Genomic DNA, 576,716 nt, shown 5'->3' with positions numbered 1-576,716 from the left:
TACGATACGTAGACATCTGCAAACGCTATTGCCTCGCAAGGTAGTGTCGCATTTACATTCCTTTGAAATGAATAGGAGGTACAAATGACACTTCGCAATGAATGTTATATCCTGTCATGAGACATAGATGTGAGACGCGATATCGAGTTTTACGTAGCATTAGAACTCTATTACTACGATACGTAGACATCTGCAAAAGCTATTTCCTACCAAGGATGTGTCGCATTACATTCTTTTGAAGTTAATACGAGGTACACATGACACTTCGCATCGAATATTATATCTTATAATTAAAAGTAGAAAGGAGATGCGGTGTCCCTTTTTAAAAAGCATTAGAACTCTATTGCTACGATACGTAGACATCTGGAAACGCTATTTCCTAGGAAGGAAGTGTCGCACTTACATTCTCTTGAAGTGAATATGAGGTATACATAACACACCACAATAAATATTATATCTTATCGTGAAACATAGAAATGTGATGCGATATTGCGATTTAAGAAGCAATAGAACCCTGTTGCTACGATACGTAGACATCAGCAAACGCTATTTCCTAGCATGGAAGTGTCGCATTTACATTCAGTTGAAGTGTATGCGTGGTATACATGACACTTCGCAATGATTATTATATATTATCATGAAACATAGGAATGAGATGCGATATCGCGTTTTGGGAAGCATTAGAACCTTATTGCTACGATACGTAGACATTTGCAAACGCTATCTCCTAGTATGGAAGTGTCGCCTTTACATTCATTTGACGTGGTTGCGAGGTATACATGACACTTCGCAATGATTATTATATATTATCATGAAACACAGGAATGAGATGCGATATCGCGTTTTGGGAAGCATTAGAACACTAATGCTACGATACGTAGACATCTGCAAACGCTATTTCCTAGCAGGGAAGTTTCGCATTTACGAGATATACATAACAGTGCACTACGAATATTATACATTATCATGACACATAGAAATAAGGTGCGATATCGCGTTTTGAGAAGCGTTAGAACTCTAATGCTACGATACGTAGACATCTGCAGACGCTATTTCCTAGCAAGGAAGTGTCGCAATTACATTCTTTTGAAGTGAATGCGAGGTATACATAACACTCCACAATGAATATCATATCTTATCATGAAACACAGAAATGAGATGCGATTTGGCGATTTAAGAAGCATTAGGACTCTAGTGCTTCGATACGTAGATATCTGCAAACGATACTTCCTAGCAAGGAAGTGTCGCATTTAATTCTTTTGAAGTGAGTACGTGGTATACATGACACTCCACAAAGAATATTATATCTTATCACGAAACATAGGAATGAGATGCGATATCGCAATTTAAGAAGCATCATAACTCTATAGCTTCGATACGTAGACATCTGAAAACGCTAGTTCCTAGCAAGGAAGTGTCGCATTTACATTCTTTTGAAGTGAATACGAGGTATACATAACTCTACACAATGAATATTATATCTTATCACGAAACATAGAAATGAGATGCGATATCGCGTTTTACGAAGCATTAGAACTTTATCGCTTCGATACGTAGACATCTGCCAACGCTATTTCCTAGCTGGGAAGTGTCGCATTTACATTCATTTGATGTGTAGACTAGATATACATAACCCATCGCAAAGAATATTATATCATATCATGAGACACAGAAATGATATGCAATATCGCGTTCTAAGAAGCATTAGAACCCTATTGCTTCGATACGTAGACATATGCAATCGCTACTTCCTAGCAAGGAAGTGTCGCATTTACATTCAATTGAAGTGAGTACGAGGAATACATAACACTTCGCAGTGAATATTATATCTTATCATGAAACATAGAAATGAGATGCGATATCGCGTTTTGAGATGCAATAGAAATATAATGCTACGATACGCAGAAATCTGCAAACGCTATTTCCTAGCAAGGTAGTGTCGCATTAACATTCTTTTGAAGTGTATGCGAGGTATACATAACACTTCGCAATGAATATTATATGTTGTCACGAAACATAGAAATGAGATGCGATATCTCGTTTTAAGAAGCATTATAACACGCTTGCTACGATACGTAGACATCTGCAAACGATATTTCCTAGCAAGGAAGTGTCGCATTTACATTCTTTTGAAGTGAATGCGAGGTATACATGACACTTCGCAATTAATATTATATCTTATCATGAAACATGGAAATGAGATGCGATATCCCGTTTCAAGAAGCATTAGAACTCTATTGCTTCGATACGTAGACATCTGCAATCGCTACTGCCTAGCAAGGAACTGTCGCATTTACATTCATTTGAAGTGTATGCGAGGTATACATAACACTTCGCAATGAATATTATATCTTATTGTGAAACATAGATATGAGATGCGATCTCGCGATATAAGAAGCATTAGAACACTATTACTACGATACGTAGACATCTGCAAACGTTATTTCCTAGGAAGGAAGTGTCGCATTTACATTCATTTGAAGTGTATGCGAGGTATACATAACACTTCGCAATGAATATTATATGTTATCATGAAACATAGAAATGAGATGCGATATCTCGTTTTAAGAATCATAATAACTCTATTGCTACGATACGTAGACATCTGCAAACGTTATTTGCTAGCAAGGAACTGTCGCATTTACATTCATTTGAAGTGTATGCGATGTATACGTGACACTTCGCAATAAATATTATATCTTATCATGAAACATAGAAATGAGATGCGATATCGCGCTTTGAGATGCAATAGAAATATAATGCTACGATACGCAGAAATCTGCAAACGCTATTTCCTAGCAAGGAAGTGTCGCATTAACATTCTTTTGAAGTGTATGCGAGGTATACATAACACTTCGCAATGAATATTATATGTTGTCACGAAACATAGAAATGAGATGCGATATCTCGTTCTAAGAAGCATTATAACACGCTTGCTACGATACGTAGACATCTGCAAACTCTATTTCCAAGCAAGGAAGTGTTGCATTTACATTCATTTGAAGTGAATACGAGGAATACATGAAACTTCGCAATGAATATTATTTCTTATCGTGAAGCATAGAAATGAGATGCGATATTCCGTTTCAAGAAGCACTAGAACTCTATTGCTTCGATACGTAGACGTCTGCAAACGCTATTTCCTAGCAAGGAACTGTCGCATTTACATTCATTTGAAGTGTATGCGATGTATACGTGACACTTCGCAATAAATATTATATCTTTTCATGAAACATAGAAATGAGAGGCGATATCGCGTTTTGAGATGCAATAGAAATCTAATACTACGATACGCAGAAATCTGCAAACGCTATTTCCTAGCAAGGAAGTGTCGCATTTACATTCTTTTGAGGTGAATACGAGGTATACATAACACTCCACAATGAATATTATATCTTATCGTGAAACATAGATCTGAGATTCGATCTTGCGATATAAGAAGCATAAGAACTCTATTGCTACGATACGTAGACACCTGCAAACGCTATTTCCTAGCAAGGAACTGTCGCATTTACATTCATTTGAAGTGTATGCGAGTATACATAACACTTCGCAATGAATATTATATGTTATCATGAAACATGGAAATGAGATGCGATATCCCGTTTCATGAAGCATTAGAACTCTATTGCTTCGATACGTAGACATCTGCAATCGCTACTTCCTAGCAAGGAACTGTCGCATTTACATTCATTTGAAGTGTATGCGAGGTATACATAACACTTCGCAATGAATAGTATATCTTATCGTGAAACATAGATATGAGGTGCGATCTCGCGATATAAGAAGCATTAGAACTCTATTGCTACGATACGTAGACATCTGCAAACGCTATTTCCTAGCAAGGAAGTGTCGCATTTACATTCTTTTGAAGTGAATGCGAGGTATACATGACACTTCGCAATTAATATTATATCTTATCATGAAACATGGAAATGAGATGCGATATCCCGTTTCAAGAAGCATTAGAGCTCTATTGCTACGATACGTAGACATCAGCAAACGTTATTTCCTAGCAAGGAAGTGTCGCATTTACATTCATTTGAAGTGTATGCGAGGTATACATATCACTTCGCAATGAATATTATATGTTATCATGAAACATAGAAATGAGATGCGATATCTCGTTTTAAGAATCATTATAACACGCTTGCTACGATACGTAGACATCTGCAAACGCTACTTCCTAGCAAGGAAGTGCCGCAGTTACAATCTTTTGAAAGGAATACAAGGTATACATGACACTCCGCAATGAATATTGTATCTTATAATGAAACATAGAAATGAGATGCGATATCGTGTTTTAAGAAGCGTTAAAACTCTATTGCTTCGATAGGTAGACATCTGCATACGTTGTTTCCTAGCAAGGATGTGTCGCATTTACCTACATTTGAAGTGAACACGAGTGATACATAACACTGCCCAATGTGTATTATATCTTATCGTGAAACATAGTAATGAGAAGCGATATCGCGTTTTAAGAAGCATTAGAACGCCATTACTTCGATACGTAGACATCTGCCATCGCTATTTCCTAGCAAGGAAGTGTCGCATTTACATTCGTTTGAAGTGAATACGAGGTATACATGACACACCACAATGAATATTATATCTTATCGTGAAACATAGAAATGAGATGCGATATTGTGATTTAAGCAACATTAGAACTCAATTGCCTCGATACGTAAACATCCGGAAACGCTATTTCCTAGAAAGGATGTATCGCATTTTCATTCGTTTGAAGTGTAGACGAGGAAAACATAACACTTGGCAATTAACATTGTATCTTATCATGAAGCATAGAAATGAGATGCGATATCGCGTTTTAAGAAGCTTTAGGACACTATTGCTACTATACGTAGACATCTGCAAACGCTATTTCCTAGGAAGGAAGTGTCGCATTTACATTCATTTGAAGTGAATACGAGGAATACACGAATCTTCGCAATTAATATTATATCTAATCATGAGACATAGGAAGGAGATAAGATATCGCAATTTAAGAAGCATTAGAAATCTATTGCTTCGATACGTAGACATCTGGAGGTGCTTTTTCCTAGCATGGAAGTGTCGCATTTACATTCTTTTGAAGCGAATACGAGGTATACATAGCAATCCACAATGAATATAATATCTTATCACGAAACATACAAATGAGATGCGATATCGCGATTTAAGAAGCATTAGAACACCATTGCTTCGATACGTTGACATCTGAAAAGTAACTCCAGCAACGAAGTGTCGCATTTGAATTCATTTGAAATGCATACGAGGCACACATGCCACTTCGCAGTGTATATTATATCTTATCATGAAATATAGAAATGAAATGCGTTATCGCGTATTAAGAAGCATCAGATCTCCATTGCTTTGATACGTAGACAACTGCAAACGCTACTTCCTACCAAGGAAGTGTCGCACTTACATTCATTTGAAGTGTATACGAGGTATACATAACACCGCAATGAATATTATATCATATCATGAAACATAGAAATGAGATGCGATATCGCGATTTAAGAAGCATTAGAACTCTATTGTTTCGATACTTAGACATCTGGAAACGCTATTTCCTAGCAAGGAAGTGTCGCATTTACATTCATTTGAAGCGAATACGAGGTATACATGACACTTGGCAATTAAAATTATATCTTATCCTAAAACACAAATGAGGTGCGATATCTCGTTTTAAGAAACATTAGAACCCTATTGCTTCGATTCGTAGACATCTGCCAACGCTATTTCCTAGCAAGGAAGTGTCGCATTTACATACATTTGAAGTGTATGCAAGGTATACATGACACTTCGCAATGAATATTATATCTTATAATGAAACATAGAAATGAGATGCTATATCTCGTTTTAAGAAGCATACGAACCCTGTTGCTACGATACGTAGACATCTGCAGACGCTATTTCCTAGCAAGGAAGTGTCGCATGTATATTCTTTTGAAGTGAAAACGAAGTATACATAACACTCCACAATGTATATTATATCTTATCATGAAATATAGAAATGAAATGCGATATCGCGTCTTAAGAAGCATCAGCACTCCATTGCTTTGATACGTAGAAAACTGCAAACGCTACTTCCTACCAAGGAAGTGTAGCACTTACATTCATTTGAAGTGTGGACGAGGAACACATAACACTTCGTAATGAATATTATATCTTAACATGAAACATTGAATTGAGATGCGATATCGCGTTTTAAAAAGCACTAGAACTCTATTCCTTCGATACGTAGACATCTACAAACGCTATTTCCTAGCAAGGAAGTGACGCATTTACATTCATTTGAAGTGTATGCGAGGTATAAGTGACAATTCGCAATGAATATTTTATCTTATCATGAACATAGAAATGAGATGCGATATCGCTTTTTACGAAGCATTAGAACTCTATTGCTTCGATACGTAGACATCTGCAAACGTTATTTTCAAGCATGGAAGTGTCGCATTTACATTCATTTGAAGTGTAGACGAGGAAAACATAACACTTCGTAATGAATATTATATCTTATCTTGAAACATAGAAATGAGATGCGATATCGCGTTTTACGGAGCATTAGAACTCAATTGCTACGATACGTAGACATCTGGAAACGCTACTTCCAAGCAAGGAAGTGTCGCCTTTACATTCTTATTAAGTGTAGACGAGATATATATAACCATTCGCAATGAATATTATATCTTATCATGAAACATACAAATGAGATGCGATATACCGTTTTGAGAAGCATTAGAACCCTATTGCTTCGATACGTAGACATCTGCAAACACTATTTCCTAGCAAGGAAGTGACGCATTATCATTCTTTTGAAGTGAATACGAGGTATACATAACACTGCACAATGAATATTATATCTTATCATGAAACATAGAAATGAGATGCGATATCGCGATTTAAGGAGCACTGGAACTCTATAGCTTCGATACGTAGACATATGCAAACGCTACTTCCTAGCGAGGAAGTGTCGTATTTACGTTCTTTTATGTCAATTCGAGGAATGAACGGCACTTCGCAATGAATATTATATCTTATCATAAAACATAGAAATTAGGTGCGATATCTCGTTTTAAGAAGCATTAGAACTCTATTGCTTCGACACGTAGACATCTGCCATCGCTATTCCCCAGGAAGAACTGCCGCATTTACATTCTTTGATGTGAATACGAGGTATACATAACACTGCACAATGATTATTATATATTATCATGAAACATAGAAATGAGATGCGATATCGTGTTCTGAGAAGCATTAGAAAACTAATGCTACGATACGTAGACATCTGCAAATGCTATTTCCTAGCAAGGAAGTGTCGCATTTACATTGTTTTGAAGTGAATACGTTGTATACATGGCACTTCGCAATGAATATTGTATCTTATCGTGATACATACAAATGAGATGCGATATCGCGTTTCAAGAAGAATTGGAACTCTATTTCTACGATACGCAGACATCTGCAGACGCTATTTCGTAGCAAGGAAGTGTAGCATTTACATTCTTTTGAAGTGCAGACGAGATATACATATCACTGCACAATGAATATTATATCTTATCACGAGACATAGAAATGAGATGCGATATCGCGTTTAAGAAGCATTAGACCTATATTGCTAAGATACGTAGATATCTTCAAACGCTATTTCCTAGGAAGGAAGTGACGCATATACATTCTCTTGAAGTGAATACGAGGTATACATGACACTTCGCAATGAATATTGTATCTTATAATGAAACACAGAAATGAGATGCTATCTCGGGTTTTAAGAAGAATTAGAACTCTATTGCTTCGATACGTAGACATCTGCAAACGCCATTTTCCAGCAAGCATGTGTCGCATTTACATTCTTTTGAAGTGAATACGAGGTATACATGTCACTTCGCAATGAACATTATATCTTATCATGAAACATAGAAATGAGATGCGATATCGCGATTTAAGAAGAATTAGAACTGTATTGCTTCGATACGGAGACTTGTGCAGACGCTATTTCGTAGCAAGGAAGCCTCGCACTTACATGCTTTTGAAGTGTATACGAGGTATAAGTAACACTTCGCAATGAATATTATATCTTATCATGAGACATCTAAATGAGATGCGCTATGGCGTTTTAAGAAGCATTAGAAATCTATTGCTACGATACGTAGGCAACTGCAAACGCTATTTCCTAGCAAGGAAGTGTTGCATTTACATTCATTTGAAGTGTATGCGAGGTATACATGACACTTCGCAATGAATATTATATCTTATCATGAACATAGAAATGAGATGCGATATCGCGCTCTAAGAAGCATTAGAACTCTATTGCTTCGATACGTAGACATCTGCAAACGCTATTTCCCGGCAAGGAAGTGTCGCATTTACATTCCTTCGAAGTGAGTACGAGGTATACCTAACACTCCACAATGAATATTATATCTAATCATGAAATATAGGAATGAGATACGATTTTGCGATTTAAGAAGCATTAGAACACTATTGCTTCGGTACTTAGACATCTGCAAACGCTGCTTCCTAGCAAGGAAGTGTCGTATTTACATTCATTTGAAGTGTATGCGAGGTATACATGACACTCCACAATGAATATTATATATTATCATGAAACATGTAAATGAGATGCGATATCGCGTTTTAAGAAGCATTAGAAATCTATTGCTACGTAGCTATCTGCAGACGCTATTTCCTAGGAAGGAAGTGACGCATTTACATTCATTTGAAGTGTATGCGAGGTATACGTGACACTTCGCAATGAATATTATATCGTATCATGAAGCATATAAATGAGAAGCGGTTTCGCGTTTTAAGAAGCATTAGAACTCTATTGCTTCGATACGTAGACACCTGGAATTGTTATTTCCTAGAAAGGAAGTGTCGCATTTACATTCATTTGAAGTGTAGGCGAGGAATACATAACACTTCGCTTTGAGTATTATATCTTATCATGAGACATAGAAATGAGATGCGATATCGCGTTTTAGGAAGCATTTGAACTCTATCGCTTCGATGCGTAGACATCTACAAACGCTATTTCCAAGCAAGGAAGTGACGCATTTACATTCATTTGAAGTGAATACGAACTATACATGACACTTCGCAGTGAATATTATATCTTATCATGAGACATAGAAATGAGACTCCATATAGCGTTTTAAGAGGCATTAGAACTTTACTGCTACGATACGTAGATATCTGGAAACGCTATTTCGTAGCAAGGAAGTGTCGCAATTACATTCCTTTCAAGTCAATACGAGGTATACATGACACTTCGCAATGAAAATTATATCTCATCATGAAACATAGAAATGTGGTACGATATCTTGTTTTAAGAAGCATTAGAAATATGCTGCTTCGATACGTAGACATCTGGAAACGTTCTTTCGTTGAAAGGAAGTGTCGCATTTGCATTCTTTTGAAGTGAATACAAGGTATACATGACAGATCGCAATGAATAATATATCTTATCATGAAACATAGAAATGAGATGCGATATCGCGTTTTAAAAAGCATTAGAACTCTATTGCTTCGATACGTAGACATCTGCAAACGCTATTTTCCAGCAAGCACGTGTCGCATTTACATTCTTTTGAAGTGAATACGAGGTATACATGACACTTCGCAATGAACATTATATCTTATCATCAAACATAGAAATGAGATGAGATATCTCGTTTTAAGTAGCATTAGAACCCTATTGATGCGATACGTAGACATCTGCAAACGCTATTTCCCAGCAAGGAAGTGTCGCATTTACATGTCTTCGAAGTGAATACGAGGTATACCTAACACTCCACAATGGTTATTATATCTAATCATGAAACATAGAAATGAGATGCGATATCGCGATTTAAGAAGAATTAGAAATGTATTGCTTCGATACGTAGACTTGTGCAGACGCTATTTGGTAGCAAGGAAGCCTCGCACTTACATGCTTTTGAAGTGTATACGAGGTATAAGTAACACTTCGCAATGAATATTATATCTTATCATGTACATATAAATGAGATGCGCTATGGTGTTTTAAGAAGCATTAGAAATCTATTGCTACGATACGTAGGCAACTGCAAACGCTATTTCCTAGCAAGGAAGTGTTGCACTTACATTCTTATGAGCTGAATACAAGGTTTACATAACACTTCACAATGAATATTACATCTTATCACGAAACAGAAATGGGATGCGATTTCGCGATTTAAGAAGCATTAGAACTCTATTGCTTCGATACGCAGACATCTGCAAACGCTATTTCCTAGCAAATAAGTGTCGCATTTACATTCTCTTGAAGTGAATGCGAGATATACATAACACTCCACAATGTATATTATATCTTGTCACGAAATAGAGAAATGGGTTGCGATATCGCGATTTAAGAAGCTTTGGAACTCTGTTGCTTCGATACTGAGACATTTGCATTCGCTATTTCCTAGCAAGGAAGTTTCGCATTTACATTCTTTTGAAGTGAATACGAGGTATACATAACACTTCGCAATGAATATTATATCTTATCATGAAACATACAAATGAGATGCGTTATCGCGTTTTAAGAAACATTAGGACTGTATTGCTACGATACGTAAGCATCTGCAAACGCTATTTCCTAGCAAGGAAGTGTCGCATTTACATTCTTTTGAAGTGAATACGAGGTATACATGACACTTCGAAATGAGTATTATATCATATCATGAAACATAGAAATGAGATGCGATATCGCAAATTAAGAAGCATTAGTACTCTATTGCTTCGATACGTAGACATCTGGAATCGTTATTTCCTAGAAAGGAAGTGTCGCGTTTACATTCATTTGAAGTGTAGACGAGGAATACATAACACTTCGCGTTGAGTATTATATCTTATCATGAGACACAGAAATGAGTTGCGATATCGCGTTTTAAGAAGCATCAGAACTCTATTGCTTCGATACGTAGACATCTGGAAACGCTTCTTCCTAGCAAGGAAGTGTCGCATTTACATTCATTTGAAGTGTATGCGAGCTATAAGTGATACTTCGCAATGAATATTATATCTTATCATGAAACATAAAAATGATATGCGATATCGTGTTTTAAGAAGCATTAGAACACTATTGCTACGATACGTAGATATCTGCATTCGCTATTTCCTAGCATGGAATTGTCGCATTTACATTCTTTTGAAGTGAATACGAGGTATAAACAACACTCCACAATGAATATTATATCTTATCATGAAACATAGAAATGAGATGCGATATCGCGATGTAAAAAGCATTAGATCACTATTGGTACGATTCGTAGACATCTGATAGCGCTATTTCCTAGCAAGTACGTGTCGCATTTACATTCTTTTGAAGTGAATACGAGGTATAAATAACACTCCACAATGAATATTATACTTTATCATGAAACATAGAAATGAGATGCGATATCGCGATGTAAAAAGCATTAGAACTCCATTGCTACGATACGTAGACATCTGCAAACGCTACTTCCTAGCAAGGAAGTGCCGCAATTAAAATCTTTTAAGTGAATAGGAGGTAAGCATGACACTCCGCAATTAATATTAAATCCTATCATGAAACATAGAAGTGAAATGCGATATCCCGATTTAAGAAGCATTAGAATAACTGCTTCGATACGTATACATCTGGAAACGCTACTTCCTAGCAAGGAAGTGTCGCATTTACATACATTGGAAGTGAATACGAGGTATACATCATACACCACAATGAATATTATATATTATCATGAAACATAGAATTGAGATGCTATATCGCGATTTAGGAAGCATTAGATCTCTCTTGCTTCGATACGTAGAAATCTGCAAACGCTATTTCCTAGCAAGGAAGTGTCGCATTTACATTTATTTAAAGTGTATGCGAGGCATACAAGACACTTCGCAATGAATATTATATCTTATCATGAAACAAAGAAATGAGTTGCAATATCGCGTTCTAAGGAGTATTAGAACTCTAATGCTAATATACGTAGACATCTGCAAACGCTACTTCTTAGCAAGGAAGTGTTGCATTTACATTCTATTGAAGTGAATACGACGTATACATAACACTGCATAATGAATATTATATCTTATCATGAAACATAGAAATGAGATGGGATATCGCGTTTTAAGAAGCATTACAACTCTATTGCTACGATACTTAGATATCTGCAGACGCTATTTCCTAGCAAGGAAGTGCCGCATTTACATTCTTTTGATGTTAATACGCTTCATACATAGCACTCCACAATGAATATTATATCTTATCATGAAATATAGAAATGAGATGCGTTATCGCAATTAGAAAGCATTAGAACTCTATTGGTGCGATACGTAGATATCTGCAACCGCTATTTCCTAGCAAAGAAGTGTCCCATTTTCCTACATTTGAAGTGAATACGAGGTATACATAACACTGCACAATAAGTATTATATCTTATCGTGAAACATAGAAATGGGATGCGATATCTCGTTTTAAGAAGCATCAGAACTCTACTCCTTCGGTACGTAGATATCTGGAAGCACTATTTCCTAGCAAGGAAGTGTCGTATTTACATTCATTTGAAGTGTAGACGAGGAATACATAACACTCCATAATGAATATTATATCTTACTGTGAAACATAGAAATGAGATGCGATATCAAGTTTTAAGAAACATTATAACTCTATTGCTTCGATGCGTAGACAACTGCAAACGCTACTTCCTAGCAAGGTAGTATCGCACTTACATTCATTTGAAGTGTATACGAGGTATGCATAACTCTTCGCAATGAGTATTATATCTTATCATGAAACATAGAAATGGTATGCGATATCGCGTTCCAAGAAGCATTACAACTCTATTGCTACGATACGTAGACATCAGAAAACGTTATTTCCCAGCAAGGATGTGTCGCAGTTACATTCGTTTGAAGTGAAGATTAGGTATACATGACACTTCGCAATGAATATTATATCTTATCATGAAACATAGAAATGAGATGCGACATCTCGTTCTAAGAAGCATTAGAACTCTATTGCTTCGATACGTAGATATCTGCAAACGCTATTTCCTAGCAAGGAAGTGTCCCATTTTCCTATGTTTGAAGTGAATACGAGGTATACATAACACTGCACAATGAGTATTATATCTGGTCGTGAAACATAGAAATGAGGTGCGATATCGCAATTTAAGAAGCATTAGAACGCTATTGCATCGATACGTAGAAATCTGCAAACCCTATTTCCTTGCAAGGAAGTGTCGCATTTACATTCATTTGTAGTGTATGCAAGGTGTACATGATACTTGGCAATGAATACTATATCCTATCATGAAACATAGATATGAGATGCGATATCGCGTTTTAAGTAGCATTAGAACTCTGTTGCTACGATACGTAGACATCTGGAAACCCACTTCCTAGCAGGGAACTGCCGCGTTTTCAGTCGTTTGAAGTTTGTGCGAGCTATACACTTCGGATCACACTTCGCAATTTATATTATATCTTATTATGAAACATAGAAATCAGGTGCGACATCTCGCTTTAAGAAGCATTAGACTCTATTGCTTCGATACGGAGACATCTGCAAAAGCTATTTCCTAGCAAGGAAGTATCGCATTTACATTCTTTTAAAGTGAATACGAGGTATACATAACACTCCGCAATGAATATTATACCTTATCACGAAACATAGAAATGAAAGGCGATATCGCGATTTAAGAAGCATTAGAACTCTATTGCTACGATACGTAGACATCTGTAAACGCTATTTCCTACCAAGAAAGTGTCGCATTTACATTCCCTTGACGTGAATACGAGGTGTACATGACACTTCGCAATGAATATTATATCTCCTCATGAAACATAGAAATGAGTCGCGATATCTTGTTTTAGGAAGCATTAGAGATCTATTGCTACGAAACGTAGTCATATGCAAACGCCATTTCCTAGCAAAGAGATGTCGCATTTACATTCTTTTGAAGTGAATACGAGGTATACATGACACTTCGCAATGAATATTATATCTTATCATAAAGCATAGAAATTAGATGCGACATCTCGTTTTAAGAAGCACTAGAAATCTATTGCTTCGATACGTAGACATCTGCAATCGCTATTTCCTAGCAAGAACGTGTCGCATTTACATTCACTTGATGTGTATGCGAGGTATACGTATCACTTCGCATTGAATATTATATCTTATCATGAAACATAGAAATGAGATGCGATATCGCGATTTAAGGAGCATTAGAACTCTAATGCTACGGTACGTAGACATCTGCAAATATTATTTCCTAGGAAGGTTGTGTCGCATTTACATTCCTTTGAAGTGTAGACGAGATATACACATCACTGCACAGTGAATATTATATCTTATCATGAAACATAGAAATGAGATGCGATATCGCGTTTTAAGAAGCATTAGAACTCTATTGCTACGATACGTATACATCATCAAACGCTATTTCCTAGCAGCGAAGTGTCGCATTTACATTCTTTTGAAGTGTATACGAGATATACATATCACTGCACAATGAATATTATACCTTATCACGAAGCATAGAAATGAAATGCGATATCGCTATTTAAGAGGCATTAAAACTCTACTGCTTCGATACGTAGACAACTGCAAACGCAACTTCCTAGCAAGGAAGTGTCGCATTTACATTCATTTGTAGCTTATTCTAGGTATACGTAACGCTCCGCAATGGGTATTATATCTTATCATGAAACATAGAAATGAGATGCGATATCGCGATTTAAGAAGCATTGGATCGCTATTGCTACGATACGTAGACATCTGCAAACGCCATTTCCTAGGAAGGAAGAGTCGCATTTACACTCTTTTGAAGTGATTGCGAGTTATACATAGAATTGCACAATGAGTATTATATCTTATCATGAAACATAGAAATGAAATGCGAAATCGCGTTTTAAGAAGCATTAGAACTCTATTGCTACGATACGTAGACATCTGCACACGCTATTTCCTAGCAAGGAAGTGTCGCGTTTACATTCTTTTGAAGTGAATACGAGGTATACATAACAGTCCGCAATGAATATTATATCTTATCATAAAACATAGAAATGAGATGCGATATCTCGTTTTAAGAAGCATTAGAAATCTGTTGCTTCGATACGTAGACATCTGCCATCGCTATTTCCTAACAGGGAAGTGTCGCATTTACATTCTTTTGAAGCGAGTACGAGGTATACATAACACTCCACAACTTATATTATATCTTATCCTGAAACATAGAAATGAGATGCGCTATGGCGATATAAGAAGCATTAGAACTCCATTGCCTCGATACGTAGACATCTGTAAACGTAACTTCCTAGCAAGGAAGTGTCGCATTTACATTCCCTTCAAAGCAGTACTAGGTATACATGACACTTCGTAATGAATATTATATCTTATCATGAAACATAGAAATGAGATGCGATATCGCGATTTAAGCAGCATTAGAACACTATTGGTTCGATACGTAGACATCTGCAAACTCTATTTCCAAGCAAGGAAGTGTCGCATTTACATTCTCATGATGTGAATACGAAGTATGCATGACACTTCGCAATGAATATTATATCTTGTCATAAAACATAGAAATGTGATGCGATATTGCGATTTAAGAAGCAATAGAACCCTATTGCTACGATACGTAGACATCTGCAAACGCTATTTCCTAGCTAGGATGTGTCGCATTTACAATCACTTGAAGTATATGCGAGGTATACATGACACTCCGCAATGAATATTATACCATATCATGAAACATAGAAATGTGTTGCGATACAGCGTTTTGTGAAGGATTAGAAATCTATTGCTTCGATACATAGATATCTGCAAACACTACTTCCTAGCTAGGAAGTGTCGCATTTACATTCAATTGAAGTGAATACGAGGAAAACATAATACTGCACAATGTATATTATATCTTATCATGAAACGTATGAATGAGATACGATATCGCGTTTGAAGAAGCATGAGAACTCTATTGCTTCGATACTTAGACATCTGCAAACGCTATTTCCTAGCAAGGAAGTGTCGCATTTACATTCATTTGAAGTGTATCCGAGGTATACATGACACTTCGCAATGAATATCATATCTTATCACGAAACATAGAAGAGAGACGCAATATCGCGATTTAAGAAGCATTAGAACTCCATTGCTACGATACGTAGACATTTGCAAACGCTATTTCCTGGCATGGAAGTGTCCCATTTACATTCTTTTGAAGTGATTACGAGGTATACATGACACTTCGAAATGAATATTATATCTTATCATGAAACATAGAAATGAGTTGCGATATCGCGTTTTTAGAAGCATTAGAACGCTATTGCTTCCAAACGTAGACATCTGCCATCGCTATATCCTAGCAAGGAAGTGTCTCAGTTACATTCATTTGAAGTGTATGCGAGGTATACAAGACACTTCGCAATGAATATTATATCTTATCATGAGACATAGTAATAAGGTGCGATATCGCGTTCTAAGAAGGATTAGAACTCTATTGCTACGATCTGTAGACATCTGCAAACGCTATTTCCTAGCAATGGAGTTTCGCATTTACATTCTTTTGAAGTGAATGCGAGGTATACATATCTCTCCGCAATGAATATTATCTCTTATCATGAAACATAGAAATGAGATGCGATATCGCGCTTTAAAAGGCATTAGAACCCTATTGTTTCTATACGTAGACATCTGGGAACGCTATTTCCTAGCAAGGAAGTGTTGCATTTACATTCTTTTGAACTGAATACGAGGTATACATGACACTTCGCAATGAATATTATATCTCATCATGACACATAGAAATGAGATGCGATATCTCGTTTTAAGAAGCATTAGTACTCTTTTGCTTCGATACGTAGGCATCTGCAAACGCTACTTCCTAGCAAGGAAGTGTCGCATTTACATTCTTTTGAAGTGAATACAAAGTATACATGACACTCCGCAATGAATATTATATCTTATCATAAAACATAGAAATGAGATGCGATATCTCGTTTCAGGAAGCATTAGAACTCTGTTGCTTCGATACGTAGACATCTCTGATCCCTATTTCCTAGCAAGGTTGTGCCGCATTTATATTCATTTGATGTGTATGCGAGGTATACATGACACTTCGCAATGAATACTATATCTTGTCATGAAACATAGAAATAAGATGCGATACGGCGATTTGGGAAGCATTAGAACACTATGGCTTCGATACGTAGACATCTTCCAACGCTATTTCCTAGCAAGGACGTGTCGCATTTACATTCAGTTGAAGTGTATGCGAGGAATACGAGACACTTCTCGATGAATATAACATCTTATGATGAAACATAGAAATGAGATGCAATATCGCCTTTTAAGAAGCGTTAAAGCTCTATTGCTACAATACGTAGGCATCTGCAAACGCTATTTCCAAGAGAGGAAGTGTCGCATTTACATTCATTTGTAGTGAATACGAGGTATACATAACACTGCACATTGAATTTTATATCTTATCATGAAACATTGAAATGAGATTCGATATCTCGTTTTAGGAAGCATTAGAGCTCAATTGCTTCGATACGTAGACATCTGCTAACGCTATTTCCTAGCAAGGAAGTGTCGCATTTACATTCATTAGAAGTGTATGCGAGGTATAAATGACTCTTCGCAATGAATATTACATCTTATCATGACACATAGAAATGAGATGCGATATCGCGTCTTGGAAGCATTAGAATCCTAATGCTACGATACGTAGACGTCTGCAAACGCAATTTCCTAGCAAGGAAGTGTCGCATTTACATTCTGTTGAGGTGAATACGACGTATACAAACACTCCACAATGAATATTATATCTTGTCATGAAACATAGAAATAAGATGCGATACGGCGATTTGGGAAGCATTAGAACACTATGGCTTCGATACGTAGACATCTTCCAACGCTATTTCCTAGCAAGGAAGTGTCGCATTTACATTCAGTTGAAGTGTATGCGAGGTATACAAGACACTTCACAATGAATAGTATATCTTATCATGAGACATAGGTATGAGATGCGAGATTGCGTTTTAAGAAGAACCAGAACTCTATTGCTTCGATACGTAGACATCTGCAAAAGCTATTTCCTAGCATGGAAGTGTAGTATTCAAATTATTTTGAAGTGAATACGAGGTATGCATAACGCTTCGCAATGAATATTATGCCTTATCATAAAACATAGAAATGAGATGCGACGTCTCGTTTGAAGAAGCATTAGAACTCTATTGTTTCGACACGTAGACATCTGGGAACGCTATTTCCTAGCAGGGAAGTGTCGCATATACATTCTTTTGACGTGAATACGAGGTATACGTAACACTCCACAATGAATATTATATCTTATCACGAAACATAGAAATGGGATGCGATATCGAATTTTTACAAGCATAAGAACTATATTGCTACGATACGTAGACATCTGCAAACGCTATTTCCTAGCAAGGAAGTGTTGCATTCGCATTGTTTTGAAGTGAATACGAGGTATACGTATCACACCACAATGAATATTAAATTTTATCATGAAACATAGAATTGAGATGCGTTATCTCTTTTTAAGAAGCATTAGAACCCTAGTGCTTCGATATTTTGGCATCTGCAAACGCTATTTCCTAGCAGGGAAGTGTCGCATTTACATTCATTTGAAGTGTAGACGAGGAATACATAACACTTCGTAATGAATATTATATCCTATCGTGAAACATAGAAATGAGATGCGATGTCGCGTTTTAAGAAGCATTAGAACTCTATTGCTACGATACGTAGATATCTGGAAATGCTATTTCCTAGCAAGGCAGTGTCGCAGTTTCATTCTTTTGAAGTCAATACGAGGTATACATAACATTCCACAATGAATATTATACCTTATCATGAAACATAAAAATGAGACGCGATATCGCGATGTAAAAAGCATTAGAAATCTGTTGCTTCGATACGGAGACATCTGCAAACGCAATTTCCTAGCAAGGAAGTGTCGCATTTATATTCTTTTGAAGTGAATATGAGGTATATATGATACTTCGTAATGAATTTTTTATCTTATCGTGATACATAGGAATGAGATGCCATATTGCGTTTTGATAAGCATTAGAACTCTATTGCTTCGATACGTAGACATCTGCCAACGCTATTTCATAGCAAGGAAGTACGCGTTTACATTTTTCTGAAGTGAATACAAGGTATACATGACACTTCGCAATTAATATTATATCTTATCATGAAACATAGAAATGAGATGCGATTTCCCGTTTCAAAAAGCATTAGAACTCTATTGCTTCGATACGTAGGCATCTGCAATCGCTATTTCCTAGCAAGAATGTGTCGCACTTACATTCATTTGAAGTGTATGCGATGTATACGTGACACTTCGCAATAAATATTATATCTTATCAAGAAACACAGTAATGTGATGTGATATCGCGTTTTAAGAAGATTTAGAACTCTATTGCTACGATACTTAGACATCTACAAACGTTATTTCCTAGCGCGGAAATGTCGCATTTACATTCTTCTGCAGTGAATACAAGGTATACATGACACTTCGCAATTAATATTATATCTTATCATGAAACATAGAAATGAGATACGATATCTCGTTTCAAGAAGCATTAGAACTGTATTGTTTCGATACGTAGACATCTTGAAACGCTATTTCCTAGCAAGGAAGTATCGCATTTACACTCTTTTGAAGTGAATACGTGGTATACATGACACTTCGCAATTAATATAATATCTTATCGTGAAACATAGAAATGAGATGCGACATCTCGTTTTACGAAGCATTAGAACTGTATTGTTTCGATACGTAGACATCTTGAAACGCTATTTCCTAGCAAGGAAGTATCGCATTTACACTCTTTTGAAGTGAATACGTGGTATACATGACACTTCGCAATTAATATAATATCTTATCGTGAAACATAGAAATGAGATGCGACATCTCGTTTTACGAAGCATTAGAACTGTATTGTTTCGATACGTAGACATCTGCAAACGCTATTTCCTAGCAAGGAAATGTCGCATTTACATTCACTTGAAGTGTATGCGAGGTATACATGACACATCGCAATGAATATTATATCTTATCATGAAACATAGATATGAGATGCGATATAGCGAATTGGGAAGCATTTGAACTCTATTGCTTCGGTACGTAGACATCTGCCAACGCTATTTCCTAACAAGGAAGTGTCGCATTTGCATACAAGACACTTTGCAATGAATATTATACCTTATCATGAAACATAGAAATGAGATGCGATATCGCGTTTTAAGAAGCATTAGAACTCTATTGCTACGATACGTAGACATCTGCAAACGTTTTTTCCGTGCACGGAAGTGACGCATGTTTATTCTTTTGTAGTGAATACGAGGTATACATGACACTTCGCAATGAATATTATATCTTATCATGAAACATAGAAAGGTGATGCGATATCGCGATTTAAGATGCATTAGAAATCTTTTGCTTCGATACGTAGACATCTGCAAACGCTACTTCCTAGCAAGGAAGTATCGTATTTACATTCTTCTGAAGTGAATACGAGCTATACATGACAATTCGCAATGAATATTATTTCTTAACATGAAACATAGAATTGGGATGCGATAGCGCGTTTTGAGAAGCACCAGAACACTATTGCTACGATACGTAGACATCTGCAAACGCTATTTCCTAGCAATGGAGTTTCGCATTTACATTCTTTTGAAGTGAATGCGAGGTATACATATCACTCCACAATGAATATTATCTCTTATCATGAAACATAGAAATGAAATGCGATATCGTGTTTTGAGAAGCATTAGAACTCCCTTGCTTCGATACGTAGACATCTGTAAACGCTATTGCCTACCAAGAAAGTGTCGCATTTACATTCCCTTGACGTGAATACGAGGTGTACATGACACTTCGCAATGAATATTATATCTTCTCATGAAACATAGAAATGAGTCGCGATATCTTGTTTTAGGAAGCATTAGAGATCTATTGCTACGAAACGTAGTCATATGCAAACGCCATTTCCTAGCAAAGAAATGTCGCATTTACATTCTTTTGAAGTGAATACGAGGTATACGTGACACTTCGCAATGAATATTATATCTTATCATAAAGCATAGAAATTAGATGCGATATCTCGTTTTAAGAAGCACTAGAAATCTATTGCTTCGATACGTAGACATCTGCAATCGCTATTTCCTAGCAAGAACGTGTCGCATTTACATTCACTTGATGTGTATGCGAGGTATACGTATCACTTCGCATTGAATATTATATCTTATCATGAAACATAGAAATGAGATGCGATATCGCGATTTAAGGAGCATTAGAACTCTAATGCTACGGTACGTAGACATCTGCAAACATTATTTCCTAGCAAGGTTGTGTCGCATTTACATTCTTTTGAAGTGTAGACGAGATATACACATCACAGCACAGTGAATATTATATCTTATCATGAAACATAGAAATGAGATGCGATATCGCGTTTTAAGAAGCATTAGAACTCTATTGCTACGATACGTATACATCATCAAACGCTATTTCCTAGCAACGAAGTGTCGCATTTACATTCTTTTGAAGTGTATACGAGATATACATATCACTGCACAATGAATATTATACCTTATCACGAAGCATAGAAATGAAATGCGATATCGCTATTTAGGAGGCATTAAAACTCTACTGCTTCGATACGTAGACAACTGCAAACGCAACTTCCTAGCAAGGAAGTGTCGCATTTACATTCATTTGTAGCTTATTCTAGGTATACGTAACGCTTCGCAATGGGTATTGTATCTTATCATGAAACATAGAAATGAGATGCGATATCGCGATTTAAGAAGCATTGGATCGCTATTGCTACGATACGTAGACATCTGCAAACGCCATTTCCTAGGAAGGAAGAGTCGCATTTACACTCTTTTGAAGTGATTGCGAGTTATACATAGAATTGCACAATGAGTATTATATCTTATCATGAAACATAGAAATGAAATGCGAAATCGCGTTTTAAGAAGCATTAGAACTCTATTGCTACGATACGTAGACATCTGCACACGCTATTTCCTAGCAAGGAAGTGTCGCGTTTACATTCTTTTGAAGTGAATACGAGGTATACATAACAGTCCGCAATGAATAATATATCTTATCATAAAACATAGAAATGAGATGCGATATCTCGTTTTAAGAAGCATTAGAAATCTGTTGCTTCGATACGTAGACATCTGCCATCGCTATTTCCTAACAGGGAAGTGTCGCATTTACATTCTTTTGAAGCGAGTACGAGGTATACATAACACTCCACAACTTATATTATATCTTATCCTGAAACATAGAAATGAGATGCGATATCGCGATTTAAGCAGCATTAGAACACTATTGGTTCGATACGTAGACATCTGCAAACTCTATTTCCAAGCAAGGAAGTGTCGCATTTACATTCTCTTGATGTGAATACGAAGTATGCATGACACTTCGCAATGAATATTATATCTTGTCATAAAACATAGAAATGAGATGCGATATCTCGATTTAAGAAGCATTAGAACTCTATTGCTTCTATACGTAGACAACTGCAAACGCAATTTCCAAGCAAGGAAGTGTCACATTTACAATCACTTGAAGTGTAGACGAGATATACATAACACTGCACAATGAATATTATATCTTATCATGAAACGTAGAAGTGAAATGCGATATCGCGATTTAAGATGCATTGGAATTCTATTCCTTCGATACGTAGACATCTGGAAACGCTATTTCCTAGGAAGGAAGTGTCGCACTTACATTCTTTTGAAGTGAATATGAGGTATACATAACACACCACAATAAATATTATATTTTATCGTGAAACATAGAAATGTGATGCGATATTGCGATTTAAGAAGCAATAGAACCCTATTGCTACGATACGTAGACATCTGCAAACGCTATTTCCTAGCTAGGATGTGTCGCATTTACAATCACTTGAAGTGTATGCGAGGTATACATGACACTCCGCAATGAATATTATACCATATCATGAAACATAGAAATGTGTTGCGATACAGCGTTTTGTGAAGGATTAGAAATCTATTGCTTCGATACATAGATATCTGCAAACACTACTTCCTAGCTAGGAAGTGTCGCATTTACATTCAATTGAAGTGAATACGAGGAAAACATAATACTGCACAATGTATATTATATCTTATCATGAAACGTATGAATGAGATACGATATCGCGTTTGAAGAAGCATGAGAACTCTATTGCTTCGATACTTAGACATCTGCAAACGCTATTTCCTAGCAAGGAAGTGTCGCATTTACATTCATTTGAAGTGTATCCGAGGTATACATGACACTTCGCAATGAATATCATATCTTATCACGAAGCATAGAAGAGAGACGCAATATCGCGATTTAAGAAGCATTAGAACTCCATTGCTACGATACGTAGACATTTGCAAACGCTATTTCCTGGCATGGAAGTGTCCCATTTACATTCTTTTGAAGTGATTACGAGGTATACATGACACTTCGCAATGAATATTATATCTTATCACGAAACATAGAAATGAGTTGCGATATCTCGTTTTAAGAAGAATTAAAACTCTACTGCTTCGATAAGTAGACATCTGTCAACGCTATTTCCTAGCAAGGAAGCGTCGCACTTACATTCATTTGAAGTGTATGCGAGGTATACATGACACTTCGAAATGAATATTATATCTTATCATGAAACATAGAAATGAGTTGCGATATCGCGTTTTTAGAAGCATTAGAACGCTATTGCTTCCAAACGCAGACATCTGCCATCGCTATATCCTAGCAAGGAAGTGTCTCAGTTACATTCATTTGAAGTGTATGCGAGGTATACAAGACACTTCGCAATGAATATTATATCTTATCATGAGACATAGTAATAAGGTGCGATATCGCGTTCTAAGAAGGATTAGAACTCTATTGCTACGATATGTAGACATCTGCAAACGCTATTTCCTAGCAATGGAGTTTCGCATTTACATTCTTTTGAAGTGAATGCGAGGTATACATATCACTCCGCAATGAATATTATCCCTTATCATGAAACATAGAAATGAGATGCGATATCGCGTTTTCAGAAGCATTAGAAATCTATTGCTTCGATACGTAGACATCTGCAAACGCAACTTCTTAGCATGGAAGTGGTGCATTTTAACACTTTTGAAGTGAATACGAGGTATACATGACACTCCACAATGAATATCATATGTTATCGTGAAACATAGAAATGAGATGCGGCATCGAGTTTTAAGAGGCACTAGAACACTTTTGCTACGATACGTAGACATCTGCGAACGCTATTTCCTAGCATGGAAGTGTCGCATTTACATACTTTTGACGTTAATGCGAGGTATACATGACACTTCGCAATGAATATTATATCCTATCATGAAGCATAGAAGTGAGATGCGATATCGAGTTTTAAGTAGCATTAGAACTCTATTGCTAGGATACGTAGACATCTGCAAACGCTATTTCCTGCCAAAGAAGAGGCGCATTTACATTCTTTTGAAGCGATTACGAGGTATACATAACGCTGCTCAGTGAATATTATATCTTATTGTGAAACATAGAAATGGGATGCGATATCTCGCTTCCAAGAAGCATAATATCTCTATTGCTTCGATATGTAGACATCTGCCAACGCTATTTCCTAGCAAGGAAGTGTCACATTTTCATTATTTTGAAGTGAATACGAAGTATACATAACACTGCACAATGAATAATATATCTTATCATGAAACATAGAAATGAGGTGCTATATCGCGATCTAAAAAGCATTAGAACTCTGTTGCTACGACACTTAGACATCTGCAAAAGCTATTTAATAGGAACGAAGAGTCGCACTTACATTCTTTTGAAATGATAACGAGATATCCATAACACTCCATAATGAATATTGTATCATGTCATGAAATATAGGAATGAGATGCGATATCACGATATAAGAAGCATTAGAAAACTATTGCTTCGGTACGGAGACATCTGCAAACGCTATTTCCAAGGAAGGATGTGTCGCATTTACATACTTTTGATGTGAATACGAGGAATACATAACACTCCACATTGAATGTTATATCTCATCATGAAACATAGAAATGAGATGCGATATCGCGCTTTAAAAGGCATTAGAAATCTATTGCTACTATACGTAGACATCTGCAAACGCTACTTCCTAGCAAGGAAGTGTCGCATTTACATTCTTCTGAAGTGAATACGAGGAATACATGAACCTTCGCAATGAATGTTATATCTTATCGTGAAACATAGAAATGAGATGCGATATCGCGTTTTAAGAAGCATTAGAACTCTATTTGCTACGATAAGTAGACATCTGCAGACGCTAGTTCCTAGCAAGGAAGTGTCGCATTGTCATTCCTTTGATGTGAATACGAGGTGTACAAGAAGCTCCACAATGAGTATTATATCTAATCATGAAACATAGAAATGAGATGCGAAGTCTCGTTTTAAGAAGCATTAGAACCCTATTGTTTCTATACGTAGACATCTGGGAACGCTATTTCCTAGCAAGGAAGTGTCGCATTTACATTCTTTTGAACTGAATACGAGGTATACATGACACTTCGCAATGAATATTATATCTCATCATGACACATAGAAATGAGATGCGATATCTCGTTTTAAGAAGCATTAGAACTCTATTTGCTACGATAAGTAGACATCTGCGGACGCTAGTTCCTAGCAAGGAAGTGTCGCATTGTCATTCCTTTGATGTGAATACAAGGTGTACAAGAAGCTCCACAATGAGTATTATATCTAATCATGAAACATAGAAATGAGATGCGAAGTCTCGTTTTAAGAAGCATTAGAACCCTATTGTTTCTATACGTAGACATCTGGGAACGCTATTTCCTAGCAAGGAAGTGTCGCATTTACATTCTTTTGAACTGAATACGAGGTATACATGACACTTCGCAATGAATATTATATCTCATCATGACACATAGAAATGAGATGCGATATCTCGTTTTAAGAAGCATTAGTACTCTTTTGCTTCGATACGTAGGCATCTGCAAACGCTACTTCCTAGCAAGGAAGTGTCGCATTTACATTCTTTTGAAGTGAATACGAAGTATACATGACACTCCGCAATGAATATTATATCTTATCATAAAACATAGAAATGAGATGCGATATCTCGTTTCAGGAAGCATTAGAACTCTGTTGCTTCGATACGTAGACATCTCTGATCCCTATTTCCTAGCAAGGTTGTGCCGCATTTATATTCATTTGATGTGTATGCGAGGTATACATGACACTTCGCAATGAATACTATATCTTGTCATGAAACATAGAAATAAGATGCGATACGGCGATTTGGGAAGCATTAGAACACTATGGCTTCGATACGTAGACATCTTCCAACGCTATTTCCTAGCAAGGAAGTGTCGCATTTACATTCAGTTGAAGTGTATGCGAGGTATACGAGACACTTCTCGATGAATATAACATCTTATGATGAAACATAGAAATGAGATGCAATATCGCCTTTTAAGAAGCGTTAAAGCTCTATTGCTACGATACGTAGACATCTGCAAACGCTATTTCCAAGAGAGGAAGTGTCGCATTTACATTCATTTGTAGTGAATACGAGGTATACATAACACTGCACATTGAATTTTATATCTTATCATGAAACATTGAAATGAGATTCGATATCTCGTTTTAGGAAGCATTAGAGCTCAATTGCTTCGATACGTAGACATCTGCCAACGCTATTTCCTAGCAAGGAAGTGTCGCATTTACATTCATTAGAACTTTATGCGAGGTATAAATGACTCTTCGCAATGAATATTACATCTTATCATGACACATAGAAATGAGATGCGATATCGCGTCTTGGAAGCATTAGAATCCTAATGCTACGATACGTAGACGTCTGCAAACGCAATTTCCTAGCAAGGAAGTGTCGCATTTACATTCTGTTGAGGTGAATACGACGTATACAAACACTCCACAATGAATATTATATCTTGTCATGAAACATAGAAATAAGATGCGATACGGCGATTTGGGAAGCATTAGAACACTATGGCTTCGATACGTAGACATCTTCCAACGCTATTTCCTAGCAAGGAAGTGTCGCATTTACATTCAGTTGAAGTGTATGCGAGGTATACAAGACACTTCACAATGAATAGTATATCTTATCATGAGACATAGGTATGAGATGCGAGATTGCGTTTTAAGAAGAACCAGAACTCTATTGCTTCGATACGTAGACATCTGCAAAAGCTATTTCCTAGCATGGAAGTGTCGTATTCAAATTATTTTGAAGTGAATACGAGGTATGCATAACGCTTCGCAATGAATATTATGCCTTATCATAAAACATAGAAATGAGATGCGACGTCTCGTTTGAAGAAGCATTAGAACTCTATTGTTTCGATACGTAGACATCTGGGAACGCTATTTCCTAGCAGGGAAGTGTCGCATATACATTCTTTTGACGTGAATACGAGGTATACGTAACACTCCACAATGAATATTATATCTTATCACGAAACATAGAAATGGGATGCGATATCGAATTTTTACAAGCATTAGAACTATATTGCTACGATACGTAGACATCTGCAAACGCTATTTCCTAGCAAGGAAGTGTTGCATTCGCATTGTTTTGAAGTGAATACGAGGTATACGTATCACACCACAATGAATATTAAATCTTATCATGAAACATAGAATTGTGATGCGTTATCTCTTTTTAAGAAGCATTAGAACCCTAGTGCTTCGATATTTTGGCATCTGCAAACGCTATTTCCTAGCAGGGAAGTGTCGCATTTACATTCATTTGAAGTGTAGACGAGGAATACATAACACTTCGTAATGAATATTATATCCTATCGTGAAACATAGAAATGAGATGCAATGTCGCGTTTTAAGAAGCATTAGAACTCTATTGCTACGATACGTAGATATCTGGAAATGCTATTTCCTAGCAAGGCAGTGTCGCAGTTTCATTCTTTTGAAGTCAATACGAGGTATACATAACATTCCACAATGAATATTATACCTTATCATGAAACATAAAAATGAGACGCGATATCGCGATGTAAAAAGCATTAGAAATCTGTTGCTTCGATACGGAGACATCTGCAAACGCAATTTCCTAGCAAGGAAGTGTCGCATTTATATTCTTTTGAAGTGAATATGAGGTATATATGATACTTCGTAATGAATTTTTTATCTTATCGTGATACATAGGAATGAGATGCCATATTGCGTTTTGATAAGCATTGGAACTCTATTGCTTCGATACGTAGACATCCGCCATCGCTATATCCTAGCAAAGAAGTGTCGCAGTTACATTCATTTGAAGTGTATGCGAGGTATACATAACACTTCGCAATGAATATTATATCTTATCATGAAACACAGAAATGAGATGCGATATGGCGATTAAAGAAGCATTAGAGCTCTATTGCTTCGATACGTAACCATCTGCAAACGCTACTTCCTAGCAAGGAAGTGTCGCATTTACAATCTTTGGAAGTGAATACGAGGTATACATAACACTCCACAATGAATGTTATATCTTATCATGAAACACAGAAATGAGATGCGATATCGCGTTTTAAGAAGCATTAGAACTCTATTGCTCCGATACGTAGACATCTGCAAACGCTATTTCCTTGCAAGGATGTGTCGCGTTTACATTCTTTTGAAGTGAGTTCGAGGTATACATGACACTTCGCCATGAATATTATATCTTATCGTGAATCATAGAAATGAGATGCGACATCTCGTTTTAAGAAGCATTAGAGCTCTATTGCTCCGATACGTAGGCATCTGCAAACGCTACTTCCTAGTAAAGAAGTGTCGCATTTACATTCATTTGAAGTGTATGCGAGATATACATAACATTCCACGATGAATATTAAATCTTATCATGAGACATAGAAAAGAGATGCGATGTCGCGTTTTAGGAAGCATTAGAACTCTATTGCTTCGATACGTAGGCATCTGCAAACGCTACTTCCTAGTAAAGAAGTGTCGCATTTACCTTCATTTGAAGTGTAGACGAGGTATACATAACACTCCACAATGAATATTAAATCTTATCATGAAACATAGAAAAGATATGCGTTATCGCGTTTTAAGAAGCATTAGAACCCTATTGCTACGATACGTAGACATCAGCAGACGCTACTTTCTAGCAAGGAAGTGACGCATTTACATTCAGTTGAAGTGTATGCGAGGTATACATGACACTTCGCAATGAATATTATATCTTACCATGAAACATAGAAATGAGATACGATATCGCGTTTTAAGAAGCATTAGAACACAATTTCTACGATGCGTAGACATCTGCGGATGCTACTTCTATGCAAGGATGTGTCGTATTTACATTCTTTTGAAAGGAATACAAGGTATACATGACACTCCACAATGAATATTATATCTTATAGTAAAACATAGAAATGTGATGCGAAACCTCGTTTTAAGAAGCAGTGGACCTCTGTTTCTTCGATACGCAGACATCTGCCATCGCTATATCCTAGCAAGGAAGTGTCGCATTTACATTCTTTTGAAGTGAATACGAGGTATACATAACACCGCGCAATGAATATTATATCTTATAGTGAGACATCGAAATGAGATGCTATATCGCGTTTTGGGAAGCACTAGAACCCCATTACTACGATACGTAGACATCTGCAATCGCTAGTTCCTAGCAAGGAATTGTCACATTTACGTTCTTTACGTTCTTTCATATTATATCTTATCATGAAACATAGAAATGTGGACCGATTTCGCGTCTTAAGAAGCATTAGAAATCTATTGCTTCGATACGTAGACATCTGCAGCCGCTATTACCTAGCAAGGAAGTGTCGCATTTACTATCTTTTGAAGTGAACACGAGGTATACATAACAATCCACAATGAATATTATATCTTATCACATAACGTAGAATTGAGGTGCGATATCGCGATTTAAGAAGCATTGGAATACTATTGCTTCGATACGTAGACATCTGCCAACGCTACTTCCTTCCAAGGATGTGTCGCATTTACATACTTTTGAAGTGAATACGAGGTATACATAACACGCCACAATGAATATTATTTCTTATCATGAAACATAGAAATGAGATGCGATATCGCGTTTTGAGAAGCATTAGAACGCTACTGCTACAATACGTAGACATCTGCAATCGCTACTTCCTTGCAAGGATGTGTCGCATTTACATTCTTTTGATGTGAGTACGTGGTATACATAACACTGCACAATGAATATTATATCTTATCATAAAACATAGAAATGATATGCGATATGGCGGTTTAAGAAGCATTAGATCTCTATTGCTACGATACGTAGATATCTGGAGACGCTACTTCCTAGCAAGTAAGTGTCGCATTCACATTCATTTGAAGTGAATACGAGGTATACATAACACGCCACAATGAATATTATTTCTTATCATAAAGCATAGAAATTAGATGCGATATCTCGTTTTAAGAAGCACTAGAAATCTATTGCTTCGATACGTAGACATCTGCAATCGCTATTTCCTAGCAAGAACGTGTCGCATTTACATTCACTTGATGTGTATGCGAGGTATACGTATCACTTCGCATTGAATATTATATCTTATCATGAAACATAGAAATGAGATGCGATATCGCGATTTAAGGAGCATTAGAACTCTAATGCTACGGTACGTAGACATCTGCAAACATTATTTCCTAGCAAGGTTGTGTCGCATTTACATTCTTTTGAAGTGTAGACGAGTTATACACATCACTGCACAGTGAATATTATATCTTATCATGAAACATAGAAATGAGATGCGACATCGCGTTTTAAGAAGCATTAGAACTCTATTGCTACGATACGTATACATCATCAAACGCTATTTCCTAGCTAGGATGTGTCGCATTTACATTCAATTGAAGTGAATACGAGGAAAACATAATACTGCACAATGTATATTATATCTTATCATGAAACGTATGAATGAGATACGATATCGCGTTTGAAGAAGCATGAGAACTCTATTGCTTCGATACGTAGATATCTGCAAACGCTATTTCCTAGCAAGGAAGTGTCCCATTTTCCTATGTTTGAAGTGAATACGAGGTATACATAACACTGCACAATGAGTATTATATCTGGTCGTGAAACATAGAAATGAGGTGCGATATCGCAATTTAAGAAGCATTAGAACGCTATTGCATCGATACGTAGAAATCTGCAAACCCTATTTCCTAGCAAGGAAGTGTCGCATTTACATTCATTGGTAGTGTATGCAAGGTATACATGATACTTGGCAATGAATACTATATCCTATCATGAAACATAGATATGAGATGCGATATCGCGTTTTAAGTAGCATTAGAACTCTGTTGCTACGATACGTAGACATCTGGAAACCCACTTCCTAGCAGGGAACTGCCGCGTTTTCAGTCGTTTGAAGTTTGTGCGAGGTATACACTTCGGATCACACTTCGCACTTTATATTATATCTTATTATGAAACATAGAAATGAGATGCGATATCGCGTTTTAAGAAGCATTAGAACTCTATTGCTTCGATACGTAGACAACTGCAAACGCTACATCCTAACAAGGAAGTATCGCATTTACATTCTTTTGAAGTGAATACGAGGAATACATGACACTTCGCAATGAATAATATATCTTATCATGAAACATAGATATGAGATTCGACATCTCGTTTTAAGAAGCATTAGAAATCTATTGCTTCGATAAGTAGACATCTGCAAACGCTACTTCCTAGCAATGAAGTGTCGCATTTACATTCTTTTGACGTGAATACGAGGTATACATGTCACTTCGCGATGATTATTATCTCTTATCATGAAACATTGAAGTGAGGTTCGTTATCACGTTTTATGAAGCATTGGAACTTTATTGCTACGATACGTAGACATCTGCAAACGCTATTTCCTGGCATGGAAGTGTCGCATTTACATTCTTTTGAAGCGAATACGAGGTATTCATGACTCTTCGCAATGAATATTATATCTTATCATGAAACTTAGAAATGAGATGCGATATCTTGTTTTTAGAAGCTTTAGAACTCTGTTGCTACGGTGCGTAGACATTTTCAAACGCTATTTAATAGCAGGGAAGGGTCGCATTTACATTCTCTTGAAGTGAATACGAAGAATACATGATACTTCGCAACTAATATTATATCTTATCATGAAACATAGAAATCAGATGCGACATCTCGTTTTGAGAAGCATTAGACTCTATTGCTTCGATGCGGAGACATCTGCAAAAGCTATTTCCTAGCAAGGAAGTGTCGCATTTACATTCTTTTAAAGTGAATACGAGGTATACATAACACTCCGCAATGAATATTATACCTTATCACGAAACATAGAAATGAAAGGCGATATCGCGATTTAAGAAGCATTAGAACTCTATTGCTACAATACGTAGACATCTGCAAACGCTGTTTCCTAGCAAGGAAATGTCGCATTTAGATACATTAGAAGTGTAGACGAGGAATACATAACACTTCGCAATGAATATCATATCTTATCATGAGACATAGAAATGAGATGCGATATCGCGTTTTAAGAAGCTTTAGAACACTATTGCTACGATACGTAGACATCTGCAAACGCTATTTCCTAGGAAGGAAGTGCCGCATTTACATTCTTTTGAAGTAAATACGCTTCATACATAACACTCCACAATGAATATTATATCCTATCGTGAAACATAGATTTGAGATGCGATCTCGAGATATAAGAAGCATTAGAACTCTATTGCTGCGATACGTAGACATCTGCAAACGCCATTTCCTAGGAAGGAAGAGTCGCATTTACACTCTTTTGAAGTGATTGCGAGTTATACATAGAATTGCGCAATGAGTATTATATCTTATCATGAAACATAGAAATGAAATGCGAAATCGCGTTTTAAGAAGCATTAGAACTCTATTGCTACGATACGTAGACATCTGCACACGCTATTTCCTAGCAAGGAAGTGTCGCGTTTACATTCTTTTGAAGTGAATACGAGGTATACATAACAGTCCGCAATGAATATTATATCTTATCATAAAACATAGAAATGAGATGCGATATCTCGTTTTAAGAAGCATTAGAAATCTGTTGCTTCGATACGTAGACATCTGCCATCGCTATTTCCTAACAGGGAAGTGTCGCATTTACATTCTTTTGAAGCGAGTACGAGGTATACATAACACTCCGCAACGAATACTATATCTTATCATGAAACATAGAAATGAGAGGCGATATGGCGATTCAGCAAGCAGTAGATCTCCATTGCTTCGATACGTAGACATCTACCAACGCTATTTCCTAGCAAGGAAGTGTCGCATTTACATTCATTTGAAGTGTATGCGAGGTATAAATGACACTTAGAAATGAATATTATATCTTATCACGAAACATAGAAATGAGATGCGATATCGCGATTTTAGAAGCATCAGAAACCTATTGCTTCGATACGTAGAGATCTAGAAACGCTACTTCCTAGCAAGGAAGTGTCGCATTTACATTCCCTTCAAAGCAGTACGAGGTATACATGACACTTCGTAATGAATATTATATCTTATCATGAAACATAGAAATGAGATGCGATATCGCGATTTAAGCAGCATTAGAACACTATTGGTTCGATACGTAGACATCTGCAAACTCTATTTCCAAGCAAGGAAGTGTCGCATTTACATTCTCTTGATGTGAATACGAAGTATGCATGACACTTCGCAATGAATATTATATCTTGTCATAAAACATAGAAATGAGATGCGATATCTCGATTTAAGAAGCATTAGAACTCAATTGCTTCTATACGTAGACAACTGCAAACGCAATTTCCAAGCAAGGAAGTGTCACATTTACAATCACTTGAAGTGTAGACGAGATATACATAACACTGCACAATGATTATTATATCTTATCATGAAACGTAGAAGTGAAATGCGATATCGCGATTTAAGATGCATTGGAATTCTATTCCTTCGATATGTAGACATCTGGAAACGCTATTTCCTAGGAAGGAAGTGTCGCACTTACATTCTTTTGAAGTGAATATGAGGTATACATAACACACCACAATAAATATTATATTTTATCGTGAAACATAGAAATGTGATGCGATATTGCGATTCAAGAAGCAATAGAACCCTATTGCTACGATACGTAGACATCTGCAAACGCTATTTCCTAGCTAGGATGTGTCGCATTTACAATCACTTGAAGTGTATGCGAGGTATACATGACACTCCGCAATGAATATTATACCATATCATGAAACATAGAAATGTGTTGCGATATCTCGTTTTAAGAAGAATTAAAACTCTACTGCTTCGATAAGTAGACATCTGTCAACGCTATTTCCTAGCAAGGACGCGTCGCACTTACATTCATTTGAAGTGTATGCGAGGTATACATGACACTTCGAAATGAATATTATATCTTATCATGAAACATAGAAATGAGTTGCGATATCGCGTTTTTAGAAGCATTAGAACGCTATTGCTTCCAAACGTAGACATCTGCCATCGCTATATCCTAGCAAGGAAGTGTCTCAGTTAGATTCATTCGAAGTGTATGCGAGGTATACAAGACACTTCGCAATGAATATTATATCTTATCATGAGACACAGTAATAGGGTGCGATATCGCGTTCTAAGAAGGATTAGAACTCTATTGCTACGATATGTAGACATCTGCAAATCTATTTCCTAGCAATGGAGTAGCGCATTTACATTCTTTTGAAGTGAATGCGAGGTATACATATCACTCCGCAATGAATATTATCTCTTATCATGAAACATAGAAATGAGATGCGATATCGCGTTTTCAGAAGCATTAGAAATCTATTGCTTCGATACGTAGACATCTGCAAACGCTATTTCCTGCCAAAGAAGAGGCGCATTTACATTCTTTTGAAGCGATTACGAGGTATACATAACGCTGCTCAGTGAATATTATATCTTATTGTGAAACATAGAAATGGGATGCGATATCTCGCTTCCAAGAAGCATAATATCTCTATTGCTTCGATACGTAGACATCTGCCAACGCTATTTCCTAGCAAGGAAGTGTCACATTTTCATTATTTTGAAGTGAATACGAAGTATACATAACACTGCACAATGAATAATATATCTTATCATGAAACATAGAAATGAGGTGCTATATCGCGATCTAAAAAGCATTAGAAATCTATTGCTACTATACGTAGACATCTGCAAACGCTACTTCCTAGCAAGGAAGTGTCGCATTTACATTCTTCTGAAGTGAATACGAGGAATACATGAACCTTCGCAATGAATATTATATCTTATCGTGAAACATAGAAATGAGATGCGATATCGCGTTTTAAGAAGCATTAGATCTCTATTTGCTACGATAAGTGGACATCTGCAGACGCTAGTTCCTAGCAAGGAAGTGTCGCATTGTCATTCCTTTGATGTGAATACGAGGTGTACAAGAAGCTCCACAATGAGTATTATATCTAATCATGAAACATAGAAATGAGATGCGAAGTCTCGTTTTAAGAAGCATTAGAACCCTATTGTTTCTATACGTAGACATCTGCAGACGCTATTTCGTAGCAAGGAAGTGTCGTATTTACATTCTTTTGAAGTGAATACGAAGTATACATGACACTCCGCAATGAATATTGAAATCATAGAACATAGAAATGAGATGCGATATCGCGTTCTAAGAAGGATTAGAATTCTAATGCAACGAAACGTAGATATCTGCAAACGCTATTTCCAAGCAAGGAAGTGTCGCATTTACATTCTATTGCAGTGAATACGAGGTATACATAACACTGCACAATGAATTTTATATCTTATCATGAAACATTGAAATGTGATTCGATATCTCGTTTTAGGAAGCATTAGAGCTCAATTGCTTCGATACGTAGACATCTGCCAACGCTATTTCCTAGCAAGGAAGTGTCGCATTTACATTCATTAGAAGTGTATGCGAGGTATAAATGACTCTTCGCAATGAATATTACATCTTATCATGACACATAGAAATGAGATGCGATATCGCGTCTTGGAAGCATTAGAATCCTAATGCTACGATACGTAGACGTCTGCAAACGCAATTTCCTAGCAAGGAAGTGTCGCATTTACATTCTGTTGAGGTGAATACGACGTATACAAACACTCCACAATGAATATTATATCTTGTCATGAAACATAGAAATAAGATGCGATACGGCGATTTGGGAAGCATTAGAACACTATGGCTTCGATACGTAGACATCTTCCAACGCTATTTCCTAGCAAGGAAGTGTCGCATTTACATTCAGTTGAAGTGTATGCGAGGTATACAAGACACTTCGCAATGAATATTGTATCTTATCATGGGGCATAGAAATGGGATGCGATATCGCGTTTTGAGAAGCTGTAGAACTCTAATGATACGATACGTAGACATCTGCAAACGCAATTTCCTAGCAAGGAAGTGTCGCATTTACATTCATTTGAAGTGTATGCGAGGTATAAGTGGCACTTCGCAATGAATATTATATCCTATCATGAAACCTAGAGATGAAATGCGATATCGCGATTTAAGAAGCTTTAGAACTCTATTGCTTCGATACGTAGACATCTGCAAAGGCTACTTCCTAGCAAGGAAGTGTCGCATTTACATTCTTTTGAAGTGAATACGAGGTATATATAACACTTCACAATGAATGCTATATCTTATCATGAGACTGTGACGGGTTTTCCCGTTACAATCCGCAAGAAAGGGGGGAGATCGAAACAATAATGAAGGGGTATACGGAGGTTTAATCCGGGGTACAGAATATCGGGGTACAAAATATCCACGTGGTATGATCGTCGATGAATTCGCCAACGCCAAATACAAAACAGAGAATTTTCTATCTAGTGAGTATTTCGTAACTGCGAGGCGGGAACTTTTTGGGCGCCAGCTACTCAAGGAGTAGCGAAAACTATTAGACCACGCAACCCGGGGAAACCCGGTGCATGATACTCCTCGAAATCTCGAAATACTCCCTCGCTCGACTACTTCTAGCCGAGTGCGCAATATAGGGTCGCGGGATACTGAACTTGCGGCTTCTTTCTAGATTGTCTCGACGCGGTATAACAAAAGGGTATACGACACGCCGCGAATGACCGGGGATCACCACCCGTTATACAATACAAAATTACAATATGCAATATCACAAATGCGGCAGGGAACAAATTGGGACGCTTTAGCATATAAGGACTCACGTTCTCGCTTCCAGCAAGTCTGGATCTCGTTCAGTCCGTCTATATATATCTCTCTCTCTCTCCTCCGAATCGCTCCGTATGATCGCTTGCTCGGTTGCTCGCTGAGTAGTCGCTAAGTAGTCGCTAAGAAGTAGAGGCGAAGAAGAGGATGTCTTTCTGCTGGCTAGCACTTATATAGGTTTGCTGGGGGTCCTCGGATCCCCTTGGATCCTTCCTAGGGTTCCTTGGTGGAGTAGGGCTATGCGCGTGGGGATTGTTCGGGGCATCGATCGGTGGATTTCGGCGATCTTCCCTGATCGCCCCCTCTGGTGTGTCCAGCGAGGGTCCTCTGGATTATTTGAACTGCGGCGCGTGTCGCGCGCCGCACTTCCTCGGCTAACCTGCAGCTCCGCTGCTCATCTTGAGTTTCCATCTCCATGGGCTCAGGGGAGGGGTGGAGGTCCTTCTCACACCCGAGGTCTTTCCTGTCCGTCTCCATGGACTATGGCAGCGGTCTTATAGGTGCAGGGTTCTGGATCTTATCCTTCGGGCTTCAGGGTTTCTTCTGGTTCGCTTCCCGACTCCTCCACCGTCGAGCTCGTCACTCTACCTCGGCGCATAGCCCGTCCGCAAACCTGCGGTCTTCGTACTCGCCGAAGGGGCGTCTTCTGGGTTGCTTCTTCTTTAGCTCGCCAGTCTTATTCGTAGAACGGAGAGAGAGAAAAGAACGGGGAGGGGAAGGGGGGAAAGGTTCTATGATCGCGTATTTCACATTTCTCGCATGAGTGGTGATCTGTGAGCTAGTCTAACCGAAGCAGGAGAGGGGTGTGCGAGCCTTGTGACGCCACCACGTCACAAGACATAGAAATGATATGCGATACCGCGTTTTAAGAAGCATTAGAACTCTATTAATTCGATAAGCAGATATCTGCAAACGCTATTTCCTAGCATAGAAGTGTCGCATTTACATTCATTTGAAGTGAAGACGAAATATACATAACACTGCACAATGAATATTATATCTTGTCATGAAGGATAGAAATGAGATGCGATATCGCGATTTAAGATGCATTAGAACTCTAATACTTCGATACCTAGACATCTGCCAACGCTATTTCCTAGCAGGGAAGAGTCGCATTTACATTCTTTTGAAGTAAATACGAGGAATACATAACACTGCACAAAGAATGTTATATCTTATCATGAAACATAGAAATGAGATGCGATATCTCCATTTAAGAAGCATTAGAAATCTGTTGCTTCGATACGGAGACATCTGCAAACGCAATTTCCTAGCAAGGAAGTGTCGCATTTATATTCTTTTGAAGTGAATATGAGGTATATATGATACTTCGTAATGAATTTTTTATCTTATCGTGATACATAGGAATGAGATGCCATATTGCGTTTTGATAAGCATTAGAACTCTATTGCTTCGATACGTAGACATCCGCCATCGCTATATTCTAGCAAAGAAGTGTCGCAGTTACATTCATTTGAAGTGTATGCGAGGTATACAAAACACTTAGCAATGAATATTATATCTTATCATGAAACACAGAAATGAGATGCGATATGGCGATTAAAGAAGCATTAGAGCTCTATTGCATCGATACGTAACCATCTGCAAACGCTACTTCCTAGCAAGGAAGTGTCGCGTTTACATTCTTTTGAAGTGAATTCGAGGTATACATGACACTTCGCCATGAATATTATATCTTATCGTGAATCATAGAAATGAGATGCGACATCTCGTTTTAAGAAGCATTAGAGCTCTATTGCTCCGATACGTAGGCATCTGCAAACGCTACATCCTAGTAAAGAAGTGTCGCATTTACATTCATTTGAAGTGTATGCGAGATATACATAACATTCCACGATGAATATTAAATCTTATCATGAGACATAGAAAAGAGATGCGATGTCGCGTTTTAGGAAGCATTAGAACTCTATTGCTTCGATACGTAGGCATCTGCAAACGCTACATCCTAGTAAAGAAGTGTCGCATTTACCTTCATTTGAAGTGTAGACGAGGTATACATAACACTCCACAATGAATATTAAATCTTATCATGAAACATAGAAAAGAGATGCGTTACCGCGTTTTAAGAAGCATTAGAACCCTATTGCTACGATACGTAGACATCAGCAGACGCTACTTTCTAGCAAGGAAGTGACGCATTTACATTCAGTTGAAGTGTATGCGAGGTATACATGACACTTCGCAATGAATATTATATCTTACCATGAAACATAGAAATGAGATACGATATCGCGTTTTAAGAAGCATTAGAACACTATTTCTACGATGCGTAGACATCTGCGGATGCTACTTCTATGCAAGGATGTGTCGCATTTACATTCTTTTGAAAGGAATACAAGGTATACATGACACTCCACAATGAATATTATATCTTATCGTAAAACATAGAAATGTGATGCGAAACCTCGTTTTAAGAAGCAGTGGACCTCTGTTTCTTCGATACGCAGACATCTGCCATCGCTATATCCTAGCAAGGAAGTGTCGCATTTACATTCTTTTGAAGTGAATACGAGGTATACATAACACCGCGCAATGAATATTATATCTTATAGTGAGACATCGAAATGAGATGCTATATCGCATTTGGGAAGCACTAGATCCCCATTACTACGATACGTAGACATCTGCAATCGCTAGTTCCTAGCAAGGAATTGTCACATTTACGTTCTTTTGAAGTGAATACGAGGTATACATAGCACTCCACAATGAATATTATATCTTATCATGAAACATAGAAATGTGGACCGATTTCGCGTCTTAAGAAGCATTAGAAATCTATTGCTTCGATACGTAGACATCTGCAGCCGCTATTACCTAGCAAGGAAGTGTCGCATTTACTATCTTTTGAAGTGAATACGAGGTATACATAACAATCCACAATGAGAATTATATCTTATCATGAAGCATATAAATGAGGATCGATTTCGAGTTTTAAGAAGCATTAGGACTCTATTGCTACGATTCGTAGACATCTGCAAATGCTAATTCCTAGCAAGCAAGTGTCGCATTTTCAATCTTTTGAAGTGAACACGAGGTATACATAACAATCCACAATGAATATTATATCTTATCATATAACGTAGAATTGAGGTGCGATATCGCGATTTAAGAAGCATTGGAATACTATTGCTTCGATACGTAGACATCTGCCAACGCTACTTCCTTCCAAGGATGTGTCGCATTTACATACTTTTGAAGTGAATACGAGGTATACATAACACGCCACAATGAATATTATTTCTTATCATGAAACATAGAAATGAGATGCGACATCGCGTTTTAAGAAGCATTAGAACTAAATTGCTACGATACGTAGACATCTGCAAACGCTATTTTCTAGCAGGGAAGTGTCGCATTTACATTCATTTGTTGTGTAGACGAGGTATACATAAGACTTCGCAATGAATATTATATCTTATCATGAAGCATAGTAATGACAAACGATATCGCTTTTTAAGAAGCTTTAGAACTATATTGCTTCGATACGTAGACATCTGGAAAGGCATTTCCTAGCATGGAAGTGTGGCATTTACATTCATTGGAAGTGTAGACGCGGTATATATATAACTTCGCAATGAATATTATGTCTTATCATGAAACAGAAATGAGATGCGATATCGCGTTTTAAGAAGCATTGGAACTCTAATGCTTCGATATGTAGATATCTGGAAACGATATTTCCTAGCAAGGAAGTGTCGCATTTACATTCTTTTGAAGTGTAGGCGAGCTATACATAACACTTCGCAATGAATATGATATCTTATCATGAAATATAGAAATGAGATGCGATATCGCGTTTTGAGAAACATTAGAACTCTATTGCTTCAAAACGTAGACATCTGGAAACGCATTTCCCAGCAAGGAAGTGTCGTATTTACATTCTACTGAAGTGTAGGCGAGCTATACATATCACTTCGCATTTAATATCATATTATACGATGAAACATAGGAATGAGATGCGATATCGCGTTTTAAAAAGCATTAGAAAAGTGCTTCAATACGTAGAGATCTGGGAGCGCTACTTCCTAGCATGGAAGTGTGGCATTTGCATTCATTTGACGTATAGACGAGTTATACATAACACTTCGCAATGAGTATTGCATCTTATCATGAAATATAGAATTGAAAAGCGTTGAATTGAACAGTTGGAAACGCTATTTCATAGGAAGGAAGTGTGGCATTTACATTCATTTGAAGTGTAGACGAGAAATACAAAACACTTCGCAATGAATATTATATCTTATAATGAGGCATAGAAATGAGATGCGATATCGCGTTTTAAGAAGCATTAGATCTCTATTGCTTCGATACGTAGACATCTGCCAACGCTATTTCCCAGCCATGAAGTGTGGAATTTACATTCTTTTGAAATGTGGACGAGGTATACACAACACTTCTAAATGACAATTGTATCTTATCATGAAACATAGAAATGAGAAGCGATATCGCATTTTAAGAAACATTAGAACTCTATTGCTTCAAAACGTAGACATCTGGAAACGCATTTCCCAGCAAGGAAGTGTCGTATCTACATTCTACTGAAGTGTAGGCGAGCTATACATATCACTTCGCATTGAATATCATATTATACGATGAAACATAGGAATGAGATGCGATATCGCGTTTTAAAAAGCATTAGAAAAGTGCTTCAATACGTAGAGATCTGGGAGCGCTACTTCCTAGCATGGAAGTGTGGCATTTGCATTCATTTGACGTATAGACGAGTTATGCATAACACTTCGCAATGAATATTGCATCTTATCATGAAATATAGAATTGAAAAGCGTTGAATTGAACAGTTGGAAGCGCTATTTCATAGGAAGGAAGTGTGGCATTTACAATCATTTGAAGTGTAGACGAGAAATACAAAACACTTCGCAATGAATATTATATCTTATAATGAGACATAGAAATGAGATGCGATATCGCGTTCTAAGAAGCATTAGATCTCTATTGCTTCGATACGTAGACATCTGCCAACGCTATTTCCTAGCAATATGCATGCGATATCCCGTTTCAAGAAGCATTAGAACACTATTGCTTCGATACGTAGACATCTGCAAACTCTATTTCCTAGCAAGGAAGTGTCGCATATACATTCATTTGACGTGTGTGCGAGGTATACGTGATACTTGGCAATGAATAATATATCGTACCATGAAACATAGGAATGAGATGCGGTATCTCGTTCTAAGAAGCATTAGAACTCTTTTGCTTCGATACGTAGATATCTGCAAACGCTATTTCCTTGCAAGGAAGTGTCGCATATACATTCATCTGAAGTGAATTCGAGGTATACATAACACTCCACAATGAATATTATATCTTATCATGAAACATAGAAATGAGATTCTATATGGCGATATAAGAAGCATTAGAAATTTATTGCTTCGATACGTAATCATCTGCAAACGCTACTTCCTAGCAAGGAAGTGTCGCATTTACGTTCATTTGAAGTGTATGCGAGTTATGCATAACACTCCACGATGAACATTATACCTTACCACGACACATAGAAATTAGATGCGTTATCGCGATTTAAGAAGCATTAGAACTCTATTGCTACGATACGTAGACATCTCCAATCGCTATTTCCTAGTAAGGAAGTGTCGCATTTACATTCTTCCGAAGTGAGTACCAGGTATACATGACACTTCGCAATGAATATTATATCTTATCATGAAACATAGAAATGAGATGCGATATGGCGTTTAAAGAAGCATTAGATTTCTATTGCTTCGATACGTAGACATCTCGAAACGCATTTCCTATGCAAGGAAGTGAGGCATTTACATTCTTTTAAAGTGTAGACGATGTGCCAATAACACTTTGCAATGAATATTATATCTTATCATGAACGAAGTATTGAGATGCGATACCACGTTAAAAGAAGCATTAGAACTCTACTGCTTCGATACGTAGACATCTGCAAACGCTATTTCCTAGCAAGGAAGTGTCGTATTTACATTCTTTTGAATGGAATAAGAGGTACACATGACACTTCGTAATGAATATTATGTCTTATCATGAAAAATAGAAATGAGATGCGATATGACGATTTAAGAAGCATTAGGAATCTATTGCTTCGATACGTAGACATCTGCAAATGCTATTTCCTAGCAAGGAAGTGTCGCATTTACATTCTTTTGAAGTGTGTGCGAGGTATACATGATACTTCGCAATGAATATTATATCATATCATGAAACATAGAAATGAGATGCGATATCGCGATTTAAGATGCATTAGAACTCTATTGCTAACACGTAGACATCTGCAAATGGTATTTAATAGCAAGGAAGTGTTGCAATTACATTCTTTTGAAGTGAATACGAGGTTATAATAACACTCCACAATGAATATTATATCTTATCATGAAACATAGAAATGAGATGCGACATTGCGATTTAACAAACAGTAGATCTCTATTGCTTCGATACGTAGACATCTGCCAACGCTATTTCCTAGCAAGGAAGTGTCGCATTTACATTCATTTGAAGTGTATGCAAGGTATACAAGACACTTCGCAATGAATATTATATCTTATCATGAAACATAGAAATGATATGCGATAACTCGTTTTAAGAAGCATTAGAACTCTATTGCTTCGATACGTAGACATCTGGAAACGCTATTTCCTAGAAAGGAAGTGTCGCATTTACATTTATTTCATGTCTAGACTAGGAATACATAAGACTTCGCAATGGATATTATATCTTATCATGAAACATAGAAATGAGATGCGATATCGCGATTTAAGAATCATTAGAACTCCATTGCTACGAAACGTAGACACCTGCAGACGCTACTTCCTGGCAAGGAAGTGACGCATTTACATTCTTTTGAAAGGAGTACGAGGTATACATAACACACCACAATGAATATTATATCTTATCATGAAACATAGAAATGAGATGCAATATAGCGTTTTAAGAAGCATTAGAACTCTATTGCTAAGATACGTAGACATCTGCAAACGCTACTCCCTTGCAAGGAAGTGTCGCATTTACATTCTTTTGAAAGGAATACGAGGTATACATGATAATTCGCAATGAGTATTATATCTTATCATGAAACATAGAAATGAGATGCGATATGACGATTTAAGATGCACTATAACTTTATTGCTACGATACGTAGACATCTGCAAACGCTATTTCCTAGCATGGAAGTGTCGCGTTTACATTCATTTGAAGTGTATGGGAGGTATAAGTGACACTTCGCAATGAATATTATATCTTATCATGAAACATAGAAATGAGATGCGACATCGCGATTTAAGAAGCATTAGAACTCTATTGCTACGATACGTAGACATCTGCAAACGCTATTTCCTAGCAAGGAAGCGTCACAGTTACATTCATTTGAAGTGTAGGCGAGAAATACATAACACTTCGCAATGAATATTTTATCTAATCATGAGACATAGAAATGAGATGGAATATCGCGATTTAAGAATCACTAGTACTCTATTGCTTCGATACGTAGACATCTGCCAACGCTATTTCCTAGCAAGGAAGTGTCGCATTTACATTCATTTGAACTGTATGCGAGGTATACAAGACACTCCACAATGAATAATATATCTTATCAGGAAACATATAAATGAGGAGCGGTTTCGCGTTTTAAGAAGCATTAGAACTCTATTGCTACGATACGTAGACATCTGCAGACGTTAATTCCTAGCAAGGAAATGTCGCATTTTCAATCCCTAGAAGTGAGTACGAGGTATACATAACACTCCAGAACGAATATTATATCTTATCATGAAACATAGAAATGAGATGCGATATGGCGATTTAAGAAGCAATAGAACTCTGTTGCTTCGATACGTAGACATCTGTCATCGCTATTTCCTAGCAAGGAAGTTTCGCATTTACATTAATTTGAAGTGTATGCGAGTTATACAAGAAACTTCGCAATGAATATTACATCTTATCATGATTCATAGAAATGAAATGCTATATCGCGTTTTGAGAAGCATTAGAACTCAATTGCTACGATACGTAGACATCTGCAAACGCTATTTCCTAGCATGGAGGTGTCGCATTTACATTCTTCTGAAGTGAATACGATGTATACATATCACTCCACAATGAATATTATATCTTATCATGAGACATAGAAATGAGGGGCGATATCGCGTTATAAGAAGCATTAGAACTCTATTGCTTCGATACGTGGACATCTGCAAACGCTACATCCTAGCAAGGAAGTTCCGGATTTACATACTTTTGCAGTGAATATGAGGTACACATGACACTTCGCAATGAATATTATATCTTAACATGAGACATAGAAGTGAGATGCGATATCGCGTTTTAAGAAGCACTAGAATTCTATTGCTTCGATACGTAGACATCTGGAAACGTAATTTCCTAGAAATGAAGTGTCGCCTTTTAATTCGGTTGAAGTGTATGCGTGGTATACAAGACAATTCGCAATGAATATTATATCTTATCATGAAACATAGAAATGAGATGCGATATCGCGTTTTAAGAAGCATTAGAACTCTATTTCTACGATACGTAGACATTTGCAGACGCTATTTCCTAGCCAGGATGTGTCGCATTTACATTCTTAGGAAGTGTAGACGAGGTATACATAACACTCCACACTGTATATTATATTTTATAGTGAAACATAGAAATGAGGATCGATTCGCGTTCTAAGAAGCATTAGAACTCTATTGCTACGATACATAGACATCTGCAGACGCTATTTCCTAGCAAGGAAGTGTCGCATTTACATTCTTTTGAAGTGTAGACGAGATATACATATCACTGCACAATGAATATTATATCTTATCATGAAACATAGAAATTAGATGCGATATGGCGATTTAAGCAGCATTAGAACACTATTGCTTCGATACGTAGACATCTGCAAACGCTATTTTCTAGCCAGGAAGTGTAGCATTTACATTCTTCTGCAGTGAATACGAGGTATACATGACACTTGGCAATTAATATTGTATCTTAACATGAAACGCGGAAATGAGATGCGATATCGCGTTTTAAGAAGAATTCGAACTCTAGTGCTACGGTACGTAGACACCTGCAGACGCTATTTCCTAGCATGGAAGTGTCGCATTTACATTCTTCTGAAGCGAATACGAGGTATACATAAGACTCCACAGCGAATATTATATCTTATCATGAAACATAGAAATGAGAAGCGATATGGCGATTCAAGAAGCAGTAGACCTCTATTGCTTCGATACGTAGACATCTACCAACGCTATTTCCTTGCAAGGAAGTGCCGCATTTACATTCTCTTGAAGTGAATACGAGGAATACGTGAAACTTCGCAATTAATATTATATCTTATCATGAAACATAGATATGAGATGCGATATCGCGTTTTGAGAAGCATTAGAACTCTTTTGCTTCGATACGGAGACATCTGCAAACGCTATTTCCTAGCAATGAAGTGTGGCATTTACATTCATTTGAAGTGAATACGAGGAATACATGAAACTTCGCAATGAATATTATATTTTATCATGAAACATAGAAATGTGATGTGATATCGCGTTTTAAGAAGCATTAGAACACTATTGCTTCGATACGGAGACATCTGCAAACGCTATTTCCCAGCATGGAAGTGTCGCATTCACATTCATTTGAAGTGAATACGAGGTAGACATGACACTTCGCAATGAAATTATATCTTATCATGAAACATAATAGTGTGATGCGGTATCGCGTTTTACGAAGCGTAAGAACACTATTACTACGATACGGAGACATCTGCAAACGCTATTTCCTAGCAAGCAAGTGTTGCAGTTACATTCTATTCAAGTGAATACGAGGTATACGTGACTCTTCGCAATGAATATTATATCGTATCATGAAACATAATAGTGTGATGCGATATCGCGTTTTACGAAGCGTAAGAACACTATTACTACGATACGGAGACATTTGCAAACGCTGTTTCCTAGCAAGGAAGTGTCGCATTTACATTTTTTTGAGGTGAATACGTGGTATACATAACACTCCACAATGAATATTATGTTTTATCGTGAAACATAGAAATGCGATGCGATCTCGCGATATAAGTCGCATTACAACTCTATTGCTACGATACGTAGACACCTGCAAACGCTATTTCCTAGCAAGGAAATGTCGCATTTACATACCTTTGAAGTGTATATGAGTTATACATAACACTCCACAATGAATATTACATCTTATCATGAAATATAGGAATGAGATGCGATATCTCGTTTTAAGAAGCATTAGAAACCTATTGTTTCGATACATATATATCTGCAAACACTACTCCCTAGCAAGGAAGTGTCGCATTTACATTTTTTTGAAGTGATTACGAGGTAAGCATGAGACTTCGCAATGAATATTATATCTTATCATGAAATACAGAAACGTGTTGCGATATCTTGTTTGATGAAGAATTAGATACATATTGCTTCGATACGTAGACATCTGCAGAAGCAATTTCCTAGCAAGGAAGTGTCGTATTTACATTCTTTTGAAGAGAATATGTGGTATACATAACACTCCACACTGAAGATTATATCTTATGATGAAACATAGTAGTGAGATGCGATATCGCGTTTTACGAAGCATTAGAACTCTATTATTTCGACACGTAGACATCTGGAAACGCTATTTCCTAGCAAGGAAGTGTCGCATTTACATTCATTTGAAGTATTTGCGAGGAATACATGACACTTCGCAATGAATATTATATCTTATCATGAGACATAGGAATTAGATGCGATAACGCGTTTTGAGAAGCATTAGAACACTATTGCTACGATACCTAGACTTCTGCAAACGCTATTTCCTACCAAGGAAGTGTCGCACTTATATTCTTTTGAAGTGAATACGTGGTATGCATAACACTCCACAAAGAATATTATATCTTATCATGAAACATAGAAGCGAGATGCGATATCGCGTTTTAAGAAACATTTGAACTCAATTGCTACGATACGTAGATATCTGGAAACGCTATTACCTAGCAAGGAAGTGTCGCATTTACATTTTTTTGAAGTGAATACGAGGTATACGTAACACTGCACAATGAATATTATATTTTATCCTGAAACATAGTAATGAGATGCGATATCGCGATATAAGAAGCATGAAAAAACACAATTGCTTCGATACGTAGACTTCTGCAAACGCTACTTCCCATCATGGAAGTGTCGCATTTACATTCTTTTGAAATGAATACGAGGTATACATGACACTTCGCAATGAATATTATATCTTATCATGAACCATAGAAATTAGATGCGATACCGCGATTTGAGAAGCATTAGATCCCTAATGCTACGATACGTTGAAATCTGCAAACGCTATTTCCTAGGAAGGAAGTGTCTCATTTACATTCTATTGAAGTGAATACGTGGTATACATGACACTTCGCAATGAATAATATATCTTATCATGAAAGATAGGAATGAGATGCGATATCGCGTTTTGAGAAGCATTAGAACCCCATAGCTACGACATGTAGACATCTGCAAACGTTATTTCCCAGCAAGGAAGTGCCGCATTTACATTCATCTGATGTTTATGCGAGGTATACATGACACTCCACAATGAATATATTATCTTATCATGAAAAATGGAAGTGAGATGCGATATCTCGTTTTAAGAAGCATTAGAACTCTATTGCTTCGATACGTAGATATCTGCAAACGCTATTTCCCAGCAAAGAAGTGTCGCATTTACATTCATTTGAAATGTAGAAGAGGAATACATAACACTTCGCAATGAATATTATATCTTATCATGAAATATAGAAATGAGATGCGACATCGCGTTCTAAGAAGCATTAAAATTCTATGGCTTCGATAAATAGACATTTGGAAACGCTATCTCCTAGCAAGGAAGTATGTCATTTACAATCTTTCGAAGTGAATACGAGGTATACATAACACTCGACAATGAATATTATATATTATCATGAAACATATAAATGAGATGCGATATCGCGTTTTAAGAAGCATTAGAAATCTATTACTACGTAGCTATCTGCAGACTCTATTTCCTAGCAAGGAAGTGACGCATTTGCATTCATTTGTAGTGTATGCGAGGTATACATGACACTTCGCAATGAATATTATATCTTCTAATGAAACATAGAAATGAGATGCTATATCTCGTTTTAAGAAGCATTCGAACCCTATTGCTACGATACGTAGACATCTGCAGACGCTATTTCCTAGCAAGGAAGTGTCGCATTTACATTCTTTTGAAGTGAATACGAGGTATACATAACACGCTACAGTAAATATTATTTCTTATCACGAAACATAGAAATGAGATGCGATATCGCGATTTAAGAAGCATTAGTAATCTATTGCTACGATACGTAGGCGTCTGCAAACGCTATTTAGTAGCAAGGATGTGTCGCACTGACATTAATTTGAAGTGTAGACGAGATATACATAACACAGCACAATGAATATTATATCTTATCATGAAACATAGAAATGAGATGCGACATCGCGTTTTAAGATACATTAGAATACTATTGCTTCGATACGTAGACATCTGGAAACGCTATTTCCTAGAAAGGAAGTGTCGCGTTTAGACTCCTTCAAAGTGAATACGAGGTATACATAACACTCCACAATGAATATTATATCTTATCATGAAACATAGAAATGAGATGCGATATCTCGTTCTAAGAAGCATTAGAACTCTACTGCTCCGATACGTAGATACCTGCAAACACTATTTCCCAGTGAGGAAGTGTCGCATTTTCACTCTTTTGAAGTGAATACGAGGTATAAGTGACACTTCGCAATGAATATTATATCTTATCATGAAACATGGAAATGAGTTGCGATATCGCGAATTAAGAAGCACTAAAACTCTATTGCTTCGATACGTAGACATCTGGAAACGTTATTTCCTAGAAAGCAAGTGTCGCATTTACATTCATTTAAAGTGTAGACGAGGAATATATAGCACTTCGCTATGAATATTATATATTATCATGAGACATAGAAATGAGATGCGACATCTTCTTTTATGAAGCATTAGAACTCTATTGTTTCGATGCCTAGACATCTACAAACGCTATTTCCAAGCAAGGAAGTGTCGCATTTACATTCTTTTGAAGTGAATACAAGGTATACATGACACATCGCAATGAATATCATATCTTATCATGAAACATATAAATGAGATGCGATATCGCGATATAAGCAGCATTAGAAACCTATTGCTTCGATACGTAGACATCTGCCAACGCAATTTCCTTGAAAGGAAGTGTCGCATTTACATTCAGTTGAAGTGAATACGAGATATACATAATACTCCACAATGAATATTATATCTTATCATGAAACATAGAAATGAGGAGCGATTTCGCGATTTAAGAAGCATTAGAACTCTATTGCTATGATACGTAGACATCTGCAAACGCTATTTCCTAGCAAGGAAGTGTTGCATTTACATTCATTTGTAGTGTATGCGAGGAATATATGACACTTGGCAATGAATACCATATCCTATCATGAAACATAGATATGAGATGCGATATCGCGTTTTAAGTAGCATTACAATTCGATTGCTACGATACGTAGACATCTGGAAACCCTACTTCCTAGCAGGGAATTGCCGCATTTTCATTCGTTTGAAGTGTGTGCGAAGTATACACTTTGGATCACACTTCGCACTTAATATTATATCTTATTATGAAACATAGAAATGAGATGCGATATAGCGTAATAAGAAGTATGAGAAACCTATTGCTTCGATACGTAGACATCTGCCAACGCAATTTCCTTGAAAGGAAGTGTCGCATTTACATTCAGTTGAAGTGAATACGAGATATACATAATACTCCACAATGAATATTATATCTTATCATGAAACATAGAAATGAGGAGCGATATCGCGTTCTAAGAAGCATTAGATCTCTATTGCTTCGATACGTAGACATCTGCCAACGCTATTTCCTAGCAATATGCATGCGATATCCCGTTTCAAGAAGCATTAGAACACTATTGCTTCGATACGTAGACATCTGCAAACTCTATTTCCTAGCAAGGAAGTGTCGCATATACATTCATTTGACGTGTGTGCGAGGTATACGTGATACTTGGCAATGAATAATATATCGTACCATGAAACATAGGAATGAGATGCGGTATCTCGTTCTAAGAAGCATTAGAACTCTTTTGCTTCGATACGTAGATATCTGCAAACGCTATTTCCTTGCAAGGAAGTGTCGCATATACATTCATCTGAAGTGAATTCGAGGTATACATAACACTCCACAATGAATATTATATCTTATCATGAAACATAGAAATGAGATTCTATATGGCGATATAAGAAGCATTAGAAATTTATTGCTTCGATACGTAATCATCTGCAAACGCTACTTCCTAGCAAGGAAGTGTCGCATTTACGTTCATTTGAAGTGTATGCGAGTTATGCATAACACTCCACGATGAACATTATACCTTACCACGACACATAGAAATTAGATGCGTTATCGCGATTTAAGAAGCATTAGAACTCTATTGCTACGATACGTAGACATCTCCAATCGCTATTTCCTAGTAAGGAAGTGTCGCATTTACATTCTTCCGAAGTGAGTACCAGGTATACATGACACTTCGCAATGAATATTATATCTTATCATGAAACATAGAAATGAGATGCGATATGGCGTTTAAAGAAGCATTAGATTTCTATTGCTTCGATACGTAGAGATTTGGAAACGCATTTCCTAGCACGGATATTCTACATTCTTTTGAACTGTAGACGAAGTATACACAACACTTCGCAATGAATATTATATCTTATCATAGAACATGGAAATTAGATGCGATTTCGCGTTCTAGGGAGCATTAGATCTCTATTGCTTCGATACGTAGACATCTCGAAACGCATTTCCTATGCAAGGAAGTGAGGCATTTACATTCTTTTAAAGTGTAGACGATGTGCCAATAACACTTTGCAATGAATATTATATCTTATCATGAACGAAGTATTGAGATGCGATACCACGTTAAAAGAAGCATTAGAACTCTACTGCTTCGATACGTAGACATCTGCAAACGCTATTTCCTAGCAAGGAAGTGTCGTATTTACATTCTTTTGAATGGAATAAGAGGTACACATGACACTTCGTAATGAATATTATGTCTTATCATGAAAAATAGAAATGAGATGCGATATGACGATTTAAGAAGCATTAGGAATCTATTGCTTCGATACGTAGACATCTGCAAATGCTATTTCCTAGCAAGGAAGTGTCGCATTTACATTCTTTTGAAGTGTGTGCGAGGTATACATGATACTTCGCAATGAATATTATATCATATCATGAAACATAGAAATGAGATGCGATATCGCGATTTAAGATGCATTAGAACTCTATTGCTAACACGTAGACATCTGCAAATGGTATTTAATAGCAAGGAAGTGTTGCAATTACATTCTTTTGAAGTGAATACGAGGTTATAATAACACTCCACAATGAATATTATATCTTATCATGAAACATAGAAATGAGATGCGACATTGCGATTTAACAAACAGTAGATCTCTATTGCTTCGATACGTAGACATCTGCCAACGCTATTTCCTAGCAAGGAAGTGTCGCATTTACATTCATTTGAAGTGTATGCAAGGTATACAAGACACTTCGCAATGAATATTATATCTTATCATGAAACATAGAAATGATATGCGATAACTCGTTTTAAGAAGCATTAGAACTCTATTGCTTCGATACGTAGACATCTGGAAACGCTATTTCCTAGAAAGGAAGTGTCGCATTTACATTTATTTCATGTCTAGACTAGGAATACATAAGACTTCGCAATGGATATTATATCTTATCATGAAACATAGAAATGAGATGCGATATCGCGATTTAAGAATCATTAGAACTCCATTGCTACGAAACGTAGACACCTGCAGACGCTACTTCCTGGCAAGGAAGTGACGCATTTACATTCTTTTGAAAGGAGTACGAGGTATACATAACACACCACAATGAATATTATATCTTATCATGAAACATAGAAATGAGATGCAATATAGCGTTTTAAGAAGCATTAGAACTCTATTGCTAAGATACGTAGACATCTGCAAACGCTACTCCCTTGCAAGGAAGTGTCGCATTTACATTCTTTTGAAAGGAATACGAGGTATACATGATAATTCGCAATGAGTATTATATCTTATCATGAAACATAGAAATGAGATGCGATATGACGATTTAAGATGCACTATAACTTTATTGCTACGATACGTAGACATCTGCAAACGCTATTTCCTAGCATGGAAGTGTCGCGTTTACATTCATTTGAAGTGTATGGGAGGTATAAGTGACACTTCGCAATGAATATTATATCTTATCATGAAACATAGAAATGAGATGCGACATCGCGATTTAAGAAGCATTAGAACTCTATTGCTACGATACGTAGACATCTGCAAACGCTATTTCCTAGCAAGGAAGCGTCACAGTTACATTCATTTGAAGTGTAGGCGAGAAATACATAACACTTCGCAATGAATATTTTATCTAATCATGAGACATAGAAATGAGATGGAATATCGCGATTTAAGAATCACTAGTACTCTATTGCTTCGATACGTAGACATCTGCCAACGCTATTTCCTAGCAAGGAAGTGTCGCATTTACATTCATTTGAACTGTATGCGAGGTATACAAGACACTCCACAATGAATAATATATCTTATCAGGAAACATATAAATGAGGAGCGGTTTCGCGTTTTAAGAAGCATTAGAACTCTATTGCTACGATACGTAGACATCTGCAGACGTTAATTCCTAGCAAGGAAATGTCGCATTTTCAATCCCTAGAAGTGAGTACGAGGTATACATAACACTCCAGAACGAATATTATATCTTATCATGAAACATAGAAATGAGATGCGATATGGCGATTTAAGAAGCAATAGAACTCTGTTGCTTCGATACGTAGACATCTGTCATCGCTATTTCCTAGCAAGGAAGTTTCGCATTTACATTAATTTGAAGTGTATGCGAGTTATACAAGAAACTTCGCAATGAATATTACATCTTATCATGATTCATAGAAATGAAATGCTATATCGCGTTTTGAGAAGCATTAGAACTCAATTGCTACGATACGTAGACATCTGCAAACGCTATTTCCTAGCATGGAGGTGTCGCATTTACATTCTTCTGAAGTGAATACGATGTATACATATCACTCCACAATGAATATTATATCTTATCATGAGACATAGAAATGAGGGGCGATATCGCGTTATAAGAAGCATTAGAACTCTATTGCTTCGATACGTGGACATCTGCAAACGCTACATCCTAGCAAGGAAGTTCCGGATTTACATACTTTTGCAGTGAATATGAGGTACACATGACACTTCGCAATGAATATTATATCTTAACGTGAGACATAGAAGTGAGATGCGATATCGCGTTTTAAGAAGCACTAGAATTCTATTGCTTCGATACGTAGACATCTGGAAACGTAATTTCCTAGAAATGAAGTGTCGCCTTTTAATTCGGTTGAAGTGTATGCGTGGTATACAAGACAATTCGCAATGAATATTATATCTTATCATGAAACATAGAAATGAGATGCGATATCGCGTTTTAAGAAGCATTAGAACTCTATTTCTACGATACGTAGACATTTGCAGACGCTATTTCCTAGCCAGGATGTGTCGCATTTACATTCTTAGGAAGTGTAGACGAGGTATACATAACACTCCACACTGTATATTATATTTTATAGTGAAACATAGAAATGAGGATCGATTCGCGTTCTAAGAAGCATTAGAACTCTATTGCTACGATACATAGACATCTGCAGACGCTATTTCCTAGCAAGGAAGTGTCGCATTTACATTCTTTTGAAGTGTAGACGAGATATACATATCACTGCACAATGAATATTATATCTTATCATGAAACATAGAAATTAGATGCGATATGGCGATTTAAGCAGCATTAGAACACTATTGCTTCGATACGTAGACATCTGCAAACGCTATTTTCTAGCCAGGAAGTGTAGCATTTACATTCTTCTGCAGTGAATACGAGGTATACATGACACTTGGCAATTAATATTGTATCTTAACATGAAACGTGGAAATGAGATGCGATATCGCGTTTTAAGAAGAATTCGAACTCTAGTGCTACGGTACGTAGACACCTGCAGACGCTATTTCCTAGCATGGAAGTGTCGCATTTACATTCTTCTGAAGCGAATACGAGGTATACATAAGACTCCACAGCGAATATTATATCTTATCATGAAACATAGAAATGAGAAGCGATATGGCGATTCAAGAAGCAGTAGACCTCTATTGCTTCGATACGTAGACATCTACCAACGCTATTTCCTTGCAAGGAAGTGCCGCATTTACATTCTCTTGAAGTGAATACGAGGAATACGTGAAACTTCGCAATTAATATTATATCTTATCATGAAACATAGATATGAGATGCGATATCGCGTTTTGAGAAGCATTAGAACTCTTTTGCTTCGATACGGAGACATCTGCAAACGCTATTTCCTAGCAATGAAGTGTGGCATTTACATTCATTTGAAGTGAATACGAGGAATACATGAAACTTCGCAATGAATATTATATTTTATCATGAAACATAGAAATGTGATGTGATATCGCGTTTTAAGAAGCATTAGAACACTATTGCTTCGATACGGAGACATCTGCAAACGCTATTTCCCAGCATGGAAGTGTCGCATTCACATTCATTTGAAGTGAATACGAGGTAGACATGACACTTCGCAATGAAATTATATCTTATCATGAAACATAATAGTGTGATGCGGTATCGCGTTTTACGAAGCGTAAGAACACTATTACTACGATACGGAGACATCTGCAAACGCTATTTCCTAGCAAGCAAGTGTTGCAGTTACATTCTATTCAAGTGAATACGAGGTATACGTGACTCTTCGCAATGAATATTATATCGTATCATGAAACATAATAGTGTGATGCGATATCGCGTTTTACGAAGCGTAAGAACACTATTACTACGATACGGAGACATTTGCAAACGCTGTTTCCTAGCAAGGAAGTGTCGCATTTACATTTTTTTGAGGTGAATACGTGGTATACATAACACTCCACAATGAATATTATGTTTTATCGTGAAACATAGAAATGCGATGCGATCTCGCGATATAAGTCGCATTACAACTCTATTGCTACGATACGTAGACACCTGCAAACGCTATTTCCTAGCAAGGAAATGTCGCATTTACATACCTTTGAAGTGTATATGAGTTATACATAACACTCCACAATGAATATTACATCTTATCATGAAATATAGGAATGAGATGCGATATCTCGTTTTAAGAAGCATTAGAAACCTATTGTTTCGATACATATATATCTGCAAACACTACTCCCTAGCAAGGAAGTGTCGCATTTACATTTTTTTGAAGTGATTACGAGGTAAGCATGAGACTTCGCAATGAATATTATATCTTATCATGAAATACAGAAACGTGTTGCGATATCTTGTTTGATGAAGAATTAGATACATATTGCTTCGATACGTAGACATCTGCAGAAGCAATTTCCTAGCAAGGAAGTGTCGTATTTACATTCTTTTGAAGAGAATATGTGGTATACATAACACTCCACACTGAAGATTATATCTTATGATGAAACATAGTAGTGAGATGCGATATCGCGTTTTACGAAGCATTAGAACTCTATTATTTCGACACGTAGACATCTGGAAACGCTATTTCCTAGCAAGGAAGTGTCGCATTTACATTCATTTGAAGTATTTGCGAGGAATACATGACACTTCGCAATGAATATTATATCTTATCATGAGACATAGGAATTAGATGCGATAACGCGTTTTGAGAAGCATTAGAACACTATTGCTACGATACCTAGACTTCTGCAAACGCTATTTCCTACCAAGGAAGTGTCGCACTTATATTCTTTTGAAGTGAATACGTGGTATGCATAACACTCCACAAAGAATATTATATCTTATCATGAAACATAGAAGCGAGATGCGATATCGCGTTTTAAGAAACATTTGAACTCAATTGCTACGATACGTAGATATCTGGAAACGCTATTACCTAGCAAGGAAGTGTCGCATTTACATTTTTTTGAAGTGAATACGAGGTATACGTAACACTGCACAATGAATATTATATTTTATCCTGAAACATAGTAATGAGATGCGATATCGCGATATAAGAAGCATGAAAAAACACAATTGCTTCGATACGTAGACTTCTGCAAACGCTACTTCCCATCATGGAAGTGTCGCATTTACATTCTTTTGAAATGAATACGAGGTATACATGACACTTCGCAATGAATATTATATCTTATCATGAACCATAGAAATTAGATGCGATACCGCGATTTGAGAAGCATTAGATCCCTAATGCTACGATACGTTGAAATCTGCAAACGCTATTTCCTAGGAAGGAAGTGTCTCATTTACATTCTATTGAAGTGAATACGTGGTATACATGACACTTCGCAATGAATAATATATCTTATCATGAAAGATAGGAATGAGATGCGATATCGCGTTTTGAGAAGCATTAGAACCCCATAGCTACGACATGTAGACATCTGCAAACGTTATTTCCCAGCAAGGAAGTGCCGCATTTACATTCATCTGATGTTTATGCGAGGTATACATGACACTCCACAATGAATATATTATCTTATCATGAAAAATGGAAGTGAGATGCGATATCTCGTTTTAAGAAGCATTAGAACTCTATTGCTTCGATACGTAGATATCTGCAAACGCTATTTCCCAGCAAAGAAGTGTCGCATTTACATTCATTTGAAATGTAGAAGAGGAATACATAACACTTCGCAATGAATATTATATCTTATCATGAAATATAGAAATGAGATGCGACATCGCGTTCTAAGAAGCATTAAAATTCTATGGCTTCGATAAATAGACATTTGGAAACGCTATCTCCTAGCAAGGAAGTATGTCATTTACAATCTTTCGAAGTGAATACGAGGTATACATAACACTCGACAATGAATATTATATATTATCATGAAACATATAAATGAGATGCGATATCGCGTTTTAAGAAGCATTAGAAATCTATTACTACGTAGCTATCTGCAGACTCTATTTCCTAGCAAGGAAGTGACGCATTTGCATTCATTTGTAGTGTATGCGAGGTATACATGACACTTCGCAATGAATATTATATCTTCTAATGAAACATAGAAATGAGATGCTATATCTCGTTTTAAGAAGCATTCGAACCCTATTGCTACGATACGTAGACATCTGCAGACGCTATTTCCTAGCAAGGAAGTGTCGCATTTACATTCTTTTGAAGTGAATACGAGGTATACATAACACGCTACAGTAAATATTATTTCTTATCACGAAACATAGAAATGAGATGCGATATCGCGATTTAAGAAGCATTAGTAATCTATTGCTACGATACGTAGGCGTCTGCAAACGCTATTTAGTAGCAAGGATGTGTCGCACTGACATTAATTTGAAGTGTAGACGAGATATACATAACACAGCACAATGAATATTATATCTTATCATGAAACATAGAAATGAGATGCGACATCGCGTTTTAAGATACATTAGAATACTATTGCTTCGATACGTAGACATCTGGAAACGCTATTTCCTAGAAAGGAAGTGTCGCGTTTAGACTCCTTCAAAGTGAATACGAGGTATACATAACACTCCACAATGAATATTATATCTTATCATGAAACATAGAAATGAGATGCGATATCTCGTTCTAAGAAGCATTAGAACTCTACTGCTCCGATACGTAGATACCTGCAAACACTATTTCCCAGTGAGGAAGTGTCGCATTTTCACTCTTTTGAAGTGAATACGAGGTATAAGTGACACTTCGCAATGAATATTATATCTTATCATGAAACATGGAAATGAGTTGCGATATCGCGAATTAAGAAGCACTAAAACTCTATTGCTTCGATACGTAGACATCTGGAAACGTTATTTCCTAGAAAGCAAGTGTCGCATTTACATTCATTTAAAGTGTAGACGAGGAATATATAGCACTTCGCTATGAATATTATATATTATCATGAGACATAGAAATGAGATGCGACATCTTCTTTTATGAAGCATTAGAACTCTATTGTTTCGATGCCTAGACATCTACAAACGCTATTTCCAAGCAAGGAAGTGTCGCATTTACATTCTTTTGAAGTGAATACAAGGTATACATGACACATCGCAATGAATATCATATCTTATCATGAAACATATAAATGAGATGCGATATCGCGATATAAGCAGCATTAGAAACCTATTGCTTCGATACGTAGACATCTGCCAACGCAATTTCCTTGAAAGGAAGTGTCGCATTTACATTCAGTTGAAGTGAATACGAGATATACATAATACTCCACAATGAATATTATATCTTATCATGAAACATAGAAATGAGGAGCGATTTCGCGATTTAAGAAGCATTAGAACTCTATTGCTATGATACGTAGACATCTGCAAACGCTATTTCCTAGCAAGGAAGTGTTGCATTTACATTCATTTGTAGTGTATGCGAGGAATATATGACACTTGGCAATGAATACCATATCCTATCATGAAACATAGATATGAGATGCGATATCGCGTTTTAAGTAGCATTACAATTCGATTGCTACGATACGTAGACATCTGGAAACCCTACTTCCTAGCAGGGAATTGCCGCATTTTCATTCGTTTGAAGTGTGTGCGAAGTATACACTTTGGATCACACTTCGCACTTAATATTATATCTTATTATGAAACATAGAAATGAGATGCGATATAGCGTAATAAGAAGTATGAGAACTCTATTGCTTCGATACGTAGACAATTGCAAACGCTACTTCCCAGCAAGGAAGTATCGCACTTACATTCATTTGAAGTGTATGCGAGGTATACATGACACTTCGCAATGAATATTATATCTTATAATGAAACATAGTAATGAGATGCGATATCGCGATTTACGAAGCATTAGAACTCTATTATTTCGACACGTAGACATCTGGAAACGCTATTTCCTAGCAAGGAAGTGTCGCATTTACATTCTTTTGAAGTGAATACGAGGTATACATAACACTCCACAATGAATATTATATCTTATCATGAAACATAGAAATGAGGAGCGATTTCGCGTTTTAAGAAGCATTAGAACTCTATTGTTTCGATACCTAGACATCTGGAAACGCTATTTCCTAGCAAGTAAGTGCCGCAGTTACATTCTTTGGAAGTGAATACACGGTATACATGACACATCGCAATGAATATTATATCTTATCATGAAACATAGAAATGAGATGCGATATCGCGAAATAAGAAGCATTAGAACTCTATTGCTTCGATACGTAGATATCTGGAAACGTTATTTCCTAGAAAGGAAGTGTCGCATTTACATTCATTTAAAGTGTGGACGAGGAATACATAACACTTCGCCATGAATATTATATATTATCATGAGACATAGAAATGCGATGCGATATCGCGTTTTGAGAAGCATTAGAACTCTAGTTCTACGATACGTAGACAACTGCAAACGTTATTTCCTAGCAGGGAAGTGTCGCATTTACATTCTTTTGAAGTGAATACGAGATATACATGACACATTGCAATGAATATTATATCTTATCATGAATCATGGAAATGAGATTCGATATCGCGATTTAAAAAGCATTAGAACACTATTGCTACGATACGTAGACATCTGCAAACGCTATTTAATAGCAAGGAAGTGACGCATTTACATTCTTTTGAAGTGAATGCGGGGTATAGATAACACTCCATAGTGAATATTATACCTTACCGCGAAACATAGAAATGAGATGCGATATCGCGATTTAAGAAGCATTAGAACTCTATTGCTTCGTTACGGAGACATCTGCAAACGCTATTTCCTAGCAAGGAAGTGTCGCATTTTCATTTTTTTGAAGCGAATACGAGGTATACATGACACTTCGCAATGAATTTTATATCTTATCATGAAACATAGAAATGAAATTCGATTTCGCGTTCGAAGAAGCGTTAGAACACTATTGCCACGATACGTAGACATCTGCAAAAGCTATTTCCCAGCAAGGAAGTGTCGCACTTATATTCTTTTGAAGTGAATACGTGGTATGCATAACACTCCACAATGAATATTATATCTTATCATGAAACATAGAAGCGAGATGCGATATCGCGTTTTAAGAAACATTTGAACTCAATTGCTACGATACGTAGATATCTGGAAACGCTATTACCTAGCAAGGAAGTGTCGCATTTACATTTTTTTGAAGTGAATACGAGGTATACATAACACTCCACAATGAATATTATATCTTTTCATGAAGCATATAAATGGGGAGCGATTTCGCGTTTTAAGAAGCATTGGAAATCTATTGCTTCGATACGTAGACATCTGCCAACGCTATTTCCTAGCAAGGAAGTGTCGCATTTACATTATTTTGGAGTAAATACGAGGTATATATAACACTGCACAATGAATGCTATATCTTATCATAAGACACAGGAATGATATGCGATATCGCGTTCTAAGAAGCATTAGAACTCTATTGCTTCGATATATAGACATCTGCAAACGCTATTTCCTAGCATGGAAGTGTCGCATTTACATTCATTTGAAGTGTAGACGAGATATACATAACACTGCACAATGAATATTATATCTTATCATGAAATATAGAAATGAGATGCGATATGTCGATTTAAGAAGCACTAGAACCCTATTGCTTCGATAAGTAGACATATGCAAATGCTACTTCCTAGCAAGGAAGTGTCGCATTTACATTCATTCGAAAGTTTGAAGAGCAATGCATAACACTTTGCTATTAATATTATATCTTATCGTGAAACATAGAAATCAGATGCGACATCTCGTTTGAAGAAGCATTAGAATTCTATCGCTTCGATACGTAGACATCTGCCAACGCTATTTCCAGCAAGGAAGTGTCCCATTTACAATCATTTGAAGCGTATGCGAGGTACACATGACACTTCGCAATGAATACTATATCTTGTCATGAGACATAGAAATGAGATGCGATATTGCGATTTAAGAAGCATAGGACCTCTATTGCTGCGATACGCAGACATCTGCCAACACTATTTCCTAGCAAGGAAGTGTCGCATTTCGTTTCGTTTGTAGTGAATACGAGGTATACATGACACTTCGCAATGAATATTATACCTTATTAAGGAACATAGAAATGAAATACGATATAGCGATTTAAGAAGCATTAGAACTCTATTGCTTCGATACGGAGACATCTGCAAACGCTAATTCCTGGCAAGGAAGAGCCGCATTTACATTCATTTGAAGAGAATACGAGGTATACATGTAACTTCGCAATGAATATTATATCTTATCATGAAACATAGAAATGAAATACGGTATCCCGTCTTAAGCAGCATTAGAACACTGTTGCTTCGATACGTAGACATCTGCAAACGCTATTTCCTAGCGGGGAAGTGTCGCATTTTCATTCTTTTCAAGTGAATACGAGGTATACATGACACTTCGAAATGAATATTATTCCTTATCACGATACATGGAAATGAGATACGATGTCCCGTTTTATGAAGCATTAGAACTCTGTTGCTACACACATTTGATTTGTAGACGAGGAATACACAACACTTAGCAATGAATATTATAGCTTATCATGAAACATAGATATGAGATGCGTTATCACGTTTTAAGAAGCATTCGAACTCTAGTGCTACGATACGTAGACAACTGCAAACGCTATTTCCTGGCAAGGAAGTGTCGCATTTACATTCATTCCAAGTGAATACGAGGAATACATGAAACTTCGCAATGAATATTATATCTTATCATGAAACATAGAAATGTGATGTGATATCGCGTTTTAAGAAGCATCAGAACTCTATTGCTACGATACGTAGACATCTGCAAACGCTATTTCCTAGCTAGGAAGTGTCGCATTTACAACCTTTTGAAAGTAATACGAGGCATACATGACACTCCGGAAAGAATATTATATCTCATGGTAAAAGATAGAAATGAGATGCGATATCTCGTTTTAAGAAGCATTTTAACTCTGTTGCTTCGATACGTAGACATATTCCATCGCTATATCCTAGCAAGGAAGTGCCGCAGTTACATTCATTTGAAGTATAGACGAGATATACATAGCACTGCACAATGAATATTATATCTTATCATGAAACATAGAAATGTGATGCGATATCGCGTTTTGAGAAGCCCTAGAACTCTATTGTTTCTTACGTAGACAATTGCAAACGCTACTTCGTAGCAAGGAAGTGTCGCATTTACATTCATTTGAAGCGTATACGAGGTATACATAACACTGGACGATGTATATTATATCTTATCATGAAACATAGAAATGAGATGCGATATTGCGATTTCAGAAGCATTAGAACCCTATTGCTCGATACGTAGACATCTGCAAACGCTATTTCCTAGCAAGGAATTGTCGCATTTACATTCATTTGAAGTGTATGCGAGGTATACAAGACACTTCGCAATGAATATTATATCTTATCATGAAACATAGAAATGAGATGCGATATCGCGTTTTGAGAAGCATTAGAACTCCAATGCTACGATACGTAGACATCTACAAACGCAATTTCCTAGCAAGGAAGTGCCGCATTTACATTCTTTTGAAGTGAATACGAGGTATACATGACACTTCGCAATGAATATTATATCTGATCATGAAACATAGAAATGAGCTGCGAAATCTTGTTTTAAGAAGCACTAGAACTCTACTAATACTATACGTAGTCATCTGCAAACGCTATTTCCTAGCAAGGAAATGTCGCATTTACATTCATTTGAAGTGTATGCGAGGTATAAGTGACACTTCGTAATGATTATTTTATCTTATCATGAAACATAGAAGTGGGATGCGATATCGCGTTTTAAGAAGCATTAGAACACTATTTCCGCGATACGTAGTCATCTGCAAACGCTATTTCCTACCAATGAAGTGCCGCATTTACATTCATTTGAAGTGAATACGGGGTATACATAACACTCCACAATGAGTATTATACATTATCACCAAACATAGAGATGAAATGCGATATATAATAATATCATATCTTATAGTGAAACATTGAAATGAGATGCTTTATTCCGTTTTAAGAAGCACTAGAACTTCACTGCTTCGATACGTAGAGATCTGCAAACGCTATTTCCTAGCAAGGAAGTATCCCATACACATTCCTTTTATGTGAATACGATGTATACATGACACTTCGCAATGAATATTATATCCTATCATGAAACATAGAAATGTGATGCGATATCGCGGTTTAAGAAGAATTAGTACTCTATTGCTAGGATATGTGGACATCTGCAAACGCTATTTCCTAGCAATGAAGTGTCGCATTTACATTCTTCTGAAGTGAGACGAGGTATACATAGCACTCCACAATGGACATTATATCTTATCATGAAACATAGAAATGGGATGCGATATCACGATTTAAGAAGCATTAGATCTCTATTGCTTCCATACGTAGACATCTGCAAAAGCTATTTTCTAGAAGGGATGTGTCGCAGTTGTATTCATTTGAAGTGCAGGCGAGGAATACATAACACTGCACAATGAATATTATATCTTATCACGAAACGTAGATGTGTGATGCGATATCGCGATTTACGAAACATTAGAACACTATTGCTTGGATATGCAGACATCTGCCAACGCTATTTCCTAGCAATGAAGTGTCGCCTTTTATTTCGTTTGAAGTGTATGCGTGGTATACAAGACACTTTGCAATGAATGTTATATCTTATGATGAAACGTAGAAATGAGTTGCTATATCTCGTTTTAAGAAGCATTAGAACTCTATTGCTTCGATACGTAGACATCTGCAAACGCTACTTCCTAGCAACGAAATGTCGCATTTACATTCTTTTGAAGTAAATACGAGGTATACATAACAGTGCACTATGTATATTATATCTTATCGTGAAACATCGAAATGAGATGCGATATCGCGAATTGAGAAGCAGTAGAACACTATTGCTTCGATGCGTAGACATCTGGAAACGCTATTTCCTAGCAAGGAAGTGTAGAGTTTACATTCTTTTGAAGTGTAGTCGGGGGATACCTAACAGTTCGTAACGAATATTATATCTTATCATGAAACATAGACATGTGATGCGATATCGCGTTTTAATAAGCATTAGAACCCTATTGCTACGATACGTAGACATCTGCAAACGCTATTTCCTGGCAAGGAAGTGTCGCGTTTACATTCTTTTGAAGTGAACACGAGGTATGCATGACACTTTTCAATGAATATTATATCTTATCATGAAACATAGAAATGAGATGCGATATCGCGTTTCAAAAAGCACTAGAACTATATTGCTTCCATACGTAGACATCTGCCATCGCTATATCCTAGGTAGGAAGTGTCGCATTTACATTCATTTGAAGTGAATGCGAGGAATACACGACACTTCCCAATCATTATTGTATCTTATCGTGAAACATAGAAATGAGATGCGATTTCGCGTTTTAAGAAGCATTAGAACTCTATTGCTACGATGCGTAGACATCTGCAAACGATATTTCCTAGCAAGGAGGTGTCGCATTTACATTATTTTGAAGAGAATGCGAGGTATACATAACAGTCCACAATGAATATTATATCTTATCATGAAACATAGAAATGAGATGCGATATGACGACTTAAGAAGCATTAGAACTCTATTGCTTCGATACGTAGACATCTGCAAACGCTATTTCCAAGCAAGGAGGTGTCGCAATTACTTTCTCTTGAAGAGAATCCGAAGTATACATGACACTCCGCAATGAATATTATATCTTATCATAAAACACAGAAATGAGATGCATTATCGCGTTTTAAGAAGCATTAGAAATCTATTGCTACGATACGTAGATATCTGCAGACGCTACTTCCAAGCAAGGAAGTGTCGCATTTACATTCTTTTGAAGTGTATGCGAGGTGTAGGTGAAACTTCGCAATGAATATTACATCTTAGCATGAAACATAGAAATGAGATGCGATATCGCGTTTTAAGAAGCAGTAGAACTCTATTGCTACGATACGTAGATATGTGGAAACGCTATTTCCTAGCAAGGAAGTGCCGCATTTACATTCTTTTCAAGTGAATACGAGGTATACATGACACTCTGCAATGAATATTTTATCTTATCATGAGACATAGAAATGCTATGCGATATCGCGTTTTAAGATGCATTAGAACACTATTGTTTCGATACGTTGACATCTGCAAACGCTATTTCCTGGAAAGGAAGTGTCGCATTTACATTCATTTGAAGTGTAGACGAGGAAGACATATCACTTCGCAATGAATATTATATCTTAACATGAAACATAGAAATGACATGCGATATCGCGTTTTGGGAAGCATTAGAACTCTATTGCTTCGATACGTAGACATCTGGAAACGCTATTTCCTAGGAAGGAAGTGACGCATTTACATTAATTTGAAGGGTATGCGAGGTATAAGTGACACTTCGCTATGAATATTTTATCTTATCATGAAACATAGAAGTGTGATGCGATATCGCTTTTTACGAAGCATTAGAACTCTAATGCTACGATACGTAGACATCTGAAAACGCTATATCCTAGCACGGAAGTGTCGCATTTACATTCTTTTGAAGTGAATACGTGGTATACATGACACTTCGCAATGAATATTATGTCTTATCGTGTAACATGGAAATGAGATGCGATATCTCGTTTTAAGAAGCGTTAGAATTCTATTGCTTCGATAAGTAGACATCTGCAAACGCTATTTCGTAGCAAGGAAGTGTCGCATTTACATTCTTTTGAAGTGAAGACGAGGTATATATAGCGGTCCACAATGAATATTACATCTTATCATGAAACATAGAGATGAGATGCGATATGGCGATTTAAGAAGCATTAGAACCCTATTGCTTCGATACGTAGACATCTGCAATCGCTACTTCCTAGCAAGGAAGTGTCGCATCTACATTCTTTTGAAGTGAATACGATGTGTACATAACCTGCACAATGAATATTATATCTTATCATGAAACATAGAAATGAGGTGCGACATCTCGTTTTAAGGAGCATTTGAACCCTATCGTTTCGATACACAGGCATCTGGAAACGCTATTTCCTAGCAAGGATGTGGCGCCCTTACCTTCTTTTGAAGAGAGTACGAGGTATACATGACACTGCACAATGAATATTATATCTTATCATGAAACATAGAAATGAGATGCGATATCGCGTTTTAAGAAGCATTAGATCTCTATTGCTACGATAGGTAGACATCTGCAGACGCTACTGCCCAGCAAGGAAGTGTCGCATTTACGTTCGTTTGAAGTGAATACGAGATACATATAACACTTCGCAATGAATATTATATCTTATCATGACACATAGACATGAGACGCGATTTGTCGTTTTCAGAAGCATTATATCTCTAATGCTACGCTACGTAGACATCTGCAAACGCTACTTCCTAGTAAGGAAGTGTCGCATTTACATTCTTTTGACGTGGATACGAGGTATAGATATCATTCCACAATGAATATTATATCTTATCATGAAACGTAGAAATGAGAAGCTATATCGCGTTTTAGGAAGCATTAGAACTCTAATACCACGATACGTAGACATATGCAAACGCTATTTCCTAGCAAGAATGTATCCGACTTACATTCTTTTGAAGTGACTACGAGGAATACATGACACTTCGCAATGAATATTATATCTCATCATGAAGCATAGAAGTGAGATGCGACATCGCTATATAAGAAGCATTACAAATCCATTGCTTCGATACGGAGACATCTGCAAACACTTTTTCCTAGCAAGGAAGTGTCGCATTAACATTCTTTTGAGGTGAATACGAGGTATACACAATACCCCACAATGAATATTATATCTTATCATGAAACATAGAAATATGATGCGACATCTCGTTTTAAGAAGCATTAGAGCTCTATTGCTTAGATACGGAAACATCTGCAAACGCTATTTCCTAGAATGGAAGTGTCGCATTTACATTCTTATGAAGTGAATACGAGGTGTACGTGACACTCCGCAATGAATATTATATCTTATCATGAAACATAGAAATGCGATGCGACATCTAGTTTTAAGAAGCATTAGAACACTTTTGTTTCGATACGTTGACATCTGCAAACGCTATTTCCTAGCAATGAAGTGTCACATGTACATTCATTTGACGTGTATGCGAGGTATACATGACACTTCGCAATGAATATTATATGTTATCATGAAACATAGAAATGAGATGCGATATTGCGATTTAAGAAGCATAGGACCTCTATTGCTGCGATACGCAGACATCTGCCAACACTATTTCCTAGCAAGGAAGTGTCGCATTTCGTTTCGTTTGAAGTGAATACGAGGTATACATGACACTTCGCAATGAATATTATATCTTATCATGAAACATAGAAATGAGATGCGATATCGCGTTTTGAGAAGCATTAGAACTCTATTGCTACTATACGCAGACTTCGGCAAACGCTATTTCCTAGGAAGGAAGTGTCGCATTTACATTCGTTTGAAGTGAATACGAGGTATACATGTAACTTCGCAATGAATATTATATCTTATCATGAAACATAGAAATGAAATACGGTATCCCGTCTTAAGCAGCATTAGAACACTGTTGCTTCGATACGTAGACATCTGCAAACGCTATTTCCTAGCAGGGAAGTGTCGCATTTTCATTCTTTTCAAGTGAATACGAGGTATACATGACACTTCGAAATGAATATTATTCCTTATCACGAAACATAGAAATGAGATACGATGTCCCGTTTTAAGAAGCATTAGAATTCTATTGCTTCGTTACGTAGACATCTGCCTACGCTATTTCCCTGCAAAGAAGTGTCGCATTTACATTCTTTTGAAGTGAATACGAGGTATACACAATACTCCACAATGAATATTATATCTTATCATGAAACATAGAAATGTGATGCGAAATCGCGATTTAAGAAGCATTAGAACTTTAATGCTACGTTACGTAGACATCTGCAAACGCTATTTCCTAGCAAGGGAGTTTCACTCTACATTCATTTGAAGTGTATGCGAGGTATACAAGACACCTTAGCAATGAATATTATATCTTATCATGAAACATAGAAATGAGATGCGATATCGCGTTTTGAGAAGCATTAGAACTCTATTGCTACGATACATAGACATCTGCCAACGCTATTTCCTAGCAAGGAAGTGACGCATTATCATCCTTTTGAAGTGAGTACGAGGTATACATAACACTCCACAATGAATATTATATTTTATCATGAAACATAGAAATGAAATGCGATTTTGCGATTTAAGAAGCATTAGAACTTTATTGCTTCGATACGCAGACATGTGCCAACGCTATTTCCTAGCAGGGAAGTGCCGCATTTACATTCATTTGAAGTGTAGGCGAGATAAACATAACACTGCACAATGAAAATTATATCTTATCATGAAACATAGAAATGAGATGCGATATCTCCAATTAAGGGATAATAGAACTCTACATCCTCGATACGTGGACATGTGCAAACGCTGCTTCCTAGCAAGGAAGTGTCACATTTACATTCTTTTGAAGTGTATACGAGGTATACATGACACTCCGCAATGAATATTATACCTTATCATGAAAGATAGAAATGAGATGCGATATCGCTAATTAAGAAGCAATAGATCTCTATTCCTTCAATACGTAGACATCTGCCAACGCTATTTCCTAGCAAGAAAGTGTCGCATTTACATTCATTTGAAGTGTATGCGAGGTATACATAACACTGCACAATGAATATTATATCTTATCATAAAACATAGAAATGAGATGCGACATCTCGTTTTAGGAAGCATTAGAACTCTATTGTTTCGATACGTAGACACCTGCCAACGCTATATCCTAGCAAGGAAGTGTCGCACTTACATTCTTTTGAGGTGAATACGAGGTATACATGACACTTCGCAATGAATATTATATCTTATCATGAAGCATATATATGAGATGCGATATCGCTATATAAGAAGCATTGGAACTCTATTGCAACGATACGTAGACATCTACAAACGCTATTTCATAGCAATGAAGTGTCGCATTTACATTCATTTGAAGTGTATGCGAGGTATAAGTGGCACTTCGCAATGAATATTGTATCTTATCATGAAGCATAGAAATGAGATGCAATATCGAGTTTCAAGGAGCATTAGAACTCTATTGCTACGATACGTAGACATCTGCAAACGCTATTTCGTAGCACGGAAGTATCGCACTTACACTCTTTTGAAGTGAATTCGATGTATACATGACACTTTGCAATGAATATTATATCTTATCGTGAAACATAGAAATGAGATGCGACGTCTCGTTTTAAGAAGCATTAGAACTCTATTGCTTCGATACGGAGACATCTGCAAACGCTATTTCCTGGCAAGTATGTGTCGCATTTACATTCTTTTGAAGTGAACACGAGGTATTCATGAAACTTCGTAATGAATATTATCTCTTATCATGAAACATAGAAGTGAGATGCGATATCGCGTATTGAGAAGCATTAGAACACTATTGCAACGATACGTTGACATCTGCAGACGCTATTTCCTAGCAAGGAAGTTTCGCATTTACATTCTTTTGAATTGAATACGAGGTATACATGACATGTCGCAGTGAATATTATATCTTATCATGAAACATTGAAATGAGTGGCGATATCACGATTTGAGAAGCATTAGAACCCTATTGCTTCGATATGGAGACATCTGCAAACGAGATTTCCTAGTAAGGAAGTGTCGCATTTACATTCTTATGAAGTGAATACGAGGTGTACGTGACACTTCGCAATGAATATTATATCTTATCATGAAACATAGAAATGCGATGCGACATCTAGTTTTAAGAAGCATTAGAACACTTTTGTTTCGATACGTTGACATCTGCAAACGCTATTTCCTAGCAATGAAGTGTCACATGTACATTCATTTGACGTGTATGCGAGGTATACATGACACTTCGCAATGAATATTATATGTTATCATGAAACATAGAAATGAGATGCGATATTGCGATTTAAGAAGCATAGGACCTCTATTGCTTCGATACGCAGACATCTGCCAACACTATTTCCTAGCAAGGAAGTGTCGCATTTCGTTTCGTTTGAAGTGAATACGAGGTATACATGACACTTCGCAATGAATATTATACCTTATTAAGGAACATAGAAATGAAATACGATATAGCGATTTAAGAAGCATTAGAACTCTATTGCTTCGATACGGAGACATCTGCAAACGCTAATTCCTGGCAAGGAAGTTTCGCATTTACATTCTTTTGAATTGAATACGAGGTATACATGACACGTCGCAGTGAATATTATATCTTATCATGAGACATAGAAATGAGTGGCGATATCACGATTTGAGAAGCATTAGAACCCTATTGCTTCGATATGGAGACATCTGCAAACGAGATTTCCTAGCAAGGAAGTGTCGCATTTACATTCTTTTGATGTGAATACGAGATATACATGACACTCCACAATGAGTATTATATCTAATCATGAAACTTAGAAATGAGATGCGATATCGCGATTTAAATAGCATTGGAATCCTATTGCTACTATACGAAGACATCTGCAAACGCTATTTCCTAGAAAGGAAGTGTCGCATTTACATTCATTTGAAGTGTTTGCGAGGTATACATGACACTTCGCAATGAATATTATACCTTATCATGAAACATAGAAGTGAGATGCGATATCCCGTTTTAAGATCCATTAGAAATCTATTGCGTCTATAAATAGACATCTGCAAACGCTACTGCCTATGAAGGAAGTGTCGCATTTACATTCTATTGATGTGAATACGAGATATACATGACACTCCACAATGAGTATTATATCTAATCATGAAACTTAGAAATGAGATGCGATATCGCGATTTAAATAGCATTAGAACTCTATTGCTACTATACGTAGACATCTGCAAACGCTACTGCTTAGCAAGGAAGTGTCGCCTTTACATTCCTTTGAAGTGAATACGAGGTGTACATAACACTCCACAATGAATATTATATCTTATCATGAAACGTAGAAATGAGATGCGATATTGCGATCGAAGAAGCAATAGAACTCTATTGCTACGATACGTAGACATCTGCAAACGCTATTTCCTAGCAATGAAGTAACACATTTACATTCATTTGAAGTGAATACGAGGTATACATGACACTTCGCAATGAATATTATATCTTATCATGAAACATAGAAATGAGATGCGATATCTTGTTTTAAGAAGATTTAGAACACTATTGCTACGTTACGTAGACATCTGCAAAAGCTATTTCCTAGCGTGGAAGTGTCGCATTTACATTCTTTTGAAGTGAATTCGAGGTATACATGACACTTCGCAATGAATATTATATTTTATCATGAAACATAGAAATGAGATGCGATATCTTGTCTTAAGAAGCTTTAGAACTCTATTGCTACGGTGCGCAGACATCTGCAAACGCTATTTAACAGCAGGGAAGTGTCGCATTTACATACATTTGAAGTGTATGCGAGGTATTCATGACACTTCGAAATGAATATTATATCTTATCATGAAACATAGAAATGAGATGCGATATCGCGTTTTAACAAGCATTAGACCTGTATTGCTACGATACCTAAACATCTGCAAACGCTATTTCCTAGCGAGGAAGTGTCGCATTTACATTCCTTTGAAGTGTATGCGTGGTATACATGCCACTACGCAATGAATATTATATCTTATCATGAAACATAGAAATGATATGCGATATCGCGATTTAAGAAGCGTTAGAACTCTATTGCATCGATACGTAGACATCTGCAAACGCTACTTCCTAGTAAGGAAGTGTCGCATTCTCATTCTTTTGAAGTGAAAACGAGGTACACATGACACTCCGCAATGAATATTATATCTTATCATGAAACATAGAAATGATATGCGATATCGCGATTTAAGAAGCGTTAGAACTCTATTGCATCGATACGTAGACATCTGCAAACGCTACTTCCTAGCAGGGAAGTGTCGCATTTACATTCATTTGAAGCGAATACGAGGTATGCATAACACTGCACAATGAATATTGTATCTTATCATGAATCCTAGGAATGTGATGCGATGTCGCGATTTAAGAAGCATTAGAACTCTATTGCTTCGATACGTAGACATCTGCAAACGCTACTTCCTAGCAAGGAAGTGTCTCATTTTCGTTCTTTTGAAGTGTGTGCGAGATATACATGACACTACGCAATGAATATTATATCTTAACATGAAACATAGAAATGAGATGCGATATCGCGTTTTAACACATTGCGGACGGGTGACGAGGTATCTCGTTTTTAGAAAGCTAAACGTTGCGACCGGGTCACGATATATCTCGTTTTCACGTTTTTTTTATTCAGTCGGCAACTGAGCAAGGAGCTGCAAATGTTTCTGTTACGTTACGATGGTATCGAAGTCTCTAGCATTCCGAAACCAAAGCGAAACAACTGAATCATTCCTTAAATTTAAGAAAAAACAGTCATTATTGTGTAACGTCCGCCGAACCTCGCGGTACCTCCTTCACCGCCCGGCAGAGCCACACGCATCGCCTGTCGCCACCACAAAGACTAGCTTACCGAGTATACGATCGCCGAGCTAAGGCAGCCACCCCCGCAACCAGGAGTTGGGCCACACGACCGCGCTACGACGCGTGCCTTCCAGACAGCTGGAGCACGACCGAGCCACAGCCTCCGCACGAGGACCATTCCACGTATCAGGAAGGGTCGCCTGCCGTTACGCTCCCGTACCCATACTTTGCATACCATTATAATTATAATTAAGCGAATCCTAGAACTTAAGCACACGACACTCCATGTACGCACACGACACAACACACACAACCTAGCATAAGGCGTTTCATGTGATATTCTAATTTTTAAGATCATAATTAATCGTAATAAGAAGTAAGCGAAGCGCTCGACGTGCGCGGCTCACGCCGAACGCGCGCGCCCTACCACGACTGTCCACCCCACTACGTGAGCCGAGCGTCCGCCCCACTCTGGGGACCTGCGACTCGCGCGCCCCGCGATCCGAGGAGGTCGCGGGCCCGCGAGCTGATAGTCAATACGAGTCATCCGCTCCAAGCGAGCGTACCTCCCTCAAATCCAATCTCTAGTTCGAGCCATTCGCTCCAAGCGAGCACTCCTTTATCATAATCCAATCTTACTATTTCAACTTAAACTCTAATTCAATTCAAGTCCTTATTCTAAACTCTAATTATCGTATCCTAGTACTTAGTCAACTTTAGCATAGGGAAGTATCAGTGTAAGCTTAGTTTTATTTAGAATATACTTTATTTTTACCAGTACTACAATTCTCATCATTCTAAATATTCCTTGCCTTATTATTATTATAAATTCATTCATTGCGAAGTCTTCCACGAGTTCACGCGTCTTCAAGAACATTCACAAGCTCCGAGCTTTAGTCAAACTTGGTAATCGATCAGTTATAGCCGACCGCCTCTTAGCTGCATCGACCCACAGCGAGGCTAGAGCAAGGACACTCGTCGATTTTCCATATTTCTGAACCGGTAAACTAGAGCGGACCGACGCTTAGTGGACCCGTATCTGGACTTTTGGAAACCGACTCGAATGCGTCATTCCGGTACAACTAAACGAACTCGTCGCGCGGGAAGGAAGAACTTCTTGCGTTCATTTGTGCGCGGATACGTTGGTACAGCCGTGTGCAAATACCACTGCAACGTCTCATCTTCCGCCGCACGCCGATCGGACAGCCGTCCCGCACAGCCGCATCCATCGCCGATCCGCTTGACCGAGCCGATCCATCCCCGAGGTCAGCCCACCTGGGTACTCGTCCCGCTGACAATCACGCCTCACCGACCGTACGCACGGATTATACCTGAGGGCGATCCGTGCCGACGACGATACCTGCAACAAGGGTACTAAATATTAGCAGCTGTCAAGACATCAAAGGTAAGGTCATATTTTCTTATCCGCGTTCGTGCCTTTTGATACGTGTTTCGCGAACCAGAAAGAACCCGGTCTTCGTCGCAATTCCGCGAGCCGAACCGTTCGAGGCTGCGTGTCGCTCCCGGTAAACGATAAGTTTTCACGACTCGTGACGTGACAATAGCCATTGCCGGCTGATCTGTGCGGATCGTCGTACGTATCGTATCTTATAAAGTGTTTCATTGATCTGCATTTTAGAATTTCAAACTTCGTGTTTTAAAATTGGAAGGTAACAGTTTTTTGAGTACTATCTATATTTTCAATCAACCTGTTACTGATACTTGATAACAAAAATTTATTTTATGAATTAGCCCTCTATAAAAGCAGCGAAATGACGCATAGATGTAATGAAAACAGATATACAGATATATGAACTATATGTATACAATTATTTATAATTGTAAATTAAAAATATAAATTATAAATTATTTATAATTGCAAATTAAGTAAAATGCGTATCCACTTCCTGTCACATGCCAAGCATGTTTTTGGAGCGTTCGAAAATCTGCGATCCTTGAGGGCGTGTTTTCCTATTTCCTAGCCAGGAAGTGTAGCATTTACATTCTTTTGTAGTGAATACGAGGTATACATGACACTTGGCAATTAATATTGTATCTTATCATGAATCATAGAAATGAGATGCGATATCGCGTTTTAAGAAGAATTCGAACTCTATTGCTACGATACATAGACATCTGCAGACGCTATTTCCTAGCAAAGAAGTGTCGTATGTACATTCTTTTGAAGTGTAGACGAGATACACATAACACTGCACAATGAATATTATATCTTATCATGAAAAATAGAAATCAGATACGATATGGCGATTCAAGAAGCAGTAGACCTCTATTGATTCGATACGTAGGCATCTACAATCGCTATTTCCTAGCAAGGAAGTGTCGCATTTACATTCTAGTGAAGCGAATACGAGGTATACATAACATTCCACAACGAATATTCTATCTTATCATGGAACATAGAAATGACATGCGATATGGCGATTCAAGAAGCAGTAGGTCTCTATTGCTTCGATACGTAGGCATCTACAATCGCTATTTCCTAGCAAGGAAGTGTCGCATTTACATTCTAGTGAAGTGAATACGCGGTATACATAACACTGCACAATGAATATTATATCTTATCATGAAACATAGAAATGAGATGCGATATCGCGATTTAAGAAGCATTAGAACACTATTGCTTCGATACGCAGATATCTGGAAACGTAATTTCCTAGAAAGGGAGTGTTGCATTTACTTTCATTTGAATTGCAGACGAGGAATACACAACACTTCGCAATGAATATTATATCTTATAATGAAACATAGAAATGAGATGCTATATCGCGTTTTAAGAGGAATTAGAACTCTATTTCTACTATACGTGTACATCTGCAGACGCTATTTCCTAGCAAGGAAGTGTCGCATTTACATTCTTATGAAGCGAATACGAGGTATACATAACACTCCACAACGAATATTATATCTTATCATGAAACTTAGAAATGAGATGTGCTATGGCGATTTAAGAAGCATTAGAACTCTATTGCTTAGGTACGTAGACATCTGCAAACGCTATTTCCTAGCAAGGAAGTGTCGCATTTACATTCATTTGAAATGTATGCGAGGTATACATGACACTTCGCAATGATTATTATATATTATTATGAAACATAGAAATGAGATGCGATATCGCGTTTTGAGTAGCATTAGAACACTAATGCTACGATACGTAGACATCTGCAAACGCTACTTCCTAGCAAGGAAGTGTCGCATTTACATTCTTTTGAGGTGAATACGATGTACACATATCACTCCAGAATGAATATTGTACTTTATCATGAAGCATAGAAATGAGATGCGATATCGCGATTTAAGAAGCATTAGAACTCAATTGCTACGGTACGTAGACATCTGCAAACGCTATTTCCTAGCAAGGAAGTGTCGCATTTACATTCTTCTGAAGTGAATACGAGGTATGCATGTCACTTCGCAATGAATATTATATCTTATCATGAAACACAGAAATGAGATGCGATATCGCGATTTAAGAAGCATTAGAACTCTATTGCTTCGATACGTAGACATCTGGTAACGTAATTTTCTAGAGAGAAGTGTCGCATTTACATTCATTTGAAGTGTGTGCCAGGTATACATGACACTTCGCAATGAATATTATTTCTTATCATGAAACATGGAAATGATATGCGATATCGCGTTTTAAGAAGCATTAGAACTCTAATGCTACGATACGTAGACTTCTGCAAACACTATTTCCTAGCAAGGAAGTGTCGCATTAACACTCTTTTGAAGTGAATACGAGGTATGAATAACACTTCACAATGAATATTATATGTTATCATGAAACATAGAAATGAGATGCGTTATGGCGATTTAAGAAGCATTAGAACTTTATTGCTTCGATACGTAGACATCTGCCAACGCTATTTCCTAGCAAGGAAGTGTCGCATTTACATTCATTTGAAGTGTATGCGAGCTATACAAGACATTTCGCAATGAATATAACATCTTACCATGAAACATAGAAATGAGATGCAATATCCCGTTTTGAGAAGCATTAGAACTCTAATGCTACGATACGTAGATATCTGCAAACGCTATTTCCTAGCATGGAAGTGTCGCATTTACATACTTTTGATGTGATACGAGGTATGCATAACACTGCACAATGAATGTTATATCTTATCATGAAGCATAGAAATGAGATGCGATATGGCGTTTTAAGGTGCATTAGAACTCTAATGCTTCGATACGTAGACATCTGCCAACGCTATATCCTAGCAAGGAAGTGTCGCATTTACATTCTTTTGACGTGAATACGAGGTATACATAACACTCCACAATGAATATTATATCTTATCATGAAACATAGAAATGAGATGCGATATCGCGTTTTAAGAAGAATTAGAACTCTAATGCTACGATACGTAGACATCTGCCAACGCTATTTCCTAGCAAGGAAGTGTCGCATATACATTCATTTGAAGTGTATGCGAGGTATATATAACACTGCACAATGAATGCTATATCTTATCATGAGACACAGAAATGATATACGATATCGCGTTCTAAGAAGCATTAGAACTCTATCGCTTCGATACGTAGACATCTGGTAACGTAATTTTCTAGAAGGAAAGTGTCGCATTTACATTCATTTGAAGTGTAGACGAGATATACATAACACTGCACAATGAATATTATATCTTATCATGAGACATAGAAATGAGTTGCGATTTCGCGATTTCAGGAGCATTGGAACTCTATTGCTTCAATACGTAGACATGTGGAAACGTAATTTCGTAGCAAGGATGTTTCGCATTTATATTAATTTGAAGTGTATGGGAGGTATACATGACACTTCGCAATGAAAATTATATCTTATAATGAAACATAGAAATGAGATGCTATATCGCGTTTTGAGAAGCATTAGAACTCTAATGCTACGATACGTAGACATCTGCAAAAACTATTTCCTAGCAAGGAAGTGTCGCATTTACATTCTTTTGAAGTGAATACGAGGTATACATAACACTCCACAATGAATATTATATCTTATCACGAAACATAGAAATGAGATGCGATATCGCGTTTTAAGAAGCATTAGAACTCTATCGCTTCGATACGTAGACATCTGGTAACGTAATTTTCTAGAAGGGAAGTGTCGCATTTACATTAATTTGAAGTGTAGAAGAGGAATACATAACACTTCGTAATGGATATTATATCTTATCATGACACATAGAAATGAGATGCAATATCGCGTTTCGGGAAGCATTAGAACTCTAATGCTACGATACGTAGATATCTGCCAACGCTATTTCCTGGCAAGGAAGTGTTGAATTTACATTCATTTGCAGTGTATGCGAGATATACAAGACATTTCGCAATGAATATAACATTCTACCATGAATTATAGAAATGAGGAGCGATATCGCGTTTTAAGAAGCATTAGGACACTGTTGCTCCGATTCGTAGATATCTGCGAACGCTACTTCCTAGCAAGGGGAGAGTCGCATTTACATTCATTTGAAGTGTATGCGAGGTACACATGACACTTCGCAATGAATATTATATCTTGTCATGAGACTTAGAAATGGGATGGGATATCGAGGTTTAAGAAGCATTAGAACCCTATTGCTGCGATACGTAGACATCTGCAAACGCTATTTCCTAGCAAGTAAGTGTCGCATTTACATTCTTTTGACGTAAATGCGAGGTATACATAACAGTCCACAAGGAATATTATATCTAATCACGAAACATAGAAATGAGATGCGATATCGCGATATAAGAAGCATTAGAGCTCTATTGCTTCGATACGGAGACATCTGGAAACGCTAATTCCTAGCAATGAAGTGTCTCATTTACATTCATTTGAAGTGTATGCGAGGTATACATGACACTTCGCAATGAATATTATATCTTATCATGAAACATAGAAGTGAGATGCGATATCGCGTTTTGAGAAGCATTAGAACTCTATTGCTACGATATCTAGACATCTGCAAACGCTATTTCCTAGCAGGGAATTGCCGCATTTATATTCATTTGAAGTGTAGACGATATAAACATAACACTGCACAATGAATATTATATCTCATCATGAAACATAGAAATGAGATGCGATATCGCGATTTAAGCAGCATTTGAACTCTACTGCTTCGATACGTAGACACCTGCCAATACTATCTCCTAGCAAGAAAGTGTCGCATTTACATACTTTTGAAGCCAATACTTGGTATACATAACACTCCACATCGAATATTATATCTTATCATGAAACATAGAAATGAGATGCGATATGGCTATTTAAGAAGCATTAGAACTCTATTGCTTCGATACGTAGACATCTGCAAACGTAACTTCCCAGCAAGGAAGTGTCGCATTTACATTCTCTTGAATGTAATACGAGGTATACATGACACTTCGTAATGAATATTATATCTTATCATGAAACATAGAAATGCAATGCGATATTGCGATTTAAGAAGCAGTAGGTCTCTATTGCTTCGATACGTAGACATCTGCTAACGCTACTTCCTAGCAAGGAAGTGTCGCATTTACATTCATTTTGAAGTGTATGCGAGGTATACAAGACACTTCGCAATGAATATTATATATTATCATGAAACAGAAATGAGATGCGATATCGCGTATTGAGAAGCAATAGATCACTAATGCTACGATACGTAGACATCTGCAAACGCTATTTCCTAGCAAGGGAGTGTCGCATTTACATTCTTTTGAAGTGAATACGAGGTTATGACAGCACTCCGCAATGAATATTATATCTTTTAATGAAACATAGAAATGGGATGCGATATCGCGATTTAAGCAGCATTAGGACTCTATTGCTTCGATACGTAGACATCTGCAAACGCTATTTCCTAGCAAGGAAGTGTTGCATTTACATTGTTTTGAAGTGAATACGAGGTATACATGACACTTCGCAATGAATATTGTATCTTATCATGAAGCATAGAAATGAGATGCGATATCGCGTTTTGAGAAGCATTAGAACTCTATTGCTACGATACGTGGACACCTGCAATCGCTATTTCCTTGCAAGGAAGTGTCGCATTTAGATTCTTTTGAAGTGAATACGAGGTATACATAACACCACGCAATGTATATTATATCTTATCACGAAACATAGAGATGAGATGCGATATCGCGATTTAAGAAGCATTAGAACTCAATTTCTTCGATACGTAGACATCTGTAAACGCCATTTCCTAGCAAGGAAGTGTCGCATTGACATTGTTTTGAAGCGAATACGATGTATACATAACACTGCACAATGAATATTATATCTTATCATAGAAATGAGACATAGAAATGAGACATAGAAATGAGATGCGATGTCGCGTTTTAAGTAACATTAGAACTCTATTGTTTCGATACCTAGACATCTGGAAACGCTATTCCCTAGCAAGGAAGTGTCGCATTTACATTCTTTTGAAGTGAATCCAAGGTATACATGACACATCGCAATGAATATTATATCTTATCATGAAACATTGAAATGAGATGTGATATGTCGATTTAAGGCGCATTAGAAGTATATTGGTTCGATACGTAGACATCTGCAAACGCTTTTTCCTAGCAAGGAAGTGTCGCATTTACATTCTTTTGAAGTGAATACGAGGTATACGTGACTCTTCGCAATGAATATTATATCTTATCACGGAACATAGAAATGCGATGCGATGTCGCGTTTTAAGAAGCATTAAAACTCTATTGCTTCGATACGAAGTCATCTGGAAACGCTATATCCTAGCAAGGAAGTGTCGCATTTACTTTTTTTCGAGGTGAATGCGAGGTATACATATCACTCCAGAATGAATATTGTATCTTATCCTGAAACATAGAAATGAGATGCGACATCGCGATTTAAGAAGCATTAAAACTCAATTGCTACGGTACTTAGACATCTGCAAACGCTATTTCCTAGCAAGGAGGTGTCGCATTTACATTCTTCTGAAGTGAATACGATGTATACTGCACACTCCACAATGAATATTATATCTTACCATGATACATAGAAATGAGATGCGATATCGCGTTTTAAGAAGCATTAGAACTCTATTGCATCGATACGTGGACATCTGCAAACGCTACTTCCAAGCAAGGAAGTTCCGGATTTACATTCTTTTGCAGTGAATATGAGGTACACATGACACTTCGCAATGAATATTATATCTTAACATGAGACATAGAAGTGAGATGCGATATCGCGTTTTAAGAAGCACTAGAATTCTATTGCTTCGATACGTAGACATCTGAAAACGTAATTTCCTAGAAATGAAGTGTCGCATTTACATACATTTCAAGTGTAGACGATGAATACAAAACCCTTCGCAATGAATATTATATCTTATCATGAAACATAGGAATGAGATGCGATATCGCGTTTTAAGAAGCATTAGAACTCTATTGCTTCGATACGTAGACATCTGCAAACGCTATTTCCAAAGAAAGAAGTGTCGCATTTACATTCTTTTGGAGTGAATACAAAGTATACATGACACTACGCAATGAATATTATACCTTATCCTAAAACATAGAAATGAGATGCGATATCTCGTTGTAAGTATCATTAGTACTCTGTTGCTTCGATACGTAGACATCTGCAAACGCTACTTCCTAGCAAGGAAGTGTCGCATTTACATTCTTTTGAAGTGTGTGCGAGGTATACAAGCCACTTCGAAATGAATATTATATCTTATCATGTAACATGGGAATGAGAGGGGACATCTCGTTTTAAGAAGCATTAGTACTCTATTGCTACGTAGATATCTGCAGATGCTATTTCCTAGCAAGGAAGTGACGCATTTACAATCTTTTGAAGTGAATAAGAGGTATACATAACACTCCACAATGAATATTATATCTAATCATGGAACATAGAAATGAGGATCGATTCGCGTTCTAAGAAGGATAAGAACTCTAATGCTACGATACGTAGACATCTGTAAACGCTGTTTCTTAGCAAGGAAGTGTCGCATTTACATTCTATTGAAGTGAATACGCGGTATACATAACACTGCACAATGAATATTATATCTTATCATAAAACATAGGAATGAAATGCGATATGACGATTTAAGACGCATTAGAACTCTATTGCTTCGATACGTAGACATCTGCAAACGCTACTTCCTAGAAAGGAAGTGTCGCCTTTTAATTCGTTTGAAGTGTATGCGTGGTATAAAAGACACTTCACAATGAATATTATATCTTATCATCAAACATAGAAATGAGATGCGATATCGCGTGTTGAAAAGATTTAGAACCCTAATGCTACCATACGTAGACATCTGCAAACGCTATTTCCTAGCAAGGAAGTGTTGCGTTTACATTCATTTGAAGTGTATGCCAGGTATACATGACACTTCCTAATGAATGTTATATCTTATAATGAAACATAGTAATGAGATGCGATATGGCGATTTAAGAAGCATTAGAACTCTATTGCTACGATACGTAGATATCTGCGGACGCTATTTCCTAACAAGGAAGTGTCGCATTTACATTCTTTAGAAGTGAATACGAGATATACATAACACTGCACTATGAATATTATATCTTATCATGAAACATAGAAATGAGGTGCAATATCGCGTTTTGAGAAGCATTAGAACTCTAATGCTACGATACGTAGACATCTACAAACGCTATTTCAGCAAGGACGTGTCGCATTTACATTCTTTTGAAGTGAATGCGAGGTATACATAACATTGCACAATGAACATTATATGTTATCATCAAACATCGAAGTGAGATGCGATCTCGCGATATAAGAAGCATTACAACTCTATTGCTACGATACGTAGACATCTGCAAACGCTATTTCCTAGCAGGGAAGTGTCGCATTTACATTCATTTGAAGTGTATGCGAGGTATACATAACACTTCGCAATGAATATTATATGTTATCATGAAACATAGAAATGAGTTGCGATATCGCGAATTAAGAAGCACTAAAACTCTATTGCTTCGATACGTAGACTTCTGGAAACGATATTTCCTAGAAAGCAAGTGTCGCATTTACATTCATTTAAAGTGTAGACGAGGAATACGTAACACTTCGCAATGAATATTATATATTATCATGAGACATAGAAATGATATGCGATTTCGCGTTTTAAGAAGCATTAGAAATCTATTGCTTCGATACGGAGACATCTGCAATCGCTATTTCCTAGCGAGGAAAGGTCGCATTTACATTCTTTTGTAGTAAGTACGAGGTATACATATCACTGCACAATGAATATTATATCCTACCATGGGACCTAGAAATGAGATGTGATGTCGCGTTTTACGAAGCACTAGAATACTATTGGTTCGATACGTAGACATCTGCAAACGCTTTTTCCTAGCAAGGAAGTGTTGCATTTACATTCTTTTGAAGTGAATACGAGGTATACGTGACTCTTCGCAATGAATATTATATCTTATCACGGAACATAGAAATGCGATGCGATGTCGCGTTTTAAGAAGCATTAAAACCCTATTGCTTTGATACGAAGTCATCTGGAAACGCTATATCCTAGCAAGGAAGTGTCGCATTTACTTTTTTTCGAGGTGAATGCGAGGTATACATATCACTCCAGAATGAATATTGTATCTTATCCTGAAACATAGAAATGAGATGCGACATCGCGATTTAAGAAGCATTAAAACTCAATTGCTACGGTACGTAGACATCTGCAAACGCTATTTCCTAGCAAGGAGGTGTCGCATTTACATTCTTCTGAAGTGAATACGATGTATACTGCACACTCCACAATGAATATTATATCTTATCATGAGACATAGAAATGAGATGCGATATCGCGTTTTAAGAAGCATTAGAACTCTATTGCATCGATACGTGGACATCTGCAAACGCTACTTCCAAGCAAGGAAGTTCCGGATTTACATTCTTTTGCAGTGAATATGAGGTACACATGACACTTCGCAATGAATATTATATCTTAACATGAGACATAGAAGTGAGATGCGATATCGCGTTTTAAGAAGCACTAGAATTCTATTGCTTCGAAACGTAGACATCTGAAAACGTAATTTCCTAGAAATGAAGTGTCGCATTTACATACATTTCAAGTGTAGACGATGAATACAAAACCCTTCGCAATGAATATCATAACTTATCATGAAACATAGAAATGAGATGCGACATGGCGATTTAAGAAGCATTAGAACTCTATTGCTTCGATGCGTAGACATCTGCAGACGCTACTTCCTAGCAAGGAAGTGTCGCATTTATATTCATTTGTAGTGTATACGAGGTATACGTAACACTGCACAATGAACATTATATCTTATCATAAAACATAGAAATGAGATGCCATACCTCGTTTTAAGAAGCATTATAACTCTGTTGCTTCGATACGTAGACGTCTGCCATCGCTATATCCTAGCAAGGAAGTGTCGCATTTACATTCTTTTGAAGTCAATACGAGGTATACATAACACTCCACATTAAATATTATATCTTATCATGAAACATAGAAATGAGATGCGATATCGCGTTATGAGAAGCATTAGATCTATATTGCTTCGATACGTAGACATCTGCAAACGCTATCTCCTAGCAAGGAAGTGTCGTATTTACAATCTTTTGAAGAGAATTCGAGGTATACATGACACTTCGCAATGAATATTATATCCTATCATAAAACATAGAAATGAGATGCGATATCGCGATTTAACAAGGATTAGAATTCTATTGCATCGATACGTAGACATCTGCAAACGCTACTTCCTAGCAAGGAAGTGTCGCATTTACATTCTTTTGAAGTGAATACGAAGTACACATGACACTCAGCAATGAATATTATATCTTATCATGAAACATAGAAATGAGATGCGATATCGCGATTTTATAAGCATTAGAACTTATTGCTATGATACGTATATATCTGCAAACGCTATTTCCTAGCAAGGAAGTGTCGTATTTACATTCTTTTGGAGAGAATACGATGTATACATGAGACTCCGCAATGAGTATTATATCTTATCCTAACACAGAAATGAGGTGCTATATCTCGTTTTAAGAAACATTAGAACCCTATTGCTTCGATACGAAGACATCTGGAAACGTAATTTCCTGGAATGGAAGTGTCGCATGTACATTCTTTTGATGCGAATACGAGGTATACATAACATTCCACAATGAATATTATATCTTATCACGAAACATAGAGATGTGATGCTATATCGCGGTTCACGAAGCATTAGAACTCTATTGCTTCGATACGTAGAAATCTGCAAACGCTATTTCCTAGCAAGGAAGTGTCCCATTAACATTCATTTGAATTGTAGACGAGGAATACATAGCACTTCGCAATGAATATTGTATCTTATCATGAAACATAGAAATGAGATGGGATATCGCGTTTTAAGAAGCATTAGAACTCTGTTGCTACGATACGTCGATATCTGCAGACGCTATTTCCTAGCAAGGAACTGTCACATTTACATTCTTCTGAAGTGAATACAAAGTATACATGACACTTCGCAATTAATATTATATCTTATCATGAAACATAGAAATGAGATGCGATATCCCGTTTCAGGAAGCATTAGAACTCTATTGCTTCGATACGTAGACATCTGCAAAAGCTATTTCCTAGCAAGGAAGTATCGCAATTTACATTCATTTGTAGCGTGTGCGAGGTATACGTGACAATTCGCAATGAATATTATATCTTAACATGAGACATAGAAGTGAGATGCGATATCGCATTTTAAGAAGCACTAGAATTCTATTGCTTCGATACGTAGACATCTGAAAACGTAATTTCCTAGAAATGAAGTGTCGCATTTACATACATTTCAAGTGTAGACGATGAATACAAAACCCTTCGCAATGAATATTATATCTTATCATGAAACATAGGAATGAGATGCGATATCGAGTTTTAAGAAGCATTAGAACTCTATTGCTTCGATACGTAGACATCTGCAAACGCTATTTCCAAAGAAAGAAGTGTCGCATTTACATTCTTTTGGAGTGAATACGAAGTATACCTGACACTACGCAATGAATATTATATCTTATCCTAAAACATAGAAGTGAGATGCGATATCTCGTTGTAAGAAGCATTAGTACTCTGTTGCTTCGATACGTAGACATCTGCAAACGCTACTTCCTAGCAAGGAAGTGTCGCATTTACATTCTTTTGAAGTGTATGCGAGGTATACAAGCCACTTCGAAATGAATATTATATCTTATCATGAAACATAGAAATGAGAGGGGACATCTCGTTTTAAGAAGCATTAGTACTCTATTGCTACGTAGATATCTGCAGACGCTATTTCCTAGCAAGGAAGAGACGCATTTACAATCTTTTGAAGTGAATACGAGGTATACATAACACTCCACAATGAATATTATATCTAATCATGGATCATAGAAATGAGGATCGATTCGCGTTCTAAGAAGGATTAGAACTCTAATGCTACGATACGTAGACATCTGTAAACGCTGTTTCTTAGCAAGGAAGTGTCGCATTTACATTCTATTGAAGTGAATACGCGGTATACATAACACTGCACAATGAATATTATATCTTATAATAAAACATAGGAATGAAATGCGATATGACGATTTAAGATGCATTAGAACTCTATTGCTTCGATACGTAGACATCTGCAAACGCTACTTCCTAGAAAGGAAGTGTCGCCTTTTAATTCGTTTGAAGTGTATGCGTGGTATAAAAGACACTTCACAATGAATATTATATCTTATCATCAAACATAGAAATGAGATGCGATATCGCGTGTTGAAAAGATTTAGAACCCTAATGCTACCATACGTAGACATCTGCAAACGCTATTTCCTAGCAAGGAAGTGTTGCGTTTACATTCATTTGAAGTGTATGCCAGGTATACATGACACTTCCTAATGAATGTTATATCTTATCATGAAACATAGAAATGAGGTGCAATATCGCGTTTTGAGAAGCATTAGAACTCTAATGCTACGATACGTAGACATCTACAAACGCTATTTCAGCAAGGACGTGTCGCATTTACATTCTTTTGAAGAGAATACGAGGTATACATGCCACATCGCAATGAATATTATATATTATCATGAAACATAGAAATGAGATGAGATATCGCGATTTAAGAAGCATTGGATCTCTATTGCTTCGATACGTAGACATCTGCAAACGCTACTTCCCAGTGAAGTGTCGCATTTACATTCTGTTGAGGGGAATACGAGGTATACATAACAATCCACAGTGATTATTATATCTTATCATGAAACATAGAAATGAGATGCGATACGGCGATTTAAGAAGCATTAGTACACTATTGCTTCGATACGTAGACATCTGCCAACGCTATTTCCTAGCAAGGAAGTGTCGCATTTACATTCAGTTGAAGTGTATGCGAGGTATACAAGACACTTCGCAATGAATATTATATCATATCATGAAACATAGAAATAAGATGCGATATCTTCTTTTATGAAGCATTAGAACACTATTGTTTCGATACCTAGACATCTGGAAACGCTATTTCCTAGCAAGGAAGTGTCGCATTTACATTCTTTTGAAGTGAGTACAAGGTATACATGACACATCGCAATGAATATCATATCTTATCATGAAACATAGAAATGAGATGCCGTATCGCGTTTTGAGAAGCATTAGATCTCTATTGCTACGATACGTAGACATCTGGAAACGCTATTTCCTATCAAGGATGTGTCGCATTTACGTTCTTTTGAAGAGAATACGAGGTATACATGCCACATCGCAATGAATATTATATATTATCATGAAACATAGAAATGAGATGAGATATCGCGATTTAAGAAGCATTGGATCTCTATTGCTTCGATACGTAGACATCTGCAAAGGCTACTTCCCAGTGAAGTGTCGCATTTACATTCTGTTGAGGGGAATACGAGGTATACACAACAATCCACAGTGAATATTATATCTTATCATGAAACATAGAAATGAGATGCGATACGGCGATTTAAGAAGCATTAGTACACTGTTGCTTCGATACGTAGACATCTGCCAACGCTATTTCCTAGCAAGGAAGTGTCGCATTTACATTCAGTTGAAGTGTATGCGAGGTATACAAGACACTTCGCAATGAATATTATATCATATCATGAAACATAGAAATGAGATGCGATATCGCGTTTTGAGAAGCATTAGAAATTTAATGCTACGATACGTAGATATCTGCAAACGCTATTTCCTAGCAAGGAAGTGTCGCATTTACATTCATTCGAAGTGAATACGAGGAATACATGAAACTTCGCAATGAATATTATATGTTATCATGAAACATAGAAATGTGATGTGATATCGCGTTTTAAGAAGCATTCGAAATCCAATGCTACGATACGTAGACATCTGCAAACGCTATTTCCTGGCAAGGAAGTGTCGCATTTACATTCTTTTGAAGTGAATACGAGGTATACGTGACACTTCGCTATGAATATTATATCTTATCGTAAAACATAGACATGTGATGCGATATCTCGTTATAAGAAGCATTAGAACTCTGTTGCTTCGATACGTAGACATCTGCCATCGCCATATCCTAGCAAGGAAGTGTCGCATTTACAATCATTTGTAGTGAATGCGAGGTATACATAACACTCCACATTGAATATTATATATTATTATGAGTCATAGAAATGCGATGCGATATGGCGATATAAGAAGCATTAGAACTCTATTGGTTCGATACGTAGACATCTGCCAACGCTATTTCCTAGCAAGGAAGTTTCGCATTTACATTCAGTTGAAGTGTACGCGAGGTATACAAGACACTTCGCATTGAATATTATATCTTATCTTGAAACATTGAAATGAGATGCGATATCGCGTTTTAAGAAGAATTAGAACACTATTGCTACGATCCATAGATATCTGCAGACGCTATTTCCTAGCAAGGAAATGTGGCACTTACATTCTATTGAAAGGAATACGAGGTATACAGGACACTTCGCAATGAATATTATATCTTATCATAAACATAGAAATGAGATGCGATATCGCGTTTTGAGAAACATTAGAACTCCAATGCTACGACACGTAGACATCTGCAAACGCTATTTCCTAGCAAGGAAGTGTCGCATTTACATTCTTTTGAAGTGAAAACGAGGTATACATAACACTCCACAATGAATATTATATCTTATCGTAAAACATAGAAATGTGATGCGATATCTCGTTATAAGAAGCATTAGAACACTGTTGCTTCGATACGTAGACATCTGCCATCGCTGTATCCTAGCAAGGAAGTGTCGCATTTACAATCATTTGAAGTGAATGCGAGGTATACATAACACTCCACAATGAATATTATATATTATCATGAAACATAGAAATGCGATGCGGTATGGCGATATAAGAAGCATTAGAACTCTATTGGTTCGATACGTAGAATTCTGCCAACGCTATTTCCTAGGAAGGAAGTGTCGCATTTACATTCGTTTGAAGTTTATGCGAGGTATACATGACACTACGCAATGAATATTATATCTTATCATGAAACATAGAAATGTGATGCGATATCGCGTTTTAAGAAGCATTTGAACACTATTGCTTCGACACGTAGACATCTGCAAGCGCTATGTCCTAGCAAGGAAGTGTCGCATTTACATTCAGTTGAAGTGTACGCGAGGTATACAAGACACTTCGCAATGAACATTATATCTTATCTTGAAACACTGAAATGAGATTCGATATCGCGTTTTAAGAAACATTAGAACACCATTGCTACGATTCGCAGATATCTGCAGATGCTCTATCCTAGGAAGGAAGTGTCGCATTTACATTCTTTTGAAGTGAATACGAGGTATACATAACACTCCACAATGAATATCATAACTTATCATGAAACATAGAAATGAGATGCGACGTGGCGATTTAAGAAGCATTAGAACTCTATTGCTTCGATACGTAGACATCTGCACACGCTACTTCCTAGCAAGGAAGTGTCGCATTTGTATTCATTTGTAGTGTATGCGAGGTATACATAACACTGCACAATGAACATTATATCTTATCATAAAGCATAGAAATGAGATGCCATACCTCGTTTTAAGAAGCATTATAACTCTGTTGCTTCGATACGTAGACGTCTGCCATCGCTATATCCTAGCAAGGAAGTGTCGTATTTACATTCTTTTGAAGTCAATACGAGGTATACATAACACTCCACATTAAATATTATATCTTATCATGAAACATAGAAATGAGATGCGATATCGCGTTATGAGAAGCATTAGATCTCTATTGCTTCGATACGTAGACATCTGCAAACGCTATTTCCTAGCAAGGAAGTGTCGCATTTACATTCATTCGAAGTGAATACGAGGAATGCATGAAACTTCGCAATGAATATTATATCTCATCATCAAACATAGAAGTGCGATATCACGTTTTAAGAAGCATTAGAACTCTATTGCTTCGATACGTAGTAATCTGCAATCGCAATTTCCTAGCAAGGAAGTGTCGCAATTACATTCTTTTGAAGTGAATGCGAGGTATACATAACACTCCACAATGAATATCATATCTTATCATGAAACACAGAAATGAGATGCGACTTGGCGATTTAAGAAGCATTAGGACTCTAGTGCTTCGATACGTAGATATCTGCAAACGATACTTCCTAGCAAGGAAGTGTCGCATATACATTCTTTTGAAGTGAGTACGTGGTATACATGACACTCCACAAAGAATATTATATCTTATCACGAAACATAGAAATGAGATGCGATATCGCAATTTAAGAAGCATCAGAACTCTATAGCTTCGATACGTAGACATCTGTAAACGCTAGTTCCTAGCAAGGAAGTGTCGCATTTACATTCTTTTGAAGTGAATACGAGGTATACATGGCACTTCGCAATGAATATTATATCTTATCGTGAAACATCGAAATGAGATGCGATATCACGATTCAAGAAGCATTAGAATTATATTACTTCGATACGTACACATCTGGAGACGCTATTTCCTAGCAAGGGAGTGTCGCATTTACATTCTTTTGATGTGAATTCGAAGTATACACGACACTTCGCAATGAATATTATATCTTATCATGAGACATAGAAATGAGATGCGATATCGCGTTATAAGAAGCATTAGAACCCTATTGCCACGATACGTAGACATCTGCAAATGATATATCCTAGCAAGGAAGTGTAGCACTTACATTCACTTGAAGCGTGTGCGAGGTATAAGTGACACTTCGCAATGAATATTATATCTTAACGTGAAACATAGAAATGGGATGCGACATCTCGTTTTAAGAAGCATTAGAACTCTACTGCTTCGATACGGAGACATCTGCAAACGCTATTTCCTGGCAAGGAAGTGTCGCATTTACATTCGTTTGAAGTGAATACGAGATATACATGTAACTTCGCAATGAATATTATATCTTATCGTGAAACATAGAAATGAGATGCGATATCACGTTTTGAGAAGCATTAGAACTCTATTGCTTCGATATATAGACATCTGCAGTCGCTATTTCCTAGCAAGGAAGTGTCGCATTTACATTCATTTGAAGTGTATACGAGGTGTGCGTAACACTTCGCAATGAATATTATATCTTATCATGAAACATAGATGTGTGATGCGATATCGCGTTTCAAGAAACATTAGAACTCTATTGCTTCTATGCGTAGACATCTGCAAACACTATTTCCTTGCAAGGAAGTGTCGCACTCACATTCATTTGAAGTGAATACGAGGTATACATGACACTTCGCAATGAATATTATATCATATCATGAAACTTACAAATGAGATGCGATATCGCGTTTGAAGATGGAATAGAACTATGTTGCTTCGACACGTTGACATCTGGAAACGCCTTCTCTAGCAAGAAAGTGTGGCAGTTACATTATTATGAAGTGTAGACGAGGTATACGTAACACTTCGCAATGAATATTATATTTTATCATGAAACATAGAAATGATATGCGCTATCGCGTTTTAAGAAGCAGTAGAACTCTACTGCTATGATACGCAGACATCTGCAAACGCTATTTCCTAGCAAGGAAGTGTCGCATTTACATTCCTCTGAAGTGAATACGAGGTATACATGACAGTTCGCAATGAATATTATATCTCATCATCAAACATAGAAGTGCGATATCACGTTTTAAGAAGCATTAGAACTCTATTGCTTCGATACGTAGTAATCTGCAATCGCAATTTCCTAGCAAGGAAGTGTCGCAATTACATTCTTTTGAAGTGAATGCGAGGTATACATAACACTCCACAATGAATATCATATCTTATCATGAAACACAGAAATGAGATGCGACTTGGCGATTTAAGAAGCATTAGGACTCTAGTGCTTCGATACGTAGATATCTGCAAACGATTCTTCCTAGCAAGGAAGTGTCGCATATACATTCTTTTGTAGTGAGTACGTGGTATACATGACACTCCACAAAGAATATTATATCTTATCACGAAACATAGAAATGAGATGCGATATCGCAATTTAAGAAGCATCAGAACACTATAGCTTCGATACGTAGACATCTGTAAACGCTAGTTCCTAGCAAGGAAGTGTCGCATTTACATTCTTTTGAAGTGAATACGAGGTATACATGGCACTTCGCAATGAATATTATATCTTATCGTGAAACATCGAAATGAGATGCGATATCACGATTCAAGAAGCATTAGAATTATATTACTTCGATACGTACACATCTGGAGACGCTATTTCCTAGCAAGGGAGTGTCGCATTTACATTCTTTTGATGTGAATTCGAAGTATACACGACACTTCGCAATGAATATTATATCTTATCATGAGACATAGAAATGAGATGCGATATCGCGTTATAAGAAGCATTAGAACCCTATTGCCACGATACGTAGACATCTGCAAATGATATATCCTAGCAAGGAAGTGTAGCACTTACATTCACTTGAAGCGTGTGCGAGGTATAAGTGACACTTCGCAATGAATATTATATCTTAACGTGAAACATAGAAATGAGATGCGACATCTCGTTTTAAGAAGCATTAGAACTCTACTGCTTCGATACGGAGACATCTGCAAACGCTATTTCCTGGCAAGGAAGTGTCGCATTTACATTCGTTTGAAGTGAATACGAGATATACATGTAACTTCGCAATGAATATTATATCTTATCGTGAAACATAGAAATGAGATGCGATATCACGTTTTGAGAAGCATTAGAACTCTATTGCTTCGATATATAGACATCTGCAGTCGCTATTTCCTAGCAAGGAAGTGTCGCATTTACATTCATTTGAAGTGTATACGAGGTGTGCGTAACACTTCGCAATGAATATTATATCTTATCATGAAACATAGATGTGTGATGCGATATCGCGTTTCAAGAAACATTAGAACTCTATTGCTTCTATGCGTAGACATCTGCAAACACTATTTCCTTGCAAGGAAGTGTCGCACTCACATACATTTGAAGTGAATACGAGGTATACATGGCACTTCGCAATGAATATTATATCTTATCGTGAAACATCGAAATGAGATGCGATATCACGATTCAAGAAGCATTAGAATTATATTACTTCGATACGTACACATCTGGAGACGCTATTTCCTAGCAAGGGAGTGTCGCATTTACATTCTTTTGATGTGAATTCGAAGTATACACGACACTTCGCAATGAATATTATATCTTATCATGAGACATAGAAATGAGATGCGATATCGCGTTATAAGAAGCATTAGAACCCTATTGCCACGATACGTAGACATCTGCAAATGATATATCCTAGCAAGGAAGTGTAGCACTTACATTCACTTGAAGCGTGTGCGAGGTATAAGTGACACTTCGCAATGAATATTATATCTTAACGTGAAACATAGAAATGAGATGCGACATCTCGTTTTAAGAAGCATTAGAACTCTACTGCTTCGATACGGAGACATCTGCAAACGCTATTTCCTGGCAAGGAAGTGTCGCATTTACATTCGTTTGAAGTGAATACGAGATATACATGTAACTTCGCAATGAATATTATATCTTATCGTGAAACATAGAAATGAGATGCGATATCACGTTTTGAGAAGCATTAGAACTCTATTGCTTCGATATATAGACATCTGCAGTCGCTATTTCCTAGCAAGGAAGTGTCGCATTTACATTCATTTGAAGTGTATACGAGGTGTGCGTAACACTTCGCAATGAATATTATATCTTATAATGAAACATAGAATTGAGATGCGATATCCCGCTTTAAGAAGCATTAGAACTCTATTGCTTCGAAACGTAGACATCTGCAAACGCTATTTCCTAGCAAGGAAGTGTCGCACTCACATTCATTTGAAGTGAATACGAGGTATACATGACACTTCGCAATGAATATTATATCTTGTCATGAAACATAGGAATGAGATGCGATATCCCGATTTGAGAAGCATAAAACTCTATTTCTTCGATACGTAGACATCTACAAACGTTATTTCCTAGCAAGGAAGTGTAGCATTTGCATTCTTTTGAAGTGTAGACGAGGTATACATATCACTTCGCAATGAATATTGTATCTCATCATGAAACATAGAAATGAGGTGCGATATCGCGTTTTAAGGATCATCAGAACACTATTGGTTCGATACGTAGACAACAGCAAACGCTACTTCCTAGCAAGGAAGTCTCGCACTTTCATTCATTTGAAGTGTATACGAGGTATGCGTAACACTTCGCAATGAGTATTATATCTTATCATGAAACATAGAAATGAGAAGCGATATGACGATTTAAGAAGCATTAGAACTCTATTGCTTCGATATATAGACATCTGCAGTCGCTATTTCCTAGCAAGGAAGTGTCGCATTTACATTCATTTGAAGTGTATACGAGGTGTGCGTAACACTTCGCAATGAATATTATATCTTATCATGAAACATAGATGTGTGATGCGATATCGCGTTTCAAGAAACATTAGAACTCTATTGCTTCTATGCGTAGACATCTGCAAACACTATTTCCTTGCAAGGAAGTGTCGCACTTACATTCATTTGAAGCGAATACGAGGTATACATGACACTTCGCAATGAATATTATATCTCATCATCAAACATAGAAGTGCGATATCACGTTTTAAGAAGCATTAGAACTCTATTGCTTAGATACGTAGTAATCTGCAATCGCAATTTCCTAGCAAGGAAGTGTCGCAATTACATTCTTTTGAAGTGAATGCGAGGTATACATAACACTCCACGATGAATATCATATCTTATCATGATACACAGAAATGAGATGCGACTTGGCGATTTAAGAAGCATTAGGACTCTAGTGCTTCGATACGTAGATATCTGCAAACGATACTTCCTAGCAAGGAAGTGTCGCATATACATTCTTTTGAAGTGAGTACGTGGTATACATGACACTCCACAAAGAATATTATATCTTATCACGAAACATAGAAATGAGATGCGATATCGCAATTTAAGAAGCATCAGAACTCTATAGCTTCGATACGTAGACATCTGTAAACGCTAGTTCCTAGCAAGGAAGTGTCGCATTTACATTCTTTTGAAGTGCATACGAGGTATACATGGCACTTCGCAATGAATATTTTATCTTATCGTGAAACATCGAAATGAGATGCGATATCACGATTCAAGAAGCATTAGAATTATATTACTTCGATACGTACACATCTGGAGACGCTATTTCCTAGCAAGGGAGTGTCGCATTTACATTCTTTTGATGTGAATTCGAAGTATACACGACACTTCGCAATGAATATTATATCTTATCATAAGACATAGAAATGAGATGCGATATCGCGTTATAAGAAGCATTAGAACCCTATTGCCACGATACGTAGACATCTGCAAATGATATATCCTAGCAAGGAAGTGTAGCACTTACATTCACTTGAAGCGTGTGCGAGGTATAAGTGACACTTCGCAATGAATATTATATCTTAACGTGAAACATAGAAATGAGATGCGACATCTCGTTTTAAGAAGCATTAGGACTCTACTGCTTCGATACGGAGACATCTGCAAACGCTATTTCCTGGCAAGGAAGTGTCGCATTTACATTCGTTTGAAGTGAATACGAGATATACATGTAACTTCGCAATGAATATTATATCTTATCGTGAAACATAGAAATGAGATGCGATATCACGTTTTGAGAAGCATTAGAACTCTATTGCTTCGATATATAGACATCTGCAGTCGCTATTTCCTAGCAAGGAAGTGTCGCATTTACATTCATTTGAAGTGTATACGAGGTGTGCGTAACACTTCGCAATGAATATTATATCTTATCATGAAACATAGATGTGTGATGCGATATCGCGTTTCAAGAAACATTAGAACTCTATTGCTTCTATGCGTAGACATCTGCAAACACTATTTCCTTGCAAGGAAGTGTCGCACTCACATTCATTTGAAGTGAATACGAGGTATACATGACACTTCGCAATGAATATTATATCATATCATGAAACTTACAAATGAGATGCGATATCGCGTTTGAAGAAGGAATAGAACTATGTTGCTTCGACACGTTGACATCTGGAAACGCCTTCTCTAGCAAGAAAGTGTGGCAGTTACATTATTATGAAGTGTAGACGAGGTATACGTAACACTTCGCAATGAATATTATATTTTATCATGAAACATAGAAATGATATGCGCTATCGCGTTTTAAGAAGCAGTAGAACTCTACTGCTATGATACGCAGACATCTGCAAACGCTATTTCCTAGCAAGGAAGTGTCGCATTTACATTCCTCTGAAGCGAATACGAGGTATACATGACACTTCGCAATGAATATTATATCTCATCATCAAACATAGAAGTGCGATATCACGTTTTAAGAAGCATTAGAACTCTATTGCTTCGATACGTAGTAATCTGCAATCGCAATTTCCTAGCAAGGAAGTGTCGCAATTACATTCTTTTGAAGTGAATGCGAGGTATACATAACACTCCACAATGAATATCATATCTTATCATGAAACACAGAAATGAGATGCGACTTGGCGATTTAAGAAGCATTAGGACTCTAGTGCTTCGATACGTAGATATCTGCAAACGATACTTCCTAGCAAGGAAGTGTCGCATATACATTCTTTTGTAGTGAGTACGTGGTATACATGACACTCCACAAAGAATATTATATCTTATCACGAAACATAGAAATGAGATGCGATATCGCAATTTAAGAAGCATCAGAACACTATAGCTTCGATACGTAGACATCTGTAAACGCTAGTTCCTAGCAAGGAAGTGTCGCATTTACATTCTTTTGAAGTGAATACGAGGTATACATGGCACTTCGCAATGAATATTATATCTTATCGTGAAACATCGAAATGAGATGCGATATCACGATTCAAGAAGCATTAGAATTATATTACTTCGATACGTACACATCTGGAGACGCTATTTCCTAGCAAGGGAGTGTCGCATTTACATTCTTTTGATGTGAATTCGAAGTATACACGACACTTCGCAATGAATATTATATCTTATCATGAGACATAGAAATGAGATGCGATATCGCGTTATAAGAAGCATTAGAACCCTATTGCCACGATACGTAGACATCTGCAAATGATATATCCTAGCAAGGAAGTGTAGCACTTACATTCACTTGAAGCGTGTGCGAGGTATAAGTGACACTTCGCAATGAATATTATATCTTAACGTGAAACAAAGAAATGAGATGCGACATCTCGTTTTAAGAAGAATCAGAACTCTACTGCTTCGATACGGAGACATCTGCAAACGCTATTTCCTGGCAAGGAAGTGTCGCATTTACATTCGTTTGAAGTGAATACGAGATATACATGTAACTTCGCAATGAATATTATATCTTATCGTGAAACATAGAAATGAGATGCGATATCACGTTTTGAGAAGCATTAGAACTCTATTGCTTCGATATATAGACATCTGCAGTCGCTATTTCCTAGCAAGGAAGTGTCGCATTTACATTCATTTGAAGTGTATACGAGGTGTGCGTAACACTTCGCAATGAATATTATATCTTATCATGAAACATAGATGTGTGATGCGATATCGCGTTTCAAGAAACATTAGAACTCTATTGCTTCTGTGCGTAGACATCTGCAAACACTATTTCCTTGCAAGGAAGTGTCGCACTCACATACATTTGAAGTGAATACGAGGTATACATGGCACTTCGCAATGAATATTATATCTTATCGTGAAACATCGAAATGAGATGCGATATCACGATTCAAGAAGCATTAGAATTATATTACTTCGATACGTACACATCTGGAGACGCTATTTCCTAGCAAGGGAGTGTCGCATTTACATTCTTTTGATGTGAATTCGAAGTATACACGACACTTCGCAATGAATATTATATCTTATCATGAGACATAGAAATGAGATGCGATATCGCGTTATAAGAAGCATTAGAACCCTATTGCCACGATACGTAGACATCTGCAAATGATATATCCTAGCAAGGAAGTGTAGCACTTACATTCACTTGAAGCGTGTGCGAGGTATAAGTGACACTTCGCAATGAATATTATATCTTAACGTGAAACATAGAAATGAGATGCGACATCTCGTTTTAAGAAGCATTAGAACTCTACTGCTTCGATACGGAGACATCTGCAAACGCTATTTCCTGGCAAGGAAGTGTCGCATTTACATTCGTTTGAAGTGAATACGAGATATACATGTAACTTCGCAATGAATATTATATCTTATCGTGAAACATAGAAATGAGATGCGATATCACGTTTTGAGAAGCATTAGAACTCTATTGCTTCGATATATAGACATCTGCAGTCGCTATTTCCTAGCAAGGAAGTGTCGCATTTACATTCATTTGAAGTGTATACGAGGTGTGCGTAACACTTCGCAATGAATATTATATCTTATAATGAAACATAGAATTGAGATGCGATATCCCGCTTTAAGAAGCATTAGAACTCTATTGCTTCGAAACGTAGACATCTGCAAACGCTATTTCCTAGCAAGGAAGTGTCGCACTCACATTCATTTGAAGTGAATACGATGTATACATGACACTTCGCAATGAATATTATATCTTGTCATGAAACATAGGAATGAGATGCGATATCCCGATTTGAGAAGCATAAAACTCTATTTCTTCGATACGTAGACATCTACAAACGTTATTTCCTAGCAAGGAAGTGTAGCATTTGCATTCTTTTGAAGTGTAGACGAGGTATACATATCACTTCGCAATGAATATTGTATCTCATCATGAAACATAGAAATGAGGTGCGATATCGCGTTTTAAGGATCATCAGAACACTATTGGTTCGATACGTAGACAACAGCAAACGCTACTTCCTAGCAAGGAAGTCTCGCACTTTCATTCATTTGAAGTGTATACGAGGTATGCGTAACACTTCGCAATGAGTATTATATCTTATCATGAAACATAGAAATGAGAAGCGATATGACGATTTAAGAAGCATTAGAACTCTATTGCTTCGATATATAGACATCTGCAGTCGCTATTTCCTAGCAAGGAAGTGTCGCATTTACATTCATTTGAAGTGTATACGAGGTGTGCGTAACACTTCGCAATGAATATTATATCTTATCATGAAACATAGATGTGTGATGCGATATCGCGTTTCAAGAAACATTAGAACTCTATTGCTTCTATGCGTAGACATCTGCAAACACTATTTCCTTGCAAGGAAGTGTCGCACTTACATTCATTTGAAGCGAATACGAGGTATACATGACACTTCGCAATGAATATTATATCTCATCATCAAACATAGAAGTGCGATATCACGTTTTAAGAAGCATTAGAACTCTATTGCTTAGATACGTAGTAATCTGCAATCGCAATTTCCTAGCAAGGAAGTGTCGCAATTACATTCTTTTGAAGTGAATGCGAGGTATACATAACACTCCACAATGAATATCATATCTTATCATGATACACAGAAATGAGATGCGACTTGGCGATTTAAGAAGCATTAGGACTCTAGTGCTTCGATACGTAGATATCTGCAAACGATACTTCCTAGCAAGGAAGTGTCGCATATACATTCTTTTGAAGTGAGTACGTGGTATACATGACACTCCACAAAGAATATTATATCTTATCACGAAACATAGAAATGAGATGCGATATCGCAATTTAAGAAGCATCAGAACTCTATAGCTTCGATACGTAGACATCTGTAAACGCTAGTTCCTAGCAAGGAAGTGTCGCATTTACATTCTTTTGAAGTGCATACGAGGTATACATGGCACTTCGCAATGAATATTTTATCTTATCGTGAAACATCGAAATGAGATGCGATATCACGATTCAAGAAGCATTAGAATTATATTACTTCGATACGTACACATCTGGAGACGCTATTTCCTAGCAAGGGAGTGTCGCATTTACATTCTTTTGATGTGAATTCGAAGTATACACGACACTTCGCAATGAATATTATATCTTATCATGAGACATAGAAATGAGATGCGATATCGCGTTATAAGAAGCATTAGAACCCTATTGCCACGATACGTAGACATCTGCAAATGATATATCCTAGCAAGGAAGTGTAGCACTTACATTCACTTGAAGCGTGTGCGAGGTATAAGTGACACTTCGCAATGAATATTATATCTTAACGTGAAACATAGAAATGAGATGCGACATCTCGTTTTAAGAAGCATTAGAACTCTACTGCTTCGATACGGAGACATCTGCAAACGCTATTTCCTGGCAAGGAAGTGTCGCATTTACATTCGTTTGAAGTGAATACGAGATATACATGTAACTTCGCAATGAATATTATATCTTATCGTGAAACATAGAAATGAGATGCGATATCACGTTTTGAGAAGCATTAGAACTCTATTGCTTCGATATATAGACATCTGCAGTCGCTATTTCCTAGCAAGGGAGTGTCGCATTTACATTCATTTGAAGTGTATACGAGGTGTGCGTAACACTTCGCAATGAATATTATATCTTATCATGAAACATAGATGTGTGATGCGATATCGCGTTTCAAGAAACATTAGAACTCTATTGCTTCGATACCTAGACATCTGCAAACACTATTTCCTTGCAAGGAAGTGTCGCACTCACATTCATTTGAAGTGAATACGAGGTATACATTACACTTCGCAATGAATATTATATCATATCATGAAACTTACAAATGAGATGCGATATCGCGTTTGAAGAAGGAATGGAACTATGTTGCTTCGACACGTGGACATCTGGAAACGCCTTCTCTAGCAAGGAAGTGTGGCAGTTACATTATTATGAAGTGTAAACGAGGTATACGTAACACTTCGCAATGAATATTATATTTTATCATGAAACATAGAAATGATATACGCTATCGCGTTTTAAGAAGCAGTAGAACTCTACTGCTATGATACGCAGACATCTGCAAACGCTATTTCCTAGCAAGGAAGTGTCGCATTTACATTCCTTTGAAGTGAATACGAGGTATACATGATCCTTCGCAATGAATATTATATCTCATCATCAAACATAGAAGTGTGATGCGATATCACGTTTTAAGAAGCATTAGAACTCTATTGCTTCGAAACGTAGATATCTACAAACGCAACTCCCTAGCACGGGAGTGTCGCACTTACATTCATTTAATGTGTATCCGAGATATGCATGACACTTCGCAATGAATATTATATCTCATCATGAAACATAGAAATGAGATGCGATATCGCGTTTTGAGAAGCATTAGAACTCTATTGCTTCGATATATAGACATCTGCAGTCGCTATTTCCTAGCAAGGAAGTGTCGCATTTACATTCATTTGAAGTGTATACGAGGTGTGCGTAACACTTCGCAATGAATATTATATCTTATCATGAAACATAGATGTGTGATGCGATATCGCGTTTCGAGAAACATTAGAACTCTATTGCTTCGATACGTAGACATCTGCAAACACTATTTCCTTGCAAGGAAGTGTTGCACTCACATTCATTTGAAGTGAATACGAGGTATACATGACACTTCGCAATGAATATTATATCATATCATGAAACTTACTAATGAGATGCGATATCGCGTTTGAAGAAGGAATAGAACTATGTTGCTTCGACACGTGGACATCTGGAAACGCCTTCTCTAGCAAGGAAGTGTGGCAGTTACATTATTATGAAGTGTAGACGAGGTATACGTAACACTTCGCAATGAATATTATATTTTATCATGAAACATTGAAATGATATGCGCTATCGCGTTTTAAGAAGCAGTAGAACTCTACTGCTATGATACGCAGACATCTGCAAACGCTATTTCCTAGCAAGGAAGTGTCGCATTTACATTCCTTTGAAGTGAATACGAGGTATACATGACACTTCGCAATGAATATTATGTCTCATCATCAAACATAGAAGTGTGATGCGATATCACGTTTTAAGAAGCATTAGAACTCAATTGCTTCGATACGTAGTATTCTGCAAACGCTATTTCCTAGCAAGGAAGTGTCGCAATTACATTCTTTTGAAGTGAATGCGAGGTATACATAACACTCCACAATGAATATCATATCTTATCATGAAACACAGAAATGAGATGCGATTTGGCGATTTAAGAAGCATTAGGACTCTAGTGCTTCGATACGTAGATATCTGCAAACGATACTTCCTAGCAAGGAAGTGTCGCATTTACATTCTTTTGAAGTGAGTACGTGGTATACATGACACTCCACAAAGAATATTATATCTTATCACGAAACATAGAAATGAGATGCGATATCGCAATTTAAGAAGCATCAGAACTCTATAGCTTCGATACGTAGACATCTGTAAACGCTAGTTCCTAGCAAGGAAGTGTCGCATTTACATTCATCTGAAGTGTAGACGAGATATACATAACACTGCACAATGAATATAATATCTTATCATGAAACGTAGAAGTGAGATGTGATATCGCGATTCAGGAAGCATTAGAACTCTATTGCTTCGATATGTAGACATCTGCAAACGCTAGTTCCTAGCAAGGAAGTGTCGCATTTACATTCATTTGGAGTATATGCGAGGAATACAATACACTTCGCAACGAATATTATATCTTATCATGGAACATACAAATGAGATGCGACATTGCGATTTAAGGAGCGTTAGAACACTATTGCTTCGATACGTAGACATCTGAAAACGCTATTTCCTAGCAAGGAAGTGTCGCACTTACATTCATTTGAAGTGAATACGAGGTACAAATAACACTCCACAATGAATATTATATCTTATCATGAACCATAGAAATGAGATGCTATTTTGCGATTTAAGAAGCATCTGAACTCTATTGCTACGATACGTAGACATGTGCAAACGCTATTTCCTAGCAAGGAAGTGTCGCATTTACATTCTTATGAAGCGAATACAAGGTTTATATAAAACTCCATTATGAATATAATATCTTGTCACGAAACATAGAAATGAGACGCGGTATCCCGTTTGAAGAATCATTAGAACTTTATTGCTACGTTACGTAGACATCTGCAAACGCTATTTCCTAGCAAGGAAGAGTCGCATTTACATACCTTCGAAGTGAATACGAGGTATACCTAACACTCCACAATGATTATTATATCTTATCATGAAACATAGAAATGAGATGAGTTATGGCGATTTAGAAAGCATTAGAACGCTGTTGCTACGATACGTAGACATCTGCAAACGCTATTTCCTAGCAAGGATGTGTCGAATTTACATTCTTTTGAAGTAAATACGAGGTATACATAACACTCCACAATGAATATTATATCTAATCATTGAAACATAGAAATGAGATGCGATATCGCGATTTAAGAAGAATTAGAAATGTATTGCATCTATAGGGAGACTTCTGCAGGCGCTATTTCGTAGCAAGGAAGCCTCGCATTTACATTCTTTTGAAGTGCATGCGAGGTATAAGTAACAATTCGCAATGTATATTATATCTTATCATGAAACATATAAATGAGATGCGCTATGGCGTTTTAAGAAGCATTAGAAATCTATTGCTACGATACGTAGACATCTGCAAACGCTATTTCCGAGCAAGGAAGTGTCGCATGTAAAATCTTTTGAAGTGAATACGGGGTGTACATGACTCTGCACAATGAATATTATATCTTATCACGAAACATAGAAATGAGATGCGATAACGGGATGTAAGAAGCATTAGAACACTATTGCTTCAATACGTTGACATCTGGAAACGCTATTTCCTAGAAAGGAAGTGTCGCATTTACATCCATTTGAAGTGTTACGAGGAATACATAACACTTCCCAATGAATATTATATCTTATCACGGAACATAGAAATGATCTGCGATAGCGCGATTTAAGAAGCATTAGAACACTATTTCTTCGATACGTAGACATCTGCCAACGCTAGTTCCTAGCAAGGAAGTGTCGCATTTACATTCATTTGAACTGTAGACGAGGAATACATAACACTTCGTAATGAATATTATATCTTGTCATGAAACATAGAAATGAGATGCGATATCGTGATTTAAGAAGCATAAAACTCTATTTCTTGGATACGTAGACATCTGCAAACGCTATTTCCTAGCAAGGAAGTGTCGCATTTACATTCTTTTGAAGTGAATCCGAGGTATACACGACACTTCGCAATGAATATTATATCTTATCTTGAAACATAGAAATGAGATGCGATATCTCGTTTTAAGAAGCATTAGAACTCTACTGCTTCTATACGTAGACATCTGCAAACGCTATTTCCTAGCTAGGATGTGCCACATTTACATTCTTTTGAAGTGAATACGAGGTATACATAATACTCCACAATGAATGTTATAGCTTACCATGAAACATTGAAATATTATATCTTATCGTGAAACATAGAAATGAGATGCGATATCTCGTTTTAAGCAGCATTAGATCTCTCTTGCTTCGAAACGTAGACATCTGCCATCGCTATTTCCTAGCACGGAAGTGTCGCATTTACATTCAGTTGAAGTGTATGCGAGGTACACATGACAATTCGCATTGAATATTATATCTTATTATAAAACATAGAAATGAGATGCGATATCGCGTTTTAAGAAGCATTAAAACACCATTGCTACGATACGTAGACATCTGCCGACTCTATTTCTTAGCAAGGAAGTGCCGCCATTACATTCGTTTGAAGTAAATACGAGGTATACATGACACTCCGCAGTGAATATTATATCTTATCATAAAACGTAGGAGTGAGATGCGATATCTCGTTTTAAGAAGCATTAGAACACTGTTGCTTCGATACGTAGACATCTGCCATCGCTATATCCTAGCAAGCAAGTGTCGCATTTACAATCATTTGAAGTGAATGCGAGGTATACATAACACTGCACAATGAATATTATATCTTATCATGATACATAGAAATGAGATGCGATATCGCGTTTTAAGCAGCATAAGAACTCTATTGCTACGATACGTAGATATCTGCAGACGCTATTTCCTAGCAAGGAAGTGTCGCATTTACATTCTTTTGAAGTGAATACGAGGTATACGTGACACTTCGCAATGAATATTATATCTTATCGTAAAACATAGAAATGTGATGCGATATCTCGTTTTAAGAAGCATTAGAACTCTAATGCTACGATACGTAGACATCCGCAAACGCTATCTCCTAGCAAGGTAGATTCGCATTTACATTCAGTTGAAGTGTGTGCGAGGTATAAGTGACACTTCGCAATAAATATCATATCTTGTCATGAAACATAGAAATGAGATGAGATATCGTGTTCTAAGAAGCGATAGAACTCTGTTGCTTCGATACGTAGACATCTGCGATCGCTATTTCCTAGCAAGGAAGTATAGCATTTACATTCAATTGAAGTGTATGCGAGGTATACATAACACTCCACAATGAATATCATATCTTATCATGAAACATAGAAATGAGAGGCGATATCGCGTTTTGAGAAGCATTAGAACTCTAGTGCTTCGATACGTAGATATCTGCAAACGATACTTCCTAGCAAGGAAGAGTCGCATTTACATTCATTTGAAGTGAATACGAGATATACAAGACACTTCCAATTAATATTATATGTTATCATGAAACATAGAAATGAGATGAGATGTCGTGTTCTAAGAAGCGATAGAACTCTGTTGCTACGATACGTAGACATCCGAAAACGCTATTTCCAAGCAAGGAAGTGTCGCATTTACATTCTTTTGAAGTGAATACGAGTTATACATGACACTTCGCAATGAATATTATATCTCATCATGAAACAAACAAATGAGATGCGATATCGCGATTTAAGGAGTATTAAAACTCTATTGCTTCGATACGAGGACATCTGCAAACACTAATTCCTAGCAAGGAAGTGTCGCATCTACATTCTTTTGAGGTAAATACAAGGTATATATGACACTTCGCAATGAATATTATATCTTGTCAGGAAACATAGAAATGCGAAGCGAATTCTCGTTCTAAGAAGCATCAGTAGCCTATTGTTTCTATACGTAGACATCTGGAAACGCTATTTCCTAGCAAGGAAGTGTCGCATTTACATTCATTTGTAGTGAATACGAGGTATTCATGACACTTTGCAGTGAATATTATATCCTATCATGAAACATAGAAATGTGATGCGATATCGCGTTTTAGGATGCATTAGAACACTATTGCTACGATACGTACACATCTGCAAACGCTATTTCCTAGTAATGAAGTGTCGCAGTTACATTTTTTTGAGGTGAATACAAGTTATACATGACACTTCGCAATGAATATTATATCTTATCGTGAAACATTGAAATGAGATACTATATCCCGTTTTAAGAAGCACTAGAGCTCTACTGCTTCGATACGTCGAGATCTGCAAACGCTATTTCCTGGCAAGGAAGTATGTTATTTACAATCTTTTGAAGTGAATACGAGGTGTACATAACAGTCGACAATGAATATTATATCTTATCATGAAACATAGAAATGGGATGCGATATCGCGTTTTGAAAAGCATTAGTAATATAATGCTACGATACGTAGACATCTGCAGACCATATTTCCTAGCAAGGAAGATTCGCATTTACATTCCTTTCAAGTGAATACGAGGTATTCATAACACTCCACAATGAATATTATATGTTATCATGAAACATAGAAATGAGGATCGATTTCGCGTTTTAAGAAGCATTAGAATTCCTTTGCTACGATTAGTAGACATCTGCAGACGCTATTTCCTAGCAAGGAAGTTTCGCATTTACATTCATTTGAAGTGAATACGAGGTATTCATAACACTCCACAATGAATATTATATGTTATCATGAAACATATAAATGAGGATCGATTTCGCGTTTTAAGCAGCATTAGAATTCCTATGCTACGATTCGTAGACAGCTGCAAACGCTATTTCCTAGCAAGGAAGTGCCGCATTTACATTCTTTTGAAGTATATACGCTTCATACATAAAACTCCACAATGAATATTATATCTGATCATGAAACATAGGAATGAGATGCGATATCGCGATTTAAGAAGCATTAGTACTCTATTGCTTCGATACGTAGACATCTGGAAACGTAATTTCCTAGAAAGGAAGTGTCGTATTTACATTAATTTGAAGTGTAGAAGAGGAATACATAGCACTTCGCAATGAATATAACTTATCATGAGACATAGAAATGAGGTGCTTTATCCCGTTTTAAGAAGCAGTAGAACATTATTGCCTCGATACGTAGACATCTGCAAACGCTATTTCCCAGCAAGGAAGTGTCGCATTAACATTCTTTTGAAGTGTATGCGAGGTATACATAACACTTCGCAATGAATATTATATGTTGTCACGAAACATAGAAATGAGATGCGATATCTCGTTTTAAGGAGCATTATAACACGCTTGCTACGATACGTAGACATCTGCAAACTCTATTTCCTAGCAAGGAAGTGTCGCATTTACATTCATTTGAAGTGAATACGAGGAATACATGAAACTTCGCAATGAATATTATATCTTATCATGAAACATAGAAATGGGATGCGATATCGCGTTTTATGAAGCGGTAGAACTCTATTGCCACGATAGGTAGACATCTGCAAACGCTATTTCCTAGGAAGGAAGTGTCGCATTTACATTCCTTTGAAGTGAATGCCAGGTATACATGACACTCCGCAATGAATATTATATCTTATCATGAAACGTAGAAATGAGATGCGATATCGCGATTTAAAAAGCATTAGAATTCTATTGCTACGATACGTTGACATCTGCGAACGCTAGTTATTAGCAAGGAAGTGTCGCATTACATTCCGTTGAAGTGAATACGAGGTATACATGACACTTCGCAATGATTATTATATCTTCTCATGAAACATAGAAATGAGATGCGATATGGCGTTTAGAGAAGCATTAGAACTCTAATGCTACGATACGTAGACATCTGCAAACGCTACTTCCTAGTAAGGAAGTGTCGTATTTAGATTCTTTTGAAGTGAATACGAGGTAAAGGTGACACTCCTCAATGAATATTATACCTTAAAGCGAAACATAGAAATGAAATGCGATATCCCGGTTTAAGAAGCATTAGAACTTTATTGCTTCGACACGTAGACATCTGCCAACACTATTTCCAAGCAATGAAGTGTCGCAATTACATTCATTTGAAGTGTATGCGAGGTATAAGTGATACTTCGCAATGAATATTATATCTTATCATGAGACATAGAAATGAGATGCGATATCGCGTTTTGAGAAGCATTAGAGCTCTATTGCTACGATACGTAGACATTTGCAGACGCTATTTCCTAGCAAGGAATTGTCGCATTTACATTCTTTTTAAGTGAATACGAGGTATCCATGACACTTCGCAATTAATATTATATCTTATCATGAAACATAGAAATGAGATGCGATATCGCGTATTAAGAAGCATTAGTACTCTATTGCTACGATACGTAGACATCTGCGAACGATATTTCCTAGAAAGGAAGTGTCGCACTTAGATACGTTTGAAGTGTAGACGAGGAATACATAACCCGTCGCAATGAATATTACCTCTTATCATGAGACATAGGAATGAGATGCGATATCGCGTTTTAAGAAGCATTAGAACTCTATTGCTTCGACACGTAGACATCTGCAAACGCTATTTCCTTGCAAGGAAGTGTCGCATTTACGTACTTTTGAAGTGAATATGAGGTATTCATAGCACTCCGCGATGAATATTATACCTTATCACGAAACATAGAAATGAGACGCGATATCGCGTTTTAAGAAGCATTAGAACTCTATTCCTACGATACGCAGAAATCTGCAAACGCTATTTCCTAGCAAGGAAGTGTCGCATTTACATTCTTTTGAGGTGAATACGAGGTATACATAACACTCCACAATGAATATTATATCTTATCTTGAAACATAGATATGAGATTCGATCTTGCGATATAAGAAGCATAAGAACTCTATTGCTACGATACGTAGACATCTGCAAACGCTATTTCCTAGCAAGGAAGTGTCGCATTTACATTCTTTTGAAATGAATGCGAGGTATACATGACACTTCGCAATTAAAATTATACCTTATCATGAAACATAGTAATGGGATGCGATATCCCGGTTCAGCAAGCATTAGAACTCTATTGCTTCGATACGTAGACATCTGCAATCGCTACATCCTAGCAAGGAACTGTCGCATTTACATTCATTTGAAGTGTATGCGAGGTATACATAACACTTCGCAATGAATATTATATCTTATCGTGAAACATAGATATGAGATTTGATATCGCGTTTTGAGAAGCATTAGAACTGTATTGTTACTATACGTAGACATCTGCAAACGCTATTTCCTAGCAAGGAAGTGTCGCATTAACATTCTTTTGAAGTGTATGCGAGGTATACACAACACTTCGCAATGAATATTATATGTTGTCACGAAACATAGAAATGAGATGCGATATATCGTTTTAAGAAGCATTAGAACTCTTTTGCTTCGATACGTAGACATCTGCAAACGCTATTTCCTAGCAAGGAAGTGTCGCATTTACATTCTTTTGAGGTGAATACGAGGTATACATAACACTCCACAATGAATATTATATCTTGTCGTGAAACATAGATATGAGATTCGATCTTGCGATATGAGAAGCATAAGATCTCTATTGCTACGATACGTAGACATCTGTAAACGCTATTTCCTAGCAAGGAAGTGTCGCATTTACATTCTTTTGAAGTGAATGCGAGGTATACATGACACTTCGCAATTTATATTATATCTTATCATGAAACATAGAAACGAGATGCGATATCCCGGTACAAGAAGCATTAGAACTCTATTGCTTCGATATGTAGACATCTGCAATCGCTACTTCCTAGCAAGGAACTGTCGCATTTACATTCATTTGAAGTGTATGCGAGGTATACATAACACTTCGCAATGAATATTATATCTTATCGTGAAACATAGATATGAGATGCGATATCGCGTTTTGAGATGCAATAGAAATATAATGCTACGATACGCAGAAATCTGCAAACGCTATTTCCTAGCAAGGAAGTGTCGCATTAACATTCTTTTGAAGTGTATGCGAGGTATACATAACACTTCGCAATGAATATTATATCTTATCGTGAAACATAGATATGAGATGCGATCTCGCGATATAAGAAGCATTAGAACTCTATTGCTACGATACGTAGACATCTGCAAACGTTATTTCCTAGCAAGGAAGTGTCGCATTTACATTCTTTTGAAGTGAATGCGAGGTATACATAACACTTCGCAATGAATATTATATGTTATCATGAAACATGGAAATGAGATGCGATATCCCGTTTCATGAAGCATTAGAAATCTATTGCTTCGATACGTAGACATCTGCAATCGCTACTTCCTAGCAAGGAACTGTCGCATTTACATTCATTTGAAGTGTATGCGAGGTATACATAACACTTCGCAATGAATATTATATCTTATCGTGAAACATAGATATGAGGTGCGATCTCGCGATATAAGAAGCATTAGAACTCTATTGCTACGATACGTAGACATCTGCAAACGTTATTTCCTAGCAAGGAAGTGTCGCATTTACATTCATTTGAAGTGTATGCGAGGTATACATAACACTTCGCAATGAATATTATATGTTATCATGAAACATAGAAATGAGATGCGATATCTCGTTTTAAGAATCATTATAACACGCTTGGTACGATACGTAGACATCTGCAAACTCTATTTCCTAGCAAGGAAGTGTCGCATTTACATTCATTTGAAGTGAATACGAGGAATACATGAAACTTCGCAATGAAAATTATTTCTTATCGTGAAGCATAGAAATGAGATGCGATATTCCGTTTCAAGAAGCATTAGAACTCTATTGCTTCGATACGTAGACGTCTGCAAACGCTATTTCCTAGCAAGGAACTGTCGCATTTACATTCATTTGAAGTGTATGCGATGTATACGTGACACTTCGCAATAAATATTATATCTTTTCATGAAACATAGAAATGAGATGCGATATCGCGTTTTGAGATGCAATAGATATCTAATGCTACGATACGCAGAAATCTGCAAACGCTATTTCCTAGCAAGGAAGTGTCGCATTTACATTCTTTTGAGGTGAATACGACGTATACGTAACACTCCACAATGAATATTATATCTTATCGTGAAACATAGATCTGAGATTCGATCTTGCGATATAAGAAGCATAAGAACTCGATTGCTACGATACGTAGACATCTGCAAACGCTATTTACTAGCAAGGAAGTGTCGCATTTACATTCTTTTGAAGTGAATGCGAGGTATACATGACACTTCGCAATTAATATTATATCTTATCATGAAACATGGAAATGAGATGCGGTATCCCGTTTCAAGAAGCATTAGAACTCTATTGCTACGATACGTAGACATCTGCAAACGTTATTTCCTAGCAAGGACGTGTCGCATTTACATTCATTTGAAGTGTATACGAGGTATACATAACACTTCGCAATCAATATTATATGTTATCATGAAATATAGAAATGAGATGCGGTATCCCGTTTCAAGAAGCATTAGAACTCTATTGCTACGATACGTAGACATCTGCAAACGTTATTTCCTAGCAAGGAAGTGTCGCATTTACATTCATTTGAAGTGTATACGAGGTATACATAACACTTCGCAATCAATATTATATGTTATCATGAAATATAGAAATGAGATGCGATATCTCGTTTTAAGAATCATTAGAACTCTATTGCTACGATACGTAGACATCTGCAAACGTTATTTGCTAGCAAGGAAGTGTCGCATTTACATTCATTTGAAGTGTATGCGATGTATACGTGACACTTCGCAATGAAAATTATTTCTTATCGTGAAGCATAGAAATGAGATGCGATATTCCGTTTCAAGAAGCATTAGAACTCTATTGCTTCGATATGTAGACGTCTGCAATCGCTATTTCCTAGCAAGGAAGTGTCGCATTTACATTCTTTTGAAGTGAATGCGAGGTATACATGACACTTCGCAATTTATATTATATCTTATCATGAAACATAGAAACGAGATGCGATATCCCGGTACAAGAAGCATTAGAACTCTATTGCTTCGATATGTAGACATCTGCAATCGCTACTTCCTAGCAAGGAACTGTCGCATTTACATTCATTTGAAGTGTATGCGAGGTATACATAACACTTCGCAATGAATATTATATCTTATCGTGAAACATAGATATGAGATGCGATATCGCGTTTTGAGATGCAATAGAAATATAATGCTACGATACGCAGAAATCTGCAAACGCTATTTCCTAGCAAGGAAGTGTCGCATTAACATTCTTTTGAAGTGTATGCGAGGTATACATAACACTTCGCAATGAATATTATATCTTATCGTGAAACATAGATATGAGATGCGATCTCGCGATATAAGAAGCATCAGAACTCTATTGCTACGATACGTAGACATCTGCAAACGTTATTTCCTAGCAAGGAAGTGTCGCATTTACATTCTTTTGAAGTGAATGCGAGGTATACATAACACTTCGCAATGAATATTATATGTTATCATGAAACATGGAAATGAGATGCGATATCCCGTTTCATGAAGCATTAGAAATCTATTGCTTCGATACGTAGACATCTGCAATCGCTACTTCCTAGCAAGGAACTGTCGCATTTACATTCATTTGAAGTGTATGCGAGGTATACATAACACTTCGCAATGAATATTATATCTTATCGTGAAACATAGATATGAGGTGCGATCTCGCGATATAAGAAGCATTAGAACTCTATTGCTACGATACGTAGACATCTGCAAACGTTATTTCCTAGCAAGGAAGTGTCGCATTTACATTCATTTGAAGTGTATGCGAGGTATACATAACACTTCGCAATGAATATTATATGTTATCATGAAACATAGAAATGAGATGCGATATCTCGTTTTAAGAATCATTGTAACACGCTTGGTACGATACGTAGACATCTGCAAACTCTATTTCCTAGCAAGGAAGTGTCGCATGTACATTCATTTGAAGTGTAGACGAGGAATACATAACACTTCCCAATGAATAATATATCTTATAATGAAACACAGAAGTGAGATGCGATATCTCGCTTCAAGAAGCATAGAACACTATTGCTTCGATACGTAGACATCTACAAACGCTATTTCTTAGCAAGGAAGTGTGGCATTTACATTCTTTTGAAGCGAATACGAGGTATACATTACACCCCACAATGAATATTATATCTTATCATGAAACATAGAAATGCGAAGCGATATCGCGATTCAAGAAATATTAGAACTCTATTGCTTCGATACGTCGACATCTGCAAACGCTATTTCCTTGCAAGGAAGTGTGGCATTTACATCCTTCTGAAGCGTAGACGAGGTATACATAACACTTCGCAATGAATATTATATCTTACCATGAAACGTAGAAATGAGATGCGTTATCGCGTTTGAAGAATGATTAGAACTATATTGCTGCGATACGTAGACTTCTGGAAACGCTATTTCCTAGCCATGAAGTGTGGAATTTACAATCTTTTGAAATGTGGACGAGGTATACACAACACTTCTAAATGACAATTGTATCTTATCACGAAACATAGAAATGCGAAGCGATATCGCATTTTAAAAAACATTAGAACTCTATTGCTTCAAAACGTAGACATCTGGAAACGCATTTCCCAGCAAGGAAGTGTCGTATCTACATTCTACTGAAGTGTAGGCGAGCTATACATATCACTTCGCATTGAATATCATATTATACGATGAAACATAGGAATGAGATGCGATATCGCGTTTTAAAGGCATTAGAAAAGTGCTTCAATACGTAGAGATCTGGGAGCGCTACTTCCTAGCATGGAAGTGTGGCATTTGCATTCATTTGACGTATAGACGAGTTATACATAACACTTCGCAATGAATATTGCATCTTATCATGAAATATAGAATTGAAAAGCGTTGAATTGAACAGTTGGAAACGCTATTTCATAGGAAGGAAGTGTGGCATTTACATTCATTTGAAGTGTAGACGAGAAATACAAAACACTTCGCAATGAATATTATATCTTATAATGAGACATAGAAATGAGATGCGATATCGCGTTTTAAGAAGCATTAGATCTCTATTGCTTCGATACGTAGACATCTGCCAACGCTATTTCCTAGCAAGGAAGTGTCGCATTTACAGTCGTTTGAAGTGTATGCAAGGTATACATGACACTTCGCAATGAATACTATATCTTATCATGAAACATATAAATGGGATGCGATATCGCGTTTTAAGAGGCATCAGATATCAATTGCTACGATACGTAGACATCTGTAAACGCTATTTCCTAACAAGGAAGAGTCGCATCTACAATTTTTTGAAGTGAGTACGTGGTATACATAACACTCTATAATGAATATTATATCTTATCATGAAGCATGGAAATGGGATGCGATATCGTGTTTTAAGAGGCATTAGAACACTATTGTTTCGATACGTAGACATCTGCAAACGCTACTTCCTAGCAAGGATGTGTCGCATTAACATTCTTTTAAGTGAGTACGAGGTAAACATGACACTCCGCAATTAATATTAAATCTTGTCATGAAACATATAAATGAGAGGCGATATCGCGAATTAAGAAGCATTAGAACTCTATTGCTACGATACGTAGACATCTCGAAACGCATTTCCTATGCAAGGAAGTGAGGCATTTACATTCTTTTAAAGTGTAGACGATGTGCCAATAACACTTTGCAATGAATATTATATCTTATCATGAACGAAGTATTGAGATGCAATACCACGTTAAAAGAAGCATTAGAACTCTACTGCTTCGATACGTAGACATCTGCAAACGCTATTTCCTAGCAAGGAAGTGTCGTATTTACATTCTTTTGAATGGAATAAGAGGTATACATGACACTTCGTAATGAATATTATGTCTTATCATGAAAAATAGAAATGAGATGCGATATGACGACTTAAGAAGCATTAGGATTCTATTGCTTCGATACGTAGACATCTGCAAATGCTATTTCCTAGCAAGGAAGTGTCGCATTTACATTCTTTTGAAGTGTGTGCGAGGTATACATGATACTTCGCAATGAATATTATATCTTATCATGAAATATAGAAATGAGATGCGATATCGCGATTTAAGGAGCATTAGATCTCTATTGCTACGATAGGTAGACATCTGCAGACGCTATTGCCCAGCAAGGAAGTACCGCATATACGTTCGTTTGAAGTGACTATGAGATATACATAACACGCCACAATGAATATTATATCTCATCATGAAACATAGGAATGAGATACGATATCACTTTTTAAGAAGCATTAGAACTCTATTGCTACGATACGTAGATATATGGAAACGCTATTTCCTAGCAAGGAAGAGTCGTATTTACATTCTTTTGATGTGAATACGATTGTATACATGACACTTCGCAATGAATATTATATCTTATCATGATACATAGAAATGAGATGCGAGATCTCGTTTTAAGGAGCATTTGAACTCTTTTGTTTCGATACACAGACATCTGGATACTCTATTTCCTTGTAAGGAAGTGTCGCATTTACATTCATTTGAAGTGTATGCGAGGTATACAAGACACTTCGCAATGAATATTATATCTTATCATGAAACATAGAAATGAGATGCGATATTGTGTTTTGAGAAGGATTAGAACCCTAATGCTACGATACGTAGACATCTGCAAACGCTATTTCCTAGCAAGGAAGTGTAGCATTTACAATCATTTGAAGTGTATGCGAGGTATACAAGACACTTCGCAATGAATATTACATCTTATCATGAAACATAGAAATGAGATGCGATATTGCGTTTTGAGAAGGATTAGAACCCTAATGCTACGATACGCAGACATCTGCAATCGTTATTTCCTAGCAAGGAAGTGTAGCATTTACATTCATTTGAAGTGTATGCGAGGTATACAAGACACTTCGCAATGAATATTACATCTTATCATGAAACATAGGAATGAGATGCGATATCCCGTTCCAAGAAGCATTAGATCTTTATTGCTTCGATACGTAGATATCTGCAATCGCAATTTCCTAGCTAGGAAGTGTCGCATTTACATTCATTTGAAGTGTATGCGAGGTATACATGACACTTCGCAATGAATATTATATCTTATAATGACACATAGAAATGAGGTGCTATATCGCGTTTTGAGAAGCATTAGAACACTATTGCCATGATACGTAGACATCTGCCATCGCTATATCCTAGCTAGGAAGTGTCGCATTTACATTATTTTGAAGCGACTACGAGGTATACATAGCAATCCACAATGAATATTGTATCTTATCACGAAATATAGAAATGAGTTGCGATATCGCGACTTATGAAGCATTAGATCTCTATTGTTTCGATACGTAGACATCTGGAAACTCTATTTCCTAGCAAGGATGTGCCGCGTTTACATTCTTTTTAAGTTTAAGCGAGATATACATAACCCTCCTCAATGAATATTATATCTTATCATGAAACATAGAAATGAGATGCGATATGGCGATTTAAGGAGCATAAGAGCTCTATTGCTTCGATACGTAGACATCTGCAAACGCTACTTCCTAGCAAGGAAGTGTCGCATTTACATTCATTTGAAGTGTATGCGAGGTATAGGTGACACTTCGCAATGAATGTTATATCTTATCATGAAACATAGAAATGAGGAGCGATATCGCGTTTTAAGAAGCATTAGAACCCTATTGCTTCCATACATAGACATCTGCAAACGCTACTTCCTCGCAAGGTAGTTTCGCATTCACGTTCTCTTGAAGTGAATACGAAATATACATGACATTTCTCAATGAATATTATATCTTATCATGAAACATAGGAATGAGATGCGGCATCTTGTTTTAAGATGCATTAGAACTCGATTGTTTCGATACCTAGACATCTGGAAACTCTACTTCCTAGCAAGGAAGTGTCGCATTCACATTCTTTTGAAGTGAATACGAGGTATACATGACACTTCGCAATGAATATTATATCTTATTATGATACATGGAAATAAGTTACGATATCTCGTTTTAAGAAGCATTAGAACTCTAATGCTGCGATACGTAGACATCTGCAACCGCCATTTCCTAGGAAGGAAGTGTCGCATTTACATTCATTTGAAGTGTATGCGAGGTATAGGTGACACTTCGCAATGAATATTACATCTTAGCATGAAACATAGAAATGAGATGCGATATCGCGTTTTAAGAAGCAGTAGAACACTATTGCTTCGATACGTAGACATCTGGAAACGCTATTTCCTAGGACGGAAGTGACGCATTTACATTAATTTGACTGGTATGCGAGGTATAAGTGACACTTCGCTATGAATATTTTATCTTATCATGAAACATAGATGTGTGATGCGATATCGCTTTTTACGAAGCATTAGAACTCTAATGCTACGATACGTAGACATCTGAAAACGCTATATCCTAGCACGGAAGTGTCGCATATACGTTCGTTTGAAGTGAATACGAGATACACATAACACTTCGCAATGAATATTATATCTTATCATGACACATAGATATGAGACGCGATTTGTCGTTTTCAGAAGCATTATATCTCTAATGCTACGCTACGTAGACATCTGCAAACGCTACTTCCTAGTAAGGAAGTGTCGCATTTACATTCCTTTGACGTGGATACGAGGTATAGATATCATTCCACAATGAATATTATATCTTATCATGAAACGTAGAAATGGGAAGCTATATCGCGTTTTAGGAAGCATTAGAACTCTAATACCACGATACGTAGACATATGCAAACGCTATTTCCTAGCAAGAATGTATCCGACTTACATTCTTTTGAAGTGACTACGAGGAATACATGACACTTCGCAATGAATATTATATCTCATCATGAAACATAGAAGTGAGATGCGACATCGCTATATAAGACGCATTACAAATCTATTGCTTCGATACGGAGACATCTGCAAACACTTTTTCCTAGCAAGGAAGTGTCGCATTAACATTCTTTTGAGGTGAATACGAGGTATACACAATACCCCACAATGAATATTATATCTTATCATGAAACATAGGAATGTGATGCGAAATCGCGATTTAAGAAGCATTAGAACTCTAATGCTACGTTGCGTAGACATCTGCAAACGCTATTTCCTAGCAAGGGAGTTTCACTCTACATTCATTTGAAGTGTATGCGAGGTATACAAGACACCTTCGCAATGAATATTATATCTTATCATGAAGCATAGATATGAGATGCGATATCGCTATATAAGAAGCATTGGAACTCTATTGCAACGATACGTAGACATCAGCAAACGCTATTTCCTATCAAGGACGTGTCGCATTTACATTCTTTTGAAGTGAATACGAGGTATACATAACACTGCACAATGAACAGCATATCTTATCATGAAACATAGAAATGGATCCGATATGGCTTTTTGAGAAGCATTAGAAGTCTAATGCTGCGATACGTAGACATTTGCAAGCGCTTCTTCCTAGCAAGGAAGTGTCGCATTTACACTCTCTTGAGGTGAATACAAGGAATACATGACACTCCACAATGAATATTATATCTTATCATGAAACATAGAGATGAGATGCGATATCTCGTTTTAAGCAGCACTAGAAATCTATTGCTGCGATACGTAGACATCTGCAAACGCATTTTTCTAGCAAGGAAGAGTCGCATTTACATTCTTTTGAAGTGAATACGAGGTATACATAACAATTCGTAATGAATATTATATCATATCATGAAACATAGAAATGAGATGCGATATCGCGCTTTAAGAAGCGTTAGACCATCATAGCTTCGATACGTAGACATCTGGAAACGGTATTTCCTTGGAAGGAAGTGCGGCATTTACATTCTTTTGAAGTGTAGACGAGGCATACCTAACAGTTCACAGTGAATATTGTATCTTATCATGAAACATAGAAATAAGATGCTATATCACGTATTAAGAGGTATTAGTACACTATTGCTTCGATACGTATACATCTAGAAACGCATTCACTAGCAAGGAAGTGTGGCATTTACATCCCTTTGAAGTGTAGACGAGGTATTCATTACACTTCTCAATGAATATTATATCTCATCATGAAACATATAACTGATGTGCGATATCGCGCTTTAAGAAGCGTTAGAAATCAATTGCTACAACACGTAGACATCTGCAAACGCTATTACCTAGGATGGAAGTGTCGCATTTACAATCTGTTGAAGTGAATACGAGGTGCACATAACACTTCAGAATGAATATTATATCTTATCATGAAACATAGAAATGAGATGCGATATCGCGTTTTAAAAAGCATTATAACTCTATTGCTACGATACGTAGATATCTGCAAACGCTGTTTCCTAGGAAGGAAGTGACGCATTTACTTTTTGTAAGTGTAGACGAGGAAAACATAGCAATTCGCTATGAATATTATATCTTAACATGAAACATATAAATGATATGCGATATCGCGTTTTCAGAAGCATTAGAACTCTAATGCTACGATATGTAGACATCTGCAAACGCTATTTCCTAGCACGGAAGTGTCGCATTTACATTCATTTGAAGTGTATGCGAGGTATACATGACACTTTCTAATGAATATTATATCTTATCATGAAACGTAGAAATAAGACGCGATATCGCGATTTAAGAAGCATTAGATCTCTATTGCTTAGATACGTAGACATCTGCAAACGCTATTTCCTAGCAAGGGAGTGTCGGATTTACATTCATTTGAAGTGTATGCGAGGTATACATGACACTTCGCAATGAATATTATATCTTGTCATGAAGCATGGATATGAGATGCGATATCGCATTTTGAGAAGCATTGGACCTCTATTGCAACGATACGTAGACATCGGCAAACACTACTTCCTTGTAAGCAAGTGTCGCTTTAACATTCGTTTGTAGTGAATACGAGGTATACATGACACTTCGCAATGAATATTATATCTTATCATGAGACACAGAAATGAGTTGCGATATCGCGTTTTAAGATGCATTAGAACTCTATTGCTCCGATAGGTAGACATCTGGAAACGTAATTTCCTAGAAAGGAAGTGTTGCATTTACATTCAATTGAAGTGTAGACGAGGAACACATAACACTTCGCAATGAATATTATATCTTATCATAAGAAATAGGAATGTGATGCGTTATCAAGTTTTAAGATGCACTAGATCTCTATTGCTTCGATAAGTAGACATCTGCAACACGCTATTTCTCAGCAAGGAAGTGTGGCATTTACATTCATTTGAAGTGTATGCGAGGTATACATGACATTTCGCAATGTATATTATATCTTATCATGAAACAAAGAAATGAGGAGCGATATCGCGTTCTAAGAAGGATTAGAACTCTAATGGTACGATACGTAGACATATGCAAACTCTATTTCCCAGCAAGGAAGTGTCGCATTTACATTCTTTTGAAGTGAATACGTGGTATACATGACACTTCGCTATGAATAATATATCATATCATAAAACATAGAAATGAGATGCGATATCGCGACATTAGTAGCAGTAGAACTCTATTGCTGCGACACGTAGACATCTGCAAACGGTATTTAATAGCAAGGAAGTGTTGCACTTACATTCTTTTGAAATGAATACGAGGCATACATAACGCTCCACAATGAATATTATATCTCATCATGAAACATAGAAATGAGTAGCATATCGCGATTTAAGAAGCATTAGAACTGTATTGCTTCGATACGTAGACATCTGCAAACGCTATTTCCTAGCAACGAGGTGCCGCGTTTACACTCATTTGTCGCGTAGACGAGGAATACATAACACTCTATTGCTACGATACCTAGACATCTGCAAACGCAGTTTTCTAGCAAGGAAGTGTCGCATTTACATTCATTTGAAGTGTATGTGAGGCATAAGTGACACTTCGCAATGAATATTACATCTTATCATGAAACATAGAAATGAGATGAGATATCTCGTTTTAAGCAGCACTAGAACTCTATTGCTACGATACGTAGACATCTGCAAACGCATTTTTCTAGCAAGGAAGAGTCGCATTTACATTCTTTTGAAGTGAATACGAGGTATACATAACAATTCGTAATGAATATTATATCATATCATGAAACATAGAAATGAGATGCGATATCGCGCTTTAAGAAGCGTTAGACCATCATAACTTCGATACGTAGACATCTGGAAACGGTATTTCCTTGGAAGGAAGTGTGGCATTTACATCCCTTTGAAGTGTAGACGAGGTATTCATTACACTTCTCAATGAATATTATATCTCATCATGAAACATATAACTGATGTGCGATATCGCGTGTTAAGAAGCATCAGAACCTTATAGATTCGATACGTAGACATCTGGAAACGCTATCCCTACCAAGGATGTGTGGCAGTTATATTATTTTGAAGTGTAGACGAGGTATATACAACACTTCGCAATGCCTATTATATCTTAGCATGAAACATAGAAGTGAGATGCGATATCGTGTTATAAGATGCACTAGATCTCTATGGCTTCGATACGTAGACATCTGGAATCGTTATTCCCTAGCAAGGAGGTGTGGTATTTATATTCTTCTTAAGTGCAGACGAGGTATGCTTAACACTTCGCAATGAATATTATATCTTATCATGAAACTTACAAATGAGGTGCAATATCGTGTTTTAAGAAGCAATAGAACTATGTTGCTTCGATACGTAGTCATCTGGAAACGCTATTGCCTAGCAAGGACGTGTGACATTTACATCCTTTTGAGTTGTAGACGAGGTATACGTAACTCTTCGCAGTGAATATTATATCATATCCTGAAACATAGAAATGAGATGCGATATCGTGTTTTAAGAAGCATTAGAACCCTATTGCTTCGATACGTAGACATCTGCACACGCTATTTCCTAGGAAGGAAGTGTCGCATTTACATACATTTGAAGTTTATGCGAGGTATAAGCTACACTTCGCAATGAATATTATATCGTATCATGAAACATAGAAATGAGATGCAATATCGCGTTTTAGGAACCGTTAGAACTCTATTGCTTCGTTACGTAGACATCTGCAATCCGTATTTCCTTGCAAGGAAGTGTTGCATTTTCAATCTTTTGAAGAGAATACGAGCTTTACATGACACTACGCAATGAATATTATATCTTATCATGAAACAAAGAAATGACATGCGATATCGCGAATTAAGGAGCATTAAAACTCTATTGCTTCGATACGTGGACATCTGCAAACCCTATTTCCTAGCAAGGAAGTGTCGCATTTACATTCTTCTGAAGTGAATACAAGGTAAACATAACACTTGGCAATTAATATTATATCTTATCATGAAACATAGAAATGAAATGCGATATGGCGATTTAAGCAGCATTAGAACACTATTGCCTCGATACGTAGACATCTGCAAACGCTATTTCCTAGCCAGGAAGTGTAGCACTTACATTCTTCTGCAGTGAATACAAGGTATACATGACACTTGGCAATTAATATTGTATCTTAACATGAAACATGGAAATGAGATGCGATGTCGCGTTTTAAGAAGAATTTCGAACTCTAATGTTACGGTACGTAGACACCTGCAGACGCTATTTCCTAGCAGGGAAGTGTCGCATTTACATTCTTCTGAAGCGAATACGAGGTATACATAACACTCCACAGCGAATATTATATCTTATCATGAAACATAGAAATGAGAAGCGATATGGCGATTCAAGAAGCAGTAGACCTCTATTGCTTCGATACGTAGACATCTACCAACGCTATTTCCTTGCAAGGAAGTGCCGCATTTACATTCTCTTGAAGTGAATACGAGGTATACATGACACTTCGCAATGAATAGTATATCTTATAATGAAACATAGAAATGAGATGCTATATCGCGTTTTATGAAGAATTAGATCTCTATTTCTACGATACGTGGACATCTGCAGACGCTATTTCCTAGCAAGGAAGTGTCGCATTTACATTCTTTTGAAGTGAATACGAGGTATACGTAACACTTCGCAACGAATATTATGTCTTATCATGAAACAGAAATGACATGCGATATCGCGTTTAAAGTAGCATTAGAACTTTATTGCTACGATACGTAGACATCTGCAAACGCTATTTCCTAGCATGGAAGTGTCGCATTTACATTCATTTGAAGTGAACACGAGGTATACATGACACTTCGCAATGAATATTTTATCTTATCATGAAACATAGAAACGAGATGCGATATCGCGTTTTAAGAAACGTTAGAACTCTATTGCTACGATAGGTACACATCTGCAATCGCTTATTCCTAGCATGGAAGTGTGGCATTTACATTCTGTTGAAGTGAATACAAGGATGCACATAACACTAAACAATGAATATTATATCTTATCATGAAAAATAGAAATGATATGGGATATCGCGATTTAAAGAGCATTAGAACACAATTGCTACGATACGTATACATCTGCAAACGCTGTTTCCTAGGAAGGAAGTGTCGCATTTACATTCTTTTGAAGAGTATGCGAGGTATACATGACACTTCGCAAATGAATATTATATCTTATAATGAGACATCGAAATGAGATGCTATATCGCGTTTCATGAAGCATTGGAACACTATTGCTTCGATACCTAGACAACTGGAAACTCTATTTCCTAGCAAGTATGTGTCGCATTTACATTTTTTTATAGTGAATACGAGGTATACGTGACACTTCGCAATGAATATTACATCTTATCATGAATCATAGAAATGAGATGTGATATCGCGTTTTAAGAAGCATTAGAACACTGTTTCTGCGATACGTAGACATCTGCAAACGCTATTTCCTGGCAAGGAAGTGTCGCGTTTACAATCTTTTGAAGTGAGTTTCAGGTATACATAACACTCGACAATGAATATTATATCTTATCATGAAACATAGAAAAGAGATGCGGTATCCCGTTTTAAGAAACATTCGAACCCTATTGCTTCGATACGTAGACATCTGCGAACGCTATTTCCTAGCTAGGTATTGTCGCATTTACATTCTTCTGAAGTGAATACGGTGTATACATGACAATTCGCAATGAATATTACATCTTATCCTGAAACGTAGAAATGAGATGCGATATCCCGTTTTAAGAAGCACTAGAACTCTACTTCTTCGATACGTAGACATCTGCAAACGGTATTTAATAGCAAGGAAGTGTCGCACTAACATTCTTTTGAGGTGAATACGAGGTATACATGACACTGCACAATGAATATTAAATCTTATCACGAAACATAAAAATGAGATGTGATATGGCGATTAAAGCAGCATTAGAACTCTATTGTTTCGATATGTAGGCATCTGCAAACGCTATTTCCTTGGAAGGAAGTGTCGCATTTACATTGTTTTGAAGTGAATACGAGGTATAAATATAACTGCGCAATGAATATTGTATCTTATCATGAAACATATAAATGAGATGCGATATCGCAGTTCAAAATCATTAGAACACTATTGGTGCGATACGTAGACATCTGCAAACCCTATTTCCTAGCAAGGAAGTGTCGCATTTACATTCTTCTGAAGTGAATACAAGGTAAACATAACACTTGGCAATTAATATTATATCTTATCATGAAACATAGAAATGGGATGCGATATCCCGTTTCAAAAATCATTAGAACTCTATTGCTTCAATACGTAGACATCTGCAATCGCTATTTCCTAGCAAGGAAGTGTCGCATTTGCATTCATTTGAAGTGTATGCGAGGTATACAAAACACTTCGCAATGAATATTATATGTTATCATGAAACATAGAAATGAGATGCTATATCGCGTTTTAAGAAGCATTAGAACACTATTTCTGCGATACGTAGACATCTGCAAACGCTATTACCTAGCAACGAAGTGTCGCATTTACATTCTTTTGAAGTGAATACGAGGTGTACATGATACTTCGCAATGAATATAATATCTTATCAGGAAACATAGAAATGCGATGCGACATCTAGTTTTAAGAAGCATTATAAATCTACCGTTTCGATACGTAGACATCTGCAAACGCTATTTAATGGCAAAGAAGTGTCACATTTACATTCTTTTGAAGTGAATACATAACATAGGGGAAATACATAACATTCCACAATAAATATTATACCTTAACGGGAAACATAGAAATGAGATGCGATAACGCGTTTTAAGAAGCATTAGAACTCTATTGCCTCGATATGTAGACATCTGCAAACGCTATTTCCTAGCAAGGAGGTGTAGCGTTTACATTCATTCGAAGTGAATACGAGGTATTAGTGACACTTCGCAATGAATATTATATCTGATCTTGAAACGTAGAAGTGAGATGCGGTATCGCGTTTTAAGAAGCATTAGAACACTATTGCTACGGTACGCAGAAATTTGGAAACGCTACTTTCTAGCAAGGAAGTGTCGCATTTACATTCTTCTGAAGTGAATGCGAGGTATACATGTAAATTCGCAATGAATATTAGATCATATCATGAAACATATAAATGAGATGCGATATCGCGTTTTGAGAAGCATCAGAACTCTATTGCTACGATACGTAGACTTCTGCGAACACTATTTCCCCTCAAGGAAGTGTCGCATATACATTCATCTGAAGTGAATACGAGGAATACATAACACTCCACAATGAATATTATATCTTATCATGAAACATAGAAATGAGATGCTATATGGCGATTTAAGAAGCATTAGAACTCTATTGCTTCGATACGTAGGCATCTGCAAACGCTACTTCCTAGCAAGGAAGTGTCGCATTTACATTCATTTGAAGTGTATGCGAGATATACATAACACTCCACGATGAATATTATACCTTATCACGAAACATAGAAATTAGATGCGATATCGCGGTTTAAGAAGCATTAGAACTCTATTGCTACGATACGTAGATACCTGCAAACGCTATTTCGTAGCATGGAAGTGTCGCAAATACATTCTTTTGGATTGAATACGAGGTAAACATGACCCATCGCAATGAATATTATAAGTTATCATGAAACACAGAAATGAGATGCGATATGGCGATTTAAGAAGCATTAGAACTCCATTGCTTCGATACGTAGAAATCTGCAAACGATATTTCCTAGCAAGGAAGTGTCGCATATACTTTCATCTGAAGTGAATACGAGGTATACATAACACTCCACAATGAATATTATATCTGATCTTGAAACGTAGAAGTGAGATGCGTTATCGCGATTTAAGAAGCATTAGAACTCTATTGCTTCGATACGTAGACATCTGCAAACGCTAGTTCCTAGCAAGAAAGTGTCGCATTTACATTCATTTGATGTATATGCGAGGAATACAAGACACTTCGCAATGAATATTATATCTTATCATGGAACATACAAATGAGATGCGATATTGCGATTTAAGGAGCATTAGAACTCTATTGCTTCGATACGTAAACATCTGCAAACGCTATTTCCTAGCATGGCAGTGGCGCACTTACATTCTTTTGATGTGAATACCAGGTATACATAACACATCGCAATGAATATTATATCTCATCACGAAACATAGAAATGTGATGTAATACCGCGTTTTTAGAAGCACTATAATTCTATTGCTTTGATACGTAGACATCTGGAAAAGCTATTTCCTAGAATGGAAGTGTCGCATTCACATCCATTTGAAGTGTAGACGAGGAGTACAAAGCACTTCGCAATGAATATTATATCTTATCACGGAACATAGGAATCATATGCGGTATCGCGATTTAAGAAGCATTAGAACAATATTGTTTCGATATGTAGACATCTGGAAACGGTACTTCCTAGCCAGAATGTTTCGCATTTACATTCATTTGATGTGTATGCGAGGTATACATAACACTTCGCAATGAATATTACATCTTAAGATGAGACATAGAAATGAGATGCGATATCGCGTTTTAAGATGCATTGGAATTCAATTGCTTCGATACGTAGTCATCTGCAAACGCTATTCCCTATCAAGGAAGTGTCGCATTTACATTCAGTTGAAGTGTATGCGAGGTATACATGACTCTTCGCAATGAATATTATACCTCATCATGACACATAGAATTGAGATGCGATATCGCGTTTTAAGAAGCGTTAGAACCCTATTTCTACGATACGTAGACATCTGCAAACGCTATTTCCTATCAAGGAAGCTTCGCATTTACATTCTTCTGAAGTGAGTATGCGGTATACATGACACTTCGCAATGAATATTATATCTTATCATGAATCATAGTTATGAGATGCGATATCGCGTTTTAAGAAGCATTGGAACTCCCCTGCTGCGATACGTAGACATCTGCAAACGCTATTTCCTATCAAGGAAGTGTCGCATTTACATTCTTTTGAAGTGAGTACGTGGTATACATGACACTTCGCAATGAATATTATATCTTATCATGAAACATAGAAATGTGATGCGATATCCCGTTTTGTGAATCATTAGAAATCTAATGCTACGATACGTAGACATCTGCAAACGCTATTTCCAAGCAAGGAAGTGTCGTATTTACATTCATTTGAACTGTATGCGATGCATACATGACACTTCGCAATGAATATTATATCTTATCATGAAACACAGAATTGAGATGCTATATCGCGTTTTAAGAAGCATTAGAACTCTATTGCTACGATACCTAGACATTTGCAAACGCTACTTCCTAGCAAGGAAGTGTCGCATTTACATTCTTTTGAAGTGAATACGAGGTATGCATGTCACTTCGCAATGTATATTATATCTTACCATGAAACATAGAAATGAGTGGCGATATCGCGTTTTAAGAAGCACTAGAACTCTAATGCTATGATACGTAGATATCTGCAGACGCTATTTCATAGGAAGGAAGTGTCGCATTTACATTCTTTTGAAGTGAACACGAGGTATACATAACAATCCACAATGAATATTACATCTTATCATGAAAAATATAATTGAGATGCGTTATCGCGTTTTGAGAAGCATTAGAACTCTAATGCTACGATACGTAGACATCTGCAAACGCTATTTCCTAGCAAGAAAGTGTCACATTTACATTCACTTGAAGTGTATGCGAGGTATACATGACACATCGCAATGAAAATTATATCTTATCATGAAACATAGAAATGAGATGCGATATGGCGTTTTGAGAAGCATTAGAACTATATTGCCTCGATACGTAGACATATGGAAACGCTATTTCCTAGCAAGAAATTGTGGCACTTACATTCTTTTGAAGAGTAGACGAGGTATACGTAACACTTCGCAATGAATATTATATTTTATCATGATACATAGAAATGAGGTGCGTTATCCCGTTTTAAGAAGCAGTAGAACACTATTGCCTCGATACGCAGACATCTGCAAACGCTATTTCCTAGCAATGAAGTGTCTCATTTATATTCATTTGAAGCGTATACGAGGTATAAGTGGCACTTCGCAATGAATATTATATCCTATCATGAAACATAGAAATGAGATGCGACATCGCGATATAAGAGTCACTACAACTCTATTGCTTCGATAGGTAGACATCTTTTAAACGCTTTTTCCTAGCAAGGAAGTGTCGCATTTACATTCTTTTGAAGTGAATACGGGGTATACGTGGCACTCCACAATGAATATTATATCTTATCGCTAAACATAGAAATGAGATGCGATATCTCGTTTTAAGAAGCATTAGAAATCTTTTGCTTTGATACGTAGACATCTGCAAACGCTATTTCCTACCAAGGATGTGTCGCATTACATTCTTTTGAAGTGAATACGAGGTACACATGACACTTCGCAATGATTATTATATATTATCATGAAACACAGGAATGAGATGCGATATCGCGTTTTAAGATGCATTAGAACACTATTGCTACGATACATAGACATCTGCAAACGCTATTTCCTAGTAATGAAGTGTCGCAGTTACATTCTTTTGAGGTGAGTACAAGGTATACATGACACTTCGCAACGAATATTATATCTTATCGTGAAACATTGAAATGAGATACTATATCCCGTTTTAAGAAGCACTAGAGCTCTACTGCTTCGATTCGTCGAGATCTGCAAACGCTATATCCTAGCAAGGAAGTGTCGCATTTACATTCTCTTTATGCGTATGCGAGGTATACATATCACTTCGCAATGAATATTATATCTTATCATGTAACATAGAAATGATATGCGACCGGGCGTTTTAAGAAAAATTAGAACTTTATTGCTTCTATACGCAGACATTTGGAAACGCTATTTCCTAGAAAGGAAGTGTCGCATTTAGATTCATTTGAAGCGTAGACGAGGAATTCATAACACTTCGCAATGAGTATTATACCATATCATGGAACATAAAAATGAGATGCGATATCCCGTTATAAGAGGCATTAGAACTCTCTTGCTTCGATACATAGACATCTGCAAACGCTACTTCCTAGCAAGGAAGTGTCGCATTTACATTCTTCTGAAGTGTATGGAGGTATACATGACACTTCACAATGAATATCATATCTTATAATGAAACATAGAAATGTGATGCGATATGACGATTTAAGGAGCATTATATATGTATATATTGCTTGCTAATAATACATTATATATCTATTATATTGCTACTGTACGTAGACATCTGCAAACGCTAATTTCTAGCAAGGAAATATCGCATTTTCAACCTTTAGAAGTGAATACGAGGTATACATAACACTCCAGAATGAGTATTATATCTTATCACGAAACATAGAAATGAGATGCGATATGACGATATAAGAAGCATTAGAAAGCTATTGCTTCGATACGTAGACGTCTGCAAACGCTACTTCCTAGCAAGGAAGTATCGCATTTACATTCTTTTAAAGTGAATACGCAGTATACACGACACTTCGCAATGAATATTATATCATATCATAAAACATTAAAATGACATGCGAAATCTCGTCTTAAGAAGCATTATAACTCTGTCGCTTCGATACGTAGACATCTGCCATCGCTATTTCCTATCAAGGAAGTGTCGCATTTACATTCACTTGCAGTGAATACGAGGTATACATGACACTTCGCAATGGATATTATAACTTGCCAGGAAACATAGAAATGAGATGCGATATCGCGATTTAAGAAGCAGTGGAACACTATTGCTTCGATACGTAGACATCTGCAAAAGCTATTTAATAGCAAGGAAGAGTCGCACTCACATTCTTTTGAAGTCAATACGAGGTATACATAAATCTCCACAATGAATATTATATCATGTCATGAAATATAGGAAAGAGATACGATATCACGATATAAGAAGCATTAGAAAACTATTGCTTGGATACGGAGACATCTGCAAACGCTATTTCCAAGGAAGGAAGTGTCGTATTTACATTCTTTTGAAGTGAATACGAGGTATACATAACAGTCCACAATGAATGTTATATCTCATCATGATACATAGAAATGAGATGTAATGTCGCGATTTAAAAAGCATTAGAAATCTATTGCTACGATACGTAGACATCTGCAAACGCTATTTCATATCAAGGAAGTGTTGCACTTACACTCTATTGAAGTGCTTACGAGGTATACATAACAGTCCACAATGAATATTATATCGTATCATGAAACATAGTAATGAGATGCGATATCGCGATTTAAGAAGCACTGGAGCACTATTGCTTCGATACGTAGACGTCTGCAAACGCTATTTAATAGCAAGGAAGTGTCGCGTTTACATTCTTTTGAAGTGAATACGAGGAATACATAACACTCCACAATGAATATTATACCTTATCATGAAACATAGAAATGAGGTGCTATACCGCGATCTACAAAGCATTAGAACTCTATTGCTTCGATACGTAGACATCTGCAAACGCAACTTCCTTGCCAGGAAGTTGCGCATTTACATTCAATTGAAGTGAATACGAGGTATACATAACACTACACAATGAATATTATATCTTATCATGAAACACAGAAATGAGATGCGATATCGCGATATAAGAATCATTTCAACTCTATTGCTTCGATACGTAGACATCTGCAAACGCAACTTCCTAGCTAGGAAGTGTCGTATTTACATTCAATTGAAGTGAATACGAGGTATACATGCCACTTCGCAATGAATATTATATCTTATCATGAGACATAGAAATGAGATGCGATATCTCGTTTTAAGAAGCATTAGAACGCTATTGCTTCGATACGTAGACAACTGCAGACGCTATTTCATAGCAAGGAAGTGTCCCATTTACATTCTTTTGAAGCCAATACGAGGTATACATAACACTACTATTGCTTCGATACGTAGATATCTGCAAACGCTATTTCCCAGCAAGGAAGTGTCGCATTTACATTCATTTGAAATGTAGAAGAGGAATACATAACACTTCGCAATGAATATTGTATCTTATCATGAAATATAGAAATTAGATGCGACATCGCGTTCTGAGAAGCGTTAAAATTCTATGGCTTCGATAAATAGACATTTGGAAACGCTATCTCCTAGCAAGGAAGTATGTTATTTACAATCTTTTGAAGTGAATACGAGGTATACATAACACTCGACAATGAATATTATATCTTATCATGAAACATAGAAATGGGATGCGATATCGCGTTTTGAAAAGCATTAGTAATATAATGCTACGATACGTAGACATCTGCAGACCATATTTCCTAGCAAGGAAGTTTCGCATTTACATTCCTTTGAAGTGAATACGAGGTATTCATAACACTCCACAATGAATATTATATGTTATCATGAAACATAGAAATGAGGATCGATTTCGCGTTTTAAGAAGCATTAGAATTCCTTTGCAACGATTAGTAGACATCTGCAGACGCTATTTCCTAGCAAGGAAGTTTCGCATTTACATTCCTTTGAAGTGAATACGAGGTATTCATAACACTCCACAATGAATATTATATGTTATCATGAAACATATAAATGAGGATCGATTTCGCGTTTTAAGCAGCATTAGAATTCCTATGCTACGATTCGTAGACAGCTGCAAACGCTATTTCCTAGCAAGGAAGAGCCGCATTTACATTCTTTTGAAGTATATACGCTTCATACATAACACTCCCCAATGAATATCATATCTTATCCTGAAACATAGAAATAGGATGCGATATCACGTTTTAAGAAGCAGTAGAATTCTATTGCTACGATACGTAGATATCTGCAGATGCTATTTCCTAGCAAGGAAAAATCGCAATTACACTCTTTTGAAGCGAATACGAGGTATACATAACGCTCCATAATGAATACTATATCTTATCACGAAACTTAGAAATGAGATGCGATATCTCGATTTAAGAAGCATTAGAACCCCTTTTGCTTCGATACGGAGACATCTGCAAACGCTGTTTCCTAGCAAGAAAGTGTCGCATTTACATTCTTATGACGTGAATACGAGGTATACATAACACCCCACAATGAATATTATATCGTATCATGAGACATAGAAATGAGTTGCGATATCGCGTTTTAAACAGCATTAGAACTCTATTTCTACGATACGTAAATATCTGCAAACGCTATTTCCTAGCAAGGAAGTGTCGGATTTACATTCTTTTGAAGTGAATACGAGGTATGCATGACACGTCGCAATGAATATTATACCTTGTCATGAAACATAGAAATGAGATGCGATATCTCGTTTTAAGAAGCATATGAACTCTATTGCTTCGATACACAGACATCTGAAAACGCTATTTCCCAGCATGGAAGTGTCGCATTTAGATTCTTTTGTTGTGAATACGCGGTATACATAACACTGCACAATGGATATTATATCTTATCATGAATCATGGAAATGAGATGCGATATCGCGATTTAAGAAGCATTGGAACTCTATTGCTACGATACGTGGACACCTGCGATCGCTATTTCCTTGCAAGGAAGTGTCGCATTTACATTCTTTTGAAGTGAATACGAGGTATGCATAACACCACACAATGAATATTATATCTTATCACGAAACATAGAAATCAGATGCGATATCGCGATGTAAGAAGCATTAGAACACAATTTCTTCGATACGTAGACATCTGCAAACGCTATTTCCTAGCAAGGAACGTTTGGGATGCATTAGAAATCAAATGCTACGATGCGTACACATCTGGAGACGCTATTTCCTAACAAGGAAGTGTCGAATTTATATTCATTTGAAGTGTATGCGAGGTATTCATGACACTTCGCAATGAATATTATATCTTATCGTGAAACTTAGAAATGAGATGCGATATTGTGTTTTGGAATGCATTAGAACATTACTTCTACGATACGTATACATCTGTAAACACTATTTCCTAGGAAGGAAGTGTCGCATTTACATTCTTTTCAGGTGCATACGAGATAAGCGTAACACTCCACAATGAATATCATATCTTATCCTGAAACATAGAAATGAGATGCGGTATCTCGTTTTAAGAAGCATTACAACTCTATTGCTACGATACGTAGATATCTGCAGACTCTATTTCCTAGCAAGGAAAAATCGCAATTACACTCTTTTGAAGCGAATACGAGGTATACATAACGCTCCATAGTGAATATTATATCTTATCACGAAACATAGAAATGAGATGCGATGTCGAGATTTAAGAAGCATTAGAACCCCTTTTGCTTCGATATGGAGACATCTGAAAACGCTATTTCCTAGCAAGGAAGTGTCGCATTTACATGCTTTTGAAATGAGTACGAGGTATACATGACATGTCGAAGTGAAAATTATATCTTATCATGAAACAGAAATGAGATGCGATATCGCGTTTTAAGAAGCAGTAGAACTCTATTGCAACGATACGTGGACATCTGCAAACGCTATTTCCTAGCAAGGAAGTGTCGCATTTACATTGTTTTGAAGTGAATACGAGGAATACATAACAATCCACAATGAATATTATACCTGATCACGAAACATAGAAATGAGATGCGATATCGCGTTTTAAGAAGCAGTAGAAATCTATTGCTACGATACGTAGACATCTGCAGACGCTATGTCATAGCAAGGAAGTGTCGCATTTACATTCTTTTGAAGTAAATACGAGGTATGCAAGACACTTCGCAATGAATATTATATCTCATCATGAAACATAGAAATGGGATGCGATATCGCGATTTAAGGAGCATTAGATCTCTATTGCTTCGATACGTAAACAACTGCACACGCCATTTCCTAGCAAGAAAGTGTCGCATTTACATTCTTTTGAAGTGAATTCGAGGTTAACATAACACTCCACAATGAATATTATATCTTATAATGAAACATATAAATGAGGAGCGATTTCGCGTTTTAAGAAGCATTAGAACTCTATTGCTACGATACGTAGACATCTGCAGACGCTATCTCTTAGCAAGGAAGTGTCGCATTTACATTCTTTTGAAGTGTAGACGAGATACACATAACACTGCACAATAAATATTATATCTTATCATGAAACATAGAAATGAGCAGCGATATCGCTTTTTGCGAAGAATTAGAACTCCATTGCTACGATACGCAGACAACTGCAAACGCCATTTCCTACCAAGGAAGTGTCACACTTGCATTCTTTTGAAGTGAATACGAGGTATACATGACACTTTGCAATGAGTATTATATTTTATCATGAAACATAGAAATGAGATGCGATATCCCGTTTTAAGAAGCATTAGAACTCTATTGCTTCGATACCTGGACATCAGGAAACGCTACTTCCTAGCAAGGAAGTGTCGCGTTTACATTCTTTTTAAGTGTATGCGAGGTATACATGACACTCCACAATGAATATTACATCTTATCATGAAACATAGAAATGAAATGCGATATGACGATTTAAGAGGCATTAGAACTCTATTGCTTCGATACGTAGACATCTGCAAACGCTATTTCCAAAGAAGGAAGTGTCGCATTTACATTCTTTTGGAGTCAATACGAGGTATACATGACACTTCGCAATTAATATTATATCTTATCATGAAACATGGAAATGAGATGCGATATCCCGTTTCAAGAAGCATTAGAACTCTATTGCTACGATACGTAGTCATCTGCAAACGTTATTTCCTAGCAAGGAAGTGTCGCATTTACATTCATTTGAAGTGTATGCGAGGTATACATAACACTTCGCAATGAATATTATATGTTATCGTGAAACATAGATATGAGATGCGATCTGGCGATATAAGGAGCATTAGAACTCTATTGCTACGATACGTAGACATCTGCAAACGCTATTTCCTAGCAGGGAAGAGTAGCATTTACATTCCTCTGAAGTGAATACAAGGTATACATGAATCTTCGCAATGAATATTATATCTTATCATGAAACATAGATATGAGATGCTATATCCCATTTCAAGGAGCATTACAACTCTATTGCTACGATACGTAGACATCTGCAAACTCTATTTCCTAGCAAGGAAGTGTCGCATTTACATTCATTTGAAGTGTATGCGAGGTATACATAACACTTCGCAATGAATATTATATGTTGTCATGAAACATAGAAATGAGGTGCGATATCTCGTTTTAAGAAGCATTATAACACGCTTGCTACGATACATAGACATCTGCAAACTCTATTTCCTAGCAAGGAAGTGTCGCATTTACATTCATTTGAAGTGTATACGAGGAATACATGAAACTTCGCAATGAATATTATTTCTTATCATGAAGCATAGAAATGAGATGCGATATTCCGTTTCAAGAAGCATTAGAACTCTATTGCTTCGATACGTAGACGTTTGCAATCGCTATTTCCCAGCAAGGAAGTGTCGCATTTACATTCATTTGAAGTGTATGCGAGATATACATAACATTCCACGATGAATATTATACCTTTTCACGAAACATAGAAATTTGATGCGATATTGCGATTTAAGAAGCATAAGGACTCTTTTGCTACGATACGTAGACACCTGAAAACGCTATTTCGTAGCATGGAAGTGTCGCAAATACATACTTTTGGATTGAATACAAGGTAAACATGACACTTCGCAATGAATATTATAACTTATCATGAAACACAGAAATGAGATGCGATATCGCGTTTTAAGAAGCATTAGAACTCTATTGCTCCGATAAGTAGACATCTGCAAACGCTATTTCCTAGCAAGGATGTGTCGCATTTACACTCTCTTTAAGTGAATACGAGGTACACATGACACTTCGCAATTAGTATTATATCTAACCATGAAACATGGAAATGAGATGCGATATCGCGTTTTGGGAAGCATTAGAATTCCAATGCTACGATACGTAGACATCTGCAAACGCTATTTCCTAGCATGGAAGTGTCGCACTTACATTCTTTTGAAGTGAATACGAGGTATACTTAACACTCCACAATGAATATTATATCTTATCATGAAACCAAGGAATGAGAATCGATATCGCGTTTTAAGAAGCATTAGAACCCTATTGCTACGATACGTAGACATCTGCAAACGCTATTTCCTAGCATGGAAGTGTCGCATATACATTCATCTGAAGTGAATACGAGGTATATATAACACTCCACAGTGAATATTATATCTTATCATGAAACATAGAAATGAGATGCTATATGGCGATTTAAAAAGCATTAGAACTCTATTGCTTCGATACGTAGACATCTGCAAACGCTACTTCTTAGGAAGGAAGTGTGGCATTTACATTCTTTTGAAGTGAATACGAAGTACACATGACACTTCGCAATGAATATTATATCTTATCATGATACATAGGAATGAGATGCGGTATCCCGCTTTAAGAAGCATTAGAACACTATTGCTTAGATACGTAGACATCTGCAAGCGCTTTTTCCTAACAAGGAAGAGTCGCATTTGCATTCATTTGTAGTGTATGCGAGGTATACATGGCACTTCGCAATGAATATTATATCTAATCATGAAACATAGAAATGAGATGCAATATTTCATTTAAGAAGCATTAGAACTCTACTGCTTCGATACGTAGACATCTGCCAACGCAATTTCCTAGCAAGGAAGTGTCGCATTTACATTCATTTGAAGTGTATTCCAGGTATACATGACACTTCGCTATGAATATTATATCCTATTATGAAACATAGAAACGAGATGCGATATTTGGTCTAAGAAGCATTAGATCTCTATTGCTTCGATACGTAGACATCTGCCAACGCTATTTCCTAGCAAGGAAGTGTCGCATTTACATTTAAGTGAAGTGTATGCGAGGTATACAAGACACTTCGCAATGAATATTTATATCTTGTCATGAAACATAGAAGTGAGATGCGATATCGCGTATTAACAAGCATTAGAAATCAATTGCTACGATACGTAGACATCTGCAAACTCTATTTCCTAGCAAGGAACTGTCGCATTTACATTCTTTTGCAGAGAATACGAGGTATACATGACACTCCGCAATGAATATTATATCTTATTATGAAACATAGAAATGAGATGCGATATGGCGTTTTAAGAAGCATTAGAAATCTATTGCTGCGATACGTAGATATCTGGAAACGCTATTTTCTAGCAAGGAAGAGTCGCATTTACATTCTTTTTAAGTGAATTCGTGGTATACATGACACTTCGCAACGAATATTTTATCTTATCATGAACCATAGAAATGAGATGCGATATCGCGTATTAATAAGCATTAGAAATCAATTGCTACGGTACGTACACATCTGCAAACGCTAATTCCTGGCAAAGAAGTGTCGCATTTACTTTCTTTTGCAGAGAGTACGAGGTATACTTGACACTCCGCAATGAATATTATATCTTCTCATGAAACATCGAAATGAGATGCGATATCCCGAATTAAGAAGCATTAGAACTCTATTGCTTCGATACGTAGACATCTGCAAACGCTATTTCCTAGCAAGGAAGTGTCGCATTTACATTCATTTGATGTGATTGCGAGGTACACACGACACTTCACAATGAACATTATATCTTATCACGAAACATAGAAATGAGATGCGATATCGCGATTTAAGAAGCATTAGAACTCTATTGCTTCGATTCGTAGACATCTGCAAACGCTACTTCCTAGGAAGGATTGTCGCATTTACATTCATTTGAAGTGTATGCGAGGTATACATAACACTCCACAATGAATATTATATCTTATCATGAAACATAGAAATGAGATGCGATATCGCGATATAAGATGCATTAGAACTTTATTGCTTCGATACGTAGACATCTGCAAACTCTATTTCCTAGCAAGGAAGTGTCGCACTTACATTCATTTGAAGTGAATACGGGGAATACATGAAACTTCGCAATGAATATTATATCTTAGTATGAAACATAGAAATGAGATGCGATTTCCCGTTTCAAGAAGCATTAGAACTTTATTGCTTCGATACGTAGACATTTGCAATCGCTATTTCCTAGCAAGGAAGTGTCGCATTTGCATTCATCTGAAGTGAATACGAGGTATATATAACACTCCACAGTGAATATTATATCTTATCATGAAACATAGAAATGAGATGCTATATGGCGATTTAAAAAGCATTAGAACTCTATTGCTTCGATACGTAGACATCTGCAAACGCTACTTCTTAGCAAGGAAGTGTCGCATTTACATTCTTTTGAAGTGAAAACGAGGTATACCTAAAACTTCGCAATGAATATTATATCTTATCGTGAAACATAGAAATGCGTTGCGACATCTAGTTTTAAGAAGCATTAGAACACTTCAGTTTCGATACGTTGACATCTGCAAACGCTATTTGCTAGCAAGGAAGTGTCGCATTTACATTTTTTTGAAGTGAATACGAGGAATACATGACACTCCACAATGAACATTATATATTATCATGAAACATAGAAATGAGATTCGTTTTGGCGGTTTAAAAAGCACTAGAACACTATTGCTTCGATACGTAGACATCTGCCAACGCTATTTCCTAGCAAGGAAGTGTCGCATTTACATTCTTTTGAAGTGAATACGAGGTATACATAACACTCCACAATGAATATTATATCTTATCATGAAACACAGGAATGAGGATCGATTTCGCGTTTTAAGAAGCATTAGAACTCCTTTGCTACGATACGTAGACATCCGCAAACGCTATTTCCTAGCAAGGAAGTGTCGCATTTACATTCGTTTGATGTGCATCCGAGGTATGCACGACACCTCGCAATGAATATTATATCCTATCATGAAACATAGAAATGAGATGCGATATCGCGTTTTGAGAAGCATTAGCACTCTAATGCTACGAGACGTATACATCTGCAAACGCTATTTCCTATCAAGGAAGTGTCGCATTTACATTCAGTTGAAGTGTATGCGAGGTATACGTGGCACTCCGCTATGAATATTGTATCTTATCATGAAACATAGATACGAGATTTGATATCGCGTTTTAAGAAGCACTAGAGCTCTGTTGCTTCGATACGTAAACATCTGCAAACGCTATTTCCCAGCAAGGAAGTGTCGCACTTACATTCCTTCGAAGTGAATACGATGTATACCTAACACTCCACAATGATTATTATATCTAATCATGAAACATAGAAATGAGATGCGATATCGCGATATAAGAAGGATTATAACTCTATTGCTTCGATACGTAGACGTCTGCAAACGCTACTTCCTAGCAAGGAAGTGTCACATTTACATTCTTTTGATGTGAATACGACTCATACACGACACTTCGCAATGAATATTATATCATATCATGAAACATTAAAATGACATGCGAAATCTCGTCTTAACAAGCATTATAACTCTGTCGCTTCGATTCGTAGACATCTGCAAACGCTATTTCATATCAAGGAAGTGTTGCACTTACACTCTCTTGAAGTGATTACGAGGTATACATAACAGTCCACAATGAAAATTATATCTTATCATGAAGCATATAAATGAGGTTCGATTTCGCGTTTTAAGAAGCATTAGAACTCTATTTCTACGATACGTAGACATATGCAAACACTAATTCCTAGCAAGCAAGTATCGCATTTTCAATCTTTTGAAGTAAATACGAGGTATACATAAAAATCCACAATGCATACTATATCTTATCATGTAACGTAGAATTGAGGTGCGATATCGCGATTTAAGAGGCATTGGAATACTATTGCTTCGATACGTAGACATCTGCCAACGCTGCTTCCTTGCAAGGATGTGTCGCATTTACATTCTTTTGAAGTGAATACGAAGTATACATGACACTTCGCAATGAATATTGTATCTTATCATGAAACATAGAAATGAAATGCGATATCGCGATTTAAGAAGCATTGGAACCCTATTGCTCCAATACGTAGACATCGGCAAACCATTTTTCCTAGCAAGGGAGTGTCGCATTTACATTCTCTTGAAGTGAATACCAGGTACACATAACACTCCCCAATGTATATTATATCTTATCATGAGACATAGAAATGAGATGCGATTTCGCGTTTTAAGAAGCATTAGAACTCTATTGCTTCGATATATTCCTAGCAAGGATGTGTCGCATTTACATGCTTTTGAAGTGAATAGGAGGTATACATGACACTTCGCAATGAATATTATATCTTATCATAAAACAGAAATTAGGAGCGATATCGCTATTTAGGAAGCATTAGAAGTCTATTGCTTCGATATATAGACATCTGCAAAGTCTATGTCCTAGCAAGGTAGAGTCGCATTTACATTCTTTTGAAGTGAATACCAGGTACACATAATACTCCATAATTTGTATTATATCTCATCATGAGGAATAGGAATGAGATGCGATTTCGCATTTTAAGAAGCCTTAGAACTCTATTCCTGCGATACGTAGACATCTGCAAACGCTACTTAATGGCAAGGAAGTGTCGCATTTACATTCTTTTGAAGTGAATACGAGGTACATACAACACTCCACAATGAACATTATATCTTATCATGAAACATAGAAATGAAATGCGACATCGGGTTTTAAGAAGCATTAGAACTCTATTGCTTCGATCCGTGGACATCTGGAAACGTTATTTCCAAGCAAGGAAGTGTCACACTTGCATTCTTTTGAAGTGAATACGATGTATACATGACACTTCGCAATGAATATTATATCTTATCATGAGACATAGAATTCAGATGCGATATCCCGTTTTAAGTAGCATTAGAACTCTATTGCTACGATACGTGTACATCTGCAAACGCTATTTCCCAGGAAGGAAGTGTGGCATTTACATTCTTTTGAAGTGAATTCGTGGTATACATGACACTTCGCAACGAATATTTTATCTTATCATGAACCATAGAAATGAGATGCGATATCGCGTATTAATAAGCATTAGAAATCAATTGCTACGGTACGTACACATCTGCAAACGCTAATTCCTGGCAAAGAAGTGTCGCATTTACTTTCTTTTGTAGAGAGTACGAGGTATACTTGACACTCCGCAATGAATATTATATCTTCTCATGAAACATAGAAATGAGATGCGATATCCCGAATTAAGAAGCATTAGAACTCTATTGCTTCGATACGTAGACATCTGCAAACGCTATTTCCTAGCAAGGAAGTTTCGCATTTACATTCTCTTGAAATGAATACGAGGTAAACATAACACTTTACAATGATTATTATATATTATCATGAATCATAGAAATGAGATGCGATATCGCGATTTAAGAATCATTAGAACTCTATTGCTTCGATACGTAGACATCTGCAAACGCTACTTCCTAGCAAGGAAGTGTGGCATTTACATTCTTTTGAAGTGAATACGAAGTACACATGACACTTCGCAATGAATATTATATCTTATCATGATACATAGGAATGAGATGCGGTATCCCGCTTTAAGAAGCATTAGAACACTATTGCTTAGATACGTAGACATCTGCAAGCGCTTTTTCCTAACAAGGAAGAGTCGCATTTGCATTCATTTGTAGTGTATGCGAGGTATACATGGCACTTCGCAATGAATATTATATCTAATCATGAAACATAGAAATGAGATGCAATATTTCATTTAAGAAGCATTAGAACTCTACTGCTTCGATACGTAGACATCTGCCAACGCAATTTCCTAGCAAGGAAGTGTCGCATTTACATTCATTTGAAGTGTATTCCAGGTATACATGACACTTCGCTATGAATATTATATCCTATTATGAAACATAGAAACGAGATGCGATATTTGGTCTAAGAAGCATTAGATCTCTATTGCTTCGATACGTAGACATCTGCCAACGCTATTTCCTAGCAAGGAAGTGTCGCATTTACATTTATGTGAAGTGTATGCGAGGTATACAAGACACTTCGCAATGAATATTTATATCTTGTCATGAAACATAGAAGTGAGATGCGATATCGCGTATTAACAAGCATTAGAAATCAATTGCTACGATATGTAGACATCTGCAAACTCTATTTCCTAGCAAGGAACTGTCGCATTTACATTCTTCTGCAGAGAATACGAGGTATACATGACACTCCGCAATGAATATTATATCTTATTATGAAACATAGAAATGAGATGCGATATGGCGTTTTAAGAAGCATTAGAAATCTATTGCTGCGATACGTAGATATCTGGAAACGCTATTTTCTAGCAAGGAAGAGTCGCATTTACATTCTTTTTAAGTGAATTCGTGGTATACATGACACTTCGCAACGAATATTTTATCTTATCATGAACCATAGAAATGAGATGCGATATCGCGTATTAATAAGCATTAGAAATCAATTGCTACGGTACGTACACATCTGCAAACGCTAATTCCTGGCAAAGAAGCGTCGCATTTACTTTCCTTTGCAGAGAGTACGAGGTATACTTGACACTCCGCAATGAATATTATATCTTCTCATGAAACATAGAAATGAGATGCGATTTCCCGAATTAAGAAGCATTAGAACTCTATTGCTTCGATACGTAGACATCTGCAAACGCTATTTCCTAGCAAGGAAGTGTCGCATTTACATTCATTTGATGTGATTGCGAGGTACACACGACACTTCACAATGAACATTATATCTTATCACGAAACATAGAAATGAGATGCGATATCGCGATTTAAGAAGCATTAGAACTCTATTGCTTCGATTCGTAGACATCTGCAAACGCTACTTCCTAGGAAGGATTGTCGCATTTACATTCATTTGAAGTGTATGCGAGGTATACATAACACTCCACAATGAATATTATATCTTATCATGAAACATAGAAATGGGATGCGATTTTGCGTTTTGAGAAGTATTATAACACGCTTGCTACGATATGCAGACATCTGCAAAGTCTATTTCCTAGCAAGGAAGTGTCGCATTTACATTCATTTGTAGTGTGTACGAGGAATACATGAAACTTCGCAATGAATATTATATCTTATCATAAAGCATAGAAATGAGATGCGATATCCCGTTTCAAGAAGCATTAGAACTCTATTGCTTCGATACGTAGACGTCTGCAAACGCTATTTCCTAGCAAGGAAGTGTCGCATTTACATTCTTTTGAAGTGAATGCGAGGTATACATAACACTGCACAATGAATATTATATATTATCATGAAACATAGAAATGAGATGCGATATCGCGATATAAGATGCATTAGAACTTTATTGCTTCGATACGTAGACATCTGCAAACTCTATTTCCTAGCAAGGAAGTGTCGCACTTACATTCATTTGAAGTGAATACGAGGAATACATGAAACTTCGCAATGAATATTATATCTTAGTATGAAACATAGAAATGAGATGCGATATCCCGTTTCAAGAAGCATTAGAACTTTATTGCTTCGATACGTAGACATTTGCAATCGCTATTTCCTAGCAAGGAAGTGTCGCATTTGCATTCATTTGAAGTGTATGCGAGGTATACATAATACTTCGCAATGAATATTATATGTTGTCATGAAACATAGAAATGAGAAGCGATATCTCGTTTTAAGAAGCACTATAACACGCTTGCTACGATCCGTAGACATCTGCAAACTCTATTTCCTAGCAAGGAAGTGTCGCATTTACATTCATTTGAAGTGAATACGAGGAATACATGAAACTTCGCAATGAATATTATATCTTATCATGAAGCATAGAAATGAGATGCGATATTCCGTTTCAAGAAGCATTAGAACTCTATTGCTTCGATACGTAGACATCTGCAATCGCTATATCCTTGCAAGGAAGTGTCGCATTTACATTCATTTGAAGTGTATGCGAGGTATACATGACACTTCGCAATTAACATTATATCTTATCATGAAGCATAGAAATGAAATGCGATATCCCGTTTCAAGAAGCATTAGAACTCTATTGCTTCGATACGTAGACATCTGCAATCGCTATTTCCTAGCAAGGAAGTGCCGCATTTACATTCATTTGAAGTGAAGACGAGGAACACATGACTCTTCGCAATGCATATTATATCTTATCATGAAACATAGAAATGAGATGCAAAATCGCGTTCTGAAAAGTATTAGAAATCTAATGCTACGATACGTAGTCATCTGCGAACGCTATTTCCTAGCAAGCAAGTGTCGCAAATACATTCTGCTGAAGTGAGTACGAGGTAAACATGACACTTCGCAATGAATATTATAACTTATCATGAAACACAGAAATGAGATGCGATTTGGCGATTTAGGAAGCATTAGAACACTATTGCATCGATACGTAGACATCTGCCGACGCTATTGCCTAGCAAGGAAGTGTCGCATTCGCATTCTTCTGAAGTGAATACGAGGTATACATAACAATCCACAATGAATATTATATCTTATCATGAAACAAAGAAATGAGCTGCGATATCGCGTTTTAAGAAGCATTATAACTCTATTGTTTCGGTACGTAGACATCTGACATCGCTATATCCTAGCAAGGAAGTGTCGCGTTTACATTCTTTTGAAGTGAATACGAGGTATACATGACACTTCGCAATGAATATTATATCTTATCATGAAACATAGAAATGAGATGCGCTATGGCGTTTTAAGAAGCATTAGATCTCTATTTCTACGATACGTATGCATCTGCAAACGCTATTTCCTAGAATGGAAGTGTAGCATTTACATTCTTATGAAGTGAATTCGAGGTGTACGTGACACTTCGCAATTAATATTATATCTTATCATGAAACATAGAAAAGCGATGCGACATCTAGTTTTAAGAAGCATTAGAACACTTCAGTTTCGATACGTTGAAATCTGCAAACGCTATTTGCTAGCAAGGAAGTGTCGCATTTACATTTTTTTGAAGTGAATACGAGGAATACATGACACTTCGCAATGAATATTATATCTTATCATGAAACATAGAAATGATATGCGATATCGCGTTTTAAGAAGCGTTAGTACTCTATTGCTACGATACGTAGACATCTGCAAACGCTATTTCCTAGCCAGGAAGTGTTGCACTTACATTCTTTTGAAGTGAATAGGAGGTATACATAACACTCCACAATGAATATTATATACTATCATGAAACATAGAAATGAGATTCGTTACGGCGGTTTAAGAAGCAGTAGAACCCTATTGCTTCGATACGTAGACATCTGCCAACACTATTTCCTAGCAAGGATGTGTCGCATTTACATTCATCTAAAGTGAATACGTGGTATACATAACACTCCACAATGAATATTATATCTTATCGTAAAATATGGAAATGAGATGCGATATCTCGGTTTAAGAAGTATTAAAACCATGTTGCTTCAATACGTAGACATCTGCCATCGCTATATCCTAGCAAGGAAGTGTCGCATTTACATCCATTTGTAGCGTATGCGAGGTATAAGCGACACTTCGCAATGAATATTACATCGTATCATGAAACATAGGAATGAGATGCAATATCGGGTTTTAAGTATTATTAGAACAATATTGCTTCGATACGGAGACATCTGCAAACGCTATTTCCTAGCATGGAAGTGTCGCATTTACATTCTTTTGAAGTGGATACGAGGTATACCTAACACCCCACAATGAATATTATATCTTATCATGAAACCAAGGAATGAGAATCGATATCGCGTTTTAAGAAGCATTAGAACCCTATTGCTACGATACGTAGACATCTGGAAACGTAATTTCCTAGAAAGGAAGTGTCGTATTTACATTCATTTGAAGTGTATCCGAGGCATACATGACACTACGCAATGAACATTATATCTTATCATGAAACATAGAAATGAGATGCGATATCGCCTTTTGAGAAGCATTAGAACACTATTGCTTCGGGACGTAGCCATCCGCAAACGCTATTTCCTAGCAAGGAAGTGTCGCATTTACATTCATTTGAAGAGTATCCCAGGTATACACTCCGCAATGAATATTATATCTTATCGTGAGACATAGAAAAGAGATGCGATATCGCGTTTCGAGAAGCATTAGAACTCTATTGCTTCGATACGTAGACATCTGCAAACGCTACTTCCTAGCAAGGAAGTGTCGCATTTACATTCGTTTGGAAAGAATACGAGGAATGCATGACACTTCGCAATGAATATTATGTCTTATCATGAAACATAGTATTGAGATGCGATATCTCGTTATAAGAAGCATTAGAACTCTATTGCTTCGATACGTAGACATTTGCCAACGCTATTTCCTAGCAAGGAAGTGTCGCATTTACATTCTTTTGAAGTGAATGTGAGCCACACATAACACTTCGCAATGAATACTATCTTTATCATGAAACATAGAAATGAGATGCGATTTCGCTTTTCAAGAAGCACTAGAACTCTATTGCTTCGATGCGTAGACATCTGGAAACGCTATTTCCTAGCTAGGAAGTGTCGCATTTACATTCATTTGAAGTGTAGACGAGGAATACGTAACACTTCGCAGTGAATATTATATCTTATCATAAAACATAGAAATGAGATGCGATATTTCGTTTTAAGAAGCATTAGAACTCTATTGCTTCGATACCTAGAAATCTGCCATCGCTATATCCTAGCAACGAAGTGTCGCATTTACATTCATTTGAAGTGTATGCCAGGTATACATGACACTTCGCATTGAATATTATATCTTATCATAAAACATAGAAATGAGATGAGATATCTCGTTTTAAGAGGCATTAGAACTCTGTTGCTTCGATACGTAGACATCTGCAAACGCTATTTCCATGCAAGGAAGTGTCGCATTTACATTCATTTGAACTGTAGACGAGGAATACATAACACTTCGTAATGAATATTATATCTTATCATGAAACATAGAAATGAGATGCGATATCGCGTTTTAAGAAGCATTAGAAATCTAAAGCTTCGACACGTAGACATCTGGAAACGTAAGTTTCTAGGAAGGAAGTGTCGGGTTTACATTCATTTGAAGTGTGTGCGAGGTATACATGACACTTCGCAATGAATATTATATCATATCATGAAACATAGAAATGAGATGCGATATCGCGATTTAAGAAGCATCAGAACACTATTGCTACGATACGTAGATATCTGCAAACGCTATTTCCTAGCAAGGAAGTTTGGCATTTACATTCATTGGAAGTGTGTACGAGGTATACATAACACTTCGCAATGAATACTACGTCTTATCATGAAACATAGAAATGAGATGCGATATCGCGATTTAAGTAGCACTAGAACACTATTGCTACGATACGTAGACATCTGCAAACGCTATTTCCTAGCAAGGAAGTTTCGCACTTACATTCATTGGAAGTGTATGCGAGGTATACACAACACTTCGCAATGAATACTATGTCTTATCATGAAACATAGAAATGAGATGCGATATCGCGTTTTAGGAAACATTAGAGCTCTATTGCTACGATACGTAGACATGTGGAAACGCTATTTCGTAGAAAGAAAGTGTCGCATTTACTTTCATTTGAAGTGAATACGAGGTATACATAACACTCCACAATGAATATTATATCTTATCATGAAACATAGAAATTTGATGCGATATGGCGATTTAAGAAGCAATAGATCTCTATAGCTTAGATACATAGACATATGCCAACGCTATTTCCTAGCTAGGAAGTATCGCATTTACATTCATTTGAAGTGTATGCGAGGTATACAAGACACTTCGCAATGAATATTATATCTTATAATGAAACTTAGAAATGAGATGCGATATCGCGATTTTAGAAGCATTAGCAAACTATTGCTTCGATATGTAGACATCTGCAAACGTTATTTCCTAACAAGGAAGTGTCGCATTTACATTCATTTTAAGTGAATACGAGGTATACATGACAATTCGCAATGAATATTATATCTTATCATGAGACATAGAAATGAGATGCGATATCGAGTTTTAAGAAACACTAGACCTATATTGCTAGGATACGTAGATATCTTCAAACGCTATTTCCTAGGAAGGAAGTGACGCATTTACATTCTCTTGAAGTGAATACGAGGTATACATGACACTTCGCAATGAATATTATATCTTAACATGAAACATACAAATGAGATGCGATATCGCGTTTTAGGAAGCATTACAACTCTATTGCTACGATAAGAACACATCAGCAAACGCCATTTCCTTGCCGGGAAGTGTCGCAGTTACATTCTTTTGAAGTGAATACGAGGTATACATGACACTTCGCAATGAATATTATATCTTATCATGAAACATAGAAATGAGATGCGATATCCCGTTTAGAGAAGCATTAGATCTCTATTGCTTCGATACGTACACATCTGGAAACGCTATTTCCTAGAAGGGAAGTGTCGCATTTACATTCCTTTGAAGACGAGGAATACATAGCACTTCGCAATGAATATTATATCTTATCATGAAACATACAAATAAGATGCGATATGGCGTTTAGAGAGGCATTATAACTCTAATGATACGCTACGTAGACATCTGCAAACGCTACTTCCTAGTAAGGATGTGTCGCGTTTACATTCTTTTGACGTGGATACGAGGTATAGATAACATTCCACAATGAATATTATATCTTATCATGAAACGTAGAAATGAGAAGCGATATCGCGTTTTAGGAAGCATTAGAACTCCAATACCACGATACGTAGACACATGCAAACGCTATTTCCTAGCAAGAATGTGTCCGACTTACATTCTCTTGAAGTGATTACGAGGAATACATAACACTTCGCAATGAATATTATATCTTATCATGAAGCATAGAAGTGAGATGCGATATCGCAATTTAAGGAGCAATAGAACTCTATTGCTAGGATACGTAGACATCTGGAAACGTAATTTCCTAGAAAGAGAGTGTTGCATTTACATTCATTTGAATTGTAGACGAGGAATACATAACACATAGCAATGAGTATTATATCTTATCATGATACATAGAAATGATGTGCGATATCGCGTTATAAGAAGCATTAGAAATCTATTGCTTCGATACGTGGACATCTGCAAACTCTACTTCCTAGCAAGGAAGTACCGAATTTACATTCTTTTGCAGTGAATATGAGGTATACATGACAATCCGCAATGAATATCATATCTTATCATGAGACATAGAAGTGAGATGCGATATCGCAATTTAAGAAGCAATAGAACTCTATTGCTACGATACGTAGACATCTGGAAACGCAATTTCCTAGCTAGGGAGTGCCGCATTTACATTCATTTGAATTGTAGACGAGGAATACATAACACATAGCAATGAGTATTATATCTTATCATGATACATAGAAATGATGTGCGATATCGCGTTATAAGAAGCATTAGAAATCTATTGCTTCGATACGTGGACATCTGCAAACTCTACTTCCTAGCAAGGATGTACCGAATTTACATTCTTTTGCAGTGAATATGAGGTATACATGACAATTCGCAATGAATATCATATCTTATCATGAGACATAGAAATGGGATGCGATATCGCGTTTTAAGAAGCATCAGACCTATATTGCTACGATACGTAGATATCTGGAAACGCTATTTCCTAGCAAGGAAGCGTCGCATTCAAATTCTTTTGAAGTGAATACGAGGTATACATAACACTCCACATCGAATATTATATCTTATCATGATACATACAAATTAGATGCGATATGGCGATTTGAGAAGCATTAAAACTCTATTGCTTCGGTACGTGGACATCTGCCAACGCTATTTCCTAGCAAGGAAGTGTCGCATTTACATACGCTTGAAGTGTATGCGAGGTATACAAGACACTTCGCAATGAATCTTATATCCTATCATGAAACATAGAAGTGAGATGCGATATCGCGTTTTGAGAAGCATTAGAACCCTAATGCTACGATACGTAGACATCTGCAAACGCTATTTCCTAGCAAGGGAGTGTCGCATTTACATTCATTTGAAATGTATGAGAGGTATACATGACACTTCGCAATGATTATTATATATTATCATGAAACATAGAAATGAGATGCGATATCGCGTTTTGAGAAGCATCAGAACTCTAATGCTACGATACGTAGACATCTGCAAACGCTTTTTCCTAGCGAGGGAGTGTCGCATTTACATTCTTTTGAAGTGAATATGAGGTTATGATAACACTCCACAATGAATATTATATTTTATCATGAAACATAGAAATGCGATGCGATACGGCGATTTAAGAAGCATTAGAAATCTATTGCTCCGATACGTAGACATATGCAAACGCTATTTCCTAGCAAGGAAGTGTCGCATTTACATTCTTTTGAAGTGTATGCGAGGTATACATGACACTTCGCAATGATTATTATATATTATCATGAAACATAGAAATGAGATGCGATATCGCGTTTTGAGAAGCATTAGAAAACTAATGCTACGATACGTAAGCATCTGCAAACGCTATTTCCTAGCAAGGAAGAGTCGCATTTACATACCTTTGAAGTAAATACGAGGTATACATGACACTTCGCAATGAATATTATATCTTATCATGAAGCATAGAAATGAGATGCGATATCGCGCTCTAAGAAGCATTAGAACTCTATTGCTTCGATACGTAGGCATCTGCAAACGCTATTTCCCAGCAAGGGATTGTCGCATTTACATTCCTTCGAAGTGAATACGAGGTATACCTAACACTCCACAATGAATATTATATCTAGTCATGAAATATAGGAATGAGATACGATTTCGCGATTTAAGAAGCATTAGAACACTATTGCTTCGGTACGTAGACATCTGCAAACGCTGCTTCCTAGCAAGGAAGTGTCGTATTTACATTCATTTGAAGTGTATGCGAGGTATACATGACACTCCACAATGAATATTATATATTATCATGAAACATATAAATGAGATGCGATATCGCGTTTTAAGAACATTAGAAATCTATTACTACGTAGCTATCTGCAGACGCTATTTCCTAGAAAGTAAGTGTCGCATTTACATTCATTTGAAGTGTAGACGAGGAATACATAACACTTCGCGTTGAGTATTATATCTTATCATGTGACATAGAAATGAGTTGCGATATCGCGTTTTAAGAAGCATTAGAACTCTATTGCTTCGATCCGTAGACATCTGGAAACGCTTCTTCCTAGCAAGGAAGTGTCGCATTTACATTCATTTGAAGTGTATGCGAGGTATAAATGATACTTCGCAATGAATATTATATCTTATCATGAAACATAGAAATGATATGCGATATCGTGTTTTAAGAAGCATTAGAACACTATTGCTACGATACGTAGATATCTGCATTCGCTATTTCCTAGCATGGAATTGTCGCATTTACATTCTTTTGAAGTGAATACGAGGTATAAACAACACTCCACAATGAGTATTATATCTTATCATGAAACATAGAAATGAGATGCGATATCGCGATGTAAAAACATTAGAACTCCATTGCTACGATACGTAGACATCTGCAAACGCTACTTCCTAGCAAGGAAGTGCCGCATTTAAAATCTTTTAAGTGAATAGGAGGTAAACATGACACTCCGCAATTAATATTAAATCTTATCATGAAACATAGAAGTGAAATGCGATATCCCGATTTAAGAAGCATTAGAATAACTGCTTCGATACGTACACATCTGGAAACGCTACTTCCTAGCAAGGAAGTGTCGCATTTACATACATTGGAAGTGAATACGAGGTATACATCACACACCACAATGAAAATTATATATTATCATGAAGCATAGAATTGAGATGCTATATCGCGATTTAAGAAGCATTAGAACTCTCTTGCTTCGATACGTAGAAATCTGAAAACGCTATTTCCTAGCAAGGAAGTGTCGCATTTACATTTATTTAAAGTGTATGCGAGGTATACATGACACTTCGCAATGAATATTATATCTTATCATGAAACAGATATGAGGTGCGATATCTCGTTTTACGAATCATTAAAACTCTATTGCTACGATACGTAGATATCTGCAGACGCTATTTCCTAGGAAGGATGCTTCGCATTTACATTCTTTTGAAGTGAATACAAGGTATACATAACACTCCACAACGAATATTATATCGTATCATGAAACATAGAAATGAGGAGCGACTTCGCGTTTTAAGAAGCATTAGAACTCTATTGCTTCGATACGTAGACATCTGCAGACGCTATTTCCTAGCAAGGAAGTGTCGCATTTACAATCTCTTGAAGTGAATACGAGGTATACATAACACTCCATAACGAATATTATATCGTATCATGAAACATAGAAATGAGATGCGATATCGCGATTTAGGAAGCATTAGAACTCTGTTGCTTCGATACGTAGACATCTGCCATCGCTATTTCCTAGCAAGGAAGTGTCGCATTTACATTCTTTTGAAGTGAATACAAGGTATACATGACACTTCGCAATGAATGTTATATCTTATCATGAAACATAGAAATGGGATGCGATATCGCGCTTTGAGAAGCATTAGAACACTACTGCTACGATACGTAGATATCTGGAAAGGCTATTTCCTAGCAAGGAAGTGCCGCATTTACATTCTTTTGAAGTTAATACGCTTCATACATAGCACTCCACAATGAATATTATATCTTCTCATGAAACATAGTAATGAGTTGCGATATCTTGTTTTAAGAAGCATTAGAACACTATTATTTCGATACGTAGACATCAGGAAACGCTGGTTCCTAGCAAGGAAGTGAGGCATTTACATTCGTTTGAAGTGAATACGAGGTATACATGACATTTCGCAATGAATATTATATCTTATCACGAGACATAGAAATGAGATGCGATATCGCGTTTTGAGAAGCATTAGAACTCTACTGCTTCGATACGTAGATATCTGCAAACGCTACTGTGACGTCAGGCGTGCCGCCTGCCACCCTCTCAACGCACCACAGCAACCACCCTCACGCGCCTGCACCACCTGCAACACCCAGGCGCAACTCGCCGTCTCTCTCACTCCAGGGGACATACCCTCCGTCTCACTCGCACCCGCAGAGGTGCTCGCCGTCTCTCTCACTCCAAGGGACCTACCCTCCGTCTAACTCGCACCCGCAGATGTGTTCGCCTTCTCCCTCGCTCCAAGGGCAACACATTCTGTCTCACTCGCACCGAGGACCTCGTGCGTCATCTCTCTCGCACCAAGGACCATGTGCGCTGTCTCGCTCCCACTCAAGGTGCCATCCACCGTCTCCCTCTTACCTGCAGGGAAACTCGCCCTCTCGCTCACTCCAGGGACGTACCAGGTGAATCAACCTCTACGAGATTCTAATTTCCTACTTGTATCTCTATAATCATAAGAGCGCTAATTAAATAAGCCGCGACGCGCGAGATCGCGACCGCCTCAGCGGCACGCGCCGCTAACCCCACCACGCAACGCCGAGACCCCACTCGGGCGTCCACATACTCCCACCTACGTTCGCACGCGACCGAAGCGCTCCGAGAGTCGAGGAGGTCGCAGACGCATCTTGGGAGACACAGTCAGTCAGTATCGTCAGTACGGTACAGTTCTATCTCGCCTTCGGGCACTTCCAATTCCAAGTCTCTTCCAAGTCGCGCCTTAGGGCCGTCGCGCAGCCTCGATGAGGTTCCTGGTTCTAAAGTCCTTGTTCTAATTCCTAATTCATAGTTAACCTAGTCTTAATGCTTAGAAATAATTGTTCTTGTACTCTTTGATTTAGAATATACTTTATTATTTTTCTACCACATCAAGTTCCAGTTCATTCCAACTCCATTTCTAAATTCAATTATATTTTAATACAAATTCTTCCAAGTTCGTAACAACTTGAGTGTTTATAAACGAACTCTTCGCGCCGGGAGGAAGAATTTAATCCATTATCTCGTGCGGAATACGTTGGTGAAACGCCAGAATTCTTCGTTCATCGACGGACGTCGGCATTCATCGCAGCTCCACCGTCACAACGCCGATTTCAGCCAGCCGTACGCCGACTCCTCCCCCGAGAACGACCCTCGACGATCGCCACATCTGAAAGCAGAAGAGGGAAATCAGCGAAAGGTAAGTAAAATCCTTCCTTACACGCGTTCGCGATTGTTTACGGTGCCCGCGTCTTGCCAGAATCGACGAACCCGGTCATACGCGTTTTATACCGGACCGAATTCTCGACAAAAATGCTTGTGTCATTCAGCCTCCTGGGATACGAATAATTTGTTCGCCAGGACGTGACACAATTTCTGGTGACAGCGGTGGGATATTCGCGTATAACTTATCGGAAATTCTGCTGAATAAGTGTACGAACAGCCATGGCGACGCGCACGCCGACAAAGCGAACGCGGCTTCAGGTACAATAGGACGCCGCCGCAGCCAAATCCGATACTCACCGAACGTTAGATTTTCACGATGCTCTCGCAATCGACGCCGCCGGACCTTCAAACGATAATACGGATAAAGAACAAGCGATCGCTACGTTAAATCGCCAAATAGATTTCATGCGTTGGGAATTGGAATCCTTCCGCGCGGCACAATCCGCAAACGGCGACACGTTGCTCAGGGTCCGATTCACCAAACTCTCAAACAGATAGGTTTATTTTTCGCGAAGCAATAGATAGCATCCCTATATTCGATGGCAAAAACTTGCCAATATTACAGTTCGAGCGGGCCTGTAAACGGGCAAGGGAGTTGATTTCACCCGAAGGAGAACCCTCGTTCACCAAACTCATTGTCAATCGTTTACGCGGCTGTGCATACCTGGCCGTAGAGGACGAGCAATGCTCTTCGGTCGGACAACTGACCGATATTCTACGAGCCGCATTCGGAAATACAAAGTCAACCGACCATTACAGGGGCGAACTAACTAATGCTTTCATGCGCCCAGGAGAACATATCCTCGATTTCATAGGTAGAATTAAAGACCTACGTAACGCAGCAATCGACTGCGAACGGTTCGATTCCGCCGAATTAGTAAATTCACGTTCCGGAATAGACGCGCTTACGCTTAGGTGTTTTTGCGACGAGCTTATTAAATTCGACATTCGATGAACACGCGATTGTACGAAACATACGCGGACGCGTTCGCTCACGCTAAGGAGTTGTACAGGCGAAACGAATTAGACAAAGAGAGACTCTCCTCGTCGCGTCCCCGTACAGAAAATTTTCACTTCGAGCGCCGGCAAGAAACGGTTTGCGCTCGTTGTAATAGTCGCGGTCATGTCACCCGCGATTGCAGGTACGCATATCATAGACCGTCAGTCACGTAACCACGGGAAGAAACCTCGAGGTATCCTCGACAGGAACGACCGCCTGTAACGGGACCTCCGCGCGGTCAGTACGCACCGCCCGATCGACGGGATCTCGTTTGTAGGTACTGCCGAAACCTGGGACATAGCATAGACGAATGTCGAAAGCGACAATTTAATAATGTCGGAAATAACGTTTCGCGCCCGAATCCGGGAAACGCGAACGGCCTCCCGACCCGCCGCGAGACGGTACGCGAGGCCGGCTACGATCGCCGAGTTCCCGCCTTAACGAACGACGAGTCAATCTCGATAATAGAAGAGCAGCAGTAAACATAACGAGTAAAACTAGCGTCCCCACGGTGGTCATAAATTCTAACGCGTTAATTGAACCCGTAGTAATGATGATCGACACCGGAGCCGAGATCAACGTGATCAAGGAAAACGCGCTAAAACCTAAAACTCTAATTAACACTGCAGAACGCCTAACTATTACCGGTGTAACTCAGGGAACCGTAGCCACCTTAGGGACGGTTACGTTACCGATATTTTCTCGTGACGTTCCGTTTAATGTTGTCAGTTCCGACTTCCCAATTAAATCCGCCGGGATCCTGGGATCCGGGTTTTGTGCAGAAGCGGATATATCTTTTAGAAATAAATATATCCTGTGGTACGGGAATAGGATCCTATTTGCACGTCGCGAAGACGTTTTAAATAAAATAATACTTCCTCCGCGGACTAACTCGGGCATACGCGTCGGAATAATTAATTCAGGCGTAGGCGAAGGAATAATCCCCCGAACACAGATCGCGAAGGGAGTATATTTCGGTCATGCTATCGTTAAAGTGCGAAACGGCCATGCGATAGCAAGCATAATTAATGCGACCGATACCGAGATCGAGATCGCGGTGCCCAGAATTCATCTGGACCCGCTTCCCGTTCTCGAATCGCTGAAACGCGAACCAGCGTTATATTCGTTATTTACGAATACTTCTAAATCCACTGTTTCTAATACAAAAATCAATACTAAATCCACTGTTTCTAATACAAAAATCAATACTAAATCCACTGTTTCTAATACAAAAATGAATACTAAATCCACTGTTTCAAGCATGCGTACTAATTCTACTAATACTAAATCCACTGTTTCCAGCATGCCTACTAATCCAATTAATACTAAATCCACTGTCTCAAGCATGCGTACTAACTCGACTAATTCCAAATCCACTGTATCCACTCTAAAACGAGTATTCCCAAATCCCACTGTATCTTATGCTAACATTGTTTCAAAATCCACTACAAATTCTACGAATTCCAACGAAAATCTCTTACCATCGTCACGCGATATTCAACACAAAGTTTCCAACCATAATAAATCTTCCAATAACAACCTCAGAAAATCCACAAAAATTTTTTCAAGTGCCATCGAAGGTACGCAACGTAACTTAAACATCCGCGCGAAAGATACACAAAATAAATCTCTTCTCAAAAGCCACTCAAAATGTAATGCAACCTCAAAGCCGATTCGACGAAATAGTCGCGTCACTCCGTCTAGGTCATCTAAACAGCGAAGAAAGAAATAATATATACAAACTGATTTCTAACAATCAAAATTTATTCCATCTCCCAGGCGATAAATTAGGATTTACCACTGTAACCGAGCACCGTATTCCAACGATAAATGATCAGCCAATAAACGTGAAACAATACCGCTTCCCGCCGATACACAAGGAAGAAGTACAACGTCAAATAGATCAATTACTAGAAAAGGAAATTATTAAACCGTCAAAATCTCCATATAATTCACCGCTCTGGGTTGTACCCAAGAAACCGGATTCTTTAGGAAATAAAAGATGGAGAGTTGTAATAGACTATCGAAGCCTGAACGAAAAATCCATCGCCGATGCGTACCCGCTCCCGTGTATAACGGAGATACTAGATAAGTTAGGAAGTGTAAAGTACTTCAGTACCTTTGATTTAGCAAGTGGATTCCATCAAATCCCAATGTCAGGATTTATTGTCTGCCCTACACCAGGACGGTGATCAGGCGTGCTTCCTCACCCAGACGGGTATACGCGACGTAATCTAGCCTCTACCTCCCAGGGTACTCCCACCTCACTGAAACGGGCGATGGAAAAATCCAGATGTGCCGGGGCGCCTTTCCCACCGGGCGAGTCCTTCAGCTACTCCGTCGGAGAGGACGAATCCTAACCGCCGGAGCACCCACGGGGAACCTCGGGGAGGCGAACTCGCTACGTGTACGCGAACACGCTCACTCTGACCCTTTATTTAGAAATTTAAAGAGCTTTGATCGACTGAAGAGTTGTCGATCAAAGCAAGACCTCAACTACTGGTTTGAATGGAATTTCCATTCTGAAGACTTAACTTTTGTAATCTATACAACGATGGAGCAAGCCTACTCCATGAACATCTTCAGCCAGAGCGCTTCCTGGCTGAAGCTGGCGAGCACAGAGAAGGCCTCTGGCGACGACACCAAGTACGGTGCCGCCTCCGGCCATCTCCACTCACTCGCCGGGATAATGTCTCGCAGAGCTTCTCTCTGCGCTTCGAAGAGTGGGCACTCTAGTAGGAAGTGTCCCACTGTATCTGCTGCACCTCCGCAGATACATGTCGAGTCATTGACAACGGCGTACGTCAATAGACGAGCCATAAAGTTGCCATGCCCCGACAGCACCTGCGTGGTGTAGTGACTTGGCCTAATCCAGTCGGCGGCCAGTCTTACTCTAACATCCTGAAAAAAGTCATACGTCATGCGACCCTTGTGGGAATCTTTCCACCGGGTTTGCCACACGTTTATGACTTCAATTTTAACGCGTTCTTCACCGTCTTCCAATCCACTTTGGATGACGGTGTTCCCTATCCTGGCGTCTCTTCCTCTACGAAGATTGTAGAGGGCCCTATGCTGCTGGACGACCATGTCTATAGGGGCCGCGCCAGCCACTACGCACGCACCTTCCCACGATATCCGGCGGTATGCACCGGTCATCGCGATCAAGGCGCGACGTTGCGCGGATCTGAGCACCTTCCACTCTCTCTCCGTGCACAGGTCAGCCCATCCCGCCGAGGCATACACCATCGTCGAGATGAACGCACCCCTGTAGATGCCATCGAGAGAGCTGAAGCGGAGCCCCCACGTACATCTCGCCAGCCTACTAAGTTTACTGAACAGCGACCCGACCTTGTCGCTCAAATATCTACAATGGGATCTGACTCCCATACCTGCGTCTATGTTGACGCCAAGGTACCGTACCGCGTGCTTGAATTTAATACTATTATTCCCTAATCGGATGGTCGGCGGTCTCGCGGCAAGGTCGGCTTTAGAAGACCGAACGGCCTTGCGTTTTCTGTCCGGGCGCGTGCCTCCTCTTCTTCCTATCGTTGGCCTCTCGATCAAACCACTCTTGAGGACAATTGCCTCCGTCTTTGTGGCCGATACTTCGAGTTTCGCCAGCCTACACCAAAGGAGAATCTGGTCAACAACTTGTTGACCATTTATCTCCAATTCTCTTCTACTATTTCCGCTTACGAGGACTAGGAGATCGTCCGCGTAAGCTATGAACCTGTTCTCGACTGTGGTCTGGAGTGACCGCAGGAGATTGTCAAACATAAGGTTCCAGCAGGCGGGACCGAGAACGGAGCCTTGCGGACACCCTCTCGTCGCCCGCTTGGAAACCTGTAAAGATCCTATTGAGAGTCTAACCCGTCGGTCGTCGAAGTAACTTTTCATTACTTCGAAAACGTTCCGAGGGCAGCCTCTTTCTTTCATCGACTCTAAGACTAGGGGCCACCAGACATTGTCGAAGGCTCCAGAGATGTCGAAGAGAAGCGCCACAGCGTATCGATGCTCGGAAGCATCGACCATGCGGCGCATCTCCACGACCGCGTCTTCCGCCGACCTTCCGGGCGTGAACCCGAACTGTCGGTCGGAGACCATCCCCGGGGCCAACGACGTCTGGTAGAGACGCTTTTTTAGGAGCTTCTCGAGGAGTTTCCCTACTACTGAGAGGAGACAGATCGGTCGGTAGGACTTCGGATCCTTCTCGTCTTTCCCTTCCTTCAAGAGGACTCTGAGAGAGCCCTCCTTCCAGATCGAGGGGAAGACGCCCCATTGAAGGCATCCGTTAAATATTCTTGTCATCTGACCGGGAATTATACCTACGGTGGCCTTCAGCGCCTGGACCTTTACGTGGTCCGGCCCCGGTGCCTTTCTATTTTTGAAAGTCCTTACTGCACTCACTACCTCCGCTTCCGTGAAGCAGGAGGCATCAGGAGTGTCAGGCGCGAAGTGTGCGCTTTCCCTAATCTCACGCTGCTCCGGCGTGTCTTCTTCTTCCCGGTCCTCGGGGACGTGCGTACTCAGGAGTAAGCTGGCTGTCTCGCGGCTATCATATGTGTTGTCTCTACCACGCCGGAGAGTACTGAGGACTCTCTCAACTCGGAGTTTATTCGCCTGGAGCTTATAGACGGTACTCCAGGGCCCCGAGTTCCCGTTCGACGTTACAAAGCGTCGCCAGCTTTCGAGTTTCGTCCGCTTCACCTTATTGTTATATTCCCGCAAAGAGGAGCGGTACTTTAACCATTTTTCTTGGCGAGCGGTTTCGTCTCGTTCCTTCTGAGCCACACGTCTCAGACTGTGCACAGATCTTTTCATATCTGAAAGTTCTTTCGTCCACCACGGGTTGGACTTTCTAAGCTGTCTTTTGTAAGGCATTGACGCGGCACAGGAATCAGTGATGACTCCCGTTAGCGTCTCCGCCAACCTATCTACATCTTCCGCAGACTCCAGCCTTACTGTCTCGAGCCTCGATCTAGATTGATCGGCCAGGCTTTCAGTGAAGAGCTCCCAATCGGCTCGATTGACGTCGAACCGAGTGCTTGCTCCTCCCTGATCCACCGCTACAGTGCTCGGGACCCTCAGCCGGATGTCAATTGCGTTGTGATCGCTGGTCACCCAATCTCTCCGTACCCTCCAGCCCCCGATGAGTGGGAGCATGGTTGGCGATGCCAGAGTAACGTCGATGAATGACGAGCCCCTGGTCGACCAGTAGGTAGGTAGCTGACCGATATCGTTCACAACTTCCATGCCAAACGCCCGTATGAGCTCCTCGAACTTTGCTCCCCTATCGTCTGTACTCTGCGGCCCCCAGAGTGACGACCGGGCGTTGGCATCTACCGAAACTAACAATCTCTTCCCCCTCAGATTATGAAACACCGTCTCGAGGTGCCTGAGGTGCATCTCGATATCGTCGCTGTACTGGAAGTAGCACGATACGACGTATACCGAGATGCCGGGCGCCAGCACTTCCGCACAAACGCAGTGCGTATTGCTAAGCTGCGAGATGAATACCATTTCGATACGAGGGTTGCTAACGGCGACTGCCGCCCACGGGTGTTGTGAGCTTACAGCCGCCACCTTCATACCGATCCCTAGTCCACAAATAGCATTGCTCGTGCTTAGTTTCCTAGCGTATGGCTCCTGCAATAGCAGTACGTCTAGGTACTTTTCTGCAACGAGCTGAGTCACTTGCCCTGTGATTGCAGCTGAGTGTTGCATGTTCAGCTGCAGTATCCTAAGTCCCGTGGTCGCGAATCCGAACGCGGGCGTCGACGTCGACGTCGACGCTTGAGCTGTGTCGGTTGCGGACGTAGACGCGATGGGGTATGGTGGGTACGCGATCGCGGGGGGAATCGCGGATCTAACGTTCCTAATCTGGTTTTCTCTTTCCCTATTTCTTATGTACCCAGCCAGAGATACCGGGTCTGACCTGGGTCTTCCGTCGCACCTAGTTATCCGGATTTCGACAGCGCAAAGGCTGATACCTAGAGCCCTAGCCAAAGCCTCGTCGGCGGAGTCTCGCCCAGTCGCGGCCCGTCGACGCTGCCCGAGTACAGCCGTCGCCGACCGCCGAGCTTGACGGCTCCGCCGCTCGACTATGGGGCCAATACCGTGGGACGGGGTCACGGGCCGAGGATTTCTCTCCCGTCTTGACCCATCATACGCCACGATCACCTCACCCGGCCCTGCCCTCACCCGGAGATCCGAATGGAGGGCTATTTTGCCTCCGGAATTTTTAGGGTCGGGTGTGGCCATCATGAGAATTTGCGTTTGTGGGGGGTTGATGCTTCTTACTTCGGGACGGTGGGGTCGTCAAGCCCATCAGCGCGCACCAACGCTGCCCTGCCGGGGCCGCGGTCTCCAGCTGCTAACGCAGGGAGACACTCGCTAGAGCCTCCTTCGATTAAGAGAAAAGTTTTTGTTCTTGTATGTTTGAGTGTTGTGTACCTTGTTTCTGCAGCGAGCGCCGCAGAGGTACACGTGTAGGGGTCTCGTTCTGCTGGTATGACAGAACGAGGCCTTTGTGTATTGAGATCGCTGCTAATTATCAGTCTCCAGCGATTTACGTGTCTCTACTTCGAATTTCGTTCCTAATCTGCTTCCAGGCGCTTAAGTGCCCGACTGCAGTTAGGCCCTGTACGACATATTGCCTAAGCTATACGCCTTTTGATTTATTATTGAACCTTAGGTTCGGGTGAGAGACACTTTTGTCGAGGCCGCGGTTCTGCCCAGGACAGAACTCTCGCTAGGACCTTTCGCAACCGTGTATGTGTTTGTGTATGGTGTGTGTGCTGTGTACCTCCTTCCGACAGCGTGCGCTATCGAGGGTACACGTTAGTGGAGCTCGCTATACTTCCCGTACTAGCTTGTCTCCTATTAAGCCATCTACGGATGGGTTGACCAAACTTGGAATTCATAGGTCCCCCAGTCGACCGTTGGCGCACCGAGGGTGGCTCCCCGATCGACTGCGGCCCTTGCGATGGTTTACTGCTCAGTCTACCACCTGAATGTTTATTTCCGGCCTTTTGGCCCCGTTCTGGCCTTTTCCAAACCATCTTACTAGCCCACAGCTGGCCGGCTTCCACTATTTGGCGTTTCTACTTAGCATTTTATAGATATTCAGTCTCGCTCGGCTGGGTCTTAGTGCCGGAGACTTTCCCAGATCTTCAAGTTTCAGAGACCTCACTTGGCTAGGTGTAAGTGCCAGTAGCTTTTTATGCAGATTACAAAGCCCGAAAATCATTTTATTTTTCTATCATTTTATGCGCCAGATGGCGACTTACAGTTTTATATATCCCAGAAATTTTCTGGGACTGGAGCCTTAAATTTCTTAAAATGGCCTAAATGAAAAAAGGCCGCCAGCGCCCAGAGTAGCTCCGAGCACCAGCGGCCTGCATTTCTGGATTTCCCATTAAATAGAAATAGCCGCCGGCGCCTGGAGTACTCCAGGCGCCCAGCGGCTAGCATCACTAAATTTGGTCAAATAAAATTAGCCGCCGGCACCTGGAATACTCCAGGCACCCAGCGGCAGGCTTTTATAACTCCATTTCTATTATTTATTAGCCACCAACACCCAGAATTCTTCTAAGTGCCAGCGGCGTATTGCTTTCTCGGGCTTGATAAAAAAGGCCGCCAGCGACTCGGTTTAACCGAGCGCCAGCGGCCTTAGCATATATAGCTTTGAGGTCTCTTTCGACCTTCGTATCTGGGATCTCTGAAATGTCTTAACTTCGAGATCTGAATATCACCATTTACTCACCATTTGTTCTGCTGTTCATTTTTGCCTTCCGGCTGTAGGGCTAGCCACCCCCAGTCTCCCAGTCTGGAAGTGGGATGGACTGCGTCCTTCGGACGCCCGCCACATAAGAGCCATTCGGTCCTAGGACGCCGACTCGTGGCAATGCAGTGTCCAGATCCCAATGTCAGCATCAGATTCCGCTAAAACCGCATTTTCGACCCCTCACGGCCACTACGAATTTCAAAGAATGCCGTTCGGTCTCCGTAACGCCACAGCCACCTTCCAACGGCTGATGGACAATGTTCTAACAGGTTTGCAAGGCAATGAAATGTTTGTATATCTCGATGATATTGTTCTGTACGCCAGTTCTTTGCACGAACACGAGGTAAAATTTAATAAGCTTGTAGAACGCCTTCGAAACGCGAACCTTGTCCTCCAGCCGGACAAGTGCGAGTTTTTGCGCCGTGAAGTAAATTATTTAAGGCACGTCATTAGCGAAAACGGGGTAAAACCCGATCCTAATAAAATATGAACAGTAAGAGACTTTCCACGTCCACAGAACCCAAAACAAATAAAACAGTTTCTCGGTCTCGCAGGATACTATCGCAGATTTATTTCAAATTTCTCTTCTATCGCGAAACCACTAACGAATCTCCTTAAAAAAGATATTAAATTCATTTGGCGAAACGATCAGGAAATTGCATTCGTTACACTAAGAGACATGCCCTGTGAAGCACCGATATTGCAGTATCCTGACTTTTCGAAACCGTTTATCATAACCTCAGACGCATCCGCCAACGCTATCGGCGCCGTTCTTAGTCAGGGCCCCATCGGTAGGGACCTTCCAATCGCCTACACGTCGCGCTTGCTGAATAATGCAGAGAAAAATTATTCAACTATAGAAAAGGAGTGTTTGGGCATCATTTACGCCGTTCATTATTTTAGACCGTATATCTACGGTCGATCTTTCAAACTCGTGACAGACCACAGACCGCTGGCCTGGATGAACTCCGTCAAAGATCCGTCCAGTAGATTAGTTCGTTGGCGCCTTAAACTGGCCGAATACGAATATGAAATCGTATACAAGCCAGGAAAGGTGAACATGAACGCAGATGCTTTGTCAAGAAACCCTGTCAGCGTAAAGCCAATTACACACTCCAGCGACTCCGACGAAAACATTTTCGAGTTTCCAGTTCCTAAATCATCCAAACCTCCACCTCCGCCGCCTCCTACACCAGCATCCTCGACAGAAAATATCGACAGATCGCAATTACCGACAGAAAATCCTAGTTCCTCCTTACCGACAACGGTACCGACAGACTTACCGACAGTGGACTACCCACCCGAAGTCAGGCAACGCCCTCTGTTCGTTACTACAAGAGACTCGTTATCCGCAAGGCACGATAATTTAGTCGTTTTTATCACGAGGGGAGGCCGCCCGTACGAAACAGGCGCACGCGAACTTCAGAATGTAGGAAAATTCCATCAACATAAAGATAACGTTAACTTAGGAAGAGCCAAAGTAAGTTCTCACGGAAATTATTTCCAAATTTCATTACCAGTTACGGAACACGAAAAGAAACAAGTCGACAATCAAGTCCTTCTAGAATGTTTACAATCTCTATATGACGTAACACGCGAGCTTCAATTAGAATCGGTTAGCATAGCACAAACCGCAATTAATCAATTTACTCTTTCACAAATCAAACGAATCCTAGTAGATCTCTTTCTCGACACCAATATTCAAATTACGTTCTGCCAAGGTCTCGTTCGAACTCCGCGAGAAGAACTTCGAAACGATATAATCCGCGAGAATCACGATACCCCAGTAGCAGGACACAAAGGAGTTAACAAAACTTACAGTAGAATCCGTGAAAAGTACTACTGGCCGAACATGAAACAAGAAATCCAAAAATACATAGAAAAATGCGAAATGTGCCAAAAATTAAAACTAACTAGAGTCAAAACGCGTCAACCTCTAACTCTCACCGATACCCCAGGCACAGCATTCGACAAGATATCCATGGACGTTATGGGACCATTACCCCCCACTCCAGACGGATATACGAACATACTCACGATACAAGATCTCCTGACAAAGTATTCCCTAGCAATTCCTTTAAAAAGAACCACGGCGGTTGACATAGCCGACGCGTTCATTACGCATTTTATTTGTAAATTCGGATGCCCTAAGGGCATATTAACAGATCAAGGTTCCAATTTTATAAACTCATTGATGAAAACCATCGCCGCTAGATTCAGAATTCAACAATATAAAACAACGGCTTTCCACCCCCAGACCAACGGTTATGTGGAAAGATCACATCACGTGTTAGCGGAATATTTAAAACAATTCATAGGCAATCGGAACAATTGGGAAAAATGGCTGCCATACGCTATGTTTTCCTACAATACCAGTACACACGAAGGAACACGTTACACGCCATACGAACTGGTTTTTGGGAAAATAGCACGAACTCCTTCTGCCATACCTTTCAGAGACACTTCGGAAAACGAATCGTACGCCGCGTATTTAGATGAACTCAACGATAGAATACGTACTTCACAAGAAATAGCGAAAACATACTTAGACGGTGCAAAAACACGCGCTAAATTCTATTACGATAAGAAGCTTAATGTAAAGGATTTCCAAGTCGGACAATGGGTTTATTTGCTCCGCGAACCACTTAGACATAAATTCGATTCTCAATACACAGGCCCATATAAGATCTTGGAGATTCTGCCTAATAATAATGTAAAAATTAATGTTAAGGGGAGGCACAAGATTGTGCATTCAAATAAATTAAAAAATTGTAAGCGCCTACAAACGATGAATGCACGATTTCACCATCCCAAAATACTATTTCTAAGATTATTAATTAACATTATATATATACTCCTACATTCTAAGCTCTGTATTCTTAGCTCATAGAATTTACACGACACTACTTTATAACGACACAAACAACACACATTTTACATTTAAGGCGTTATTTCTAATTTCATACTTGTATCTCTATATTCATAAGTTGCGCTAATTAAGTAACCCGCGACGCGCGAGATCGCGACCGCCTCAGCGGCACGCGCCGCTAACCCCACCACGCAACGCCGAAACCCCACTCGGGCGTCCACATACTCTCACCTACGTTCGTACACGACCTAAGCGCTCCGAGAGTCGAGGAGGTCGCAGACGCATCTTGGGAGACACAGTCAGTCAGTAGCGTCAGTACGGTACAGTTCTATCTCGCCTTCGGGCACTTCCAATTCCAAGTCTCTTCCAAGTCGCGCCTTAGGGTCGTCGCGCAGCCTCGATAAGGTTCCTAGTTCTAAAGTCTTTGTTCTAATTCCTAATTCATAGTTAACCTAGTCTTAATACTTAGAAATAATTGTTCTTGTACTCTTTGATTTAGAATATACTTTATATTTTCCTAACACATCAAGTTCTAGTTCATTCCAACTCCATTTCTAAATTCAATTATATCTTAATACAAATTCTTCCAAGTTCGCAACAACTTGAGTGTTTATAAACGAACTCATCGCGCCGGGAGGAAGAATTTAATCCATTATCTCGTGCGGAATACGTTGGTGAAACGCCAGAATTCTTCGTTCATCGAAGGACAGCGACATTCACCGCAGCTCCACCGTCAAAACGCCGATTTCAGCCAGCCGTACGCCGACTCCTCCCCCGAAAACGACACTCGACGATCGCCACATCTGAAAGCAGAAGAGGGAAATCAGCGAAAGGTAAGTAAAATCCCTCCTTACACGCGTTCGCGATTGTTTACGGTGCCCGCGTCTTGCCAGAATCGACGAACCCGGTCATACGCGTTTTATACCGGACCGAATTTTCGACTAAAAAGCTTGTGTCATACAGCCTCTTGGGATACGAATAATTTGTTCGCCAGGACGTGACACTACTTCCTAGCACGGAAGTGTCGCATTTACATTCATTTGATGTGTATGCGAGGTATACATGCCACTTCGCAATGAATATTATATCTTACCATGAAACATAGAAATGAGATGGGATATCGCGATTTAAGAAGCATTAGAACTCTACTGCATGATACGTAGACATCTGCAAACGCAACGTCCTAGCAAGGAAGTGTCGCATTTACATTCTTTTGAAGTGAGTACGAGACACTTCGCAATGAAAATTATATCTTATCATGAAACATAGAAAGGAGATGCGATATCTCGATTTAAGAAGCATTGCAACGCTATTGCTTCGATACCTTGACATCTGCAAACGCTACTTCCTAACAAGAAAGTGTCGCATTTACATTCTTTTGAAGTGAATACGAGGTATGCATGTCACTTCACAATGAATATTATACCTTATCATGAAACATAGAAATGAGATGCGATATCGCGTTTTAGGAAGCATCAGAACACTATTGCTACGATACGTAGACATCTGCAAACGCCATTTCCTAGCAAGGAAGTGTCGCAGTTACATTCCTTTGAATTGTATGCGAGGTATACGTAACACTACACAATGAATATTATATCTTATATCGAAACATATGAATGAGATGCGATATCGCGATTTAAGAAGCATTACAACTCTATTGCTTCGATACGTAGACATCTGCAAACGCTATTTCCTAGCAAGGAAGTGTCGCATTTACATTCATTTGAAGTGTATCCGATGTATATGTGATACTTCGCAATGAATAATATATCTTACCATGAAACATAGGAATGAGATGCGATATCTCGTTTTAAGAAGCATTATAACACGCTTGCTACGATACGTAGACATCTGCAGACTCTATTTCCTAGCAAGGAAGTGTCGCATTTACATTCATTTGAAGTGAATACGAGGAATACATGAAACTTCGCAATGAATATTATAACTTATCATGAAACACAGTAATGAGATCCGATATCCCGTTTCAAGAAGCATTAGAACTCTATTGCTTCGATACGTAGACATCTGCAAACTCTATTTCCTAGCAAGGAAGTGTCGCATTTACATTCATTTGAAGTGTATGCGACGTATACATGACACTTCGCAATTAACATTATATCTTATCATGAAACATAGAAATGAAATGCGAATTCGCGTTTTAGGAAGCATCAGAACACTATTGCTACGATACGTAGACATCTGCAAACGCCATTTCCTAGCAAGGAAGTGTCGCAGTTACAATCTTTTGAATTGTATGCGAGGTATACATAACACTACACAATGAATATTATATCTTATATCGAAACATATGAATGAGATGCGATATCGCGATTTAAGACGCATTACAACTCTATTGCTTCGATACGTAGACATCTGCAAACGCTATTTCCTAGCAAGGAAGCGTCGCATTTACATACTTTTCAAGTAAATACGAGGCATGCATGTCACTTCGCATTGAATATTATATCTTATCATGAAACATAGAAATGAGGAGCGACATCGCGTTTTAAGAAGCACCAGAATTCTATTGCTATGATACGTAGACATCTCCAAACGCTATTTCCTAGCAAGGAAGTGTCGCAATTACAGCCTTTTGAAGTGAATACGAGGTATACATAACACTCCACAATGAATATTATATCTTATCATGAAACATAGAAATGAGATGCGATATGACGATTTAAGAAGCATTAGAAATCTAGTGCTTCGTTACGTAGACATCTGCAAACGCTATTTCCTAGCAAGCAAATGTCGCATTTACTTTCTTCTGAAGTGAATACGAAGTATACATGACACTCCGCAATGAATATTATAACTTATCTTAAAACATAGAAGTGAAATGCGATATCTCGTTTTAAGAAGCATTAGAACTCTATTTCTTCGATGCGCAGACATCTGCAAACGCTATTACCTAGCATGGAAGTGTCGCATTTACATTCAATTGAAGTGTAGACGAGGAATACATAGCACTTCGTAATGAATATTATATCTTATCATGAAAGATAGAAACGAGATGCGATATCGCGTTTTAAGAAACATCCGAACTCTATTGCTTCGATACGTAGACAACTGCAAGCGCTACTTCCTAGCAAGGAAGTCTCGCACTTTCACTCATTTGAAGTGTATACGAGGTATGCATAACACTTCGAAATGAGTATTATATCTTATCATGAAACATAGAAATGAGATGCGATATCGCGTTTCAAGAAGCATTAGAACTATATTGCTTCGATGCGTAGACATCTGGAAACGCTATTTCCTATCAAGGTAGTGTCGCATGTACATTCAGTTGAAGTGTAGACGAGGAATATATAACACTTCGTAATTAATATTATACCTTATCATGAAACATAGGAATGAGATGCGATATCACGTTTTAAGAAGCATTAGAACTCTATTGCTACGATACGTAGACATCTGGAAATGCTATTTCCCAGCAAGGAAGTGTCGCATTTACATTCATTTGAGGTGTATGCGAGGTATAAGTGACACATCGCAATGAATATTATATCTTATAATGAAACATAGACATGAGATGCTATATCGCGATTTAAGAAGCATTAGGACTCTAATGCTACGATACGTAGACATCTGCAAACGCTATTTCCTAGCAAGTAAGTTTCGAATTTACATTCTTTTGAAGTGAATACGAAGTATACCAGACACTCCGCATTGAATATTATATCTTATCATGAAACATAGACGTGAGATGCGATATCGCGATTCAAGATGCATGGCAACTCTATTGCCTCGATACGTAGACATCTGCAAACGCTCCTTCCTAGCAAGTAAGTGTCGCAGTTACAATCTTTTGAATTGTATGCGAGGTATACATAACACTACACAATGAATATTATATCTTATATCGAAACATATGAATGAGATGCGATATCGCGATTTAAGACGCATTACAACTCTATTGCTTCGATACGTAGACATCTGCAAACGCTATTCCCTAGCAAGGAAGCGTCGCATTTACATTCTTTTGAAGTGAATACGAGGCATGCATGTCACTTCGCATTGAATATTATATCTTATCATGAAACATAGAAATGAGGAGCGACTTCGCGTTTTAAGAAGCATCAAAATTCTATTGCTATGATACGTAGATATCTCCAAACGCTATTTCCTAGCAAGGAAGCGTCGCAATTACAGTCTTTTGAAGTGAATACGAGGTATACATAACACTCCACAATGAATATTATATCTTATCATGAAACATAGAAATGAGATGCGATATGACGATTTAAGAAGCATTAGAAATCTAGTGCTTCGTTACGCAGACATCTGCAAACGCTATTTCCTATCAAGGTAGTGTCGCATGTACATTCAGTTGAAGTGTAGACGAGGAATATATAACACTTCGTAATTAATATTATACCTTATCATGAAACATAGGAATGAGATGCGATATCACGTTTTAAGAAGCATTAGAACTCTATTGCTACGATACGTAGACATCTGGAAATGCTATTTCCCAGCAAGGAAGTGTCGCATTTACATTCATTTGAGGTGTATGCGAGGTATAAGTGACACATCGCAATGAATATTATATCTTATAATGAAACATAGACATGAGATGCTATATCGCGTTTTAAGAAGCATTAGGACTCTAATGCTACGATACGTAGACATCTGCAAACGCTATTTCCTAGCAAGTAAGTTTCGAATTTACATTCTTTTGAAGTGAATACGAAGTATACCAGACACTCCGCATTGAATATTATATCTTATCATGAAACATAGACGTGAGATGCGATATCGCGATTCAAGATGCATGGCAACTCTATTGCCTCGATACGTAGACATCTGCAAACGCTCCTTCCTAGCAAGTAAGTGTCGCAGTTACAATCTTTTGAATTGTATGCGAGGTATACATAACACTACACAATGAATATTATATCTTATATCGAAACATATGAATGAGATGCGATATCGCGATTTAAGACGCATTACAACTCTATTGCTTCGATACGTAGACATCTGCAAACGCTATTTCCTAGCAAGGAAGCGTCGCATTTACATTCTTTTGAAGTGAATACGAGGCATGCATGTCACTTCGCATTGAATATTATATCTTATCATGAAACATAGAAATGAGGAGCGACTTCGCGTTTTAAGAAGCATCAGAATTCTATTGCTATGATACGTAGACATCTCCAAACGCTATTTCCTAGCAAGGAAGCGTCGCAATTACAGTCTTTTGAAGTGAATACGAGGTATACATAACACTCCACAATGAATATTATATCTTATCATGAAACATAGAAATGAGATGCGATATGACGATTTAAGAAGCATTAGAAATCTAGTGCTTCGTTACGCAGACATCTGCAAACGCTATTTCCTATCAAGGTAGTGTCGCATGTACATTCAGTTGAAGTGTAGACGAGGAATATATAACACTTCGTAATTAATATTATACCTTATCATGAAACATAGGAATGAGATGCGATATCACGTTTTAAGAAGCATTAGAACTCTATTGCTACGGTACGTACACATCTGGAAATGCTATTTCCCAGCAAGGAAGTGTCGCATTTACATTCATTTGAGGTGTATGCGAGGTATAAGTGACACATCGCAATGAATATTATATCTTATAATGAAACATAGACATGAGATTCTATATCGCGTTTTAAGAAGCATTAGGACTCTAATGCTACGATACGTAGACATCTGCAAACGCTATTTCCTAGCAAGTAAGTTTCGAATTTACATTCTTTTGAAGTGAATACGAAGTATACCAGACACTCCGCATTGAATATTATATCTTATCATGAAACATAGACGTGAGATGCGATATCGCGATTCAAGATGCATGGCAACTCTATTGCCTCGATACGTAGACATCTGCAAACGCTCCTTCCTAGCAAGTAAGTGTCGCATTTACATTATTTTGAAGTGAAAACGAAGTATACATGACACCGCGCAATGAATACTATATCTTATCATAAAACATAGAAATGAGATGCGATATCGCGACTTAAGAAGCATTTGAACTCTATTGCTTCGATACGTAGCCATTTGGAAACGCTATTTCCTAGAGAGGAAGTGTCGCATTTACATTCATTTGAAGTGTATGCGAGGTGTAAGTGACACTCCGCAATGAATATTATATCTTATCATGAAACATAGAAATGAGATGCGATATCGCGTTTCAAGAAGCATTAGAACTTTATTTCTTCGATGCGTAGACATCTGGAAACGCTGTCTCCTAGCATGGAAGTGTGGCATTTACATTCAACTGAAGTGTAGACGAGGAATACATAACACTTCGTAATGAATATTATATCTTATCATGAAACATAGAAATGTGATGCGATATCGCGTATAAAGAAGCAATAGAACCCTATTGCTACGATGCGTAGACTTCTGAAGTGAATACGAGGTATACATAACACTTCACAATGAATATTATATCTTATCACGAAACATAGAATTGAGATGCGATATCGCGTACTAAGAAGCATTAGAGCTCTATTGCTTCGATACGTAGACATCTGGGAACGCGATATCCAAGAAAGGAAACGTCGCATTTACATACAATTGAAGTGTAGGCGAGGAGTACGTAACACTCCACAATGAATATTATATCTTATCACGAAACATAGAAATGAGATGCGATATCGCGTTTTAAGGAGCATTAGAACCCTATTGCTTCGATACGTAGACATCTGCAAACGCTATTTCCTAGCAGGGAAGTGTCGCATTTACATTCATTTGAAGTGTAGACGAGATATACATAACACTGCACAATGAATATTATATCTTATCATGAAACATAGAAATCAGATGCGATATCGCGATTTAAGATGCATTAGAACTCTATTGCTTCGATACGTAGACAACTGAAAACGCTACTTCCTAGCAAGGAAATGACACATTTACATTCTTTTGAAGTAAATACGAGGTATACATAACAGTGCACTATGTATATTATATCTTATCATGAAACATAGATATGAGATGCGATAATGCGATTTAAGAAGCATTAGAACTCTATTGCTTCGATACGTAGACTTCTGCAAACGCTATTTCCTCGCACGGAAGTGTCGCATTTGCATCCATTTGAAGAGTAAGCGAGGTATACATGACACTTCCTAATTAATATTATATCTTATCATGAAACATAGGCATGAGATGCGATATCGCGATTTAAGAAGCATTAGAACTCTATTGCTTAGATACGTAGACATCTGCAAACGCTATTCCCTAGCAGGGAAGTGTCGCATTTACATTCATTTGAAGTGTAGACGAGATATACATAACACTGCACAATGAATATTATATTTTATCGTGAAACATAGAAATGAGATGCGATTTCGCAATTTAAGAAGCATTAGAACACTATTGCTACGATACGTAGACATCTGCAGACGCTAATTCCTAGCAAGGAAATATCACATTTTCAATCTTTAGAAGTGAATACGAGGTATACATAACACTCCAGAACGAATATTATATCTTATCATGAAACATAGAAATGAGATGCGATATGGCGATTTAAAAAGCATTAGAACTCTATTGCTTCGATACGAAGACATCTGCCATCACTATTTCCTAGCAAGGAAGTGTCGCATTTACACTCATTTGAAGTGTATGCGATGTATACAAGACACTTAGCAATGAATATTACGTCTTATCAGGATTCATAGAATTGAGATGCGGTATCGCGTTTTGAGAAGCATTAGAATTCTATTGCTACGATACGTGGACATCTGCAAACGCTATTTCCTAGCAAGGAAGTGTCGCATCTACATTCTTTTGAAGTGAATACGAGGTTTATATAACACTCCACTATGAATATTATATCTTGTCATGAATCATAGAAATGAGATGCTGTATCCCGTTTAAAGAAACACTAGAACTTTATTGCTACGATACGTAGACATCTGCAAACGCTATTTCCAAGCAAGGAAGAGTCGCATTTACATTCCTTCGAAGTGAATACGAGGTATACCTAACACTCCACAATGATTATTATATCTTATCATGAAACATAGAAATGAGATGAGTTATCGCGATTTAAAAAGCATTAGAACGCTATTGCTACGAAACGTAGACATCTGCAAACGCTATTTCCTAGCAAGGAAGTGTAGCATTTAAAATCTTTTGAAGTGAATACGAGGTATACACAACACTCCGCAACGAATATTATATCTTATCACGAAACATAGAAATGAGATGCGATATCGCGTTTTAAGAAGCATTAGAGCTCAGTTGCTACGATACGTGGACATCTGCAAACGATATTTCCTAGGAAGGAAGTGCTGCATTTACATTCATCTGAAGTGTATGCGTGTTGTAAGTGACACTTCGCAATGAATATTATATCCTATCATGAAACATAGAAGTGTGATGCGATATCACGATATAAGAAGCATTAGAACTCTATTGCTACGACACGTAGACATCAGCAAACGCTATTTCCAAGCATGGAAGTGTCATATCTAATTCTTTTGATGTGAATGCCAGGTATACATGACACTTCGCAAAGAATATTAAATCTTATCATGAAACATAGAACTGAGATGCGATATCGCGTTTTAAGAAGCATTACAAATCTAATGCTTCGATACTTAGACATCTGGAAACGCTATTTCTTAGTAAGGAAGTGTGGTATTTACATTCCTGTTAAGTGTAGACGAGGTATACATAATACTTCGCAATGAATATTACATCTCATCATGAAAAATAGAATTGAGATGCGATATCGCGTTACAAGAAACATTAGAACTCTATTGCTTCGATACGTACAAATCTGCAAACGCTATTTCCTAGCACGGAAATGTGGTATTTACACTCTTTTCAAGTGTAGTCGAGGTGTACATAACACTTCGCAGTGAATGTTTTATCTTATCATGAGACAGATGAGAGATGCGATATCGCGTTTTACGAAGCTTTAGATCTCAATAACTTCGATACGTAGACATCAGGAAACGCATTTCCTTGCAAGGAAGTGTGGCATTTACATTCATTTGGTGTGTAGACGAGGTATGCCTAACACTTCGCAATGAATATTATATCTTATGATGAAACATACAATTGAGAGGCGATATCGCGTTTGAAGAAGCATTGGAATTCTATTGCTTCGATACGTAGACATCTGGAAACGTATTTCCTAGCAAGGACGTGTGGCACTTACATTCTTTTAAAGTGTAGACGAGGTATACATAACACTTCGCATTGAATATTATATCACGTCATGAAACATAGAAGTGAGGTGCGATATCGCGTTTTAAGAATCCTTAGAACACTATTGTTTCGATACGTAGACATAAGGAAACGCTATTTCCTGCAAGGAAGTGTGGAACTTACATTCTTTTGAATTGTAGACGAGATATACATAACACTTCGCAATGAATATTACATCTTATCATGAAGCATAGAAATGAGGTGCGATATCGCGTTTCAAGATGCATTAAAACACTATTGCTTCGATACATAGAGATCAGGAAACGCTATTTCCTAGCATGGAAGTGTGGCATTTACGTACTTTTGAAGTGTGGACGAGATATACATAAAACTTCGCAACGAATACTATTTTATCATGAATCATAGGAATGTGAAGCGATATCGCGTCCAAAAAAGCACTAAAACTCTATTGCTTCGATACGTAGATATCTACAAACGCTACTTCCTAGCAAGGAAGTGTCGCATTTACATTCATTTCAAGTGTATGCGAGGTATACATGACACTTCGCAATGAATATTATATCTTATAATGAAACATAGAAATGAGATGCGATATCGCGTTTTAAGAAGCATTAAAACCCTATCGCTACGAAACGTAGACATCGGCAGACGCTATTTCCTAGCAAGGGGGTCTCGCATTTACATTCTTTTGGAGTGAATACTTGGTATACATGACACTCCGCAATGAATATTATATCTTATAATGAAACATGGAAATGTGATGCGATATCGCGATTTAAGCAGGATTAGAACTCTATAGTTTCGATACCTAAACATCTGCAACCGCTATTTCCTAGCAGGGTAGTGTCGCGTTTACATTCATTTGAAGTATATGCGTGGTATACATGACACTTCGCAATGAATATTATATCTTATAGTGAAACATAGGAATGAGATGCGATAGGGCGATTATATTAAGCATTAGAACTATATTGCTTCGATACGTAGACATCTGCCAACTCTAATTCCTAGCAATCTAGTGTCGCATTTAAATTCGTTTGAAGTGTATGCGAGGTGTACAAGATAATTCGCAATGAATATTATATCTTATAATGAAAAAAAAAATGAAATGCGATATCCCGTTTTGAGAAGCATTAGGGCTCTGATTCTACGATACGTAGACATCTGCAAACCCTATTTCATAGCAAGGAAGTGTCGCATTTACATTCATTTGGAGTGTATGCGAGGTATACGTGACACTTCGCGACGGAAATTATATCTTATCATGAAACATAGAAATGAGATGCGACATCGCGATTTAAGAAGAATTAGAACTCAATTGCTACGGTACGTAGACATCTGCAAACGCTATTTCCTAGCAAGGAGGTGTCGCATTTACATTCTTCTGAAGCGAATACGATGTATACATAACACTCCACAATGAATATTATATCTTATCATGAAATATAGAAATGAGATGCGATATCGCGTTTTAAGAAGCATTAGAACACTATTGCTTCGATACGTAGATATCTGGAAACGTAATTTCCTAGAAAGGGAGTGTTGCATTTACATTCGTTTGAATTGCAGACGAGGAATACATAACACTCCACAATGAATATTATTTCTTATCATGAAACATAGAAATGAGATGCGATATTGCGTTTTGGGGAGCTTTAGAACTCTATTTCTACGATAAGTAGACATCTGCGGACGCTATTTCCTAGCAAGGAATTGTCGCATTTACATTCTTTTTAAGTGAATACGAGGTATCCATGACACTTCGCAATTAATATTATATCTTATCATGAAACATAGAAGTGAGATGCGATATCGCGTATTAACAAGCATTAGAAATCAATTGCTACGATACGTAGACATCTGCAAACTCTATTTCCTAGCAAGGAAGTGTCGCATTTACATACTTTTCCAGAGAATACGAGGTATACATGATACTCCGCAATGAATATTATATCTTCACATGAAAAATAGAAATGAGATGCGATATCGCGAATTAAGAAGCATTAGTACTCTATTGCTTCGATACGTAGACATCTGCAAACGCTATTTCCTAGCAAGGAAGTTTCGCATTTACATTCTCTTGAAATGAGTACGAGGTAAACATAACACTGCACAATGATTATTATATATTATCATGAATCACAGAAACGAGATGCGATATCGCGATTTAAGAATCATTAGAACTCTATTGCTTCGATACGTAGACATCTGCAAACGCTACTTCCTAGCAAGGAAGTGTCGCATTTACATTCATTTGATGTGATTGCGAGGTACACATGATACTTCGCAATGAATATTATATCTTCTCATGAAACATAGAAATGAGATGCGATATGGCAATTTAAGAAGCATTAGAACTCTACTGCTTCGATACGTAGACATCTGCAAGCGCTACTTCATAGCAAGGAAGTGTCGCATTTAAATTATTTTGAGAGGAGTACGAGGTATACGTGGCACTTCGTAATGAATATTATATCTTATCATGATACATAGAAATGAGATGCGATATCGCGTTGTAAGAAGCATTGGAACTCTATTGCTACGATACGTAGACATCTGCAGACGCTATTTCCTATCAAGGAAGTGTCGCATTTACATTCTTTTGAAGTGAATACGAAGTATACATAACACTGCACAATGAATGTTATATCTTATTACGAAACATAGAAATGAGATGCGATATGGCGATTTTAGAAGCATTAGAACTCTATTGCAACGATACGTAGATATCTGTAATCGCTACTTCCTTGCAAGCAAGTGTCGCATTTACATTATTTTGAAGTGAATACGAGGTATACACGACACTTCGCAATGAATATTATGTCTTACCACGAAACATAGAAATGAGATGCGATATCGCGATTTAAGAAGCAATAGAACTCTATTGCTTCGATTCGTAGACATCTGCAAACGCTACTTCCTAGGAAGGAAGTGTCGCATTTACATTAATTTGAAGTGTATGCGAGGTATACAAGACACTTCGCAATGAATATTATATCTTATCATGAGGCATAGAAATGAGATGCGATATCGCCATTTGAGAAGCTGTAGAACTCTAATGATACGATACGTAGACACCTGCAAACGCTATTTCCTAGCAAGGAAGTGTAGCATTTACATTCATTTGAAGTGTATGCGAGGTATACAAGACACTTCGCAATGAATATTACATCTTATCATGAAACATATATATGAGATGCGGTATCGCGTTTTGAGAAGCAGTAGGACTCTAATGCTACGATACGTAGACATCTGCATTCGCTATTTCCTAGCAAGGAAGTGTCGCATTTACATTCTTTTGAAGTGAATACGAGGTATACATAACACTCCACAATGAATATTATATCTTATCATGAAACATAGGAATGAGATACGATTTCGCGATTTAAGAATCATTAGAACTCTATTGCATCGATGCGTAGACATCTGCAAACGCTATTTCCCAGGAAGGAAGTGTCGCATTTACATTCTTTTGAAGCGAATACGAGGTATACATGACACTTCGCAATGAACATTATATCTTATCATGAAACATAGAAATATGATGCGATATCTCGTTTTAAGGAGCATTGGAACTCTATTGCTTCGATACGTAGACATCTGCATACGCTACTTCCTAGCGAGGAAGTGTCGCACTTACATTCATTTGAAGTGTATACGAGGTATACATAACACCGCAATGAATAATATATCTTATCACGAAACATCGAAATAAGATGAGATATCTCGTTTTATGGATCACTAGATCTCTATTCCTTCGATACGTAGACATCTACAAACGCTATTTCCTAGCAACAAAGTGTCGCATTTACATTCACTTGAAGTGTATGGGAGGTATAAGTGACACTTCGCAATGAATATTATATCTTATCAAGAAACATAGAAATGAAATGCGATATCGGGTGTTGAGAAGCATTAGAAATCTGTTGCTACGATACGTAGACATCTGCCAACGCTGTTTCCTAGCAAGATAGTGTCGCATTTACATTAACTTGAAGTGTATGCGAAGAATGCGTAACACTTCGCAATGAATATTATATACTATCATGAGACATAGAAATGCCATGCGATATCGCGATTTAAGAAGCATTAGAACTCTATTGCTTCGTGACGTAGACATCTGCAAACGCTATTTCCTAGGAAGGAAGTGTGGCATTTACATTCATTTAAAGTGTAGACGAGTAATACATAACACTTCGGAATGAATATTATATCTTATCATAAGACATAGAAATGATATGCGATATCTCGTCTGAAGAAGCATTAGAACTCTATTGCATCGATACGTAGACTTCTGCTAACGCTAATTACTAGTAGGCAAGTGTCGCATTTGCATCCATTTGAAGTGTATGCGAAGTATACATGACACGTCGCAATGAATATTATATCTCATCATGAAACATGGAAATGAGATGCGATATCGCGTTTTAAGAAGCGTTAGAAACCTGTTGCTACGATACGTGGACAACTGTAAACGCTATTTCGTAGCAAGGTAGTGTCGCATCTACATTCTTTTGAAGTGAATACGAGGTATACATATCACTTCGCAATGAATATTATATCTTATCATGAAACATAGAAATGAGATGCGATATCACGTTTCGAGAAGCACTAGAACTCTATTGTTACGATACGTAGATATCTGCATTCGCTATTTCCTAGCAAGGAAGTGTCGCATTTACATTCTTTTGAAGTGAATTCGAGGTATACATAACACTCCACAATGAATATTATATCTTATCATGAAACATAGAAGTGAGATGCGATATCGCGTTTTAAGTAGCATTAGATCTCTATAACTTCGATACGTAGACATCTGCATATGCTACTTCCTAGCAAGAAAGTGTCGCATTTACATTCTTTTGAAGTGCGTACGAAGTATACATGACACTCCGCAATGAATATTATATCTTATCATGACGCATAGAAATGTGATGCGATATCGCAATTTAAGCAGCATTAGAACTCTATTGCTTCGATACCTAGACATCTGCAAACGCTATTTCCCAGCCAGGAAGTGTAGCATTTACATTCTTTTGAAGTGTATGCGAGGTATACATGACACTTCGCAATGAATATTATATCTTATCATGAGACATAGGAATGAGATGCGATATCGCGTTTTAAGAAGCATTAGACCTATATTGCTACGATACGTAGATATCTGGAAAAGCAGTTTCCTAGCAAGGAAACGTCGCATTCATATTCTTTTGAAGTGAATACGAGGTATACATATCACTCCACATCGAATATTATATCTTATTATGAAACATAGAAATGAGATGCGATATGGCGATTTAAGAGGCATTGGAATAATATTGCTCGATACGTATACATCTGCCAACGCTATTTGCTAGCAAGGAAGTGTCGCATTTACATTCATTTGAAGAGTATGCGAGGTGTACAAGACACTTCGCAATGAATATTATATCTTATCATGAAACATAGAAATGAGATGCGATATCGCGTTTTAGGAAGAATTAGAACTCTATAGCTACGATACGAAGACACCTGCCAATACTATCTCCTAGCAAGGAAGTGTCGCATTTACATTCTTTTGAAGTCAATACGAGGTATACATAACACTGCACAATGAATATTATATTTTATCATGAAACATAGAAATGAGATGCGATTTCGCGATATAAGAAGCATTGGAACTCTATTGCTTCAATACGTAGACGTGTGCAAACGATATTTCCTAGCAAGGAAGTGTCGTATTTTCATTCTCTTGATGTCAATTTGAGTAATACACGACACTTTGCAATGAATATTATATCTTATCATAAAACATAGAAATGAGGAGCGATATCTCGTTTTAAGAAGCACAAGAACTCTATTGCTTCGACACGTAGACATCTGCCATCGCTATTCCCTAGGAAGGAACTGTCGCATTTACATTCTTTTGATGTCAATACGTGGTATACATAACACTGCACAATGAGTATTATATCTTATCATGAAACATAGAAATGATATGCGTATGACGTTTTGAGAAGCATTAGATCTCTATTGCTACGATACGTAAACTCCTGCAAACGCTAGTTCCTAGCAAGGAAGTGTCGCATTTACATTCTTTTGAAGTGAATACGAGGTATACATGACACTTCGCAATGAATATTATACCTTATCATGAAGCATAGAAATGTGATGCGATATTGCGTTTCAAGAAGCATAAGAACCCTATTGCTCCGATAAGTAGACATCTGCAAACGCTACTTGCTAGCAATGAAGTGTCGCATTTACATTCTTTTGAAGTGAATACGTGGTATACATGACACTTCGCAATGAATATTATATCTTATCATGAAACATAGAAATGAGATGCGAATTAGCGAATTAAGAATCGTTAGAGATCTGTTGCTACGATACGTAGACATTTGCAAACGCTATTCCCTAGCTAGGAAGTGTCGCATTTACAATCTTTTGAAGTGAATACGAGGTATACATAACACTCCACAACGAATGTTATATCTTATCATGAAACACAGAAATGAGATGCGATATCGCGATTAAGAAGCGATAGAAATCTATTGCATCGATACGTAGACCTCTGCAAACGCTACTTCCTAGCAAGGAAGTGTCGTATTTCCATTCTTTTTATGTCAATTTGAGTAATGCACGACACTTCGCAATGAATATTATATTTTATCATAAAACATAGAAATGAGGAGCGATATCTCGTTTTAAGAAGCATAAGAACTCCATTGCTTCGACACGTAGACATCTGCCATCGCTATACCCTAGGAAGGAACAGTCGCATTGACATTCCTTTGATGTCAATACGCGGTATACATAACACTGCACAATGAATATTATATCTTATCATGAAACATAGGAATGAGATGCGATATCGCGTTTTAAGAAGCATTAGAAATCTATTGCTTCGATACGTAGACATCTGCAAACGCTATTTCCTAGCAAGGAAGTGTCACATTTTCATTCTTTTGAAGTGAATACGCCGCATACACGACACTTCGCAATGAATATTATATCATATCATAAAACATAGAAATGGGATGCGATATCGCGTTCTAAGAAGGATTGGAACTCTAATGCTACGATACGTAGACATCTGCGAACGCCATTTCCTAGGAAGGAAGTGTCGCATCTACATTCTTTTGAAGTGAATACGAGGTATACATGACACTTCGCAATGAATATTATAACTTATCATGAAACATAGAAATGAGATGCGATATCGCGTTTCAAGAAGCATTAGAACTCTATTGCTTCGATACGAAGACATCTGGAAACGTAATTTTCTAGGAAGGAAGTGTCGGGTTTACATTCATTTGAAGTGTGTGCGAGGTATACATGACACTTCGCAATGAATGTTATATCATATCTTGAAACATAGAAATGAGATGCGATATCGCGTTTTAGGAAACATTAGAGATCTATTGCTACGATACGTAGACATGTGGAAACGCTATTTCGTAGAAAGAAAGTGTCGAATTTACATTCATTTGAAGTGTAGACGAGGATTACATAACACTTCGTAATGAATATTATATCTTATCATGAAACATAGAAATGAGATGCGATATCGCGCTCTAAGAAGGATTAGAGCACCATTGCTACGATACGTAGATATCTGCATTCGCTATTTCCTAGCAAGGAAGTGTCGCATTTACATTCTTTTGAAGTGAATTCGAGGTATACATAACACTCCACAATGAATATTATATCTTATCATGAAGCATAGAAATTGGATGCGATATCGCGTTTTAAGAAACATTTTGACTCAATTGCTACGATACGTAGATATCTGGAAACGCTATTACCTAGGAGGGAAGTGTCGCATTTACATTCTTTTGAAGTGAATACGAGGTATACATGACACTTCGCAATTAATTTTACATCTTATCACGAATCATAGAAATGAGATGCGACATCTCGTTTTAAGAAGCATTAGAACACTATTGTTTCATACGTAGACATCAGGAAACGCTGTATCCTAGCAAGGAAGTGTCGCACTTACATTCTTCTGAAGTGAATACGAGGTATACATGACACTTCGCAATGAATATTATATCTTATCATGAAATATAGAACTGAGATTCGATATCGCGATATAAGGGGCATTAGAACTCAATTGCTTTGGTACGTAGACATCTGGAAACGTAATTTCCTAGCAAGGAAGTGTCGCATTTACATTCATTTGAAGTGTATGCTAGGTATACACGACATTTCGCAATGAATATTATATCTTATCATGAAGCATAGAAATGAAATGCGATATCGCGATTTATGGGGCATTAGAACTCTATTGCTTCGGTACGTAGACATCTGGAAACGTAATTTCCTTGCAGTGAAGTGTCGCATTTACATTCATTTGAAGTGTATGCTAGGTATACATGACACTTCGCAATGAATATTATATCTTATCATGACACATAGGGATGTGATGCCATATCGCGTTTTAAGAAGCATTAGAATCCTATTGCTTCTATACGTAGACATCTGCAAACGCTATTTCCTAGCAAGGAAGTGTCGCATTTACATTCATTTGAAGCGTATGCGAGGTATACATGACACTCCTTAATGAATATTATATCTTATCACGAATCATGGAAATGAGATGCGATATCGCGTTTTAAGAAGCATTAGAACTCCATTGCTTCGATACGTAGACGTCTGCAAACGCCATTTCCTAGCAAGGAAGAGTCGCACTTAGTTTCTTTTGAAGCGAATACGAGGTATACATAACACTGCACATTGAATATTATATCTTATCATGAAACATAGAAATGAGATGCGATATCGCGTTCTAAGGAGCATTAGAAATCTATTGCATCGATACGTAGACATCTGCAGGCGCTATTTCCTAGCAAGGAAGTGTCGCATTTACATTCATTTGAAGTGTATGCAAGGTATACATGACACTTCGCAATGAATATTATATCTTATAATGAAACATAGAAATGAGATGCTATATCTCGTTTTAAGAAGCATTCGAACCCTATTGCTACGATACGTAGACATCTGCAGACGCTATTTCCTAGCAAGGAAGTGTCGCATTTACATTCCTTTGAAGCGAATACGAGGTATACATAACATTCCACAATGAATATTATATCTTTTCATGAAGCATATAAATGGGGAGCGATTTCGCGTTTTAAGAAGCATTGGAAATCTATTGCTTCGATACGTAGACATCTGCAAACGCAATTACCTAGCAATGAAGTGTCGCCTTTTAATACGTTTGAAGTGTATGCGTGGTATACAAGACACTTCGCAATGAATATTATATCTTATCATGGAACACAGAAATGAGTGCGATATGTCGTTTTAAGAAGCATTAGAAATCTGTGGCTTCGATACGTAGACATCTGCCATCGCTATATCCTAGCAAGGAAGTGTCGCATTTACATTACTTTGAAGTGAATACGAGGTATACATAACACTCCACAATGAATATTATATCTTTTCATGAAGCATATAAATGGGGAGCGATTTCGCGTTTTAAGAAGCATTGGAAATCTATTGCTTCGATACGTAGACATCTGCAAACGCTATTACCTAGCAATGAAGTGTCGCCTTTTAACACGTTTGAAGTGTATGCAAGGTATACATGACACTTCGCAATGAATATTATATCTTATAATGAAACATAGAAATGAGATGCTATATCTCGTTTTAAGGAGCATCCGAACCCTATTGCTACGATACGTAGACATCTGCAGACGCTATTTCCTAGCAAGGAAGTGTCGCATTTATATTCCTTTGAAGTGAATACGAGGTATACATAACACTCCACAATGAATATTATATCTTTTCATGAAGCATATAAATGGGGAGCGATTTCGCGTTTTAAGAAGCATTGGAAATCTATTGCTTCGATACGTAGACATCTGCAAACGCTATTACCTAGCAATGAAGTGTCGCCTTTTAATACGTTTGAAGTGTATGCGTGGTATACAAGACACTTCGCAATGAACATTATATCTTATCATGGAACATAGAAATGAGTGCGATATGTCGTTTTAAGAAGCATTAGGAATCTGTGGCTTCGATACGTAGACATCTGCCATCGCTATATCCTAGCAAGGAAGTGTCGCATTTACATTCATTTGAAGTGTATGCGAGGTATACATGACACTTCGCAATGAATATTATATCTTATCATGAAATATAGAACTGAGATGCATTATCACGTTTTAAGAAGGATTAGAACACTTGCTACGATACGTAGACATCTGCAATCCGTATTTCCTAGCAAGGAAGTGTCGCCTTTACATTCCTCTGAAGAGAATACGAGGAATACATGACACTTCGCACTGAATATTATATCTTATCATTAAACATAGAAGTTTGATGCGATATCGCGTTTTAAGAAGCATTAGAACTCTATTACTGCTATACGTGGACATCTGCGAACGCTACTTCCTAGCATGGAAGTGTCGGATTTACATTCTTTTGAAGTGAATACGAGGTTTACATGAAACTTCGCAATGAATATTATAACTTATCATGGAACATAGTAATGAGATGCGACATCTCGTTTTAAGAAGCATTAGAACTCTATTGTTGCGATACGAAGACATCTGGAAACGCTGTTTCTTCGCTAGGAAGTTTCGCTATTACATTCCTTTCAAGTGAGTACGAGGTATACATAACACTCCACGACGAATATCGTACCTTATCACGGAACATAGAAATGAAATACGACATCGCGATTTAGGAAGCAATAGAACTCTATTGCTTCGATACGTAGACATCTGCCATCGCTATTTCCAAGCAAGGAAGTGTCGCATTTACATTCATTTGAAGTGTATGCAATGTATAAGTGACACTTCGCAATGAATATTATATCTTATCATGAAACATAGAAATGAGATGCGATATCGCGTTTTAAGAAGCCTTAGAACTCTATTGCTACGATACGTAGACATCTGCAGACGCTATTTCCTAGCAACGATGTGTCGCATCTACATTCTTTTGAAGTGTAGACGAGATATACATAACACTGCACAATAGATATTATATCTTATCATGAAACATAGAAATGTGATGCGATATCGCAATTTAAGCAGCATTAGAACTCTATTGCTTCGATACCTAGACATCTGCAAACGCTATTTCCCAGCCAGGAAGTGTAGCATTTACATTCTTTTGAAGTGTATGCGAGGTATACATGACACTTCGCAATGAATATTATATCTTATCATGAGACATAGGAATGAGATGCGATATCGCGTTTTAAGAAGCATTAGACCTATATTGCTACGATACGTAGATATCTGGAAAAGCAGTTTCCTAGCAAGGAAACGTCGCACTCATATTCTTTTGAAGTGAATACGAGGTATACATATCACTCCACATCGAATATTATATCTTATTATGAAACATAGAAATGAGATGCGATATGGCGATTTAAGAGGCATTGGAATAATATTGCTCGATACGTATACATCTGCCAACGCTATTTGCTAGCAAGGAAGTGTCGCATTTACATTCATTTGAAGAGTATGCGAGGTGTACAAGACACTTCGCAATGAATATTATATCTTATCATGAAACATAGAAATGAGATGCGATATCGCGTTTTAGGAAGAATTAGAACTCTATTGCTACGATACGAAGACACCTGCCAATACTATCTCCTAGCAAGGAAGTGTCGCATTTACATTCTTTTGAAGTCAATACGAGGTATATATAACACTGCACAATGAATATTATATTTTATCATGAAACATAGAAATGAGATGCGATTTCGCGATATAAGAAGCATTGGAACTCTATTGCTTCAATACGTAGACATGCGCAAACGCTATTTCCTAGCAAGGAAGTGTCGTATTTTCATTCTCTTGATGTCAATTTGAGTAATACACGACACTTTGCAATGAATATTATATCTTATCATAAAACATAGAAATGAGGAGCGATATCTCGTTTTAAGAAGCACAAGAACTCTATTGCTTCGACACGTAGACATCTGCCATCGTTATACCCTAGGAAGGAACAGTCGCATTGACATTCCTTTGATGTCAATACGCGGTATACATAACACTGCACAATGAATATTATATCTTATCATGAAACATAGGAATGAGATGCGATATCGCGTTTTAAGAAGCATTAGAAATCTATTGCTTCGATACGTAGACATCTGCAAACGCTATTTCCTAGCAAGGAAGTGTCACATTTTCATTCTTTTGAAGTGAATACGCCGCATACACGACACTTCGCAATGAATATTATATCATATCATAAAACATAGAAATGGGATGCGATATCGCGTTCTAAGAAGGATTGGAACTCTAATGCTACGATACGTAGACATCTGCGAACGCCATTTCCTAGGAAGGAAGTGTCGCATCTACATTCTTTTGAAGTGAATACGAGGTATACATGACACTTCGCAATGAATATTATATCTTATCATGAAACATAGAAATGAGATGCGATATCGCGTTTCAAGAAGCATTAGAACTCTATTGCTTCGATGCGAAGACATCTGGAAACGTAATTTTCTAGGAAGGAAGTGTCGGGTTTACATTCATTTGAAGTGTGTGCGAGGTATACATGACACTTCGCAATGAATATTATATCATATCTTGAAACATAGAAATGAGATGCGATATCGCGTTTTAGGAAACATTAGAGATCTATTGCTACGATACGTAGACATGTGGAAACGCTATTTCGTAGAAAGAAAGTGTCGAATTTACATTCATTTGAAGTGTAGACGAGGATTACATAACACTTCGTAATGAATATTATATCTCATCATGAAACATAGAAATGAGATGCGATATCGCGTTTCAAGAAGCAATAGAACTCTATTGCTTCGATACGTAGACACCTGGAAACGTAATTTTCTACGAAGGAAGTGTCGAGTTCATATTCATTTGAAGTGTGTGCGTGGTATACATGACACTTCGCAATGAATATTATATCTTATCATGAAAAATAGGAATGAGATGCGATATCGCGTTTTAAGAAGCATCAGAACTTCATTGCTTCGATACGTAGACAACTGCAAACGCTACTTCCTAGCAAGGAAGTCTCGCACTTTCATTCATTTTAAGTGTACACGAGGTATGCGTAACACTTCGCAGTGAGTATCATAACTCATCATGAATCATAGAAATGAGATGCGATATCGCGTATCAAGAAGCATTAGAAATCTATTGCATCGATACGTAGACATCTGCAAACGCTATTTGCGTGCAAGGAAGTGTCGCATTTACATTCATTTGAAGTGTATGCGAGGTATACATGACACTTCGCAATGAATATTATATCTTATTATGAAACATAGAAATGAGATGCGATATCGCGCTCTAAGAAGGATTAGAGCACCATTGCTACGATACGTAGATATCTGCATTCGCTATTTCCTAGCAAGGAAGTGTCGCATTTACATTCTTTTGAAGTGAATTCGAGGTATACATAACACTGCACAATGAATATTATATCTTATCATGAAGCATAGAAATTAGATGCGATATCGCGTTTTAAGAAACATTTTGACTCAATTGCTACGATACGTAGATATCTGGAAACGCTATTACCTAGGAGGGAAGTGTCGCATTTACATTCTTTTGAAGTGAATACGAGGTATACATGACACTTCGCAATTAATTTTACATCTTATCACGAATCATAGAAATGAGATGCGACATCTCGTTTTAAGAAGCATTAGAACACTATTGTTTCATACGTAGACATCAGGAAACGCTGTATCCTAGCAAGGAAGTGTCGCACTTACATTCTTTTGATGTGAATACGAGGTATACATGACACTTCGCAATGAATATTATATCTTATCATGAAATATAGAACTGAGATTCGATATCGCGATATAAGGGGCATTAGAACTCAATTGCTTTGGTACGTAGACATCTGGAAACGTAATTTCCTAGCAAGGAAGTGTCGCATTTACATTCATTTGAAGTGTATGCTAGGTATACACGACATTTCGCAATGAATATTATATCTTATCATGAAGCATAGAAATGAAATGCGATATCGCGATTTATGGGGCATTAGAACTCTATTGCTTCGGTACGTAGACATCTGGAAACGTAATTTCCTTGCAGTGAAGTGTCGCATTTACATTCATTTGAAGTGTATGCTAGGTATACATGACACTTCGCAATGAATATTATATCTTATCATGACACATAGGGATGTGATGCCATATCGCGTTTTAAGAAGCATTAGAATCCTATTGCTTCTATACGTAGACATCTGCAAACGCTATTTCCTAGCAAGGAAGTGTCGCATTTACATTCATTTGAAGCGTATGCGAGGTATACATGACACTCCTTAATGAATATTATATCTTATCACGAATCATGGAAATGAGATGCGATATCGCGTTTTAAGAAGCATTAGAACTCCATTGCTTCGATACGTAGACGTCTGCAAACGCCATTTCCTAGCAAGGAAGAGTCGCACTTACTTTCTTTTGAAGCGAATACGAGGTATACATAACACTGCACATTGAATATTATATCTTATCATGAAACATAGAAATGAGATGCGATATCGCGTTCTAAGGAGCATTAGAAATCTATTGCATCGATACGTAGACATCTGCAGGCGCTATTTCCTAGCAAGGAAGTGTCGCATTTACATTCATTTGAAGTGTATGCAAGGTATACATGACACTTCGCAATGAATATTATATCTTATAATGAAACATAGAAATGAGATGCTATATCTCGTTTTAAGAAGCATTCGAACCCTATTGCTACGATACGTAGACATCTGCAGACGCTATTTCCTAGCAAGGAAGTGTCGCATTTACATTCCTTTGAAGCGAATACGAGGTATACATAACATTTCACAATGATTATTATATCTTTTCATGAAGCATATAAATGGGGAGCGATTTCGCGTTTTAAGAAGCATTGGAAATCTATTGCTTCGATACGTAGACATCTGCAAACGCAATTACCTAGCAATGAAGTGTCGCCTTTTAATACGTTTGAAGTGTATGCGTGGTATACAAGACACTTCGCAATGAATATTATATCTTATCATGGAACACAGAAATGAGTGCGATATGTCGTTTTAAGAAGCATTAGAAATCTGTGGCTTCGATACGTAGACATCTGCCATCGCTATATCCTAGCAAGGAAGTGTCGCATTTACATTACTTTGAAGTGAATACGAGGTATACATAACACTCCACAATGAATATTATATCTTTTCATGAAGCATATAAATGGGGAGCGATTTCGCGTTTTAAGAAGCATTGGAAATCTATTGCTTCGATACGTAGACATCTGCAAACGCTATTACCTAGCAATGAAGTGTCGCCTTTTAATACGTTTGAAGTGTATGCAAGGTATACATGACACTTCGCAATGAATATTATATCTTATAATGAAACATAGAAATGAGATGCTATATCTCGTTTTAAGGAGCATCCGAACCCTATTGCTACGATACGTAGACATCTGCAGACGCTATTTCCTAGCAAGGAAGTGTCGCATTTATATTCCTTTGAAGTGAATACGAGGTATACATAACACTCCACAATGAATATTATATCTTTTCATGAAGCATATAAATGGGGAGCGATTTCGCGTTTTAAGAAGCATTGGAAATCTATTGCTTCGATACGTAGACATCTGCAAACGCTATTACCTAGCAATGAAGTGTCGCCTTTTAGTACGTTTGAAGTGTATGCGTGGTATACAAGACACTTCGCAATGAATATTATATCTTATCATGGAACATAGAAATGAGTGCGATATGTCGTTTTAAGAAGCATTAGGAATCTGTGGCTTCGATACGTAGACATCTGCCATCGCTATATCCTAGCAAGGAAGTGTCGCATTTACATTCATTTGAAGTGTATGCGAGGTATACATGACACTTCGCAATGAATATTATATCTTATCATGAAATATAGAACTGAGATGCATTATCACGTTTTAAGAAGGATTAGAACACTTGCTACGATACGTAGACATCTGCAATCCGTATTTCCTAGCAAGGAAGTGTCGCCTTTACATTCCTCTGAAGAGAATACGAGGAATACATGACACTTCGCACTGAATATTATATCTTATCATTAAACATAGAAGTTTGATGCGATATCGCGTTTTAAGAAGCATTAGAACTCTATTACTGCTATACGTGGACATCTGCGAACGCTACTTCCTAGCATGGAAGTGTCGGATTTACATTCTTTTGAAGTGAATACGAGGTTTACATGAAACTTCGCAATGAATATTATAACTTATCATGGAACATAGTAATGAGATGCGACATCTCGTTTTAAGAAGCATTAGAACTCTATTGTTGCGATACGAAGACATCTGGAAACGCTGTTTCTTCGTTAGGAAGTTTCGCTATTACATTCCTTTCAAGTGAGTACGAGGTATACATAACACTCCACGACGAATATCGTACCTTATCACGGAACATAGAAATGAAATACGACATCGCGATTTAGGAAGCAATAGAACTCTATTGCTTCGATACGTAGACATCTGCCATCGCTATTTCCAAGCAAGGAAGTGTCGCATTTACATTCATTTGAAGTGTATGCAATGTATAAGTGACACTTCGCAATGAATATTATATCTTATCATGAAACATAGAAATGAGATGCGATATCGCGATTTAAGATGCATTAGAACTCTATTGCTTCGGTACGTAGACATCTGCAAACGCTACTTCCTAGCAAGGAAGTGTAGCATTTACATTCTTTTGAAGTGAATACGAGGTATACATGACACTTGGCAATTAATATTGTATCTTATCATGAAACATACGAATGAGATGCGATATCGCGTTTTTAGAAGAATTAGAACTCTATTTCTACGATACGTAGACATCTGCAGACGCTATTTCCTAGCAACGAAGTGTCGCATTTACATTCTTTTGAAGTGAATACGAGGTATATATGACACTTGGCAATTAATATTGTATCTTATCATGAAACATACAAATGAGATTCGATATCGCGTTTTAAGAAGAATTAGAACTCTATTTCTACGATACGTAGACATCTGCAGACGCTATTTCCTAGCAACGAAGTGTCGCATTTACATTCTTTTGAAGTGTAGACGTGGTATACATAACACTTCGCAATGAACATTATACCTTATCATGAATCATAGTATTGAGGTGCGATATCGCGTTTTAAGAAGCATTAGAAATCTATTGCTTCGATACGCAGACATATGGAAACGCTATTTCTTAGCGAGGATGTGTGGCATTTACATTCTTTTGATGCTTAGACGATGTATACAACACTTCGCAATGAATATTATATCTCACTATGAAACATAGAAATCGGATACGACGTCTCATTTTAAGAGGCATTAGAACTCTATTGTTTCGATTCGTAGACATCTGGAAGCGCTATTTCCTGGCGAGGAATGGTGACATTTGCATTCTTTTGAAGTGTGGACGAGGTATACATAACACTTCGCAACGAATATTATATCTTATAATGAAACATTGAAATGGGTTGCTGTATCCCGTTTTATGAAGCATGAGAACTCTATTGCTTCGATACGTAGACATCTGGAAACGCTATTTCCTAGCAAGCAAGTGTGACATTCACATTCCTTTGACGTACAGACGAGATATACATAACACTTCGCAAATGAATATTATATCTTATCCTGAAACATAGGAATGAGATGCGATATCGCGGTTTAAGCAGCATTAGAATTCTATTGCTACGATACGTAGACATCTGAAAACGCCATTTCCTAGCAAGGAAGTGTGGTATTTACAATCTTTTTAAGTGCAGACGAGGTATACATAACACATCGCAATGAATACTATATCTAATCATGAAACATAGAAATGAGATGCGATATCGCGTTTCACGAAGCATGACAGCTCTATTGCTTCGATACTTATTCATCTGGAAACTCTATTTCTTAGTAAGGAAGTGTGGCACTTACATTCTCTTGAAGTGTGGACGAGGTATACGCAACAATTCGCAATGAATATTATATCTTATCATTAAACATAGAAATGAGATGCGATATCGCATTTTAAGATGCATTAGAGCTCTACTGCTTCGATACGTAGACATCTGGAAACGCATCTCCTAGCAAGGAAGTTTGGCATTTACATTGTTTTGATGTGTCTACGAGGTATACTTAACACTTCGCAAAAAATATTATATCGTATCATGAAACATAGAATTGAGATTCGATATCGCTTTCACAGGAACAATATAACTCTATTGCTCCGATACGTTGACATCTGGAAAGGCATTTCCTAGCATGGAAGTGTGGCATTTACATTCTTTTGAAGTGTAGACGAAAAGTGCGTAACACTTCGCAATGAATATTATATCTTATCATGAAACATAGAACTGCAATGCGATATCGCGTTTTAAGAAGCACTAGAACCCTCATGCTTCGGTACGTAGATATCTGGAAACGTTATATCCTAGAAAAGGAAATGTGGCATTTACATTCTTTTGAAGTGTAGACGATGTATACATAACACTTCGCAATGAATATTATATCTCATCCTGAAACATAGAACTGCGATGCGATATCGCGCCTTGAGAAGCAATAGAACTCTATTGCTTCGATACGTAGACGTCTGGAATCGCTATTACCTAGCAAGAAAGTGTGGCATTTACCTTCTTTTGAAGTATAGACAGGGTATACGTAGCACTTCGCAATGAATATTACATCTTATCATGGAACGCAGAAATGGAAGCGATATCGCGGTTTAAGAATTATTAGAACTCTATTACATCGATACATAGATATCTAGAAACGCATTTCCTAGCAAGGAAGTGTAGCACTTACATTCTTTTGAAGTGTAGAGAGGGTATACGTAACGCTTCGCCATGAATATTATATCCTATCATGAAGCATACAACTGCGATGCGATATCGCGTTTTAAAATGCATTAGAACTCTATTGCTTCCATCCGTAGACATCTGGAATCGCTGTTACCTAGTAAGAAAGTGTGGCATTTACCTTCTTTTGATGTGTAGACAGGGTATACGTTGCACTTCGCAATGAATATTACATCTTATCGTGAATCACAGATGTGAGATGCGACATCACGTTTTAAGAAGCATTAGAATTCAATTGCCTCGATACGTAGACATCTGCAAACGTCTTGCAAGGAAGCGTCGCATTTACATTCTTTTGGGGTGAATACGATGTAGAGATAACACTGCACAATGAATATTATATCTTATAATGAAACATAGCAATGAGATGCGATATCGCGATTTAAGATGCTTTAGAACTCTATTGCTTCGATGCGTAGATATCGGTAATCGCTATTTCCTAGCAATGAAGTGGCGCATTTACATTCCTTTGATGTGTGCACCATAGCCCTTCGCAATGATTATTATATCTTATCATGTAACATAGAAATAATATGCGATATCGCGTTCTAAGAAGCATTAGATCTCTAATGCTACGATACGTAGACATCTGCAAACGCTATTTCCTAGGATAGAAGTGTCGCATTTACATTCTTTTGAAGTGAATACGAGGTATGCATAACACTCCACAATGAATAGTATATCTTATCGTGAAACATAGAAATGAGAAGCGATATCGCAATTTAAGAAGCATTAGAACTCTATTGCTACGATACGGAGATATCTGCAGACGCTATTTCCTAGGAAGGAAGTGTCGCATTTACATTCGTTTGAAGTGTAGACGAGGTATACGTAACACTTCGCAATGAACATTATACCTTATCATGAAACATAGTATTGAGATGCGATATCGCGTTTTAAGAAGCATTAGAAATCTATTGCTTCGTTACGCAGACATATGGAAACGCCATTTCTTGGCGAGGATGTGTGGCATTTACATTCTTTTGATGCTTAGAAGATGTATACAGCACTTCGCAATGAATATTATATCTCACTATGAAACATAGAAATCGGATACGACGTCGCATTTTAAGAGGCATTAGAACTCTATTGCTTCGATTCGTAGACATCTGGAAGCGCTATTTCCTAGCGAGGAAGGGTGACATTTGCATTCTTTTGAAGTGTAGACGAGGTATACATAACACTTCGCAATGAATGTTATATCTTATCATGAAACATAGAACTGCAATGCGATATCGCGTTTTAAGAAGCACTAGAACCCTCATGCTTCGGTACGTAGATATCTGGAAACGTTATATCCTAGAAAAGGAAATGTGGCATTTACATTCTTTTGAAGTGTAGACGATGTATACATAACACTTCGCAATGAATATTATATCTCATCCTGAAACATAGAACTGCGATGCGATATCGCGCCTTGAGAAGCAATAGAACTCTATTGCTTCGATACGTAGACGTCTGGAATCGCTATTACCTAGCAAGAAAGTGTGGCATTTACCTTCTTTTGAAGTATAGACAGGGTATACGTAGCACTTCGCAATGAATATTACATCTTATCATGGAACGCAGAAATGGAAGCGATATCGCGGTTTAAGAATTATTAGAACTCTATTACATCGATACATAGATATCTAGAAACGCATTTCCTAGCAAGGAAGTGTAGCACTTACATTCTTTTGAAGTGTAGAGAGGGTATACGTAACGCTTCGCCATGAATATTATATCCTATCATGAAGCATACAACTGCGATGCGATATCGCGTTTTAAAATGCATTAGAACTCTATTGCTTCCATCCGTAGACATCTGGAATCGCTGTTACCTAGTAAGAAAGTGTGGCATTTACCTTCTTTTGATGTGTAGACAGGGTATACGTTGCACTTCGCAATGAATATTACATCTTATCGTGAATCACAGATGTGAGATGCGACATCACGTTTTAAGAAGCATTAGAATTCAATTGCCTCGATACGTAGACATCTGCAAACGTCTTGCAAGGAAGCGTCGCATTTACATTCTTTTGGGGTGAATACGATGTAGAGATAACACTGCACAATGAATATTATATCTTATAATGAAACATAGCAATGAGATGCGATATCGCGATTTAAGATGCTTTAGAACTCTATTGCTTCGATGCGTAGATATCGGTAATCGCTATTTCCTAGCAATGAAGTGGCGCATTTACATTCCTTTGATGTGTGCACCATAGCCCTTCGCAATGATTATTATATCTTATCATGTAACATAGAAATAATATGCGATATCGCGTTCTAAGAAGCATTAGATCTCTAATGCTACGATACGTAGACATCTGCAAACGCTATTTCCTAGGATAGAAGTGTCGCATTTACATTCTTTTGAAGTGAATACGAGGTATGCATAACACTCCACAATGAATAGTATATCTTATCGTGAAACATAGAAATGAGAAGCGATATCGCAATTTAAGAAGCATTAGAACTCTATTGCTACGATACGGAGATATCTGCAGACGCTATTTCCTAGGAAGGAAGTGTCGCATTTACATTCGTTTGAAGTGTAGACGAGGTATACGTAACACTTCGCAATGAACATTATACCTTATCATGAAACATAGTATTGAGATGCGATATCGCGTTTTAAGAAGCATTAGAAATCTATTGCTTCGATACGCAGACATATGGAAACGCCATTTCTTGGCGAGGATGTGTGGCATTTACATTCTTTTGATGCTTAGAAGATGTATACAGCACTTCGCAATGAATATTATATCTCACTATGAAACATAGAAATCGGATACGACGTCGCATTTTAAGAGGCATTAGAACTCTATTGCTTCGATTCGTAGACATCTGGAAGCGCTATTTCCTAGCGAGGAAGGGTGACATTTGCATTCTTTTGAAGTGTAGACGAGGTATACATAACACTTCGCAATGAATGTTATATCTTATCATGAAACATAGAACTGCGATGCGATACCGCGTTTTAAGAAGCATTAGAATTCTATTGCTTCGATACGTGGAAATCTGGAAACGCTATTTCCTAGCAAGGAAGTGTGGCATTTACAATCTTTCGAAGTGTAGACGAGGTATACCTAACGCTTCGCAAAAAATATTATATCTTATCACGAAGAATAGAAATGAGAATCGACATCGCGTTCTAAGAAGCATTAGAACTATATTGCTCCGATACGTTGACATCTGGAAAGGCATTTCCTAGCATGGAAGTGTGGCATTTCCATTCTGTTGAAGCGAATGCGAGGTATACATAACACTGCACAGTGAATATTATATCTTATTATGTAACATAGAAATGAGATGCGATATCTCGCTTTCAAGAAGCATAAGATCTCTTTTGCTTCGATACGTAGACATCTGCCAGCGCTATTTCCTAGCAAGGAAGTGCCGCATTTACATTCATTTGAGTAGCGTACGAGGTATACATGACACTTCGCAATGAATACTATGAATTCTTATCATGAAACATAGAAGTGAGTATCGATATCGCGAATTAAGAAGCATTAGAAATGTATTGCTTCGATACGTAGACATCTGCAAACGCTACTTCCTAGCAAGGAAGTGTCGCATTTACATTCTTTTGAAGTGAATACGAGGTATACATAACACTCCACAATGAATATTATACCTTATCATGAAACATAGAAATGAGGTGCTGTATCGCGATCTAAAAAGCATTAGAACTCTGTTGCTACGGCACTTAGACATCTGCAAATGCTATATAATAGCAAGGAAGAGTCGCACTTACATTCATTTGAAGTGTTGATGAGGAATACATAATACTTCGCAATGAATATCATATCTTATCACGACACATATTAATGAGATGCGATATCGCGTTTTAAGAAGCATTAGAACTCTATTGCTACGACACGTAGACATCTGCAAACGCTATTTCCCAGGAAGGAAGTGCCGCATTTACATTCTTTTGAGGTGCATGCGAAGTAGGCATAATACTTCACAACGAATATTATATCTTATCAAGAAACATAGGAATGAGATGCGACATTGCGGTTTAAGTAGCATTAGAACTCTATTGCTTCGATACACAGACATCTGGAAACGCTATTTCCTAGCAAGGAAGTGTCACGTTTACATACTTTTGAAGTGAATACGAGGTATACATGACACTTGGCAATTAATATTGTATCTTATCATGAAACATACGAATGAGATGCGATATCGCGTTTTAAGAAGAATTAGAACTCTATTTCTACGATATGTAGACATCTGCAGACGCTATTTCCTAGCAACGAAGTGTCGCATTTACATTCTTTTGAAGTGAATACGAGGTATACATGACACTTGGCAATTAATATTGTATCTTATCATGAAACATACAAATGAGATTCGATATCGCGTTTTAAGAAGAATTAGAACTCTATTTCTACGATACGTAGACATCTGCAGACGCTATTTCCTAGCAACGAAGTGTCGCATTTTCATTCTTTTGAAGTGTAGACGAGATATACATAACACTGCACAATAGATATTATATCTTATCATGAAACATAGAAATGAGATGCGATATCGCGTTTTAAGAAGAATTAGAACCCTATTGCTACGATACATAGACATCTGCAAACGCTATTTCCTAGCAAGGAAGTGGCGCATTATCATTCTTTTGAAGTGAATACGAGGTACACATAACACTGCACAATGAATATTATATCTTATCATGAAACATAGAAATGAGATGCGATATCGCGATTTAAGAAGCATTAGGGCTCCAATGCTACGATACGTAGACATCTTTAAGCGCTATTTCCTAGCAAGGAAGTGTCACATTTACATTCTTTTGAAGCGAATACCAGGTATACAAAACACTGCACAATGACTATTATATCTTATCATGATACATAGAAATGAGATGCGATATCGCGATTTAAGCAGCATTAGAACTCTATTGCTTCGATACGTACACATCTGCAAACGCTATTTCCTAGCAGGGAAGTGTCGTATTTACATTCTTTTGAAGTGAATACGAGGTATATATAACACTGCACAATGATTATTATATCTTATCATGAAACATAGAAATGAGATGTGATACCGCGATTTAAGAAGCATTAGAACTCCATTGCTACGATACGTTGACATCTGCAATCGCTACTTGCTAGCAAGGAAGTGTCGCATTTACACTCTTTTGAAAGTAATGCGAGGTATGCATGACACTTCGCAATCAATATTATATCTTATCTTGAAACATAGAAATGAGATGCGATATTGCGTTTTAAGAAGCCTTAGAACTCTATTGCTACGATACGTAGATATCTGCAAAAGCTATTTCCTAGCAAGGAAGTGTCGCATTTACATTCGTTTGAAGTGTAGACGTGGTATACATAACACTTCGCAATGAACATTATACCTTATCATGAATCATAGTATTGAGGTGCGATATCGCGTTTTAAGAAGCATTAGAAATCTATTGCTCTGATACGTAGACATCAGCAAAAGCCATTTCCTAACAAGGAATTGTCGCATTTTCATTCTTTTGTAATGAATACGATGTATACATGACACTTCGCAATGAATATTATATCTTATCATGAAACATAGAGACGAAAGTCGATAGGACGATTTAAAAAGGATTAGAATTCTATTGCTTCGATACGTAGACATCTGCAAACGCTATTTCCTAGCAGGGAAGTGTCGTATTTACATTCTTTTGAAGTGAATACGAGGTATACATAACACTGCACAATGAATATTATATCTTATCATGAAACATAGAAATGAGTTGCGATATCGCGATTTAAGAAGCATTTGAACTGTACTGCTTCGATACGTAGACATCTGCAAACGCTATTTCCTAGCAAGGAAGTGTGACATTCACATTCCTTTGACGTACAGACGAGATATACATAACACTTCGCAAATGAATATTATATCTTATCCTGAAACATAGGAATGAGATGCGATATCGCGGTTTAAGCAGCATTAGAATTCTATTGCTACGATACGTAGACATCTGAAAACGCCATTTCCTAGCAAGGAAGTGTGGTATTTACAATCTTTTTAAGTGCAGACGAGGTATACATAACACATCGCAATGAATACTATATCTAATCATGAAACATAGAAATGAGATGCGATATCGCGTTTCACGAAGCATGACAGCTCTATTGCTTCGATACTTATTCATCTGGAAACTCTATTTCTTAGTAAGGAAGTGTGGCACTTACATTCTCTTGAAGTGTGGACGAGGTATACGCAACAATTCGCAATGAATATTATATCTTATCATTAAACATAGAAATGAGATGCGATATCGCGTTCTAAGAAGCATTAGAACACTATTGCTTCGATACGCAGAAATCTGGAAACGCAATTTCCTAGCAAGGACGTGTGACATTCACACTCTACAGAAGTGTATACGAGGTATACATAACACTTTGCAATGAATATAATATCATATCATGAAACATAGAAGTGAGATGCGATATCGCGTTTTAAGGAGCACTACATCTTTTTTGCTTCGATACGTAGACATTTGGAAACGCTATTTCCTAGCAAGGAAGTGTGGCATTTACAATCTTTCGAAGTGTAGACGAGGTATACCTAACGCTTCGCAAAAAATATTATATCGTATCATGAAACATAGAATTGAGATTCGATATCGCTTTCACAGGAACATTATAACTCTATTGCTTCTATACGTAGACATCAGGAAATGCTGTTTCCTAGGAAGGAAGTGTGGCATTTACATTCTTTTGATGTGTAGATGAGGTATACATAAGACTTCGGAATGAACATTATATCTTATCATGCAACATAGAAATGAGATGCGATATCGCGTTTAAAGAAGGATTAGAACTCTATTGCTTCGATACGTGGACATCTGGAAACGCTATTTCCTAGCAAGGAAGTGTGGCACTTACATTCGTTTGAAGTGTAGACGAGGTATACATAACACTTCGCAATGAATATTATATCTTATAACGAAGAATAGAAATGAGAATCGACATCGCGTTCTAAGAAGCATTAGAACTATATTGCTCCGATACGTTGACATCTGGGAAGGCATTTCCTAGCATGGAAGTGTGGCATTTCCATTCTGTTGAAGCGAATGCGAGGTATACATAACACTGCACAGTGAATATTATATCTTATTATGTAACATAGAAATGAGATGCGATATCTCGCTTTCAAGAAGCATAAGATCTCTTTTGCTTCGATACGTAGACATCTGCCAGCGCTATTTCCTAGCAAGGAAGTGCCGCATTTACATTCATTTGAGTAGCGTACGAGGTATACATGACACTTCGCAATGAATACTATGAATTCTTATCATGAAACATAGAAGTGAGTATCGATATCGCGAATTAAGAAGCATTAGAAATGTATTGCTTCGATACGTAGACATCTGCAAACGCTACTTCCTAGCAAGGAAGTGTCGCATTTACATTCTTTTGAAGTGAATACGAGGTATACATAACACTCCACAATGAATATTATATCTCATCACGAAACATAGAAATGAGATGCTATATGGCGATTTAAGAAGCATTAGAACTCTATTGCTTCGATACGTAGGCATCTGCAAACGCTACTTCCTAGCAATGAAGTGTCGCATTTACAATCTTTTGAAAGGAATACGAGGTATATATGACACTCCGCAATGAATATTATATCTTATCGTAAAAGATAGAAATGAGATGCGATATCTCGTTTTAAGAAGCATTAGATCTCTACTGCATCGATACGTAGACATCTGCCAATGCTATTCCCTAGCAATGAAGTGTCGCATTTACATTCATTTGAAGTGAATACGAGGTATACATAACAATTCACAGTGAATATTATATCTTATCATGAAACATAGAAATGAGATGCGATTTGGCGATATAAGAAGCATTAGAATTCTATTGCTTCGATACGTAGACATCTGCCAACGCTATTTCCTAGCAAGGAAGTGCCGCAATTACGTTCGTTTGAAGTGAATACGAGGTATACATGACACTCGGCAGTGAATATTATATCTTATCATGAAACATAGAAATGAAATGCGTTATCGCGTTTTCAGAAGCATTAGATCACTATTGCTACGATACGTAGACATCTGCAAACGCTATTTCCTAGCAATGAAGTGTCACATTTACATTCATTTGAAGTGTATGCGAGGAATAAGTGACACCTCGCAATGAATATTATATCTTATAATGAAACATAGAAATGAGATGCGATATTGCGATTTAAGAAGCATAGGACCTCTATTGCTTCGATACGTAGACATCTGCCAACACTATTTCCTAGCAAGGAAGTTCCGCATTTACATTCTTTTGCAGTGAATATGAGGTGTACATGACACTTCGCAATGAATATTATATATTTATCATGAGACATAGAAATGAGATGCGATATCGCGTTTTAAGAAGCATTAGAAATCTATTGCTTCGATACGTAGACATCTGGAAACGTAATTTCCTAGAAAGGAGGTGTCGCATTTACATACATTTGAAGTGTAGGCGAGGAATACATAACACTTCGCAATGAATATTATATCATATCATGATACACAGAAGTGAGATGCGATATCGCGATTTAAGGAGAATTAGAACTCTATTGCTATGATACGTAGACGTCTGGAAACTCTATTTCCTAGCAAGGAAGAGTCGCAATTACATTCTTTTGATGTGAATACGAGGGATACATAACAGTTCGCAATGAATATTATATCCTATCATGAAACGTGGAAATGAGATGCTACATCCCGTTTTAATAAGCATTAGAACTCTATTGCTTCGATACGTAGACATCTGGAAACGTAATTTCCTTGAAAGGAAGTGTCGCATTTACATACATCTCAAGTGCAGACGGTGAATACATAACACTTCGCAATGAATATTATATCTTATCATGAGACATAGAAATGAGGTGCGAAATCACGTTATAAGAAGCATTAGAAATCTACTGCTTCGATACGTAGACATCTGCAAACGCTACTTCCTAGCATGGCAGTACCGAATTTACATTCTTTTGCAGTGAATATGAGGTATACATGACAATTCGCAATGAATATTATATCTTATCACGAGACATAGAAATGAGATGCGGTATCCCGTTTTAAGAAGCATTACAACTCTATTGCTTCGATACGTATACATCTGCAAACGCTATTTAAAAGCAGGGAAGTGTCGCATTTACATTCTTTTGAAGTGAATACGAGGTATACATGACACTTCGCAATGGATATTATCAATTATCATGAAACATAGAAGTGAAATGCGATATCACGTTTTAAGGAGCATTAAAGCTCTATTGCTTCTATACGTAGACATGTAGAAATGCTATTTCATAGCAAGCAAGTGTCGCATTTACATCCTTTTGAAGCGAATACGAAGTATACATGACACTTCCCAATGAATATTATATCTTATCATGAAATATAGAAATGGGATCCGATATCGCGTTTTATGAAGCATTAGAACACTGTTTCTGCGATACGCAGACATCTGCAAACGCTATTTCCTAGCAATGAAGTGTCGCATTTACATTCATTTGAAGTGTATGCGAGGTATAAGTGACACTTCGCAATGATTATTTTATCTTACCATGAAACATAGAAATGAGATGCGACATCTCGTTTTAAGAAGCATTAGAACTCTATTGTTTCGATACGTAGACATGTGGAGACGCTATTTCTTAGCAAGGAAGTGTCGCATTTCCATTCTTTTGAAGTGAATACGAGGTATACTTGACACTTCGCAATGAATATTATATCTTATCATGAAATGTAGAAGTAAGATGCGATATGACGATTTGGGTCGCATTAGAACTCTACTGCTTCGATACGTAGACATCTGCAAACGCTATTTCCAAGCAAGGAAGTGTCGCATTTACATTCTTTTGAAGTGAATACGAAGTATACATGACACTTCGCAATGAATATTATATCTTATCATAAAACATTAATATCAGATGCGATATCTCGTTTTGAGAAGCATTAGAACTCTGTTGCTTCGACACGTAGACACCTGCCATCGCTATTTCCTATCAAGGAAGTGTCGCATTTACATTCATTTGAAGCTTGTGCGAGGTATACAAGACACTTCGCACTGAATATTATATTTTATCATGAAGCATAGAAATGAGATGCGATATCGCGATTTAAGGAGCATTACAAATCTGTTGCTTCGATACGTAGACATCTGCAAACGCTACTTCCTAGCAAGGAAGTGTCACATTTACATTCTTTTGAAGTGAATACGAAGTATACATGACAGTCCGCAGTAAATATTATATCTTATCACAAAACATTGAAATGAGATGCGATATCTCGTTTTAAGAAGCATTGGGACACTATTGCTTCGATACGTAGACATCTGCCATCGCTATTTCCTAGCAAGGAAGTGTCTCATTTACATTGATTTGAAGTGTATGCGATGTATACAAGACAATTCGCAATGGATATTATATCTTATCATGAAACATAGTAATAGGATGCGATATCGCGATTTAAGAAGCTTTAGAACTCTATTGCTTCTATACGTAGACATCTGGAAACGTAATTTCCTAGAAAGGAAGTATCGCATTTACATTCATTTGACGTGTGGAGGAGGAATACATAATGCTTCGCAATGAATATTATATCTTATCATGAAACGTTGAAATGAGATGCGATATCTCGATTTAGGAAGCATTAGAACTCTATTGCTTCGATACGCAGACATCTGCAAACGCTATTTCCTAGCAAGGAAGTGCCGCATTTACATTCATTTGAAGTGTATGCGAGGTATGCATAACACTGCGCAATGAATATTATATCTTATCATGAAACGTATAAATGAGATGCGATATCGCGATTTAACAAGCATTAGAACTCTATTGCTTCGATACGTAGACGTCTGCAAACGCTATTTCCTGGCAAGAAAGGGTGGCTGTTGCATTCATTTGAAGTGTAGACAAGGTATACATAACACTTCGCACGAATATTGTATCTTATCATGAAACATAGGAATGAGATGCGACATCGCGTCCTAAGGAGCATTAGAACTTCATTGCTTCGATATGTAGAGATCTGGAAACGCTATTTCCTAGCATGGAAGTGTGGCATTTACATACTTTTGAAGTGTGGACGAGATATACATAAAACTTCGCAAAGAATACTATCTTATCATGAATCATAGGAATGTGAAGCGATATCGCGTCCAAAAAAGCACTAAAACTCTATTGCTTCGATACGTAGATATCTACAAACGCTACTTCCTAGCAAGGAAGTGTCGCATTTACATTCATTTCAAGTGTATGCGAGGTATACATGACACTTCGCAATGAATATTATATCTTATAGTGAAACATAGGAATGAGATGCGATAGGGCGACTTATGAAGCATTAGAACTCTATTGCTTCGATACGCAGACATCTGCAAACGCTATTTTATAGCAAGGAGGTGTCGCATTTACATTCATTTGGAGTGTATGCGAGGTATACGTGACACTTCGCGACGGAAATTATATCTTATCATGAAACATAGAAATGAGATGCGAAATCGCGATTTAAGAAGCATTAGAACTCTGTTGCTACGATACGTAGACATCTGCAACGCGATTTCCTAGCAAGGAAGTGTCGTATTTACATTCTTTTGAAGCGAATACGGGGTATACGGAGTGTACATAACACTCCAGAATGAATATTATATCTTATCAAGAAACATAGAAATGAGATGCGATATGGCGTTTTAAGAACCATTAGAACTCTACTGCTACGATACATAGACATCTGTAAACGCAACTTCCTAGCAAGGAAGTGTCGCATTCACATTCTTTTGAAGTGAATACAAGGTATACATGACACTTCGCAATGAATATTATATCTTATCACGAAACAAAGAAATGAGATGCGATATCGCGATTTAAGGAGCATTAAAACACTATTACTTCGATACGTGGACATCTGCAAACACTAATACCTAGCAAGGAAGTGTCGCATCTACATTCTTTTGATGTAAATACAAGGTATACATGACACTTCGCAATGAATATTATATCTTGTCATGAAACACAGAAATGAGAAGCGAAGTCTCTTTCTAAGAAGCATTAGTACCCTATTGTTTCTATACGTAGACATCTGGAAACGCTAGTTCCTAGCAAGGAAGTGTCGCATTTACATTCTTTTGAAGTGAATACGAGGTACACATGACACTTCGCAATGAATATTATATCTTATCATGGGACAAAGAAATGAGATGCGATATCGCGATCTAAGGTGCATTAAAACTCTATTGCTTCGATACGTGGACACCTGCAAACACTAATTCCTAGCTAGGAAGTGTCGCATCTACATTCTTTTGAGGTAAATACAAGGTATACATGACACTTCGCATTGAATATTATATCTTATCACGAGACATAGAAATGAGATGCGATATCGCGTTTTGAGAAGCATTAGAACTCTACTGCTTCGATACGTAGATATCTGCAAACGCTACTGTGACGTCAGGCGTGCCGCCTGCCACCCTCTCAACGCGCCACAGCAACCACCCTCACGCGCCTGCACCACCTGCAACACCCAGACGCAACTCGCCGTCTCTCTCACTCCAGGGGACATACCCTGCACCCGCACCCGCAGAGGTGCTCGCCGTCTCTCTCACTCCAAGGGACCTACCCTCCGTCTAACTCGCACCCGCAGATGTGTTCGCCTTCTCCCTCGCTCCAAGGGCAACACATTCTGTCTCACTCGCACCGAGGACCTCGTGCGTCATCTCGCTCGCACCAAGGACCATGTGCGCTGTCTGGCTCCCACTCAAGGTGCCATCCACCGTCTCACTCTTACCTGCAGGGAAACTCGCCCTCTCGCTCACTCCAGGGACGTACCAGGTGAATCAACCTCTACGAGATTCTAATTTCCTACTTGTATCTCTATAATCATAAGAGCGCTAATTAAATAAGCCGCGACGCGCGAGATCGCAACCGCCTCAGCGGCACGCGCCGCTAACCCCACCACGCAACACCGAGACCCCACTCGGGCGTCCACATACTCGCACCTACGTTCGCACGCGACCGAAGCGCTCCGAGAGTCGAGGAGGTCGCAGACGCATCTTGGGAGACACTGTCAGTCAGTACCGTCAGTACGGTACAGTTCTATCTCACCTGGGGGCATTTCCAATTCCAAGTCTCTTCCAAGTCGCGCCTTAGGGTCGTCGCGCAGCCTCGATAAGGTTCCTAGTTCTAAAGTCTTTGTTCTAATTCCTAATTCATAGTTAACCTAGTCTTAATACTTAGAAATAATTGTTCTTGAACTCTTTGATTTAGAATATACTTTATTATTTTCCTACCACATCAAGTTCTAGTTCATTCCAACTCCATTTCTAAATTCAATTATATTTTAATACAAATTTTTCCAAGTTCGTAGCAACTTGAGTGTCTATAAACGAACTCTTAGTGCCGGGAGGAAGAATTTAATCCATTATCTCGTGCGGAATACGTTGGTGAAACGCCAGAATTCTTCGATCATCGACGGACGGCGACATTCATCGCAGCTCCACCGTCACAACGCCGATTTCAGCCAGCCGTACGCCGACTCCTCCCCCGAGAACGACCCTCGACGATCGCCACATCTGAAAGCAGAAGAGGGTAATCAGCGAAAGGTAAGTAAAATCCATCCTTACACGCGTTCGCGATTGTTTACGGTGCCCGCGTCTTGCCAGAATCGACGAAACCGGTCATAGGCGTTTTATACCAGACCGAATTTTCGACTAAAAGGCTTGTGTCATACAACCTCCTGGGATACGAATAATTTGTTCGTCAGGACGTGACACTACTTCCTAGCAAGGAAGTGTCGCATTTACATACAATTGAAGTGTTTGAGAGGTATACATGCCACTTGGCAATGAATATCATATCTTATCATGAAACATAGAAATGAGATGCGATATCGCGTCTTATGAGGCGTTAGAACACTATTTCTACGATACGTAGACATCTGCAAACGCTATTTCCTAGCAAGGAAGTGTCGCATTTACATTCGTTTGAAGTGTATCCGATGTATATGTGATACTTCGCAATGAATAATATATCTTACCATGAAACATAGGAATGAGATGCGATATGACGATATAAGAAGCATTAGAATTCTATTGCTTCGATTCGTAGAAATCTGCAAACGCTATTTCCCATCAAGGAAGTGTCGCATTTACATTCATTTGAAGTGAATACGAGGAATACATGAAACTTCGCAATGAATATTATATCTTATCATGAGACATATAAATGAGGTGCGATATCGCGTTTTAAGATGCATTAGAACTCTATTGTTTCGATACGTAGACACCTACAAACGCTATTTCCTAGCAAGGAAGTGTCGCATTTACATTCATTTGAAGCGTATGCGAGGTACACATGACACATCGCAATGAATGTTATATCTTAATACGAAACATAGAAATGAGATGCGATATGGCGATTTTGGAAGCATTAGAAATCTATTGCAACGATACGTAGATATCTGCAAACGCTACTTCCTTGCAAGCAAGAGTCGCACTTACATCCTTCTGAAGTGAATATGAGGTATACACGACACTTCGCAATGAATATTATATCTTATCACGAAACATAGAAATGAGATGCGATATCGCGATTTAAGAAGCAGTAGAACCCTATTACATCGATACGTAGACATCTGCAAGCGCTATATCCTAGCAAGGTTGTGTCGCATTTACATTTATTTGATGTTTATGCGAGGTATACATAACACTTCGCTATGAATATTATATCTTATCATGCAACGTAGGAATGAGATGCGATATCGCGTTTTAAGAGGCATTATAACTCTATTGCTTCGATACGTAGACATCTGGAAATGTATTTTCCTAGAAAGGAAGTGTCGCATTTACATTCAATTGAAGTGTAGACGAGAAACACATAACACTTCGCAATGAATATTATATCTTATCATAAGACATAGAAATGTGATGCGATATCAAGTTTTAAGATGCACTAGAACTCTATTGCTTCGATACGAAGACATCTTCAAACGCTATTTCCTAGCAAGGAAGTGTCGCATTTACATTCATTTGAAGTGTTTGCGAGGTATACATGACACTTCGCAATGAAAATTATATATTATCATGAAACATAGAAATGAGATGCGATATCGCGATTTAAGAAGCATTACAACTCTATTGCTTCGATACGTAGACATCTGCAAACGCTATTTCCTAGCAAGGAAGAGTCGCATTTACATTCTTTTGAAGTGAATACGAGGTATGCATGTCACTTCGCAATGAATATTATATCTTATCATGAAACATAGAAATGAGATGCGAAAGCGCGTTTTAAGAAGATTTAGAACTCTATTGCTACGATGCGTAGACATCTGCCATCGCTACTTCCAAGCAAGGAAGTGTCGCATTTACATTCATATGAAGTATATGCGAGGTATTCAAGACACTTTTCAATGAAGATTATATCTTATCATGAAACATAGATGATTTGCGATATCGCGTTCTAAAAGGAATAGGACTCTAATGCTACGATACGTAGACATCTGCAAACGAAATATCCCAGCAAGGCATAGTCGCATTTACATTCTATTGAACTGAATACGAGGTATACATAACACTACACAATGAATATTATATCTTATCATAAAACGTAGAAATGAGATGCTATATCGCGTTTTAAGAAGCATTAGAAATCTATTGCTACGATACGTAGACATCTGCAGACGCTATTTCCTAGCAAGGAAGTATCGCAATTACATTCTTTTGAAGTGTACACTCCACAATGAATATTATATCTTTTCATGAATCATATAATTGGGGAGCGATTTCGCCTTTTAAAAAGCATTGGATATCTGTTGCTTCGATACGTGGACATCTGGAAACGTTATTTCCAAGCAAGGAAGTATCGAACTTGCATTCTTTTGAAGTGAATACGATGTATACATGACACTTCGCAATGAATATTGTATCTTATCATGAGACATAGAATTGAGATGCGATATCCCGTTTTAAGAAGCATTAGAACTCTATTGCTTCCATACGTGTACATCTGCAAACGCTATTTCCTAGGAAGGAAGTGTGGCATTTACATTCTTTTGATGGGAATACGAGGTACACATGACACTTCGCAATGAATATTATATCTTATCATGATAAATAGGAATGAGATGCGGTATCCCGTTTTAAGAAGCATTAGAACACTATTGCTTAGATATGTAGACATCTGCAAACGCTATTTCCTAGCAATGAAGTGTCGCATTTACATTCATTTTAAGTGTATGCGAGGCATAAGTGGCACTTCGCAATGAATATTATATCCTATCATGAAACATAGAAATGTGATGCGATGTCGCGTTTTAAGAAGCATTAGAACTCTATTGCTACGATACGTAGACATCTGCAAACGCTATTTCCTAGCAATCATGTGTCGTATTTACATTCTTTTGATGTGAATGCAGGGTATACATAACACTGCACAATGAATATTATATTTTATCATAAAACATAGAAATGAGGTGCGATATCTCGTTTCATGAAGCATTAGTACTCTGTTACTTCAATACGTAGACATCTGCAAACGTTACTTCCTAGGAAGGAAGTGTCGCATTTACATACAATTGAAGTGTTTGAGAGGTATACATGACACTTCGCAATGAATATTATATCTTATCATGGCACATAGAAATGAGATGCGATATCTCGTTTTAAGAGGCATTAGAACCCTATTGCTTCGATACGTAGACATCTGCAAACGCTATTTCCTAGCAAGGAAGTGTCGTATTTACATTCTTTTGAAGATAATACGAGGTATACATGACACTCCGCAATGAATATTATATCTTAGCATGAAGCATATAAATGGGGAGCGATTTCGCGTTTTAAGAAGCATTAGAACACTATTGCTTCGTTACGTAGACAACTGCCACCGCTATTTCCTAGCAAGGAAGTGTCCCATTTACATTCATTTGAAGTGTATGCGAGATATTCAAGACACTTCGCAATGAATATTATATCTTATCATGAAACATAGAAATGGGAAGCTATATCGCGCTTTAAGAAGCATTAGATCTCTATTGCTACGATACGTAGATGTCTGGAAACGCTATTTCCTAGCAAGGAAGTGCCGCATTTACATTACTTTCAAGTGAATACGAGGTATACATAACACTGCACAATGAATAATATATCTTATCATGAAACATAGAAATGAGGTGCTATATCGCGATCTAAAAAGCATTAGAACTCTGTTGCTACGACACTTAGACATCTGCAAAAGCTATTTAATAGGAACGAAGAGTCGCACTTACATTCTTTTGAAATGAATACGAGATATCCATAACACTCCAGAATGAATATTATATCATGTCATGAAATGTAGGAATGAGATGCGATGTCACGATATAAGAAGCATTAGATAACTATTGCTTCGGTACGGAGATATCTGCAAACGCTATTTCCAAGGAAGGATGTGTCGCATTTACATGCTTTTGAAGTGAATACGAGGAATACATAACACTCCACATTGAATATTATATCTCATCATGAAACATAGAAATGAGATGCGATATCGCGATTTAAAAGGCATTAGAAATCTATTGCTACTATACGTAGACATCTTCAAACGCTACTTCCTAGCAAGAAAGTGTCGCATTTGCGTTCTTCTGAAGTGAATACGAAGTATACATGTCACTTCGCAATGAATATTATATCTTATAATGAAACATAGAAATGAGATGCGATATCTCGTCTTGGAAGCATTAGAATCCTAATGCTACGATACGTAGACGTCTGCAAACGCTATTTCCTAGCAAGGAAGTGTTGCATTCGCATTGTTTTGAAGTGAATACGAGGTATACGTATCACACCACAATGAATATTAAATCTTATCATGAAACATAGAATTGTGATGCGTTATCTCTTTTTAAGAAGCATTAGAACCCTAGTGCTTCGATACGTAGACATCTGCAAAAGCTATTTCCTAGCATGGAAGTGTCGTATTCAAATTATTTTGAAGTGAATACGAGGTATGCATAACGCTTCGCAATGAATATTATGCCTTATCATAAAACATAGAAATGAGATGCGACGTCTCGTTTGAAGAAGCATTAGAACTCTATTGTTTCGATACGTAGACATCTGGGAACGCTATTTCCTAGCAGGGAAGTGTCGCATATACATTCTTTTGACGTGAATACGAGGTATACGTAACACTCCACAATGAATATTATATCTTATCACGAATCATAGAAATGGGATGCGATATCGAATTTTTACAAGCATTAGAACTATATTGCTACGATACGTAGACATCTGCAAACGCTATTTCCTAGCAAGGAAGTGTTGCATTCGCATTGTTTTGAAGTGAATACGAGGTATACGTATCACACCACAATGAATATTAAATCTTATCATGAAACATAGAATTGTGATGCGTTATCTCTTTTTAAGAAGCATTAGAACCCTAGTGCTTCGATATTTTGACATCTGCAAACGCTATTTCCTAGCAGGGAAGTATCGCATTTAAATTATTTTGAGGTGAATACGGGGTATACGTAACACTGCACAACGAATATTACATGTTATCATGAAACATAGAAATGACATGCGATGTCGCGTTTTAAGAAGCATTAGGACTCTATCGCTTCAATACGTAGACATCTGCCATCGCTATTTCCTAGCAAGGAAGTGTCGCATTTACATCCTTTTGAAGTGAGAACGAGGTATACATAACACTGCAAAATGAATATTACATCTTATCATGATTCATAGAAATGAGATGCGATGTCGCGTTTTCTGAAGCATTAGAACTCTATTTCTGCGATACGTAGACATCTGCAAACGCTATTTCCTAGCAAGGATGTGTCGTACTTACATTCTTTTGATGTGAATACGGGGTATACATAACACTGCACAATGAATATTATATCTTATCATGAAACATAGAAATGAGATGCATTATGACGATTTAAGAAGCATTGGAACACTATTGCTTCGATACGTAGACATCTGCAAACGCTATTTCCTAGCAAGGTAGTGTCGCATTTACATTCGTTTGAAGTGTATGCGAGGTATACATGACACTTCGCAATGAATATTATATGTTATAATGAAACAGAAATTAGGAGCGATATCGCGATTTAAGAAGCATTAGGACACTATTGCTTCGATACGTATACATCTGCAAACACTACTTCCTAGCAAGGAAGCGTCGCATTTACATACTTTTGAAGTGAATACCAGGTACACATAACACTCCACAATGTATATTATATCTTATCGTGAGACATAGAAATGAGATGCGATATCTCGCTTTAAGAAGCAGTAGAACTCAATTGCTTCGATACATAGATATCTGCCAGCGCTATTTCCTTGCAAGGAAGTGACGCATTTACATTCATTTGAAGTGTATGCGATGTATAAGTGACACTTCGCAATGAATATTATATCTTACCATGAAACGTAGAAATGAGATGCGTTATCGCGTTTGAAGAATGATTAGAACTCTATTGCTGCGATACGTAGACTTCTGGAAACGCTATTTCCTAGCCATGAAGTGTGGAATTTACATTCTTTTGAAATGTGGACGAGGTATACACAACACTTCTAAATGACAATTGTATCTTATCATGAAACATAGAAATGAGAAGCGATATCGCATTTTAAGAAACATTAGAACTCTATTTCTTCAAAACGTAGACATCTGGAAACGCATTTCCCAGCAAGGAAGTGTCGTATTTACATTCTACTGAAGTGTAGGCGAGCTATACATATCACTTCGCATTTAATATCATATTATACGATGAAACATAGGAATGAGATGCGATATCGCGTTTTGAAAAGCATTAGAAAAGTGCTTCAATACGTAGAGATCTGGGAGCGCTACTTCCTAGCATGGAAGTGTGGCATTTGCATTCATTTGACGTATAGACGAGTTATACATAACACTTCGCAATGAATATTGCATCTTATCATGAAAAATAGAATTGAAAAGCGTTGAATTGAACAGTTGGAAACGCTATTTCATAGGAAGGAAGTGTGGCATTTACATTCATTTGAAGTGTAGACGAGAAATACAAAACACTTCGCAATGAATATTATATCTTATAATGAGACATAGAAATGAGATGCGATATCGCGTTTTAAGAAGCATTAGATCTCTATTGCTTCGATACGTAGACATCTGCCAACGCTATTTCCCAGCCATGAAGTGTGGAATTTACATTCTTTTGAAATGTGGACGAGGTATACACAACACTTCTAAATGACAATTGTATCTTATCATGAAACATAGAAATGAGAAGCGATATCGCATTTTAAGAAACATTAGAACTCTATTGCTTCAAAACGTAGACATCTGGAAACGCATTTCCCAGCAAGGAAGTGTCGTATCTACATTCTACTGAAGTGTAGGCGAGCTATACATATCACTTCGCATTGAATATCATATTATACGATGAAACATAGGGATGAGATGCAATATCGCGTTTTAAAAAGCATTAGAAAAGTGCTTCAATACGTAGAGATCTGGGAGCGCTACTTCCTAGCATGGAAGTGTGGCATTTGCATTCATTTGACGTATAGACGAGTTATACATAACACTTCGCAATGAATATTGCATCTTATCATGAAATATAGAATTGAAAAGCGTTGAATTGAATAGTTGGAAACGCTATCTCATAGGAAGGAAGTGTGGCATTTACATTCATTTGAAGTGTAGACGAGAAATACAAAACACTTCGCAATGAATATTATATCTTATAATGAGACATAGAAATGAGATGCGATATCGCGTTTTAAGAAGCATTAGATCTCTATTGCTTCGATACGTAGACATCTGCCAACGCTATTTCCTAGCAAGGAAGTGTCGCATTTACAGTCGTTTGAAGTGTATGCAAGGTATACATGACACTTCGCAATGAATACTATATCTTGTCATGAAACATATAAATGGGATGCGATATCGCGTTTTAAGAGGCACAGATATCTATTGCTACGATACGTAGACATCTGTAAACGCTATTTCCTAACAAGGAAGAGTCGCATCTACAATTTTTTGAAGTGAGTACGTGGTATACATAACACTCTATAATGAATATTATATCTTATCATGAAGCATGGAAATGGGATGCGATATCGTGTTTTAAGAGGCATTAGAACACTATTGTTTCGATACGTAGACATCTGCAAACGCTACTTCCTAGCTAGGATGTGTCGCATTAACATTCTTTTAAGTGAGTACGAGGTAAACATGACACTCCGCAATTAATATTAAATCTTGTCATGAAACATATAAATGAGGGGCGATATCGCGAATTAAGAAGCATTAGTACTCTATTGCTTCGATACGTAGACATCTGCAAACGTTATTTCCTAGCAAGGAAGTGTCGCATTTACATTCATTTGAAGTGAATACGAGGAATACATGAAACTTCGCAATTAATATTATATCTTATCATGAAACACAGTAATGAGATTCGATATACCGTTTCAAGAAGCATTAGAACCCTATTGCTTCGATACGTAGGCATCTGCAATCGCTATTTCCTAGCAAGGAAGTGTCGGATTTACATGCTTTTGAAGTGAATGCGAGGTATAAATAACATTGCACAATAAATATTACATATTATTATGAAACATAGAAATGAGATGCGATATCGCGATGTACGATGCATTAGAACTTTATTGCTTCGATACGTAGACATCTGCAAACTCTATTTCCTAGCAAGGAAGTGTCGCATTTATATTCATTTGAAGTGAATACGAGGAATACATGAAACTTCGCAATGAATATTATATCTTATCAAGAAACATAGAAATGAGATGCGATATCCCGTTTCAAGAAGCATTAGAACGCTATTGCTTCGATACGTAACCATCTGCAAACGCTACTTCCTAGCAAGGAAGTGTCGCATTTACAATCTTTGGAAGTGAATACGAGGTATACATAACACTCCACAATGAATATTATATCTAATCATGAAACATAGAAGTGAGGAGCGATTTCGCGTTCTAAGAAGGATTAGAACTCTAATGCTACGATACGTAGATATCTGTAAACGCTATTTCCTAGCAAGGAAGTGTCGCATTTTCATTCTATTGAAGTGAATACGCGGTATACATAACACTGCACAATGAATATTATATCTTATCATAAATCATAGGAATGAAATGCTATATGACGATTTTAGAAGCATTAGAACTATATTGCTTCGATACGTAGACATCTGCAAACGCTATTTCCAAGCAAGGAAGTGTTGCATTTACATTCTTTTGAGGTGAATACGAAGTATACATGACACTACGCAATGAATATTATCCCTTATCATAAAACATAGAAATGAGACGCGATATCGCGTTTTAAGAAGCATTAGATTTCTATTGCTACGATACGTACACATCTGCAAAACACTATATCCCAGCAAGGAAGTGTCGCATTTAAATTCTTTTGAAGTGAATACGGGGTATACATAACACTCCACTATGAATATCATATCTTGTCATGGAACATAGAAATGAGTTGCGGTATCCTGTTTAAAGAAGCACTAGAACTCTATTGCCACGACACGTAGACATCTGCAAACGCTATTTCCTAGCAAGGATGTGTCGTACTTACATTCTTTTGATGTGAATACGGGGTATACATAACACTGCACAATGAATATTATATCTTATCATGAAACATAGAAATGAGATGCATTATGACGATTTAAGAAGCATTGGAACACTATTGCTTCGATACGTAGACATCTGCCATCGCTATTTCCTAGCAAGGAAGTGTCGCATTTACATTCTATTGAGGTGAATACGGGGTATACATAACACTGCACAATGAATACTATATCTTAGCATGAAACATAGAAATGAGATGCGATATCTCGTTTTAAAAAGCATTAGAACCCTGTTGCTTCGATACGTAGACATATGCAGACGCTATTTCCTAGCAAGGAAGTGTCGCATTTACATTCATTTGAAGTGTATGCGAGGTATACAAGACACTTCGCAATGAACATTACATCTTATCATAATTCATAGAATTGAGATGCGATATCGCGTTCTAAGAAGCATTAGGACTCTGTTGCTTCGATACGTAGACATTTGCCATCGCTATATCCTAGCAACGAAGTGTCGCATTTACATTCACTTGAAGTGTATGCGCGGTATACATGACACTGCGCAATGAATATTATATCTTATAATGAAACATAGAAATGAGATGCCATATCGCGATTTAAGAAGCATAAGAACTCTATTGCTTCGATACGTAGACACCTGCAGACGCTATATCCTAGCAAGGAAGTGTTGAATTTGCACTCTTTTTAGGTGAATACTAGGTATACGTAACACTTCGCAATGAATATTATATCTTATCATGAAACATAGAAGTGACATGCGATATCGCGTTCTAAGAAGCATTAGAACACTATTGCTACGGTACGTAGACATCTGCAGACGCTACTTCCTAGCAAGGAAGTGTCGCATTTACATTCTGTTTAAGTGAATACGAGGTATACATAACACTCCACGATGAATATTATACCTTATCACGAAACACAGAAATGAAATGCGAAGTGGCGATTTAAGAAGCATTAGAACACTATTGCTTGGATACGTAGACATCTGCAAACGCTATCTAATAGCAAGGAAGTCTCGCATTTTCATTCTTATGAATACGAGGAATACATAACATTCCACAATGAATATTGTACCTTATCACGAAAAACAGAAATAAGATGCGATATGGCGATTTAAGAAGCGTTAGAAATATATTGCTTCTGTACGTAAACATCTGCGTACGCTACTTCCTAGCAAGGAAGTGTCGCATTTACAATCATTTGAAGTGTATGCGAGGTATACATAACACTTCGCAATTAATATTATATCTTATCATGAGACATAGAAATGAGATGCGTTATCGCGTTTTAAGAAGCATTAGAACCCTAATGCTACGATACGTAGACAACTTTCAAACGCTATTTCCTAGAAAGGAAGTGTCGCATTTACATTCCTTTGAAGTGTATGCGAGGTATACATAACACTTCGCAATTAATATTATATCTTATCATGAGACATAGAAATGAGATGCGATATCGCGTTTTAAGAAGCATTAGAACCCTAATGCTACGATACGTAGACATCTGCAAACGCTATTTCCTAGCAAGGTAGTGTCGCATTTACATTCGTTTGAAGTGTATGCGAGGTATACATGACACTTCGCAATGAATATTATATGTTATAATGAAACAGAAATTAGGAGCGATATCGCGATTTAAGAAGCATTAGGACACTATTGCTTCGATACGTATACATCTGCAAACACTACTTCCTAGCAAGGAAGCGTCGCATTTACATTCTTTTGAAGTGAATACCAGGTACACATAACACTCCACAATGTATATTATATCTTATCGTGAGACATAGAAATGAGATGCGATATCTCGCTTTAAGAAGCAGTAGAACTCAATTGCTTCGATACATAGATATCTGCCAGCGCTATTTCCTTGCAAGGAAGTGACGCATTTACATTCATTTGAAGTGTATGCGATGTATAAGTGACACTTCGCAATGAATATTATATCTTACCATGAAACGTAGAAATGAGATGCGTTATCGCGTTTGAAGAATGATTAGAACTCTATTGCTGCGATACGTAGACTTCTGGAAACGCTAATTCCTAGCCATGAAGTGTGGAATTTACATTCTTTTGAAATGTGGACGAGGTATACACAACACTTCTAAATGACAATTGTATCTTATCATGAAACATAGAAATGAGAAGCGATATCGCATTTTAAGAAACATTAGAACTCTATTTCTTCAAAACGTAGACATCTGGAAACGCATTTCCCAGCAAGGAAGTGTCGTATTTACATTCTACTGAAGTGTAGGCGAGCTATACATATCACTTCGCATTTAATATCATATTATACGATGAAACATAGGAATGAGATGCGATATCGCGTTTTAAAAAGCATTAGAAAAGTGCTTCAATACGTAGAGATCTGGGAGCGCTACTTCCTAGCATGGAAGTGTGGCATTTGCATTCATTTGACGTATAGACGAGTTATACATAACACTTCGCAATGAATATTGCATCTTATCATGAAAAATAGAATTGAAAAGCGTTGAATTGAACAGTTGGAAACGCTATTTCATAGGAAGGAAGTGTGGCATTTACATTCATTTGAAGTGTAGACGAGAAATACAAAACACTTCGCAATGAATATTATATCTTATAATGAGACATAGAAATGAGATGCGATATCGCGTTTTAAGAAGCATTAGATCTCTATTGCTTCGATACGTAGACATCTGCCAACGCTATTTCCCAGCCATGAAGTGTGGAATTTACATTCTTTTGAAATGTGGACGAGGTATACACAACACTTCTAAATGACAATTGTATCTTATCATGAAACATAGAAATGAGAAGCGATATCGCATTTTAAGAAACATTAGAACTCTATTGCTTCAAAACGTAGACATCTGGAAACGCATTTCCCAGCAAGGAAGTGTCGTATCTACATTCTACTGAAGTGTAGGCGAGCTATACATATCACTTCGCATTGAATATCATATTATACGATGAAACATAGGGATGAGATGCAATATCGCGTTTTAAAAAGCATTAGAAAAGTGCTTCAATACGTAGAGATCTGGGAGCGCTACTTCCTAGCATGGAAGTGTGGCATTTGCATTCATTTGACGTATAGACGAGTTATACATAACACTTCGCAATGAATATTGCATCTTATCATGAAATATAGAATTGAAAAGCGTTGAATTGAATAGTTGGAAACGCTATTTCATAGGAAGGAAGTGTGGCATTTACATTCATTTGAAGTGTAGACGAGAAATACAAAACACTTCGCAATGAATATTATATCTTATAATGAGACATAGAAATGAGATGCGATATCGCGTTTTAAGAAGCATTAGATCTCTATTGCTTCGATACGTAGACATCTGCCAACGCTATTTCCTAGCAAGGAAGTGTCGCATTTACAGTCGTTTGAAGTGTATGCAAGGTATACATGACACTTCGCAATGAATACTATATCTTGTCATGAAACATATAAATGGGATGCGATATCGCGTTTTAAGAGGCACAGATATCTATTGCTACGATACGTAGACATCTGTAAACGCTATTTCCTAACAAGGAAGAGTCGCATCTACAATTTTTTGAAGTGAGTACGTGGTATACATAACACTCTATAATGAATATTATATCTTATCATGAAGCATGGAAATGGGATGCGATATCGTGTTTTAAGAGGCATTAGAACACTATTGTTTCGATACGTAGACATCTGCAAACGCTACTTCCTAGCTAGGATGTGTCGCATTAACATTCTTTTAAGTGAGTACGAGGTAAACATGACACTCCGCAATTAATATTAAATCTTGTCATGAAACATATAAATGAGAGGCGATATCGCGAATTAAGAAGCATTAGTACTCTATTGCTTCGATACGTAGACATCTGCAAACGTTATTTCCTAGCAAGGAAGTGTCGCATTTACATTCATTTGAAGTGAATACGAGGAATACATGAAACTTCGCAATTAATATTATATCTTATCATGAAACACAGTAATGAGATTCGATATACCGTTTCAAGAAGCATTAGAACCCTATTGCTTCGATACGTAGGCATCTGCAATCGCTATTTCCTAGCAAGGAAGTGTCGGATTTACATGCTTTTGAAGTGAATGCGAGGTATAAATAACATTGCACAATAAATATTACATATTATCATGAAACATAGAAATGAGATGCGATATCGGGATGTACGATGCATTATAACTTTATTGCTTCGATACGTAGACATCTGCAAACTCTATTTCCTGGCAAGGAAGTGTCGCATTTATATTCATTTGAAGTGAATACGAGGAATACATGAAACTTCGCAATGAATATTATATCTTATCAAGAAACATAGAAATGAGATGCGATATCCCGTTTCAAGAAGCATTAGAACGCTATTGCTTCGATACGTAGACATCTGCAAACTCTATTTCCTAGCAAGGAAGTGTCGCATTTACATTCATTTGAAGCGAAGACGAGGAACACATGACTCCTCGCAATGCGTATTATATCTTATCATGAAACATGGAAATGAGATGCGATATCGCGTTTTGAGAAGCATTAGAACTCTATTGCCACGATACGTAGACATCTGCAAACGCTATTTCCTAGCAAGGAAGTGTCGCATATACATTCATTTGACGTGTGTGCAAGGTATACGTGATACTTGGCAATGAATAATATATCGTACCATGAAACATAGGAATGAGATGCGGTATCTCGTTCTAAGAAGCATTAGATCTCTTTTGCTTCGATACGTAGACATCTGCAAACGCTATTTCCTAGCAAGGAAATGTCGCATTTACATTCATTTGAAGTGTATGCGAGGTATACATAACACTTCGCAATGAATATTATATCTTATCATGAAACATGGAAGTGAGGTGCGATATTGCGTTTTAAGAAGCATTAGAACTCTATTGCTACGATCAGTAGGCATCTGGAAACGCTATTTACTAGCAGGGAAGTGTCGCATTTTCATTCTTTTGAAGTGAATACAAGGTATACATGACACTTCGTAATGTACATTATATCTCATCGTGACACATAGAAATGAGATGCGATATCGCGTTTTAAGAAGCGTTAGAACACTATTGCTACGATACCTAGATATCTGCAAACTCTATTTCCTAGCAAGGAAGTGTCGCATTTACATTCTTTTGAAGTGAATACGGGGTATGCATAACACTGAACAATGAATATTATATCTTATCATGAAACATAGAAATGAGATGCGATATGGCGATTTAAGAAGCATTAGAACTCTATTGCTCCGATACGTAGACACCTGCAATCGCTACTTCCTAGACTGGAAGTGTCGCATTCACATTCATTTAAAGTGTATGCCAGGTTTACATGACACTTCGCAATGAATATTATATCTTATCATGAAACATGGAAATGAGATGCGATATCGCGTTTAAAGAAGCATTAGTTCTCTATTGCTTCGATACGTAGACATCTGGAAACGCTATTACCTATCAAGGACGTGAGACATTTACATTCTTCTGAAGTGTAGGCGAGGCATACATAACACTTCGCAATGTATATTATATCTCATCATGAAGCATAGAAATGAGAAACGATATCGTGTTTTAAGAAACATTAGAACTCTAATGCTTCGAAACGTAGACAACTGGGGACGCATTTCCTAGGAAGGAAGTGAGGCATTTACATTCTTTTAAAGTGTAGACGATGTGTCAATAACACTTCGCAATGAATATTATATCTTATCATGTACGAAGTATTGAGATGCGATACCACGTTAAAAGAAGCATTAGAACTCAATTGCTTCCATACCTAGACATCTCGAAACACTATATCCTAGCAATGAAGTGTGGCATTTACATTCGTTTGAATTGTAGACGAGGTATACACAACACTTCGCGATGACTATTATATCTTATCATGAATCATAGGAATGAGTTGCAATACCGCGTTTCAAGATGCATTGGAACACTATTGCTTCGATACGTAGACATCTGGAAATGCTATTTCCTAGCAATGAAGTGTGGCATTTACATTCTGGTGAAGTGAATACGAGGTATACATAACACTGCACAATGAATATTATATCTTATCATAAAACATAGAAATGAGATGCGATATCTCGTTTTAAGAAGCATTAGTACTCTGTTGCTTCGATGCGTAGACATCTGCCAACGCTATTTCCTGGCAAGGAAGTGTCGCATTTACATTCTTATTAAGTGAATACGAGGTATACGTAACACCCCATAATGAATATTATATCTTATCATGAAACATAGAAATGAGATGCGGTTTCGCGATTTAAAAAGCATTAGATCTCTATTGCTTAGATACGTAGACATCTGCAAGCGCTATTTCCTAGCAAGGAAGTGTCGCATTTACATTCTTTTGAAGTGAACACGAGGTATACATGACATTTCACAATCAATATTATATGTTATCACGAAACATAGAAATGAGATGCGTTATCGCGACTTAAGAAGCGTTAGAACTCGATTGCTACGATACGTAGACATCTACAATCTCTATTTCCTAGTAAGGAAGTGTCGCATTTACATTCTTCCGAAGTGGGTACCAGGTATACATGACACTTCGCAATGAATGTTATATCTTATCATGAAACAGAAACGAGGTGCGACATCGCGTTTCAAGAAGCATTAGAACTCCATTGCTTCGATACGTAGAGATCTGGAAACGCATTTCCTAGCACGGAAGTGTGGCATTTACATTCTTTTGAACTGTAGACTAGGTATACATAACACTTCGCAATGAATATTATATCTTATCATAGAACATGGAAATTAGATGCGATTTCGCGTTCTAGGCTGCATTAGATCTCTACTGCTTCGATACGTAGACATCTGCAAACGCTACTTCCTAGCAAGGAAGTGTGGCATTTTCATTCTTTTGAAGTGTATGCGAGGTATACATGACACTTCGCAATGAATATTAGATCTTTTCATGAAACATAGAAATTAGATGCGATATGGCGATTTAAGAAGCATTAGAACCCTGTTTCTTCGATACGTAGACATCTGCAAACGCTACTTCCTAGCAAGGAAGTGTCGCATTTACATTCTTTTGAACTGTATGCGAGGTATACATGACACTTCGCAATGAATATTATATCTTATCATGAAACGTGGAAATGAGATGCGAAATCTCGTTTTAAGAAGCATTAGAACCCTATTGTTTCTATACGTAGACATCTGGAAACGCTATTTCCTAGCCACGAAGTGTCGCATTTACATTCGTTTGAAGTGCATCCGAGGTATACATGACACTTCGCAATGAATATTATGTCTTATCATGAAACATAGAAATGAGATGCGATATCGCGATGTAAGGAGCATTAGAACTCTATTGCTACGATACGTAGACATCAGCAAACTCTATTTCCTAGCAAGGAAGTGTCGCATTTACATACTTTTGAAGTGAATACGAGGTATACATGACACTTCGCAATGAATATTATATGTTATCATGAATCATAGAAATGGGATGCGACATCTCGTTTTAAAAAGCACTAGAACACTATTGTTTCGATACGTCGACATCTGCAAACGCTATTTCCTAGCAAGGAAGTGTCGCATTTACATTCATTTGAAGTGTATGCGAGGTATAAGTGACACTTCGCAATGAATATTATATCTTATCGTGAGACATAGAAGTGATGCGATATCGCGTATTAAGAAGCATTAGAACCCTATGGCTACGAAACGTAGACATCTGCAAACGCTATTTCCTAGCAAGGAAGTTTCGCAATTACATTCTTTTTAAGTGAATACGAGGTACACATAACACTCCACGATGAATATTATATCTTATCATGAAACATAAAAATGAGATGCGATATCGCGTTTTAAGAAGCATCAGAACACCATTGCTTCGATACGTAGACAACAGCAAACGCTTCATCCTAGCAAGGAAGTCTCGCACTTTCATTCATTTGAAGTGTACACGAGGTGTGCGTAATACTGCGCAATGAGTATCATATCTCATTATGAATCATAGAAATGAGATGCGATTTCGCGTATCAAGAAGCATAAGAACTCAATTGCTTCGAAGCGTAGACATCTGGAAACGCTATTTCATAGCAAGAAAGTGTCGCATTTACATTCTTTTGAAGTGAACACGAGGTATACATGACACTTCGCAATGAATATTATATCTTATCATGAAACATAGATATGAAATGCGACATCGCGATTTAAGAAGCATTAGGTCTCTATTTCTTCAATACGGAGACATCTGCAAACGCTACTTCCTAGTAAGGAAATGTCACATTTACATTCATTTGAAGTGTATGCGAGGTATAAGTGACACTTCGCAATGAATATTATATCTTATCGTGAGACATAGAAATGATGCGATATCGCGTATTAAGAAGCATTAGAACCCTATGGCTACGAAACGTAGACATCTGCAAACGCTATTTCCTAGCAAGGAAGTTTCGCAATTACATTCTTTTTAAGTGAATACGAGGTATACATAACACTCCACAATGAATATTATATTATATCATGAAACATAGAAATGAGATGTGTCATCGTGTTTTGCGGAGCATTAGAACCCTTATGCTACGAAACGTAGACATGTGCAAATGCTATTTCCTAGCAAGGAAGTATCGCATTTACATTCCTTTGATGTGAATACGAGGTATACATAACACTCTACAATGAATATTATATCTTATCATGAAACATTGGAATATCGGGAAGGAGCGATATCGCGTTTCAAGGAGCACTAGAGCTCTATTGCTACGATACGTAGACATCAGCAAACGCCATTTTCTAGCAAGGAAGAGTCGCATTTACATTCATTTTAAGTGAATACGAGGTATATATAACACTGCACAATGAGTATCATATCTTATCATGAAACATAGAAATGAGAAGCGATATAGCGATTTAAGGGGCATTAGAACTCTATTGCTTCGGTACGTAGACATTTGGAAACGTAATTTCCTAGCAAGGAAGTGTCGCATTTACATTCTTTAGAAGCGAATACGAGGTATACATAGCAATCCACAATGAATATTATATCTTGTCACGAAACATAGAAATGAGATGCGATATCGCGATTCAAGAAGCATTAGAATTCTATTGCTTCGATACGTAGGCATCTGCAAACACTATTTCCTAGCAAGGAAGTGTCGCATTTACATTCCTTTGAAGTGAATACAACGTATACATGACACTTCGCAATGAATATTATTTCTTATCATGAAGCATAGAAATGAGATGCGATATCCCGTTTTAAGAAGCATTAGAATTCTATTGCTTCGATACGTAGACATCGGCAAACGCTATCTCCTAGCAAGGAAGTGTCATATTTAGATTCTTTTGAGGTGAATACAAGGTATACATAACACTCCACAATGAATATTATATCATATCATGAAACATAGAAATGAGATGTGACATCGTGTTTTGAGGAGCATTAGAACCCTTATGCTACGAAATGTAGACATGTGCAAATGCTACTTCCTAGCAAGGAAGTATCGCATTTACATTCCTTTGAAGTGAATACGAGATATACATAACACTCTACAATGAATATTATATCTTATCATGAAACATTGGAATATCGGGAAGGAGCGATATCGCGTTTCAAGGAGCACTAGAGCTCTATTGCTACGATACGTAGACATCAGCAAACGCCATTTTCTAGCAAGGAAGAGTCGCATTTACATTCATTTTAAGTGAATACGAGGTATATATAACACTGCACAATGAGTATTATATCTTATCATCAAACATAGAAATGAGAAGCGATATAGCGATTTAAGGGGCATTAGAACTCTATTGCTTCGGTACGTAGACATCTGGAAACGTAATTTCCTAGCAAGGAAGTGTCGCATTTACATTCTTTAGAAGCGAATACGAGGTATACATAGCAATCCACAATGAATATTATATCTTGTCACGAAACATAGAAATGAGATGCGATATCGCGATTTAAGAAGCATTAGAATTCTAATGCTTCGATACGTAGGCATCTGCAAACACTATTTCCTAGCAAGGAAGTGTCGCATTTACATTCCTTTGAAGTGAATACAACGTATACATGACACTTCGCAATGAATATTATATCTTATCATGAAGCATAGAAATGAGATGCGATATCCCGTTTTAAGAAGCATTAAAACTCTATTGCTTCGGTACGTAGACACCTGCAAACGCTATATCCTAGGAAGGAACTGTCGCATTTACATTCATTTGAAGTGTATGCGAGGTATAAGTGACATTTCGCAACGAATATTATATCCCATCATGAAACATAGAAATTAGATGCGATATCGCGTTTTAAGGAGCATTAGCAGTCTATTGCTACGATGCGTAGACATCTGCAAACGCTATTTCCTTGCAAGGAAGGGTCGCAATTACATTCTTCTGAAGTGAATACATGGTATACATAACACCCCACAAAGAATATTATATCTTATCATGAAGCATAGAAATGAGATGCGGTATCGCGAATTAAGAAGCATTAGGACTCTATTGCTTCGATACGTAGACATCTGCCAACGCTATTTCCTAGCAAGGAAGTGTAGCATTTACATTCTCTTGAAGTGAATACGAGGTATGCATGACAATTCGCACTGAATTTTTTATCTTAACATGAAACATAGAAATGAGATGCGATATCGCGTTTTGATAAGCAATAGAACGCTATTGCTTCGATACGTAGACATCTGCAAACGCTATTTCCTAGCAAGGAAGTGTGGCATTTACATTCTCCTGATGTGAATACGAGGTATACATAACACTCAACAATGAAAATTGCATCTTATCATGAAACATAGAAAAGAAATACGGTATCCCGTTTTAAGCAGCATTAGAACACTATTGCTTCGATACGTAGACATCTGCAAATGCTATTTCCTAGCAGGGAAGTGTCGCATTTTCATTCTTTTCAAGTTAATACGAGGTATACATGACACTTCGATTTGAATATTATTCCTTATCACGAAACATAGAAATGAGATACGATATCCCGTTTTAAGAAGCATTAGAATTCTATTGCTTCGTTACGTAGACATCTGCCTACGCTATTTCCCTGCAAAGAAGTGTCGCATTTACATTCTTGTGAAGTGAATTCGAGGTATACATAACACTTCGCAGTGAATATTATATATTATCGTGAATCATAGAAATGAGATGCGACATCTCCTTTTAAGAAGCATTAGAACTCTATTGCTTCGATACGGAGACATCTGCAAACGCTAATTCCTGGCAAGGAAGTGTCGCATTTACATTCTTTTGAAGGGAATACGAGGTATGCATGACACTTCGCAATGAATATTATATCTTATTATAAAACATAGTATTGAGATGCCATATCTCGTTATAAGAAGCATTAGAACTCTGTTGCTTCGATACGTAGATATCTACAGACGCTATTTCCTAGCAAAGAAGTGTCGCATTTACATTCTTTTGATGTGAATACGAGGTATAAGTGACACTTCGCAATGATTATTTTATCTCACCATGAAACATAGCAATGAGTTGCGATATCGCGGTTTAGGAAGCATTAGATCTTCATTGCTACGATACGTAGATATCTGCAAACGCTGTTTCCTAGCCAGGAAGTGTCGCATTTACATTCTTTTGATGTGAATACGAGGTTCACATGACGCTTCGCAATGAATATTATCTCTTATCATGAAACATAGAAATATGATGCGACATCTCGTTTTAAGAATCATTAGAGCTCTATTGCTTAGATACGGAGACATCTGCAAACGCTATTTCCTAGCAATGAAGTGTCACATTTACATTGATTCGACGTGTATGCGAGGAATACATGACACTTCGCAATGAATATTATATGTTATCATGAAACATAGAAATGAGATGCGATATTGCGGTTTAAGAAGCACAGGACCTCTATTGCTTCGATACGCAGACATCTGCCAACACTATTTCCTAGCAAGGAAGTGTCGCATTTCGTTTCGTTTGAAGTGAATACGAGGTATACATGACACTTCGCAATGAATATTATACCTTATTAGGGAACATAGAAATGAAATACGATATAGCGATTTAAGAAGCATTAGAACTCTATTGCTTCGATACGGAGACATCTGCAAACTCTATTTCCTAGCAAGGAAGTGTCGCATTTACATTCATTTGAAGTGAATACGAGGAATACATGAAACTTCGCAATGAATATTATATCTTATCGTGAAACATAGATATGAGATGCGATCTCGCGATATAAGGAGCATTAGAACTCTATTGCTACGATACGTAGTCATCTGCAAACGCTATTTCCTAGCAAGGAAGAGTAGCATTTACATTCCTCTGAAGTGAATACAAGGTATACATGAATCTTCGCAATGAATATTATATCTTATCATGAAACATAGATATGAGATGCGATATCCCATTTCAAGGAGCATTGCAACTCTATTGCTACGATACGTAGACATCTGCAAACTCTATTTCCTAGCAAGGAAGTGTCGCATTTACATTCATTTGTAGTGTATGCGAGGTATACATAACACTTCGCAATGAATATTATATGTTGTCACGAAACATAGAAATGAGATGCGATATCTCGTTTTAAGAAGCATTATAATACGCTTGCTACGATACGCAGACATCTGCAAACTCTATTTCCTAGCAAGGAAGTGTCGCATTTACATTCTTCTGAAGTGAATACAAGGTATACATGACACTTCGCAATTAATATTATATCTTATCATGAAACACAGGAATGAGGATCGATTTCGCGTTTTAAGAAGCATTAGAACTCCTTTGCTACGATACGTAGACATCCGCAAACGCTATTTCCTAGCAAGGAAGTGTCGCATTTACATTCGTTTGATGTGAATCCGAGGTATGCACGACACCTCGCAATGAATATTATATCTTATCATGAAACATAGAAATGAGATGCGATATCGCGTTTTGAGAAGCATTAGCAATCTAATGCTACGAGACGTATACATCTGCAAACGCTATTTCCTATCAAGGAAGTGTCGCATTTACATTCAGTTGAAGTGTATGCGAGGTATACGTGGCACTCCGCTATGAATATTGTATCTTATCATGAAACATAGAAACGAGATTTGATATCGCGTTTTAAGAAGCACTAGAGCTCTGTTGCTTCGATACGTAAACATCTGCAAACGCTATTTCCCAGCAAGGAAGTGTCGCACTTACATTCCTTCGAAGTGAATACGATGTATACCTAACACTCCACAATGATTATTATATCTAATCATGAAACATAGAAATGAGATGCGATATCGCAATTTAAGAGGAATTAGAACTGTATTGCTTCGATACGTAGACATCTGCAAACGCAACTTCCTAGCAAGGAAGTGTCGCATTTACATTCGTTTGAAGTGTATGCGAGGCATACATAACACTTCGCAATGAATATTATATCTTATAATGAAACATAGAAAGGAAATGCGATATCGCGTTTTAAGAAGCATTACAACTCTATTGCTTCGATACGTAGACACCTGCAAACGCTACTTCCTAGCAAGGAAGTGTCGCATTTACATTCATTTGAAGGGTAGACGAGATATACATAACACTGCATAATGAATATTATATCTTATAATGAAACGTAGAAGTGAGATGCAATATCGCTTTTTAAGAAGCATTAGAACTCTGTTGCTTCGATACGTAGACGTCTGCCAGCGCGATTTCCTAGCAAGGAAGTGTCGCATTTACATTCTATTGAGGTGAATACGAGGTATACGTAACACTGCACAGTGAATATTATATCTAATCATAAAACACAGAAATGAGATGCGACAGCGCGATTTAAGAAGCATTAGAACTCCATTGCTTCGATACGTAGACATCTGCAAACTCTATTTCCCAGCAAGGAAGTGTCGCATTTACATTCAGTTGAAGTGTATGCGCGGTGTACATGACACTTCGCAATGAATATTATATCTTATCATGAAACATAGAAATGAAATGCAATATCGCGGTTTAAAAAGCATTAGAACTCTATTGCTTCGATACGTAGACATCTGCAAACACTATTTCCTAGCAAGGAAGTGTTGCATTTACATTCTTTTGAAGTATAGACGAGGAATACATAACACTTCGCAACGAATATTATATCTTATCATCAAACTTAGATATGAGATGCGATATCGCGATAGAAGAAGCATTTGAACTCTATTGCTTCGATACGTAGACATCTGCAGACGCTACTTCCTAGCAAGGAATGGTCGCATTTACATTCGCTTGAAGTGAATACGTGGTATACATAACTCTTCCAACTGAATATTATATCCTATCATGAAACATAGAAATGGGATGCGATATCGCGTTTTAAGAAACATTAGAACTCCATTCCATCGGTACGTAGTCATCTGCAAACGCTACTTCCTAGCAAGGAAGTATCGCATTTACATTCTTTTGAAGTGAATACGAGGAATACATGACACTTCGCAATGAATAATATATCTTATCATGAAACATAGATATGAGATGCGACATCTCGTTTTAAGAAGCATTAGAAATCTATTGCTTCGATAAGTAGACATCTGCAAACTCTACTTCCTAGCAAGGAAGTGTCGCATTTACATTCTTTTGAAGTGAATACGAGGTATTCATGACTCTTCGCAATGAATATTGTATCTTATCATGAAACATAGAAAGCAGATGCGACATCTCGTTCTAAGAAGCATTAGAACTCTATTTCTACGGAGCGTAGACATTTTCAAACGCTATTTAATAGCAGGCAAGAGTCGCATTTACATTATTTTGAAGTGAGTACGAAGAATACATGATACTTCGCGATTAATATTATATCTTATCATGAAACATAGAAATCAGATGCGACATCTCGTTTTAAGAAGCATTAGACTCTATTGCTTCGATACGGAGACATCTGCAAACGCTATTTCCTAGCAAGGAAGTGTCGCATACACATTCTTTTGAAGTGAATACGAGGTATACATGACACTTTGCAATGAATATTATATCTTATCAAGAAACATAGAAATGAGATGCGACATCACGTTTTAAGAAGCAATAGAACTCTATTGCTTCGATACGTAGACATCTGCAAACGCTATTTCCTAGCAAGGAAGTGTCGCATTTACATTCTTTTGATGTGAATACGATGTAGACATAACACTCCACAATGAATATTATACCTTACCACGAAACATTGAAATGAGGTGCGATATCGATATTTAAGAAGCATTAGGACTCTATTGCTCCGTCACGGAGAAATCTGCAAACGCTATTTCCTAGCAAGGAAGGGTCGCATTTACATTCACTTGAAGTGTATGGGAGGTATAAGTGACACTTCGCAATGAATATTATATCTTATCATGAAACATAGAAATGAAATGCGATATCGGGTGTTGAGAAGCATTAGAAATCTGTTGCTACGATACGTAGACATCTGCCAACGCTGTTTCCTAGCAAGATAGTGTCGCATATACATTAGCTTGAAGTGTATGCGAAGAATGCGTAACACTTCGCAATGAATATTATATCATATCATGAAACGTTGTAATGAGATACGATTTCCAGATTTAAGAAGCATTGGAACTGGATTGCTTCGATACTTAGACATCTGCGAACGCTATTTCCTAGCAAGGAAGTGTCGCATTTACATTCATTTGAAGTGTATGTGAGGTATAAGTGACACATCGCAATGATTATTTTATCTCACCATGAAACATAGAAATGAGATGCGATATCGCGTTTTAAGAAGCATTAGAATCCTATTGCTTCTATACGTAGACATCTGCAAACGCTATTTCCTAGCAAGGAAATGTCGCATTTACATTCTTATTAAGTGTAGACGAGATATATATAACCATTCGCAATGAATATTATATCTTATCATGAAACATAGAAATGAGGAGCGATATCGCGACTTAAGAAGCACTAGATCACTATTGCTACGCAACGTAGACAACTGCAAACGCTATTTCCTAGCAAGGAAGTGTAGCACTTACATTCTTTTGAAGTGAATACGTGGTATACATGACACATCGCAATGAATATTGTATCTTATCATGAAACATAGAAATGAGATGCGATATCGCGTTTTAAGAAGCATTAGAAATCTATTGCTTCGATACGTAGACATCTGGAAACGTAATTTCCTAGAAAGGAGGTGTCGCATTTACATACAATTGAAGTGTAGGCGAGGAATACATAACACTTCGCAATGAATATTATATCTTATCATGAAACATAGAAATGAAATGCGATATCACTATTTAAGAAGCAATAGATCCCTATTGCTTGAATACGTAGACATCTGCCAACGCTATTTCCTAGCAAGGAAGTGTCGCATTTACATTCTCCTGATGTGAGTACGAGGTATACATAACACTCCACAATGAATATTATATCTTATCATGAAACATAGAAGTGAAATGCGATATGGCGATTTAAGTAGCATTAGAACTTTATTGCTTCGATACGGAGACAAGTGCCAACGCTATTTCCTAGCAAGGAAGTTTCGCATTTACATTCATTTGATGTGTATGCGAGGTACACAAGACACTTCACAATGTATATTATATCTTATCATGAAACATAGAAATGGGATGCGATATGGCGATTTAAGAAGCATTGGGACACTATTGCTTCGATACGTAGACACTTGCAAACGCTATTTCCTAGCAAGGAAGCGTCGCATTCCTATTCTTTTGTAATGAATACGAGGTATACATAACACTCCACATCGAATATTATATCTTATCATGAAACATAGAAATGAGATGCTATCTCGCGTTTTAAGAAGAATTAGATCTCCATTTCTACGATACGTAGAAATCTGCAGACGCTATTTCCTAGCAAGGGAGTGTCTCATTTACATTCTTTTGAAGTGTAGACGGGATATGCATATCACTGCACAATGAATATTATATCTTATCATGAAACATAGAAATGAGATGCGATATCGCGATTTAAGAGGCATTAAAACTCTAATGCTACGATACGTAGACATCAGCAAACGCTATTTCCTAGCAAGGAAGTGTCGCACTTACATTCTTTTGAAGCGATTACGAGATATACATAACACTGCACAATGAATATTATATCTTATCATGAAACATAGAAATGAGATGCGATATCGCGATTTAAGCAGCATCAGAAGTCTATTGCTTCGGTACGTAGGCACCTGCAAACGCTATTTCCTAGCAAGGAAGTGTAGCGTGTACATTCTCTTGAAGTGAATACGAGGTATACAAGACACTTCGCAGTGGATAATATATCTTATCATGAAACATATTCATGAGATGCGATATCGCGATTTAAGATGCATTTGCAATCTATTGCTTCGATACGTAGACATCTGCAAACGCTATTTCCTAGGAAGGAAGAGTCGCATTTATATTCTTTTGAAGTGAATGCGAGTTATACATAACATTGCAGAATGGATATTATATATTATCATGAAACATAGAAATGAGATGCGAAAGCTCGTTTAAGAAGCTTTAGAACTCTATTGATTCGATACCTAGACATCTGCAAACGCTACTTTGTAGCAAGGAAGTGTTGCGTTTACATTCTTTTGAAGTGAATACGAGGTATGCACGTCACTTCACAATGAATATTATACCTTATCATGAAACATAGAAATGAGATTCGAAGTCGCGTTTTAAGAAGCATTAGATCTCTATTGCTTCGACACGTAGACAACTGCAAACGCTATTTGCTAGCAAGGAAGTGTCGCATTTACATTCATTTGAAGTGTATGCGAGGTATACATGCCACTTGGCAATGAATATCATATCTTATCGTAAACATAGAAACGAGATGCGATATCGCGTTTTAGGAAGCATCAGAACACTATTGCTACGATACGTAGACATCTGCAAACGCTATTTCCTAGAAAGGAAGTGTCGCATTTACATTCATTTGAAGTGAATACGAGGAACACATGAAACTTCGCAATGAATATTATATCTTATCATGTAACATAGAAATGAGATGCGATATGACGATATAAGAAGCATTAGAATTCTATTACTCCGATCCGTAGAAATCTGCAAACGCTATTTGCTATCAAGGAAGTGTCGCATTTACATTCTTTTGAAGTGAATACGAGGTATACATAACACTGCACAATGAATGTTATATCTTAATACGAAACATAGAAATGAGATGCGAAAGCTCGTTTAAGAAGCTTTAGAACTCTATTGATTCGATACCTAGACATCTGCAAACGCTAATTTCTAGCAAGGAAGTGTTGCATTTACATTCTTTTGAAGTGAATACGAGGTATGCACGTCACTTCGCAATGAATATTATATCTTTTCATGAATCGTAGAAATGTGATGCAAAAGCGCGTATAAGAACTATTAGAATTCTACTGCATCGATACGTAGACATCTGCAAACGCAACGTCCTAGCAAGGAAGTGTCGCATTTACACTCTTTTGAAGTGAATACGAGGTATGCATGTCACTTCCCAATGAAAATTATACCTTATCATGAAACATAGAAATGAGATGCGAAGGCGCGTTTTAAGAAGCATTAGATCTCTATTGCTTCGACACGTAGACAACTGCAAACGCTATTTCCTAGGAAGGAAGTGTGGCATTTACATTCTTTTGAAGTGAATACGAGGTACACATGACACTTCGCAATGAATATTATATCTTATCATGATACATAGGAATGAGATGCGGTATCCCGCTTTAAGAAGCATTAGAACACTATTGCTTAGATACGTAGACATCTGCAAACGCTATTTCCTAACAAGGAAGAGTCGCATTTGCATTCATTTGTAGTGTATGCGAGGTATACATGGCACTTCGCAATGAATATTATATCTAATCATGAAACATAGAAATGAGATGCGATATTTCATTTAAGAAGCATTAGAACTCTACTGCTTCGATACGTAGACATCTGCAAACGCTATTTCATAGCAAGTAAGTGTCGCATTTACATTCATATGAAGTTCATCCGAGGTATACATGACACTTCGAAATGAATTTTATATCTTATCATGAAACATAGAAATGAAATGCGATATCGCGTCTTGAGAAGCATTAGAACTCTATTGCTTCGATACGTAGACATCTGCAAACGCTACTTCCTAGCAAGGAAGTGTCGCATTTACATTCATTTGATGTGATTGCGAGGTACACACGACACTTCGCAATGAATATTATATCTTATCACGAAACATAGAAATGAGATGCGATATCGCGATTTAAGAAGCATTAGAAGTCTATTGCTTCGATTCGTAGACATCTGCAAACGCTACTTCCTAGGAAGGAAGTGTCGCATTTACATTCATTTGAAGTGTATGCGAGGTATACATAACACTTCGCAATTAATATTATATCTTATGATGAAACATAGAAATGAGAAGCGATATCGCGTTTTGAGAAGCATTAGAACTTTATTGCTACGATACGTAGACATCTGCAAACGCTATTTCCTAGCAAGGTAATGTCGCATTTACATTCTTTTGAAGAGAATACGATGTATACGTAACACTGCACAATGAGTATTATATCATATTGTGAAACATAGAAATGAGGGGCTATATCACGTTTTAAGAAGCATTATAACAATATTGCTACGATACGTAGACATCTGCGAAAGCTACTTCCTAGCAAGGAAGTGACGCATTTACATTCGTTTGAAGTGTATGCGAGGTATACGTGACACTTGGCAATAAATATTATATCTTATCATGAAACATAGAAATAAGATGCGAAATGGCGTTCTGAGAAGCATTAAAAGCCTAATGCTACGATACGTAGACATTTGCAAACGCTATTTCCTAGCAAGGAAGTGTCGCATTTACATTCCTGTGTGGTGAATACGAGGAATACAGTACACTCCACAATGAATATTATATCTCATCGTGAAACATAGAAATGAGGGGCGATATCGCATTTTAAGATGCATTAGAACACTATTGCTAGGATACGTAGACATCTGTGAACGCTATTTCCTAGCAAGGAAATGTCGCATTTACATTCTTTTGAAGTAAATGCGATGTATACATAACATTGCACAATGAATATTATATCTTATCATGAAACATAGAAATGAGATGCGATATGGCGATTTAAGAAGCATTAGAATACTATTGCTTCGATACACATACATCTGCAAACGCTATTTCCTAGCAAGAAAGTGTCGCATTTACATTTTTGAAGCGAATTCGAGGTATACATAACACTCCACAATGAATATTATATCTTATCATGAAACATAGAAATGAGATGCGATATCGCGTTTTAAGTAGCATTAGATCTCTATAACTTCGATACGTAGACATCTGCATACGCTACTTCCTAGCAAGGAAGTCTCGCACTTTCATTTATTTGAAGTGTACACGAGGTATGCGTAACACTTCGCAGTGAGTATCATATCTCATCATGAATCATAGAAATGAGATGCGATATCGCGTATCAGGAAGCATTAGGAATCTATTGCATCGATACGTAGACATCTGCAACCGCTATTTGCGTGCAAGGAAGTGTCGCATTTACATTCATTTGAAGTGTATGCGAGGTATACATGACACTTCGCAATGAATATTATATCTTATCATGAAACATAGAAATGAGATGCGATATCGCGCTCTAAGAAGGATTAGAGCACCATTGCTACGATACGTAGATATCTGCATTCGCTATTTCCTAGCAAGGAAGTGTCGCATTTACATTCTTTTGAAGTGAATTCGAGGTATACATAACACTCCACAATGAATATTATATCTTATCATGAAACATAGAAATTAGATGCGATATCGCGTTTTAAGTAGCATTAGATCTCTATAACTTCGATGCGTAGACATCTGGAAACGCCATTTCCTAGCAAGGAAGGTTCGCATTCACATTCATTTGAAGTGTAGACGAGGAATACATAACACTTCGCATTGAGTATTATAAATTATCATGAGACATAGAAATGAGATGCGATATCGCGTTATTAGAAGCATTAGAACTCAATTGCTACGATACGTAGACATCTGCAAACGCTATTCACTAGCAAGGAAGTGTCGTATTTACATTCTTTTGAAGAGAATACGAGGTATACATGACACTCCGCAATGAATAGTATATCTTATCGTAAAACATAGAAATGAGATGCGATATGGCGACTTAAGAAGCATTAGATCTCTATTGCTACGATACGTAGATATCTGCAGACGCTATTTCCTAGCAAGGAAGTGTCGCATTTATATTCATTTGAAGTGTAGACTAGATATACATAATACTGCACAATGAATATTATGTCTTATCATGAATCGTAGAAGTGAGATGCGATATCGCGATTTAAGAAGCATTACAACTATATTGCTTCAATTCGTAGACATCTGCAAACGCTAGTTCCTAGCAAGGAAGTGTCGCATTTACATTCATTTGAAGTATATGCGAGGAATACAAGACACTGCGCAATGAATATTATATCTTATCATGGAACATACAAACGAAATGCGATATTGTTATTTAAGGAGCATAAGAACTCTATTGCTTCGACACGTAGCCATCTGAAGGCGCTTCTTCCCAGCAAGGAAGTGTCACATTTACATTCTTTTGAAAGGAATACAAGGTATACATGACACTGCACAATGAATATTATATCTTATTGTAAAACATAGAAATGAGATGCCATACCTCGTTTTAAGAAGCATTAGAACTCTGTTTCTTCGATCCGCAGACAACTGCCATCGCTATGTCCTAGCAAGGAAGTGTTGCATTTACATTCTTTGAAGTGAATACGAGGTATACATGACACTCCACAATGAATATTATATCTTATCATGAAACAATGAAATGAGATGCGATATCTCGTTTTAAGAAACATTAGAACTCCTTTGCTTCGATACGTAGACATCTGCCAACGCTATTTCCTGGCAAGGAAGAGTCGCATTTATATTCATTTGAAGTGAATACGAGGTATACATAACACCGCACAATGAATATTATATCTTATAGTGAGATTTCGAAATGAGATGCTATATCGCGATTTGAGAAGCATTAGAACCCCATTAATACGATACGTAGACATCTGCAATCGCTATTTCCTAGCAAGGAATTGTCGCATTTACGTTCTTTTCAAGTAAATACAAGGTATACATGACACATCGCAATGTATATTATATCTTATCATGAAACATATAAATGAGATGCGCTATGGCGTTTTAAGAAGCATTAGAAATCTACTGCTACGATACGTAGACATCTGCAGACGCTATTTCCTAGCAAGGAAGTATCGCATTTACATTCTTTTGAAGTGAATACGAGGTATACATAACACTCCACAATGAATATTATATCTTTTCATGAAGCATATAAATGGGCAGCGATTTCGCGTTTTAAGAAGAATTAGAAATCTATTGCTTCGATACGTAGATATCAGCGAACGCTATTTCCTAGCAAGGAAGTGTCGTATTTACATTCGTTTGAAGTGTAGACGAGGTATACGTAACACTTCGCAAAAAATATTATATCGTATCATGAAACATAGTATTGAGATGCGATATCGCGTTTTAAGAAGCATTAGAAATCTATTGCTTCGATACGCAGACATATGGAAACGCTATTTCTTGGCGAGGATGTGTGGCATTTACATTCTTTTGATGCTTAGACGATGTATACAACACTTCGCAATGAATATTATATCTCACTATGAAACATAGAAATCGGATACGACGTCGCATTTTAAGAGGCATTAGAACTCTATTGCTTCGATTCGTAGACATCTGGAAGCGCTATTTCCTAGCGAGGAAGGGTGACATTTGCATTCTTTTGAAGTGTAGAAGAGGTATACATAACACTTCGCAATGAATGTTATATCTTATCATGAAACATAGAACTGCGATGCGATACCGCGTTTTAAGAAGCATTAGAACTCTGTTGCTTCGATACGTGGAAATCTGGAAACGTTATTTCCTAGCAAGGAAGTGAGGTATTTACAATCTTTTTAAGTGCAGACGATGTATTCGTGGAAGTGTGGCATTTACAATCTTTTGTACTGCAGACGAGGTATACATAACACTTCGCAACGAATATTATATCTTATATTGAAACATAGAAATGGGTTGCTGTATCCCGTTTTAAGAAGCATGAGAACTCTATTGCTTCGATACGTAGACATCTGGAAACACTATTTCCTAGCAAGCAAGTGTGACATTTACATTCCTTTGAAGTGCAGACGAGGTATACATAACACTTCGCAATGAAATTTGTATCTTATCATGAAACATAGAAGAGAAATGCGATATCTGCGATTTAAGAAGCACTAGGACTCTATTGCTTCGATACTTAGACATGTGGAAACGCATTTCCTAGCAAGCAAGTGTGGCATTTACATTCTTGTGAAGTGTAGACGATGTATACATAACACTTCGCAATGAATACTATATATAATCATGAAACATAGAAATGAATAGCGATATCGCGTTCTAAGAAGCATTAGAACACTATTGCTTCGATACGCAGAAATCTGGAAACGCTATTTCCTAGCAAGGACGTGTGACATTCACACTCTACAGAAGTGTATACGAGGTATACATAACACTTTGCAATGAATATAATATCATATCATGAAACATAGAAGTGAGATGCGATATCGCGTTTTAAGGAGCACTACATCTTTTTTGCTTCGATACGTAGACATTTGGAAACGCTATTTCCTAGCAAGGAAGTGTGGCATTTACAATCTTTCGAAGTGTAGACGAGGTATACCTAACGCTTCGCAAAAATATTATATCGTATCATGAAACATAGAATTGAGATTCGATATCGCTTTCACAGGAACATTATAACTCTATTGCTTCTATAGGTAGACATCAGGAAACGCTGTTTCCTAGGAAGGAAGTGTGACATTTACATTCTTTTGATGTGTAGGTAAGGTATACATAAGACTTCGGACTGAACATTATATCTTATCATGCAACATAGAAATGAGATTCGATATCGCGTTTAAAGAAGGATTAGAACTCTATTGCTTCGATACGTGGACATCTGGAAACGCTATTCCCTAGCAAGGAAGTGTGGCACTTACATTCGTTTGAAGTGTAGACGAGGTATACATAACACTTCGCAATGAATATTATATCTTATCACGAAGAATAGAAATGAGAATCGACATCGCGTTCTAAGAAGCATTAGAACTATATTGCTCCGATACGTTGACATCTGGAAAGGCATTTCCTAGCATGGAAGTGTGGCATTTCCATTCTGTTGAAGCGAATGCGAGGTATACATAACACTGCACAGTGAATATTATATCTTATTATGTAACATAGAAATGAGATGCAATATCTCGCTTTCAATAAGCATAAGATCTCTTTTGCTTCGATACGTAGACATCTGCCAGCGCTATTTCCTAGCAAGGAAGTGCCGCATTTACATTCATTTGAGTAGCGTACGAGGTATACATGACACTTCGCAATGAATATTATGAATTCTTATCATGAAACATAGAAGTGAGTATCGATATCGCGAATTAAGAAGCATTAGAAATGTATGGCTTCGACACGCAGACATCTGCAAACGCTGTTTCCTAGCAAGGAAGTGTCGCATTTACATTCTTTTGAAGTGAATACGAGGTATACATAACACTCCACAATGAATATTATACCTTATCATGAAACATAGAAATGAGGTGCTATATCGCGATCTAAAAAGCATTAGAACTCTGTTGCTACGACACTTAGACATCTGCAAAAGCTATATAATAGCAAGGAAGAGTCGCACTTACATTCATTTGAAGTGTTGATGAGGAATACATAATACTTCGCAATGAATATCATATCTTATCACGACACATATTAATGAGATGCGATATCGCGTTTTAAGAAGCATTAGAACTCTATTGCTACGACACGTAGACATCTGCAAACGCTATTTCCCAGGAAGGAAGTGCCGCATTTACATTCTCTTGAGGTGCATGCGAAGTAGGCATAATACTTCACAACGAATATTATATCTTATCAAGAAACATAGGAATGAGATGCGACATTGCGGTTTAAGGAGCATTAGAACTCTATTGCTTCGATACACAGACATCTGGAAACGCTATTTCCTAGCAAGGAAGTGTCACATTTACATTCTTTTGAAGCGAATACGACGCATACACGACACTTCGCAATGAATATTATATCATATCATAAAACATTAAAATGACATGCGAAATCTCGTCTTAAGAAGCATTATAACTCTGTCGCTTCGATACGTAGACATCTGCAAACGCTATTTCATATCAAGGAAGCGTTGCACTTACACACTTTTGAAGTGATTACGAGGTATACATAACAGTCCACAATGAATATTATATCTTATCATGAAACATAGAAATGAGATGCGATATCGCGATTTAAGAAGCACTGGAAGTTTATTGCTTCGATACGTAGACATCTGCAAACGCCATTTCCTAGCAAGGAAGTGTCGTATTTACAATCTTTTGAAGAGAATTCGAGGTATACATGACACTTCGCAATGCTTATTATATCTTATAGTGGAACATAGGAATGAGATGCGATATCGCGTTTTAAGAAGCACTAGAAATCTATTGCTGCGAGACGTAGACATCTGTAGACGCTATTTCCTAGCAAGGAAGTATCGCATTTACATTCTTTTGAAGTGAATACGAGGTATACATAACACCCCACAATGAACATTATATCTTATCATGAAACATAGAAATGAAATGCGACATCGCGTTTTAAGAAGCATTAGAACACTATTGCTTCGATACGTGGACATCTGGAAACGTTATTTCCAAGCAAGGAAGTGTCGCACTTGCATTCTTTTGAAGTGAATACAATGTATACATGACACTTCGCAATGAATATTATATCTTATCATGAGACATAGAATTGAGATGCGATATCCCGTTTTAAGAAGCATTAGAACTCTATTGCTTCGATACGTGTACATCTGCAAACGCTATTTCCTAGGAAGGAAGTGTGGGATTTACATTCTTTTGAAGTGAATACGAGGTACACATGACACTTCGCAATGAATATTATATCTTATCATGATACATGGGAATGAGATGCGGTATCCCGCTTTAAGAAGCATTAGAACACTATTGCTTAGATACGTAGACATCTGCAAACGCTATTTCCTAGCAATGAAGTGTCGCATTTGCATTCATTCTAAGTTTATGCGAGGCATAAGTGGCACTTCGCAATGAATATTATATCCTTTCATGAAACATAGAAATGTGATGCGATGTCGCGTTTTAGGAAGCATTAGAACTCTATTGCTACGATACGTAGACATCTGCAAATGCTATTTCCTAGCAAGGAAGTGTCGCATTTACATTCTTTTGAGGTGAATACGAGGTATACATGACACTCCACAATGAATATTATATCTTATCATGAGACATAGAAATGCTATGCGATATCGCGTTTTAAGAAGCATTAGAACACTATTGCTTCGACACGTAGACATCTGGACGCGTAATTTCCTAGAAAGGAAGTGTCGCATTTACATTCATTTAAAATGTAGACGAGGATTACATAACACTTCGCAATGAGTATTATATCTTGTCATGAGACATAGAAATGAGATACGATATCGCGTTTTAAGAAGAATTTGAGCTCTATTGCTTCGATGCGTAGACATCTACAAACGCTATTTGCTGGCAAGGAAGTGTCGCATTTCCATTCATTTGAAGTGAATACGAAGTATACATGACAATTCGCAATGAATATTATATCTTATCATGAAACATAGAGATGAGATGCGACATCTCGTTTTAAGATGCATTAGAACTTTATAGTTTCGATACCTTGACATCTGGAAACGCAACTTCCCAGCAAGGAAGAGTCGCATTCACACTCTTTTGAAGTGAATACGAGGTATACATGACACTTCGCAATGAATATTATATCTTATTATGAAATATAGAAATGAGTTACGATATCTCGTTTTAAGAAGCATTAGAACTCTAATGCTACGATACGTAGACATCTGCAAACGCTATTTCCTAGCAAGGAAGTGTCGCATTCACATTCTTTTGAGGTGGATACGAGGTATGCATGACACTTCGCAATGAATATTATATCTTACTGTGAAACATACAAGTGAGATGCGATATCGCGTTTTAAGAAGCAGCAGAACTCTATTGCTTCGATACATAGACATCTGCAAACGCTATTTCCTAGCAAGGGAGAATCGCATTTACATTCATTTGAAGTGTATGCGAGGTATACATGACATTTCGCAATGATTATTATATCTTATCAAGAAACATAGAAATGGTATGCGACATCGCGTTTTAAGAAGCAGTAGAACCCTATTGCTATGATACGCAGACATCTGCAAACGCTGTTTCCTACGAAGGAAGTGTCGCATTTACATTCATTTGAAGTGTATGCGAGGTATATATGGCACTTCGCAATGAATATTATATCTTATCACGAAACATAGAAATGTGATGCGATATCGCGTTTAAAGAAGCATTATAACACTATTGCTTCGATACATAGACATCTACAAACGCAATTTCCTAGCAAGGAAGTGTCGCATTTACATTCTTTTGATGTGAATACGGGGTATACATAACACTCCACGATGATTGTTGTACCTTATCACGAAATATAGAAATGAAATGCCACATCGCGGTTTAAGAAGCATTAGAACTCTATTGCTTCGATGCATAGACATCTGGCATTGCTATTTCCGAGCGAGGAAGTATCACATTTACATTCATTTGAAGTGCATGCGAGATATACATGACACTTCGCAATGAATATTGTATCTTAACATGAAATATTGTAATAAGGTGCGATATCGCGCTCTAAGAAGGATTAGAAATGTATTGCTACGATACGGAGACGTCTACAAACGCTATTTCCTAGGAACGATGTGTCGCATTTACATTCATTTGAAGTGAATACGAGGTATAGATAACACTCCACAATGAATGTTATATCTTCGCATGAAACGTAGAAATGAGATGCGAAATCGGGATTTAAAAAGCATTAGAAATCTATTGCTACGGTACGTAGACATCTGCAGACGCTATTTAATAGCAAGGAAGTGTCGCACTTACATTCTTTTGAAGTGAATACGAGGTATACATAACACTACACAATGAATATTATATCTTATCACGAAACATAGAAATGAGATGCTATATCGTGTTTTGAGAAGCATTAGAACTCTAATGCTACGATACGTAGACACCTGCAAACGCAATTTCCTAGCAAGGAAGTGTCGCATTTACATTCTCTTGAAGTGAATACGAGGTATACATGACACTTCGCAATGAATATTATATCTCATAATGAAACATAGAAATGAGATGCTATATCGCGTTTTAAGAAGAATTAGAACGCTATTTCTACGATACGTGGACATCTGCAGACGCTATTTCCTAGCAAGGAAGTGTCGCATTTACATTCTTTTGAAGTGAAGACGAGGTATACGTAACACATCGCAATGAATATTATGTCTTATCATGAAAAAGAAATGACATGCGATATCGCGTTTAAAGTAGCATTAGAACTCTATTGCTCCAATGCGTAGACATCTGGAAGCGCTATTTCCTAGCAAGAAAGTTTCGAATTTACATTCATATGAAGTGAATACGAGGTATACATGACACCCCGCAATGAATATTATATCTTATCATGAAACATAGAAATGAGATGCAATATCGCGTTCTAAGAAGCATTAGAACTCTATTGCTACGATACGTAGATATCTGCTAACGCTATTTCCTAGCAAGGAACTGTCGCATTTACATTCTTTTGAAGTGAATACAAGGTGTACATAACACTCCACAATGAATATTATATCTTATAATGAAACATAGAAATGAGATGCGATATCACGTTTTAAGTAGCATTAGAACTCTATTGCTACGATACGTAGATGTCTGCAGACGCTATTTACTAGCAAGGAAGTGTCGCATTTACATTCTTTTGAAGTGAATACGAGGTATACATAACACTCCACAACGAATATTATATCTTATCATGAAACATAGAAATGAGAAGCGATATCGCGATTTAAGAAGCATTAGAAATCTATTGCTTCGATACGCAGAAATCTGCAAACGCTACCTCCTAGCAAGGAAGCGTCGCATTTACATTCTTATGAAGTGAGTACAAGGTAAACATAACACTCCACAATGAGTTTTATATCTTATCATGAAACATAGAAATGAGATGCGACATCTCGTTTTAGGAAGCATTAGAACTCTATTGCTTCGATACGTAGACACCTGCCAACGCTATATCCCCTAGCAAGGAAGCGTCGCATTTACATTCTTTTGAGGTGAATACGAGGTATACATGACACTTCGCAATGAATATTATATCTTATCATGAAACATAGATATGAAATTCGATATCGCGATTTAAAAAGCATTAGAACTCTATTGCTACGATACGCAGACATCTGCAGTCGCTATTTCCTAGCAAGGAATTGTCGCATTTACATTCTTTTGAGGTGAATACGAGGTATACATGACACTCCACAATGAATATTATATCTTATCATGAGACATAGAAATGCTATGCGATATCGCGTTTTAAGAAGCATTAGAACACTATTGCTTCGACACGTAGACATCTGGACGCGTAATTTCCTAGAAAGGAAGTGTCGCATTTACATTCATTTAAAATGTAGACGAAGATTACATAACACTTCGCAATGAGTATTATATCTTGTCATGAGACATAGAAATGAGATACGATATCGCGTTTTAAGAAGAATTTGAGCTCTATTGCTTCGATGCGTAGACATCTACAAACGCTATTTGCTGGCAAGGAAGTGTCGCATTTCCATTCATTTGAAGTGAATACGAAGTATACATGACAATTCGCGATGAATATTATATCTTATCATGAAACGTAGAGATGAGATGCGACATCTCGTTTTAAGATGCATTAGAACTCTATTGTTTCGATACCTTGACATCTGGAAACGCAACTTCCCAGCAAGGAAGAGTCGCATTCACACTCTTTTGAAGTGAATACGATGTATACATGACACTTCGCAATGAATATTATATCTTATCATGAAGCATAGATATGAGATGCGATATTGCTATTTAAAAAGATTGGAACTCTATTGCTCCGATACGTAGGCATCTGCAAACACTACTTCCTAGCAATGAAATGTGGCATTTACATTTTTTTGAAGTGAATACGAGGTATACATAACACTTCGCAGTGAACATTATATCTTATCATGTGACAGAAGTGAGATGCGATATCGCGTTTCTAGAAGCATTAGAACTCTATTGCTTCGATACGTAGACATCTGCAAACGCTATTTCCTAGCAAGAAAGTGGCGCATTTACATTCATTTGAAGTGTATGCGAGGTATAGGTGACACTTCGCAATGAATATTATATCTTATCATGAAGCATAGATATGAAATTCGATATCGCGATTTAAAAAGCATTAGAACTCTATTGCTACGATACGCAGACATCTGCAATCGCTATTTCCTAGCAAGGAATTGTCGCATTTACATTCTTTTGAGGTGAATACGAGGTATACATGACACTCCACAATGAATATTATATCTTATCATGAGACATAGAAATGCTATGCGATATCGCGTTTTAAGAAGCATTAGAACACTATTGCTTCGACACGTGGACATCTGGACGCGTAATTTCCTAGAAAGGAAGTGTCGCATTTACATTCATTTAAAATGTAGACGAGGATTACATAACACTTCGCAATGAGTATTATATCTTGTCATGAGACATAGAAATGAGATACGATATCGCGTTTTAAGAAGAATTTGAGCTCTATTGCTTCGATGCGTAGACATCTACAAACGCTATTTGCTGGGAAGGAAGTGTCGCATTTCCATTCATTTGAAGTGAATACGAAGTATACATGACAATTCGCGATGAATATTATATCTTATCATGAAACATAGAGATGAGATGCGACATCTAGTTTTAAGATGCATTAGAACTCTATTGTTTCGATACCTTGACATCTGGAAACGCAACTTCCCAGCAAGGAAGAGTCGCATTCACACTCTTTTGAAGTGAATACGAGGTATACATGACACTTCGCAATGAATATTATATCTTATTATGAAATATAGAAATGAGTTACGATATCTCGTTTTAAGAAGCATTAGAACTCTAATGCTACGATACGTAGACATCTGCAAACGCTATTTCCTAGCAAGGAAGTGTCGCATTTACATTCTTTTGAAGTGGATACGAGGTATGCATGACACTTCGCAATGAATATTATATCTTACTGTGAAACATACAAGTGAGATGCGATATCGCGTTTTAAGAAGCAGCAGAACTCTATTGCTTCGATACATAGACATCTGCAAACGCTATTTCCTAGCATGGAAGTGTCGCATTTACATTCATTTGAAGTGTAGACGAGATATACATAACACTGCACTACGAATATTATACATTATCATGACACATAGAAAGAAGATGCGATATCGCGTTTTGAGAAGCTTTAGAACTCTAATGCTACGATACGTAGATATCTGCAAGCGCTATTTCCTAGCTAGGATGTGTCGCATTTACAATCACTTGAAGTGTATGCGAGGTATACATGACACTTCGCAATGAATATTATACCATATCATGAAACACAGAAATGTGTTGCGATACAGCGTTTTGAGAAGCACTTGAACTCTATTACTTCGATACGTAGACATCTGCAAACGCTACTTCCTATCAGGGATGTGTCGCATTTACATTGTTTTGAAGTGAATACGAGGTATACGTGAAACTTCGTAATGGATATTATATTTTATAATGAAACATAAAAATGGGATGCGATATCTCGTTCTAAGGAGCATTAGAACTCTACTGCTTCGATACGTAGACACCTGCCAATACTATCTCCTAGCAAGGAAGTGTCGCATTTACATTCTTTTGAAGTCAATACGAGGTATACATAACACTGCACAATGAATATTATATCTTGTCATAAAACATTAATATGAGATGCGATATCTCGTTTTAAGAAGCATTAGAACTCTGTTGCTTCGATACGTAGATATCTGCAGACGCTATTTCCTAGCAAGGAAGCGTCGCATTTACATTCATTTGAAGTGTATGCGTGGTATACATAACACTCCACAATGAATATTATATCTTATCATGAAAAATAGAAATGATATGCGATATCGCGATTTAAGATGCATTAGAACCCAATTGCTACGATACGTATACATCTGCAAACGCTGTTTCCTAGGAAGGAAGTGTCGCATTTACATTCTTTTGAAGTGAAAACGAAGTATACACAAAACTCCACAATGAATATTATATCCTATCATGATACATAGGAATCAGATGCGATTTCGCGATTTAAAAAGCATTAGAACACTTCTGCTACGGTACTTAGACATCTGCAAACGCTATCAAATAGCAAGGTAGTGTCGCACTTACATTTATTTGAAGTGAATACGAGGTATACATAACACTTCGCAATGAATATTATATCCTATCGTGAAACATAGAAATGAGATGCGATTTCGCGATTTAAGAAGCACAAGAACTCTATTGCTTCGATACGTAGACATCTGCAAACGCTAATTCCTAGCATGGAAGTGTCGCATTTACATACATTTGAAGTGTATGCGAGGAATACATTTCATTTCGCAATGAATATTGTATCTTATCATGATACGTAGAAATGTGATGCGATATCGCAACACAAGAAGCATTAGAACTCTATTTCTTCGATACCGAGACATCTGCGGATGCTATCTAATAGCAAGGAAGAGTCGCACTTACATTCTTTTGAAGTGAAAACGAGGTATACATAACACTCCACAATGAATATTATACCTTATCACGAAACATAGAAATGAGATGCGATATCGCGTTTTAAGAAGCATTAGAATTCTATTGCTTCGATACGTAGGCATCTGCAATCGCTATGTCCTAGCAAGGAAGGGACGCCTTTACATTCCTTTGAAGTGTATGCAAGGTATACATGACATTCCACAATGAATATTATATTTTATCATGAAGCATAGAAATGAGATGCGATATCGCGATGTAAGAAGGATTAGAACTCGATTGCTTCGATACGTAGACATCTGGGAACTCTATTTCCTAGAAAGGAAGTGCCGCATTTACTTTCTTTTGAAGTGAATAAGAAGTATACATGACACTCCGCAATGAATATTATATCTTATCATGAATCATAGAAATGAGATGCGATATCGCTTTTTAAGAAGCACTAGAACTCTATTGTTTCGATACGCAGACATCTGGAAACGTAATTTCCTAGAATGGAAGTGTCGCATTTACATTCATTTGAAGTGTAGACGAGATATGCATAACACTGCACAATGAATATTATATCTTACCATTAAACGTAGAAGTGAGGTGCGATATCGCGATATAAGAAGCATTAGAACTCCATTGATACGATACGTTTACATCTGCAAACGCTATTTCCTAGCAAGGAAGTGTCGCATTTACATTCATTTGAAGTGTAGACGAGATATACATAACACTACACAATGAAAATTATATCTTATCATGAAACATAGAAATGACCTGCGATATCGCGTTTTGAGAAGCATTAGAACTTTAATGCTTCGAGACGTAGACATCTGCAAACGCTACTTCCCAGCATGGAAGTGTCGCATTTACATTCCTTTCAAGTGAATACGAGGTATACATAACACTCCACAATGGATATTATATCTTATCATGAAAGATAGAAATGAGATGCGATATCGCGATTTAAGAAGCATTAGAGCTTTATTGCTACGATACGTATACGTCTGCAACGCTATTTCCTAACAAGGAAGAGTCGCATTTACATTCTTTTAAAGTGAATACGAGGTATACATGACACTTCGCAATGAATATTATATCTTATCTTGGAACATAGAAATGACATGCGATATTGCGTCTTAAGAAGCATTGGAATTCTGTTGCTACGATACGTAAAAATCTGCCAACGCTATTTCCAAGTAGGGAAGTGTCGCACTTACATTCTTTTGAAGTGTAAGCGATGTATACATAACACTTGGCAATGAATATTATATCTTATCATGAATCATAGAAATGATTTGCGATATCGCGTTTTAAGAAGCATTAGAACACTATTGCTTCAACACGTAGACATCTACAAGCGCTATTTCCTAGGAAAGAACTGTCGCATTTACATTCATGTGAAGTGTAGACGAGATATACATAACACTGCACAATGAATATTATATCTTGTCATGAAACATAGAAATGAGATGCGATATCGCTATTTAAGAAGCATTAGAAATCTATTGCTTCGATACGTAGACATCTACAAACGCTATTTCCTAGCAAGGAACTGTCGCATTTACATTCATGTGAAGTGTAGATGAGATATACATAACACTGCACAATGAATATTATATCTTATCATGAAACATAGAAATGAGATGCGATAACGCGTTTTAAGAAGCATTAGAACTCTATTGCCTCGATATGTAGACATCTGCAAATGCTATTTCCTAGCAAGAAAGTGTCGCATTTATATTATTTTGAAGTGAATGCGAGGTACACATAACGTTGCACAATGAATATTATATATTATCATGAAACATAGAAATGAAATGCGATATCGCGTTTTGTGAAGCATTAGATCCCTAATGCTACGATACGCAGACATCTGCAAACGCTATTTCCTAGCAAGGAAGTGTCGCATTTACATTCATTTGAAGTATAAACGAGGAATATATTACACTTCGTAACGAAAATTATATCTTATCATGGAACATAGAAATGAGATGCGACATCTAGTTTTAAGATGCATTAGAACTCTATTGTTTCGATGCCTTGACATCTGGAAACGCAACTTCCCAGCAAGGAAGAGTCGCATTCACACTCTTTTGAAGTGAATACGAGGTATACATGACACTTCGCAATGAATATTATATCTTATTATGAAATATAGAAATGAGTTACGATATCTCGTTTTAAGAAGCATTAGAACTCTAATGCTACGATACGTAGACATCTGCAAACGCTATTTCCTAGCAAGGAAGTGTCGCATTCACATTCTTTTGAGGTGGATACGAGGTATGCATGACACTTCGCAATGAATATTATATCTTACTGTGAAACATACAAGTGAGATGCGATATCGCGTTTTAAGAAGCAGCAGAACTCTATTGCTTCGATACATAGACATCTGCAAACGCTATTTCCTAGCAAGGGAGAATCGCATTTACATTCATTTGAAGTGTATGCGAGGTATACATGACATTTCGCAATGATTATTATATCTTATCAAGAAACATAGAAATGGTATGCGACATCGCGTTTTAAGAAGCAGTAGAACCCTATTGCTATGATACGCAGACATCTGCAAACGCTGTTTCCTACGAAGGAAGTGTCGCATTTACATTCATTTGAAGTGTATGCGAGGTATATATGGCACTTCGCAATGAATATTATATCTTATCATCAAACATAGAAATGTGATGCGATATCACGTCTTAAGTAGCATTAAAACCCTGTTGCTTCGATACGTAGTCATCTGCAAACGCTATTTCCTAGCAAAGAAGTGTCGCATTTACATTCTTTTGAAAGGAATACGAGGTATACATGACACTTCGCAATGAATATTATATCTTATCACGAAACATAGAAATGTGATGCGATATCGCGTTTAAAGAAGCATTATAACACTATTGCTTCGATACATAGACATCTACAAACGCAATTTCCTAGCAAGGAAGTGTCGCATTTACATTCTTTTGATGTGAATACGGGGTATACATAACACTCCACGATGATTGTTGTACCTTATCACGAAATATAGAAATGAAATGCCACATCGCGGTTTAAGAAGCATTAGAACTCTATTGCTTCGATGCATAGACATCTGGCATTGCTATTTCCGAGCGAGGAAGTATCACATTTACATTCATTTGAAGTGCATGCGAGATATACATGACACTTCGCAATGAATATTGTATCTTAACATGAAATATTGTAATAAGGAGCGATATCGCGCTCTAAGAAGGATTAGAAATGTATTGCTACGATACGGAGACGTCTACAAACGCTATTTCCTAGGAACGATGTGTCGCATTTACATTCATTTGAAGTGAATTCGAGGTATAGATAACACTCCACAATGAATGTTATATCTTCGCATGAAACGTAGAAATGAGATGCGATATCGGGATTTAAAAAGCATTAGAAATCTATTGCTACGGTACGTAGACATCTGCAGACGCTATTTAATAGCAAGGAAGTGTCGCACTTACATTCTTCTGAAGTGAATACGAGGTATACATAACACTACACAATGAATATTATATCTTATCACGAAACATAGAAATGAGATGCTATATCGTGTTTTGAGAAGCATTAGAACTCTAATGCTACGATACGTAGACACCTGCAAACGCAATTTCCTAGCAAGGAAGTGTCGCATTTACATTCTCTTGAAGTGAATACGAGGTATACATGACACTTCGCAATGAATATTATATCTCATAATGAAACATAGAAATGAGATGCTATATCGCGTTTTAAGAAGAATTGGAACGCTATTTCTACGATACGTGGACATCTGCAGACGCTATTTCCTAGCAAGGAAGTGTCGCATTTACATTCTTTTGAAGTGAAGACGAGGTATACGTAACACATCGCAATGAATATTATGTCTTATCATGAGAAAGAAATGACATGCGATATCGCGTTTAAAGTAGCATTAGAACTCTATTGCTCCAATGCGTAGACATCTGGAAGCGCTATTTCCTAGCAAGAAAGTTTCGAATTTACATTCATATGAAGTGAATACGAGGTATACATGACACCCCGTAATGAATATTATATCTTATCATGAAACATAGAAATGAGATGCAATATCGCGTTCTAAGAAGCATTAGAACTCTATTGCTACGATACGTAGATATCTGCTAACGCTATTTCCTAGCAAGGAACTGTCGCATTTACATTCTTTTGAAGTGAATACAAGGTGTACATAACACTCCACAATGAATATTATATCTTATAATGAAACATAGAAATGAGATGCGATATCACGTTTTAAGTAGCATTAGAACTCTATTGCTACGATACGTAGATGTCTGCAGACGCTATTTACTAGCAAGGAAGTGTCGCATTTACATTCTTTTGAAGTGAATACGAGGTATACATAACACTCCACAACGAATATTATATCTTATCATGAAACATAGAAATGTGTTGCGATACAGCGTTTTGAGAAGCACTTGAACTCTATTACTTCGATACGTAGACATCTGCAAACGCTACTTCCTATCAGGGATGTGTCGCATTTACATTGTTTTGAAGTGAATACGAGGTATACGTGAAACTTCGTAATGGATATTATATTTTATAATGAAACATAAAAATGAGATGCGATATCTTGTTCTAAGGAGCATTAGAACTCTACAGCTTCGATACGTAGACACCTGCCAATACTATCGCCTAGCAAGGAAGTGTCGCATTTACATTCTTTTGAAGTCAATACGAGGTATACATAACACTGCACAATGAATATTATATCTTATCATAAAACATTAATATGAGATGCGATATCTCGTTTTAAGAAGCATTAGAACTCTGTTGCTTCGATACGTAGATATCTGCAGACGCTATTTCCTAGCAAGGAAGCGTCGCATTTACATTCTTTTGAAGTGAATACGTGGTATACATAACACTCCACAATGAATATTATATCTTATCATGAAACATAGAAATGAGATGCGATATCGCGATTTAAGATGCATTAGAACCCTATTGCTTTCGATACGTAGACATCTGCAAACGCTGTTTCCTAGCAAGGAGGTGTCGCATTTACATTCATTTGAAGTGTATGCGTGGTATACATGACACTAAACAATGAATATTATATCTTATCATGAAAAATAGAAATGATATGCGATATCGCGATTTAAAGAGCATTAGAACACTATTGCTACGATACGTATACATCTGCAAACGCTGTTTCCTAGGAAGGAAGTGTCGCATTTACATTCTTTTGAAGTGAAAACGAAGTATACATAAAACTCCACAATGAATATTATATCCTATCATGATACATAGGAATCAGATGCGATTTCGCGATTTAAAAAGCATTAGAACACTTCTGCTACGGTACTTAGACATCTGCAAACGCTATCAAATAGCAAGGTAGTGTCGCACTTACATTCATTTGAAGTGAATACGAGGTATACATAACACTTCGCAATGAATATTATATCCTATCGTGAAACATAGAAATGAGATGCGATTTCGCGATTTAAGAAGCACAAGAACTCTATTGCTTCGATACGTAGACATCTGCAAACGCTAATTCCTAGCATGGAAGTGTCGCATTTACATGCATTTGAAGTGTATGCGAGGAATACATTTCATTTCGCAATGAATATTGTATCTTATCATGATACGTAGAAATGTGATGCGATATCGCAACACAAGAAGCATTAGAACTCTATTTCTTCGATACCGAGACATCTGCGAATGCTATCTAATAGCAAGGAAGAGTCGCACTTACATTCTTTTGAAGTGAATACGAGGTATACATAACACTCCACAATGAATATTATATCTTATCACGAAACATAGAAATGAGATGCGATATCGCGTTTTAAGAAGCATTAGAATTCTATTGCTTCGATACGTAGGCATCTGCAAGCGCTATGTCCTAGCAAGGAAGGGACGCCTTTACATTCCTTTGAAGTGTATGCAAGGTATACATGACATTCCACAATGAATATTATATTTTATCATGAAGCATAGAAATGAGATGCGATATCGCGATGTAAGAAGCATTAGAACTCGATTGCTTCGATACGTAGACATCTGGGAACGCTATTTCCTAGAAAGGAAGTGCCGCATTTACTTTCTTTTGAAGTGAATAAGAAGTATACATGACACTCCGCAATGAATATTATATCTTATCATGAATCATAGAAATGAGATGCGATATCGCTTTTTAAGAAGCACTAGAACTCTATTGTTTCGATACGCAGACATCTGGAAACGTAATTTCCTAGAATGGAAGTGTCGCATTTACATTCATTTGAAGTGTAGACGAGATATGCATAACACTGCACAATGAATATTATATCTTACCATTAAACGTAGAAGTGAGGTGCGATATCGCGATTTAAGAAGCATTAGAACTCCATTGATACGATACGTTTACATCTGCAAACGCTATTTCCTAGCAAGGAAGTGTCGCATTTACATTCATTTGAAGTGTAGACGAGATATACATAACACTACACAATGAAAATTATATCTTATCATGAAACATAGAAATGACCTGCGATATCGCGTTTTGAGAAGCATTAGAACTTTAATGCTTCGAGACGTAGACATCTGCAAACGCTACTTCCCAGCATGGAAGTGTCGCATTTACATTCCTTTCAAGTGAATACGAGGTATACATAACACTCCACAATGGATATTATATCTTATCATGAAAGATAGAAATGAGATGCGATATCGCGATTTAAGAAGCATTAGAACTTTATTGCTACGATACGTATACGTCTGCAACGCTATTTCCTAATAAGGAAGAGTCGCATTTACATTCTTTTAAAGTGAATACGAGGTATACATGACACTTCGCAATGAATATTATATCTTGTCATGAAACATAGAAATGAGATGCGATATCGCTATTTAAGAAGCATTAGAAATCTATTGCTTCGATACGTAGACATCTACAAACGCTATTTCCTAGCAAGGAACTGTCGCATTTACATTCATGTGAAGTGTAGATGAGATATACATAACACTGCACAATGAATATTATATCTTATCATGAAACATAGAAATGAGATGCGATAACGCGTTTTAAGAAGCATTAGAACTCTATTGCCTCGATATGTAGACATCTGCAAATGCTATTTCCTAGCAAGAAAGTGTCGCATTTACATTATTTTGAAGTGAATGCGAGGTACACATAACGTTGCACAATGAATATTATATATTATCATGAAACATAGAAATGAAATGCGATATCGCGTTTTGAGAAGCATTAGATCCCTAATGCTACGATACGCAGACATCTGCAAACGCTATTTCCTAGCAAGGAAGTGTCGCATTTACATTCATTTGAAGTATAAACGAGGAATACATAACACTTCGCAATGAATATTATATCTTATCATGAAGCATAGAAATGAGATGCGATATCCCGTTTTAAGAAGCACTGGAACACTATTGCTTCGATACGTAGACATCTGGAGACTCCATTTCCTAGCAAGAAAGTGCCGCATTTACATTCATTCGAAGTGTAGACGAGGAATATATTACACTTCGTAATGAAAATTATTTCTTATCATGAAACATAGAAATGAGATGCGATATCGGGTTTAAGAAGCATTAGAACTCTATTGCTACGATACGTAGATATCTGCAACCGCTATTTCCTATAAAAGAAGTGTCGCATTTACATTCAATTGAAGTGTATGCCAAGTACACATGACACTTCGCAATGAATATTGTATCTTATCATGAAACATAGAAATGAGATGCGATAACGCGTTTTAAGAAGCATTAGAACTCTATTGCCTCGATGTGTAGACATCTGCAAACCCTATTTCCTAGCAAGGAAGTCTAGCATTTACATTCATTCGAAGTGAATACGAGGTATTAGTGACACTTCGCAATGAATATTATATCTTATCATGAAACATAGAAATAAGCTGCGATACTCGTTTTAAGAAGCATTAGAAGTCAATTGCTACGATACGTAGACATCTGCAAACGCTATTTCCTAGCAAGGTAGTGTCGCATTTACATTCATTTGAAGTGTATGCGTGGTAAAAGTGATACTTCAGAATGAATATTATATCTTATCATGAAACATAGAAATGTGATGTGATATCGCGTTTTAAGAAGCATCAGATATCTATTGCTTCGATACGTAGACATTTGCAAACGCTATTTCCTAGCAAGGAAGTGTCGCATTTACATTCTTTTGAAGTGATTACGAGGTATACATGACACTTCGCAATGAATATTATATCTTATCATGAAACATGGAAATGAGTTGCGATATCTCGTTCTAAGAAGAATTAGAACTCTACTGCTTCGATAAGTAGACATCTGCAAGCGCTATTTCCTAGCAAGGAAGCGTCGCACTTACATTCATTTGAAGTGTATGCGAGGTATACATGACATTTCGAAGTGAATATTATATCTTATCATGAAACATAGAAATGAGATGCGATATCGCCTTTTGATAAGCATCAGAACTCTATTGCTACGATACGTGGACATCTGCAAACGCTATTTCCTAGCAAGGAAGCGTCGCACTTACATTCATTTGAAGTGTATGCGAGGTATACATGACATTTCGAAGTGAATATTATATCTTATCATGAAACATAGAAATGAGATGCGATATCGCCTTTTGATAAGCATCAGAACTCTATTGCTACGATACGTGGACATCTGCAAACGTTATTTTCTAGCAAGGAAGTGTCGCATTTACATTCATTTGAGGTGTAGACGAGGAATACATAACACTGCACAATGAATATTGTATCTTATCATGAAACATAGAAATGAGATGCGATAACGCGTTTTAAGAAGCATAACAACTCTATTGCCTCGATGTGTAGACATCTGCAAACCCTATTTCCTAGCAAGGAAGTGTAGCATTTACATTCATTCGAAGTGAATACGAGGTATTAGTGACACTTCGCAATGAATATTATATCTTATCATGAAACATAGAAATAAGCTGCGATATCTCGTTTTAAGAAGCATTAGAAGTCAATTGCTTCGATACGTAGACATCTGCAAACACTATTTCCTAGCAATGGAGTTTCGCATTTACATTCTTTTGAAGTGAATGCGAGGTATACATATCACTCCACAATGAATATTATCTCTTATCATGAAACATAGAAATGAGATGCGATATCGCGTTTTCAGAAGCATTAGAAATCTATTGCTTCGATACGTAGACATCTGCAAACGCAACTTCCTAGCATGGAAGTGGTGCATTTTAACACTTTTGAAGTGAATACGAGGTATACTTGACACTTCGCTATAAATATTATACCTTATCATGAAACATAGAAATGAGATGCGATATCTCGTATTAAGAAGCATTAGAACTCTAATGCTACGATACGTAGACATCTGCAAACGCCATTTCCTAGCAAGGAAATGTCGCACTTAAATTCTTTTGAAGTGAATGAGATGTATACATAACATTGCACTATGAATATTATCTCTTATAATGAAACATAGAAATGAGATGCGATATCGCGATTTAAGACGCATTAGAATTCCATTGCTTCGATACGTAGACATCTGCAAACTCTACATCCGAGCAAGGAAGTGCCGCACTTACTTCATTTTGATGTGAATACGAGGTATACATAACACTCCACAATGAATATCATATGTTATCGTGAAACATAGAAATGAGATGCGGCATCGAGTTTTAAGAAGCACTAGAACACTTTTGCTACGATACGTAGACATCTGCGAACGCTATTTCCTAGCATGGAAGTGTCGCATTTACATACTTTTGACGTTAATGCGAGGTATACATGACACTTCGCAATGAATATTATATCCTATCGTGAAGCATAGAAGTGAGATGCGATATCGAGTTTTAAGTAGCATTAGAACTCTATTGCTAGGATACGTAGACATCTGCAAACGCTATTTCCTGCCAAAGAAGAGGCGCATTTACATTCTTTTGAAGCGAATACGAGGTATACATAACGCTGCTCAGTGAATATTATATCTTATTGTGAAACATAGAAATGGGATGCGATATCTCGCTTCCAAGAAGCATAATATCTCTATTGCTTCGATACGTAGACATCTGCCAACGCTATTTCCTAGCAAGGAAGTGTCACATTTTCATTATTTTGAAGTGAATACGAGGTATACATAACACTGCACAATGAATAATATATCTTATCATGAAACATAGAAATGAGGTGCTATTTCGCGATCTAAAAGGCATTAGAACTCTGTTGCTACGACACTTAGACATCTGCAAAAGCTATTTAATAGGAAGGAATAGTCGCACTTACATTCTTTTGAAGTGAATACGAGATATCCATAACACTCCAGAATGAATATTATATCATGTCATGAAATATAGGAATGAGATGCGATATCACGATATAAGAAGCATTAGAAAACTATTGCTTCGGTACGGAGACATCTGCAAACGCTATTTCCAAGGAAGGATGTGTCGCATTTACATACTTTTGAAGTGAATACGAGGTATACATAACACTGCACAATGAATATTATATCTTATCATGAAACATAGAAATGATATGCGATATCGCGATTTAAGATGCATTAAAACTCTAATGCTTCGATACGTAGACATCTGCCAGCGCTATTTCCTAGTGTGACGTCAGGCGTAGCGCCTGCCACCCATTACATACGTCAGCATCCTCGTAACCTCCAGCATCGACCCCTGGACACAGGCAACCTGCAATACTTGCCTGAATTATCGGCAATCAGCAGATTCGCGCGCGCACGACCGCACGCACTCAGACGTACCTGCAAGGTCCGCTGTCTCGCTCGCATCTACGAGCAACCCTATCGCCCTCTCATCAGGAATTCCGCCCAACAGAGAGAAGAAGCCGCAGTCCGTCGCCGCAAAGGGGACTTTTCCAGTTCAGGGAATCTACGTTGCCTGAACCTACGTACTATTTCTAGAATAAGTCTATAATACTCATAGATATAAGTACTCGACACGAATTGTAACACACCACAACACACATGTAATTCTAAGTTCTTATTCCTAAGATTAGACGCTAGATGCGCCCAGGCTATCGGCACGAGCCGCTAGCCCCACCACGCGCCGCGAGTCCCCACTCGCTGGACCGCGCGCACCCTACCACGAGCGCCTGCGACCGTAGCGCCTCGCGAACCGAGGAGGTCCCAGACGCGCCTCGAGAGACACATTCGAGTCCTCGGGCTTCTAGAGTTAACATCGATCTTCCATCTCAAGCCGCCTCAATGTGGGGTCTAGGCTACTCGTTGCTATTTCCATTTTACTAGTTCTAACTTAGAATAATTTCACTTTTGTACATTTTAGCTTAGAATATATTTTACTTTAGTTACTAAATCCAATCTACAAGTTCTTTTACCAGTTCTACTAGTTCTTATTCCAATAATTACTAAATTTAAACTTAATATACTAGTTCTTACGTTAAAACATTATTCTTAAACTACAAATTCTACGACGTGTTCCTTCCAACAATTGGGTTGCGTTTGTTCACCTTGAAGGAGTATAGAACTCAGCTTTGCGACGTTGCGATAGAGCGGACCGCCGCTTATCCTTCTGAACATTGCCTGAAAGTACGGAAAAACTGGGTGAATGAAACGTGGATCCGGTTCGCGAAGAACACGACGCGCGGGTCGTAAGAATTTTATTCGTTCACTTGCTCGAGAATACCTGGGAGATACACCCCGAGTCCTCGTACCGCAGCAACCTGTCGTCATCATTCCGGTTCCGTCACAGTTTTCCGAAACGCCGATCAACGCCGATTTGCCTGCCTCTGCAGCCAACGTCTCTGCAATATCCACAGTCTCCGCTGAATCTACTCTGCATCCAGACCGCTGTTTCCCGTTATGCTGGAAGTTAATCAAAGTCACCGTCAACATCAACCGACAGATCGCTGTATCGATACCTACCAACGACCCCCGACGCACATTCTACCTGCGTATCGAGACTGAAGCCAGCGAAAGGTAAGGCTTTTCCATCATATCGCGAGTGTTTTTACCGCGTCGCGTAAGCCAAAAATATCGGACCCGGTCGTAACGCGTTCCCGCGGAGCGAAAACCGTATAAATAGGCTCCTGTCGTGAAGCCTCCGGATAAACGAAAAATTCTTTCGCCGGACGTGACACTAGCAAGGAAGTGTCGCATTTACATTCTTTTGAAGTGAATTCCAGGTATACATAACACTTCACAATGAATATTATATCTTAACATGAATTATAGAAATGAGGAGCGATATCGCTTTTTAAGAAGCATTAGAACTCTATTGCTACGATACCTAGACATATGCAAACGCTATTTCCTAGAAGGAAGAGTCGCATTTACATTCTTTTTAACTGCAGACGAGATATACATAACCAATCGCAAAGAATATTATATCATATCATGAAACGTAAGAATGAGATCCGATATCTCGTTCTAAGAAGCATTAGAACTCTATTGCTTCGATGCGTAGACATCTGCCAACGCTATTTCTTAGCAAGGAAGTGTCGCATTTACATTCATTTGAAGTGTATGCGAGGTATTCATGACACTTCGCAATGAATATGATATGTCATCATGAAACATAGAAATGAGATGCGAAGTCTCGTTTTAAGAAGCATTAGAACCCTATTGTTTCTATACGTAGACATCTGGGAACGCTATTTCCTAGCAAGGAAGTGTCGCATTTACATTCTTTTGAAGTAAATACGAGGTTTACATGCCACTTCGCGATGAATATCATATCATCACGAAACATAGAAATAAGATGCCATAACGCGATTTATGAAGCATTAGATCTCTATTGCTTCGATACGGAGACAATTGCAAACTGTATTTCCTAGCAAGGAAGTGTAGCATTTACATTCTTTTGAAGTGAATACGGGGTATACATAACACTCCACAATGAATATTATACCTTATCACGAAACATAGGTATGAGATGCAATATCGCGATTTAAGAAGCATTAGAACTCTAATGCTTCGATACGGAGACATCTGCAAAGGACATTTCCTAGCAAGGAAGTGTCGCATTTACATTCAATTTAAGTGAATACGAGGAATAAATGACACTTCGCAATGAATATTATATCTTATCATGAAACATAGAATTGAGATGCGATATCTCGTTTTAAAAAGCATTAGAACTCTGTTGCATCGATACGTAGACATATGCAGACGCTATTTCCTAGCAAGGAAGTGTCGCATTTACATACATATGAAGTGTATGCGAGGTATACAAGACACTTTGCAATGAATATTACATCTTATCATGATTCATAGAATTGAGATGCGATATTGCATTCTAAGAAGCATTAGGACTCTAATGCTACGAAACGTAGACATCTGCAATCGCTATTTCCAAGCAAGGAAAAGTCGCATTTACATTCTTTTGAAGTGAATACGAGGTATGCATGTCACTTCGCAATGAATATTATATCTTATTATGAAACACAGAAATGAGATGCGATATCGCGATTTAAGAAGCATTAGAACACTATGGCTTCAATACGTGGACATCTGCAAACGCTATTTCCTAGCATGGAAGTGCCGCATTTACATTCATTTGAAGTGTAGACGTGGAATACGTAACACTTCGTAATGAATATTATATCTTATCATAAATCATAGAAATGAGATGCGATATGGCGTTTTAAGAAGCATTAGTACTCTATTGCTGCGATACCCAGACATCTGCAAACGCTATTTCCTAGCAAGGAAGTGTCGCATTTACATTCTCTTGAATTGTATGCGAGGTATACATACCACGCCACAATGAATATTATATCTTATCATAAAACATAGAAATGAGATGCGATATCTCGTTTTAGGAAGCATTAGAACTCTGTTGCTTCGATACGTAGACATCTCACATCGCTATTTCGTAGCAAGGAAGTGTCGCAATTACATTCATTTGAAGTGTATGGGTGGTATACAAGACACTTCGCAATGAATATTACATCTTATCATGATTCATAGAAATGAGATGCGATATCGCGTTCTAAGAAGGATTAGAAATCTAATGCTACGAAACGTAGATATCTGCAAACGCTATTTCCAAGCAAGGAAGTGTCGCATTTACATTCTATTGCAGTGGATACGAGGTATACATAACACTGCACAATGAATATTATATCTTATCATAAAACATAGAAATGAGATGCGATATCTCGTTTTAAGAAGCATTAGTACTCTTTTGCTTCGATACGTAGGCATCTGCAAACGCTACTTCCTAGCAAGGAAGTGTCGCATTTACATTCAGTTGAAGTGTATGCGAGGTATACAAGACACTACGCAATGAATATTATATCTTATCATGAGGCATAGAAATGAGATGCGATATCGCGTTTTGAGAAGCTGTAGAACTCTAATGATACGATACGTAGACATCTGCAAACGCAATTTCTTAGCAAGGAGGTGTCGCATTTACATTCATTTGAAGTGTATGCGAGGTATAAGTGGCACTTCGCAATGAATATTATATCCTATCATGAAACCTAGAGATGAAATGCGATATCGCGATTTAAGAAGCATTATAACCATATTGCTTCGATGCGGAGACATCTACAAACGCTATTTCCTAGCAATGAAGTGCCGCATTTACATTCATTTGAAGTGCCTGCGAGGTATAAGTGGCACTTCGTAATGAATATTATATCCTATCATGAAACATAGGAACGAGATGCGATATCGCGTTTTAAGAAGCATTAGGACTCTATTGTTGCGATACGTAGACGTCTGCAAACGCTATTTTCTAGCAAGGAAGTGTCGCATTTACATTCATTTGAAGTGTATGCGAGGTATACATAACACTTCGCAATGAATATTATATGTTATCATGTAACATAGAAATGAGATGCGATGTCCCGTTTTAAGAAGGATTATAACACGCTTGCTACAATACGTAGACATCTGCAAACGCTATTTCCTAGGAAGGAAGTGCTGCATTTACATTCATTTGAAGTGAATAGGAGGAATACGTGAAACTTCGCAATGAATATTATATCTTATCATGAAACATAGAAGTGTGATGTGATATCGCGTTTTAAGAAGCTTTAGAACTCTATTGCTTCGATACGTAGACATCTGCAAAGGCTACTTCCTAGCAAGGAAGTGTCGCATTTACATTCTTTTGAAGTGAATACGAGGTATATATAACACTTCACAATGAATGCTATATCTTATCATGAGACTGTGACGGGTTTTCCCGTTACAATCCGCAAGAAAGGGGGGAGATCGAAACAATAATGAAGGGGTATACGGAGGTTTAATCCGGGGTACAGAATATCGGGGTACAAAATATCCACGTGGTATGATCGTCGATGAATTCGCCAACGCCAAATACAAAACAGAGAATTTTCTATCCAGTGAGTATTTCGTAACTGCGAGGCGGGGACTTTTTGGGCGCCAGCTACTCAAGGAGTAGCGAAAACTATTAGACCACGCAACCCGGGGAAACCCGGTGCATGATACTCCTCGAAATCTCGAAATACTCCCTCGCTCGACTACTTCTAGCCGAGTGCGCAATATAGGGTCGCGGGATACTGAACTCACGGCTTCTTTCTAGATTGTCTCGACGCGGAATAACAAAAGGGTATACGACACGCCGCGAATGACCGGGGATCACCACCCGTTATACAATACAAAATTACAATATGCAATATCACAAATGCGGCAGGGAACAAATTGGGACGCTTTAGCATATAAGGACTCACGTTCTCGCTTCCAGCAAGTCTGGATCTCGTTCAGTCCGTCTATATATATATCTCTCTCTCTCCTCCGAATCGCTCCGTATGATCGCTTGCTCGGTTGCTCGCTGAGTAGTCGCTAAGTAGTCGCTAAGTAGTAGAGGCGAAGAAGAGGAAGTCTTTCTGCTGGCTAGCACTTATATAGGTTTGCTGGGGGCCCTCGGATCCCCTTGGATCCTTCCTAGGGTTCCTTGGTGGAGTAGGGCTATGCGCGTGGGGATTGTTCGGGGCATCGATCGGTGGATTTCGGCGATCTTCCATGATCGCCCCCTCTGGTATGTCCAGCGAGGGTCCTCTGGATTATTTGAACTGCGGCGCGTGTCGCGCGCCGCACTTCCTCGGCTCACCTGCAGCTCCGCTGCTCATCTTGAGTTTCCATCTCCATGGACTCAGGGGACGGGTGGAGGTCCTTCTCACACCCGAGGTCTTTCCTGTCCGTCTCCATGGACTATGGCAGCGGTCTTATAGGTGCAGGGATCTGGATCTTATCCTTCGGGCTTCAGGGTTTCTTCTGGTTCGCTTCCCGACTCCTCCACCGTCGAGCTCGTAACTCTACCTCGGCGCATAGCCCGTCCGCAAACCTGCGGTCTTCGTACTCGCCGAAGGGGCGTCTTCTGGGTTGCTTCTTCTTTAGCTCGCCAGTCTTATTCGTAGAACGGAGAGAGAGAAAAGAACGGTGAGGGGAAGGGGGGAAAGTTTCTATGATCGCGTATTTCACATTTCTCGCATGAGTGGTGATCTGTGAGCTAGTCTAACCGAAGCAGGGGAGGGGTGTGCGAGCCTTGTGACGCCACCACGTCACAAGACATAGAAATGATATGCGATACCGCGTTTTAAGAAGCATTAGAACTCTATTGCTTCGATAAGCAGACATCTGCAAACGCTATTTCCTAGCATAGAAGTGTCGCATTTACATTCATTTGAAGTGTAGACGAGATATACATAACACTGCACAATGAATATTATATCTTGTCATGAAGGATAGAAATGAGATGCGATATCGCGATTTAAGATGCACTAGAACTCTAATGCTTCGATACGTAGACATCTGCCAACGCTATTTCCTAGCAAGGAAGTGTCGCATTTACATTCATTTGAAGTGTATGCGAGGTATACATAACACTCCACAATGAATATTATATCTGATCATGAAACATAGAAATGAGATGCGATATCGCGTTTTAAGAAGTATTAGAACTCTAATGCTACGATACGTAGACATCTGCCAATGCTATTTCCTAGCAGGGAAGTGTCGCATTTACATTCTTTTGAAGTGTAGGCGAGATATACATTACACTCCACAATGAATACTATATCTCATCATGAAACATAGAAATGAGATGCGACATCTTCCTTTAAGAAGCATTAGAACTCTATTGTTTCGATACCTAGACATCTGGAAACGCTATTTCCTAGCAAGGAAGTGCCGCATTTACATTCTTTTGAAGTGAATACAAGGTATACATGACACAAGCGCAATGAATATTATATCTTATCATGAAACATAGAAATGAGATGCGATATCGCGTTTTAAGAAGCATTAGAACTCTATTGCTACGATACGTAGATATCTGCAGACGCTATTTCCTAGCAAGGAAGTGTCGCATTTACATTCTTTTGAATACGAGAAATACATAACATTCCACAATGAATATTATACCTTATCACGAAAAACAGAAATGAGATGCGATATGGCGATTTAAGAAGCGTTAGAAATATATTGCTTCTATACGTAGACATCTGCGTACGCTACTTCCTAGCAAGGAAGTGTCGCATTTACAATCATTTGAAGTGTATGCGAGGTATACATAACACTTCGCAATTAATATTATATCTTATCATGAGACATAGAAATGAGATGCGATATCTCGATTTAAGAAGCATTAGCACCCTATTGCTTCGATACGTAGACATCTGCAAACGCTACTTCCTAGCAAGGAAGTTTCGCAGTTACAATCTTTTGAAGCGAATACGAGGTATGCACGACACTCCGCAATGAATATTGTATCTTATAATGAAACATAGAAATGAGATGCAATATCGTGTTTTAAGAAGCATTAGAACTCCATTGCTACTATACGTAGACATCTGCAGAAGCTATTTCCTAGCAAGGAAGTTTCGTATTTACATTCTTTCGAAGTGTATGCGAGGTATACATGACATTCCGCAATGAATATTCTATCTTATCATAAAACATAGAAATGAGATGCGATATCTCGTTTTAAGAAGCATTAGAACTCTGTTGCTATGATACGTAGACATCTGCAAACGCTACTTCCTGGCAAGGAAGTATCGCATTTACATTCTTTTGAAGTGAATACGAGGTTAACATAACACTCCACAATGAATATTATATCTTATCATGAAACATAGAAATGAGAAGCGATATCGCGTTTTGAGAAGCATTAGAACTATATTTCTACGATACGTAGACATTTGCAAACGCTATTTCCTAGCAAGGAAGTGTCGTATTTATATTCATTTGAAGAGAATACGAGGTATACATGACACTCCGCAATGAATATTATATCTTATCATAAAACATAGAAATGAGATGCGATATGGCGATTTAAGAAGCATTAGAACTCTGCTGCTTCGATACGTAGACATCTGCCTTCGATATATCCTAGCAAGGAAGTGTCGCATTTACATTCTACTGAAGTGAATGCGAGGGTATATATAACACTGCACAATGAATATTATATCTCATCATGAAACATAGATATGAGATGCGATACCGCGATTTAAGAAGCATTAGAACTCTATTGCTTCGATGCGTAGACTTCTACAAACGCTACTTCCTAGCAAGGAAGTGTCGCATTTACATTCTTTTGAAGTGAATACGAGGTATACATGACACACATGAGACATAGAAATGAGATGCGATATTGCGTTTTAAGACGCATTAGAACTCTATGGCTTCGATACGTAGACATCTGCAAACGCTATTTCCTAGCCAGGAAGTGCACATTTACATTCATTTGAAGTTTATGCGAGGTATACTTGCCACTTCGCAATGAATATTATATCTTATCATGAAACATAGAAATGAGATGCGTTATCGCGTTTCAAGAAGCATTAGAACTCCCTTGCTTCGATGCGTAGACATCTGGAAACGCTATTTCCTAGCAGGGAAGTGTCGCATTTACATTTAATTGAAGTGAATACGAGGTATACATAACACTCCACAATGAATATTATACCTTATCACGAAACATAGGTATGAGATGCGATATCGCGATTTAAGAAGCATTAGAACTCTAATGCTTCGATACGGAGACATCTGCAAAGGACATTTCCTAGCAAGGAAGTGTCGCATTTACATTCAGTTTAAGTGAATACGAGGAATAAATGACACTTCGCAATGAATATTATATCTTATCACGAAACATAGAATTGAGATGAGATATCTCGTTTTAAAAAGCATTAGAACTCTGTTGCATCGATACGTAGACATATGCAGACGCTATTTCCTAGCAAGGAAGTGTCGCATTTACATACATATGAAGTGTATGCGAGGTATACAAGACACTTTGCAATGAATATTACATCTTATCATGATTCATAGAATTGAGATGCGATATCGCATTCTAAGAAGCATTAGGACTCTATTGCTTCGATACCCAGACATCTGCAAACGCTATTTCCTAGCAATGAAGTGTCGCATTTACATTCTCTTGAATTGTATGCGAGGTATACATACCACGCCACAATGAATATTATCTCTTATCTCGAAACATAGAAATGAGATGCGATATCTCGTTTGAAGAAGCATTGCAAAGATATTGCTTCGATACGTAGACATGTGCCAACGCTATTTCTTAACAAGGAAGTGTCGCACTTACATTCATTTGAAGTGTATGCGAGGTATACATGACACTCCACAATGGATATTATATCCTATCATGAAACGTAGAAATAACGAGCGATTTTGCGTTTTAAGAAGCATTAGAACTCTATTGCTTCCATACGTATACATCTGCAGACGCTATTTCCTAGCAAGGAAGTGTCGCATTTACAATCTTTTGATGTGAATACGAGGTATACATAACAGTGCACAATGAATATTGTATCTTATCATGAAACATAGAAATGAGATGCCATATGGCGATTTAAGAAGCAATAGATCTCTATTGCTTCGATACGTAGGCATCTGCAAACTCTATTTCCTAGCAAGTGAGTGTCGCATTTACATTCTTTTGAAGTGATTACGAAGTATACATGACACTCCGCAATGAATATTATATCTTATCATAAAACATAGAAATGAGATGCGATATCTCGTTTTAGGAAGCATTAGAACTCTGTTGCTTCGATGCGTAGACATCTCACATCGCTATTTCGTAGCAAGGAAGTGTCGCAATTACATTCATTTGAAGTGTATGGGTGGTATACAAGACACTTCGCAATGAATATTACATCTTATCATGATTCATAGAAATGAGATGCGATATCGCGTTCTAAGAAGCATTAGAAATCTAATGCTACGAAACGTAGATATCTGCAAACGCTATTTCCAAGCAAGGAAGTGTCGCATTTACATTCTATTGCAGTGAATACGAGGTATACATAACACTGCACAATGAATATTATATCTTATCATAAAACATAGAAATGAGATGCGATATCTCGTTTTAAGAAGCATTAGTACTCTTTTGCTTCGATACGTAGGCATCTGCAAACGCTACTTCCTAGCAAGGAAGTGTCGCATTTACATTCAGTTGAAGTGTATGCGAGGTATAAAAACACTTCGCAATTAATATTATATCTTATCATGAGACAGAAATGAGATGCGATATCGCGTTTTAAGAAGCATTAGAGCTCTAATGCTACGATACGTAGACAACTTTCAAACGCTATTTCCTAGAAAGGAAGTGTCGCATTTGCATTCATTTGAAGTGTATGCGAGGTATACATGACACTTCGCAATGAATATTATATCTTATCATGAAACATAGAAATGAGATGCGATATCGCCTTTTAAGGAGCATTAGAACTTTATTGCTACGATACGTAGATATCTGCAGACGCAACTTCCTAGCTAGGAAGTGTCGCATTTACATTCTTTTGAAGTGAATACGAGGTATACATGACACTTCGCAATGAATATCATATTTTATCATGAGACATAGAAATGGGATGCGATATCTCGATTTAAGAAGCATTAGCACCCTATTGCTTCGATACGTAGACATCTTCAAACGCCACTTCCTAGCAAGGAAGTGTCGCAGTTACAATCTTTTGAAACGAATACGAGGTATGCATGAAACTCCGCAATGAATATTGTATCTTATCATAAAACATAGAAATGAGATGCGATATCTCGTTTTAAGAAGCATTACAACACTGTTGCTATGATACGTAGACATCTGCAAACGCTACTTCCTGGCAAGGAAGTATCGCATTTACAATCTTTTGAAGTGAATACGAGGTTAACATAACACTCCACAATGAATATTATATCTTATCATGAAACATAGAAATGAGAAGCGATATCGCGTTTTGAGAAGCATTAGAACAATATTGCTACGATACGTAGACATTTGCAAACGCTATTTCCTAGCAAGGAAGTGTCGTATTTATATTCTTTTGAAGAGAATACGAGGTATACATTACACTCCGCAATGAATCTTATATCTTATCATAAAAAATAGGAATGAGATGCGATATGGCGATTTAAGAAGCATTAGAACTCTGCTGCTTCGATACGTAGACATCTGCCGTCGATATGTCCTAGCAAGGAAGTGTCGCATTTACATTCTACTGAAGTGAATGCGAGGTATATATATCACTCCACAATGAATATTATATCTTATCATGAAACATTGAAATAAGGTGAGATATCGCGTTCTACGGAGCGCTAGAATCCTATTGCTTCGATACGTAGACATCTGCAAACGGTATTTCCTAGCAAGGAACTGTCGCATTTACATTCTTTTAAAGTGAATACGAGGTATACTTGACACTTCGCAATGAATGTTATATCTTATGATGAAACATGGAAATGAGATGCGACATCTCATTTTAAGAAGCAGTAGAACACTATTGCTTCGATACGTAGACATCTGGAAACGCTATTTCCTAGGAAGGAAGTTTGGCATTTACATTCATTTGTACAATCTACAAGTTCTTTTACCAGTTCTACTAGTTCCTATTCCAATAATTACTAAATTTAAACTTAATATACTAGTTCTTACGTTAAAACATTATTCTTAAACTACAAATTCTACGACGTGTTCCTTCCAACAATTGGGTTGCGTTTGTTCACCTTGAAGGAGTATAGAACTCAGCTTTGCGACGTTGCGATAGAGCGGACCGCCGCTTATCCTTCTGAACATTGCCTGAAAGTACAGAAAAACTGGGTGAATGAAACGTGGATCCGGTTCGCGAAGAACACGACGCGCGGGTCGTAAGAATTTTATTCGTTCACTTGCTCGAGAATACCTGGGAGATACACCCCGAGTCCTCGTACCGCAGCAACCTGTCGTCATCATTCCGGTTCCGTCACAGTTTTCCGAAGCGCCGATCAACGCCGATTTGCCTGCCTCTGCAGCCAACGTCTCTGCAATATCCACAGTCTCCGCTGAATCTACTCTGCATCCAGACCGCTGTTTCCCGTTATGCTGGAAGTTAATCAAAGTCACCGTCAACATCAACCGACAGATCGCTGTATCGATACCTACCAACGACCACCGACGCACATTCTACCTGCGTATCGTGACTGAAGCCAGCGAAAGGTAAGGCTTTTCCATCATATCGCGAGTGTTTTTACCGCGTCGCGTAAGCCAAAAATATCGGACCCGGTCGTAACGCGTTCACGCGGAGCGAAAACCGTATAAATAGGCACCTGTCGTGAAGCCTCCGGATAAACGAAAAATTCTTTCGCCGGACGTGACACTAGCAAGGAAGTGTCGCATTTACATTCTTTTGAAGTGAATTCGAGGTATACATAACACTTCACAATGAATATTATATCTTAACATGAATTATAGAAATGAGGAGCGATATCGCTTTTTAAGAAGCATTAGAACTCTATTGCTACGATACCTAGACATCTGCAAACGCTATTTCCTAGAAGGAAGAGTCGCATTTACATTCTTTTTAACGGCAGACGAGATATACATAACCAATCGCAAAGAATATTATATCATATCATGAAACGTAGGAATGAGATCCGATATCTCGTTCTAAGAAGCATTAGAACTCTATTGCATCGATGCGTAGACATCTGCCAATGCTATTTCTTAGCAAGGAAGTGTCGTACTTACATTCATTTGAAGTGTATACGAGGTATACAAGACATTTCGCAATGAATATTACATCTTACCATGAAACATAGAAATGAGATGCAATATCGCGTTTTGAGAAGCATTAGTACTCTAATGCTACGATACGTAGATATCTGCAAACGCCATTTCCTAGCAAGGAAGTGTCGCATTTACATTCTTTTGAAGTGAATACGAGGTATACATAATACTGCACAATGAATATTATATCTTATCATGATGCATAGAAATGAGATGCGACATCTTGATTTAAGAAGCATTAGAACACTGTTGCTACGATTCGTAGACATCTGCAGACGCTACTTTCTAGCAAGGGAGTTTCGCATATACATCCTTTTGAAGTGAATACGAGGTATACATGACACTACGCAATGATAATTATACCTTATCAGGCAACATAGAATTGAGCTGCGATATCTCGTTTTAAGAAGCATTAGAATTCTATTGCTACGATACGTACACATCTGCAGACGCTATTTCCTAACAAGGAAGTGTCGCATTTACATTCATTTGAAGTGTATGCGAGGTATTCATGACACTTCGCAATGAATATGATATGTCATCATGAAACATAGAAATGAGATGCGAAGTCTCGTTTTAAGAAGCATTAGAACCCTATTGTTTCTATACGTAGACATCTGGGAACGCTATTTCCTAGCAAGGAAGTGTCGCATTTACATTCTTTTGAAGTAAATACGAGGTTTACATGCCACTTCGCGATGAATATCATATTATCACGAAACATAGAAATAAGATGCCATAACGCGATTTATGAAGCATTAGATCTCTATTGCTTCGATACGGAGACAATTGCAAACTGTATTTCCTAGCAAGGAAGTGTAGCATTTACATTCTTTTGAAGTGAATACGGGGTATACATAACACTCCTCAATGAATATTATACCTTATCACGAAACATAGGTATGAGATGCGATATCGCGATTTAAGAAGCATTAGAACTCTAATGCTTCGATACGGAGACATCTGCAAAGGACATTTCCTAGCAAGGAAGTGTCGCATTTACATTCAATTTAAGTGAATACGAGGAATAAATGACACTTCGCAATGAATATTATATCTTATCATGAAACATAGAATTGAGATGCGATATCTCGTTTTAAAAAGCATTAGAACTCTGTTGCATCGATACGTAGACATATGCAGACGCTATTTCCTAGCAAGGAAGTGTCGCATTTACATACATATGAAGTGTATGCGAGGTATACAAGACACTTTGCAATGAATATTACATCTTATCATGATTCATAGAATTGAGATGCGATATCGCATTCTAAGAAGCATTAGGACTCTAATGCTACGAAAAGTAGACATCTGCAATCGCTATTTTCAAGCAAGGAAAAGTCGCATTTACATTCTTTTGAAGTGAGTACGAGGTATGCATGTCACTTCGCAATGAATATTATATCTTATTATGAAACACAGAAATGAGATGCGATATCGCGATTTAAGAAGCATTAGAACACTATGGCTTCAATACGTGGACATCTGCAAACGCTATTTCCTAGCATGGAAGTGCCGCATTTACATTCATTTGAAGTGTAGACGTGGAATACGTAACACTTCGTAATGAATATTATATCTTATCATAAATCATAGAAATGAGATGCGATATGGCGTTTTAAGAAGCATTAGTACTCTATTGCTGCGATACCCAGACATCTGCAAACGCTATTTCCTAGCAAGGAAGTGTCGCATTTACATTCTCTTGAATTGTATGCGAGGTATACATTCCACGCCACAATGAATATTATATCTTATCATAAAACATAGAAATGAGATGCGATATCTCGTTTTAGGAAGCATTAGAACTCTGTTGCTTCGATACGTAGACATCTCACATCGCTATTTCGTAGCAAGGAAGTGTCGCAATTACATTCATTTGAAGTGTATGGGTGGTATACAAGACACTTCGCAATGAATATTACATCTTATCATGATTCATAGAAATGAGATGCGATATCGCGTTCTAAGAAGGATTTGAAATCTAATGCTACGAAACGTAGATATCTGCAAACGCTATTTCCAAGCAAGGAAGTGTCGCATTTACATTCTATTGCAGTGGATACGAGGTATACATAACACTGCACAATGAATATTATATCTTATCATAAAACATAGAAATGAGATGCGATATCTCGTTTTAAGAAGCATTAGAACTCTGCTGCTTCGATACGTAGACATCTGCCGTCGATATATCCTAGCAAGGAAGTGTCGCATTTACATTCTACTGAAGTGAATGCGAGGTATATATAACACTGCACAATGAATATTATATCTCATCATGAAACATAGATATGAGATGCGATACCGCGATTTAAGAAGCATTAGAACTCTATTGCTTCGATGCGTAGACTTCTACAAACGCTACTTCCTAGCAAGGAAGTGTCGCATTTACATTCTTTTGAAGTGTATGCGAGGTATACAAGACACTTTGCAATGAATATTACATCTTATCATGATTCATAGAATTGAGATGCGATATCGCATTCTAAGAAGCATTAGGACTCTATTGCTTCGATACCCAGACATCTGCAAACGATATTTCCTAGCAATGAATTGTCGCATTTACATTCTCTTGAATTGTATGCGAGGTATACATACCACGCCACAATGAATATTATCTCTTATCTCGAAACATAGAAATGAGATGCGATATCTCGGTTTAAGAAGCATTGCAAAGCTATTGCTTCGATACGTAGACATGTGCCAACGCTATTTCTTAACAAGGAAGTGTCGCACTTACATTCATTTGAAGTGTATGCGAGGTATACATGACACTCCACAATGGATATTATATCCTATCATGAAACGTAGAAATAACGAGCGATTTTGCGTTTTAAGAAGCATTAGAACTCTATTGCTTCGATACGTAGACATCTGCAGACGCTATTTCCTAGCAAGGAAGTGTCGCATTTACAATCTTTTGATGTGAATACGAGGTATACATAACAGTGCTCAATGAATATTATATCTTATCATGAAACATAGAAATGAGATGCCATATGGCGATTTAAGAAGCAATAGATCTCTATTGCTTCGATACGTAGGCATCTGCAAACTCTATTTCCTAGCAAGTGAGTGTCGCATTTACATTCTTTTGAAGTGATTACGAAGTATACATGAAACTCCGCAATGAATATTGTATCTTATCATAAAACATAGAAATGAGATGCGATATCTCGTTTTAGGAAGCATTAGAACTCTGTTGCTTCGATGCGTAGACATCTCACAACGCTATTTCGTAGCAAGGAAGTGTCGCAATTACATTCATTTGAAGTGTATGGGTGGTATACAAGACACTTCGCAATGAATATTACATCTTATCATGATTCATAGAAATGAGATGCGATATCGCGTTCTAAGAAGCATTAGAAATCTAATGCTACGAAACGTAGATATCTGCAAACGCTATTTCCAAGCAAGGAAGTGTCGCATTTACATTCTATTGCAGTGAATACGAGGTATACATAACACTGCACAATGAATATTATATCTTATCATAAAACATAGAAATGAGATGCGATATCTTGTTTTAAGAAGCATTAGTACTCTTTTGCTTCGATACGTAGGCATCTGCAAACGCTACTTCCTAGCAAGGAAGTGTCGCATTTACATTCAGTTGAAGTGTATGCGAGGTATAAAAACACTTCGCAATTAATATTATATCTTATCATGAGACAGAAATGAGATGCGATATCGCGTTTTAAGAAGCATTAGAGCTCTAATGCTACGATACGTAGACAACTTTCAAACGCTATTTCCTAGAAAGGAAGTGTCGCATTTACATTCATTTGAAGTGTATGCGAGGTATACATGACACTTCGCAATGAATATTATATCTTATCATGAAACATAGAAATGAGATGCGATATCGCCTTTTAAGGAGCATTAGAACTTTATTGCTACGATACGTAGATATCTGCAGACGCAACTTCCTAGCTAGGAAGTGTCGCATTTACATTCTTTTGAAGTGAATACGAGGTATACATGACACTTCGCAATGAATATCATATTTTATCATGAGACATAGAAATGAGATGCGATATCTCGTTTTAAGAAGCATTACAACTCTGTTGCTATGATACGTAGACATCTGCAAGCGCTACTTCCTGGCAAGGAAGTATCGCATTTACATTCTTTTGAAGTGAATACGAGGTTAACATAACACTCCACAATGAATATTATATCTTATCATGAAACATAGAAATGAGAAGCGATATCGCGTTTTGAGAAGCATTAGAACAATATTGCTACGATACGTAGACATTTGCAAACGCTATTTCCTAGCAAGGAAGTGTCGTATTTATATTCTTTTGAAGAGAATACGAGGTATACATTACACTCCGCAATGAATCTTATATCTTATCATAAAACATAGAAATGAGATGCGATATGGCGATTTAAGAAGCATTAGAACTCTGCTGCTTCGATACGTAGACATCTGCCGTCGATATATCCTAGCAAGGAAGTGTCGCATTTACATTCTACTGAAGTGAATGCGAGGTATATATAACGCTGCACAATGAATATTATATCTCATCATGAAACATAGATATGAGATGCGATACCGCGATTTAAGAAGCATTAGAACTCTATTGCTTCGATGCGTAGACTTCTACAAACGCTACTTCCTAGCAAGGAAGTGTCGCATTTACATTCTTTTGAAGTGAATACGATGTACACATGACACACACGAGACATAGAAATGAGATGCGATATTGCGTTTTAAGAAGCATTAGAACTCTATTGCTTCGATACGTAGACATCTGCAATCACTATTTCCTAGCAAGGAAGTGTCGCATTTACATTCTTTTGAAGTCAATACGAGCTTAACATAACACTCCACAGTGAATATTATATCTTATCATGAAACATTGAAATGAGGTGAGATATCGCGTTCTACGGAGCGCTAGAATCCTATTGCTTCGATACGTAGACATTTGCAAACGGTATTTCCTAGCAAGGAAGTGTCGCATTTACATTCTTTTAAAGTGAATACGAGGTATACTTGACACTTCGCAATGAATGTTATATCTTATGATGAAACATGGAAATGAGATGCGACATCTCATTTTAAGAAGCAGTAGAACACTATTGCTTCGATACGTAGACATCTGGAAACGCTATTTCCTAGGAAGGAAGTTTGGCATTTACATTAATTTGAAGTGTATGCGTGGTATAAGTGACACTTCGCAATGAATATTATATCTTATCATGAAACATAGAAATGAGATTCGATATCGCGTTTCAGGAAGTATTAGAACTCTATTGCCACGATACGTAGACATCTGCAAACGCTATTTCCTAGCAAGGTAGTGTAGCATTTACATTCGTTTGAAGTGTATGCGAGGTATACATGACACTTCGCAATGAATATTATATGTTATAATGAAACAGAAATTAGGAGCGATATCGCGATTTAAGAAGCATTAGGACACTATTGCTTCGATACGTATACATCTGCTAACACTACTTCCTAGCAAGGAAGTGTCGCATTTACATTCTTTTGAAGTGAATACCAGGTACACATAACACTCCACAATGTATATTATATCTTATCGGGAGACATAGGAATGAGATGCGATATCTCGCTTTAAGAAGCAATAGAACTCAATTGCTTCGATACGTAGATATCTGCCAGCGCTATTTCCTTGCAAAGAAGTGACGCATTTACATTCATTTGAAGTGTATGCGATGTATAAGTGACACTTCGCAATGAATATTATATCTTATCATGAACCATAGAAATGAGATGCGATATCGCGTTTTAAGAAACATTAGATCTCTATTGCTACGATACGTAGATATCCGGAAACACTATTTCCTAGCAAGAGTGTGCCGCATTTACATTCTTTTGAAGTGAATACGAAGTATACACAACACTCCACATTGAATGTTATACCTTATAACAAAACATAGACATGTGATGTGTTATCGCGATTTAAGAAGCATTAGAAATCAATGGCTTCTATAGGGAGACATCTGCAATCGCTATATCCTAACAAGGAAGTGTCGCATTGACATTCTTTTGAAGTGAATACGAGGTATAAGTGACACTTTGCAATGAATATTATATCTTATCATGAAACATAGAAATGAGTTGCGATATCGCGATTTAAGAAGCATTAGAACTCTATTGCTTCGATACGGAGACATCTGCAAACGCTACTTCCTAGAAAGGAAGTGTCGTATTTACATTCTTTTGAGGTGAATACGAGTTATACATAACACTCCACAATGAATATTATATCTTATCATGAGACATAGGAATGAGATGCGATATCGTGTTTTAAGATGCATTGGAACTCTATTGCTTCGATAGGCAGGCATTTGCAAACGCTACTTCCTAGCAAGGAAGTGTCGCATTTACATTCTTCAGAAGTGAATACGAGGTATACATGACACTTCGCAATGAATATTATGTCTTATCGTAAAACATAGGAATGAGATGCGATGTCTCGTTTTAAGAAGCATTAGAACTCAGTTGCTTCGATACGTAGACATTTGCCATCGCTATATCCTAGCAAGGAAGTGTCGCATTTACAATCATTTGAAGTGTATGCGAGGTATACATAACACTGCACAAGGAATATTATATGTTATCATGATACATAGAAATGAGATGCGATATGGCGATTTAAGAAGCATTAGAAATCTATTGCTTCGACACATAGACATCTGCAAACGCTGTTTCCTAGCAAGGAAGTGTCGCATTTCCATTCTTTTGAAGTGAATACGAGGTATACGTGACACACCGCAATGAATATTATATCTTATCATTAAACATAGAAGTAAGATGCGACATTTCGTTTTAAGAAGCATTAGAACTCCATTGTTTCGATACGTAGACATCTGGAAACGCGATTTCCCAGCAAGGAAGTGTCGCATTAACATTCATTTGAAGTTTATGCTAGGTATAAGTGTCACTTCGCAATAAATATTATATCTTATCATGAAACATAGACGTGAGGCGCGATATCGTGTTTTAAGAAGCACTAGATCTCTATTGCTACGATACGTAGACATATGCGAACGCTATTTCCTAGCAAGGAAGTGTCGCATTTACATCCTTTTGAAGTGAATACGAGCTATACATAACACTCCACAATGAATGTTATAGCTTATCATGAAACATTGAAATATTATATCTTAGCATGCAACATAGAAATGAGATGCGATATCTCGTTTTAAGAAGCATTAGATCTCTTTTGCTTCGAAACGTAGACATCTGCCATCGCTATTTCCTAGCACGGAAGTGTCGCATTTACTTTCAGTTGATGTGTATGCGAGGTATACATGACAATTCGCATTGAATATTATATCTTATTATGAAACATATAAATGAGATGCGATATCCCGTTTTATGAAGCATTAGAACACTGTTGCTACGACACGTAGACATCTGTAAACGCTATTTCCTAGCAAGGAAGTGTCCCATTTACATTCTTTTGAAGTGAATACGAGGTATATATGACACTCCACAATGAATGTTATAGCTTATCATGAAACATAGAAGTGAGATGCGGTATCCCGTTTTAAGAAGCATTAGAAATCTATTGCTTCGATACGGAGAAATCTGCAAACGCTAATTCCTGGCAAGGAAGTGACGCATTTACATTCTTTTGAAGAGAATACGAGGTATACATGTAACTTCGCAATGAATATTATATCTTATCATGAAACATGGAAATAAGATGCGATATTGCGATTTCAGAAGCATTAGAATCCTATTGCTCGATACGTAGACATCTGCAAACGCTACCTGTTAGCATGGAAGTGTCGCACTTACATTTTTTTGAAAGGAATACGAGGTATACATGACACTTGGCAATGAATATTATATCTTCTCATGAAACATAGAAATATGGTGCGATATGGCGCTTTAAGAAGCATTAGCACACTATTGCCTCGATACGTAGACATCTGCAAACGCTAGTTCCTAGGAGGGAAGTGTCACATTTACATTCATTTGAAGAGTAGACGAGATATACATAGCACTGCACAATGAATATTATATCTTATCATGAAACGTAGAAGTGACTTGCTAAATCGCGATTTAAGAAGCATTAGAAATATATTGCTTCAATACGTAGACATCTGCAAACGCTACTTCCTAGCAAGGAAGAGTCGCATTTACATTCATTTGAAGTGTATGCGAGGTATACAGGACATTTCGCAATGAATATTATATCTTATCATGAAACATAGAGATGAGATGCGATATCGCGTTTTGTGAAGCATTAGAACTCCAATGCTACGATACGTAGGCATCTGCAAACGCTATTTCCTAGCAAGGAAGTGTCGCATTTACATTATTTTGAAGTGAATACGAGGTATACGTGACACTTCGCAATGAATATTATATCTTATCGTAAAACATAGAAATGTGATGCGATATCTCGTTTTAAGAAGCATTAGAACTTTGTTGCTTCGATACGAAGACATCTGCCATCGCTATATCCTAGCAAGCAAGTGTCGCATTTACAATCATTTGAACTGAAAGCGAGGTATACATAACACTGCACAATGAATATTACATCTTATCATGATACATAGAAATGGGATGCAATATCGCGATTTAAGCAGCATTAGAATTCTATTGCTTCGATACGTAGGCACCTGCAAACGCTATTTCCTAGCAAGGAAGTGTAGCATTTACATTGTTCTGAAGTGACTACGAGGTATACATCACACTTGGCAGTTAATATTGTATCTTATCATGAAACATAGAAACGAGATGCGATATGGCGTCTTATGAGGAATTGGAACTCTAATGCTACGATACGTAGACATCTGCAGACGCTACTTCCTAGCAAGGAAGTGTCGCATTTACATTGTTTTGAAGTGTAGACGAGATATACATAACACTGCACAATAAATATTATATCTTATCACGAAACATAGAAATGAGATGCGATATCGCTTTTTAAGAAGCGTTAGAACGCTACTGCTACGATACGTAGACATCTGCAAACGCTATTTCCTAGTAAGGAAGCGTCGCATTCATATTCTTTTGAAGTGAATACGAGGTATACATAACACTCCACATCGAATATTATATCTTATCATGAAACATAGAAATGAGATGCGATATGGCTATTTAAGAAGCATTAGAACTCTATTGCTTCGATACGTAGACATCTGCAAACGTAACTTCCCAGCAAGGAAGTGTCGCATTTACATTCTCTTGAATGTAATACGAGGTATACATGACACTTCGTAATGAATATTATATCTTATCATGAAACATAGAAATGAGATTCGATATTGCGATTTATGAAGCAGTAGATCTCTATTGCTTCGATACGTAGACATCTGCCAACGCTATTTCCTAGCAAGGAAGTGTCGCATTTACATTCATTTGAAGTGTATGCGAGGTATACAAGACACTTCGCAATGAATATTATATCTTATCATGAAACGTAGGAATGAGATGCGTTATCGCGTTCTGAGTAGCATTAGATCTCTAATGCTACGATACGTAGACATCTGCAGACGCTATTTCCTAGCAAGGAAGTGTCGCATTTACATTTTTTTGAAGTGTAGACGAGATATACATATCACTGCACAATGAATATTATATCTTGTCATGAAATATAGAAATGAGATGCGATATCGCGATTTAAGAAGCATTAGAACTCTAATGCTACGATACGTAGACGTCTGCAAACGCTATTTCCTAGCAAGGAAGTGTTGCATTTACATTCTTTTGAAGCGAATACGAGGTATACATAAAACTCCACAATGAATATTGTATCTTATCATGAAACATAGAAATGAGATGCGATATCGCGTTTTGATAAGCAATAGAACACTAATGCTACGATACGCAGACATCTGCAGACGCTATTTCCTAGCAAGGAAGTGTCGCATTTACATTCTTTTGAAGTGTAGACGAGATATACATATCACTGCACAATGAATATTATATCTTATCATGAAACATAGAAATGAGATGCGATATTGCGATTTAAGATGCAGTAGATCTCTATTGCTTCGATACGTAGACATCTGCCAACGCTATTTCCTAGCAAGGAAGTGTCGCATTTACATTCATTTGAAGTGTATGCGAGGTATACAAGACACTTCGCAATGAATATTATATCTTATCATGAAACGTAGGAATGAGATACGTTATCGCGTTTTGCGTAGCATTAGATCTCTAATGCTACGATACGTAGACATCTGTAGACGCTATTTCCTAGCAAGGAAGTGTCGCATTTACAGTTTTTTGAAGTGTAGACGAGATATACATAACACTCCACAATGAATATTATATCTTATCATGAAACATAGAAATGAGAAGCGATATCGCGATTTAAGAAGCATTAGAACTCTAGTGCTACGATACGTAGACGTCTGCAAACGCTATTTCCTAGCAAGGAAGTGTTGCATTTACATTCTTTTGAAGCGAATACGAGGTATACATAACACTCCACAATGAATATTATATCTTATCATGAAACATAGAAATGAGATGCGATATCGCGTTTTGATAAGCAATAGAACAAAAATGCTACGATACGTAGACATCTGCAAACGCTATTTCCTAGCAAGGGAGTGTCGCACTTACATTCTTTTGAAGTGAATACCAGGTTATGACAGCACTCCGCAATGAATATTATATCTTATAATGAAACATAGAAATCAGATGCGATATCGCGATTTAAGCAGCATTAGGACTCTATTGCTTCGATACGTAGACACCTGCAAACGCTATTTCCTAGCAAGGAAGTGTCGCATTTACATTCTTTTGAAGCGAATACGAGGTTTACATAACACTGCACAATGAATATTATATCTTATCATGAAACATAGAAATGGGATGCGATATCGCGATTTAAGCAGCATTAGAATTCTATTGCTTCGATACGTAGGCACCTGCAAACGCTATTTCCTAGCAAGGAAGTGTAGCATTTACATTGTTCTGAAGTGAATACGAGGTATACATGACACTTGGCAATTAATATTGTATCTCATCATGAAACATAGACACGAGATGCGATATCGCGTCTTAAGAGGAATTAGAACTCTAATGCTACGATACGTAGACATCTGAAGATGCTATTTCCTAGCAAGGAAGTATCGCATTTACATTCTTTTGAAGTGTAGACGAGATATACATAACACTGCACAATAAATATTATATCTTATTATGAAACATAGAAATGAGATGCGATATCGCGATTTTAGAAGCATTAGAAATCTATTGCTTCGATACGTAGACATCTGCAAACGCTATTTCCTAGCAAGCAAGTTACGCATTTACATTGTTTTGGAGTGAATACGAGGTATACATGACACTTCGCAAAGAATATTGTATCTCATCATGAAACATACAAATGAGATGCGATATCGCGTTTTAAGAGGAATTGGAACTCTGTTGCTTCGATACGTAGACATCTGCCATCGCTATTTCCTAGCAAGGAAGTGTCGCATTTACATTCATTTGAAGAGTACGAGAGGTATACAAGACACTTCGCAATGAATATTACATCTTATCATGATTCATAGAAATGAGATGCGATATCGAGTTCTAAGTAGCATTAGAACTCTATTGCTACGATACGTAGAATACTGCAGACGCTATTTCCTGGCAGGGAAGTGTCGAATTTACACTATTTTGAAATGAATACGAGGTATACATGATACTTCGCAATGCATATTATATCCTATCATGAAACATAGGGATGAGATGCGATATCCCGTTTCAAGAAGCATTAGAACTTTATTGCTTCGATACGTAGACACCTGCAACCGCTATTTCCTGGCAAGGAAGTGTCGCATTTATATTCGTTTGTAGTGTATGCGAGGTATACATAACACTTCGCAATGAATATTATATGTTATCATGAAACATCGAAATGAGATGCGATATCTCGTTTTAAGAAGCATTATAACAAGCTGGCTACGATACGTAGACATCTGCAAACGCTATTTCCTAGCAAGGGAGTGTCGCATTTCCATTCTTCTGAAGTGAAGACGAGGTTATGACAACACTCCACAATGAATATTATATACTTATAGTGAAACATAGAAATGAGATGCGATATGGCGATTTAAGCAGCATTAGGACTCTATTGCTTCGATACGTAGACATCTGCAAACGCTATATCCTAGCAAGGAAGTGTAGCATTTACATTGCTTTGAAGTGAATACGAGGTATACATGACACTTCGCAATGAATATTGTATCTTAACATGAAACATACAAATGAGATGCGATATCGCGTTTTAAGTAGAATTAGAATTCTATTGCTTCGATACGTAGGCACCTGCAAACGCTATCTCCTAGCAAGGAAGTGTAGCATTTACATTGTTCTGAAGTGAATACGAGGTATACATGACACTTGGCAATTAATATTGTATCTTATCATGAAACATAGACACGAGATGCGATATCGCGTCTTAAGAGGAATTAGAACTCTAATGCTACGATACGTAGACATCTGCAGACGCTATTTCCTAGCAAGGAAGTGTCGCATTTACATTCTCTTGAAGTGTAGACTAGATATGCGTAACACTGCACAATAAATATTATATCTTATCATGAAACATAGAAATGAGATGCGATATCGCGATTTTAGAAGCAGTAGATCCCTATTGCTTCGATACGTAGACATCTGCTAATGTTATTTCCTAGCAAGGAAGTGTCGCATTTACATTCTTTTGAAGCGAATACGAGATTTACATAACACTGCACAATGAATATTATATCTTATCATGAAACATAGAAATGGGATGCGATATCGCGATTTAAGCAGCATTAGAATTCTATTGCTTCGATACGTAGGCACCTGCAAACGCTATTTCCTTGCAAGGAAGTGTAGCATTTACATTGTTCTGAAGTGAATACGAGGTATACATGACACTTGGCAATTAATATTGTATCTCATCATGAAACATAGACACGAGGTGCGATATCGCGTCTTAAGAGGAATTAGAACTCTAATGCTACGATACGTAGACATCTGAAGATGCTATTTCCTAGCAAGGAAGTATCGCATTTACATTCTTTTGAAGTGTAGACGAGATATACATAACACTGCACAATAAATATTATATCTTATTATGAAACATAGAAATGAGATGCGATATCACGATTTTAGAAGCATTAGAAATCTATTGCTTCGATACGTAGACATCTGCAAACGCTATTTGCTAGCAAGGGAATGTCGCATTTACATTCTTTTGAAGTGAATACGAGGTTATGATAACATTCCACAATGAATATTATATCTTATCATGAAACATAGAAATGAGATGCGATATGACGATTTAAGAAGCAGTAGATCCCTATTGCTTCGATACGTAGACATCTGCTAACGTTATTTCCTAGCAAGGAAGTGTCGCATTTACATTCTCTTGAAGTGAATACGAGGTATACATATCACTGCACAGTGAATAATATATCTTATAGTGAAACATAGAAATGAGATGCGATATCACGATTTAAGCAGCAATAGAATTCTATTGCTTCGATACCTAGACATCCGCAAACGCTATTTCCTAGCAAGGGAGTGTCGCATTTACATTCATTTGTAGTGTCTGCGAGGTATGCATGACACTTCGCAATGATTATTATATATTATCATGAAACATAGAAATGAGATGCGATATCGCGTTTTGAGAAGCATTAGAACTCTAATGCTACGATACGTAGACATCTGCAAACGCTATTTTCTAGCAAGGGAGTGTCGCATTTACATTCTTTTGAAGTGAATACGAGGTTATGATAACACTCCACAATGAATATTATATCTTATCACGAAACATAGAAATGAGATGCGATATGACGATTTAAGAAGCAGTAGATCCCTATTGCTTCGATACGTAGACATCTGCTAATGTTATTTCCTAGCAAGGAAGTGTCGCATTTACATTCTCTTGAAGTGAATACGAGGTATACATATCACTGCACAGTGAATAATATATCTTATAGTGAAACATAGAAATGAGATGCGATATCGCGATTTTAGAAGCTTTAGAAATCTATTGCTTCGATACGTAGACATCTGCAAACGCTATTTCCTAGCAAGCAAGTTACGCATTTACATTGTTTTGGAGTGAATACGAGGTATACATGACACTTCGCAAAGAATATTGTATCTCATCATGAAACATACAAATGAGATGCGATATCGCGTTTTAAGAAGAATTAGAACACTATTTCTACGGTACGCAGACATCTGCAGACGCTATTTCCTAGCAAGGAAGTGTCGCATTTACATTCTTTTGAAGTGTAGACGAGATATACATATCACTGCACAATGAATATTATATCTTATCATGAAACATAGAAATGAGATGCGATATCGCGATCTAAGAAGCATTAGAACTTTATTGCTACGATACGTAGACATCTGCAAACGCTATTTCCTAGCAAGGAAGTGTCGGATTTACATTCACTTGAAGTGTATGCAAGGTATACATGACACTTCGAAATGATTATTATATATTATCATGAAACATAGAAAGGAGATGCGATATTGCGTTTTGAGAAGCATTAGAACACAAATGCTACGATACGTAGACATCTGCAAACGCTATTTCCTAGCAAGGGAGTGTCGCATTTCCATTCTTCTGAAGTGAAGACGAGGTTATGACAACACTCCACAATGAATATTATATACTTATAGTGAAACATAGAAATGAGATGCGATATGGCGATTTAAGCAGCATTAGGACTCTATTGCTTCGATACGTAGACATCTGCAAACGCTATATCCTAGCAAGGAAGTGTAGCATTTACATTGCTTTGAAGTGAATACGAGGTATACATGACACTTCGCAATGAATATTGTATCTTAACATGAAACATACAAATGAGATGCGATATCGCGTTTTAAGAAGAATTAGAATTCTATTGCTTCGATACGTAGGCACCTGCAAACGCTATCTCCTAGCAAGGAAGTGTAGCATTTACATTGTTCTGAAGTGAATACGAGGTATACATGACACTTGGCAATTAATATTGTATCTTATCATGAAACATAGACACGAGATGCGATATCGCGTCTTAAGAGGAATTAGAACTCTAATGCTACGATACGTAGACATCTGCAGACGCTATTTCCTAGCAAGGAAGTGTCGCATTTACATTCTCTTGAAGTGTAGACGAGATATGCGTAACACTGCACAATAAATATTATATCTTATCATGAAACATAGAAATGAGATGCGATATCGCGATTTTAGAAGCATTAGAAATCTATTGCTTCGATACGTAGACATCTGCAAACGCTATTTCCTAGCAAGGAAGTGTCGCATTCACATTGTTTTGAAGTGAATACTAGGTATACATGACACTTCGCAATGAATATTGTATCTTATCATGAAACATAGACGCGAGATGCGATATCGCGTCTTAAGAGGAATTAGAACTCCAATGCTACGATACGTAGACATCTGCAAACGCTATTTCCTAGCAAGGAAGTGTAGCATTTACATTGTTTTGATGTGAGTACGAGGTATACATGACACTTCGCAATGAATATTGTATCTTAACATGAAACATACAAATGAGATGCGATATCGCGTTTTAAGAAGAATTAGAACTCTATTTCTACGGTACGTAGACATCTGCAGACGCTATTTCCTAGCAAGGAAGTGTCGCATTTACATTAGTTTGAAGTGTAGACGAGATATACATAACACTGCACAATAAATATTATATCTTATCATGAAACATAGAAATGAGATGCGATATGACGATTTAAGAAGCAGTAGATCCCTATTGCTTCGATACGTAGACATCTGCCAACGTTATTTCCTAGCAAGGAAGTGTCGCATTTACATTCTCTTGAAGTGAATACGAGGTATACATATCACTGCACAGTGAATAATATATCTTATAGTGAAACATATAAATGAGATGCGATATCGCGATTTTAGAAGCATTAGAAATCTATTGCTTCGATACGTAGACATCTGCAAACGCTATTTCCTAGCAAGCAAGTTACGCATTTACATTGTTTTGGAGTGAATACGAGGTATACATGACACTTCGCAAAGAATATTGTATCTCATCATGAAACATACAAATGAGATGCGATATCGCGTTTTAAGAGGAATTGGAACTCTGTTGCTTCGATACGTAGACATCTGCCATCGCTATTTCCTAGCAAGGAAGTGTCGCATTTACATTCATTTGAAGAGTACGAGAGGTATACAAGACACTTCGCAATGAATATTACACCTTATCATGATTCATAGAAATGAGATGCGATATCGAGTTCTAAGTAGCATTAGAACTCTATTGCTACGATACGTAGAATACTGCAGACGCTATTTCCTAGCAGGGAAGTGTCGAATTTACACTATTTTGAACTGAATACGAGGTATACATGATACTTCGCAATGCATATTATATCCTATCATGAAACATAGGGATGAGATGCGATATCCAGTTTCAAGAAGCATTAGAACTTTATTGCTTCGATACGTAGACACCTGCAACCGCTATTTCCTGGCAAGGAAGTGTCGCATTTATATTCGTTTGTAGTGTATGCGAGGTATACATAACACTTCGCAATGAATATTATATGTTATCATGAAACATCGAAATGAGATGCGATATCTCGTTTTAAGAAGCATTATAACAAGCTGGCTACGATACGTAGACATATGCAAACGCTATTCTCTAGCAAGGAAGTGTCGCATTTACATTCTTTTGAGGTGAATACGAAGAATACATGAATCTTCTCAATGAAAATTATATCTTATCATGAAACATAGAAATGTGATGTGATATCGCGTTTCAGGAAGCATTAGAACACTATTGCTACGATACGTAGACATCTGCAAACGCTATTTCCTAGCAAGAAAGTGTCGCATTTGCATTTTTCTGAAGTGAATACAAGGTATACATGTCACTTCGCAATTAATATTATATCTTATCATGAAACATGGAAATGAGAAGGGATATCGCGTTTTAAGAAGCATTAGAACTCCATTGCTACGATACGTGGACATCTGCAGACGCTAATTCCTAGCAAGGAAGTGTCGCATTTACATTCTTAGGAAGTGTAGACGAGGTATATATGACACTTCGCAATGAATATTATATCTTATCATGAAACATAAAAATGAGATGCGATATCGCGATTTAAGAAGCATTGGAACTCTACTGCTCCGATACGTAGGCATCTGCAAGCACTATTTCCTAGCAATGAAATGTCGCATTTACATTCTTTTCAAGTGAATACGAGGTATACATGACACTCCGCAATAAATACTATATCTTCTCATGAAACGTCGAAATGAAATGCGACATATAGTTTTAAGAAGCATTAGAACTCTGTTGTTTCGATACCTAGACATCTGGAAACTTTATTTCCCAGCAAGGAGGTGTCGCATTTACATTATTTTGAAGTGAATGCAAGGTATACATGACACTTCGCAATGAATATTATATCCTATCCTAATACAGATATGAGGTGCGATATCTCGTTTTAAGAAACATTAGAACACTGTTGCTTCGATACTTGGACATCTGCAAACACTATTTCCCTCCAAGCAAGTTTCGCATTTACATTCATTTGAAGTGTAGACGAGATATACATAACACTGCACAATGCATATTATAACTTGTCATGAAAAATAGGAATGAGATGCGATATCGCGAATTGAGAAGCAGTAGAACACTATTGCTTCGATGCGTAGACATCTGGAAATGCTATTTCCTAGCAAGGAAGTGTAGAGTTTACATTCTTTTGAAGTGTAGTCGAGGGATACCTAACAGTTCGTAACGAATATTATATCTTATCATGAAACATAGACATGTGATGCGATATCGCGTTTTAATAATCATTAGAACCCTATTGCTACGATACGTAGACATCTGCAAACGCTATTTCCTGGCAAGGAAGTGTCGCATTTACATTCTTTTGAAGTGAACACGAGGTATGCATGACACTTTTCAATGAATATTATATCTTATCATGAAACATAGATATGTAATGCGGCATCGCGATTTAAGAAGCATTTGCTCTCTATTCCTTCGATACGGAGACATCCGCAAACGCTACTTCCTAGTAAGGAAATGTCACATTTACATTCGCCTGGAGTGTATGCGAGGTATAAGTGACACTTCGCAATGAATATTATATCTTATCGTGAGACATAGGAATGCGATGCGATATCGCGTTTTAAGAAGCATGAGAACCCTACTGCTACGATACGTAGACATCTGCAAACGCTATTTCCTAGCAAGGAAGTGTCGCATTTACATTCTTTTGAAGTGAACACGAGGTATGCATGACACTTCACAATGAATATTATATCCTATCATGAAGCATAGAAATGAGATGCGATATTTGGTTTAAGAAGCATTAGAACTCTACTGCTTCTATACGTAGACATCTGCCAACGCTATTTCCGAGCAGGGAAGTGTCGCATTTGCATTCTTTTGAAGTGAATACGAGGTATACATGAACCTTCGCAGTGAATATTATATCTAATCATGAAACATATGAATGAGTTGCGACATCGCGTTTTAAGAAGCATTAGAACTCCATTGCTACGATACGTAGACATCTGCAAACGCTATTTCCTAGCAAGGAAGTGTAGAGTTTACATTCTTTTGAAGTGTAGACGAGGGATACATAACAGTTCGTAATGAATATTATATCTTATCATGAAACACAGACATGTGATGCGATATCGCGATTTAAGGAGCATTAGAACTCTATTGCTTCGATGCGTAGACATCTGCAAACGCTACTTCCTAGCAAGGAAGTGTCGCATTTACATTCTTTTGAAATGAATACGATGTGTACATAACCTGCACGATGAATATTATATCTTATCATGAAACATAGAAATGAGGTGCGACATCTCGTTTTAAGGAGCATTTGAGCTCTATCGTTTCGATACACAGGCATCTGGAAACGCTATTTCCTAGCAAGGATGTGGCGCCTTTACCTTCTTTTGAAGAGAGTACGAGGTATACATGACACTGCACAATGAATATTATATCTTATCATGAAACATAGAAATGAGATGCGATATCGCGTTTTAAGAAGCATTAGATCTCTATTGCTACGATAGGTAGACATCTGCAGACGCTACTGCCCAGCAAGGAAGTGTCGCATTTACGTTCGTTTGAAGTGAATACGAGATACACATAACACTTCGCAATGAATATTATATCTTATCATGACACATAGACATGAGACGCGATTTGTCGTTTCCAGAAGCATTATATATCTAATGCTACGCTACGTAGACATCTGCAAACGCTACTTCCTAGTAAGGAAGTGTCGCATTTACATTCTTTTGACGTGGATACGAGGTATAGATATCATTCCACAATGAATATTATATCTTATCATGAAACGTAGAAATGAGAAGCTATATCGCGTTTTAGGAAGCATTAGAAATCTAACACCACGATACGTAGACATATGCAAACGCTATTTCCTAGTAAGGATGTATCCGACTTACATTCTTTTGAAGTGACTACGAGGAATACATGACACTTCGCAATGAATATTATATCTCATCATGAAGCATAGAAGTGAGATGCGACATCGCTATATAAGAAGCATTACAAATCCATTGCTTCGATACGGAGACATCTACGAACACTTTTTCCTAGCAAGGAAGTGTCGCATTAACATTCTTTTGAGGTGAATACGAGGTATACACAATACCCCACAATGAATATTATATCTTATCTTGAAACATAGAAATATCATGCGACATCTCGTTTTAAGAAGCATTAGAGCTCTATTGCTTAGATACGGAAACATCTGCAAACGCTATTTCCTAGAATGGAAGTGTCGCATTTACATTCTTATGAAGTGAATACGAGGTGTACGTGACACTTCGCAATGAATATTATATCTTATCATGAAACATAGAAATGCGATGCGACATCTAGTTTTAAGAAGCATTAGAACACTTTTGTTTCGATACGTTGACATCTGCAAACGCTATTTCCTAGCAATGAAGTGTCACATGTACATTCATTTGACGTGTATGCGAGGTATACATGACACTTCGCAATGAATATTATATGTTATCATGAAACATAGAAATGAGATGCGATATTGCGATTTAAGAAGCATAGGACCTCTATTGCTTCGATACGCAGACATCTGCCAACACTATTTCCTAGCAAGGAAGTGTCGCATTTCGTTTCGTTTGAAGTGAATACGAGGTATACATGACACTTCGCAATGAATATTATACCTTATTAAGGAACATAGAAATGAAATACGATATAGCGATTTAAGAAGCATTAGAACTCTATTGCTTCGATACGGAGACATCTGCAAACGCTATTTCCTAGCAAGGAAGTGTCGCATTTACATTCATTTGAAGTGTAGACGAGATATACATAACACTGCACAATGAATATTATATCTTATCATGAGACAGAGAAATGAATTGCGATATCGCGTTTTAAGATGCACTAGAACACTATTGCTTCGATACGTAGAAATCTGCCAACGCTACTTCCTAGCAAGGACGTGTCGCATTTACATTCATTCGAGATGTAGACGAAGAATACATAACACTTCGCAATGAATATTATATCTTATCATGAGACGTAGAAATGAGGTGCTATATCGCGTTTTAAAATGCATTAGAACTCTATTGCTTCGATACGTAGACAATTGCAAACGCCACTTCCTAGCAAGAAAGTGTCGCATTTACATCCTTTTGAAGTAAATACGAGGTATACATGACACTACGTAATGATAATTATATCTTATCATGAAACATAGGAGTGAGATGCAATTTCGCGTCTTAAGAAGCATTAGAACTCAGTTGCTTCGATACGTAGACACCTGCCATCGCTATTTCCTATCAAGAAAGTGTCGCATTTACATTCTTTTGAAGCGAATACGAAGTATACATGACACGCCGCAATGAATATTGTATCTTATCATGAAACATAGAAATGAGATGCGATATCGCGATTTAAGAAGCATTAGAACCTTATTGCTTCGATATGTAGACGTCTGCAAACGCTATTTCCCAGAAAGGAAGTGTCGCATTTACATTCATTTGAAGTGTAGACGAGATATACGTAACACCCCATAATGAATATTATATCTCATCATGAAACATAGAAATGAGATGCGATATCTAGATTTAAGAAGCATTAGAAAACTATTGCTTCGTTACGGAGACATCTGCAAACGCTACTTCCCAGCAAGGAAGTGTCGCATTTACATTCATTAGAAGTCTATGCGAGGAATACGTAACACTTCGCAATGAATATTATATCTCATCATGAAAAATGGAAATGAGATGAGCTATCGCGTTTTAAGAAGCGTTAGAACTCTAATGCGTCGATACGCAGACATCTGCAAACGCTATTTCATAGCAATGAAGTGTCGCATTTACATTCATTTGAAGTGTATGCGAGGTATAAGTGGCACTTCGTAATGAATATTGTATCTTATCATGAAGCATAGAAATGAGATGCAATATCGAGTTTCAAGGAGCATTAGAACTCTATTGCTACGATACGTAGACATCTGCAAACGCTATTTCGTAGCACAGAAGTATCGCACTTACACTCTTTTGAAGTGAATTCGATGTATACATGACACTTTGCATTGAATATTATATCTTATCGTGAAACATAGAAATGAGATGCGACGTCTCGTTTTAAGAAGCATTAGAACTCTATGGCTTCGATACGGAGACATCTGCAAACGCTATTTCCTGGCAAGTATGTGTCGCATTTACATTCTTTTGAAGTGAACACGAGGTATTCATGAAACTTCGCAATGAATATTATCTCTTATCATGAAACATAGAAGTGAGATGCGATATCGCGATTTAAATAGCATTGGAATCCTATTGCTACTATACGAAGACAGCTGCAAACGCTATTTCCTAGAAAGGAAGTGTCGGATTTACATTCATTTGAAGTGTTTGCGATTTATCATGAAACATAGAAATGTGATGCGCTATCGCGTTTTAAGAAGCATTAGAACTCTAATTCTTCGATACGTAGACATCTGCAAAAGCTACTGCCTAGCAAGGAAGTGTCGCATTTACATTCATTTGAAGTGTTTGCGAGGTATATGTGACACTTCGCAATGAATATTATACCTTATCATGAAACATAGAAGTGAGATGCGATATCCCGTTTTAAGATCCATTAGAAATCTATTGCGTCTATAAATAGACATCTGCAAGCGCTACTGCCTATGAAGGAAGTGTCGCATTTACATTGTATTGATGTGAATACGAGATATACATGACACTCCACAATGAGTATTATATCTAATCATGAAACTTAGAAATGAGATGCGATATGGCGATTTAAGAAGCACTAGAACCCTACTGCTACGATACGTAGACATCTGCAAACGCTATTTCCTAGCAAGAAGGTGTCGCATTTACATTCTTTTGAAGTGAATACGATGTATTCGTGACACTTCGCAATGAATATTATATCTTATCATGAAACATAGAAATGAGATGCGATATCGCGATTTAAGAAGCACCAGTACTCTGTTGCTTCGATACGTAGACAACTGCAAACGCTACTTCCTAGCAAGGAAGTGTCGCACTTACATTCATTGAAGTGTATACGAGGTATACGTAACACTTTGCAATGAGTATTATAGCTTATCATGAAACATAGAAATGTGATGCGATATCGCGATTTAAGAAGCACCAGTACTCTGTTGCTTCGATACGTAGACAACTGCAAACGCTACTTCCTAGCAAGGAAGTGTCGCACTTACATTCATTGAAGTGTATACGAGGTATACGTAACACTTTGCAATGAGTATTATAGCTTATCATGAAGCATAGAAATGAGATGCGATATCGCGTTTCAAGAAGCATTAGAACTCTATTGCTTCGATGCGTAGACATCTGGAAACGCTATTCCCAAGCAAGGAAGTGTCGCATTTACATTCATTTGTAGTGTAGACGAGGAATACATAACACTTCGCAATGAATATTATATCTTATCATGAAACATAGAAATGAGATGCGATATCTCATTTTAAGAAGCATTAGAACGCTATTGCTACGATACGTAGTCATCCGCAAACGCTATTTAGTAGCGAGGAAGTGTCGCATTTACATTCTTTTGAAGTGAATACGAGGTATACATAACACTCCACAATGAATATTATACCTTATCACGAAACATGGAAATGAAACGCGATATCGCTATTTAAGAAGCATTAGAACACTATTGCCTCGATACGGAGTCATCTGCAAACGCTATTTCCCAGCAAGGGAGTGTCGCATTTACATTCATTTGAAGTGAATACAAGGTATACATGACAATTCGCAATGAATATTATATCTCATCATGAAACATAGAAATGAGGTGCGCTATCACGATTTAAGAAGCATTAGAACTCTATTGCTTCGATACGTAGACATCGGCAAACGCTATCTCCTAGCAAGGAAGTGTCATATTTAGATTCTTTTGAGGTGAATACAAGGTATACATAACACTCCACAATGAATATTATATCATATCATGAAACATAGAAATGAGATGTGACATCGTGTTTTGAGGAGCATTAGAACCCTTATGCTACGAAACGTAGACATGTTCAAATGCTATTTCCTAGCAAGGAAGTGTCGCATTTACATTCCTTTGAAGTGAATACGAGGTATACATAACACTCTACAATGAATATTATATCTTATCATGAAACATAGGAATATCGGGAAGGAGCGATATCGCGTTTTAAGGAGCACTAGAGCTCTATTGCTACGATACGTAGACATCAGCAAACGCCATTTTCTAGCAAGGAAGAGTCGCATTTACATTCATTTGAAGTGAATACGCGGTATACATAACACTGCACAATGAGTATTATATCTTATCATGAAACATAGAAATGAGAAGCGATACCTTGATTTAGAAAGCATTAGAATTCTATTGCATCGATACGTAGACATCTTCATATGCTACTTTCTAGCAAGGAAGTGCCGCATTTACATTCGTTTGAACTGAATACGAGGTATACATGACACTTCGCAATGAATATTATATCTCATCATGAAACATAGAAATGAGATGCGATATCGCGTTTTGAGAAGCATTAGAACTCTACTGCTTCGATACGTAGATATCTGCAAACGCTACTGTGACGTCAGGCGTGCCGCCTGCCACCCTCTCAACGCACCACAGCAACCACCCTCACGCGCCTGCACCACAGGCAACACCCAGGCGCAACTCGCCGTCTCTCTCACTCCAGGGGACATACCCTCCGTCTCACTCGCACCCGCAGAGGTGCTCACTATCTCGCTCGCACCAAGGACCATATGCGCTGTCTCGCTCCCACTCAAGGAACCATCCACCGTCTCACTCTTACCTGCAGGGAAACTCGCCCTCTCGCTCACTCCAGGGACGTACCAGGAGAATCAACCTCCACTAGATCCGACGACGGGAACCCTCACCGTACAAAGGACTCTACGATTTCATCATCCCAGATCTGCCATGCCCAAAATACTATTTCTAAGATTATTAATTAACATTATATATATACTCCTATATTCTAAGCTCTGTATTCCTAGCTCATAGAATTTACACGACACTACTTTATAACGACACAAACAACACACATTTTACATTTAAGGCGTAATTTCTAATTTCATACTTGTATCTCTATATTCATAAGTTGCGCTAATTAAGTAACCCGCGACGCGCGAGATCGCGACCGCCTCAGCGGCATGCGCCGCTAACCCCACCACGCAACGCCGAGACCCCACTCGGGCGTCCACATACTCCCACCTACGTTCGCACGCGACCGAAGCGCTCCGATAGTCGAGGAGGTCTCAGACGCATCTTGGGAGACACAGTCAGTCAATACCGTCAGTACGGTACAGTTCTATCTCGCCTTCGGGCACTTCCAATTCCAAGTTTCTTCCAAGTCGCGCCTTAGGGCCGTTGCGCAGCCTCGATGAGGTTCCTAGTTCTAAAGTCTTTGTTCTAATTGCTAATTCATAGTTAACATAGTCTTAATACTTAGAAATAATTGTTCATGTACCCTTTGATTTAGAATATACTTTATTATTTTTCTACCACATCGAGTTCTAGTTCATTCCAACTCCATTTCTAAATTCAATTATATTTTAATACAAATTCTTCCAAGTTCGTAACAACTTGAATAATAAACGAACTCTTCGCGCCGGGAGGAAGAATTTAATCCATTATCTCGTGCGGAATACGTTGGTGAAACGCCTGTATTCTTCGTTCATCGACGGACGGCGACATTCATCGCAGCTCCACCGTCACAACGCCGATTTCAGCCAGCCGTACGCCGACTCCTCCCCCGAGAACGACCCTCGACGATGGCCACATCTGAAAGCAGAAGAGGGAAATCAGCGAAAGGTAAGTAAAATCCCTCCTTACACGCGTTCGCGATTGTTTACGGTGCCCGCGTCTTGCCAGAATCGACGAACCCGGTCATACGCGTTTTATACCGGACCGAATTCTCGACTAAAAGGCTTGTGTCATTCAGCCTCCTGGGATACGAATAATTTGTTCGTCAGGACGTGACACTACTTCCTAGCAAGGACGTGTCGCATATACATACAATTGAAGTGTTTGCGAGGTATACATGACACTTCGCAATGAATATTATATCTCATCAGGGTACATAGAAATGAGATGCGACATCTCGTTTTCAGAAGCATTAGAACACTATTTCTGCGATACGTAGACATCTGCAAACGCTATTTCCTAGCAATGAAGTATCACATTTACATTCATTTGAAGTGAATACGAGGTATACATGACACTTCGCAATGAATATTATATCTTATCATGAAACATAGAAATGAGATGCGATATCTTGTTTTAAGAAGATTTAGAACACTATTGCTGCGATACGAAGACATATGCAAACGCTATTTCCTAGCATGGAAGTGTCGCATTTACATTCTTTTGTAGTGAATACGAGGTATACATGACACTTCGCAATGAATATTATATTTTATCATGAAACATAGAAATGAGAAGCGAAATCTTGTCTTAAGGAGCATTATAACACTATTGTTTCGATACGTAGACATCTGCAAACGCTATTTAATAGCCTGGAAGTGTCGCATTTACATACTTTTGCAGTGAATACGGGGTATACATAACACTCCAAAATGAATGTTATACCCTATCACGAAACATATAGATGAAATGCGATATCGCGATTTAAGAAGCGTTAGAACTCTATTGCATCGATACGTAGACATCTGCAAACGCTACTTCCTAGCAGGGAAGTGTCGCATTTACATTCATTTGAAGCGAATACGAGGTATGCATAACACTGCACAATGAATATTGTATCTTATCATGAATCCTAGAAATGTGATGCGATATCGCGATTTAAGAAGCATTAGAACTCTATTTCTACGATACGTGGACATTTGCAGACGCTATTTCCTAGGAAGGAAGTGTCGCATTTACATTCTTTTGAAGTGTGGACGAGATATACATATCACTGCACAATAAATATTATATCTTATCATGAAACATAGAAATGAGATGCGATATGGCGTTTTAAGAAGCATTAGAACTCCATTGCTTCGATACGTAGATACCTACAGATGCTATTTCCTAGCAAGGAAGTGTCGCATTTACATTCTTTCGAAGTGTTGAAGAGGAATACATAACACTTCGTTATGGATATTATATCTTATCATGAGACATAGAAATGAGTTGCGATTTCGCGATTTCAGGAGCATTGGAACTCTATTGCTTCAATACGTAGACATCTGGAAACGTAATTTCGTAGCAAGGATGTTTCGCATTTACATTAATTTGAAGTGTATGGGAGGTATACATGACACTTCGCAATGAAAATTATATCTTATAATGAAACATAGGAATGAGATGCTATATCGCGTTTTGAGAAGCATTAGAACTCTAATGCTACGATACGTGGACATCTGCAAAAACTATTTCCTAGCAAGGAAGTGTCGCATTTACATTCTTTTGAAGTGAATACGAGGTATACATAACACTCCACAATGAATATTATATCTTATCACGAAACATAGAAATGAGATGCGATATCGCGTTTTAAGAAGCATTAGAACTCTATCGCTTCGATACGTAGACATCTGGTAACGTAATTTTCTAGAAGGGAAGTGTCGCATTTACATTCATTTGAAGTGTGTGCGAGGGATACATGACACTGCGCAATGATAATGATATCTTATCAAGCAACATAGAATTGAGATGCGATTTCGCGATTTAAGAAGCATTAGAACTCTATTGCTTCGATACGTAGACATCTGGTAACGTAATTTTCTAGAGAGAAGTGTCGCATTTACATTAATTTGAAGTGTAGAAGAGGAATACATAACACTTCGTAATGGATATTATATCTTATCATGACACATAGAAATGAGATGCAATATCGCGTTTTGGGAAGCATTAGAAATCTAATGCTACGATACGTAGATATCTGCCAACGCTATTTCCTGGCAAGGAAGTGTTGAATTTACATTCATTTGCAGTGTATGCGAGATATACAAGACATTTCGCAATGAATGTAACATCCTACCATGAATTATAGAAATGAGGAGCGATATCGCGTTTTAAGAAGCATTAGGACACTGTTGCTCCGATTCGTAGATATCTGCAAACGCTACTTCCTAGCAAGGGGAGAGTCGCATTTACATTCATTTGAAGTTTATGCGAGGTACACATGACACTTCGCAATGAATATTATATCTTGTCATGAGACATAGAAATGGGATGGGATATCGAGGTTTAAGAAGCATTAGAACCCTATTGCTGCGATACGTAGACATCTGCAAACGCTATTTCCTAGCAAGTAAGTGTCGCATTTACATTCTTTTGACGTGAATGCGAGGTATACATAACAGTCCACAAGGAATATTATATCTAATCACGAAACATAGAAATGAGATGCGATATCGCGATATAAGAAGCATTAGAGCTCTATTTCTTCGATACGGAGACATCTGGAAACGCTAATTCCTAGCAATGAAGTGTCTCATTTACATTCATTTGAAGTGTATGCGAGGTATACATGACACTTCGCAATGATTATTATATCTTATCATGAAACATAGAAATGAAATGCGATATCGGGTGTTGAGAAGCATTAGAACTCTGTTGCTACGATACGTAGACATCTGCCAACGCTATTTCCTAGCAAGATAGTGTTGCATTTAAATTCATTTGAAGTGTATGCGAGGAATACGTAACACTTCGCAATGAATATTATATCTTATCATGAAACGTTGAAATTAAATGCGATATCTAGATTTAAGAAGCATTAGAAATCTATTGCTTCGATACGTAGACATCTGCAAACGCTACTTCCAAGCAACGAAATGTCGCATTTACATTCATTTTAAGTTTATGCGAGGTATACATAACAGTGCACTATGTATATTATATCTTATCATGAAACATATAAATGAGATGCGATATGGCGTTTTAAGAAGCATTAGAACTCCATTGCTTCGATACGTAGATACCTACAGATGCTATTTCCTAGCAAGGAAGTGTCGCATTTACATTCTTTCGAAGTGTTGAAGAGGAATACTTAACACTTCGTTATGGATATTATATCTTATCATGAGACATAGAAATGAGTTGCGATTTCGCGATTTCAGGAGCATTGGAACTCTATCGCTTCAATACGTAGACATCTGGAAACGTAATTTCGTAGCAAGGGTGTTTCGCATTTACATTAATTTGAAGTGTATGGGAGGTATACATGACACTTCGCAATGAAAATTATATCTTATAATGAAACATAGGAATGAGATGCTATATCGCGTTTTGAGAAGCATTAGAACTCTAATGCTACGATACGTGGACATCTGCAAAAACTATTTCCTAGCAAGGAAGTGTCGCATTTACATTCTTTTGAAGTGAATACGAGGTATACATAACACTCCACAATGAATATTATATCTTATCATGAAACATAGAAATGAGTTGCGATATCGCGATTTAAGAAGCATTAGAACTCTATTGCTTCGATACGTAGACATCTGCAAACGCTATTTCCTAGCAAGGGAGAGTCGCATTTACATCCATTTGAAGTGTATGCGAGGTATACATGACACTTCGCAATGATTATTATATCTTATCATGAAACATAGAAATGAAATGCGATATCGGGTGTTGAGAAGCATTAGAACTCTGTTGCTACGATACGTAGACATCTGCAAACGCTATTTAATAGCAAGGAGGAGTCGCATTTACATTCTGTTGAAGTGAATACGAGGTACACATAACACTCCACAATGAATATTATACCTTATCACGAAACATAGAATGAAAAGCGATATCGCTATTTAAGAAGCATCAGCACTCTATTGCTTCGATACGTAGATATCTGGAGACTCTATTTCCTAGACATCTGCAGACGCTTTTGCCTATCAAGGAAGTGTCACATATACGTTCGTTTGAAGTGAATACGAGGTATACATGACACTTCGCAATGAATATTATATCTTATCATGAAACATAGAAATAAGATGCGATATGGCGTTTAGAGAGGCATTATAACTCTAATGATACGCTACGTAGACATCTGCAAACGTAACTTCCCAACAAGGAAGTGTCGTATTTGCATTCATTTTAAGTGAATACGAGGTATACATGGCACTTCGCAATGAATATTATATCTTATCATGAAACATAGAAATGAGATGCGACATCCCGTTTGAAGAAGCATAAGAACTCCATTGCTTCGATACGTAGACTTCTGGAAACGCTATTTCCTAGAAAGGAAGTGTCGCATTTACATACATTTGAAGTGTAGGCGAAGAATACATAACACTTCGCAATGAATATTGTATCTTATAATGAGACATGGAAATGAGATGCGATATCGCGTTTTAAGAAGCATTAGAGCTCTATTGCTCCCATACGTAGACATCTGGAAACGTAAATTCCTAGAAAGGGAGTGTTGCATTTACATTCATTTGAATTGTAGACGAGGAATACATAACACTTCGCAATGAATATTATATCTTATAATGAGACATAGAAATGATGTGCGATATCGCGTTATAAGAAGCATTAGAAATCTATTGCTGCGTTACGTAGATATCTGGAAACGCTGCTTCCTAGGAAGGAAGTGTCGCATTTACATTCATTTGAATTGTAGACGAGGAATACATAACACTTCGCAATGAATATTATATCTTATCATGATACATAGAAATGATTTGCGATATCGCGTTTTACGAAGCATTAGAACAATATTATTTCGATACGTAGACATCTGGAAACGCTATTTCCTAGGAAGGAAGTGTGGCATTTACATTCATTTAAAGTGTAGATGAGGAATACGTAACACTTCGCAATGAATATTATATATTATCATGAGACATAGAAATGACATGCGATTTCGCGTCTTAAGTAGCATTAGAATCCTATTGCTTCGATACGGAGACATCTGCAATCGCTATTTCCTAGCGAGGAATGGACCCATTTACATTCTTTTGTAGTGAATACGAGGTATACATATCACTGCACAAAGCATATTATATCTTATCATGAGACCTAGAAATGAGATGTGATATCGCGTTATACGAAGCATTAGAACACTATTGTTTCGATACGTAGACATCTGGAAACGCAATTTCCTCGGAAGGAAGTGTCGCATTTGCATTCCTTTGTAGGGAATACAACGTATACATAACACTCCACAATGAATATTATATCTTATCATGAAACATAGAAATGAGATGCGATATCGCGATTTGAGATGATTTAGAACTCTAATGCTACGATACGTAGACATCTGCAAACGCTATTTCCTAGCAAGGGAGTGTCGCATTTACGTTCTTTTGAAGTGAATACGAGGTATACACAACACTCCACAATAAATATTATATCTTATCATGAAACATAGAAATGCGCTGCGATATCGCGATTTAAGAAGGATTAGAACTCTATTGCTTCAATACGTAGACATCTGCAAACGCTAATTCCTAGCAAGGAACTGTCGCATTTACACTCATTTGAAGTGAATACGAAGTATACATGACACTCCGCAATGAATATTATATCTTGTCCTAAAACAGAAATGAGGTGCGATATCTCGTTTTATAAACACTAGAACCCTGTTGCTTCGATACGTAGACATCTGCAAACGCTATTTCCTAGCAAGGATGTGCCGCATTTACATTCTTTTGTAGTGAATACGAGGTATACATAACACTGCACAATGAAAATTGTATCTTATCACGAAACATAGAAATGAGGAGCGATATCCCGTTTTAAGAAGCATTAGAACTCTATTGCTTTGACACGTAGACATCTGCCATCGCTATTCCCTAGGAAGGAACTGTCGCATTTACATTCTTTTGATGTGAATACGAGGTATACATAACACTGCACGATGAATATTATATCTTATCATGAAACAGAGAAATGAGATGAGATATCGCGTATTAAGAAGCGTTAGAACTCTATTGCTTAGATACGTAGAAGTCTGGAAACGTGATTTCCTAGAAAGGAAGTGTCTCATTTACATTCATTTGAAGTGTAGACGAGATATACATAACACAGCACAATGAATATTATATCTTATCATGAAACATAGAAATGAGATGCGATATCGCGTTTTAAGATACATTAGAATACTATTGCTTCGATACGTAGACATCTGGAAACGCTATTTCCTAGAAAGGAAGTGTCGCGTTTAGACTCCTTCAAAGTGAATACGAGGTATACATAACACTCCACAATGAATATTATATCTTATCATAAAACATAGAAATAAGATGCGTTATGGCGATTTAAGAAGCAATAGAACACTATTGCTTCGATACGTAGACATCTGCAAACGCTGCTTCCTAGCAAGGAAGTGTCGAATTTACATTCATTTGAAGTGTATGCGAGGTATACATGACACTCCACAATGAATATTATATATTATCATGAAACATATAAATGAGATGCGATATCGCGTTTTAAGAAGCATTAGAAATCTATTACTACGTAGCTATCTGCAGACGCTATTTCCTAGCAAGGAAGTGACGCATTTACATACATTTCAAGTGTAGACGATGAATTCAAAATACTTCGCGATGAATATTATATCTTATCATGAGACATAGAAATGAGGTGCGATGTCGCGTTATAAGAAGCATTAGAAATCTATTGCTTCGATACGTAGACATCTCGAAACGTAATTTCCTTGAAAGGAAGTGTCGCATTTACATACATCTCAAGTGCAGACGGTGACTACATAACACTTCGCAATGAATATTATATCTTATCATGAGACATAGAAATGAGGTGCGAAATCGCGTTATAAGAAGCATTAGAAATCTATTGCTTCGATACGTAGACATCTGCAAACGCTACTTCCTAGCAAGGAAGTACCGAATTTACATTCTTTTGCAGTGAATATGATGTATACATGACAATTCGCAATGAATATTATATCTTATCATGAGACATAGGAATGAGATGCGATATCGCATTTTAAGAAGCATTAGACCTAAATTGCTACGATACTTAGATATCTGTAAACGCTTTTTCCTAGCCAGGAAGTGTCGCATTTACATTCAATTGAAGTGTATGCGAGGTATACATGACACTCCGCAATGAATAATATATCTTGTCATGGAACATAGAAATGAGATGCGATATCGCTATTTAAGAAGCAATAGATCTCTATTGCTTCAATACGTAGACATCTGCCAACGCTATTTCCTAGCATGGAAGTGTCGCATTTACATTCTCCTGAAGTGTGTACGAGGTATACATAACACTGCACAATGAATATTATATCTTACCATGAAACATAGAAATGAGATGCCTAATCGCGATTTTAAAAGCATTAGAAATCAATTGCTTCGATACGTAGGCATCTGCAAACGCTATTTCCTAGCTAGGAAGTGTCTCATTTACATTGTTTTCAAGTGAATACGAGGTACACATGACACTTCGCAATGAATATTGTATCTTATCATGAAACATAGAAATGAGAAGCGATATCGCGTTTTAAGAAGAATTAGAACTCTATTGCTATGATACATAGACATCTGCAAACGCTATTTCCTAGCAAGGAAGTGACGCATTATCATTCTTTTGAAGTGAATACGAGGTATACAAAACATTGCACAATGAATATTGTATCTTATCGTGATACATATAAATGAGATGCGATATCGCGATTTAAGCTGCATTAGAACACTATTGCTTCGATACCTAGATATCTGCAAACGCTGCTTCCTAGCAAGGAAGTGTCGCATCTACATTCCTCTGAAGTGAATACGAGGTATACATGACACTCCGCAATGAATATTATATCTAATCATGAATCATAGAAATGAGATGCGATATCGCTATTTAAGAAGCAATAGATCTCTATTGCTTCAATACGTAGACATCTGCCATCGCTATTTCCTAGCAAGGAAGTGTCGCATTTACATTCTCCTGAAGTGAGTACGAGGTATACATAACACTGCACAATGAATATTATATCTTATCATGAAACATAGGAATGAGATGCCTAATCGCGATTTTAAAAGCATTAGAAATCAATTGCTTCGATTCGTAGGCATCTGCAAACGCTATTTCCTAGCTAGGAAGTGTCGCATTTACATTGTTTTCAAGTGAATACGAGGTACACATGACACTTCGCAATGAATATTGTATCTTATCATGAAACATAGAAATGAGAAGCGATATCGCGTTTTAAGAAGAATTAGAACTCTATTGCTATGATACATAGACATCTGCAAACACTATTTCCTAGCAAGGAAGTGACGCATTATCATTCTTTTGAAGTGAATACGAGGTATACATAACATTGCACAATGAACATTATATCTTATCGTGATACATATAAATGAGAAGCGATATCGCGATTTTAGCGGCATTAGAACACTATTGCTTCGATACCTAGATATCTGCAAACGCTGCTTCCTAGCAAGGAAGTGTCGCATCTACATTCATTTGAAGTGAATACGAGGTATACATGACACTCCGCAATGAATATTACATCTTATCATGAAACATAGAAATGAGATGCGATATCGCTATTTAAGAAGCAATAGATCTCTATTGCTTCAATACTTAGACATCTGCCAACGCTATTTCCTAGCAAGGAAGTGTCGCATTTACATTCTCCTGAAGCGAGTACGAGGTATACATAACACTGCACAATGAATATTATATCTTACCATGAAACATAGAAATGAGATGCCTAATCGCGATTTTAAGAGCATTAGATATCAATTGCTTCGATACGTAGGCATCTGCAAACGCTATTTCCTAGCTAGGAAGTGTCGCATTTACATTGTTTGGAGTGAATACGAGGTATACATGACACTTCGCAATGAATATTGTATCTTATCATGAAACATGCAAATGAAATGCGATATCGCGTTTTAAGAAGAATTAGAACTCTATTGCTACGGTACATAGAAATCTGCAAACGCTATTTCCTAGCAAGGAAGTGACGCATTATCATTCTTTTGATGTGAATACGAGGTATGCATAACACTGCACAATGAATATTTTATGTTATCATGAAACATAGAAATGAGATGCGTTATCGCGATTTAAAAAGCATTAGAACCCCATTGCTACGATACGTAGACTTCTGCAAACGCTATTTAATAGCAAGGTAGTGTTGCTTTTGCATTCTTCTGAAGTGAATACGAGGTATACATAACACTCCACAATGAATGTTATATCTTATCACGAGACACAGAAATGAGATGCGATATCGCGTTTTAAGAAGCATTAGAAATCCATTGCTTCAACACGTAGACATCTGGAAACGCTATTTCCTAGCAGGGATGTGTCGCATTTACATTCATTGGAAGTGTATGCCAGGTATACTTAACACTCCGCAATGAATAATATATCTTATCATGAGACATAGAAATAAGAGGCGATATCTCGTTTTAAGAAGCATTAGAACCCTATTGCCTCGATACGTCGACATCTGGGAACGCGATTTCCAAGAAAGGAAGCGTCGCATTTACATTCAGTTGACATGTAGACGTGGAGTACATAACACTTCGCAATGAATATTATATCTTATCACAAAACATAGAAATGAGATGCGATTTCGCGTTTTAAGAAGCATTGGAACCCTATTGCTTCGATACGTAGACATCTGCAAACGCTATTTCCTTGCAACGAAGTGTCGCATTTACATTCATTTGTAGTGTATGCGAGGAATACATATCACTGCGCAATGAATATTATATCTTATCATGAAACATAGAAGTGAGATGCGATATCGCGTTTTAAGAAGCATTAGAACTCTATTGCTACTATACGTAGACATCTGCAAACGCTATTTCCATGCAAGGAAGTGTCGCATTTACTTTCTTTTTTATTGTATGCGAGATATAAGTGACACTTCGCAATGAATATTATATCTTATCATGAAACATCGAAATGAGATGCGATATCTCGTTTTGAGAAGCATTGGAACCCTATTGCTACGGTACGCAGACATCTGCAAACGCTATTTTCTAGCAAGGAAGTGTCGCATTTACATTCAATTGAAATGAATACGAGGTATACATAACACTTCGTAATGGATATTATATCTTATCATGAGACATAGAACTGAGATGCGATATCGCGTTTCAAGAAGCTTTAGGACTCCATTGCTTCGATACGTAGACATCTGGAAACGCTATCTTCTGGCAAGGAAGTGTCGCATTTACATTCTTTTGACGTGAACACGAAGTATACAAGACACTCCGCAATGAATATTATGTCTTCTCATAAAACACAGAAATGTGATGCGATATCTCGTTTTAAGATGCATTAGAACTCTGTTGCTTCGATACGTAGACATCTGCCATCTCTATATCCTAGCAAGGAAGTGTCGCATTTACATTCTCTAGAAGTGAATCCGAAGTATACATGATATTCCGCAATGAATATTATATCTTATCATAAAACATAGAAATGAAATGCGATTTCGCGCTTTAAGAAGCATTAGATCTCTATTGCTTCGATACGGAGACATCTGCAAGCGCTATTTCCTAGCAAGGAAGTATCGCAATTACATTCTTTTTACGTGAATACGAGGTATACATAACACTCCACAATGAATATTATATCTTATCATGAAACATAGAAATGAGATGCGATATCGGGATTTAAGAAGCATAAAACTCTATTTCCTCGATACGTGGACATCTGCAAACGCTATTTCCTAGCAAGGAAGTGTAAAGTTTACATTCTTTTGAATTGTAGACGAGGGATACATAACAGTTCGAAATGAATATTATATCTTATAATGAAACATAGACATGTGATGCGATATCGCGTTTTAAGAAGCATAAGAACTCTATTGCTTCGATACGGTGACAACTGCAAATGCTACTTGCTAGTAAGGAAGTGTCGCATTTACATTCATTTGAATTGTATGCGAGGTATAAGTGACACTTCGCAATGAACATTATATCGTATTGTGAGACATAGAAATGATGCGATATCGCGTTTTAAGAAGCATTAGAACCCTATTGCTACGATACGTAGACATCTGTAAACGCTATTTCCAAGCAAGGAAGTGTCGCATTTACATTCATTTGAAGTGTAGACGAGGAATACATAACACTTCGTAATGAATATTATATCTTATCATGAATCATAGAAATGAGATGCGATATCGCGTTTTAAGAAGCATTAGAAATCTATTGCTTCGATACGTAGACATCTGGAAACGTAATTTTCTAGGAAGGAAGTGTCGGGTTTACATTCGTTTGAAGTGTGTGCGAGGTATACATGACACTTCGCAATGAATATTATATCATATCATGAAACATAGAAATGAGATGCGATATCGCGATTTAAGAAGCATCAGAACTCTATTGCTTCGATACGTAGACAACTGCAAGCGCTGCTTCCTAGCAAGGAAATCTAGCACTTTCATTCATTTGAAGTGTATACGAGGTATGCGTAACACTTCGAAATGAGTATTATATCTTATCATGATACATAGAAGTGAGATGCGATATCGCGATTTAAGTAGCACTAGAACACTATTGCTACGATACGTAGACACCTGCAAACGCTATTTCCTAGCAAGGAAGTTTCGCATTTACATTCATTGGAAGTGTATGCGAGGTATATATAACACTTCGCAATGAATACTACGTCTTATCATGAAACATAGAAATGAGATGCGATATCGCGTTTTAGGAAACATTAGAGCTCTATTGCTACGATACGTAGACGTGTGGAAACGCTATTTCGTTGAAAGATGGTGTCGCATTTACATTCATTTGAAGTGAATACGAGGTATACATAACACTCCACAATGAATATTATATCTTATCGTGAAACATAGAAATGAGATACGATATTGTGATTTAAGTAGCATTAGAACACAATTGCCTCGATACGTAGACATTTGGAAACGCTATTTTCTAGAAAGGATGTATCGCATTTTCATTCGTTTGAAGTGAAGACGAGGAATACATAACACTTGGCAATTAATATTATATCCTATCATGAAGCATAGAAATGAGATGCGATATCACGTGTTAAGAAGCTGTAGAACTCTATTGCTACGATACGCAGACATCTGCAAACGCTATTTCCTAGGAAGGAAGTGCCGCAGTTACATTCTTCTGAAGTAAATACCCATCATACATAGCACCCCACAATGAATATTATATCTTATCACGAAATATAGAAATGAGATGCGATATCGCGATTTATGAAGCATTAGAACCCTATTGCTACGATACGTAGTCATCTGCAAACGCTATTCCCTAGCAAGAAGGTGTCGCATTTACATTCTTTTGAAGTGAATACGAGGTATACATGACACTTCGCAATGAATATTATATCTTATCATGAAACATAGATATGAAATGCGACATCGGGATTTAAGAAGCATAAAAATCTATTTCTTCGATACGTAGACATCTGCAAACGCTATTTCCTAGCAAGGTAGTGCCGCATTTACATCCTTCTGAAGTGAATACGATGTATACATGACACTTCGCAATGAATATTATATCTCATCATGAAACATAGAATAGAGATGCGATATTGCGATTTAAGAAGCACCAGTACTCTGTTGCTTCGATACGTAGACAACTGCAAACGCTACTTCCTAGCAAGGAAGTGTCGTGCTTACGTTCATTAAAGTGTATACGAGGTATACGTAACACTTCGCAATGAGTATTATAGCTTATCATGAATCATAGGAATGAGATGCGTTATCGCGTTTCAAGAATCATTAGAACTCTATTGCTTCGATGCGTAGACATCTGGAAACGCTATATCCTAGCAAGGAAGTGAGGCATTTACATTCTTTTGATGTGTAGACGAGGTATTTATTACAGTTCGTAATAAATATTATATCTCATCCTGAAACATAGAAATGCGATGCGATATCGTGCCTTGGGAAGCATTAGAACTCTATTGCTTCGATACGTAGACATCTGGAATCGTTATTACCTAGCAAGAAAGTGTGGCATTTACCTTCTTTTGAATTGTGGACAGGGTATACGTAGCACTTCGCAATGAATATTACATCTTATCATGGAACACAGAAATGGGAAGCGATATCGCGTTTTAAGAATCATTAGAACTCTATTACATCGATACATAGATATCTGGCAAGGCATTTCCTAGCAAGGAAGTGTGGTATTTACATTCTTTGAAGTGTAGACGAAAAGTGCGTAACACTTCGCAATGAATATTACATCTTATCATGAAACATAGAACTGCAATGCGATATCGCGTTTTAAGAAGCATTAGAACCCTCATGCTTCGGTTCGTAGATATCTGGAAATGTTATATCCTAGAAAAGGAAATGTGGCATTTACATTCTTTTGAAGTGTAGACGATGTATACATGACACTTAGCAATGAATATTATATCTTATCCTAAAACATAGAAATGAGATGCGATATCGCGTTTTAAGAAGCATTAGAACTCTATTGCTACGATACATAGACACCTGCAGACGCTATTTCCTAGCAAGGAAGTGTCTCATTTACATTCTCCAGCAGTGAGTACGAGGTATACGTGGCACTTCGCAATGAATATTATCCCATATCATGAAACATAGAAGTGAGATGCGATATCACGTTTTAAGAAGCTTTAGAACTCTATTGCTGCGATACGCAAACAGCTGCAAACGCTATTCCTAGCATGGAAGTGTCGCATTTACATTCTTTTGAAGTTAATACGAGGTATACATGACACTTCGCAATGAATATTATATCTTATCATGAAACGTAGAAATGAGGTGCGATATCGTGTTTTAAGAAGCATTGGAAACCTATTGCTACGATGCGTAGACACCCGGAAACGCTATTTCCTACCAAGGAAGTGTCGCATTTACATTCATTTGAAGTGTACACAAGGAATACATAACGCTCCACAAAGAATATTATATCTTATCATGAAACATAGAGTTGAGATGCGATATCGCGGTTTTAGAAGCATTAGAACTCTATTGCTACGATACGTAGACATCAGCAAACGCTATTTCCTAGCAAGGAAGTGTCGCATTTACATTCTCTTCAAAGCAGTACGTGGTATACGTGAAACTTTGTAATGAATATTATATCTTATCATGAAACATAGAAATGAGAAGCGATATGACGATTTAAGAAGCATTAGAACTCTATTGCTTCGATACGTAGACATCTGCAAACGCTATTTCCTAGCAAGGATGTGTCGCATTTACATTCTTTTGAAGTGAATACGAGGTATACATGACACTTCGAAATGAATATTATGTCATGAAACTTGTCATGAAACATAGAAATGAGATGCGATATCGCGTTTTAAGAAGCATTGGAATGCTGTTGCTACGATAGGTAGACATCTGCAAACGCTATTGCCTCGCAAGGTAGTGTCGCATTTACATTCCTTTGAAATGAATAGGAGGTACAAATGACACTTCGCAATGAATGTTATATCCTGTCATGAAACATAGATGCGAGACGCGATATCGAGTTTTACGTAGCATTAGAACTCTATTGCTACGATACGTAGACATCTGCAAACGCTATTTCCTAGCAAGGATGTGTCGAATTTACATTCTTTTGAAGTAAATACGAGATATACATAACACTCCACAATGAATATTATATCTAATCATTGAAACATAGAAATGAGGTGCGATATCGTGATTTAAGAAGCATAAAACTCTATTTCTTGGATACGTAGACATCTGCAAACGCTATTTCCTAGCAAGGAAGTGTGGCATTTACATTCTTTTGAAGTGAATCCGAGGTATACACGACACTTCGCAATGAATATTATATCTTATCATGAAACATAGAAATGAGATGCGATATCTCGTTTTAAGAAGCATTAGATCTCTCTTGCTTCGAAACGTAGACATCTGCCATCGCTATTTCCTAGCACGGAAGTGTCGCATTTACATTCAGTTGAAGTGTATGCGAGGTACACATGACAATTCGCATTGAATATTATATCTTATTATGAAACATGGAAATGAGATGCGATATCGCGTTTTAAGAAGCATTAGAACACCATTGCTACGATACGTAGACATCTGCCGACGCTATTTCTTAGCAAGGAAGTGCCGCCATTACATTCGTTTGAAGTAAATACGAGGTATACATGACACTCCGCAGTGAATATTATATCTTATCATAAAACGTAGAAATGAGATGCGATATCTCGTTTTAAGAAGCATTAGAACTCTGTTGCTTCGATACGTAGACATCTGCCATCGCTATATCCTAGCAAGGAAGTGTCGCATTTACAATCATTTGAAGTGAATGCGAGGTATACATAACACTGCACAATGAATATTATATCTTATCGTGATACATAGAAATGAGATGCGATATCGCGTTTTAAGCAGCATTAGAACACTTTTGCTACGATACGTAGATATCTGCAGACGCTATTTCCTAGTAAGGAAGTGTCGCATTTACATTCCTTTGAAGTGAATAGGAGGTATACATAACACTCCACAATGAATATTATATATTATCATGAAACATAGAAATGGGATGCGATACCGCGTATTAAGAAGCATTTGAACCATATTGCTTCGATACGTAGACATCTGGAAACGCTGTTTCCTAGCAAGCAAGTGTGGTATTTACAATCTTTTTAAGTGCAGACGAGGTATTCGAGGAAGTGTGGTATTTACAATCTTTTGTACTGCAGACGAGGTATACATAACGCTTCGCAATGAATATTATGTCATGTCACAAAACATAGAAAGGGGATGGGATATCGCGTTTTAAGAAGCATTAGAACTCTCTTGCTTCGATACGTAGACATCTGAACGCGCTATTTCCTAGCGAGGAAGGGTGTCATTTACATTCTTTTGAAGTGTAGTCGAGGTATACATAACACTTCGCAACGAATATTATATCTTATCAGGAAAGATAGAAATGTGATGCGTTATCGCGTTTTCAGAAGCATTAGAACTCTATTCCTTCGATACGTAGACATCTGGAAACGCTATTTCTTAGCGAGGAAGTCTGACATTTACATTCTTTTGAAGTGCAGACGAGGTAAACATAACACTTCGCAATGAAATTTGTATTTTATCATGAACCATAGAAGAGAGATGCGATATCTGCGATTTAAGAAGCACTAGGACTCTATTGCTTCGATACTTAGACATGTGGAAACGCATTTCCTAGCAAGGAAGTGTGGCATTTACATTCTTGTGAAGTGTAGACGATGCATACATAACACTTCGCAATGAATACTATATCTAATCATGAAACATAGAAATGAATAGCGATATCGCGTTCTAAGAAGCATTAGAACACTATTGCTTCGATACGTAGATTTCTGGAAACGCTACTTCCTAGCAAGGAAGTGTCTCATTTTCGTTCTTTTGAAGTGTATGCGAGATATACATGACACTACGCAATGAATATTATATCTTAACATGAAACATAGAAATGAGATGCGATATCGCGTTTTAACACATTGCGGACGGGTGACGAGTTATCTCGTTTTTAGAAAACTAAACGTTGCGAACGGGTCACGATATATCTCGTTTTCACGTTTTTTTTATTCAGTCGGCAACTGAGCAAGGAGCTGCAAATGTTTCTGTTACGTTACGATGGTATCGAAGTCTCTCGCATTCCGAAACCAAAACGAAACAACTGAATCATTCCTTAATTTTAAGAAAAAACAGTCATTATTTTGTAACGTCCGCCGAACCTCGCGGTACCACATTCACCGCCCGGCAGAGTCACTCGCATCGCCTGTCGCCACCACAAAGACGAGCTTACCGAGTATACGATCGCCGAGCTAAGGCAGCCACCCCCGCAACCAGGAGTTGGGCCACACGACCGCGCTACGACGCGTGCCTTCCAGACAGCTGGAGCACGACCGAGCCACAGTCTCCGCACGAGGACCATTCCACATATCAGGAAGGGTCGCCCGCCGTTACGCTCCCGTACCCATACTTTGCATACCATTATAATTATAATTAAGCGAATCCTAGAACTTAAGCACACGACACTCCATGTACGCACACGACACAACACACACAACCTAGCATAAGGCGTTTCATGTGTTATTCTAATTTTTAAGATCATAATTAATCGTAATAAGAAGTAAGCGAAGCGCCCGACGCGCGCGGCTCACGCCGAACGCGCGCGCCCTACCACGACCGTCCACCCCACTCCGTGGGCCGAGCGTCCGCCCCACTCTGGGGACCTGCGACTCGCGCGCCCCGCGATTCGAGGAGGTCGCGGGCCCGCGAGCTGGTAGTCAATACGAGTCATCCGCTCCAAGCGAGCGTACCTCCCTCAAATCCAATCTCTAGTTCGAGCCATTCGCTCCAAGCGAGCACTCCTTTATCATAATCCAATCTTACTATTTCAACTTAAACTCTAATTCAATTCAAGTCCTTATTCTAAACTCTAATTATCGTATCCTAGTACTTAGTCAACTTTAGCATAGGAAAGTATCAGTGTAAGCTTAGTTTTATTTAGAATATACTTTATTTTACCAGTACTACAATTCTCATCATTCTAAATATTCCTTGCCTTATTATTATTATAAATTCATTCATTGCGAAGTCTTCCACGAGTTCACGCGTCTTCAAGAACATTCACAAGCTCCGAACTTTAGTCAAACTTGGTAATCGATCAGTTATAGCCGACCGCCTCTTAGCTGCATCGACCCACAGCGAGGCTAGAGCAAGGACACTCGTCGATTTTCCATATTTCTGGACCGGTAAACTAGAGCGGACCGACCCGTATCTGGACTTTTGGAAACCGACTCGAATGCGTCATTCCGGTACAACTAAACGAACTCGTCGCGCGGGAAGGAAGAACTTCTTGCGTTCATTTGTGCGCGGATACGTTGGTACAGCCGTGTGCATATACCACTGCAACGTCTCATCTTCCACCGCACGCCGATCGGACAGCCGTCCCGCACAGCCGCATCCATCGCCGATCCGCTTGACCGAGCCGATCCATCCCCGAGGTCAGCCCACCTGGGTACTCGTGCCGCTGACAATCACGCCTCACCGACCGTACGCAGGGATTATACCTGAGGGCGATCCGTGCCGACGACGATACCTGCAACAAGGGTACTAAATATTAGCAGCTGTCAAGACATCAAAGGTAAGGTCATATTTTCTTATCCGCGTTCGTGCCTTTTGATACGTGTTTAGCGAGCCAGAAAGAACCCGGTCTACGTCGCAATTCCGCGAGCCGAACCGTTCGAGGCTGCGTGTCGCTCCCGGTAAACGATAAGTTTTCACGACCCGTGACGTGACAATAGCCATTGCCGGCTGATCTGTGCGGATCGTCGTACGTATCGTATCTTATAAAGTGTTTCATTGATCTGCATTTTAGAATTTCAAACCTCGTGATTTAAAATTGGAAGGTAACAGTTTTTTGAGTACTATCTATATTTTCAATCAACCTGTTACTGATACTTGATAACAAAAATTTATTTTATGAATTAGCCCTCTATAAAAGCAGCGAAATGACGCATAGATGTAATGAAAACAGATATACAGATATATGAACTATATGTATACAATTATTTATAAATACTAAATGCAAATTAAGTAAAATGCGTATCCACTTCCTGTCACATGCCAAGCATGCTTTTGGAGCGTTCGAAAATCTGCGATCCGTGAGGGCGTGTTGAACGCCCAGCGCCCCGTCCTCAATGTGTTAAGAAGCATTAGAACTCTATTGCCTCGATAAGTACACATCTGCAAACGCTATATCCTAGCAAGGAAGTGTCGCATTTACATTCATTTGAAGTGTATACGAGGTATACATGACACTTCGCAGTGAATATTGTACCTTATCATGAAACATAGAAATAAGATGCGATATCGCGTTTTGAGAAGCATTAGAACTCTAATGCTACGATACGTAGACATCTGCAAAAACTATTTCCTAGCAAGGAAGTGTCGCATTTACATTCATTTGCAGTGAATACGAGGTATACATGACACTTCGCAATGAACATTATAACTTGCCAGGAAACATAGAAATGAGATGCGATATCGCGATTTAAGAAGCACTGGAACACTATTGCATCGATACGTAGACATCTGCAAAAGCTATTTAATAGAAAGGAAGAGTCGCACTCACATTCTTTTGAATTCAATACGAGGTATACATAAATCTCCACAATGAATATTATATCATGTCATGAAATATAGGAAAGAGATACGATATCACGATATAAGAAGCATTAGAAAACTATTGCTTCGTTACGGAGACACCTGCAAACGCTATTTCCAAGGAAGGAAGCGTCGTATTTACATTCTTTTGAAGTGAATACGAGGTATACATAACACTCCACAATGAATGTTATATCTCATCATGATACATAGAAATGAGATGCAATATCGCGATTTAAAAAGCATTAGAAATCTATTGCAACGATACGTAGACATCTGCAAACGCTATTTCATATCAAGGAAGTGTTGCAATTACACTCTTTTGGAGCGCTTACGAGGTATACATAACAGTCCACAATGAATATTATATCGTATCATGAAACATAGTAATGAGATGCGATATCGCGATTTAAGGAGCACTAAAACTCTATTGCTTCGATACGTAGACATCTGCAAACGCTATTTCCTAGCAAGCAAGTGTCGCATTTACATTCATTTGAAGTGAATACGAGGTATACATGACAATTCGCAATAAATATTATATCTCATCATGAAACATAGGACTGAGATGCGAAGTCTCGTTTTAAGAAGCATTAGAACACTATTGTTTCTATACGTAGGCATCTGGAAACGCTATTTCCTAGCAAGGAAGTGTCGCATTTACATTCTTTTGAAGTAAATACGAGTTATACATGACACTTCGCAATGAATATTATATCTCATCATGACACATAGAAATGAGATGCGATATCGCGTTTTGGATGAGTTAGAACCCTATTGCTACGATACGTAGACATCTGCAAACTCTGTTTCCTAGCAAGGAAGTGTTGCACTTACATTCATATTAAGTGTATGCGAGGTATACGTGATACTTCGAAATGAATATTATATCTTATCATGAAACATGGAAATGATATGCGATATCGCGATTTAAGAAGCATTAGAACCCTATTGCTACGATACGTAGACTTCTGCAAACGCTATTTCCTAGCAAGGAAGTGTCGCATTTACATTCTTTTGAAGTGAATACGAGGTATACATAACTCTTCACAATGAATATTATATCTTATCATAGACCATAGAAAAGAGATGCGATATGGCGATTTAAGAAGCATAAGAACTCTATTGCTTCGATACGTAGACATCTGCCGACGCTATTTCCTAGGAAGGAAGTGTCGCATTTACATTCTTTTGAAGTGAATACGAGGTATATATAACACTGCACAATGAATGCTATATCTTATCATAAGACACAGAAATGATATGCGATATCGCGTTCTAAGAAGCATTAGAACTCTATTGCTTCGATATGTAGACATCTGCAAACGCTATTTCCTAGCATGGAAGTGTCGCAGTTACATTCTTTTGAAGTGAGTACGAGATATACATGACACTACGCAATGAATATTATATCTTATCACGAAACATACAAATGAGATGCGATATCGAATTTTTACAAGCATTAGAACTATGTTACTACGATACGTAGACATCTGCAGACACTATTTCCTAGCAAGGAAGTGTCGCATTTACATTCATTTGAAGTTTTTGCGAGGAGTGCATGACACTTCGCAATGAATATTATATCTTATCATGAGACATAGGAATTAGATGCGATAACGCGTTTTGAGAAGCATTAGAACACTATTGCTACGATACGTAGACTTCTGCAAACGCTATTTCCTACCAAGGAAGTGCGGCATTTACATTCCTTTGAAGTGAATACGAGGTATACATAACACTGTACAGTGAATATTATATCTTATTATGGAACATAGAAATGAGATGTGGTATCCCGTTTTAAGAAGCATTAGAACTTTATTACTTCGATACGTAGACATCTGCAAACGCTATTTCCTAGAATGGAAGTGTCGCGATTACATTCCTTTGTACTGAAAACGAGGTATACATAACACTGCACAACGAATATTATATCTTATCCTGAAACATAGTAATGAGATGCGATATCGCGATATAAGAAGCATGAAAAAACTCTATTGCTTCGATACGTAGACTTCTGCAAACGCTACTTACCATCATGGAAGTGTCGCATTTACATTCTTTTGAAATGAATACGAGGTATACATGACACTTCGCAATGAATATTATATCTTATCATGAACCATAGAAATTAGATGCGATACCGCGATTTGAGAAGCATTAGAACTCTAATGCTTCGATACGTAGATATCTGCAAAACGCTATTTCCTAGCAAGAAAGTGTCACATTTACATTCACTTGAAGTGTATGCGAGGTATACATGACACATCGCAATGAAAATTATATCTTATCATGAAACATAGAAATGAGATGCGATATCGCGTTTTGAGAAGCATTAGAACTTTAATGCTACGATACGCAGACATCTGCAAGCGCTATTTCCTAGCAAGGAAGTGCCGCATTTACATTCATTTGAAGTGTATGCGAGGTATACATGACACTTCGCAATGAATATTATATCTTATCATGGTACATAGGAATGAGATGCGATATCGCGTCCTAAGGAACAATAGAACTTCATTGCTTCGATATGTAGACATCTGGAAACGCATTCTCTAGAAAGGATGTGTGGCATTTACATTCTTTTGAAGTGTAGACGAGGTATACATAACACGTCGCATGAAAATTATATCTTATCATGAAACATAAAACTGAGATGCGATATGGCGTTTTAAGAAGCATTAGAACTACATTACCTCGATACGTAGACATATGGAAACGCTATTTCCTAGCAAGAAATTGTGGCACTTACATTCTTTTGAAGAGTAGACGAGGTATACGTAACACTTCGCAGTGAATATTATATCTTATCATGATACATAGAAATGAGGTGCGTTATCCCGTTTTAAGAAGCAGTAGAACTCTATTGCTTCGATACGTAGACATCTTTTAAACGCTTTTTCCTAGCAAGGAAGTGTCGCACTTACATTCATTTGAAGTGAATACGAGATATGCATGGCACTTCGCAATGAATATTATACCTTATCATGAAACATAGAAATGAGATGCGACATCTCGTTTTAAGAAGCATTAGAACTACATTACCTCGATACGTAGACATATGGAAACGCTATTTCCTAGCAAGAAATTGTGGCACTTACATTCTTTTGAAGAGTAGACGAGGTATACGTAACACTTCGCAATGAATATTATATCTTATCATGATACATAGAAATGAGGTGCGTTATCCCGTTTTAAGAAGCAGTAGAACTCTATTGCTTCGATACGTAGACATCTTTTAAACGCTTTTTCCTAGCAAGGAAGTGTCGCATTTACATTCATTTGAAGTGAATACGAGGTATACACGACACTTCGTAATGTATATTATATCATATCATGAAACATAGAAATGAGATGCGATCTCGCGTTTAAAGAAGCATTTGAACACTGTTTCGGCGATACGGAGACATCTGCAAACGCAATTTCCTGGCAAGGAAGTGTCGTATTTGCATGCTTTTGAAGTGAATACGAGGTATACATGTAACTTCGCAATGAATATTATATCTGATCATGAAACATAGAAATGAGATGCGATATCGCGTTTTGTGAAGCATTGGAACACTATTGTTATTATACGTAGACTTCTGCAAACGCTATTTCCTAGCAAGGAAGTGTCGCTTTTACATTCTTTTGAAGTGAATACGAGGTATACATGACAATTCGCAATGAATATTATATCTTATCATGAAACATAGAAATGAGATGCGATATCGCGTTTTAAGAAGCATTAGAACTCTGTAGCTTCGACACGTACATATCTGCCAACGCTATTTCCTACCAATGAAGTGTCGCATTTACATTCATTTGATGGGTATGCGAGGTATAAGTGGCTTTTCGCAGTGAATATTATATCCTATCATGAAACATAGGAATGTGATGCGATATCGCGTTTTAAGAAGCATTAGAACTCTATTGCTTCGATACGTAGATATATACAGACGCTATTTCCTAGCAACGAAGTGTCGCATTTACATGCTTTTGAAGTGTAGAAGAGGAATACATAGCACTTCGTAATGGATATTATATCTTATCATGACACATAGAATGAGATGCGATATCGCGTTTTAAGAAGCTTTAGAACTCTATTGCTTCGATACGCAGACATCTGCAATCGCTATTTCCTAGCAAGTGAGTGCCGCAGGTACATTCTTTTGAAGTGAGTACGAGATATACATGACACTACGCAATGAATATTATATCTTATCACGAAACATAGAAATGAGATGCGATATCGAATTTTTACAAGCATTAGAACTATGTTGCTACGATACGTAGACATCTGCAAACGCTATTTCCTAGCAAGGAAGTGTCGCATTCGCATCGTTTTGAAGTGAATACCAGGTATACATATCACACCACAATGAATAGTATATCTTATCATGAAACATAGAATTGTGATGCGTTATCTCTTTTTAAGAAGCATTAAAACTCTATTGCTTCGATATTTAGACATCTGCAAACGCTATTTCCTAGCAAGGAAGTGGTCGCATTTACATTCATTTGAAGTGAATACGAGGTATTACATAACACTCCACAATGAATAATATATCTTATCATGAGATATAGAAATGAGATGCGATATTGCGATTTCAGAAGCATTAGAATCCTATTGCTCGATACGTAAACATCTGGAAAAGCTACTTCTTAGCAAGGAAGTGTCGCATTTACATTCATTTGAAGTGAGTACGAGGTATACGTGACACTCCGCAATGAATATTATATCTTATCGCTAAACATAGAAATGAGATGCGACATCTAGTTTTAGAAGCATTAGAACTCTTTTGCTTTGATACGTAGACATCTGCCATCCCTATATCCTAGCAAGGAAGTGTCGCATTTTCAATCATTTGAAGTGTATGCGAGGTATACAAGACACTTCGCAATGATTATTATATCTTATGATGAAACATAGGAATTAGATGCTATATGGCGATTTAAGAAGCAGTAGATCTCTTTTGCATCGATACGTAGACATCTGCCAACGCTATTACCTAGCAAGGAAGTGTCGCAATTATATCCATTTGAAGTGTATGCGAGGTATACAAGACACTTCGCAATGAATATTATATCTTATCATGAAACATAGAAATGAGATGCGATATCGCGTTTTAAGGAGAATTAGAACTCTATTGCTACGATACATAGACATCTGCAAACGCTATTTCCTAGCAAGGGAGTGTCGCATTTACATTCTTTTGAAGTGAATTCGATGTATACATGTCACTTCGCAATGAATATTATATCTTATCATGAAACATAGAAATGAGATGCGATATCGCGTTTTGAGAAGCATTAGAACTCAATTGCTACGATACGTAGACATCTGCAGACGCTATTTAATTGCAAGGAAGTGTCGCATTTACATTTCTTTGAAGTGAATACGTGGTATACATAACACTTCCCAATGAATATTATATCTTATAACGGAACATAGAAATGAAATGCGATATCGCGATTTAAGGAGCACTAGAGCTCTATTGCTTCTATACGGAAACATATGCAAACGCTATTTCCTAGAATGGAAGTGTCGCATTTACATTCTTTTGTTTTGAATACGAGGTATACATGACACGTCGCAATGAATATTATATCTTATCATGAAACATAGAAATGAGATGCGATATCATGTTTTAAGAAGCATTAGAACTCAGCTGCTACGATACGTAGACACCTGCAAACGCTATTTCCTAGCAAGGAATTGTCGCATTTACATTCATTTGAAGTGTATGCGAGGTATAAGTGGCACTTCGCAATGAATATTATATCTTATCATGAAGCATAGAAATGAGATGCGATATCGCGTTTTAAGAAGCATTAGAACTCTATTGCTACGATACGTAGACATCTGCAAACGCTATTTAATAGCAGGGAAGTGTCGCATTTACATTCATTTGAAGTTTATGCGAGGTATAAGTGTCACTTCGCAAAAAATATTATATCTTATCATGAAACATAGAAATGAGATGCGATATCTCGTTTTAAAAAGCATTAGATCTCTCTTGCTTCGAAACGTAGACATCTGCCATCGCTATTTCCTAGCACGGAAGTGTCGCATTTACATTCAGTTGAAGTGTATGCGAGGTATACATGACAATTCGCATTGAATATTATATCTTATTATGAAACATAGAAATGAGATGCGATATCGCGTTTTAAGAAGCATTAGAACACCATTGCTTCGATACGTAGACATCTGCAGACGCTATTTCCTAGCAAGGAAGTGTCGCATTTACATTCTTTTGAAGTGAATACGAGGTATACATTGCACATCGCAATGAATATTATATCTTATCGTGAAACATCGAAATGAGATGCGATATCACGATTCAAGAAGCATTAGAATTATATTACATCGATACGTACACATCTGGAGACGCTATTTCCTAGCAAGGGAGTGTCGCATTTACATTCTTTTGATGTGAATTCGAAGTATACATGACACTTCGCAATGAATATTATATCTTATCATGAGACATAGAAATGAGATGCGATATCGCGTTATAAGAAGCATTAGAACTCTACTGCTTCGATACGGAGACATCTGCAAACGCTATTTCCTGGCAAGGAAGTGTCGCATTTACATTCGTTTGAAGTGCATACGAGATATACATGTAACTTCGCAATGAATATTATATCTTATCGTGAAACATAGAAATGTGATGCGATATCACGTTTTGAGCAGCATTAGAACTCTATTGCTTCGATATATAGACATCTGCAGTCGCTATTTCCTAGCAAGGGAGTGTCGCATTTACATTCTTTGAAGTGAATACGAGGTATACATGACACTTCGCAATGAATATTTTATCTTATCATGAAAAATGGAAGTGAGATGCGATATCTCGTTTTAAGACGCATTAGAACGCTATTGCTTCGATACGTAGATATCTGCAAACGCTATTTCCCAGCAAGGAAGTGTCGCATTTACATTCATTTGAAATGTAGATGAGGAATACATAACACTTCGCAATGAATATTGTATCTTATCATGAAATATAGAAATGAGATGCGACATCGCGTTCTAAGAAGCGTTAAAATTCTATGGCTTCGATAAATAGACATTGGAAACGCTATCTCCTAGCAAGGGAGTATGTTATTTACAATCTTTTGAAGTGAATACGAGGTATACATAACACTCGACAATGAATATTATATCTTATCATGAAACATAGAAATGGGATGCGATATCGCGTTTTGAAAAGCATTAGTAATATAATGCTACGATACGTAGACATCTGCAGACGCTATTTCCTAGCAAGCAAGTTTCGCATTTACATTCCTTTGAAGTGAATACGAGGTATTCATAACACTCCACAATGAATATTATATCTTATCATGAAACATAGAAATGGGATGCGATATCGCGTTTTGAAAAGCATTAGTAATATAATGCTACGATACGTAGACATCTGCAGACGCTATTTCCTAGCAAGGAAGTTTCGCATTTACATTCCTTTGAAGTGAATACGAGGTATTCATAACACTCCACAATGAATATTATATGTTATCATGAAACATATAAATGAGGATCGATTTCGCGTTTTAAGCAGCATTAGAATTCCTATGCTACGATTCGTAGACATCTGCAAACGCTATTTCCTAGCAAGGAAGTGTCGCATTTATATTCATTTGCAGTGTATGCGAGGTATACATGACACTTCGCAATGAATATTAGATACTATCATGACACATAGAAATGAGGTGCGATATCCCGTTTTCAGAAGCATTAGAACTCTAATGCTACGATACGTAGACATCCGCAAACGCTATCTCCTAGCAAGGAAGTATAGCATTTACATTCAATTGAAGTGTATGCGAGGTATACATAACACTCCACAATGAATATCATATCTTATCGTAAAACATAGAAATGAGAGGCGATATCGCGTTTTGAGAAGCATTAGAACTCTAGTGCTTCGATACGTAGATATCTGCAAACGATACTTCCTAGCAAGGAAGAGTCGCATTTACATTCATTTGAAGTGAATACGAGATATACAAGACACATCCAATTAATATTATATGTTATCATTAAACATAGAAATGAGATGCGATATCGCGATTTAAGAAGCAATAGAAATCTATTGCTTAGATACGCAGACATCTGCAAACGCTATTTCCTAGCAAGGAAGTGTCGCATTTATATTCATTTGAAGTGTATGCGAGGTATACATGACACTTCGCAATGAATGCTATATCTTATCATAAGACACAGAAATGATATGCGATATCGCGTTCTAAGAAGCATTAGAACTCTATTGCTTCGATATGTAGACATCTGCAAACGCTATTTCCTAGCATGGAAGTGTCGCAGTTACATTCTTTTGAAGTGAGTACGAGATATACATGACACTACGCAATGAATATTATATCTTATCACGAAACATAGAAATGAGATGCGATATCGAATTTTTACAAGCATTAGAACTATGTTACTACGATACGTAGACATCTGCAGACACTATTTCCTAGCAAGGAAGTGTCGCATTTACATTCATTTGAAGTTTTTGCGAGGAGTGCATGACACTTCGCAATGAATATTATATCTTATCATGAGACATAGGAATTAGATGCGATAACGCGTTTTGAGAAGCATTAGAACACTATTGCTACGATACGTAGACTTCTGCAAACGCTATTTCCTACCAAGGAAGTGCGGCATTTACATTCCTTTGAAGTGAATACGAGGTATACATAACACTGTACAGTGAATATTATATCTTATTATGGAACATAGAAATGAGATGTGGTATCCCGTTTTAAGAAGCATTAGAACTTTATTACTTCGATACGTAGACATCTGCAAACGCTATTTCCTAGAATGGAAGTGTCGCGATTACATTCCTTTGTACTGAAAACGAGGTATACATAACACTGCACAACGAATATTATATCTTATCCTGAAACATAGTAATGAGATGCGATATCGCGATATAAGAAGCATGAAAAAACTCTATTGCTTCGATACGTAGACTTCTGCAAACGCTACTTACCATCATGGAAGTGTCGCATTTACATTCTTTTGAAATGAATACGAGGTATACATGACACTTCGCAATGAATATTATATCTTATCATGAACCATAGAAATTAGATGCGGTACCGCGATTTGAGAAGCATTAGAACTCTAATGCTTCGATACGTAGATATCTGCAAAACGCTATTTCCTAGCAGAAAGTGTCACATTTACATTCACTTGAAGTGTATGCGAGGTATACATGACACATCGCAATGAAAATTATATCTTATCATGAAACATAGAAATGAGATGCGATATCGCGTTTTGAGAAGCATTAGAACTTTAATGCTACGATACGCAGACATCTGCAAGCGCTATTTCCTAGCAAGGAAGTGCCGCATTTACATTCATTTGAAGTGTATGCGAGGTATACATGACACTTCGCAATGAATATTATATCTTATCATGGTACATAGGAATGAGATGCGATATCGCGTCCTAAGGAACAATAGAACTTCATTGCTTCGATATGTAGACATCTGGAAACGCATTCTCTAGAAAGGATGTGTGGCATTTACATTCTTTTGAAGTGTAGACGAGGTATACATAACACGTCGCATGAAAATTATATCTTATCATGAAACATAAAACTGAGATGCGATATGGCGTTTTAAGAAGCATTAGAACTACATTACCTCGATACGTAGACATATGGAAACGCTATTTCCTAGCAAGAAATTGTGGCACTTACATTCTTTTGAAGAGTAGACGAGGTATACGTAACACTTCGCAGTGAATATTATATCTTATCATGATACATAGAAATGAGGTGCGTTATCCCGTTTTAAGAAGCAGTAGAACTCTATTGCTTCGATACGTAGACATCTTTTAAACGCTTTTTCCTAGCAAGGAAGTGTCGCACTTACATTCATTTGAAGTGAATACGAGATATGCATGGCACTTCGCAATGAATATTATACCTTATCATGAAACATAGAAATGAGATGCGACATCTCGTTTTAAGAAGCATTAGAACTACATTACCTCGATACGTAGACATATGGAAACGCTATTTCCTAGCAAGAAATTGTGGCACTTACATTCTTTTGAAGAGTAGACGAGGTATACGTAACACTTCGCAATGAATATTATATCTTATCATGATACATAGAAATGAGGTGCGTTATCCCGTTTTAAGAAGCAGTAGAACTCTATTGCTTCGATACGTAGACATCTTTTAAACGCTTTTTCCTAGCAAGGAAGTGTCGCATTTACATTCATTTGAAGTGAATACGAGGTATACACGACACTTCGTAATGTATATTATATCATATCATGAAACATAGAAATGAGATGCGATCTCGCGTTTAAAGAAGCATTTGAACACTGTTTCGGCGATACGGAGACATCTGCAAACGCAATTTCCTGGCAAGGAAGTGTCGTATTTGCATGCTTTTGAAGTGAATACGAGGTATACATGTAACTTCGCAATGAATATTATATCTGATCATGAAACATAGAAATGAGATGCGATATCGCGTTTTGTGAAGCATTGGAACACTATTGTTATTATACGTAGACTTCTGCAAACGCTATTTCCTAGCAAGGAAGTGTCGCTTTTACATTCTTTTGAAGTGAATACGAGGTATACATGACAATTCGCAATGAATATTATATCTTATCATGAAACATAGAAATGAGATGCGATATCGCGTTTTAAGAAGCATTAGAACTCTGTAGCTTCGACACGTACATATCTGCCAACGCTATTTCCTACCAATGAAGTGTCGCATTTACATTCATTTGATGGGTATGCGAGGTATAAGTGGCTTTTCGCAGTGAATATTATATCCTATCATGAAACATAGGAATGTGATGCGATATCGCGTTTTAAGAAGCATTAGAACTCTATTGCTTCGATACGTAGATATATACAGACGCTATTTCCTAGCAACGAAGTGTCGCATTTACATGCTTTTGAAGTGTAGAAGAGGAATACATAGCACTTCGTAATGGATATTATATCTTATCATGACACATAGAAATGAGATGCGATATCGCGTTTTAAGAAGCTTTAGAACTCTATTGCTTCGATACGCAGACATCTGCAATCGCTATTTCCTAGCAAGTGAGTGCCGCAGGTACATTCTTTTGAAGTGAGTACGAGATATACATGACACTACGCAATGAATATTATATCTTATCACGAAACATAGAAATGAGATGCGATATCGAATTTTTACAAGCATTAGAACTATGTTGCTACGATACGTAGACATCTGCAAACGCTATTTCCTAGCAAGGAAGTGTCGCATTCGCATTGTTTTGAAGTGAATACCAGGTATACATATCACACCACAATGAATAGTATATCTTATCATGAAACATAGAATTGTGATGCGTTATCTCTTTTTAAGAAGCATTAAAACTCTATTGCTTCGATATTTAGACATCTGCAAACGCTATTTCCTAGCAAGGAAGTGTCGCATTTACATTCATTTGAAGTGAATACGAGGTATACATAACACTCCACAATGAATAATATATCTTATCATGAGATATAGAAATGAGATGCGATATTGCGATTTCAGAAGCATTAGAATCCTATTGCTCGATACGTAAACATCTGCAAAAGCTACTTCTTAGCAAGGAAGTGTCGCATTTACATTCATTTGAAGTGAATACGAGGTATACGTGACACTCCGCAATGAATATTATATCTTATCGCTAAACATAGAAATGAGATGCGACATCTAGTTTTAGAAGCATTAGAACTCTTTTGCTTTGATACGTAGACATCTGCCATCCCTATATCCTAGCAAGGAAGTGTCGCATTTTCAATCATTTGAAGTGTATGCGAGGTATACAAGACACTTCGCAATGATTATTATATCTTATGATGAAACATAGGAATTAGATGCTATATGGCGATTTAAGAAGCAGTAGATCTCTTTTGCATCGATACGTAGACATCTGCCAACGCTATTACCTAGCAAGGAAGTGTCGCAATTATATCCATTTGAAGTGTATGCGAGGTATACAAGACACTTCGCAATGAATATTATATCTTATCATGAAGCATAGAAATGAGATGCGATATCGCGTTTTAAGAAGCATTAGAACTCTATTGCTACGATACGTAGACATCTGCAAACGCTATTTAATAGCAGGGAAGTGTCGCATTTACATTCATTTGAAGTTTATGCGAGGTATAAGTGCCACTTCGCAAAAAATATTATATCTTATCATGAAACATAGAAATGAGATGCGATATCTCGTTTTAAAAAGCATTAGATCTCTCTTGCTTCGAAACGTAGACATCTGCCATCGCTATTTCCTAGCACGGAAGTGTCGCATTTACATTCAGTTGAAGTGTATGCGAGGTATACATGACAATTCGCATTGAATATTATATCTTATTATGAAACATAGAAATGAGATGCGATATCGCGTTTTAAGAAGCATTAGAACACCATTGCTTCGATACGTAGACATCTGCAGACGCTATTTCCTAGCAAGGAAGTGCCGCATTTACATTCTTTTGAAGTGAATACGAGGTATACATTGCACTTCGCAATGAATATTATATCTTATCGTGAAACATCGAAATGAGATGCGATATCACGATTCAAGAAGCATTAGAATTATATTACATCGATACGTACACATCTGGAGACGCTATTTCCTAGCAAGGGAGTGTCGCATTTACATTCTTTTGATGTGAATTCGAAGTATACATGACACTTCGCAATGAATATTATATCTTATCATGAGACATAGAAATGAGATGCGATATCGCGTTATAAGAAGCATTAGAACTCTACTGCTTCGATACGGAGACATCTGCAAACGCTATTTCCTGGCAAGGAAGTGTCGCATTTACATTCGTTTGAAGTGCATACGAGATATACATGTAACTTCGCAATGAATATTATATCTTATCGTGAAACATAGAAATGTGATGCGATATCACGTTTTGAGCAGCATTAGAACTCTATTGCTTCGATATATAGACATCTGCAGTCGCTATTTCCTAGCAAGGGAGTGTCGCATTTACATTCTTTTGAAGTGAATACGAGGTATACATGACACTTCGCAATGAATATTTTATCTTATCATGAAAAATGGAAGTGAGATGCGATATCTCGTTTTAAGACGCATTAGAACGCTATTGCTTCGATACGTAGATATCTGCAAACGCTATTTCCCAGCAAGGAAGTGTCGCATTTACATTCATTTGAAATGTAGATGAGGAATACATAACACTTCGCAATGAATATTGTATCTTATCATGAAATATAGAAATGAGATGCGACATCGCGTTCTAAGAAGCGTTAAAATTCTATGGCTTCGATAAATAGACATTTGGAAACGCTATCTCCTAGCAAGGGAGTATGTTATTTACAATCTTTTGAAGTGAATACGAGGTATACATAACACTCGACAATGAATATTATATCTTATCATGAAACATAGAAATGGGATGCGATATCGCGTTTTGAAAAGCATTAGTAATATAATGCTACGATACGTAGACATCTGCAGACGCTATTTCCTAGCAAGCAAGTTTCGCATTTACATTCCTTTGAAGTGAATACGAGGTATTCATAACACTCCACAATGAATATTATATCTTATCATGAAACATAGAAATGGGATGCGATATCGCGTTTTGAAAAGCATTAGTAATATAATGCTACGATACGTAGACATCTGCAGACGCTATTTCCTAGCAAGGAAGTTTCGCATTTACATTCCTTTGAAGTGAATACGAGGTATTCATAACACTCCACAATGAATATTATATGTTATCATGAAACATATAAATGAGGATCGATTTCGCGTTTTAAGCAGCATTAGAATTCCTATGCTACGATTCGTAGACATCTGCAAACGCTATTTCCTAGCAAGGAAGTGTCGCATTTATATTCATTTGCAGTGTATGCGAGGTATACATGACACTTCGCAATGAATATTAGATACTATCATGACACATAGAAATGAGGTGCGATATCCCGTTTTCAGAAGCATTAGAACTCTAATGCTACGATACGTAGACATCCGCAAAACGCTATCTCCTAGCAAGGAAGTATAGCATTTACATTCAATTGAAGTGTATGCGAGGTATACATAACACTCCACAATGAATATCATATCTTATCATAAAACATAGAAATGAGAGGCGATATCGCGTTTTGAGAAGCATTAGAACTCTAGTGCTTCGATACGTAGATATCTGCAAACGATACTTCCTAGCAAGGAAGAGTCGCATTTACATTCATTTGAAGTGAATACGAGATATACAAGACACATCCAATTAATATTATATGTTATCATTAAACATAGAAATGAGATGCGATATCGCGATTTAAGAAGCAATAGAAATCTATTGCTTAGATACGCAGACATCTGCAAACGCTATTTCCTAGCAAGGAAGTGTCGCATTTATATTCATTTGAAGTGTATGCGAGGTATACATGACACTTCGCAATGAATATTTTATCTTATCATGAAAAATGGAAGTGAGATGCGATATCTCGTTTTAAGACGCATTAGAACTCTATTGCTACGATACGTAGACATCTGCAAACGCTATTTCCTAGTAATGAAGTGTCGCAGTTACATTCTTTTGAGGTGAATACGAAGTATACATGACACTTCGCAATGAGTATTATATCTTATCATGAAACATAGAAATGAGATGCGATATCGCGTTTTGAGAATCATTAGAACTCTATTGCTACGATACGTAGACATCTGCAAACGCTACTTCCTAGCATGGAAGCGTAGCATTTACATTCCTTTTCTGTTAATACGAGGTGTACATGACACTTCGCAATGAATATAATATCTCATCATGAAACATAGGAATGAGATGCGATACCTTGAATTTATGAAGATTTAGATCTCTCTTGCTACGATACGTAGACATCCGGAAACGCTATTTCCAAGCAAGGAAGTGTCGCATTTACATTCATTTGAAGTTTAGACGAGGAACGCATAACACTTCGTAATGAGTATTATATCTTATCATGACACATAGAAGTGAGATGCGATATCGCGTTTTAAGAAGCACTAGAACCCTATTGCTTCGATACGTAGACATCTGCAAATGCTATTTCCTAGCAAGGATGTGTCGCACATACATTCTTTTAAAGTGAGTACGAGATATACATAACACTTCGCAATGAATATTATATCTTATCGTGATACATCAAAATGAGATGCGGTATCACGATTCAAGAAGCATTAGAATTATATTACTTCGATAAGTACACATCTGGAGACGCTATTTCCTAGCAAGGGAGTGTCGCATTTACATTCTTTTGAAGTGAATACGAGGTATACATAACACTCCACAATGAATATCATATCTTATCATGAAACATAGAAATGAGATGCGATATCGCGTTTTGAGAAGCATTAGAACTCTAGTGCTTCGATACGTAGATATCTGCAAACGATACTTCCTAGCAAGGAAGATTCGCATTTACATTCATTTGAAGTGAATACGAGATATACAAGACACTTCCAATTAATATTATATGTTATCATGAAACATAGAAATGAGATGCGATATCGCGATTTAAGAAGCAATAGAAATCTATTGCTTAGATACGCAGACATCTGCAAACGCTATTTCCTAGCAAGGAAGTGTCGCATTTATATTCATTTGAAGTGTATGCGAGGTATACATGACACTTCGCAATGAATATTTTATCTTATCATGAAAAATGGAAGTGAGATGCGATATCTCGTTTTAAGACGCATTAGAACTCTATTGCTACGATACGTAGACATCTGCAAACGCTATTTCCTAGTAATGAAGTGTCGCAGTTACATTCTTTTGAGGTGAATACGAAGTATACATGACACTTCGCAATGAGTATTATATCTTATCATGAAACATAGAAATGAGATGCGATATCGCGTTTTGAGAATCATTAGAACTCTATTGCTACGATACGTAGACATCTGCAAACGCTACTTCCTAGCATGGAAGCGTAGCATTTACATTCCTTTTCTGTTAATACGAGGTGTACATGACACTTCGCAATGAATATAATATCTCATCATGAAACATAGGAATGAGATGCGATACCTTGAATTTATGAAGATTTAGATCTCTCTTGCTACGATACGTAGACATCCGGAAACGCTATTTCCAAGCAAGGAAGTGTCGCATTTACATTCATTTGAAGTTTAGACGAGGAACGCATAACACTTCGTAATGAGTATTATATCTTATCATGACACATAGAAGTGAGATGCGATATCGCGTTTTAAGAAGCACTAGAACCCTATTGCTTCGATACGTAGACATCTGCAAATGCTATTTCCTAGCAAGGATGTGTCGCACATACATTCTTTTAAAGTGAGTACGAGATATACATAACACTTCGCAATGAATATTATATCTTATCGTGATACATCAAAATGAGATGCGGTATCACGATTCAAGAAGCATTAGAATTATATTACTTCGATAAGTACACATCTGGAGACGCTATTTCCTAGCAAGGGAGTGTCGCATTTACATTCTTTTGAAGTGAATACGAGGTATACATAACACTCCACAATGAATATCATATCTTATCATGAAACATAGAAATGAGATGCGATATCGCGTTTTGAGAAGCATTAGAACTCTAGTGCTTCGATACGTAGATATCTGCAAACGATACTTCCTAGCAAGGAAGATTCGCATTTACATTCATTTGAAGTGAATACGAGATATACAAGACACTTCCAATTAATATTATATGTTATCATGAAACATAGAAATGAGATGCGATATCGCGATTTAAGAAGCAATAGAAATCTATTGCTTAGATACGTAGACATATGCAAACGCTATTTCATAGCAAGGAAGTGTCGCATTTATATTCATTTGAAGTGTATGCGAGGTATACATGATACTTCGCGATGAATATTTTATCTTATCATGAAAAATGGACGTGAGATGCGATATCTCGTTTTAAGACGCAATAGAACTCTATTGCTTCGATACGTAGATATCTGCAAACGCTATTTCCCAGCAAGGAAGTGTCGCATTTACATTCATTTGAAATGTAGAAGAGGAATACATAACACTTCGCAATGAATGTTGTATCTTATCATGAAATATAGAAATGAGATGCGACACCGCGTTTTGAAAAGCATTAGTAATATAATGCTACGATACGTAGACATCTGCAGACCATATTTCCTAGCAAGGAAGTTTCGCATTTACATTCTTTTGAAGTGTATGCGAGGTATACATAACACTTCGCAATGAATATTATATGTTGTCACGAAACATAGGAATGAGATGCGATATCTCGTTTTAAGAAGCATTATAACACGCTTGCTACGATACGTAGACATCTGCAAACTCTATTTCCTAGCATGGAAGTGTCGCATTTACATTCATTTGAAGTGAATACGAGGAATACATGAAACTTCGCAATGAATATTATTTCTTATCGTGAAGCATAGAAATGAGATGCGATATTCCGTTTCAAGAAGCATTAGAACTCTATTGCTTCGATACGTAGACGTCTGTAAACGCTATTTCCTAGCAAGGAACTGTCGCATTTACATTCATTTGAAGTGTATGCGATGTATACCTGACGCTTCGCAATAAATATTATATCTTTTCATGAAACATAGAAATGAGAGGCGATATCGCGTTTTGAGATACAATAGAAATCTAATGCTACGATACGCAGAAATCTGCAAACGCTATTTCCTAGCAAGGAAGTGTCGCATTTACATTCTTTTGAGGTGAATACGAGGTATACATAACACTCCACAATGAATATTATATCTTATCGTGAAACATAGATCTGAGATTCGATCTTGCGATATAAGAAGCATAAGAACTCTATTGCTACGATACGTAGACATCTGCAAACGCTATTTCCTAGCAAGGAAGTGTCGGATTTACATTCTTTTGAAGTGAATGCAAGGTATACATGACACTTCGCAATTAATATTGTATCTTATCATGAAACATGGAAATGAGATGCGATATCCGGTTTCAAGAAGCATTAGAGCTCTATTGCTTCGATACGTAGACATCTGCAATCGCTACTTCCTAGCAAGGAACTGTCGCATTTACATTCATTTGAAGTGTATGCGAGGTATACATAACACTTCGCAATCAATATTATATCTTATCGTGAAACATAGATATGAGATGCGATCTCGCGATATAGGAAGCATTAGAACTCTATTGCTACGATACGTAGACATCTGCAAACGTTATTTCCTAGCAAGGAAGTGTCGCATTTACATTCATTTGAAGTGTATGCGAGGTATACATAACACTTCGCAATGAATATTATATGTTATCATGAAACATAGAAATGAGATGCGATATCTCGTTTTAAGAATCATTATGACACGCTTGCTACGATACGTAGACATCTGCAAACGCTATTTCCTAGCACGGAAGAGTAACATTTACATTCCTCTGAAGTGAATACAAGGTATACATGAAACTTCGCAATGAATATTATATCTTATCATGAAACATAGAAATGTGATGTGATATCGCGTTTCAAGAAGCATTAGAACTCTATTGCTACGATACGTAGACATCTGCAAACGCTATTTCCTAGCAGGGAAGAGTCGCATTTACATTCCACTGAAGTGAATACAAGGTATACATGAAACTTCGCAATGAATATTATATCTTATCATGAAACATAGAAATGTGACGTGATATCGCGTTTCAAGAAGCATTAGAACTCTATTGCTTCGATACGTAGACATTTGCAATCGCTATTTCCCAGCAAGGAAGTATCGCATTTACATTCATTTGAAGTGTATGCGAGGTATACATAACACTTCGCAATGAATATTATATCTTATCGTGAAACATAGATATGAGATGCGATCTCGCGATATAAGGAGCATTAGAACTCTATTGCTACGATACGTAGACATCTGCAAAATCTATTTCCTAGCAGGGAAGAGTAGCATTTACATTCCTCTGAAGTGAATACAAGCTATACATGAATCTTCGCAATGAATATTATATCTTACCATGAAACATAGATATGAGATGCGATATCCCATTTCAAGGAGCATTACAACTCTATTGCTACGATACGTAGACATCTGCAATCTCTATTTCCTAGCAAGGAAGTGTCGCATTTACATTCATTTGAAGTGAATACGAGGAATACATGAAGCTTCGCAATGAATATTATTTCTTATCATGAAGCATAGAAATGAGATGCGATATTTCGTTTCAAGAAGCATTAGAACTCTATTGCTTCGATACGTAGACGTCTGCAAACGCTATTTCCTAGCAAGGAAGTGTCGCATTTACATTCATTTGAAGTGTATGCGATGTATACGTGACACTTCACAATAAATATTATATCTTATCATGAAACATAGAAATGAGATGCGATATCGCGTTTTGAGATGCAATAGAAATCTAATGCTACCATACGCAGAAATCTGCAAACGCTATTTCCTAGCAAGGAAGTGTCGCATTTACATTCTTCTGAAGTGAATACAAGGCATACATGACACTTCGCAATTAACATTTTATCTTACCATGAAACATAGTAATGAGATTTGATATCGCGTTTTGTGATGCAATAGAAATCTAATGCTACGATACGCAGAAATCTGCAAACGCTATTTCCTTGCAAGGAAGTGTCGCATTTACATTCTTTTGAGGTGAATACGAGGTATACAAAACACTCCTCAATGAATATTATATCTTATCGTGAAACATAGATCTGAGATTCGATCTTGCGATATAAGAAGCATAAGAACTCTATTGCTACGATACGTAGACATCTGCAAACGCTATTTCCTAGCAGGGAAGAGTCGCATTTACATTCCACTGAAGTGAATACAAGGTATACATGAAACTTCGCAATGAATATTATATCTTATCATGAAACATGGAAATGTGATGTGATATCGCGTTTCAAGAAGCATTAGAACTCTATTGCTTCGATACGTAGACATTTGCAAACGCTATTTCCTAGCAAGGGAGTGTCGCATTTACATTCTTTTGAAGTGAATTCGATGTATACATGTCACTTCGCAATGAATATTATATCTTATCATGAAACATAGAAATGAGATGCGATATCGCGTTTTGAGAAGCATTAGAACTCAATTGCTACGATACGTAGACATCTGCAGACGCTATTTAATTGCAAGGAAGTGTCGCATTTACATTCCTTTGAAGTGAATACGTGGTATACATAACACTTCCCAATGAATATTATATCTTATAACGGAACATAGAAATGAAATGCGATATCGCGATTTAAGGAGCATTAGAGCTCTATTGCTTCTATACGGAAACATATGCAAACGCTATTTCCTAGCATGGAAGTGTCGCATTTACATTCTTTTGTTTTGAATACGAGGTATACATGACACGTCGCAATGAATATTATATCTTATCATGAAACATAGAAATGAGATGCGATATCATGTTTTAAGAAGCATTAGAACTCAGCTGCTACGATACGTAGACACCTGCAAACGCTATTTCCTAGCAAGGAATTGTCGCATTTACATTCATTTGAAGTGTATGCGAGGTATAAGTGGCACTTCGCAATGAATATTATATCTTATCATGAAGCATAGAAATGAGATGCGATATCGCGTTTTAAGAAGCATTAGAACTCTATTGCTACGATACGTAGACATCTGCAAACGCTATTTAATAGCAGAGGAAGTAGAAGAGGAATACATAACACTTCGCAATGAATATTGTATCTTATCATGAAATATAGAAATGAGATGCGACATCGCGTTCTAAGAAGCGTTAAAATTCTATGGCTTCGATAAATAGACATTTGGAAACGCTATCTCCTAGCAAGGGAGTATGTTATTTACAATCTTTTGAAGTGAATACGAGGTATACATAACACTCGACAATGAATATTATATCTTATCATGAAACATAGAAATGGGATGCGATATCGCGTTTTGAAAAGCATTAGTAATATAATGCTACGATACGTAGACATCTGCAGACGCTATTTCCTAGCAAGGAAGTTTCGCATTTACATTCCTTTGAAGTGAATACGAGGTATTCATAACACTCCACAATGAATATTATATGTTATCATGAAACATATAAATGAGGATCGATTTCGCGTTTTAAGCAGCATTAGAATTCCTATGCTACGATTCGTAGACATCTGCAAACGCTATTTCCTAGCAAGGAAGTGTCGCATTTATATTCATTTGCAGTGTATGCGAGGTATACATGACACTTCGCAATGAATATTAGATACTATCATGACACATAGAAATGAGGTGCGATATCCCGTTTTCAGAAGCATTAGAACTCTAATGCCACGATACGTAGACATCCGCAAACGCTATCTCCTAGCAAGGAAGTATAGCATTTACATTCAATTGAAGTGTATGCGAGGTATACATAACACTCCACAATGAATATCATATCTTATCATAAAACATAGAAATGAGAGGCGATATCGCGTTTTGAGAAGCATTAGAACTCTAGTGCTTCGATACGTAGATATCTGCAAACGATACTTCCTAGCAAGGAAGAGTCGCATTTACATTCATTTGAAGTGAATACGAGATATACAAGACACATCCAATTAATATTATATGTTATCATTAAACATAGAAATGAGATGCGATATCGCGATTTAAGAAGCAATAGAAATCTATTGCTTAGATACGCAGACATCTGCAAACGCTATTTCCTAGCAAGGAAGTGTCGCATTTATATTCATTTGAAGTGTATGCGAGGTATACATGACACTTCGCAATGAATATTTTATCTTATCATGAAAAATGGAAGTGAGATGCGATATCTCGTTTTAAGACGCATTAGAACTCTATTGCTACGATACGTAGACATCTGCAAACGCTATTTCCTAGTAATGAAGTGTCGCAGTTACATTCTTTTGAGGTGAATACGAAGTATACATGACACTTCGCAATGAGTATTATATCTTATCATGAAACATAGAAATGAGATGCGATATCGCGTTTTGAGAATCATTAGAACTCTATTGCTACGATACGTAGACATCTGCAAACGCTACTTCCTAGCATGGAAGCGTAGCATTTACATTCCTTTTCTGTTAATACGAGGTGTACATGACACTTCGCAATGAATATAATATCTCATCATGAAACATAGGAATGAGATGCGATACCTTGAATTTATGAAGATTTAGATCTCTCTTGCTACGATACGTAGACATCCGGAAACGCTATTTCCAAGCAAGGAAGTGTCGCATTTACATTCATTTGAAGTTTAGACGAGGAACGCATAACACTTCGTAATGAGTATTATATCTTATCATGACACATAGAAGTGAGATGCGATATCGCGTTTTAAGAAGCACTAGAACCCTATTGCTTCGATACGTAGACATCTGCAAATGCTATTTCCTAGCAAGGATGTGTCGCACATACATTCTTTTAAAGTGAGTACGAGATATACATAACACTTCGCAATGAATATTATATCTTATCGTGATACATCAAAATGAGATGCGGTATCACGATTCAAGAAGCATTAGAATTATATTACTTCGATAAGTACACATCTGGAGACGCTATTTCCTAGCAAGGGAGTGTCGCATTTACATTCTTTTGAAGTGAATACGAGGTATACATAACACTCCACAATGAATATCATATCTTATCATGAAACATAGAAATGAGATGCGATATCGCGTTTTGAGAAGCATTAGAACTCTAGTGCTTCGATACGTAGATATCTGCAAACGATACTTCCTAGCAAGGAAGATTCGCATTTACATTCATTTGAAGTGAATACGAGATATACAAGACACTTCCAATTAATATTATATGTTATCATGAAACATAGAAATGAGATGCGATATCGCGATTTAAGAAGCAATAGAAATCTATTGCTTAGATACGTAGACATATGCAAACGCTATTTCATAGCAAGGAAGTGTCGCATTTATATTCATTTGAAGTGTATGCGAGGTATACATGATACTTCGCGATGAATATTTTATCTTATCATGAAAAATGGACGTGAGATGCGATATCTCGTTTTAAGACGCAATAGAACTCTATTGCTTCGATACGTAGATATCTGCAAACGCTATTTCCCAGCAAGGAAGTGTCGCATTTACATTCATTTGAAATGTAGAAGAGGAATACATAACACTTCGCAATGAATGTTGTATCTTATCATGAAATATAGAAATGAGATGCGACATCGCGTTTTGAAAAGCATTAGTAATATAATGCTACGATACGTAGACATCTGCAGACCATATTTCCTAGCAAGGAAGTTTCGCATTTACATTCTTTTGAAGTGTATGCGAGGTATACATAACACTTCGCAATGAATATTATATGTTGTCACGAAACATAGGAATGAGATGCGATATCTCGTTTTAAGAAGCATTATAACACGCTTGCTACGATACGTTGACATCTGCAAACTCTATTTCCTAGCATGGAAGTGTCGCATTTACATTCATTTGAAGTGAATACGAGGAATACATGAAACTTCGCAATGAATATTATTTCTTATCGTGAAGCATAGAAATGAGATGCGATATTCCGTTTCAAGAAGCATTAGAACTCTATTGCTACGATACGTAGACATCTGCAAACGCTATTTCCTAGCAGGGAAGAGTCGCATTTACATTCCACTGAAGTGAATACAAGGTATACATGAAACTTCGCAATGAATATTATATCTTATCATGAAACATGGAAATGTGATGTGATATCGCGTTTCAAGAAGCATTAGAACTCTATTGCTTCGATACGTAGACATTTGCAAACGCTATTTCCTAGCAAGGGAGTGTCGCATTTACATTCTTTTGAAGTGAATTCGATGTATACATGTCACTTCGCAATGAATATTATATCTTATCATGAAACATAGAAATGAGATGCGATATCGCGTTTTGAGAAGCATTAGAACTCAATTGCTACGATACGTAGACATCTGCAGACGCTATTTAATTGCAAGGAAGTGTCGCATTTACATTCCTTTGAAGTGAATACGTGGTATACATAACACTTCCCAATGAATATTATATCTTATAACGGAACATAGAAATGAAATGCGATATCGCGATTTAAGGAGCATTAGAGCTCTATTGCTTCTATACGGAAACATATGCAAACGCTATTTCCTAGCATGGAAGTGTCGCATTTACATTCTTTTGTTTTGAATACGAGGTATACATGACACGTCGCAATGAATATTATATCTTATCATGAAACATAGAAATGAGATGCGATATCATGTTTTAAGAAGCATTAGAACTCAGCTGCTACGATACGTAGACACCTGCAAACGCTATTTCCTAGCAAGGAATTGTCGCATTTACATTCATTTGAAGTGTATGCGAGGTATAAGTGGCACTTCGCAATGAATATTATATCTTATCATGAAGCATAGAAATGAGATGCGATATCGCGTTTTAAGAAGCATTAGAACTCTATTGCTACGATACGTAGACATCTGCAAACGCTATTTAATAGCAGAGGAAGTAGAAGAGGAATACATAACACTTCGCAATGAATATTGTATCTTATCATGAAATATAGAAATGAGATGCGACATCGCGTTCTAAGAAGCGTTAAAATTCTATGGCTTCGATAAATAGACATTTGGAAACGCTATCTCCTAGCAAGGGAGTATGTTATTTACAATCTTTTGAAGTGAATACGAGGTATACATAACACTCGACAATGAATATTATATCTTATCATGAAACATAGAAATGGGATGCGATATCGCGTTTTGAAAAGCATTAGTAATATAATGCTACGATACGTAGACATCTGCAGACGCTATTTCCTAGCAAGGAAGTTTCGCATTTACATTCCTTTGAAGTGAATACGAGGTATTCATAACACTCCACAATGAATATTATATGTTATCATGAAACATATAAATGAGGATCGATTTCGCGTTTTAAGCAGCATTAGAATTCCTATGCTACGATTCGTAGACATCTGCAAACGCTATTTCCTAGCAAGGAAGTGTCGCATTTATATTCATTTGCAGTGTATGCGAGGTATACATGACACTTCGCAATGAATATTAGATACTATCATGACACATAGAAATGAGGTGCGATATCCCGTTTTCAGAAGCATTAGAACTCTAATGCCACGATACGTAGACATCCGCAAACGCTATCTCCTAGCAAGGAAGTATAGCATTTACATTCAATTGAAGTGTATGCGAGGTATACATAACACTCCACAATGAATATCATATCTTATCATAAAACATAGAAATGAGAGGCGATATCGCGTTTTGAGAAGCATTAGAACTCTAGTGCTTCGATACGTAGATATCTGCAAACGATACTTCCTAGCAAGGAAGAGTCGCATTTACATTCATTTGAAGTGAATACGAGATATACAAGACACATCCAATTAATATTATATGTTATCATTAAACATAGAAATGAGATGCGATATCGCGATTTAAGAAGCAATAGAAATCTATTGCTTAGATACGCAGACATCTGCAAACGCTATTTCCTAGCAAGGAAGTGTCGCATTTATATTCATTTGAAGTGTATGCGAGGTATACATGACACTTCGCAATGAATATTTTATCTTATCATGAAAAATGGAAGTGAGATGCGATATCTCGTTTTAAGACGCATTAGAACTCTATTGCTACGATACGTAGACATCTGCAAACGCTATTTCCTAGTAATGAAGTGTCGCAGTTACATTCTTTTGAGGTGAATACGAAGTATACATGACACTTCGCAATGAGTATTATATCTTATCATGAAACATAGAAATGAGATGCGATATCGCGTTTTGAGAATCATTAGAACTCTATTGCTACGATACGTAGACATCTGCAAACGCTACTTCCTAGCATGGAAGCGTAGCATTTACATTCCTTTTCTGTTAATACGAGGTGTACATGACACTTCGCAATGAATATAATATCTCATCATGAAACATAGGAATGAGATGCGATACCTTGAATTTATGAAGATTTAGATCTCTCTTGCTACGATACGTAGACATCCGGAAACGCTATTTCCAAGCAAGGAAGTGTCGCATTTACATTCATTTGAAGTTTAGACGAGGAACGCATAACACTTCGTAATGAGTATTATATCTTATCATGACACATAGAAGTGAGATGCGATATCGCGTTTTAAGAAGCACTAGAACCCTATTGCTTCGATACGTAGACATCTGCAAATGCTATTTCCTAGCAAGGATGTGTCGCACATACATTCTTTTAAAGTGAGTACGAGATATACATAACACTTCGCAATGAATATTATATCTTATCGTGATACATCAAAATGAGATGCGGTATCACGATTCAAGAAGCATTAGAATTATATTACTTCGATAAGTACACATCTGGAGACGCTATTTCCTAGCAAGGGAGTGTCGCATTTACATTCTTTTGAAGTGAATACGAGGTATACATAACACTCCACAATGAATATCATATCTTATCATGAAACATAGAAATGAGATGCGATATCGCGTTTTGAGAAGCATTAGAACTCTAGTGCTTCGATACGTAGATATCTGCAAACGATACTTCCTAGCAAGGAAGATTCGCATTTACATTCATTTGAAGTGAATACGAGATATACAAGACACTTCCAATTAATATTATATGTTATCATGAAACATAGAAATGAGATGCGATATCGCGATTTAAGAAGCAATAGAAATCTATTGCTTAGATACGTAGACATATGCAAACGCTATTTCATAGCAAGGAAGTGTCGCATTTATATTCATTTGAAGTGTATGCGAGGTATACATGATACTTCGCGATGAATATTTTATCTTATCATGAAAAATGGACGTGAGATGCGATATCTCGTTTTAAGACGCAATAGAACTCTATTGCTTCGATACGTAGATATCTGCAAACGCTATTTCCCAGCAAGGAAGTGTCGCATTTACATTCATTTGAAATGTAGAAGAGGAATACATAACACTTCGCAATGAATGTTGTATCTTATCATGAAATATAGAAATGAGATGCGACATCGCGTTTTGAAAAGCATTAGTAATATAATGCTACGATACGTAGACATCTGCAGACCATATTTCCTAGCAAGGAAGTTTCGCATTTACATTCTTTTGAAGTGTATGCGAGGTATACATAACACTTCGCAATGAATATTATATGTTGTCACGAAACATAGGAATGAGATGCGATATCTCGTTTTAAGAAGCATTATAACACGCTTGCTACGATACGTTGACATCTGCAAACTCTATTTCCTAGCATGGAAGTGTCGCATTTACATTCATTTGAAGTGAATACGAGGAATACATGAAACTTCGCAATGAATATTATTTCTTATCGTGAAGCATAGAAATGAGACGCGATATTCCGTTTCAAGAAGCATTAGAACTCTATTGCTTCGATACGTAGACGTCTGTAAACGCTATTTCCTAGCAAGGAACTGTCGCATTTACATTCATTTGAAGTGTATGCGATGTATACCTGACGCTTCGCAATAAATATTATATCTTTTCATGAAACATAGAAATGAGAGGCGATATCGCGTTTTGAGATGCAATAGAAATCTAATGCTACGATACGCAGAAATCTGCAAACGCTATTTCCTAGCAAGGAAGTGTCGCATTTACATTCTTTTGAGGTGAATACGAGGTATACATAACACTCCACAATGAATATTATATCTTATCGTGAAACATAGATCTGAGATTCGATCTTGCGATATAAGAAGCATAAGAACTCTATTGCTACGATACGTAGACATCTGCAAACGCTATTTCCTAGCAAGGAACTGCCGCATTTACATTCATTTGAAGTGTATGCGAGGTATACATAACACTTCGCAAACAATATTATACCTTATCGTGAAACATAGATATGAGATGCGATCTCGCGATATAAGAAGCATTAGAACTCTATTGCTACGATACGTAGACATCTGCAAACGTTATTTCCTAGCAAGGAAGTGTCGCATTTACATTCATTTGAAGTGTATGCGAGGTATACATAACACTTCGCAATGAATATTATATGTTATCATGAAACATAGAAATGAGATGCGATATCTCGTTTTAAGAATCATTATGACACGCTTGCTACGATACGTAGACATCTGCAAACGCTATTTCCTAGCACGGAAGAGTAACATTTACATTCCTCTGAAGTGAATACAAGGTATACATGAAACTTCGCAATGAATATTATATCTTATCATGAAACATAGAAATGTGATGTGATATCGCGTTTCAAGAAGCATTAGAACTCTATTGCTACGATACGTAGACATCTGCAAACGCTATTTCCTAGCAGGGAAGAGTCGCATTTACATTCCACTCAAGTGAATACAAGGTATACATGAAACTTCGCAATGAATATTATATCTTATCATGAAACATAGAAATGTGACGTGATATCGCGTTTCAAGAAGCATTAGAACTCTATTGCTTCGATACGTAGACATTTGCAATCGCTATTTCCCAGCAAGGAAGTGTCGCATTTACATTCATTTGAAGTGTATGCGAGGTATACATAACACTTCGCAATGAATATTATATCTTATCGTGAAACATAGATATGAGATGCGATATCGCGTTTTGAGATGCAATAGAAATCTAATGCTAACATACGCAGAAATCTGCAAACGCTATTTCCTAGCAAGGAAGTGTCGCATTTACATTCTTCTGAAGTGAATACAAGGCATACATGACACTTCGCAATTAATATTTTATCTTACCATGAAACATAGTAATGAGATTTGATATCGCGTTTTGAGATGCAATAGAAATCTAATGCTACGATACGCAGAAATCTGCAAACGCTATTTCCTTGCAAGGAAGTGTCGCATTTACATTCTTTTGAGGTGAATACGAGGTATACAAAACACTCCTCAATGAATATTATATCTTATCGTGAAACATAGATCTGAGATTCGATCTTGCGATATAAGAAGCATAAGAACTCTATTGCTACGATACGTAGACATCTGCAAACGCTATTTCCTAGCAGGGAAGAGTCGCATTTACATTCCACTGAAGTGAATACAAGGTATACATGAAACTTCGCAATGAATATTATATCTTATCATGAAACATGGAAATGTGATGTGATATCGCGTTTCAAGAAGCATTAGAACTCTATTGCTTCGATACGTAGACATTTGCAATCGCTATTTCCCAGCAAGGAAGTGTCGCATTTTCATTCCTTTGAAGTGTATGCGAGGTATACATAACACTTCGCAATGAATATTATATGTTGTCATGAAACACAGAAATGAGGTGCGATATCCCGTTTTAAGAAGCATTATAACACGCTTGCTACGATACGTAGACATCTGCAAACTCTATTTCCTAGCAAGGAAGTGTCGCATTTACATTCATTTGAAGTGAATACGAGGAATACATGAAACTTCGCAATGAATATTATTTCTTATCATGAAGCATAGAAATGAGATGCGATATTCCGTTTCAAGAAGCATTAGAACTCTATTGCTTCGATACGTAGACGTCTGCAAACGTTATTTCCTAGCAAGGAAGTGTCGCATTTACATTCATTTGAAGTGTATGCGATGTATACGTGACACTTCACAATAAATATTATATCTTATCATGAAACATAGAAATGAGATGCGATATCGCGTTTTGAGATGCAATAGAAATCTAATGCTACGATACGCAGAAATCTGCAAACGCTATTTCCTAGCAAGGAAGTGTCGCATTTACATTCTTCTGAAGTGAATACAAGGCATACATGACACTTCGCAATTAATATTTTATCTTACCATGAAACATAGTAATGAGATTTGATATCGCGTTTTGAGATGCAATAGAAATCTAATGCTACGATACGCAGAAATCTGCAAACGCTATTTCCTAGCAAGGAAGTGTCGCATTTACATTCTTTTGAGGTGAATACGAGGTATACAAAACACTCCTCAATGAATATTATATCGTATCGTGAAACATAGATCTGAGATTCGATCTTGCGATATAGGAAGCATAAGAACTCTATTGCTACGATACGTAGACATCTGCAAACGCTATTTCCTAGCAGGGAAGAGTCGCATTTACATTCCACTGAAGTGAATACAAGGTATACATGAAACTTCGCAATGAATATTATATCTTATCATGAAACATGGAAATGTGATGTGATATCGCGTTTCAAGAAGCATTAGAACTCTATTGCTTCGATACGTAGACATTTGCAATCGCTATTTCCCAGCAAGGAAGTGTCGCATTTACATTCCTTTGAAGTGTATGCGAGGTATACATAACACTTCGCAATGAATATTATATGTTGTCATGAAACATAGAAATGAGGTGCGATATCCCGTTTTAAGAAGCATTATAACACGCTTGCTACGATACGTAGACATTTGCAAACTCTATTTCCTAGCAAGTAAGTGTCGCATTTACATTCATTTGAAGTGAATACGAGGAATACATGAAACTTCGCAATGAATATTATTTCTTATCATGAAGCATAGAAATGAGATGCGATATTCCGTTTCAAGAAGCATTAGAACTCTATTGCTTCGATACGTAGACGTCTGCAAACGCTATTTCCTAGCAAGGAAGTGTCGCATTTACATTCATTTGAAGTGTATGCGATGTATACGTGACACTCCACAATTAATATTTTATCTTACCATGAAACATAGTAATGAGATTTGGTATCGCGTTTTGAGAAGCATTAGAACTCTATTGTTACTATACGTAGACATCTGCAAACGCTATTTCCTAGCAAGGAAGTGTCGCATTTACATTCATTTGAAGTGTATGCGAGGTATACGTGATACTTAGCAATGAATAATATATCGTACCATGAAACATAGGAATGAGATGCGGTATCTCGTTCTAAGAAGCATTAGAACACTTTTGCTTGGATACGTAGACATCTGCAAACGCTATTTCCTAGCAAGGAAGTGTCGCATTTACATTCATTTGAAGTGTATGCGAGGTATACATAACACTTCGCAATGAATATCATATGTTATCATGAAACATAGAAATGAGTTGCGATATCTCGTTTTAAGAATCATTATGACACGCTTGCTACGATACGTAGACATCTGCAAACGTTATTTGCTAGCAAGGAAGTGTCGCATTTACATTCTTCTGAAGTGAATACAAGGTATACATGACACTTCGCAATTAATATTATATCTTATCATGAAACATAGAAATGTGATGCGATATCCCGTTTCAAGAAGCATTAGAACTCTATTGCTTCGAAACGTAGACATCTGCAATCGCTATTTACTAGCAAGGAAGTGTCGCATTTATATTCTTTTGAAGTGAATGCGAGGTATACATAACATTGCACAATAAATATTATATATTATCGTGAAACACAGAAATGAGATGCGACATCGCGATATAAGATGCATTAGAACTTTATTGCTTCGATACGTAGGCATCTGCAAACGCTATTTCCTAGCAGGGATGAGTCGCATTAACATTCCACTGAAGTGAATACAAGGTATACATGAAACTTCGCAGTGAATATTATATCTCATCATGAAACATATAAATGTGATGTGATATCGCGTTTCAAGGAGCATTAGAACTCTATTGTTACTATACGTAGACATCTGCAAACGCTATTTCCTAGCAAGGAAGTGTCGCATTTACATTCTTTTGAAGTGAATACGAGGTATACATAACACTCCAGAATGAATATTATGTCTTATCATGACACCAAGGAATGAGGATCGATTTCGCGTTTTAAGAAGCATTAGAACTCCTTTGCTACGATACGTAGACATCTGCAAACGCTATTTCCTAGCAAGGAAGTGTCGCATTTACAATCTTTTGAAGTGAATACGAGGTATACATAACACTGCACAATGAATATTATATCTTATCATGAAACACAGAAATGAGATGCGATATGGCAATTTAAGAAGCATTAGAACTCTATTGCTTTGATACGTAACCATCTGCAAACGCTATTTCCTTGCAAGGATGTGTCGCATTTACATACTTTTTAAGTGAATACTAGGTGTACATGACATTTCGCAATGAATATTATATCTTATCATGAAAGATAAGAATGAGATGCGATATTGCGATTTAAGAAGAATTAGAACTCTATTGCTTCGACAGGTAGGCATTTACATTCATTTGAAGTGAATACGAGGTATACATAACACTCGACAATGAATATTATATCTTATCATGAAACACAGGAATGAGGATCGATTTCGCGTTTTATGAAGCACTAGAACTCCTTTGCTACGATACGTAGACATCTGCAAACGCTATTTCCTAGCAAGGAAGTGTCGCATTTACATTCGTTTGATGTGTATCCGAGGTATGCATGACACCTCGCAATGAATATTATATCTTATCATGAAACATAGAAATGAGATACGATATCGCGTTTTGAGAAGCATTAGGACTCTAATGTTACGAGACGTATACATCTGCAAACGCTATTTCCTAGCAAGGAAGTGTCGCATTTACATTCTATTGAGGTGAATACGAGGTATACATAACACTGCACAGTGAATATTATATCTAATCGTAAAACACAGAAATGAGATGCGATATCTCGTTTTAAGAAGCATTAGTACTCTGTTGCTTCGATACGTAGACATCTGCAAACGCTATTTCCTAGCAAGGAAGTGTCGCATTTACATTCATTTGAAGTGTAGACGAGATATACATAGCACTGCCCAATGAATATTATATCTTATCATGTAACGTAGAATTGAGGTGCGATATCCCGTTTTAGGAAGCATTGGAACTCTATTGCTACGATACGTAGACATCTGCAGACGATATTACGTAACAAGGAAGTGTCGCATTTACGTTCTTTTGAAGTGAGTGCGAGGTATACATAACACTCCACAATGAATATTATATCTTATCATGAAACATAGAATTGACATGCGATATCGTGTTTTGAGAAGCACTAGAACACTCCTGCTACGATACGTAGACACCTGCAAACGCTATTTCCTAGCAAGGAAGTGTCGTATTTACATTCTTTTGATGTGAATACGGGGTATACATAACACTGCACAATGAATATTATATCTTATCATGAAACATAGAAATGAGATGCGATATGACGGTTTAAGAAGCATTAGATCTCTATTGCTTCGATACGTAGACATCGGCAAACGTTATTTCCAAGCAAGGAACTGTCGCATTTACATTCATTTGAAGTGAATACGAGGTATACATGACACTTCGCAATGAATATTATATCTTATCATGAAACATAGAAATTAGTCGATATCGCGTTTTAACGAACTTTAGATCTCTAGTACTACGATGCGTAGACATCTGCCAACGCTATTTCCAAGCAAGTAAGTGTCGCACTTACACTCTTTTGAAGCGAATACGAGGTATACATAACAATGCACAATGAATAGTATATCTTATCATGAAACATAGAAATGAGATGCGATATCTCGTTTTGAGAAGCATTAGAACTCCATTGCTACGATACGTAGACATCTGCAAACGCTACTTCCTAGCAAGGAAGTGCCGCAGTTACAATCTTTTGAAAGGAATACAAGGTATACATGACACTCCGCAATGAATATTGTATCTTATAATGAAACATAGAAATGAGATGCGATATCGTGTTTTAAGAAGCGTTAGAACTCTATTGCTTCGATAGGTAGACATCTGCATACGCTGTTTCCTAGCAAGGATGTGTCGCATTTACCTACATTTGAAGTGAACACGAGTGATACATAACACTGCCCAATGTGTATTATATCTTATCGTGAAACATAGTAATGAGAAGCGATATCGCGTTTTAAGAAGCATTAGAACGCCATTGCTTCGATACGTAGACATCTGACATCGCTATTTCCTAGCAAGGAAGAGTCACATTTAGATTCTTTTGAGGTGTATACGGGGTAAGCATAACACTTCGCAATGAATATTATATCTTATCGTGAGACATACCAATGAGATGCGATATCGCGTTTTAAGAAGCATCAGAACTCTATTGCTTCGATACGTAGATATCTGCAAACGCTATTTCCTAGCAAGGAAGTGTCGCATTTACATTCGTTTGAAGTGAATACGAGGTATACATGACACTTCGCTATGGATATTATATCTTATCATGGCACATAGTTATGAGATGCGATATCTCGATTTAGGAAGTATTAGAACTCTATTGCTTCGATACGTAGAAATCTGCCATCGGTACTTCCTAGCATGGAAGTGTCGCATTTACATTCGTTTGAAGTGTATGCGTGGTGTACATGACACTTCGCAATGAATATTATATCTTATCATGAAACATAGAAATGAGATGCAATATTTGCGGTTTAAAAAGCATTAGGACTCTATTGCTTCGATACGTAGACATCTGCAAACGCTATTTCCTAGCAAGGAAGTGTTGCATTTACATTCTTTTGAAGTGTAGACGAGGAATACATAACACTTTGCAACGAATATTATATCTTATCGTCAAACTTAGATATGAGATGCGATATTGCGATAGAAGAAGCATTTGAACTCTATTGCTTCGATACGTAGACATCTGCAGACGCTACTTCCTAGCAAGGAAGTGTCGCATTTACAATCATTTGAAGTGTATACGAGGTATACGTAACACTTCGCAATGAATACTACGTCTTATCATGAAACATAGAAATGAGATGCTATATCGCGATTTAAGTAGCACTAGAACACTATTGCTACGATACGTAGACATCTGCAAACGCTATTTCGTAGAAAGAAAGTGTCGCATTTATATTCATTTGAAGTGAATACGAGGTATACATAACACTCCACAATGAATATAATATCTTATCGTGAAACATAGAAATGAGATGCGATATTGTGGTTTAAGCAACATTAGAACTCAATTGCCTCGATACGTAAACATCCGAAAACGCTATTTCCTAGAAAGGATGTATCGCATTTTCATTCGTTTGAAGTGTAGACGAGGAAAACATAACACTTGGCAATTAACATTGTATCTTATCATGAAGCATAGAAATGAGATGCGATATCGCGTTTTAAGAAGCTTTAGAACACTATTGCTACTATACGTAGACATCTGCAAACGCTATTTCCTAGGAAGGAAGTGCCGCATTTACATTCTTTTGAAGTAAATACGCTTCATACATAACACTCCACAATGAATATTATATCTTATCACAAAATATAGAAATGAGATGCGATATCGCGATTTAAGAAGCATTAGAACCCTATTGCTACGATACGTAGACATCTGCAAACGCTATTTCTTAGCAAGAAGGTGTCGCATTTACATTCTTTTGAAGTGAATACGAGGTATACATAACACACCATAATGAATATTATATCTTATCGTGAAACATAGAAATGAGATGCGATATCTCGTTTTAAGAATCATTATGACACGCTTGCCACGATACGTAGACATCTGCAAACGCTATTTCCTAGCAGGCAAGAGTAACATTTACATTCCTCTGAAGTGAATACAAGGTATACATGAAACTTCGCAATGAATATTATATCTTATCATGAAACACAGGAATGAGATGCGATATGGCAATTTAAGAAGCATTAGAACTCTATTGCTTTGATACGTAACCATCTGCAAACGCTATTTCCTTGCAAGGATGTGTCGCATTTACATACTTTTTAAGTGAATACGAGGTACACATGACACTTCGCAATTAATATTATATCTAACCATGAAACATGGAAATGAGGTGCGATATCTCGTTTTGAGAAGCATTAGAACTCTATTGCTTCGATACGTAGGCATCTGCAAACGCTATTTCCTAGCAAGGAAGTGTCGCATTTACATTCTTTTGAAGTACATACGCTTCAAACATAACACTCCACAATGAATATTATATCTTATCACGAAATATAGAAATGGGATGCGATATCGCGATTTAAGAAGCATTAAAACCCTATTGCTACGATACGTAGACATCTGCAAACGCTATTTCCTAGCAAGAAGGTGTCGCATTTACATTCTTTTGAAGTGAATACGAGGTACACATAACACTCCACAATGAATATTATATCTCATCATGAAACATAGAAATGAGATGCAATATCGCGTTTTAAGAAGCATCAGATCTCTATAGCTACGATACGTAGACATCTGCAATCCGTATTTCCTAGCAAGGAAGTGTCGCCTTTACATTCCTCTGAAGAGAATACGTGGAATACATAACACTCCACAATGAATATTATTTCTTATCATGAAACACAGAAATGAGATGCGATATGGCTATTTAAGAAGCATTAGAACCCTATTGCTTCGATACGTAGACATCTGCAAACGCTATCTCCTAGCAAGGAAGTGTGGCATTTACATTCATTTGAAGTGAATATGAGGTATACATGACACGTCGCTATGAATATTATACCTTATCATGCAACATAGAAATGAGATGCGATATCGCGTTTTGAGAAGCATTAGAACTCTATTCCTACGATACGTAGAAATCTGCCAACTCTATTTCCTAGCAAGATAGTGTCGCATTTACATTCTTCTGAAGTGAATACGAGGTATACATGACACTTCGCAATGAACGTTATATCTTATGATGAAACATAGAAATGTGATGCGACATCTCATTTTAAGAAGCAGTAGAACTCTATTGCTTCGATTCGTAGACATCTGGAAAAGCTATTTCCTAGCAATGAAGTGTCGCATTTAAATTCTTCTGAAGTGAATACGAGGTATACATGACACTTCGCAATGAATGTTATATCTTATCATGAAACATGGAAGTGAGATGCGATATCGCGTTTTAAGAAGGATTAGAACTCCATTGCTACGGTACGTAGGTATCTGCCGACGCTATTTCCTAGCAAGGAAGTGTCGCATTTACATTCACTTGAAGTGTAGACGAGGAATACATAACACTTCGCAATGAATAATATATCTTATCATGCGGCATAGGAAAGAGATGCGATATCTCGTTTTAAGAAACATTAGAACCCTATTGCTTCGATTCGTAGACATCTGCCAACGCTATTTCCCAGCAAGGAAGTGTCGCATTTACATACATTTGAAGTGTATGCAATGTATACATGACACTTCGCAATGAATATTATATCTTATAATGAAACATAGAAATGAGATGCTATATCTCGTTTTAAGAAGCATTCGAACCCTGTTGCTACGATACGTAGACATCTGCAGACGCTATTTCCTAGCAAGGAAGTGTCGCATGTACATTCTTTTGAAGTGAAAACGAAGTATACATAACACTCCACAATGAATATTATATCTTATCATGAAACATAGAAATGTGATGCGATATCGCGATTTAAGATGCATTAGAACTCTATTGCTTGGATACGTAGTCGTCTGCAAACGCTATTTCCTAGCAAGGAAGTGTCGTATTTACATTCTTTTGAAGAGAATACGAGGTATACATGACACTTCGCAATGAAATTTATATCCTATCCTAATCCAGAAATGAGGTGCGATATCTCGTTTTAAGAAACATTAGAACCCTATTGCTTCGATACTTGGACATCTGCCAACGCTATTTCCTAGGAATGAAGTGTCGCCTTTAAATTCGTTTGAAGTGTATGCGTGGTATACAAGACTCTTCGCAATGAATAACATATCTTATCATGAAACATACAAATGAGGTGCGATATCGCGTTTTAAGAAGCATTAGAAATCTATTGCTTCGATACGAAGACATTTGGAAACGTAATTTCCTGGAAAGGAAGTGTCGCATATACATTACTGTGAAGTGAATACGAGGTATACATAACACTCCACAATGAATATTATATCTTATCACGAAACATAGAAATGTGATACGATATCGCGATTTAAGATGCATTAGAACTCTATTGCTTCGATACGTAGACATCTGCAGACGCTATTTCCTAGCAAGGAAGTATGGCATTTACATTCTTTTGAAGTGAATTCGAGGTATACATAACACTCCACATTAAATATTATATCTTATCGTGAAACATAGAAATGAGATCCGATGTCGCGTTATAAGAAGCATTAGAACTCTATTGCTTCGATACGTAGATATCTGGAAACGTAATTTCCTAGAGAGGAAGTGTCGCATTTACATTCACTTGAAGTGTAGACGAGAAATACATAACACTTCGCAAAGAATAATATATCTTATCATGCGACATAGGAAAGAGATGCGATATCGCGTTATGAGAAGCATTAGAACTCTATTGTTACGATTCGTAGACATCTGGAGGTGCTTTTTCCTAGCAAGGAAGTGTCGCATTTACATTCTTTTGAAGTGAATACGAGGTATACATAACACTTCGCATTGAATATTATATCTTATCATGACACATAGAGATGTGATGCGATATCACGTTTTAAGAAGCATTAGAATCCTATTGCTTCTATACGTAGACATCTGCAAACGCTATTTCCTAGCAAGGAAGTGTCGCATTTGCATTCATTTGATGCGTATGCGAAGTATACATGACACTCCATAATGAATATTATATCTTATCACGAATCATGGAAATGAGATGCGATATCACGTTTCAAGAAGCACTAGAACTCCATTGCTTCGATACGTAGACGTCTGCAAACGCCATTTCCTAGCAAGTAAGAGTCGCACTTACTTTCTTTTGAAGTGAATACGAGGTATACATAACACTGCACGTTGAATATTATATCTTATCATGAAACATAGAAATGAGATGCGATATCGCGATTTATGAAGCATTAGAACTCTACTGCTTCCATACGTAGACATCTGCAGAAGCAACTTCTAGCAAGGAAGTGTCGTATTTACATTCTTTTGAGTGGTACACGAGGTACACATGACACTTCGCAATGAATATTATATCTTATCATGAAACATAGAAATGAGATGCGTTATCTCGTTTTATGAAGCAGGAGAACTCTATTGCTTCGATACGTTGACATCTGGAAAAGTAACTCCAGCAACGAAGTGTCGCATTTGAATTCATTTGAAGTGCATACGAGGCACACATGCCACTTCGCAGTGTATATTATATCTTATCATGAAATATAGAAATGAAATGCGATATCGCGTCTTAAGAAGCATCAGAACTCCATTGCTTTGATACGTAGAAAACTGCAAACGCTACTTCCTACCAAGGAAGTGTAGCACTTACATTCATTTGAAGTGTGGACGAGGAACACATAACACTTCGTAATGAATATTATACCTTAACATGAAACATTGAATTGAGATGCGATATCGCGTTTTAAAAAGCACTAGAACTCTATTCCTTCGATACGTAGACATCTACAAACGCTATTTCCTAGCAAGGAAGTGACGGATTTACATTCATTTGAAGTGTATGCGAGGTATAAGTGACAATTCGCAATGAATATTTTATCTTATCATGAACATAGAAATGAGATGCGATATCGCTTTTTACGAAGCATTAGAACTCTATTGATTCGATACGTAGACATCTGCAAACGTTATTTTCAAGCATGGAAGTGTCGCATTTACATTCATTTGAAGTGTAAACGAGGAAAACATAACACTTCGTAATGAATATTATATCTTATCTTGAAACATAGAAATGAGATGCGATCCCGCGATTTCAAAAGCATTAGTAATATATTGCTACGATACGTAGTCATCTGCAAACGCTATTTAATAGCAAGGATGTGTCGCACTGACATTCATTTGAAGTGAATACGAGTTATACACAAATCTTTGCAATGGATATTATATCTTATCATGAAACATAGAAATGAGATGCGATATCGCGTTTTAAGAAGCATTAGAACTCTATTGCTTCGATACGTAGAGATCTGGAAACACTGTTTCCTAGAAAGGAAGTGTCGGATTTACATTCATTTGAAGTGTATGCGAGGTATACATGACACTTCGCAATGAATATTATATCTTATCATGAAACATAGAAATGAGATGCGATATCGGTATTTAAGAAGCATTGAACACTCTATTGCTTCGATACGTAGACATCTGCAAACGTTATTTTCAAGCATGGAAGTGTCGCATTTACATTCATTTGAAGTGTAGACGAGGAAAACATAACACTTCGTAATGAATATTATATCTTATCTTGAAACATAGAAATGAGATGCGATCCCGCGATTTAAAAAGCATTAGTAATCTATTGCTACGATACGTAGTCATCTGCAAACGCTATTTAATAGCAAGGATGTGTCGCACTGACATTCATTTGAAGTGAATACGAGGTATACACAAAACTTTGCAATGGATATTATATCTTATCATGAAACATAGAAATGAGATGCGATATCGCGTTTCAAGAAGCATTAGAACTCTATTGCTTCGATACGTAGAGATCTGGAGACGCTGTTTCCTAGAAAGAAAGTGTCGGATTTACATTCATTTGAAGTGTATGCGAGGTATACATGACACTTCGCAATGAATATAATATCTTATCATGAAACATAGAAATGAGATGCGATATCGCGATTTAAGAAGCATTGGAACTCCATTGCTTCGATACGTAGACGTCTGCAAACGCTACTGCCCAGCAGGGAAGTGTCGCATTTACATTCTTTTGAAGTGAATACGAGGTATACATGACACTCCGCAATGAGTATTATATCTTATCCTAATACAGAAATGAGGTGCTACATCTCGTTTTAAGAAACATTAGAACCCTATTGCTTCGATACTTAGACATTTGCTAACGCTATTTCCTAGGAATGAAGTGTCGCCTTTTAATTCGTTTGAAGTGTATGCGTGGAATACAAAGTCCCTTCGCAATGAATATTATATCTTATCATGAAACATAGAAATGAGATGCGATATCGCGTTTTGAGATGCTTTAGAACTCTAATGCTACGATATGTAGACATCTGCAAACGCTGTTTCCTAGCAAGGAAGTGTCCCATTAACATTCATTTGAAATGTAGACGAGGAATACATAGCACTTCGCAATGAATATTGTATCTTTTCATGAAACATAGAAATGAGATGCGACATCGCGTTTTAAGAAGCATTAGTACTCTATTGCTACGATACGTAGACATCTGCAGACGCTATTGCCAAGCAAGGATGTGTCGCATATACGTTCGTTTGAAGAGAATACGAGGTACACACAACACTCCACAATGAATATTATATCTTATCACGAATCATAGGAATGTGATTCGATATCGCGGTTTAAGAAGAATTAGGATTCTATTGCTTCGATAAGAAGACATCTGGAAACGTAATATCCTGGAAAGGAAGTGTCGCATATTCATTACTTTGAAGTGAATACGAGGTATACATAACACTCCACAATGAATATTATATCTTATCACGAAACATAGAAATGTGATGCGATATCGCGTTTCAAGAAGCACTAGAAATTTACTGCTTCGATACGTAGAAATCTGCAAGCGCTATTTCCTAGCAAGGAAGTGTCGCATTCACATTCATTTGAAGTGTACACGAGGAATACATAACACTTCGCAATGAATATTATATCTTGTCATTAAACATAGAAATGAGATGCGATATCGCGTTTTAAGAAGCATTAGAACTCTATTGCTACGATACGTAGACATCTGCCAACGATATTTCCTAGGAAGGAAGTGTCGCATTTATATTCATTTGAAGTGAATACGAGGTATACATAACACTGCACAATGAATATTATATCTTATCATGAAACATAGCAATGAGATGCGATATCTCGTTTTAAGAAGCATTGGAACACTATTGTTTCTATACGCAGACCTCTGGAGACGCGATTACCTAGAAACGAAGAGTCGCATTTACATACATTTGATGTGAATGCGAGGTATACATAGCACTCCACAATGAATATTATATCTTATCTTGAAACGTAGAAATGAGATGCGATACCGCGATTTAAGAGGCATTAGAAACCTATTGCTACGATACGTAGACATCTGAAACGCTATTTCCTAGCAAGGAAGCGTCGCATTCATATTCTTTTGTAATGAATACGAGGTATACATAACACTCCACATCGAATATTATATCTTATCATGAAACATAGAAATGAGATGCTATCTCGCGTTTTAAGAAGAATTAGATCTCCATTTCTACGATACGTAGAAATCTGCAGACGCTATTTGCTAGAAAGGGAGTGTCGCATTTACATTCTTTTGAAGTGTAGACGGGATATACATATCACTGCACAATGAAAATTATATCTTATCATGAAACGTAGAAATGAGATGCGATATCGCGATTTAAGAGGCATTAGAACTCTAATGCTACGATACGTAGACATCAGCAAACGCTATTTCCTAGCAAGGAAGTGTCGCATTTACATTCTTTTGAGGCGATTACGAGATATACATAACACTGCACAATGAATAATATATCTTATCGTGAAACATAGAAATGAGATGCGATATAGCGATTTAAGCAGCATCAGAAGTCTATTGCTTCGGTACGCAGGCACCTGCAAACGCTATTTCCTAGCAAGGATGTGTAGCATTTAGATACTTTTGAAGTGAATACGAGGTATACATGACACTTGGCAATTAATATTGTATATTATCATGAAACATACAAATGAGATGCGATATCGCGTTTTAAGAAGAATTAGAACTCTATTTCTACGATACATAGACATCTGCAGACGCTATTTCCTAGCAAGGAAGTTTCGCATTTACATTGTTTTGAAGTGTAGACGAGATATACATAACACTGCACAATAAATATTATATCTTTTCATGAAACACAGAAATGTGATGCGATATCGCGATTTAAGAAGCATTAGATCTCTATTGCTTCGATACGTAGACATCTGCAAACGCTATTGCCTAGCAGGGAAGTGTAGCATTTACCTTCTCTTGAAGTGAATACGAGGTATACATGACACTTCGCAGTGAATATTATATCTTATCATGAAACATAGTCATGAGATGCAATATCGCGATTTTAGATGCATTTGAAATCTATTGCTTCGATACGTAGACATCTGCAAACGCTATTTCCTAGCAAGCAATTGTCGCATTTACATTGTTTTGAAATGAATACGAGGTATACATGACACCTCGCAATCAATATTGTACCTTATCATGAAACATACAAATGAGATGCGATATCGCGTTTTAAGAAGAATTAGAACTCTATTTCTACGATACGTAGGCATCTGCAGACGCTATTTCCTAGCAAGGAAGTGTCGCATTTACATTCTTTTGAAGCGTAGACGAGATATACATATCACTGCACAATGAATATTATATCTTATCATGAAACATAGAAATGGGATGCGATATCGCGATCTAAGAAGCATTAGAACCCTAATGCCACGATACGTAGACATCTGCAAACGCTATTTCCTAGCAAGGAAGTGTCGCATTTACATCGTTTTGAAGTGAATACGAGGTATACATGACACTTCGCAATGAATATTGTATCTTATCATGAAACATAGAAATGAGATGCCATATCGCGTTTTAAGAAGAATTAGAACACTATTGTTACGATACATAGAAATCTGCAAACGCTATTTCCTAGCAAGGAAGTGGCGCATTATCATTCTCTTGAAGTGAATACGAGGCACACATAACACTGCACAATGAATATTATATCTTTTCATGAAACATAGAAATGAGATGCGATATCGCGATTTAAGAAGCATTAGATCTCTATTGCTTCGATAGGTAGACATCTGCAAACGCTAATTCCTAGCAAGGAAGTGTAGCATTTACATTCTCTTGAATTGAATACGAGGTATACATGACACTTCGCAGTGGATATTATATCTTATCATGAAACATAGTCATGAGATGCGATATCGCGATTTAAGATGCATTTGAAATCTATTGCTTCGATACGTAGACATCTGCAAACGCTATTTCCTAGCAAGCAAGTGTAGCATTTACATTGTTTTGAAGTGAATACGAGGTATACATGACACTTTGCAATCAATATTGTATCTTATCATGAAACATACAAATGAGATGCGATATCGCGATTTAAGAAGAATTAGAACACTATTGCTCTGATACGTAGACATCTGCAGACGCTATTTCCTAGCAAGGAAGTGTCGCATTTACATTCTTGTGAAGTGTAGACGATGTATACATAACACTTCGCAATGAATATTATATGTTATCATGAAGAATAGAAATGGGAATCGACATCGCGTTTTAAGAAGCTTTAGAACTATATTGCTTCGATACGTAGACATCTGCAATAGCTACTTCCTAGCAAGGAAGTGTCGCATTTACATTCATTTGAAGTGTATGCGAGGTATACATAACACTTCGCAATGAATATTATATGTTATCATGAAACATAGAAATGAGATGCGATATCTCGTTATAAGAAGCACTATAACACGATTGCTACGATACGTAGACATCTGCAAACGCTATTTCCTAGCAAGGAAGTGTCGCATTTACATTCATTTGAAGTGAATACGAGGAATACATGAAACTTCGCAATGAATATTATATCTTATAATGAAACATTGAAATGGGTTGCTGTATCCCGTTTTACGAAGCATGAGAAATCTATTGCTTCGATACGTAGACATCTGGAAGCGCTATTTCCTAGCAAGCAAGTGTGACATTCACATTACTTTGACGTGCAGACGAGATATACATAACACTTCGCAATGAATGTTGTATCCGATCATGAAACATATAAACGAGATTAGATATCGCGTTTTAAGACGCAATAAGAACTCTATTGCTTCGATACGTGGAAATCTGGAAACGCTATTTCCTCGCAAGGAAGTGAGGTACTTACAATCTTTTTAAGTGCAGACGATGTATTCGTGGAAGTGTGGCATTTACAATCTTTTGTACTGCAGACGAGGTATACATAACACTTCGCACTGAATATTATGTCATGTCACAAAACATAGAAATGGGATGTGATATCGCGTTCTAAGAAGCATTAGAACTCTCTTGCTTCGATACGTAGACATCAGGAAGCGCTATTTCCTAGCGGGGAAGGGTGTCATTTACATTCTTTTGAAGTGTAGACGAGGTATACATAACACTTCGCAATGAAATTTGTATCTTATCATGAAGCATAGAAGAGAGATGCGATATCTGCGATTTAAGAAGCACTAGGACTCTATTGCTTCGATACTTAGACATGTGGAAACGCATTTCCTAGCAAGGAAGTGTGGCATTTACATTCTTGTGAAGTGTAGACGATGTATACATAACACTTCGCAATGAATATTATATGTTATCATGAAGAATAGAAATGGGAATCGACATCGCGTTTTAAGAAGCTTTAGAACTATATTGCTTCGATACGTAGACATCTGCAATAGCTACTTCCTAGCAAGGAAGTGTCGCATTTACATTCATTTGAAGTGTATGCGAGGTATACATAACACTTCGCAATGAATATTATATGTTATCATGAAACATAGAAATGAGATGCGATATCTCGTTATAAGAAGCACTATAACACGATTGCTACGATACGTAGACATCTGCAAACGCTATTTCCTAGCAAGGAAGTGTCGCATTTACATTCATTTGAAGTGAATACGAGGAATACATGAAACTTCGCAATGAATATTATATCTTATCACGAAACATATAAATGTGATGTGATATCGCGTTTTAAGAAGCAATAGAACTCTATTGCTACGAAACGTAGACATCTGCAAAAGTTATTTCCTAGCAAGGAAGTGTCGCATTTACATTCATCTGACGTGAATATAAGGTATACATGGCACTTCGCAATTAATATTATATCTTGTCATGAAACATAGAAATGAGATGCGATATCCCGTTCCAAGAAGCAATAGAACTCTATTGCTTCGATACGTAGGCATCTGCAATCGCTATTTCCTAGCAAGGTAGTGTCGCATTTACATTCATTTGAAGTGTGTGCGAGGTATACATGACACTTCGCAATGAATATTATATCTTGTCATTAAACATAGAAATGAGATGCGATATCGCGTTTTAAGAAGCATTAGAACTCTATTGCTACGATACGTAGACATCTGCCAACGATATTTCCTAGGAAGGAAGTGTCGCATTTATATTCATTTGAAGTGAATACGAGGTATACATAACACTGCACAATGAATATTATATCTTATCATGAAACATAGCAATGAGATGCGATATCTCGTTTTAAGAAGCATTGGAACACTGTTGTTTCTATACGCAGACCTCTGGAGACGCGATTACCTTGAAACGAAGAGTCGCATTTACATACATTTGATGTGAATGCGAGGTATACATAGCACTCCACAATGAATATTATATCTTATCTTGAAACGTAGAAATGAGATGCGATACCGCGATTTAAGAGGCATTAGAAACCTATTGCTACGATACGTAGACATCTGAAACGCTATTTCCTAGCAAGGAAGCGTCGCATTCATAATCTTTTGTAATGAATACGAGGTATACATAACACTCCACATCGAATATTATATCTTATCATGAAACATAGAAATGAGATGCTATCTCGCGTTTTAAGAAGAATTAGATCTCCATTTCTACGATACGTAGAAATCTGCAGACGCTATTTGCTAGAAAGGGAGTGTCGCATTTACATTCTTTTGAAGTGTAGACGGGATATACATATCACTGCACAATGAATATTATATCTTATCATGAAACGTAGAAATGAGATGCGATATCGCGATTCAAGAGGCATTAGAACTCTAATGCTACGATACGTAGACATCAGCAAACGCTATTTCCTAGCAAGGAAGTGTCGCATTTACATTCTTTTGAGGCGATTACGAGATATACATAACACTGCACAATGAATAATATATCTTATCGTGAAACATAGAAATGAGATGCGATATAGCGATTTAAGCAGCATCAGAAGTCTATTGCTTCGGTACGTAGGCACCTGCAAACGCTATTTCCTAGCAAGGAAGTGTAGCATTTAGATACTTTTGAAGTGAATACGAGGTATACATGACACTTGGCAATTAATATTGTATATTATCATGAAACATACAAATGAGATGCGATATCGCGTTTTAAGAAGAATTAGAACTCTATTTCTACGATACATAGACATCTGCAGACGCTATTTCCTAGCAAGGAAGTTTCGCATTTACATTGTTTTGAAGTGTAGACGAGATATACATAACACTGCACAATAAATATTATATCTTTTCATGAAACACAGAAATGAGATGCGATATCGCGATTTAAGAAGCATTAGATCTCTATTGCTTCGATACGTAGACATCTGCAAACGCTATTTCCTAGCAGGGAAGTGTAGCATTTACCTTCTCTTGAAGTGAATACGAGGTATACATGACACTTCGCAGTGAATATTATATCTTATCATGAAACATAGTCATGAGATGCAATATCGCGATTTTAGATGCATTTGAAATCTATTGCTTCGATACGTAGACATCTGCAAACGCTATTTCCTAGCAAGCAATTGTCGCATTTACATTGTTTTGAAATGAATACGAGGTATACATGACACCTCGCAATCAATATTGTACCTTATCATGAAACATACAAATGAGATGCGATATCGCGTTTTAAGAAGGATTAGAACTCTATTTCTACGATACGTAGGCATCTGCAGACGCTATTTCCTAGCAAGGAAGTGTCGCATTTACATTCTTTTGAAGCGTAGACGAGATATACATATCACTGCACAATGAATATTATATCTTATCATGAAACATAGAAATGGGATGCGATATCGCGATCTAAGAAGCATTAGAACCCTAATGCCACGATACGTAGACATCTGCAAACGCTATTTCCTAGCAAGGAAGTGTCGCATTTACATAGTTTTGAAGTGAATACGAGGTATACATGACACTTCGCAATGAATATTGTATCTTATCATGAAACATAGAAATGAGATGCCATATCGCGTTTTAAGAAGAATTAGAACACTATTGTTACGATACATAGACATCTGCAAACGCTATTTCCTAGCAAGGAAGTGGCGCATTATCATTCTCTTGAAGTGAATACGAGGCACACATAACACTGCACAATGAATATTATATCTTTTCATGAAACATAGAAATGAGATGCGATATCGCGATTTAAGAAGCATTTGATCTCTATTGCTTCGATAGGTAGACATCTGCAAACGCTAATTCCTAGCAAGGAAGTGTAGCATTTACATTCTCTTGAATTGAATACGAGGTATACATGACACTTCGCAGTGGATATTATATCTTATCATGAAACATAGTCATGAGATGCGATATCGCGATTTAAGATGCATTTGAAATCTATTGCTTCGATACGTAGACATCTGCAAACGCTATTTCCTAGCAAGCAAGTGTAGCATTTACATTGTTTTGAAGTGAATACGAGGTATACATGACACTTTGCAATCAATATTGTATCTTATCATGAAACATACAAATGAGATGCGATATCGCGATTTAAGAAGAATTAGAACACTATTGCTCTGATACGTAGACATCTGCAGACGCTATTTCCTAGCAAGGAAGTGTCGCATTTACATTCTTTTGAAGTGAATACGAGGTATACATAACACCCCACAAAGAATATTATATCTTATCATGGAACATAGAAATGAGATGCGATATCGCGTTTTAAGAAGCATTAGAAATCTATTACTTCGATACGCAGACATATGGACGCGCTATTTCTTAGCGAGTATGTGTGGCATTTACATTCTTTTGATGCTTAGACGATGTATACAACACTTCGCAATGAATATTGTATTTCATTATGAAACATAGAAATCGGATACGACGTCGCATTTTAAGAGGCATTAGAACTCTATTGCTTCGATTCGTAGACATCTGGAATCGCTATTTCCTAGCGAGGAAGGGTGACATTTGCATTCTTTTGAAGTGTAGACGAGGTATACATAACACTTCGCAACGAATATTATATCTTATAATGAAACATTGAAATGGGTTGCTGTATCCCGTTTTACGAAGCATGAGAAATCTATTGCTTCGATACGTAGACATCTGGAAGCGCTATTTCCTAGCAAGCAAGTGTGACATTCACATTACTTTGACGTGCAGACGAGATATACATAACACTTCGCAATGAATGTTGTATCCGATCATGAAACATATAAACGAGATTAGATATCGCGTTTTAAGACGCAATAAGAACTCTATTGCTTCGATACGTGGAAATCTGGAAACGCTATTTCCTCGCAAGGAAGTGAGGTACTTACAATCTTTTTAAGTGCAGACGATGTATTCGTGGAAGTGTGGCATTTACAATCTTTTGTACTGCAGACGAGGTATACATAACACTTCGCACTGAATATTATGTCATGTCACAAAACATAGAAATGGGATGTGATATCGCGTTTTAAGAAGCATTAGAACTCTCTTGCTTCGATACGTAGACATCAGGAAGCGCTATTTCCTAGCGGGGAAGGGTGTCATTTACATTCTTTTGAAGTGTAGACGAGGTATACATAACACTTCGCAATGAAATTTGTATCTTATCATGAAGCATAGAAGAGAGATGCGATATCTGCGATTTAAGAAGCACTAGGACTCTATTGCTTCGATACTTAGACATGTGGAAACGCATTTCCTAGCAAGGAAGTGTGGCATTTACATTCTTGTGAAGTGTAGACGATGTATACATAACACTTCGCAATGAATACTATATCTAATCATGAAACATAGAAATGAATAGCGATATCGCGTTCTAAGAAGCATTAGATCTCTATTGCTTCGATACGTAGATTTCTGGAAACGCTAGTTCCTAGCAAGGACGTATGACATTCACATTCTACTGAAGTGTATACGAGGTATACATAACACTTTGCAATGAATATTATATGTTATCATGAAGAATAGAAATGGGAATCGACATCGCGTTTTAAGAAGCTTTAGAACTATATTGCTTCGATACGTAGACATCTGCAATAGCTACTTCCTAGCAAGGAAGTGTCGCATTTACATTCATTTGAAGTGTATGCGAGGTATACATAACACTTCGCAATGAATATTATATGTTATCATGAAACATAGAAATGAGATGCGATATCTCGTTATAAGAAGCACTATAACACGATTGCTACGATACGTAGACATCTGCAAACGCTATTTCCTAGCAAGGAAGTGTCGCATTTACATTCATTTGAAGTGAATACGAGGAATACATGAAACTTCGCAATGAATATTATATCTTATCACGAAACATATAAATGTGATGTGATATCGCGTTTTAAGAAGCAATAGAACTCTATTGCTACGAAACGTAGACATCTGCAAAAGTTATTTCCTAGCAAGGAAGTGTCGCATTTACATTCATCTGACGTGAATATAAGGTATACATGGCACTTCGCAATTAATATTATATCTTGTCATGAAACATAGAAATGAGATGCGATATCCCGTTCCAAGAAGCAATAGAACTCTATTGCTTCGATACGTAGGCATCTGCAATCGCTATTTCCTAGCAAGGTAGTGTCGCATTTACATTCATTTGAAGTGTGTGCGAGGTATACATGACACTTCGCAATGAATATTATATCTTATCATGTAACGTAGAAATGAGATACGATATCGCGTTTTAAGAAGCATTAGATATCTATTGCTACGATACGTAGATATCTGCAGACGCCATTTCCTAGCAAGGAAGTGTCGCATTTACATTCTTTTGTAGTGAATTCGAGGTATACATAACACTCCACAATGAATATTATATCTTATCATGAAGCATATAACTGAGAAGCGGTATCGCGTTTTAAGAAGCTTTAGAACTCTATTGCTGCGATACGTAGACATCTGCAGACGCTATTTCCTAGCAAGGAAGTGTCGCATTTACATTCTTTTGAAGTGAATACGAGGTATACACAACACTCCACAATGAATATTATATCTTATCATGAAGCATAGAAATGAGGAGCGATTTCGCGTTTTAAGAAGCATTAGAACTCTATTGCTTCGATACGTAAACATCTGCAGACGCTATTTCCTAGCAAGGAAGTGTCGCATTTACATTCTTTTGAAGCGAATACGAAGTATACATAACACTCCAAAATGAATATTATATCTTATCATGAAACATAGAAATGAGATGCGATATGACGATTTAAGAAGCATTAGAACTCTGTTGCTTCGATACGCAGACATCTGCAAGCGCTATTTCCAAGCAAGGAAGTGTCGCATTTACATTCTTAGGAAGTGTAGGCGAGGTATACATAACACTCCACAATGAATATTATATCTTATCATGAAGCATAGAAATGAGGAGCGATTTCGCGTTTTAAGAAGCATTAGAACTCTATTGATTCGATACGTAAACATCTGCAGACGTTATTACCTAGCAAGGAAGTGTCGCATTTACATTCTTTTGAAGTGAATACGAGGTATGCACAACACTCCACAATGAATATTATATCTTATTATGAAGCACATAAATGAGATGCGGTATCGCGTTTTAAGAAGCATTAGAACACTATTGCTACGATACGTAGACATCTGCCAACGCTAATTCCTAGCAAGGAAGGGTCGGAGTTACATTCATTTGATGTGATTACGGGGTATACATAACACTGCACAATGATTACTATATCTTATCATGAAACATAGAAATGGGATGCGATATGACGATTTAAGAAGCGTTAGAACTCTATTGCTTCGATACGTAAACATCTGCAGACGCTATTACCTAGGAAGGAAGTGTCGCATTTACAATTTGTTGAAGTGAATACGAGGTATACATAACACTCCAGAATGAATATTGTATCTTATCATGAAACATAGAAATGAGATGCAATATGGCGTTTTCAGAAGCATTAGAACTCTATTGCTACAATACGTAGACATCTGCAAACGCTAATTCCTAGCAAGGATGTGTCGCATTTACATTCATTTGAAGTGTATCCGAGGTATACATGACACTTCGCAGTGAATATTATATCTTATAATGAAACATAGAAATGAGATGCGATATCGCGTTTTACGAAGCATTAGAACTCTATTATTTCGATACGTAGACATCTGGAAAGGCTATCTCCCAGCAAGGAAGAGTCGCATTTACATTCTTTTGAAGTGAATACGAGGTATACATAACACTCCACAATGAATATTATATCTTATCATGAAACATAGAAATGAGATGCGATATCGCGATTTAAGAAGCACTAGATCTCTATTGCTCCGATACGTAGACATCTGCAAACGCTACTTCCTAGCAAGGCAGTGTCGCAATTACATTCTGTTGAAAGGAATACGAGGTATACATGACACTTCGCAATGAATATGATATCTTATCATGATTCATACAAATGAGATGCGTTATGACGATTTAAGAAGCATTATAATTCTATTGGTTCGATACGTAGACATCTGCGAATGATATTTCCTAGCAAGGAAGTGACGCATTATAATTCTTCTGAAGTGAATACGAGGTATTGGTAACACTGCACAATGAATATTATATCTTATCATGAAACATTGAAATGAGATGCGATATCGCGATTTTAGAAGGATTAGAATTCTATTGCTTCGATACGTAGACATCTGCAAACGCTACTTCCTAGCAAGGAAGTGTCGCATTTACAGTCATTTGAAGTGTATGCGAGGTATACATGACACTTCGCAATGCCTATTATATCTTATCATGAAACATAGAAATGTGATGCGATATCGCGTTTTGAGATGCTTTAGAACTCTAATGCTGCGATACGTAGACATCTGCCAACGATATTTCCTAGGAAGGAAGTGTCGCATATACATTACTTTGAAGTGAATACGAGGTATACATAACACTCCACAATGAATATTATATCTTATCACGAAACATAGAAATGTGCTTCGATATCGCGTTTCAAGAAGCATTAGAAATTTACTGCTTCGATACGTAGAAATCTGCAAGCGCTGTCTCCTAGCAGGGAAGTGTCGCATTCACATTCATTTGAAGTGTACACGAGGAATAGATATCACTTCGCAATGAATTACATATCTTATCATGAAACATAGAAATGAGGTGCGATATCGTGATTTAAGAAGCACTAGGACTCTATTGATTCGATACGTAGACATCTGCAAACGCTATTTCCTAGCAAGGGAGTGTCGCATTTACATTCATTTGTAGTGTATGCGAGGTATACATGACACTTCGCAATGAATATTATATCTTGTCATTAAACATAGAAATGAGATGCGATATCGCGTTTTAAGAAGCATTAGAACTCTATTGCTACGATACGTAGACATCTGCCAACGATATTTCCTAGGAAGGAAGTGTCGCATTTATATTCATTTGAAGTGAATACGAGGTATACATAACACTGCACAATGAATATTATATCTTATCATGAAACATAGCAATGAGATGCGATATCTCGTTTTAAGAAGCATTGGAACACTATTGTTTCTATACGCAGACCTCTGGAGACGCGATTACCTAGAAACGAAGAGTCGCATTTACATACATTTGATGTGAATGCGAGGTATACATAGCACTCCACAATGAATATTATATCTTATCTTGAAACGTAGAAATGAGATGCGATACCGCGATTTAAGAGGCATTAGAAACCTATTGCTACGATACGTAGACATCTGAAACGCTATTTCCTAGCAAGGAAGCGTCGCATTCATATTCTTTTGTAATGAATACGAGGTATACATAACACTCCACATCGAATATTATATCTTATCATGAAACATAGAAATGAGATGCTATCTCGCGTTTTAAGAAGAATTAGATCTCCATTTCTACGATACGTAGAAATCTGCAGACGCTATTTGCTAGAAAGGGAGTGTCGCATTTACATTCTTTTGAAGTGTAGACGGGATATACATATCACTGCACAATGAATATTATATCTTATCATGAAACGTAGAAATGAGATGCGATATCGCGATTTAAGAGGCATTAGAACTCTAATGCTACGATACGTAGACATCAGCAAACGCTATTTCCTAGCAAGGAAGTGTCGCATTTACATTCTTTTGAGGCGATTACGAGATATACATAACACTGCACAATGAATAATATATCTTATCGTGAAACATAGAAATGAGATGCGATATAGCGATTTAAGCAGCATCAGAAGTCTATTGCTTCGGTACGTAGGCACCTGCAAACGCTATTTCCTAGCAAGGAAGTGTAGCATTTAGATACTTTTGAAGTGAATACGAGGTATACATGACACTTGGCAATTAATATTGTATATTATCATGAAACATACAAATGAGATGCGATATCGCGTTTTAAGAAGAATTAGAACTCTATTTCTACGATACATAGACATCTGCAGACGCTATTTCCTAGCAAGGAAGTTTCGCATTTACATTGTTTTGAAGTGTAGACGAGATATACATAACACTGCACAATAAATATTATATCTTTTCATGAAACACAGAAATGAGATGCGATATCGCGATTTAAGAAGCATTAGATCTCTATTGCTTCGATACGTAGACATCTGCAAACGCTATTTCCTAGCAGGGAAGTGTAGCATTTACCTTCTCTTGAAGTGAATACGAGGTATACATGACACTTCGCAGTGAATATTATATCTTATCATGAAACATAGTCATGAGATGCAATATCGCGATTTTAGATGCATTTGAAATCTATTGCTTCGATACGTAGACATCTGCAAACGCTATTTCCTAGCAAGCAATTGTCGCATTTACATTGTTTTGAAATGAATACGAGGTATACATGACACTTCGCAATGAATATTATATCTTATTATGAGACATAGAAAGGAGACGCGATATCGCGATTTAGGAACCGTTAGAACTCTAATGCTACGATAAGTAGACATCTGCGAACGCGATTTCCTAGCAAGGAAGTGTCGCATTTACACTGTTTTGAAATGAAGACGATGTATACATAACATTCCACAATGAATATTATATCTTATCATGAAACGCAGAAATGGGATGCGATATCGCTATTAAAAAAGCATTAGAACTCTATTGCTACGATACGTAGACATCTGCAAACGCTATTTAATAGCAAGGAAGAGTGGCATTGACATTCTTTTGAAGTGAATACGAGGTACACATGACACTCCACAATGAATATTATACCTTATCACGAAACATAGAAATGAAAAGCGATATCGCTATTTAGGAAGCATTAGCACTCTATTGCTTCGATACGTAGACATCTGGAGACTCTATTTCCCAGGAAGGAAGTGTCGTGTTTAAATCCATTTGAAGTGTATGCGAGGTATAAGTAACACCTCGCAATGAGTATTATATCTTATAATGAAACATAGAAATGAGATGCGATATCCCGTTTTAAGAAGCTTTAGAACCCCATTGCTACGATACGTAGACATCTGCTAACGCTATTTCCTAGCATGGAAGTGTCGCATTTACGTTCTGTTGAAGTGAATACGAGGTATGCATGACATTTCGCAATGAATATTATATCTTATCATGAAACATAGAAATGAGATGCGATATCGCGATTTAAGAAGCATTAGAACTCTATTGCTACAATACGTAGACATCTGCAAACGCTATTTCCTAGCAAGGAAGTGTCGTATTTGCATTCTTTTGAAGTGAATAGGAGGTATGCATAACACTTCGCAATGAATATTATATCTTATCATGAAACATAGGAATATGATGCGATATCTCGTTTTAAGGAGCATTAGAACTCTATTGCTTCGATACGTAGACATCTGCATACGCTACTTCCTAGCAAGCAAGTGTCGCACTTACATTCATTTGAAGTGTATACGAGGTATACATAACACCGCAATGAATATTATATTTTATCATGAAACAAAGAAATGAGGTGCGATATCTTGTTTTTAGAAGCTTTTGAACTCTATTGCTACGGTGCGTAGACATTTTCAAAAGCTATTTAATAGCAGGGAAGAGTCGCATTTACATTCTTTTGAAGTGAATACGAAGAATACATGATACTTCGCAATTAATATTATATCTTATCATGAAACATAGAAATCAGATGCGACATCTCGTTTTAAGAAGCATTAGACTCTATTGCTTCGATACGGAGACATCTGCAAACGCTATTTCCTAGCAAGGAAGTGTCGCATACACATTCTTTTGAAGCGAATACGTGGTATACATGACACTTTGCAATGAATATTATATCTTATCAAGAAACATAGAAATGAGATGCGACATCACGTTTTAAGAAGCAATAGAACTCTATTGCTTCGATACGTAGACATGTGCAAACGCTACTTCCTAGACGAGATATACATATCACTGCACAATGAATATTATATCTTACGTAGGCTTGTGCAAACGCTACATCGTAGACGAGATATACATATCACTGCACAATGAATATTATATCTTATCATGAAACAGAGAAATGAGATGCGATATCGCGATTTAAGGAAGATTAGAACTCTAATGCTACGGTACGTAGACATCTGCAAACGCTACTTCCTAGCAAGGAAGTGTCGCATTTACATTCTTTTGAAAGGAATGCGAGGTATACATGACACTTCGTTCTGAATATTATATCGTATCATGAAACATAGAAATGAGATGCGATATCGCGTTTTGAGAAGCATTAGAACTCTAATGCTACGATACGCAGACATCTGCAAGAGCTATTTCCTAGCAAGGAAGTGCCGCATTTACATTCATTTGAAGTGTATGCGAGGTATACATGACACTTCGCAATGAATATTACATCTTATCATGGTACATAGGAATGAGATGCGATATCTCTTTTTAAGAAGCATTAGAACCCTATTGCTTCGATACGTAGACATCTGCAAACGCTATTTCATAGGAAGTAAGTGTCGCATTTACATTCATATGAAGTTCATCCGAGGTATACATGACACTTCGAAATGAATTTTATATCTTATCATGAAACATAGAAATGAAATGCGATATCGCGTCTTGAGAAGCATTAGATCTGTATTGCATCGATACGTAGACATTTGCAAACGGTACTTCCTAGCAAGGAAGTGTCGCATTTACATTCTTTTGAAGTGAATACGAGGTATGCATGACACTTCGCAATGAATATTATATCTTATCATGAAACATAGAAATGAGATGCGATATCGCGCTTTGAGAAGCATTAGAACACTATTGCTACGATACGTAGATGTCTGGAAACGCTATTTCCTAGCAAGGAAGTGCCGCATTTACATTCTCTTCAAGTGAATACGAGGTATACATGACACTTCGCAATGTATATTATATCTTCTCATGAAACATAGTAATGAGTTGCGATATCTTGTTTTAAGAAGCATTAGAACACTATTATTTCGATACGTAGACATCAGGAAACGCTGGTTCCTAGCAAGGAAGTGAGGCATTTACATTCGTTTGAAGTGAATACGAGGTATACATGACACTTCGCAATGAATATTATATCTTATCACGAGACATAGAAATGAGATGCGATATCGCGTTTTGAGAAGCATTAGAACTCTACTGCTTCGATACGTAGATATCTGCAAACGGTACTGTGACGTCAGGCGTGCCGCCTGCCACCCTCTCAACGCACCACAGCAACCACCCTCACGCGCCTGCACCACCTGCAACACCCAGGCGCAACTCGCCGTCTCTCTCACTCCAGGGGACATACCCTCCGTCTCACTCGCACCCGCAGAGGTGCTCGCCGTCTCTCTCACTCCAAGGGACCTACCCTCCGTCTAACTCGCACCCGCAGATGTGTTCGCCTTCTCCCTCGCTCCAAGGGCAGCACATTCTGTCTCACTCGCACCGAGGACCTCGTGCGTCATCTCTCTCGCACCAAGGACCATGTGCGCTGTCTCGCTCCCTCTCAAGGTGCCATCCACCGTCTCACTCTTACCTGCAGGGAAACTCGCCCTCTCGCTCACTCCAGGGACGTACCAGGTGAATCAACCTCTACGAGATTCTAATTTCCTACTTGTATCTCTATAATCATAAGAGCGCTAATTAAATAAGCCGCGACGCGCGAGATCGCGACCGCCTCAGCGGCAGGCGCCGCTAACTCCACCACGCAACGCCGAGACCCCACTCGGGCGTCCACATACTCCCACCTACGTTCGCACGCGACCGAAGCGCTCCGAGAGTCGAGGAGGTCGCAGACGCATCTTGGGAGACACAGTCAGTCAGTACCGTCAGTACGGTACAGTTCTATCTCGCCTTCGGGCACTTCCAATTCCAAGTCTCTTCCAAGTCGCGCCTTAGGGCCGTCGCGCAGCCTCGATGAGATTCCTAGTTCTAAAGTCTTTGTTCTAATTCCTAATTCATAGTTAACCTAGTCTTAATACTTAGAAATAATTGTTCTTGTACTCTTTGATTTAGAATATACTTTATTATTTTTCTACCACATCAAGTTCCAGTTCATTCCAACTCCATTTCTAAATTCAATTATATTTTAATACAAATTCTTCCAAGTTCGTAACAACTTGAGTGTTTATAAACGAACTCTTCGCGCCGGGAGGAAGAATTTAATCCATTATCTCGTGCGGAATACGTTGGTGAAACGCCAGAATTCTTCGTTCATCGACGGACGTCGACATTCATCGCAGCTCCACCGTCACAACGCCGATTTCAGCCAGCCGTACGCCGACTCCTCCCCCGAGAACGACCCTCGAAGATCGCCACATCTGAAAGCAGAAGAGGGAAATCAGCGAAAGGTAAGTAAAATCCTTCCTTACACGCGTTCGCGATTGTTTACGGTGCCCGCGTCTTGCCAGAATCGACGAACCCGGTCATGCGCGTTTTATACCGGACCGAATTCGCGACAAAAGTGCTTGTGTCATTCAGCCTCCTGGGATACGAATAATTTGTTCGCCAGGACGTGACATAATTTCTGGTGACAGCGGTGGGATATTCGCGTATAACTTATCGGAAATTCTGCTGAATAAGTGTGCGAACAGCCATGGCGACGCGCACGCCGACAAAGCGAACGCGGCTTCAGGTACAATAGGACGCCGCCGCAACCGAATCCGATACTCACCGAACGTTAGATTTTCACGATGCTCTCGCAATAGACGCCGCCGGACCTTCAAACGATAATACGGATAAAGAACAAGCGATTGCTACGTTAAATCGCCAAATAGATTTCATGCGTTGGGAATTGGAATCCTTACGCGCGGCACAATCCGCAAACGCCGACACGTAGCTCAGGGTCCGATTCACCAAACTCTCAAACAGATAGGTTTATTTTTCGCGAAGCAATAGATAGCATCCCTATATTCGATGGCAAAAACTTGCCAATATTACAGTTCGAGCGGGCCTGTAAACGGGCAAGGGAGTTGATTTCACCCGAAGGAGAACCCTCGTTCACCAAACTCATTGTCAATCGTTTACGCGGCTGTGCATACCTGGCCGTAGAGGACGAGAAATGCTCTTCGGTCGGACAACTGACCGATATTCTACGAGCTGCATTCGGAAATACAAAGTCAACCGACCATTACAGGGGCGAACTAACTAATACTTTCATGCGCCCAGGAGAACATATCCTCGATTTCATAGGTAGAATTAAAGACCTACGTAACGCAGCAATCGACTGCGAACGGTTCGATTCCGCCGAATTAGTAAATTCACGTTCCGGAATAGACGCGCTTACGCTTAGGTGTATTTGCGACGAGCTTATCCCGGAAATTCGACATTCGATGAACACGCGATTGTACGAAACATACGCGGACGCGTTCGCTCACGCTAAGGAGTTGTACAGGCGAAACGAATTAGACAAAGAGAGACTCTCCTCGTCGCGTCTCCGTACAGAAAATTTTCACTTCGAGCGCCGGCAAGAAACGGTTTGCGCTCGTTGTAATAGTCGCGGTCATGTCACCCGCGATTGCAGGTACGCTTATCATAGACCGTCAGTCACGTAACCACGGGAAGAAACCCCGAGGTATCCTCGACAGGAACGACCGCCTGTAACGGGACCTCCGCGCGGTCAGTACGCACTGCCCGATCGACGGGATCTCGTTTGTAGGTACTGCCGAAACCTGGGACATAGCATAGACGAATGTCGAAAGCGACAATTTAATAATGTCGGAAATAACGTTTCGCGCCCGAATCCGGGAAACGCGAACGGCCTCCCGACCCGCCGCGAGACGGTACGCGAGGCCGGCTACGATCGCCGAGTTCCCGCCTTAACGAACGACGAGTCAATCTCGATAATAGAAGAGCAGCAGTAAACATAACGGGTAAAACTAGCATCCCCACGGTTGTCATAAATTCTAACGCGTTAATTGAACCCGTAGTAATGATGATCGACACCAGAGCCGAGATCAACGTGATCAAGGAAAACGCGCTAAAACCTAAAACTCTAATTAACACTGCAGAACGCCTAACTATTACCGGTGTAACTCAGGGAACCGTAGCCACCTTAGGGACGGTTACGTTACCGATATTTTCTCGTGACGTTCCGTTTAATGTTGTCAGTTCCGACTTCCCAATTAAATCCGCCGGGATCCTGGGATCCGGGTTTTGTGCAGAAGCGGATATATCTTTTAGAAATAAATATATCCTGTGGCACGGGAATAGGATCCTATTTGCACGTCGCGAAGACGTTTTAAATAAAATAATACTTCCTCCGCGGACTAACTCGGGCATACGCGTCGGAATAATTAATTCAGGCGTAGGCGAAGGAATAATCCCCCGAACACAGATCGCGACGGGAGTATATTTCGGTCATGCTATCGTTAAAGTGCGAAACGGCCATGCGATAGCAAGCATAATTAATGCGACCGATACCGAGATCGAGATCGCGGTGCCCAGAATTCATCTGGACCCGCTTCCCGTTCTCGAATCGCTGAAACGCGAACCAGCGTTATATTCGTTATTTACGAATACTTCTAAATCCACTGTTTCTAATACAAAAATCAATACTAAATCCACTGCTTCTAATACAAAAATGAATACTAAATCCACTGTTTCAAGCATGCGTACTAATTCTACTAATACTAAATCCACTGTTTCCAGCATGCCTACTAATCCAATTAATACTAAATCCACTGTCTCAAGCATGCGTACTAACTCGACTAATTCCAAATCCACTGTATCCACTCTAAAACGAGTATTCCCAAATCCCACTGTATCTTATGCTAACATTGTTTCAAAATCCACTACAAATTCTACGAATTCCAACGAAAATCTCTTACCATCGTCATGCGATATTCAACACAAAGTTTCCAACCATAATAAATCTTCCAATAACAACCTCAGAAAATTCACAAAAATTTTTTCAAGTACCATCGAAGGTACGCAACGTAACTTAAACATCCGCGCGAAAGATACACAAAATAAATCTCTTCTCAAAAGCCACTCAAAATGTAACGCAACCTCAAAGCCGATTCGACGAAATAGTCGCGTCACTCCGTCTAGATCATCTAAACAGCGAAGAAAGAAATAATATATACAAACTGATTCCTAACAATCAAAATTTATTCCATCTCCCAGGCGATAAATTAGGATTTACCACTGTAACCGAGCACCGTATTCCAACGATAAATGATCAGCCAATAAACGTGAAACAATACCGCTTCCCGCCGATACACAAGGAACAAATACAACGTCAAATAGATCAATTACTAGAAAAGGAAATTATTAAACCGTCAAAATCTCCATATAATTCACCGCTCTGGGTTGTACCCAAGAAACCGGATTCTTTAGGAAATAAAAGATGGAGAGTTGTAATAGACTATCGAAGCCTGAACGAAAAATCCATCGCCGATGCGTACCCGCTCCCGTGTATAACGGAGATACTAGATAAGTTAGGAAGCGCAAAGTACTTCAGTACCTTTGATTTAGCAAGTGGATTCCATCAAATCCCAATGTCAGACTATTGTTTGCCCTACACCAGGACGGTGGTCGGACGTGGTTCCTCACCCTAACGGGTATACCCTTGTTAGTGTTATCCAACTACTTCCCAGTTACGCCACCCCACTGAAAGGGGCGATGGAAAAATCCAGATGTGCCGGGGCGCCTTTCCCACCGGGCGAGTCCTTCAGCTACTCCGTCGGAGAGGACGAATCCTAACCGCCGGAGCACCCACGGGGAACCTCGGGGAGGCGAACTCGCTACGTGTACGCGAACACGCTCACTCTGACCCTTTTTGAATTATTAAGCATCAGTTTGGCCAAATTTATAGATGCTCCAGACTGCCTGCTCAGTCATTCATGTTTGCTCTACGAAAAGATTCGGACTATTCTGGGCAATCGATGATGCACCAGACCTCCGAGTCCCATTTTTTGCTCGATATGGTAGCCCCAGAGCCCCGTTAGCCACCGGGCAAGCCCGGCGCCCAGGTTCCACCGCGAGGAGGTGGGGATGGGTACATCCTGGACACCCAGGTTCTGGAACCCATCCCAATGTCAGCATCAGATTCCGCTAAAACCGCATTTTCGACCCCTCACGGCCACTACGAATTTCAAAGAATGCCGTTCGGTCTCCGTAACGCCACAGCCACCTTCCAACGGCTGATGGACAATGTTCTAACAGGTTTGCAAGGCAATGAAATGTTTGTATATCTCGATGATATTGTTCTGTACGCCAGTTCTTTGCACGAACACGAGGTAAAATTTAATAAGCTTGTAGAACGCCTTCGAAACGCGAACCTTGTCCTCCAGCCGGACAAGTGCGAGTTTTTGCGCCGTGAAGTAAATTATTTAAGGCACGTCATTAGCGAAAACGGGGTAAAACCCGATCCTAATAAAATATGAACAGTAAGAGACTTTCCACGTCCACAGAACCCAAAACAAATAAAACAGTTTCTCGGTCTCGCAGGATACTATCGCAGATTTATTTCAAATTTCTCTTCTATCGCGAAACCACTAACGAATCTCCTTAAAAAAGATATTAAATTCATTTGGCGAAACGATCAGGAAATTGCATTCGTTACACTAAGAGACATGTCCTGTGAAGCACCGATATTGCAGTATCCTGACTTTTCGAAACCGTTTATCATAACCTCAGACGCATCCGCCAACGCTATCGGCGCCGTTCTTAGTCAGGGCCCCATCGGTAGGGACCTTCCAATCGCCTACACGTCGCGCTTGCTGAATAATGCAGAGAAAAATTATTCAACTATAGAAAAGGAGTGTTTGGGCATCATTTACGCCGTTCATTATTTTAGACCATATATCTACGGTCGATCTTTCAAACTCGTGACAGACCACAGACCGTTGGCCTGGATGAACTCCGTCAAAGATCCGTCCAGTAGATTAGTTCGTTGGCGCCTTAAACTGGCCGAATACGAATATGAAATCGTATACAAGCCAGGAAAGGTGAACATGAACGCAGATGCTTTGTCAAGAAACCCTGTCAGCGTAAAGCCAATTACACACTCCAGCGACTCCGACGAAAACATTTTCGAGTTTCCAGTTCCTAAATCATCCAAACCTCCACCTCCGCCGCCTCCTACACCAGCATCCTCGACAGAAAATATCGACCGATCGCAATTACCGACAGAAAATCCTAGTTCCTCCTTACCGACAACGGTACCGACAGACTTACCGACAGTGGACTACCCACCCGAAGTCAGGCAACGCCCTCTGTTCGTTACTACAAGAGACTCGTTATCCGCAAGGCACGATAATTTAGTCGTTTTTATCACGAGAGGAGGCCGCCCGTACGAAACAGGCGCACGCGAACTTCAGAATGTAGGAAAATTCCATCAACATAAAGATAACGTTAACTTATGAAGAGCCAAAGTAAGTTCTCACGGAAATTATTTCCAAATTTCATTACCAGTTACGGAACACGAAAAGAAACAAGTCGACAATCAAATCCTTCTAGAATGTTTACAATCTCTATATGACGTAACACGCGAGCTTCAATTAGAATCGTTTAGCATAGCACAAACCGCAATTAATCAATTTACTCTTTCACAAATCAAACGAATCCTAGTAGATCTCTTTCTCGACACCAATATTCAAATTACGTTCTGCCAAGGTCTCGTTCGAACTCCGCGAGAAGAACTTCGAAACGATATAATCCGCGAGAATCACGATACCCCAGAAGCAGGACACAAAGGAGTTAACAAAACTTACAGTAGAATCCGTGAAAAGTACTACTGGCCGAACATGAAACAAGAAATCCAAAAATACATAGAAAAATGCGAAATATGCCAAAAATTAAAACTAACTAGAGTCAAAACGCGTCAACCTCTAACTCTCACCGATACCCCAGGCACAGCATTCGACAAGATATCCATGGACGTTATGGGACCATTACCCCCCACTCCAGACGGATATACGAACATACTCACGATACAAGATCTCCTGACAAAGTATTCCCTAGCAATTCCTTTAAAAAGAACCACGGCGGTTGACATAGCCGACGCGTTCATTACGCATTTTATTTGTAAATTCGGATGCCCTAAGGGCATATTAACAGATCAAGGTTCCAATTTTATAAACTCATTGATGAAAACCATCGCCGCTAGATTCAGAATTCAACAATATAAAACAACGGCTTTCCACCCCCAGACCAACGGTTATGTGGAAAGATCACATCACGTGTTAGCGGAATATTTAAAACAATTCATAGGCAATCGGAACAATTGGGAAAAATGGCTGCCATACGCTATGTTTTCCTACAATACCAGTACACACGAAGGAACATGTTACACGCCATACGAACTGGTTTTTGGGAAAATAGCACGAACTCCTTCTGCCATACCTTTCAGAGACACTTCGGAAAACGAATCGTACGCCGCGTATTTAGATGAACTCAACGATAGAATACGTACTTCACAAGAAATAGCGAAAACATACTTAGACGGTGCAAAAACACGCGCTAAATTCTATTACGATAAGAAGCTTAATGTAAAGGATTTCCAAGTCGGACAATGGGTTTATTTGCTCCGCGAACCACTTAGACATAAATTCGATTCTCAATACACAGGCCCATATAAGATCTTGGAGATTCTGCCTAATAATAATGTTAAAATTAATGTTAAGGGGAGGCACAAGATTGTGCATTCAAATAAATTAAAAAATTGTAAGCGCCTACAAACGATGAATGCACGTATGAGAGTTCGATCGAATGTAGGAGACAGTGAAAAGTGTAAGTCAAAATCAAAAACTGAAAATCTTAATGAACAAAGAGTAAAAGAATCGGTGACAGTGACAAACGAACAAAGTGCACCTCAGAAGAAAAGTGCAACCAAACAGAGTGCAGCCGTAGCAGCACAAGATACGCAGAGACCACAGCATCCACGAGACGAGAGACCACAGCATCCACGAGATGAGAGCAGCATACACGCCAAGGAGGACCAATCTCCTCCACAGCACACGAGACGAGTAGCATCCCACATCGAGCCCACATCAGTCCAGAGATTTCGCTATAGGCGAAATTCTTTTTCTAAGGGGGAAGGTGTGACGTCAGGCGTGCCACCTGCCACCCTCTCAACGCACCACAGCAACCACCCTCACGCGCCTGCACCACAGGCAACACCCAGGCGCAATTCGCCGTCTCACTCAGGCCAAAGGCTACGACCATCGTCTCACTCGCACCCGCAGAGGTGCTCGCCGCCTCTCTCACTCCAAGGAATATACCCTCCGACTCACTCGCACCCGCAGAGGTGCTCGCCGTCTCTCTCACTCCAAGGGACCTACCCTCCGTCTCACTCGCACCCGCAGAGGTGCTCGCCATCTCGCTCGCATCAAGGACCATGTGCGCTGTCTCGCTCCCACTCAAGGAGCCATCCACCGTCTCACTCTTACCTGCAGGGAATCTCGCCCTCTCGCTCACTCCAGGGACGTACCAGGAGAATCAACCTCCACGAGATCCGTCGACGGGACCCTCACCGTACAAAGGACTCTACGATTTCACCATCCCAGATCTGCCATGCCCAAAATACTATTTCTAAGATTATTAATTAACATTATATATATACTCCTACATTCTAAGCTCTGTATTCCTAGCTCATAGAATTTACACGACACTACTTTATAACGACACAAACAACACACATTTTACATTTAAGGCGTAATTTCTAATTTCATACTTGTATCTCTATATTCATAAGTTGCGCTAATTAAGTAACCCGCGACGCGCGAGATCGCGACCGCCTCAGCGGCACGCGCCGCTAACCACACCACGCAACGCCGAAACCCCACTCGGGCGTCCACATACTCTCACCTACGTTCGCACACGACCTAAGCGCTCCGAGAGTCGAGGAGGACGCAGACGCATCTTGGGAGACACAGTCAGTCAGTACCGTCAGGACGGTACAGTTCTATCTCGCCTTCGGGCACTTCCAATTCCAAGTCTCTTCTAAGTCGCGCCTTAGGGTCGTCACGCAGCCTCGATAAGGTTCCTAGTTCTAAAGTCTTTGTTCTAATTCCTAATTCATAGTTAACCTAGTCTTAATACTTAGAAATAATTGTTCTTGTACTCTTTGATTTAGAATATACTTTATATTTTCCTACCACATCAAGTTCTAGTTCATTCCAACTCCATTTCTAAATTCAATTATATTCTAATACAAATTCTACCAAGTTCGCAACAACTTGAGTGTTTATAAACGAACTCATCGCGCCGGGAGGAAGAATTTAATCCATTATCTCGTGCGGAATACGTTGGTGAAACGCCAGAATTCTTCGTTCATCGACGGACGGCGACATTCATCGCAGCTCCACCGTCACAACGCCGATTTCAGCCAGCCGTACGCCGACTCCTCCCCCGAAAACGACACTCGACGATCGCCACATCTGAAAGCAGAAGAGGGAAATCAGCGAAAGGTAAGTAAAGTCCCTCCTTACACGCGTACACGACTGTTTACGGTGCCCGCGTCTTGCCAGAATCGACGAACCCGGTCATACGCGTTTTATACCGGACCGAATTTTCGACTAAAAAGCTTGTGTCATACAGTCTCCTGGGATACGAATAATTTGTTCGCCAGGACGTGACACTACTTCCTAGCACGGAAGTGTCGCATTTACATTCATTTGATGTGTATGCGAGGTATACATGCCACTTCGCAATGAATATTATATCTTACCATGAAACATAGAAATGAGATGGGATATCGCGATTTAAGAAGCATTAGAACTCTACTGCATCGATACGTAGACATCTGCAAACGCAACGTCCTAGCAAGGAAGTGTCGCATTTACATTCTTTTGAAGTGAGTACGAGACACTTCGCAATGTAAATTATATCTTATCATGAAACATAGAAAGGAGATGCGATATCTCGATTTAAGAAGCATTGCAACGCTATTGCTTCGATACCTTGACATCTGCAAACGCTACTTCCTAACAAGAAAGTGTCGCATTTACATTCTTTTGAAGTGAATACGAGGTATGCATGTCACTTCACAATGATTATTATACCTTATCATGAAACATAGAAATGAGATGCGATATTGCGTTTTAGGAAGCATCAGAACACTATTGCTACGATACGTAGACATCTGCAAACGCCATTTCCTAGCAAGGAAGTGTCGCAGTTACATTCTTTTGAATTGTATGCGAGGTATACATAACACTACACAATGAATATTATATCTTATATCGAAACATATGAATGAGATGCGATATCGCGATTTAAGAAGCATTACAACTCTATTGCTTCGATACGTAGACATCTGCAAACGCTATTTCCTAGCAAGGAAGCGTCGCATTTACATTCTTTTGAAGTGAATACGAGGTATGCATGTCACTTCACAATGATTATTATACCTTATCATGAAACATAGAAATGAGATGCGATATTGCGTTTTAGGAAGCATCAGAACACTATTGCTACGATACGTAGACATCTGCAAACGCCATTTCCTAGCAAGGAAGTGTCGCAGTTACATTCTTTTGAATTGTATGCGAGGTATACATAACACTACACAATGAATATTATATCTTATATCGAAACATATGAATGAGATGCGATATCGCGATTTAAGAAGCATTACAACTCTATTGCTTCGATACGTAGACATCTGCAAACGCTATTTCCTAGCAAGGAAGCGTCGCATTTACATTCTTTTGAAGTGAATACGAGGTATGCATGTCACTTCGCAATGAATATTATATCTTATCATGAAACATAGAAATGAGATGCGAAAGCGCGTTTTAAGAAGCATTAGAATTCTATTGCTTCGATACGTAGACTTCTGCAAACGTAATTTCCTAGAATGGAAGTGTCGCATTTACATTCAATTGAAGTGTATGCGAGGTATACTTGACACTTCGCAATGAATATTATATCTTATCATGGAGCATAGAAATGAGGAGCGACATCGCGTTTTAAGAAGCATCAGAAATTTATTGCTATGATACGTAGACATCTGCAAACGCTATTTCCTAGCAAGGAAGTGTAGCATTTACATCCTTTTGAAGTGAATACGAGGTATACATAACACTCCACAATGAATATTATATCTTATCATGAAACATAGAAATGGGATGCGATATTGCGTTTTGAGAAGCATTAGAACTCTATTGCTTCGATACGTAGACATCTGCAAACGCTATTTCCTAGCAAGGAAGTGTCGCTTTTACATTCATTTGAAGTGAATACGAGGTATGCATGTCACTTCGCAATGAATATTATATCTTATCATGAGACATAGAAATGAGGTGCGATATCGCGTTTTAAGATGCATTAGAACTCTATTGTTTCGATACGTAGACACCTACAAACGCTATTTCCTAGCAAAGAAGTGTCGCATTTACAATCATTTGAAGCGTATGCGAGGTATACATGACACATCGCAATGTATATTATATCTTATCATGAAACATAGAAATGAGATGCTATATCGCGTTTTAAGAAGCATTAGATCTCCATTTCTATGATACGTAGACATCTGCAGACGCTATTTCCTAGCAAGCAAGTGTCGCATTTACATTCCTTTGAAGTGAATATGAGGTGTACGTGACCCTTCGCAATGAATATTATATCTTATCATGAAACATAGAAATGGGATCCGATATCGCGTCTTATGAGGCATTAGAACACTATTTCTACGATACGTAGACATCTGCAAACGCTATTTCCTAGCAAGGAAGTGCCGTATTTACATTCTATTGAAGTGAATACGAGGTATACATAACACTACACAATGAATATTATATCTTATGACGAAACATACAAATGAGATGCAATATCGCGATATAAGAAGCATTAGAACTCTATTGCTTCGATACCCAGATATCTGCAAACGCTAATTCCCAAAAAGGAAGTGTCGCACTTACATTCTTATAAAGTGAATACTAGGTATACATAACACTCCACAATGAATATTATACTTCATCATGAAACATAGAAATGAGATGCGATATGGCGATTTAAGAAACATTAGAACTCTATTGCTACGATACGTAGACATCTGCAAACCCTACTTCTTAGCAAGAAAGTGTCGCATTTACATAGTTTTGAAGTGAATACGAGGTATACATGACACTTCGCAATGGATATTATATCTTATCATGAAACGTAGAAATGAGATGCGATATCTCGTTTTAAGAAGGATTAGAACTATGTTGCTTCGATACGTAGACATCTGCAGACGCTTATTCCTAGCAAGGAAGTGTCTAATTTACATTCTTTTGAAGTGAATGCGAGGTATACATGGGACTTCGCAAAGAATATTATATCTTATCTTGAAACATAGAAATGAGATGCGCTATGGAGTTTTAAGAAGCATTTGAAATCTATTGCTACGATACGTAGATAACTGCAATCGCTGTTTCCTAGCAAGGAAGAGTCGCATTTACATTCTTTTGAAATGAATACGAGGTATACATAACACTCCACAATGAATATTATATCTTGTCATGAAACATAGAAATGAGATGCGCTATCGCGATTTAAAAGGCATTATAAATCTATCAAACGCTATTTAATAGAAAGGACGTGTAGCATTTACATTCATTTGAAGTTTATTGGTGGTATAAGTGACACTTCGCAATAAATATTATATCTTATCATGAAACATAGACGTGAGACGCGATATCGCGTGTTAAGAAGCATTAGATCTCTATTGCTACGATACGTAGACATCTGCAAACGCTATTTCCTAGCAAGGAAGTGTCGCATTTACATACATTTGAAGTGAATACGAGGTATACATGACACTTCGCAATGAAAATTATATATTTATCATGAGACAGAGAAATGAGATGCGATATCGCTATTTAAGAAGCAATAGATCTCTATTGCTTCAATACGTAGACATCTGCCAACGCTATTTCCTAGCAAGGAAGTGTCGCATTTACATTCTCTTGAAGTGAGTACGACGTACACATAACACTGCACAATGAATATTATATCTTATCATGAAACATAGAAATGAGATGCCTAATCGCGGTTTTAGAAGCATTAGAAATCTATTGCTTCGATTCGTATGCATCTGCAAACGCTATTTCCTAGCTAGGAAGTGTCGTATTTACATTTATTTGAAGTGTATGCGAGGTACAAGTGACACCTCGCAATGAATATTATACCTTATAATGAAACATAGAAATGAGATGCGGTATCCCGTTTTAAGAAGCATTACAACTCTATTGCTTCGATACGTATACATCTGCAAACGCTATTTTAAAGCAGGGAAGTGTCGCATTTACATTCTCTTGAAGTGAAGACGAGGTATACATAACACTCCACAATGAATATTATATCTTATCATGAAACATAGAAATGAGATGCGATATCGCGTTTTAAGAAGCGTTGGAAATCTATTGCTCCGATACGTAGACATCTGCAAACGTTATTTCCTAGCAAGGAAGTGTCGCATTTACATTCTTTTGAAGTGAATACGAGGTATACATAACACTGCACAATGAATATTATATCTGATCATGAAACATAAAGATGAGATGCGATATGGCGATATAAGAAGCATTAGAACTCTACTGCTTCGATACGTAGACTTCTGCAAACGCTACTTCCTAGCAAGGAAGTGTCGCATTTACATTCTTTTGAAAGAAATACGGGGTATACATGACAGTTCGCAATGAATATTATATCTTATCATGAAACATAGAAATGAGATGCGATGTCGGGATTTAAGAAGCATTAGAATTCTATTGCATCAATACGTAGACATCTGAAAACGCTATCTCCTAGCAAGGAAGTGTCGCATTTACATTCTTTTGAAGTGAATACGAGGTATACATGACACTTCGCAATGGATATTATCAATTATCGTGAAATATAGAAGTGAAAAGCGATATCACGTTTTAAGAAGCATTAGAACACTTGCTACGATACGTAGACATTTGCAAACGCTATTTCCTAGCATGGAAGTATCGAATTTACATCCTTTTAAAGTGAATACGAGGTATACATGACACTTTGCAATTAATATTATATCTTATCATGAAACATAGAAATTAGATGCGACATCTCGTTTTAAGGAGCATTAAAGCTCTATTGTTTCAATACGTAGACATGTGGAGACGCTATTTCCTAGCAAGGAAGTGTCGCATTTACATTCTTTTGAAGCGAATACGAGGTATACTTGACACTTCGCAATGAATATTATATCTTATCATGACACATAGATATGAGATGCGATATGTTGTTTGAAAAAGCTTTAGAACTCTATTGCTACGATGCGTAGACATCTGCAAACGCTATTTAATAGGAGGGAAGTACCGCATTTACATTCTTTTGAAGTGAGTACGAGGTATACATGACACTTCGCAATGAATATTATATCTTATCATAAAACATAGAAATGAGCTGCGAAATTTCGTTTTAAGAAGCATTAGAACTCTATTGTTTCGATACGTAGACATCTGCAAACGCTATTTAATAGCAAGGAAGTGTCGCATTTACATTCTTTTGAAGTGAATACGTCGTATACGTGACTCTTCGCAATTAATATTATATCTTATCACGAAACATAGAAATGAGATGCGACATCTCGTTTTAAGAAGCATTACAATCCTATTGCTTCGATACGGAGACATCTGCAAACGCTATTTCCTGGCAAGGAAGTGTCGCATTTACATTCTCTTGAAGTGAATACGAGGTATACATGTAACTTCGCAATGAATGATATATCTTATCATGAAACATAGAAATGAAATGCGTTATCCTGTTTTAAGAAGCATTAGAACACTACTGCTTCGATACGCAGACATCTGCAAACGCTATTTAATAGGAAGGAAGTGTCGCATTTACATTCATTTGAAGTGAATACGAGGTATACATGATACTTCGCTATGAATATTATGTCTAATCATGAAACATAGAAATGAAATGCGATATCGCGTTATGACAAGCATTACAACCCTATTGCTACGATACGTATACATCTGCAAACGTTATTTCCTAGGAAGGAGGAGTCGCATTTACATTCATTTGATGTGAATACGAGGTATACATGACACTTCGCAATGAATATTATATCTTATTATGAAACATAGAAATGAAATGCGATATCGCTTTTTAAGAAGCATTAGAACACTATTGCTACGATACGTAGACATCTGCAAATGCTATTCCCTAGCAATGAAATGTCGCATTTACATGCTTTTGAAGTGTATGCGAGGTATACATAACACTCCACAATTATTATTATATCTTATCATGAAACATAGAAATGATATGCGATATCGCGATTTAAGAAGCTTTAGAAATCTATTGCGTCGTTACGTAGAAATCTGCAAACGCTATTTCCTAGCAAGTAAGTGTCGCATTTACATTCATCTGAAGTGAATACGATGTATACGTAACACTCCACAATGAATATTATAGCTTATCACGAAACATAGAAATGAGATGCTATATGGCGATTTAAGAAGCATTAGAACTCTATTGCTTCGATACGTAGACATCTGCAAACGCTATTTCCTAGCAAGGAAGCGTCGCATTTACATTCTTTTGAAGTGAATACGAGGTATGCATGTCACTTCACAATGATTATTATACCTTATCATGAAACATAGAAATGAGATGCGATATTGCGTTTTAGGAAGCATCAGAACACTATTGCTACGATACGTAGACATCTGCAAACGCCATTTCCTAGCAAGGAAGTGTCGCAGTTACATTCTTTTGAATTGTATGCGAGGTATACATAACACTACACAATGAATATTATATCTTATATCGAAACATATGAATGAGATGCGATATCGCGATTTAAGAAGCATTACAACTCTATTGCTTCGATACGTAGACATCTGCAAACGCTATTTCCTAGCAAGGAAGCGTCGCATTTACATTCTTTTGAAGTGAATACGAGGTATGCATGTCACTTCGCAATGAATATTATATCTTATCATGAAACATAGAAATGAGATGCGAAAGCGCGTTTTAAGAAGCATTAGAATTCTATTGCTTCGATACGTAGACTTCTGCAAACGTAATTTCCTAGAATGGAAGTGTCGCATTTACATTCAATTGAAGTGTATGCGAGGTATACTTGACACTTCGCAATGAATATTATATCTTATCATGGAGCATAGAAATGAGGAGCGACATCGCGTTTTAAGAAGCATCAGAACTTTATTGCTATGATACGTAGACATCTGCAAACGCTATTTCCTAGCAAGGAAGTGTAGCATTTACATCCTTTTGAAGTGAATACGAGGTATACATAACACTCCACAATGAATATTATATCTTATCATGAAACATAGAAATGGGATGCGATATTGCGTTTTGAGAAGCATTAGAACTCTATTGCTTCGATACGTAGACATCTGCAAACGCTATTTCCTAGCAAGGAAGTGTCGCTTTTACATTCATTTGAAGTGAATACGAGGTATGCATGTCACTTCGCAATGAATATTATATCTTATCATGAGACATAGAAATGAGGTGCGATATCGCGTTTTAAGATGCATTAGAACTCTATTGTTTCGATACGTAGACACCTACAAACGCTATTTCCTAGCAAAGAAGTGTCGCATTTACAATCATTTGAAGCGTATGCGAGGTATACATGACACATCGCAATGTATATTATATCTTATCATGAAACATAGAAATGAGATGCTATATCGCGTTTTAAGAAGCATTAGATCTCCATTTCTATGATACGTAGACATCTGCAGACGCTATTTCCTAGCAAGCAAGTGTCGCATTTACATTCCTTTGAAGTGAATATGAGGTGTACGTGACCCTTCGCAATGAATATTATATCTTATCATGAAACATAGAAATGGGATCCGATATCGCGTCTTATGAGGCATTAGAACACTATTTCTACGATACGTAGACATCTGCAAACGCTATTTCCTAGCAAGGAAGTGCCGTATTTACATTCTATTGAAGTGAATACGAGGTATACATAACACTACACAATGAATATTATATCTTATGACGAAACATACAAATGAGATGCAATATCGCGATATAAGAAGCATTAGAACTCTATTGCTTCGATACCCAGATATCTGCAAACGCTAATTCCCAAAAAGGAAGTGTCGCACTTACATTCTTATAAAGTGAATACTAGGTATACATAACACTCCACAATGAATATTATACTTCATCATGAAACATAGAAATGAGATGCGATATGGCGATTTAGGAAACATTAGAACTCTATTGCTACGATACGTAGACATCTGCAAACCCTACTTCTTAGCAAGAAAGTGTCGCATTTACATAGTTTTGAAGTGAATACGAGGTATACATGACACTTCGCAATGGATATTATATCTTATCATGAAACGTAGAAATGAGATGCGATATCTCGTTTTAAGAAGGATTAGAACTATGTTGCTTCGATACGTAGACATCTGCAGACGCTTATTCCTAGCAAGGAAGTGTCTAATTTACATTCTTTTGAAGTGAATGCGAGGTATACATGGGACTTCGCAAAGAATATTATATCTTATCTTGAAACATAGAAATGAGATGCGCTATGGAGTTTTAAGAAGCATTTGAAATCTATTGCTACGATACGTAGATAACTGCAATCGCTGTTTCCTAGCAAGGAAGAGTCGCATTTACATTCTTTTGAAATGAATACGAGGTATACATAACACTCCACAATGAATATTATATCTTGTCATGAAACATAGAAATGAGATGCGCTATCGCGATTTAAAAGGCATTATAAATCTATCAAACGCTATTTAATAGAAAGGACGTGTAGCATTTACATTCATTTGAAGTTTATTGGTGGTATAAGTGACACTTCGCAATAAATATTATATCTTATCATGAAACATAGACGTGAGACGCGATATCGCGTGTTAAGAAGCATTAGATCTCTATTGCTACGATACGTAGACATCTGCAAACGCTATTTCCTAGCAAGGAAGTGTCGCATTTACATACATTTGAAGTGAATACGAGGTATACATGACACTTCGCAATGAAAATTATATATTTATCATGAGACAGAGAAATGAGATGCGATATCGCTATTTAAGAAGCAATAGATCTCTATTGCTTCAATACGTAGACATCTGCCAACGCTATTTCCTAGCAAGGAAGTGTCGCATTTACATTCTCTTGAAGTGAGTACGACGTACACATAACACTGCACAATGAATATTATATCTTATCATGAAACATAGAAATGAGATGCCTAATCGCGGTTTTAGAAGCATTAGAAATCTATTGCTTCGATTCGTATGCATCTGCAAACGCTATTTCCTAGCTAGGAAGTGTCGTATTTACATTTATTTGAAGTGTATGCGAGGTACAAGTGACACCTCGCAATGAATATTATACCTTATAATGAAACATAGAAATGAGATGCGGTATCCCGTTTTAAGAAGCATTACAACTCTATTGCTTCGATACGTATACATCTGCAAACGCTATTTTAAAGCAGGGAAGTGTCGCATTTACATTCTCTTGAAGTGAAGACGAGGTATACATAACACTCCACAATGAATATTATATCTTATCATGAAACATAGAAATGAGATGCGATATCGCGTTTTAAGAAGCGTTGGAAATCTATTGCTCCGATACGTAGACATCTGCAAACGTTATTTCCTAGCAAGGAAGTGTCGCATTTACATTCTTTTGAAGTGAATACGAGGTATACATAACACTGCACAATGAATATTATATCTGATCATGAAACATAAAGATGAGATGCGATATGGCGATATAAGAAGCATTAGAACTCTACTGCTTCGATACGTAGACTTCTGCAAACGCTACTTCCTAGCAAGGAAGTGTCGCATTTACATTCTTTTGAAAGAAATACGGGGTATACATGACAGTTCGCAATGAATATTATATCTTATCATGAAACATAGAAATGAGATGCGATGTCGGGATTTAAGAAGCATTAGAATTCTATTGCATCAATACGTAGACATCTGAAAACGCTATCTCCTAGCAAGGAAGTGTCGCATTTACATTCTTTTGAAGTGAATACGAGGTATACATGACACTTCGCAATGGATATTATCAATTATCGTGAAATATAGAAGTGAAAAGCGATATCACGTTTTAAGAAGCATTAGAACACTTGCTACGATACGTAGACATTTGCAAACGCTATTTCCTAGCATGGAAGTATCGAATTTACATCCTTTTAAAGTGAATACGAGGTATACATGACACTTTGCAATTAATATTATATCTTATCATGAAACATAGAAATTAGATGCGACATCTCGTTTTAAGGAGCATTAAAGCTCTATTGTTTCAATACGTAGACATGTGGAGACGCTATTTCCTAGCAAGGAAGTGTCGCATTTACATTCTTTTGAAGCGAATACGAGGTATACTTGACACTTCGCAATGAATATTATATCTTATCATGACACATAGATATGAGATGCGATATGTTGTTTGAAAAAGCTTTAGAACTCTATTGCTACGATGCGTAGACATCTGCAAACGCTATTTAATAGGAGGGAAGTACCGCATTTACATTCTTTTGAAGTGAGTACGAGGTATACATGACACTTCGCAATGAATATTATATCTTATCATAAAACATAGAAATGAGCTGCGAAATTTCGTTTTAAGAAGCATTAGAACTCTATTGTTTCGATACGTAGACATCTGCAAACGCTATTTAATAGCAAGGAAGTGTCGCATTTACATTCTTTTGAAGTGAATACGTCGTATACGTGACTCTTCGCAATTAATATTATATCTTATCACGAAACATAGAAATGAGATGCGACATCTCGTTTTAAGAAGCATTACAATCCTATTGCTTCGATACGGAGACATCTGCAAACGCTATTTCCTGGCAAGGAAGTGTCGCATTTACATTCTCTTGAAGTGAATACGAGGTATACATGTAACTTCGCAATGAATGATATATCTTATCATGAAACATAGAAATGAAATGCGTTATCCTGTTTTAAGAAGCATTAGAACACTACTGCTTCGATACGCAGACATCTGCAAACGCTATTTAATAGGAAGGAAGTGTCGCATTTACATTCATTTGAAGTGAATACGAGGTATACATGATACTTCGCTATGAATATTATGTCTAATCATGAAACATAGAAATGAAATGCGATATCGCGTTATGACAAGCATTACAACCCTATTGCTACGATACGTATACATCTGCAAACGTTATTTCCTAGGAAGGAGGAGTCGCATTTACATTCATTTGATGTGAATACGAGGTATACATGACACTTCGCAATGAATATTATATCTTATTATGAAACATAGAAATGAAATGCGATATCGCTTTTTAAGAAGCATTAGAACACTATTGCTACGATACGTAGACATCTGCAAATGCTATTCCCTAGCAATGAAATGTCGCATTTACATGCTTTTGAAGTGTATGCGAGGTATACATAACACTCCACAATTATTATTATATCTTATCATGAAACATAGAAATGATATGCGATATCGCGATTTAAGAAGCTTTAGAAATCTATTGCGTCGTTACGTAGAAATCTGCAAACGCTATTTCCTAGCAAGTAAGTGTCGCATTTACATTCATCTGAAGTGAATACGATGTATACGTAACACTCCACAATGAATATTATAGCTTATCACGAAACATAGAAATGAGATGCTATATGGCGATTTAAGAAGCATTAGAACTCTATTGCTTCGATACGTAGGCATCTGCAAACGCTACTTCCTAGCAATGAAGTGTCGCAGTTACATCGTTTTCAAGTGAATACGAGGTACACATGACACTTCGCAATGAATATTGTATCTTATCATGAAACATAGAAATGTGATGCGATATCGCGTTTTAAGAAGAATTAGAACTCTATTGCTATGACACATAGACATCTGCAAACGCTATTTCCTAGCAAGGAAGTGACGCATTATCATTCTTCTGAAGTTGACTACGAGGTATACATAACATTGCACAATGAATATTGTGTCTTATCATGAAACATATAAATGAGATGCGATATCGCGATTTAGGCAGCATTAGAACACTATTGCTTCGATACCTAGATATCTGCAAACGCTGCTTCCTAGCAAGGAAGTGTCGCATTTACATTGTTTTGAATTGAATACGAGGTATGCATGACACTCCGCAATGAATATTACATCTTATCATGAAACATAGAAATGAGATGCGATATCGCGTTTTAAGAAGCATTAGAGCTCTATTGCTTCGATACGTTGATATCTGGAAACGCGATATCCAAGAAAGGAAACGTCGCATTTACATACAATTGAAGTGTAGGCGAGGAGTACGTAACACTCCACAATGAATATTATATCTTATCACGAAACATAGAAATGAGATGCGATATCGCATTTTAAGAAGCATTAGAACTCTATTGCTTCGATACGTAGACATCTGCAAACGCTATTTCCCAGCAAGGAAGTGCCGCATTTACATTCATTTGTTGTGTATGCAAGGTATACATGACACTCCACAATGAATATTATATCTTATCATGAAACATAGAAATCAGATGCGATATGGCATTTTATGAAGCATTGGAACATTATTGCTTCGATACGTAGACATGTAGAAACGCTATTTCCTAGCAAGGATGTTTCGCATTTACATTCGTTTGAAGTGTATGCGAGGTATGCATAACACTTCGCAATTAATAATATATCTTATCATGAAACATGGAAATGAGGTGCAATATCGCGATTTAAGATGCATTAGAACTCTATTCCTTCGATATGTAGACATCTGCAAACACTATTTCCTAGCAAGGAGGTGCCGCACTTACACTTACTTGTAGCGTAGACGAGAAATACATAACACTTCGCAATGAATATTATATCATATCATGAAACGTAGAAATGAGGTGCGATATCACGTTTTATGAAGCATTAGGACTCCACTGCTACGATACGTACGACATCTGCAAACGCTATTTAGTCGCAGGGAAGTGTCGCATTTACATTCTTTTAAAGTGAATACGAGGTACACATAACACTCCACAATGAATATTATACTTTATCACGAAACATAGAAATGGAATGCGATATCGCGATTTGAGAAGCATTAGATCTCTATTGCTTCGATACGGAGACATCTACAAGCGCTATTTCCCAGCAAGGAAGTATCGCAATTACAATCTTTTTAAGTAAATACGAGGTATACATAACACTCCACAATGAATATTATATCTTATCATGAAACATAGAAATGAGATGCGATATCGAGACTTAAGAAGCATAAAACTCTATTTCTTCGATACGTAGACATCTGCAAACGCTATTTCCTAGCAAGGAAGTGTAGAGTTTACATTCTTTTGAAGTGTAGACGAGGGATACATAACAGTTCGAAATGAATATTATATCTTATCATGAAACATAGACATGTGATGCGATGTCGCGTTTTAAGAAGCTTTAGAACACTATTGCTACGATACGTAGACATCTGCAAACGCTATTTCCTAGGAAGGAAGTGCCGCATTTACATTCTTTTGAAGTAAATACGCTTCATACATAACACTCCGCAATGATTATTATATCCTATCGTGAAACATAGATTTGAGTTGCGATCTCGCGATATAAGAAGCATTAGAACTCTATTTCTGCGATACGTAGACATCTGCAAACCCTATTTCCTAGCAAGGAAGTGTCGCATTTATATTCTTTTGAAGTGTATGCGAGGTATACATAACACTCTACAATGAATATTATATCTTATCATGAAACATTGGAATATCGGGAAGGAGCGATATCGCGTTCCAAGGAGCACCAGAGCTCTATTGCTACGATACGTAGACATCAGCAAACGCCATTTTCTAGCAAGGAAGAGTCGCATTTACATTCATTTTAAGTGAATACGAGGTATATATAACACTGCACAATGAGTATTATATCTTATCACGAAACATAGAAATGAGAAGCGATATAGCGATTTAAGGGGCATTAGAACTCTATTGCTTCGAAACGTAGACATCTGGAAACGTAATTTCCTAGCAAGGAAGTGTCGCATTTACATTCTTTAGTAGCGAATACGATGTATACATAGCAATCCACAATGAATATTATATCTTGTCACGAAACATAGAAATGAGATGCGATATCGCGATTTAAGAAGCATTAGAATTCTATTGCTTCGATACGTAGGCATCTGCAAACGCTATATCCTAGCAAGGAAGTGTCGCATTATCATTCTTTTGAAGTAAGTACGAGGTATACATAACACTCCGGAATGAATATTACATCTTATCATGATACATAGAAATGAGATGCGATATCGCGTTTTGAGAAGCATTAGAACTCTAATGCTACGATACGTAGACATCTGCAAACGCTATTTCCTAGCAAGGAAGTGTCGCATTTACATTCATTTGAAGTGTATGCGAGGTATACATGACACTTCGCAATGAATATTATATCTTATCATGAAACATAGGAATGAGATGCGATATCGCGTTTTAAGAAGCATTAGAACTCTATTGCTACGATACGTAGATATCTGCAAACGGATATTTCCTCGCAAAGAAGTGTGGGTCATTTACATTCTTTTTATGTGAATACGAGGTATGCATGACAAGTCGCACTGAATTTTTTATCTTAACATGAAACATAGAAATGAGATGCGATATCGCGTTTTGATAAGCAATAGAACGCTATTGCTTCGATACGTAGACATCTGCAAACGCTATTTCCTAGCAAGGAAGTGTGGCATTTACATTCTCCTGATGTGAATACGAGGTATACATAACACTCAACAATGAAAATTGCATCTTATCATGAAACATAGAAATGAGGATCCATATCGCGTTTTAAAAAGCATTATAACTCTATTGCTATGATACATAGGCGTCTGCAAACGCTTTTTCCTAGCAAGGAAGTGTCGCATTTACATTCTTTTGAATTGAATACGAGGTATCCGTAACACTGCACAATGAATATTACGTCTTATCATGAAACATAGAAATGGGATGCGATATCGCGTTTTAAGAAGCATTAGAACAATAGTGCTACGATATATAGAAATCTGCAAACGATATTCCCTAGCAAGGAAGTGTCGCATTTACATTCTTTTACAGTGAATACGAGGTATACATAACACTCCACAATGAATATTATATCTTATCATGAAACATAGAAATGAGATGCGATATGGCGATTTAAGAAGCATTAGAACACTAATGCTACGATACGTAGACATCTGCAAACGCTATTACCTAGCAAGGAAGTGTCGCATTTACATTCTTTTGAAGTGCATGCGAGGTATACAAGACAGTTCGCAATGAATATTATATCTTATCATGAAACATAGAAATGAGATGCTATATCGCGTTTTAAGAAGAATTATAACTCTATTTCTACGATACGTAGGCATCTGCAAACGCTATTTCCTAGCAAGGAAGTGTCGCAATTACATACTTTTGAAGTGAATACGAGGCATACGTGACACTTCGCTATGAATATTATATCTTATCACGAAACATAGAAATGAGATGCGATATCGCTTTTTAAGAAGCGTTAGAACGCTACTGCTACGATACGTAGACATCTGCAAACGCTATTTCCTAGAAAGGAAGCGTCGCATTCATATTCTTTTGAAGTGAATACGAGGTATACATAACACTCCACATCGAATATTATATCTTATCATGAAACACAGAAATGAGATGCGATATGGCTATTTAAGAAGCATTAGAACTCTATTGCTTCGATACGTAGACATCTGCAAACGTAACTTCCCAGCAAGGAAGTGTCACATTTACATTCTCTTGAAAGTAATACGAGGTAATCATGACACTTCGTAACGAATACTATATCTTATCATGAAACATAGAAATGAGATGCGATATTGTGATTTAAGGAGCAGTAGATCTCTATTGCTTCGATACGTAGACATCTGCCAACGCTATTTCCTAGCAAGGAAGTGTCGCATTTACATTCATTTGAAGTGTATGCGAGGTATACAAGACACTTCGCAATGAATATTATATCTTATCATGAAACGTAGGAATGAGATGCGTTATCGCGTTTTGAGTAGCATTAGATCTCTAATGCTACGATACGTAGACATCTGCAGACGCTATTTCCTAGCAAGGAAGTGTAGCATTTACAATCTTGTGATGTGAATACGAATTATGCATGACACTTGCCAATTAATATTGTATCTTATCATGAAACATAGAAATGAGATGCGATGTCGCGTTTTAAGAAGCGTTAGAACTCTATTGCTACGATACGTAGACATCTGCAGACGCCATTTCCAAGCAAGGGAGTGTCGCATTAACACTCATTTGAAGTGTATGCAAGGTATACATGACACTTCGAAATGATTTTTATATATTATCATGAAACATAGAAAGGAGATGCGATATCGCGTTTTGAGAAGCATTAGAACACAAATGCTACGATACGTAGACATCTGCAAACGCTATTTCCTAGCAAGGGAGTGTCGCATTTCCATTCTTTTGAAGTGAAGACGAGGTTATGACAACACTCCACAATGAATGTTATATACTTATAGTGAAACATAGAAATGAGATGCGATATGGCGATTTAAGCAGCATTAGGACACTATTGCTTCGATACGTAGACATCTGCAAACGCTATTTCCTAGCAAGGAAGTGTAGCATTTACATTGTTTTGAAGTGAATACGAGGTATACATAACACTGCACAATGAATATTATATCTTGTCATGAAACATAGAAATGAGATGCGATATCGCGATTTAAGCAGCATTAGAAATCTATTGCTTCGATACGTAGACATCTGCAAACGCTATTTCCTAGCAAGGAAGTGTAGCATTTACATTCTTTTGAAGTGAATACGAGGAATACATGACACTTCGCAATGAATATTATATCTTATCATGAAACAAAGAAATGCGATGCGATATCGCGATTTAAGGAGCATTAAAACTCTATTGCTACGATACGTAGACATCTGCAAACACTATTTCCTAGGAAGGAAGTGTCGCATTTACATTCCTTTAACGGAATACGAGGTATACATGACACTTCGCAATGAATTTTATATCTCATCATGAAACATAGAAATGAGATGCGAAGTCTCGTTTTATTAAGCATTAGTACCCTATTGTTTCTATACGTAGACATCTGGAAACGCTATTACCTAGCAAGGACGTGTCGCATTTACATTCTTTTGAAGTGAATACGAGGTATACATGACACTCCGCAATGAATATTATACCTTATCACGAAACATAGAAATGAGATGCGTTATCGCGTTTTAAGAAGCATTAGAAATCTATTGCTTCGAATCGTGGACATCTGGAAACGCTATTCCCTAGCAGGGATGTGTGGCATTTACATTCTTTAGAGGTGTAGACGAGGTATACATAACAGTTCGCAATGAATATTGTATCTTATCATGAAACATAGAAATGAGATGCTATATCGCGTTTTAAGAAGAATTAGTACCCTATTGGTTCGATACGTAGACATCTGGAAACGCATTCCCTAGCAAAGAAGTGTGGCATTTACATCCTTTTGAAGTGTAGACGTGGTATTCATTGCATTTCCCAATGAATATTATATCTCATCATGAAACATATAACTGATATGCGATATCGCGTCTTAAGAAGCATTAGAACCTTATAGCTTCGATACGTAGTCATCGGAAATCGCATTTCCCAGCTGGGATGTGTGGCATTTACATTCATTTGAAGTGTATGCGAGGTATACAAGACACTTCCCAATGAATATTATATCTTATCATGAAACATAGAAATGAGATGTGATATGACGATTTATGGAGCATTAGAATTCTATTGGTTCGATACGTAGACATCTGCAAACGCTATTTCCTAGCAAGGAAGTGTCGCATTTACATTCATTTGAAGTGTATGCGAGGTATACATGACACTTCGCAATGAATATTATATCTTATCATGGAAAATAGAAATGAGATGCAATATCCCGTTTTGAGAAGCATTTGAAATCTAATGCTACGATACGTAGATATCTGCAAACGCTATTTCCTAGCAAGGAAGTGTAGCATTTACATTCTCTTGAAGTGAGTACGAGGTATACATAACAATCCACAATGAATATTATATCTTATCATGAAACATAAAAATGAGATGCGATATCCCGTTTCAAGAAGCATCAGAACTCTATTGCTTCGATACGTAAATATCTGCAAACGCTGCTTCCTAGCAAGGAAGTGTCGCATCTACATTCTTCTGACGTGAATACGAGGTATACATGACAATTCGCACTGAATTTTTTATCTTAACATGAAACATAGAAATGGGATGCGATATAGCGTTCTGAGAAGCATTAGAACGCTATTGCTTCGATACGTAGACATCTGCAAACGCTATTTCCTAGCAAGGAAGTGTGGCATTTACATTCTTCTGATGTGAATACGAGGTATACATAACACTAAACAATGAAAATTGCATCTTATCATGAAACATAGAAATGAGGAGCCATATCGCGTTTTAAAAAGCATTATAACTCTATTGCTATGATACATAGGCGTCTGCAAACGCTTTTTCCTAGCAAGGAGGAGTCGCATTTACATTCTTTTGAAGTGAATATAAGGTATACATGACACATCGCAATGAATATTATATCTTATCATGAAACATGGAAACGAGATGCGATATCGCGTATTAAGAAGCATTAGAACTCTATCGCTTCGATACGTAGACATCTGGAAACGCTTCTTCCTAGCAAGGAAGTGTCGCACTTACATTCATTTGAAGTGAATATTAGGAGTACATAACACTTCGCAATGAATATTATATCTTATCATGAAACATAGAAATGGGATGCGATATCGCGCTTTAAGAAGCGTTAGAAATCTATTGCTACGATACGCAGACATGTGCAATCGCTATTTCCTAGCAAGGAAGTATCGCATTTACATTCTTAGGAAGTGTAGACGAGGTATACATGACACTTCGCAATGAATATTATATCTTATCATGAAACATAGAAATGTGATGCGATATCGCGTTTTGAGAAGCATTAGAACACTATTGCTACTATACGTAGACATCTGCAAACGCTATTTAATAGCAAGGAAGTGTCGCGTTTACATTCTTTTGAAGTGAATACCAGGAATACATAACACTCCAGAATGAATATTATACCTTATCATGAAACATAGAAATGAGGTGCTATATCGCGATCTAAAAAGCATTAGAAAACTATTGCTTCGATACGGAGACATCTGCAAACGCTATTTCCAAGGAAGGAAGTATCGCATTTACATTCTTTTGAAGTGAATACGAGGTATACATAACACTCCACAATGAATATTATATCTTATCATGAAACATAGAAATGAGATGCGATATCGCGATTTAAGAAGCATTGGAACTCTATTGCTTCGATACTTAGACATGTGCAAACGCTACTTCCTAGGAAGGAAGTGTCGTATTTACATTCTTTTGATGTCAATTCGAGGAATACACGGCACTTCGCAATGAATATTATTTCCTATCATAAAACACAGGAATGGGATGCGATATCGCTATTTAAGGAGCAGTAGATCTCTACTGCTTCGATACGTAGACATCTGACAACGCTATTTCCTAGCAAGGAAGTGTCGCATTTACATTCATTTGAAGTGTATGCGACGTATACAAGACACTTCGCATTGAATATTATATCTTATCATGAGACACAGAAATGAGATGCGATATCGCGTTTTGAGAAGCATTAGAACTCTAATGCTACGATGCGTAGACATCTGCAGACGCTACTTCCTAGCAAGGAAGCGTCGCATTTACATTCTTTCGAAGTGTAGACGAGATATACATATCACTGCACAATGAATATTATATCTTATCATGAAACATAGAAATGAGATGCGATATGGCGATTTAAGAAGCAGTAGAACTCTATTGCTACGATACGCAGGCATCTGCAAATGCTATTTCCTAGCAAGGAAGAGTCGCATTTATATTCATTTGAAGTGAATACGAGGTATACAAGACACATCGCAATGAATATTATATCTTATCATGAAACATAGGAATGAGATGCTATATGGCGATTTAAGAAGCAGTAGATCTCGTTTGCATCGATACGTAGACATCTGCCAACGCTATTTCCTAACAAGGATGTGTCGCATTTACATTCTTTTGAAGTGAATACGAGGTATACATGACACTTCGCAATTAATAGTAAATCTTATCATGAAACATGGAAATGAGATGCGATATCGCGTTTTAAGAAGCATTAGAACACTATTGCTTCGAAACGTAGACATCTGGAAACGTAGTTTCCTAGAAAGGAAGTGTGCCACTTACATTCTTTTGAAGTGTAGACTAGGTATACATAACACTTCGCAGTGCATATTATATCTTATAATGAAACATAGAAATGAGAGGCGATATCGCGTTTTAAAAAGCATTAGAACACTATTGCTACGATACGGAGACATCTGCAAACGGTTATTTCCTAGAAAAGAAGCGTCGGTCATTTACAATCTTTTTATGTGAATACGAGGTATACATGACACTTGGCAATAAATATTATATCTTATCATGAAACATAGAAATGAGATGCGATATGGCGTTTTAAGAAGCAGTAGAATTCTATTGCTACGATACGCAGACATCTGCAAACGCTATTTCCTAGCAAGGAAGTGTCGCATTCACATTGTTTTGAAGTGAATACTAGGTATACATGCCACTTCGCAATGAATATTATATCTTATCATGAAACATGGAAATGAGATGCGATATCGCGAATTAAGCAGCATTAGAACTCTATTGCTTCGAAACGTAGACACCTGCAAACGCTACATCCTAGCAAGGAAGTGTAGCATTTACAATCTTTTGAAGTGAATACGAGGTATACATGACACTTGGCAATTAATATTGTATCTTATCATGAAACATAGAAATGAGATGCGATGTCGCGTTTTAAGAAGCATTAGAACTCTATTGCTACGATACGTTGACATCTGCAGACGCTATTTCCTAGCAAGGGAGTGTCGCATTTACATTAATTTGAAGTGTATGCAAGGTATACATGACACTTCGCAATCATTATTATATACTATCATGAAACATAGAAATGATTTGCGATATCGCGTTTTGAGAAGCATTAGAACACAAATCCTACGATACGTAGACATCTGCAAACGCTATTTCCTAGCAAGGGAGTGTCGCATTTACATTCTTTTGAAGTGAAGACGAGGTTATGACAACACTCCACAATGAATATTATATACTTATAATGAAACATAGAAATGAGATGCGATATAGCGATTTAAGCAGCATTAGGACTCTATTGCTTCGATAAGTAGACATCTGCAAACGCTATTTCCTATCAAGGAAGTGACGCATTATCATTCTTTTGAAGTGAATACGAGGTATACATAACACTGCACAATGAATTTTATATCTTATCATGAAACATAGAAATGAGATGCGTTATCGCGATTTAAGAAGCAGTAGATCTCTATTGCTTCGATACGTAGACAGCTGCTAGCGCTATTTCCCAGCAAGGAAGTGTCGCATTTACATTCATTTGAAGTGAATACGAGGTATACATGACACTTGGCAATTAATATTGTATCTTATCATGAAACATAGAAATGAGATGCGATATCGCTTTTTAAGAAGAATTAGAACACTATTTCTACGATACGTAGACATCTGCAGACGCTATTTCCTAGGAAGGGAGTGTCGCATTTACATTCTATTCAGGTGAATACGAGGTGTACATAACACTGCACAATGAATATTATATCTTATCATAAAACATAGAAATGAGCTGCTATATCTCGTTTTAAGAAGCATTAGTACTCTGTTGCTTCGATACGTAGACATCTGCCATCGCTACTTCCTAGCAAGGAAGTGTCGTATTTACATTCTTTTGAAGTGAATACGAGGTATACATAACACTGCACATTGAATATTATATCTTATCATGAAACATAGAAATGAGATGCGATATCGGGATTTAAGAAGCATAAAACTCTAATTCTTCGATACGCAGACATCTGCAAACGCTATTTCCTAGCAAGGAAGTGTAAAGTTTACATTCTTTTGAATTGTAGACGAGGGATACATAACAGTTCGAAATGAATATTATATCTTACCATGAAACATAGACATGTGATGCGATATCATATTTCAAGAAGTATAAGAACTCTATTGCTTCGATACGGAGACAACTGCAAATACTACTTGCTAGTAAGGAAGTGTCGCATTTACATTCATTTGAAGTGTATACGAGGTATGCGTAACACTTCGAAATGAGTATTATATCTTATCATGAAACATAAAAACGAGATGCGATATCGCGTTTTAAGAAGCATTAGAACTCTATTGCTTTGATACGTAGACATCTGGAAACGCTTCTTCCTAGCAGGGAAGTGTCGCACTTACATTCATTTGAAGTGAATATTAGGAGTATATAACACTTCGCAATGAATATTATATCTTATCATGAAACATAGAAATGACATGCGATATCGCGCTTTAAGAAGCGTTAGAAATCTATTGCTACGATACGTAGACATCTGCAAACGCTAATTCCTAGCAAGGAGGGGTCGTATTTACATTCATTTGATGTGATTACGGGGTATACATAACACTGCACAATGATTACTATATCTTATCATGAAACATAGAAATGAGATGCGATATGAAGATTTAAGAAGTATTAGAACTCTATTGCTACAACACGTAGACATCTGCAAACGCTATTACCTAGGATGGAAGTGTCGCATTTACAATCTGTTGAAGTGAATACGAGGTGCACATAACGCTCCAGAATGAATATTATATCTTATCATGAAACATAGAAATGAGATACGATATCGCGTTTTAAAAAGCATTATAACTCTATTGCTACGATACGTAGATATCTGCAAACGCTATTTCCTAGCAAGGACGTGTCGCATTTACATTTTTTTGAAGTGAATACGAGGAATGCATGACAGTTCGCAATGAATATTATATTTTATCATGAAACATAGAAATGATATGCGATATCGCGTTTTAAGAAGCGATAGAACTCTATTGCTACGATACGTAGACATCTGCAAACGCTATTTAATAGCAAGGAAGAGTCGCATTTACATTCTTTTGATGTGAATACGAGGTACACATAACACTCCACAATGAATATTATACCTTATCACGAAACATAGAAATGAGATGCGATATCGTGTTTTAAGAAACATTAGAATACTATTGTTTCGATACGTAGACATCTGCAAACGCTATTTCCGAGCAATGAAGTGTCGCATTTACATTCATTTGAAGTGTATGCGAGGTATACATGACACTTCGCAACGAATACTATATCTTATCATGAAACATAAAAATGAGATGCGAAGTCTCGTTTTAAAGGAGCATTAGAATTCTATTGTTTCTATACGTAGACATCTGGAAACGCTAATTCCTAGCAGGGAAGTGTCGCATTTACATTCTCTTGAAGTGGATACGTGGTATACATGATACTACGCAATGAATATTATATCTCTTCATGACACCTAGAAATGCGATGCGATATCGCATTTTAAGAAGCGTTTGATCTCTATTGCTACGATACGTTGACATCTGCAAACTCTATTTCCTAGCAAGGAAGTGTCGCATTTACATTCATCAGAAGTGAATACGAGGTATACATAACACTCCACAATGAATATTATATCTTATCGTGAAACATAGACATGCGATGGGGTATCGCGTTTTAAGAAGCATTAGAAAACTATTGCTTCGATACGCAGAGATCTGCAAGCGCTATTTCCTTGCAAGAATGTGTGCACTTACATTCTTTTGAAGTGTAGATGAGGTATTTATTACAGTCCGCAATAAATATTATATCTTACCATGAAACATAGAAATCAGATGCGATATCGCGATTTAAGAAGCATTAGAACTTTATTGCTTCGATACGTAGACATCTGGAAACGCATCTCCTAGCAAGGAAGTTTGGCATTTACATTCTTTTGAAGTGTAGAGGAGGTATACGTAACACTTCGCAATGAATATAATATCATATCATGAAACATAGAAGTGAGATGCCATATCGCGTTCTAAGGAGCACTACATCTCCTTTGCTTCGATACGTAGACATTTGGAAACGCTATTTCCTAGTAAGCAAGTGTGGCATTTTCAATCTTTTGAAGTGAATACGAGGTATACATGACACTTCGCATTGAATGTTATCTCTTATCATGAATCACAGAAATGGGGGGCGATATCGCGTTTTAAGAAGCATTAGGTCTCTATTGCTACGATACGTAGACTTCTGCAAACGCTTTTTCCTAGCAAGGAAGTGTCGCAATTACATTTTTCTGCAGTGATTACAAGGTATACATGACACTTCGCAATTAATATTATATCTTATCATGAAACATAGAAATGGGATGCGATATCCCGTTCCAAAAAGCGTTAGAACTCTGTTGCATCGATACGTAGACATATGCAGACGCTATTTCCTAGCAAGGAAGTGTCGCATTTACATACATATGAAGTGTATGCGAGGTATACAAGACACTTTGCAATGAATATTACATCTTATCATGATTCATAGAATTGAGATGCGATATCGCATTCTAAGAAGCATTAGGACTCTAATGCTGCGAAACGTATACATCTGCAATCGCTATTTCCAAGCAAGGAAAAGTCGCATTTACATTCTTTTGAAGTGAATACGAGGTATGCATGTCACTTCGCAATGAATATTATATCTTATTATGAAACACAGAAATGAGATGCGATATCGCGATTTAAGAAGCATTAGAACACTATGGCTTCAATACGTGGACATCTGCAAACGCTATTTCCTAGCAAGGAAGTGTCGCATTTACATTCATTTGAAGTGAATACGAGGTATACATGACACTTCGCAATGAATATTTTATCTTATCATGAAACATAGAAACGAGATGCGATATCGCGTTTTAAGAAACGTTAGAACTCTATTGCTACGATAGGTACACATCTGCAAACGCTTATTCCTAGCATGGAAGTGTGGCATTTACATTCTGTTGAAGTGAATACGAGGTTGCACATAACACTAAACAATGAATATTATATCTTATCATGAAAAATAGAAATGATATGCGATATCGCGATTTAAAGAGCATTAGAACACTATTGCTACGATACGTATACATCTGCAAACGCTGTTTCCTAGGAAGGAAGTGACGCATTTACATTCATTTGAAGTGTATGCGAGGTATACATGACACTCCACAATGAATATTATATCTTACCATGAAACATAGAAATGAGATGCGATATCGCGATGTAAGAAGCATTAGAACTCGATTGCTACGATACGTAAACATCTGCCAACGCTATTTCCAAGCAAGGAAGTGTCGCAATTACATTCTTTTGAAGAGTATGCGAGGTATACATGACACTTCGCAAATGAATTTTATATCTTATAATGAGACATCGAAATGAGATGCTATATCGCGTTTCATGAAGCATTGGAACACTATTGCTTCGATACCTAGACAACTGGAAACTTTATTTCCTAGCAAGTATGTGTCGCATTTACATTCTTTTATAGTGAATACGAGGTATACGTGACACTTCGCAATGAATATTACATCTTATCATGAATCATAGAAATGAGATGTGATATCGCGTTTTAAAAAGCATTAGAACACTGTTTCTGCGATACGTAGACATCTGCAAACGCTATTTCCTGGCAAGGAAGTGTCGCGTTTACAATCTTTTGAAGTGAGTTTCAGGTATACATAACACTCGACAATGAATATTATATCTTATCATGAAACATAGAAAAGAAATGCGGTATCCCGTTTTAAGAAACATTCGAACCCTATTGCTTCGATACGTAGACATCTGCCAACGCTATTTCCTAGCAAGGTATTGTCGCATTTACATTCTTGTGAAGTGAATACGGTGTATACATGACAATTCGCAATGAATATTACATCTTATCTTGAAACATAGAAATGAGATGCGATATCCCGTTTTAAGAAGCACTAGAACTCTACTTCTTCGATACGTAGACATCTGCAAACGCTATTTAATAGCAAGGAAGTATCGCACTAACATTCTTTTGAGGTGAATACGAGGTATACATGACACTGCACAATGAATATTAAATCTTATCACGAAACATAAAAATGAGATGTGATATGGCGATTAAAGCAGCATTAGAACTCTATTGTTTCGATATGTAGGCATCTGCAAACGCTATTTCCTTGCAAGGAAGTGTCGCATTTACATTGTTTTGAAGTGAATACGAGGTATAAATATAACTGCGCAATGAATATTGTATCTTATCATGAAACATAGAAATGTGATGCGATATTGCGATTTAAGAAGCAATAGAACCCTATTGCTACGATACGTAGACATCTGCAAACGCTATTTCCTAGCATGGAAGTGTCGCATTTACATTCATTTGAAGTGAATACGAGGTATACATGACACTTCGCAATGAATATGATATGTCATCATGAAACATAGAAATGAGATGCGAAGTCTCGTTTTAAGAAGCATTAGAACCCTATTGTTTCTATACGTAGACATCTGGGAACGCTATTTCCTAGCAAGGAAGTGTCGCATTTACATTCTTTTGAAGTGAATACGGGGTATACATAACACTCCACAATGAATATTATACCTTATCACGAAACATAGGTATGAGATGCGATATCGCGATTTAAGAAGCATTAGAACTCTAATGCTTCGATACGGAGACATCTGCAAAGGACATTTCCTAGGAAGGAAGTGTCGCATTTACATTCAATTTAAGTGAATACGAGGAATAAATGACACTTCGCAATGAATATTATATCTTATCATGAAACATAGAATTGAGATGCGATATCTCGTTTTAAAAAGCATTAGAACTCTGTTGCATCGATACGTAGACATATGCAGACGCTATTTCCTAGCAAGGAAGTGTCGCATTTACATACATATGAAGTGTATGCGAGGTATACAAGACACTTTGCAATGAATATTACATCTTATCATGATTCATAGAATTGAGATGCGATATCGCATTCTAAGAAGCATTAGGACTCTAATGCTACGAAACGTAGACATCTGCAATCGCTATTTCCAAGCAAGGAAAAGTCGCATTTACATTCTTTTGAAGTGAATACGAGGTATGCATGTCACTTCGCAATGAATATTATATCTTATTATGAAACACAGAAATGAGATGCGATATCGCGATTTAAGAAGCATTAGAACACTATGGCTTCAATACGTGGACATCTGCAAACGCTATTTCCTAGCAAGGAAGTGCCGCATTTACATTCATTTGAAGTGTGGACGTGGAATACGTAACACTTCGTAATGAATATTATATCTTATCATAAATCATAGAAATGAGATGCGATATGGCGTTTTAAGAAGCATTAGTACTCTATTGCTTCGATACCCAGACATCTGCAAACGCTATTTTCTAGCAAGGAAGTGTCGCATTTACATTCTCTTGAATTGTATGCGAGCTATACATACCACGCCACAATGAATATTATCTCTTATCTCGAAACATAGAAATGAGATGCGATATCTCGGTTTAAGAAGCATTGCAAAGCTATTGCTTCGATACGTAGACATGTGCCAACGCTATTTCTTAACAAGGAAGTGTCGCACTTACATTCATTTGAACTGTATGCGAGGTATACATGACACTCCACAATGAATATTATATCCTATCATGAAACGTAGAAATAACGAGCGATTTTGCGTTTTAAGAAGCATTAGAACTCTATTGCTTCGATACGTAGACATCTGCAGACGCTATTTCCTAGCAAGGGAGTGTCGCATTTACAATCTTTTGATGTGAATACGAGGTATACATAACAGTGCACAATGAATATTATATCTTATCATGAAACATAGAAATGAGATGCCATATGGCGATTTAAGAAGCAATAGATCTCTATTGCTTCGATACGTAGGCATCTGCAAACGCTATTTCCTAGCAAGTGAGTGTCGCATTTACATTCTTTTGAAGTGATTACGAAGTATACATGACACTCCGCAATGAATATTATATCTTATCATAAAACATAGAAATGAGATGCGATATCTCGTTTTAGGAAGCATTAGAACTCTGTTGCTTCGATACGTAGACATCTCACATCGCCATTTCGTAGCAAGGAAGTGTCGCAATTACATTCATTTGAAGTGTATGGGTGGTATACAAGACACTTCGCAATGAATATTACATCTTATCATGATTCATAGAAATGAGATGCGATATCGCGTTCTAAGAAGGATTAGAAATCTAATGCTACGAAACGTAGATATCTGCATACGCTATTTCCAAGCAAGGAAGTGTCGCATTTACATTCTATTGCAGTGAATACGAGGTATACATAACACTGCACAATGAATATTATATCTTATCATAAAACATAGAAATGAGATGCGATATCTCGTTTTAAGAAGCATTAGTACTCTTTTGCTTCGATACGTAGGCATCTGCAAACGCTACTTCCTAGCAAGGAAGTGTCGCATTTACATTCAGTTGAAGTGTATGCGAGGTATACAAGACACTTCGCAATGAATATTATATCTTATCATGAGGCATAGAAATGAGATGCGATATCGCGTTTCGAGAAGCTGTAGAACTCTAATGATACGATACGTAGACATCTGCAATCGCAATTTCCTAGCAAGGAAGTGTCGCATTTACATTCATTTGAAGCGTATGCGAGGTATAAGTGGCACTCCGCAATGAATATTATATCCTATCATGAAACATAGAAACGAGGTGCGATATCGCGTTTTAAGAAGCATTAGGACTCTATTGTTGCGATACGTAGACGTCTGCAAACGCTATTTCCTAGCAAGGAAGTGTCGCATTTACATTCATTTGAAGTGTATGCGAGGTATACATAACACTTCGCAATGAATATTATATGTTATCATGAAACATAGAAATGAGATGCGATGTCCCGTTTTAAGAAGGATTATAACACGCTTGCTACAATACGTAGACATCTGCAAACGCTATTTCCTAGGAAGGAAGTACTGCATTTACATTCATTTGAAGTGAATAGGAGGAATACATGAAACTTCGCAATGAATATTATATCTTATCATGAAACATAGAAGTGTGATGTGATATCGCGTTTTAAGAAGCTTTAGAACTCTATTGCTTCGATACGTAGACATCTGCAAAGGCTACTTCCTAGCAAGGAAGTGTCGCATTTACATTCTTTTGAAGTGAATACGAGGTATATACAACACTTCACAATGAATGCTATATCTTATCATGAGACTGTGACGGGTTTTCCCGTTACAATCCGCAAGAAAGGGGGGAGATCGAAACAATAATGAAGGGGTATACGGAGGTTTAATCCGGGGTACAGAATATCGGGGTACAAAATATCCACGTGTATGATCGTCGATGAATTCGCCAACGCCAAATACAAAACAGAGAATTTTCTATCCAGTGAGTATTTCGTAACTGCGAGGCGGGGACTTTTTGGGCGCCAGCTACTCAAGGAGTAGCGAAAACTATTAGACTACGCAACCCGGGGAAACCCGGTGCATGATACTCCTCGAAATCTCGAAATACTCCCTCGCTCGACTACTTCTAGCCGAGTGCGCAATATAGGGTCGCGGGATACTGAACTCACGGCTTCTTTCTAGATTGTCTCGACGCGGTATAACAAAAGGGTATACGACACGCCGCGAATGACCGGGGATCACCACCCGTTATACAATACAAAATTACAATATGCAATATCACAAATGCGGCAGGGAACAAATTGGGACGCTTTAGCATATAAGGACTCACGTTCTCGCTTCCAGCAAGTCTGGATCTCGTTCAGTCCGTCTATATATATATCTCTCTCTCTCCTCCGAATCGCTCCGTATGATCGCTTGCTCGGTTGCTCGCTGAGTAGTCGCTAAGTAGTCGCTAAGAAGTAGAGGCGAAGAAAAGGAAGTCTTTCTGCTGGCTAGCACTTATATAGGTTTGCTGGGGGTCCTCGGATCCCCTTGGATCCTTCCTAGGGTTCCTTGGTGGAGTAGGGCTATGCGCGTGGGGATTGTTCGGGGCATCGATCGGTGGATTTCGGCGATCTTCCCTGATCGCCCCCTCTGGTATGTCCAGCGAGGGTCCTCTGGATTATTTGAAATGCGCCGCGTGTCGCGCGCCGCACTTCCTCGGCTCACCTGCAGCTCCGCTGCTCATCTTGAGTTTCCATCTCCATGGGCTCAGGGGAGGGGTGGAGGTCCTTCTCACACCCGAGGTCTTTCCTGTCCGTCTCTATGGACTATGGCAGCGGTCTTATAGGTGCAGGGCTCTGGATCTTATCCTTCGGGCTTCAGGGTTTCTTCTGGTTCGCTTCCCGACTCCTCCACCGTCGAGCTCGTCACACTACCTCGGCGCATAGCCCGTCCGCAAACCTGCGGTCTTCGTACTCGCCGAAGGGGCGTCTTCTGGGTTGCTTCTTCTTTAGCTCGCCAGTCTTATTCGTTGAACGGAGAGAGAGAAAAGAACGGGGAGGGGAAGGGGGGAAAGGTTCTATGATCGCGTATTTCGCAATTCTCGCATGAGTGGTGATCTGTGAGCTAGTCTAACCGAAGCAGGGGAGGGGTGTGCGAGCCTTGTGACGCCACCACGTCACAAGACATAGAAATGATATGCGATACCGCGTTTTAAGAAGCATTAGAACTCTATTGCTTCGATAAGCAGACATCTGCAAACGCTATTTCCTAGCATAGAAGTGTCGCATTTACATTCATTTGAAGTGTAGACGAGATATACATAACACTGCACAATGAATATTATATCTTGTCATGAAGGATAGAAATGAGATGCAATATCGCGATTTAAGATGCATTAGAACCCTAATGCTACTTCCTAGCAAAGGCTACTTCCTAGCAAGGAAGTGTCGCAATTACATTCTTTTGAAGAGTATGCGAGGTATACATGACACTTCGCAAATGAATATTATATCTTATAATGAGACATCGAAATGAGATGCTATATCGCGTTTCATGAAGCATTGGAACACTATTGCTTCGATACCTAGACAACTGGAAACTCTATTTCCTAGCAAGTATGTGTCGCATTTACATTCATTTGAAGTGTATGCGAGGTATACAAGACATTTCGCAATGAATATTATATCTTATCACGAAACGTAGAAATGAGATGCGATATCGCGTTTTGAGAAGCATTAGATATCTATTGCTTCGGTACGTAGACATCTGCAAACGCTATTTCCCAGCAAGGAACTGTTGCATTTGCATTCTTTTGAAGTGAATACCAGGTATAAGTGACACCTCGCAATTAATATTATATCTTATCATAAAACATAGAGTTGTGATACGTTATCTCGTTTTAAGGAGCATTAGAACGCTGTTGCTTCGATACGTAGACATTTGCAAACGCTATTTCCTAGCAGGGAAGTGTCGCATTTACATTCTTTTGACGTGAATACGAGGTATACATAACACTCCACAAAGAATATTATATCTGATCATGAAACATAGAAATGAGATGCGATATCGCGTTTTAAGAAGTATTAGAACTCTAATGCTACGATACGTAGACATCTGCCAACGCTATTTCCTAGCAGGGAAGTGTCGCATTTACATTCATTTGAAGTTTATGCGAGGTACACATGACACTTCGCAATGAATATTATATCTTGTCATGAGACATAAAAATGAGACGCGATATCGCGATGTAAAAAGCATTAGAAATCTGTTGCTTCGATACGGAGACATCTGCAAACGCAATTTCCTAGCAAGGAAGTGTCGCATTTATATTCTTTTGAAGTGAATATGAGGTATATATGATACTTCGTAATGAATTTTTTATCTTATCGTGATACATAGGAATGAGATGCCATAATGCGTTTTGATAAGCATCAGAACTCTATTGCTTCGATACGTAGACATCCGCCATCGCTATATCCTAGCAAACAAGTGTCGCAGTTACATTCATTTGAAGTGTATGCGAGGTATACATAACACTTCGCAATGAATATTATATCTTATCATGAAACACAGAAATGAGATGCGATATGGCGATTAAAGAAGCATTAGAGCTCTATTGCTTCGATACGTAGACATCTGCCAACTCTATTTCCTAGCCAGGAAGTGCGCATTTACATTCATTTGAAGTTTATGCGAGGTATACATGCCACTTCGCAATGAATATTATATCTTATCATGAAACATAGAAATGAGATGCGATATCGCGTTTCAAGAAGCATTAGAACTCTCTTGCTTCGATGTGTAGACATCTGGAAACGCTATTTCCTAGCAGGGAAGTGTCGCATTTACATTTAATTGAAGTGAATACGAGGTATACATAGCACTGCACAATGAATATTATATCTTATCATGAAACATAGAAATGAGATGCGATATCACGATTTAAGAAGCATTATAACTCTATTGCTTCGATACGTAAACATCTGGAAACGTAATTTCCTAGAAAGGTGGTGTCGCATTTACATTCATTTGAAGTGTAGACGAGGAATACATAACACTTCGTAATGTATATTATATCTTATCATGCGACATCGAAATGAGATGCGATGTCGCGTTTTAAGAAGCATTAGAACTCTATTTCTTCAATACTCAGACATCTGCAAACGCTATTTCCTAGCAAGGAAGAGTCGCATTTACATTCTTTTGAATTGTATGCGAGGTATACATAACACTCCGCAATGAATATTATATCTTATCATGAAACACAGAAATGAGATGCGATATCGCCATTTAAGATGCATTTGAACTCTATTGCTTCCATACGTAGACAACTACAAACGCTATTTCCTAGCAATGAAGTGTCGCATTTACATTCACTTGAAGTGTATGCGAGGCATAAGTGGCACTTCGCAATGAATATTACATCCTATCATGAAACATAGAAATGTGATGCGATACCGCGTTTTATGACGCATTAGAACACTATTGCTAGGATACGTAGACATCTGCAAACGCTATTTCCTAACAAGGAAGTGTCGCATTTACATTCTTTTGAAGTGAGTACCAGGTATACATGACACTTCGCAATGAATATTATATCTTATCATGAAACATAGAAATGAGATGCGGCATCTCGTTTTAGAAGCATTAGAACTCTATTGTTTCGATACGTAGACATCTGGAGACGCTACTTCCAGGAAAGTAAGTGTCACATTTACATTCATTTGAAGTGTAGACGGGGAATACATAACACTTCGCAACGAATATTATATCTTATCATGTAACATAGAAATGAGATGCGGTATCCCGTTTTAAGAAGCATTAGAACTCCATTGCTTCGATACGTAGACATCTGCAAACGCTATTTCCTAGCAATGGAGTTTCGCATTTACATTCTTTTGAAGTGAATGCGAGGTATACATATCACTCCACAATGAATATTATCTCTTATCATGAGACATAGAAATGAGATGCGATATCGCGTTTTCAGAAGCATTAGAAATCTATTGCTTCGATACGTAGACATCTGCAGACGCAACTTCCTAGCATGGAAGTGGTGCATTTTAACACTTTTGAAGTGAATACGAGGTATACATGACACTTCGCTATAAATATTATACCTTATCAAGAAACATAGAAATGAGATGCGATATCTCGTATTAAGAAGCATTAGAACTCTAATGCTACGATACGTAGACATCTGCAAACGCCATTTCCTAGCAAGGAAATGTCGCATTTAAATTCTTTTGAAGTGAATGAGATGTATACATAACATTGCACCATGAATATTATCTCTTATCATGAAACATAGAAATGAGATGCGATATCGCGATTTAAGACGCATTAGAATTCCATTGCTTCGATACGTAGACATCTGCAAACTCTACATCCTAGCAAGGAAGTGTCGCACTTACTTCATTTTGATGTGAATACGAGGTATACATAACACTCCACATTGAATATCATATGTTATCGTGAAACATAGAAATGAGATGCGGCATCGAGTTTTAAGAAGCACTAGAACACCTTTGCTACGATACGTAGACATCTGCGAACGCTATTTCCTAGCATGGAAGTGTCGCATTTACATACTTTTGACGTTAATGCGAGGTATACATGACACTTCGCAATGAATATTATATCCTATCATGAAGCATAGAAGTGAGATGCGATATCGAGTTTTAAGTAGCATAGAACTCTATTGCTAGGATACGTAGACATCTGCAAACGCTATTTCCTGCCAAAGAAGAGGCGCATTAACATTCTTTTGAAGCGAATACGAGGTATACATAACGCTGCTCAGTGAATATTATATCTTATTGTGAAACATAGAAATGGGATGCGATATCTCGCTTCCAAGAAGCATAATATCTCTATTGCTTCGATACGTAGACATCTGCCAACGCTATTTCCTAGCAAGGAAGTGTCACATTTTCATTATTTTGAAGTGAATACGAGGTATACATAACACTGCACAATGAATAATATATCTTATCATGAAGCATAGGAATGAGGTGCTATATCGCGATCTAAAAAGCATTAGAACTCTGTTGCTACGACACTTAGACATCTGCAAAAGCTATTTAATAGGAAGGAAGAGTCGCACTTACGTTCTTTTGAAGTGAATACGAGATATCCATAACACTCCAGAATGAATATTATATCATGTCATGAAATATAGGAATGAGATGCGATATCACGATATAAGAAGCATTAGAAAACTATTGCTTCGGTACGGAGACATCTGCAAACGCTATTTCCAAGGAAGGATGTGTCGCATTTACATACTTTTGAAGTGAATACGAGGAATACATGAACCTTCGCAATGAATATTATATCTTATCGTGAAACATAGAAATGAGATGCGAAGTCTCGTTTTAAGAAGCATTAGAACCCTACTGTTTCTATACGTAGACATCTGGGAACGCTATTTCCTAGCATGGAAGTGTCGCATTTACATTCTTTTGAAGTGAATACGAGGTATACATGACACTTCGCAAAGAATATTATATCTTATATTGAAACATAGAAATGTGATGCGATATCGCGTTTTGAGATGCTTTAGAACTCTAATGCTACGATACGTAGACATCTGCAAAAGCTATTTCCTAGCAATGAAGTGTCGCATTTAAATTCGTATGAAGTGTATGCGAGGTATACAGGACACTTCGCAATGAATATTATATCTTATCATAAAACATACAAATGAGATGCGATATCGTGTTTTAAGCAGCATTAGAACTCTATTGCTACGATACGTAGATATCTGCAAACGTTATTTGCCAGAAGGAAGTGTCGCATTTACATTCTTCTGACGTGAATACAAGGTATACATGACACTTCGCAATTAATATTATATCTTATCATGAAACATAGAAATGAGGTGCGATATCCCGTTCCAAGAAGCATTAGATCTCTATTGCTTCGATACGTAGACACCTGCAATCGCTATTTCCTAGCAAGGAAGTGTCGCATTTACATTCATTTGAAGTGTATGCGAGGTATACAAGACCCTTCGCAATGAATATTATATCTTATCATGAAACGTAGGAATGAGATACGTTATCGCGTTTTGAGTAGCATTAGATCTCTAATGCTACGATACGTAGACATCTGCAGACGCTATTTCCTAGAAAGGAAGTGCCGCATTTACATTTTTTTGAAGTGTAGACGAGATATACATATCACTGCACAATAAATATTATATCTTATCATGAAACATAGAAATGAGAAGCGATATCGCGATTTAAGAAGCATTAGAACTCCAATGCTACGATACGTAGACATCTGCAAACGCTATTTCCTAGCAAGGAAGTGTCGCATTTACATTCTTTTGAAGCGAATACGAGGTATACATAACACTGCACAATGAATATTATATCTTATCATGAAACATGGAAATGAGATGCGATATCGCGATTTAAGCAGCATTAGAACTCTGTTGCTTCGATACGTAGACATCTGCGGACGCTATTTCCTAGCAAGGAAGTGTCGCATTTACATTCTTTTGAAGCGAATACCAGGTTATGACAGCACTCCGCAATGAATATTATATCTTATAATGAAACATAGAAATGAGATGCGATATCGCGATTTAAGCAGCATTAGGACTCTATTGCTTCGATATGTACACATCTGCAAACGCTATTTGCTAGCAAGGGAGTGTCGCATTTACATTCTTTTGAAGTGAATACGAGGTTATGATAACACTCCACAATGAATATTATATCTTATCATGAAACATAGAAATGAGATGCGATATGACGATTTAAGAAGCAGTAGATCCCTATTGCTTCGATACGTAGACATCTGCCAACGTTATTTCCTAGCAAGGAAGTGTCGCATTTATATTCATTTGAAGTGAATACGAGGAATACATGAAACTTCGCAATGAATATTATACCTTATCATGAAACATATAAATGTGATGTGATATCGCGTATTAGAAGCTTTAGAACTCTATTGCTACAATTCTTAGACATCTACAAACGCTATTTCATAGCAAGGACGTGTGGCATTTACATTCTTTTGAAGTAAATGCGAGGTATACATAACATTGCCCAATGAATATTATATGTTATCATCAAACATCGAAATGAGATGCGATATCACGATTTAAGATGCATTAGAACTTTATTGCTTCGATACGTGGACATCTGCAAACGCTATTTCCTAGCAAGGAAGTGTCGAATTTACATTAATTTGAAGTGAATACGAGGAATACATAACACTTCACAATGAATATTATATGTTATCATGAAACATAGAAATGAGATGCGATATCTCGTTATGAGAAGCAATATAACACGATTGCTACGATACGTAGACATCTGCAAACGCTATTTCCTAGCAAGGAAGTGTCGCATTTACATTCATTTGAAGTGAATACGAGGAATACATGAAACTTCGCAATGAATATTGTACCTTATCATGAAACATATAAATGTGATGTGATATCGCGTTTTAAGAAGCAATAGAACTCTATTGCTACGATACGTAGGCATCTGCAAACTTTATTTCCTAGCAAGGAAGTGTCGCATTTACATTCTTTTGAAGTGAATACGAGGTATACATGTAACTTCGCAATGAATATTATATTTTATCATGAAACATAGAAATGAGATGCGATATCACGTTTTGAGAAGCATTAGTTCTGATTGCTACGATACGTAAACTCCTGCAAACGCTATTTCCTAGCAAGGAAGTGTCGCATTTACATTCTTTTGAAGCGAATACGAGTGTATTCCTGACACTTCGCAACGAATATTATATCTTATCACGAAACATAGATATGAGATGCGACATCACGTTTTACGAAGCATTAGAACTGTATTGTTTCGATACGTGGACATCTGGAAACGCTATTTCCAAGCAAGGAAGTGTCGCATTTACATTCTTTGGAAGTGTAGACGAGGTATACATAACACTCCACAATGAATATTATATCTTATCATGAAGCATATAAATGAGATGCGACATCATTTTTTACGAAGCGTTAGAACTGTATTGTTTCGATACGTAGACATCTGGAAACGCTATTTCCTAGCAAGGAAGTGTCGCATTTACATTCTTTTGATATGAAAACGAGGTATACATGACACCCCGCAATGAATATTATATCTTATTATGAAACATAGAAATGAAATGCGATATCGCGTTTTAAGAAGCATTAGAACTCTATTGCTACGATACGTTTACATATGGAGACCCTATTTCCTAGCAAGGAAGTGTAGCATTTACATTCTTCTAGACTGAATACGAGGTATTCTTAACACTCCACAATGAAAATTATATCTTATCATGAAACCAAGGAATAAGGATCGATTTCGCATTTTAAGAAGCATTAGAACTCCTTTGCTACGATACGTAGACATCTGCAAAAGCAATTTCCTAGCAAGGAAATGTCGCATTTACAATCTTTTGAAGTGAATACGAGGTGTACATAACACTCCACAATGAATATTATATCTTATCATGAAACATAGAAATGAGATGCAATATGGCGATTTAAGAAGCATTAGAACTCTATTGCTTCGATACGTAGACATCTGCTAACGCTATTTCCTAGCAAGGAAGTGCCGCAATTACGTTCGTTTGAAGTGTATACGAGGTATACATGACACTCCGCAGTGAATATTATATCTTATTATAAAACGTAGAAATGAGATGCAATATCGCGTTTTAAGTGTTATTAGAACAATATTGCTTCGATACGGAGACATCTGCAAACGCTATTTCCTAGCATGGAAGTGTCGCATTTACATTCTTTTGAAGTGAATACGAGGTATACATAACATTCCACAATGAATATTATATCTTGTGATGAAACATAGAAATGAGATGCGATATCGCGATTTAAAGGGGCACTAGAAATCTATTGAGACGATACGAAGACATCTGCAAACGCTATTTAATAGCAAGGAAGTGTCGCATTTACATTCATTTGTAGTTTATGCGAGGTATAAGTGACACTCCACAATGAATATTATATCTTATCATGAAACATAGAAATGAGATGCGATATTGCGATTTCAGAAGCATCAGAACCCTATTGCTCGATACGTAGACATCTGCAAACGCTGTTTCCTAGCAAGGATGTGTCGCATTTACATTCATTTGAAGTGTGTGCGAGGTATACAAGACACTTCGCAATGAATATTATATCTTATCATGAAACATAGAAATGAGATGCGATATCGCGTTCTGAGAAGCATTAGAACTCCAATGCTACGATACGTAGACATCTGTAAACGCTATTTCCTAGAAAGGAAGTGCCGCATTTACATTCATTTGAAGTGTATGCGAGGTATACATGACACTTCGCAATGAATATTATATCTGATCATGAAACATAGAAATGAGCTGCGAAATCTTGTTTTAAGAAGCACTAGAACTCTACTAATACTATACGTAGTCATCTGCAAACGCTATTTCCTTGCAAGGAAGTGTCGCATTTACATTAATTTGAAGTGTATGCGAGGTATAAGTGACACTTCGTAATGATTATTTTATCTTATCATGAAACATAGAAGTGGGATGCGATATCGCGTTTTAAGAAGCATTAGAACACTATTTCCGCGATACGTAGTCATCTGCAAACGCTATTTCCTAGCAATGAAGTGCCGCACTTACATTCATTTGAAGTGAATACGGGGTATACATAACACTCCACAATGAATATTATACCTTATCACGAAACATAGAGATGAAATGCGATATATAATAATATTTTATCTTATAGTGAAGCATTGAAATGAGATGTGATATTCCGTTTTAAGAAGCACTAGAACTTTACTGCTTCGATACGTAGAGATCTGCAAACGCTATTTCCTGGCAAGGAAGTATCCCATACACATTCCTTTTATGTGAATACGATGTATACATGACACTTCGCAATGAATATTATATCCTATCATGAAACATAGAAATGTGATGCGATATCGCGGTTTAAGAAGAATTAGTACTCTATTGCTACGATACGTGGACATCTGCAAACGCTATTTCCTAGCAATGAAGTGTCGCATTTACATTCTTTTGAAGTGAGTACGAGGTATACATGACGCTTCGAAGAGAATATTATATCTTATCATGAAACATAGAAAAGAAATGAGATATCGCTTTTTGAGAAGCATTAGAACCCTATTGCTTCGATACGTAGACATCTGGAAGCGCTATTTCCAGGCAAGGAAGTGTGGCATTTACATTCTCTTGAACTGTGGACGAGGTATGCATAACACTTCGCAATGAATATTATATCTTATCATGCAACATATACCTGAGATGCGATATCGCGTTTTAAGAAGCATTACAACTATATTGCTTCGATACATAGACATCTGGAAACGCTATTTCCTAGCAAGGATTTGTGACATTTACATTTATTTGAAGTGTAGACTTGGTGTGCACAACACTTCTAAATGACAATTATATCTTATCATGAAACATACAAATGTGAAACGATATCATGTTTTAAGAAACATTAGAACTCAATTGCTTCCATACCTAGACATCTGGAAACACAATTTCCTAGCAATGAAGTGTGGCATTTACATTCTTTTGAAGTGTAGACGAGGTATACACAACACTTCGCGATGACTATTGTATCCTGTCATGAAACATAGGAATGAGATGCGATATCGCGTTTCAAGATACATTAGAACTCTATTGCTTCGATACGTGGACATCTGCTAACGCTATCCTCTAGCAAGGAAGTGTCGCATTTACATCCGTTTGAAGTGAATACGAGTTATGCATGACACTCCACAATGAATATTATATCTCATCCTGAAACATAGAAATGTGGAGCGATATCGCGGTTTAGGAAGCATCAGAACTCTATTGCTACGATAGGTAGATGTCTGCAAACGCTATTTCCTAGCACGGAAGTGTCGCATTTACATTCTTTTGAAGTGTATGCGCGGTTTACGAAACACTTCGTAATGAATATTATATCTTATCATGAGACATAGAAGTGAGATGCGATATCGCGTTTCTAGAAGCATTAGAACTCTATTGCTTCGATACGGAGACATCTGCAAACGCTACTTCCTAGCAAGGAAGTGTCGCATTTACATTCATTTGAAGTGTATGCGAGGTATAGGTGACACTTCGCAATGAATATTACATCTTAGCATGAAACATAGAAATGAGATGCGATATCGCGTTTTGAGAAGCACTATAAAACAATTGCTAAGATACGTACACATCTGCAAACGCCATTTCCTAGCAAGGACGTGTAGCATTTACATACATTGGAAGTGAATACGAGGTATTCATAACACTCCACAACGAATATTATATCGTATCATGAAACATAGAAATGAGGAGCGACTTCGCGTTTTAAGAAGCATTAGAACTCTATTGCTTCGATTCGTAGACATCTGCAGACGCTACTTCCTAGCAAGGAAGTGTCGCATTTACAATCTCTTGAAGTGAATACGAGGTATACATAACACTCCACAACGAATATTATATCGTATCATGAAACATAGGAATGCGATGCGATATCGCGATTTAAGAAGCATTAGAACACTGTTCCTTCGATACGTAGACATCTGCCATCGCTACTTCTTAGCAAGGAAGTGTCGCAATTACATTCTTTTGAAGTGAATACGAGGTATTCATAACACTTCGCAATGAATATTATATCTTATCGTGAAACATAGAAATGAGATGCGATATTGCGATTTTAGAAGCATAGGACCTCTATTGCTTCGATACGGAGACATCTGCAAACGCTAATTCCTGGCAAGGAAGAGTCGCATTTACATTCATTTGAAGAGAATACGAGGGATAGATGTAACTTCGCAATGAATATTATATCTTATCATGAAACATAGAAATGAGATGCGATATCGCGTTTTGAGAAGCATTAGAACTCTATTGCTACTATACGCAGACTTCGGCAAACGCTATTTCCTAGCAAGGAAGTGTCGCATTTACATTCGTTTGAAGTGAATACGAGGTATACATGTAACTTCGCAATGAATATTATATCTTATCATGAAACATAGAAATGAAATACGGTATCCCGTTTTAAGCAGCATTAGAACACTATTGCTTCGATACGTAGACATCTGCAAACGCTATTTCCTAGCAGGGAAGTGTCGCATTTTCATTCTTTTCAAGTGAATACGAGGTATACATGACATTTCGAAATGAATATTATTCCTTATCACGAAACATAGAAATGAGATACGATATCCCGTTTTAAGAAGCATTAGAATTCTATTGCTTCATTACGTAGACATCTGCCTACGCTATTTCCCTGCAAAGAAGTGTCGCATTTACATTCTTTTGAAGTGAATACGAGGTATACACAATACCCCACAAGGAATATTATATCTTATCATGAAACATAGAAATGTGATGCGAAATCGCGATTTAAGAAGCATTAGAACTCTAATGCTACGTTACGTAGACATCTGCAAACGCTATTTCCTAGCAAGGGAGTTTCACTCTACATTCATTTGAAGTGTATGCGAGGTATACAAGACACCTTCGCAATGAATATTATATCTTATCATGAAACATAGAAATGAGATGCGATATCGCGTTTTGAGAAGCATTAGAACTGTATTGCTACGATACATAGACATCTGCCAACGCTATTTCCTAGCAGGGAAGTGCCGCATTTTCATTCATTTGAAGTGTAGACGAGATAAACATAACACTGCACAATGAAAATTATATCTTATCATGAAACATAGAAATGAGATGCGATATCGCCAATTAAGGGATAATAGAACTCTACTTCCTCGATACGTGGACATGAGCAAACGCTACTTCCTAGCAAGGAAGTGTCACATTTACATTCTTTTGAAGTGGATACGAGGTATACATGACACTCCGCAATGAATATTATATCTTATCATGAAAGATGGAAATGAGATGCGATATCGCTAATTAAGAAGCAATAGATCTCTATTCCTTCAATACGTAGACATCTGCCAACGCTATTTCCTAGCAAGAAAGTGTCGCATTTACATTCATTTGAAGTGTATGCGAGGTATACATAACACTGCACAATGAATATTATATCTTATCATAAAACATAGAAATGAGATGCGACATCTCGTTTTAGGAAGCATTAGAACTCTATTGTTTCGATACGTAGACACCTGCCAACGCTATATCCTAGCAAGGAAGTGTCGCATTTACATTCTTTTGAGGTGAATACGAGGTATACATGACTCTTCGCAATGAATATTATATCTTATCATGAAGCATAGATATGAGATGCGATATCGCTATATAAGAAGCATTAGAACACTATTGCTACGATACGTAGACATCTGCCAACGATATTTTCTAGGAAGGAAGTGTCGCATTTACATTCATTTCAAGTGTATGGGAGGTATACAAGACACTTCGCAATGAATATTATATCTTATCATGTTACATAGAAATGAGATGCGATATCGCGTTTTGAGAACATTAGAACTCTATTGCACCGATACGTAGACATATGCAAACTCTAATTCCTTGCAAGCTAGTGTCGCATTTACATTCTTCTGAAGTGAATACGAGGTATACATGACACTTCGCTATGAATATTATATCTTATCACGAAACATAGAAATGTGATGTGATATCGCGATTTGAGAAGCATTCGAAACCTATTGCTTCGATATGTAGATATCTGCAAGCGCTATTTCCTAGCAAGGAAGTGTCGCATTTCCATTCGTTGGGAGTGTATCCGAGGAATACATGACTCTTCGCAATGAATGTTATATCTTATAATGACACATAGAAATGAGATGCTATATCGCGTTTTGAGAAGCATTTGAACACTATTGCTTCGATGCGTAGACATCTGCCAACGCTATTTCCTGGCAAGGAAGTGTCGCATTTACATTCTTATTAAGTGAATACGAGGTATACGTAACACCCAATAATGAATATTATATCTTATCATGAAACATAGAAATGAGTTGCGATATCTTGTTTTAAGAAGTTAAGAACTCTATTGCTGCAATACGTAGACATCTGCAAACGCTATTTAATAGGAGGGAAGAGTCGCATTAACATTCTTTTGAAGTGAATACGAGGTATACATGACACTTCGCAATGAATATTATATCTTGTCATGAAGCATAGAAATGAGAATCGAAATCTTGTCTTAACGAGCATTATAACACTATTGTTTCGATACGTAGACATCTGCAAACGCTATTTAATAGCCTGGAAGTGTCGCATTTACGTACTTTTGCAGTGAATACGGGGTATACATAACACTCCAAAATGAATGTTATACCCTATCACGAAACGTATAGATGAAATGCGATATCGCGATTTAAGAAGCATTAGAACTCTATTGCTTCGATACGGAGACATCTGCAAACGCTAGTTCCTAGCAATGAAGTGTCGCATTTACATTCTTTTACAGTGAATTCGAGGTATACATGACACTTCGCAATGAATATTACCTCTTATCACGAAACATAGAAGTGAGATGCGATATCACGTTTTAAGAAGCATTAGAACTCTATTGCAACGATACGAAAACATCTGCAAACGACATTTCCTAGCAAAGAATTGTCGCACTTACATTCGTTTGAAGTGTATGCGAGCTGTACATGACACTTCGCAATGAATATTATATATTATCATGAGACATAGACATGCGATGCGATATCGCGTTTTAAGAAGCATTAGAACTCTATTGCTTCGAGACGTAGACATCTGCAAACGCTATTTCCTAGGAAGGAAGTGTGGCATTTACATTCATTTAAAGTGTAGACGAGGAATACGTAACACTTCGCAATGAATATTATATATTATCATGAGACATAGAAATGATATGCGATTTCGCGTTTTAAGTAGCATTAGAACTCTATTGCTTCGATACGGAGACATCTGCAATCGCTATTTCCTAGCGAGGAAACGTCGCATTTACATTCTTTTGTAGTGAATACAATGTGTACATATCACTGCACAAAGAATATTATATCTTATCATGAGACCTAGAAATGAGATGTGATATCGCGTTTTACGAAGCATTACAACACTATTGTTTCGATACGTAGACATCTGGAAACGCAATTTCCTAGGAAGGAAGTGTCGCATTTACATTCCTTTGAAGGGAATACAACGTATACATAACACTCCACAATGAATATTATATCTTATCATGAAACATAGAAATGAGATGCGATATCGCGATTTAAGAAGCATTAGATCTCTATTGCTCCAATACGTAGACATCTGCAAACGCTACTTCCTAGCAAGGAAGTTTCGCAATTACATTCTATTGAAAGGAATACGAGGTATACATGACGCTTCGCAATGAATATGATATCTTATCATGAATCATAGAAATAAGATGCGATATGACGATTTAAGAAGCATTATAATTCTATTGGTTCGATACGTAGACATCTGCAAATGCTATTTCCTAGCAAGGTAGTGACGCATTATAATTCTTTTGAAGTGAATACGAGGTATTGTTAACACTGCACAATGAATATTATATCTTATCATGAAACATAGAAATGAGATGTGATATCGCGATATAAGCAGCATCAGAAATCTATTGCTTCGATACGTAGACATCTGCCAACGCTATTTCCTTGAAAGGAAGTGTCGCATTTACATTCTTTAGAAGTGACTACGAGGAATACATGACACTTCGCAATGAATATTATATCTCATCATGAAACATAGAAGTGAGATGCGACATCGCTATATAAGAAGCATTACAAATCTATTGCTTCGATAGGGAGACATCTGCAATCGCTATTTCCTAGCAAGGATGTGCCGCATTTAGATTCATTTGAAGTGTATGCGAGGTATACATGACACTTCGCAATGAATATTACATCTTATCATGGTATATAGGAATGAGATGCGATATCTCTTTTTAAGAAGCATTAGAACCCTATTGCTTCGATATGTAGACATCTGCAAACGCTATTTCATAGCAAGGAGGTGTTGCATTTACATTCATATTAAGTGTATGCGAGGTATACATGACACTTCGAAATTAATATCATATCTTATCATGAAACATAGAAATAAGATGCGATATCGCGTTTTGAGAAGCATTAGATCTCTATTGCATCGATACGTAGACATTTGCAAACGCTACTTCCTAGCAAGGAAGTGTCGCATTTACTTTCTTTTGAAGTGACTACGAGGTATGTATGTCACTTCGCAATGAATATTATATCTTATCATGAAACACAGAAATTAGATGCGATATCGCGATTTAAGAAGCATTAGAACTCTATTGCTTCGATACGTAGACATCTGGTAACGTAATTTTCTAGGGAGAAGTGTCGCATTTACATTAATTTGAAGTGTAGAAGAGGAATACGTAACACTTCGTAATGGATATTATACCTTATCATGACACATAGAAATGAGATGCAATATCGCGTTTTGGGAAGCATTAGAACTCTAATGCTACGATACGTAGATATCTGCCAACGCTATTTCCTAGCGAGGAAGTGTTGAATTTACATTCATTTGCAGTGTATGCGAGATATACATAACAGTCCACAAGGAATATTATATCTAATCACGAAACATAGAAATGAGATGCGATATCGCGATATAAGAAGCATTAGAGCTCTATTGCTTCGATACGGAGACATCTGGAAAGGCTAAGTCCTAGCAATGAAGTGTCTCATTTACATTCATTTGAAGTGTATGCGAGGTATACATGACACTTCGCAATGAATATTATATCTTGTCATGAAACATAGAAGTGAGATGCGATATCGCGTTTTAACAAGCATTGGAACTCTAATGCTACGATACGTAGACATCTGCAAACGCTATTTCCTAGCATGGAATTGTCATATTTACATTCTTTTGAAGTGAATACGATGTATACATGTGTCACGTCCCGTGGTGCGATTGTGCTCGATCCGGTGGCACGATTCGTATCCTTTCCCGTAAACCTACGCGAATTGTGACGGAGCCGGATATGTTGGCGGTCGGAACTCGATTTAACCAAAATTACGCCTTAAAACTTACCTTTCGTTGTCTTCTTTATGCTGTTTCGCATCTCGTTCCAGGTGTTTATGGCGCCTTGGATCCGTGACCGGAATAGCAGCGGCGTACTGCTGGACCAGCGGAGCGTCGACGGGAATGAGTCTCCAGGCAGGCGAGCTGCGGCTGGAGGAAACTGGCGCTGGAACCGGGCGATCGTGGATTCGATTTGGACTTACGGCTGCGAATACCTCCTTCGCAGGAACGGAAACGGCGTTGCAGGCGTATGGATGTCCGGATGTACAACTCGCGTATTCACGAATGAGGCGGCGAAGATATTCTTTCCTCCCCGCGCGTCGTCTACGCCTTTTCGGTAGCTCGAAATTTATCAAGGGCACTTGCACTAGGACAGAGTACGGCTCGGCCAAGCGATGGTGCTCTCTGGCTTACCGAGGTCGATCCTTGTTCAAGATACCCTGGATACGATAGAAATGCAGCAAGAGCAGTCGAGCATTGGAGCACTCAAAGACCGTCCAGCGTACAGAACTGTCGCAGATGAATCGTGTGAATTGCATAAGTATCGCAAGCGTACACGTGGAATAGAATTTAAGGAACTTGTAATCGAATAAAGAGACTTAGATTTGGTAAAAGAAGAGTATATTCTATAATGTCACTATCCTACTACACTATACTATGTTTAAGTTATCAACTAAAGATATAATTTGAAATAGAAATAGAACTAAGTTACAATAAGGACTCCGCTAAAGGAGATGCGATACAGTCGGCTGCATGAGAGCTGACAGCGCGTAGCAGAGGAGCGTATTGCTCGATTCGGAGTTGAGATTAGAACTGTGTCCGAGATGGGACTCGATGGAATTGATCTCTCGGTGGCGCGTCCGCGACCTCCTCGGGTCGCGCGGCCCACGCGTCGCTGGGCCCTTCGAGTGGGGCGTACGGTCGCAGTGGGGCGGCCGCTCGGACCTCGCGGTGGGGCGTACGGTCGTAATAGGGCGGCCGCTCGGCCCTCGCGGTGGGGCAGCCGGTCGGAGTGGGGTGCGGCTCGCGTTCAGCGTGAGCCGCGAGCGTCGAGTGCGCGCGGGCGCGCCTCGCAGCTTATATTCTATATGTCTTAGAAATTATGACTGTACAAATATTCGCTCAAATCTAGGTGTGTGTTGGATTGTGTATGTACATGATTTGTGTACAGTGCTTAATCTAGAATCGCGTGTATGAGAAATAAGCGTATGGTTGTGTGATCGCAGGTAATTGGGATTCGTACGTGGAGAGGTATTCCTCGTCCCCGTGGCGTTGTCTCCTCGTCTTAGGGCGTCGAATCGTCGTGCGGCCCGTGTATGGAGGATCCGGATACCGGTGCTGGCGGAAGAACGGTGTCCCGGTTGTGGATGCTGCGGATGGTGGTTGGCGCCAGAGGGTGGAAGGCGGTGCGCCTAACGTCATAGAAGCATTAGAACTCTATAGCTACGATACGTAGACATCTGCAAACACTGTTTCCTAGAATGGAAGTGTCGCATTTACATTCTTTTGAAGTGAATACGAGGTATACATGACACCTCGCAATGAATATTATATCTTATCATGAGACATAGAAATGAGATGCGATATGGCGATTTAAAAAGCATTAGAGATCTATTGCTTCGATACGTAGACATCTGCAATCGCTACTTTATAGCAAGGAAGTGTCGCATTTACATTCAGTTGAAGTGAGTACGAGGAGTACATAACACTTCGCAATGAATATTATATCTTATCATGAAACATGGAAATGAGATGAGATATCGCGCTTTAAGAAGCATTAGAACACTATTGCTACGATACGTAGACATCTGCAAACGCTATTTCCTAGCAAGGAATTGTCGCATTTACATTCTTTTGAAGTGAATACGAGGTATATATGACACTTCGCAATGAATATTATACCTTATCATGAAACATAAAAATGCGATGCGATATCTCGTTTTAAGAAGCATTAGAACTCTACTGCTTCGATACGTAGACATCTGCAAACGCTATTTCCTAGCAAGGAAGTGTCGCATTTACATTCTTTTGAAAGGAATACGAGGTATACATAACACTGCACATTGAATATTATATTTTATCACGAAACATAGAAATGAGATGCGATATCGCGATTTAAGAAGCAATAGAACTCTATTACTTCGATACGTAGAGATCTCGAAGCGCTATCTCCTAGCAAGGAAGTGTCGCATTTACATTCTTTTGAAGTGAATACGAGGTATACATAACACTCCACAATGAATATTATATCTTATCATGAAACATAGAAATTAGATGCGATATCGCGATATAAGAAGCATTAGAACTCTAATGCTATGATACGTAGACATCTGCAATCGCTATTTCCTAGCAAGGAAGTGTCGCATTTACATTCTTTTTAAGCGAATACGAGGTATACATAACACTGCACAATGAATATTATATCTTATCATGAAACATAGAAATGAGATGCGATATCGCGATTTAAGCAGCATTAGAAATCTATTGTTTCGATACGTAGACATTTGGAAACGTTATTTCCTAGCAAGGAAGTGTCGCATTTACATTCTTTTGAGGTGAATACGGGGTATACATAACGCTGCACAATGAATATTATATCTAACCATGAAACATAGAAATGAGATACGATATCGCCAATTAAGATGTCTTAGAACTCTACTTCTTCGATACGTACACATCTGCAAACGCTATTTCCTAGCAAGGAAGTGTCGCATTTACATTCATTTGAAGTGTAAACGAGGTATACATGACACTTAGCAATGAATATTATATCTTATCATGAAGCATAGAAATGAGATGCGATATCGCGTTTTGAGAAGCATTAGAACCCTATTGCTTCGATACGTAGACATCTGCAAACGCTATTTTCTAGCAAGGATGAGTGGCATTTACATTCTCTTGAGGTGAGTACGAGGTACACATAACACTCCACAATGAATATTACATCTTATCATGAAACATAGAAATGAGGATCCATATCGCGTTTTATAAAGCATTCTAACTCTATTGCAATGATACATAGGCATCTGCAAACGCTTTTTCCTAGCAAGGAAGTGTAGCATTTATATTCCATTGAGGTGAATACGAGGTATACATAACACTCCACAATGAATATAATATCTTATCATGAAACATAGAAATGAGATGCGATATCGCGAATTAGGAAGCATTAGGACTCTATTGCTTCGTTACGTAGACATCTGCAAACGCTATTTCCAAGCAAGGAAGTGTCGCATTTACATTCTCTTGAAAGGAATACGAGGAATACATGACACTTCGTAATGAATATTATATCTAATCATGAGACATAGAAAGGAGATGCGATATCGCGAATTAAGAAGCATTAGAACTCTATTGCTTCGATATGTAGAAATCTGCAGTCGCTATTGCCTAGTAAGGAAGAGTCGCATTAACATTCATTTGAAGTGTATACGAGGTATACATAACAATTCGCGGTGAATATTATATCTTATCAAGAATGCAGTAATGAGATGCGATATCGCGGTTTTAGAAGCATTAGAAATCTATTGTTTCGACACGTAGACATCTGACAACGCTATTTCCTAGCAAGGAAGTGTCGCATTTACATTCAGTTGAAGTGTATGCGACGTATACAAGACACTTCGCAATGAATATTATATCTTATCATGAGACATAGAAATGAGATGCGATATCGCGTTTTGCGAAGCATTAGAACTCTAATGCTACGATACGTAGACATCTGCAGACGCTACTTCCTAGCAAGGAAGTGTCGCATTTACATTCTTTTGAAGTGTAGACGAGATATACATATTACTGCACAATGAATATTATATCTTATCATGAAACATAGAAATGAGATGCGATATGACGATTTAAGAAGCAGTAGATCTCGATTGCTTCGATACCTAGCCATCTGCCAACGCTATTTCCTAGCAAGGAAGTGTCGCATTTACATTCATTTGATGTGTATGCGAGGTATACATGACACTTCGCAATGAATATTATATCTTATCATGAAACATAGAAATGAGGAGCGATATCGCGTTTTAAGAAGCATTAGAATTCTATTGCTACGATACGCAGACATCTGCAAACGCTATTTCCTAGCAAGGGAGAGTCGCATTTATATTCATTTGAAGTGAATACGAGGTATACAAGACACTTCCAATTAATATTATATGTTATCATGAAACATAGAGATCTGATGCGATATCGCGGTTTAAGACGCATTAGAACACTATTGCTTCGTTACGTAGACATCTGCGAACGCTATTTCCTAGCAAGGAAGTGTTGCATTTACATTGTTTTGAAGTGAATACGAGGTATACATGACACTTCGCAATGAATATTGTATCTTATCATGAAACATAGAAGTGAGATGCGATATCGCGTTTTAAGTAGTATTAGAACCCTATTGTTACGACACATAGACATCTGCAAACGCTATTGCCTAGCAAGGAAGTGACGCATTACCATTCTTTTGAAGTGAATACGAGGTATACATGACACTTCGCAATGAATATTGTACCTTATCATGAAACATGCAAATGAGATGCGATATCGCGTTTTAAGAAGAATTAGAACTCTATTTCTACGATACATAGACATCTGCAGAAGCTATTTCCTAGCAAGGAAGTGTCGCATTTACATTCTTTTGAAGTGAATACGAGGTATACATAACACTGCACAATGAATAATATATCTTATAATGAAACATAGAAATGAGATGCGATATCGCGATTTTAGAAGCTTTAGAAATCTATTGCTTCGATACGTAGACATCTGCAAACGCTATTTCCTTGCAAGCAAGTTACGCATTTACATTGTTTTGAAGTGAATACGAGGTATACATGACACTTCGCAATGAATATTGTGTCTCATCATGAAACATACAAATGAGATGCGATATCGCGATTTAAGCAGCATTAGAACTCTAATGCTTCGATACCTAGACATCTGCAAACGCTAATTCCTAGCAGGGAAGTGCCGCATTTACATTCATTTGAAGTGTAGACGAGATAAACATAACACTGCACAATGAATATTATATCTTATCATTAAACATAGAAATGAGGTGCGACATCGCGACTTAAGGGACAATAGAACTCTACTTCTCCGATACTTAGACATGTGCAAACGCTACTTCCTAGCAAGGAAGTGTCGCATTTACATTCTGTTGAAGTGCATACGAGGTATACATGAAACTCCGCAATGAATATTATATCTTATCATGAAACATAGGAATGAGATGCGATATCGCGTTTTGAGAAGCATTAGAACTCTAATGCTACGATACGTAGACATCTCCAAACGTTATTTCCTAGCAAGGGAGTGTCGCATTTACATTCATTTGAAGTATATGCGAGGTATACATGACACTTCGCAATGATTATTATATATTATCATGAAACATAGAAATGAGATGCGATATCGCGTTTTAAGAAGCATTAGAACACCATTGCTACGATACGTAGACATCTGCAAACGCTATTTCCTAGCAAGGAAGTGTCGTATTTACATACTTTTGAAGAGAATACGAGGTATACATGAAACTCCGCAATGAATAGTATATCTTATCATAAAACATAGAAATGAGATGCGATATGGCGAATCAAGAAGCATTAGAACTCTATTGCTACGATACGTAGACATCTGCAAACGCTATTTCCTAGCAAGGAAGTGTCGTATTTACATTCTTTTGAAGAGAATACGAGGTATACATGAAACTCCGCAATGAATAGTATATCTTATCATAAAACATAGAAATGAGATGCGATATGGCGATTCAAGAAGCATTAGAACTCTATTGCTACGATACGTAGATATCTGCAGACGCTATTTCCTAGCAAGGAAGAGTCTCATTTATATTCATTTGAAGTGTAGACGAGATTTACATAACACTGCACAATGAATATTTTATCTTATCATGAAACGTAGGAGTGAGTTGCGATATCGCGTTTTGAGAAGCATTAGAACTCTATTGCTTCGATACGTAGATAACTGCAAACGCTATTTCCCAGCATGGAAGTATCGCATTTACATTCATTTCAAGTGTATGCGAGGTATACGTGAGACTTCGCAATGAATATTGCATCTTATCATGAAACATAGAAATGAGATGCGATATCGCGATTTAAGTAGCATTCGAACACTATTGCTTTGATACGTAGACATCTGGAAACGCTATTCCCTAGCAAGGAAGTGTCGCACTTACATTCTTCTAAGGTGAATATAAGGTATACATAGCACTCCACAATAAATAATATATCTTAATGTGAAACATAGAAATGAGATGCGATATCGCGTTTTAAGATGCATTAGAACTCTATTGCTTCGGTACGTAGACATCTGGAAACGCTATTTCCTACAAAGGAAGTGTCGCATTTACATTCATTTGAAGCGTAGATAAGGAATACATAACACTTCGCAATGAACATAATATCTTATCGTGTGACATAGATATGAGATGCGATATCCCGTTTTAAGAAGCATTAGAAATCTGTTGCTTCGATATGTAGACATCTGCAAACGCTACTTCCTAGCAAGGAAGTGTCGCATTTACATTCTTTTGAAGTGTAGACGAGGAATACATAACACTTCGCAACGAATATTATACCTTATCAGCAAACATAGAAATGAGATGCGATATCTCGTTCTAAGAAGCATTAGAAATCTACTGCTACGATACGTAGATATCTGCAGGCGCTACTTCCTAGCAAGGAAGTGTCGCATTTACACTATTTTGAACTGAATACGAGGTATACATGACACTTCGCAATGCATATTATATCCTATCATGAAACATAGAGATGAGTTGCGATATCGCGATTTAAGTAGCATTAGAACTCTATTGCTACGAGACGTAGACATCTGCAAACGCTATTTCCTAGGAAGGAAGTGGAGCATTTACATTCTTTTGACTTTAATACGTCGTATACATGACACTTCGCAATGAACATTATATCTTATCATGAAACATAGAAATGAGATGCGATGTCTCGTTTGAAGAAGCATTAGAACCCTATTGTTTCTATACGTAGACATCTGCAAACGCTATTTCCTAGCAAGGAAGTGTCGCATTTACATTCTTCTGAAGCGAATACGAGGTTTACATGACACTTCGCGATGAATATCATATCATCACGAAAAATAGAAATAAGATGCGATATCGCGATTTAAGAAGCATTAGAACCCTATTGCTACGATACGTAGATATCTGGAAACGCTATTTCCTAACAAGGAAGTGTCGCAATTACATTCTTTTGAAGTGAATACGAGGAATACATAACACTCCACAATGAATATTATATCTTATCACGAGACATAGGAATGAGATGCGATATCCCGTCTTAAGGAGCATCAGATCTCTATTGATTCGATACGTAGTCATCTGCAAACGCTACTTCCTAGCAAGGAAGTGTCGCATTTACATTCTTTTGAAGTGTATGCGAGGTATACAAGCCACTTCGAAATGAATATTATATCTTATCATGAAACATAGAAATGAGATGGGACATCTCGTTTTAAGAAGCATTAGTACTCTATTGCTACGTAGATATCTGCAGACGCTATTTCCTAGCAAGGAAGAGAAGCATTTACAATCTTTTGAAGTGAATACGATGTATACTAGACACTTCGCAATGAATATTATATCTTATCATAAAACATAGGAATGAAATGCGATATGACAATTTTAGACGCATTAGAACTCTACTGCTTCGATACGTAAACATTTGCAGACGCTACTACCTAGAAAGGAAGTGTCGCCTTTTAATTCGTTTGAAGTGTATGCGTGGTATAAAAGACACTTCACAATGAATATTATATCTTATCATGAAACATAGAAATGAGGTGCAATATCGCGTGTTGAAAAGATTTAGAACCCTAATGCTACCATACGTAGACATCTGCAAACGCTATTTCCTAGCAAGGAAGTGTTGCGTTTACATTCATTTGAAGTGTATGCCAGGTATACAAGACAGTTCGCAATGAATATTATGTCTTATCATGAAACATAGAAATGAGATGCAATATCGCGTTTTGAGAAGCATTAGAACTCTAATGCTACGGTACGTAGACATCTGGAAACGCTATTTCCTAGCAAGGAAGTGTCGCATTTACATTCTTTTTAAGTGTAGACGAGATATGCATAACCCTCCTCAATGAATATTATATCCTATCATGAAACATAGAAATGAGATGCGATATCGCGTTTTAAGTAGCATTAGAGGTCTATTGCTATGATACGTATACATCTACAAACGCTATTTCCTAGCAAGGAAGTGTCGCATTTACAGTCATTTGAAGTATACACGAGAAATATATAAAACTTCGCAATGAATATTATATCTTATCATGAGACATAGAAATGGGATGCTATATCCCGTTTTAAGAAGCATTAGAACTCTATTGCTTCGATACGGAGACACCTGCAAACGCTATTTAATAGCAAGGAAGTGTCGCATTTACATTCGTCTGAAGTGAATACGAGGTATACATGACACATCGCAATGAATATTATATCTTATCACGAAACATAGAAATGAGATGCGATATTGCGTTTTAAGAAGCATTAGAACACTATTGCTTCGATACGTAGACATCTGCAAACAATATTTCCTAGCAATGAAGCGTCGCATTTACATACAATTGAAGTGAATACGAGGAATGCATAACACTTCGCTATGAATATTATATCTTATCGTGAGACATAGAAATGAGATGCGATATCGCGTTTTAAGAAGCATTAGAACTCTATTGCTTCGATACGTAGACATCTGCCAACGCTATTTCCTAGCAAGGAAGTGTCGCATTTACATTCAGTTGAAGTGTATGCGAGGTATACTAGACACTACGCAATGAATATTATATCTTATCCTAAAACATAGAAATGAGATGCGATATCTCGTTGTAAGAAGCATTAGTACTCTATTGCTTCGATACGTAGACATCTGCAAACGCTACTTCCTAGCAAGGAAGTGTCGCATTTACATTCTTTTGAAGTGTATGCGAGGTATACAAGCCACTTCGAAATGAATATTATATCTTATCATGAAACATAGAAATGAGAGGGGACATCTCGTTTTAAGAAGCATTAGTACTCTATTGCTACGTAGACATCTGCAGACGCTATTTCCTAGCAAGGAAGAGACGCATTTACAATCTTTTGAAGTGAATACGATGTATACTAGACACTTCGCAATGAATATTATATCTTATCATAAAACATAGGAATGAAATGCGATATGACGATTTAAGACGCATTAGAACTCTACTGCTTCGATACGTAGACATTTGCAAACGCTACCTCCTAGAAAGGAAGTGTCGCCTTTTAATTCGTTTGAAGTGTATGCGTGGTATAAAAGACACTTCACAATGAATATTATATCTTATCATGAAACATAGAAATGAGATATGATATCGCGTGTTGAAAAGATTTAGAACCCTAATGCTACCATACGTAGACATCTGCAAACGCTATTTCCTAGCAAGGAAGTGTTGCGTTTACATTCATTTGAAGTGTATGCCAGGTATACATGACACTTCCTAATGAATGTTATATCTTATAATGAAACATAGAAATGAGATGCGATATGGCGATTTAAGAAGCATTAGAACTCTATTGCTACGATACGTAGATATCTGCGGACGCTATTTCCTAACAAGGAAGTGTCGCATTTACATTCTTTAGAAGTGAATACGAGATATACATAACACTGCACAATGAATATTATATCTTATCATGAAACATAGAAATGAGGTGCAATATCGCGTTTTGAGAAGCATTAGAACTCTAATGCTACGATACGTAGTCATCTGCGAACGCTATTTCCTAGCATGCAAGTGCCGCAAATACATTCTGCTGAATTGAATACGAGGTAAACATGACACTCCGCAATGAATATTATATCTTATTATGAAACATAGAAATGAAATGCGATATCGCGTTTTAAGAAGCATTAGAACTCTATTGCTACGATACGTAGACATCAGCAAACGCTAATTCCTAGCAAGCAAGAGTCGCATTTACATTCATTTGAAGTATATGCGAGGTATACATAATACTTCGCAATGAATATTATATCTTATCGTGAAACATAGATATGAGATGCGATCTCGCGATATAAGGAGCATTAGAACTCTATTGCTACGATACGTAGACATCTGCAAACGCTATTTCCTAGCAAGGAAGTGTCGCATTTAAATTCATTTGAAGTGTATGCGAGGTATACAAGACACTTCGCAATGAATACTATATCTTATCATGAAACATAGAAATGAGATGCGACATCTTCTTTTATGAAGCATTAGAACTCTATTGTTTCGATACCTAGTCAACTGGAAACGCTATTTCCTAGCAAGGAAGTGTCGCATTTACATTCTTTTGAAGTGAATACAAGGTATACATGACACATCGCAATGGATATTATATCTTATCATGAAACATAGAAATGAGATGCGATATCGCGAATTAAGAAGCATCAGTACTCTATTGCTTCGAGACGTAGACATCTGCAAACGCTATTTCCTAGGAAGGAAGTGTGGCATTTACATTCATTTAAAGTGTAGACGAGGAATACGTAACACTTCGCAATGAATATCATATTTTATCATGAGACATAGAAATGATATGCGATTTCGCGTTTTAAGAAGCATTAGAACTCTATTGCTTCGATACGGAGACATCTGCATACGCCATTTCCAAGCAAGGAAGTGTCGCATTTACATTCATTTGAAGTGTATGCGAGGTATACATAACACTGCACAATGAATATTATATAATATCATGAAACGTAGAAGTGAGATGCGATATCGCGATTTAAGATGCATTGGAAATCTATTGCTTCGATACGTAGACATCTGCAAACGCTATTTCCTAGCAAGGAAGTGCCGCATTTACATTCATTTGAAGTGTATGCGAGGTATACATGACACTTCGCAATGAATATTATATCTTATAATGAAACATAGAAATGAGATGCCATATCGCGTATTCAGAAGCATTAGAAATCTATTGTTTCGATACGCAGACATCTGCAAACGCTAATTCCTAACAAGGAAGTGTCGCATTTACATACTTTTGAAGTGAATACGAGGTACACATAACAATCCACAATGAATATTATACCTTATCATGAAACATAGAAATGAGGTGCCATATCGCGAACAAAAAAGCATTAGAATTCTGTTGCTACGACACGTAGACATCTGCAAAAGCTATTTAATAGCAAGGAAGAGTCGCACTTACATTCTTTTGAAGTGAATACGAGGTATACATAACACTCCACAATGAATATTATATCATGTCATGAAGTATAGGAATGAGATGCGATAACACGGTATAAGAAGCATTAGAAAACTATTGCTTCGATACGGAGATATCTGCAAACGCTATTTCCAAGGAAGGAAGTGTCGCATTTACATTCTTTTGAAGTGAATACGAGGTATACATAACACTCCACAATGAATGTTATATCTCATCATGAAACATAGAAATGAGATGCGATATCGCGATTTAAAAAGCATTAAAAACCTATTGCTACGATACGTAGACATCTACAAACGCTATTTAATATCAAGGAAGTGTTGCACTTACATTCTTTTGAAGTGATTACGAGGTATACATAACACTCCACAATGTATATTATATCTCATCATGAAACATAGAAATGAGAAGCATATCGAGATTTGAGAAGCATTAGAACTCCCTTGCTACGATACGCAGGCACCTGCAAACGCTATTTCCTAGCAAGGAAGTGTCGCATTTACATTCTTTTGAAGTGAATACGAGGTATACATAACACTGCACAATGAATAATATATCTTATAATGAAACATAGAAATGAGATGCGATATCGCGATTTTAGAAGCTTTAGAAATCTATTGCTTCGATACGTAGACATCTGCAAACGCTATTTCCTTGCAAGCAAGTTACGCATTTACATTGTTTTGAAGTGAATACGAGGTATACATGACACTTCGCAATGAATATTGTGTCTCATCATGAAACATACAAATGAGATGCGATATCGCGATTTAAGCAGCATTAGAACTCTAATGCTTCGATACCTAGACATCTGCAAACGCTAATTCCTAGCAGGGAAGTGCCGCATTTACATTCATTTGAAGTGTAGACGAGATAAACATAACACTGCACAATGAATATTATATCTAATCATTAAACATAGAAATGAGGTGCGACATCGCGACTTAAGGGACAATAGAACTCTACTTCTCCGATACTTAGACATGTGCAAACGCTACTTCCTAGCAAGGAAGTGTCGCATTTACATTCTGTTGAAGTGCATACGAGGTATACATGAAACTCCGCAATGAATATTATATCTTATCATGAAACATAGGAATGAGATGCGATATCGCGTTTTGAGAAGCATTAGAACTCTAATGCTACGATACGTAGACATCTCCAAACGTTATTTCCTAGCAAGGGAGTGTCGCATTTACATTCATTTGAAGTATATGCGAGGTATACATGACACTTCGCAATGATTATTATATATTATCATGAAACATAGAAATGAGATGCGATATCGCGTTTGGGAAGCATTAGAACACTAATGCTACGATACGTAGACATCTGCAAACGCTATTTCCTAGCAAGGGAGTGTCGCATATACATTATTTTGAAGCGAGTACGAGGTATACATAATACTGCACAATGAATGTTATATCTTATCATGATACATAGAAGTGAGATGCGACACCGCGATTTAAACAGCATTAGATACCTATTGCTACGATACGTAGACATCTGCAAACGCTATTTCCCAGCAAGAAAGTGTCGCATTTACATTCTTTTGAAGTGTATGCGAGGTATACAAGCCACTTCGAAATGAATATTATATCTTATCATGAAACATAGAAATGAGAGGGGACATCTCGTTTTAAGAAGCATTAGTACTCTATTGCTACGTAGATATCTGCAGACGCTATTTCCTAGCAAGGAAGAGACGCATTTACAATCTTTTGAAGTGAATACGATGTATACTAGACACTTCGCAATGAATATTATATCTTATCATAAAACATCGGAATGAAATGCGATATGACGATTTAAGACGCATTAGAACTCTACTGCTTCGATACGTAGACATTTGCAAACGCTACTTCCTAGAAAGGAAGTGTCGCCTTTTAATTCGTTTGAAGTGTATGCGTGGTATAAAAGACACTTCACAATGAATATTATATCTTATCATGAAACATAGAAATGAGATATGATATCGCGTGTTGAAAAGATTTAGAACCCTAATGCTACCATACGTAGACATCTGCAAACGTTATTTCCTAGCAAGGAAGTGTTGCGTTTACATTCATTTGAAGTGTATGCCAGGTATACATGACACTTCCTAATGAATGTTATATCTTATAATGAAACATAGAAATGAGATGCGATATGGCGATTTAAGAAGCATTAGAACTCTATTGCTACGATACGTAGATATCTGCTGACGCTATTTCCTAACAAGGAAGTGTCGCATTTACATTCTTTAGAAGTGAATACGAGATATACATAACACTGCACAATGAATATTATATCTTATCATGAAACATAGAAATGAGGTGCAATATCGCGTTTTGAGAAGCATTAGAACTCTAATGCTACGATACGTAGACATCTGCAAACGCTATTTCCTAGCAAGGAAGTGTCGCATTTAAATTCATTTGAAGTGTGTACGAGGTATACAAGACAGTTCGCAATGAATATTATGTCTTATCATGAAACATAGAAATGGGATGCAATATCGCGTTTTGAGAAGCATTAGAACTCTAATGCTACGGTACGTACACATCTACAAACGCTATTTCCTAGCATGGAAGTGTCGCATATGCATTCATCTGATGTGAATAAGAGGTATACGTAACACTCCACAATGAATATTATATCTTATCATGAAACATAGAAATGAGATGCTATATGGCGATTTAAGAAGCATTAGAACTCTATCGCTTCGATACGTAGACGTCTGCAAACGCTACTTCTTAGCAAGGAAGTGTCGCATTTACATTCTTTTGAAGTGAAAACGAGGTATACATAACACTCGACAATGAATATTATATCTTATCATGAAACATAGGAATGAGATGCGAAATCGCGTTTTGAAAAGTATTAGAACTCTATTGCTACGATACGTAGACATCAGCAAACGCTAATTCCTAGCAAGCAAGAGTCGCATTTACATTCATTTGAAGTATATGCGAGGTATACATAATACTTCGCAATGAATATTATATCTTATCGTGAAACATAGATATGAGATGCGATCTCGCGATATAAGGAGCATTAGAACTCTATTGCTACGATACGTAGACATCTTTTAAACGCTTTTTCCTAGCAAGGAAGTGTCGCATTTACATTCATTTGAAGTGAATACGAGATATGCATGGCACTTCGCAATGAATATTATACCTTATCATGAAACATAGGAATGAGATGCGATATCGCGTTCTAAGAAGCATTAGAACTATATTGCTTCGATACGGAGACATCTGCAAACGCTATTTCCTAGCAAGGAAGTGTCGCATTTACATTCATTTGAAGTTTGTGCGAGGTATAAGTGTCACTTCGCAAGAAATATTATATCTTATCATGAAACATAGACGTGAGGCGCGATATCGCGTTTTAAGAAGCACTAGATCTCTATTGCTACGATACGTAGACATCTGCGAACGCTATTTCCTAGCAAGGAAGTGTCGCATTTACATTCTTTTGATGTGAATACGAGGTATACATAACACTCCACAATGAATGTTATAGCTTATCATGAAACATTGAAATATTATATCTTATCATGAAACATAGAAATGAGATGCGATATCTTGTTTTAAGAAGCATTAGATCTCTATTGCTTCGAAACGTAGACATCTGCCATCGCTATTTCCTAGCACGGAAGTGTCGCATTTACATTCGGTTGAAGTGTATGCGAGGTATACATGACAATTCGCATTGAATATTATATCTTATTATGAAACATAGAAATGAGATGCGAAATCGCGTTTTAAGAAGCATTAGAACACCATTGCTTCGATACGTAGACATCTACAGACGCTATTTCCTAGCAAGGAAGTGTCGGATTTACATTCTTTTGAAGTGAATACGAAGTATACATTGCACTTCGCAATGAATATTATATCTTATCGTTACACATCGAAATGAGATGCGATATCACGATTCAAGAAGCATTAGAATTATATTACATCGATACGTACGCATCTGGAGACGCTATTTCCTAGCAAGGGAGTGTCGCATTTACATTCTTTTGATGTGAATTCGAAGTATACATGACACATCGCAATGAATATTATATCTTATCATGAAACATAGATGTGTGATGCGATATCGCGTCCAAGAAACATTAGAACTCTATTGCTTCGATACGTAGACATCTGCAAACGCTATTTCCTAGCAAGGAAGTGTCGCATTTACATTCATTTGAAGTTTAGACGTGGAATGCATAACACTTCGTAATGAGTATTATATCTTATCATGACACATAGAAGTGAGATGCGATATCGCGTTTTGAGAAGCATTAGAACTCTAGTTCCTCGATACGTAGAAATCTGCAAGCGCAATTTCCTAGTAATGAAGTGTCGCAGTTACATTCTTTTGAGGTGAATACGAAGTATACATGACACTTCGCAATGAGTATTATATCTTATCATGAAACATAGAAATGAGATGCGATATCGCGTTTTGAGAATCATTAGAACTCTATTGCTACGATACGTAGACATCTGCAAACGCTGCTTCCTAGCATGGAAGCGTAGCATTTACATTCCTTTGATGTTAATACGAGGTGTACATGACACTTCGCAATGAATATAATATCTCATCATGAAACATAGAAATGAGATGCGATACCTTGAATTTATGAAGATTTAGATCTCTGTTGCTAGGATACGTAGACATCAGGAAACGCTATTTCCAAGCAAGGAAGTGTCGCATTTACATTCTTTTGAAGTGAATACGAGTTATACATGGCACTTCGCAATGAATATTATATCTCATCATGAAACAAAGAAATGAGATGCGATATCGCGATTTAAGGAGTATTAAAACTCTGTTGCTTCGATACGTGGACATCTGCAAACACTAATTACTAGCAAGGAAGTGTCGCATCTACATTCTTTTGAAGTAAATACAAGGTATATATGACATTTCGCAATGAATATTATATCTTGTCAGGAAACATAGAAATGAGAATCGAATTCTCGTTCTAAGAAGCATCAGTAGCCTATTGTTTCTATACGTAGACATCTGGAAACGCTATTTCCTAGCAAGGAAGTGTCGCAGTTGCATTCTTTTGAGGTGAATACAAGGTATACATGACACTTCGCAATGAATATTATATCTTATCGTGAAACATTGAAATGAGATACTATATCCCGTTTTAAGAAGCACTAGAGCTCTACTGCTTCGATACGTCGAGATCTGCAAACGCTATTTCCTAGCAAGGAAGTGTCGCATTTACATTCCTTTGATGTTAATACGAGGTGTACATGACACTTCGCAATGAATATAATATCTCATCATGAAACATAGAAATGAGATGCGATACCTTGAATTTATGAAGATTTAGATCTCTGTTGCTACGATACGTAGACATCAGGAAACGCTATTTCCAAGCAAGGAAGTGTCGCATTTACATTCTTTTGAAGTGAATACGAGTTATACATGGCACTTCGCAATGAATATTATATCTCATCATGAAACGAAGAAATGAGATGCGATATCGCGATTTAAGGAGTATTAAAACTCTGTTGCTTCGATACGTGGACATCTGCAAACACTCATTACTAGCAAGGAAGTGTCGCATCTACATTCTTTTGAGGTAAATACAAGGTATATATGACACTTCGCAATGAATATTATATCTTGTCAGGAAACATAGAAATGAGAAGCGAATTCTCGTTCTAAGAAGCATCAGTAGCCTATTGTTTCTATACGTAGACATCTGGAAACGCTATTTCCTAGCAAGGAAGTGTCGCAGTTACATTCCTTTGAGGTGAATACAAGGTATACATGACACTTCGCAATGAATATTATATCTTATCTTGAAACATTGAAATGAGATACTATATCCCGTTTTAAGAAGCACTAGAGCTCTACTGCTTCGATACGTCGAGATCTGCAAACGCTATTTCCTAGCAAGGAAGTGTCGCATTTACATTCTCTTTAAGTGTATGCGAGGTATACATATCACTTCGCAATGAATATTATATCTTATCATGAAACATAGAAATGATATGCGACCGGTCGTTTTAAGAAAAATTAGAACATTATTGCTTCTATACGCAGACATTTGGAAACGCTATTTCCTAGAAAGGAAGTGTCGCATTTAGATTCATTTGAAGCGTAGACGAGGAATTCATAACACTTCGCAATGAGTATTATACCATATCATGGAACATAAGAATGAGATGCGATATCCCGTTATAAGAGGCATTAGAACTCTGTTGCTACGATACGGAGACATTTGCAATCGCTATTTCCTAGCAAGGAAGTGTCGCATTTACATTCTTTTGAAGTGAATCCAAGGTATACACGACACATCGCAATGAATATTATATCTTATCATGAAACATAGATTTGAGATGCGATATCGCGGATTAGGAAGCATTAGAACACTATTGCTTCGATACGTGGATATCTGGAAATGTTATTTCCTAGAAAGGAAGTGTCGCATTTACATTCATTTAAAGTGTGGACGAGGAATACATAACACTTCGCAATGAATATTATATATTATCATGAGACATAGAAATGCGATGCGATATCGCGTTTTGAGAAGCATTAGAACTCTATTGCTTCGAGACGTAGATATGTGCAAACGCTATTTCCTAGGAAGGAAGTATGGCATTTACATTCATTTAAAGTCTAGAAGAGGAATACGTAACACTTCGCAATGAATATTATATATTATCATGAGACATAGAAATGATATGCGATTTCGCGTTTTAAGAAGCATTAGAACTCTATTGCTTCGATGCGGAGACATCTGCGATCGCTATTTCCTAGCGAGGAAAGGTCGCATTTACATTCATTTGAAGTGTATGCGAGGTATACATAACACTTCGCAATGAATATTATATGTTGTCACGAAACATAGAAATGAGATGCGATATCTCGTTTTAAGAAGCATTATAACACGCTTGCTACGATACGTAGACATCTGCAAACTCTATTTCCTAGCAAGGAAGTGTCGCATCTACATTCATTTGAAGTGAATACGAGGAATACATGAAACTTCGCAATGAATATTATATCTTATCATGAAACATAGAAATGTGATGTGATATCGCGTTTTAAGAAGCATTAGAACTCTATTGCTACGATACGTAGACATCTGCAAACGTTATTTGCTAGCAAGGGAGTGTCGCATTTACATTCTTCTGAAGTGAATACAAGGTATACATGACACTTCGCAATTAATACTATATCTTATCATGAAACATATATATGAGATGCGATATCCCATTTCAAGAAGCATTACAACTCTATTGCTACGATACGTAGACATCTGCAAACTCTATTTCCTAGCAAGGAAGTGTCGCATTTACATTCATTTGAAGTGTATGCGAGGTATACATAACACTTCGCAATGAATATTATATGTTGTCATGAAACATAGAAATGAGATGCGATATCTCGTTTTATGAAGCATTATAACACGCTTGCTACGATACGTAGACATCTGCAAACTCTATTTCCTAGCAAGGAAGTGTCGCATTTACATTCATTTGAAGTGAATACGAGGAATACATGAAACTTCGCAATGAATATTATTTCTTATCGTGAAGCATAGAAATGAGATGCGATATCGCGTTTTGAGATGCAATAGAAATATAATGCTACGATACGCAGAAATCTGCAAACGCTATTTCCTAGCAAGGAAGTGTCGCATTAACATTCTTTTGAAGTGTATGCGAGGTATACATAACACTTCGCAATGAATATTATATGTTGTCACGAAACATAGAAATGAGATGCGATATCTCGCTTTAAGAAGCATTATAACACGCTTGCTACGATACGTAGACATCTGCAAACTCTATTTCCTAGCAAGGAAGTGTCGCATTTACATTCATTTGAAGTGAATACGAGGAATACATGAAACTTCGCAATGAATATTATATCTTATCATGAAACATAGAAATGTGATGTGATATCGCGTTTTAAGAAGCATTAGAACCCTATTGCTACGATACGTAGACATCTGCAAACGTTATTTGCTAGCAAGGGAGTGTCGCATTTACATTCTTCTGAAGTGAATACAAGGTATACATGACACTTCGCAATTAATACTATATCTTATCATGAAACATAGAAATGAGATGCGATATCCCGGTACAAGAAGCATTAGAACGCTATTGCTTCGATACGTAGACATCTGCAATCGCTACTTCCTAGCAAGGAACTGTCGCATTTACATTCATTTGAAGTGTATGCGATGTATACGTGACACTACGCAATAAATATTAAATCTTATCATGAAACATAGAAATGAGATGCGATATCGCGTTTTGAGATGCAATAGAAATATAATGCTACGATACGCAGAAATCTGCAAACGCTATTTCCTAGCAAGGAAGTGTCGCATTAACATTCTTTTGAAGTGTATGCGAGGTATACATAACACTTCGCAATGAATATTATATGTTGTCACGAAACATAGTAATGAGATGCGATATCTCGTTTTAAGAAGCATTATAACACGCTTCCTACGATACGTAGACATCTGCAAACTCTATTTCCTAGCAAGGAAGTGTCGCATTTACATTCATTTGAAGTGAATACGAGGAATACATGAAACTTCGCAATGAATATTATATCTTATCATGAAACATAGAAATGTGATGTGATATAGCGTTTTAAGAAGCATTAGAACTCTATTGCTACGATACGTAGATATCTGCAATCGCTACTTCCTAGCAAGGAACTGTCGCATTTACATTCATTTGAAGTGTATGCGATGTATACGTGACACTACGCGATAAATATTAAATCTTATCATGAAACATAGAAATGAGATGCGATATCGCGTTTTGAGATGCAATAGAAATATAATGCTACGATACGCAGAAATCTGCAAACGCTATTTCCTAGCAAGGAAGTGTCGCATTAACATTCTTTTGAAGTGTATGCGAGGTATACGTAACACTTCGCAATGAATATTATATGTTGTCACGAAACATAGAAATGAGATGCGATATCTCGATTTAAGAAGCATTATAACACGCTTCCTACGATACGTAGACATCTGCAAACTCTATTTCCTAGCAAGGAAGTGTCGCATTTACATTCATTTGAAGTGAATACGAGGAATACATGAAACTTCGCAATGAATATTATATCTTATCATGAAACATAGAAATGTGATGTGATATAGCGTTTTAAGAAGCATTAGAACTCTATTGCTACGATACGTAGACATCTGCAAACGTTATTTGCTAGCAAGGAAGTGTCGCATTTACATTCATTTGAAGTGTATGCGATGTATACGTGACACTTCGCAATAAATATTATATCTTATCTTGAAACATAGAAATGAGATGCGATATCGCGTTTTGAGATGCAATAGAAATATAATGCTACGATACGCAGAAATCTGCAAACGCTATTTCCTAGCAAGGAAGTGTCGCATTAACATTCTTTTGAAGTGTATGCGAGGTATACATAACACTTCGCAATGAATATTATATGTTGTCACGAAACATAGTAATGAGATGCGATATCTCGTTTTAAGAAGCATTATAACACGCTTCCTACGATACGTAGACATCTGCAAACTCTATTTCCTAGCAAGGAAGTGTCGCATTTACATTCATTTGAAGTGAATACGAGGAATACATGAAACTTCGCAATGAATATTATATCTTATCATGAAACATAGAAATGTGATGTGATATAGCGTTTTAAGAAGCATTAGAACTCTATTGCTACGATACGTAGACATCTGCAAACGTTATTTGCTAGCAAGGAAGTGTCGCATTTACATTCATTTGAAGTGTATGCGATGTATACGTGACACTTCGCAATAAATATTATATCTTATCATGAAACATAGAAATGAGATGCAATATCGCGTTTTGAGATGCAATAGAAATATAATGCTACGATACGCAGAAATCTGCAAACGCTATTTCCTAGCAAGGAAGTGTCGCATTAACATTCTTTTGAAGTGTATGCGAGGTATACATAACACGTCGCAATGAATATTATATGTTGTCACGAAACATAGAAATGAGATGCGATATCTCGTTTTAAGAAGCATTATAACACGTTTGCTACGATACGTAGACATCTGCAAACTCTATTTCCTAGCAAGGTAGTGTCGCATTTACATTCATTTGAAGTGTATGCGAGGTATACATAACACTTTGCAATGAATATTATATGTTGTCATGAAACATGGAAATGAGATGCCATATCTCGTTTTAAGAAGCATTATAACACGCTTGCTAAGATACGTAGACATCTGTAAACTCTATTTCCTAGCAAGGATGTATCGCATTTACATTCATTTGAAGTGAATACGAGGAATACATGAAACTTCGCAATGAATATTATTACTTATCATGAAACATAGAAATGTGATATGATATCGCGTTTTAAGAAGCATTAGAACTCTATTGCTACGATACGTAGACATCTGCAAACGTTATTTCCTAGTAAGGAAGTGTCGCATTTACATTCATTTGAAGTGTATGCGAGGTATACATAACACTTCGCAATGAATATTATATGTTATCATGTAACATAGAAATGAGATGCGTTATCTCGTTTTAAGGAGCATTATAACACGCTTGCTACGATACGTAGACATCTGCAAACTCTATTTCCTAGCAAGGAAGTGTCGCATTTACATTCATTTGAAGTGAATACGAGGAATACATGAAACTTCGCAATGAATATTATATCTTATCATGAAACATAGAAATGTGATGTGATATCGCGTTCTAGGAAGCATTAGAACTCTATTGCTACGATACGTAGACATCTGCAAACTCTATTTCCTAGCAAGGAAGTATCGCATTTACATTCATTTGAAGTGAATACGAGGAATACATGAAACTTCGCAATGAATATTATTACTTATCATGAAACATAGGAATGTGATATGATATCGCGTTTTAAGAAGCATTAGAACTCTATTGCTACGATACGTAGACATCTGCAAACGTTATTTGCTTGCAAGGAAGTGTCGCATTTACATTCAATTGAAGTGTATGCGATGTATACGGGACACTTCGCAATAAATATTATATGTTATCATGAAACATAGATAAGAGATGCGATCTCGCGATATAAGAAGCATTAGAATTCTATTGCTACGATACGTAGACATCTGCAAACTCTATTTCCTAGCACGGAAGTGTCGCATTTACATTCATTTGAAGTGTATGCGAGGTATACATAACACTTCGCAATGAATATTATATGTTGTCATGAAACATAGAAATGAGATGCGATATCTCGTTTTATGAAGCATTATAACACGCTTGCTACGATACGTAGACATCTGCAAACTCTATTTCCTAGCAAGGAAGTGTCGCATTTACATTCATTTGAAGTGAATACGAGGAATACATGAAACTTCGCAATGAATATTATTTCTTATCGTGAAGCATAGAAATGAGATGCGATATCGCGTTTTGAGATGCAATAGAAATATAATGCTACGATACGCAGAAATCTGCAAACGCTATTTCCTAGCAAGGAAGTGTCGCATTAACATTCTTTTGAAGTGTATGCGAGGTATACATAACACTTCGCAATGAATATTATATGTTGTCACGAAACATAGAAATGAGATGCGATATCTCGTTTTATGGAGCATTATAACACGCATGCTACGATACGTAGACATCTGCAAACTCTATTTCCTAGCAAGGAAGTGTCGCATTTACATTCATTTGAAGTGAATACGAGAAATACATGAAACTTCGCAATGAATATTATTTCTTATCGTGAAGCATAGAAGTGAGATGCGATATTCCGTTTCAAGAAACATTAGAACTCTATTGCTTCGATACGTAGATGTCTGCAAACGCTATTTCCTAGCAAGGAAGTGTCGCATTTACATTCATTTGAAGTGAATACGAGGAATACATGAAACTTCGCAATGAATATTATATCTTATCATGAAACATAGAAATGTGATGTGATATAGCGTTTTAAGAAACATTAGAACTCTATTGCTACGATACGTAGACATCTGCAAACGTTATTTGCTAGCAAGGAAGTGTCGCATTTACATTCATTTGAAGTGTATGCGATGTATACGTGACACTACGCAATAAATATTAAATCTTATCATGAAACATAGAAATGAGATGCGATATCGCGTTTTGAGATGCAATAGAAATATAATGCTACGATACGCAGAAATCTGCAAACGCTATTTCCTAGCAAGGAAGTGTCGCATTAACATTCTTTTGAAGTGTATGCGAGGTATACGTAACACTTCGCAATGAATATTATATGTTGTCACGAAACATAGAAATGAGATGCGATATCTCGTTTTAAGAAGCATTATAACACGCTTCCTACGATACGTAGACATCTGCAAACTCTATTTCCTAGCAAGGAAGTGTCGCATTTACATTCATTTGAAGTGAATACGAGGAATACATGAATCTTCGCAATGAATATTATATCTTATCATGAAACATAGAAATGTGATGTGATATAGCGTTTTAAGAAGCATTAGAACTCTATTGCTACGATACGTAGACATCTGCAAACGTTATTTGCTAGCAAGGAAGTGTCGCATTTACATTCATTTGAAGTGTATGCGATGTATACGTGACACTTCGCAATAAATATTATATCTTATCATGAAACATAGAAATGAGATGCGATATCGCGTTTTGAGATGCAATAGAAATATAATGCTACGATACGCAGAAATCTGCAAACGCTATTTCCTAGCAAGGAAGTGTCGCATTAACATTCTTTTGAAGTGTATGCGAGGTATACATAACACTTCGCAATGAATATTATATGTTGTCACGAAACATAGTAATGAGATGCGATATCTCGTTTTAAGAAGCATTATAACACGCTTCCTACGATACGTAGACATCTGCAAACTCTATTTCCTAGCAAGGAAGTGTCGCATTTACATTCATTTGAAGTGAATACGAGGAATACATGAAACTTCGCAATGAATATTATATCTTATCATGAAACATAGAAATGTGATGTGATATAGCGTTTTAAGAAGCATTAGAACTCTATTGCTACGATACGTAGATATCTGCAATCGCTACTTCCTAGCAAGGAACTGTCGCATTTACATTCATTTGAAGTGTATGCGATGTATACGTGACACTACGCGATAAATATTAAATCTTATCATGAAACATAGAAATGAGATGCGATATCGCGTTTTGAGATGCAATAGAAATATAATGCTACGATACGCAGAAATCTGCAAACGCTATTTCCTAGCAAGGAAGTGTCGCATTAACATTCTTTTGAAGTGTATGCGAGGTATACGTAACACTTCGCAATGAATATTATATGTTGTCACGAAACATAGAAATGAGATGCGATATCTCGATTTAAGAAGCATTATAACACGCTTCCTACGATACGTAGACATCTGCAAACTCTATTTCCTAGCAAGGAAGTGTCGCATTTACATTCATTTGAAGTGAATACGAGGAATACATGAAACTTCGCAATGAATATTATATCTTATCATGAAACATAGAAATGTGATGTGATATAGCGTTTTAAGAAGCATTAGAACTCTATTGCTACGATACGTAGACATCTGCAAACGTTATTTGCTAGCAAGGAAGTGTCGCATTTACATTCATTTGAAGTGTATGCGATGTATACGTGACACTTCGCAATAAATATTATATCTTATCATGAAACATAGAAATGAGATGCGATATCGCGTTTTGAGATGCAATAGAAATATAATGCTACGATACGCAGAAATCTGCAAACGCTATTTCCTAGCAAGGAAGTGTCGCATTAACATTCTTTTGAAGTGTATGCGAGGTATACATAACACTTCGCAATGAATATTATATGTTGTCACGAAACATAGTAATGAGATGCGATATCTCGTTTTAAGAAGCATTATAACACGCTTCCTACGATACGTAGACATCTGCAAACTCTATTTCCTAGCAAGGAAGTGTCGCATTTACATTCATTTGAAGTGAATACGAGGAATACATGAAACTTCGCAATGAATATTATATCTTATCATGAAACATAGAAATGTGATGTGATATAGCGTTTTAAGAAGCATTAGAACTCTATTGCTACGATACGTAGACATCTGCAAACGTTATTTGCTAGCAAGGAAGTGTCGCATTTACATTCATTTGAAGTGTATGCGATGTATACGTGACACTTCGCAATAAATATTATATCTTATCATGAAACATAGAAATGAGATGCGATATCGCGTTTTGAGATGCAATAGAAATATAATGCTACGATACGCAGAAATCTGCAAACGCTATTTCCTAGCAAGGAAGTGTCGCATTAACATTCTTTTGAAGTGTATGCGAGGTATACATAACACGTCGCAATGAATATTATATGTTGTCACGAAACATAGAAATGAGATGCGATATCTCGTTTTAAGAAGCATTATAACACGTTTGCTACGATACGTAGACATCTGCAAACTCTATTTCCTAGCAAGGAAGTGTCGCATTTACATTCATTTGAAGTGTATGCGAGGTATACATAACACTTCGCAATGAATATTATATGTTGTCATGAAACATAGAAATGAGATGCGATATCTCGTTTTATGAAGCATTATAACACGCTTGCTACGATACGTAGACATCTGCAAACTCTATTTCCTAGCAAGGAAGTGTCGCATTTACATTCATTTGAAGTGAATACGAGTTATACATGGCACTTCGCAATGAATATTATATCTCATCATGAAACGAAGAAATGAGATGCGATATCGCGATTTAAGGAGTATTAAAACTCTGTTGCTTCGATACGTGGACATCCGCAAACACTAATTACTAGCAAGGAAGTGTCGCATCTACATTCTTTTGAGGTAAATACAAGGTATATATGACACTTCGCAATGAATATTATATCTTGTCAGGAAACATAGAAATGAGAAGCGAATTCTCGTTCTAAGAAGCATCAGTAGCCTATTGTTTCTATACGTAGACATCTGGAAACGCTATTTCCTAGCAAGGAAGTGTCGCAGTTACATTCTTTTGAGGTGAATACAAGGTATACATGACACTTCGCAATGAATATTATATCTTATCGTGAAACATTGAAATGAGATACTATATCCCGTTTTAAGAAGCACTAGAGCTCTACTGCTTCGATACGTCGAGATCTGCAAACGCTATTTCCTAGCAAGGAAGTGTCGCATTTACATTCTCTTTAAGTGTATGCGAGGTATACATATCACTTCGCAATGAATATTATATCTTATCATGAAACATAGAAATGATATGCGACCGGGCGCTTTAAGAAAAATTAGAACCTTATTGCTTCTATACGCAGACATTTGGAAACGCTATTTCCTAGAAAGGAAGTGTCGCATTTAGATTCATTTGAAGCGTAGACGAGGAATTCATAACACTTCGCAATGAGTATTATACCATATCATGGAACATAAGAATGAGATGCGATATCCCGTTATAAGAGGCATTAGAACTCTCTTGCTTCGATACATAGACATCTGCAAACGCTACTTCCTAGCAAGGAAGTGTCGCATTTACATTCTTTTGAAGTGAGTACGAGGTTATAATAACACTCACAATGAATATTATATCTTATCATGAAACATAGAAATGAGATGCGATATGGCGATTTAAGAAGCAGTAGATCTCTATTGCTTCGATACGTAAACATTTGCCAACGCTATTTCCTAGCAAAGAAGTGCCGTATTTACATTCATTTGAAGTGTACGCGACGTACAGATGACACTTCGCAATGAACATTATATCTTATCATGAGACATAGAAATGCGATGCGATATCGCGTTTTGAGAAGCATTACAACTCTATTGCTACGATACATAGACATCTGCAAACTCTATTTCCTAGCAAGGAAGTGTCGCATTTACATTCATTTGAAGTGTATGCGAGGTATACATAACACTTCGCAATGAATATTATATGTTGTCACGAAACATAGAAATGAGATGCGATATCTCGTTTTAAGAAGCATTATAACACGCTTGCTACGATACGTAGACATCTGCAAACTCTATTTCCTAGCAAGGAAGTGTCGCATCTACATTCATTTGAAGTGAATACGAGGAATACATGAAACTTCGCAATGAATATTATATCTTATCATGAAACATAGAAATGTGATGTGATATCGCGTTTTAAGAAGCATTAGAACTCTATTGCTACAATACGTAGACATCTGCAAACGTTATTTGCTAGCAAGGGAGTGTCGCATTTACATTCTTCTGAAGTGAATACAAGGTATACATGACACTTCGCAATTAATACTATATCTTATCATGAAACATATATATGAGATGCGATATCCCATTTCAAGAAGCATTACAACTCTATTGCTACGATACGTAGACATCTGCAAACTCTATTTCCTAGCAAGGAAGTGTCGCATTTACATTCATTTGAAGTGTATGCGAGGTATACATAACACTTCGCAATGAATATTATATGTTGTCATGAAACATAGAAATGAGATGCGATATCTCGTTTTATGAAGCATTATAACACGCTTGCTACGATACGTAGACATCTGCAAACTCTATTTCCTAGCAAGGAAGTGTCGCATTTACATTCATTTGAAGTGAATACGAGGAATACATAACACTTCGCAATGAATATTATATGTTGTCATGAAACATAGAAATGAGATGCGATATCTCGTTTTATGAAGCATTATAACACGATTGCTACGATACGTAGACATCTGCAAACTCTATTTCCTAGCAAGGAAGTGTCACATTTACATTCATTTGAAGTGAATACGAGGAATACATGAAACTTCGCAATGAATATTATTTCTTATCGTGAAGCATAGAAATGAGATGCGATATCGCGTTTTGAGATGCAATAGAAATATAATGCTACGATACGCAGAAATCTGCAAACGCTATTTCCTAGCAAGGAAGTGTCGCATTAACATTCTTTTGAAGTGTATGCGAGGTATACATAACACTTCGCAATGAATATTATATGTTGTCACGAAACATAGAAATGAGATGCGATATCTCGTTTTAAGGAGCATTATAACACGCATGCTACGATACGTAGACATCTGCAAACTCTATTTCCTAGCAAGGAAGTGTCGCATTTACATTCATTTGAAGTGAATACGAGGAATACATGAAACTTCGCAATGAATATTATTTCTTATCGTGAAGCATAGAAGTGAGATGCGATATTCCGTTTCAAGAAACATTAGAACTCTATTGCTTCGATACGTAGATGTCTGCAAACGCTATTTGCTAGCAAGGAAGTGTTGCATTTACATTCATTTGAAGTGTATGCGATGTATACGTGACACTTCGCAATAAATATTATATCTTATCATGACACATAGAAATGAGATGCGATATCGCGTTTTGAGATGCAATAGAAATATAATGCTACGATACGCAGAAATCTGCAAACGCTGTTACCTAGCAAGGAAGTGTCGCATTAACATTCTTTTGAAGTGTATGCGAGGTATACATATCACTTCGCAATGAATATTATATCTAATCGTGAAACATAGATATGAGATGCGGACTCGCGATATAAGAAGCATTAGAACTCTATTGCTACGATACGTAGACATCTGCAAACGTTATTTCCTAGCAAGGAAGTGTCGCATTTACATTCATTTGAAGTGTATGCGAGGTATACATAACACTTCGCAATGAATATTATATGTTATCATGTAACATAGAAATGAGATGCGTTATCTCGTTTTAAGGAGCATTATAACACGCTTGCTAGGATACGTAGACATCTGCAAACTCTATTTCCTAGCAAGGAAGTGTCGCATTTACATTCATTTGAAGTGAATACGAGGAATACATGAAACTTCGCAATGAATATTATATCTTATCATGAAACATAGAAATGTGATGTGATATCGCGTTCTAGGAAGCATTAGAACTCTATTGCTACGATACGTAGACATCTGCAAACGTTATTTGCTAGCAAGGGAGTGTCGCATTTACATTCTTCTGAAGTGAATACAAGGTATACATGACACTTCGCAATTAATACTATATCTTATCATGAAACATAGATATGAGATGCGATATCCCATTTCAAGAAGCATTACAACTCTATTGCTACGATACGTAGACATCTGCAAACTCTATTTCCTAGCAAGGAAGTGTCGCATTTACATTCATTTGAAGTGTGTGCGAGGTATACATAACACTTTGCAATGAATATTACATGTTGTCATGAAACATAGAAATGAGATGCGATATCTCGTTTTAAGAAGCATTATAACACGCTTGCTACGATACGTAGACATCTGCAAACTCTATTTCCTAGCAAGGAAGTGTCGCATTTACATTCATTTGAAGTGAATACGAGGAATACATGAAACTTCGCAATGAATATTATATCTTATCATGAAACATAGAAATGTGATGTGATATCGCGTTTTAAGAAGCATTAGAACTCTATTGCTACGATACGTAGACATCTGCAAGCGTTATTTGCTAGCAAGGAAGTGTCGCATTTACATTCATTTGAAGTGTATGCGATGTATACGTGACATTTCGCAATAAATATTATATCTTATCATGAAACATAGAAATGAGATGCGATATCTCGTTTTAAGAAGCATTATAACACGCTTGCTACGATACGTAGACATCTGCAAACTCTATTTCCTAGCAAGGAAGTATCGCATTTACATTCATTTGAAGTAAATACGAGGAATACATGAAACATCGCAATGAATATTATTACTTATCATGAAACATAGGAATGTGATATGATATCGCGTTTTAAGAAGCATTAGAACTCTATTGCTACGATACGTAGACATCTGCAAACGTTATTTGCTTGCAAGGAAGTGTCGCATTTACATTCAATTGAAGTGTATGCGATGTATACGTGACACTTCGCAATAAATATTATATGTTATCATGAAACATAGATAAGAGATGCGATCTCGCGATATAAGAAGCATTAGAACTCTATTGCTACGATACGTAGACATCTGCAAACGTTATTTCCTAGCAAGGAAGTGTCGCATTTACATTCATTTGAAGTGTATGCGAGGTATACATAACACTTCGCAATGAATATTATATGTTATCATGAAACATAGAAATGAGATGCGTTATCTCGTTTTAAGAAGCATTATAACACGCTTGCTACGATACGTAGACGTCTGCAAACTCTATTTCCTAGCAAGGAAGTGTCGCATTTACATTCATTTGAAGTGAATACGAGGAATACATGAAACTTCGCAATGAATATTATATCTTATCATGAAACATAGAAATGTGATGTGATATCGCGTTCTAGGAAGCATTAGAACTCTATTGCTACGATACGTAGACATCTGCAAACGTTATTTGCTAGCAAGGGAGTGTCGCATTTACATTCTTCTGAAGTGAATACAAGGTATACATGACACTTCGCAATTAATACTATATCTTATCATGAAACATAGATATGAGATGCGATATCCCATTTCAAGAAGCATTACAACTCTATTGCTACGATACGTAGACATCTGCAAACTCTATTTCCTAGCAAGGAAGTGTCGCATTTACATTCATTTGAAGTGTATGCGAGGTATACATAACACTTTGCAATGAATATTATATGTTGTCATGAAACATAGAAATGAGATGCGATATCTCGTTTTAAGAAGCATTATAACACGCTTGCTACGATACGTAGACATCTGCAAACTCTATTTCCTAGCAAGGAAGTGTCGCATTTACATTCATTTGAAGTGAATACGAGGAATACATGAAACTTCGCAATGAATATTATATCTTATCATGAAACATAGAAATGTGATGTGATATCGCGTTTTAAGAAGCATTAGAACTCTATTGCTACGATACGTAGACATCTGCAAGCGTTATTTGCTAGCAAGGAAGTGTCGCATTTACATTCATTTGAAGTGTATGCGATGTATACGTGACATTTCGCAATAAATATTATATCTTATCATGAAACATAGAAATGAGATGCGATATCTCGTTTTAAGAAGCATTATAACACGCTTGCTACGATACGTAGACATCTGCAAACTCTATTTCCTAGCAAGGAAGTATCGCATTTACATTCATTTGAAGTAAATACGAGGAATACATGAAACTTCGCAATGAATATTATTACTTATCATGAAACATAGGAATGTGATATGATATCGCGTTTTAAGAAGCATTAGAACTCTATTGCTACGATACGTAGACATCTGCAAACGTTATTTGCTTGCAAGGAAGTGTCGCATTTACATTCAATTGAAGTGTATGCGATGTATACGTGACACTTCGCAATAAATATTATATGTTATCATGAAACATAGATAAGAGATGCGATCTCGCGATATAAGAAGCATTAGAACTCTATTGCTACGATACGTAGACATCTGCAAACGTTATTTCCTAGCAAGGAAGTGTCGCATTTACATTCATTTGAAGTGTATGCGAGGTATACATAACACTTCGCAATGAATATTATATGTTATCATGAAACATAGAAATGAGATGCGTTATCTCGTTTTAAGAAGCATTATAACACGCTTGCTACGATACGTAGACGTCTGCAAACTCTATTTCCTAGCAAGGAAGTGTCGCATTTACATTCATTTGAAGTGAATACGAGGAATACATGAAACTTCGCAATGAATATTATATCTTATCATGAAACATAGAAATGTGATGTGATATCGCGTTCTAGGAAGCATTAGAACTCTATTGCTACGATACGTAGACATCTGCAAACGTTATTTGCTAGCAAGGGAGTGTCGCATTTACATTCTTCTGAAGTGAATACAAGGTATACATGACACTTCGCAATTAATACTATATCTTATCAAGAAACATAGATATGAGATGCGATATCCCATTTCAAGAAGCATTACAACTCTATTGCTACGATACGTAGACATCTGCAAACTCTATTTCCTAGCAAGGAAGTGTCGCATTTACATTCATTTGAAGAGTATGCGAGGTATACATAACACTTCGCAATGAATATTATATGTTGTCATGAAACATAGAAATGAGATGCGATATCTCGTTTTATGAAGCATTATAACACGCTTGCTACGATACGTAGACATCTGCAAACTCTATTTCCTAGCAAGGAAGTGTCGCATTTACATTCATTTGAAGTGTATGCGAGGTATATATAACACTTCGCAATGAATATTACATGTTATCATGAAACATAGAAATGAGATGCGATATCTCGTTTTAAGAATCATTAGAACTCTATTGCTGCGATACGTAGACATCTGCAAACGTTATTTGCTAGCAAGGAAGTGTCGCATTTACATTCATTTGAAGTGTATGCGATGTATACGTGACACTTCGCAATAAATATTATATCTTATCATGAAACATAGAAATGAGATGCGATATCGCGTTTTGAGATGCAATAGAAATATAATGCTACGATACGCAGAAATCTGCAAACGCTATTTCCTAGCAAGGAAGTGTCGCATTAACATTCTTTTGAAGTGTATGCGAGGTATACATATCACTTCGCAATGAATATTATATCTAATCGTGAAACATAGATATGAGATGCGATCTCGCGATATAAGAAGCATTAGAACTCTGTTGCTACGATACGTAGACATCTGCAAACGTTATTTCCTAGCAAGGAAGTGTCGCATTTACATTCATTTGAAGTGTATGCGAGGTATACATAACACTTCGCAATGAATATTATATGTTATCATGAAACATAGAAATGAGATGCGTTATCTCGTTTTAAGAAGCATTATAACACGCTTGCTACGATACGTAGACGTCTGCAAACTCTATTTCCTAGCAAGGAAGTGTCGCATTTACATTCATTTGAAGTGAATACGAGGAATACATGAAACTTCGCAATGAATATTATATCTTATCATGAAACATAGAAATGTGATGTGATATCGCGTTCTAGGAAGCATTAGAACTCTATTGCTACGATACGTAGACATCTGCAAACTCTATTTCCTAGCAAGGAAGTGTCGCATTTACATTCATTTGAAGTGTATGCGATGTATATATAACACTTCGCAATGAATATTACATGTTATCATGAAACATAGAAATGAGATGCGATATCTCGTTCTAAGAATCATTAGAACTCTATTGCTACGATACGTAGACATCTGCAAACGTTATTTGCTAGCAAGGAAGTGTCGCATTTACATTCATTTGAAGTGTATGCGATGTATACGTGACACTTCGCAATAAATATTATATCTTATCATGAAACATAGAAATGAGATGCGATATCGCGTTTTGAGATGCAATAGAAACATAATGCTACGATACGCAGAAATCTGCAAACGCTATTTCCTAGCAAGGAAGTGTCGCATTAACATTCTTTTGAAGTGTATGCGAGGTAAACATAACACTTCGCAATAAATATTATATCTTTTCATGAAACATAGAAATGAGATGCGATATCGCGTTTTGAGATGCAATAGAAATCTAATGCTACGATACGCAGAAATCTGCAAACGCTATTTCCTAGCAAGGAAGTGTCGCATTTACATTCTTTTGAGGTGAATACGAGGTGTACATAACACTCCACAATGAATATTATACCTTATCATGAAGCATATAACTGAGAAACGGTATCGCGTTTTAAGAAGCATTAGAACTCTATTGCTACGATAAGTAGACATCTGCAGACGCTATTTCCTAGCAAGGAAGTGTCGCATTTACAATCACTTGAAGTGGATGCGATGTATACACATCACTCCACAATGAATATTATATCTTATCATGAAGCATAGAAATGAGGAGCGATTTCGCGTTTTAAGAAGCATTAGAACTCTATTGCATCAATACGTAGACATCTGCAGACGCTATTTCCTTGCAAGGAACTGTCGCATTTACATTCATTTGAAGTGTATGCGAGGTATACATAACACTTCGCAATGAATATTGTATCTTATCGTGAAACATAGATATGAGATGCGATCTCGCGATATAAGAAGCATTAGAACTATATTGCTACGATACGTAGACATCTGCAAACGTTATTTCCTAGCAAGGAAGTGTCGCATTTACATTCATTTGAAGTGTATGCGAGGTATACATAACACTTCGCAATGAATATTATATGTTATCATGAAACATAGAAATGAGATGCGATATCTCGTTTTAAGAATCATTAGAACTCTATTGCTACGATACGTAGACATCTGCAAACGTTATTTGCTAGCAAGGAAGTGTCGCATTTACATTCATTTGAAGTGTATGCGATGTATACGTGACACTTCGCAATAAATATTATATCTTATCATGAAACATAGAAACGAGATGCGATATCGCGTTTTGAGATGCAATAGAAATATAATGCTACGATACGCAGAAATCTGCAAACGCTATTTCCTAGCAAGGAAGTGTCGCATTAACATTCTTTTGAAGTGTATGCGAGGTATACATAACACTTCGCAATGAATATTATATGTTGTCACGAAACATAGAAATGAGATGCGATATCTCGTTTTAAGAAGCATTATAACACGCTTGCTACGATACGTAGTCATCTGCAAACGCTATTTCCTAGCAAGGAAGTGTCGCATTTACATTCTTTTGAGGTGAATACGAGGTATACATGAAACTTCGCAATGAATATTATTTCTTATCATGAAGCATAGAAATGAGATGCGATATTCCGTTTCAAGAAGCATTAGAACTATATTGCTACGATACGTAGACGTCTGCAAACGTTATTTCCTAGCAAGGAAGTGTCGCATTTACATTCATTTGAAGTGTATGCGAGGTATACATAACACTTCGCAATGAATATTATATGTTATCATGAAACATAGAAATGAGATGCGATATCTCGTTTTAAGAATCATTAGAACTCTATTGCTACGATACGTAGACATCTGCAAACGTTATTTGCTAGCAAGGAAGTGTCGCATTTACATTCATTTGAAGTGTATGCGATGTATACGTGACACTTCGCAATAAATATTATATCTTATCATGAAACATAGAAACGAGATGCGATATCGCGTTTTGAGATGCAATAGAAATATAATGCTACGATACGCAGAAATCTGCAAACGCTATTTCCTAGCAAGGAAGTGTCGCATTAACATTCTTTTGAAGTGTATGCGAGGTATACATAACACTTCGCAATGAATATTATATGTTGTCACGAAACATAGAAATGAGATGCGATATCTCGTTTTAAGAAGCATTATAACACGCTTGCTACGATACGTAGTCATCTGCAAACGCTATTTCCTAGCAAGGAAGTGTCGCATTTACATTCTTTTGAGGTGAATACGAGGTATACATGAAACTTCGCAATGAATATTATTTCTTATCATGAAGCATAGAAATGAGATGCGATATTCCGTTTCAAGAAGCATTAGAACTCTATTGCTTCGATACGTAGACGTCTGCAAACGCTATTTCCCAGCAAGGAAGTGTCGCATTTACATTCATTTGAAGAGTATGCGATGTATACGTGACACTTCACAATAAATATTATATCTTATCATGAAACATAGAAATGAGATGCGATATCGCGTTTTGAGATGCAATAGAAATATAATGCTACGATACGCAGAAATCTGCAAACGCTATTTCCTAGCAAGGAAGTGTCGCATTAACATTCTTTTGAAGTGTATGCGAGGTATACATAACACTTTGCAATGAATATTATATGTTGTCACGAAACATAGAAATGAGATGCGATATCTCGTTTTAAGAAGCATTATAACACGCTTGCTACGATACGTAGACATCTGCAAACTCTATTTCCTAGCAAGGAAGTGTCGCATTTACATTCATTTGAAGTGAATACGAGGAATACATGAAACTTCGCAATGAATATTATTTCTTATCGTGAAGCATAGAAATGAGATGCGATATTCCGTTTCAAGAAGCATTAGAACACTATTGCTTCGATACGTAGACGTCTGCAAACGCTATTTCCTAGCAAGGAACTGTCGCATTTACATTCATTTAAAGTGTATGCGATGTATACGTGACACTTCGCAATAAATATTATATCTTTTCATGAAACATAGAAATGAGATGCGATATCGCGTTTTGAGATGCAATAGAAATCTAATGCTACGATATGCAGAAATCTGCAAACGCTATTTCCTAGCAAGGAAGTGTCGCATTTACATTCTTTTGAGGCGAATATGATGTATACATAACACTCCACAATGAATATTATATCTTATCGTGAAACATAGATCTGATATTCGATCTTGCGATATAAGAAGCATAAGAACTCTATTGCTACGATACGTAGACATCTGCCAACGCTATTTCCTAGCAAGGAAGTGTCGCATTTACATTCATTTGAAGTGTATGCAAGGTATACATAACACTTCGCAATGAATATTATATGTTATCATGAAACATAGAAATGAGGTGCGATATATCGTTTCATGAATCATTATGACACGCTTGCTACGATACGTAGACATCTGCAAACGCTATTTCCTAGCAGGGAAGAGTAGCATTTACATTCCTCTGAAGTGAATACAAGGTATACGTGAATCTTCGCAATGAATAATATATCTTATCATGAAACATAGATATGAGATGCGATATCCCATTTCAAGGTGCATTACAACTCTATTGCTACGATACGTAGACATCTGCAAACTCTATTTGCTAGCAAGGAAGTGTCGCATTTACATTCTTCTGAAGTGAATACAAGGTATACATGACACTTCGCAATTAATATTATATCCTATCATGAAACATAGAAATGAGATGCGATATCTGGTTTTAAGAAGCATTATAACACGCTTGCTACGATACGTAGTCATCTGCAAACTCTATTTCCTAGCAAGGAAGTGTCGCATTTACATTCATTTGAAGTGAATACGAGGAATACATGAAACTTCGCAATGAATATTATTTCTTATCATGAAGCATAGAAATGAGATGCGATATTCCGTTTCAAGAAGCATTAGAACTCTATTGCTTCGATACGTAGACGTCTGCAAACGCTATTTCCTAGCAAGGCAGTGTCGCATTTACATTCATTTGAAGTGTATGCGAGGTATACATAACACTCCACAATGAATATTATATCTTATCGTGAAACATAGGTATGAGATTCGATCTTGCGATATGAGAAGCATAAGAACTCTATTGCTACGATACGTAGACATCTGCAAACGTTATTTCCTAGCAAGGAAGTGTCGCATTTACATTCTTTTGAAGTGAATGCGAGGTATACATGACACTTCGCAATTTATATTATATCTTATCATGAAACATAGACATGAGATGCGATATCCCGGTTCAAGAAGCATTAGAACTCTATTGCTTCGATACGTAGACATCTGCAATCGCTACGTCCTAGCAAGGAACTGTCGCATTTACATTCATTTGAAGTGTATGCGAGGAATACATAACACTTCGCAATGAGTATTATATCTTATCGTGAAACATAGATGTGAGATGCGATATCGCGTTTTGAGATGCAATAGAAATATAATGCTACGATACGCAGAAATCTGCAAACGCTATTTGCTAGCAAGGAAGTGTCGCATTTACATTCATTTGAAGTGTATGCAAGGTATACATAACACTTCGCAATGAATATTATATGTTATCACGAAACATAGAAATGAGGTGCGATATATCGTTTTATGAATCATTATGACACGCTTGCTACGATACGTAGACATCTGCAAACGCTATTTCCTAGCAGGGAAGAGTAGCATTTACATTCCTCTGAAGTGAATACAAGGTATACGTGAATCTTCGCAATGAATAATATATCTTATCATGATACATAGATATGAGATGCGATATCCCATTTCAAGGAGCATTACAACTCTATTGCTACGATACGTAGACATCTGCAAACTCTATTTGCTAGCAAGGAAGTGTCGCATTTACATTCTTCTGAAGTGAATACAAGGTATACATGACACTTCGCAATTAATATTATATCCTATCATGAAACATAGAAATGAGATGCGACATCTCGTTTTAAGAAGCATTATAACACGCTTGCTACGATACGTAGACGTCTGCAAACGCTATTTCCTAGCAAGGCAGTGTCGCATTTACATTCATTTGAAGTGTATGCGATGTATACGTGACACTTCACAATAAATATTATATCTTATCATGAAACATAGAAATGAGATGCGATATCGCGTTTTGGGATGCAATAGAAATCTAATGCTACGATACGCAGAAATCTGCAAACGCTATTTCCTAGCAAGGGAGTGTCGCATTTACATTCTTCTGAAGTGAATACAAGGTATACATGACACTTCGCAATTAATATTTTATCTTACCATGAAACATAGTAATGAGATTTGATATCGCGTTTTGAGATGCATTAGAACTCTATTGTTACTATACGTAGACATCTGCAAACGCTATTTCCTAGCAAGGAAGTGTCGCATTTACATTCATTTGACGTGTATGCGAGGTATACGTGATACTTCGCAATGAATAATATATCGTACCATGAAACAGGAATGAGATGCGGTATCTCGTTCTAAGAAGCATTAGAACTCTTTTGCTTCGATACGTAGACATCTGCAAACGCTATTTCCTAGCAAGGAAGTGTCGCATTAACATTCTTTTGAAGTGTATGCGAGGTATACATAACACTTTGCAATGAATATTATATGTTGTCACGAAACATAGAAATGAGATGCGATATCTCGTTTTAAGAAGCATTATAACACGCTTGCTACGATACGTAGACATCTGCAAACTCTATTTCCTAGCAAGGAAGTGTCGCATTTACATTCATTTGAAGTGAATACGAGGAATACATGAAACTTCGCAATGAATATTATTTCTTATCGTGAAGCATAGAAATGAGATGCGATATTCCGTTTCAAGAAGCATTAGAACACTATTGCTTCGATACGTAGACGTCTGCAAACGCTATTTCCTAGCAAGGAACTGTCGCATTTACATTCATTTAAAGTGTATGCGATGTATACGTAACACTTCGCAATAAATATTATATCTTTTCATGAAACATAGAAATGAGATGCGATATCGCGTTTTGAGATGCAATAGAAATCTAATGCTACGATATGCAGAAATCTGCAAACGCTATTTCCTAGCAAGGAAGTGTCGCATTTACATTCTTTTGAGGCGAATATGATGTATACATAACACTCCACAATGAATATTATATCTTATCGTGAAACATAGATCTGAGATTCGATCTTGCGATATAAGAAGCATAAGAACTCTATTGCTACGATACGTAGACATCTGCCAACGCTATTTCCTAGCAAGGAAGTGTCGCATTTACATTCATTTGAAGTGTATGCAAGGTATACATAACACTTCGCAATGAATATTATATGTTATCATGAAACATAGAAATGAGGTGCGATATATCGTTTCATGAATCATTATGACACGCTTGCTACGATACGTAGACATCTGCAAACGCTATTTCCTAGCAGGGAAGAGTAGCATTTACATTCCTCTGAAGTGAATACAAGGTATACGTGAATCTTCGCAATGAATAATATATCTTATCATGAAACATAGATATGAGATGCGATATCCCATTTCAAGGTGCATTACAACTCTATTGCTACGATACGTAGACATCTGCAAACTCTATTTGCTAGCAAGGAAGTGTCGCATTTACATTCTTCTGAAGTGAATACAAGGTATACATGACACTTCGCAATTAATATTATATCCTATCATGAAACATAGAAATGAGATGCGATATCTGGTTTTAAGAAGCATTATAACACGCTTGCTACGATACGTAGTCATCTGCAAACTCTATTTCCTAGCAAGGAAGTGTCGCATTTACATTCATTTGAAGTGAATACGAGGAATACATGAAACTTCGCAATGAATATTATTTCTTATCATGAAGCATAGAAATGAGATGCGATATTCCGTTTCAAGAAGCATTAGAACTCTATTGCTTCGATACGTAGACGTCTGCAAACGCTATTTCCTAGCAAGGCAGTGTCGCATTTACATTCATTTGAAGTGTATGCGAGGTATACATAACACTCCACAATGAATATTATATCTTATCGTGAAACATAGATATGAGATTCGATCTTGCGATATGAGAAGCATAAGAACTCTATTGCTACGATACGTAGACATCTGCAAACGTTATTTCCTAGCAAGGAAGTGTCGCATTTACATTCTTTTGAAGTGAATGCGAGGTATACATGACACTTCGCAATTTATATTATATCTTATCATGAAACATAGACATGAGATGCGATATCCCGGTTCAAGAAGCATTAGAACACTATTGCTTCGATACGTAGACATCTGCAATCGCTACGTCCTAGCAAGGAACTGTCGCATTTACATTCATTTGAAGTGTATGCGAGGAATACATAACACTTCGCAATGAGTATTATATCTTATCGTGAAACATAGATGTGAGATGCGATATCGCGTTTTGAGATGCAATAGAAATATAATGCTACGATACGCAGAAATCTGCAAACGCTATTTGCTAGCAAGGAAGTGTCGCATTTACATTCATTTGAAGTGTATGCAAGGTATACATAACACTTCGCAATGAATATTATATGTTATCACGAAACATAGAAATGAGGTGCGATATATCGTTTTATGAATCATTATGACACGCTTGCTACGATACGTAGACATCTGCAAACGCTATTTCCTAGCAGGGAAGAGTAGCATTTACATTCCTCTGAAGTGAATACAAGGTATACGTGAATCTTCGCAATGAATAATATATCTTATCATGATACATAGATATGAGATGCGATATCCCATTTCAAGGAGCATTACAACTCTATTGCTACGATACGTAGACATCTGCAAACTCTATTTGCTAGCAAGGAAGTGTCGCATTTACATTCTTTTGAAGTGAATGCGAGGTATACATGACACTTCGCAATTAATATTATATCCTATCATGAAACATAGAAATGAGATGCGATATCTCGTTTTAAGGAGCATTATAACACGCTTGCTACGATACGTAGACATCTGCAAACTCTATTTCCTAGCAAGGAAGTGTCGCATTTACATTCATTTGATGTGAACACGAGGAATACATGAAACTTCGCAATCAATATTATATCTTATCGTGAAGCATAGAAATGAGATGCTATATTCCGTTTCAAGAAGCATTAGAACTCTATTGCTTCGATACGTAGACGTATGCAAACTCTATTTCCTAGCAAGGAACTGTCGCATTTACATTCATTTGAAGTGTATGCGATGTATACGTGACACTTCGCAATAAACATTATATCTTTTCATGAAACATAGAAATGATATTCGATATCGCGTTTTGAGATGCAATAGAAATCTAATGCTACGATACGCAGAAATCTGCAAACGCTATTTCCTAGCAAGGAAGTGTCGCATTTACATTCTTTTGAGGTGAATACGAGGTATACATAACACTCCACAATGAATATTTTATCTTATCGTGAAACATAGGTCTGTGATTCGATCTTGCGATATAAGAAGCATAAGAACACTATTGCTACGATACGTAGACATCTGCAAACGCTATTTCCTAGCAAGGAAGTGTCGCATTTACATTCTTTTGCAGTGAAAGCGAGGTATACATGACACTTCGCAATTAATATTATATCTTATCATGAAACATGGAAATGAGATGCGATATCCCGTTTCAAGAAGCATTAGAACTCTATTGCTTCGATACGTAGACATCTGCAATCGCTACTTCCTAGCAAGGAACTGTCGCATTTACATTCATTTGAAGTGTATGTGAGGTACACATAACACTTCGCAATGAATATTATATCTTATCGTGAAACATAGATATGAGATGCGATCTCGCGATATAAGAAGCATTAGAACTCTATTGCTACGATACGTAGACATCTGCAAACGTTATTTCCTAGCAAGGAAGTGTCGCATTTACATTCATTTGAAGTGAATACGAGGAATACATGAAACTTCGCAATGAATATTATTTCTTATCATGAAGCATAGAAATGAGATGCGATATCTCGTTCTAAGAAGCATTAGAACTCTTTTGCTTCGATACGTAGACATCTGCAAACGCTATTTCCTAGCAAGGAAGTGTCGCATTTACATTCATTTGAAGTGTATGCGATGTATACGTGACACTTCGCAATAAATATTATATCTTATCATGAATCATAGAAATGAGATGCGATATCCCGGTTCAAGAAGCATTAGAACTCTATTGCTTCGATACGTAGACATCTGCAATCGCTACTTCCTAGCAAGGAACTGTCGCATTTACATTCATTTGAAGTGTATGCGAGGTATACATAACACTTCGCGATGAATATTATATCTTATCATGAAACATAGAAATATAATGCGATATCGCGTTTTGAGATGCAACAGAAATATAATGTTACGATACGCAGAAATCTGCAAACGCTATTTCCTGGCAAGGAAGTGTCGCATTTACATTCTTCTGAGGTGAATACGAGGTATACGTAACACTCCACAATGAACATTATATCTTATCGTGAAACATAGATATGAGATTCGATCTTGCGATATGAGAAGCATAAGAACTCTATCGCTACGATACGTAGACATCTGCAAACGCTATTTCCTAGCAAGGAAGTGTCGCATTTACATTCATTTGAAGTGTATGCGAGGTATACATAACACTTCGCAATGAATATTATATCTTATCGTGAAACATAGATATGAGATGCGATATCGCGTTTTGAGATGCAATAGAAATCTAATGCTACGATACGCAGAAATCTGCAAACGCTATTACCTAGCAAGGAAGTGTCGCATTTACATTCTTCTGAAGTGAATACAAGGTATACATGACACTTCGCAATTAATATTTTATCTTACCATGGAACATAGTAATGAGATTTGGTATCGCGTTTTGAGAAGCATTAGAACTCTATTGTTACTATACGTAGACATCTGCAAACGCTATTTCCTAGCAAGGAAGTGTCGCATTTACATTCATTTGAAGTGTATGCGAGGTATACGTGATACTTCGCAATGAATAATATATCGTACCATGAAACATAGGAATGAGATGCTGTATCTCGTTCTAAGAAGCATTAGAACTCATTTGCTTCGATACGTAGACATCTGCAAACGCTATTTCCTAGCAAGGAAGTGTCGCATTTACATTCTTCTGAAGTGAATACAAGGTATACATGACACTTCGCAATTAATATTTTATCTTACCATGAAACATAGTAATGAGATTTGATATCGCGTTTTGAGAAGCATTAGAACTCTATTGTTACTATACGTGGACATCTGCAAACGCTATTTCCTAGCAAGGAAGTGTCGCATTTACATTCATTTGAAGTGTATGCTAGGTATACGTGATACTTCGCAATGAATAATATATCGTACCATGAAACATAGAAATGAGATGCGATATCCCGGTTCAAGAAGCATTAGAACTCTATTGCTTCGATACGTAGACATCTGCAATCGCTACTTCCTAGCAAGGAACTGTCGCATTTACATTCATTTGAAGTGTATGCGAGGTATACATAACACTTCGCAATGAATATTATATCTTATCATGAAACATAGAAATGTAATGAGATATCGCGTTTTGAGGTGCAACAGAAATCTAATGTTACGATACGCAGAAATCTGCAAACGCTATTTCCTAGCAAGGAAGTGTCGCATTTACATTCTTTTGAGGTGAATACGAGGTATACATAACACTCCACAATGAATATTATATCTTATCGTGAAACATAGATATGAGATTCGATCTTGCGATATGAGAAGCATTAGAACTCTATTGCTACGATACGTAGACATCTGCAAATGCTATTTCCTAGCAAGGAAGTGTCGCATTTACATTCTTTTGAAGTGAATGCGAGGTATACATGACACTTCGCAATTTATATTATATCTTATCATGAACCATAGAAATGAGGTGCGATATCCCGGTTCAAGAAGCATTAGAACTCTATTGCTTCGATACGTAGACATCTGCAACCGCTACTTGCTAGCAAGGAACTGTCGCATTTAAATTCATTTGAAGTGTATGCGAGGTATACATAACACTTCGCAATGAATATTATATCTTATCGTGAAACATAGATATGAGATGCGATCTCGCGATATAGGAAGCATTAGAACTCTATTGCTACGATACGTAGACATCTGCAAACGTTATTTCCTAGCAAGGAAGTGTCGCATTTACATTCATTTGAAGTGTATGCGAGGTATACATAACACATCGCAATGAATATTATATTTTATCATGAAACATAGAAATGAGATGCGATATCTCGTTTTAAGAATCATTATGACACGCTTGCTACGATACGTAGACATCTGCAAACGCTATTTCCTTGCAGGGAAGAGTAACATTTACATTCCTCTGAAGTGAATACAAGGTATACATGAATCTTCGCAATGAATATTATATCTTATCATGAAACATAGAAATGAGATGCGATATCCCGGTTCAAGAAGCATTAGAACTCTATTGCTTCGATACGTAGACATCTGCAATCGCTACTTCCTAGCAAGGAACTGTCGCATTTACATTCATTTGAAGTGTATGCGAGGTATACATAACACTTCGCAATGAATATTATATCTTATCATGAAACATAGAAATATAATGCGATATCGCGTTTTGAGATGCAACAGAAATATAATGTTACGATACGCAGAAATCTGCAAACGCTATTTCCTAGCAAGGAAGTGTCTCATTTACATTCTTTTGAGGTGAATACGAGGTATACATAACACTCCACAATGAATATTATATCTTATCGTGAAACATAGATATGAGATTCGATCTTGCGATATGAGAAGCACAAGAACTCTATTGCTACGATACGTAGACACCTGCAAACGTTATTTCCTAGCGAGGAAGTGTCGCATTTACATTCGTTTGAAGTGTATGCGAGGTATACATAACACTTGGCAATGAATATTATATGTTATCATGAAACATAGAAATGATATGCGATATCTCGTTCTAAGAATCATTAAAACTCTATTGCTTCGATACGTAGACGTCTGCAAACGCTATTTCCTAGCAAGGAACTGTCGCATTTACATTCAATTGAAGTGTATGCGATGTATACGTGACACTTCGCAATAAATATTATATCTTTTCATGAAACATAGAAATGAGATGCGATATCGCGTTTTGAGATGCAATAGAAATCTAATGCTACGATACGCAGAAATCTGCAAACGCTATTTCCTAGCAAGGAAGTGTCGCACTTACATTCTTTTGAGGTGAATACGAGGTATACAAAACAATCCACAATGTATATTATATCTTATCGTGAAACATAGATCTGAGATTCGATCTTGCGATATAAGAAGCATAAGAACTCTATTGCTACGATACGTAGACACCTGCAAACGCTATTTCCTAGCAAGGAAGTGTCGCATTTACATTCTTTTGAAGTGAATGCGAGGTATACATGACACTTCGCAATTTATATTATATCTTATCATGAAACATAGACATGAGATGCGATATCCCGGTTCAAGAAGCATTAGAACACTATTGCTTCGATACGTAGACATCTGCAATCGCTACGTCCTAGCAAGGAACTGTCGCATTTACATTCATTTGAAGTGTATGCGAGGAATACATAACACTTCGCAATGAGTATTATATCTTATCGTGAAACATAGATGTGAGATGCGATATCGCGTTTTGAGATGCAATAGAAATATAATGCTACGATACGCAGAAATCTGCAAACGCTATTTGCTAGCAAGGAAGTGTCGCATTTACATTCATTTGAAGTGTATGCAAGGTATACATAACACTTCGCAATGAATATTATATGTTATCACGAAACATAGAAATGAGGTGCGATATATCGTTTTATGAATCATTATGACACGCTTGCTACGATACGTAGACATCTGCAAACGCTATTTCCTAGCAGGGAAGAGTAGCATTTACATTCCTCTGAAGTGAATACAAGGTATACGTGAATCTTCGCAATGAATAATATATCTTATCATGATACATAGATATGAGATGCGATATCCCATTTCAAGGAGCATTACAACTCTATTGCTACGATACGTAGACATCTGCAAACTCTATTTGCTAGCAAGGAAGTGTCGCATTTACATTCTTTTGAAGTGAATGCGAGGTATACATGACACTTCGCAATTAATATTATATCCTATCATGAAACATAGAAATGAGATGCGATATCTCGTTTTAAGGAGCATTATAACACGCTTGCTACGATACGTAGACATCTGCAAACTCTATTTCCTAGCAAGGAAGTGTCGCATTTACATTCATTTGATGTGAACACGAGGAATACATGAAACTTCGCAATCAATATTATATCTTATCGTGAAGCATAGAAATGAGATGCTATATTCCGTTTCAAGAAGCATTAGAACTCTATTGCTTCGATACGTAGACGTATGCAAACTCTATTTCCTAGCAAGGAACTGTCGCATTTACATTCATTTGAAGTGTATGCGATGTATACGTGACACTTCGCAATAAACATTATATCTTTTCATGAAACATAGAAATGATATTCGATATCGCGTTTTGAGATGCAATAGAAATCTAATGCTACGATACGCAGAAATCTGCAAACGCTATTTCCTAGCAAGGAAGTGTCGCATTTACATTCTTTTGAGGTGAATACGAGGTATACATAACACTCCACAATGAATATTTTATCTTATCGTGAAACATAGATCTGTGATTCGATCTTGCGATATAAGAAGCATAAGAACACTATTGCTACGATACGTAGACATCTGCAAACGCTATTTCCTAGCAAGGAAGTGTCGCATTTACATTCTTTTGCAGTGAAAGCGAGGTATACATGACACTTCGCAATTAATATTATATCTTATCATGAAACATGGAAATGAGATGCGATATCCCGTTTCAAGAAGCATTAGAACTCTATTGCTTCGATACGTAGACATCTGCAATCGCTACTTCCTAGCAAGGAACTGTCGCATTTACATTCATTTGAAGTGTATGTGAGGTACACATAACACTTCGCAATGAATATTATATCTTATCGTGAAACATAGATATGAGATGCGATCTCGCGATATAAGAAGCATTAGAACTCTATTGCTACGATACGTAGACATCTGCAAACGTTATTTCCTAGCAAGGAAGTGTCGCATTTACATTCATTTGAAGTGAATACGAGGAATACATGAAACTTCGCAATGAATATTATTTCTTATCATGAAGCATAGAAATGAGATGCGATATCTCGTTCTAAGAAGCATTAGAACTCTTTTGCTTCGATACGTAGACATCTGCAAACGCTATTTCCTAGCAAGGAAGTGTCGCATTTACATTCATTTGAAGTGTATGCGATGTATACGTGACACTTCGCAATAAATATTATATCTTATCATGAATCATAGAAATGAGATGCGATATCCCGGTTCAAGAAGCATTAGAACTCTATTGCTTCGATACGTAGACATCTGCAATCGCTACTTCCTAGCAAGGAACTGTCGCATTTACATTCATTTGAAGTGTATGCGAGGTATACATAACACTTCGCAATGAATATTATATCTTATCATGAAACATAGAAATATAATGCGATATCGCGTTTTGAGATGCAACAGAAATATAATGTTACGATACGCAGAAATCTGCAAACGCTATTTCCTGGCAAGGAAGTGTCGCATTTACATTCTTCTGAGGTGAATACGAGGTATACGTAACACTCCACAATGAACATTATATCTTATCGTGAAACATAGATATGAGATTCGATCTTGCGATATGAGAAGCATAAGAACTCTATCGCTACGATACGTAGACATCTGCAAACGCTATTTCCTAGCAAGGAAGTGTCGCATTTACATTCATTTGAAGTGTATGCGAGGTATACATAACACTTCGCAATGAATATTATATCTTATCGTGAAACATAGATATGAGATGCGATATCGCGTTTTGAGATGCAATAGAAATCTAATGCTACGATACGCAGAAATCTGCAAACGCTATTACCTAGCAAGGAAGTGTCGCATTTACATTCTTCTGAAGTGAATACAAGGTATACATGACACTTCGCAATTAATATTTTATCTTACCATGGAACATAGTAATGAGATTTGGTATCGCGTTTTGAGAAGCATTAGAACTCTATTGTTACTATACGTAGACATCTGCAAACGCTATTTCCTAGCAAGGAAGTGTCGCATTTACATTCATTTGAAGTGTATGCGAGGTATACGTGATACTTCGCAATGAATAATATATCGTACCATGAAACATAGGAATGAGATGCTGTATCTCGTTCTAAGAAGCATTAGAACTCATTTGCTTCGATACGTAGACATCTGCAAACGCTATTTCCTAGCAAGGAAGTGTCGCATTTACATTCTTCTGAAGTGAATACAAGGTATACATGACACTTCGCAATTAATATTTTATCTTACCATGAAACATAGTAATGAGATTTGATATCGCGTTTTGAGAAGCATTAGAACTCTATTGTTACTATACGTGGACATCTGCAAACGCTATTTCCTAGCAAGGAAGTGTCGCATTTACATTCATTTGAAGTGTATGCTAGGTATACGTGATACTTCGCAATGAATAATATATCGTACCATGAAACATAGAAATGAGATGCGATATCCCGGTTCAAGAAGCATTAGAACTCTATTGCTTCGATACGTAGACATCTGCAATCGCTACTTCCTAGCAAGGAACTGTCGCATTTACATTCATTTGAAGTGTATGCGAGGTATACATAACACTTCGCAATGAATATTATATCTTATCATGAAACATAGAAATATAATGCGATATCGCGTTTTGAGATGCAACAGAAATATAATGTTACGATACGCAGAAATCTGCAAACGCTATTTCCTAGCAAGGAAGTGTCTCATTTACATTCTTTTGAGGTGAATACGAGGTATACATAACACTCCACAATGAATATTATATCTTATCGTGAAACATAGATATGAGATTCGATCTTGCGATATGAGAAGCACAAGAACTCTATTGCTACGATACGTAGACACCTGCAAACGTTATTTCCTAGCGAGGAAGTGTCGCATTTACATTCGTTTGAAGTGTATGCGAGGTATACATAACACTTGGCAATGAATATTATATGTTATCATGAAACATAGAAATGATATGCGATATCTCGTTCTAAGAATCATTAAAACTCTATTGCTTCGATACGTAGACGTCTGCAAACGCTATTTCCTAGCAAGGAACTGTCGCATTTACATTCAATTGAAGTGTATGCGATGTATACGTGACACTTCGCAATAAATATTATATCTTTTCATGAAACATAGAAATGAGATGCGATATCGCGTTTTGAGATGCAATAGAAATCTAATGCTACGATACGCAGAAATCTGCAAACGCTATTTCCTAGCAAGGAAGTGTCGCACTTACATTCTTTTGAGGTGAATACGAGGTATACAAAACAATCCACAATGTATATTATATCTTATCGTGAAACATAGATCTGAGATTCGATCTTGCGATATAAGAAGCATAAGAACTCTATTGCTACGATACGTAGACACCTGCAAACGCTATTTCCTAGCAAGGAAGTGTCGCATTTACATTCTTTTGAAGTGAATGCGAGGTATACATGACACTTCGCAATTTATATTATATCTTATCATGAAACATAGACATGAGATGCGATATCCCGGTTCAAGAAGCATTAGAACACTATTGCTTCGATACGTAGACATCTGCAATCGCTACGTCCTAGCAAGGAACTGTCGCATTTACATTCATTTGAAGTGTATGCGAGGAATACATAACACTTCGCAATGAGTATTATATCTTATCGTGAAACATAGATGTGAGATGCGATATCGCGTTTTGAGATGCAATAGAAATATAATGCTACGATACGCAGAAATCTGCAAACGCTATTTGCTAGCAAGGAAGTGTCGCATTTACATTCATTTGAAGTGTATGCAAGGTATACATAACACTTCGCAATGAATATTATATGTTATCACGAAACATAGAAATGAGGTGCGATATATCGTTTTATGAATCATTATGACACGCTTGCTACGATACGTAGACATCTGCAAACGCTATTTCCTAGCAGGGAAGAGTAGCATTTACATTCCTCTGAAGTGAATACAAGGTATACGTGAATCTTCGCAATGAATAATATATCTTATCATGATACATAGATATGAGATGCGATATCCCATTTCAAGGAGCATTACAACTCTATTGCTACGATACGTAGACATCTGCAAACTCTATTTGCTAGCAAGGAAGTGTCGCATTTACATTCTTTTGAAGTGAATGCGAGGTATACATGACACTTCGCAATTAATATTATATCCTATCATGAAACATAGAAATGAGATGCGATATCTCGTTTTAAGGAGCATTATAACACGCTTGCTACGATACGTAGACATCTGCAAACTCTATTTCCTAGCAAGGAAGTGTCGCATTTACATTCATTTGATGTGAACACGAGGAATACATGAAACTTCGCAATCAATATTATATCTTATCGTGAAGCATAGAAATGAGATGCTATATTCCGTTTCAAGAAGCATTAGAACTCTATTGCTTCGATACGTAGACGTATGCAAACTCTATTTCCTAGCAAGGAACTGTCGCATTTACATTCATTTGAAGTGTATGCGATGTATACGTGACACTTCGCAATAAACATTATATCTTTTCATGAAACATAGAAATGATATTCGATATCGCGTTTTGAGATGCAATAGAAATCTAATGCTACGATACGCAGAAATCTGCAAACGCTATTTCCTAGCAAGGAAGTGTCGCATTTACATTCTTTTGAGGTGAATACGAGGTATACATAACACTCCACAATGAATATTTTATCTTATCGTGAAACATAGATCTGTGATTCGATCTTGCGATATAAGAAGCATAAGAACACTATTGCTACGATACGTAGACATCTGCAAACGCTATTTCCTAGCAAGGAAGTGTCGCATTTACATTCTTTTGCAGTGAAAGCGAGGTATACATGACACTTCGCAATTAATATTATATCTTATCATGAAACATGGAAATGAGATGCGATATCCCGTTTCAAGAAGCATTAGAACTCTATTGCTTCGATACGTAGACATCTGCAATCGCTACTTCCTAGCAAGGAACTGTCGCATTTACATTCATTTGAAGTGTATGTGAGGTACACATAACACTTCGCAATGAATATTATATCTTATCGTGAAACATAGATATGAGATGCGATCTCGCGATATAAGAAGCATTAGAACTCTATTGCTACGATACGTAGACATCTGCAAACGTTATTTCCTAGCAAGGAAGTGTCGCATTTACATTCATTTGAAGTGAATACGAGGAATACATGAAACTTCGCAATGAATATTATTTCTTATCATGAAGCATAGAAATGAGATGCGATATCTCGTTCTAAGAAGCATTAGAACTCTTTTGCTTCGATACGTAGACATCTGCAAACGCTATTTCCTAGCAAGGAAGTGTCGCATTTACATTCATTTGAAGTGTATGCGATGTATACGTGACACTTCGCAATAAATATTATATCTTATCATGAATCATAGAAATGAGATGCGATATCCCGGTTCAAGAAGCATTAGAACTCTATTGCTTCGATACGTAGACATCTGCAATCGCTACTTCCTAGCAAGGAACTGTCGCATTTACATTCATTTGAAGTGTATGCGAGGTATACATAACACTTCGCAATGAATATTATATCTTATCATGAAACATAGAAATATAATGCGATATCGCGTTTTGAGATGCAACAGAAATATAATGTTACGATACGCAGAAATCTGCAAACGCTATTTCCTGGCAAGGAAGTGTCGCATTTACATTCTTCTGAGGTGAATACGAGGTATACGTAACACTCCACAATGAACATTATATCTTATCGTGAAACATAGATATGAGATTCGATCTTGCGATATGAGAAGCATAAGAACTCTATCGCTACGATACGTAGACATCTGCAAACGCTATTTCCTAGCAAGGAAGTGTCGCATTTACATTCATTTGAAGTGTATGCGAGGTATACATAACACTTCGCAATGAATATTATATCTTATCGTGAAACATAGATATGAGATGCGATATCGCGTTTTGAGATGCAATAGAAATCTAATGCTACGATACGCAGAAATCTGCAAACGCTATTACCTAGCAAGGAAGTGTCGCATTTACATTCTTCTGAAGTGAATACAAGGTATACATGACACTTCGCAATTAATATTTTATCTTACCATGGAACATAGTAATGAGATTTGGTATCGCGTTTTGAGAAGCATTAGAACTCTATTGTTACTATACGTAGACATCTGCAAACGCTATTTCCTAGCAAGGAAGTGTCGCATTTACATTCATTTGAAGTGTATGCGAGGTATACGTGATACTTCGCAATGAATAATATATCGTACCATGAAACATAGGAATGAGATGCTGTATCTCGTTCTAAGAAGCATTAGAACTCATTTGCTTCGATACGTAGACATCTGCAAACGCTATTTCCTAGCAAGGAAGTGTCGCATTTACATTCTTCTGAAGTGAATACAAGGTATACATGACACTTCGCAATTAATATTTTATCTTACCATGAAACATAGTAATGAGATTTGATATCGCGTTTTGAGAAGCATTAGAACTCTATTGTTACTATACGTGGACATCTGCAAACGCTATTTCCTAGCAAGGAAGTGTCGCATTTACATTCATTTGAAGTGTATGCTAGGTATACGTGATACTTCGCAATGAATAATATATCGTACCATGAAACATAGAAATGAGATGCGATATCCCGGTTCAAGAAGCATTAGAACTCTATTGCTTCGATACGTAGACATCTGCAATCGCTACTTCCTAGCAAGGAACTGTCGCATTTACATTCATTTGAAGTGTATGCGAGGTATACATAACACTTCGCAATGAATATTATATCTTATCATGAAACATAGAAATGTAATGAGATATCGCGTTTTGAGGTGCAACAGAAATCTAATGTTACGATACGCAGAAATCTGCAAACGCTATTTCCTAGCAAGGAAGTGTCGCATTTACATTCTTTTGAGGTGAATACGAGGTATACATAACACTCCACAATGAATATTATATCTTATCGTGAAACATAGATATGAGATTCGATCTTGCGATATGAGAAGCATTAGAACTCTATTGCTACGATACGTAGACATCTGCAAATGCTATTTCCTAGCAAGGAAGTGTCGCATTTACATTCTTTTGAAGTGAATGCGAGGTATACATGACACTTCGCAATTTATATTATATCTTATCATGAACCATAGAAATGAGGTGCGATATCCCGGTTCAAGAAGCATTAGAACTCTATTGCTTCGATACGTAGACATCTGCAACCGCTACTTGCTAGCAAGGAACTGTCGCATTTAAATTCATTTGAAGTGTATGCGAGGTATACATAACACTTCGCAATGAATATTATATCTTATCGTGAAACATAGATATGAGATGCGATCTCGCGATATAGGAAGCATTAGAACTCTATTGCTACGATACGTAGACATCTGCAAACGTTATTTCCTAGCAAGGAAGTGTCGCATTTACATTCATTTGAAGTGTATGCGAGGTATACATAACACATCGCAATGAATATTATATTTTATCATGAAACATAGAAATGAGATGCGATATCTCGTTTTAAGAATCATTATGACACGCTTGCTACGATACGTAGACATCTGCAAACGCTATTTCCTTGCAGGGAAGAGTAACATTTACATTCCTCTGAAGTGAATACAAGGTATACATGAATCTTCGCAATGAATATTATATCTTATCATGAAACATAGAAATGAGATGCGATATCCCGGTTCAAGAAGCATTAGAACTCTATTGCTTCGATACGTAGACATCTGCAATCGCTACTTCCTAGCAAGGAACTGTCGCATTTACATTCATTTGAAGTGTATGCGAGGTATACATAACACTTCGCAATGAATATTATATCTTATCATGAAACATAGAAATATAATGCGATATCGCGTTTTGAGATGCAACAGAAATATAATGTTACGATACGCAGAAATCTGCAAACGCTATTTCCTAGCAAGGAAGTGTCTCATTTACATTCTTTTGAGGTGAATACGAGGTATACATAACACTCCACAATGAATATTATATCTTATCGTGAAACATAGATATGAGATTCGATCTTGCGATATGAGAAGCACAAGAACTCTATTGCTACGATACGTAGACACCTGCAAACGTTATTTCCTAGCGAGGAAGTGTCGCATTTACATTCGTTTGAAGTGTATGCGAGGTATACATAACACTTGGCAATGAATATTATATGTTATCATGAAACATAGAAATGATATGCGATATCTCGTTCTAAGAATCATTAAAACTCTATTGCTTCGATACGTAGACGTCTGCAAACGCTATTTCCTAGCAAGGAACTGTCGCATTTACATTCAATTGAAGTGTATGCGATGTATACGTGACACTTCGCAATAAATATTATATCTTTTCATGAAACATAGAAATGAGATGCGATATCGCGTTTTGAGATGCAATAGAAATCTAATGCTACGATACGCAGAAATCTGCAAACGCTATTTCCTAGCAAGGAAGTGTCGCACTTACATTCTTTTGAGGTGAATACGAGGTATACAAAACAATCCACAATGTATATTATATCTTATCGTGAAACATAGATCTGAGATTCGATCTTGCGATATAAGAAGCATAAGAACTCTATTGCTACGATACGTAGACACCTGCAAACGCTATTTCCTAGCAGGGAAGAGTAGCATTTACATTCCTCTGAAGTGAATACAAGGTATACGTGATACTTCGCAATGAATAATATATCGTACCATGAAACATAGGAATGAGATGCGGTATCTCGTTCTAAGAAGCATTAGAACTCTTTTGCTTCGATACGTAGACATCTGCCATCGCTATATCCTAGCAAGGAAGAGTCGCATTTACATTCTTTTGAGGTGAATACGAGGTATACATAACACTCCACAATGAATATTATATCTTATCGTGAAACATAGATATGAGATTCGATCTTGCGATATGAGAAGCATAAGAACACTATTGCTACGATACGTAGACATCTGCAAACGCTATTTCCTAGCAAGGAAGTGTCGCATTTACATACTTTTGAAGCGAATGCGAGGTATACATGACACTTCGAAATTAATATTATATCTTATCATGAAACATAGAAATGAGATGCGATATCCCGGATCAAGAAGCATTAGAACTCTATTGCTTCGATACGTAGACATCTGCAATCGCTACTTCCTAGCAAGGAACTGTCGCATTTACATTCATTTGAAGTGTATGCGAGGTATACATAACACTTCGCAATGAATATTATATCTTATCGTGAAACATAGATCTGAGATTCGATCTTGCGATATAAGAAGCATAAGAACTCTATTGCTACGATACGTAGACATCTGCAAACGCTATTTCCTAGCAAGGAAGTGTCGCATTTACATTCATTTGAAGTGTATGCGAGGTATACATAACACTTCGCAATGAATATTATATCTTATCATGAAACATAGAAATGTAATGAGATATCGCGTTTTGAGGTGCAACAGAAATCTAATGTTACGATACGCAGAAATCTGCAAACGCTATTTCCTAGCAAGGAAGTGTCGCATTTACATTCTTTTGAAGTGAATGCGAGGTATACATGACACTTCGCAATTTATATTATATCTTATCATGAACCATAGAAATGAGGTGCGATATCCCGGTTCAAGAAGCATTAGAACTCTATTGCTTCGATACGTAGACATCTGCAACCGCTACTTGCTAGCAAGGAACTGTCGCATTTACATTCATTTGAAGTGTATGCGAGGTATACATAACACTTCGCAATGAATATTATATCTTATCGTGAAACATAGATATGAGATGCGATCTCGCGATATAGGAAGCATTAGAACTCTATTGCTACGATACGTAGACATCTGCAAACGTTATTTCCTAGCAAGGAAGTGTCGCATTTACATTCATTTGAAGTTTATGCGAGGTATACATAACACATCGCAATGAATATTATATTTTATCATGAAACATAGAAATGAGATGCGATATCTCGTTTTAAGAATCATTATGACACGCTTGCTACGATACGTAGACATCTGCAAACGCTATTTCCTTGCAGGGAAGAGTAACATTTACATTCCTCTGAAGTGAATACAAGGTATACATGAGTCTTCGCAATGAATATTATATCTTATCATGAAACATAGAAATGAGATGCGATATCCCGGTTCAAGAAGCATTAGAACTCTATTGCTTCGATACGTAGACATCTGCAATCGCTACTTCCTAGGAAGGAACTGTCGCATTTACATTCATTTGAAGTGTATGCGAGGTATACATAACACTTCGCAATAAATATTATATCTTATCATGAAACATAGAAATATAATGCGATATCGCGTTTTGAGATGCAACAGAAATATAATGTTACGATACGCAGAAATCTGCAAACGCTATTTCCTAGCAAGGAAGTGTCTCATTTACATTCTTTTGAGGTGAATACGAGGTATACATAACACTCCACAATGAATATTATATCTTATCGTGAAACATAGATATGAGATTCGATCTTGCGATATGAGAAGCATAAGAACTCTATTGCTACGATACGTAGACATCTGCAAACGTTATTTCCTAGCAAGGAAGTGTCGCATTTACATTCGTTTGAAGTGTATGCGAGGTATACATAACACTTCGCAATGAATATTATATGTTATCATGAAACATAGAAATGATATGCGATATCTCGTTCTAAGAATCATTAGAACTCTATTGCTTCGATACGTAGACATCTGCCATCGCTATATCCTAGCAAGGAAGAGTCGCATTTACATTCTTTTGAGGTGAATACGAGGTATACATAACACTCCACAATGAATATTATATCTTATCGTGAAACATAGGTATGAGATTCGATCTTGCGATATGAGAAGCATAAGAACACTATTGCTACAATACGTAGACATCTGCAAACGCTATTTCCTAGCAAGGAAGTGTCGCATTTACATACTTTTGAAGTGAATGCGAGGTATACATGACACTTCGAAATTTATATTATATCTTATCATGAAACATAGAAATGAGATGCGATATCCCGGATCAAGAAGCATTAGAACTCTATTGCTTCGATACGTAGACATCTGCAATCGCTACTTCCTAGCAAGGAACTGTCGCATTTACATTCATTTGAAGTGTATGCGAGGTATACATAACACTTCGCAATGAATATTATATCTTATCGTGAAACATAGATCTGAGATTCGATCTTGCGATATAAGAAGCATAAGAACTCTATTGCTACGATACGTAGACATCTGCAAACGCTATTTCCTAGCAAGGAAGTGTCGCATTTACATTCTTTTGAAGTGAATGCGAGGTATACATGACACTTCGCAATTTATATTATATCTTATCATGAACCATAGAAATGAGGTGCGATATCCCGGTTCAAGAAGCATTAGAACTCTATTGCTTCGATACGTAGACATCTGCAACCGCTACTTGCTAGCAAGGAACTGTCGCATTTACATTCATTTGAAGTGTATGCGAGGTATACATAACACTTCGCAATGAATATTATATCTTATCGTGAAACATAGATATGAGATGCGATCTCGCGATATAGGAAGCATTAGAACTCTATTGCTACGATACGTAGACATCTGCAAACGTTATTTCCTAGCAAGGAAGTGTCGCATTTACATTCATTTGAAGTGTATGCGAGGTATACATAACACATCGCAATGAATATTATATTTTATCATGAAACATAGAAATGAGATGCGATATCTCGTTTTAAGAATCATTATGACACGCTTGCTACGATACGTAGACATCTGCAAACGCTATTTCCTTGCAGGGAAGAGTAACATTTACATTCCTCTGAAGTGAATACAAGGTATACATGAATCTTCGCAATGAATATTATATCTTATCATGAAACATAGAAATGATATGCGATATCCCGGTTCAAGAAGCATTAGAACTCTATTGCTTCGATACGTAGACATCTGCAATCGCTACTTCCTAGCAAGGAACTGTCGCATTTACATTCATTTGAAGTGTATGCGAGGTATACATAACACTTCGCAATAAATATTATATCTTATCATGAAACATAGAAATATAATGCGATATCGCGTTTTGAGATGCAACAGAAATATAATGTTACGATACGCAGAAATCTGCAAACGCTATTTCCTAGCAAGGAAGTGTCTCATTTACATTCTTTTGAGGTGAATACGAGGTATACATAACACTCCACAATGAATATTATATCTTATCGTGAAACATAGATATGAGATTCGATCTTGCGATATGAGAAGCATAAGAACTCTATTGCTACGATACGTAGACATCTGCAAACGTTATTTCCTAGCAAGGAAGTGTCGCATTTACATTCGTTTGAAGTGTATGCGAGGTATACATAACACTTCGCAATGAATATTATATGTTATCATGAAACATAGAAATGATATGCGATATCTCGTTCTAAGAATCATTAGAACTCTATTGCTTCGATACGTAGACGTCTGCAAACGCTATTTCCTAGCAAGGAACTGTCGCATTTACATTCATTTGAGGTGTATGCGATGTATACGTGACACTTCGCAATAAATATTATATCTTTTCATGAAACATAGAAATGAGATGCGATATCGCGTTTTGAGATGCAATAGAAATCTAATGCTACGATACGCAGAAATCTGCAAACGCTATTTCCTAGCAAGGAAGTGTCGCATTTACATTCTTTTGAGGTGAATACGAGGTATACAAAACACTCCACAATGTATATTATATCTTATCGTGAAACATAGATCTGAGATTCGATCTTGCGATATAAGAAGCATAAGAACTCTATTGCTACGATACGTAGACACCGGCAAACGCTATTTCCTAGCAAGGAAGTGTCGCATTTACATTCTTTTGAAGTGAATGCGAGGTATACATGACACTTCGCAATTAATGTTATATCTTATCATGAAACATGGAAATGTGATGCGCTATCCCGTTTCAAGAAGCATTAGAACTCTATTGCTTCGATACGTAGACATCTGCAATCGCTACTTCCTAGCAAGGAACTGTCGCATTTACATTCATTTGAAGTGTATGCGAGGTATACATAACACTTCGCAATGAATATTATATCTTATCGTGAAACATAGATATGAGATGCGATCTCGCGATATAAGAAGCATTAGAACTCTATTGCTACGATACGTAGACATCTGCAAACGTTATTTCCTAGCAAGGAAGTGTCGCATTTACATTCATTTTAAGTGTATGCGAGGTATACATAACACTTCGCAATGAATATTATATCTTATCGTGAAACATAGATATGAGATGCGATCTCGCGATATAAGAAGCATTAGAACTCTATTGCTACGATACGTAGACATCTGCAAACGTTATTTCCTAGCAAGGAAGTGTCGCATTTACATTCATTTGAAGTGTATGCGAGGTATACATAACACTTCGCAATGAATATTATATGTTATCATGAAACATAGAAATGAGAAGCGATATCTCGTTTTAAGAATCATTATGACACGCTTGCTACGATACGTAGACATCTGCAAACGCTATTTGCTAGCAGGGAAGAGTAACATTTACATTCCTCTGAAGTGAATACAAGGTATGCATGAAACTTCGCAATGAATATTATATCTTATCATGAAACATAGAAATGTGATGTGATATCGCGTTTTAAGAAGCATTAGAACTCTATTGCTTCGATACGTAGACATTTGCAATCGCTATTTCCCAGCAAGGAAGTGTCGCATTTACATTCATTTGAAGTGTATGCGAGGTATACATAACACTTCGCAATGAATATTATATCTTATCGTGAAACATAGATATGAGATGCGATCTCGCGATATAAGGAGCATTAGAACTCTATTGCTACGATACGTAGACATCTGCAAACGCTATTTCCTAGCAGGGAAGAGCAGCATTTACATTTCTCTGAAGTGAATACAAGGTATACATGGATCTTCGCAATGAATATTATATCTTATCATGAAACATAGATATGAGATGCGATATCCCATTTGAAGGAGCATTACAACTCTATTGCTACGATACGTAGACATCTGCAAACTCTATTTCCTAGCAAGGAAGTGTGTCATTTACATTCATTTGAAGTGTATGCGAGTTATACATAACACTTCGCAATGAATATTATATGTTGTCATGAAACATAGAAATGAGATGCGATATCTCGTTTTAAGAAGCATTATAACACGCTTGCTACGATACGTAGACATCTGCAAACTCTATTTCCTGGCAAGGAAGTGTCGCATTTACATTCATTTGAAGTGAATACGAGGAATACATGAAACTTCGCAATGAATATTATTTCTTATCATGAAGCATAGAAATGAGATGCGATATTCCGTTTCAAGAAGCATTAGAACTCTATTGCTTCGATACGTAGACGTCTGCAAACGCTATTTCCTAGCAAGGAAGTGTCGCATTTACATTCATTTGAAGTGTATGCGATGTATACGTGACACTTCACAATAAATATTATATCTTATCATGAAACATAGGAATGAGATGCGATATCGCGTTTTGAGATGCAATAGAAATCTAATGCTACGATACGCAGAAATCTGCAAACGCTATTACCTAGCAAGGAAGTGTCGCATTTACATTCTTCTGAAGCGAATACAAGGTATACGTGATACTTCGCAATGAATAATATATCGTACCATGAAACATAGGATTGAGATGCGGTATCTCGTTCTAAGAAGCATTAGAACTCTTTTGCTTCGATACGTAGACATCTGCCATCGCTATATCCTAGCAAGGAAGAGTCGCATTTACATTCTTTTGAGGTGAATACGAGGTATACATAACACTCCACAATGAATATTATATCTTATCGTGAAACATAGGTATGAGATTCGATCTTGCGGTATGAGAAGCATAAGAACACTATTGCTACGATACGTAGACATCTGCAAACGCCATTTCCTAGCAAGGAAGTGTCGCATTTACATTCTTTTGAAGTGAATGCGAGGTATACATGACACTTCGCAATTAATATTATATCTTATCATGAAACATGGAAATGAGATGCGCTATCCCGTTTCAAGAAGCATTAGAACTCTATTGCTTCGATACGTAGACATCTGCAATCGCTACTTCCTAGCAAGGAACTGTAGCATTTACATTCATTTGAAGTGTATGCGAGGTATACATAACACTTCGCAATGAATATTATATCTTATCGTGAAACATAGATATGAGATGCGATATCGCGATATAAGAAGCATTAGAACTCTATTGCTACGATACGTAGACATCTGCAAACGTTATTTCCTAGCAAGGAAGTGTCGCATTTACATTCATTTGAAGTGTATGCGAGGTATACATAACACTTCGCAATGAATATTATATGTTATCATGAAACATAGAAATGAGATGCGATATCTCGTTTTAAGAATCATTATGACACGCTTGCTACGATACGTAGACATCTGCAAACGCTATTTCCTAGCAGGGAAGAGTAACATTTACATTCCTCTGAAGTGAATACAAGGTATACATGAAACTTCGCAATGAATATTATATCTTATCATGAAACATAGAAATGTGATGTGATATCGCGTTTTAAGAAGCATTAGAACTCTATTGCTTCGATACGTAGACATTTGCAATCGCTATTTCCCAGCAAGGAAGTGTCGCATTTACATTCATTTGAAGTGTATGCGAGGTATACATAACACTTCGCAATGAATATTATATCTTATCGTGAAACATAGATATGAGATGCGATCTCGCGATATAAGGAGCATAAGAACTCTATTGCTACGATACGTAGACATCTGCAAACGCTATTTCCTAGCAGGGAAGAGTAGCATTTACATTCCTCTGAAGTGAATACAAGGTATACATGAATCTTCGCAATGAATATTATATCTTATCATGAAACATAGATATGAGATGCGATATCCCATTTGAAGGAGCATTACAACTCTATTGCTACGATACGTAGACATCTGCAAACTCTATTTCCTAGCAAGGAAGTGTGTCATTTACATTCATTTGAAGTGTATGCGAGTTATACATAACTCTTCGCAATGAATATTATATGTTGTCATGAAACATAGAAATGAGATGCGATATCTCGTTTTAAGAAGCATTATAACACGCTTGCTACGATACGTAGACATCTGCAAACTCTATTTCCTAGCAAGGAAGTGTCGCATTTACATTCATTTGAAGTGAATACGAGGAATACATGAAACTTCGCAATGAATATTATTTCTTATCATGAAGCATAGAAATGAGATGCGATATTCCGTTTCAAGAAGCATTAGAACCCTATTGCTTCGATACGTAGACGTCTGCAAACGCTATTTCCTAGCAAGGAAGTGTCGCATTTACATTCATTTGAAGTGTATGCGAGGTATACATAACACTTCGCAATGAATATTATATCTTATCGTGAAACATAGATCTGAGATTCGATCTTGCGATATAAGAAGCATAAGAACTCTATTGCTACGATACGTAGACATCTGCAAACGCTATTTCCTAGCAAGGAAGTGTCGCATTTACATTCTTTTGAAGTGAATGCGAGGTATACATGACACTTCGCAATTAATATTATATCTTATCATGAAACATGGAAATGAGATGCGCTATCCCGTTTCAAGAAGCATTAGAACTCTATTGCTTCGATACGTAGACATCTGCAATCGCTACTTCCTAGCAAGGAACTGTAGCATTTACATTCATTTGAAGTGTATGCGAGGTATACATAACACTTCGCAATGAATATTATATCTTATCGTGAAACATAGATATGAGATGCGATCTCGCGATATAAGAAGCATTAGAACTCTATTGCTACGATACGTAGACATCTGCAGACGTTACTTCCTAGCAAGGAAGTGTCGCATTTACATTCATTTGAAGTGTATGCGAGGTATACATAACACTTCGCAATGAATATTATATATTATCATGAAACATAGAAATGAGATGCGATATCTCGTTTTAAGAATCATTATGGCACGCTTGCTACGATACGTAGACATCTGCAAACGCTATTTCCTAGCAGGGAAGAGTAACATTTACATTCCTCTGAAGTGAATACAAGGTATACATGAAACTTCGCACTGAATATTATATCTTATCATGAAACATAGAAATGTGATGTGATATCGCGTTTTAAGAAGCATTAGAACTCTATTGCTTGGATACGTAGACATTTGCAATCGCTATTTTCCAGCAAGGAAGTGTCGCATTTACATTCATTTGAAGTGTATGCGAGGTATACATAACACTTCGCAATGAATATTATATCCTATCGTGAAACATAGATATGAGATGCGATCTCGCGATATAAGGAGCATTAGAACTCTATTGCTACGATACGTAGACATCTGCAAACGCTATTTCCTAGCAGGGAAGAGTAGCATTTACATTCCTCTGAAGTGAATACAAGGTATACATGAATCTTCGCAATGAATATTATAACTTATCATGAAACATAGATATGAGATGCGATATCCCATTTGAAGGAGAATTATAACACGCTTGCTACGATACGTAGACATCTGCAAACGCTATTTCCTAGCAAGGAAGTGTCGCATTTACATTCATTTGAAGTGTATGCGAGGTATACATAACACTTCGCAATGAATATTATATGTTATCATGAAACATAGAAATGAGATGCGATATCTCGTTTTAAGAATCATTATGACACGCTTGCTACGATACGTAGACATCTGCAAAGGCTATTTCCTAGCAGGGAAGAGTAACATTTACATTCCTCTGAAGTGAATACAAGGTATACATGAAACTTCGCAATGAATATTATATCTTATCATGAAACATAGAAATGTGATATGATATCGCGATTTAAGAAGCATTAGAACTCTATTGCTACGATACGTAGACATCTGCAATGGCTACTTCCTAGCAAGGAACTGTCGCATTTACATTCATTTGAAGTGTATGCGAGGTATACATAACACTTCGCAATGAGTATTATATCTTATCGTGAAACATAGATATGAGATGCGATCTCGCGATATAAGAAGCATTAGAACTCTATTGCTTCGATACGTAGACATCTGCAAACGTTATTTCCTAGCAAGGAAGTGTCGCATTTACATTCATTTGAAGTGTATGCGAAGTATATACAACACTACGCAATGAATATTATATGTTATCATGAAACATAGAAATGAGATGCGATATCTCGTTTTAAGAATCATTAGAACTCTATTGCTACGATACGTAGACATCTGCAAACGTTATTTGCTAGCAAGGAAGTGTCGCATTTACATTCATTTGAAGTGTATGCGATGTATACGTGACACTTCGCAATAAATACTATATCTTATCATGAAACATAGAAATGAGGTGCGATTTCGCGTTTTGAGATGCAATGGAAATATAATGCTACGATACGCAGAAATCTGGAAACGCCATTTCCTAGCAAGGAAGTGTCGCATTAACAATCTTTTGAAGTGTATGCGAGGTATACATAACACTTCGCAATGAATATTATATGTTGTCACGAAACATAGAAATGAGATGCGATATCTCGTTTTATGAAGCATTATAACACGCTTGCTACGATACGAAGACATCTGCAAATTCTATTTCCTAGCAAGGAAGTGTCGCATTTACATTCATTTGAAGTGTATGCGAGGTATACATAACACTGCACAATGAATATTATATCCTGTCACGAAACATAGGAATGAGATGCGATATGACGATATAAGAAGCATTACAACTCTATTGCTACGATACGTTGACATCTGCCATCGCTATTTCCTAGCAAGGAAGTGTCTAATTTACATTCATTTGAAGTGTATGCGAGGTATACAAGACACTTCGCAATGAATATTATATCTTATCATGAAACATAGTAATAAGATGCGATATCGCGTTCTAAGAAGGATCAGAACTCTATTGCTTCGATACGTAGACGTCTGCAAACGCTATTTCCTAGCAAGGAAGTGTCACATTTACATTCTTTTGAAGTGAATACGACGCATACACGACACTTCGCAATGAATATTATATCATATCATAAAACATTAAAATGACATGCGAAATCTCGTCTTAAGAAGCATTATAACTCTGTCGCTTCGATACGTAGACATCTGCAAACGCTATTTCATATCAAGGAAGCGTTGCACTTACACACTTTTGAAGTGATTACGAGGTATACATAACAGTCCACAATGAATATTATATCTTATCATGAAACATAGAAATGAGATGCGATATCGCGTTTTAGGAAACATTAGAGCTCTATTGCTACGATACGTAGACATGTGGAAACGCTATTTCCTAGCAAGGAAGTGTCGTATTTACAATCTTTTGAAGAGAATTCGAGGTATACATGACACTTCGCAATGCTTATTATATCTTATAGTGAAACATAGGAATGAGATGCGATATCTCGTTTTAAGAAGCATAAGAAATCTACTGCTGCGAGACGTAGACATCTGTAGACGCTATTTCCTAGCAAGGAAGTATCGCATTTACATTCTTTTGAAGTGAATACGAGGTAAACATAACACTCCACAATGAATATTATATCTTTTCATGAATCATATAATTGGGGAGCGATTTCGCATTTTAAGAAACATTGGATATCTATTGCTTCGATACGTAAACATCTGCAAACGCTACTTCCTAGCAAGGAAGTGTCGCATTTACATTCTTTTGAAGTGAATACGAAGTACACATGACACTCAGCAACGAATATTACATCTTATCATGACACATAGAAATGAGATGCGATATCGCGATTTAAGAAGCATTAGAACTCTATTTCTACGATACTTAGACATCTGCCAACGATATTTCCTAGGAAGGAAGTGTCGCATTTACATTCTTTTGAAGTGAATACGAGGTATACATGACACTTAGCAATGAATATTATATCTTACCATGATACATAGAAATGAGATGCGAAATCCCGTTTTAAGAAGCATTAGAACACTATTGCTTCGATACGTAGACATCTGCAAACGCTATTTCCTAGCAATGAAGTGTCGCATTTACATTCATTTGAAGTGTACACGAGGAATACATAACACTTCGCAATGAATATTATATCTTATCATGAGACATAGAATTGAGATGCGATATCCCGTTTTAAGAAGCATTAGAACTCTATTGCTTCGATACGTGTACATCTGCAAACGCTATTTCCTAGGAAGGAAGTGTGGCATTTACATTCTTTTGAAGTGAATACGAGGTACACATGACACTTCGCAATGAATATTATATCTTATCATGATACATAGGAATGAGATGCGGTATCCCGCTTTAAGAAGCATTAGAACACTATTGCTTAGATACGTAGACATCTGCAAACGCTATTTCCTAGCAATGAAGTGTTGCATTTACATTCATTCTAAGTTTATGCGAGGCATAAGTGGCACTTCGCAATGAATATTATATCCTATCATGAAACATAGAAATGTGATGCGATGTCGCGTTTTAGGAAGCATTAGAACTCTATTGCTACGATACGTAGACATCTGCAAATGCTATTTCCTAGCAAGGAAGTGTCGCATTACATTCTTTTGAAGTGAATACGAGGTATACATGACACTTCGCAATGAATATTATATCTTATAATGAAACATAGAAATGAGATGCGATATCGCGTTTTAAGAAGCATTATAATTCTATTGCTACGATACTTAGACGTCTGCAGACACTATTTCCTAGCAAAGGAGTGTCGCATTTACATTCTTTTGAAGTGAATACGAGGTATACATGACACTCCACAATGAATATTATATCATATCATGAAGCATATAAATGACGACCGATTTCGCGTTTTAAGAAGCATTAGAACTCTATTTTTACGATACGTAGACATCTGCAAACGCTAATTCCTAGCAAGGAAATGTCGCATTTCCAATCTTCAGAAGTGAATACTAGGTATACATAACACTCCAGAATGAATATTATATCTTATCATGAAACATAGAAATGAGATGCGATATGGCGATTTAAGAAGCATTAGAACTCCGTTGCTTCGATACGTAGACATCTGCCATCGCTATTTCCTAGCAAGGAAGTGTCGCATTTACATTAATTTGAAGTGTATGCGAGGTATACAAGAAACTTCGCAATGAATATTACATCTTATCACGATTCATAGAAATGAGATGCGATATCGCGTTTTGAGAAGCATTAGAACTCAATTGCTACGATACGTAGACATCTGCAAACGCTATTTCCTAGCAAGGAAGTGTCGCATTTACATTCATTTGAAGTGTATGCGAGGTATACAAGACACTTCGCAATGAATATTATATCTTATCATGAAACATAGTAATAAGATGCGATATCGCGTTGTAAGAAGGATTAGAGCTCTATTGCTACGATACGTAGATATCAGCAGACGCTATTTCCTAGCAAGGATGTGTCGCATTTACATTCTTTTGGAGTGAATACGAGGTATACACAACACTCCACAATGAACATTATATCTTATCATGAAGCATATAAATGACGAGCGATTTCGCGTTTTAAGAAGCATTAGAACTCTATTGCTACGATACGTAGACATCTGCAAACGCTAATTCCTAGGAAGGAAATGTCGCATTTTCAATCTTCAGAAGTGAATACTAGGTATACATAACACTCCAGAATGAATATTATATCTTATCATGAAACATAGAAATGAGATGCGATATTGCGATTTAAGAAGCATTAGAACTCTGTTGCTTCGATACGTAGACATCTGCCATCGCTATTTCCTAGCAAGGAAGTGTCGCATTTACATTAATTTGAAGTGTATGCGAGGTATACAAGAAACTTCGCAATGAATATTACATCTTATCACGATTCATAGAAATGAGATGCGATATCGCGTTTTGAGAAGCATTAGAACTCAATTGCTACGATACGTAGACATCTGCAAACGCTATTTCCTAGCAAGGAAGTGTCGCATTTACATTCATTTGAAGTGTATGCGAGGTATACATGACACTTCGCAATGATTATTGTATCTTATAATGAAACATAGAAATGAGGAGCGATTTCGCGTTTTAAGAAGCATTAGAACTCTATTGCTACGATACGTAGACATCTGCAGACGCTATTTCCTAGCAAGGAAGTATCGCATTTACATTCTTTTGAAGTGAATACGAGGTATACATAATACTCCACAATGAATATTATATCTTATCTTGAAATATATAAATTAGGAGCGATATCGCGTTTTGAGAAGCATTAGAAGTCTATTGCTTCGATACGTAGACATCTGCCATCGCTATTTCCTAGCAAGGAAGTGTCTAATTTACATTCATTTGAAGTGTATGCAAGGTATACAAGACACTTCGCAATGAATATTATATCTTATCATGAAACATAGTAATAAGATGCGATATCGCGTTGTAAGAAGGATTAGAGCTCTATTGCTACGATACGTAGATATCAGCAGACGCTATTTCCTAGCAAGGATGTGTCGCATTTACATTCTTTTGGAGTGAATACGAGGTATACACAACACTCCACAATGAATATTATATCTTATCATGAAGCATAGAAATGAGGAGCGATTTCGCGTTTTAAGAAGCATTAGAACTCTATAGCTTCGATACGTAAGCATCTGCAGACGCTATTACCTAGGAAGGAAGTGTCGCATTTACAATCTATTGAAGCGAATACGAGGTATACATAACACTCCAGAATGAATATTATATCTTATCATGAAACATAGAAATGAGATTCGATATGGAGTTTTAAGAAGCATTAGAACTGTATTACTACGATACGTAGACATCTGCAGACGCTATTTCCTAGGAAGGAAGTGACGCATTTACAATCTTTTCAAGTGAATACGAGGTATACATAACACTGCACAATGAATATTATAGCTTATGAAACGTAGAAATGAGATGCGATATCGCGTTTTAAGAAGCATCAGAACTCTATTGCTACGATACGTAGACATCTGCAAACACTATTTAGTCGCAAGGAAGTGTCGCATTTACATTTTTTTAAAGTGGATACGAGGTATACATAACACTCCACAATGAATATTATACTTTATCACGAAACATAGAAATGAAATGCGATATCGCAATTTGAGAAGCATTAGATCTCTATTGCTTCGATACGGAGACATCTGCAAGCGCTATTTCCTAGCAAGGAAGTATCGCAATTACATTCTTTTTAAGTGAATACGAGGTATACATAACACTGCACAATGAATATTATATCTTATCATGAAACATAGAAATGAGATGCGATATCGCGAATTTAGAAGCATTAGAAACCTATTTCTTCGATACGTAGACATCTGCAATCGCGATTTCCTAGCAGGGAAGTGTCGCATTTACATTGTTTTCAAGTGAGTACGAAGTACACATGACATTTCGCAATGAATATTGAATCTTATCATGAAACATAGAAATGAGATGCGATATCGCGTTTTAAGAAGAATTAAAATTCTATTGCTTCAATACGTAGACATCTGCCAACGCTATTTCCTAGCAAGGAAGTGTCGCATTTACATTCTTTTGAAGTGAATACGAGGTTATAATAACACTCCACAATGAATATTATATCTTATCATGAAACATAGAAATGAGATGCGATTTCGCGATTTAAGCAGCATTAGAACTCTATTGCTTCGATACCTAGACATCTGCAAACGCTACTTCCTAGCAAGGAAGTGTCGCATTTACATTCATTTGAAGTGTACGCGAGGTATACAAGACACTTCGCAATGAATATTGTATGTTATCATGAAACATAGATATGAGATGCGATATCGCGTTTTGAGAAGCATTAGGACACTATCGCTTCGATACGTAGACATCTGCCAACGCTATTTCCTAGCAAGGAAGTGTCGCACTTACATTCTTTTGAAGTGAATACGATGTATGCATGACACTTTGCAATGCGTATTATATTTTATCATGAAACATAGAAATGAGATGCGATATCGCGTTTTAAGAAGCATTAGAACACTATTGCTTCGATACGTAGATATCTGGAAACGTAATTTCCTAGAAAGGGAGTGTTGCATTTACATTCGTTTGAATTGCAGACGAGGAATACATAACACTTCGCAATGAATATTATATCCTATCATGAAACATAGAAATGTGATGCGATATTGCGTTTTACGAAACACTAGAACTCTATTGCTACGATACGTAGGCTTCTGCAAACGCTATTTCCTAGCAAGGAAGTGTCGTATTTACATGCTTTTGAAGTGAATACGAGGTATACATGACACTTCGCAATGGATATTATATCTTATCATGAAACATAGAAATGAGAATCGATATCACGTTTTAAGAAGCTTTAGAACACCTTTGCTACGATACGTAGACATCTGTAGAAGCAATTTCCTAGCAGCGAAGTGTCGCAATTACAATCTTTTGAAGTGAATACGAGGTATACATATCACTCCACAATGAATATTATATCTTATCATGAAACACAGAAATGAGATGCGATATCTCGTTTTAAGAAGCATTGGGACACTATTGCTTCGATACGTAGACATCTGCCATCGCTATTTCCTAGCACGGAAGTGTCGCATTTACATACAGTTGAAGCGTATGCGAGGTATACATGACAATTCGCATTGAATATTATATCTTATTATGAAACACAGAAATGAGATGCGATACCGCGTTTTAAGAAGCATTAGAACACCATTGTTACGATACGTAGACATCTGGCGGCACTATTTCCTAGCAAGGAAGTGTCGCATTTACATTCTTTTGTAGTGAATACGAGGTATACATAGCAATTCACAATGAATATTATATCTTATCATGAAACATAGAAATGAGATGCGATTTGGCGATATAAGAAGCATTAGAACTCTATTCCTTCGATACGTAGACATCTGCCAACGCTATTTCCTAGCAAGGAAGTGCCGCAATTACGTTCGTTTGAAGTGAATACGTGGTATACATGACACTCCGCAGTGAATATTATATCTTATCATAAAACGTAGAAATGAGATGCGATATGGCAATTTAAGAAGCATTAGAACTCTACTGCTTCGATACGTAGACATCTACAAACGCTACTTCATAGCAAGGAAGTGTCGCATTTAAATTATTTTGAGAGGAGTACGAGGTATACGTGGCACTTCGTAATGAATATTATATCTTATCATGATACATAGAAATGAGATGCGATATGACGATTTAAGAAGCATTAGAATACCGTTGCTTCGAAACGTAGACATCTGCAAACGCTATTTCCTAGCAACGAAGTGTCGCATTTACATTCTCTTCACGTGAGTACGAGGTATACATGAACTTTCGCAGTGAATATTATATCTAATCATGAGACATAGAAATGAGATGCGATATCGCGAATTAAGGAGCACTAGAACTCTATTGCTTCGATACGTAGAAATCTGGAGCCGCTATTGCCTAGCAACGAAGTGGCGCATTGACATTCATTTGAAGTGTTTACGAGGTATACATAACACTTCGCGGTGATTATTATATCTTATCATGAAACATAGAAATGAGATGCGATATCGCGTTGTAAGAAGCATTAGAACCCTATTGCTACCATGCGTTGACATCTGCAAACGCTACTTCCTAGGAAGGAAGTGTCGCATTTACATTCATTTGAAGTGTATGCGAGGTAAACAAGACACTTCGCAATGAATATTACATCTTATCATGAAACATATATATGAGATGCGGTATCGCGTTTTGAGAAGCAGTAGGACTCTAATGCTACGATACGTAGACATCTGCATTCGCTATTTCCTAGCAAGGAAGTGTCGCATTTACATTCTATTGAAGAGAATACGAGGTATACATAACACTCCACAATGAATATTATATCTTATCATGAAACATAGGAATGAGATACGATTTCGCGATTTAAGAATCATTAGAACTCTATTGCATCGATACGTAGACGTCTGCAAACGCTATTTCCCAGGAAGGAAGTGTCGCATTTACATTCACTTGAAGTGTATGGGAGGTATAAGTGACACTTCGCAATGAATATTATATCTTATCAAGAAACATAGAAATGAAATGCGATATCGGGTGTTGAGAAGCATTAGAAATCTGTTGCTACGATACGTAGACATCTGCCAACGCTGTTTCCTAGCGAGATAGTGTCGCATTTACATTAACTTGAAGTGTATGCGAAGAATGCGTAACACTTCGCAATGAATATTATATACTATCATGAGACATAGAAATGCGATGCGATATCGCGATTTAAGAAGCATTAGAACTCTATTGCTTCGAGACGTAGACATCTGCAAACGCTACTTCCTAGGAAGGAAGTGTGGCATTTACATTCATTTAAAGTGTAGACGAGTAATACATAACACTTCGGAATGAATATTATATCTTATCATAAGACATAGAAATGAAATGCGATATCTCGTCTGAAGAAGCATTAGAACACTATTGCATCGATACGTAGACTTCTGCAAACGCTAATTACTAGTAGGCAAGTGTCGCATTTGCATCCATTTGAAGTGTATGCGAAGTATACATGACACGTCGCAATGAATATTATATCTCATCATGAAACATGGAAATGAGATGCGATATCGCGTTTTAAGAAGCGTTAGAAACCTATTGCTACGATACGTGGACATCTGTAAACGCTATTTCGTAGCAAGGTAGTGTCGCATCTACATTCTTTTGAAGTGAATACGAGGTATACATATCACTTCGCAATGAATATTATATCTTATCATGAAACATAGAAATGAGATGCGATATCACGTTTCGAGAAGCACTAGAACTCTATTGTTACGATACGTAGATATCTGCATTCGCTATTTCCTAGCAAGGAAGTGTCGCATTTACATTCTTTTGAAGTGAATTCGAGGTATACATAACACTCCACAATGAATATTATATCTTATCATGAAACATAGAAATGAGATGCGATATCGCGTTTTAAGTAGCATTAGATCTCTATAACTTCGATACGTAAACATCTGCAAGCGCTAGTTCCTAGCAAGGAAGTGTAGCATTTACATTCATTTGAAGTATATGCGAGGAATACAAGACACTGCGCAATGAATATTATATCTTATCATGAAACATACAAACGAAATGCGATATTGCGATTTAAGGAGCATAAGAACTCTATTGCTTCGACACGTAGCCATCTGAAAACGCTACTTCCTAGCAAGGAAGTGTCGCATTTACATTCTTTTGAAGTGAATACGAGGTATACATGACACTCCACAATGAATATTATATCTTATCATGAAACATAGAAATGAGATGCGATATCTCGTTTTAAGAAGCATTAGAACTCCTTTGCTTCGATACGTAGACATCTGCCAACGCTATTACCTAGCAATGAAGTGTCGCCTTTTAATACGGTTGAAGTGTATGCGTGGTATACAAGACACTTCGCAATGAATATTATATCTTATCATGGAACATAGAAATGAGTGCGATATCTCGTTTTAAGAAGCATTAGAAATCTGTGGCTTCGATACGTAGACATCTGCCATCGCTATACCCTAGGAAGGAACAGTCGCATTTACATTCTTTTGAAGTGAATTCGAGGTATACATAACACTCCACAATGAATATTATATCTTATCATGAAACATAGAAATGAGATGCGATATCGCGTTTTAAGTAGCATTAGATCTCTATAACTTCGATACGTAAACATCTGCAAACGCTAGTTCCTAGCAAGGAAGTGTAGCATTTACATTCATTTGAAGTATATGCGAGGAATACAAGACACTGCGCAATGAATATTATATCTTATCATGGAACATACAAACGAAATGCGATATTGCGATTTAAGGAGCATTAGAACTCTATTGCTTCGACACGTAGCCATCTGAAAACGCTACTTCCTAGCAAGGAAGTGTCGCATTTACATTCTTTTGAAAGGAATACAAGGTATACATGACACAGCACAATGAATATTATATCTTACCGTAAAACATAGAAATGAGATGCGATACCTCGTTTTTAGAAGCATTAGAACTCTGTTTCTTCGATCCGCAGACAACTGCCATCGCTATGTCCTAGCAATTAAGTGTTGCATTTACATTCTTTTGAAGTGAATACGAGGTATACATGACACTCCACAATGAATATTATATCTTATCATGAAACATAGAAATGAGATGCGATATCTCGTTTTAAGAAGCATTAGAACTCCTTTGCTTCGATACGTAGACATCTGCCAACGCTATTACCTAGCAATGAAGTGTCGCCTTTTAATACGGTTGAAGTGTATGCGTGGTATACAAGACACTTCGCAATGAATATTATATCTTATCATGGAACATAGAAATGAGTGCGATATCTCGTTTTAAGAAGCATTAGAAATCTGTGGCTTCGATACGTAGACATCTGCCATCGCTATACCTTAGGAAGGAACAGTCGCATTGACATTCCTTTGATGTCAATACGCGGTATACATAACACTGCACAATGAATATTATATCTTATCATGAAACATAGGAATGAGATGCGATATCGCATTTTAAGAAGCATTAGAAATCTATTGCTTCGATACGTAGACATCTGCAAACGCTACCTCCTAGCAAAGGAAGTGTCGCATTTACATTCTTTTGAAGGGAATGGGAGGCATACATGACACTTCGCAATCAATATTACACCTTATCATGAAATATAGGAATGAGATGCGATATCGCGTTTTAAGAAGCATCAGAACACCATTGCTTCGATACGTAGACAACTGCAAACGCTACTTCCTAGCAAGGAAGTCTCGCACTTTCATTCATTTGAAGTGTACACGAGGTATGCGTAACACTTCGCAGTGAGTATCATATCTCATCATGAATCATAGAAATGAGATGCGATATCGCGTATCAAGAAGCATTAGAAATCTATTGCATCGATACGTAGACATCTGCAAACGCTATTTGCTTGCAAGGAAGTGTCGCATTTACATTCATTTGAAGTGTATGCGAGGTATACATGACACTTCGCAATTAATTTTACATATTATCACGAATCATAGAAATGAGATGCGACATCTCGTTTTAAGAAGCATTAGAACACTATTGTTCCATAGGTAGACATCAGGAAACGCTGTATCCTAGCAAGGAAGTGTCGCATTTACATTCTTTTGAAGTGAATACGAGGTATACATGACACTTCGCAATGAATATTATATCTTATAATGAAACATAGAAATGAGATGCTATATCTCGTTTTAAGAAGCATTCGAACCCTATTGCTACGATACGTAGACATCTGCAGACGCTATTTCCTAGCAAGGAAGTGTCGCATTTACATTCCTCTGAAGTGAATACGAGGTATACATAACACTCCACAATGAATATTATATCTTTTCATGAAGCATATAAATTGGGAGCGATTTCGCGTTTTAAGAAGCATTAGAAATCTATTGCTTCGATACGTAGACATCTGCAAACACTATTACCTAGCAATGAAGTGTCGCCTTTTAATACGTTTGAAATGTATGCGTGGTATACAAGACACTTCGCAATGAATATTATATATTATCATGGAACATAGAAATGAGTGCGATATCTCGTTTTAAGAAGCATTAGAAATCTGTGGCTTCGATACGTAGACATCTGCTATCACTATATCCTAGCAAGGAAGTGTCGCATTTACATTCATCTGAAGTGTATGCGAGGTGTACAAGACACTTCGCAATGAATTTTATATCTTATCATGAAACATAGAAATGAGATGCTATCTCGCGTTTTAGGAAGAATTAGATCTCCATTTCTACGATACGTAGACATCTGCAAACGCTACTTCCTAGCAAGGAAGTACCGAATTTACATTCTTTTGCAGTGAATATGAGGTATACATGACAATTCGCAATGAATATTATATCTTATCATGAGACATAGGAATGAGATGGCTAATCGCGGTTTTAGAAGCATTAGAAATCTATTGCTTTGATACGTATGCATCTGCAAACGCTATTTCCTAGCTAGGAAGTGTCGTATTTACATTCATTTGAAGTGTATGCGAGGTATAAGTGACACCTCGCAATGAATATTATACCTTATAATGAAACATAGAAATGACATGCGGTATCCCGTTTTAAGAAGCATTACAACACTATTGCTTCGATACGTATACATCTGCAAACGCTATTTAAAAGCAGAGAAGTGTCGCATTTACATTCTCTTGAAGTGAAGACGAGGTATACATAACACTCCACAATGAATATTATATCTTATCATGAAACACAGAAATGTGATGCGATATGGCGATTTAAGAAGCATTAGAACTCTACTGCTTCGATACGTAGACATCTGCAAACGCTACTTCCTAGCAAGGAAGTGTCGCATTTACATTCTTTTGAAAGGAATACGAGGTATACATGACAGTTCGCAATGAATATTATATCTTATCATGAAACATAGAAATGAGATGCGATGTCGGGATTTAGGAGGCATTAGAATTCTATTGCATCAATACGTAGACATCTGAAAACGCTATCTCCTAGCAAGGAAGTGTCGCATTTACATTCTTTTGAAGTGAATACGAGGTATACATGACACTTCGCAATGGATATTATCAATTATCATGAAACATAGAAGTGAAATGCGATATCACGTTTTAAGGAGCATTAAAGCTCTATTGCTTCTATACGTAGACATGTAGAAATGCTATTTCATAGCAAGCAAGTGTCGCATTTACATCCTTTTGAAGCGAATACGAAGTATACATGACACTTCCCAATGAATATTATATCTTATCATGAAATATAGAAATGGGATCCGATATCGCGTTTTATGAAGCATTAGAACACTGTTTCTGCGATACGCAGACATCTGCAAACGCTATTTCCTAGCAATGAAGTGTCGCATTTACATTCATCTGAAGTGTATGCGAGGTATAAGTGACACTTCGCAATGATTATTTTATCTTACCATGAAACATAGAAATGAGATGCGACATCTCGTTTTAAGAAGCATTAGAACTCTATTGTTTCGATACGTAGACATGTGGAGACGCTATTTCTTAGCAAGGAAGTGTCGCATTTCCATTCTTTTGAAGTGAATACGAGGTATACTTGACACTTCGCAATGAATATTATATCTTATCATGAAATGTAGAAGTAAGATGCGATATGACGATTTAAGTCGCATTAGAACTCTACTGCTTCGATACGTAGACATCTGCAAACGCTATTTCCAAGCAAGGAAGTGTCGCATTTACATTCTTTTGAAGTGAATACGAAGTATACATGACACTTCGCAATGAATATTATATCTTATCATAAAACATTAATATGAGATGCGATATCTCGTTTTGAGAAGCACTACAACTCTGTTGCTTCGACACGTAGACACCTGCCATCGCTATTTCCTATCAAGGAAGTGTCGCATTTACATTCATTTGAAGCTTGTGCGAGGTATACAAGACACTTCGCACTGAATATTATATTTTATCATGAAGCATAGAAATGAGATGCGATATCGCGATTTAAGGAGCACTACAAATCTGTTGCTTCGATACGTAGACATCTGCAAACGCTACTTCCTACCAAGGAAGTGTCACATTTACATTCTTTTGAAGTGAATACGAAGCATACATGACAGTCCGCAGTAAATATTATATCTTATCATAAAACATTGAAATGAGATGCGATATCTCGTTTTAAGAAGCATTGGGACACTATTGCTTCGATACGTAGACATCTGCCATCGCTATTTCCTAGCAAGGAAGTGTCTCATTTACATTCATTTGAAATGTATGCGATGTATACAAGACAATTCGCAATGGATATTATATCTTATCATGAAACATAGTAATAGGATGCGATATCGCGTTCTAAGAAGGATTAGAACTCTATTGCTACGATACGTAGATATCAGCAGATGCTATTTCCTAGCAAGGATGTGTCGCATTTACATTCTTTTGAAGTGAATACGAGGTATACACAACACTCCACAATGAATATTATACATTATCATGAAACATAGAAATGAGATGTGATATCGCGATTTAAGAAGCACTAGAACTCTGTTGCTTCGATACGTAGACGCCTGCAAACGCTACTTCCCAGCAAGGAAGTGTCGCATTTACATTCTTTTGAAGTGAATACGAAGTATACATGACACTCCGCAATGAATATTATATCTTATCATGAAACATAGACGTGAGATGCGATATCGCGATTCAAGATGCATGGCAACTCTATTGCCTCGATACGTAGACATCTGCAAACGCTACTACCTAGCAAGTATGTGTCGCATTTACATTATTTTGAAGTGAAAACGAAGTATACATGACACCGCGCAATGAATATTATATCTTATCATAAAACATAGAAATGAGATGCGATATCGCGATTTAAGAAGCATTTGAACTCTATTTCTTCGATACGTAGGCATTTGGAAACGCTACTTCCTAGAGAGGAAGTGTCGCATTTACATTCATTTGAAGTGTAGACGAGGAATACATATCACTTCGCAATGAATATTATATCTTAACATGAAACATAGAAATTACATGCGATATCGCATTTTAAGAAGCATTAGAACTCTATTGCCTCGATACGTAGACATCAGGACGCGTAATTTCCTAGCAAGGAAGTGTCGCATTTACATTCTTTTGAAGTGAATACGAGGTATACACAACACTCCACAGTGGATATTATATCTTATCATGAAACATTGAAAAATTATATCTTATCATGAAACATAGAAATGAGATGCGATATCTCGTTTTAAGAAGCATTAGATCTCTCTCGCTTCGAAACGTAGACATCTGCCATCGCTATTTCCTAGCACGGAAGTGTCGCATTTACATTCAGTTGATGTGTATGCGAGGTATACATGACAATTCGCATTGAATATTATATCTTATCATAAAACATAGAAATGAGATGCGATATCTCGTTTTAAGAAGCATTAGTACTCTGTTGCTTCGATACGTAGACATCTGCAGACGCTATTTCCTACCAAGGAAGTGTCGCATTACATTCTTTTGAAGTGAATACGAGGTACACATGACACTTCGCAACGAATATTACATCTTATCATTAAACATAGAAATGAGATGCGGTATCCCGTTTTAAGAAGCATTAGAACTCTATTGCTACGATACGTAGGCAACTGCAAATGCTATTTCCTAGCAAGGAAGTGTCGCATCTACATTCTTTTGAAGTGAATGCGAGATATACATAACACTCCACAATGAATATTATATCTTGTCACGAAATAGAGAAATGGGTTGCGATATCGCGATTTAAGAAGCTTTAGAACTCTGTTGCTTCGATACTGAGACATTTGCATTCGCTATTTCCTAGCAAGGAAGTTTCGCATTTACATTCTTTTGAAGTGAATACGAGGTATAAATAACACTTCGCAATGAATATTATATCTTATCATGAAACATACAAATGAGATGCGTTATCGCGTTTTAAGAAACATTAGGACTGTATTGCTACGATACGTAAGCATCTGCAAACGCTATTTCCTAGCAAGGATGTGTCGCATTTACATTCTTTTGAAGTGAATACGAAGTATAATTGACACTCCGCAATGAATACTACATCTTATCCTGAAACAGATATGAGGTGCGATATCTCGTTTTACGAAACATTAAAACTCTATTGCTACGAAACGTAGATATCTGCAGACGCTATTTCCTAGGAAGGATGCGTCGCATTTACATTCTCTTGAAGTGAGTACGAGGTATACATAACACTCCACAATGACTATTATATCTTATCATGAAAGATAGAAATTAGGGGCGACTTCGCGTTTTAAGAAGCATTAGAACTCTATTTCTTCGATACGTAGACATATGCAGACGCTATTTCCTAGCAAGGAAGTGTCGCATTTACTATGTCTTGAAGTGAATACGAAGTATACATAACACTCCACAACGAATATTGTATCGTATCATGAAACATAGAAATGAGGAGCGACTTCGCGTTTTAAGAAGCATTAGAACTCTATTGCTTCGATACGTAGACATCTGCCATCGCTATATACTAGCAAGGAAGTGACGCATTTACATTCATTTGAAGTGTATGCGAGGTATACATGACACTTCGCAATGAATATTATATCTTATCATGAAACATAGAAATGAGATGCGATATCGCGTTTCAAGAAGCATTAGAACTCTATTGCTTCGTTGCGTAGACATCTGGAAACGCTTCTTCCTAGTAAGGAAGTGTCACATTTACATTCATTTGAAGTGTAGACGAGGAATACACAACACTTCGTAATGAATAATATATCTCATCATGAAACATAGAAATGAGATGCGACATCTCGTTTTAAGAAACATTATAACTCTATTGCTTCGATACGTAGACAACTGAAAACGGTACATCCTAGCAAGGTAGTATCTCACTTACATTCATTTGAAGTGTATACGAGGTATGCATAACTCTTCGCAATGAGTATTATATCTTATCATGAAACATAGAAATGGTATGCAATATCGCGTTTCAAGAAGCATTACAACTCTATTGCTACGATACGTAGACATCAGAAAACGTTATTTCCCAGCAAGGATGTGTCGCATTTACATTCATTTGAAGTGAAGACTAGGTATACATGACACTTCGCAATGAATATTATATCTTATCATGAAACATAGAAATGAGATGCGACATCTCGTTCTTAGAAGCATTAGAACTCTATTGCTTCGATACGTAGATATCTGCAAACGCTATTTCCTAGCAAGCAAGTGTCCCATTTTCCTATATTTGAAGTAAATACGAGGTATACATAACACTGCACAATGTGTATTATATCTGGTCGTGAAACATAGAAATAAGGTGCGATATCGCAATTTAAGAAGCATTAGAACGCTATTGCATCGATACGTAGAAATCTGCAAACGCTATTTCCTAGCAAGGAAGTGTCGCATTTACATTCATTTGTAGTTTATGCGAGGTATACATGATACTTGGAAATGAATACTATATCCTATCATGAAACATAGATATGAGATGCGATATCGCGTTTTAAGTAGCATTAGAACTCTGTTGCTACGATACGTAGACATCTGGAAACCCACTTCCTAGCAGGGAATTGCCGCGTTTTCATTCGTTTGAAGTGTGTGCGAGGTATACGCTTCGGATCACACTTCGCACTTTATATTATATCTTATTATGAAACATAGAAATGAGATGCGATATCGCGTTTTAAGAAGCATTAGAACTCTATTGCTTCGATACGTAGACAACTGCAAACGCTACTTCCTAGCAAGGAAGTATCGCATTTACATTCATTTGAAGTGAATACGAGGTATGCATGTCACTTCACAATGAATATTATACCTTATCAAGAAACATAGAAATGAGATGCGAAGACGCGTTTTAAGAAGCATTAGAACTCTATTGCTTCGGCACGTAGACAACTGCGAACGCTATTTCCTAACAAGGAAGTGTCGCATTTACATTCATTTGAAGTGTATGCGAGGTATACATGCCACTTGGCAATGAATATCATATCTTATCATGAAACATAGAAATGAGATGCGATATCGCGTTTTAGGAAGCATCAGAACACTATTGCTACGATACGTAGACATCTGCAGACGCCATTTCCTAGCAAGGAAGTGTCGCAGTTACATTCTTTTGAATTGTATGAGAGGTATACATAACACTACACAATGAATATTATATCTTATATCGAAACATATGAATGAGATGCGATATCGCGATTTAAGAAGCATTACAACTCTATTGCTTCGATACGTAGACATCTGCAAACGCTATTTCCTAGCAAGGAAGCGTCGCATTTACATTCTTTTGAAGTGAATACGAGGTATGCATGTCACTTCGCAATGAATATTATATCTTATCATGAAACATAGAAATGAGATGCGAAAGCGCGTTTTAAGAAGCATTAGAATTCTATTGCTTCGATACGTAGACATCTGCAAACGCTATTTCCTAGCTGGGAAGTGTCGCATTTACATTCTTCTGAAGTGTATGCGAGGTATAAGTGATTCTTCGCAATGAATATTATGTCTTATCATGAAACATATAAACGTAACGTGATATCGCGTTTTAAGGAGCATTAGAACTCTATTGCTACGATACGTCGACATCTACGAACCTTATTTCCTAGCAAGGAAGTGTCGCATTTACATTCTTCTGACGTGAATACAAGGTATACATGACACTTCGCAATTAATATTATATCTTATCATGAAGCATAGAAATGAGATGCGATATCCCGTTCCAAGAAGCATTAGAACTCCATTGCTTCGATACGTAGGCATCTGCAATCGCAATGTCCTAGCAAGGTAGTGTCGCATTTACATTCATTTGAAGTGTATGCGAGGTATACATAACACTTCGCAATGAATATTATATGTTATCATGAAATATAGAAATGAAATGCGATATCTTATTTTAAGAAGCATTATAACATGCTTGCTACGATACGTAGACATCTGCAAACGCTATTTCCTAGGAAGGAAGTGCCGCATTTACATCCATTTGAAGTGAATACATGAAACTTCGCAATGAATATTATGTCCTATCATGAAACATAGAAATGTGATGTGATATCGCGTTTCAAGAAGCATTAGAAATCTATTGCTTCGATACGTAGACATCTGCAAACGCTACTTCCTAGCAAGGAAGTGTCGCACTTACATTCTTTTGAAGTGAATACGAGGTATACAGAACACTCCACAATGAATATCATATCTTATCATGAAACATAGAAATGATGAGCGATATCGCGGTTTAAGGAGCGTTAGAACACACTTGCTACGATACGTAGACATCTGCAAACGCTATTTCCTAGGAAGGAAGTGCCGCATTTACATTCATTTGAAGTGAATACGAGGAATACATGAAACTTCGCAATGAATTTTATATCTCATCATGAAAGACAGTAATGTGATTAGATATCCCGTTCCAAGAAGCATTAGAACTCTATTGCTACGATACGTAGACATCTACAAACGCTATTTCATAGCAAGGACGTGTCGCATTTACATTCTTTTGAAGCGAATGCGAGGTTTACATAACATTGCACAATGAATATTATATGTTATCATCAAACATCGAAATGAGATGCGATATCACGATTTAAGATGCATTAGAACTTTACTGCTTCGATACCTAAACATCTGCAAAAGCTATTTCCTAGCAACGAAGTGTCGCATTTACATTCATTTGAAGTGAATACGAGGAATACATGAAACTACGCAATGAATATTATATCTTATCATGAAACATAGAAATGAGATGCGATATCGCGTTTTGAGAAGCATTAGAACTCTATTGCTACGATGCGTAGACATCTGCAGACGCTGTTTCCTAGCAAGGAAGTGTCGCATTTACATTCTTCTGAAGTGTATGCGAGGTATAAGTGATACTTCGCAATGAATACTATATCTTATCATGAAACATAGAAACGAGATGCAATATCCCGTTTCAAGAAGCATTAGAACTCTATTGCTTCGATACGTAGGCATCTGCAATCGCTATTTCCTAGCAAGGTAGTGTCGCATTTACATTCATTTGAAGTGTATGCGAGGTATACATAACACTTCGCAATGTATATTATATGTTATCATGAACCATAGAAATGAGATGCGATATCTCGTTTTAAGACGTATTAGAACTCTTTTGCTTCGATACGTAGACATCAGCAAACGCTATTTCCTAGCAAGGAAGTGTCGCATTTACATTCATTTGAAGTGTATGCGATGTATACGTGACACTTCGCAATAAATATTATATCTTATAATGAAACATATAAATATGATGTGATATCGCGTTTTAAGAAGATTTAGAACTCTATTGCGACGATGCGTAGACATCTGCCATCGCTACTTCCAAGCAAGGAAGTGTCGCATTTACATTCATATGAAGTGTATGCGAGGTATTGAAGACACTTCGCTATGAATATTATATCTTATCATGAGACATAGAAATGAGACGCGATATCCCGTTTGAAGAAGCTTTAGAAATCTATTGCTTCGATACGTAGACAACTGCAAATACTATTTCCTTGCAAGGAAGTGTCGCATTTTCGTTCATTTGAAGTGAATACGAGGTATATATAACACTGCACTATGAGTATTATATCTTATCATTAAACATAGAAATTAGATGCGATCTCGCGATTTAAGAAGCATTAGAAAACTATTGCTTCGATACGTAGACATCTGCAAACGCTGTTTCCTAGCAATGAAGTGTCGCATTTACATTCATTTCAAGCGTATGCGAGGCATAAGTGGCACTTCGCAATGAATATCATATCTCATCATGAAACATAGAAATGAGGTGCGACATCTCGTTTTAAGAAGCATTAGAACTCTACTGTTTCGATACCTAGTCATCTGGAAACGCTATTGCCTAGCTAGGAAGTGTTGCATTTACATTCCTTTGAACTGAATACGAGGTATACATAGCACTCCACAATGAATATTATACCTTATCATGAAACATAGAAATGTGGAGCGATTTCGCGTCTTAAGAAGCGTTAGAAATCTATTGCTACGAAACGTAGACATCTGCAGACGCTATTTCCTAGCAAGGAAGTGTCGCATTTACATTCTTTTGAAGCGAATACGAGGTATATATAACACTCCACAATGAATATTATATTTTAACGTGAAACATAGAAATGAGGATCGATTCGCGCTTTAAGAAGCATTAGAACCCTATTGCTACGATACATTGACATCTGCAGACGCTATTTCCTAGCCAGGAAGTGTCGCATTTACATTCTTTTGAAGCGAATACGAGGTATACATAACACTCCACAATGAACATTATATCTTATCATGAAACATTGCAATGAGGAGCGATTTCGCGTTATAAGAAGCATTAGAACTCTGTTGCATCGATAAGTAGACATCTAAAGACGCTATTTCCTAGCAAGGAAGTGTCGCATTTACAATCATTTGAAGTGTATGCGAGGTATACATGACACTTCGCAACGAATGTTATATCTTATCCTAAAACATAAGGATGAGATGCGATATCGCGTTTTAAGAAGCGTTAGAAATCTATTGCTACGATACGTAGACATCTGTAAACGCTATTTCCTAGCAAGGAAGTGTCGCATTTACATTCTTTTAAAGTGAATACGAGGTATACATGACACTTCGCAATGAATGTTATATCTTATCCTAAAACATAGAAATGAGATGCGATATCGCGTTTTAAGAAGCATTAGAACTCTATTGCTACGATACGTAGACATCTGCAGACGCTATTTCCTAGCAAGGAAGTCTCGCATTTACATTATTAGGAAGTGCAGACGAGGTATACATAACACTCCACAAATGAATATTATATTTTATCGTGAAATATAGAAATGAGGATCGATTCGCGCTTTAAGAAGCATTAGAAATCTATTGCTACGATACATAGACATCTGCAAACACTACTTCCTAGCAATGAAATGTCGCATTTACATTCTCTTCAAGTGAATACGAGGTATACAAGACACTCCGCAATGAATACTATATCTTCTCATGAAACGTAGAAATGAAATGCGACATCTCGTTTTAAGAAGCATTAGAACTCTATTGTTTCGATACCTAGACATCTGGAGAGTCTATTTCCTAGCAAGGAGGTGTCGCATTTACATTCATTTGAAGTGTATGCGAGGTATACATGACACTTCGCAATGAATATTATATCTTATCATGAGACACAGAAATGAGATGCTATATCGCGTTTTAAGAAGCATTTGAGCTCTATTGCTTCAATGCGTAGACATCTACAAACGCTATTTGCTGGCAAGGAAGTGTCGCATTTACATTCATTTGAAGTGAATACGAAGTATACATGACAATTCGCACTGAATATTATATCTTGTCATGAAACATAGAGATGAGATGCGACATCTCGTTTTAAGATGCACTAGAACTCTATTGTTTCGATACCTAGACATCTGGAAACGCAAATTCCTAGCAAGGAAGAGGCGCATTCACACTCTTTTGAAGTGGATACGGGGTATACATGACACATTGCAATGAATATTATATCTTATTATGAAATATAGAAATGAATTACGATATCTCGTTTTAAGAAGGATTAGAACTCTAATGCTACGATACGTAGACATCTGCAAACGCTATTTCCTACCAAGGAAGTGTCGCATTTACATTCATATGAAGTGAATACGAAATATACATGACACTCCGCAATGAATATTATATCTTATCCTAAGACATAGAAATGAGATGCGATATCTCGTTTTAAGAAACATTAGAACACCATTGCTACGATTCGTCGATATCTGCAGATGCTATTTCTTAGGAAGGAAGTGTCGCATTTACATTCTTTTGAAGTGAATGCGAGGTATACATAACACTCCACAATGAATATCATAACTTATCATAAAACATAGAAATGAGATGCCATATCTCGTTTTAAGAAGCATTATAACTCTGTTGCTTCGATACGTAGACGTCTGCCATCGCTATATCCTAGCAAGGAAGTGTCGTATTTACAATCTTTTGAAGAGAATTCGAGGTATACATGACACTTCGCAATGCTTATTATATCTTATAGTGATACATAGGAATGAGATGCGATATCGCGTTTTAAGAAGAATTAGAACTCTATTGCTACGATACGTAGATGTCTGGAAATGCTATTTCCTAGCAAGCAAGTGCCGCATTTACATTCCTTTCAAGTGAATACGATTTATACATGACACTCCGCAATGAATATTATATCTTCTCATGAAACATAGAAATGAGATGCAACATCTCGTTTTAAGATGCCTTAGAACTCAATTGCTTCGATACGTAAACATCTGCCAATGCTATTTCCTAGCAAGGAAGTGTCGTATTTACACTCATTTGAAGTGTATGCGAGAAATACATTACACTTCGCAATGAATATTATATCTTATCGTGAAACATAGAAATGAGATGCGACATCTCGTTTTAAGATGCATTAGAACTCTATTGTTTCGATACCTAGACATCTGGAAACGCTACTTCCTAGCAAGGAAGTGCTGCACTTACATTCTTTTCAAGTGAATACGAGGTATACATAACACTCCGCAATGAATATTTTATCTTATAATGAGACATAGAAATGCTATGCGATATCGCGTTTTAAGAAGCATTAGAACTCTATTGTTTCGATACGTAGACATCTGCAAACGCTATTTCCTGGAAAGGAAGTGTCGCATTTACATTCATTTGAAGTGTAGACGAGGAGTACATATCACTTCGCAATGAATATTATATCTTAACATGAAACATAGAAATGACATGCGATATCGCGTTTTAAGAAGCATTAGAACTCTATTGCCTCGATACGTAAGACATCAGGACGCGTAATTCCCTAGCAAGAAAGTGTCGCATTTACATTCTTTTAAAGTGAATACGAGGTATACAAAACACTCCACAATGAATATTATATCTTATCATGAAACATAGAAATGCGAAGCGATATCGCGTTTTAAGAAATATTAGAACTCTATTGCTTCGATACGTAGACATCTGCAAACGCTATTTTCTAGCAAGGAAGTGCTGCATTTACATTCTTTTGAAGTAAGTACGAGGTATACATTGCACTTCGCAATGAATATTATATCTTGTCACGAAACATAGAAATGAGACGCGATATCGCGAGTTAAGAAGCACTAGAACTCTATTGCTTCGATACGTATACATCTGCAAACGCTATTTCCTAGCAAGGGAGAGTCGCATTTACATTCTCTTGAAATGAATACGAGATATACAATACACTTCGCAATGAACATTATATCTCATCATGAACCATAGAAATGACATGCGATATCGCGAATTAGGAAGCACTAGAGCATTATTGCTACGATAAGTAGACATCTGCAAACGCTATTTCCTAGCAAGAAAGTGCCGCATTTACATTCATTCGAAGTGTAGACGAGGAATATATTACACTTCGTAATGAAAATTATATCTTATCATGAAACATAGAAATGAGATGCGATATCGGGTTTAAGAAGCATTAGAACTCTATTGCTACGATACGTAGATATCTGCAACCGCTATTTCCTAGAAAAGAAGTGTCGCATTTACATTCAATTGAAGTGTATGCCAAGTACACATGACACTTCGCAATGAATATTGTATCTTATCATGAAACATAGAAATGAGATGCTATAACGCGTTTTAAGAAGCATTAGAACTCTATTGCCTCGATGTGTAGACATCTGCAAACCCTATTTCCTAGCAAGGAAGTGTAGCATTTACATTCATTCGAAGTGAATACGAGGTATTAGTGACACTTCGCAATGAATATTATATCTTATCATGAAACATAGAAATAAGCTGCGATATCTCGTTTTAAGAAGCATTAGAAGTCAATTGCTACGATACGTAGACATCTGCAAACGCTATTTCCTAGCAAGGAAGCGTCGCACTTACATTCATTTGAAGTGTATGCGAGGTATACATGACATTTCGAAGTGAATATTATATCTTATCATGAAACATAGAAATAAGCTGCGATATCTCGTTTTAAGAAGCATTAGAAGTCAATTGCTACGATACGTAGACATCTGCAAACGCTATTTTCTAGCAAGGAAGTGCCGCATTTACATTCCTTTGAAGTAAATACGAGGTATACATTACACTTCGCAATGAATATTATATCTTGTCACGAAACATAGAAATGAGATGCGATATCGCGTTTCAAGAAGCATTAGAACTCTCCTGCTTCGATGCGTAGACATCTAGAAACGCTATTTCCTAGCAGGGAAGTGTCGCATTTACATTTAATTGAAGTGAATACGAGGTATACATAACACTGCACAATGAGTATTATATCTTATCATGCAACATAGAAATGAGATGCGATATGACGATTTAAGAAGCATTAGAACTCTATTGCTTCGATACGTAAACATCTGGAAACGTAATTTCCTAGAAAGGTAGTGTCGCATTTACATTCATTTGAAGTGTAGACGAGGAATACATAACACTTCGTAATGGATATTATATCTTATCATGCGACATAGAACTGAGATGCGATATCGCGTTTTAAGAAGGATTAGAACTCTATTTCTTCGATACTCAGACATCTGCAAACGCTATTTCCTAGCACGGAAGAGTCGCATTTACATTCTCTTGAATTGTATGCGAGGTATACATAACACTCCGCAATGAATATTATATCTTATCATGAAACACAGAAATGAGATGCGATATCGCCATTTAAGATGCATTTGAACTCTATTGCTTCGATACGTAGACAACAGCAAACGCTATTTCCTAGCAATGAAGTGTCGCATTTACATTCACTTGAAGTGTATGCGAGGCATAAGTGGCACTTCGCAATGAATATTACATCCTATCATGAAACATAGAAATGTGATGCGATATCGCGTTTTAAGACGCATTAGAACACTATTGCTAGGATACGTAGACATCTGCAAACGCAATTTTCCTATCAAGGAAGTGTCGCATTTACATTCTTTTGAAGTGAGTACCAGGTATACACGACACTTCGCAATGAATATTATATCTTATCATGAAACATAGAAATGAGATGCGGCATCTCGTTTTAGAAGCATTAGAACTCTATTGTTTCGATACGTAGACATCTGGAGACGCTACTTCCAGGAAAGTAAGTGTCACATTTACATTCATTTGAAGTGTAGACGGGGAATACATAACACTTCGCAACGAATATTATATCTTATCATGAAACATAGAAATGAGATGCGGTATCCCGTTTTAAGAAGCATTAGAACTCCATTGCTTCGATACGTAGACATCTGCAAACGCCATTTCCTAGCAAGGAAATGTCGCATTTAAATTCTTTTGAAGTAAATGAGACGTATACATAACATTGCACTATGAATATTATCTCTTATAATGAAACATAGAAATGAGATGCGATATCGCGATTTAAGACGCATTAGAATTCCATTGCTTCGATGCGTAGACATCTGCAAACTCTACATCCGAGCAAGGAAGTGCCGTACTTACTTCATTTTGATGTGAATACGAGGTATACATAACACTCCACAATGAATATCATATGTTATCGTGAAACATAGAAATGAGATGCGGCATCGAGTTTTAAGAAGCACTAGAACACTTTTGCTACGATACGTAGACATCTGCGAACGCTATTTCCTAGCATGGAAGTGTCGCATTTACATACTTTTGACGTTAATGCGAGGTATACATGACACTTCGCAATGAATATTATATCCTATCGTGAAGCATAGAAGTGAGATGCGATATCGAGTTTTAAGTAGCATTAGAACTCTATTGCTAGGATACGTAGACATCTGCAAACGCTATTTCCTGCCAAAGAAGAGGCGCATTTACATTCTTTTGAAGCGAATACGAGGTATACATAACGCTGCTCAGTGAATATTATATCTTATTGTGAAACATAGAAATGGGATGCGATATCTCGCTTCCAAGAAGCATAATATCTCTATTGCTTCGATACGTAGACATCTGCCAACGCTATTTCCTAGCAGGGAAGTGTCACATTTTCATTATTTTGAAGTGAATACGAGGTATACATAACACTGCACAATGAATAATATATCTTATCATGAAACATAGAAATGAGGTGCTATATCGCGATCTAAAAAGCATTAGAACTCTGTTGCTACGACACTTAGACATCTGCAAAAGCTATTTAATAGGAAGGAAGAGTCGCACTTACATTCTTTTGAAGTGAATACGAGATATCCATAACACTCCAGAATGAATATTATATCATGTCATGAAATATAGGAATGAGATGCGATATCACGATATATGAAGCATTAGAAAACTATTGCTTCGGTACGGAGACATCTGCAAACGCTATTTCCAAGGAAGGATGTGTCGCATTTACATACTTTTGAAGTGAATACGAGGAATACATAACACTCCACTTTGAATGTTATATCTCATCATGAAACATAGAAATGAGATGCGATATTGCGATTTAAAAGGCATTAGAAATCTATTGCTACTATACGTAGACATCTGCAAACGCTACTTCCTAGCAAGGAAGTGTCGCATTTATATTCTTCTGAAGTGAATACGAGGAATACATGAACCTTCGCAATGAATATTATATCTTATCGTGAAACATAGAAATGAGATGCGATATCGCGTTTTAAGAAGCATTAGAACTCTATTTGCTACGATAAGTAGACATCTGCAGACGCTAGTTCCTAGCAAGGAAGTGTCGCATTGTCATTCCTTTGATGTGAATACGAGGTGTACAAGAAACTCCACATTGAGTATTATATCTAATCATGAAACATAGAAATGAGATGCGAAGTCTCGTTTTAAGAAGCATTAGAACCCTATTGTTTCTATACGTAGACATCTGGGAACGCTATTTCCTAGCAAGGAAGTGTCGCATTTACATTCTTTTGAAGTGAATACGAGGTATACATAACACTGCACAATGAATATTATATCTTATCATGAAACATAGAAATGATATGCGATATCGCGATTTAAGATGCATTAAAATTCTAATGCTTCGATACGTAGACATCTGCCAGCGCTATTTCCTAGCAAGGAAGTGTCACATTTTCATTATTTTGAAGTGAATACGAGGTATACATAACACTGCACAATGAATAATATATCTTATCATGAAACATAGAAATGAGGTGCTATATCGCGATCTAAAAAGCATTAGAACTCTGTTGCTACGACACTTAGACATCTGCAAAAGCTATTTAATAGGAAGGAAGAGTCGCACTTACATTCTTTTGAAGTGAATACGAGATATCCATAACACTCCAGAATGAATATTATATCATGTCATGAAATATAGGAATGAGATGCGATATCACGATATATGAAGCATTAGAAAACTATTGCTTCGGTACGGAAACATCTGCAAACGCTATTTCCAAGGAAGGATGTATCGCATTTACATACTTTTGAAGTGAATACGAGGAATACATAACACTCCACTTTGAATGTTATATCTCATCATGAAACATAGAAATGAGATGCGATATTGCGATTTAAAAGGCATTAGAAATCTATTGCTACTATACGTAGACATCTGCAAACGCTACTTCCTAGCAAGGAAGTGTCGCATTTATATTCTTCTGAAGTGAATACGAGGAATACATGAACCTTCGCAATGAATATTATATCTTATCGTGAAACATAGAAATGAGATGCGATATCGCGTTTTAAGAAACATTAGAACTCTATTTGCTACGATAAGTAGACATCTGCAGACGCTAGTTCCTAGCAAGGAAGTGTCGCATTGTCATTCCTTTGATGTGAATACGAGGTGTACAAGAAACTCCACATTGAGTATTATATCTAATCATGAAACATAGAAATGAGATGCGAAGTCTCGTTTTAAGAAGCATTAGAACCCTATTGTTTCTATACGTAGACATCTGGGAACGCTATTTCCTAGCAAGGAAGTGTCGCATTTACATTCTTTTGAAGTGAATACGAGGTATACATAACACTTCGCAGTGAATATTATATCTTACCATGAGACATAGAAATGTGCTGCGATATCGCGTTTTGAGAAGCATTAGAACTCTAATGCTTCGAGACGTAGACATCCGCAAATGCTACTTCCTAGCAAGGAAGTGTCGCATTTACATTCTTTTGATGTGAATACGAAGTATACATGACACTCTGCAATGAATATTATATGTTATCATAAGACATAGAAATGAGATGCGATATCTCCTTTTGAGAAGCATTAGAAATCTGTTGCTTCGATGCGTAGACATCTGCCATCGCTATTTCCTAGCAAGGAAGTTTCGCATTTACATTCATTTGAAGTGTATGCGAGGTATACATAACACTCCACAATGAATATTATATCTTATCATGAAACGTAGAAATGATATGCGATATCGCGATTTAAGATGCATTAAAATTCTAATGCTTCGATACGTAGACATCTGCCAGCGCTATTTCCTAGTGTGACGTCAGGCGTAGCGCCTGCCACCCATTACATACGTCAGCATCCTCGTAACCTCCAGCATCGACCCCTGGACACAGGCAACCTGCAATACTTGCCTGAATTATCGGCAATCAGCAGATTCGCGCGCGCACGACCGCACGCACTCAGACGTACCTGCAAGGTCCGCTGTCTCGCTCGCATCTACGAGCAACCCTATCGCCCTCTCATCAGGAATTCCGCCCAACAGAGAGAAGAAGCTTTTCCAGTTCAGGGAATCTACGTTGCCTGAACCTACGTACTATTTCTAGAATAAGTCTATAATACTCATAGATATAAGTACTCGACACGAATTGTAACACAACACAACACACATGTAATTCTAAGTTCTTATTCCTAAGATTAGACGCTAAATGCGCCCAGGCTATCGGCACGAGCCGCTAGCCCCACCACGCGCCGCGAGTCCCCACTCGCTGGACCGCGCGCACCCTACCACGAGCGCCTGCGACCGTAGCGCCTCGCGAACCGAGGAGGTCCCAGACGCGCCTCGAGAGACACATTCGAGTCCTCGGGCTTCTAGAGTTAACATCGATCTTCCATCTCAAGCCGCCTCAATGTGGGGTCTAGGCTACTCGTTGCTATTTCCATTTTACTAGTTCTAACTTAGAATAATTTCACTTTTGTACATTTTAGCTTAGAATATATTTTACTTTAGTTACTAAATCCAATCTACAAGTTCTTTTACCAGTTCTACTAGTTCCTATTCCAATAATTACTAAATTTAAACTTAATATACTAGTTCTTACGTTAAAACATTATTCTTAAACTACAAATTCTACGACGTGTTCCTTCCAACAATTGGGTTGCGTTTGTTCACCTTGAAGGAGTATAGAACTCAGCTCTGCGACGTTGCGATAGAGCGGACCGCCGCTTATCCTTCTGAACATTGCCTGAAAGTACAGAAAAACTGGGTGAATGAAACGTGGATCCGGTTCGCGAAGAACACGACGCGCGGGTCGCAAGAATTTTATTCGTTCACTTGCTCGAGAATACCTGGGAGATACACCCCGAGTCCACGTACCGCAGCAACTTGTCGTCATCATTCCGGTTCCGTGACAGTTTTCCGAAACGCCGATCAACGCCGATTTGCCTGCCTCTGCAGCCAACGTCTCTGCAATATCCACAGTCTCCGCTGAATCTACTCTGCATCCAGACCGCTGTTTCCCGTTATGCTGGAAGTTAATCAAAGTCACCGTCAACATCAACCGACAGATCGCTGTATCGATACCTACCAACGACCCCCGACGCACATTCTACCTGCGTATCGAGACTGAAGCCAGCGAAAGGTAAGGCTTTTCCATCACATCGCGAGTGTTTTTACCGCGTCGCGTAAGCCAAAAATATCGGACCCGGTCGTAACGCGTTCCCGCGGAGCGAAAACCGTATAAATAGGCTCCTGTCGTGAAGCCTCCGGATAAACGAAAAATTCTTTCGCCGGACGTGACACTAGCAAGGAAGTGTCGCATTTACATTCTTTTGAAGTGAATTCGAGGTATACATAACACTTCACAATGAATATTATATCTTAACATGAATTATAGAAATGAGGAGCGATATCGCTTTTTAAGAAGCATTAGAACTCTATTGCTACGATACCTAGACATCTGCAAACGCTATTTCCTAGAAGGAAGAGTCGCATTTACATTCTTTTTAACTGCAGACGAGATATACATAACCAATCGCAAAGAATATTATATCATATCATGAAACGTAGGAATGAGATCCGATATCTCGTTCTAAGAAGCATTAGAACTCTATTGCTTCGATGCGTAGACATCTGCCAACGCTATTTCTTAGCAAGGAAGTGTCGCATTTACATTATTTTGAAGTGAATACGAGGTATACATAACACTGCACAATGAATATTATATCTTATCATGATGCATAGAAATGAGATGCGACATCTTGATTTAAGAAGCATTAGAACACTGTTGCTACGATTCGTAGACATCTGCAGACGCTACTTTCTAGCAAGGGAGTGTCGCATATACATTCTTTTGAAGCGATACGAGGTATACATAACACTGCACAATAAATATTATATCTTATCATGAAACATAGAAATGAGATGCGACATCGCGATTTTAGAAGCATTAGAAATCTACTGCTACGATACGTAGGCATCTGAGAACGCTATTTTCTAGCAAGGAAGTGTCGCATTTATATTATTTTGAAGTGAATACGAGGTATACATAACACACCACAATGAATATTATATCTTATCATGAAATATAGAAATCAGATGCGATATCGCGTTTTGAGAAGCATTAGAACTCTATTGCTACGATATGTAGACATCTACAAGTGCTAATTAATAGCAAGGAAGTGTCGCATTTATATTCTTTTGAAGTGAATACGAGTTATACATAACACTCCACAATGAATGTTATACCTCATCACGAAACATACAAATGAGATGCGATATCGCGTTTTATGAAGCGGTAGGACTCTATTGCTATGATACCTAGACACCTGCAAACGTTATTTCCTAATAAGGAAGTGTCACATTTACATTCTATTGAAGTAAAGACGAGGTATACATAAAACTGCATCAATGAATATTACACCTTTTCACGACACATAGAAATGAGATGCGATATCGCGATTTAAAGAGCATTAGAACACTATTGCTACGATACGTAGACATCAGCAAACGCTATTTAATAGCAAGGAAGTGTCGCATTTACATTCATTTGAAGCGAATACGAGGTATACACGACACTTCGCAATGAATATTGTATCTTATCACGACACATAGAAATGAGATGCGATATCCGGATTTAAAAAGCATAAAACTCTATTTCTTCGATACGTAGACAACTGCAAGCCCTACTTCCTAGCAAGGAAGTGTCGCACTTACATTCATTGAATTGTATACCAGGTATACGTAACACTTCGCAATGAGTATTATAGCTTATCATGAAGCATAGATATGAGATGCGATATCGCGTTTCAAGGAGCATTAGAACTCTATTGCTTCGAAGCGTAGACATCTGCAAACGCCATTTACTAGCAAGGAAGTGTCGCATTTACATTCTTTTGAAGCGAATACGAGGTATACATGACACTGCACAATGAATATTATTTCTTACCATGAAACATATAAATGAGATGCCATATCGCGACTTAAGCAGCATTAGAACACTATTGCTTCGATACGTAGACATCTGCAAACGCTATTTCCTAGCAAGGGAGTGTCGCATTTACATTCTTTTGAAGTGTAGACGAGTTAAACATATCACTGCACAATGAATATTATATCGTATCATGAAACATAGAAATGAGATGCGATATCGCGAGTAAAGAAGCAGTAGATCTCTATTGCATCGATACGTAGACATCTGCCAACACTATTTCCTAGCAAGGAAGTGTCGCATTTACAATATTTTGATGTGAATACGAGGTGTACATGACAGTTCGCAACGAATATTGTATCTTATCATGAAACATACAAATGAGATGCGATATCGCGTTTTAAGAAGAGTTAGAACTCTATTGCTACGGTACATAGACATCTGCAAATGCTATTTCCTAGCAAGGAAGTGATGCATTAGCATTCTTCTGAAGTGAGTACGAGGTATACATAACACTCCACAATGAATATTATATCTTATCATGAAACATAGAAATGAGATGCGACATCGCTATTAAAGAAGCAGAAGATCTCTATTGCCTCGATACGTAGACATCTGCCAACGCTATTTCCTAGCAAGGAAGTGTCGCATTTACATTCATTTGACGTGTATGCGAGGTATACAAGACACTTCGCAATGCATAATATATCTTATCATGAAACATAGAAATGAGATGCGATATCGCGATTTAAGAAGCATTAGGATTCTATTGCTTCGATACGTAGACATCTGCCAACACTACTTCCTAGCAAGGAAGTGCCGAATTTACATTCTTTTGCAGTGAATATGAGGTATACATGACTATTCGCAATGAATATTATATCTTATCATGAGACATAGAAATGAGATGCGATATCGCGTTTTAAGAAGCAATAGACCTATATTGCTACGATACGTAGATATCTGGAAACGCTATTTCCTAGCAAGGAAGCGTCGCATTCATATTCTTTTGAAAGTGAATATGAGATATACATAACACTCCACATCGAATATTATATCTTATCATGAAACATAGAAATGAGATGCGATATCGCTATTAAAGGAGCAGTAGATCTCTATTGCTTCGATACGTAGACATCTGCCAACGCTATTTCCTAGCAAGGAAATGTCGCATTTACATTCATTTGAAGTGTATGCGAGGTATACAAGACACTTCGCAATGAATATTATATCTTATCATGAAACATAGAAATGAGATGCGATATCGCGTTTTGAGAAGCATTAGAACACTAATGCTACGATACGTAGACATCTGCAAACGCTATTTTCTAGCAAGGAAGTGTCGCATTTACATTCTTTTGAAGCGATACGAGGTATACAAGACACTTCGCAATGAATATTATATCTTATCGTGAAACATAGACGTGAGGCGCGATATCGCGTTTTAAGAAGCACTAGATCTCTATAGCTACGATACGTACACATCTGCAAGCGTTATTTCCTAGCAAGGAAGTGTCGCATTTACATTGTTTTGAAGTGAATACGAGGTATACATGACACTTCGCAATGAATATTGTATCTTATCCTGAAACATACAAAGGAGATACGATATCGCGTATTATGCAGCATTAGAACTCTATTGCTACGATACGTAGATATCTGCAGACGCTATTTCCTAGCAAGGAAGTGTCGCATTTACATTCCTTTGAAGTGAATAGGAGGTATACATAACACTGCACGATGTATATTATATCTTATCATGAAACATGGAAATAAGATGCGATATTGCGATTTCAGAAGCATTAGAATCCCATTGCTCGATACGTAGACATCTGCAAACGCTATTTCCTAGCAAGGAAGTGTCGCATTCACATTGTTTTGAAGTGAATACTAGGTATACATGACACTTCGCAATGAATATTGTATCTTATCATGAAACATAGAAATGAGATGCGATATGACGATTTAAGAAGCAGTAGATTCCTATTGCTTCGATACGTAGACATCTGCCAACGTTATTTCCTAGCAAGGAAGTGTCGCATTTACATTCTCTTGAAGTGAATACGAGGTATACATATCACTGCACAGTGAATAATATATCTTATAGTGAAACATAGAAATGAGATGCGATATGGCGATTTTAGAAGCATTAGAAATCTATTGCTTCGAAACGTAGACATCTGCAAACGCTATTTCCTAGCAAGCAAGTTACGCATTTACATTGATTTGGAGTGAATACGAGGTATACATGACACTTCGCAAAGAATATTGTATCTCATCATGAAACATACAAATGAGATGCGATATCGCGTTTTAAGAGGAATTGGAACTCTGTTGCTTCGATACGTAGACATCTGCCATCGCTATTTCCTAGCAAGGAAGTGTCGCATTTACATTCATTTGAAGAGTACGCGAGGTATACAAGACACTTCGCAATGAATATTACATCTTATCATGGTTCATAGAAATGAGATGCGATATCGAGTTCTAAGAAGCATTAGAACTCTATTGCTACGATACGTAGAATACTGCAGACGCTATTTCCTAGCAAGGAAGTGTCGCATTCACATTGTTTTGAAGTGAATACTAGGTATACATGACACTTCGCAATGAATATTGTATCTTATCATGAAACATAGAAATGAGATGCGATATGACGATTTAAGAAGCAGTAGATTCCTATTGCTTCGATACGTAGACATCTGCCAACGTTATTTCCTAGCAAGGAAGTGTCGCATTTACATTCTCTTGAAGTGAATACGAGGTATACATATCACTGCACAGTGAATAATATATCTTATAGTGAAACATAGAAATGAGATGCGATATCGCGATTTTAGAAGCATTAGAAATCTATTGCTTCGAAACGTAGACATCTGCAAACGCTATTTCCTAGCAAGCAAGTTACGCATTTACATTGATTTGGAGTGAATACGAGGTATACATGACACTTCGCAAAGAATATTGTATCTCATCATGAAACATACAAATGAGATGCGATATCGCGTTTTAAGAGGAATTGGAACTCTGTTGCTTCGATACGTAGACATCTGCCATCGCTATTTCCTAGCAAGGAAGTGTCGCATTTACATTCATTTGAAGAGTACGCGAGGTATACAAGACACTTCGCAATGAATATTACATCTTATCATGATTCATAGAAATGAGATGCGATATCGAGTTCTAAGTAGCATTAGAACTCTATTGCTACGATACGTAGAATACTGCAGACGCTATTTCCTAGCAAGGAAGTGTCGCATTAACATTCTTTTGAAGTGAATACGAGGTATACATAACACTCCACAATGAATATTATATCTTATCATAAAACATAGAAATGAGATGCGATGTCTCGTTTTAAGAAGCATTAGAAATCTGTTGCTTCGATACGTAGACATCTGCCATCGCTACTTCCTAGCAAGGAAGTGTCGTATTTACATTCTTTTGAAGTGCATACGGGGTATACATAACACTGAACAATGAATATTATATCTTATCATGAAACATAGAAATGAGATGCGACATCGCGATTTAAGCATTAGAACTCTATTGCTACGATTCGTAGACATCTGCAGACGCTATTTCCTAGCAAGGAAATGTCGCATTTACATACTTTTGAAGTGAATACGAGGTATACATAACACTCCACAATGAATATTATATCTTATCATGAAACATAGAAATGAGATGCGATATCGCGTTTTAAGAAGCATTAGCACTCTATTGCTACGATACGTAGACATCTGCAGACGCTATTTCCTAGCAAGGAAGTGTCGCATTTACATTCATTTGTAGTGTATGCGAGGTATACATAACACTTCGCAATGAATATTATATGTTATCATGAAACATCGATATGAGATGCGATATCTCGTTTTAAGAAGCATTATAACAAGCTTGCTACGATACGTAGACATATGCAAACGCTATTCCCTAGCAAGGAAGTGTCGCATTTATATTCTTTTGAGGTGAATACGAGGTATACATGACATTGCACAATGAATATTATATATTATCATGAAACATAGAAATGAGATGCGATATCGCGATATAAGGTGCATTAGAACTTTATTGCTACGATACGTAGACATCTGCAAACGCTATTTCCTAGCAAGGAAGTGTCGGATTTACACTCACTTGAAGTGTATGCAAGGTATACATGACACTTCGAAATGATTATTATATATTATCATGAAACATAGAAAGGAGATGCGATATTGCGTTTTGAGAAGCATTAGAACACAAATGCTACGATACGTAGACATCTGCAAACGCTGTTTCCTAGCAAGGGAGTGTCGCATTTCCATTCTTCTGAAGTGAAGACGAGGTTATGACAGCACTCCACAATGAATATTATATACTTATAGTGAAACATAGAAATGAGATGCGATATGGCGATTTAAGCAGCATTAGGACTCTATTGCTTCGATACGTAGACATCTGCAAACGTTATTTCCTAGCAAGGAAGTGTAGCATTTACATTGCTTTGAAGTGCATACGAGGTATACATGACACTTCGCAATGAATATTGTATCTTAACATGAAACATACAAATGAGATGCGATATCGCGTTTTAAGAAGAATTAGAATTCTATTGCTTCGATACCTAGACATCTGGAAACTCTACTTCCTAGCAAGGAAGTGTCGCATTCACATTCCTTTGAAGTGAATACGAGGTATACATGACACTTCGCAATGAATATTATATCTTATTATGATACATAGAAATGAGTTACGATATCTCGTTTTAAGAAGCATTAGAACTCTAATGCTACGATACGTAGACATCTGCAACCGCCATTTCCTAGGAAGGAAGTGTCGCATTTACATTCATTTGAAGTGTATGCGAGGTATAGGTGACACTTCGCTATGAATATTTTATCTTATCATGAAACATAGAAGTGTGATGCGATATCGCTTTTTACGAAGCATTAGAACTCTAATGCTTCGATACGTAGACATCTGAAAACGCTATATCCTAGCACGGAAGTGTCGCATTTACATTCTTTTGAAGTGAATACGAGGTATACATGACACTTCGCAATGAATATTAAGTCTTACCGTGTAACATGGAAATGAGATGCGATATCTCGTTTTAAGAAGCGTTAGAATTCTATTGCTTCGATAAGTAGACATCTGCAAACGCTATTTCGTAGCAAGAAAGTGTCGCATTTACATTCTTTTGAAGTGAAGACGAGGTATACATAGCACTCCACAATGAATATTACATCTTATCATGAAACATAGAGATGAGATGCGATATGGCGATTTAAAAAGCATTAGAACCCTATTGCTTCGATACGTAGACATCTGCAATCGCTACTTCCTAGCAGGGAAGTGTCGCATTTACATTCTTTTGAAGTGAATACGATGTGTACATAACCTGCACAATGAATATTATATCTTATCATGAAACATAGAAATGAGGTGCGACATCTCGTTTTAAGGAGCATTTGAACTCTATCGTTTCGATACACAGGCATCTGGAAACGCTATTTCCTAGCAAGGATGTGGCGCCTTTACCTTCTTTTGAAGAGAGTACGAGGTATACATGACACTGCACAATGAATATTATATCTTATCATGAAACATAGAAATGAGATGCGATATCGCGTTTTAAGAAGCATTAGATCTCTATTGCTACGATAGATAGACATCTGCAGACGCTACTGCCCAGCAAGGAAGTGTCGCATTTACGTTCGTTTGAAGTGAATACGAGATACACATAACACTTCGCAATGAATATTATATCTTATCATGACACATAGACATGAGACGCGATTTGTCGTTTTCAGAAGCATTATATCTCTATTGCTACGCTACGTAGACATCTGCAAACGCTACTTCCTAGTAAGGAAGTGTCGCATTTACATTCTTTTGACGTGGATACGAGGTATAGATATCATTCCACAATGAATATTATATCTTATCATGAAACGTAGAAATGAGAAGCTATATAGCGTTTTAGGAAGCATTAGAACTCTAATACCACGATACGTAGACATATGCAAACGCTATTTCCTAGCAAGTATGTATCCGACTTACATTCTTTTGAAGTGACTACGAGGAATACATGACACTTCGCAATGAATATTATATCTCATCATGAAGCATAGAAGTGAGATGCGACATCGCTATATAAGAAGCATTACAAATCCATTGCTTCGATACGGAGACATCTGCAAACACTCTTTCCTAGCAAGGAAGTGTCGCATTAACATTCTTTTGAGGTGAATACGAGGTATACACAATACCCCACAATGAATATTATATCTTATCATGAAACATAGAAATATGATACGACATCTTGTTTTGAGAAGCATTAGAGCTCTATTGCTTAGATACGGAAACATCTGCAAACGCTATTTCCTAGAATGGAAGTGTTGCATTTACATTCTTATGAAGTGAATACGAGGTGTACGTGACACTTCGCAATGAATATTATATCTTATCATGAAACATAGAAATGCGATGCGACATCTAGTTTTAAGAAGCATTAGAAAACTTTTGTTTCGATACGTTGACATCTGCAAACGCTATTTCCTTGCAATGAAGTGTCACATGTACATTCATTTGACGTGTATGCGAGGTATACATGACACTTCGCAATGAATATTATACCTTATTAAGGAACATAGAAATGAAATACGATACAGCGATTTAAGAAGCATTAGAACTCTATTGCTTCGATACGGAGACATCTGCAAACGCTAATTCCTGGCAAGGAAGAGCCGCATTTACATTCATTTGAAGAGAATACGAGGTATACATGTAACTTCGCAATGAATATTATATCTTATCATGAAACATAGAAATGAGATGCGATATCGCGTTTTGAGAAGCATTAGAACTCTATTGCTACTATACGCAGACTTCGGCAAACGCTATTTCCTAGCAAGGAAGTGTCGCATTTACATTCGTTTGAAGTGAATACTAGGTATACATGTAACTTCGCAATGAATATTATATCTTATCATGAAACATAGAAATGAAATACGGTATCCCGTCTTAAGCAGCACTAGAACACTATTGCTTCGATACGTAGACATCTGCAAACGCTATTTCCTAGCAGGGAAGTGTCGCATTTTCATTCTTTTCAAGTGAATACGAGGTATACATGACACTTCGCAATGAATATTATATCTTATCATGAAACATAGAAATGAGATGCGATATCGCGTTTTGAGAAGCATTAGAACTCTATTGCTACGATACATAGACATCTGCCAACGCTATTTCCTAGCAAGGAAGTGACGCATTATCATCCTTTTGAAGTGAGTACGAGGTATACATAACACTCCACAATGAATATTATATTTTATCATGAAACATAGAAATGAAATGCGATTTGGCGATATAAGAAGCATTAGAACTTTATTGCTTCGATACGCAGACATGTGCCAACGCTATTTCCTAGCAGGGAAGTGCCGCATTTACATTCATTTGAAGTGTAGGCGAGATAAACATAACACTGCACAATGAAAATTATATATTATCATGAAACATAGAAATGAGATGCGATATCGCCAATTAAGGGATAATAGAACTCTACTTCCTCGATACGTGGACATGTGCAAACGCTGCTTCCTAGCAAGGAAGTGTCACATTTACATTCTTTTGAAGTGGATACGAGGTATACATGACACTCCGCAATGAATATTATATCTTATCATGAAAGATAGAAATGAGATGCGATATCGCTAATTAAGAAGCAATAGATCTCTATTCCTTCAATACGTAGACATCTGCCAACGCTATTTCCTAGCAAGAAAGTGTCGCATTTACATTCATTTGAAGTGTATGCGAGGTATACATAACACTGCACAATGAATATTATATCTTATCATAAAACATAGAAATGAGATGCGACATCTCGTTTTAGGAAGCATTAGAACTCTATTGTTTCGATACGTAGACACCTGCCAACGCTATATCCTAGCAAGGAAGTGTCGCACTTACATTCTTTTGAGGTGAATACGAGGTATACATGACACTTCGCAATGAATATTATATCTTATCATGAAGCATATATATGAGGTGCGATATCGCTATATAAGAAGCATTGGAACTCTATTGCAACGATACGTAGACATCTGCCAACGCTATTTCCTAGCAAGAAAGTGTCGCATTTACATTCATTTGAAGTGTATGCGAGGTATACATAACACTGCACAATGAATATTATATCTTATCATAAAACATAGAAATGAGATGCGACATCTCGTTTTAGGAAGCATTAGAACTCTATTGTTTCGATACGTAGACATCTGCCAACGCTATATCCTAGCAAGGAAGTGTCGCACTTACATTCTTTTGAGGTGAATACGAGGTATACATGACACTTCGCAATGAATATTATATCTTATCATGAAGCATATATATGAGGTGCGATATCGCTATATAAGAAGCATTGGAACTCTATTGCAACGATACGTAGACATCTGCAAACGCTATTTCCTATCAAGGAAGTGTCGCATTTACATTCTTTTGAAGTGAATACGAGGTATACATAACACGGCACAATGAACAGCATATCCTATCATGAAACATAGAAATGGATGCGATATGGCTATTTGAGAAGCATTAGAACACTATTGCAACGTTACGTTGACATCTGCAGACGCTATTTCCTAGCAAGGAAGTTTCGCATTTACATTCTTTTGAATTGAATACGAGGTATACATGACACGTCGCAGTGAATATTATATCTTATCATGAAACATAGAAATGAGTGGCGATATCACGATTTTAGAAGCATTAGAGCCCTATTGCTTCGATACGGAGACATCTGCAAACGAGATTTCCTAGCAAGGAAGTGTCGCATTTACATTCTTTTGATGTGAATACGAGATATACATGACACTCCACAATGAGTATTATATCTAATCATGAAACTTAGAAATGAGATGCGATATCGCGATTTAAATAGCATTGGAGTTCTATTGCTACTATACGAAGACATCTGCAAACGCTATTTCCTAGAAAGGAAGTGTCGCATTTACATTCATTTGAAGTGTTTGCGATTTATCATGAAACATAGAAATGTGATGCGCTATCGCGTTTTAAGGAGCATTAGAACACTAATTCTTCGATACGTAGACATCTGCAAACGCTACTGCCTAGCAAGGAAGTGTCGCATTTACATTCATTTGAAGTGTTTGCGATGTATACATGACACTTCGCAATGAATATTATACCTTATCATGAAACATAGAAGTGAGATGCGATATCCCGTTTTAAGATCCATTAGAAATCTATTGCGTCTATAAATAGACATCTGCAAACGCTACTGCCTATGAAGGAAGTGTCGCATTTACATTCTATTGATGTGAATACGAGATATACATGACACTCCACAATGAGTATTATATCTAATCATGAAACTTAGAAATGAGATGCGATATCGCGATTTAAATAGCATTAGAACACTATTGCTACTATACGTAGACATCTGCAAACGCTACTGCTTAGCAAGGAAGTGTCGCCTTTACATTCCTTTGAAGTGAATACGAGGTGTACATAACACTCCACAATGAATATTATATCTTATCATGAAACGTAGAAATGAGATGCGATATTGCGATCGAAGAAGCAATAGAACTCTATTGCTACGATACGTAGACATCTGCAAACGCTATTTAATAGGAGGGAAGAGTCGCATTAACATTCTTTTGAAGTGAATACGAGGTATACATGACACTTCGCAATGAATATTATATCTTATCATGAAACATAGAAATGAGGTGCGATATCGCGTTTTAAGAAGCATTAGAACTATATTGCTACGATACGTAGACACCTGCAAACGCTATTTCGTAGCATGGAAGTGTCACAAATACATTCTTTTGGATTGAATACGAGGTAAACATGACACTTCGCAATGAATATTATAACTTATGAAACACAGAAATGAGGTGCGATATGGCTGTTTAAGAAGCGTTAGAACTCTATTGCATCGATACGTAGACATCTGCAAACGCTACTTCCTAGCAGGGAAGTGTCGCATTTACATTCATTTGAAGCGAATACGAGGTATGCATAACACTGCACAATGAATATTGTATCTTATCATGAATCCTAGAAATGTGATCCGATATCGCGATTTAAGAAGCATTAGAACTCTATTGCTTCGATACGTACACATCTGCAAACGCTACTTCCTAGCAAGGAAGTGTCTCATTTTCGTTCTTTTGAAGTGTATGCGAGATATACATGACACTACGCAATGAATATTATATCTTATCATGAAACATAGAAATGAGGTGCGACATCTCGTTTTAAGGAGCATTTGAACTCTATCGTTTCGATACACAGGCATCTGGAAACGCTATTTCCTAGCAAGGATGTGGCGCCTTTACCTTCTTTTGAAGAGAGTACGAGGTATACATGACACTGCACAATGAATATTATATCTTATCATGAAACATAGAAATGAGATGCGATATCGCGTTTTAAGAAGCATTAGATCTCTATTGCTACGATAGATAGACATCTGCAGACGCTACTGCCCAGCAAGGAAGTGTCGCATTTACGTTCGTTTGAAGTGAATACGAGATACACATAACACTTCGCAATGAATATTATATCTTATCATGACACATAGACATGAGACGCGATTTGTCGTTTTCAGAAGCATTATATCTCTATTGCTACGCTACGTAGACATCTGCAAACGCTACTTCCTAGTAAGGAAGTGTCGCATTTACATTCTTTTGACGTGGATACGAGGTATAGATATCATTCCACAATGAATATTATATCTTATCATGAAACGTAGAAATGAGAAGCTATATAGCGTTTTAGGAAGCATTAGAACTCTAATACCACGATACGTAGACATATGCAAACGCTATTTCCTAGCAAGTATGTATCCGACTTACATTCTTTTGAAGTGACTACGAGGAATACATGACACTTCGCAATGAATATTATATCTCATCATGAAGCATAGAAGTGAGATGCGACATCGCTATATAAGAAGCATTACAAATCCATTGCTTCGATACGGAGACATCTGCAAACACTCTTTCCTAGCAAGGAAGTGTCGCATTAACATTCTTTTGAGGTGAATACGAGGTATACACAATACCCCACAATGAATATTATATCTTATCATGAAACATAGAAATATGATACGACATCTTGTTTTGAGAAGCATTAGAGCTCTATTGCTTAGATACGGAAACATCTGCAAACGCTATTTCCTAGAATGGAAGTGTTGCATTTACATTCTTATGAAGTGAATACGAGGTGTACGTGACACTTCGCAATGAATATTATATCTTATCATGAAACATAGAAATGCGATGCGACATCTAGTTTTAAGAAGCATTAGAAAACTTTTGTTTCGATACGTTGACATCTGCAAACGCTATTTCCTTGCAATGAAGTGTCACATGTACATTCATTTGACGTGTATGCGAGGTATACATGACACTTCGCAATGAATATTATACCTTATTAAGGAACATAGAAATGAAATACGATATAGCGATTTAAGAAGCATTAGAACTCTATTGCTTCGATACGGAGACATCTGCAAACGCTAATTCCTGGCAAGGAAGAGCCGCATTTACATTCATTTGAAGAGAATACGAGGTATACATGTAACTTCGCAATGAATATTATATCTTATCATGAAACATAGAAATGAGATGCGATATCGCGTTTTGAGAAGCATTAGAACTCTATTGCTACTATACGCAGACTTCGGCAAACGCTATTGCCTAGCAAGGAAGTGTCGCATTTACATTCGTTTGAAGTGAATACTAGGTATACATGTAACTTCGCAATGAATATTATATCTTATCATGAAACATAGAAATGAAATACGGTATCCCGTCTTAAGCAGCACTAGAACACTATTGCTTCGATACGTAGACATCTGCAAACGCTATTTCCTAGCAGGGAAGTGTCGCATTTTCATTCTTTTCAAGTGAATACGAGGTATACATGACACTTCGCAATGAATATTATATCTTATCATGAAACATAGAAATGAGATGCGATATCGCGTTTTGAGAAGCATTAGAACTCTATTGCTACGATACATAGACATCTGCCAACGCTATTTCCTAGCAAGGAAGTGACGCATTATCATCCTTTTGAAGTGAGTACGAGGTATACATAACACTCCACAATGAATATTATATTTTATCATGAAACATAGAAATGAAATGCGATTTGGCGATATAAGAAGCATTAGAACTTTATTGCTTCGATACGCAGACATGTGCCAACGCTATTTCCTAGCAGGGAAGTGCCGCATTTACATTCATTTGAAGTGTAGGCGAGATAAACATAACACTGCACAATGAAAATTATATATTATCATGAAACATAGAAATGAGATGCGATATCGCCAATTAAGGGATAATAGAACTCTACTTCCTCGATACGTGGACATGTGCAAACGCTGCTTCCTAGCAAGGAAGTGTCACATTTACATTCTTTTGAAGTGGATACGAGGTATACATGACACTCCGCAATGAATATTATATCTTATCATGAAAGATAGAAATGAGATGCGATATCGCTAATTAAGAAGCAATAGATCTCTATTCCTTCAATACGTAGACATCTGCCAACGCTATTTCCTAGCAAGAAAGTGTCGCATTTACATTCATTTGAAGTGTATGCGAGGTATACATAACACTGCACAATGAATATTATATCTTATCATAAAACATAGAAATGAGATGCGACATCTCGTTTTAGGAAGCATTAGAACTCTATTGTTTCGATACGTAGACACCTGCCAACGCTATATCCTAGCAAGGAAGTGTCGCACTTACATTCTTTTGAGGTGAATACGAGGTATACATGACACTTCGCAATGAATATTATATCTTATCATGAAGCATATATATGAGGTGCGATATCGCTATATAAGAAGCATTGGAACTCTATTGCAACGATACGTAGACATCTGCCAACGCTATTTCCTAGCAAGAAAGTGTCGCATTTACATTCATTTGAAGTGTATGCGAGGTATACATAACACTGCACAATGAATATTATATCTTATCATAAAACATAGAAATGAGATGCGACATCTCGTTTTAGGAAGCATTAGAACTCTATTGTTTCGATACGTAGACATCTGCCAACGCTATATCCTAGCAAGGAAGTGTCGCACTTACATTCTTTTGAGGTGAATACGAGGTATACATGACACTTCGCAATGAATATTATATCTTATCATGAAGCATATATATGAGGTGCGATATCGCTATATAAGAAGCATTGGAACTCTATTGCAACGATACGTAGACATCTGCAAACGCTATTTCCTATCAAGGAAGTGTCGCATTTACATTCTTTTGAAGTGAATACGAGGTATACATAACACGGCACAATGAACAGCATATCCTATCATGAAACATAGAAATGGATGCGATATGGCTATTTGAGAAGCATTAGAACACTATTGCAACGTTACGTTGACATCTGCAGACGCTATTTCCTAGCAAGGAAGTTTCGCATTTACATTCTTTTGAATTGAATACGAGGTATACATGACACGTCGCAGTGAATATTATATCTTATCATGAAACATAGAAATGAGTGGCGATATCACGATTTTAGAAGCATTAGAGCCCTATTGCTTCGATACGGAGACATCTGCAAACGAGATTTCCTAGCAAGGAAGTGTCGCATTTACATTCTTTTGATGTGAATACGAGATATACATGACACTCCACAATGAGTATTATATCTAATCATGAAACTTAGAAATGAGATGCGATATCGCGATTTAAATAGCATTGGAGTTCTATTGCTACTATACGAAGACATCTGCAAACGCTATTTCCTAGAAAGGAAGTGTCGCATTTACATTCATTTGAAGTGTTTGCGATTTATCATGAAACATAGAAATGTGATGCGCTATCGCGTTTTAAGGAGCATTAGAACACTAATTCTTCGATACGTAGACATCTGCAAACGCTACTGCCTAGCAAGGAAGTGTCGCATTTACATTCATTTGAAGTGTTTGCGATGTATACATGACACTTCGCAATGAATATTATACCTTATCATGAAACATAGAAGTGAGATGCGATATCCCGTTTTAAGATCCATTAGAAATCTATTGCGTCTATAAATAGACATCTGCAAACGCTACTGCCTATGAAGGAAGTGTCGCATTTACATTCTATTGATGTGAATACGAGATATACATGACACTCCACAATGAGTATTATATCTAATCATGAAACTTAGAAATGAGATGCGATATCGCGATTTAAATAGCATTAGAACACTATTGCTACTATACGTAGACATCTGCAAACGCTACTGCTTAGCAAGGAAGTGTCGCCTTTACATTCCTTTGAAGTGAATACGAGGTGTACATAACACTCCACAATGAATATTATATCTTATCATGAAACGTAGAAATGAGATGCGATATTGCGATCGAAGAAGCAATAGAACTCTATTGCTACGATACGTAGACATCTGCAAACGCTATTTAATAGGAGGGAAGAGTCGCATTAACATTCTTTTGAAGTGAATACGAGGTATACATGACACTTCGCAATGAATATTATATCTTATCATGAAACATAGAAATGAGGTGCGATATCGCGTTTTAAGAAGCATTAGAACTATATTGCTACGATACGTAGACACCTGCAAACGCTATTTCGTAGCATGGAAGTGTCACAAATACATTCTTTTGGATTGAATACGAGGTAAACATGACACTTCGCAATGAATATTATAACTTATGAAACACAGAAATGAGGTGCGATATGGCTGTTTAAGAAGCGTTAGAACTCTATTGCATCGATACGTAGACATCTGCAAACGCTACTTCCTAGCAGGGAAGTGTCGCATTTACATTCATTTGAAGCGAATACGAGGTATGCATAACACTGCACAATGAATATTGTATCTTATCATGAATCCTAGAAATGTGATCCGATATCGCGATTTAAGAAGCATTAGAACTCTATTGCTTCGATACGTACACATCTGCAAACGCTACTTCCTAGCAAGGAAGTGTCTCATTTTCGTTCTTTTGAAGTGTATGCGAGATATACATGACACTACGCAATGAATATTATATCTTATCATGAAACATAGAAATGAGGTGCGACATCTCGTTTTAAGGAGCATTTGAACTCTATCGTTTCGATACACAGGCATCTGGAAACGCTATTTCCTAGCAAGGATGTGGCGCCTTTACCTTCTTTTGAAGAGAGTACGAGGTATACATGACACTGCACAATGAATATTATATCTTATCATGAAACATAGAAATGAGATGCGATATCGCGTTTTAAGAAGCATTAGATCTCTATTGCTACGATAGATAGACATCTGCAGACGCTACTGCCCAGCAAGGAAGTGTCGCATTTACGTTCGTTTGAAGTGAATACGAGATACACATAACACTTCGCAATGAATATTATATCTTATCATGACACATAGACATGAGACGCGATTTGTCGTTTTCAGAAGCATTATATCTCTATTGCTACGCTACGTAGACATCTGCAAACGCTACTTCCTAGTAAGGAAGTGTCGCATTTACATTCTTTTGACGTGGATACGAGGTATAGATATCATTCCACAATGAATATTATATCTTATCATGAAACGTAGAAATGAGAAGCTATATAGCGTTTTAGGAAGCATTAGAACTCTAATACCACGATACGTAGACATATGCAAACGCTATTTCCTAGCAAGTATGTATCCGACTTACATTCTTTTGAAGTGACTACGAGGAATACATGACACTTCGCAATGAATATTATATCTCATCATGAAGCATAGAAGTGAGATGCGACATCGCTATATAAGAAGCATTACAAATCCATTGCTTCGATACGGAGACATCTGCAAACACTCTTTCCTAGCAAGGAAGTGTCGCATTAACATTCTTTTGAGGTGAATACGAGGTATACACAATACCCCACAATGAATATTATATCTTATCATGAAACATAGAAATATGATACGACATCTTGTTTTGAGAAGCATTAGAGCTCTATTGCTTAGATACGGAAACATCTGCAAACGCTATTTCCTAGAATGGAAGTGTTGCATTTACATTCTTATGAAGTGAATACGAGGTGTACGTGACACTTCGCAATGAATATTATATCTTATCATGAAACATAGAAATGCGATGCGACATCTAGTTTTAAGAAGCATTAGAAAACTTTTGTTTCGATACGTTGACATCTGCAAACGCTATTTCCTTGCAATGAAGTGTCACATGTACATTCATTTGACGTGTATGCGAGGTATACATGACACTTCGCAATGAATATTATACCTTATTAAGGAACATAGAAATGAAATACGATATAGCGATTTAAGAAGCATTAGAACTCTATTGCTTCGATACGGAGACATCTGCAAACGCTAATTCCTGGCAAGGAAGAGCCGCATTTACATTCATTTGAAGAGAATACGAGGTATACATGTAACTTCGCAATGAATATTATATCTTATCATGAAACATAGAAATGAGATGCGATATCGCGTTTTGAGAAGCATTAGAACTCTATTGCTACTATACGCAGACTTCGGCAAACGCTATTTCCTAGCAAGGAAGTGTCGCATTTACATTCGTTTGAAGTGAATACTAGGTATACATGTAACTTCGCAATGAATATTATATCTTATCATGAAACATAGAAATGAAATACGGTATCCCGTCTTAAGCAGCACTAGAACACTATTGCTTCGATACGTAGACATCTGCAAACGCTATTTCCTAGCAGGGAAGTGTCGCATTTTCATTCTTTTCAAGTGAATACGAGGTATACATGACACTTCGCAATGAATATTATATCTTATCATGAAACATAGAAATGAGATGCGATATCGCGTTTTGAGAAGCATTAGAACTCTATTGCTACGATACATAGACATCTGCCAACGCTATTTCCTAGCAAGGAAGTGACGCATTATCATCCTTTTGAAGTGAGTACGAGGTATACATAACACTCCACAATGAATATTATATTTTATCATGAAACATAGAAATGAAATGCGATTTGGCGATATAAGAAGCATTAGAACTTTATTGCTTCGATACGCAGACATGTGCCAACGCTATTTCCTAGCAGGGAAGTGCCGCATTTACATTCATTTGAAGTGTAGGCGAGATAAACATAACACTGCACAATGAAAATTATATATTATCATGAAACATAGAAATGAGATGCGATATCGCCAATTAAGGGATAATAGAACTCTACTTCCTCGATACGTGGACATGTGCAAACGCTGCTTCCTAGCAAGGAAGTGTCACATTTACATTCTTTTGAAGTGGATACGAGGTATACATGACACTCCGCAATGAATATTATATCTTATCATGAAAGATAGAAATGAGATGCGATATCGCTAATTAAGAAGCAATAGATCTCTATTCCTTCAATACGTAGACATCTGCCAACGCTATTTCCTAGCAAGAAAGTGTCGCATTTACATTCATTTGAAGTGTATGCGAGGTATACATAACACTGCACAATGAATATTATATCTTATCATAAAACATAGAAATGAGATGCGACATCTCGTTTTAGGAAGCATTAGAACTCTATTGTTTCGATACGTAGACACCTGCCAACGCTATATCCTAGCAAGGAAGTGTCGCACTTACATTCTTTTGAGGTGAATACGAGGTATACATGACACTTCGCAATGAATATTATATCTTATCATGAAGCATATATATGAGGTGCGATATCGCTATATAAGAAGCATTGGAACTCTATTGCAACGATACGTAGACATCTGCCAACGCTATTTCCTAGCAAGAAAGTGTCGCATTTACATTCATTTGAAGTGTATGCGAGGTATACATAACACTGCACAATGAATATTATATCTTATCATAAAACATAGAAATGAGATGCGACATCTCGTTTTAGGAAGCATTAGAACTCTATTGTTTCGATACGTAGACATCTGCCAACGCTATATCCTAGCAAGGAAGTGTCGCACTTACATTCTTTTGAGGTGAATACGAGGTATACATGACACTTCGCAATGAATATTATATCTTATCATGAAGCATATATATGAGGTGCGATATCGCTATATAAGAAGCATTGGAACTCTATTGCAACGATACGTAGACATCTGCAAACGCTATTTCCTATCAAGGAAGTGTCGCATTTACATTCTTTTGAAGTGAATACGAGGTATACATAACACGGCACAATGAACAGCATATCCTATCATGAAACATAGAAATGGATGCGATATGGCTATTTGAGAAGCATTAGAACACTATTGTAACGTTACGTTGACATCTGCAGACGCTATTTCCTAGCAAGGAAGTTTCGCATTTACATTCTTTTGAATTGAATACGAGGTATACATGACACGTCGCAGTGAATATTATATCTTATCATGAAACATAGAAATGAGTGGCGATATCACGATTTGAGAAGCATTAGAGCCCTATTGCTTCGATACGGAGACATCTGCAAACGAGATTTCCTAGCAAGGAAGTGTCGCATTTACATTCTTTTGATGTGAATACGAGATATACATGACACTCCACAATGAGTATTATATCTAATCATGAAACTTAGAAATGAGATGCGATATCGCGATTTAAATAGCATTGGAGTTCTATTGCTACTATACGAAGACATCTGCAAACGCTATTTCCTAGAAAGGAAGTGTCGCATTTACATTCATTTGAAGTGTTTGCGATTTATCATGAAACATAGAAATGTGATGCGCTATCGCGTTTTAAGGAGCATTAGAACACTAATTCTTCGATACGTAGACATCTGCAAACGCTACTGCCTAGCAAGGAAGTGTCGCATTTACATTCATTTGAAGTGTTTGCGATGTATACATGACACTTCGCAATGAATATTATACCTTATCATGAAACATAGAAGTGAGATGCGATATCCCGTTTTAAGATCCATTAGAAATCTATTGCGTCTATAAATAGACATCTGCAAACGCTACTGCCTATGAAGGAAGTGTCGCATTTACATTCTATTGATGTGAATACGAGATATACATGACACTCCACAATGAGTATTATATCTAATCATGAAACTTAGAAATGAGATGCGATATCGCGATTTAAATAGCATTAGAACACTATTGCTACTATACGTAGACATCTGCAAACGCTACTGCTTAGCAAGGAAGTGTCGCCTTTACATTCCTTTGAAGTGAATACGAGGTGTACATAACACTCCACAATGAATATTATATCTTATCATGAAACGTAGAAATGAGATGCGATATTGCGATCGAAGAAGCAATAGAACTCTATTGCTACGATACGTAGACATCTGCAAACGCTATTTAATAGGAGGGAAGAGTCGCATTAACATTCTTTTGAAGTGAATACGAGGTATACATGACACTTCGCAATGAATATTATATCTTATCATGAAACATAGAAATGAGGTGCGATATCGCGTTTTAAGAAGCATTAGAACTATATTGCTACGATACGTAGACACCTGCAAACGCTATTTCGTAGCATGGAAGTGTCACAAATACATTCTTTTGGATTGAATACGAGGTAAACATGACACTTCGCAATGAATATTATATCTTAACATGAAACATAGAAATGAGATGTGATATCGCGTTTTAACACATTGCGGACGGGTGACGAGGTATCTCGTTTTTAGAAAGCTAAACGTTGCGACCGGGTCACGATATATCTCGTTTTCACGTTTTTTTTATTCAGTCGGCAACTGAGCAAGGAGCTGCAAATGTTTCTGTTACGTTACGATGGTATCGAAGTCTCTAGCATTCCGAAACCAAAGCGAAACAACTGAATCATTCCTTAAATTTAAGAAAAAACAGTCATTATTGTGTAACGTCCGCCGAACCTCGCGGTACCTCCTTCACCGCCCGGCAGAGCCACACGCATCGCCTGTCGCCACCACAAAGACGAGCTTACCGAGTATACGATCGCCGAGCTAAGGCAGCCACCCCCGCAACCAGGAGTTGGGCCACACGACCGCGCTACGACGCGTGCCTTCCAGACAGCTGGAGCACGACCGAGCCACAGCCTCCGCACGAGGACCATTCCACGTATCAGGAGGGGTCGCCTGCCGTTACGCTCCCGTACCCATACTTTGCATACCATTATAATTATAATTAAGCGAATCCTAGAACTTAAGCACACGACACTCCATGTACGCACACGACACAACACACACAACCTAGCATAAGGGGTTTCATGTGTTATTCTAATTTTTAAGATCATAATTAATCGTAATAATAAGTAAGCGAAGCGCCCGACGTGCGCGGCTCACGCCGAACGCGCGCGCCCTACCACGACTGTCCACCCCACTCCGTGGGCCGAGTGTCCGCCCCACTCTGGGGACGTGCGACTCGTGCGCCCCGCGATCCGAGGAGGTCGCGGGCCCGCGAGCTGATAGTCAATACGAGTCATCCGCTCCAAGCGAGCGTACCTCCCTCAAATCCAATCTCTAGTTCGAGCCATTCGCTCCAAGCGAGCACTCCTTTATCATAATCCAATCTTACTATTTCAACTTAAACTCTAATTCAATTCAAGTCCTTATTCTAAACTCTAATTATCGTATCCTAGTACTTAGTCAACTTTAGCATAGGAAAGTATCAGTGTAAGCTTAGTTTTATTTAGAATATACTTTATTTTACCAGTACTACAATTCTCATCATTCTAAATATTCCTTGCCTTATTATTATTATAAATTCATTCATTGCGAAGTCTTCCACGAGTTCACGCGTCTTCAAGAACATTCACAAGCTCCGAACTTTAGTCAAACTTGGTAATCGATCAGTTATAGCCGACCGCCTCTTAGCTGCATCGACCCACAGCGAGGCTAGAGCAAGGACACTCGTCGATTTTCCATATTTCTGAACCGGTAAACTAGAGCGGACCGACACTTAGTGGACCCGTATCTGGACTTTTGGAAACCGACTCGAATGCGTCATTCCGGTACAACTAAACGAACTCGTCGCGCGGGAAGGAAGAACTTCTTGCGTTCATTTGTGCGCGGATACGTTGGTACAGCCGTGTGCATATACCACTGCAACGTCTCATCTTCCGCCGCACGCCGATCGGACAGCCGTCCCGCACAGCCGCATCCATCGCCGATCCGCTTGACCGAGCCGATCCATCCCCGAGGTCAGCCCACCTGGGTACTCGTCCCGCTGACAATCACGCCTCACCGACCGTACGCAGGGATTATACCTGAGGGCGATCCGTGCCGACGACGATACCTGCAACAAGGGTACTAAATATTAGCAGCTGTCAAGACATCAAAGGTAAGGTCATATTTTCTTATCCGCGTTCGTGCCTTTTGATACGTGTTTCGCGAGCCAGAAAGAACCCGGTCTTCGTCGCAATTCCGCGAGCCGAACCGTTCGAGGCTGCGTGTCGCTCCCGGTAAACGATAAGTTTTCACGACTCGTGACGTGACAATAGCCATTGCCGGCTGATCTGTGCGGATCGTCGTAACTATCGTATCTTATAAAGTGTTTCATTGATCTGCATTTTAGAATTTCAAACTTCGTGTTTTAAAATTGGAAGGTAACAGTTTTTTGAGTACTATCTGTATTTTCAATCAACCTGTTACTGATACTTGATAACAAAAATTTATTTTATGAATTAGCCCTCTATAAAAGCAGCGAAATGACGCATAGATGTAATGAAAACAGATATACAGATATATGAACTATATGTATACAATTATTTATAATTGTAAATTAAAAATATAAATTATAAATTATTTATAATTGCAAATTAAGTAAAATGCGTATCCACTTCCTGTCACATGCCAAGCATGTTTTTGGAGCGTTCGAAAATCTGCGATCCTTGAGGGCGTGTTTTCCTATTTCCTAGCCAGGAAGTGTAGCATTTACATTCTTTTGTAGTGAATACGAGGTATACATGACACTTGGCAATTAATATTGTATCTTATCATGAATCATAGAAATGAGATGCGATATCGCGTTTTAAGAAGAATTCGAACTCTATTGCTAAGATACACAGACATCTGCAGACGCTATTTCCTAGCAAAGAAGTGTCGTATGTACATTCTTTTGAAGTGTAGACGAGATACACATAACACTGCACAATGAATATTATATCTTATCATGAAAAATAGAAATCAGATACGATATGGCGATTCAAGAAGCAGTAGACCTCTATTGATTCGATGCGTAGACATTTACCAACGCTATTTCCTAGGAAGGAAGTGTCGCATTTACATTCTTTTGAAGCGAATACGAGGTATACATAACATTCCACAACGAATATTATATCTTATCATGGAACATAGAAATGACATGCGATATGGCGATTCAAGAAGCAGTAGGTCTCTATTGCTTCGATACGTAGGCATCTACGATCGCTATTTCCTAGCAAGGAAGTGTCGCATTTACATTCTAGTGAAGTGAATACGCGGTATACCTAACACTGCACAATGAATATTATATCTTATCATGAAACATAGAAATGAGATGCGATATCGCGATTTAAGAAGCATTAGAACACTATTGCTTCGATACGCAGATATCTGGAAACGTAATTTCCTAGAAAGGGAGTGTTGCATTTACTTTCATTTGAATTGCAGACGAGGAATACACAACACTTCGCAATGAATATTATATCTTATCATGAATCATAGAAATGAGATACGAAATCGCGTTTTAAGAAGCATTAGAATTATATTGCTACGATACGTAGACGTCTGCAGACGCTATTTCCTAGCAAGGAAGTGTTGCATTTACATTCTTTTGAAGTGAATACGAGGAATAAATAACAATCCACAATGCATATTATACCTGATCACGAAACATAGAAATGAGATGCGAAATAGCGATTTAAGAAGCATTAGAACTCCATTGCTACGATTCGGAGACATCTGCAAACGCTATTTCCTAGCAAGGAAGTGTCGCATTTACATTCTTTTGAAGTGAATACAAGATATACATGACACTCCACAATGAGTATTATATCTAATCATGAAACTTCGAAATGAGATGCGATATCGCGATTTAAATGGCATTAGAACTCTATTGCTACTATACGTAGACATCTGCAAACGCTATTTCCTAGCAAGGAAGAGTGGCATTTACATTCATTTGAGGTGTATGTGAGGTATACATGACACTTCGCAATGAATATTATATCTTATAATGAAACATAGAAATGAGATGCTATATCGCGTTTTAAGAGGAATTAGAACTCTATTTCTACTATACGTGTACATCTGCAGACGCTATTTCCTAGCAAGGAAGTGTCGCATTTACATTCTTATGAAGCGAATACGAGGTATACATAACACTCCACAACGAATATTATATCTTATCATGAAACTTAGAAATGAGATGTGCTATGGCGATTTAAGAAGCATTAGAACTCTATTGCTTAGATACGTAGACATCTGCAAACGCTATTTCCTAGCAAGGAAGTGTCGCATTTACATTCATTTGAAATGTATGCGAGGTATACATGACACTTCGCAATGATTATTATATATTATTATGAAACATAGAAATGAGATGCGATATCGCGTTTTGAGTAGCATTAGAACACTAATGCTACGATACGTAGACATCTGCAAACGCTACTTCCTAGCAAGGAAGTGTCGCATTTACATTCTTTTGAGGTGAATACGATGTACACATATCACTCCAGAATGAATATTGTACTTTATCATGAAGCATAGAAATGAGATGCGATATCGCGATTTAAGAAGCATTAGAACTCAATTGCTACGGTACGTAGACATCTGCAAACGCTATTTCCTAGCAAGGAAGTGTCGCATTTACATACTTCTGAAGTGAATACGATGTAAATATAACACTCCACAATGAATATTATATCTCATCATGAAACATAGAAATGAGATGCGATATCGCGTTTTAAGAAGCATTAGAACACTATTGCTTCGATACGTAGATATCTGGAAACGTAATTTCCTAGAAAGGCAGTGTTGCATTTACATTCATTTGAATTGCAGACGAGGAATACATAACACTTCGCAATGAATATTATATCTTATCAAGAGACGTAGAAATGAGATGCGATATCGCGATTTAAGAAGCATTAGAACTCCATTGCTACGATACGTAGACATCTGCAAACGCTATTTCTTAGCATGGAAGTGTCCTATTTACATTCTTTTGATGTGAATACGAGGTATACATGACACTTCGCAATGAATACTTTATCTTATCATGAAACATAGAAATGAGAAGCGAAGTCTCGTTCTAAGAAGCAGTAGTACCCTATTGTTTCTATACGTAGACATCTGAAAACGCTATTTCCTAGGAAGGAAGTGTCGCATTTACATACTTTTGAAGTGAATACGAGGTTTACATGACACTTCGCAATGAATATTATATCCTTTCATGAAACATAGAAATGAGAATCGAAGTCTCGTTCTAAGAAGCATTAGTACCCTATTGTTTCTGTACGTAGACATCTGGAAACGCTATTTCCTGTCAAGGAAGTGTCATATTTACATTCTTTTTAAGTGAATACGAGGTATACATGACACTTCGCAATGAATATTATATCTCATCATGACACATAGAAGTGAGATGCGATATCGCGTTTTAAGAAGCATTAGAATTCTATTGCTTCGATACGTAGACATCCCGAGACGTAATTTCCTAGAAAGGAAGTGTGGCATTTACATACATTTGAAGTGTAGACGATGAATACATAACACTTCGGAATGAATATTATATCTTATAGTGAAACATAGAAATGAGATGCTATATCGCGTTTCAAGAAGAATTAGAACTCTATTTCTACGATACGTGGACATTTGCAGACGCTATTTCCTAGGAAGGAAGTGTCGCATTTACATTCTTTTGAAGTGTAGACGAGATATACATATCACTGCACAATAAATATTATATCTTATCATGAAACATAGATATGAGATGCGAAATAGCGATTTAAGAAGCATTAGAACTCTAATGCTACGGTACGTAGACATCTGCAAATACTATTTCCTAGCAAGGATGTGTCGCATTTACATTCCTTTGCAGTGAATTCGAGGTATACATAACACTCCAGAATAAATGTTATATCTTATCATGAAACATAGAAATGGAATGCGATATGGCGATTTAAGAAGCATTAGAACTTTAATCCTTCGATACGGAGACATGTGCCAACGCTATTTCCTAGCAAGGAAGTGTCGCATTTACATTGTTTTGAAGCGAATGCGAGGTATACATAACACTGCTCAATGAATATTATATCTTATCATGAAATATAGAAATGACATGCGACGTCGCGTTCTAAGAAGCATTAAAATTCTATGGCTTCGATAAATAGACATTTGGAAACGCTATCTCCTAGCAAGGTAGTATGTTGTTTACAATCTTTTGAAGTGAATACGATGTATACATAACACTCGACAATGAATATTATATCTTATCATGAAACATAAAAATGGGATGCGATATCGCGTTTTGAAAAGCATTAGTAATATAATGCTACGATACGTAGACATCTGCAGACCATATTTCCTAGCAAGGAAGTTTCGCATTTACATTCCTTTGAAGTGAATACGAGGTATTCATAACACTCCACAATGAATATTATATGTTATCATGAAACATAGAAATGAGGATCGATTTCGTGTTTTAAGAAGCATTAGAATTCCTTTGCTACGATTCGTAGACATCTGCAGACGCTATTTCCTAGCAAGGAAGTTTCGCATTTACATTCCTTTGAAGTGAATACGAGGTATTCATAACACTCCACAATGAATATTATATGTTATCATGAAACATATAAATGGGGATCGATTTCGCGTTTTAAGCAGCATTAGAATTCCTATGCTACGATTCGTAGACAGCTGCAAACGCTATTTCCTAGCAAGGAAGTACCGCATTCGACATCGCGTTTTAAGAAGCATTAGAACTCTAATGCTTCGATACGTAGATATCTGCAAAACGCTTTTTCCTAGCAAGGAATTGCCGAATTTACATTCTTTTGAAGTAAATACGCTTCATACATAACACTCCACAATGAATAATGTATCTTATCATGAAACATAGAAATGAGATGCGATATCGCAATTTAAAAAGCGTTAGAACTCTATTGGTGCGATACCTAGACATCTGTAAACGCAATTTAAAAGCAAGGAAGTGTCGCATTTACATTCTTTTGAGGTGAATACTAGGTATACATGACACTGCACAATGTATATTATATCTTATCACGAAACATAGAAAAGAGATGCGATTTCACGTTTTAAGAAGCATAGAACTCTATTGCTTCGATACGTAGACATCTGCAAAAGCTATTTCCTAGCAAGGAAGTGTCGCATTTACATTCATTTGTAGTGTATCCGAGGTATACATGACACTTCGCAATGAATATTATATCTCATCATGAAACATAGAAATGAGACGCTATATTGCGTTTTGAGAAGCATTAGAACTCTGTTGCTTCGAAACGTAGACATCTGCAAACGCTACTTCCTAGCAAGGATGTGTCGCATTTACATTCATTTGAAGTGTATGCGAGTTATTCAAGACACTTCGCAATGAACATTATATCTTATCATGAAACATAGAAATGAATTGCGATATCGCGATTTAAGAAGCATTAGAACTCCCTTGCTTCGATACGTAGACATCTGCAAACGCTATTTCCTATCAAGGAAGTGTCGCATTTACATTCTTTTGAAGTGAGTACGAGGTATACATGACACGTCGCATTGAATACTATGTCTTATCATGAAACATAGAAATGAGATGCGATATCGTGTTGTGAGAAGCATTAGTACGCCCTTGCTCCGATACGTAGACATCTGGAAAAGCTATTTCCTATCAAGGAAGTGTCGCATTTACATTCTTTTGAAGTGAGTATGAGGAATACCTGACAATACGCAATGATTATTATATCGTATCTAGAAACATAGAAATTAGGTGCTATATCGCGATTAAAGAAGCATTAGAACCCTATTGCTTCGATACGAATACATCTGCAAGCGCTACTTCCTAGCAAGGAAGTGTCGCATTTACATTCTTTTGAAGTGATTACGAGGTATACATCGCACTCCACGATGAATATTATATCTTGTCCTGAAACATAGAAATGAGGAGCGATATCCAGTTTTAAGAAACATTAGGGCTCTATTGCTACGACACGTAGATATCTGGAAACATTATTTACTAGCAAGGATGTGTCGCATTTACATTCTCTTGATGTGAATGCGAGGTATACATAACACTCCGCAACGAATATTATATCTTATCATGAAGCATAGATATGTGATGCAATATCGCGTCTTAAGAAACGTTAGAATTCTATTGCTACGATACGTAGATATCTGGGAACACTATTTCCTAGCAAGGAAGTGTCCCATTTTCATTCTTTTGAAGTGTATGCGAGGTATAGATGACACTTCGCAATGAATATTACCTCTTATCATGAAACATAGAAGTGAGATGCGATATCACGTTTCAAGAAGCATTAGAACTCTATTGCTACGATACGCAGACATCTGCAAACGCTATTTCCTAGCATGGAAGTGTCGCATTTACATTCTTCTGAAGTCAATACTAGGTATACATGACACTTCGCAATGAATATTATATCTTATAGTGAGACATAGAAATGAGATGCGATATCGCAATTTAAAAAGCGTTAGAACTCTATTGGTGCTATACGTAGACATCTGCAAACGCAATTTAAAAGCAAGGAAGTGTCGCATTTACATTCTTTTGTGGTGTATACTAGGTATACATGACACTGCACAATGTATATTATATCTTATCACGAAACATAGAAAAGAGATGCGATTTCACGTTTTAAGAAGCATAGAACTCTATTGCTTCGATACGTAGACATCTGCAAAAGCTATTTCCTAGCAAGGAAGTGTCGCATTTACATTCATTTGTAGTGTATCCGAGGTATACATGGCACTTCGCAATGAATATTATATCTCATCATGAAACATAGGAATGAGATGCGATATTGCGTTTTGAGAAGCATTAGAACTCTATTGCTTCGAAACGTGGATATCTGCAAACGCAACTCCCTAGCACGAGAGTGTCGCACTTACATTCATTTGATGTGTATCCGAGATATGCATGACACTTCGCAGTGAGTATTATATCTCATCATGAATCATAGAAATGAGATGCGATCTCGCGTTTTAAGAAGCATTAGAACACTGTTTCGGCGATACGGAGACATCTGCAAACGCTATTTCCTGGCAAGGAAGTGTCGTATTTACATGCTTTTGAAGTGAATACGAGGTATACATGTAACTTCGCAATGAATATTATATCTGATCATGAAACATAGAAATGAGATGCGATATCGCGTTTTAAGGTGCATTAGAACTCTATCGCTTCGATACGTAGACATCTGGTGACGTAATTTTCTAGAAGGGAAGTGTCGCATTTACATTCATTTGAAGTGTAGACGAGATATACATAACACTGCACAATGAATATTATATCTTATCATGAGACATAGAAATGAGTTGCGATTTCGCGATTTCAGGAGCATTGGAACTCTATTGCTTCAATACGTAGACATCTGGAAACGTAATTTCGTAGCAAGGATGTTTCGCATTTACATTAATTTGAAGTGTATGCGAGGTACACATGACACTTCGCAATGAATATTATATCTTGTCATGAGACATAGAAATGGGATGGGATATCGAGGTTTAAGATGCATTAGAACCCTATTGCTGCGATACGTAGACATCTGCAAACGCTATTTCCTAGCATGTAAGTGTCGCATTTACATTCTTTTGACGTGAATGCGATGTATACATGTGTCACGTCCCGTGGTGCGATTGTGCTCGATCCGGTGGCACGATTCGTATCCTTTCCCGTAAACCTACGCGAATTGCGACGGAGCCGGATACGTTGGCGGTCGGAACTCGATATAACCAAAATTACGCCTTAAAACTTACCTTTCGTTGTCTTCTTTATGCTGTTTCGCATATCGTTCCAGGTGTTTATGGCGCCTTGGATCCGTGACCGGAATAGCAGCGGCGTACTGCTGGACCAGCGGAGCGTCGACGGGAATGAGTCTCCAGGCAGGCGAGCTGCGGCTGGAGGAAACTGGCGCTGGAACCGGGCGATCGTGGATTCGATTTGGACTTACGGTTGCGAATACCTCCTTCGCAGGAACGGAAACGGCGTTGCAGGCGTATGGATGTCCGGATGTACAACTCGCGTATTCACGAATGAGGCGGCGTAGATATTCTTTCCTCCCCGCGCGTCGTCTACGCCTTTTCGGTGGCTCGAAATTTATCAAGGGCACTTGCACTAGGACAGAGTACGGCTCGGCAAAGCGATGGTGCTCTCTGGCTTACCGAGGTCGATCCTTGTTCAAGATACCCTGGATACGATAGAAATGCAGCAAGAGCAGTCGAGCATTGGAGCACTCAAAGACCGTCCAGCGTACAGAACTGTCGCAGATGAATCGTGTGAATTGAATAAGAATCGCAAGCGTACACGTGGAATAGAATTTAAGGAACTTGTAATCGAATAAAGAGACTTAGATTTGGTAAAAGAAGAGTATATTCTATAATATCACTATCCTACTACACTATACTATGTTTAAGTTATCAACTAAAGATATAATTTGAAATAGAAATAGAACTAAGTTACAATACGGACTCCGCTAAAGGAGATGCGATACAGTCGGCTGCATGAGAGCTGACAGCGCGTAGCAGAGGAGCGTATTGCTCGATTCGGAGTTGAGATTAGAACTGTGTCCGAGATGGGACTCGATGGAATTGATCTCTCGGTGGCGAGTCCGCGACCTCCTCGGGTCGCGCGGCCCACGCGTCGCTGGGCCCTTCGAGTGGGGCGTACGGTCGCAGTGGGGCGGCCGCTCGGACCTCGCGGTGGGGCGTACGGTCGTAATAGGGCGGCCGCTCGGCCCTCGCGGTGGGGCAGCCGGTCGGAGTGGGGTGCTGCTCGCGTTCAGCGTGAGCCGCGAGCGTCGAGTGCGCGCGGGCGCGCCTCGCAGCTTATATTCTATATGTCTTAGAAATTATGACTGTACAAATATTCGCTCAAATCTAGGTGTGTGTTGGATTGTGTATGTACATGATTTGTGTACAGTGCTTAATCTAGAATCGCGTGTATGAGAAATAAGCGTATGGTTGTGTGATCGCAGGTAATTGGGATTCGTACGTGGAGAGGTATTCCTCGTCCCCGTGGCGTTGTCTCCTCGTCTTAGGGCGTCGAATCGTCGTGCGGCCCGTGTATGGAGGATCCGGATACCGGTGCTGGCGGAAGAACGGTGTCCCGGTTGTGGATGCTGCGGATGGTGGTTGGCACCAGAGGGTGGAAGGCGGTGCGCCTAACGTCATAGAAGCATTACAACTCTATTGCTACGATACGTAGACATCTGCAAACACTGTTTCCTAGAATGGAAGTGTCGCATTTACATTCTTTTGAAGTGAATAAGAGGTTTACATGACACTTCGCAATGAATATTATATCTTATCATGAAACATAGAAATGAGATGCGATATGGCGATTTTAGAAGCATTAGAAATCTATTGCTTCGATACGTAGGCATCTGGAAACGCTATTTCCTAGCAAGGAAGTGTCGCATTTACATCGTTTTGAAGTGAATACGAGGTATACATGACACTTCGCAATGAATATTATATCTTATCATGAAACATAGAAATGAGATGCTATCTCGCGTTTTAAGAAGAATTAGATCTCCATTTCTACGATACGTAGACATCTGCAGACGCTATTTCCTAGCAAGGGAGTGTCGCATTTACCTTCTTTTGAAGTGTAGACGGGATATACATATCACTGCACAATGAATATTATATCTTATCATGAAACATAGAAATGAGATGCGATATCGCGATTTAAGAGGCATTAGATCCCTAATGCTACGATACGTAGACATCTGCAAACGCTATTTCCTAGCAAGGAAGTGTCGCATTTACATTCTTTTGAAGCGAATACGAGGTTTGCATAACACTGCACAATGAATATTATATCTTATCATGAAACATAGAAATGAGATGCGGTATCGCGATTTAAGCAACATTAGAACTCTATTGCTTCGATACGTAGACATCTGCAACCGCTATTTCCTAGCAAGGAAGTGTAGCATTTACATTTTTTTGAAGCGAATACGAGGTATACATAACACTGAACAACGAATATTATATCTTATCATGAAACATAGAAATGGAATGCGATATCGCGATTTAAGCAGCATTAGAATTCCATTGCTTCGATACGTAGACACCTGCAAACGCTATTTCCTGGCAAGGATGTGTAGCATTCACATTCTTTTGAAGAGAATACGAGGTATACATGACACTGCGCAATGAATATAATATCTTATCATAAAACATAGAAATGGGATGCGATATCGCGTTTTAAGAAGAATTAGAACTCTATCGCTACGATACGTAGACATCTGCAAACTCTATTTCCTAGCAAGGAAGTGTCGAATTTACATTCTTTTGAAGCGAATACGAGGTATACATAACACTGCGCAATGAATATAATATCTTATCATAAAACATAGAAATGGGATGCGATATCGCGATTTAAGCAGCATTAGAATTCTATTGCTTCAATACGTAGACACCTGGAAACACTATTTCCTAGCAAGTAAGTGTAGCATTTAGATTCTTTTGAAGCGAAAACGAGGTATACATGACACTTGGCAATTAATATTGTATCTTATCATGAACATAGAAATGAGATGCGATATCGCGTTTTAAGCAACATTAGAACTCTATTGCTTCGATACGTAGACATCTGCAACCGCTATTTCCTAGCAAGGAAGTGTAGCATTTACATTGTTTTGAAGTGAATACGAGGTATACATGACACTTGGCAATTAATATTGTATCTTATCATGGAACATAGAAATGAGATGCGATATCGCGTTTTAAGAAGAATTGGAACTCTATTGCTACGATACGTAGACATCTGCAAACGCTATTTCCTAGCAAGGAAGTGTCGCATTTACATTTTTTTGAAGCGAATACGAGGTATACATCACTCTGAACAATGAATATTATATCCTATCATGAAACATAGAAATGGAATGCGATATCGCGATTTAAGCAGCATTAGAATTCTATTGCTTCGATACGTAGACACCTGCAAACGCTATTTCCTGGCAAGGATGTGTAGCATTCACATTCTTTTGAAGAGAATACGAGGTATACATGACACTGCGCAATGAATATAATATCTTATCATAAAACATAGAAATGGGATGCGATATCGCGTTTTAAGAAGAATTAGAACTCTATTGCTACGATACGTAGACATCTGCAAACGCTATTTCCTAGCAAGGAAGTGTCGAATTTACATTCTTTTGAAGCGAATACGAGGTATACATAACACTGCGCAATGAATATAATATCTTATCATAAAACATAGAAATGGGATGCGATATAGCGATTTAAGCAGCATTAGAATACTATTGCTTCAATACGTAGACACCTGGAAACACTATTTCCTAGCAAGGAAGTGTAGCGAAAACGAGGTATACATGACACTTGGCAATTAATATTGTATCTTATCATGAACATAGAAATGAGATGCGATATCGCGTTTTAAGAAAAATTAGAACTCTATTGCTACGATACGTAGACATCTGCAAACGCTGTTTCCTAGCAACGAAGTGTCGCATTTACATTCTTTTGAAGTGTAGACGAGATATACATAACACTGCACAATAAATATTATATCTTATCATGAAACATAGAAGAGAGATGCGATATCTGCGATTTAAGAAGCACTAGGACTCTATTGCTTCGATACTTAGACATGTGGAAACGCATTTCCTAGCAAGCAAGTGTGGCATTTACATTCTTGTGAAGTGTAGACGATGTATACGTAACACTTCGCAATGAATACTATATCTAATCATGAAACATAGAAATGAATAGCGATATCGCGTTCTAAGAAGCATTAGAACTCTATTGCTTCGATACGTAGATTTCTGGAAACGCTAGTTCCTAGCAAGGACGTTTGACATTTACATTCCATTGAATTGTAGACGAGGTGTACATAACACTCCGCGATGAATATTATATCTTATCATGAAACATAGAAATGAGATGCGATATCGCGTTTTAAGAAGCATTAGAACTCTATTGCTACGATACGTAGACATCTGCAAACGCTATTTAGTCGCAAGGAAGTGTCGCATTTACATTCTTTTAAAGAGAATACGATGTACACATAACACTCCACAATGAATAATATACTTTATCACAAAACATAGAAATGAAATGCGATATCGCGATTTGAGAAGCATTAGATCTCTATTGCTTCGATACGTAGTCATCTGCAAACACTATTTCCTATCAAGGATGTGTCGCATTTACATTCTCTTGAAGTGAAAACGAGGTATACATGACACTTCGCACTGAATATTATATCTTATCATGAAACATAGTCATGAGATGCGATATCGCGATTTAAGATGCATTTGAAATCTATTGCTTCGATACGTAGACATCTGCAAACGCTATTTGCTAGCAAGCAAGTGTCGCATTTACATTGATTTGAAGTGAATACAAGGTATACATGACACTTGGCAATTAATATTGTATCTTATCATGGAACATAGAAATGTGATGCGATATCGCGTTTTGAGAAGCATTAGAACTCTAATGCCTCGAGTCGTAGACATCCGCAAATGCTACTTCCTTGCAAGGAAGTGTCGCATTTACATTCTTTTGAAGTGAATACGAAGTATACATGACACTCAGCAATGAATATTATATGTTATCATAAGACATAGAAATGAGATGCTATATCTCGTTTCAAGAAGCATTAGAAATGTGTTGCTTCGATTAGTAGACATCTGCCATCGCTATTTCCTAGCATGGAAGTGTCGAATTTACATCCTTTTGAACTGAATGCGAAGTATACATGACACTTCGGAACGAATATATATCTAATCATGAAACATAGAAATGAGATGCGATATCTCGTTTTAAGAAGCATTAGAACTCTATTATTTTGATACGCAGACATTTGGAAACGCGATTTCCTAGAAACGAAGAGTCGCATTTGCATTCTTTTGATGTGAATACGAGGTATACATAACACTCCACAATGAATGTTATATCTTATCTTTAAACGTAGAAATGAGATGCGATACCGCGATTTAAAAAGCATTAGAACTCTATTGCTACGATACGTAGACATCTGCAAACGCTATTTCTTAGCAAGGAAGTGTCGCATTTACATTCTTTTGAAGTGTAGACGAGGAATACATAACACTTCGCAATGAATATTATATCTTATCATGAAACATAGAAATGAGATGCGATATCTCGATTTAAGAAGCATTACAACTCTATTGCTTTGATACGTAGACATCTGGAAACGTAATTTCCTAGAAAGGAAGTGTCGCATTTACATTCATTTGAAGTGTAGACAAGATAGACATAACACTGCACAATGAATATTATACCTTATCATAAAACATAGGAATGAGGTGCGATATCGCGTTTTAAGAAGCACTAGAACTCTATTACTACGATACGGTGACATCTGCAAACGCTATTTCCGAGCAAGGAAGTTTCGCATTTACATTCTTCTGAAGTGTAGACGAGGAATACATAACACTTCGCAATGAATATTATATCTCATCATGAAACATAGAAATGAGATGCGATATCGCGATTTAAGAAGCACCAGAACTCTATTGCTACGATACGTAGACATCTGCAAACGCTATTTCCTAGCAAGGAAGTGTCGCATTTGCATTCATTTGGTGTGTATGCGAGGTATACATGACACTTCGCAATGAATATTATACCTTATCATGAGACATAGCAATGGGATGCGATATCGCGTTTTAAGAAGCATTAGAACTCTCCTGCTTCGATACGTAGACATCTGCCAACGCTATTTAGTCGCAAGGAAGTGTCGCATTTACATTCTTTTGAAGCGTATAGGAGGTATATATAACAATCCACAATGAAAATTATATCTCATCATGAAGCATATAAATGAGGATCGATTTCGCGTTTTAAGAAGCATTAGAACTCTATTGCATCGATAAGTAGACATCTACAGACGCTATTTCCTAGCAAGGAAGTGTCGCATTTACATTAATTTGAAGTGTATGCGAGGTATACAAGAAACGTCCCAATGAATATTACATCTTATCATGATTCATAGAAATGAGATGCGATATCGCGTTTTGGGAAGCATTAAAACACTATTGCTTCGATACGTAGATTTCTGGAAACGCTAGTTCCTAGCAAGGACGTTTGACATTTACATTCTATTGAATTGTAGACGAGGTGTACATAACACTCCGCGATGAATACTATATCTTATCATGAAACATAGAAATGTGGAGCTATTTCGCGTCTTAAGAAGCATTAGAAATCTATTGCTTCGATACGTAGACATCCGCAGACGCTATTATCTAGCAAGAAAGTGTGGCATTTACCTTCCTTTGAAGTGTAGACGGGGTATTCGTAGCATTTCGCAAAAAATATTATATCGTATCATGAAACATAGAATTGAGATTCGATATCGCTTTCACAGGAACATTATAACCCTATTGCTTCTATACGTAGACATCACGAAACACTATTTCCTAGGAAGGAAGTGTGGCATTTACAATCTTTTGATGTGTAGATGAGGTATACATAACACTTCGGAATGAACATTATAACTTATCATGCAACATAGAAATGAGATGCGATATCGCGTTTAAAGAAGGATTAGAACTCTATTGCTACGATACGTAGACATCTGCAAACGCTATTTAGTCGCAAGGAAGTGTCGCATTTACATTCTTTTAAAGTGAATACGATGTACACATAACACTCCACAATGAATAATATACTTTATCACAAAACATAGAAATGAAATGCGATATCGCGATTTGAGAAGCATTAGATCCCTATTGCTTCGATACGTACTCATCTGCAAACACTATTTCCTATCAAGGATGTGTCGAATTTACATTCTCTTGAAGTGAAAACGAGGTATACATGACACTTCGCACTGAATATTATATCTTATCATGAAACATAGTCATGAGATGCGATATCGCGATTTAAGATGCATTTGAAATCTATTGCTTCGATACGTAGACATCTGCAAACGCTATTTGCTAGCAAGCAAGTGTCGCATTTACATTGATTTGAAGTGAATACGAGGTATACATGACACTTGGCAATTAATATTGTATCTTATCATGGAACTTAGAAATGTGATGCGATATCGCGTTTTGAGAAGCATTAGAACTCTAATGCCTCGAGTCGTAGACATCCGCAAATGCTACTTCCTAGCAAGGAAGTGTCGCATTTACATTCTTTTGAAGTGAATACGAAGTATACATGACACTCAGCAATGAATATTATATGTTATCATAAGACATAGAAATGAGATGCTATATCTCGTTTCAAGAAGCATTAGAAATGTGTTGCTTCGATTAGTAGACATCTGCCATCGCTATTTCCTAGCATGGAAGTGTCGAATTTACATCCTTTTGAACTGAATGCGAAGTATACATGACACTTCGGAACGAATATATATCTAATCATGAAACATAGAAATGAGATGCGATATCTCGTTTTAAGAAGCATTAGAACTCTATTATTTTGATACGCAGACATTTGGAAACGCGATTTCCTAGAAACGAAGAGTCGCATTTGCATTCTTTTGATGTGAATACGAAGTATACATAACACTCCACAATGAATATTATATCTTATCATGAAGCATATAACTGAGAAGCGGTATCGCGTTTTAAGAAGCGTTAGAACGCTATTGCTACGATACGTAGACATCTGCAGACGCTATTTCCTTGCAAGGAAGTGTCGCATTTACATTCTTTTGAAGCGAATACGAGGTATATATAACACTCCACATTGAATATTATATTTTAACGTGAAACATAGAAATGAGGATCGATTCGCGCATTAAGAAGCATTAGAACCCTATTGCTACGATACATTGACATCTGCACACGCTATTTGCTAGCAAGGAAGTGTCGCATTTACATTCTTTTGAAGCGTATACGAGGTATTCATAACAATCCACAATGAAAATTATATCTCATCATGAAGCATATAAATGAGGATCGATTTCGCGTTTTAAGAAGCATTAGAACTCTATTGCATCGATAAGTAGACATCTACAGACGCTATTTCCTAGCAAGGAAGTGTCGCATTTACATTAATTTGAAGTGTATGCGAGGTATACAAGAAACTTCCCAATGAATATTACATCTTATCATGATTCATAGAAATGAGATGCGATATCGCGTTTTGGGAAGCATTAAAACTCAATTGCAACGATACGTAGACATCTGCAAACGCTATTTCCTAGCAAGGAAGTGTCGCATTTACATTCTTTTGAAGTGAATACGAGGTATACATAGCACTCCACAATGAATATTATATCTTATCATGAAACATAGAAATGTGGAGCTATTTCGCGTCTTAAGAAGCATTAGAAATCTATTGCTTCGATACGTAGACATCCGCAGACGCTATTATCTAGCAAGGAAGTGTCGCATTTTCAATCTTTTGAAGTGAATAGGAGGTATACATAACAATCCACAATGAATATTATATCTTATCATTTAACGTAGAATTGAGGTGCGATATCGCGATTTAAGAAGCATTGGAATACTATTGCTTCGATACGTAGACATCTGCCAACGCTACTTCCTTGCAAGGATGTGTCGCATTTACTTTCTTTTGAAGTGAATACGATGTATACATGACACTACGCAATGAATAATATATCTTCATAGAAATGAGATGCGATATCGCGTTTTAAGTAGCATCAGAACTCTATTCCTACGATTCGTAGACATCTGCAGACGCTATATCCTATCAAGGAAGTGTCGCATTTACATACTTTTGAAGTGAATACGAGGTATACATAACACTCCAGAATGAATATTATATCTTATCATGAAACATAGAAATGAGATGCGATATGGTGATTTAAGAAGCATTAGAATTCTGTTGCTTCGATACGTAGACATCTGCCATCGCTATATCCTAGCAAGGAAGTGTCGCATTTACATTAATTTGAAGTGTATGCGAGGTACACATGACACTTCGCAATGAATATTATATCTTATAATGAAACATAGAAATGAGATTCGATATCGTGATATGAGAAGCATTAGAACTCTATTGCTTCAATACGTAGATATCTGGAACCGTAATTCCCTATAATGGAAGTGTCGCATTTACATTCAATTGAAGTGTATGCGAGGTATACTTGACACTTCGCAATGAATATTATATCTTACCATGGAACACAGAAATGAGGAGCAATATCGCGTTTTAAGAAGCATCAGAACTATATTGCTACGATACGTAGACATCTGCAAACGCTATTTCCAAGAGAGGAAGTGTCGCATTTACATTCATTTGTAGTGTATCCGAGGTACACATGACACTTCGCAATGAGTATTATATCTCATCATGAAACATAGAAATGAGATCCGATATTGCGTTTTGAGAAGCATTATACCTCTATTGCTTCGATACGTAGATATCTGCAAACGCTATTTCCTAGCAAGGAAGTGTCGCATTTACATTCTTTTGAAGTGAATACGAGGTTATGATAACACTCCACAATGAATATTATATCTTATCATGAAACATAGAAATGAGATGCGATATGACGATTTAAGAAGCAGTAGATCTCTATTGCTTCGATACGTAGACATCTGCCAACGTTATTTCCTAGCAAGGTAGTGTCGCATTTACATTCATTTGAAGTGTATGCGAGGTATACAAGACACTTCGCAATGAATATTATATCTTATCATGAAACAAACAAATGAGATGCGATATCGCAATTTAAGAAGCATTTGGACTCTATTGCTTCGATTCGTAGCCATCTGCAAACGCTATTTCCTAGCAAGGAAGTGTCGCATTTACATTCTCTTGAAGTGAATACGAGGTATACATAACACTGCACAATGAATAATATATCTTATAATGAAACATAGAAATGAGCTGCGATATCGCGTTTTGAGAAGCATTAGAACTCCATTGCTATGAAACGTAGACAACTGCAAACGCCATTTCCTACCAAGGAAGTGTCGCACTTACATTCTTTTGAAGTGAATACGAGGTATACATGACACTTTGCAATGAGTATTATATCCTATCATGAAACATAGAAATGAGATGCGACATCCCGTTTTAAGAAGCATTAGAACTCTATTGCTTCGATACGTGGACATCAGGAAACGCTACTTCCTTGCAAGGAAGTGTTGCATTTACATTCTTTTTAAGAGTAGACGAGATATGCATAACCATTCGCAATGAATATTATATCTTAGCATGAGACATAGAAATGAGGGGCGATAACGCGTTATAAGAAGCATTAGAACTCTATTGCTTCGATACGTAGACATCTGGAAACGCTATTTCCTAGAAAGGAAGTGTCGCATTTACATACATTTGAAGTGTAGGCGAGGAATACATAACACTTCGCAATGTATATTATATCTTATCATGAAACATACAAATGAGATGCGATATCGCGTTTTAATGGAGAATTAGAACTTTATTGCTATGATACGTAGATATCTGGAAACTCTATTTCCTAGCAAGGAAGAGTCGCAATTACATACTTTTGATGTGAATACGAGGGATACATAACACTTCGCAATGAATATTATATCCTATCATGAAACATAGAAGTGAGATGCGACATCCCGTTTTAAGAGGCATTAGAACTGTATTGCTACGATACGTAGACATCTGCAAACGCTATTTCCTAGCCAGGAAGTGTCGCATTTACATTCTTTTGAATTGAATACGAGGTATACTTGACACTTCACAATGAATATTATATATTATCACGAAACATAGTAGTGAGATGCGATATCGCGTTTTAAGAAGCATTACAAATTCATTGCTTCGATACGTAGACATCTGCAAACGCTATTTCCTAGCAAGGAAGTGTCGCATTTACATGCCTCTGAAGTGAATACAAGGTATACATGAATCTTCGCAACGAATATTATATATTATCATGAAACATAGAAATGTGATGTGATATCGCGATTTAAGAAGCATTAGAACTCTATTGCTACGATACGTAGACATCTGCAAACGTTATTTGCTAGTAAGGAAGTGTCGCATTTACATTCACTTGAAGTGTATGCGATGTATACGTGACACTTCGCAATAAATATTATATCTTATAATGAAACATAGGAATGAGATGCGATATCGCGTTTTGAGATGCAATGGAAATATAATGCTACGATACGCAGAAATCTGCAAACGCTATTTCCTAGCAAGGAAGTGTCGCATTAACATTCTTTTGAAGTGTATGCGAGGTATACATAACATTTCGCAATATATATTATATCTTATCATGAAACATAGAAATGAGATGCGATATCGCGTTTTGAGATGCAATAGAAATCTAATGCTACGACACGCAGAAATCTGCAAACGCTATTGCCTAGCAAGGAAGTGTCGCATTTACATTCTTCTGAAGTGAATACAAGGTATACATGACACTTCGCAATTAATATTTTATCTTACCATGAAACATAGGAATGAGATTTGGTATCGCGTTTTGAGAAGCATTAGAACTCTATTGTAACTATACGTAGACATCTGCAAACGCTATTTCCTAGCATGGAAGTGTCGCATTCACATTCATTTGAAGTGTATGCGAGGTATACGTGATACTTCGCAATGAATAGTATATCGTACCATGAAGCATAGGAATGAGATGCGGTATCTCGTTCTAAGAAGCATTAGAACTCTCTTGCTTCGATGCGTAGATATCTGCAAACGCTATTTCCTAGCAAGGAAGTGTCGCATTTACATTCATTTGATGTGTATGCGATGTATACGTGACACTTCGCAATAAATATTATATCTTATCATGAAACATAGAAATGTAATGTGATATCGCGTTTTGAGATGCAACAGAAATCTAATGCTACGATACGCAGAAATTTGCAAACGCTATTTCCTAGCAAGGAAGTGTCGCATTTACATTCTTTTGAGGTGAATAAGAGGTATACATTACACTCCACAATGAATATTATATCTTATCGTGAAACATAGATATGAGATTCGATCTTGCGATGTAAGAAGCATAAGATCTCTATTGCTTCGATACGGAGACATCTACAAATACTGTTTCCTAGCATGGCAGTGTCGCATTTACATTCTTTTGAAGTTAATACGAGGTATACATCACACTTCGCAATGAATATTATATCTTATCATGAAACATAGACGTGAGATGCGATATCGCGTTTTATGAAGCATTAGAACTATATTGCTTGGATACGTAGACATCTGCAAACGCTATTTCCTAGGAAGGAACTGCCGTATTTACATTCATTTGAAGTGTATGCGAGGCATACATGACACTTCGCAATGAAAATTATATCTTATCATGAAACATAGAAATGAGATTCGATATCGCGATATGAGATGCATTAGAACTCTATTGCTTCGATACGTAGATATCTGGAACCGTAATTCCCTATAATGGAAGTGTCGCATTTACATTCAATTGAAGTGTATGCGAGGTATACTTGACACTTCGCAATGAATATTATATCTTACCATGGAACATAGAAATGAGGAGCAATATCGCGTTTTAAGAAGCATCAGAACTATATTGCTACGATACGTAGACATCTGCAAACGCTATTTCCAAGAGAGGAAGTGTCGCATTTACATTCATTTGTAGTGTATCCGAGGTACACATGACACTTCGCAATGAGTATTATATCTCATCATGAAACATAGAAATGAGATGCGATATTGCGTTTTGAGAAGCATTAGACCTCTATTGCTTCGATACGTAGATATCTGCAAACGCTATTTCCTAGCAAGGAAGTGTCGCATTTACATTCTTTTGAAGTGAATACGAGGTTATGATAACACTCCACAATGAATATTATATCTTATCATGAAACATAGAAATGGGATGCGATATGACGATTTAAGAAGCAGTAGATCTCTATTGCTTCGATACGTAGACATCTGCCAACGTTATTTCCTAGCAAGGTAGTGTCGCATTTACATTCATTTGAAGTGTATGCGAGGTATACAAGACACTTCGCAATGAATATTATATCTTATCATGAAACAAACAAATGAGATGCGATATCGCGATTTAAGAAGCATTTGGACTCTATTGCTTCGATTCGTAGCCATCTGCAAACGCTATTTCCTAGCAAGGAAGTGTCGCATTTACATTCTCTTGAAGTGAATACGAGGTATACATAACACTGCACTATGAATAATATATCTTATAATGAAACATAGAAATGAGCTGCGATATCGCGTTTTGAGAAGCATTAGAACTCCATTGCTATGAAACGTAGACAACTGCAAACGCCATTTCCTACCAAGGAAGTGTCGCACTTACATTCCTTTGAAGTGAATACGAGGTATACATGACACTTTGCAATGAGTATTATATCCTATCATGAAACATAGAAATGAGATGCGATATCCCGTTTTAAGAAGCATTAGAACTCTATTGCTTCGATACGTGGACATCAGGAAACGCTACTTCCTTGCAAGGAAGTGTTGCATTTACATTCTTTTTAAGAGTAGACGAGATATGCATAACCATTCGCAATGAATATTATATCTTAGCATGAGACATAGAAATGAGGGGCGATAACGCGTTATAAGAAGCATTAGAACTCTATTGCTTCGATACGTAGACATCTGGAAACGCTATTTCCTAGAAAGGAAGTGTCGCATTTACATACATTTGAAGTGTAGGCGAGGAATACATAACACTTCGCAATGTATATTATATCTTATCATGAAACGTAGAAATGAGATGCGATATCTCGTTTTGAGAAGCATTATAACACGCTTGCTACGATACGTAGACATCTGCAAACTCTATTACCTTGCAAGGAAGTGTCGCATTTACATTCATTTGAAGTGAATACGAGGAATACATGAAACTTCGCAATGAATATTATATCTTATCATGAAACATAGACATGAGATGCGATATCCCATTTCAAGAAGCATTACAACTCTATTGCTACGATACGTAGACATCTGCAAACTCTATTTCCTAGCAAGGAAGTGTCGCATTTACATTCTTCTGAAGTGAACACAAGGTATACATGACACTTCGCAATTAATATTTTATCTTACCATGAAACATAGAAATGAGATTTGATATCGCGTTTTGAGAAGCATTAGAACTCTATTGTTACTATACGTAGACATCTGCAAACGCTATTTCCTAGCAAGGAAGTGTCGCATTTACATTCATTTGAAGTGAATACGAGGTACACATGACACTTCGCAATTAAGATTATATCTAAACATGAAACAAGGAAATGACGTGCGTTATCGCGTTTTCAGAAGCATTAGCAATCTATTGCTTCGATACGTAGACATCTGCCAACGCTATTTCCTAGCATGGACGTGTCGCATTTACATTCTTTTGAGGTGAATACGAGGTATACATGACACTGCACAGTGTATATTATACCTTATCACGAAACATAGAAAGGAGATGCGATTTCACGTTTTAAGAAGCATTAGAACTCTATTGCTACGAAACGTAGACATCTGCAAACGCTATTTCCAAGGGAGGAAGTGTCGCATTTACATTCATTTGAAGTGTATCCGAGGTATACATGACACTTCGCATTCAGTATTATATCTTATCATCAAACATAGAAATGAGATGCGACATCTCGATTTAAGAAGCATTAGAACCCTATTGCTACGATACGTAGACATCTGCAAATGCTACTTCCTAGCAAGGAAGTGTCGCATTTACATTCATTTGAAGTGTATCCGAGGTACACATGACACTTCGCATTCAGTATTATATCTTATCATGAAACATAGAAATGAGATGCGACATCTCGTTTTAAGAAGCATTAGAACCCTATTGCTACGATACGTAGACATCTGCAAACGCTACTTCCTAGCAAGGAAGTGTCGCATTTACATTCATTTGAAGTGTATGCGAGGTATACATGACACTTCGCAATAAATATTATATCTTATAATGAAACATAGAAATGAGATGCGATATCGCGTTTTCAGAAGCATTAGAACTTTATTGATACGATACGTATATATCTGGAAACGATAAGTCCTAGCAAGGAAGTGCCGCATTTACATTCTTTTGAAGTGAATACGAGGTACACATAACACTCCACAATGAATATTACATCATATCATGAAACGTAGAATTGAGATGCGATATATCGTTAGAAGAAGCATTAGATCTCTATTGCTTCGATTCGTAGACATCTGGCAACGCTACTTCCTAGCAAGGAAGTGACGCATTTACGTTCTTCTAAGTGCAACCGAGGAATGCATAACCTTTCGCAATGAATATTGTATCTTATCATGAAACATAGAAATGAGATGCTACATCGCGTTTTAAGAAGCATGAGAGCCCTATTGCTACGATATGTAGATATCTGCAAACGCTATTTCCCAGCAAGGAAGTGTCGCATTTATAATCATTTGAAGTGTATGCGAGGTATACATGACACTTCGCAATGAAAATTATATCTTATCATGAAATATAGAAATGAGATGCGATATCGCGTTTTAAGAAGCATTAAAACTCAACTGATAGGATACGTAGACATCTGCAAAACTATTTCCTAGCAAGGAAGTGTCGCATTTACATTCATTTGAAGTGTATGCGAGGTATACAAGACACTTAGCAATGAATATTATATCTTATCATGAAATATAGAAATGAGATGCCATATCGCGTTTTGAGAAGCATTAAAACTCAACTGATAGGATACGTAGACATCTGCAAACGCTACTTCCTAGCAAGGATGTGTCGCATTTACATTCTTTTGAAGTGAATATGGGGTATACATAACACTGCACAATGAATGTTATATCTTACCATGAAACATGGAAATGAGATGCGATATCTCTTTTTAACAAGCATTAGAACTCTATTGGTGCGATACGTAGACATCTGCAAACGCAATTTCAAAGCAAGGAAGTGTCGCATTTACATTCTTTTGAGGTGAATACGAGGTATACATGACACTGCACAATGTATATTATATCTTATCACGAAACATAGAAAGGAGGTGCGATTTCACGTTTTATGAAGCATTAGAACTCTATTGCCACGAAACGTAGACATCTGCAAACGCTATTTCCTAGCAAGGGAGTGTCGCATTTGCATTCATTTGAGGTGTATGCATGCTATACAAGACACTGCGCACTGAATATTATATCTTATCATGAAACATAGAAATGAGATGCGATATGGCATTTTAAGAAGCATTAGAACATTATTGCGTCGATACGTAGACATCTGCAAACGCTATTTCCTAGCAAGGAAGTGTCGCATTTACATTCTTTTGAAGTGAGCACGAGGTATGCATGACACTTCGCAATGAATATTATATCTTATCATGAAACATAGATATGAAATGCGACATCGCGATTTAAGAAGCATTAGATCTCTATTGCTACGTTACGTAGACATCTGGAAACGTAATTTCCTAGAAAGGAAGTGTCGTATTTACATTCATTTGAAGCGTATCCGAGGCATACATGATACTACGCAATGAATATTATACCTTATCATGAAACATAGAAATGAGATGCGATATCGCCTTTTGAGAAGCATTAGAACACTATTGCTTCGGTACGTAGCCATCTGCAAACTCTATTTCCTAGCAAGGAAGTGTCGCATTTACATTCATTTGAAGAGTATCCGAGGTATACACTCCGCAATGAATATTATATCTTATCATGAGACATAGAAGTGAGATGCGATATCGCGTTTCGAGAAGCATTAGAACTCTACTGCTTCGATACGTAGACATCTGCAAACGCTATTTCCTAGCAAGGAAGTGTCGCATTTACATTCATTTGAAGTGAATACGAGGTACACATGACACTTCGCAATTAATATTATATCTAACCATGAAACATGGAAATGAGATGCGTTATCGCGTTTCCAGAAGCATTAGCAATCTATTGCTTGGATACGTAGACATCTATAGACGCTAATTCCTATCATGGAAGTGTCGCATTTACAGTCTTTTGAAGTGAATACGAGGTATAAATAACACTCCACAATGAATATTATATCTTATCATGAAACATAGAAATGAGATGCGATATCGCGTTTTAAGAAGCATCAGAACTCTACTGCTACGATACGTAGACATCTGCAAACGCGATTTAATAGCAAGGAAGTGTCGGATTTACATTCTTTTAAAGTGAATACGAGGTATACATGACACGCCGCAATGAATAAAATATCTTATCATGGCACATAGAAATGAGATGCGATATCTCGTTTTAGGAAGCATTAGAACTCTATTGCTTCGATAAGTAGAATTCTGCCATCGGTACTTCCTAGCTAGGAAGTGTCGCATTTACAATCTTCTGAAGTAAATACGTTGTATACATAGCACTCCACAATGAATATTATATCTGATCATGAAACATAGAAATGAGATGCGATATCGCGTTTTAAGTAGCATCAGAACACTATTGCTACGATACGTAGACATCTGCAAACGCTATTTCCTAGAAAGCATGTATCGCATTTTCATTCGTTTGAAGTGTAGACGAGGAATACATAACACTTGGCAATTAATATTGTATCTTATCATGAAGCATAGAAATGAGATGCGATAGCGCGATTTAAGAAGCAATAGACCCCTATTGCTACGATACGTAGGCACCTGCAAATGCTATTTCCTAGCAAGAAGGTGTCGCATTTACACTCTTTTGAAGTGAATACGAGGTATACATAACACTCCACAATGAATATTATATCTTATCGTGAAACATAGAAATGAGATGCGATATTGCGATTTAAGAAGCATCAGTACTCTGTTGCTTCGATACGTAGACCACTGCAAACGCTACTTCCTAGCAAGGAAGTGTCGCACTTACGTTCATTGAAGTGTATACGAGGTATACGTAACACTTCGCAATGAGTATAATATCTTATCATGAAACATAGACATGAGATGCCATATCGCGATTTAAGTAGCACTAGAACACTATTGCTACGATACGTAGACATCTGCAAACGCTATTTCCTAGCGAGGAAGTTTCGCATTTACATTCATTGGAAGTGTATGCGTGGTATACATAACACTTCGCAATGAATACTACGTCTTATCGTGAAACATAGAAATGAGATGCGATATCGCGATTTAAGAAGCATTAGAACCCTATTGCTACGATACGTAGACATCTGCAAACGCTATTTCCTAGCAAGGAAGTGTCGCATTTACATTCTTTTGAAGTGAACACCAGGTATGCATGACACTTCGCAATGAATATTATATCTTATCATGAAACATAGATATGAAATGCGACATCGTGATTTAAGAAGCATTAGATCTCTATTCCTTCGATACGGAGACATCCGCAAACGCTACTTCCTAGTAAGGAAGTGTCACATTTACATTCATTTGAAGTGTTTGCGAGGTATAAGTGACACTTCGCAATGAATATTATATCTTATCGTGAGACATAGGAATGCGATACGATAACGCATTCTAGGAAGCATTAGAACCCTATTGCTGCGATACGTAGCCATCTGCAAACGCAATTTCCTAGCAAGAAGGTTTCGCATTTACATCCTTTTGAAGTGAATAAGAGGTATACGTGACACTTCGCAATGAATGTTATATCTTATCATGAAACGCAGAAATGAGATGCGATACCGCGATTTAAGAAGCACCAGTACTCTGTTGCTTCGATACGTAGACAACTGCAAACGCTACTTCGTTGCAAGGAAGTGCCGCACTTACATTCATGGAAGTGTATACGAGGTATACGTAACACTTCGCAATGAATACTACGTCTTATCATGAAACATAGAAATGAGATGCGATATCGCGATTTAAGAAGCATTAGACCCCTATTGCTACGATACATTGGCATCTGCAAACGCTATTTCCTAGCAAGGAGGTGTCGCATTTACATTCTTTTGAAGTGAATACGAGGAATACATAACACTCCACAATGAATATTATATCTTATCGTGAAACATAGAAATGAGATGCGATATTGCGATTTAAGAAGCATCAGTACTCTGTTGCTTCGATATGTAGACCACTGCAAACGCTACTTCCAAGCAAGGAAGTGTCGCACTTACGTTCATTGAAGAGTATACGAGGTATACGTAACACATCGCAATGAGTATAATATCTTATCATGAAACGTAGAAATGAGATGCGATATCGCGTTTTAAGAAGCATCAGAACTCTACTGCTACGATACGTAGACATCTGCAAACGCTATTTAATAGCAAGAAAGTGTCGGATTTACATTCTTTTAAAGTGAATACGAGGTATACATGACACGCCGCAATGCATAAAATATCTTATCATGGCACATAGAAATGAGATGCGCTATCTCGTTTTAGGAAGCATTAGAACTCTATTGCTTCGGTAAGTAGAATTCTGCCATCGGTACTTCCTAGCAAGGAAGTGTCGCATTTACATTCATTTGAAGTGTATGCGAGGTATTCCTGACACTTCGCAATTAATATTATATCTCATCATGAAACATAAAAATGGGATGTGATATGGCGATTTAAGAAGCATTAGAACTCTTTTGCTTCGATATGTAGACATCTGCAGGCGCTATTTCCTAGCAAGGAAGTGTCGCATTTACAATCTTCTGAAGTAAATACGTTGTATACATAGCACTCCACAATGAATATTATATCTGATAATGAAACATAGAAATGAGATGCGATATCGCGTTTTAAGTAGCATCAGAACTCTATTGCTACGATACGTAGACATCTGCAAACGCTATTTCCAAGGGAGGAAGTGTCGCATTTACATTCATTTGAAGTGTATCCGAGGTATACATGACACTTCGCAATGAATATTATATCATATCATGGAACATAGAAATGAGATGCGATATCGCGATTTAAGAAGCATCAGAACACTATTGCTACGATACGTAGACATCTGCAAACGCTATTTCCTAGCAAGGAAGTTTCGCATTTACATTCATTGGAAGTGAATGCGATGTATACACAAAACTTCGCAATGAATACTACGTCTTATCATGAAACATAGAAATGAGATGCGATATTTCGTTTTAGGAAACATTAGACCTCTATTGCTACGATACGTAGACATGTGGAAACGCTATTTCGTAGAAAGAAAGTGTCTCATTTACATTCATTTGAAGTGAATACGAGGTATACATAACACTCCACAATGAATATTATATCTTATCGTGAAACATAGAAATGAGATGCGATATTGTGATTTAAGTAGCATTAGAACTCAATTGCCTCGATACGTAGACACCTGGAAACGCTATTTCCTAGAAAGCATGTATCGCATTTTCATTCGCTTGAAGTGTAGACGAGGAATACATAACACTTGGCAATTAATATTGTATCTTATCATGAAGCAGAGAAATGAGATGCGATATCGCGCTTTAAGAAGCATTAGACCCCTATTGCTACGATAGATTGGCATCTGCAAACGCTATTTCCTAGCAAGAAGGTGTCGCATTTACATTCTTTTGAAGTGAATACGAGGAATACATAACACTCCACAATGAATATTATATCTTATCGTGAAACATAGAAATGAGATGCGATATTGCGATTTAAGAAGCATCAGTACTCTGTTGCTTCGATACGTAGACCACTGCAAACGCTACTTCCAAGCAAGGAAGTGTCGCACTTACGTTCATTGAAGAGTATACGAGGTATACGTAACACTTCGCAATGAGTATAATATCTTATCATGAAACATAGACATGAGATGCGATATCGCGATTTAAGTAGCACTAGAACACTATTGCTACGATACGTAGACATCTGCAAACGCTATTCCCTAGCGAGGAAGTTTCGCATTTACATTCATTGGAAGTGTATGCGTGGTATACATAACACTTAGCAATGAATACTACGTCTTATAGTGAAACATAGAAATGAGATGCGATATCGCGATTTAAGAAGCATCAGTACTCTGTTGCTTCGATACGTAGACAACTGCAAACGCTACTTCGTTGCAAGGAAGTGCCGCACTTACATTCATGGAAGTGTATACGAGGTATACGTAACACTTCGCAATGAATACTACGTCTTATCATGAAACATAGAAATGAGATGCGATATCGCGATTTAAGAAGCATTAGACCCCTATTGCTACGATACATTGGCATCTGCAAACGCTATTTCCTAGCAAGGAGGTGTCGCATTTACATTCTTTTGA

The sequence above is a fragment of the Xylocopa sonorina genome, unplaced genomic scaffold (genome assembly GCF_050948175.1).
Source record: "Xylocopa sonorina isolate GNS202 unplaced genomic scaffold, iyXylSono1_principal scaffold0024, whole genome shotgun sequence".
Taxonomy (NCBI): domain Eukaryota; kingdom Metazoa; phylum Arthropoda; class Insecta; order Hymenoptera; family Apidae; genus Xylocopa; species Xylocopa sonorina.
This window is presented reverse-complemented; position numbering follows the sequence as displayed.